The following is a 576,716-nucleotide window of genomic DNA, read 5'->3' as shown; positions in this document are numbered from 1 at the left end:
TTTCCATCTTCCCCTACATGTTTGGGCTTTGCCCTTGCTTCCATTAAAGCCACACCTTGCGTTTCATATTGCAGATGTGAACTGATTCACTTGGGAGTGAACTTGGGTCGACGATGACTTTCTGTGATAAATAATTTCCTAATTTTAACACATTTTCTTGAAAACAATTTTGTTTTGTTGGTTTCTTTAGTTTTTCGCCTGTCTAGGCGCCACAAATTTAACTACAACTATACATGTTAAGAAAACATTTCCAAAACAAACAAGTCTGACATCCCTTACATGCATTTGAGAATACAGGAAACAAAATTAGTAAAATCTATTTTGTTTACCCCTATTATGACTCCTCCTTCCCTCTGACACACCACGCGTCGACCCTCCCTTTATCCCTCCTTCAGTCTATAATTTTACCTCCCTCTCTTCTCAGTGGCAGTTCTCTGCAAGTCAGCACACAGTCCACTTGATAACAAGACTGAGCATATTACATTTCTTTTGTGGGATTGGAGAGTCTCCTACTAATTCACCAGAGACTAGAGCAGCTCCTCGGTCCTTCAACGCTCAAGCCAAGAAAGGTATGTTTTCCAAATGACAAGATCCAAATGATCTCTCTTTGTCTTCTGCTTTCACACTCGGCTTCACTTTACGCTTCTGTTACTTCATGATTTTTACTCTCTTCACTTTGACCGCACTTTGTTCACATTCTTACCTCAGCTGCTGTTTAGACGTGGAGGACATGCTCAAACTCTTCCCAGCTGAGTGTCAGTATGTAAGGCAAATATCAGCAGACTGATAAAAGTGACACATTTTAGAACGGGAAAAGAGAACTTTGTATTATCACGATAATATAATTTGCTTAAAAGAGCTCCACCTTCACAAACATTACAGTCATATTCAAGTGTTGCATGTGAGTTTCATGCATTGAAAATTGTTTTTATTCCGCTTATTCCTTTTTACTGTCTCCTGCTATGAATGACAAACATGGTTTAGGGTTAAACAGCAAGGATACAGGTACATGAGTCACATACCTATTTGTGTGTTTACACTATAAACATAGCAGGGACCGATTCCATGAAAGTATTCAGGCTTCATCTAATTTTTACCAACTTTTCCTGTGATTATGAAGGTCACTCCTTTGGGTCACAATTGAGGGTCTCTCGATAAGTATAGAATAACACAGAATCCTAAAGGGCACTGTTCTTATCAGAGACCTACATGCGCTGTATTCAGATTTCCCATTTTACAAAATGCCAGCAGTGTTTTTTTGCTTTCCCATTTCCTGGCTGTAACAAACTGTTCTGTTGTCTCTTTGTCTGTGTGACTCAGTCTGTGGCTTTATGCGTCTCTTCTTCAGTCTCTAATTTTTCTGCCTTGTGCGGATGCACCATGGTTTTATCAGTTTCATTGTGTTGTTTTCAGATGCTTCAAGGAAGAGCTTGCGCCATGAGTTGAGCTCTCTGTGGACCTGCCTTCTCCGACTGCTTTCACCTGCAAACATGGGGTTATACGGGAACATGAGGAACTTGTGCGGAGTAGTAGGAGTGGTGCTGCTCGGGCTCAGCCTGACCCAGCCTGTCCTTTCTCAAACTAGCTGTAAAGCAGATGTGGCCCCACAGAATTTTACCCAGCCTCACTACCACAATACAGCCAAAAATAATTCAAAAACAGGCTTTATGTCAGCAATAGTCCAATCCTTTCTCCACACAGTTGAGCCAAACGCCTTTTCTTCAGGTCAGTATCACCACCGACCTTTACTGCCTTACTTCTTCATGTAGCAACATGTCGAGCTACACACGCACAGAGCAGACAGGAAATATTCAAATCACAATAAAATCCTTTGGCTTTCATGTTCTGCATGTCGCAAAATTTCCCTGTTTGGTTAAAGGTGACACACTATTACCCTGCACTCCTGCTCCGTGCTACAAAGAAACTAGACAAAAACATGATGGAATTGGTTAATCAGTAAGAAGTTAATGGGCATTCTTGCATTTTGCAGAGTGAATATTTAACCTTTAGGTGTTCTGTTGTTTGTAAGGTCCCGTATCCTGGCTCAGACGTGTGTGTGTCACATCTATTGTCTGTCCAATTGCTCCATAAACCTGTGTAATAATTTCTATGTAGTATTGATTTATGAAAAGAAGGCACGTTTACACGAAAGCCTGCCTTTCACCAGTTCAGACTGAATTTAAAAGCGACGATTATCAGTATTAGTATTAGATATGTTTATTGAGTAGATTTCGCACAATGACCACTTTAATCATTTATAAAGAGTCCGCTGATTTTTCCATCCTCATGAGGTCACCAGGGCTTAAACAAACACCGTTTCATAAAAAAATAATAACTTAATGTTACGATAAGGATAAAATGCTGAACAGGGTTCTTACTTAGGAAAAAGCGATTAAGCCAGTGGTTATCAATTGGCAAATGTTTTATAAAATGCAAATTCATTTCAACATACTAAAGGACATTTAACATTTATCTGGTCTCCTGATCGACATGTCTTCTCAGTCACCTGTGCCTGCTGTTGTCCCTGTCAGACATTAAATGATAGGTTTTGTATTGTTGTTTTTGGTATCTAATGTTTTCTGAAAGCTAGACTGGTTTCCTGGTCACGGCAAGATGCAAGGTGTCAGGTTTCCACTTTTACAATGAGAAAGAATAAACGCGTATGCAGAGCGAAAGACATATTGTCCTTCTAGCCTTTGTACAAATTGTGTGGATGACTAGGACAGAAACCAGCAGCATAGATTTGTATCGGCCACTCATGTACTAAAAAAAAAAAAAAGTTTCTCTTTAATTTCTTTCCAGATTTGGTGGTCACGGTAGTCAAAGAGTTCCAACGTGGGCCGCCAGATCAAGCAACCATCAAAGAAGTAAGGCAGTGTACATGATTTCCACATATTTTACTGTAAACAGGAACTTTGTGCTAATAATAATAGAAAAGGCCACTCCGTCATTAGAGCTCTGACGGCTGTTATATGAGACTGTCTCAAAAAAAATCCCTTTGTGTTTTGTTCCAGTCCATTAAATGTACTAAAGCTCTTTGATCCACTTGATTGTGGACTGTCACCACAGTAAAGTAAATCCACAGTGTACTGATGTCTCACAGGTATTTGACGTCACAGCTGGCCACAAAGAACTGCTGCAGTTCTGCCGTCTTGGCTTTGAAACTGATATTTGTGACACCTTAACGCTAATACATATCGTTTGTATGTGTGTGGGCATGTTACGTGTTCAGATCCTGGTGCACAAAGTGGGTTTCTTGGTGTGTATTGCCATCGGGATCCTGTACATCGTCCTCATGCCCATAGTTGGATTCTTCCTGGCCTGCTGCCGCTGCTGTGGCAACTGCGGTGGGAAGATGTACCAGGAGCAGTCATCCTCCATTCACCGCTGCAGGAAAACACTCTACTGGTGTGCATTCGCCACCACCATCATTATCTTGTGAGTGTGTGTAGGCTGCTCTTGGGAGGTTTTGACCAGCGTAATGATGATGTGTTATCTGAAATTAGCAGTGAAGACAGCTTGAATGCACACGGCTCACTGCATCGCTCAGATCAACAATACGTTGGTGACATAAATTTAATTGTGTTTGTGTCTGTATGTGTTTTGCAGAGCTGGGAATGTCTGCATGTTCAGAAGTAACGAAGCCTTCAAAGTGAGCGTGGACAAGGGTCCAGGGGAGCTGATAAACACTATTGAAAATATTAACACCTTCTTCACCAATGTGCCTGAGGCAAGAGAACATTTCTGAAATGTGAAAATGCATTGTGACAGCATTTATTGGTACCGGCTGACTAACTGCTCTTGAACTTTATTCTTAACCGTAAACTGTTTTGTTAGTTCCTGTTACGGATTATTCACAGTAAGTGCTGCTCTCCTGCAATCCCTCTGCAGCTTTTGTGTGAGATGCAAACAGACCTCAGTTTTGAAGTCAGACCACTGATTAAATACCGACTCCGTTTTCCACATTGTCAATATACTTATCTGAAGTTACAAGAGACTGGGAAAAGGTTGGATGGAAAATGGGGCTGTTTGTTGTTCGTCACTTGCAAAAGCTGCTATCAGCCAATGTAATCAGTCATCTCTGTTTGTTTTGTTGTGAACCATATCTTAAGTACACAGTCTGAAATAGTTCGTTTTTACTCCATTTCCAGCAAATTAACAGTGTTGTGGACAAGAGCAACAAAACTGTGGATGAGGTTAAAAAAAACCTGAAAGGTAAGAAAAAGGAACTAACAATGAAGGAGCAGAGGAACAACTATTGTACAACAAAACTGCTGCAATACATTTCCCACCCTTGTCACATGTTTAACCATTTCAAAACATGTTTTTCTGTCTTAGACATCGGAATCCAGTTGGGATCAGCGATCCAGAGTAAATTCAACGGTACCCTGCACAGAGCGTTGCGCTCCGTTAAACTTCTGGATCAAGGTATGAGCCATATCTGCATGCTGAGTCCTGCATCAGCGTGTTAATGAAAGTTCAAATGTAGATACCTGTCATGAGATTGGCAATAACAAAGCCACCCCCACCAAAAAACACAGTGTACAGTTTACTGTAAATGCTTTTCACCTTGGCATCCCTTTTATCTAGTTTTCCCTTAAACGTTTGCATTTGCTTTATTTACTTAGTTAGCTTTTTTAGTTTCTTTTTTTTAGCTAAGAAAAAAACAGACACAGAAGTACAGAAATAACAGTGCAAGTGCAATGCTTTGACTAGCTAAAAGAATTATGTTACATATAAGGTTGTTATAGTGAAACAAAACTAAACTAAAAACTAAAACTAGCTGTGAAACTAGCTTTTAAAAGGTTTTTATTGTAATACTTGTACTGATTTTCCTAAAGCTTAACCCTGACACATGCCCCTCATAGAGAAATAATTCAAAAGATTAAAGCTAACACCGAAACTAATAAAAAAGGAGAAAGATGCCCTGGAAACTAACTGACACCAAAGAAAGTGAAAAACAAAAATTCAAAAGGAAATCAAAAGAAAAACTAATTAGATAACACAAAAATATAATAATTCTGGTTACATACTGATTTACAGGCTGACATTTTGAAACTTGGACAGTCGCGAGGGAGCCACACCCAAAAGCGTACCCTGCATACAATTTAAAAAAAAATCTGGCCTATTAACTCTAAATTGGTTGAACAAAAAAATATCAAATATTATGTAAGACTTCTCACATTTTTGCAAGGAATTAGGAATCTGGAAAGTTTTCTCATAAGATTTCACACAATCTCACTTCTTTTTGAAACGAGAAACATCGCCCCCTGCTGGTCATTAGAATTCTGGCTCAAGGCACTTCCTTACTAACTTCACTTTTTAGACTCAGAGATTATAGGTTAAAAGCTGTGGATTTCCCAATCATACTGCTTTCTAACCCTTATATGAACTCTAATGATGTGCGTCTGCTGACAGTTTGGGTTAAAAAAGCTTCAAAACTAGTAAATAATCATATTTGGGACACAGTATACAGTATATAATAGTGTCTGGAGTGTTCCTCAGTCAGCTCATTCTTTGTTAGAAACCTTTATAGTTTATCTAAAGCATCTACATCAAAATCTCCTGTGGCTTTCAACAAGCAGCAGTGGTGAAGGGTTATCCTATAAAGCTGAAACCTAAGCTGTGGACATTCCGGTTCTCAGCAGCTCATTTGATCAGACTCTTTGTATTAAAAACATTTCCAGGATGTCAGCTCAGAGACACGGAGGCTCTGAATAGTATAAGGAACCTAGATATGTTTGTTTATTAATTTACAATCGTTTAATTTTAGTATATTAGTCTAGACACCGGAATATTCTCTTTTAAGGATCCACCTTTTCACTATGGGAATTTCAGCATTTCTTTTTAGCAAAAGCAGCTGAATTGACACACTTCTTTACAGAGCACATCCACTCTTAAAGTAACAGAGAGCAGGCTTAGTGCAGGATTGTAAAAAGAGGGTGGGTAAACAAATGTTCCTGTTGTTCATTGACTTGGCTTATGTGAGAATTTCCCATGAATTTTAGCTTCTTATATAGCTTTTACATTCAAAGGAAGGTAGCAGGGACACCCCCCCCCCCCCCCCCCCATATAAACAGCCTTAGATGAATATTTATGTAGTGTATAAACACACACATAGAGACTAATATTTGTGTATTTGATTCATACGAGCAGAGATTCAAAACACCAGCCGTCAACTGAAGACGTTGAACTCGTCTTTGGTCCAGCTGCAGTCCAGCGCAGACCGCGTCCAGGCCAATATCACTGCTGTGAAAAACAGCATCAATCAGACTTTATCCGATTCAAGATGCCAGAACTGTACCACACTAAGCCAAGTACTACAGTCACTAACAGTGGATACCACCATTGATGTAAGTACAGAGTTTGTGTTAACAAGATGACTCATTCCTGCTTTGTTGTTTCTTTCTGAATGGATGAATTGGTTCTGATTGACAAAGGCAAAAAAAAGAAACAGCTTCTGAATGTCATTCAAGGAAAACATGAGTCAGGTTCGACTTATCTACAGACAAAGAATCAGCCCTGTTAGTGGGTTTTATAATATATTATAATGAAGAACCAGGAAGAATCATTTTATGCAATCAAACACTGTCTGATGTCAGCCTGAGACAATGTGGCACATGATCATTTATGACTTTGTCTGAACAGCTGATCTGTCCTCTGTCCATCTGCTCCATGACACAAATGTTGGTTTTGCTGCAGTTTGCTGCCACCTTGTGTTAGTTTGAGGTCTGACATGTTGTTGCTGATAAAAAAAAAAAGGTTTGTTGTTTGTGTCTGTCATTGTTCTCTCTAGACTCGCGGCTTGAGCAAGTTTCAGTCCGCAGTGGATAAAGCCAACCAAGCTGATCTCACATCCCAAATCAACAAGGTGAGTGACATCTGCAGACAGAACAGCCTCAGAGAACACATCTGTTTTTCTCATGAGAAATGTCAGTGTTCCCAGCACACAGGCACACTGGTATTGTCTGGTCTTTGAAGGCTCACAAGGGAGTCTTGAAACAGTGAAATAGGATAAAGGGGCCTTCAGATACATTGTTATGCCTATTATTTCCTATGGTTTGCGCCATGCGATGAAAGACTTGCTGTTGCATTGAGCAAAGGGCAGTGCTGGGGTGCTGTGATGTACATTTGCGTGACCAATAGAAACAAGAATTTGGGGCATTTGCTCAGCTGAGTGTTTCATATATTGCGCACAAAAGGAAAAGAAGCCAGAGGGTGCCTTACAGACACTATACAGACACTAGATCTTCACATGCAAGCACATGCAAAGGCTGTAGTTTTGAGGATTTTGAAGATTGACTTTTTCACTGAAAGAAAGGCAAATTCAATATTCACATCATTTTTAATGGAGGCATGTTAACAATATATTTAAACTATTTACATGATAACTCAGGTGGAGGAGTATTTCCAAAACATCCCCCAGACGGTGAACAATGAAACCAACAATATAGTTCAAAGTGAGTAAATGCTGCGGCTGTTGTAACAAACTTTCTGAACTAACTTCATTTTTTAAATATGTGTACTGCATGTGTTTGTGTGCATTACTGAGCTTGTGTGTTTTATTAGGCAGCACCAAACAGCTGGACAGCATACAAGCACAAATCAGTCAGTTTAAAAATTACTTCCCTGTATCTGCGCTGACGGATGTGTCTAGGACACTGAACACGACACAAACTGAAATCAAGAATATCTTGCCACAAATCAACAACGCCGAGTTTATCAGGCAAGAACCCCTGAAGTGCAAACTTGCTGTGTAATCAGTGGCAGAAATACCCACGACTCAGTCATCATGTGTGCATACTTCTTCAGATGGAGCGTGTGTGTGACCCTATGCTGTGTGGTCCTCCTGGTTGTGGTGTGCAACGTCCTGGGTTTGGTCCTGGGCCCTCTGGGTCTGAAACCAAAAGAAGACCCTATGAAGCGCTCCTGCACAGCGAACTGTGGAGGCATCTTCCTCATGATGTGAGTACTGGCTTTGAATGTTGGTTTCATGCCGAGGGGCCTGGTTCTTCTCTGACCTCTGACCTGGATGTATTTGCAGGAGTGCAGGTTTCAGCTTCCTCTTCTCCTGGCTGTTCATGATTGTAGTGATAATACTTTTCTTGGTGGGTGAAAATGTTTACACACTGGTCTGCCGACCCTGGAACAATGGACAACTGCTAAAGGTAGCGATATACACTCACACATGTACCTGCAGATACATGTACAGTGTATGTATATATATGTATGCTCTTCTCTTCTGTTCACAGTTAGTTGATAGTTCTGGCTTGATTCCATTGCCGCAAATAACTTTGTCTTCAGGAATGAAAATGAACATCAGTATCTCTGATATCTACAGGTATGTAATGCCAGATATACATGTTCCATGTAGTTTTTTAAAAAATGCTTAAGCAATAGAGCTAAAAAAAAAAAAACCATTATGAAATGATTGGAGTCAGTAAAAACTGCAAACTGTGGATCTTGAGAAAAACTTTGGGATATATGAATAATGCACAATAAGCAAAATTTTGAAATACAGTAAATTTCCTTCTAATGTCATAATATCAGAGTTACAGTAGAGTCTGTGCACTTAAAACAATGAGTTAGTGACACTAATGTTATTGATGCTGTTCTAAAAATACTCAGCTCCTACTCCAGAAAATCTGAGGTATTACCAGTCGTAATAGCACCGTGACTCAAAATGGGAAACTTTAAATGGGCGTAATTCATGAAAATCATTTTTAAAACCCTGTGGCGCTTCAATCACATATTGACTGTTTTAGTTAAACACAGTAGTTGTGTACAGAGTCAAAATAACGTGTCGTTGGCAGTACTACACATTTAGCCCGGTCCCCCAAACATATCTCTCTGTTTAGGAAAATGAATTCAAATGTGCTTCTTTAAAACTTTCATTCTGATTAGCAATTTTTTTTTCAGAAACTGTGAGGAAAACCAGGCTCTGTGGACAGCACTCAATTTGTCCCAAATCATAGACCTTGGCAACCTGCTAAACGTGTCAAAAGTGAGCTTCCTTGCCACCCTTTCAAACAAATGAAGACAACCCTATGTGAATTAAGCATACCAGATTGTTTTGTTATGCTGACTGGATCAAAATGATGAAATACATTTTTTCTCTCTCTCCCTGGTCACCCGCAGTACACAGGAAGTGTCCAACAGGACTTTGAGAACACAAATATCTCTCTGCCCTCGGTCGCTTTTCTGAGTGATGACATTAAAAACCAATTACAAGATATCTCCACTGAAGCTAAAAAATTTGATTTCACTGCTATCATGCAGCAGGTATGCCTTTTTTTGTGTGGATCACTAACTGTCATTAGATGATTGTGTGTGTACATGTTAAAGTAATCTTATTACTTATCTCCCTCAGATGAACGCCATTTCCAGCATCAATCTGAATACAACAGCAAATAACCTCAATAGTTTAGCTGATGCTCAAGTGAGTGGAATCTTTTACACTTTATTACAAACTAATGTGACTTTGATTTATGTCCTAACCAAACCAACCTCTGGCCTGTTTGTAGCCTGATCCTGATATTAAACAACAATTCAAAAATGAGGCTAATATTGTCAGGATGATCCAGGCTGACATAGACACAAATATCAAGCCACAGCTGGTAAGTTCTGTTCTTCCTTTCTTTCTCTCCTTATCTCCTTGTTCTGGGAGTTGTTTTATTCTTTTGTTGGTTATCGGAATTTAAAAAGAGAAATCGACTGCTTTTGCCCATAGACAAATGTGAATTCAAGCCTCAAGGGCCTTCAAACCACTACAGACAAAGTCAATGTGAGTATGCCCTGAGCAGTCAAACGCAGAACTCATTCTCTCTATTTTTTCATTCTCATCCTCTTATTTGTTTTAAATTTATTTTTCATGTATTTATTTTTTCTCATGCTTGCCTTTTTGGCTCTTTCAGGGAACGGTGGAGGAGGTGCTGAGCAATGTGCAAGCAGCACAAGACTTTCTCAAAACAAATGCAACTCGGATTGTAAAGAATGTGAGTAGAGGCACGAGTCACATGAGCTGGAAGAAAAGTGCTCCATGTGGTCGGTCAGTTATTTAGCCACTGGCAACAGGGGGGGAGGAGGTGCAGTGAGTATTGATGTGCTGCTTGTAGTGGAAGCAATGTTCTTACTAGTTCCACAACCACATGGGTTAGGGTGGACATAGCAACTCGTTGCCTTGAAGATTATTTCTAAGCGCCGTCTTTTGTCATGTGAAAGTTGTCTTAGGAGCCTTAAAAACAAAAACGGTTGCTTTCACTGTGTCATAGAAGAAGGTTTAAAAAAATAGCCCAAACTAGCCCTGCAGAAACCACATTTGCTTCCTACCTGAGTAAATAAGCGACACTGGCCTTCAGTTTAAGAGATAAGGCTGACACTGTTATAATTATCATCTATTATCTGTAAATATCAGCTGTCTTCCCTAAACTACCTGTCGCAGTCAGTTTAAATTCTGCCCTTCTACACTGAGGACAAATTCTGAAGAAAAAAACCCGTTCAGGGCTATTTCCATCACAGTATGATGGACCCACTGATCCCTCATGACCTGTCAGTGTAAAGAAGGGAGAAAACACAAGGAACTGACCCCATTTTTTTGTGCCCACCTAGGAAAGCAAAACATTTCTGGACTGTCAGCTGCATTACTTCATTGCTTACACTGACTGGGCCAAACTCATGGTAAAGTCTAACCCAATCTTTGCCTGTACTTGTTGAAATAAATGCCCTGTGCTTGTACAGGTGCCGGAGCTTACCTTTTCTAGTGTTAGTAATCTGTATGCAATCTTCCCTCAGATCACGCAGCAGGTGGGCCGCTGTGGGCCGGTGGCAGGAGCTTTAGACTCTGTTGATGTCATTGTCTGTGCATACATGGTGGAATCTCTGGTGAGGATCACATCTTCCACCTAGCAAAATACACCCTGAAGAGGAATATAAATTTAACATAACTAAACTTTCATTTGCTGTTTTTGTTTGTATTTGTATGAAGCCTGCATGGTCTTAAGCTGCCTGTTCTCTCTTCAGAATGCCTTCTGGTTCAGTTTGGGATGGTGCATAATGTTCTTCATCCCCGGCATCATCTTTTCTATCAAGCTGGCCAAGTACTACAGGAGAATGAAGGAATCGGATTTCTTTGAGTAAGAAAAAAAAAGCAAAGAAAATGCACGGGTCAAAATGACGTGACAGATTAATTTGACGGTGGTTGTATGTGTCTGACTTTGACTCTTCATGTCTCTTTTCAGAAACCACATTACCGTGAACCAGATCCCGCGGGCGCAGATGAAACAATGAGAAAGATGGCATTCTCGCAGAGCTGCTTTAAAAGACTGCAGGCGCAAATGTTGCTTTGCCTTACAAACTAAAAACATATGGTGCACTCAGGCACAGATGTGGCATATTGTCACTCTGATGAAAAGTCTGAAAAATCCCGTTTTCACCACAAGGTGGAAACTCAAAAGCAACTTATGAAATGTCCTACACTGCACATACAATAATGTTTCACACGGCATCTTTAAAATAACTCAGGGGTACACAGGGCATAAGGGAAACTGCAGGGATTGGTTTTATCATAGCAAATTTAAAGTCCTGTATTACAATTAGAGTTTTTATAAGTTTTTCAAGTTTTTATACAGGTTTCATATGCATTTCATATGTGAACAGAGCTGCTTTATACATTTGCATGAATGCTGGTGTGCAGCTCCATGAATGTGACTCTAACGTGTGCCTAATCATTTCTAACTCAGTTATAAATTGTAACTGAACTAATGCTGAAAATTAAAACCACAACACTTGTGTTTTTTCTAACTACACAGAACCACTACATTTTTTGTTTTGTTAACATTATGTTGCTGTGAACTGATTTTGAGAGATGTTTTGAATTTATGCTGATTTATAGATAGATGTAGATTTATGGATTTGTAATCGATACTGTTGCTACACAGCACTTTATATCATCTGTTCTGCTCGAACATGATTCAACCATAGCTAATGTTTCTATAAACTGCTAGTTTAACAAGTTCTCTTTTCTTTTTCCTTTTTCTTTTTACTGGTCTTTATGTTCATGCTGACTTATTTGACTCTCTTCACAAACAATTAAAAAACAAAACAACAGATGATATGATCTGATCATATTTACACAGACCCACTGATTATATAGCATTGTGGATTGTTTAGGTTGATGACTGGTGTGTCTTGTGACCATTCGCAGACATCTACTCACTCGTGTGACACAGGATGGATTACCATCAATGAAACTGGTTTTAATTGGCTGAAAACTAAAATGCCATGGTTTAACTTTCATTTGAAGATGTTAGAAACTGCTTTATTGAGGCTTTTTTTAAGAACAGGAAGTTTTTTTGGCACCTGGACTGAGGTTTAGGGGAGTGAAACAGTGTGACTGCAATGAAGTAACACCAAGCAACAGGAAATATTACAGCAACACTGTATGGGTGTCAAACTTAGTTCATCTAAAGGCCATGTGGAAAATGAGAATATTGGCCACTTCCTGTTTTCTTTCTTCTTTTTTCTTTGCATATTTGCCACACTTGTATGTTTCAGATCAAACAAAATCTAATATTAACAAAAAATAACTGGAGTAAATAGAAAATGCAGTTATAAACGAGGATTTCATTCATTACGGGAAAGAAATTATTCAAACCTACCTGGTGTGTAAAAAATTAAATGCCTCTCACGTGAAATCACAGATTAACTGTGATTAACCACATTTTTTTGGAAGCTAAGTGCAATGTCACTAACTATAATCACAAAGTAAAAAGGCTAAACGATCAACAAAAATGTAACACATCATGCTGAGAAAAAAACAGTTGAGAAACAAAGTCACTGACGTATCGATCTTGAAAGAATTACAAACCTGTTTCCGAGACTTTGGGAATCCAGGAAATCGCAGTGTGTCCCCAAATGGAGGAAACTTGGAATAGTGGTGAACCTTGCCAGGAGTGTCCGGCTTACCAAAATTACTTCAAAAGCTTATCAGCAAATCATCCAGGAGATCACAAAAGAACTAAGAGCAGCATCTACACAACTGGAGGCCTCAGTTTAACATGAAGGTACATCTCACATTTGCAGAAAACATCCTGATTATCCTCAAGACATCTGTAACAAAATATCCTGTGGACTGATGAGAAAAGGTGAATTTTGGAAGGCTTCAGTTCTGTTCCATGAGAAGTAAGGACTCATCTGCAGATACTGCAAATGCTCGATTGTAGTTATTCGTGCCCAGATGTTACGTTTAGGGGACAATGACTTTTTCACACAGGGAGAGTTAGGTTTGGATAACCATTTCCCTTAATTATGTAAAATGTTTGATGCTAAAAATTCATGATTATGCACCCCCCCAAAAAGAACAAAAACAAAAAACAAACAAACAAAAAAGCAAAGAGGGAAAATACTTTTTTCACAGCACTGGTAAATCAATTTCAAACTTTTAAGCTTGAATTAAAAGAAACGAACGCTTGTGCAGCTGCATACCTCTTTTTGTATAGATATTTTCTGACGCATTCCCATCTTGGCGCCTTATGTCTGCTATACATAAATTCAAATATGAAAATGATGATGCAAATCATGTTCTCTGATAACCAGGAATTGGTTAATGGCAGATACACACCCTTCTGTCTCCTTCTACCAAGGGTTTCATCCACAAACTTGTTAGCTTGCAGGTGCTGTTGAGGCCTTACACGGAAGCCTAATTTGAAATGTTAAAGGGATGGGTTTTGAATTTGCAAGTCTTATACTCAACACCATGCATCCTCTTCTGCTTATCAAATTCATGGTCGCAGGTGGTGTGGTATCCCAGCTACCACACCCTAGACAGGTCAGCAGTCTCTCAAAGGGCTAACACAGACATTTCATTACACGAAAACTTAGGACATAAAAAAATGTAGGTTTACAATACCTAAAGGCAGTGAAAACAAAACAACACCCATGACCTGTAGGCCTGTGAGAACCAAAAGGTTTTAAGTCTGGTTTTGAACGTATGCACAGATGTAATTGATCTCAAATCAGCAGACAGACAGCTCCACAGTAACTGAAAGCAGGCTCAGCAGACTGAGATGCGAGGCGAGAACAGTTACAAGATCTGAACCTGATGACCCGATAGGTCTTAAAGGTGATTCTATATTGCACTGAGAGCCACTGAAATGCCTTCAATACTGAGGTAATGTGGTCAGGTTTCCATGTACCTGTAAGGATTCTGGCTGCTGCATTTTGAATAAGCTGAAGACGTCCTACTGATGATTTGAGTCCTGCAAATAGAGCGTTGCTATAATTTCACCTACTTGATATGAACAAATGGACCAATATCTCTAAATTGGTTTATGAAAAGTGGCATCCCTGTGCAGAATGATGGACGCTAAGATTCACTGCTCAAACTTTCAAATAATGAGATCAGTGTACAGCTTATAATTAAAAGCTAAGAGCTCAGCATTTACACTCACTCCAGTTTCTAGGTTTCTGCGTAATGTCAAAGCGGATAGCTACCTTTATCACCTGCTAAAAGGTTTGAAAATGATCAAAAACATTTTACCCCCTGCATACTTCTGATCGTGAAATGTTTTAAAAAGTGCTCTAATGTGGCCATCCCTCTACTGATGCATTCACTTTAGTTGCTCTGCAGGATGCAGTCAGCTGCTCAAAGGCAAGCAAAGGACAGAACAGCAGGGAGAGCCTGCCAGCATCTGTTTAGACGAATTACAGTTTACAGGATGCCATCTATAATTAGAACAAGTGAATCGATGGCATTACAGCACTGGCACCTTGTAATAAGAGACGGTGGAGTCAGCAAAAATCAATTAGATGAAAAAAAGTGACATAAAGTGAAGGAGAAAGACAGGAGGGGGGAAATAATTGGCCGAGGGATGGTAGGTATCATGTTATGCAGGCTCCTGCACCTCCCTCTCCACTGTTTTGACTCCTACTACCCTCTGCGTCTTTAGCACTTTTTTTTTTACCTTCACATCCTCATGCGGAAACCACCTATTTGCTGTGAGGGACACACATGCACTGTGCGTCCTCGCTTTACTTTTTGCAAGCACTGTAAATGTTTTGTCTCTGTTCAGAATGCTTAAACGGAACAAACATTCCTCGTGCAGGCCTTGAATGTGGAAATATTTCAGCATATTTACACACCTAAATACTTCCTCTGTACCACACACACACACACAAGTGCAGCTATAAGTGGATTTGCCATGGACGAAAAGGGATACGGTGAAACTCTAATGGGGCAGTGGATCAAATGAATCAAATGATTTTCAGGCTGGGTTAAACTGTAAATACAGGTAAAAACATGTAAGGACATACTGGTCTGTTGTCTGTTGTGTAGCTAACTTGCAAAGCAGCGTCTCACAAGATCACAAGACCATCTGGCATGTTGAGTTCTCTCTGCACAAGGGTAAAAGGAATATGCCAACAGATCTAGACAAACCAGAACTACATTATTCTGTGGGAAGGAGGACTTGGCAGGCAGATACCAATGACATGTTTTGGAAAGTGCAATAAAATGACCTGACAGACACACAAATTGTTAACCGCCTGCTGTCTATCACTTCCCTATTCATCACGGAGCTCTGTAGCAGTATGGCTTAATCTAAAACAAAACAACAAATCAAAACTTTTACAAGATACCAAAGTGCAATCAAAACTCCAACGTCAACAACACTGCATGTTACAAGCAGCACGTCTCGCGAGGCTGTTAAAAGAAACCGTATTATTAAAATGCAAATGAGCAGGAAATTACACATAAAACTCTGGACGGCAAAGTCGTGTTTTATCTTCAGTTTAATAGCATACAGCATCTTTTCATAAATACTTACGCGTTCTTCAACAAATACTGCCTAAAAATTAGCATCACCGAAAGTACAAAGTTGTCACGTGGATGTGAAATTTTGTTAGGCCGGTGCAGGAGGAGCCAACAGCAACTTGAAGCAAAGGTTAAGGCGAGTGAATATTAACATCAGAAACAGTCGTGACGTTAGGCTCAGTGGCCTCTGTGGGGAAGTCAGGGAGTTCCCAGTGAATCTGAGATGAGTCGAAACATATCTGTTAGATGAGCTGTGCACGCTTTAACACGTCTGTTAGGTGTGCAGGGCCTGGAATGACTGCCGCTTGATTAAATGGACTTGAGAAAGATATCAGAAAGCTGTTAGGGGTTAGGGGCAGTAGCCCTTTCATACCAAGAGCTGATTAAAGTTTAGAAATGCGTACGTCTTCAAAATATGACTAAGAGTGAAAAGACAGCTGAGCTATGACACTACCCTGTAAATTCGAAGAAGCACCGTAAAAGGCACGCAGGTTTTTCTGCAGCATTTAGAGTCTGATTGTCACTGAATACCTAAGACATGTCTGACTTTCCCAAAACCTCACCCAAACAGGACCTTGGTTTATCATTTTAGTAGTCTTCCAAAGATTGGTACATAATAAATAGGCAGAAGAGTGAAATATTATGGACAGAGACTTAACTTTGACTATAACAAGCTTAACAGGCTGCTCCAACAGAAGGCACTAAGCACAACAGGAACACAAATACACACTTGTTTTTGGCACTTAATCAGAAAAAACCCCAAAGCAGAGGCACAACCAATACTGACTGTTGTCATATAAAAGTGCAGCTGGTGACAGAGCATAACCAGCAGTGGCGATAAGACCGAGGGGCTATCATCTCTAATAACATTACCCTCACCGGGTTCATAAAGGAGGACATGCATGACCTTATGCAAGCAGCAGGGTGCCTGTGTGAGTCACAATCTGTCCCACAAGCACTTGAATTTTAACAGAATTACTGCTAAAATTGAATTTAAAGTTGAACTGTGAGTTGCTTTTACTGGGTACTCTGTCTGGTATGTCCAAGGAGTCGGCTGAGAGGGAGCAGAGGAGACAAGATGGAGCCTAGAGTGACCCCCCCCCCCCCAAAAAAAGATGACAGGAATGGAAAAATGGAAGCAAAAGAAAGTCACGTAGATTGTTTTGGTTTACAGATTTGAGTCACTTAAAACCAAACAGAAGCCATCAGCATAAATGTGAAACCAAAAGCCAGTAAAAGAAATCCTGATCTCCTTCCTTCTTCCCTGCTCTGCCAAACCATACCTAGCTTAAAACAACCCACAAAGGTCAGCTTGTCTGAATTCAGACTATTAGATTACTCACTGCATAAACGCACTTGAGCAAGTAAAAGGAAGCTATACTCGGCTATAATTAGCCAACATCTATTTTTAAAAAAGGGAACACACCTTTGTATAAAACCCAGCAACAGGAGTTAGTGGCTTTTGTGTTTGCTGTTCTGATATAATACAAGAACATCCGCATTCAGGATGTTCAGTGCGAAGCTGAGAGCGGGGTGGAGCATAAAGGCAGAGGCAGATGCCATTTTGGTTCAGGAATAACCGGCTCTGTTTCACTGAGCACTTACATACTATATTGTGTTAATACCGCTACCCTTTGATAGGATTCCTATACAGGTTAAAGTTACGCAATGCAAGAACATTCTCATCGACGTGCAGTTAAGGCTGAAAAGATAAATAACACTGTAGATACAGTTTATACACATAAAGAGTAGGGATGCACCGATCCGACTTTTCTTTGAGATATCTGCAGATACAGAGTATCGACAATAAATTATTAAGCTGCACTTGTCACGCAGAGGATTCATTTACTTATATATAAAATAACATGAAGCAAATAAACAACTCAGTTACTGAAATGAGACATAAAAACAGGGACTCCTGCCATCTAGGAAACTAAGCTGAATAAACACAAATATCTTAAAAAAAAAGAAAAGAAGTATTTTAATATTGTATACAACTAATTTATGTGCAGCTGTTTCATTTCAGCTTCACGTCAAAGTCTCCACTGCATTTTCTCTCCTCTGCTCTTGTGTGGCGAAGGAGACAGACAGGCCAAGTGAAGAAGACGTTAACCGTATTGACCGCAATAAGCTCCTTAGAGCAAAATGTTCATGCGCACAGAAATAAACTGAGATATACACTGATCTGAAATCTTTGCCACAGATGCCCGATCCATCAGATCTGTGCATCCCCATTTAAACACTTAAATTTACCTGCAGTTATTACACTGGTAGGATCTTCAGTAGTCATTTAATATTTTCTAGTAGTCACATTTCAACAGTTTAAAAACAAAACAAAACAAGAAATACGATCTTATTATATATTATTACATATTATTCTGTTTTATAATATGATTGTCATCACACCGATTTACACTTCGGTCAGATTATGTGTTGAAGGGAGTATAAAGACAGTTTTGTTCTTCATTCATTCTTCTTCAAACTGTGTTAGCAGGTAGAGCCACCCTCTGCCTTTGAATAGCTGTTTGTGTGCAGGTCTGCTGTTCAGGGGTTTCTGCAAGAAGAGCTGGGGTGATGTTGTTGCACAGATCAGAGTCTGCACTGGGGTCTGTGACACTGCCGCTCTGCTCAGTGGGCTGGCGAGGCAGTGCAGGAGGGGGGAATGACGGTGACTGGAGGATGTCCACGTAGCGCTGGCTAGGCTTGGTCTCCCTCTGCAACACTTTTCTCAGCAGTGGTTTCAATAGCCCAACAGTCACCTGAGTACTGTGGGGGTCTGTGAAAGGAGGAGTAGAAGAGGTTGAACTGGACGCCAGGAAAGACGAGGAGTGGGAGGGAGTGTTGGGAGAGGGGAGGTTTTTCAGGACCATGTTCAGGATGGTGGTGACGGTGAAATCCTCAGGGCAAAGTGTCCACAGCAAGTCCAGGTAGGGATCCAGGTCTCTGTGATGGGCCACCTCGCACAACAAAATAGTGAAAATCTCCTTGTTGAGCAGCGGACTCTGTTTACAGCACTTCTGGGCCACCTGGGTGACCCGATACCACTGCTTCTTGCTCATGAGGATCCGCAGAGCCTGTAGGATTGCGTTGGGTCTCCCACTCACCAGCAGCAGCTCCACCTCTAGGTCCTGCTGCTGGTCTCTGTCTGGGTTTAAGCTGGACAGAAGGTACAGTGCTCGTTTATATAGTGGCACGTTGCTTTCATTGCAGTCCCCTCCTCTCCCACTAGAAAAACTCCAAGAGGAAGCCGCCAGGCCCAGACCCAACCCCGTCGAGCCCTGCTCCTTCTGGGCGAGCTCGAGGAATCTGGGCAGCCAGCTGGGCTGGAAATGAAAAACTGACCTGCAGAGGAGCTCAAACACAGGCAAGGCAGCTGAGGAAGTGGAGGTTGTAGATTTTCCTTTACAGTTTGTAAAGTAATCGACCTTAAGGCTGCGATTGTGTTTTGGTCCCCCATTGGTTAATGACAGGGAGGCTACAGGGCTGGATGACAGACCAGCACTGAGAACAGTTTTCCACACATCAGGGGGAGCTCTGCTGGACAGAAATCCTTCACCGTTGTAGTGTAGCTGCAGAGCAGACTGCGCCGCCTTCCAACCCTCGGAGGGAAAGATGCTGAAGATGGAGTTGAGGTACAGCAGAGCCTCTTTATCCAACTCAGGAGACGACAGAAGCCTCAATACTTCTTTCTCAACTAGACTCTCACACATTGCCTCCACCTCTTTAACACTACCCCTCACTAAAGTCCCCTTCACTTCCTCCAGCGAAACCAGAGCCTTGAGCTCAGCCTCAAGAGAACCCATTAGCTTGTCTTGCCCTGTGATACATCCACCTCCTCCATTCTGGGACAGCTGTGCTCCCTTTTGCTTGAAGCCTGCGCTGAGGTAGCTGAAGAGGATGGAGGCTAAAGAGATGGGAGCCTGGAATCTCCCCCCTTTCTTCAGCGAGTCCACGGTGAGCGGGGTGCTGCTCAGGCTCCTCTGCTGGTAGTATTTACAGGCCTCTTCAAAGACAGCTTCTACCAGGAGGGCTCCAGGATGAATACTCTCCACTGTACTGAAACCAGGAGACTTTATTCTGAAGCTGCAGTCTCTGGAGTCCGTCCCCCTGCTCACCACTACAAAAAGTCCAGTTTCTGAGAGTAGGTGAGGTGTACACATATCTGCCCTGTTTGTATATAATAATGCTTCACTCATCAGCACAATCTTTTCCAGCTCTCTGCCACAGTTCAAGTCTATCAGATGCAGGTTTTGCCCCATAATTAGTGCCAGGGTGTCCTCATACATACCAAGGCTAGTGTGAGTGCTGTAATTTACCAAACAGTTGTCTTCTAGTTTGTATACTTGCCGCAGGACCCCGTCTTTCTGCAGGAGACAGAGCCAGCCTGTGCTGAGCAGCAGGAGGAGGCCTCCACAGGCTGTGGGTGAGAAGCTGCAGATCTCAGGTGGCTCAAGAGGAGACAAATATCCTAAGCAATCGATTACCAGCTTCATAAAGTCAGACTCTTTAGCTGAAAGCTTTTTAAGGGGGGTGTTTTTACATGTGGTGCTGACTGTAAAGGAGTCATAGCGAGGGGACCAGGAGAGGAAGAATTTGGAGATGTTCAACAGCGGCTTCGACTTCAAGTCAGGAAGAAGGTGCACATATTCCCCTGAGCTGACCACAGTAAAGTCAGGATTATTGTGGAGGGCGATTTTCACCCCTCCCAAGCTGACAGCCGTCTCGTTCACCTCAAAGTCACGTCTGCAAACACAGTATCTCAACTTATTCCTTGTGGCGCTGAGGACAGGGGAGCTTTCTGACGGCGGCCGCTCCTCGCACCAGATGATAAGATTAGAGCAAGCACAGACAGATACCACTTTAGCCCGGGGACTGTTGCACAACTGTGATGTCTGCAGGAGATGCCAGCCAGACTTGCACTCCTGGAACTTCCAAAACTCAACTTTCCCACTTTCATAAACCACTGCCACGACCGCTGCACCGCTGCTGCTGCTGCCGCCGCCGTGATGCTCCAGATAGAAAATATCCACGATGGGCACGTTTACGCACAAATCCAGTTTCTTCTGGTTAGGAGCCAGCTGGGGTCTTTCATACTTGTCAAAAGTCACAAGACTGACTGGCTTGCGGAGGACGACATGGATGTGACGTCCATCTGGGCTCATGCGAACACTGTTTATCTGCTCGTTGTTATTCAGACTGAGTATCTCTGTCAGCTCTTTACCGTGAGAAAAGTCCCCGAAATCTGACAGCTGCTTCAACACCAACCCCGCCATATTTCTCCGTTTCCACACCGAGCAGCAGCCCGTAAATACTTTGCCACAGCGTATTAACTAGCCTGCTAGCTTCTGTGGCACATAATCGGGGTCCAGAGTAGCTAACTGAATGGCATCCCGTTAATCTTCATCCTCAAGGTCCGTGCGTGGACAGACGTCCTTCGACAGCCGTCGTCCCCGGTAACGCCATGTCTGTCGACGACAATGAAGGCAAACAGTTCGCTAAAACTGACCTCTGGGTAAGTTTTAATCGAGAAAGGCGCTCTACTCATTCCACTGCTATGCTAGCGCTCCCCTAACATCACGGGATTGTTAATTTCCGGATACTCGGGCTGTTTTGCATAAGAGGAGGAGCCACGGCTGCAAAGATCGTGAGCGAGCAGAAGGAAGAGCGACAGCAGAGCAAAAGCGATACATATAGTACAAGAAATGGTGACGAGATCCGGTACATACGTTTGGAAACTCTTCTTTAATATTACTGACAGCACTTAATTAAACTTATTAGAATGTGTTGAATGTGAAAGCTGGAACACGCAAACACAAAAACTGTGATACGTACTGCTTATGTCTATGGAATAAGAAGTGTAACTTTAGTTATTGTACTTGTTTCGTCTTATTTTGTTACGTTATGTTATACATATTGATATCACCTAGTAGCCTGTGCAGTCTTATAATATGACTTTACTCTGAATTTATTGTATTATTAATTACTTCAATTAATCACTTCAATATTTTTATAACACAGGGGTGGGCAATTAATTTCCCCAAGTATCTGTCTGTCTGTCTATTGTAGTGATTGGACAGTACGTTTTTCTCACTAACTACAGCACTGGAAACATAGCTGGCAACTAAATTGAGCAGGGTTTGTGCACTAGTACAAACCCTGCACTCACCCAGTTCATTCTGTAGTCTTAGTCTTAGTGAATCACTTGCTTACTTTGTTGTTTGTATACATGATTTGCAGGTACATCCATTTCCCCCCAATAGAGAAACAATGGAGTAACTTTGGAGCTTCAATAACAGTTCGATATTGTCTGAATAACATTCAGACAATGTTCAGTTTGGCCTGAAGTGTCACCTTGAGCAAGAGATTGAATTGCTTTCTGTTCCAGCTTGATAGCAGACTTTAACCTCTACCTTTGAAAGGTCAAGCAAATCAAAAGTACATGGCCCTTTGGAAATCAGTCCTTCCACAAGAAACATTATGAGAGAGACACAAATAGAAACTTGGTGGTAGATGTTTTTAAAAACTTTAATTTTTGAAAATAGGTGCAGACCTTTTAAGGATTTTTTTTTCGCAGATTTGACTGGTGCTTGTTTACATGCAATTATTATGCCCCAGTTTATGCTGAAGTTTATTTAAACAATGCATCAAAATCACTATCCACATATGTGCGTGGGGGCATTTCAAAATGGCTGTCAGTGAGGACTGTGGTTCCACATGTTGTTGCAGTGCATTAAGAAAAATAAGGGCAGGGAATTTGCTCAGCAACGCTGGTGCTGGAAATAGCTTAAACACACATGAAGAACGAATGCTTTTCTGCTCGGACAGCTTTCTTAAAAGGTTGTTTTTAAACCAGTACGATGTAACTATGGAAACCAATGTACCTCCATGGATCTGGTGGCAAGAGTCCATCTTTACTGGCACAAAGCGAGAAACTGCTCTAGCACATCCGTGTTCATTTTGGCAAAAGGGTGCGAAAAGCGACCGCCGGCCAATAAACAGTCTCACCAGAGTTCATACAAACCTGAGAAAGTGACTCACTTAAATCAGCATCCAAAGGCCGAGCCAGCTCGAATACCACGTGTGTGGTTGCAGGAGGATTTGAAAGGTGATGTTGGTCAGGCTTAGTGTCTGTAAACAAACAGCCTGGTAGGTATTTCAAAAACAGCTAACATAGCACACACAGGTAGAAAAAAACAATTTTGCCTTGGATAGAAAATACAGTTTATTACACTGGGAGTGAAAGGCTCAGCGGTGACTCAGTGGAAGTGAATGTCTGCAAGTTATTGAGGCCATGTTTACTGCCTTAGCAAATTTCAGGAGCTATCAAGTTAGCCCACTCTGAAGCTTTGCTGAAGCTTATCTTAGAAGCATTTTAGCGAGAAAAACAAATCTAAGAAGGTGCTGATTACAATAATTTCCTTGAGTGTTCAAGCAGCTCTAAATTTTGCTGCTTTTATTTTTATAAATTAGTCAAGTTGTCCACAGAGACAAAACATACACGCGGTCTCGAGTGAAGTCTCAGTATTGTGATAAAATGTGGGCTTCTATGATAAAATTAAGGCCTGTTGAGCTTGTCTGTGTTTGATAATATTAACCAAATCAACAGGAAACCTTGTGATACCAATAGCATAATTAAATCATGCTGAAACTTCCACTGCCTGCCCCTAAATTGAGCTATCTGTTGCACAATCATATTTATGAGATTTTACTCCAGGTCAGTCTTTGCTAAATTTTAAACCACTAGATAAAAGTTTTTGCTCTGGCATGTGCAGTAGTTCACCTGATATCCAGGAGGAGGCAGTATTGATCTTCAATCGCTGCACTTTGGTGACTTTAAAGTTCAGAGTACAAAATAATGAAAAGAATATCTGTGAAAAGTGCCCACTGAGGTATGTGGATGATGTTTTTCTTATTCTCACTCTTACCCCGAGTGCACAAATGCACCGAATCTTACTCTAAAGCACGCCAGACAGCACTCGCTGTGTCTTTCAATTATTATCACATGTCTGCACAGAGCCAGCATCACAAGGCTGATGTCTTCTCTCGACCGCAGTTAGCTCAACCGGTCCCTTAAATCTCATGACTTTTATTGTTTCTATTTTACATCACTGCATCCAAGCAGTTCGAGCTTTCCAGTAAAACCTGCGGTAATCCTGATATGGCTGGATGAGAGACATGTTTTTTTAAATTAATTTTCCACCTACGTTTGACCAACTAGGTGATCCAAAACAACGATGTGTTAGTTACAAAAGCTGCATCTTTACACCATACTCAAATTCACATATTCTTCTGTTAGTGTCTGAAATTACAAGGGGACAAAGTTTGAGGAAAAGTGTGATATTTGGCTTTTACCTCCTTGACCTAGCTGAAGAGTAACTCAGGGTCGCCTTTTCAAAGCTTTAAGCTCCTATAGGCTAACTCCGCTGTGCCAGAAACCACTTTAAAGGAGACAGGCTACCCATTCATAGTAGTCTGTGTGCCTGTGTATTTATGTCCTATTATGTCTCTGTGTCATTGCTGATAAACTATATGGATGCAGTATGTTATTGGAACAGTATATTTAAGCCTAGTCGCCTACAGACAGGCTTGCTTTGGACCAAAAGAAAAAAACCGCCTTCTATTAGAGAGTGTGTTTAGTCTGCTGTGCTGTAGACAGGAAGATAAAGTGCTTGTCTGGAGACGCAAAGAGGGCTGGATGCAGAGCAGATTTCCTTTTTGAGTTATAAGGCTCAGAAAAGAAAACCAGTGGCTACAAATGTTCGGTGCTCAGGGTACAGAAGATGCCTGTCAGCTTCACTTCAGTGTAGATTTGGTTTCATTTGAGGTCAATTCAGGGGTAAAAATTGCCTGTGCAGGAGGGATATTTGTCGCCCTGCTTGGGCTTTGAGTGAGATGCGACTTCCGTGCATCTGTTTCAAATGAAAGTTGCAGCTGTCAGTCTCCTGTCTGCTGTGAGAACACGTGGATATTACTGTCAGTTTGCTCTGGTTGTTGAAAAGCTGTCATGTCCGCTGCCTCTCTGGCTCTCTTTAGTTAGCTTCACTGGGGAATGTTGTCTCGAGCTTCAGGGGTCTCTCACTGATTCTCCTCTGCGCTGACATGCAGCCCTGCTGTGGGAGATGAAGTCGTCCATCATTTTTTAAAAAACAAATATGCGCACAAATGATAATCAAGAATAAAGGGATCTAAATGCTGCTTGTCACATAGGATTGTGCGGAATATTAAACAAGAAGCTGAAATGTAAGGATTTTTGGTAGCATTACTAAAATATTTAAAGTTTTAATGCATTTGGAGAACTAGAAAATTAAATAACCGCTATAAATCTGTAAGAAAAATGTTCCTCATATGGATTTTTTTTTAAATAGTTGAGAGTAATTCTTTGCCTTGAAAGGCAAATCTTTTTCTATCTACAGCTTATTTTTCAGAGCACTTCCCAGCAGCATCTATATTAAGGACTGTGTCTTCTTCTTCGTCTTCTTCTTTCGGCTACACCCTGCACCACAGCTGACCATCTGCCTCCATCTCACCCTATCCCTTACATCCTCTTCTTTCACACCAACCCTCTGCATTTCCTTCTTCACTACTTCCATGAATCGTCTCCATAGTCTTCCTCTTTTCCGCCTGCTTGGCTGCTCCATCTTCAAAATTATCCACTATCCCTCCTCTGCACACGTCCAAGTGGAAATCCTTTCTTCTGTAACCCTTAGTTTGGCCTCTTGTCTTTTTGTTAGTGCCAAAATGTTTATTGGCCCTGATTATGGCCTAATGGAGAAAACTGATCTTAGCAAAATCCTTGAAATGAAACTTCTGACGTTCCTAAAACAAACTCCACGGAGAGGTTGTGGCGGTGCAGACAGATCTGTAGCACTGTCGCTCATAAAAGACACTCCGCCTCATTGGCTGATTAGATAACATACCATTTACAATTGGCTGTCCCTCCGCATTTAGCTGCAGCTCTTATCTCAATGATCCATACCCCGGCTCTGAACAGCAGTAGCATTAGCTCTCACATCACACTATTAATCGGATTCATGGCCCTTGGCTCATTGCAGGCTGTGCTCCTTTTTTGGGAGCTATTTTCCTCTCCTGTTTGTTTCTTATCTCTGCATCTAGTCTTCATAAAAAAGCACACAAAATGACCCTTGTCATTGCAGCTGCAATACTGTCTGTGACCATGGATTGGCAGTATGTGCATTAATGGTGCAGCAGCTCAAACTGGTCATGAGAGGATAAAAGAAGGTCACGCCATCACAGTTTACAGAACACTGACTGAACTGTATCTGTAACGTGTATCTAAGGGGCCAGAGTATATATACTTCACCATCAGATCCTCCTTCAGTCGGTGATTGTGACAAGCCAGTAACCTAACTCCATTTCCTTTGTGTTTTATAGCTATAGAAACAGGTGTGAGTCACTGCGCTCGCTGCTGCTTTGACTGCACAAAGTCTCACTGGAAGAGACTAGAAGATCAAAGAACAGGATTTGGCTTTGTCCTCCTTGATTTCCTGTTCATTTCACCTCACTGCCTCTTCATTAATCAAACTCAAATTATATCAAGGTCTCACTCAACCTCTGGTATTTATGCTCTTGGCTCTCTCTTTCCTCTACAACTTCAGTTTTGCCTGTCTTTCCCTCTGCTTCCATCTCTGTCCAAGCCACAGACATAATTGCTGTTGAGATAAACTCTCAGATGAAATTTCTTCTTTTTGTCTCTCAAAACCATCGTCCCCTCAACGTCGAGCACTCAAACGGGTATCAGTCTAACCTTTGATCACACAGAGCGTCTTCTCCCCGTTGTTGGCCTAATTTAACTACACCTGTATCCACAAAGCCTTGATGCTGTAACTTAAAAGACCTTCACCTTTGCTACAGTCTGAGGTGAATTTGACAGCGTGTCAGCATGAGCCGAGTCTGACTTTCTTTGTGTGCGAAATGTGTGTTGAGCACATTTTCTCTTGCAGGGAGAGAAAAGCAAAACCTGGGATGAACCCGTATGTGACGAGGGTCAGGCGATGAGCTGTGAAATTATTATGCCGTGCCTCATCATTAGAACCCGGTGACATTTTAAACTGTTTGTGTGTGCTTTCAACAATTTCCTTTATATGCCTGCAATCTTTTATAGGTGGTAATAATGGCCCAGACAGAGAAGCGGTACCAGCAACATCTGTTTACATGCACTGTCTCCCTTCTCTTTCCCTCCCATCTCTTTTGGCTGCTCTTCTTAATTGAACTGTACGTTCTGCTCTTAGACGTCTGCATAATGCAGTTTTCTTCCTCATCCAGCAAGCTGCCAGACAGCTGCCATCAGATCATAGTCAGCCTGCAACTAAAAAAACCTTGATTTTCCTGGTAAACCTGCTGACTTTTCCCTTGCTAATTACATTTAGAATCACTTTAATTAATTCCTAATCTGTGTCATACAATTGTTTTTTTTTACTTTAATAGTTTCCCCCTATCTATTTTAGTCTCTATTAGGAACATTTTAATGACCAAGTTAGCTTCACATTTTTCTTTTTTCAGTAATTGCAGTGATGTTGTTGAAAAAAAAATATTTTTGGGACAAAGAACAAAAAATAGATCCATGTTGAAACACACTTCAATACTGTTACAGTCTCCATTGCACTTAAATTTCTACCAACATGTTGGCCTTTCCCACTTTCACTTTTACCCACAACTGAAACAGTTAAGTTTAATGTGCCCAAATGGTCGGCATGTTTACATCATAACTGTCTCACTGGGTGCAGGGTTAAAACTCCCGACAGCATTATGCGCTGGCCTTAATCAAGCGTGGTATTGAGCATTACCAGCTTAGGCATGCTGTACTGTGGCTTCCTGGGGAGGATAAGAAGTCTGATTTCTCCTTTGTGTGATATCACATCATTCCTCCCTCACTCCTCTGAATATGCATGTATTCCTCCTAAAAAGATAACCATACTTCATTCAAACTGGAGAGGCAGGAGGTGCTTCCGGTCCAGTTGTTTAAATCTTGCTAGATGTATTGCTGCTATTATGGCTATTCTAGCCACTTCATCGAACTACTGCAACATCTGGTGTCTGCTTACCCTGAGAATTTGGCACAAAGAGTGCGGCCAACATAGTTTTAAACAATGACCTTTAATATCTGCAATTTTGTCTCTGTACACCTCCACAGTGGATTTTAAATCTGGATGTGGTTAACCTTCAGAGTTTCAGCTTTTCTTAAACAAAATTACAGACATTTTTGTACATCGTCTCTCATTTTCAGACGCTCAAAACTAAAAGCACAGACAAAGGAGTATTCTTAATACTTGAGTGACAGATCACAGCATTTCTTGATATTCTTTGGACATCACTGAATGCTATGTTTCCTCTGAAGATGGAAACACAGCTACTTGTTTGTGGGTCGTTCTTCGCTGAATTTAGTACTTAATAACAGAAAAGCAAGCTCTTTTGGTCTGAGATCAGGTGACTGACTTGAGCATTGACTGATATCACATTCTTTGCTTTGAGAATCTCATGGGTTATTTTTTCAGTATGCTTTAGGTCATTATCCATTTTCACATTTTTGCAGCATTTGGGTCGCTCTGAGCAGAGTTTATAGTCCTGTACACTTCAGAATTCTATCAGCAGTCACATCATCAGTAAACACTGATGACCCAATTCAAAAACCACTGGTTGCAATTTTTGATTGTAACCAGTGGTTTTCACCTCACTGTAAACCCTTTGTGTTTACATCCATGAAGGTGCCTCTTGATTTTTGACTTTGATAATGGTATGTATGCCTCATTGAGAGTATTCTCAACTTGGTTATAGGTATTGTAATTTTTTTTTAAAATGAAATAATTCTGTGATCATTCACTTCAGTTGTCTTTTGTAGTTGCTGGCCAGTGCTTTAATGTTTTTTAAGAATGGGTACGGGATTGTTCATTTGGCCACTCTTAAAGGTTTTCTTTTCTTAATTTGATCTTTTTTTAATTTAATTTAATTTTTTTTTTAGGTTTACAGCCTAATGATCGTCTCCTTCAGCTGCATTAATGACTGTTTGAACTGCCTTTTAAGAGTTCCAGCAAACAGCTGCCAAAGAGAAGTTCAACATTTGGAATCAACTCCCAATCTTTTATCTGCTTAATTTCTCATGGAGTAACACGGGAATAGGTCTCAACTAGCCAAGAAACTGCTTGTCAGTTAATTGTCCAATTAATTTTGAACCCCTCAAGCAAAAAAAAAAATCCCCCAAAACCCAGCTGTAATTTATAAACTGCTAGTGCAATACTTTTGTTAAACACCTCAAAGATGAAAGTCATACATTCTTTGATTTTAAATCCATTGTGGTGCTGTACAGATGAAAATTACAAGACATTGTCAGTGTCCAGATAGTTGTCAAGCTAACTATTGCTGCAGAAGAAGTGGTGCTGTGTAATCATACCATAAACGTCAGCAAGACAAATACCAGAGACATATATATCATGAAAAATAGTCTGTGGGTTTGTTTGTACTGTATGTGAGGTGTCAGCAAGCTTACAGCATTGCACTTAGTACAGGGAAAGATCAAAAATGACAAGACTGGACTACAGCACATTTGCTGGTTGTGAAGTTCTACAGGGGATACATGTATGCTACCAGTCTGCACATTCTACAAATGCTCTTTAATCTGTCATTCACGATATGTTTTAATATAGCTGCTGTGTGCTGCCATTTAAAGTCTGTGGATTTTAAAGTAAAGCTAAAAGCACCACTGCAGGGAATTCACATTATGATCACCATTTCTTACAAAAAAGCCCTTTTTTTCTTTCTTAAAAATAGAAGTGAAAATGGAAATTGCAGTTACACTGGAGCTCCAGATAAAAGCACATTGAAGGGTCATTTGGACACATCAGTGTTGAAATTGCTCCCGTATAAAACCATTAAGTATGCACCCCATAAATACAGATAAATCAGTATTTTGCAGTGATAGTAGACCTGAGACTTTGCATTATCTTGGTTGAAGGAATTCAGGTACATATGGCCACACAGTGTACATTAAAGACTCTTTTAGTTATTTGCTGTTTGGCTGCATCTCTTGAGGAAATGGCTTTGACACTGTTGGCCTTTGCTTGATAAATTAGGTCCCTGGGAAGACATTCAACATTACACTGCACATTCATTATGACTTAACCACAGGCCATATAGAAAAAAAAAGTGCTATATGACCACACATTAGGTGGGCATTGTCAGAAACATTATAAACCACAAAGATTCCTTAGAGTGTTTGAGAAAAGCTGTAGCCCGGTCAACAACACTTAGCAGTAACAATATTCAAATTCAGTCCACACCTATATGTTACCTGTGCACAGGCCGTTTCCTCTTAATTGGCTTCCATCAGTAGACACTGCAAAATCTAGACACCATGGGAGTAAAGAGGAATGGGTTCAGAGATGCAGCACACCTCTTAATTGGAAGAACGTGCTTCTCAGGGGACAGAAGAGATAGGTGGAGAGTTTCACTATGGATATAATTATTTCCTGTGGGCAGCAGAGAAGCCGGGAGCAGACCTGATCATGCAGGGGTTAAAGGCGGAGAGAGGGAGAGGAGGGAGGCATCAGGGGATGAAGAAGGCAGATACCTTGAGACTCATTTGTGGAGAGAAAGGGATGCCAAACGCTCTTGGACCTCAATCGATGTCCATCTCCTTCTCTCTCCTGCCTCTCTCTGTCAGCGTGTTGCCTCTTTAGTTTTGCCTCTGAACTTTTTAGCCTGCAGAGCTTCAGGTGAGAAGAAACTATCTCAACCGCTGTCCTGATTTTATTCCTTAATTCCTGTAATTCAACCCAATCTCTCTGCCAGGGCTGGGTAACAAACCTAAACTCTGTGTTTGTACTTTGTACTAAGTGAGACCCCCCCCCCCCCCCCCCCTTTTTTTTTTAAATTTAACTTAATCATGGAAAAAGTGCTGATGTAACTTTCAAAGTGACCTCCAATTCAGTAGGCTAGCTTCAGCATCCTGTTGTTCAAGTCTGACCTCATATACAGATGGTTGGACTGGACTTGTTAGTGCCATATTAGAATCCAGTGGGTAACCATTTTATTTAATGTGATGGGTTAAGTTTATGAACAGTGAGCAGAAAGACATAATAGATATAGGACCGATACAGGTCTTTTACAGCTGGTACTGATATTTAGCCTTTTAAAAATTGGATGCATTATCTGACATTTTTCTTTTAGACACACAAAATATAAATTGATTTCCCTAACATTTGCTATCTGTAGTTATTTATTTACTTTTGTGCACTCTGCCAACCTCTTCTCAGATCAGCTGGTTGTTTTCTTCATGGCATTCCAAACGTGTTAGCAACAGGGGAGTGCAGAGTGCCCTCTGGTGGGCAGAATATGCAATGTCAACATTTATGATAGAGTTGAAGGGTGTTTCTTCCATCTCTTCTTTACTTTTTAAATTTTCATGTATGAGCTATAATACATGCAAATACTGATAAATCAGCAAATAGCTCCTGTCGGCCAATATTGGGTCTGCGCTTCAGCAGGCCCGCTAGTTCAGAGACTTATCACCCATGAAGAAAGCAAGACGAACAGTTTAACCGGTTTTACTTGCTAGCAAGGGGAGGATCTCAGAGCAGCCCCTCTGCCCTCGGTCTCAGACCACTCCAAAGAACCAGCACCCCCCTGCAGCCTTTTATTCTGTGACACACAGTTTCACAAACACCCACTGTAAACCTCCCCTGTGGTGCACCATAAAACTAAGGCACTGAGTGTGCGTGTGTATGCATGTATGAGCGTGTGTGTGTGTGTGTGTGTGTGTATGCACGTGAGTGAGTGTCTCTCTGTGTGACTTCCTGTTGACAGAGGGTCATCTCCCCTCACCCTGTATAGTGCTTAGCTTCCTCTAACGGTTTACCATATACAAACACAGGTGAGGACATAAATGGCAGGAAGTAAAACATCCTCACTAAATAAGGACAGAGAATCTTCACACAGGATGTCCCTACAGTTAAACACTACAGCCAATTACCTCCCCCACATAGATGTAGGCCGGGGAGGATGATAGAGGATGAAATAAAGTTTAGAAATTTAAGTAAAAGAATGACAACATTTAACAATTTCAGCCTAACAGCCAATAATATCGATGTTAACCAAATAAATTAAAAAACAAATCACTATACTAGTAGGACATATCCTAGCTTACTGTCTCTTGTATTTGAATTCACTATAGTTGTAGTCGATGTATGTTCCTCAAAGTAAGACACTGAAACTAAGTGATTCTGTCATTGCTTGGGTTTTGATCTGTCATCACTTTGTCCCTAATTCCTCCTCTTTTGCGACCTCTTCTTCTGTTCTTTGAAACTATTGTTGTCAGTATGCCCGTTTTTCTCATTTGTTCCTTCTTTATCCACTTTGCTTCTTAATGTTTTGTCATTCTCTTCCAAGCCTTTTCATATTGCTTTTGTCATACCCATTAGTCCTTAGCATACAATCAATATCTGGTCTTACAGCTCTGATACAACACAAGTGCTGAAAGAAATAAGTAAAGGATAAAAGAAAGTGTGAGACTTGTCTCTTACTGTAGCTGCTGTTTCTGAGAGCCTAATTTTCTCTGAACAACCCGCTGGTTATTGATTGAAACTTTAAAATAGAAATTTGCACTAAATACTAACTTTTAAATTGTCACCTCTGGTTTCATTGATCTATTAGGTTAGTGCATAGCTTCAAAACATCTACCCTTCAAATGAGGCTCATACTGACCAGCTGGATTTAGGAGTGGTGCAGCACTCGTAGATTTATAGTTGTGAATCCTGTTTTGGGTCAACAAGGGCTTCGAGAGGGAGGAGAGCCGGTGTCTGAGGTGTAAATTAGACTGTAGATCAGGGAAAGTGGCTGACACTCATGCTGCAGGCCTGATGAATGGATAATGGTGCCTCTGTTCCAAAGAGCCCTTGGCATATGGCAAATAAACCAGCATGCACACGTGGAGGGCCAGCAGACAGACAAGTGGGCACACATACAAAACACGCACACTATTTCTGTTCTGCGCCAAGAAGCTGTAGACAGGAGCAACTTAAAGTGAATACAAAGCATAAGCTTGAGATGAAGAGCTTTTGCTTGGTCACCAGAAAATACTGTTTCTCCTATACAGTTTATAAAGGATGACATTGCAGAGGAAAAATTATGTTTCACTCATGAGACTAATCATTACAACCATAACCAATTTTCTCTAAAACATTTGAACATTTAACAGAACACCTTTGTTAGTGCTCATGTTAAACAACTCTCTTTAATATACATGACACAAAATGCAAAACTCAAGTCCAGAACTACATTCTGTTTTTACTTTGTTTCCTAAAATTGTTAAAAATTGTAGATTAACATTCAAGAGACATATTTCATTCGTCTGTTTAGATTTTCTATTACTTTTTTCCTTGAATATGCCATACTTCGCCCGTTCTTTGAATTACTGTGATGCAGTTGGATAGATAGTAATAGTAATACTGAATAGATAAAAACCTACTTGCAGCATGTTGCTAAACGATTATTGTTAATTAATCTGCTTAACACTCCATTACATTTACAAGAAATTGTAATCCCCACAGCGCTAACGCCTGAGGCTAAAGATGGGAAAGTCTCCAGGATCACTAAAAAGGAAAGTTTCGCTGGCTGACCGGCCAGGTCACGCCCCTAGGCATGTGCTGCTGACTGAGTAAGGATTTCCCCCTTTTCTTTCTTACTGGATGAGATACTGAGGCAAAATAATGTGCAGTTCTATTTGTGTTTTATAATCAGAAATTTTTCAATAAAAGTTATTTAAGGAGATATTTGCAGAAAGTTAAGTTAAGATCAGAATCAGAATACTTTGTTAATCCCGAAGGAAATTATAGATTAAAGATAACAAATACTATAAATATTGGAAAGCCTAGTTTTTTAAAATTTCATTATTGTTTGACTCGGTCTGTTGCTTTGGCTGGTTTTCTCATGGTGGATCAGATGGCTGCAGATCAGCAGCATGATTGGGTGTAAAAAGAGCAACTTAAAGAGGCAGAGTTTATCAGAAGTAAAGGTGGGCAGAGGTTCAGCAATCAGCAAAAACATGCATCTACAAAATGTAGAACAATTTCAGAATAATCTTCCTCAGTGTAAAATTGTGAAGACTTTGAATATCTCATCCTTTACAGTACAGTAAAAAGCTGAAAATCAGTATTAGATGACCATGATTGTTGGATTTCAAGGAGCACTGCATTAAAACTATGTACGATTCCATTGTAGAAATTAGTGCATGGGTTCAGGAACACTTTGTGAAATCATTATCCAGGAGCACAGTGTGGCTTCTTCTTTACAAGTTCTAACATGTAAAGACAAATCCATTCACTAACATGATTTAGAAACACGTCCCTCTTCTTTGGGACAAAGCTAATTTAAAAAGACATCCAGATGACACACTGCGTCTATTCCAACACTGTTGCTTTGTAGCAGTAGAGTCCAGGTCCTGAACTGGCCTGCCTGCAGTCCAGACCTCTTCACCTATAGAATCTAATAGCAGACAGGAATGGGACAGCATTCATCTCTCAAATGTTCATCAGCCGGTCTCACCAGTTGTCACATGTTTGTGGACTGTTGTTAAAAGAAGAGGGGATGCTACACAGTGGTAAATATGGCTATATCCCACCCTTTTTGGGATATGGCCATATTTTATTGTTCCCATTAAATTCAAAATGAGCTCACATTTTCTTTCTTTCTCAGTTTGAATGTTTGCTATGTTTCTATGCTGTATAGTGAACAAAATATGGGTTTATAAGATTTACTTTATTTTTTTTGTTTACATTTTACACAGCATCCTAGTTGTTTGGAATTGGAGTTGTACAATATTTCACCTTCTTACTAAAATCTGTTGGCAAAGGAAGCCAGCCAAGATGCTCATCTAAACCAAAATCCGCACAAGTACAACTGTTTTGGAAAAAAACCTGTTGTTTAATTGTAGAAATGTTGGTTATTGGAGAGACATGTTACAAAGTAACATTATCAATTTGGACTGTAATATCATCTGATTGCATGAAATTTAGCCAAACTTCAATCCTCAGCTTGCTGAAATGTGAAATCTAAGCTAAGCTAAGGGTGACGTCACAACAGCTTCAGTGGGTTTTTAAATATTTCTCTAATATGGTGAAATTGTCTTATTCTTTCAGTCGTCTTGTTGTCACATTTGTACGGAGAGTTTGCGTTTGTGTGGGTTCTCTCCGGGTACTCCGGCTTCCTCCCACAGTCCAAAGACATGCAGTTATTGGGGTTAGGTTAATTGGTGATTCTAGGTTGTCCATAGGTGTGAATGTGAGTGCAAATGGTTGTCTGTCTCTCTGTGTTCCCCTCGTGTACCCTGCCTCTCACCCTATGGTAGCTAGGACAGGCTCCTGCTCCAGGATCAAATCATTAGGGGAATAAAAGAATTAGAACAACACTGTGTAACACTCAAAGGTTTAGACCACATTGTTCTCTTTTTCCTCTGAAGTGCAAAGATAAAGGATGGAGTTCTAGTAAGAGGAGTAGGTGAGAGTGGATGTCGGACACATTTGAGATAGCTGTTTTTACCTCCTCTTCACTTGATAGCCATCACTTTCTAAATCTCCATCGAGCTGCAACAGTGACTCAGGCAGTATCTTAGGTAACTGAAAAGACAAAAGCAGCAATGCACGGCTGATATAAACTGCCACATTGTTACATATAATCTCACCCTCCAATCTAACAGACACATTCATTATCTTGATAAAAGATTTAACTGATTTTACATGAATTATCATTTTTGTAATAGGACCAGAAAACCACATTTCATGGCATGCTGGGTGTATGCGATAACATTTTTTCAATAATCTGACAAATCGGAGCCCAAATATATAATGTCACTATGGTTGGTGATTGATGATGTTTATATCCAAGAGCAATGACGGCAACAGATGCTGTGATTAAGCTCAAATTGTGACACACACAGACACACAGACACAGACAGTGAACAGAGGCATGCTTGTGATGCTTATGATATTCTTCCGATTTTTCCAAGTATATGACAGACACATTAATATATAAACTGCTCTTAACTATTTGATGAGAGCTCTAGTAATGCTTAGTATATTAAATTATATAAATAAGACTGTAATAAAAAGATGGACACAGTGACTCCACATGTTAGTTTTTGGGGCTTTGAAGCTTCGAATATAATTTTAACTGTTGCCATCTTGTTTTTTAGAGCAATTGTAACCATATTTGGATGGGAGGATGAGGTGCAGACTTATAAACTAACACAAGCTATATCATAATGGCTCACAAATACTAAACTCTAGTACTAAACTCTAGTATTTCTAATCTTTAATAATTGTATTAAAAATGCTACCTAAGACAACAACAAAAACATAAATATGCTTTAGAGATACTGGAATTTGCCTGCAAGTCAAAGTGGCCACAAAAACTCTTTTTTTGTACCACATTGCAATACATTCGATTTACTCTGTGCTTCTCCCTTCTGTAAATACTTGCCATTATACAACAGCCTGTTCAGAGCATATGATTTTTTTTTATAGTAAAACTTACTTTTCATTTGTTAAATTGTCAAAACATACAAACAAAATCATCAAAATCATCCACTAAATCACTTTACTGCTGATAATATATTTATATAGGCAATGTACTACATATAAACTGGACATGCACACTGACTACATACTCAAATGCTTGGGCTAATCAAGGCAAGAGGTATCACAGTAACTGACACTCCTTGGTGCAATGTGTAGTTTGTATAACAGTGTTGTGTACTGATGCCATCTATTGTGGTGACCTTCCTGTCATTTTCAATGAGTCAGAAAAGTTTATTCAGATAAAATCTAATGTTTGCTGTGAAGATAATGTGGTGGCTTTGAGGGACTTTCCATAAGTAGGTGTTGTTTGCCCTGATTCTGTGGCAGGGATTTCACTGCTCTCTGTGCTGGAAAAGTGTCTGACAATGAGTTGGCAGTGACGCCATCGGCAGAGCGGGGTAAACGTGGGCTGCAGTCTAATACCATGGCATTAGCTGCTGAAACTGGGACTGAAGGATTTGATTGCTCACTAGGCTAATATCTGGGGAGATGACAAGTTATGGGCCAGATTGATTTCAAATGCTGTGTGACTAATATGAGAGGGGTTTTCCAAAGCTTACTCAGTGCATGTTCGGTTCCCTGTCATCACCAGCCAACTGAATATTATTCCTTCAGCGTAAAATGCCGAGAAAACGTCAGTTTTCGTTGGAATTTGCCATTTACTGTTTTGGAAGATGTGCGTATAAAAGCAGCACTTGAATCACTTATTGATCTCTGTCCTTTGAGTTAATAAAACACCCATGTATGCCTTTAAATTGTTTTATGATCAGTCGAATCTTATTATTAATCACTTGATGTAAACACTCAGAGAGGACACTGATAACAGCTGCTTATTGTCTTCAGTATAATGCACCACACATCAAATGCAAGCATCAAAATATGTGTGACAGAGCAAAGTTTTTTGTAGGCTTCTTGGATTTAGTCAGTATCTTAATCAGACATCTAACTGTCTGAAAGCTTTAATACAAAAATAATCTGGTGGGACATCAGTATGATAAGTTGGTGTGTGTCAGGATGTTTTAAAATAGCATAAAATTAAAAAAAGACAGGAAAATAAGCGATATTAATTCTCTTTTAATTACAACGTGCTATCAACTTAACAGAAAGTGTTAGATTAAGAGGATAGAATCAGTATTAGTGTATATACACTGTATGTAAGGCTTACATGCCTCAGGGCAGCATCTGGGTTTTGAGGCTAGATCTCAACTGGAGTCTGATCCTGACTCTTTTTCGTTTTTAAGTGCCAGAAGAAAAAGAAAAAAAGAGTTTCACTAACATTTTCTTGTACTGATGGGCACAAAGTCTTGTGTTCTTGAAAGACAGCATGATAGAAGTTCACCAAAGGGAAATGCTTTGGTTTATAATGTTTGATCACGATCAAACATTATCTTTCATGTCATGTAAAATGCACATATGAAACAGCTTCATGTGCAGCATGTGCATGCTCTCCTGTGAATACTTTGTGGATGGGTAAGCAGTCTGAATGTATTATAAAAACTGCTGTAGTATATATACATATTAGAGAGTGTAAATATTTTGCTAAAAGCTCAAGAATAAGTGTGATTTGATGTAATGGACTTATGTTTTATTGTAATTCAAAATGAGTATAATTTCAGTGATGCGGAGGCAGAGGACTAAGTTATAATGGCCAGATAAAACATGCTTTAATCAACAAAGCTGTGAGTATATAAAGGAGAACGAGAACTGCCTTAGAGGTCAGTTTAGTGGCTAATGAGCCACAATGATTAAAGCTCTTTTGAGTGCAAGTAACCTAATGATTTTATATATTTCAGTGATTCGGTTAAAACCACCGGTAATACACATATGGACTAACTATACAGAATTTCCTCCTTATTTGTGAGCTGTGGTCAGTGGCCATTTTATACAGTACGGCTCACATCACTGTGAATTGGATTTGGACTCTTATTTAACACCAATATTATATTTAAAGACTGAAAGTGTTAGCCAAGGGAGAATTAGGCAACATTTTATATAGTTTTTTACTTTACTTTAGCTTTAAAGTGATTAACAGTTATTTTACTGGATTATAATGGACCTTGGGCTTCTCTCTCCCACTGCTCTGTCTTTCTCTTTCTGGGCTGTGAGCAGTTTCATGTAGAGGCCCTCGACATGCTCAACCAAGCATTAACGCTTCACTTTACATGTCACACCCATCCACCCACCGACAAACACACACACGCACGCATGCACACACACAAGGATCCATGCACACACAGAATACTGACTTCTCATCCAACTGACAAGCTGTCTGATGCACTTCATCCTTAAAAACACCCGTCAAGTCTATCCCAACTCACTGCCACCCCACCTCGCTCTCACACACATACGTAGAGGCAGCCATAGAGAGAGCACACCAGTTCACTAAATGTAGCTGCACAGACACAGACGCAGGATGGTGAGATTCAGTGAGCTAAGAGAACTCTCTCCAATTATCCCTGAGGATACCAAGATATGTATGCGTGTCTGTATGTGTGAGAGAGTGTGTGACTATGGCCGTGTGCATGCTTATGGATGACTTTCTGTTCTGCCTGGTGATCATTAGAGAAGCACTGAACTGCAACAGATCCTGTGGAGAGCGGCAGAGGGAAGCAAGAGGTGAAAGAGGGAATGAACCTTTCTTCTCTAAAAAATGAAAACAGTTTTGTCTGACTTAGTTGGACTTATTGGGAGACAGTGTTGTCTCAGGATTTGAGGCTTGTTTACGTGGCAATTTGTTATCTGTTCCCGATATTACTGGTAGCTATCGTCAGAGCAGACATAGCTATGACTGGATAGACAGTTTGTCCTGCTTTATTTAAAAAATCGGGTATTCTTTAGTATCTATTAATCTGCAACATCTCCCATACAACATGTGTACCTGTGGCTGTGCTGTGATAAGAGACTGATACTAGCAAAAGCCTGGGAAATGCAACATTGTGTATCTTCTCTGATTAGCTCTATAGTGTCATAAGCAGACACACAAACGCTGTCAACAGCAGCATTGTGTACACATAAAAAAAAAAAATCTATGTATAACTGAGCTGTTGTCATCCAGGGACACCATATCTTCATGGACAAACATAAAATCCACACAAAAAGGAGACAAATTGAAAAAAATGTTACATGGTGCCTCATTCAGTACAGCACAGCAGATTTAAGGCAGAACAACAGAGGTGTGGTACTAATAATGCGCTGATACAGGAAGTGACTGCAAATTCCTGCTTGTTTCCATGCACCTGTTTTTATGCAGATATTCAATTTGCACATCAAAGAGCCTGAGCAGAAATGCTGAAAATTAAACAAAAAGACATTAAGTGTGGCTGATGTGTAAAAGTTGGTATAGAAACAGAAATGTGATGTGCTGTGAATAACAAATAAATAGCTGTAATGTGGTTTAAATGAAAGTTTTACATCAAAATTGCTCCAAGGGAATCTCCAAGAGGATAACAATCGACAAATTTGACTAGAAAAAACATAGATTTAGGGACATTAATGTCAATGCACCTCATTTCTAATGTTCACATAACAGCAGTGGGAATGTTTTTGCCCATTTCTTGACATTTGTTCAGTGTTTGCCCCAAATGTATATGGAAACTTTACAAGTAGCTATTGTATTCTGTTTTTCTCTCATTACTGTTGCTCCTATTTTGCCCAATAACATTATGGATTACTCATTTCTAGTTAGACAAATCAAAGTGGCTATTTTGGAAAAGGTGGACCAAAACTCAATCAGAGATAATTCTAAAACATAACCTCAAACACCCAAAAATCGCTGAATCCTTGGTCTCATTTATTTATTCCAGACTAATTTAAAGTGGATTCTTTGCTAAACAAACAAGGAGAAAAACATTCCTCTGAAAATGATGATGACTGAAAATGAATATGAAGAAATGAGGTGTGACTGAAGACTGTGGCATAGTGCTGTAGGTAAAACATACAAGTCCCAAGCCACCTCCTCCAGATTATCTCGAGGAGGACACCAAAGCATTCGATGTGCAGAAGGCATCCTAGTCAGACGCCCAAACCACTCCAACTGGCTCCTTTCGATGTGGTAACAGCTCTTCCTTCTTGAACGAGCAAACTCCTCACCCTATTGCTAAAGAAGAGCCCAGACACCCTTCAGAGGAATCTCATTTCCGCCACGTTTCTCCAATGTAATTCTTTCGGTCATGACCCAGAGCTATTTTTGGTAATTGCTTTTGGTGAGCGTCAGGTGAATGTGTATATACTTGTGTGCCCTTAAAGGTAAGTGTGCATGAAGGCTTTTGTCTAGTGGTTCAATATAGACTCATGTGTCACATGGATTACATTCTTTAATACTCTGTGAAATCTGAAAATAAGTGGACTGATGGGTTTTATTGTCCTATAGGTACTCATCTTCTGCACATCTCTCTGTTTACATGAAGCTTTGTTTGTGGTGTATTCTCAGTGGCATCAAAGGAGCAATTTGAGGCACATTGTGGGAGATAAAATAATGATCATTGCTTTTCCAGTGATAGTACAGCCATTCTGTACTGCTGAACACAGATAATGTCCCCATCCATCCCACTCTGCAAAGATGCACAGGAGTAAACATGCAAAGGATAATACACAATCATGAACGCCTTCTTTTTTCTTATTGTCTTGTATTCCCCCACATATGGACAACAACATTCTCCAAGGTTCTGTTAGGACTTATTAAAGTTTATATTTCTTTTGCTGTTGACACCAGTGACTTGGGTCAGACCCAATACAGCAGGGAGTCTGTTTTAGTTTAATGAGGAACCAGGGCCTCCCTTATAGTTGGGTTGCGGTCACGTGGTTCTGATGACGTGCGGAGGCAGCGCGATTTTTGAGTGGAGGGCGGAAGTAAACATGGAGGACACTGTGGAGAGTCAGGAGAGCAGCTATTGTGCAACTTTAGACCCCGTTTCTCGGGAGAGATATAAACAGATAGTTAAAAAATATATCGGACGTGATCCGTATTCTTTGAAAATGTCCGAATACACCACAGAAGTAAAGGATTTGCCTACTATCGAGGCTGTGGATATCACCAACTACTTGGTCCTCCAGACTTCTTACTACACTAGGCAGCAAATGAAAGCTTTCAAGAGTCTGGAGGCGTACAATTTTTTTGTCAGCGGGTGGGTCCACAACCTTGGAACAAAACGTCTCCGTGATGGATACAGTTTGGTGTTTGCAAGGGTGAGTGTTTGTTCTTATATTGCTTTATCTTAAACACGCTAACAGTTAGCGGTAGCGGCTTTAACGTCAACAAACATGCCACATCCTTAGGACTTCGTTAGAGTGACAGTTGTTTGTTTCAAGGTAAACCATTCTCAGCGGTCTAACGAGACACCTCTGAAGACTTGGGTAATTGCAAAGGAGGATGGAGAAGTGATTGCAGCTCATTGCAATTGTATGGCAGGGTTAGTAGCCTGTTCTCCACTGTCACTAGGCTCAAATCCGGGCTCTCAGCCGTCTGTTGCATATCCAAAATCGCCTCTGCACATCGATGCTGTTCTGCCTTAAGCTTCATTCTTTTCTCTCGTTTGAGAACTGATTCCGATCTGGGTTTTCGTTCGTAGCCGAGATTGACCGTCGGAGCCCAGTCCTCCGACTCTTCGTCATCCAAAGCACTTGGGCAGCCTATAGTCCCAATCAAGTCAATATTAGACTACTAACTTAAAAGCACTAAGTAAACGAGAATTTAACGACTACCTAATGCTAATAAGTTCGTTTGCAAACATAACATTACCTCTGACGAAGTGGTCGCTGCAGACACGGGCATTGGCAGACTCTGCTCCTCCCGACTGTAAACGTAAATTTAAAATCCATTTTTTCCTACGTTTTTCGGTTAGAATTTTCCATTTTTCTCCTCTTCGTTGGGCTATTTTTGGTACCCTAAAATACCGTTTATCAGTTTCTCTGGTCGACCTACTGGAGCATCCGTAAACACAACAGGACATAGGCATTTTGCGTACTGTCTGTCTGTGATTTTGCGCTTATCTTTTTCACTTCCGACCGCCAGTCAAATTTCGCGCTTTACGTCGACGTCACGTCTACATCAAATGAAACCTAGCTATTGGCACATCTATTCCTACACCACATTAACTGCACTGTGGTTCATGCTCCTTTTATTATGCTCATAAGGGCAAAGGGTCCTTGATGCAAATAGAGAACATACTTAAGCAGATGGGGACCGCATTTGAAATGACAGGTACAGTGTTTCTTAATGTTCAGACATCATGGGGCTGTCTTCTTTCCCTCCCGCTTGCTAAAAATTACATTAGTGTCATTGTTTCACCTTGAAAGCTTGTTTACTGTCCAAGTGATTTTGCAGGAGCTATTAGAGCAGCCATTAATTAGTGTCACTCCGAGTTAACGTAGGAGGTTCTCAGGCTGTGCTTGGCTTTTTCCCAAAACAAGAGCACGGACACTAAAATTGTTGCGTAGGACAGTACAAGCTTAATAGTGTTTGTGTGGCTTGTTGCTTGCATGCTTAATGATATAGCAAATCAAAATATCTACTTACACTCCAGTCTTTTGTTTTTGTACATTCATCTCATACATTTCCATCTTTTGTGGTCAAAGGATTTCTTCTTTTACTTCCAGACCTAACATGACATTTGTTAAAAATCTTCCTCATCGTTTGACAGTTACACCTTACTGTAATCACGTTACATTTTTCATTAAAGCAGTAATGCAATGAGTTACTGTACTAAATTTGGTATTTACAAGAATGTTACAATTATGGAGTTACTTGCATTACAGAGGTTCTTAAATTATGTGGATACCCAATGGATAGAAAAAACAACAACAAAAAATGACCACTACTATTATTTTGAGAAAAAAAGTCAAAATGGAGATTGACATTGTTGTTTCAAGCCAAACAACTGCCACGGCTCCCTTACCCTCTACAAAATGGATTGTTCAGATAAGTTAGTGAAACAAAAAACCCTCCAAACCACCTGTTTTATTGTGTCTTGTGATATAATAATCATCCTCTATATTACATGAGAGTGTAACCATTGGTATTCTTGCGTCTGTCCATAGCTAGTTATTTCATTTTGTACAAATCCGGTCAACTCTTCCAAGGTTTTGTGGCTTTTCCTTCTGACCACATGCAGATTTCCGTACAGTCTTTTCAACGCCCTCATGCTTATCTACACACTGTGTTTATATGCTAAAAATAATTGCATTGTAACTAAAGTATGATTTTACTAACTCATCTATACAATGCATTTTGCAGGAGGCAGCTGTGGAAGTTTGTCTTGAAACAGTTTTAATCTCCAAATATTGACTTTATTATCAAGATAAACAATGAAATATTTTTTTCTTAATGAGGCCCAAATACTCCTTTGTAGATTTCAGTTCGTGTGCAGGAAGAAGAGCAGTTTACAGCTTTTCAGGAGCCAAAAAAGGGCAAAAGCACGATGGTAAAGTGCAGGACGGAAACAGTTCCATTATAATGCTAACACAACTTTGGCTCTTTACGAGCATCTGCACAGACAACCTGCTAATGCAAAGCTAGCCAACAACCCAGAGTGATGATAAATCTAAGGGTATGCCAATCACAACCCAGTAGCCAGACCCTGAACACGCGTAACAAACACATGAGCAGTCAGGCTTGCAGTTTCCGTTTCTAACATGGACAGGATTGCTTTGAAGTCTCTTTGTGGTGGCTTTCATCTTTGCTTTGTGTTGTTGGTATTGTGTTCATACTTTAATACTAAAAGAGAGAGCCTGTGTGCCCTCAAGAGGAGAAGGATTTGTATTGGTGTGTGGGACTGTAGCCTATAGGTTCATATGGTTAATGAGACAATGCCTTTCAGGACATTTTATGAGAAAATAATGTAATGACTAGTGTAACAAATTACTTTCTCCAGAAAGTAATTAACATACTGCATTACTTTTCTTCAGTGGTGACCTCAACACTGCACTGCACTTAGATTTATTTGGAAGAAAACCCCATTTCACTCACTTCAAATGATCATGATGTTTTTTCAAAATGAGAAGAACCCAAATGAGGAAACAAGTTTAACAAACAAAACACAAGCTTTAATGACTACAGCTATCAGGAAAATCACAAAGTGCAGAAGGGGCGACGCAAAGACAAACTTACCACTGAAAGCGGGAGAGACGAGACATACATGTAGGATAAGTTAGGCGTAGCTGAAAATAGCCGACAGAGGGGAAACTAATGAGGGTGAACACAATCGTAACCAGGGATGCAAAAATGCAAATAAAGTGAATATCAGAGTCAGAAAGCACACAGAAAGACAAAACAGAGGGAGACATATGATACAAAACTGCCAAAAAGGCAGAAAGCGAGGTGCGAAGGTGGACCCAAAAGCAGACTCAATACACGACTGATTCAAGCTTTAACTGATTTTATTTCACACAGGAATTATCAATGGCAGAGTGACTTGGAGGAAGCTTCACAGGGCTGGAAGTGGCTACGGGTGAGTTTTATGACAAGGTGAATAAAGAATATTGCTTAAATGGCAGGCAGGTTAAAGAGGCTATCGTGGGAGGGGTGGTTCTCTGGGGGTGATGGTGAGCAGCAAGTGAAACGTACGGAGCCCCTCTGATGACATGGTCCAAAAAAAAAAAAATTGTGGCTACAAAATACTACTTCGTGCCCTCAAAATACTTATTTGTGGCCACGAAATACTATTTCGAGGGCACGAAGTAGGTATAACGTGCGCACAAAATGCTAATTTGTGGGCACGAATTGGGTATAACGTGGCAACGAATTTCGCATTTGTGGCAACGAAATAGATAACGTGCGCACATCATATTGATACAATTCCTGGACAGCTGCGTAGAGACACAAGCATAAGAGTAGGCTAAACCTATACACCATGGACAGAGACAGTATGATTGAGTTTTATTTTAGGCTGGGAATGAGCTACAAATGCACTTTGAAAAGCCTGCAATGCAAGGAACCATTATTACGGAGAGACATTTAAACAGGATATTGAGAGCCCAGTTGCTTTACAGACGTAAGTACGACCTCGACACCGGGATAGATTTTATTGTCAACCAACTGCAAGGGCCTGGGAAGGATCACGGTTATCTGTCAAGTGTTTCGTGCCCACAAATTAGCATTTCGTGCGCACGTTATACCCATTTCGTGCTCTCGAAATAGTATTTCGTGGGCACAAATAAGTATTTTGTGGGCACATTATACCCATTTTGTGTCCACGAAGTAGTATTTTGTGGCCACAATTTATTTATTTTTTGGACCATGTCATCAGAGGGGCTCTGCAGAAACGAGATCGTCCAGACACTATTTTCTGAAGCGTTGGATGGCAGCGGGGAGCAGCAAGGCAGGCTGGGGAAGAACCAGTGTTAGAGGAAATCCAGGTAAGAACGGAGGAAAATGGAAAATGAACCGGAGGCACAGGCAACTGGAGAAACAAGAGCACAAGATTACGCAAGGAAATACTAACCATGGAGGCTGATTTAGTGCTATCATTTAGCTGAAATGGGCCACGAGATCATTTCTGATGAGGCTTCAGTAAACAATGTATGTCTCAGATGAATGGCCAGAAACCCCAGGTCCTATGTCTGATCTGTGTTTGATTGTTTTTTTTGTATTAATTAAGGACATGACTTTCCGAAACTGTATATATATTTTTAGGGGTGCAACGATACACAAAATTCACGGTTCGGTTCGGTTCGATACTTTGGTGTCACGGTTCGATATTTTTTCGATACAAAATAAAATGTTCATGCCTTTTTAATTTGTCATTTATTAAAATTATAAATATATATTTTAACTCAAAAGTACAGTTTTTAAATTTAACCCTAACCCTTGTGCGTGTTTTTTATTTTGACAGCGAATGCGCACCTGCGGACCACTTATGTGCAGCCCTGGTTATTTAGCTCGTCATATTGCAGCCACAGAAATTATTTTGTCCATGAAACCATAAAGCTGCACTTTCTTTTTGCCTTATAGTCTGATTTGTCATAACTTCTCCGTTTTGTGGTAAGCTTTTCTTTGGCTGTCACTTCTTCACCCTGACCTGTCTTATTTGGCTCAGCAGAACTAAAATATATATGCTGCTGGTTTTACACACGCACTCACATAAGCTCAGCGATTCTCTGTGCGATCAACCTCTCACATGTTTAAGCTTGCTGCGGGAGATTTCACTTGTCATGTTTGCATAGTAAGCTAACGATTAATAAGACTATGTCAGAGGAATTGGTGCACAAATTATCATCACTCACAGATCAGTGCTGTCGCTCTCTATACACAGTTCGCACGATTGCAAAGTGAAAGCAAAAAAACAAGCGCAAATTCAAACGCGATTTCAATATGTCACATATTGACAGTGGCTCACCGATGCCAATGACATATTAACCCAGCTACATTTCTGAAAGAATGCAAAAGCATTGACATATATTTTTCCTTCCTACAATAGCCGGACGGGCAGGGCAGAGATAGATTTTATAGCCCGACTGAAAAAAATCGCTAGCCCCGGGACGTCAGGCTAGCGATATTGCAAGCCCTGTATCTGATTGAGGAATCACTCATCTTTGGAAAAGAGAGTTTATTACAGAGAAATGTCTCTTTCCAAAATAAAAGCTATACTATCCGCTTCTTCTGGGCTATATTCTCAGCAGCATAAGGAGAATCATGTGCTAACAGCTGTCTAAATGACTCGGCTAAAGTTAGTAGCATGCTTGTTGTTTTTGTCTTTGCACTAGGATGATGTCGGCGTAAATGTGCAGTCATATTCGTTGTGTTCCCACTAGTGCTTTCAGGTTAATCTCGTTGAAATGACCTTAACGCAACAACACGGCAAATCTCCGTTAACGAGCTACCGCCGATAGCCCCGTGCATGGGGCTAGACAGCCAACACGTTAACGAGCTAACTGCGCTAACACACTAGTTCCCACCCATGTAATTGAGCATTGCGTGGCACATCCAACATACTGTTTTACTTTAGTCCATGACTCGCTTACCTTCAGGGTCATACGTCACATGAAAACCAAAATAATTCCAAACGCCAGATCTGAATGAGGGTGGGGGAGGTCCATGTTGGAAGGAGAGCTTAACTTCTGTCTTGCTAGCTTGCCCTGCGCTCTTCCTTCTGACTATGCTGTCTGTGTTGAGCGCTCAGTGGATCTGCGCTCGACAGTGCAGCCTAGGCGGAGTAGTCGAACGCAGATTCACTGAGCGCTCAACACAGACAGCATCATCAGAAGGAAAGTTGATAAAATAAATTACAAATGTTGTATTGTTCGATACATATGCGTACCGAACCGAAAGCACTGTATCGAACGGTTCAATATCGATACGAATATCGTTGCACCCCTAATATTTTTTTAGGCTTGCTGTTTCTAAATTTTGGCCTCCAGTTCTCCATATTCACCATTCCAAATCACCTTATTATCTATCTATCTATCTATCTATCTATCTATCTATCTATCTATCTATCTATCTATCTATCTATCTATCTATCTATCTGTCTGTCTGTCTGTCTGTCTGTCTGTCTGTCTGAGTGGATGAAAAGACATCTTTATGATTATATAGGAGGCTATTAAAAGAGCAAACAAATCTCACATATTAAATAAAAGCACATTTCAGGGAGTTTTGTGAATATTCTTGACAATACCGGTAAATCAAAATTTACCTTTCATTAGAGGACTGAATTACTCAACTTCGGCCTCTCTCTTTATGATACTTTATCTTTGTGCTACTTTGGAGCTGGGCTGTCTTCATGCTTAGGTTGTGATTAAAAAGAGAAGGAACACCAGTAGTAACCTCAGAAAATAATTGGGTTATTTTTCAGTGTGCCTAAGAAAGTGAATTGTAATAATCTGCCTCAGCTCACAATTCCTCTCAATTATTTTCACTCACTTCATGGATTATACTCACTCATGTACACACACACACACACACACACACACACACACACACACACACACACACACACATATACACAAGTACACAGGGGGGAAAGACAATATATTTTAGTAGAAAAAGAAAAATGAAAAATAATGGGCTTTCAAAAACTACCCCAAGGACTAAAAATAATTTATATCTTCATAATAGAGAATAATTTTCAGATATAGTAATGCTTTCAGCTTCAGTGAGGTGACAAAATCAAACCGGTGATTTACTTGGATTCAAGCAAGTCCTGCAGGTTGTTTAGCATGCTGTCCTAACCTTGCTTACTGATCTAAAAACCGTGTTTGTGTCTCGCTGTGCGGCTGGGACTGGATGGGGTGAAACTGCCACCATGAAAAGCTCCTTGCTGCTTTTAGAGTTCAGTGTTCCAGCGAGCAGGCGTGGAGACGAACACAGAATAATGTATGAAAACCTTCTGAGCTGCAGGTGGAAGTGCTGCAGAGTGTCACAGAGTCAGAACGCATAGGTTTGGGTGGGTATAATAAATGCACACAGATAAGCTTTAAAATGGCCAAGGCTTAAAGGCTTTTTTTTTTTAAATGAGAGCGGGTGGTCCGTTGTGGACTTTTTCTTTTTTATATGTTAAGGACACCTCATAGGACTGCTCACATGTTAGAAAGAATACAAAATTAGAAGTCACATTGAGAAAAATTTCGACAGTTGTGACTATGCGGGTATTTGAACTTACCATATGATTGAACTTGTGTTTCATCCATATTTTATTTTATTGTGAGGAATTTTCTTGTCTTCTTGTCTTGGGAATATTTTTATAAGCAAGTAGGGGAAGCAAAAAAATCCCTCCAAAAGTTATACATCAATAGATGCTCCATCCTTTGAAGACTATATTAGAAGACATCTGCATAGCTGGTGTTTTACCCTTTGTTTGCATTTTGGTTTATATTGTCCTCTTCTTATTTGTGAGAAGCCATATTCTCCAACACTCACTAATATGAGTGAATCAGATTCATTATCGACATATTTGGGATAATTAAAAATCTGGATTTGCTCTAATCAAATCTCTATGGATGTTTCATGTTCCAAGATGAACAATATTGAAAGAAAAGCTGCAGTTTTATTCACTGCAAATAAATATTCATCAATCTGATTGGAAGAATGCACATGCAGAATTAACAAACTTAGGAAGACGGAGTCAAATATTGTGTACAAAGAACAATAGGAGAACAGCTGGGAAACAGAGAGGCAGCATGTGGCACTGTTGATGAGTTTGATGAAGCAATGAAAATCAATTACCAGGAAATGGGAGGCAAATTAAAATATTTTGAATTCTGCTCACGAGTGACAGTGTTTCTTTGTTTGTGCTCAACCTAAGCTCGCAATTTTCAAAGAGAAAGTAATTGTTTGCATTCTTTAGACTTTAATTAAGTTTTTAAATGTATTTGAAATTCATGATGCTTTCTAAATCTGGGTTTAGTGTTCCAATTTTGCAATAAATAAAAACAAGAAAGTCAAATAAAAAAACCTTTATAGTACTGAGCAAAAGTCTGAGGTCACTCCTCATTTCTTTATATGCTTATTTGTGTTCAAGGACTCAGATTTTTTTTTTTTGTAATGTGCTCAAGTGGTCTTGAGGAGTAGCTCTCCAGACTTTCTGAAGGTCTTTCAAAGATTTCCTTTTTTCATTTTTTTCCCCAGTCCTTGTACCTGACCATTTTTAAAGGAATATTTGTTAGTTAGTTAAGCCACTTAACACTAACCTAAGAATCATTCAAGGATAAAAAAGGCACTTAACTCAAAGAACGAACCAGTGTTGCTAATAAACAGTATCTGAAAGTCATGTCCTTAAGACAAAGGAAATGGTCTCAGTTGAAGGGTTGCTGTCAAGAAACCATTCTTAAGGAAGAGAAACGGGGAGAAAAGACTGAGGTTTGCCAAATTACACAAAAACTGGACAGAAGTGAGTGGACAGAGTGGCCAAGGCCTTAAATAGTGAACATAAATCTGAAATTATTACTTCAAATTGTTGTCAATGTGTACAGAGGAGATCGGGAGCATGAGTACGACAGCGAGGGTCTGCAGTCATCTGTAAAACACAGTGGAGGCTCTGTCGTGGTTTCAGGGCTGTGTTTCAGCGAGTGGTGTTGGGGATCTTGTCAAAATTTTTGAAATCATGAATGTAATAAAGTATTGAGAGAGTTTGATCATTCATGCATAACACCTGGAAAGCATCTGATTGGTAGTGGCTTCATATTTCACCATGACAAATACACTCCCAGTGCAGGAAAAGAACACGTGGATTGAAAAATACCCGGACAACAGTTTTGAGTAAGTACGGGATCATCTTGACAGAGGAAGGAACAAGAGGATGCCAACATCCAAGGAACAGCTTTGCAAGTCCTTCAAGAAGCAATTAGCAAAATATGACAAGAAAGCTTGACTAAGATATTTCAGCCAATGTTGAATAATAAAGGTGGTCTTAATAAATCTTAACCTTCAAGCACAAATGCTGTATTTCCATGCATGTCTGCTAATGTTTCAATAAGTCACAGTTCCCCATTTCCCTAGCAAATAATAAAGAAATGACAGGTTGATCAAGACTTTTGAACAGCATTATATGTATTATATGTAGACATATAGCATACATATATTTTGTGTATGCATTACATCATGGTAAACCATTCATATAAGTACATGCATCATGGGACATCATGCAAGACCTTTTTCATCTTGAATTAAGTTAATAAAGTTAATGCTACATGAATGCTTACATAATATATACATTGTATATATTCTCTCATTTTCCATTTTTTTTCTTCTTTTTTCACTCGTCCACCCCCAAAACATCACATATGGCATTTTCCAGTGACTTCACTCCAGCCTTAGTGTTCATTTAACATGGGAAATATTCCCAATCCCAGCTAGTTAAACACCTCCCCATGATATTAAGCTTGTTTGCAGGATCCACAGCTAAACAACAACCTTGTAATGAGCTTACTACTCACACAATGTTTCATCTTACCCCTTAAAATACGTAATACTAAAAATACCCCCCCTCCCCTTTAAAAACATGGCTGTTACAGTGAAATATTTTTAGGGATGGCAGAGGTACCTTTGCAGAAAAGGTCTATCAGTATAATAGCTTTAATCTCTCCTCACAGTTAATCTTTAAATGAGATAAAATACACAGACAAATAATACCAGGGAACAAAAATCATTTTAAGATCAACATTTGCTGGATTGATGTAATAATTTATAAGTGATGCCGTAGCTGCAGAAGAGTTACTCTGATGGATTAAGACATTTATTGCTCAGCAAGTGCTGGCAACATTTTTTATGTTGTAGTAAAGAATGATTTTATCCTCTCCTAACCAGCGCTCCACCTCTTCTGGGAGATCTTTTATTTTTGCTTCAGTGCTTGAAGAATTACTTTTAGAGAGGCTTTTAAAATCACGACTGAAAAGCACATTACTTTTAGAATTTGTTCCTAAATTGGCCAATTAGGGCCACCTTTTAGTTTCAGATGACTTTGTGAATACGGCCCCCGTTCATGATTTTTTCATGTGCTCTTATTTGGACCCATGAATTATACAGGAGAAGTCATAAGTCTGAGAGTTTGGTGCTGTGGTGACCTTTGTGTGTGGGTAAGAGGGTGTGTGGGTTCATACCGCATGTCCTAGCCTGCTGAGATGAGTGGGAGAGATAAGTGGGGGGGACAGATTTAAAGAGGTCTGAACTGAAGGTATTATTATACAGGAGTAAGGGAAGCCATACAGGAGTAAGGGAAGCCATTTTTAGAAATATAATTCTCTAAGTCTCATGGGTAAATTTCTAAGTTGCAAACACAAACAAGTGCACAAAGGGCTATGCACGTGTCAGCAGAGGCAATAGACGCATGTGTCTTTAATAATGCAGCAGCTCCCTCTTTTCCTCTTTTGTGTTTGAGCGATTAGGCACACATCTAAAAAGCACAGTCACGAACATGGTCTGTGGTATGCATGAAGGGAGAGACACAACACACACTTACCTTACTTTAAAAACACATTCCTAATCTCTCCAATTGTACTGGTGGCATGCAGTGCTTTTAATTGTCTGTAATTATTATGTTGCTCCTACTCCTGTTTTTTTTAAAGGCATATAATAAGTCTCATCAAACAATGCCATTTCACCAGTCACTGATTTGTGTATTACTTTTTGTTTTTGCCACAATGATCAGTAACTATGATATACGGAGCTTTCAATAAGCCGCTGTGGAAAAGTTGCTGTAACAGAGTGTTGAAGCAAAGTCATCCCTTTTGATCTAGACAGGTTTACATGCCTCCATAACTCAAAACAATCCATGAGTCTTTTTTTCTTAATGAAAGCAAAGATGCAGTCATATGAAAAAGGGAGTTTTTACAGGACTGCACAGAATCCTGTGAAAAATGAAGTAGATCCCATCATTTACTAGTTTGTTGAACAAACTTTAGCAGCAGTAACTTGGAGTAATCTTTCTCTTGATAACTCTATAGTTTCTGACATCATTGTTGAGGAATGCGTGCTTCAGTTTTTTGAAGCTTGTTCAAGTCAATTAGTTTTATTTATATATTGCCAAATCACAACAACGTTCACCTCAAGGTGTGTGTGGGTGGTCATCTTTTGCTGTCTACAGAATTTCATTTGGCTGAGGTCTGGACTTGGAGTGGGTCACAGTGACACCGTGATTTCCTTTTATTTCTCCGGCATTCTGTTGTAGATTTGCTGGTGTGTTTGGGATCATTGTCCTGCTGTGTAACCCAATTTTGGCCAAGCTATAGCTGTCGGACCAATGGCCTCACATTTGATTTTCATAGTTGATTCGGTGACTACGAGGTGCCCAGGTCCCATTTCTGCCAAACAAGCCCAAATCTCCAAACCTCCATCACTGTGTGTGACAGTTTGTATGGGGTGTTTTCTTTATTTTTCTGTGCCAAATATTGCACTGTGCAATTTAGCCAAAAATCTCTGCTTTGTTTTGTCCACACACCCTCTTTCCAGAAGTCTTTTAGTTTCTTCCGATGCAACTTAGAAAACCTAAATTGTGCTGCCATCCTCTATTTTAGAGAGAAAACAATTTCCACTGAAAATCCTTCCAAACTAGCCATACTTGTTCAGTCTTTTTCTAATTCTACTGTCATGAACTTTAACATTTAACACACTAACTGAGGCCTGTAGAATCGGAGATTGAGCTCTTGGGTTTTTTGCAATTTCCCTGAGCATTGCTTGGTCCGACCTTTTGGTGAATTTGCTGAGGAGATTGTGGTATTGTGTTAACACACACCTGAATGCACGAGACCAACAAACTGACAAAACATCTGCTTTTTTAATGGTGTTCACCCTTGCTAATGATCAATTAATCAAATGCATTTAAATTGCACCTGGCTTCTACTGATCCTCTTGAATCCCATCAATTCAATAATGGGATACTTAGTGTTTCACAGGACTGCACAGGGTCCGGTGAGAATGTTCCTTTTCACATTGCCGTAAAATGAGCAAACATCCATCTATTTTCTTTTACTTGTCCAACTCAGTGTTGCAGTGAGAGAGGGGTAATCTGCCACAGGGCTAACACATTCTAACTTGTGTCTTTTTTCTTGGGAGTTTTGATATCTCTCTTAGGAATAATTTGACATTTTGGAAACACATCTTTGACGTTTCACTGAAAATAATTCTTGGTTGGATGCACTGACCTCTTTGAGTTTTAAACTGATTGCCTGCCAGTCTCACAGTGAAACACAGATTTGGGGAATTTACTGTAAATTACCGTACTTCCCAAAATATGTATCCCTTTATTAAAATGAGAAGATGTTGTTCGTGTTGGTGCAGCCATTTCTGAACACGAATGCCTACTTGGAAATTATGTTAATTAAAAGCTGTAAAAAATTACATGTTAAGCTCTCACACGACATGTTGCTGAGCAAAGGAGAAAAGTAGAAGTTTTTGTCATTCTGCAAATTTTCACTTTTATTTTGTATCACACAGTGCACGTTACTTAGAAGCTGTTGTAATGATATGATCAGCACTACTACCCTATACAGATTTTGCAGCATCCTGACACTCACACTGACCTAGACGAAGATAAAACTTTACTCTTCATTCATTTCGCTGCATGACTGTCATGACTCTCTGTCACTCATGTACGTAATAATTATTTTGTGAGTCAAAATGTGTGATTTGTGTAAAGAAAGTCTTTAGGCTGACTCTCCAGGAAGTATCTACACATTCTTGAGTGTCTGAGCACAAGTTAGAGAGGCAGGAATGAGTCCTACGTGACATCTGTGTGAATTACTTACGTATCCTGAGGGCACCAAAGCATATCATGGCACTCTCATACATTAGGAGCCCTGCCAAAGCAGTTTGTTTACTTGTAATGTGCTGCATTCTGTCTTCTTGCCAGACCCAAGGCTACAGTCTGACTGGTTGTATTAATTTATTTGTGTTATTTGTTCAGGCACAGTTCAGATTATTAAGACACAGAACAGGAGCAATCAGAGCAGGTGTTATTTAGCATTTAAGGGTTTAAGTGCTTTCTTGTGGTCAGAAACCTTCATAGAGTCCTAAAACCTTTTTCATTCCATTTACAAATACCAATTTAATTTAAAACAATCTCGATATTTTATTATTCTCTTATGAAGAATTACACTGTGAACGTAGTCTTAGATCTTAGAGATCACGAAGGTATGAGACATAATCTATAAGATGTGTTTTAGAATTGTTTAAAAATAGTAAAACTCCATCGTGTTAAAATAAAAGCTAGAACTGATTTGTTTATTTCATTCTTTAGTGTTAAGTACTCAATTGAAAGATGTTCACTTAATTGATCTATGAAATGATCTGAATCGGGTCATCTCAGATCGACTGCTTGTATCTCCACCAGCTTAGCTTGGGAGAATCAAAGTATTATCTTCATTCAAGTTAACGTTATTAATGAAGAAACATCACTTTTTTGATTGTTTCTCTCCTTCAGGGGCAAAAGATGACCATACTCTAATCTCTCTCACCTAAATTGAGTTGATATTTGCTAGATTTTGCTCCTGTCTATCTTTCTTTTTTCTCTTTTTGTTTCCTTTTTAATATGTGGCTAATGTTATGAGACAAATATAAATATCAAGACATGAGGTGAAGAAGCTCAAACAGAGAAAGGAGTTGCAGATGTTTTGGTGTTGTTGGAAAATGTATCTGCTGAATGCCCACATTACCTAAAACAGACAACTAAATCTCCAAAAGTTGCTGCAGTGATTAAATCGTATGACTGTGTAGAATCCCGTCATTTACTAGTTTATTGAACAAACTTTAGCAGCAGTAACTTGGAGTAATCTTTCTCTTGATAACTTTATTTTTTTCTGACATCATTATTGAGAAATGCGGGTCAACTGTTCTTTAAAAACCTGCTTCAGTCCATTGAAGTTTGTTCAACTCAATTCAGTTTTATTATTTTATTGCCAAATCACAACAACGGTCACCTCAAGGTGTGCATGGGCAATAATGTTTTCTACAGCATTTCATTTGGGCTGAGGTCTGGACTTGGAGTGGGTCACAGCGAACCATGATTTCTTTTTATTTCTCAGGCATTGTGTTGTAGATTTGCTGGTGTGTTTGGGATCATTGTCCTGTGGAGTAACCCAATTTTGGCCAAGCTATAGCTTTCGGACCAATGGCCTTACATTTGATTTTCATGGCTGATTCGGTGACTACGAGGTGCCCAGGTCCCGTTTCTGCCAAACAAGCCCAAATCTCCAAACCTCCATCACTGTTAAACCTAATCATCATGGCTCCAGTAGCTAGTATATATATTTTTTTCGTGATAACAAAGGCCCAAGCACAAAGCTGTGGAAATTATATTGCAATAGGTCATGCATCCATAGGTGTCACTGAGCCCTTAAGGTTTGTACATACATAAAAATGGACTAGTAATTGTTGACTCTTACAGAGTCTCTTACCGAGTACTCAAAATGCTTTTGCACTGCAAGTCGTATTCACACAGCTTTTCATTCCACACCTTTATGTGCTCTTTAACTATTCCAATATTTTGGACCCGAATACGTCTACATGTGGATTGAGGGAGATGGGGATCGTATCACCAACCTTCCAATTAGTTCCTTGAGAGCTGCAGCCAATTTGACAACTGGAGACACTGGAATGCCATTGAAATTCAACAATATACAGCGATGAAATAACCATTGGCTGAGATTTAAACTACTCTGATCTTTCAAAAAGAGTGATTGAACCAGTTGGGTGACATACGACATTGCAGAAAATATACAAGGGTTATCTATGAAACTGTATCCACAGTATTATGCTTCATATCAAGTGTTGGTTCAACGCTTGATATATCTCAAAACCATATATCTCGAAAATCGGTTCAGACTGTCAAGGGCAAGATGGCCGAGTACAACCTAGATAGGCTGCTGGTCTATCCCAAGGCTAGTGCATGATATGCATTCTCACCTACATCCAATTTAGAATCACCAATCAACCTAACAAGCATGCTGTTGGACTGTGTGAGGAAGCTGCAGTACCCATAGAGGACCCATGCAGTGACAAACTCCAATCAGAAAGCCCCCATCCATGACTCTTTAGATTCCACAAAGCTAACTACTTCACCACTGTCTGCCCACTTTTTAAATCTAGGTAGCCAAAAACCCCCCCAAATTTTTTGATTTTGTTGACTGCAGTCTCTCCTTCTGAAATATAAAGTCTAGGGTTTGAATCTCCAGTGGGCAACTCCTGCTTGCCAACAGTTTCAATCCTTTTGTTTATGTTATGAAGCATCCTATACCTGAGCCCCAGTTTGATCCCTTGCATGAGATTGGTGTGATAGTGCGTGAGTGTGTGTGTGTTTGTAAAAACCTTTAAACCACTTTTTGTGCTGTCACAGAAAAAGCACACTTTGAGTGCAGTTGATTATCCACGGAAGCCAGTGATGGTTTTATGGCACTTTGTAAAAAATTATCTTCATCTTTTTTGTCCCTCTTCACTCGGACGCTTATTGATCACTCGGATCTCCCTTGAAATTAGATTCCCACCAGGAACTCTAGTGATTGATCATTTTACACAAGCGCACAGGACTGCTGGGGGTGGACAGATGGGCGATTTATAGTTTATAATATTGGATGCTTTCACAGTTAAATGCCCTCACGCACTCAGCATGCGTGCACATACATGTTCAGTTTGATGAATGAGTTTGATTTGATTTGTCTGTGGAGAAATGACACATGCCAGTCGCTTCATCATTCAAATTAGTGATTATTTTCTCTCAGAAATGTTTTGTTATTGTATTTGTTAAACTGTGCGCAAGGTGACATTCAGAGAGAGCCGAGGGAGTTGTTATTTTTTTTCTCACCCCAGTCTTTTTACGTTTTTCTCTTGTAGTTGACCCCCTTCTATTCTGTTTCGTTCTATGTTGAAAAAGAAAGAAAAAAAGAGCCAAAAATCGAAATAATAGCGCACTTTTATAAATACGACTTTCTGTGCATTCAGTGTTAAGTTTTATATCACAGGCTAAATCCCCCAGCTTTGTCTTTGGCTGTTAAGCCCAGGCTGTTGAGGGCAAGCATTAGCACCTACCAAAACAAGCAGTTTTGTACTGAAGGAGGAGATTTGTGGAGGAGAGAAAAAGCAATCAGTGGTCAGCAGACAAGTGTGGGTGGTGGGAGCTTTGTGTGTGTGAGAGACAGAGAGAGTGTGTCTCTTGTGGGGTGCGGATTGGGTGCTTTGGGGGGCTCAAGGAGAGAAAGGCAGAGGAAAGTGACACAGATAGAGAGAAGATGTTTAATTTGGCACGGCGTTCCACAGAGACACTTAATCTCCTTCAATTCTTGCAGAAGGTGAAGGAAGGGTGGCAAAGGGTGTGTGGGGTTTCTTGGCCAGGTGGAGAAATCACAAATTTCCCACAAATGACCACTGAGATCCTGGTGGGAGTGTGCTGCTGACAGGCTTCCACCTATATGCCCCTGTGTGTTATCACCGAGGCATAAGGTGAGGAACAGTTAATGTTAATTACCGAATGTGTTTACTTTTACAAAAATAATTTTCTGGAAAAAAAGGTACAATTCCATGAAATTTGGTGATTATTGCGTGGATTTATTAAACACTGTGGAATGATGCTGAGAAATTTCTATTGAGCTGTAGTCATGGCCCATCAGTCAATGCATTTTATTTTGGGAATGATTCTGATTTTTACAGTTAACACTCAGTTAATAGTTAATCGCTTAGTTTAAATGTCCCTGGCCATTTGGAAGACAAGTTAATGCCTTCATGTGAATGAAGTAGGGTGTTTTGCTTCTAATTGAGGAATTTTGCTTTCTGTATTCACTGGTGCTGGTGGATAAAAATACAGGGAGGGAAGCTGTTTCACATAATTTGCAGAAGGTATTGCATGGTGATTAAAATCTGATAGTACTTTTCTTTTTTAATTCAATCAATTTTGGCAAGATCAAACCTGAGCTGCACAATCAAACCTGAGCTGCACACCTTAGCCCTCTCTCCCGTTTCCTTCCTTAAGCGTGGCTTCTTGACAGCCACTCTTCCACTTCTGATGAAGGTTTGGTGAACAGTAGATGGATAAGATGCACCTTTCAGGTCTTTGGGAATCACCTTGTTGGTGCTTTATGCCTGTCAAACTGTGATCTTTGGCTTTTTTTGTAGATTCAAATGATTTTGCAACAGGCTCCTAGTAGCAAAGGGCCTAAAGCTACAGTTTAAAATTGGTTCTTTCTCAACTTGCCTGTTATGTGTTGACAACAACACTGGCTCATCTCTTGTGTTAGGTGCCCTTTTTGTGCTTGAAAGATTCACGAGTCAATACTAGTTCGCTTAACAAACAAAAAACAGCAACAAAACATTCCTCAAAATGATCAGGTGCAACAACTGGAGTGGAAATTAGTGGAAAAGCAGCCAAAGAAAAACCTCCAGAAAGCCTGGAGAACAGCTGCTCAAGAACACTTAAAAAACAAAATGAAAAAGAAATAAGGAGTGGTCAAGACTTTTGCACAGTATTGTATATTTTTCATCCCTTTCCATGCAAGATTTATAAGTGATCCACTGACTTCAGAGCCACTAAAAGTTCTAAATTTAGCCAAAGAGCTTGTAGTCTAGACTAACTTCTCTATCTCTCTGGCAGCAAAGTAAAGCAGGGCAGAAAACAGTTTATGTGTTAGATGATGGTAAGAATAGAGTGATAATGACCAAATTCATCTCAGCTAGACAACTCCAAACACACAATACATAGAAAAAACAATACAGACAAACAATATACTGTAATATAGAAAGACATTAAAGTACAAGGCATGTTAGTGCCTGTGGGGTTTGAATAGATTGAGAAAACAGTCCTCTCTGGTTATTTTGTACGGTGCATTGAGCACATCATACAAAATTAATGTAAATTATACTACTGTTTGTTTGTTACTATGAAAACAAATTCAAAAAGGAAAAGATAAAAAAAAATGTATTTCAAATTGACTGTAGAACAGTGACTACCTTATTCGATTTCCTTGCTGACCTCTATAAGAAACTTGTGCCAGATGTTGTCAGAGGAACATCAGGCAGAATCCAGAACATGCATTTGTTTTTCATCCATGGGAGTCACTTTTCCCTCTGCCTTGTTTTTTATTCAGTTAGGCTGGCAAAGAATTTTTTTCTTCATGGAGGTATTAATCCATTTCCCGCTTGTCTCTCATGGATGTAATAAAAGCTGATATGTGGACGTTACTGATTTGAAACTAATTGCCATCAAAACTGTCCTTTGGGTAGGACTGCAATGATTCGTTGACATAATTGATTACATCGACTATAAAATTTTGTATATGCGGAGTTTTATTGTTCTTGAAACATATACTATAAAATGTAAATGTGTTTTTGTAACTGCAATACACTACAGGAACCTACAGGGGCAGTATCGCCTATATCGTCTGCCAAGACTGCACTCAATAATAACGAAGAAGAAAGTAGCGCCAGCCATATCAATGATGCTTGGTTGTCAGCAGCTATAGGAACATCATCTCAAAGATATTAGCAAGGCTGACTCCAGAGCATGTCCACTGCAATCATGAATTTATGAACTGAATCATCTGTAAACTTTGGAAACTTGTTATTTTGGACTGAAACCTGTTATAAACTTGTTATTTTTTATTTTAGTTTCCTATTTGCACATAATTTTTTTTTGTTTATATGCTACTAGCACTTTAATTTGTATTACCTAATATTTTTGATTTATTTCATTTTTTTTCTTATGGTTCTATTGAGTAATGTAAAAAATACATTTGATTATTTTCAAATTCATATGTTTCCTAAGTAATTATTTTAATTTGCTGTGGGACGAGAGAACAGTGTGATATTCACAGGTGGGCAGACTTGGCCAGGTGAGACACTGGAACCCAGATCAGGAGGTTTGCCCACAGAAGGGGAAGATAAGAGTTATTCAAATAATCTTTGACTAATTGACTATTCAAATAAAAAATGGGTTGATTAGTTGATTACCAAAATAATCTTTAGTTGCTAATGCTATGTCAATCTTTGCAGGTGACGTGGCTAATTACTAGCCTACATAGGTGTTCTTGCGATGCACCTTTCAATAAAGAACAAATTAGTTTACTTTCTGTCTTTTGCTCATGGACTCCTCCCATGCGCGCACACACACACACACACACACACACACACACACACACACACACACACACACACACACACACACACACACACACACAGTGTCTCTCTTTGATCTGAACATGTGATGTACAGTGGCATCTGTCCCATATGGTTGTCAGGCACAGTGAGCTCCAACTCCAGTGGAGCATATGTGTCCACCTTTATTGCCCCCCCCCCCCCCCCCCCCCCCCACCCAATTTCTAATTACATAACATATCAGGCTTATTATTTTCACACCATCTGCAAAATCTTTTGCCATTTTACTTTATTTTGCTGTTTTATTTTGTAACAGCTACACCTAAGAGCCGTCTCCAGTGGGTTATCCCTTCATGCAGTCCTGATGACTTTCTTTTGCACCCACGTGTCCACCTGCACAGTATGTAGTACCTGTGCCACCTGTGTTCTGCTCAACTTTTCTTTGGTTACCAAGTGAAAAGAAAAAGATGAAAGGTGTACTGGCTGCCAGAGTGTCTACTTCTTCCACCTGCACCTTTACCCCCGCTGTGAAGCTCGCCTTTGCGCTGTCTAAGCCACCACTCAGTTCTGTGCTTGCTTACCCACAGAGAAGCAATGTGCCGCCTTTCAAATCCACACAATCCCCTCATCAGCAGCCCTCTACCTGTTTGAAACAACTATACTTTAAGTTCACAATCCAGTTAGCACAACCAATGCAAAAAAAGAACTGAATAGCATTTTGTAATATAATCATGATTTACAAAAATAATACCCCTGAAGACATACTGAGATTTGCAAATTATGAAACCCAGCAACCAGCTAATTATGTCGTGCTTCTTTATCTGTAGGATAAGTTGTTTTCTTTCTTTCTTTCTTTCTTTCTTTCTTTCTTTAAAGCATTTTTTTCTTTGCATCTGTGGAGCTGGTAGGGATTCAGTGTCTTGCCAGAGGTGAAAGTGTCCTGACATGGGGCTTGATCCTGGGTGTCTCCCTATAGGCCACCCTGCCAGCCTTCATGGAGTGATTACCAGAGCTGGATGTCAAGCTGCACCTGCTGTCTATGTCCTGTCTGCCAAAGGGTATCAGTGGGGGCTTATCAAGCTTGATGGAGGTGCAGATGGCCTTCAGAACAAGTGCCTCGTGCGCTTCTGTTTGCAAAATCACTGACTCACACAATATGATTCACAAATGACTTACTGACTTCTTCGGTGCCAAAGAAAGCATCTAGAAGAGGAAAATAAAGAGATACAGCATCTGTCAGTCTCATGGTCTGACTACTGAAGTCCCGGTGGTTTCCCTTTTTGAATAACAAACATTTTGCATCCTCCCGTATAACCTGTGAGTAGCCTTTGAGTCAGCATTTTATCTGACTCAATTAGGGAAAAAAATATTAGAAAGGAAAATCTGACTTTGATCATGCCTTCTTTTCTAGAACTATGGGATTCTGAAGACAGCTTATGATCTCCACTGTGAAATATATAGGTATATCCTAATCAATAAAGCTGTCTTAATTACTATGTTTTTTCCACAGTAGATCTGTGTGTGAGTGCATGTAATGTGACAGATGTTTCTTATAGTCATAACACCCACTGAGAATGATCTCCCAGCTCTGCATGTGATCTCAGCTCTGCAGGATATTTTAGCATCATTAAGGTCATTGTTTGTACTGCTTCAGCATTACTCTTTTGATTCAGTCTGTAGCTAGCAAACAACAAAAAGGAAACACCAAAAATGTGTATTTGCTACTCAAGTATACATTTACTGGTCACTTCATAATGTACATCTGTTCAACTCCTTGTTTACTCTAACACCTAATCAGGCACATGGCAGCAACTTAATGCATTTAGGTATGTAGACGTGGTCATGATGACCTGTTGAAGTTCAAACTGAGTATCAGAATGGGTAAGAAAGGTGCTTTAAGTAATTTTGGTTGTTGGTGTCAGAAAAGCTGGCCTGAGTATTCCAGAAACAGTAGATCTGCTAGGATTTTCCCACACAACTATCTCTAGGGTTTAGAAAAAATGTTCAGTGAGTGCCAGTTCTCTAGGTGAAAACGCTTTGCTGTTATCAGAGAATGCCTAGACTGCTTTGAGCTGATAAGAAGGTAATAGTTACTCAAATTAGCATTTATTGCAAGCAAGCCATGCAGATTATGTCAAACCAGTTTCTTGAACATGACAGTGAGTTTACTGTACTTAAATGTGTCTTAACAGGCACCTGACCTTCACACATCATGGATATGCAGTTGACAAATCTGCATCATACCATTATGGACCACAATATCTGAGGAATGTTTCCAGCATATTGTAAATCTCTGCCATTAAGAAAGAAGGCAGCTCCAAAGGCAAAATTGGGTCAAATCCAGTACTATCAAGTTGTATCTCATAAACGTCTTGTAAGTATTCTGTATTTCCCCACAAACTGACGGAGCCCAAACAGTATTAAAAAAATAAAATAAAAAAATCCTAGTGTTATATCTATTTTACAAGGTAATGTCAGTGCTATGTAAAAAAAAGTTTCTGCTGTGGCTAACAAGGAAAGATTTTAGAGTTAGAGACCATAGACTTCTTGTGTGACATCCTTCTCCTCCCTTTAAACAACAACTCTAAATATATTGTGCATGAATTATAAATGCACAAAATGCTGCGAGTTAAACAGCCTCGCTCCCGCTACTTTTATGCACATAGTAAAGAATACAAACACGGCTCTATAAAAAGTTCAGTGAATATAAATATTTTATGTTGACTTTTTGACTACATTCCTTTGTACTTGTGGCTTTTGTAAGTTGCAGAATGATCATGGACACTTACATCAGCTTTTATGATGCTTTATCTATTGCAATTAAAGGTAAAATTTCGTCTGCAGCATTTCAGGCAGATGGAGAATTGAGTTCAATTAAAACATTCATAAATTTCTGTGTCAACAAGCTACCCATTCCAGGTGGTATTAAATCGGCTATCAGCTGCAGCCACTCTTTTTATTGCTCTGGATGTGGCACTTAATAATGAACACACCTACACACACCTACACCCTCAGGCAAGCTGTTGCATTTAAAGATGTTCTTATTGGAGTTTGCGGCTAAAGAACAACAAGGTATACTAATCAGACGCACTAACCACAGCAGTAATTTTGAGGATTCATTTAGCTGAGATCGATTAAGGTTGCTCGGTATTTCTTGATACATTGAGTAATTGCAGAACATGCTGAGTAACAGCTAATATCCAAAACAAAAGAGACAGATTGAATCTAAATATAGGCTATCAATAATAATAATAAAAAAATGAGTCATATGCAATAACATTTTCAGAACAAAATAGAGGGAGAAATGTTGGTGCCAGATAAACAAAAAGTATCCTCTCTCAGCAAAGTGTTAGGTTGCTATGACTACACACCTACAGTTCTTATTTATAAAAGTAATTTCATTTGCAAATGAAACCAACACCACCGGAGCTAATCTTAAGAGGGTAGACAACAGCTTCTCCTGTGCCTGTGGTGTATGCTGTGTATATTTTTAAAGTAAAAAATAAAATAAAGCTCTCCCTCTTCTATCTCGTGGACTCTTTCAAGTGCTTGTTGTAGCTGGAATCATGTCAGAGAGTGTATGGGTGGGCCTGCATGTGGGTGAGAGTTTGTCAGGTAGAGAAAGAGAGTGATGTCTGTAGGTGGAGGTTAAATTTTGTGTAATGCATGGAGACTCAGTATGAGAGTGACACTGAAAGAGACGGGAATAAAACTGAAGGAGAAAGGTGCTTAGGACTGCCAAAAAATCAGCATGCAGACCATTAGCATACTTGATTCAGCATGACGCCACTTGGACAAAGGTTACAGTGTGGGCTAGTTTTTTTTCTGGCTTTTTTTTCTTTCCAGCACTCTGAATATTTTTTAAGTATTAGTTTACCACTCCTTTCCCTAACCCAGCTTTGAAAAAAAAGAATAGATGAATGAATGAGAGAACAGATTAGTCGGACAGATGGAAGGAGCAAGCCATAAAGATCTGCATGGATGAGATGAGAGAGAAAAAGCAAAGCGGGACAGCCTGCAGGGAGACAGGTGAAGGAGGTGTTAATTGGATTTAATGGGCAGAAAAAAAGCCCTTGATGGTCAGAATACAATGAAAAAGTGAAATGAATAAAAAGACTCAGTGGACAATCTGAGTTTCAATTCCCCATTTCAAACATAGTTATTATGTAATTACTGCCTTCTCCATATTCACTTTCACGCCAGCCTGCCTCTCTCTGCCCTTTAAAAATCTTGCTTCAATTTCTGTATTAATGTCTTCTTCCTGGCAGCTCTTCGATCGTTGTTTTTCTTAATACCGTACACAGACCCTGTTAGCTGATTGCTTGTAAAATCACTTAATTACTACTTAAACTGCACAAGATGCGTAGACAAGATCGATAAAAGAGACAAAAAAGTTCATTTGCTTTGAGGCTTCTTTAAAGTCAGTGTTCACAGACTACTATTTTAACTCGCTTTTAACATTAAACTGTTTTTTTTTTAAGAGGCAATACATAATCGGCCCCACTTTGCAGTTTTTGTAACCATATGTAATATACTAATATCAACATTTGTATCATTCTCAATTAATCATTGGTGAAAGACAGTGCTGTTGGTTACAGGCTGGGGATTATTGCCTTAATCGCTTAGAGAGGAAATTATTTTTGTTTTTCATTACTTTCACACTCTGTGAATGATCCAGCTCTGACCAGAATGATAATTTCAGTCATCAAAGGATGTAAAAAAAACAATAGAAAAAATGGTCAAACTTGTTGACAAAAAACCTGAAAAAGTTTGTTTACTTTTTCAATTTCAGTTCAATTCAATTTTAATTTTTTTATACAGCACCAAATCACAACATCAGTCCCCTTAAGGTGCTTTATATCCGGTTGTTCAGTGATGACGCGACGAATCTTACTTCCGGGTCTAAAGTAGTCTGCGTTTAATATGGCTTTTGTGTTGTTAACATGTTTAATGTTATGTATTTTCTTCTATTTGATCTCAAAAAGCTCCTAAAACAGTCAGTGATCCCTGTTGACCTCCCTTGGCTTTTATTACCGCTAATCATTTATTTAAGCTCAGTTTTTAAAACCTTAGGATGTAACCACAGCCCAGCCCATGCAGCAGTATATGAATGACTAACCTCGTATTGTGGATGGATTATCTCAGTTGTTCTCCTGGCTGAAGTTTGGTCCTTTTACAGCATCCTGCCATGCGATTACATTTGTTCGTGACCACCGAGAACACTCACGGTAACTTTTATCGAGTGGAAAAAAAGTTAGCTTGTTTATATTATGCTAACATAGCTGTGTCACTAGCGGTCACGCAGCACATCATTATATACCAGCTAGCCCAACTTCAGTAACCCTACAAACGTCACTGCTGTTTAGTTTTCTGTCTTCATTTATGCTGGAAGTGATAGCAGAGCTGTACGTTTTAATTTGTTTCCAAAACCCTGCAGTCAGGACATGCTATATTGTATTTAGATAGAAGCTAGCGAGCTAACTCCCTGCTAACTTCTAACTCCGTTAAATGTCATAAATTCCGTTTTCATGGATGCCTGGATGTTAAACTCAATTGTTACACCTGGTAGAGCAGAACGCTGATCATTTTATTAAAGATGAAAGGCTTTAGACAGTTTTTCAACTCTCAGTAATGCCATAGTGATCGTTTGATATATGGACCTGCAGCGGAGTTTAGACCCAGACACGGCTAGTGACGTCAGACTGAACAACCGGATTGTAAGGTAGACCCTACAATAATACATACAAAGAAAAACCCAACAATCATAAGACTATGCACTTTGGCGACAGTGAGAAGGAAAAACTCCCTTTTAACAGGAAGAAACCTCCAGCAGAACCAAGCTCTGTCATTTCCCAACCACCTCCTTTTCCTTGGTCACTCTCAGCAGTGCTCACCTGCTCATCCAGCTGATGTTGACCTGGATCTTTGGACAACAGCTGGACCAGCACCAACTGCTACTTTTCTTGCACATTTTTTGTAGCAACTCTGAAGACTTTAAAGAAGGTCTCAGACATCTCTGTGGACTCAAACTTCCTCTTCCCATCTTCTTCTGTAAAATATGGAAAACAGCTCATGAAGAGATTTGGCACATCCATCCAATCCGGGTGAAGAAACAGCTGATGAGAAAAGACATTAACTCCTAAATGTCACCGCTCATCATATCACAGGAGCTGTCTTCATAATATCTGAGGCTGAGTCTTCAGGAGTGTCTGCTCCTTCAAAGACACCAAGCGATAAGGGGAGACAGTTGTTCTCTCAGTTTCTCCTTCAGTCTGTCAAGGAGGAAACATTTAACCAGATTGGATCTTGGATCAGAAAGATTAAGTTTTCCAAAAAGGTTCATAGATGGGGAAATAATAAAATACCAGAGCTGAATTCTGACAGCCTTGTCTGTCCAGCCAGAATCTTGAATGAGTGGTCACAAATTAGTTTATTACTGATTTCTACATCAAAGCAGAAGCTGTCTTATAATATCCAAGTTAACTCCCATAACTGACATGAGTCTGATTAGCTGACATGTCATCGGAGACTCCCATCTCCAGCAAAGAGATGGGAGTCTCTTAAAGCTAAAATTCAAAAGCCTCATATAATTTCAAGCTGTTTATCTTATAGTTGAAGACTATGACACGGTGAAATCGAATCCGATTGAAGACAGTACCTTTGTGAAAAAAATACACCTCTCCTTCCTGTAGAACTGAGCCTAATGGTATGTAAGTGAAAGCTTAGGTTTCATTCACAGGGGTTGTCAAATGTTCTGCGAACAGCAGCATCAGTAAAATGCAACAAATACTGTAGGTTAGGTTACTGTAGGTCTATAAAACCACTCTTCTATCAAATGTTAATTAGGCGCTCGGTTAGGGTGAGCCCGTAGCATTGGATATATATAATCTGCATTCCAATGCACTTCGTGTGAAAACCATTTATTTGTGTTATTTATTAAATGTATATTCCATGTTTACGCTGCACCTAGCACAGTTTGTTACTGGGTATTAACAAACAGTAGTTTAGCTTATTTGAGTAACTATTACCTTAACTATCAACTCTATTTTAGCTTCTTGACTAACCCACCAACTAAACAGAGTTGTATAACACAGAGAAAAAAGCACAAGGTCAGATAACAAAAAAACCTAAAACACCCAATTATTAAAAATACAATTAGCAGAAATATTATTTTTTCCTCTTCACATAAATACAGAGGTAAGAAAAGGAAGATTAAATTTACTAAAGGTACAACCACTGGTAGCAAAATAAAAAAAGAAGCCGTACCATTCATTTCACCATTCATTTTCAGTAATAAACCAACCAGTTATCTTCAATCACATGTTCTCCATTAAGACTTATTAATCTGCCATCCCATAAAACACATCCATCCATCAATTTTCTTAATTGCTTTTCCAGTTTGATAGAAGGAGGAGAGCTGTTGGAGGGGCTGGACCCCATCAAAGCTAACACAGGACAAAATGCAGGTTACAGAAAGACACTGACAACCATGATAATGCACATTTAAATCATGGGTCAAATGAGAATCAGCATGTAACCTAACATGTATGTTTATGGACGGTGACAGGAAACCAGAGCATCAAAAGGAAACCCACACAGACACGGGAAGAATCAACTACAGCACTCCTACTGATCCCACTTTGATCTCACACAGTTATAAGCACATAACATCAACATGTAGGTCTAGACTGTGTGTGTGCATGAGAGAGAGACAGAGAGAGATCACATTGCTGTTCAGATATAATCCATCATGCTGATTCGACATTTGTTCAGTTTACTCCTGAATCTAAATCATAATGTGGATGAAGACTTCAGTGAATTTCAGTGACCACAGATAAACCAATTAAAAGAATTATGAGAACATTAATGCCTGCTTACTGTGACTGGTCGTTTTGTTTTAGAAAATAAAACCAAAACAAATGTGAGTATTCAAATATTTGAATAGTGCCCTTTGAAAGCACTTTTTAAAAATGTTGGTGATGAAAAATTGCTTTTTGATTGTTTTGGAATTATCTAATGGGTTGAAGGAATTGACTGGAGCTGCATTTCATTCTGGTGTTTTGAGGATAACACATGGGACAATAACAGAATAGTTATGGGGGGCATGAAATTGTGAAATTAGAATCATATCAGAAACATGAATAGTTTAAGAGTCAGATGACAAAAAGCTGCTAGTTAAAACGTGTTTCACACATAGTGGTGCTAGTAGTTTACTCGGTTTAATATATGAGAAGGACAGCAGCAAGACTGAAGATGATAGTGACGCCCTATTAGGATTTATGTTTTGGAAGCAGTGGCACAAAAAGATGGAAAGATTTTCACTGGGATTGGCCAGCATGGAGAGGATTAGAAGGAAAGCTCAGGTTAAGAGGTTTGGAGACAAAGTTTGGAGGCAATGCTGAGATATTTTGGACATGTGCAGAGGAGGGATAGTGAACATACTGGACAAAGTATTTATATAGCGCTTTACTAGTCCCTAAGGACCCCAAAGCTTTACATATCCAGTCATCCACCCATTCACACACTGGTGATGGCAAGCTACATTGTAGCCACAGCCACCCTGGGGCGCACTGACAGAGGTGAGGCTGCCGGACACTGGCGCCACCGGGCCCTCTGACCACCACCAGTAGGCAATGGGTGAAGTGTCTTGCCCAAGGACACAACGACCGAGACTACAAGGCGAACTCCCAACTCTTGAGCCACGATCGCCCCATACATACTGGACAAAGGATAATGTAGATGGAGGCAGGAGGAGAAAGGAAACCACAGAGAAGAAGAGGACGCTGGGAATAGGTTGAGATCAAGGTAGATGATAGCTAAAGTGAGCAGCGAGTTAAGGAAATTTAGTGATTTATGTGACCTTTTGTTATTTTATTTTTAATAAAATGGCTGTAAATGCTTCCTGGATCTTGGGTGTAGAAAGCTAGAGTAGAAATAAAGCATGTTATTGCTTTTAAACATAATATTAATTCCTAACTTACTAGTGAAAAGCTGATGACTCATCCAGCAACTGTTGCTAATGTAATGGGATGAATTCATTTGAGAAATAAACCACAGCTGCATTCGATTATAATCATGATAACGTTATAGTGTTATTTCAAGCACTATCTGGATACTGAATATGATCATACTTTTCTCTGTGTTTGAATATTACTGGGAAATGTTTGATACAAGTGAAAAGGATTTATAACACTGGCTATTTTTGTGATTTATTAATATGGAAATGTTACATATTATACAGATGACTATAATGCGGTACAGACAAAACCCCTGTACATCCTAAAAAGCCTGCTTTCACTTAAATGCAGTTTTTTCAAAGCCAAGCATTACAAAGGGGTTTATTTCAGTCCAAACCACAGGTTTTTCAAATCCGCAATCAAGCATTTTAAGTGCTTTTAAAACCAAATCATGCATATTTTAGCACCTAAACCGCACCAGAGTAATATTGTGTACCTACACTTAGTGAGTGAAAGTAAAAGCAAAAAGCCTGTGGAAAAAATTCACTAAACTGACTGATCAAAATGGAACGTAAGCTCATGGCCTCTGGGCTGATAGATTTACGAGTTTCTCCACTGCTACTTTTCCAAACTCCAAACACAGAGGGACCGCTGGCTCTCGGCTGACACTATTATTGCCCCCCCTGCCCAATGATACTTTGTACATAAACACACAAGTGACAACTTCCAAAACTCTGTCATTTAATGCTCCAGGATGATTGCTTTGCTTTGACTCTAAAGGACAGACTTGTTTATTGATGCTGCATCACGTCAGTGTATTTCGCCTTTTCACTCGGGCTCTTCTCACTTCATGCTGAAAGCTGGACAGTAATATAAAACGCTGGGTTGAAAAGTGTGATGATTTGTCTTCAGAAAATGTCACCGGTGCTTTTGTGACACGTCCTCTTTTTTGTCTTGTTTTAACCTTTTTTTCCCCTTTTCACCAAAGAAAAGACAGAAGGTGTTATTTTCTGAGTTTTCTATCTTTCTTTTTTATTTCCTGGATCATTGATTTCATTTGATATTTTTTCTTACGTCTTATTTTTTTCTATTTGTGAAAATATCTTTTAATATCATGACACTGACAAAATAACAGTTATGGTTTGCCAAAATCTGCTTTAGTCAGCGCTAATGCAGCGTTTTCTTTGTTTCCTTCCTCGTCCTTTAATGGAAACAAAACATAAAACACATTTTCTTGTTTAGGAAAATGCATAACCAATAAACAAAGAAGAATCAAAACATGACCTATTTCTAAGTCTCAACTTCAACATTTTTTTTAAAGCCTTTATGGATATTTCATAAGGCAGAAGAAAAGGTGTGGTCTGTGTGCAGGAAGAATAGAGATCAGAGTGTGCATGAATTATACACCAGTTCAGCGGTTACCAAAATAGATGGCCACTTTTGTTCAACAAGAAAAAAAAATCTTGGAAGTTGAATTGTATAAATGCTCAAAAACACGAGTATTGAAATGTGATGTGAATATTGTTTCATTATTTATTCATTTCAGTTTAACTGCGACCAGGAAAAGGTAAAAATCATACAATATTAATATTAATTTGCTTGAAAAAAATACACATATGGATGACTAAAATGTTTAAAGTTATATTTTACAATTAATTCACACATTGGAAATAAAAGGAACAATAAATACAATAACAATGCTGCATAACTCACATTTGTTGCTATGTGTTTAGGTACAAATGTGTAACATAGGCTGCAAATAACATCATAACCTATTCTCTCAAACCCACCAGCCACGTGGTTCAATATAGTACATCTATTTTAGTTTACATGTGTCTCTGTAAAAGCTAGCTGACAAACAATGCTCTGTAATAATGTGAGCTCCATGAAAAGAATCAATATTGATTGTTTTTTGTGCGTGTACAGTTTTATTTTCAACAGTGAGACACACTACAGAATAAGACAAGTAAGAGGCAAGAGGCATTTTTAGACACAAAACACACCAATTTATTAGTTCTGCATCTGACAGATATTATTAATAGAGTTGAAATAATTAAGCCAGTTGATTAACTGACTAGACGATCGACAAAATATAGAAAAAACTTCAGATTTTGTTTTTGGTTTTTTTATGTATTTGGTGGTTTCCCCTTCAGATCTTTGGCTGCTGGGATGTAATGTCACCTTTTGCTCTGGGGAAATATGATGCACACTATTCGCAGTATAATTTGCAGATTACTAAATATTGAATAAAATCAATAGCTCTATAGTCCTAGAAGCAGAAGTAAAGCAGACCTGAATTTAATTTAATCCTTATAAATGTTAGAGAGCTCACTAAGAGCCAAAAAAGTGCAGTGACAACTGAACACAATCAGTGTCGGTTAGCCTGACGGAGCCACCACACACAAATGCAAAAAAACAGGCTGTCATCCATATAAATATAAAGTAGGCATTTCTCCATTCCTTACCCCTTTGAGACACTTCAGGCAGATAAGCACACCGGCAGCTGAGATGCGATCTTTGTGTTTATGGGTTCCATTCAAAGTGCCAGTGCCCATTTCCTCTCAGACATATTTCCTTGGTCCTCTGGAAAGCAGTGTGCATGAGTGACATTTCTAAGCCATTAACACCCAGTGATAAATTTTATAGAAGTCACTCTAGTAACGTGACATTTAAGTCTTCCATTTAATCCAGAAACAGACTGTGTGAGAAACAGTCGGATTTTTTTTCTAAGGTAGTGGAGTTAGACAATTGCTCCAAGTCTTGTCAGGTCTATCGATTCGTTTTTTTAACATGTTTCCAAGTAAATGTGTTGGAACAGATGTTCTTGTTAGACTTGATTTTAATAGCCCCAACAGACACTAAAAAAAAAGAAAAATCGATCCAGAATGTAGAACTTTTAACAAAATATGGACTTCTAAGTATTTCTGAAATCGGACGTTGTGCTCTCCACAAACTTTACACATTCAGGGATGGAGCAGTTAAGACCAGCTTTGTGATTTCCATGAAAATCCCCAAAAACAAAACAAAACAGTAATATTAAATATCAATATTTTACTCAAATGCATCGGGCCATATTTAAGTGTTTTGTTATGATCTTTAATTTTTGTTTCTAGTTATAATCTTGATTATTTTATGTTGCAGTGTAAATTATTATGCTCCATAAATTCGTTCTGTTCTATTGTGTTGTTGTAAAGTGTTGGTAGGTGTCGTAAAGCGAGTGCGTATTGGGCCACCGTGTGGTGATGAAAGGTTAGGCAAGTAAGCAGGACGTGGAGCAACAGTTTTCTGACTGTCGCTGTTTATAATTGTTTTAGATATAATATCACAGAAATGTAAAAGGAGCTCCAAACGGAGAGATTTGTTTTGTAGTTTTTGTTTTTTGCTACCGAGAGGCCTACAAGTAATCTAAGAAAAGCACGAGACAGAAACTTTAGGTCCTGCAGAAGCGGCAAAGAAGGACCGAAGATTGGAAAAGACTGAGAAAAAAATAAGCATTTGAGAATGTTCTGCCGATGCTCTTTCGATGTGAAAAACCAAGTGGTCAATTTTGTGCTTTTCTCTTTGGTTCTGGATGTGAAGACAAAGCCCAGTGAGCCACAGAAGAGTTTGAGGTCATAGAGGAGCTGGCAGCAGTGTGCTCAGTGATGGGACAGGGAGTGATGTGTTCATGGATGTATCTTTATAGACTGAAGCTGAAATGGGACAAAATATGAACGCTGATTAAATAGTGATAAAATGTTGCCATTTTTTATTATGACTATTTTACTTTTATATATTGTAGCATAAGAGCAGTTTTAAATATATTAAATTAATATCAACCAGAATTCAGTTTAGCTTATTGGTGTGGCCCCTCCACAGCATTTCCAGCTCCTCATGTGGCCACTTGGGAAAATTAATTGCTCGTCCCTGGACTTGAGAAAGAGAGAGTGAGAGAGAGTCAAAGAGATAATCAATGTAATTACATAATGTTTTACATAATCAATATGTAAGGCAGAAGGAAACTGCAAACTATAGTTTTGCTCAGTCAGCACAACATAAATTATCTGTCTGCTGAGATCTCAAAAGAGAAGATCTCAAAGTGTGTGCAGACATCTAATGTGCTTGTTGGCCTTTAATAGTTTAAGCCTGTGCAGACTTTAGCAAGCCTGATGAATGTAATGAATGTAGTCAGCAAAAGTGTGTGTGCGTGGAGAAGGGACTGGGAAGGGGAGTGGTGGGGTTTCCCTCTCTGTAGTCTGGCTACAGACCTTTCTTGAATAGCTGTGGGCTCAGAGCCTCGTTTGTCATAGGGACAGCTAAGCCCATGGCTCTACTGCTTTATGTGTGTGTGCCATTGTGTGTGTAAGCACTACTCTGAAGAGACACCATTTGCATATCCCAGAACCCATTGGCATTTTTCTACGCTCTCTCAATCAGAAGAATTTTGGATTTCTTTTGAATAATGCAAGTTATGAAAGATACGATTCATTCACAGCCAAAAATAGCAACAGCAGAATGAATCCCCTCAGGTGTGACTGGTCTTTCGTGTACGTGTTTGTGTGTGTGCGTGTGCGTGCGTGTGTGTGTGTGTGTGTGTGTGTACGCTTGGCTGGTGATGCCGTTTGTGAAAACCTATTACAGCTGATGGGGTAGAGCGATAGCCTGCTCACAGCTCTAGTGGCTGACGAGTGTGCGTGTGTTTGAGTGTGTGCATTATGCATGGATCACGATCTACAGTGATAGCCTCAGGTAATTAGAAAAATGCTATCACACTATTTGCCTACAAGATGCAATTTGTCAATGTTTCTCCTGTGATCAAAGCGCAGATTGCTTTGCATATAAATACACAGCATTAACATTAATAGGCCTAAATGTTTTCTGTCTTGTTCTCTACATGTTTTTGTATATTTGTTTGTGTGCTCCAGTATATGTGCTACCATGGGCCACCTCTTTAAGGTCTGATTTTACAATCTCAACTTCAGCGAGGCTCATCTGTGTTCATTTGTGCAGACATGTCTGCATGCATGTTTGAGTGGATGATATTCATTAAGTGTAGCAACAGTTTCCTCAGAGTACAGTGACTATCTGGGGAGTAGTCAGCAACCCAGTGAAAAATGCCCTTGGTGTGTTTTTCCAGTCACAGTAGGAAAGTTTGATGTATCTGACTTGTATTTGACCCATTGTGTATGTGTGTGGTCTCTGTTGCTTTTGTGCTTGTACAGCGTCAAGCTCCCATCATCATGTGTGAGTTGTCGCATGTCTCTGTATACACTCATGTGTGCATGGATGGAGTAGAGAACTGATGTGCATGAAAACCAAAGAGCAAGACAGTGTGGAAAAGCAGCTGAGAGCATTAACATACTTCATAAGACTTTTACGTTTCTCCTTCCTGTCTCAGCTCGGTTCTATTTTTAGGTTCCCGCTCTATATTTCAGGTTATTATAAAAGTTCAGAGCAACAACGTGAATAAAATTTAAAGCCTTTTAACACAGCGGCTCAGCAAAAAAAAAAAAAAGAGAGAAAAGAAAGAAGAATCTACCTTTTCAATTCAGACTATGTTTTGATAGCTTACTCCATTTTGGATTCAGTTCAAGATTGGTGATGCTCTCATGCTAATAAAAGGGATTGTTTAATTTCTTTATGCTTATTTTAATACTAAAGAGAAATGATTAAAAAAGGGGAAAAAATGGACAGCTGGCTGTGCAGTTCAAGCCAGCATTGATCAACTATTTCATCAGCAGAAATTACAGTTGTTACTCGCAGCTGTAGCCAGAAGTACTCCAGCCATAAAGATAATTATTATAGATAATTATTAAAGTCTCCAAAGGTTGAGTCTGTTCATCTGGACGTAGCATTTTCAGTGGGAGAAACATTTTGTCACTCATCCAAGTGTAAAATGGAGAGAATGTTGTCTCCGGGAGTTTAGCTGATTTGATTTAGAGCGGCAAGGTATGGTGGGTGTGTTCCGGTTAAAGAACACGGAGGCAGCTTCCAAGTTTAGGAGATTTATTCAGCTGTGGTCTGTAGTAACGATACATAAAGCAACTATCAGTACAGCACACATAAAACATTCAACATGCCCAGACATTATTCTAGCACAGAGATAGCACAAGGAACTGTATTCAACACTCACATCTATAACAACTTCAATAATTACACAAGATTTATAATTAGCATTAACTAGCTTAGTAGCTTACATAGCGTCTTAGCGCATTAGCATAAGATAACATGAGCATAGTCACGAGGGAACAAATACACACAATAGCATCTGACATACGGAACATCATGTAAACAGAACCCACCTTCCAGCATTCACACACAGCAATAAACCAAAACCCACGAAATGCTGATGAGAGGACACAAGGAGCAATGCTGGCTATCAGCAGCTACAAGGCAGACTAGCAGCACACGGCACAGAGTGGTGCATTCAAGGAGCGTCAGCATAGATATGGTGAGTTCAATGACGTAGGACATATCAATTTCCCCAGCACAAACACTATCTATAAACAAACCACTACACTTCAACCAAGCAAATAATGTGTAAACAGTGGGCTTTCTAACACAGCCGCCCCCGACTGTCTGCACAGACAGTCGAATCCAAGGTAGAAAGCCACTCAGGTACGTGGATCCTTATCATCTTCAAGCATAGGGAGTGAGACCAAGCGGGCTACCGGTCGAATATACGTTCGATCTTTGACCTTAACGGCAGCAGTCCGGATGCGTCCATCAGCTCCAGGGTAAGTAGTCGTTACCTTACCAACAGGCCATAAAGCTCTTGGGAGCTGAGGATCAACTATGAGCACCACTTGGTCCGGTTTGAGGCACTCCGAATCCTTCTGCCACTTCTGTCTCTCTTGCAAGTTAGGCAGGTAGTGACGGATGAATCGGGACCAGAAATGGTCGACCAGAACTTGACTATGTCTCCATCTCCGACTCCCAATAAGGTTACTGGGATCGTAAACCACTTGAGGGAGTGATGCATCATAGCGTCCCATCAGCAGGATGTTAGGTGTGATGGGGTCTGGATCTGCTATGTCTGATGAGACGTAGCCGAGAGGCTTAGCATTTACGATGCCTTCCACTTCCACAAAGACCGTACGAAGCACAGTTTCAGGGACCGTCTGCTCCTTGAGTACGACCTTAAGAGCGGTTTTTACGGACCTGACCTCTCTCTCCCAGGCACCACCGAAGTGAGGAGCACTGGGAGGGTTGAAACGGAAAGCAATCTGCTGCTCTGCCAAACGCTCCTTCAACTGAGGCGCCATGGTCTCAAAGGCCTCATGGAGCTCTCGGGCTCCACCGACAAAATTTGTCCCATTGTCACACAGGAGCTCAAAGGGTTTGCCTCTTCTGGCAATAAAGCGCCTTAACGACAAGAGAAAGGAGTCAGTGTCAAGGCTCTCGAGGAGGTCTAGATGCACACAGCGGGTCGTCATACATTTGAAGACTATGCCCCAACGCTTCTCTGTTCGACGTCCAATTTTCACGGTAAAGGGTCCAAAACAATCGACTCCAGTCGAGTAAAAGGGTGGTTTATACAGACGCAGACGAGCTGGTGGCAGATCTGCCATCTTTGGGATGGATGGATTGGCACGCCAAGCCTGACACTGCCTGCAGTCCCTCTGATACCGTCTGACTGCTTCCCTCCCCCGGAGGATCCAGAACCGGCGACGTAGTTCAGCCAACACTCTTTCTGGTCCAGGATGAAGGAGGGTCTCATCAAAATCTTGGATGATGAGCTTAGTCAGAGGATGTTTTGGGTCCAGTATGATCGGGTGGATCGTGTCTAGCTCCAGCTGTTCAACTCTTCGTAACCTTCCACCAACTCTGATGAGTTCTGTATCCTTATCATATTCGGGTGATAAGGAGTTCAAACGGCTGTTGGTTGGCAATGGTCTGCCAGACCTGAGTGCATTAGCCTCATCTGGGAATGACTCTGACTGGGCCTTCATCAGGAGGAGTTTCTCAGCTTTGATGTAATCATCTGCTTCACTGTGCGAGCTTGAATTTGGGTCAGCCGCCCCATGTAGGGACCGCGCTATTGTCTTCATGAGATCCTTCCAGGTAGAGAACATGCTGATTTCAGGAAGTTGAGGGCAGGAGTTAACCCTAACCTGTCCACAGAAATATGATTTCTTCAGCTCACCATCCTCTGGCTCTGGATATACTGGTGGGCTGGTTGGCCAATGTTCCTCGGATTGACGTAAAAACTCAGGGCCTTGGTGCCACCGGTGTGGTCGTGACAGCTCCTTCAAGGTCTTGCCCCGGGTAATGTCATCGGCAGGGTTATTCGCGCTATCCACATATCTCCAGGTACTCCCATCTGTAAGACTCTGGATCTCTGCCACCCGCGTGCCCACAAAAACTTTATAGCTGCAAGATTCTGACTTGATCCAGTGGAGGACGGTAGTAGAGTCCGACCAGAGAACAACCTTCCGAATGGGCAGCGTGAGCTCAGCTTGAAGGAGACCAGCTAGTTGTGCACCAGTGAGAGCGGCACTTAGCTCCAACCGTGGCATGGACAACTGTTTCTTTGGGGCCACTCGGGATCTAGCCATTACAAAGGCAACATAGACTTCCTTCTGAGCAGTTTCTGTCCGTAGGTAAGCGACAGACCCATACGCTCTCTCGGAAGCGTCGCAAAAGATGTGGAGATCTCTGCTCGAGGCAGATGAATCAGCAGACGCTGGTGCATAACATCTGGGGATTTCCATTTGGATAAGATCAGGAATCTCCTTTTCCCAGGCAAGCCATCTGTCACGAAGGCTAGGTGGCTGGATCGGGTCGTCCCAGCCGAGCTGGTCCTTCCAAAGATCCTGTACCAGAATCTTGGCCCGTGTGGTGAACGGTACTATATAACCTAGCGGATCATACTGACACGCAAGTGTTTTGTAGACGTTCCTCAGTGTGGGTTCAGTTCTCTCCCCCAGTCGATGTCTGTATTTGAAGGAGTCACGAAGGCAATCCCATGTCAATCCCAGAGTTGGCTCCCAAAGGTCCGTGCTAGACTGAGAGAGCCATAGGTCACTACTCTCAGATCTGACATTGGATGGAAGATGTTCAATGACAGCAGGGATGTTGCTGGCCCATTGACGTATCTCAAAGCCCCCGGTGTGGAGCAGCTGGCGCAGACTGTCGACTAGGGCCCTAGCCTCCTCTTGGGAGTGGGTGCTGCGGAGACAGTTATCCACGTAGAACGACTGCTCTACACAATCGACGAGGTCATGATTGGACCTACAAGTGTCCCGGACGTGCTGCTGCAGTGCATAGATGGCGCAGCAAGGACTGCATGTAGTGCCAAATGGTAGCACTTGCCATTCATAGATCTTCGGCTCTTCATTCCTCTTCATGTCCCGCCAGAGGAAGCGCAGCACTGGTTTGTCTGCTGGCAACAGGCGTATCTGGTGGAACATACCTTTGATGTCGCCACTCACAGCAACTGGATACTGTCGAAACCGAAGAAGAACTCCTAGCAAAGATGGACCTAGGGCAGGTCCAGGGAGGAGAATAGAGTTGAGGGACTTCCCTTCGTACTGGAAAGAGCAGTTAAAGACGATCCTGTCCTTGTTATTGTGTCGCACCATGTGGTGAGGTATGAACCAGGATTCTGCAGTGGCTCTAGCTATCTCATGTGGCACCACAGCTACATAGCCCAACTTCTCTAGCTTCTGAATCTCCTGACAATACACTTCGGCACGTTGTGGGTCTTTGACAAGTCTCCTCTCTGTACTGCGCAGACTTGGCAAAACTGCGTCCATAGGAGCTTGAAGCGTGGCGGAGTTGGCGCGACGAAGCAGTGGTGTGGCATACCTCTGTGTCCCATCGACAGTGACCCTGATAGTGGATGTCTGGAGTAGGTTCAGAGCTTGCTGATCTTGCTTTGATCGGGTTACCTGCTTCTCGCTCACATAAGGGAGCGTATCAATCTGCCAGAGACGCTCAACATTCCTGAAAAGCTCACTGGTTGGCACAACAGTTGTTGTGAACAGGCACTGCTGCTCAGTTGCAGGAGTCTGGTCGATACTGATGGGACCTTGGAGCGACCAACCAAGCTTGGTATGGACAGCGATGGGTCCCCCTGTCGGGCCCAGATGAACTGGTTCTGTAGGGGCCAGGAGATGAGGCATGTCAGAGCCGATAAGCAGCAGAGGTTGAACATGGTCTACCAAAGGCAGAGGTAAGTCACGCAGGTGTTTATAGCGGCGTTGGAGAATCCTCACCGGATAGGAATGTTCTGAGAGACCAAGGGCATCGGCGGTGAATGCCTTTTGTATATGATACTTCTCCCCAGGTTTGTAGGGGGAAGACACTTGGAAGGAGACTGAGGCGCCACGAAGCTGCACTACCTCTTGGTGGACAGTCCGCAGGGTAAGCGTCTCGGGCTCTGGGGTGAGTTTTAAGCGACGAACAGCTTGTGGTAAAATGATGCTTCGTTCTGAGCCATCATCAAGTATTGCATGAGTCTCCAATGTTTGGTCCCTGTTGTACAGCAAGACCTTTACAACCTTCAGCATCACCTTGGGGGAACGGTTTGGCCTATCCAAGTACACTGTTGTAGTCGGAGCAGTCATCATGAGCACACTCTTCTGGATCTGCTGGACGGCATCATGCAGTACAGTCAGGTGTTGTTCTCTGCAGTTATTACAAGGTCGTTTGAGGGTGCAAACCTCCGGCTGGTGAGTTCTTCCACATTTCCAGCACCGCTGTTCATCAGTTAACCACCTCACCATCTGGTCGGTGGTCAGTTTCTTAAACTCTACACAAGCGTTCAGGAAATGCTCCTTACGGTGTGTTCACACCGAACGCGATGGACGCGAATAAAACGCCCCAAACGCCCCTAATTTGACGCGTGTACATTCGCGTCTCAACGCGTGTCCAAGAAAAATCCATCGCGCGTCAAAATATGATATTTTGACGCGCGTGAACCGGAAATGTGGGAGGAATGTGGGAGGGAGTTGTGCCAGACCGGTATTTTTGCAAGATGGCAGCTATCGAGCTAGCGCTTGAAGAGAGAGTCTCCCTTCTCTATGTACTGTGGAGAGCAGAGTAGCGGCGTAAAGGACATCCTCGCCGTACCTGGGTCCATCAGGTCCTCCAGAGGCATGAGCAGTTTGGTGAGTTTCACCACTTGCTCCAGGAGCTGCGCCTGGATGACGGCCGATTCCAGCGCTATCACCGTCATTCACTCGGCCAGTTTGAGGACCTGCTTTCCCTCGTCGGTCCCAGCATCGCCCGCCTAGACACCAACTACAGGCGCTCAATCCCACCTGCAGAGCGCCTGTCCGTCTGCCTGAGGTTAGTAAAACTATTTAATACCGTAGTCCTTTATTGATATCTGTGCTAATATGCTAATCCATCCAGTTATACACTGCTAACATGGATGTGCTATGCTAACAGTGAATGCTGTCGGTGTTTACTGAAAGCAAACTGTGGTACAGAGACGACTCTTTATAATATTTCTAGTGATACTCAGAAGGTCTCATCAAGCCCCGATTTAATTCGATTTATGCTGTTATCAGTGTTTGCATGATAGCATGGCTGTGGTGTCACATCAATGTATGCGCTCGGTGTTTGCTGATATCAAACTGTAGCATTAGGACCACTGAGTTAACCTTTGTAGTGATACTCACTCCTTTTTATTTAGACCTGGTTTGATTCTGGGATAGTTGAATATTTGTATATAATCCCTGCAGCTGTCAGACTCTATAGCAGGGGTCACAGCCTTTATTAAAACAGAGTTAGATAAAACTGAACAGTTTGGTTCATCTCTAGTTACATGGTTCTATCTTGATAAGCTGTCTTATCACAGATTAATTTTTCAAAAATATTAATGATTTAAGCAAGGAAAGGGCTACATGTCAACATACAACTCTTTATTTCTATTAATGTCTCACTTCATTCCTACCTGATTGACATGTTTAGGAATTATGAGTGATTGGCTCACTGTAGTGGCAAAAGTTGCTACCAATCAAATTATGATATGTTAAAGTTAAAACAAAACACAACTGTTTTAGATATTATCTAATATACATTTTGTAATTATCCTTATAATTACAAAATGTTTTATGTAAGATTTAAGTTTTGTGATTTATATCTGACATCACAAAAGTATTTTGGAATTTGAATAATGTATTTTGTAACTGCAGTACACATAATACTGATTTTGAACAATTTTGTCCAGGTTCCTTGTCACCGGGGACTCCTTCAGGACCATCGCGTTCAGTTTCAGAGTCGGTGTGTCCACGGTGAGCCAGATCACCCCCCAGGCAGCGACGTCCATCTGGGACTGTCTAGTGGACGACTTCATGGCTGTGCCTTCACCTGGAGACTGGCGGTCCATCACAGAGGGATTCCAGGAGCGCTGGAACTTTCCTCTGTGCTGTGCAGCTCTGGATGGGAAGCACGTCCAGACAAAGGCACCCCATATATCATATAGGAGACACACACATTGATATACACTAAATATTCATTTCATTTCTTTTTTGTGGTGCCCAAATTGATGCACCTGCTTGATTTTGTTTAAACAATTATTGCACACTTTCTGTAAATCCAGTAAACTTCTTTTCACTTCTCAAATATCACTGTGTGTGTCTCCTGTATGATATTTAACTGACATTTTTTATTGTAACAACCAACGATTTATACAGGAAAATAATGTCTATTAACAAGGTTGCCCAAACTTCTGCATCCCACTGTATCAGTATATTTTGTCATTAGTATAATATGAAATAAATTCTACATGTGTCAAGTTGTGTGCCAACATTTGCTGTGTAGTAGAACTGAGACATTAGTCATTATAAAAATTTATTTGAAATAATATTAAAAGTCTCAAACAGAAAAACATTAAACATAAATATATAAAATATAAGAATTTACAGAGAGACAGGAATAAAAAGGACCAGCTGCTCTCCAGAGCAGGAACAAGGCTGAGGAGGAAATGCTCCATTGGAGACTGGTGTGGACTCTTCAGGGACTCCAGGATGGCCAGCTCCACCGCCGATGGACCGTCCTGGGACCCGTCCCTCATCTGCCTCGGAGCCGTCCTCCTCTGTGGGCCTGTAAAACAGCACAAAACACAAAGAAATGAGAAGGCTGCTACTAGATTTTAATTTCAACATTGAAAAGAAAAAAAAAAACAATAACAGGATATAATCAGATTGGTTGTAGATATTTAGTAAAGGTGATCACAAGGGAATCCCACCGACTAAAAAGGTATCAGTGCTTGCTGTACATATCTGTGGGTGCAGCAGCAGGAGCTCAGGGACTGGGGATGCTCTGCTGCAGAATCAGTTGGTTCTATCAATACAGTATTAAATGTTAACAGGTTGGATATAATAATCATAGAGTAGACAGTGGTCCCTCATTTATTGCAGCAGGGGTTCTCAGAATAACTAGCCCCTGGCCACGCACTTTATACACTGTTTTCCCCACACTCATGAACATTGGTCACAGTTCTCACAATTGATTCTCAAAGTGCAAACCTTTGTAGATTGCAAAACGTAAAAGTATTATTATGCCGCGGTTTGTCTTCATCTGCCCGCCACTTTCGTGCGCCTTTTTCCCTCACGGTGCAGGTGTCTATTTCCGAATGAGGCTCATAGTTATGGGTGTTTTTGTGCTGTTTTTTCTATTGGACGTGATGGTTATCAAAACCAAACGTGATAAATTTGGCAAGCGCAGGAGACACGACACGGAGGAGATTTGTCAATCAGGCTGCAGAATGCAATGCTGTACTGTGCAATAAAAAATCAGCGAAAAAGCAAAGCAGTGACGGATGAACAGCGGGACCACTGTGTGCTGTTTATTAATAAACAATAAAATATATTCCTAAATGACAACATGCATAAAAGCAGAACGGTATTTGTACGTCAGTGGGAAAATAGCGGTGGCTTGCTAGCTTTTGTGCAGCTTCCCCGGGTCAGTGAAAACTTTCAAAAGAGAAATGAATGAACTTACCAGGTTGCCCGATCTCTTCACATATCTTCCTCCAGGCTCGGTCCTTTTTATTCCTGTCTCGGTACTGAAAGCAGCTGGTGTTGTACAGCTCCGAGTTGTTTGCTACCGCATTGATTAGCCTTCCCCTCCATTGAAGTATGAAAGGCTTTGGCTGGATCTGCCCCTTTGACCTAGGTAACAGCCACGTCACCAGGCTCCTGATTGGTTGTCGCGGCGCGATTTGACGCTGGAGTTCAGATTTTTCCAACTCGAGCGGTAGACGCGAAACGCGCGTATGCACAAAATGCAACACAAAAACTCACGCGCGTGGTTTTATTCGCGAGTCAAACGCGCCAGACGCGCTACACTGACGCGCGTTTCACGCGTTTTGGCGTTTTCGCGACGCAAATCTGCTTCCGAATTTTCGCGGGACCCGCAATCGCGCGTCATCGCGCCTTTCCATTGACTTTACATGTAAACCTGACGCTCTATTCGCGTCCATCGCGTTCGGTGTGAACACACCGTTATTCTCGCAGCGCGGGCAATATGGTTTTGGTCTGGATGAGGTCTTTGGTCGGAAAGAACTCCCTTCTGCGCTGGGGGATTCCCGGGAAGTCAGGAAGAAGGCTGTAGATTTCTCCTTTGGTTTATTGGGAAGACGCTGGTCTTTCTTTGTCAGCTTATAAGCTTCAGGGCTATAGAGTGAAGCAGCTCTACCTGCGATGCGCTTCGCTTGGGATTTCATCTGCAGCCAGGAACTCAGATCAGGCAGGGTATAGGTTTGGTCAGTACCTGTCCGAAGAATGCCTTGGTTCAGGCAATGCTCTACAAACCCATCGCGATAACTGGGTGGCATCTTACTCAGTAGTCGGTCGACATGAGACCCACATCTTAGCTCAAAGCCGTTCTGGCCCTCCAGTGTCCTAAGCATCCCTACTAGAGATTGGATAGACAAGGCAAATGCATCAAAGGCTTCTGCGTCGCCGAATTTGATAGCTGGAGCATTCAGAATTGTGCCCAATTCGCTTTGGACGAACTGACGGGGTTGCCCATACTTGTCCTGCAGGGCGTGCATGGCTGTGGTGTACGGTGTTGGGTCGTGCATGTATGCCTTAGCTAGCTGGATTGCACTAGGTAGCCGTAGGTGCCCAAGCAGCACTTGATATTTATACTGCTCATTCAGTTGTGGATGACTGTTCAACAGGTTGTCAAGGGCCATTTTCAATAAGGCAAAGTCACTTTCACGGCCACTCTCAAAGGAGGGAATCATAGGTTTGGGAATGCCATGACCTGTGGCGAGGAAAGGGTACGCATTAGCTGTCGGTAGTTGATGTAGCTCGGACTTAGTCCGGGTGGGAGTGCAAGATAACTCTGCTTCGGCAGGGTTAGTGCAGGCTGCATGAGCATACTGCGATGGCTGTACTGAGAATGGAGTAGATGCCTGGTAAGAGATATCAGGTGCAAAGGTAGTAGACCGAGGTCCAGCTGGAACAGTTGGGTGCAGCACTTGGGGCATGCATTGAGAATGCAATGGATGCGAGGCCATGGTTACTGGAGGTGGAGCTACCACGGGCGCTGGAGGCTGAGCCACGGTAAGTGTTGAGGGTGGAGCGACTAGCGGTACAGGAGGCTGACCCACGGGACCGACTGAAGGTAGAGCTGCATGGGTGCTCGAATTACTATTCTCCGATGGGCATGATGAGACTCTGGAACCACTGGGTTCTTGTGCTTTCTCTTTAAGGAGAGAAGTAACCATCTTGGCTATCTCCAACTCGTTTACCCTCTTCTTTAGCTGTCGTCGCCTCTCCAGCTGTCTGCTCAATGACTCTTGGGTTCTAATGGCTTCTTCCTGTAGCTGCTGGGCCTCTCTGGCTTGAGCTTGAAGTCGTTGACACTCATATTCGACTTGTTTATCCTCTTCTAGGTGCTGTTGGAATTCCTCAAGTTCCATCTGCTTTACTCGCTCTTCGAGCTGGGCCATTTCCAGGTCTGATAAGGCGTGGGAAGGGAATCTGCCTATCGACGAGCGTGATGCCCTTGTGGATCTGGAGCTGGAGCTCCTCTGGAATGAGCGTGTTTTACCACTATATGAACACTGAGAAGCAGTAGCCGGTTGCCTGGTTTGAGTTTGTCCCTCAAGAGGGAGTGTTGAAACCTCATAATCGGTCAGGTAAGTAGGTGGCCGTCGCTCTCTCTGCGAAACACGTGGGGGTGCTGAGTCAGCCTGGACATCTGTCTGTTCCATACCTTAATCAGTACTCTACTCCGGCTCGAAGGACCATAAAATGGAGAGAATGTTGTCTCCGGGAGTTTAGCTGATTTGATTTAGAGCGGCAAGGTATGGTGGGTGTGTTCCGGTTAAAGAACACGGAGGCAGCTTCCAAGTTTAGGAGATTTATTCAGCTGTGGTCTGTAGTAACGATACATAAAGCAACTATCAGTACAGCACACATAAAACATTCAACATGCCCAGACATTATTCTAGCACAGAGATAGCACAAGGAACTGTATTCAACACTCACATCAACTTCAATAATTACACAAGATTTATAATTAGCATTAACTAGCTTAGTAGCTTACATAGCGTCTTAGCGCATTAGCATAAGATAACATGAGCATAGTCACGAGGGAACAAATACACACAATAGCATCTGACATACGGAACATCATGTAAACAGAACCCACCTTCCAGCATTCACACACAGCAATAAACCAAAACCCACGAAATGCTGATGAGAGGACACAAGGAGCAATGCTGGCTATCAGCAGCTACAAGGCAGACTAGCAGCACACGGCACAGAGTGGTGCATTCAAGGAGCGTCAGCATAGATATGGTGAGTTCAATGACGTAGGACATATCAATTTCCCCAGCGCAAACACTATCTATAAACAAACCACTACACTTCAACCAAGCAAATAATGTGTAAACAGTGGGCTTTCTAACAAAGTGACTTCTTCAGTCTCAGCTGACTGCAGGTTTCCCCAATCGTATAAACAGTTCATTTGCATAATGACTGAAACAGCACCACTTTACCTGGATGATTGAGCATGCATTAAGACATACTATAGAAGAGTTACAGAATTTCTCTTTAAACTCCAGGATAACCATCCATCCATTTCCTGCCTATGATTCAGGCCTGAATCGTGGATACAGTAGGTTAAGGTGAGTTACCCAGTCCTTCCTTTCCCCTGGCAACCTCTTCAAGCTCATCTGACCAGTAGGACCAGTAGGACATGCCTAGAAGATGTTTTCAGAGGTGTCAAGGAGAAATCCTGGTTGGATGCCCAAGCACCTCAAGTGATTTGTTTCGATGTGGAGAACTAGTGGCTGTCCTCTGATTTCCTCCTATACGACTGAACTCCTCACCTTATCTTTAAGGGCAAACCCAGCCACCCTTTAGAAGAAGCTCTCATTCATTTGGTCACTACCCAGAGTTTGTGGCCATAGCTGACGGTAGGACTGTAGATTGACTAATAAATACACAGCATTTCTCTCACAGTCAGGACCACAACAGGACGGTACAGCGTTGGCAGAATGCTGTCAAACCTGGGAATCCAGGTGCTCCCAGGACACCCTCACTAGGTGTTTGCATATAAAAGGCCTATCCACCTGGTGTAGCTTACCACCAGGTGGTAATCCGGTGAGAGTGCTACACCTGTCTTTGCCCAAGTGGCCAAGACATATGGCATGAAGTCTGATGATATGATCACAAAATTGATCATTGACTTGTGACCTAAAGCATCCTGGTGCCAAGCATAATTATGAACGCCCTTATGTTTAGATATGGTGCTTGTTATGGATTAACTGCAATGACTGATTTGACAGGCCATTTCTCCCAGTCACACCCTTCCAGAAGGGCTTTGGAGTCCCAAGTAGGGGAAGCTCCAAGCACCCCATCCAGTACAAACAGCAGTCAAGGACCCAAAGACATAGGGACAAAGGGAAGCAAACATAGGGAAGCAACCGTACCTGTCACCTGTGAAAACCCCAACCTACAGGCACCAAACCGAAGGCATACAAGTATAAACCTCTACAGCTCCTGCTGCGACTGGTGGGGCTACAGGAGAGCGGTCTGATATAGTATATTTCAAACTTCTCAACTTACTTGGAGAAGACACCTCAGGAAAACAATGTTCAAAATGAGTAGTTTACGTTTGTTTTCATTTTCATTATGTTAGATATAGTAGCTTCAAAGAGTATTCAGATTTAATGTTTGACCTTCTTGGTAGCTATGGTGACGCAAAGATCACTTTATTTATATATTCTTAAAGCTCTGACTGTGCTCCTGGGTACACTGAGAAGATGTGGAAGAAACACTAGGAAACTTTGCTTTGTTTTACATTTACATAATAAAAGTATTTAAGCATGAAGGAATTAACAATCACTATTACAGAGCTTAAGAAAATACTCGGCTGAGAGGGAGGGTTACATAGCACCCCAAGCACTGCTCACCACTTGTCAAATATTATTATTACTGTAAAACATGGTGTTTCGAGGTGTTTCTCTAGAGTATAGGAAGAAAGGGGGTCAGTCATAACTGACATAACAATAAATGCAATCAAACATAAAGAGATCATGTTGGAGACAAATCTCGAGAGTGAGACTGTATCAAGAGTTCAGCTGTAAAAGCAAACTTACACATACTATAGTTTTAGTTTAAATCATTCTCATAAATTTGCAATTGCACAAATATGGAAAACCTTTGGAAACAGATATCCAAAGGTTTTCCATATTTATAAATTGTAGAGCAGAGGTCTCAAACTTTAATGATCTGTGGGCCACTGTTTACGCTGTCATCTCATTGGAGGGCTACTTTTCTTAAAGATATAGGATTTTGTATGAATGATAGAAATTACATATGTGGTAAACCACAAATATTTCCAGACATACATTGTTTTCTTTACAGTAACTCTCTCGCTGAACTAACACAGCCAAACCCAAACATGTTTGTTCTCACTGCTCATTGTGCCTTCATACTAAATAATTTTTTGCTTTTTAAAGAACCTATTTTAACATTGCACTCAACAACAAACAAATCCTCCCTAATAAGAGACCCCTGTTGTAGAGTATCCAAACATGGTTCTGGTAGTGCCAAATCTGAGATATTCTCTACACATTTATGAATGATCTCTCCAGCAAGCAGGTTTTTTTTGTGTCGTGTACCACGTATATAATTTCTTTCATTCATACACATTCTTATATATTTAAGAAGTATATTATCAGATCAGATCAGATTGGCTGCCCTTCACTGAGAAGATAACAAGACTATAAGATTTCAATTCAGTTGAATTCACTTTATATAACACCAAATCACAACAGCAGCCGCCTCAAAGCGCATTTAATTGTAATATAATGTGCCTACAGTAATGCAGAGCAAATCTCAACAGTTAGACGACCCGCTTTGAGCGAGCACTTGGTGGTAGTGGGAAGGAAAAACCCAAAATTTCTCTGGCAGAACTAGGCTCAGGGATTGGCAGCCGTCACAGGTTGGCATCAGGGGAGAGAGACAGAACAAAAAGATTTAAAAAAAAAAATCAACATAGTACAACTAACATACTGAAACTTAACATCTTTATCTAATTAAGAGGCTTAAGTTTCTGATTTTTATTAAATTTGAAAAAAAAATTTAAGAGTAGTATTTAGCACCTCTTGTCATTATGAGTTGTTGAAAGTAGTCTGATGGTAAAAATGTCACTACCTTCTTAGGTGACCAATCTTTTCATAGTGTTTCAGTGTTTTCTGTACCATTATTAGAATATTATTATTGCAGCATAAATATCACAACAATTTTAAACTGAATTTGGAAATTTGTTGTAATGTCATTCAGTAAAGTCGATTATTCTTATCAAAGTCAGTGAGACTCTACTGACCACTGACTTTGATAAGCTGCTAGATTTGAGTACAGTTCATGGCTGAGTGATACTTCATAGCTCAACTTGAGGACTCTCTCAGGTACATATCATTCCATCCTTCCTGATTATCCAGATATCCACTGTTCCTTCCCAGCATCATGATCAATCTGCTGCCTTGACAAGTCACGAGCAACTGAAAAATCAAAGAGCTGTCAGTTTTTTTTCCTCAAGTGCTTATTATTTCTCCAGGTTTATAATTCCTTATTATATCCTGCAGTTCCCATCCTCCAGTTGATATTTTGTCAACCCCCTCCTCTTGCTTCCCAATGTTGTTTTGGGTCTGAGGTTCAGAATTTGGCATTTCACTCCCGCTGAGAGATTAATTAGCCATCTACCTCTGAGATTGGTGTGGGTGTAACATGCCATCCTTCAGTTTTTCTTGTCATCACCCTCTCTCTCTCTTACAGAAACACACACACACACACACACACACACACACACACACACACACACACACACACACACACACACACACACACACAGTATTTTAATTTCTTCTTGTCTATTTTGTACTTTGTCTCATTTTTGTCCTTCCACTCTCACACTCATTGCTCCATTTGGTATTCTCACGAGAAACTGCAGCAATGACGACAGACTAGTTTCACACTCTGGAATAAATCAGATTGGTTCTGTCTTTGCATTTAGATCGAAAACTAAATGTGATAGGTTTCTACTTGACGCACTGAAGGCAGGCTGTGTTACTGAACAGTTTATTGGTATTCAAACCAAGAACCTACCTGCAAGCTGTACATGCTGTATGTACAAAGGATGTAAAGCAGGTAGGTCACCGGAGACAAAAGCTTAAGCCTTTGTTGATAAAAGGATCAAGCTCTGCTGGAGGACAAGTGCAAGAAGGATTAAGCAGGAATTGCCGTGTTGTTTGACACATTAAAAAAAAATCTTTGAGCTCAGATTGGTGCCACATGAACAAAGCTAAAGGAAAGACCTTAAAAACTATGTGTATTGTCCCCCCGTTTTACCATAAATGGAAGATAGATGACAGACCCTTAGGATGAAAGCACATAAATCACCAAAAAAATACAGCTATTCATAATTTTGTTCTCTTGGAGAAATGAAGCTGCAGAAGCTCCCTGGTCTTTCTCACTCTCCCTATAACTAACAGCACTCTATTTTAAACTTTCATGTCCTTCCAGAGTGAGTCCAAAGCTGAGTAAATGCTGTGGGAGGAGGTCTTGTCAGGCTTAGTTAAATAAAAACTGTGGTAAGAGAGAAGTAAGGAACCCACCATCAGTTCAGTTGATTTTTTTGTGTGTGTGTGTATTTTACACTATATTTGGTTAACAGTTCTTGTAGATGTTTATGAATGTGTTTCAGGCTTACAGGATAACCACTTGAATTCTGCACAAATTTCGATATTTACTCACAACCCCAAATTAGATCCTGTAAGAAGAAAGAGCGAGTAAATGAAGAGAAAAGGTTGCAGAAGAGTTTGTTGTACAGTTAAAAATACATAAACTTGCCTCCTCGTCCTCCTTCAATGAGTAAAATGAACGGAAAAAAATAGCTGTATGGGAAAAAACCCCATTACGTGCTTATGTGTTTTTCAAAGCTTCTAAGTCGTTCATTTTGCATGAAGTGCATGCAAAAAGTTGAAATATTGATGCTTCTACAGTGACTGTAGCTACTAGGTTTCTATTTTCATTCAACAGAATCTTTAGGTTCAACACATTTCCAGGCAAGCTCTCTGTCAGGGTCCTGGGTCTGAGCGACCCAGGATCCCTGAGCAGTTATGTATTGTATTATTATTATTATTATTATTATTATTATTGTTATTATTATATGTATTTTGGTGTTGCTGCTGCTCTTCTCCATGCTTGTAGATGTGTGTGTGTGTGTGTGTGTGTGTGTGTGTGTGTGTGTGTGTGTGTGTGTGTGTGTGTGTACGTCTGCGGGTATGCTTGGAGGATGGAGCTCAGCCACCTGCAGGCCTGAGGGGTGTGGCCCTGTGGAAGGACTGGCCACACCCGAAGCCACACACCTGCCGCTGATCAGGGCTCGTCGGGGGAGCTACTTAGGAGAGTCTTGGAGCTCCCACCGACGCGGGATCATTGCATGAGACTCCACGTTAGTCGTCCTGTTATTGAGTTAGTGTGTGTGTGCATGCCCGCAGTTGTATGTGTCCTGACGGCTGCGTCTTATGTTTCCCGCAGGAGCAGCGTGGAAGACACGAGAGCAGCGAGCACCGGGGGGTGCTGACACGGGAGCGGAGAGAGCACAGAAACACGGACTATTCACGGGGAGACACGACACTGGAGTCTGGGAGAACACGGGGATTTATTGTTACGTTGTTTCACTTTGTAAATAAACACTGTCTATACATAGAGCACCGCGCCTGGGTCCTCCTTCCCCACTCCTTCCACGGTGTGCCATGCCACACCGTGACACTCTCATATGATGTAGAACTTATAGATGATTAAAAAGGCCGTCTTTGATTTATTTACAGAGAACACACTTATTAAGAAGTTGAGGAATATGTTGTAGGATGTTCTGAAGGACAGCTGTCAGGAAGTCAAAACATTTGATAATTTCAATGCATGCCATTCCAGTCACTGAACTCTAGAGAACACAGTTTTATAGTGTTTCACCTTCTAGGTATCCTTTTAATGTGACAAAACTGTCATGGGGCTTATGTGGATAATGACTAATATCAGGAAGGTCAAAACCCCGCTGGCATCATTATTTTCAGTTGATAGCTCTTGGAACGCTGGAGGAAAATTATTTTTCTCCATCTTCCATCGCTTGGATTACTGAGCACAATGAAAACTGAGTGAAACTAATTTCTCACAAATTACATGCCTTACTCACCGTGCCAAACCAAGAAAGTGGGCAGTTTCTCTTTGTATGTAACACGGAAATGTTAACGTACCTCAGACCGTAGAGTTGCTGAGGCGTGCAGACATCCATGAATAAAAGGAGCCGAGCAGTGCATAAGCCTTATATTTAGCCAAGCAGCAACTATACAGTACCATCTGCATGCAGTGCACAAAGCTCAGACTTAGCATGTATTTTTAACCAGTCCTTTTAATAGGTTGCTTATGTCATCAAAAGTACCCTTCATTTTCCCTTATACTCTATAGATAGCCTTCACAGTATTCACCATTACCTTGTGATTCTGTCTTAGTTGCTGCCTCTAATCAATAAAGCCACGAATTCCAGTGAATGACTGGACTGACTCTGGTTAGGCTGTAGTGTAGTTAGGTTGCATCTCTGGCACATGAACCCCCAGTTTCTAGACTATAATCTGTGGCATAAATTGGCAATTTGTGTAACTCAGTGTGTCCAGCCTGGTCATCGTCCATAAATCTGTTCTTAACATGGTGTAACTGTTGTCAGCTGCAACGTTTTAGTTAATATGCATCAATTGTTTGAGTTACCCTCTCATGTTGGGAGGATGCTAGATAGAAGAGTTTCTCCTACAACTGCAGCCCCATTTCACTATATTGCTTCAGCTCCAGTTTTTCTTCTGCTCCCACCCATAGCAGCAGTAACTTGCTTTTTCACATCCACTTTGATTTCACACCTTTTCATTTGGGCCAGTGCACGGGCCTCTGAGCTGACTGCACTGACTGCCTGTCAGTCTTATCTGTTACTGATTCTGAGGACAAACCACCAAATATTGGAGTCTTTTGACTTCTGCTTTCTGTTTTTACATTTTTTTTAATGTTTTGCAACCTTCTTCACAGTATGAAAACTGCAGTATTGCATACACAAGGCCATGGATCTTTAGATTCTTAATGATAGCTTAATCTATAACAGCAGCTCTGATTAGTTATTTAAAATTTCAGGTTGCAAGTAAAACTGTGTACATATTTGTTTTGACGTTTTAGGAGAATTTGTACAGCTTTTTATTCTCACCTCTAAGGCATTTAAGCCTGCATCTAAAACTAGATGCAGTTGTTAATCTATAAGTCTCTATGATTCAGTTATTTGTAGAGCCAACTTTAGTAGCCATAACTTGAAGTACTTGAAAGGCTTTATCAGCCTCTCACATTATTTTGGAGGAATTGTGTCCCACTCTTATGTACAAAGATGCAGACCACAGCATTTCATTTGGACTTTGAATCATTGCAGCAGCTTGATTATTTTCTTTTTCAGCCATTCTGTTATAAATCTGCGGATGTATTTTGAATTGTTGTCTGTATGACACAGATTCAGCAAAGCTTTAGATGTATATATATTTGACTCTAGAATAATAAAGAGGATTTTATGGTCAACTGAATAACTACAAGGTGACCACATCCTGTAAACAAAGCCCAAATCATCACCCCTCCTCCATCGTGCTTGACAGTTGGATTTCTTTTCTAAACATGCCACTGTGCAGAGAAACAAGCCATACTAATCCAGTCTATTTCTAAATTGTGCTGTAAATGAATAATTAACATACCAGCTGAGGCCTGCAGAATCGGAAATGTAACTCTTGAAATTTTGGCAATTTCACGGTCTGCCTTGGGGTGTGTTTTTTGGGATATCCACTCATGGGAGGGAGGCAACCATCTTCAGTGTTTTCCACTTGTGAATTGTGTTTCTCACTGCTGAACGACAGACTTCAGTTAATTTGGAAATGGCCTTATTGCCCTTCCCAGATTGATGGGATCAGTGCTGATGTCTTTGCATTATGTTAGCAGTTGGATTATGCTCAATGGACTTTACCAGCTAAGGAGCAGATCATTTTTATTATGTCCTGTTAAGCAAAGTCTTTAAAAATGATGGAGGGTGCACCTTTCTTCACTATCCAGTAATGCTGTATTCATTTCCTTATTAGTTTTCCTCATATATATATTGTGGCTTTAAATGCACATAAAAGTTTCCAAACTCTGCTGTATGTTTTTGTAGGCTTTGCATGTTCAATGTCAAATGATAAATTCAAATGATAACCCTTCGCGTTCAATCAAACTGATCCAATTAGTAGAGAATGTGATAAGTATAGCTAAGCCTCACTGTGATAGCAGGGATTTGAGCTTTGGCAGCAGTAATTAGAGATGATTACTGCGTCACACAGATGACATTCTCTCATCCTTTACATTGAGTCAGGAAGCTGAGGCTTACTTCCTTTTTGGAGACTCCTCTCCGTTACAAAGTAAGATAAAGGTTCACTGAGATTACTTTGTGTCCAATTTTCTTCCCTTGCGATAAGAGACTAAAAAAGGTTTGTTGCTGCTCTTTGTTTTTGTGCTGTATTTGCACTGAGATGTGACGGGAAGAACGAGCTTTTGTCAGATTCTCTTCATGTCCCCTTTTTTCTTCTTTATACAACTTTTGTTTTTCTGTCTTGTTCCCACTCACGTCCTCTTCAAACACACTCTCTTATTCCGTCAGAACTCTCTTTCTTTTTCTTTTAGTTCATTTCCTTTAGTGTGCAAATGAAGGTAAAGGAAATCAATGAAGCTTTCTTGCCTTTCTTTTCTTTTTTTCACACATCAAATTTTAAAGGAAATTACTTGGAAGAGAAAGCAAACAAAGCAAAGGATCACGTGTCTGTAACAGAAGTATTATGAACTGGACAATGGATGTAGAGTGAAGATTCACATTGAGTGTTAATAATTGAGGATTTCATCCTTTTGCATGGTAGTTGTTATTGATAAATGTCCGTATGTGTGCCTGAGAGGTGCTCGCTCACTTGCCATGCAAGCTGGATTTCGTCTAGCTGACTCTTCAACTTCATTTTCATTTTTGTGAAGTGGATGAAGTTACAGGGAGGCAAATTTGGTGAGTGATCCAGTTGATTAGTGAAGATTGTGTTGGCGTATCCCAGCAGCTGCGTTCTGTGCTGGCTTATGCTGGTATCCACCACAGTTTTTTTTTTTGTTTTTTTTACCTCAGACATCTCAGAACAAGCAGACTGCAATAACAGGTCTGGGGAACCACTTCATTCTCAAAAGTGTTGAAAAAGAAATGACAAGCATGCACCTGGTCTTACTCCTCACCAGACATGCTGCCTCTGGGTTAAGAAACTGGATTCTCCAATTGAAAACTGCTCAGTCATAGATGGAGGCTTTTGCTCATTAGCAAAGTTCCTCAATGGAAAATTTGTGTCACTTTAAAACAGAGGTTGATGTTTGCTTACTTAACAAGTTTTAGGTCTATGGTGACATTGCAGGGTGAACAGTGCAATCCCTCAGAAAAGTAAATAAATCTCCCATTCAAGATTTTCTTCTTGGGCATATCAAATTTTTATTTCTTACTCTGCTGACACACAATCATGCCAGCCCAACGCAGTGAGGCAAATACAGTACTTGCCAATGGACAATCTTGCAGAGGAAAAACTCTTAAAATCCTCCCACCTGAGTGATTTTTTGGTTTTTTGGGAGCAGTCAATACCAGCTCATATTGTAGCCTATTCGCACTTGCTTCGGGCAGGAGAGGGCAGAATGAAAGCGCTCAACTAAAGCATTTAAATCAGAGTTAAAATGAAACACTCTAGCGGCCCACATATAACACTTTGATTTTTTAAAAGACTGTCACTGGTTAATTTGTGTACAACTCCAATTCCCAAAAAAGTTAGGATGCTGTGTATTTAAATGTAAATAAAAACAAAATGCAATGATTTACAAATCTCATAAACCCATATTTTAGCCCATTTTTAATTTGATGGCATCAACACATTAAAAAAAAGGTTCAAAATGAGCTAATGAAATAGTAAAATCTCTGAGTTTAAACATTTGATATGCTCTCTGTCTTCTATTGTAACTAAAATAAGGGTTTATGGGGATTGTAAATCCTCAAATTCTGTTTTTATGTCACACAGTGTCCCAGCTTTTTTGCAACTGGGGTTGTATTCACACCTGTATTCAGACCCTAGACCCACAACTTGTTTTAATTCTAGCACCAAGCAGGATGTTTACATTGTCCATTTATAGTGTGTTTATACTGTGAATTCGCTGGCACTAAAACTGTTTTGGTTGCCAAGAAGCTCATTTTCTGTGCTTTGCTGCCACAAAGGACATAAACTCAGGATGACTGAAGACATCTTTGTGGCTTTTCCCATCGTCTTTACTGCAGAAATAAACTATTGGGAAACAGCCAAGACTCAAGCTGTCATGGACAATGACCTCAAAAAAGGATGTGTGAAAAGTGCTGTCAGAGAAATTGGGTTACAGCTATTGTATTCCATGTTTCTCTTATATAAGAGAAAAGCTTCCATGACAAAGACGCCATTCTGTGAGGATCCACAGAGAAAGTTTCCCAACAGAGCTAGCAAAAATGTGCTTCCTGTTCTCGTCTCAAAAAGCAGTCGTCCACCATTCGGACCAGTCTGACTTCCCATATAATGACTGTATCCAGACAAACAGCAAAATATTCTGCCATTGTGCTCCAAAGAATTAGTTCTCTTTTGCCAGAAAAAAGGGCCAAAATCAGTGAGTGTGCATTATCCAAAGGCCAGTGAGCACATTTTTTGAGTAAATGCCATGTGTAAATGGCTCTACCACATGCCCCTGCACATTTACCACATGCCATTTTAACTCTCAAGGGGGTGTAGAGATGTGATTTGGGGGAGAGCCCTGTTTTCCCTTTGGGCAATGGTGAGATGACAGAGTACGGTTGAGCATGACTGATAACTTTGCATTGTAGATTGCCACCAAGAGGAGGAAGAGCGATGCGTTATTGGTCCTCATAATGCAAATCAATGTACTAGTTAAAGACCAAATATACTTTTAGTAGGATGCTGTTTAGTAAAAACTAGAACAGATTTTTTTTTATTGTCCTTGAATTTAGAATTAGCCTGAAAATCCAGTTTCACTGATTCTGCTGCTACATGCAAAAGCATTTTAGCTACAGTTTTACTAAAGTCTCTTGTAGTTCATAAGAATGCTGTCAGATATTTTTTAACCCGATCAAGACGTCGCTGAACTAATTAAGCAGCTGCTTTAGTTCTACTTTAGTTAGCAAGAAAGAAAACTGACTGAAATGATAGAACAATAACATCCTCACCGACTAGTCCAGCAGTGTCTTTTGAAATGCAGTGCTTTCTTGTGTGAGGCAAGAAAGACCTTTGGCAAGAGACAGCTCTTCTATGCCTTCAGCATTGACATTAAACGTGACAGCACTGCAGTACCTTTCCACTGTTATGTCACAAAAAAGTAATGGCAATATTGAGATGTATAACAAATAGTCAGCAGAACAGATGGACGACGCCCCTGAGATTTCCCTTGTTAGGAAACTACCCTCAAAACCTCTTTTTTGCTCACAATTCTCAGATTTACAATGGAATTAGGAGGGACACACATCCTTTGAAACTACAGCCAGTAGCAGACAAGAGGATTCTCTATACCCGGGGAGATCTTGGCTAGCGGAGCTGCTGCTTCAAAAAAACCCACTGGCTGTATTTCACAGGCCAGTGACCAGCCACCACTTTAATCTTTGAAGGCAGCAGCTATCTCTTCTCTGTTCCTCTCATTCCACTCTTCCTTATCCATAACCCCATTCTCTCCATGTATAATACTTTGCTCTGCTCCGCACAACTGTAGATTTCCCCTCCCACAGCTCGTTTATCAAGGTGGGGGGTTGTAATGCCTCAACTCGATGGGCTTCCCAGAGGGGGGGGGCAGGAACAAGGGATAAGAGGGATTGAGAGGAGAACTGTTGATGCCAAAAGGATAGTGGACTTCCACTTTAGGGTGGCTTTGGTTTTTGGAGACTGATAAGGTCTTTGTGTAGCTTAAACCATGTTCCCACTAGAGGAAATTTCCCCAGAGAGTATGGGAGCGGTTGTGGGATGTGCATTTTAACTACAGCAGGGTCTAAATTACATTTCGGGGAAATAATGTCATCCCTTTAATAATCACCACTTGGGGTGTAGCACCTACCAAAAGTATAGGAACTCTGAGGTAAGGCTTGCAGGACTGAACACTTGTGATGACTTTGTGTTGGTCTTAAATTTTGGTTTGTTTGTATTATTGTGTTAATTGTTTGTTAGTTTTTGGTTGTGCATTGGTAACTAAACAAAATCCAGATTTCTTGATATCATTAGTAAAAAAAATCTTTTGTATTTCTTTATGAAGAAGTTTGCTGTTTATTGCAGAGCAGGTGTGCAAGGTGTTATGCTGCAACATAATTAATCTAGTTTTGTATATGCATCTAAGAAAATCACAGTGGAAGTCACAGAAAATAAATATAGCAATATATGGTGCCTACTCAACTTTCCTTTATGGATTGAAATATGAAATTTTCAGCTTTTTTTGCTTGGGGGGGATTTTTTTCTTAAAAATAATGGAGATCAACTCGAGCGCATAAAGAATGATGTTGACTGCAAATTGATACCAAACTTGTAAAATAGACTCAAGAAAAATATTTAATCTCGCTCCACTTACTTATATCAGGAAGGCTCTGCTGCCTCTTTCTAATCTTCTCCTTTTCTTTTGTGTGTCATTCATTTTTAACCTCAACGTCCACCTGCTCATGCCTCCTGACACACTCTTTTACCTTAAACCCCTGCTTTCCATTCTCTCTCTTTACCCTCCTGCTCCTTGTATTGTATCCCCATTCTTTTTCATTTGCTCAGACCCATTCTTTTCTTCTCCCTTGTCTATCAACAGCAGACCCAGGGTCACCGCCAAAGGGAATGCTGTCCAGCTTTTGATGAAACTAACTCAATCTCAAGGACTTGCTTTACTTTTTTATTTTTGCAGCTGTGCACCATTTGTATCATGCTCTAATACACTCTTGCTTTGTGTCTTTCTGACTTTAATTAGTTTAGTTTCACTCTTAATGCATTTTGTTGTGGAAATTAAATTGCAGCCCAGGAGGACTTTGGAGAGTTTCCATGACAAAGAATAAAGCTAAACTTGGACATTTCATTTAAAACTTGTGCCTTTAGAAATCTAGGAGAAATGACAGATGTTGTTAGCAGTCATTAGGTTTATTTCGAAACTACACCTTATTCTCTGAACTGGCTGCATACATCAAAGACTCCCAAATAAAGCAATTATTTTTTCTCCATGAGTTCCTCATCATTGACTGAATGCAGCAGCCAGAATACTTATAAGGTGGCTGATTCATTGTAGCTTGTGAACTAAATATAAACTGCATGAAAAGCACCATTGCTGCATTGTTAGCTCAGCTATGATTAAACACTACTCCTACAACTCATTGTTTACAATCTAACAATAGATTCCTGTGCCTTTTTTGTGTGACACTTTAGTTTGATCGATGATAAGAGCTATTTGAATACATCTTCATTTTCCTGGATTAGTAATAGTATTACTAATGGCTAAGAGTTTAAGTGGGCAAGGGTTACTGTGTCTAGCAGGAGATAAAGGGATGGAGATAATAAGACATGCACAGGGATGAGACAGTGGACAGAACTTATCAACATTTAGAACATTTTGATATAAATACAGTTTACTGTTGATACTCCAGTCAGTGGGGAAGCTGTAGATGTGTGGCAAAACTTAAAAACAAAAATTCAATTCATACAGCACTGTACAGCACAAAAGTCTCGACCCACTCCACATTTCTTTAAATTTTGTTAGGAAAATGGGAATGTAACCCCAGTCATGAAACTTGACACACTGACGTGGTTTGCAACAATCTTTATTAGTAATGAACACCATTTTTGCACTGGCTCACAGGACAGCTCCCCAGCCAACACCACACACACCTCCCCAGGTCCCAGCGTCACTGGAAAAAAGGAAAGCCGTGATTACATGATGAGGTGCAGCTGCCCCATCAGCCTCTCTGGTGCTGCCCCTCAAGCTTGCTGCACCACCCCTCTCCTGCAGCGGAGCCGAAAACCACAACCCTACCACAGGTAAAGAAGTGCAAAAAGCTGTTGAAAGACATGCAAAACACAAATGGAAAGTATAAAAGGCAAAAACAGTGATTGTACAGTTCTAATGATCTTGAAAGGCAATATTTTATATGATCATCTTTATCCTTCAACACAGGCTGAACTCTCTTAGACAAGCATTCTTGTAATGTCTGTAGTCTTCAGGAATAGTTTTCCAGGCCTCTTGAAGGACATTTAAATCTCTTCTTTTGCTTCGTGGCTGCCTTTTGTTCTGCTCTCTGTCAAGATGATCCTACATTTCTTCAATAATATTGAAGTGCTATACTGAGGAAGGGTGGCTTCTTTACAGAAGCCACCCTTCTTACACCCTTCCCCAGAAATATCTGATGAGGCTGTGGTGAACAAGGGATGGATCAACTGAAGAGCCAGATACATCTCTCATGTCCTGTGTCAGGTCTTTTTCCAATTTCTTAGGGACAACGCTTTCAGATACTATTCATCTGTTGTAGACAGCTTTTAGCTCTATAACTTCTTCTTTTGCCCTCCATTTGTCCAATGCAAGTTTTTGTTTTTTTGGAAATCAACTTGTTGGATCAAAAATCCTATTTGATGCCTGTCAAACTGTGAATTGAAATCAAATAAATAAATAGTAACAATTTGTATCTTTTTGCAACTTTGCCAACAATGTGCTTAAAAATGTTTAAATGTTTTCAATTAAATTTTTTTTTTTTTTGGTAATTTGCCTGTTACGTGCAGACACAACATTGGTTCATCCCTTGAGTTAGGGGCCTTTTTCATGCTTGAATAATTCATGGGTCAAAAAGAAAATTTCTTTGAAAATGATCAGGTGCAAGGACTGAACTGAAAATGAGTGCGCCAGTGTCCCAAGAAAAACTTTGGAGGACCTTCAGGAGGCCAAGAGAGCTACTACTCAAGATCGAAAGTTGTAAAAAAGGTGCCAGTTTAGCTCAGTAGGAGAGAAGGTGACCTTAGAACAAATGGCAGAAGTGCAGCGGCCCGTGCTTGTGTCTGACCCTTTGCCTCGTGTCTTCACTTTCTCTCTCTGCCCACTTTTCTGTCTACCTTCACTGCTCCACTGTTGAATAAAGGGGAAAAAATGACAAAACTAAACCCCTCAGCAAAGTCTAGCTCATTGGATGAAAAATATAAAGAACTGTGTGGCTACACACTTGTTCACAGTACTATAGGTGGAAAGAGGTTTATCCTTTTCCACTCTGAACCGAAGAATAATATTCTGTGGTTAGGAAGTATTATGTTTATAGGGTTTTGTTTTGTTTTGTTTTTCTTCTTCTGTTCCCTCGGCAGTTGTGTGTTCTGAATATTTTTTCACTTGTACACCTTTCGTTGTTTTAATTGTCGCCTTTACGGCTGTGTTTTGTGGCCCTGATTAGTTTCAGCTGTGCTCTGTTAGTCAGCAAGTTTCTCTCAGCAGCCTTTTGTCAGTTCGTCTGTTTGTCAACCTGTTTTCTCTGTGTCCTCTCACATTTTCAGAGTTTAGGGTTTGTTTGTTTTTTAGCTTATACAATATATTTCATATTGCTGAAAGTGAATAACAACTCAATCAAAAACACATACTGTATGCATGTGCTGTAGTCCAGTCTGCTTTCAAACAACCTATTTTTAGGTTTGAAGGAATTAATCCCTATTAAATCTTCATTTTGAAATGTAATCTCCTAAATGCTATCTTCCAGGGGAATTGTACTCAAACAAAAGTAAATTAAGGATGTATTCTGGAGTTCCTAATCTTTTCCAGGTTAAGCTCTGTTCCCAACTTAATCACTTAATCTTCCATCTATGCCACCAGCTCATACTGTTGATGCATATCTATTAGTTCTAGCTGGGCCTTTGCTTCACATTGTTAAAGTTTGACCTTCAGCATCACTTCAAGCGCAGATGTAGCAGTGCATTGCTCATGGGCACAGAGGGTGACTAATCTACACACTTTTCTGAGAGATTTCACACTAGATAAGAGAATTTCATCCACTGAAGCCTTTCTTTCCCTTATCACTTTCCTCTGCTCAGGTGGAGAATGTGGAACTCCAGCCACCCTGGGATTAGAAGGGGAGTCTGTGTTATGTAATATGGGCACCTTTGTGTCCCTGTGTGTGTGTGAGTGTTTGTGTGTGTGTGCATGTACTTGAGCGTTTGATTGCATGTCTGTACGTCTGTTTTTGGCCACTAAATGAGTGTTTTTTAGTTAAATACTGTACTGTAGTTACTGTATGTGTCTTTATGTGTAAGTACGCAGGTGTGCCCTAGCAAATCTAATCCTCCAGAGAAAACTCGATGAAGGTCTGATTTATTTGTGGAGTAGATTCATCTTGCGGATGGCACATCTGCTTCTCTGCCTAGGGCACTGAGCACACTCTGGATTTGTTGGCTCTGTGCTATGCAAAGACAATAAGTAGACACACTCGCTGCCTATTTGTACCAAGTGAAAGCCCTGCCTAACTGTAATTATGTGTATTCGAAACAAGCCAGGCAGGCTTGTTTCGAATCTTTTGTCGTGAACCTAATGCATCAGTATCTACTTAAAAAAGAACCTGCAAACCATTAAATACTGTACATTAATAGTCATTAACAGACACTTTAAATACTTGGGATCCTCTGAGTTTCAACAATCAACTTGTAAGGAGAAAATTGGTGTTTCTTTTTCTCTGATATTGCCAGTCTCTGATTTACAATCGATGAGGACTGTCTTGCGTGATTCTGTGTGGGAATGCCTGCATGCATGTGTCACTTTGAGTGGTACTGCTTGTTTGCGTGGGGGATCCTTTCTGACTTGTTTCTTGTGCTGTCAGAACATATTGTGTGTGAGTGATTACCTGTCATCTCAAGCCTTGAGCTCTGCTTACTCCCTTATCACACCACTACTGTTGCTTTTGCGGGCTCTCTCACTTTGTCTTTCTTCCTCACCCCTGGCAGCCATCCTTCTCCTTTTGTTTTTCTTCCTGTTTGTTTTCTTCTTCTCCTCACTGAGCCTATGCATCCTTCAAGACATGTGAAATCAGGGTTCTTAGATCTTTCTTTTATTTTTTTAAATTTCCCTTTATATACATCCAACCACCAAAAACAAAAAACTTCCACTGGAAAATTTGCCTGGTGCTGTGCACAATTTTGCCTCATTGCTTTTTGAATTGTTTAATTTATTTTCAATATATTTAATTCCTTTGGATTTATTAAGTGTCCCAGTTTTCTTTAAGTCTGCTCACAGGGTTATGGTGTAGTAGATGTATATAGCACTAATGTGCACTGAATTTGAATTACATTTCTATACTTAAAAAAATAAAAATAAACAAGAATATTTAATTGGTCTCTTTGGCTATATCTTTGGCTTGGACATTGTTGTGCAGGGGTTTTATTTGTTTTGCATCTGCATTATGAGAACAAACGACCACAGCTCCTCAAATCAGGCATAAATATCTGGAGCTAATGGGAGGGAGTATGGTGGAATTGGTGTATTGATTGTGATGACCGCCCCTCGTCACAACAGTGTTCCCACAAATCTCTGCCTAATGGCTGCCCTGGGTAATAATACATCTGACTCTCATTACTGTTTATTTTAGAATGCTTATGTTTGCATGTACTGTCTAAAGTACTGCATCATTAGTCTGGCGTTAGTGTCACAATCTGTGTTAGAAAGACTAAAGAATACAGAGCTAGTAAAGGATACAAGGTTTAGAGCCACACTGGCGCTTCATTAAAGGACCAGCTATGGCTAATTCCATGCAACTAATGACTTACCAGACTTAAAGGATGCTAATGAACGTCATGGCTTACAGGGAAACTTGAACTAGAGAAAAGTCATTGTTAAGTGCTAAATAAGAAATTCTCCTATGGAATAAAACATCTATTGAAAGTAATGACGGTCTAAAAGTTAAGTTACATTTGCAGAAGTTTTAACTTTCTATTTTTTTTCTCTACTATCTTAAACTTAACATGTAGAGCTATGCTGGTAAAACCCATGTAGACTGCTGATGTTAAAGCAGGTAGAAGATTTGTAAATGATTCCAAAGGTGGCATTTGCATTGGGAAGATGTAGCTGTGAAACCACAACACCTGGTCAAAGGTATCCTCAATGCAAGCCAAAGAAGCTGGAAAAAACATACCCCCCCAAAAATCCATCAAAGAGAGCAGCAGGAGTGGCAGAAGTGTCCAAAATCAGTAGTTTGGTAGATTCCGAGAAAAATGTTTGGCAACATAAATGGCCTGGACATACACAGAAGACAGCAGTGTTTAATGATCGTAGGATCCTTTCCATGGTCCAGGATGAGCATTGCAACTGACTAATCCAGTTGCCTGTGCAATTCAGGAAGTATTAGCCAAGAAGTTAGCTAATGCTATTAAAAACTATCATAAGCAAACTGACATGAGTAACCTAAATATAGCTTACAGCAACCCTAACCTAAACATAAAAACAAAACCCACTTGGAACATTTACCATTTGTTCCAGAGGCTTTGGATATTTGGCTCCAGGTATTTAAATTCATCTACCTTTAACTTTACCTCTTTACCTTCTTTATCTTCTTGTAGCTTCACTTTTACACCTGTCATTCATGCACGTGTTCTGTTTTGCTTCTCCTGACTTTCTTTCCTTTTTTTCTGAAGAGCATACCCTCACCTCTCCAGGCTCTCTTACTCCTGCACCCTGGTCTCACTATATGTCACTGTTTCATCTGCGAGTATCATAGTCCATGGACAATCCTGCCCCACTTCATCTGCGAACTCGTCCATCACCACCACAAACAAGAAGGGGCTCAGAACAGAGCACAGTTCCTGTCTGGACACATGATACTATGATTAGCCTGTGCTAAATGAATGGGAAAGAAAAAAATGAAGATGAAGTTTGAAATGTGCAAAATCATCTATAAGATACTCTGGTGTCAGTGTGATGAGGTGATCATCCATTGCCTGGATAAATGGTGTTAATTGGCAGACAAATGATGAAGTTTACACACCTGAACTTTGTGCTCATATTCATCAAATACAACAAAATTCATTCTACAGTTTTCAAAGTTTAGATGGACAATGACGCAAAGCACATAAAAGAATCCTCAAAGTTTTTGGAGATAAAGAAGTGAAGTGAGCCATTCACCTGTTTTCAACCTAATTAACTCGCTGTAGGCAAAACTAAAGGTAGAGAGACTCATGAACAAACACATTGTGTCCAACTAATTCTTAGAAAAAGAATGAAAAATTATCATTTAATTATCTTTGAATCCTTAAAAATAGAGAATTGTTCAATATTAGATAATAAATTAGATTTTTTTTAATCCAGTCCCTCAAATGAAGCTGAAAGACAACATTTTAAGGCAATATTCATCAATTAACCAACTGAAATAACAAAAATTGTGTCCAAAATCATGTTAACTGAGCTGTGTGTGTTCACAACAAAGAAATCTGCAACAGCATGATTATAGAGGGTATATTTGGGGCTAGCTTTTCTTGTGTTCTTGTTTTTTGATTAACACTACATCTACTACTTCCATATAGATCTGTCTCCTAATCTTCAGTCTGTGTGGCCATGTGGCACTAAGCTAGTGGTTAGGTGACAGAGATCGGGTGAACTCCAGTGAAGTGTCCCTGTTTGATGATAACTCTGCCCTGTGGGAGGAAACAGCAGGAAGCCTGAGCCAGCTTGGCTCTTGCACCGCTCCCCTCACAACAGGTACAGGAGGGTGCTGAGCTGAATGCTGATCATCTGAGCGTCTGACTGGATTTTGTTTAAGACTAGAAATAAAAGAAAATAGCTGAGATAAGTGGAATTCTTGTAGATTTAGTTCATTCTAAGAAAGGTTAGATCATTAAAATATTAACTGATCTCAACTTACATGAGATTTGTTTTAAGAAATCTTTTGATGGCAGCTCTTCAGGATGCAGTAGACCTCCTCAGCCTGCAAATGATTTATGAGAGTCAGTGAGATGCAATGAAATGGCTCCTCTGCTTTGCCAGTGGTGTCACATATATCCCATGTGCATTCTTTACTGCTAGGTCATTATAAGCCCGCACACACAGTGTGGTGGCATTTAAGGACAGATGGAAGCCTTGGGGCAGAAGTTGGGTTGCACTGCAGTAGATAGGGAATCCATTTAAATTCCCCGGTGTCAATGAGGGACACAGTCTCCATAAATTAAAGTGATGACACGCCACTAGTTTATAATATTATTGACTACACAAAGTAAAATGCCAATCTTAAGTGGGACAACACACAGAGATGGAGCATTTATGGATAGCAAAGCACACTGATTACAGTGCATACTCGCCTGGGAATCAATAGACTACGGCAAAGTTTCGAGCTGTGTCATTGAAAGAATGATTAAATGGGAAGCAGGCTGAAATCAGAAAACATCTACATAAATAAATCTCTACGAGAAAAAATGAAAAGCTGCATTCATGAGACAAGAAAGATTCAACACAAACATTTGAAACAGTTTTATTGATAAAAAAAAAAAAGTGCGCAGAAAGCAACATGTTGTCATAGTGGTCCAGACTGGACTCAATGTGCAGAATTGGGACAATTGTTCAAAATATTTATTTACAATAGTTAAACGTGCAAGACAAAGAAGTTTCAGTTAGCGAGGGCAAGGGTCCCACAGACACATCCACAGAAATCTCTCTCTCTCAGCAACTCACTGTTTCCCACTTCCAGGTTTCTGCAAAGAGAAGAACAGAAGCTAAGATAAAGTTGCAGGGCAAAAACAACAATCAGGTTTCAACTGAGGGTCTTCCCTCCTCTTAATTAGGAGAATGGGACTCAGATAATTGCTAACAGGTGAGCTCATTACTTCCAGGTGTGCAGAATGCAAGGTTGGGACACCAGAGGAGGACCCGCCCCTGAAAACACAGGTGTGATTAACACACAAACATGCACAGTCACCAGCACTGAGACAGGTTTTGGGTGACAAATAGTAAGAGAGAGAGGGCGAGCAATAAAGAGAAGAGAAAACATAGAAATGAGCTAGCCAGCACAGGAGCACTGGAGGACCGTGACTTGTGGCTCCCTATCTTTATTAAACCCAAGTTTGTGGTGGAGCCTCAGGGAAAAATAACCAGAGGGGAAAACAAAATTCATGTCTTTTACTCTAAAATGATCAGACAGCTTCCCTCAGACTTGCACCGTGTGTCTTATCCATCACAGTAAGAACAGGTGCTCTGCCAGCCCTGATTTAATATCCTGTCTGTCAGTATAAGTCTTTATGTATGTACAGAATCCAGAAGGTTTCACTTGATTAGGAGGCCAGTGGTCAGTGTGAATGAACCAATCAGCAATGAGCAGCTATGGTTTGGAGTTTGTGTCTCAGGCACCACAAGAGGAGATTTTTGCCTAGCACTAAACCAGCTTTTAGAGATGTTGCTCCAATTTTCCTTTTAAATGGACAAAACAAGCATATTATCAGTTACAAAAAACATAAAAATCTCAGCTTGTTAAATAATTAAGAAGTAGGAAATGTAACGATACTGATATATTCACTGCATTTATTTTCCATTCATAAAAGAACTGCTACTGAAAAAGATGACCAGAGTTACTATAGTTCATCTAAAGAGGGAATGAATGTCTGAACCACATTTTATGGCAGTTTGTTTGAATATTTTTTTCTCAGAAGCATGAACGTGAATCTCCCAAAGGAAAAGTCTCAAAAGTCATTAAGATTAATAGTGTGGCAACTGAACCGGATAAATATGGTAATGAACTGATTCTCATATAGTGCTTTTCTACTCTCCTGGAGTACTCAAAGCGCTGTATACAACATGCCTCATTCACCCATTCGCACCCACTCATACAAGCACTTCCTTCTATACTTAAGTGCAATCTAAGCACTCACACTCCGATGGACGCATCAGAGAGCAACTTGGGGTTAGTATCTTGCCCAAGGATACTTGGTATGCAGACTGGGGAAGCCAATGATTAAACCACCAACCTCCCAGTCAGTAGCTGATCTGCTCTACCACCTGAGCCACAGCCACCCCAAATATCTTCACCAAATTTTATAAGTATGTGTTGAGATATGTTGTCATAAATGAAAACAAATAAAATGAAAATTTCACATGCAGTATTTTGTCTGGCACTATTGTTTTGGTGAGCAGCAGTAACATCTCTAAAATGACAATGGGAAACGGGCATAACATCGAGTAAAATTAAGTGAATCTACATGCATTTGTTAGCTTAAAGCTAGTGAGTTTAAAAAGACAACCAAAGAAGTTAAGCAGCAGCAATAGCACAGGATGCAATACCGCTAATCTCTGTGGAGAAGACGGACTGATTTGTGCTTAAACCAGACCCCAGGAGTTGGATTCAGGAGTCACATGGTAGGCAATCACTAGATGGTGGACAAGGCTGGGAAAATGGGTTCATCCAAATCTGGTTATGCAGCTGTGTTTAAGGAGCAGTGTTTCATTTTCATGCAGCTTTCTTGCTAAATAAAAGCTTTGGTGGATTAGCAAATTCTTTCCTTTGCTTCAGATTGGTGATGTTGAATGTTATAACTCTCTGATATAAACCGCTTCAGAGCTTAAGGTTTCTACGATTAGTATTAGCGGACACCAACACTGGTAGCCATAGCTCATTGGTTTCTCATCTCTGCACGTTCTAAACCCTTTTTGTGGGATTGGTGCCTTTTGGAGAATATTTCATGTGGTTATCTGATACAGTACATGATATAGCTTGTCTGTGTTCCAGTTTTGAGTGGTAGAATTTTCATACTTTATTATTCTGTTACTTATTACACGTGGACATCTGCTTTTGCAAGCTGATGTACCAGCTGTAATACATAAACTGCCATTTCCTAATATAGTCACCACTTCCTTTTCTCTGTTAGTCTTAGAAGATGCATGACTTTTATCTTGATCAGCAAATCAAAGGAATCTACTGTATCTTGCTCTGTCCTGTGCCTGCGTTGGTTTCCATCATTTTCACCCACTCTGTGGGTTGTTGTCCTTTCTGTCTAGCAACATCCTGTTTGCTTTCCCTGAAAAAGCATGTTTCAACTGAGGCAACCCACCAATTGCCTCTGTGTTTCCCTCCAATTTAATCCATCTACTACGGGTTAGTTTCATAATGTTGTTTATTAGCTCTGTTTGTGCTCGTGTCAGACATTACCTCCGTGGGTCGCCTGTCATCATTTTTTTTAAACTGGGAAGCCTGCGTCCCATTAGGATCTTATTTCTGGAAGTGTCCCCCATAAAGGAAATGAAATACAGTACAGATTCAAACAAAGTGTTTTATTATTAATGACATTTTAGTTTACAAAAAGAAGCAGCAAAATTTCATATTCTCTAAGAAATGCATGCATTTTATTTTTGCCTAATTTAACAGCTGAAATTACATATTGATATAAGTAGAGATTAAAATTTTGATGAATTAGTTAATTGTAAATTTAACCAGCCACACAAAGAGAAGCTCAGTCAATCTTTGTTGCATTCCCATCTGTCTTTCCTCCACTATCTGCTCTTTTTCAGAATTAAATAGCCCTTCTGACCTGTGTGCGACCTCTTCATTGACAATTCTTTTCCCTGCTTAAAGCCACGTGCATGTTTTCACTCATCATCTTATCAGTGTTTATCCACTTTAACGTGTGCTGTCTCTTAGCTCGTCTTTCATTCAAGAGTCCATTCACTCGTGGCCTGCCTGACTGTGCATTGTTTCAGTTCAGTCTCTTTATAGTAAATCACAGCAACACTCATTACTTCAAGTAATCAGAATTATTCTGTAGCTGCTTGGCCCCACTGAGAAGGAGAGCTGTTGCCAAGATTAGCAGTAAGGGCTCTTCCTGACAGCTATGTGTGGTGAATAAAGCAGAGGCTAATCCTTCCTCCATAGCTGTTGGCTAGATGGCCATTTATGGGTGGTTTGGCTGTTGTGCTCTCTTTCCATCTCCTCTGTTAATCCGCAGGCAGCTGAAGTGGTTGATGAGATGCTTCGGCACTTCTCGTATAGGCACAAACAAACCCGCATTCGCTGGCAAAGCCTGAGCATTATGCACTGAAATGTATTTGTATTTTTTTTCCCTTTTGTTTGTGTGTACTATATGTACACATGAATATGTGTGTACATAGAAGTAATATCCTCCAATATGAGTCACAGGGTGGAAATTAAAGCCTGAGATGATCCCTTCTTCAATAACCAAACACTTCATTTTGACAGATCATTAACTAGACATTATCTTTCATTAGGCGCCTCTGCATTACTTATTCAACACCCCTAGGACACACATGCACGTTCACAATTGGTGCATACAAACAGATAACACACTTCACACACATAGGAACACACACTAAACAATGGCTGATTTGACACGATGCATTTGAATCACTTAACTCGAGCATTATCTGTGTCGCTGGGTTTGACTCAGAAGGCTGTTCTGACCATTAAGTCTTCATGCTGAAGTTAGAATTATCTAATATGTTATAGAGTCAAATCGAATTTCTATAGTTCCCATTCATCTTTTTCATTCTGCGCTGGTATCATAGCAGACTGATCACGCAGCCACTTTACAGATGGTCAGAGTAATTAGATTGACAATGAGTAAGAGAGCCGGCAATGTTGTAAAGAGCATCCTGATAAAAAAAAAGGGGGGGTTCTTAAGAGCATCACGAGAGAGGAAATCATCTCACCATGTAGTGGTAATTCAGATGCCTGCTGCTCCTGTCTCTCACTGCGGAGACAAGTGGAGAGAGACTGAGCTATGACAGCAGGAATGCAAACCCGCTCCCCCTCCACCACACTATCAACAACTTTGGCTGCAGCATGAAAACAGCCCTTGGGCGACATTAATGGGACAACACTTTTCAGGGTAGAGGCTGGGGTAGAGAGTTTCCGGCCCGCCAGACTCCATCCTTTTGTCTGCTCGGCATATTGACATTTTTCCTGTTTGCTCTCTCCATCATATCCTGCATCTACTCACCGGTCTTTGCTCTCCATTCATCTCCCTTAGTGGCTTTTTTTCCCCCCCTCCCCTGCTCGTGCCTATAAAACCCATGCGCCTGCTTCAGCCAAGCACACCCAAGACATCTATCAGAGGATGATTTTATGGGCTTTTCTCCCCTACTAATGGCTATTTAGCCATCCTCACCGAAGCCAGGGCGATTTGTTATTCTGAGTGTTTGTCCAACACATTAAAACCATTTGCACTTATGGCACACTGATGAAAAATATGAATGGGTTTTATAACGTTAAGACAATTCATTTGAGGCAACAGATCAATGACACATCAGGGAAATGGGAAGTGATTGCTGTGGAAAAACGTTGAATAGGTAACAGATGTTTGTGGATTCACTTTCTAATCAATATCTTGACATTAAACCCACCTCTTTCTCTTTCTCGCTTTGATTGACTACATCCATATAGACATGTGGATCCAGTGTATTTGTTTGCTGCTATTGCTTGAGTACATGAGCTGGGGTTACATTTCTCTGATGGAAGGACATGTATCGCATCAGCGCTGTGAGGTGAACATGAAACCAGACAGTGCTCTTAAAAAAAAAAATCAATGTAGAATCACTTTGAACATTGACTGTTACACCCGAATAGAAAACACCAGGTGATTATAAAGTGATTATTGTGTGCTTCCAATCATGCCTATTAACTTTGAATTTCAGCGGTGTTTCATCTTGGACGGTTAAATTGAGAGCAATGCAATCAGGTATCCAATAAGCAAATCAATTTGAGGTTTCTGGTGTAAACAACAGCCTCTTGGTCCACTTAATACCACTTGTTTTTAGCCTGGGTAGCACCGGAACTACATGTGCACCTGAGTGAATGCTCCAATGCATGCACATCTTTTCAGACAGCGTGACTCTTGAATACATTTTGGGCATATTTTGCTATTATTATTTATTTATTTATTTTTAAAGCACAGAGAGGGATGACAGTAACAGAGGAAAAAAACGACGATGCTCGATGTTCAACCAAGGCTGCTAATCTTTTGTGATGGAGGAACATTGCATTTCATGGTGAAATAGGGGAGTAGGCATTCAGTCAGAACATTTCTTTTTTTTTTTTTTTAGAAAACCTAATGCATCTGTAATTATGCTATTTATCAACATCCTCCAAAATATAATGTCCTCTTCATCTTCTTCAGCTGCTCCTGGATCATTTGCCTCAATCTCACCCGATCTCTTAAATCCTCTTCTGTCACACTAAAGCTCCGCATGTCCTCTGTTACTCCATCCATGAACCTTCTCTGTAGCCTCCCTTTTAAAGTCCTACCTTTCAGCTCCATAGCATCCATTGCCGAATATATCCTCTACCTCTCCTCAATATTCCTCCAAAATTTTATGTATTTAGCAATTTTGTTTTTACAACTTAGCACCAAAATTTTGTTTTTAAGTTATTATTATTAATAAATTATTTTTTTCTATGAACTTAGCTCCTTCTAAAAATAACTCGAATGACTTTGAAAAAGGAACACGGCACATAAAAGATGAACGATTTGGGCAAACACCAACTGTCTGCTGATTAACCAATCACAGAGGGCACCTCTGAATAATATGCTCCAGCCTTAATGTGTGTGGCTGCGTGAGTCTGTTTGCCTACCTTTTTCACAGAAATGACTCCACTGTCTGGTCAGAGAGGACGTGTCTGGGACAGACTTCACAAAGACACATGGCAGGACTGGAGAAGACTGCAAAAAGGCAGAAAACACTTGTAAGGAAAAAAAAAGAATGAAGACAGCGAGTTAGAGAAAAAGAGCAAGAAAAAGAACGAAAGCATGCACTTTACACTTTTACACTCATGAGTAATTCATACAAGCCTCTATTCCACCTGGTTTTCTTGCCTGGGAGCCACTAAACATAAAGATATGCAACATTATTCAGCTGGTCTCTGTGGTGCTCTAGACCTAAAGCAAAAGCAGGGTTACATTATAGCAAGACAGCAAGTAAAGAGATTGGTTATAAATTCCCAGACACCCACTCTGTGCCACTGAGATGACAGACAAGTTATGGCACGACTGCATGTGTGTGCCACTCTGTCTCAGGGGATGTCATCCCTCAGGCAAAAGGTGACGTCGGTAGCTGCAGCCCAGCTGACATCTGTCAAAAACGATCAGGATTTGAATCCTTCCTTGTAACACTAAACTAACCTGTGGGTCATGGTTTACACTCTCCTTCTTTTACTGGGACGACATCATAGTACAGAATGAAAACGATTTCAGTCAAGTGTGATTACACATGGAGAGGGAATCAGTTCATGTTTTCTGAAGGTCACACACTTGTCCTTTTTCTGAATTGCATAATTGCATATGAGCGGCTTAGAGGAGGGGTTGGATGAAGATGCAGAGAGAGAAGGGAATGAGCACGGTGGGGACGTGCAGTGAGGGAGAGCACACAGTCACTTTGGATTAGGCCCAGAGCATGTTTGATGAAAACAGAATGAACTATTAATACAAGGTTAAGATGAGAATAAACCACTAAAGGACTGGGGATGAGCTAGGAAGAGAATCTGCAACTCTTTTCAAGTTTAGATGACAGTATATGGTTTGGGGACTACTGCCCTGGTTATTAAAACTCTATAAAAAAATTATTGTATGGGTCTGAAAAGCATAATGTATGAAACAACTGTAGCTGTGGAGTTTGCAGCTTTTGTATTTAGGTTTCATATATATAAAAATAAATACAATTCATGGCAATAATTAACTTCTTTGATATATCTGGACAAACATTTCTTGTAAATAAAAGTGACTTGCTCAGACAAATGATGTGATATTTCTACTGAACGTCATAATGTAAATACATTACCAAACAATCACATGGAAAACTGAGTACACCCCTACATTTATCACACCTTAAAATCCATGAAATTGGAATTGGGGTTCCCGATTAGGTGCTCGCTTTGCTGTTATCACATATGTCTAATGACCTCTCGAAGGCCTTCAGAAGAAGTTGTGGATCTTATTTAAATATATCTATAGATCTATAGAGATCTTCTATCTATCAATCGATCGATAGATATGTGTATATGAGAAACAAGTTCTAAGTTGCCTTTCATATAAGGCAACTTGGAAATAAAGAACTAAAGCTCTGAACAAGACTGAGTGATTAGCATGAGCTGAACTGTGAACAAACCTATGAATAGTTAACATGAGCTACGAGATTCTAGACTGGGAATAATTAAATGCAATATATATGAACAGTGCGCTCCGGGCTGAGCGACTGGATACAGGCGCACAGGACTGACAGGCAAACTGTGATTGGAGAGCTGGTGGTCTACGGCATTTGTCAGCTGGTGAACTAATGCAAGAGGGGGGGCATGAGGTAGTGGCCTGAGTGAGTGGGTCAGTGGAGAATTGTTCCAAGGAATCCAAGGCAGAGGTGCAAGGAGGGAGGCAGGTGAAGCTAAAGAGCATGCAAAGCAACGTTACCAGCTGTGAGTGAGCAGAGGAGACCAGCGTCCAGGAGTGAGAGGTTATGGCAAGGTTTGGTGATCCGACTAAGTTAGCAGATATTCTGACGAAGGCTGGTAGAGAACGTTGGTCATAAATACAGCCGGTCTGATTAGCTTCAGGTGGGAATCCTGGGAGGTACGATGAAGGCTCCACCCAGAGGAGGAGAGCAGGCACTGTGGAAAACCCACAGCCAAAAGAAGTCAGGAAACAAAAACAAAACAGTATAACACAAAGTAAGTTAAACTTCAAACTGTCGTTCTGTCTGGTTATGAAGCAAAAGCTGCTGTGAATCCATTTCAACTACTAATGAAAGTGACAACAGGAGCACTGGCAACAACAAAACAACCAAAAAGTGAATAGTTTTGCTTTCAGGTAGTGTTCCTGTCACTGTTGCTCAAGTACTCTGGTTCCTCCAGAATTGCACAATCATATATGCCATCACGGGTAGGGATGGGTATCGAAAACTGGTTCTTGTTGAGAACCGGTTCCCACTGTTTCAATTCCTTGGAATTGTTTGCCATTTTTTCAAACGATTCCCTTATCGATTCCAGTTGCCCCGAATGACGTCACCACGTTGCGGAGCGTCATTTACCTGGCAGTAAACACGGCGCCTAAGCGGCTCAAACGCTCAAAAGTTTGGTTATACTTTACGAGAACGGATGACAACAGGACAACTTGCAATACTTGAAAAGTAGATATTTCATTTAAGGGAGGAAACACTATGAATATGCAAAAGCATTTGCTCACAAAACACGCGATAACCTTAAATGAATGTCGTGTTTTTAATTCCGCTCCGGACTCGTGAATCTCAACCCAGCAGCAGCGGTAACGTTTGCACGTCCTCTCCCGTTAATGCGGCAGGTAAATGGCCTGCATTTGTATAGCGCTTTTCTAGTCCCTAAGGACCCCAAAGCGCTTCACACTACATTCAGTCATCCACCCATTCACACACACATTCACACACTGGTGATGGCAAGCTACATTGTAGCCACAGCTGCCCTGGGGCGCACTGACAGAGGCGAGGCCGCCGGACACTGGCGCCACCGGGCCCTCTGACCACCACCAGTAGGCAAACATGGGGTTAGTATCTTGCCCAGGGATATTTGGTATGCAGCCAGGAGGCAGCCTGGGATCGAACCACCGACCTTCTGATTAGTGGCTGACCTGCTCTGCCACCTGAGATACAGCCACCCCAAATAATCAACTAACAGTGCATATTATGTTAGCGCGATCTGCCTTATTACAAAACCTGCCATTACTGTGCATTTAGGTGACCATGATGAGAGAGACAGAGTCTGGCTGGCTCAGATGCTGGCAGTTCTCGCTGCAGTCTACCGGTAGCGTCTCCTTTCAGGCCAGGATAGACGAATGTCACCGAGTAGTGACTAAGTTTGTGGTAAAAGGCTTGCACCCATTTGCAGCACATGCCTCCGATTTTCGGTAAGTGAATGTGTTTAATTGTAGGCAGGGACATTACTGGATATTCTTGTGTAATTGCTACAGAATAATTTATGTTATACTTTGTTATTGCTACAGAAGAATATTTATTTTATTATTTTACATTTACAATTTTTTTTCCTGGGGACCCTGTGACACCCCATTGAAGAGCCATAGGCTGGATCTCTTAAGATCTCACTGTTGGGTTTGTAAGGCCATGTTACTCCTAAATTTCTATCTTGTTCAAAGAGAAGATATAAAACAAATTTCTAAGCTAATCGACCTTAGTGTTCTCCTTTTTTAAAAAGAATCGATAAGAGAATCAATAAAGAATCGAATCATTAAACAGAATTGAAACTGGAATCGGAATCGTGAAAATCTTATTAATGCCCATCCCCAATCACGGGGCTTTAGAAGACATTGATACTATGTTCCCCAGACCTGAATCCAAGTGAGAACCTCTATAGCATTATTAATCAGCCCAAAGTAGAGACTATACAGTAGCTCGCTGATGACCTGATCCAGATCTGGGAGAAGATCCCCCAGGACACCATCTGCCATCCTGTCAAGACCGTGCCCAGTTTTTGTGAGTCCATTCAGGAACTTAGAGGTCATAAACTTTACTGATGATTTCAAATCATTCAAAAAGTTGATGATTTTGGTTTTACTGACCATTGTTGCGTCATTATCTTCTCAACAAATCATACAGTCTATATCAATAAAGATATTCAGCTTGAATATTTTCTACCGATTTGTGATTTAATGTGAAAGTGTATATTGCTATAAATATAAGTGTGCTTCAGTTTGTACTTGGAGGGTGTGCGTGCATGCATGCATGAGTGTGTCTGTGTGTCTCACTGGACGTCATCAATCACTCACTCAGTATTGGCTGCATGACTGAGGGCAAACTGTCAGCTCTGTGCTGGAGGTTGCTGGCTGCAGTGAATAATGAAGGGAAGTGTCATTTAGATCTTTGAAGTTCTATATAACGCTGCTTTACAAGGAGGGTTTTCTTTTTACTGTGAGAAGCTACAGGCTTTCAAATATACTCAGCGACAGCTATTTCTAAGCTAATCCTTCTTATTCCATCTTTTTGTGCTGAATTGCAGAAGTGTTCAGGCAAAGAATCGTTACCCTTTTTCTCCCATTACCGAAACTGCAAAAAACATTTCCAAATATCTAATATTGTTTTTGAGAGAAAAAAAACACCAATAGTTTTTGTGACAGTGCTTTTTGTTATATTCTTATTTGTTTTTTTTTTATTCTTTTCTGCTTGAGTAACATGCATGAATCTTTGTTTGGGGTTCCCAGAGTTTTTTGCTATTAATATTCACAGTGCAGTTTGGCTCATGAAAGAGTTACCAAGGACAGGGGACTGACCTTGGGGTTGCAGGGGGAGCCATAGGGTGCATCTCAACAGCCTTTTCTTTCTTCTCCTCTTTTGCTTCCCTACTTCTGAGTTTTTATCAATTACATACAGACACCAAGCACAGTCCGTAACCTGTTTGAGCCTTTGAGGTGTGAAAAATCTGGTTACAAGGTGCTGGGGGTTTATGGGTTGGCTCGGATTAAGCAGCTAATTCGGGCTGGATTTGAATTTTCTATCTTGCAATGTGCAGCTTCTTTCACATGCACACTGACATCGGGCTGTGACATAAGAGGAGATTATTGTACATTTTAGCATATGTAGATATATTCCCGAGAGTTGTGTCAGGGAAGTTCAATAGCCTTTCACAAAAATGGCAAATGAATAATGCCGTCTCCTTATAGTTGAAGAGCAGGAAATAATCTTGAATTAGAAGCATGAATAAACCCTTGTTTGTCCCTGATGGTCTCTGTTAAAATTATAGATGCAAACAACAACTTGCTAACAAAACAGCAGCAGACCTCACTATCCAGCTGGCATCATGCCTGGTTGCTGGTTCCTGCTATTCTGTTCTGGGATACAACAAGGTTGTCTCTGGGTCACTGCACAGTTATGACGTGCACACATTCACATCTAGGTCTGTCTACATGGCTAGCTTTGCAGTCACAGGCAGCCTTCTCATCAGCGACTTGCCCATTTTCTTTATTATAACTTTGAATCACTGAAATCCCCTCTAACTGGCCATGAATCGATCTCCCCACTTCCCCTATCCTTCATTCTCGCACACCCCTCCTCGGCTTTATTTAGAATCCACCTCTCCTTGTCTCATTTCATTTACCACACACAGAAATCCAATCACTATCCAATTGTCCGTATCTGTGAAATATTTTGTTGGTGTTAGATGACAGAAAAAGCAGGCCTTGCGGTTATTGCCGGGCTCCCTCAGTTTATTGGCAGCATGCAGGTTTCAAATGAAGCTTAACGGGGGGAACATCCAACTCCTCATGACCTCATCTCACCTCTTTTCCAAGGTGTTTTGGTGTCCTTCCGGTGTACTTCACAATGAAATTATAAATGCCAACAGATAAAACAGCCATGAAGGCATCTGCAAGGTAATGAGTAGCCAGAGCGCCACATATGAGGATGTTTTCATGCACCTGCTGCTCCCAAGTTTGACCAAATGAGCAAAGGTAAAAGAAGCAGTGATAAGGTCTCTTTCTGTTGGTGGAAATGTATTAAAAAATAACAAGTTGCAATAAGAGTAGAGGAACAAAATAAAGACATGCCCAGACAAGCTGCCTCAATATACCAGGGCCAAAGACATGTTTATTTTTCCAGTGTTTATTAAGGTAGCAACTGTCACCCCCATGTGTCTTTTGGTCTGTAAACACGCAAGAACACAGAAATTGACATGTGTTATAAAACCACAGCGAGGATCTCAATAAGAGATAAGATACTCCAGTTTTTTCATTTTGCTTTTTTTTTCTCCTCAGCTTCGCACAAAACTGTGTCAATGTGATTAGAAGTGATCACAAAGTTTATATAGACGTTATTAAATCTGCAGGCAGAGGTGGGGTTGGCTCCATTCCTTTTCAAATTTGAGTTGGAGATGATAAAAACTTTCACTTCAGTGCGTCAGTCAGCCAGCAGTTCTAGCTGAAAAATAGACTGAACGCCTTAATGGGAAACAAAACTAATAATTCAGTCCTTTTTTGTACTGAAAATACTTTATTTATTTTGATTAGAAAAACACCTTAATAATTCCATAATAAGACAGTAACACTTTCTTAAATTCGCTTTCTGAAGTGAATGGCTGAACAAAATCACTAACTTTTAAGAGCAGTTCAACAAGAATAAATTATAGCAAAGACTTTACTTAACTCAAAATTAATGTGGAACCAAATCATCTCTTACAGAAGCAAGCTGTCATCAGCAGCACTCCTCTACATAACCGTCACGTTACACTACATATGAGACAAGTGCAGAGGTACATGCCCTAACAATTTGCTTGCAGACACAATGTGCACACTGCGTGGGATAAATGCACACATAATGTGTATATTCAGTTGCAGACAGAACACTTAAGACAGCCCAAATGAAGCTGAAGTCATGCAAACAACCTTTCAGTGACACTTTTCTAATTGACATGTCAAAGGATTTCCCCTGAGAGCAGGCTGGATGAGCAAACATAATAGTGAATGGGGTCTGTAGCACCTAGGTCACTACAGTTAACAGCGCTCTTTTGTGCAAGTGGAAGAAACATCTAAATCGCCTCAAATGCAGAGTAGGTGACACAGGATGATGCTGCAACTGTTCATGCATGGAGCATGGTTAGAAGGATACAGATCATCATTGATGCAACCCCTGATATAATGTAGAAAACTCTGGCATCAAAGACAGATTGCTTGACAGATTGTGACCAAATGTCATATTGTGGTAAGTGAGCAGGAGTGAGGCAAAATGAGGCAAAGACACTGAAAAGGAGAGAAGTGAGGAAGAAAAAGCATAGACACAAGACTTCCCAGTGCCAGTGAGTATTTATAGATCAGATATAGTCAGAACCTCTGCCTGGCAGCAGCGCTGAACTCCTTGTTGCTCCTGCTGATGTCTCTGTACACATCCGACCTGGCTCTGGCTCTGGAGAACATTTGAAGAGGATGTGATGGTGATATTAATGGTAAAGACTCAGGCAGAGGACCAACTCACTGACATGCTGCATGAATGAAGCCAAAAGGGCTCTAATGCTGGGAGACGGGGGAAACTGGATTCACCGTATTTTCATATTCACACTTTATTCACCTTTTACATGTTTTAAGACCTCCCGTCAAATCTTATCTTTCTGAATTTTCTTTTCTCTTTCTGTTTGCGTGTGCGCATGTTCACAGTCAAGTGTGTGCGCGCGCGTGCCAGCCCAAGCGAAAGTAGCGACCAGGAGCGCTCTTGGTTCACTCAGCTTCTGGATGCCGAGAGCGCACACAGAAACAGACACGCGACATAACGGCACACGCGTGGCTCTCTCCTTTTCCTTCATGACGAAGCAAATATGACTTGTTAATGTCATTATACTTGTAGCCATCCTCAGTGAAGGCGAAAAACAAACCACAATTATTTTCGCAAGAATCGCCAACACATTATCAGCTGTTTCCCACAGTTCCACATTCCGGCGCACACAGGGAATATGAAGGCGAAAAACCGTGACCAAAGCTTGTCGGACTCCAGAGAACTGGACGGATCCTATGACCAGCTAACGGGTGAGTGAGCTTCTGTAACACCGGTGGTTGCTGAATGATTTGCTTCAGGTCAATATTTTGTGGAAAAAACACGAACTTCAGGTGCTTTTGAAATGTTACAACCTGTCCGCCGTTCACCAGACTGTTCAAAAAAAAAAAAATGCTTCAAAAAATTGCTAATTTATGTCTTTTGCCTTTTGGGGGGGGAAAGAAACGTTTTAATGGAGGGGCATAAATCACATTTTTCATACTTTGACAACGAGCTTCACTGTTTTTATCAGTACTTTAAAATAGTTTTATTGTTTTTTGCTTGTCAGCTAAAAGAGTTAGAGGATGGACAAGTTGAAACAGTGCATTGAAAAGACAAAAAAGCATTAAATGTATCAGTGTTGCATGTTGCTGTAGTTGCGTAATGTGGTGCGTATTGTAGGCGAGTGATGGACTGTTTCTGCAAGAATGTTAAGTGTGATCAACTGTGTGATTTTGCTGGCTTGGCTCAGCGATGGGGGGACCACCTTACTCTAACTGTGTCCACTGGTGCTAAAAGCGCTGCGGGTATATATCACTTGGCTGACCGGAGCCAGTTGCCAGATTATGAAGTTCCAACACATTTCTCTCTTTTTGACGTTTTATCACTTTAGACGGGAACCTGTCATGTCTCGGTGCTCTTATTGTGTTCAAGTTTGGACCTTTTGAAAAAATGAAATAAAATAGGAGAGTGATATTTTATCAAGTGCGGCTAATATCAATATAAACTTGGTCCAATAGTGCCAGCTACAGTGAAACGAAACTGTTGTGTGTGCATGTATGCGTGTGAGCTAGAGACAGCACCTTTCGTAGCACTTTGTCAGCACAGATGAGACTCGGCACACATTAGTGTTACAGCGATATAATGAACCAATTTATCGAGTGTCAAGCGAGCATCCCTGTGCATACCTATGCTTTGTGTGTGTGTGCCCATTGAGAGCTAAACACTCCCTCGAGATGTTCTGTTGCCGTCAGTTGTCACATTATAGTCAGCGTGTTCACAGCATCCCCCTGCTTATGTGTGCACCGTTTTGCTTATTAAGTGCCAGCTGCCTAAATAAATTGCTCGCATTCATGCCTGAACACATCTCAGGCCTGCGAAGGGAAGTTGTCCCTGTCCAGTCCAGACAGCTGTATGCCTCAGGCTCGAAGGCGACACTTTAATCTCGTTTGCACTCTTCCACGCATTAGCAGCTAAGCAATGCTTTGTCACATTTTTAATGCATCCTAAATTAGGAAAAGATTGCTGCGGCCCTGATGTTAGTGTCTGCAACAGTGTGCGTGCTGTGAATATTTTGTGTGCAGGTATGTACAGTATGCGTGGGCGATCTAAGAAGCAGCAGCTACACTTTTTCTATTGCCCATTGTTGAAAGTTCAAAGCAACTATTTTTTTTCCTGCTGAATTTAAAAACACCCATAAGCTTTCTTATTTTTCTCCTCTTTCGTTCCGCATTTCGTTCTTCTTCTTGTTTTTCCTTGAATTTTCATATGTGAGTTTGATGTAGATAAGGATTAGATTAGAAATGTAACAGAGCAGGACACAAAACTCTCTGTAATGTTAATCTAAGCTATCAGAAACATCATTTTATCCCCTTCTCTCTTTTCACTTCAGCTTGCTGAACTGCCCCCCTGTGTCTGACTGTCCACAAGAAGTCATATTGCTATTTTAATAGTTGAGCAAAGGCGGCGAGAGAGCGGTACTAAGTCATTCACTGTGCTGGAGCAATTTACTTCTGGCATAGTTATTAACGGCTTTTTCAAAGCTGTGAATAGCATGGTTAATTCATCTTTGCAAGTCGCTGTCAACTTTAAGTCATACTTAGTCCTGATAGTTTGCATGGTGATTAAGGCAGGCTCCTGCCAAGAAAATGTGAAGCAACTTGTATGCTGTATTCATTACATCTTTAGTTTATGGCATTTTCTTCTCTATATTATTGAAGCAGAAGACCACAAAGTGGCCCAAAGTGCACATGAGTTTGTGCAGCAGAGACAGAACAGATGATAGGAGACTTTTCTTCATTATTGGGACCAAGCAGAAAAAGTCTACAGTGTGATGTGTGTGCATGACTTGTGAAAATGGGTTCTTAGGTGTTTTGTGTGTGTGTGTGTGGGAAGGACGGTTACAGGTGAGTCATTCTTCTTACTTACCAGTAGCTGGTGAACGGGATTCAGCGGGATGAGTGTGTGTGCGTCTCTGTGTGTGTTTGCGTGCTCGGAGCGAGGCTGACCTGTGTTGCTTAAAGGCAGTGTGGGCGGTCTCCAATCACAATTTGAGTGAAATGTAGCCCTCTAGAAATAACTCCCTCTCAGCCTGCAACATTGTACAGAAGTGCACCCCACTGCGTGTGTGCATGTGTTGGAGTGTGCGGTAGCCTGGCATTCCCCGTTGTGTGTAAGAGCACTGGCTGAGAGATGAGAGGTAATTATAGAAGCGTGGTGCAGTAATCTCCTCTTCCACCTCACAATCCACACTCAAGAGGAATCATATCAACTACAGACACACACAGACATACAATGTCTTCGCATATGCACATTGCTATTATCTCAACTTAATAAAGCTTCCCTTGGCTCTCTCCCAAATCCAGAATACTATCAAAAAGCTAGTGATATGATAGAGTAAGTGTGTGCGAGTCATTGCGCTGAAGTGGAAGACAAGGTTGGTAAATGTCATGTATTAAAAAATTTTAGCAAAATGTTTAGTTTTTGCTCCTCCTTCATCCTCTTCCATGCCTTCTGTCTTCATGCTTGGATCATCTGCCACATCCACTCACACTTTTAAGGGATCAAATATTGCATGTGGAGGTCTAAAAATCTTTATGAAGGGCTCAAGAAGTGATGGAATTTGTTTTTCCTGAATGACAGCTACAGATAGAAAATATTGTGTATGCATGTGCTTGTGTTCAGAGGATGTAAAACACGTGATAGACATGTCAGAAAAACATCATCTTCCATTGTTAGGCATCTGAGCCGATAGCCCACCTTTCAACAGTCAGCACAAAATGGAAGGTTTACTGACACACGCGTATAAAGGAAAATGTACACACACTTACAAAAGGGACAAAAGGGAACTATTCATTTTAAATACACCAGCTTAGCTTGCCACAAGGAGCAATTTTTAGCCTTTTACTGAAGGTGCAATATGTAGAATATATTACTGTAGAACAGGTCAATAGCAGACAGCAGGGTTAGGATCCTTTTTTCTTTAATTAATTTATAGCTTATGGACGTCAAAACAACTGGCACAGTCTCAGGTGGTTGCAGGGAGTTACCAGGAAAGGGGTCACTCCCTTGGAGTTTAAAAGAAAACGTACAGTAACTGCAGCAAACTGATCTTCTGTCTCACTCAGCCTGCTGCCCAGTGTTTGTTGCCTGCCTTTACTGTTACCTTCCATTCATATACTGCCAGTCTTTCACCATGACTGACTAGTGGTCAGAATAACTGACTGTAGAAAAGATCTCAAAGCAGGCTGCGCTGCTTCTTCTTATTCTCATTTCTGACTGGGATTAACTTGACGCTACACTGACTCTCTTCAGTAGATTTCTGAGCAGCAGAGTACACATATACACAAATCAGTCATACTGTAACATTATGAACACTGACAGGTGAAGAGATAAACACTAATTACCTCTCCGTCATGGCACCTGTTGGTGGGTGGGATATATTAGAGAGCAAATGAACATTTACAGTGGTCAGAATGTAACAAAGTAGTCCAAGGATGGAACAGTGAAGTACAACAGGGGGCGGTGGCGTGGGTGGCGAAGGCTGGCCCATGTTGTCTGATCCAACAGATGTAGACGTACATCAAATTGCTGAAAAAGGTTGATGCTGGTTCTGAAAGAAAGGTATTAGAATATACAGTGCATCGCAGTTGTTTGTTCTTTTGGGCCGACACAATATTAGTCAGGTGATCATAATGTTTCGCATGATTAGTGTATCTTGTTTTTACATAAATTATCTGCTAATATTCTGCTGATAATAGTTCAATTTCGAAGTGTTTAATTCTTTAACCTTTTAAAGTCACAGTCTTACAAATTGCACACTTAATTTGGACAGATTATTTATTACAAACACACACACACACACACACACACACACACACACACACACACACACACACACACACACACACACACACACACACACTGTTTGTAATAAGTCATGTTAATAGCACAGCACTGAGAGCCGTGCCAGGCTTAAAGTCACGATGGACTTTGTTCGGATCAAGAAAGATAGCCGTGAGAGAGGGTAGAGGTTTTGACATCAAAGTTATTAGATGGTTTGGAAGCCTCATGACACATAACTCAGAGTCCTGACGGAGCCAAAGCCCCCATGGTGAAAATCATAATTTACAACTGTCAGACCAAACTGATTTCAGGGGATAGACTGCCTTCATAATTGAGCTTGTCAAAGGGAGTTTAGCCTAGAGTCACCTTCTAGGCATGGCGGCTTTTGCTGCAGCTAGAACTGTAATGGCCAGTGGCACTAATTAAAAGCCTTGATTTAATGTGTCATCTGATGTGCCAGGAAATGTGTGACACTAGTTGTCTTTTTTTGGGATCTCACCCTCGTTCCTCAGCCCAGGTTCCTCGTGGAATTGCCAGAATTGCCAACGTGAGTTGGCCGTATGCTTACATAAAGAAATGCTCAGAGTGGTTCACTTAGGGCTTATCTGTCACACTGGTTACATTGCTGAGGGAAGGAGAGAAGGATGTGATAATGAAAGCTGGGAAGGAAGGAAAGTGGCAAGGGAAGGACAGAAGCAAAGTGCAAGATGATGAATTCGTTTTCAGACAGTAATGCATTTGCCAGGCAAATTCAAGCAGTGCTCTTCGGCACTCTGTAGGCGTTGGTTGCCCTATTATAAAAGCTTATTCTGCCAATCAAATCCTGCTAATGCACATTTCCTAACAATCGCTTTTGTCTAGTAATATGAAAAATGCCCACCTGAGACATGAGTTCTTTTTGACATTCAAATTTGTGCTTTTTAATGAAAAGTAAATTAGACGTTTGAGTATTGCAATGGAAATGTTATCATCCTAATTTATGATTTTTATTTCTAAATAATCCGTTCTAAAATGATCTTTTAGTTTCTGTTGCTCGCCTTTCCCGTGTCTGTCAGCTTTACAACTATCCATCGTCAAACCAAACTCCTTCCCTAGCCCTGATCCTGCTTTCCCTCCTCTCCAACTATGTCAAGCCACAGCGGGGCCATAGCTTAATAAGGCTGGAGGCAAGAATCAATCCTAACGAGTTTTAATCTTTGACCAAATCTACGGAGGGCCAGGCGATTGTTAATTAAAATAAGCCCTGTTCACCTCCCCCTCCACGCCCCAACCCCTTCTCCTCTGCTCTGTAAACACATTCATTTATAAATACCTACAGGGGGAAAAGGAGAGGAAAAGACTTCAGAGGATGGAGAACAAAGCAACAGGAGATGGGAAGGTTGAATGAAGGAGCAGCGTTTGCATGGGAATGGTCAATGCGCGTCTCAGGCTAAGGATGAAGGAATTAACGGACAATGAGGAAAAAACATGAAAAGAGACATTTAATCCAGCGTATGAAGTCAGAGGGTTGTTTCCCCCCCTTCAAATCAGTCCAATGCTGCTACCTTGTCAGGGATATTTATCAACAAGGGAGAGATTGACTGACAGAAAGTGTCTCTGAGTGTGACAGAACCCTGTGTCACTCACTGTGTGTCGCCCTCATGCCTCACTGTCGTGTCACTCATGACATCTGATCTGCATTAAAATTATTTTCTGTCCATTAGCTCAGCCATTCTCTATTAGACAGGAACTTACTCATCGGTATAGGTACAGAATAAGCAAACAATGCAATTCTGTATATTATAATCTAGATTAGAACTGCTACCCTTTACTTATGCCCTTGGGCTCTATTGTATATGTTAGGAGTTAGATCCTGCGCATCTCAGATGGAAGATAGGAGAATATTGTGCGTGTGTGAGGCTGTAGACATTTGTGTAGAGGATGTCTGAAGGTTAACCGTGACCGAGTCTTTCAGGGGAAAGGATGTCTGGAGAAGTGAGTGGGTGTGTGCCACTGCCTTCCCCCATGTCCTTTTTTAACTTCAGAGTAATCCGGTGGCTAATTCAAACGGTGCATGTGTGCAAAATTGAATTTTAAAGAAGAGAATGCGTATTATTATCTGCCGATCTGGTGCGCGTGTGTTTTCAGTCAGTGAAAAGCAGAGATGGCTCAAACAAGGAAAAATTAAGTAAAACTAATTTAGCTTTTACTGATAAATATCCTACTGAAGTTTTTGAGAAACAACGTTGGTGTGATTGACAGCACAATCAGAGCGATAAGAAGAGCGGTGGAGGTGATTAGGGGAAGCTTGTCAAAGCAAATGGTCATATGCTCACACACCACAAAGATGAAACACACACACACACACGCGCACACACACGCGCACGCGCGCACACACACACACACACACACACACACACACACACACACACACACACACACACACACACACACACTAATTTATTTGGCCTGAGGGATAGTAGTGTGGGAGAATAATTCTGCTGGTCTTACAATCAATCAGTTAGTTTTGACAGAACTTTGGACAGGCTGTAGTCAATAACACACACACACACACACACACACACACACACACACACACACACACACACACACACACACATTCAAGCAGAGCAACACATAGTGGGAAATGAAGGAACCACAGTGGGAAAAAGCTGGTCAATATCTGTCAGTTAGCCTAGCAGTGAGAATAAACTCAATGTCTCTCGGTGCACACAGTCTCTAACTGATAGCCCAATCAAGCCAAGTTTAATGGAGCATCTTGTCTGCTGCTTTGCTCGGTAGCAATGAGAAGCTCCATGCTTTGCTGTTCTAAACCAGAAGGAGAGTTACTCATGGACTTGAGATATTGAATAAAATTCTTACAGATTTACTGAAAACTCTAAATAAAAACATATTGTTTTTGTCTTTTGGGGTTTTAATTCAATCTCTGAGATTTAATGGTAAAGTTATAAACTACAAAAAGACTGTAAACCAGCAAAATCTACACTACACGTGGTGGATTAAAAACCAAATGCAAACACACTCAATGATCCTGAAATCCCAGAAGAAAATGACTCATTCTTGTATCAAAACAGAAATTTACATTCGGTGCTGGCAGGACAAACAAATTAAGAATAAATGATGCAGGTGGATGAAATGCTATAGGAGACGAGAATCCAATTTGTATCTGCTTGTTACATTGCAAGGTGTTGTCATCTGACAGCAGAAATCATTAAACTAGCATCATTAGCTCCCTGCCAGACCTAAGCTGCCCTTGCTCTGGCCCCAAAATGGCCACCATCATCATATCTTCTCTGTCAGCCTGGGGCCAGGTTGTCAGAGGGGACACTATTTGACAGCTTGGTCTTTATCTCATCCCAGGAGAGATGCTGAAGTCAGCCAAAAATCTCAGTGAGACTGCATACTTCCTGGAATGCTTTAGATTTTGTTTCCTCGCACATGTCACAGTATGCAAATCTAAAGCATTCCAGGAAGTATGCCATGTGTGAGAGGAGGTTGTTAGGAAAGGGCAAAATGCTGAGCTGAGATTTTCATGTTCATGTTCACAGAACCATGTCTGTGTCTTGAACCGGCCTATACTATCAGGTAGACACACAAAGCTAGGCACATGTAACCTGCAAAGGTGGAGACTTAAGCGGACTAACAACATATTTGTATACTTGAAAATCCATTTTCTTTAATCATCTCCATTGCACACTGTTTGCTCCGGGTATTTGCTTGTTGACTGTGGGGCTTGAAAATCCTATTTTCCCCTTGCTATCTCCCTCTGGCACTGGTAAACCGATTACTCACATAGCAACCTGACGTTCCATAAGTGCTTTTCCCCAGGCACCGTGGCCTGGTGCCAGAATTTCATAAGAGTTAATGGAGTATACTAATCAACACACACATAGACAGAGGCACGCAAACTCACACACAGGCAGGTTTGATTGATTGCTGGAGTGACAGTTGTGACAGCAACGGGATCATTACCGACTGGAGCAGGGCAACAGTCCCTGACATTAGAAAAGCTGGACCTGAACCTCATGCTGTAAACAGGAGAAAGGACTGAGAGAAGGACAAAGAGTGATGATGATTTCAAATATTAAAGAAAGGTAGAGAAACAGGTGAGAAAAGTTTCTTTCCTAAAAAGCTTCCTGACTTTTATCAAATTCTACCTTTTTACAATATAAGAAAAATTGCCTGCGAGTCAAATAGTTAAGCTAAACGCCTTCCAAATACGGCAGTCTGTAAGAACTGCAAATTTCCCATCACTCATCTCTTGACATATCAGCGCTGTTATTGGTGTGCATTCCTGTCCTTTTCAGCTTTCTTGGTTTCTCAGGTCATTTCTTGATTTAGTTTTCTGGTCCTTCAGATCTTTTTTTTGGCTTTTTGGTTAGTGTGACATTACCAGCTTCCTTTGTTGATTTCTATAACTTTCATTTTTCTATTTCGGGTTAGTGTTGGGGTGAAAAAGTTTCAATTGTCAGGGAAGAACTTGCCATCACTCCTGAAACTGAGCCTCAGTCCCCCAAGGGTTGCTCTAAGAATTAAACAGATGGGCAAACCTCCAGCTCCCACCTATTATAAGACCAGAAGCTTTTTGGAAGAGCAATACACCAAAGCTGACATCAATGAGTTTAAGCAGAACCTTGGTGATTCAGATAGCATCCTACCCAAAAGCTGCAAGAAAGAGGTACGACAAAAACAAGCAACATTATCTCATGAAGAAAGAGGAAATCAGAACCTCAACCCTCTATCTTCTTTGTCCAACATACAGTACCTCCTCTGCACATCTACCAGCAAACCTTTAAACCATCTCTGCCTCGCCTCTCTAAATTTGTCTCCAAACTGCTCAACCTGAGCTGCGCCTCTGATGTACTCATTTCTAATTCTGCCCGTCCTTGTCACTCGCAACAGAAATATTAGCATCTTCAGCTCTGCCTTCTGTCTTTTTGTCAGTGCAGACATGCATCATAGCAGGTCTCATACCATCTTGTAAAGCTTCCCTGTCACTCTTGCTGCTATCCTTCTGTCACAAATCACCCTTGACACTTGTCTCCACCCACTTCAACCTGCCCGGGCTCTCTCCTTCACTGCTCACCTCTCAATCATCTACCTTCACTATATCCACACCTTGCATCTTCACTGTTACACCTGTCTCCCTCTCATTCACACACATGCATTCTCTCTCGCTTTCATTCCTCTTATATCCACAGCATATCTCCACTTCACGCCTCTCTTCCACCTCCACTCTCTCTACCGATCACAATGTCGTCTGTGAACGTCATAGTCCACGGAGAATCCTGCCCGGCCTCATCTGTTAATCAGTCCATCACCATTGCCAACAAGAAGGGGCTCAGAGCCGATCCCGGATGTAATACTACCCTCACGTTGAACCAATCTGTCACTCTTACCGCATTCCTCACCACTGTCTCGTTATCCTCATACATGTCCTCCACAACCGTCAAATACTTCTATGCCACGCCTGACTTTCTCATTCAAAAATTATAATAATTACACTAATACTTATCCCCAATTTTTTGTGCGCATTTTTCAATCTGGTGAAGATACGGCTATGCAATTGTAAAGCTGGTATCAAAAGATTTATGGACTGTAGATATTATTCTGAAAGTTATAAAAGACAGAGCCCCAAATATTAAAAACTACCTTCTGGCAGAATTCAGTGTTACCTTTGGTGCCTTTAGAGACACCTTATGTGAAGTTTATCTGGAATGCAGAGATGAGCTTACACCTATTTGGCTCCACTCTCTGACTTATGAATCCCATAAATCCTTCTGTGTCATGTATAGAAAAATCCAATCAGAGACTGACCTGTCCCTAATTAGCAGACGTTTGGCTCATCATAAAACTCTAGCCTGCTCCATCTGCAGTTCTTTCTCCTACACAGTCTCCCCCTGCACAAGAAGTGTTATTCCCAAACTCTCACACCAGCTAAAAATGATCAGTGTTCCATTCTAAAAACTATCCTGCAAAGCAGCAGATACCTTTAAGCCTCCAGTCTCCTGTCTGCAGGAATTCAAATGAGAATGTTTATACATTTCCTAATTGTAAATATATTCTTGTGTGTTGGTGTTCAGGCAGCCACCCACACTCTGTGTCCCAGGAGCCTTCATCCTGCAAAATCGGGGGAAATAAACATCAAGCATCCTTCTGCCTTTCAGCTCCATCCAAAGCTCTTTCAGATCACTCTAATAGATACTTTGTTAATGTCCTTATCACCAGCTTAGTTCAAGCATCCCAAGCAGTCCATTAGCAAGTGCCGACCAAAACAGTGTGATATCTGTAAAAGCCTGCAGGTTGAAATGGTAAACATGTTACAAAGCATTTCTTCTTTCTTTGAGTAAAACCTTTGTTGTCACCAACAGGAACTATTTATACAAAAAATACCTCAGCATCGATCAGTTGGCTCCTCTTGATTCTTCCATGCACAATTTCCCTGTGGGATTAATAAAGTTTCTCTCATTCTGATTCTGAACTCCTGTTGAGCCCTTTTCTTCGTGCAGTGAACATTGCAGTGCAGAAGATGAAGCTACATGGCTGGAACAAGCAGATATTATGATGTCAAAGTCATGCCCCTCCATCCCTCACAGTGGCATCTTTTTGCTGTGATATGATGATCAAAAGTTTTAACTTATTAAGTTGACATTGGGATGTCACACTAGCGTTTACACTTCTGACAGCCTGCCAGAAGAATTCTGCTGTATACGGTATAACACCTAGAAAGCTGCTTTATTATTTTTCAGTAGTTATAAACATTCATCTGCCATGATCTCTATAGTCAGCTTGCTGAAAGTTACAGTAAAGTGTCTAAATACCTATATTAATGTTCATATGATACATTTACTGACCTTTAAATTAACTAATGAATTTTAGACCATTTGAAAAAGCTTAAGGTGCACTCTGAGAAGAAAATGCATAAAAGGATCATTTCAGTGAAAGTAAGACTTGAAATAAAGTGGAGAATATAAGAGCTGGCTGAAAATGCTTGCTCAGTATTTGATGTACCGAATGAACTGATTTATCAGGTTTCCATTCTTCATAAAGGCACAGATGTAACCTACTGTATTAGACTGTCTGGTAAAATTATTTTAATTATTTCGAGTCTGGACAAAAGTGAAAAAGGAAAAGAAAATGTACATATGTGATCTGGCTAAGCAGGGGTTTAATAGTGGTATGATTATTTAATTGTTTAGAGTGATACTCAAATATATTTTAAAACTGTCAGGTGTTGCATGATGTTTTCTTTTCCTTGTTTTTCCTCTGATATGAAACATTTCCACCTTAAATTAATGGAGGGAAAGGCGCAAACTGCTGCATTAAAAACAAACAAAAACTCTTGAATGCAGGAAATGAACTGCTTAATGATAACAATCATTTGCATCTAATATTGCATGTTTAAATAAAAGCCATAATAAAAATCATATTTGTAGAGAGTTGTAGAGAAGTGCCTGTCTGAAGGATGCTTTATTTGCTCGCTCTAGTTAATTTTTTCTTTCAAGCCAAAAGATGCTTCCAAAACGGGGTGACTGAAGGAGAAGTAGAGAACACACTTGCTGCAAACTCAAAAAGTCATTAAGAAGGCTAACGATTATTAATGAGGCCCAAATGAATTCATGCGCTAAAATATGGGCCTGATTTTGACGGCAAAAAGACGCTCTGCTGGATTTTGGCATCAAAGGAGACATTACTGATGGTGGGGCTGTCCTGACTCGCACTTAGGAGGATAAGCACAGTTTGGGGTGATTAAAGCTGTAACTTTATATTCAGTGGATAGTTCTTACAAGCCTTTAATGTGCCAGTCATCCTGTTTACTGTAGTGTGTTCACTCTAAGTCTGTAAAATAAGTTCACTGCCTGTAACTTATAAAAGAAAATACATATGCATATGGGCAATACTTTTTCCAATCATTCTTGGATCTTCCCATTTTAATTAATTCCTTGGAACCTGAAGCTGCTGACTTAGAGGATATGAGGAAGAAAACACTGAATTGTATTATTTTATAGCCACTACTTGGCTACTTGAATAACCTTATGTCTAAAAAATAAATGAGCTGTAGAACAATGACTTGTTTCAATATATCCCATGAAATCTAGTCAGTAATAATAATACATTACCAAAATTCAAATCCAGTTAGTGTAGAGTTAAGTGTGTCATGTTTCAATCGTCTGTCTGTCAGTCTGTTAGCAGACAGACATACAACTTGGACCTTTTTTTTTTAATTAAAAGTGTTGAAAAGGTGGAGCATGGGTAAAGGAAGAAGCTGCTCATTTCTGGTTCGGACAGATCGAGGGTGGATACTGGAAATTATTTTCATAATTCAGTTGCACCAGCAGCTTATGAACTGGCAGGTCTGGCAACTCCTTGGGCCTCTAGGCCATTGTGGAGAAACTTTGCCTTCCCCTTTAATCAACCAGTGGACAATTTGCAATTCAATTTTCAGTAGAAAAACTCAGGAGGGAGGTGCACACCAGCTGTTTCAGAATGTGAGAGTGTGTTACAGAGGTCTAATAAGCATTGCTCTGAGCATATCATTTAATGTGACTCAGTTGTTACTCAAATACTTGGACATGTGTGTGCATGGTGTTATTTATTATTTTTGAATACATGATTATGGCTTTTGTTTATAGTGTCCTCCTTGGTGGAAGCCTAACACTACTGATTTGGCTTAAGGTCATATAGTTAAATGAGTGACAGACAGGCATCTTTCTGCTTCTTTCTGAGTTTTTCCCTGTAAATCCACATTTTAGAGATGATGTTTACATAGAAATTAAAGCAGAAATGTTGCCAGACCTCCTTTTCAAGATGCATCTACTGCACATGAGACAAACACATGAGTTTTTTTTCTCATGTATTCACTTTTCACTCCCCTTTTTTATTTTTCTCCCCCTCTACTTTTATGAATGAGACACATACCAGTAATGAGGCTTTTCCACTCACTCTGCTCTCTTCTGTTCTTCACTCCTCCTCTCCATCCTCCTCCTTTCTCCTCTCCTCCCATTCTCAGAGGTGGGAAAAGTGATTAAAGTGGATATAAAGTTAATGGTTTCATCTCCAGTCCCTGTGCTTGGGTGAGCACAAGTTGTGGGTGTACTGGGCATATTACTGGAAATTCCTCTGTGTGTGTGTGTGTGTGTGTGTGTGTGTGTGTGTGTGTGTGTGTGTGTGTGTGTGTGTGTGTGTGTGTGTGTGCAGGGGTTGTTTGTCACTAAGGGAGATTTATTCACATTAGCCCTTTAGTTGAGTAAGGGCAGTGCAGTGAACTCTGAATAAGGTCAAATAGTTAAAGAAGTGAAACACAGACATCTTTCTGCCTGTCAGACATTATTTGTGAGAGATGAGTCAGTCTTAAAGTACATGGGAGGAAATCACTCCAGATGAATAATGGAAGAAAATTCTGTATGTATTGTGCTAAGAAGTGACATAAGCAGCACAATATCAACGGGCCATCTGGGATACTTCCAGGATGAACCAATTCTAATGTGACAAGCTTCCTTTTATTATTAATGCTAAGTTTTGAATTTTTTACATAACAATCTGTTAAGAGTGGGCGGCGCCAATGTGAAGAATATGTGAAAAATTATCACACAATAATATTGGTATGATTATATGTTCATATGATGTTACATATAAGCATTTCACACTTCTAATCAGTTTTTAGTTATTTGTTATTTCTCTTTAATTGTTTATCTCTTGCCCTGCCTCTCTTACTTGTCTACACTTTGGAAATTGTTGCAATTTTCCTCATCAAATTGTTTGTGAATCCTAACGTGCTTTTAGAATTGTTTTGCAAGACCAGACACCAGTAATTACCGGGCTGCTGTTTGTGTTAGGTTTTCCATTTGAAAGAAAAAAGTTGCAGATCATAATTTGCCCTCATTGCTTTCAGCTTTTTAAAATTGTGCTAAATTTCAGTTGACAAGGAAACAGCAGGTGTTCTTAGGCCGGAAAAATTAAGTGTAACCCAGTGTTAAAAACGGGATTAAAAGTATAAATATTCATACTCTCACGATGGGAATAAGTATTGATAAAAACAAAGTTAATTATAATAAATACTGATAAAAAGCATGTAAACATAAGTTTAATTAATATGTACATGTAATGTATAAATGGTGTGGGGGCAGGACTTAGTCCTGTAGAGTGTGTTTGTCAGATCCACTGAGCGACCAATCATTGGCTGGTCTGACCCTCCCCCAGTCTGTACGCTGCTCAGACACCTGTGTGCCTTCATGTGCCAGTCAGATACGCCAGAGACACAGACGGTGAAAGATCAGTTTACCCGTGTGGCGAAGAAGCTAGCTGGATAGAGAAAGTCCTTTTTTCGGCAAGAATAATAAGAGTGATACTGTATTCCAGAGGCCGTGAGCCAACGTGAGCACTGTGAAGCCCCGTGTAGCATTTGTTGCTTTGCATGGTAAGTCCCAGGCAGTACACGTGCGCTAGCATAGCATGCTACTTGCCGCTAGCTCTGATGCTAACTTCCGTTAGCCATTTTGCAATGAAAGTGCCTTTTCTGAGGCTAAAGCAATTAGCACTGAGTCTGCTGCACTTTATACGAGATGTTCTTTAAAGGTTTATGTCACATTACTGTGGTATTGATGTATAATGTATGGTTTTGTGCGATGTTATGTTAGCACATGTTCCCTTTTCTCATGGTGCTAATTATAGTTCTGCACAATTAAGTATTAGCAATGTGAAATTAAGTGCCTTCACCTGCACTTTACTTAGCTGAAACTTGATAAGTCTCAAGCCAATGTGTATTTTTAATGCACTGCTGAGCTATTTTGTATTATTTTAAATGTGTTTCCTATGCACTTTTTCCCTTTGAAATGAGAATAATTTGTTGTACAACATAGAATATTTTGAAAGAAATTTAGAAGCACTACAAGCAACCAGTAGTAATAATAAGTTACAGGCATGATAGCTTAAATGTTGAACTACTGTGTTCTGGCCTGGTCCCCAGGTCAGGTTTTTTCCCTTTGCTTATTTGGATTGGATTGGTTTTGAGGACCTGAGAAGAATCGAGGATCCCTTTTCCAGTACTGGATGGCGAGCCCAGCCCAAAGAGCCGGATGAACTGGTAGATTGTAACCCGACTGGTTACAAACACACTGAGTGACTAGTGAACATTGAAAGACTGAAATTGACTTTAAAAAAGACACAAAAGACAATATATCCTTAGGTCGACTATTTGTGGGGTTTATTTTATTTTGTTTTCAAGAAGAGCGCTCTACTTTTGTTAAATGTGCACAACTTTAATAATTGTTAATAAATGCAATTGTGTTTTCTACACCTGTGTACAAGTCCTCTGTTGTTATACACCCTTGGCTCCTACGAATCTAGAACCTGTCTGATCTGGTCCATATTTCCCTTCTGTCCTCGTACTGTGGTTAAAAGTAACTATACTGCCCGGACTACAGGCAAAGAAGGCAAGAAGTAGCACTAACAGGTCTAGTATTGCACCACCAATGTTACATAAGTAAAAAAGTGGCGAGCCAGCCAGGAGTCTAGAGTGTTGTGTGACAACATTGGAATCCTCTTTGACCTTTGATCAAACGCTCACATACTGTGAAAATGGATTTTGTCGAGAAGTATGCCGTTAAAGTACCAAATGCCATTATTGTTAGCGGTGTTACAGATAGAGATAAAGACAAAGAGGTATTTGAGTTTCTGGAGCAACATGGTACTATTCGTAGAGTACTCGCTGTCGATGATGACTCTTCTGCATTCCACAAAAGTCAGATTGTAGAGTTCGAGTCCGGTGCAGCCGTTGAAATATTAGCACCTAAGCTGCCTTACCTCTTACAGTCTACTGACAATCCAGATGTCAGTTACCACATTCGAGCCTTAACTGACATCTATACTAAGACGTTGGGGGCAGTGTTACTGAGGCTTACATTAGCAACCTGAAGGGTTTAGCCAAGTTAAGTGGGAAGGATTTCGAAGAAGTGTTGCGGGAGGCCCTATCCACAATAGGGAAGACCATCGAAGCTGCTGAGACAGCTGAGATAAACCCTGAAAATGATGCTGCTGATCAGACTTGCCCTGTGGTAGGATCCACACAACTTGGAGCCTCACCTTCAGTCTTAACTGAACTGCCTCACCCTCCTGAACCCATTCAGGGCGCATTCCAACGCCCCATGAGACCAAACTTGACACCTCAAATGTTGAGTCCAACTGACCTCAACCCACCAGAGGTTCAGAAAGTAGTAGTCGAGCATGTTGTCAAGAGTGTTGAAAAGACATCACATGCTCACTCTACATTAAGACTCAGAGCTTTCTCTGGCAAGATGCCCAGACCTTACAGCGAAGCGGACTATGAAACATGGCGTTCTCATGTTGACTTGTTGATGGAAGATGCTTCTTTGTCCGAGTTGGAAAAAACTCGTAAGATTCTTGAAAGTCTCCTTGCTCCCGCTTCTGATGTCATCCGTCCTCTTGGGCCAGAAGCCACTCCTGCAGACTATCTTAACCTTCTGGATTCAGCTTTTGGCACCGTCGAAGATGGTGAGGAACTGTTTGTACGCTTCATGAACACCCTCCAAGATCATGGTGAAAAGCCCTCTGCTTATCTGCTTCGTTTGCAGGTGGCAGTCAATCACACCGTGCGCAGAGGTGGGCTTGAACCACATGAAGTAAATAAGCAGCTTCTTAAACAGTTTTACAGAGGCTGCTGGGATGATAACTTGCTAACGGAGTTGCAATTGGAGCTAAAGCATAAGGAGCCACCCACTTATGCAGAGCTATTGCTTCTCCTGCGTACTGCAGAAAACCGACAAGAAGTTAAAAACACGCGAATGAAGAAACACTTTAGCGCCACGAAACCAAAAGCAGTGTCTCATGAACAGACGGTCACTGAAACAAATGCAGATGTTCGTCAAGCACAGTCAGATAGTCTAGAAGAGCTGAAAAAACAAGTTGCCGATCTAAAAAGCCAATTAGCTGCCGTTGTGAAGCCAAAGAAACAAGCAACACTGAAGACGGTTCGAACAAGGAAACCTGAAAATAAAAAACCTGACCATGCCAAACCTGAAAACTCACCTCCACCCAGCCGCCCCAGTACTAGGCCCAAGCCCTGGTATTGCTTCCGCTGTGGGGAAGATGGACATATAGTAGCCACTTGTGAGTCAGAGCCCAATCCTGCCCTTGTAGTTGCAAAACGAAGGGAATTAAGAGTGAGAAGGCAGATATGGGACAGGCAGAATGACCAGCTTTCTTTAAACTAAATTCTGCCTCCGTTGCGGGACAAATGGAGGCTGATGCTTTGTTAACCCGTCCCACCCAGGTTAAACAAAAAGCTTCACCTAAAAAGCGTGCCAGCCTAAAGTCACACACAAGATCAGATTCCTTCGACTTTCCTAAAGGTCTAATTGGTACAAAGAGTACTGCACAAGTGAAAGTTAATGGTCACACAGTGAGTTGTTTGCTAGATACTGGTTCCCAGGTGACTACAGTCCCCGAGTCCTACTATCGTCAGCATTTGTCCTCTCATGAGATTAAGCCATTGTTTGAACTTTTAGAAGTTGAGGGTGCCAACGGTCAGTCTGTGCCTTACTTAGGCTACATTGAACTGCATGTCACTTTCCCAAAGGACTTCCTTGGCATTGAAGCTGAAGTGCCGACACTTGCCTTAGTTGTCCCCGATGTGCGCACAGCTTCTCAGTCCTTAGTGCTAATTGGGACAAACACATTAGATGTACTTTATGAGCTGTACTCTAACACATGCCATGAACTGCAGCTGAACCTGCCATATGGCTATAGGGCAGTTCTAAAAGTTCTTGAGTCACGACACAAACAGTCCAAAGACAGTAGTCTTGGTTTAGTGACGATGCACAACAAAGAGCCACAGTTGATTCCAGCAGGCCAAACTGTTGTTCTAGATGGTGCTGTAGCTGTGTCAGCCGGTAACGGTGAAAAGTCTTTCTTGTTAGAGTATCCACGAATGTCAGCCTTACCTGGTGACATCCTTGTGAAACCTTGTCTCATAGACCTACCTGAACGAGCACCTTACCTTGTTCCAGTTATACTTACCAATGAATCCGAACATGATGTGACAATCCCTCTAAATTGTGTCATCGGAGAAGTCAGTGCATATCAAAGAGTTCTATCTCACGAACACTCAGTGAGAACTCCAAGATCCCGAACTGAGCAGAAGTCAAATGTAACATATAACTTTGACTCTTCCCCTATTAGCGCTGAATGGAAGGAGCGCATAACCAAAAAGCTAAGCCAAATGCCCGAAGTGTTTGCACAGAATGATCTTGACTTTGGAAAGACGGATCAAGTGAAACACACAATCAGATTGTCAGATGAAACACCGTTCAAGCATAGAGCGCGTCCCATACATCCGAACGACCTGGAAGCAGTCCGTAAGCACCTCAAAGAACTGCAAGAAGCTGGCGTGATCAGGGAATCTACCTCTCCTTTCTCTTCACCCATTGTAGTCGTGCGGAAGAAAAATGGTGAAGTCCGCCTCTGTATCGACTACAGAAAGCTTAACGCACAGACTATAAAAGATGCTTACGCTCTCCCCAATTTGGAGGAAATGTTTTCCACCTTGATCGGGTCACAATGGTTCTCTGTCCTGGATTTAAAATCTGGGTACTACCAAATTGAGATGGAGGAGCTGGACAAACCAAAGACGGCGTTCGTATGTCCCATCGGCTTTTGGGAATTTAATAGAATGCCCCAAGGCATTACAAACGCCCCCAGCACATTCCAGCGGCTCATGGAGAAATGTATGGGCGACATGAACCTGCGCGAAGTGATCGTGTTTCTCGATGACATCATTGTATTCTCCAAGACACTTGAAGAACATAAGCTTACAATGACCAGCAGCCGTGGAAACTGCGTCATTATCACACTCTTAAGTGTGCTGATTTTTATGGGCTCAACCATGCATACATCCACACACTGCGCACAATGTGTTGTACATCCACAAAACGGCATGATTTTTATTATGCAAATTGCTCTTGTTTGTTGGTTAGCCTTTATTTTAGTATTTAAGGCAACATCACAAAACATGTTTATTTTAAAACAGAAAATAATGAGGAGATTGATTCATCTGCCAGACTTGTAATTCATTTATGGTTCAGTCAAACAAAAGTAAAAAATAGGACAGCAACCACTTAGTGACTATGATAAATCAGTGGTTGCCTAGTGATCGGTTTTTTTTTTTTGTTTTTTTTTTGCTGTTGGATACCAACTGGATGTAATTGGAGCAACCAACTGGTTGCCCAGAGGCTGGGCGTACAACCCCATCAACATCTTGGTTGATCTCTTTAAATTGCAACTTGGGTGCAAGCTGTCTCCAAACAATCGCAGTCCGACTCAGACTCACTGCAGTCAGAGAGATTAGCGAATGCTGCGATTGGCAACATGGCAAATTGAGTCAGCCTGTGGCAATGAACACATCTGATATGTGTGTCTTTGCAATAGCGGTTATAGCAGTTATATCATGGTCCTGCAAAAACTGTTACTATTTGTGGAGGAATTTCTGTATTTGATGAGTTACATATCTAAGAGGTTCTGGCTTGACTCTAAATATAAGTATGTTTAGTGCTGTCAAGAGATTAAAAAAAAATAGAGATTAATTAATTATGATTTTTAATTAATTGATCTAATTAATCTCTTTTTTAATCTCACCTAAAAATAGCTGAGGAAAGCCCTCAACTTATTGTGGCAGACCAAAAGACTGATATAACAAAGAAAGTGACTTTATAAAGTCATTTATTGTTTAACAAACGTTAAACAGATGCAACCATTTACATACTGTTGTATTCTTTTGTAAAATAAGTGGAAAAATAAATACAAATAAAATCAAATAAATTAAGTGCTGCAAGTTAGCACATCAGAGTTGCTCTTTTCTGAGCAATACAGCACTGAAATTCCTCTGCTTCAGATAATGAAAAATAAAACTGACATTGCAGTGCTGCAAGTTAGCACATCAAAGTATTCTTCCATCACAAAAAAAAGTGCTGAACATCAAGCAATCTATTCTAGTAGGCTACAAATGACACAGCAGCTATGCTGACCACATGTGTCTCATTTCTTCTTCCTCAGCCAGTCGCTAAGACACACCAGCCTGGTAACATTTTCTGGAAGCAAGGCTGCCCTTTTCTTTTGCACTATGTGGCCTGCAAGGCTAAAGAGTCTCTCACAGGGTACAGAGGTAGCTGGGGAGGCCAGGTACTTTTGTGCTAGGACTGACAGCTTTTCATAGACTCCTGAGTGAGCATACCACCACTGCAGGGGACAGTCATCAATACTGATGCTGGGTTCTGCTCTGTAGCGCTGCAGCTCTCCAGACTCAATTCCATCTTCTGAGTCAGAGTCAGACCCCAGAAGGAGTTCGCTCCTCCTCTTCTTCTGAGCTGGTCCATCATCCTCTGTGGAGGGCTGGAGACTATCTGCTCTTCTGGGCTCTGCTGCCTGGAGCATATTCTCCAGAATGGTCCACACCTGAATGAATGAATGAATGAATGAATGATTGTGATTAAAACTAAGTGCTTTTTTTTTATTTTATTTAATCTTGTAAAGAACTTTGTGTTCCATATAATAAATAAAAGTTTGATTTGATAATGAATTGGACTCATTAGTCCAGCTTAACCTTATTGTCCTACCTGTTCCCTCTTTTCTCTTGGAAGACATTTCAAATCCTTAAACCGTGGATCCAATGCTGTGGCCACCTCGAACCATATCTCGTTGCCATTAGCTCGTCATGCTGCCAGATCCTTCTGGAAGGCATTCTTGAACTTCACCACGTAGGCAGGATCATCATCAGTAATGTCCATGACACGGTACAGATGGCGAAAAGCAGGCAGCACTACAGAGCAAGAGACGTAGGCCTCACCACCCAGCAGCTCTGTCACATACCTGCAGAGGTGGAGAGGTTTGCTAAATAAACCTAGCTGGATTCATTTAAATCAAAGTGTAACTGATTTCCAATTTAATTGTCCTTAAAAGTTCCTTGTTATGTTCATTAATTTTGATTTTACACATGTAACAGTAGTTTATATAATTAAAATGGGAAGGTGTTTATTTGAACTTACTTGCATGGTTCAAGCAGGAGCTCCAGCCTCTGCAGTTTCGCCCACTCAGCTTCGGTTGGCAAGACCAACCTGTGGTTCTGTTGGTCCAACGTAGCCTGGACAGCCTCTCGGTTACATAGGAGGCGTGAGACCATTGCGAGAGTCGAGTTCCACCTGGTGGGTACATCCTGTATAAGTTGATCGCTCTTCTTTCCGAGTGCTACTTGTTGTTGGTTAAGTTCTGTGGTACTCGCAGGGCTTTGTTTAAAATGACCAACAATCTTGCGGCACTTTGCCAGTACACCGACAAAACCACTGCTATCGAGACATACCGTGATGGTCCTCTGGAGAATGTGAGCATTGCAGGCGATGTGCTCATATGGAAGTGCTCTCATAGCAGCCAGCATGTTTGCTGCGCTGTCTGTGCCAATGGTGGATATCTTGTTTTCAATACCCCAGTCATTTGCTACCTTGAGGAACTGTTCGGCGCATTTATCAGCAAAGTGCCTGGTTTCTGTTCTCATGACGGTCAGTGCAAATGAGTTGAGGTTCCACTCACTATCAATAAAGTGTCCAGTCACCCCAAAATAGCTGTGGTTGCCAGCTGAGGTCCAGTGATCTCCGGTTATAGCAACACAGTTGGGAGAATCCTCCGCCAAAATCTCAAGTTTGTTTTTCTTTTCGCCGTCGTACATTTTGCTGATTTTGGTCGTTACTGTAGTCCTGCACGGCGGCTTGTATGACGGGTCATTGGACGCAATTTGCAACACCTCTGTCAATCCTTCGTCCTCTACTATATTTATCGGCCTACAGTTCATCGCTATCCACTTGGCAATAACATTAGTCAGCCTGTCGGTCGCAGACTTGCTCATACGAGGGGTATTCTCTAGTTTTGTTTGGCGAAAAGCTTTGCTCTGGCTTGCTATATTGCTAACGTCTTCACTGCTAGCTGTTGCTGCACTCGCGGCTGGGTGCTTTGCGTTGAGGTGATAGGCCAAACTTGAGCTGCTTCGGTGGTAAGCAAACTCCTTCTTACACTCTAGGCAGACCACTTTACCTTTGTCAATGGTGCCGTCGGGGCGTTTATGAAATACAAATTTCCCGTTCATTGGGCCAACAACTCTCAGATGCGCCTCCATATCCACACTGTAAGCTAATCACCACTTCTCACCTTGACCTCACGACGTGACTCCACCCCCAACAAGTCAAGCACAAGGAGCCCAGCACATAAAAACGGATTTTATAACATAGCAACTCTCATACAAAATCAATGACGTCAAGAGATTAAAAATTAGATTAACGAGATTAAAAAACATAACGCGCTAAATAGCATTGTAATTAATTAACGCGATAATTTGACACCCCTAAGTATGTTAATATACATTTCTGTGTATGCAGACAGCAACAGATTTGCCATTTTGGCTGCTTTATTACAGTTCTGTCACCATTTTATTACAAAAAAAACTGCCTTTAACTGCCAACTTGACCACATTCAATCACAAATGGATAGCAGACTCCTTCAGTCCTATTTTATTGTCTCTTGACTAGGGATGGGTACCGGTGTCATGGCACCGGTTCTGACATAAACGGTAGTAACCAGACCGAAAAGCAGCGCACATTTCGGTGCTTTATTTCGGTGCTTTTTTTTCCTGAGCTGTGATACACTTCTAGCCAATCATTTTACGTTTCCCAGGATAGTAGGTGGGGCCAGGTACGTACGTTCAGTTAGAGCAGAGCTACAGATTAAAAATGTCCAAGGCGAAGCGGTCAAAAGTCTGGCTGTACTTCACAGCAAAATATGCAAACTCAGCAGCCTGCAACAAGTGCTTTAAGCTGATACTGTGATACTGTCAAAGGAGGTAACACCTCGAATCTCATGAAACACCTGGCGACGCATAGCGTTTTTTTAAAAAGCCAAGAAATGCGCCGTATTTGATAGCTTGCTGCGAGACCTCACACTGTGCACGTTGGGTGGGTTGCCAGTTATCGGACCCGGAGCAACATCCCCCAAAAACCCGAAGAATAGAGTCCTGGCCCCTAGCCCTGCCAGTGTAGCAGAAATGATGAGGATGATGATGGCAGCAGCCGTTCTTCTCTGCGTGAGTTGCTTAATGTTGTTCGAGTGTAATTTACGTTGAGTAGGCTAACCACGTTATTACATTAATGCATGTAAGGGGAACTAGCAAACATGATCATAGCTACATGCGGCTGTCCTCTTGTTTGATGGCAGATACTCCCTTCACCCTGGACAAAAAGGCTAAAATGACCAAAGAAAAAGTGGGAAACAGCTGAACATGAGAGGTTTTTGGACAAAGTTTGTGTTCTCCATTCTTTAAGCACCGGTTCGAGCACCGTTTAAGCACCGGCACCGTTTCAAAAGTACCGATTTGGCACCGGTATCGGATAAAACCTAAACGATACCCATCCCTACTCTTGACACACCAAAGCTGTTTTGAGGACAACAACTGACTGCGAGTGGTTGCAGACCCGGTCCCCATCTGAGAAACAACCATCAAAAGGCAACAAGATTGCCAGTTTATTGCACGTAGTTGCAGTAACTTTGGTCTCCAACTGGTGTTTTTCCTTGTGCAACTGTAATTTCTCACAATTCATTTAAAGAAAAATGATAGGATCTTAAAATGTATGCATTTTATTTATGTAAAAAAAATATTTTATGATCAGATGTTAGTATCAATTATTGCACTATAGCTTGAAAAATTAGTAAGTAGATAAAATTATGAGCCATTTTCATCATTATAATGATTATCATATGATAATGATACACTAAACTGTGTAAATAACTTGATGTGGTCTTTTAAAAAAAGCTTATTCAGTTTTCGTCTCAGTGGTTGTTAATTTGTACTTTGTGGGCTTATTATACTAAAAATTTCAGAGCTCTGAGTAAAGGAGATCAAAGATTCCCGGTCTCCTACAAGTGAGAGAAAGTGCCCACACGCGCACTCGAGAGACACCGATCTTGTGATCTTCGTATAAAATCTCAAAACGGGAACAAGTTGCCCGGCCTCAGATCATTTTGTATCTGATGCACACTCATTTCTATCAAGGATCCTAGAAAAAAAGGCTTAGGTGTAATCAGATTTGATCAGGGCAAACACACATCGCCACACTCATGGGCAGAAGCAATTTAATAAGCTCAGAAACGACCCTGTAGGTCAATTCTTCGAGGAAAATGAAATAACTTCAAACCTGGAAGGCACTCGCATCATCTGGTCTTGTACTGTATCTGCTTCAATAGGCAGAAAATCAAATAAAAGTTTTATAGATTAATGCGGCATCCATTTAAGGAGTAGAATGAGGTTCCAGCTGTCAGTCAATTGAGGTGCAGCAGACACAACACGCACACAGAAACACAAACCCACATTGGAGGCGAGACTGATGCCTGCTGATCTGTTGATTCAGAACTATAATGCCACAGCTGCTCTCTGTCATCATCTCCAAGCAGCTGGAAAGATGCTCTATCACTGTTCTCCTACCTCTTAGTCTGGCTTTGTATGAGTATAACGCTTATGGGAAATATTTTTAGCTTCCCTCACCTTTTGTCCTTGAATGAAGTGCCAAATCTCAAATAATGAGGTGGGCCTGGTTGTTGCATAAAATGTAATTGACATTCCTAATGAACTGTTTTGTGTTTGTCTTTTTTTCTTGAAGCTTAATGATACAGCGAAGGAGGATTTAAATCCAGTATGCGACAGATTATATCACCCTGTTCAAATATTTTAATATACCAGTCCCAGCCCCGGTACTAGTCTAAATTATATTGGTAACAATGTCAGTTATTTTCTCTTAACTGCTCCAAACCTAACTCAGTTCCATTGCAGAAGCCTTAGAAAAGAGTCAATGTTGGAGTTAACAACCTAAAAATAGAAATGATTTGTTAGGTTTTATAAGGCATTTGTTTCTAACTTTCCAACACTTCCAGCAGCTCCTTAAAAAATTACTGTCAAACTCTCATTTGAGCTAAGTTCTGCTTATTTTGCATCATGCAGCTTGACAGTGGATAATGAGGTGCACTATACACCAATTGTTTTTGCTTCAGTTTGGGGATTTGGAGACAACTGATTATGTCTTGATGAACCACCACTGTTGGTAAAGTGGGTCAAAATGTATTTGGGCAGCTGCTAATATACTAGCTTTGTTACCCAAATATAGGCCATGTGTGGGAGGTAGAGAAGTAAATGGAGGTCTCTGGGTTTTAGGGGGAGTGTGTTTTGGGGAAAATATGGGGAGCTGTCAAAATGCTTCCAACCTTAGTACTGCTACTAGTCCTGCTGCTCTCCTCTTGAAGGAATGTTTTCTATGAAATCTCTATGGGAACTTTACATTAAGGATGAATCACGTTGACATGTGCAGCCACTATAAGCCTCGTTGCCGACTGCATGCATTGTACATTTGGGTTGTTTTGTATATTTGTGCATTTGAGTCAGTGACAGACACTCTGTTCCACCTGCGAGGGGAAACTATGCGTCTTCCTCTTATTCAGTTCTCCATCTTTTGTGTTTTAAGTGAGACAGTGACAGAGACAAACACACAGCAGAGCTTGTGACAGATTTTGAGTACAGTATGTGTGGTATGCCTTCAGCAGAGACAGAGAGGAAACAAAAAAACAGACAGGTGTGTGTTCCACTTTCCCGAGTCTGTTTCTCCTGCTTCACGCTATAGCAGCAGAGATGAATTTGTCCCACTATGTTTCAGTAGCTTCTTAAACAAGCTTCTGCTCCCCCATTCACTTAGCTTTGAGTTTGATAGGCAGACTAAAGATAGAATGGAACAATGAGTACCGCACTACCGCTCTGCTCTAATAAGCAATGATTGGTACTTCGTTGCCTTTTTAATGGCTCAAACTTTAAAATGACGAGTTTATACGCTTTGCTCTTACTGCTCATTACTGATTATGCACGATGCCATTTTCTTTCCATAATGAAGAGAATTGCTTATCATTAGGCATCCTGTATTTATTACACCTTAGTTCATAGCTAATTTACCACAATAATTTGTGACATTTTCATGCAATTAAAAATGTTTTCTTTTAATGTCTTGTGTAGACTATAGAATCTGGTATCTTTGGGCAGCCAGTATGATCAGCTAAAAATCGCCATGCCTGATAAGACATGATTGGGCACAATTTCAAAGCTATCACTGGAAATTCAAAAAACACCTTTGTAATGAAAAGCAGTATCTCATGGCATTTTTAATGTGTGGGTGTGTGCAGAGAGGAGGAAAGTGATGAAAGGCTTCGGCAGCTGCTCTTACTACCCTGATGGTGCGTGCGATAAGAAGAAAGTATGACGTTTAGAAGAGAAAGACACATTGAGAGGACTTGATGAATACTGTAATGGTCGTTGTTCTCTTGTGGTTCCAAAATAAAATGATGCATCTTTAAGAATTTGATAAGCCTCTGAAATGCAGATAACAACAGTTATCTCCCATTTGTTAGTCAAAGCGCAGTAGGAAATCCTCCTCCCCTCTGCTTCCCATCTCCTTCAGCATCCCTCTCCCCTCTGCTGAATTTGCAACCTGCATTGTGGCAGGAATGATAGGGAAGCTATGACAATAATCCCCTCGCCTCTGCTCTCATCCTCACCTCCTCTATCATCCTCCTCTCCCTCCAGCCTGCACGACTAAGAATGTTTTCTGTCACAAGGAGACAGCTCCTGTGTCGGAGTGTCAAAGTATAGGTTTCCACTCAACTCGCTCAAGTGGGAGCGCTTTTCCCATTGTATTATAGATGTTAGATATGCTCTGGTGCAGACAGAGATTTTGTGTTCACATAAATGCATAAAGACATAACCAAGCGTAGTTTTGCAGGTTATGTTTTCAGCCTCTGTTTCAACATCATCTTCTTTTGTTGACTTTGCTACCTATGTGTTTACCTGCAACATCCTGAAAACACACACAGACATCACTGAAGCCATCTGATTTAGAATGCATGCACATTCGTCATAGACTGACGTGCAAATTGTGTGAGATGAATGAAGCCTTAACATGGGTGAAAATTTCTATCAGACTGCCAAACTGAACTTCAGATGAACTTTGTGCATTGCACTTTCTCCATCTCCCTCCGTACCGGTTTTTCTTTCTTTCTTTTTTCCGGGACACGTCGTTCGTTATACGCAATCGAGCCACTTCTTGTTATCGACTTCTTTTATGTGTGAGTCATACTTGAATTGTTCGACAAATGGGGGGATTTTTCTTGCCAGATTTTGTTTTCTGTCTTTTTTCCTGTGTCTTTCTGACCTTGTTGAAGTTCGGCCTTTTGAGTGTCGCTCTTTGAAAAAGTTATAGACAGATGGGAAATACAACTGTGTAATGGCACTGGCTAATGGCCCAATATGAAAGAACGATTTCAAACACCCGCCCACATGAACACATACACACAGACATGTAGACATTCTTGTGTAGATCTTACAAAACTGTGACATTTCTCTGCTGTACACCTCGCTCTCTCCTCACCTCCTCTCCTCTTCTCTTCGCTCATCTTCTTCTCCTCTGTTCCTATTCAGCTGTGTCCTGATGGGGCAGCCTGTTTGTCTTATCGCCCTTTGCCAGCTGTGGTTTGGATTGGGGATCTAGGGGTCTCTTCTTCCCTCTAGCTTTCCCAGCACTAAAAGACAGGGGGACAGTGATTTGGCATGCTTCACATACCCTCATAAACAATTAAACCACGCTTTCAGGCGCACAATGACACACAAAAACTGTCAGATAGTAAGCAAACACACATATCCATGGAGCTCATCCAGATTTCATGGCTACAAGTTGTGTGGACATTATGGGGAAAAAATACTAATGAGGAAATATTGTCCACCTGATTTCAGCTGGTCTTTCCCCGTTAAATTGTCATTAGATGTTCTCTTTGCTATATTTTGCAATGCCACCTGCCTGTGGCTGTTAATGATTACAGCCAGCCTCTATTCCCCCATTCTCCTCACTCACTTAAACATCTTAATGAACCACCTGTACTGTGTGTGTGTGTGTGTGTGTGTGTGAGGTACCATAGCTGCTGGAGGGTTGCCCCCTGTATGAGCCAATTATCTTTACTTACTTCTTTCCTAACAACTTCTTTGAAATCAACACAGAGGAGGTGGAACAGAGATAACTCTGGCAGCAACAAGTAGCACATATGCCAGAGTGTTTGTGCAAGAGATCAGAAGCTCGAGCCAATCACTGAGATGATTTTGGCAAAGAAGAAAAAAATCATTGTGCCAACTTGCCCTCCATTCAGGACTTCAGCCGTCACGCCCTGGACACAACCTGTTCCAGCTCCTCCCATCTGGTAGGCACTACAGAGCTCTGTACACCAAAAAAAACCAGACATCTGTACAGTGTCTTTCCATCACTTATTTATTCCATAATTTACTCCAACAGTTTTGCTCTCTGTACCATTGTACCAGTGCACATATAAACACGCTGTACATGTTGCTTTTGTCTGTTTTTAGAGTAAGTAGAGAACAAAGACAAAAGCACAGTCTGGATCCTTTTATGTTTTTGGCTGTAGCTCAGGGGTAGAGCAGGTCATCTACTAATCGAAAGGTTGGCGGTTTTGATAGTTAGCTGTCTGTAGCTTATCCAGCAGCAATAAAAAAAAGAAAATGATAAACCATAGCAGATTTCCTGCTAAGCCTGCCATAATTGACATGATTAGACAGTCTCTTTCCCTGTCTATGTTGCAACTGTTGCTCAGCCGTAGTTGCATTAATGAGTAGCTGAGAGCTTATCACATTGTAACACCTTAAAGGAACTTAATCAGAGACAGATGAGTATAAATGTAAGTCAGTCACTCAGTCAAAACCAGCATAATATCTATATTGATATTGCCTCATGTGACTGTATTTAAAGGAGGGGAGCTCATAACGATGCTGCAGATCAGCATGATACTTTTCAGGGTTAACAAACAGTTTTTAAATATAAAGCTTTGATAAAACCAAAGTAAAGTATCTATCCATCACAGAATGCATCTGGGGGGAAAAGATAAGCATCTAGCAATCTACAAACTGAGATATTTTAGGCTTATTTTTTGCCACTAGGGGGCAGCCCATGAAACTCTTAAATAAGATGAAATGGTAAATGTCACTCTTTTAGTTTTATTTTAATTTTCTTTCACTTTAACTTCTTTTCTAAAAGTATCTTGTCCAAATAGCCTTTGGCTCATGGACGACTGGAGTTCCAGCCCTACGATTAGTGATAACCCGCTGCACCATTTGAACCATGCTGCCCCCGAGTGACCAGATATTGCCTAAAGCAACTTTACCACTCTGTTGGATTGTGTTCAGTAGGATGTAACAGATTGATTAGAAAAAGCAACTTTTCACCGACGCAGGTTAGTAATTGGACTGTCTTTCAAGATTTTCCTCAGACACGCTTCCCCAGCCCTCCCTAATTAAACCCACACAATCCTCTGACAGTTTCTTATCACTTCCGCTGTACTCTGGCCTTTTCTAATAAAAGTGAAGTCTTAACAGGTAGTGGTGGCAGTGTAGGGGACAAAAATGCCTTTATTTATGCTGCTCTTCACGTCGCTTTCTAATTATCTGAATACCAGGGGCAGCGGTTCCTATCCACAGGAGTCTCTGTTTAATAAACATAATTCATTCCCTTTGTTTCTTTCTACTACTACATGTGGCCACTGTGTTTGCCCTGTTTTTGTCAAACTGTGGCCCAGCTTGTTGTTGTCATTTTAAAACCTACTGGGATGTGTATTAGTATTTATTTTTTCGTTGTATTCTTGGACATCAAGTACCTGTCTTTCGTTTTACTGGAATTTTTATTTGACATGAATACTTTTCTCAGTAATTGCTTTTTGTATTCAGAGAGACATTTCATCCACACATAGTCCAATGGCTGGCCAAAATCCAGCAGTATTTAATACTTTGACTTGCTGACACGTCACACAATCTAATTCCATCTCTTGGACTTTTTCATTGCTCCACAACAAATATTAGTCATAGGATGCTATCAGACATACTGTGTGTATTTGTGGTCTCTCCATGCTGACGGTATTGCCAGGATTTTAATGTCTCTGAGGTCTTTCTAAGATAAAGGTCATTCCAACAATTAACCTTGTGTGATGAGTGAGGGAGCAATGCAAACAACAGCAATGCAGTCCCTCAGTAACAGGTACACTTAGAGTTGCTCAACAAACAGAGGATCACATCCAATCAAGAGTGGAAATCCCCCCCCCCCTCTCTACTCATAGGCCTATTCTGGTCCTACAGCGGGGATCTCATTCCAGTTACTGTAGATGTGTGTGGAAAAACTGCAAAGGGAGGCGTCCAGGAGGCTGTGAAAGAGCAGGAACTCTACTCAGAGATCCATTCAGATATCTGAGGTCGTCACCCTATCTCTAAAGCTGAGCACCGCCATCCTATAGAGCAGCGGTCCCCAACCTTTTATGCACCGCGGACCGGTTTATGTCTGACAATATTTTCACCGACCTTTAAGGTGTCGCAAATAAATACAAAAAAATAAAACCAGTACCGCTAAAAAGAAAATTTATTCATAACACATGGGGAAAGACCCAGGGAAACCAAGTTGATGATAAAAATGATTAAAAAAATTAAGATAAAAACCCTGAAAACCATAAATCGAGCCTCAACTGTCACGGGCCGAGAGATGATGGTTGAATTATGGATCAGTTGATATACTAAATACAAACCTTTGTTGTGCCTCAGCACACCATTCAACTCAACAGTGCAGCATAATGCCCACATTACTGCAGTGGAAGCACCAGTAAGTCTCCCTCAACCCAAAGGGAGCCATCCATCATTTCGCAATGGAGAATGATGGGCTGTAAACCTGCGGCCAGACCCCAGTCCAATCAGATGCATCTGAACAACCCATATCTCTACTTTGCAACACATGAGTTGCTGGACACCACAGGACACCTCCAATAATCATGCTCCAATAGAGCTGTTTTTATGGCACATAAAGGAACGACACAATATCAGGCTGATGGTTTTAGGTTGGATTCTTATGCTAGTATCATTGGCTTGAATTTTAACTGTCCAATAGGTTGTAGAGTCAGTAGCTAGATGATCATATTCTTAACATGCATCCGAATAGCTGATTCAATCCATGCGAAAGCCAGCAGAACAGAACAGATGTGCCTCCTTCAAGCACTCTAAAGGACAGTGCAGTCACAGCCACAGCAGTTCACTTTGTTATTGAACACCTGCTGGGCTGTTACAGCGATCTGGCATGCAGTTCTCTGGGGTATGTAGGAGCTGAAATCTGTCAGGGGTTATTTATTTATTTAAGGAGAAAATCTGATGTGAAAATGAAGACACTTGGAGGAAATTATACTGAAACTAAAAAAAAGAAGAATCTATCTATAGATTTAGCTGTTTCTTTTTTTGCCACAACAATAAAAGTGACCATATTTGGATGAGAAGGTGAAGTGCTTAGTTATCAGGAAATACTACCAACTTTGGTTAGCAACTACACTGTCTGGGTGCATTACTCAGTCTCATTTATCTGCTAATTAATGCTGGATGGATAGATGGATGGATGGACGTCTTTAGTGGGCTGTATTATAAAGCAGGCCATATTAATATTATAACTATTTGTCAGATAATTTCATTTAAGAGCCTCAATAGCACAGGCACAGTGTAAAGGTCCAGTTCAATGACTTAAATAGAGGGGGTAGAACCAAACAGACACCAGCTGTTTACAGATGCCTCTCAACTATCAAACAAAGCAGCCAAACCACTAACTTAAGCCTTAGCAAAATCCGGCGATATGGGGTTGATTAAATCAACCCTGTATAGCTGTTATAAATGGGGAAATATCCCACAGAGACAAAGCCATTTTTCTACCAGGCTATAAATTAGGGGTGGGTTTTTATAATCGATTCATCGATTAAAATCGATTCTGGCTTGGATAACGTAAAATCGATTCATTAAAATCCTGAATCGATTTTTTTAATATAAATTTATTTTGTCCGAAATGCCAGAATCTCTGGTGACATCTCACAAAATTTCAAGAACCACCAAACAGTAAATGAGAGCAGGTACAGGGATTCTGCACATAGACTTAAACACACAGCGCGACCCGCGGATCAGAATCAGTTAGATGTCGCCTTTCTCACAGTCGGGGCTGAAAGCCGACAGCTCGCTGATCCGGGTCCGCGCTTTGTGTTCACGCCCTTTATGCGCTGATTCTAAAGCTGTTAGTTTGATCTCTCTCCAAACAATATTGACCGAATCAGCAGCAAAAGAAGATCCAAACGCTTCACATAAACATCGTCATGAATTCACTCTTTTACTGTTTTGCTTCCATTGCGATGCGCAGCTCTCTCTCTCTCCCTCCCCCCCCCCCCCCCCCCCCCTCTCTCGAACAGTTTCGCTTTCTTCATTATTCGCTTGCTTGTTACACAAGTCTACTGTTGCTTACAGCGCTGTCGGCCGCTGTTTTTTCCCCTTTTACATTCTTCCGAAAAGAAAACCTCATTTCTGCTGTTCAATACTGAACAAATTGAAACTTTTAAAATTATTCAAAATGCAAAATGCTTAGCCATGTCTCTAATAAAACCGCTGTAACGTCAGAGGTAATGTTGATTAATTAATGGTTTTCTTTCGTTTTTGATGTACTGCAGAATATTTTTATAAAATCCCAGGCCAGGAAAATCACCTACATGTTTTTCTGTGTTTTATCTTCAGCTACTTTGACACAAAGGCATCTGCTGTGATGCTCACACCTTGGATAAAGTCTTGAGAGTGTCAGCTTCCTTTTTATAGATACAAAAATATGTAAATGTCCTGATCTGAATTATATCTCTGACTGTCAAAATTTCCCAGATTTAAATCGAATCGAATCGAATTAAATCGAATCGTGGATCGAATCGATTCGGGACCTTGTGAATCGGAATTGAATCGATTCTAGAAATCAGTGACGATACCCAGCCCTACTATAAATAGACTTTTTATTGCTGTTAAGTTGGGCATTTTAACATTGAAGAGATTGAAACAAAATACATCTTTATTCTGGATCTCTATCTTTGCCCGTGCTTTCGTCTCAATGATCTGTTCCCATGTGTCTCTCCTTGCGTTCTGTGTTTCCCCAGTCTGTTACGTGTGCGTGTTTCTATGTTCTGTCGTCAAGCTTGTGTTGTTATGTCTACGTTCCAGTGTGTTTCCTGTTTTATTTTGAAAGTCTTGTATAGCCAGGGTGTTGTTAAAGCTGAGTGTCTGCCAACCCCAGCCAAGCAGCTAGAGTCTGATCTTCAATGCACAGCAAAAGCAGTGATGAGCAGTTGCTTCCATTTCTATCTGTATATATTTTTCGTAGACTCAATTTGGTGATCTCTTAGAAATCTCTTTGGGCAGGTTTTCATCATTGCTTTGTGTTGCTGGCTTTGTGCTCATAATTAAACTGTAAAAGCAAGATTGTATGTGTGTGTTTATTAGGATAGGTATGTGTCAGCATGTTGGACTGTAGCCTGTAGTTTATATTAAGTGGTAATTATGTGACAGTGTCTTTCAGGCCATGTTGTGAATAATGCAAAAGTAAATTAATGAGTAGTGTAGCAAATTACTCTCTCTGGGGAGTAATTTAGTAATGTACTTTTAAGAAAAGTGATGAGTCATGTGTAATACATTCCCTTTTTTGCAACACTCCTAACACTGGTTATATAAAAACTTTCATTTTCTTTTCTATTGTCTCTTGTACAATATTTATGTGAAACTGGAGAATGATCCAGTGGAAATAAATATTTGATGGAACTTGAATGGTTATTTAAAAAAAAATGTAGTTGAAGACGTTTTAGTATTTGTAGGTCACATCAGTGTTGTGACTTACTGTTCACGAGCATGATGTATAACTCTTGTTTTATTTAACTTGCCCTATTATTTAATTTTATTTTGTTTGACAACACAATATATTGTAGATTTCTGAATGTGCTGTCTCAGCGTAATTTCATTGTTGCTCCGATTTAAGAGCTTACAAATCTTCCTGTATAAATAACTTAAGATTCAAACACAGAATTTATACAAACCAAACAAACCTTTATTTCCGCAAGCAAAAATCCAGTAGGCAGTAAAGTCCAGAAACCAGAATAGAGACACACAAGGGAAGACCAGTTGGAGCAAACATGATGGCAAAAAAAATGAGGGAATACAAAGGCTATAAAAACACACACAAGGTAATCGGAGCGATAGTAAACACCAGGGACATACAGTGGGGCAAAAAAGTATTTAGTCAGCCACCGATTGTGCAAGTTCCCCCACCTAAAATGATGACAGAGGTCAGTAATTTGCACCAGAGGTACACTTCAACTGTGAGAGACTGAATGTGAAAAAAAAATCCATGAATCCACATGGTAGGATTTGTAAAGAATTTATTCGTAAATCAGGGTGGAAAATAAGTATTTGGTCAATAACAAAAATACAACTAAATACTTTGTAACATAACCTTTGTTGGCAATAACAGAGGTCAAACGTTTACTATAGGTCTTTACCAGGTTTGCACACACAGTAGCTGGTATTTTGGCCCATTCCTCCATGCAGATCTTCTCGAGAGCAGTGATGTTTTGGGGCTGTCGCCGAGCAACACGGACTTTCAACTCCCGCCACAGATTTTCTATGGGGTTGAGGTCTGGAGACTGGCTAGGCCACTCCAGGACTTTCAAATGCTTCTTACGGAGCCACTCCTTTGTTGCCCGGGCGGTGTGTTTTGGATCATTGTCGTGTTGGAAGACCCAGCCTCGTTTCATCTTCAAAGTTCTCACTGATGGAAGGAGGTTTTGGCTCAAAATCTCACGATACATGGCCCCATTCATTCTGTCCTTAACACGGATCAGTCGTCCTGTCCCCTTGGCAGAAAAACAGCCCCATAGCATGATGTTTCCACCCCCATGCTTCACAGTAGGTATGGTGTTCTTGGGATGCAACTCACTATTCTTCTTCCTCCAAACACGACGAGTTGAGTTTATACCAAAAAGTTCTACTTTGGTTTCATCTGACCACATGACATTCTCCCAATCCTCTGCTGTATCATCCATGTGCTCTCTGGCAAACTTCAGACGGGCCTGGACATGCACTGGCTTCAGCAGCGGAACACGTCTGGCACTGCGGGATTTGATTCCCTGCCGTTGTAGTGTGTTACTGATGGTGACCTTTGTTACTTTGGTCCCAGCTCTCTGCAGGTCATTCACCAGGTCCCCCCGTGTGGTTCTGGGATCTTTGCTCACCGTTCTCATGATCATTTTGACCCCACGGGATGAGATCTTGCGTGGAGCCCCAGATCGAGGGAGATTATCAGTGGTCTTGTATGTCTTCCATTTTCTGATGATTGCTCCCACAGTTGATTTTTTTCACACCAAGCTGCTTGCCTATTGTAGATTCACTCTTCCCAGTCTGGTGCAGGTCTACAATACTTTTCCTGGTGTCCTTCGAAAGCTCTTTGGCCTTGGCCATGGCGGAGTTTGGAGTCTGACTGTTTGAGGCTGTGGACAGGTGTCTTTTATAAAGATGATGAGTTCAAACAGGTGCCATTCATACAGGTAACGAGTGGGGGACAGAAAAGCTTCTTACAGAAGACGTTACAGGTCTGTGAGAGCCAGAGATTTTCCTTGTTTGAGGTGACCAAATACTTATTTTCCACCCTAATAATAGTGCGCATGCGCCAACCAGCGTGCAGCCTGTTACAGTCGCTCCTGCTTTTCTCTTAGTTTAGCTCTTTTTTCTTACGTATTCTTTTTTTTTCTGACTTGTATTTTCCTCCGTTTTCTATCTCTTACTCAATCATGTGGATTGAGAGAGTTTTTGTTCTTCTGGTGGCCGTGGAACTGTTACTTTTATCATGGAACGGGACCGCGGCACATCTCCTACACGCACGGACTGTTTACTCCAGAGATCAGCTGATCGCCCTGATGCCGGCCGGCTCACTGGCTCACTCCTCCTCCCTCCCCCCACTTGGTAGGTCAGATCATAACCTGATTCACCTCACCCCCCGCTATGTGCCAATTGTGAGGAGGGAACCTGTGACCACCAGGACTGTTAGGAGGTGGTCAGAGGAGGCAATAGCGGAACTACAGGGCTGTTTCGAGGTGACCGACTGGGAAACACTCTGTGAGCCTCACGCCGAGGACATCAATGGGCTTACTGAGTGTATCACAGACTACATAACTTTCTGCACCGACTCCATTGTTCCAGCTCAGACTGTTCATTGTTACCCAAATAACAAGCCGTGGGTGACTAAGGACATCAAAGCCCTCCTCAACAACAAGAAGAGGGCTTTCAGAAGGGGCAACAAAGAGGAGGTGAGGAAGGTCCAGGTGTTACTAAAGGACAAGATCAGAGAGGCTAAGGACAATTACAGGAGGAAGCTGGAGTGGAAACTCCAGCAGAACAGCATGAGAGAGGTGTGGAGGGGCATGAAGACCATCACTGGATTCAGGCCAACCAACAGCAGGGGGAGCTGAGGGAGGTGAGAATAGAGCCGACGAGTTGAATCTGTTTTTCAATAGATTCGACACCACAGTGTCTGCTCCCACCCCCACAACCTCACCTGCAGTCAGCCTGGAATCCAGAGCCACACCACTGTGCCAGCCTCTCTCTTCACATGTTGCCTCCTGTGAGATTCCTGACACCCCTCCCCCACCCATCACCTTCACTCAATACCAGGTTGAGATGCAAATGAGGAGACTTCACTCAGGCAAGTCTGCTGGACCAGACGGAGTGAGTCCCCTTGTCCTCAAGGCCTGTGCCCCCCAGCTGTGTGGAGTCTTTCATAAACTGTTTATGCTGAGTCTGAGTCTGCAGAGGGTCCCGGTGATGTGGAAGACATCATGCCTCGTCCCTGTACCAAAGACGCCTCGTCCCAGTGGCCCCCAGGATTACAGGCCCGTGGCACTGACCTCCCACATCATGAAGACCCTGGAAAGGCTCATCCTGGACCAGCTGCGACCCATAGTAAGACCACATCTGGATCCCCTTCAGTTCGCTTATCAGCCTCGTCTCGGAACAGAGGACGCCATCATCTACCTGCTCAATCGTGTCTACACCCATCTGGACCAGCCGGCGAGCACTGTGAGGGTCATGTTTTTTGACTTTTCCAGTGCTTTCAACACCATCAGGCCGACCCTCCTGGGTGATAAGTTAGCAGCGATGCAGGTGGATGCTTCTCTGGTGTCCTGGATTGTTGATTACCTGACAGGAAGACCACAATATGTACGTCTCCCACAGTGTGTGTCTGACAAGGTGATTAGCAACACAGGGGCACCACAGGGGACTGTCCTCTCCCCCTTCCTCTTCACCCTCTACACCACAGACTTCAGCCACTGCACAGAGACCTGCCATCTTCAGAAGTTTTCTGATGACTCTGCGGTGGTTGGATGCATCAGCAGGGATGATGAGACAGAGTACCGGGCTGTGGTCGACTCCTTTGTCACGTGGTGTGAGCAGAATCATCTGCAGCTCAACGTGGCAAAGACCAAGGAACTGATCGTGGACTTCAGGAAGACCAGGAAACACTTGACCCCTGTTTCAATCCAGGGGGTCAGTGTTGACATTGTGGAGGACTATAAATACCTTGGAGTACACATTGACAATAAACTGGACTGGGCTAAAAACACCACAGCACTTTACAGGAAGGGCCAGAGTCGTCTCTATTTTTTGAGGCGACTGAGGTCCTTCAACATCTGCCAGAAAATGCTGAGGATTTTCTATGAGTCTGTGGTGGCCAGTGCGATCCTCTATGCTGTTGCATGCTGGGGGAGCAGGCTGAGGGTCGCAGATGCCAACAGACTTAATAAACTGATCCGTAAGGCCAGCAATGTTGTGGGGATGGAGCTGGACTCCCTCAAGGTGGTGTCGGAGAGGCGGATGCTGTCCAAGATAAAGACAATGTTGGATAACACCTCCCACCCACTCCATGACATGCTGGTCAGTCACAGGAGCTCGTTCAGTGAGAGACTGAGATTACCGAAAAGCACCACTGAACGACACAGGAAATCATTCCTGCCTGTGGCAATCTCCCTGTACAATGCATCCACTTAACACACTGTTTGCTGCTACAACTACACATGTTTCTTTTCCAAATATTTATTTATAAGTGACTTATGTATGTATGTATGTATATATTGTACTATTCTTAGTTAGCATATTGTCTGTCTTGTCTTAATGTTGGTTTATAATGGAGCACTGTAACAAAAAATAATTTCCCCCAGGGATCAATAAAGTATTCTGATTCTGATTCTGATTAATTCACGAATAAATTCTTTACAAATCCTACCATGTGAATTCATGGATTTTTTTTTTTCACATTCTGTCTCTCACAGTTGAAGTGTACCTCTGGTGCAAATTACTGACCTCTGTCATCATTTTAAGTGGGGGAACTTGCACAATCGGTGGCTGACTAAATACTTTTTTGCCCCACTGTAACTGGAACTAACTGGAGAAAACAAAACGGGGGAAGCAAAACTAAATGCAAGAGACTTACAAAAATAAAACTGAAAGAAACTATAACACAGCGAGAACATCAACATGACAAGAGGGGAGGCAAGAACAAGCTGAATTGAAATATGAATAACCATAAACAGAAACCAGCTAGTACGCAAGAACAGAAGACTCTTGCAGCAAGCCGATAGTCCTACTCTGGCTGAGGACCTAAACCTCTTTTATGCCCGCTTTGATAGGGAGAACACCGACCCTGTCCTGTCCCCTCTCCCCTCAACCGACCCTGCTCCGGTCCTGAGCACTCATGAGCTGAGGCGTGTGTTCCGGAGCATTAACACCAGGAAGGCGGCCGGGCCGGATGGAGTGCTGGGCCGGGTGCTAAAAGACTGTGCTGCGGACCTGGCGGACGTCTTCACCTCTATATATAACACCTCGCTGTCCTGTTCACTGGTACCATCCTGTTTCAAAGCAGCAACCATCGTTCCCATCCCAAAACAGTCAAATGTCACATGTCTGAACGATTTCAGACCTGTGGCACTCACCCCCATTCCCGCCAAATGCCTGGAGAGACTGGTCATTAAACACATCAGAGCTGCTTTTCCACCATCTCTGGACCCGCACCAGTTTGCATACAGGGAGAACCGGTCAACTGAGGATGCGATCGCCATAGTGCTGCACACATTATTGAAGCACTTGGAACACAGGAACACCTATGCACGGCTCCTCTTTGTAGACTACAGCTCGGCTTTTAATACCATCCGGCCATATAAACTCCGTCCCAAACTCCACCAACTGGGACTCAACTCCTCTCTGTGCAACTGGATTGTGGACTTCCTCACTAACCGCAGACAGAGTGTCAGAGTGGGTAAGAACACCTCTTCCACCCTTGTGGTCAACACCGGTGCCCCTCAGGGGTGTGTTCTGAGCCCTCTGCTATACACTCTCTTCACCCATGACTGTATTTCCTCCTGCGCGTCCAATCTCATTGTTAAGTTTGCCGATGACACCACAGTGCTCGGACTTATATCCAACAACGATGAGACAAACTACAGGACAGAGGTGCAACAACTAGAGTCATGGTGCCACGACAATAACTTGGTCTTAAACACCAAAAAGACCAAGGAGATCATTGTAGATTTCCGGAGGAAGGGTCATAACAACCATCTGCCTCTCTTCATTGGCAGTGAGGCGGTGGAGAGGGTGAGCAGTTTTAAATTCTTGGGGGTAACTGTGACCGAGGACCTGTCCTGGGGCAACCATATCACCTTAGTTGCACGGAAGGCCCAACAGCGCCTCTACTACCTGAGGAGACTACGGAGCGCACACATTCCCAGACCTCTGATGTTGAACTTCTATAACTGTGCCATCAGCAGCGTCCTGACGCATGGATTTCTAGTGTGGTTCCCCAGCTGCACCAAGGCCGACCAGCAAGCACTCCAGCGGGTGGTGAAAGAAGCTGGCAGAATTATTGGAACAATTCTGCCAGAGATTAGTAATATCTTCCCCACTCGCTGTCTGAGGAGGGTGCACAGTATCCTGCGGGACCAACATCACCCTGCGCGCCACCTTTTCCACCTGCTGCCCTCAGGGAGAAGGTACAGGTCTATACAGGCCAGAACATCCAGACTGGCCAACAGCCTGTATCCACAGGCTGTGAGGCTCCTGAATTCTGCCCCCCTCCCCTCTCTGCCCCCCTCTCACGGACAATAACCATATCCAACTTCTTAATAGCACTGAACTGGTTTGCATTGGTGCATTATATCTTTATTCTCTCCCCCCCCCCCCCTCCCCCCCCTCTTTCTTAAATAGACAACCATCATATCTCACAGTACAATAATATTGAACGGGTTGCATTGTTGCATTTTGTCATGTTTCTCAGGTCTTTGTCTGAATGTCCTATGAACATTACCTGTCTTGTTCTCATGTTGTTGCTAAGGATTGTCTCATTGCACTGAAGTCACACTGGGTTAAATATTTACACTTGGGTTTTAAGGGGTATTTGTTTTTTTTGTTTTTTTACGGGTTGTACGGAAGCCCCAAACGCAATTTCATTGTTCTTTGACAATGACAATAAATAAATACTTGACTTGACTTGAAAAACTCTCTATAAAACATAAAATAGCTAAATTCATAATGGAAAGAACTAAATCAAAGCAATAACTCTAAACAAGGCAAACATGACACAGAAACCAAACAGTATCAGTAAATCTCTTTATAAAACTGGTACAGGTAAGATTATATGTTGAAGATTTAAATTATAATTTAAATTAGACATAGTAAAAATCCCAGCATTTTTTTACTAATTCATTAACATCCCCCCACCACCCCTAAAACTGTGAACAAAGCATGCATGGTTTTACAAACATTTCAAAGGCTTTCAGCTTTACAAAAAGTGCTGTTGGTATTTTGCTTGTAGTTTTATTATTAAATAGACAGTTTTTCAGTTTGTTTTTTTCTTGTTCAGTGATGTGCATTCAATTTAGGCTCAGTGTCTGAAGTAGAAATGTGAAGGACAGCGGACAGGTGTTTATCACTTTTGGGTTATTTTAGCATTATAATGTGATTTTTTTTTTTTAGGTTATGTAATATAAAAAACGACATTTTACCCATAAATATACATAGATTGATGGTCATAAAGTAATACCCCACCATGCACCCTCGCCAAATATTAATATAGTGGCTTGGAAGGCCATCCCCTTCCAACTAATTGCTTTTACATATGTGGCTAGAGACCGGCCACATGTTTAGTACACCAAGGCAGAGGAGAAGAGAACTCACAGGCAAATTATAATTAATGTCTGCACCTTCAGACTCAAGATATGAAGCAAAAACATGAAGGAATGAGACAAAGTGACTGTCATCTGGATAAAACATCATCCTCACTTCCTCCTCATTTCAAGCCTCATATCCTGAATTGAAGTCAGGGCTCTAACGCATGAAAATGTACCTAAACATGTCTATTTTTTCCTGATATAGTCACAATTAGAGATGGCACGATACCACTTTTTTATGTCCGATACCGATACCGATATCATAAATTTGGATATCGGCCGATACCGATGTGAATCCGATATAGTGTGTTTTTAATCAATAAAACTGTTTATTAAATATCTTGCTGCATTTTGTATAAGTTTATACTCAAGTTTAAAAAAACTAAACAAAACACTAAAGCTATTCTGTTATACCTGTATGCAAAAAATACACTGCACCCAAAATATTTCATAGTTCAGCAATACAGATCAATCTAATAAACTTAAACCTACTCCATCCTCCCTATTCTGGTATTTTAAAGAGTAGGCAACCTAACTAATAGGGTTGCAAACTCCCGGCAAAAAAAATAAATAGGGAACCACCCACCCTCCACCTCATGATGCTTAATTGACATAATCAACTTTAATTTGATGCAGTGTGAAAAAAAAAATGCACAGAAATCTATTATTTTTCAAGAATAATTAAATAGATTCAACATCTTTCTTCAACAGAACTGCTGACTGCACAGATGGTACCTTCCCAAAGGAAAAAGTACTATAGCTTACTAGGGTATATTAGACTTAATAGTTACTATATACAGTAATGGACTTCTATACATTTTACATTATTAAAACTTTGGGTGTAAGATTCAGATAATTATTTATTGAAAGCTAGACATTTTAAATGAGAATAAGAAAGAAAAGTATGTCTTTGTGCCCCCTTTTCCCTGTTAATGCCCTAGCAGCCTCCCTGGCTAAACTTTGCTAGGTCCGCCCCTGCACAGTTACCAGCTGTCAGCTACGTAGAAAAAGATCCTGGTGTAGAAAGTAACATTAAATAAATTCTAACAACAGCTTATCAAGCTTAAACGTGCTGCTGTTGTTCAGCAGCTGGTTTCCTCTTTCTGGCGCGAAGTGGGTCAAAAACAAACAAGAGAGATGGACTCGCGACAGAAAAGCTGATCAGCTGATCATTGATCAGTTTCCTGATTGAAGTAGCAGCAAGAGAGGGAGGGAGAGAGAGGCAGTCGCTCCATATATCGGTTGTTAAGCTTAACGCTGGAATGCTTTACAAACATTCAGAGATGAACTTACACACTTGCTTTACTTCTCTCTGGTATAACTTTCTCGGAGATGAAATGCCGGTTTGGTAGCGAGGCTCCAAATACTCAACCAGACCACCAACAGGTCAGGCACCCACAGCTGCTCTATCATGTGAGCATACTGCTCCAACGTGCTACGGTTATGAGCCGAGTTATGCCGTGTCGCAAGTTTTGTGAGGTGCTTGTTTGATATTTAATGGATCGATTACATTTTTTATTTCTCTCCGATATCCGATCCAGTAATTTAGGTCAGTATCAGACCGATACCGATACGTAATATCGGATCGGTCCATCTCTAGTCACAGTTACTTATTCTCAGGAGACCCTCTCACCCCTGGACAACAAGCAGGTTAAACAAGAACAAGAGCTAACAATATGCCAGAAAATGTTAGGACCGAGTGTCCTCAAAATCACACTTACCCTTTAATAAACAGTTTGATTACATCCTCACATGGTATGAGAGGTTCAGTCCAACAAAGTTGTATCCAATCCAAAGAAAGTTTGACTAACATCGGCAAAAAGCAGCTAACAGAGGAAAAAACGGGCAGTTCAGCACATCTTTAAAAACTCACCTCAGTATCACTGTGATTGGTCAGAAGTGAGCTTCTCTGACTCACTGACCCGTATTGTACTCCTTTCACACGAGGATGGACACACAAGTTTTATAGCCTCTTCCTGAGTAAATAAAGGTGGACGCTTTGACAGCTGAGTGGACTGACAGCCGTCCACAGATAGGGGAAAAAAATCTAGGGAAGATCTGCATCTGATCGAAACAGTAGTAGAAACACGCCAGCTGGACTCAGCTGTTCTTGAACTGTTCTTGAACTCTTATGGCTGACTAAAACATAGTAGCTAGGTTTAGGAAGGGAAAGAAAACAGGCTGCATTCAGCAATCTACTGACATCTAATGGTGAAAATTTTACACAGCGTAACCTTAAACACATTGATGTGCTCGCTACAAGTAAACACACAGCTTTACGTCCGACTTTAGTAAATATATAATTTGAAGTCCATTTTCTTGCTTAAAAACTCTACATTCTGCATCAGTGTAGTATTAATTATCAAACTCACTGAGCCAGGCAACCTCAGATCACATTTAAAATGTATTTAGCTTTGAGAATCCAGTATATGAAGCACAAGTTTTGTCACGTGTAGCGGCTCTGTTCTCTTTTCTTCTCTTACCTCCTACTCTATAGTACAGTAAGCTGTGCTCTGCAGTCAGTGTGCTGGAAGCTGATCTACAGGGAGTTGATTTCCAAAGAAACAAGTCGGCAACGTTTGAGAAAATCTGTCCCACACACAGAAACAGTAGGTGGCAGAATGGCCTTTGTGCTCAAATGTCACACTTGTGCTCTTTGCTCCTGCCTCTTAAATTATAATCTTTGTGACACCCAGATACAAAACTGCACACCTACATGCTCCATACAGAGAGCCTTTGTGGTATCGGTGCTCCCTACTTGTCAAGTATCACAGTGTTTCTTTCACTATAGTGCGACTGACACGACATGATCTTTCACATTGTCATTAAAACTAGAACTTGTCCTTACAACATCTGTAAACTTTTATTATTTTATTATTACTTCACAGCTTAAGGGACTGAACATATAAATATCACAGACAAAGCTCCACATGGTTGTATTTCAGAGGTGTTCCTTAAAAGTAGACATTATTTTTTTATGGCCAGAAAGAAGTTTCGTCAACCCCTCTGTACTGGATCCTCTCCTTGCTCCCTGCTGTCTTTTCTCCTTGATAGTCCACTCTTTTTATTACTAGTTTGTGTATTTGCAGACTGTGTGTGTGTGTGTGTGTGTGTGTGTGTGCGTGTGCGATTCGAGTGAACTGCCAACTGGGTAGAAGTGTGTTTGGCTTTTGTCTCCTGAGAGATATAGGAGGAAATAGAAACTTCATTCAGGATTTATGAGCGTGATTTATGTTCAAACAGACACACGTGTGTGTGTGGCATTGTTTTTTTTTTTTTTTTTGTTCTTTTCAATCTTCTGTTGTTCAGTTTTGGTGAGTTTGTGTGAATTATATATCCTCAGTTTCTTCCCATTCTTAGGTGTAAGGAGTGAGATCTGGTCTGATCTTCTGCTTCTGAAGCCTATCTGCATCCAAGGTTGACGTATCATACATTCAGAGATGCTCTTCTGCTCAGCTTAATTGTAACAAGTGCTTATTTTACTTGTTGCCTTCATAACAGCTTGAAGTAGTCTGGCCATTCTCCTCCTTATGGTTCAGTGGCTTTTCTGCCAATTGTACCTACAAGTGGTCAGTTAATCTAAATCAATATACTCTGTCAACTTTTTTTGCTTGTTGATAGATTTTTAAAAAAATTATTTTTATAACTAAAGATGCAAAATAAATTTTTTTAAAACTAAAAAAATGAATTAGCACCTTTGCAACAGCAAGAAGATCATGGGTTCAAATCCTTTTTATGTGGAGTTTGCATGTTCTCCCTACATCTGCATGGCTTCTTCCCCACTGCGCAAAGTGATATTGGAGTGATGTCTCTCGTACGACCTCCGTGCACGGGCTAAAATGTGTTGTTGTGGACATCTTTTCAATGTTAAACTTCAACTCATATTAGACGTCGTTTTTATACTGCTTCTACAGGTCATGTAGTCTCATGTTTCCAGAGGGTGGAGGACTTGTTTTCTGTGAAGAAAAAGTAATGTGGGAATGATGATGCAGAGTGGTAAGGGCGCTTCAAGCAAAAGTGAGAAATGTCTCCAGCTTCTCACAAGCAATTTGAAAAATTTGCACATCGACAAAGACTGTCGAGTAGATCGTCCAGTTCGTGCATACACACTGGCACAAACTTCTCGGCACAACTTCAGTCCTGGTAGTAATCACAACTACATGTACTTCCTTTTACAAAGATCTTCACAATAAAAGAAAATACTTGTAAAAATGAATATATAATGGAAATGCTCTTTTAAATGTATTAAACACATTGTACTCCTTTTGAAAGAAATTCCAAAATAACAAATACTTTCTAAATACTTAACCATTATTATTTTACATTTCTTTACATGTTTTTAATATTTCAGCACATTTTAATAAATGTCAAATTTAACCTGGTTACAAACAAATAAGGTGATTAACTGAAATAAATAAACCAGTTATAGAAAAACAGGAATCCAATATTCAGTATGCCATCCAATATTTAGTGGGTATTCTGTGGGTACTACGACTTATCACAGAAGTGAGGCTCAGGGGAATAAATGTTGTGAACGACAAATAGTGTAATATCTACACATTGGACAATGATAAAAAAAGAGAGATCATATTCTAACAGAATATTTTGTTATCATCATATACCTGTTGGGGAGTGGCTGTGTAAAGCTTAAGCTTGCAGGAAAGTCTTTATAGCATCTATCACATGCAATGACAGTTGTTGTCATTCTGAGCTCCACTGTTTTCACTCTGAATAACGAAATATGTTGTTTTTCTGTGCTGTAGGTGTACTATCATAAAGTGCTGTGGTCATCTGTCCTTGGCCATCTATCACAGTAAACATGTCGCCTCAGCACTACAAAAATAGAAGTTGCTTCTGTGGTGATAGCTCACCATATCCATTCTTGTTTGTCAGGCTGTCAGAGTATTTTGTTTCTCCCCAGGCAATCTGCCAATGCAAAAGAAAAAGAAAAACTCACATTCTTGTGTATGCTAATTTCTAGGTTGGTTAAATCAACCATGATGTAAAACTCTCTGACATCCTCTCAGGATGTTTTGTGTGTGTCTGCATGAGTGGGTGAGCCTTTTCCTCACCACCTCCTGGCCCTCTTTGTGCAGGAATCAGAAGGATCATTTCTCTTGATCTGGTTGAGCATGAGTGTGTGTCATTTAGTATACCTTTTCTGCAGAGAGAAGCTGGCAGAGATCATTTATATGTGCTGAAGAATTTAAGAACAAAAGAGGGGAATGAGATAAAGCATAAGAGCAACAGACTGCTCAAACTGCGTGTGTAATTTAGTGCATCATTCATGGTTTTCTTTTTGGAGCACTGTGTGAATGCCCGCCCGTGTCTTTCTGTCTCTAATTGCTTTTGCATTTCCTCCATTGCATTTTCATCTCCCTCTTCCTTCGTCCTTGTCCATCCTTCCAAAGTGTGTGTCAACAATTAAAAAGCAGAAAGAAAAGGGTGGGAGAGAAAAGATTGAGTCAGAGATTGTGAGTGTAAAAGGGAAAAAATGGCTGGTAGAGATGGGTCGATAAGAGGGGGAATGGATAAATGAACATAAGACAGGAAAAAATCCCAAAGCATCCTTTAGGAGCTGCAGCCTTTTCACATTGTAGAGTACTTTGGGGGAGGTTTTTCAGCAGAGGAGTTCACACTGAAACCAGCAGATTTAGAGAATCTAGAATAAAGGCCAGCACAGCTGCATTTAATATCAGCTACACTATATATTATGGATAAAGAAAACTTCTGAAGCACTGAGAGTTTTCTTTTCTCAACTGCTGCCCTCCCTCCATGTTTCATCCTGTGAAGCACTGCCTTCTCTGTCACTCATCCAGAACAAAAGAAGAAGGTGAACAGCAGGAGAAAGAAAAACAGGATTTATATTTAAGGAGAAAACAATAAAGGAATAGTGCAGAAAGGTGTTATATGGCAGTGTTCACAAAGAAAGAATATTAAAGATTGACAATGTAATAGAAAAACCATCAGCAGGGAAAGCAATTAACTGACCTGGAGCAATATCCCATAAATAAATGAATAAATCAGAATAATGTTGTTTAAGTCTGTGATGGTGCAAGTTTGACTTTCTTCGCTTCATTATTTATTCATGTGCAATATTAAGTTGCACTAACATATGTCCTGCCTTTGAATAATTGGCAAGGTATTATAAGAAAACAACCCAGAACAAGGCCGGAAGGAGCAGAAAATTACACTGGTAGTGGGGCGAGAGTAGGGAGCTGTAGTTAGAAGACAGTTGGTGGGAAGACATAATAAATCAGAGGAATCCATTATAATGAAGGCATTATTGTTACAGCATAGAGGGCATATGGAAAGAAGCTGTAACAACAACAAGCATGAGTCATTGCCATGTTCCAGTAAAACACGTAGACACTCGTGAACATACAGAGTTAGATGTTTTTCATTACCTCTTGCTTTGACAAGACCTTTACAGAGTTGTTTGTTTCTTTATCCCTGTAAGACATCAAATACACATCTGTCACAGAGACTAATGAAAAGACAAAGGGCTGTTCTTTTCTTTGTAGTTTTGGAATTGAGCTGCTGTTTTTTATGGTTTCGTAGAGATCAGGATATCACTGGGGAGCGACGAAAAGTATTGCTTGACAGGTGGACTGCTGGTCACTGAAATCATCGAGGAAATAAACTCTGGTTAAATTTATTGTTAGCCTGGCAAGTGTAAGAAACACATAAATCGGATCTTTATTCTAACCTAACGTAGTCTAGTTTTCATTTTGCTTGCTGAAAACAAGCTTAGTGAAAAGCCTTTAGTGTTCATGTTGAGGGCTGGTTGTGCTATTAAAATGCTTTTCCATGTAACACTATAGCTTTAGTGCTGAAAGTGTCAATATATAAAAAAGTATCATTTATAGGAATGTGCTGGTCAAGTGTCTAAAACTTAAATCCCAAAGCAGGACATAAAAGGAGTAATCAAACATTTCTTCTAAATTTGATCTAATTATTAGATTTATTGTCAAATGTACTAACAACCAGCAATAATTAATGGTAATTTTGATAGTTTGTTTACTGTTAACAAACATTAATCTCATTCTCTGGAGCCTATCCCTGCTTGTCATGAGGTGAGTGCGAGGGTACATGATGGATAATGGATACACAGGGCTGACAGAATGACAGGCAGCCACACACTCATCAATTCAGATTACCCGTTAATATAACTTTCATATCTTTCAAACACAAAGAAATCCCCCCAAACTTTCTCTCTGTAAGGTGACACTGCGCGACGATACAATATGAATAATGATTCATGTTTCCGTATTGTTTAATATACCATCCATAAATTGTATCTGTATGGTATGTAATGTTGCAGCAGATGTTTATAGAACATTGTATGGTTAATAACTATGGTGTGCATGTATTGCATCAACATAAATTGGACGGCTATTAAAAAGTCGAAACTGCTATTGAATGACACTTGTTTGATAAGTGTGGTGGTGTAGATCGCAACACTGTGAACCTGGAAACCACTGTTCATGTTCTTCTTCAGTCTGTGTTTACTTTCCCTTTCACTCAGTGTTTGGTGTTCGATGTTTAAGCCTCAGCACTACTTGGAAAGGTTTAAGACAGTGTCCTGGTCTGTGTTAATAAATCCTTGCTCATTGCCGTGACCCTGCGTGTTGAAACATGCCATAACTGAAAGGCTTGGAGTGAGACCAGCCTCATTATTGTTATGACTCAGAGTCCCTTGTTACTGATGCCGGAGGACACCTTGTGCATTCTGTACTGTGCGAAAGCCTTTTAACTAATGATGGCCACCAAAACAATCTTTGTTCCCTTGTCAAACACATCCCAAAAAGTTGATTCTGTTCATCTGGACGTAGCGTTTTCAGTGGGAGAAACATTTCATCACTCATCCAAGTGACTCCTTCAGCCTCAGCTGACTGCAAGTTTTCTCACCCTTATATAGAGTATATTTGCATAATGACCAAAACCAGCACCACTGGTGAACAATGGGCTGTGATGTCAGTTTCTTGATCATTAATATGCAAATTGCCATGAGCATTGATCAACAACCACTGATCAAATACTAATGATCAATGGTCATGACCATTCACAGAGAGCCGGGGAATGGCTGCAATGACAGCATTCTAAAATGGTAAAAGATGTACTCTCAGTCTCTCTCCTTGATTCAAAGATGGTCTTTCCCTTTTCACATAAATGGCCTCCTTGACTCCCCACTCAAACCAGCTTTGCTCCCTACCAAGGATATGTACATCCCCATCATTGAAAGAGTGGCCACTGGCCTATGGTTTAAAACATTTCTCGGACTGAAAATGCTGAGTCCAGATGAACAGAATCAACTTTGTGGGATTTCCTTACCTAGATGATTGAGCATGCATCAAGACTTGTCAAACACACTTTTAAACTTAACAAAATTAGCATAAGAAAGTTTTCCGTTTGCTTTTACATGAACCCACCTTAATGCTCTGCCCCACAATAAATAAATAAGCAGTTATGGAACTGGATTTGGAGGCTCAGCAGAGGGTGTCAGTGGAGGGGCCACAGGCTGATTTTGAGCCCTGGTTGTGCTACGATAGACTGAGGGGAAGACGATGGAGATTTTGCAGCTGATTTTAATGGTGAACACACAGGATGTAAAAATATCCTTCACCTCCATTTGCTGAAGTAATACATCCTTTTAACTGGAGAGCTGGCGTCACACCTGATTTTGTTTTCCGAGCAAGGCTCTTTGTCTGGTAAAAGCACGCTGAACGGGATAGAGTCCACTGAGTACACTGGCTTTCCAGATCAGTCTGTCAGGAATTGGAAAGGTCTCAAATGCAGGACTCTGGATAAAAAGTTTAACTGATCACTAGTGAAGCCTTTAGTACCAAACACCAGTAACATCTGGTAGACATGAACAAATACAATGTAGTAAAATGTTATGTGAGCCAGTTTGTTATCCCCCTTATCAGCTGTGATACGTCACATTATTATTACATTTTTAATTATCACTAACAATCAAATAACACTTTCATGAAGTTTAATTAACTGTAAATTTACAATTATTTACTAATAATGGATATTATCAGTTTTTTCCCACATTTCCAGGTGCACCACCATCTATTCTCAAAGCGCCTTCTTCCCTTCTTATAAGCGAGCGGCACTGTGATTATTAAAATATTTGATCGTGGCATTTTTCATTGCTAAACATGTTGCAAAAGCACACTGACACTATCTATCCCCATCTCCCCAGTACGTACTGATAATGATTTTTTTAAGCTCAGGTCCAAAGAGATGGTAACTGTTGGAAAAAAAAAAAGTTAACCACTCAGACCAGGTGCAGTTTCTTTGAAGACATGAAGAAAAATAATTCCTCAGAGAGACACAGAGTGAATAAGAGTATTAAAGTGTGATCGCGAGTGAACCCAATCCAATCTGTCTGCAATCCTTCGCCTACTGTCACCGATCCAAACCCATCCACCCACTGATTTCCCAGGAGCTGTCGGTTGATGGTGTGAATTCAACCAGTTCGGGCTCCTTCTTTGGAGTTACCATTCATTACATAAAAAAGCAAGTCGTATGAGCACACATACTGTACGCGAGTACTAACATTAGCATACACTCCTCCACACGCGCACATACTCGCTGTCCTCTGTGTCTTACATAACAGTTGTGTTTACAGCGATGGAGGATAGATGAGCTGCTTGTTAGGGGAAGACTTTCAGGCGACACGTTCGGCGCCCTCCAGGAATCAATCCAACTCTAACATATTTTTTTTCTTTTTTGCCTGAAAGATGTTTGTGTAGTGCGCATTTGTGTTTACATTGTCAGCTTTGTCTAAATGCGCCAGAGTCTGCTGAGTGTCTAGTCTTTCATCACTGTGTTGTTGTAAGTGGGATGCATTTCACCCTGATTCACCTCTAGATCTGTGCTCACATGGCAGAGAACTAGAGACACAGAAAGAGATGGATAAGCAAAGGAAAAAAAACATTTTCCATAACCTCATTCTTTTCTGTTTTAGATGCTGTGATCCACCACACCATTATATAGAGTGGGATCTTCTGCACTCACACTCATTCAGCAGAAATAGCAGAGTGGAAGCACTCAAGTAGCCCAGCAAGAACGTGAGAGCAAGCTCTGAAAATTGAGTTGAGAGGGGGGGTGGATAGTTCAGCAGCAGCCCTGCTGGATAGGCAGACTAAGAGAGCCTCCTTAAGAAAGTGTAGATGGTGTCAAGAGAAGTGAGGGATTACATTAGGGAGAGTTAGTGATTATAGTAGTGTAGCATAAGTGCTGCACTTGTCATGATCAAAGCTGCTATTAGTGCTCTCGGTGAGGATCAAATAAGGCTCATGAAACATGTAACATGAGCTCAAAAGGAAGAACTGTCAAGTTGGAGAGAAAAAAAGGGTAAGAAATTAGAGAGTGGGAGGTATTTGACATTTTCTGCTCATTTTTTTTTAGGTGCTGTTTTTTGTCAGTGAGTGGGAAGGTTTAGGTTTGGGCCTTGCTTAAGGAGACTCTGCCAGGATATATGGCTGTTTTGGGATTAATGTATTCTCTGTCTGTCTCGGGGCAGTCACTCTAACAACCCTGCTTAGATGCGGCTTTACCATGCTCTTATGCCTGTATAACCTTTCGACTGACACTTTTTGATGAATAATCCCCTTGAGGTGCAGGGCACAAATACTTTCTCATCAATAACCCACATCCAGTTCTTCATTTTCTGAGCAGAATTTGTGGCTGCCCTGCTGCACCGAACATGGGTAAAAAGTTTCTGTAAGCTTGCTGAAAGACAAATGACACTCTTCCCACTTTATGCATAGCTCATACGAACACACACGCAGTACTTGCACAAATAGACAGTTTCACAGCTTCAGGCAACGTCTCTTTGTGGATTCCCAATCAGGTGGACTGTGCCTAAATTGTGCTGAAGGTGACCTCTTGTCCTCCTGTTGGCTGACAGCTATGGGACTGATCTGTCCCTGTTCTATTAGAACTGATTATATCATTTAGATACAGATGGGTTGTTTAACCCAGCAGCTGTCCTCATCAGACACACCAGACTGAGCCTCTTGGTTAATGGCTCTCGAGAAGCCATGAGGGGAACAGAGGCAGGCAATGAAGAGGAAACTCACAAATGAGAAACCTAGGCACCAGAATGGCAGAGTGGGTAGAGTAGGTCTGTGGCAAAAAGGGGCTCAGGCTTATACCAGAAAACTACAGATGTGTGTGTCCACATCAGCATAATCCACACAGGGAGCTATTTTGATTTCACTGCGCTCACTTAGAAGTTTAAAGTTAAAAAAAATAAATAAATAAAATAAAATAAAAGAAGTTTAAAGGTTTTTACTCCGCCGGGACATTGGGTGTAGCAGTTCTTATTTTGTACCTGAATTAGTAATCTCCAGCTAATTTTAGATACATTCAACTGAGGGTCACAACCAAAGGGTTGGAGGTGAAAAATGAAGCCAACACTGGAGTGGAAAAACTACACTTCTTCTAGGTTCCACTTGATGCTGGCTCCAAAAGAGAGTCAGTCCTCATAGGCTCCAGTGCTAAAATGCCCAAATTAACAGCGTGACAAATCTTTTTTTAGGCCTCTATGGATAGTTTCCTTCCATCATAACAGCTTTGAGTGGGGTGAATTTGTTTTGTAACTCATTCACGTCATCCTTGCTGATGCTGTAGATTTTAAAATTATGGAGCCTAAAACTGTGACATTATGTCTTTATCCTGCCTATGGTTTTAACTACGTTTAGTTTCAGTTAGTTTTCAGTGTGGGTCTGCTATTCTTAATGCAGCCGTTCATACCGTCCATGTAATTTTGCTGGACAAATTTGCAACATTTATTTTATAGACCAAGCACAATTTTTCCATTTTTTTTTTTTCCCCAAACAACATGATCTGACCAATCAGACTGCTGCAGTTGGCAACAAGTGACTCAGAACTCAAAATGCACATCAGTACTCAATGCACAAAGAGTAAAATAATACTGTTTTATCTCTGACACCCAGCTAGAGTCAATCAGTTCTCTGAAATAATATCTCTGCCTCCTCATATGTGGTCCCAAATCTGCCAACAGCAGCTCAAAATACCCACTGACATCCTGAAATAGCTACGAAAGCATCCGTGATACAGCTTCAGCTCCTGGATCTAACCATGAAATTTGACTTCCTGCTGTCTCCTCATGGAAATTAGGATGAACCCAGAATTTCTTAAAACATCAGGATCAGCTCATCATTGCTTAATGTTGACTTCATTTTTCACAATTATTTGTGGAGGAATCTCCCCCCCCCCCCCCCCCCCAAAAAAAAAAAAAATCATGCTACATGCGGTATATATATATATATATATATATATATATATACACACACACACACACACACACACACACACACACACACACACACACACACACACACACATACATTAGATTAAATGACAAGTTGGATGTGAAAAATGTAAAATTTTGTGTTGAGTTTTTGCAACTCACTTTGTGTGTAATGAAGTTTGGTTTTAAAAAAAGTTAACGATTCTTAGTTTTGAAAACCAGTATAAAGTATGTATTACAATAAAAACAGAGAGCTATTTGAGAGCAGTTAACTCAGTCTTGCAGACATCCAGAGTCTCAATAAACACGTCCACTAAATACTCATCAGCAAAGTTGTAATAACAAATTGTACCAGACTAACAAATACTAAAACTAAGGACATTTCCTCTATATTTATGTTTTATGTTAGTTTTCCAAATTCACAGAGACATTTCAGCATTTTTTTCTAAATAATTTAATTGTAGTTCAAAACTTTTTTCACGTGCTATAAACTAGAGCAGGGCGATATGGCCAAAAATATTTATCACGATATATATTTGAAAATTTGCGATAACGATATAACCGACGATATAATTGATGCGAGACAAAATACAACTCCACAATATTACTAGCGCAAAAAGACAACCTTCCATTTATTTTCACTTAAACAAGAAGCTGGTTTTTATGTACATTAAAGCTTTATAAAAATGTAACAGTGCAAATGCAAATTCCTTGCTGAAAGTTTAACCAAAAGGCATTTCCAGTAGAAATGGGCTGACATATCCTGAGCATAACCATGTATAATATCCACTGAAGTTAAAAAGAGGTGCTTTGCAACATTAAACTGCAGTGTGCAGTACGCATTTTTCGGACCATAAGGTGCACGGGATTATAAGGCACATTAAGCGAAACAAAGCAGTCAGATAAATCAAACTTTATTAAACTCATTCTTCTTGCTTCCTCCACTTCTGTACCATTGATTCATTAATGTTGAATTCTCTGGCAGCTGCTCTATTCCCATGTTGTTGCAGTATATTAATGACTAACCTCGTATTGTGGATGGATTATCTCAGTTGTTCTCCTGACTGAAGTTTGGTCCGTTTACAGCACCCTGCCATGCGATTGCATTTGTCTCTAACCATGAAGAACCTTCACGTTAACTTTTATAAGTGGAAAAGTGTTAGTGTTCGTCCTCCAGCTTCACTGTTTATGTTATGCTAACATAGCTGTGTCGCTAGCGATCACGTAGCACATCATTATATACCAGCTAGCCCAACTTCAGTAACCCTACAAACGTCACTGCTGTTTAGTTTCCTGTCTTCATTTATGTTGGAAGTGATAGCAGAGCTGTACGTTTGATTTTTTTCAGAAATCTCTCAGTCAGAACATGCAATATCATGCTTAGGTAACTAGCGAAACGAGCGAGCTAACTTCCGCTAGCTTCCTGCTAACTTCTAACTCCGTTAAATGTAATAACTTTTGTTTTCATGGATGCCTGGAAGTTAAACTTTATAGTTACACCTGGTAAAGCAGCAATGCTGATCGTTTTATTAAAGATGAAAGAATTTAGACAGTTTTTAACTCTAAGTGATGCTGCAGTGTTGTTTGACCTGAAGCATACGGAGTTTAGGACCCAGATTACTCCCAGATTTAAGAGCATCTTAGTCCGACAAATATGACAATAACGACTGCCGCTTGCATGTTCTGCAAAAAATGTGCTTTGTTGTGTATCTGACGGACAAACACCAAACCAGTTCCACATCACTGAAGTTGCACCATTTTTACAAACCAATTCTGGTTCATCTGTTTCACTCAACAATCGGCCATGTGCGTATGAAAACAAAGGCACTGCGCATGCGCGTTTTACTCCCATTCTATCGCGATATTTCATTTTCCTATCGTTGCCTAACATTATACCGGTATTACCGTGAACGGTATAATATGGCCCAGCCCTACTATAAACCTACTGTGTTAGTTAGTTACATTGTCTGATTAATGATGCTACAGCTCTAAGTTTTTTTCTTTTGTATGTTTTGGTATTTCAAATTTGCAGACGCAAAATACAGTAAAACAAGCTACTGTAGTTGTTAGTGTTAAACAGCTAAACAGGAGCAAAACACAAGTGCAACTAAAAATAATTCCAAACAATGTCAGTCATTTTTACTCCTCAGGCTGATGTATATTAGTATAGTGTTAACAGATATCAATTTTTACAATCTCAATCCAGCTCTCATGGAAGCAGAGACAACCTTTGCTCGCTGCATCAAATACAGACTCATTTAGGCCTTCTGCTTTTGCGCTGTAATGCTAATGTTACAATAAATCGTTGCACCAGAGTCTCTTTGTTTACATCTTCACCCCACCATGCGATGTCCCCTCTGGTGTGATAATCCTAATAATATGCTAACATTCTGTGTTTTGCACTTATTTTTTTATATACATACACTCAGAAAAATAAAGGTGCCAACTGGAACCAAAAGTGGTTCTTTAGACTGATGCCATATGTGGTGGGGCGTGGTCTGCGGGGCCGTGCGGACGCACCTGCACGGCATCCGCAATCACGCCCGCCGTGTTAAAACACGGGGACTCAGGGGTTGGTGGTGGTGTGGTGTGACGTGAATCAAATAAAGTTGGCTCTGAACGTCGCTCCGTGGTCCCGCCGTGCCTTATTCATGCCACATTGGTGCCGAAACCCAGGAGGCGGCATGGCGGGTACCTACCAGAGCCAGGAAAGGAAAGAGCTGGCCGAGAGGGTGGCCGAAATAGTGGCCACCCAGCGGAAGCAGGCGGCGGAGGTGCGTCGCCAACAGGAAGAGCTGCGGAAGGAGAGCGAACGCCACCTGGGGAAGATGGCAGAGCTGGCAGCGCTGCTCTGGGCCTGGGCGCCACCCCCACAAGTGTGTCCCGAGGACAGTGAAGCGGTGGAGGAGCCGTGTGGGTCACCTCGGCAGCCGGAGGTGGTGGACGAGCCACGCGGGGGTCCGAGCCTGCCGGAGGAGGAGGAGCAGCCGGGTGAAGGGCTGCTCCTGCCGTGAGCGGTGGAGGAGCCGCTCCAATCGGAGGCCGAGGACGAGGCGGGCGAGGGTCTACACCTGCCGGAGGCAGAGGAGTCGCTCCACCCAGAGGTGGACGAGGGGCTGTGCCTGCTGGGGGCGGAGACGCAGTGCGGGGAGCCGCTCCAAACTGGAGTGGCGGAGGTGGTGGCGGAGCAGCTGTGCGGGGAGACGGAGGTCCCTGCTCCAGGGCAGCCTGTGCAGCCGGAGTTGGAGGCAGAGGAGCGGGACAGCCCCGCTAGGCCGGGGATCGGCGGGCTGGCTAGTCCAGCCTCGCTGCCACCAGTCGATTCTGCGCGCCTGACGTCTGCCCAGCCGCCTGTGTGCAGGAGCGCACGGCCATGCCTGTGGGGCCGTGTCCGCTTGCTACGCGGCCGACCTCCGGACCAGCTTCGCCGTTGCCGCTGGATGCGCGGGCGGCCACCAGAACGGACGCTTCCCCGTCGCTTGGTCAGGGGCTGGGGCGCCGATGTGTAGGGGCCGAGTCTCGCCCCAGTTCGCAGGGGGGGAGTAGGTTCGGCCAGATTGCTCCCCGGCCTCAATCGGGCGATGGGGGTATGTGGTGGGGCGTGGTCTGCGGGGCCGTGCGGACGCACCTGCACGGCATCCGCAATCACGCCCGCCGTGTTAAAACACGGGGACTCAGGGGTTGGTGGTGGTGTGGTGTGACGTGAATCAAATAAAGTTGGCTCTGAACGTCGCTCCGTGGTCCCGCCGTGCCTTATTCATGCCACACCATAGAAGAACCTTTTTTGGTGCCACAAAGAACCTTTCAAACAATGGTTCTTTGAAGAACCATTTCTTTCAGTGGTTCATTGAAGAACCTTTAAAGGTGCCCCAAAGAACCATCAAGAAATGGTTCTTTGGGGCACCTTTAATGGTTTTTCAAAGAACCTTTTTAAAAATGGTTCTTTAAAGAACCATTTTTAAAAAGGTCCTTCAAATGGTTCTTTAAAAGAACCATTTTAAAGAACCTTTTTTGAGTGGTTCTTTAAAAAACCATTTTAAATCTTTCAAAATAAAATGCATCATAAATTGAATTTGAGTAGGGTAAAATAAATACGAGCACAGCAAAGACATATATTAATGGTTTATTGTCATTTTGTAGTTACCAAAAGACAAAAAGGCATTTTAACCCTCAGCACAACATCACTACTAATACATGTCACATATTAGTGTTTTAAACAGTAATAATTAAATATATTGGCTATACTATAAATAAATATATATATAAATACTATATCTACAGATAACACAACAAATAATACATGTATTGTTTAATTAATAAAACATCAGAAAGTGATAAAACACATTAGAAATAGCAATAGCTTCATAACAGACCAATAAATCAACACATTTTCATCAGCAGATATTTGCATGTTCAGTAAAAACATTTCAACAACAAGTTTATGATTAAAATGATCAATGAACTTCAGCCTTACGCTATGTAATGTACTTTTCATGTTGTACTCATGGTCCTTTGTTAGTCCAGTTTAGGACAATGTCTCTGACGTATGTTTCATATCAAATATATGTCATATCAAATATATGTCATATCAAAACAAGCCCACACCTGCAGTTGTTTCAGTTTTTCCACTGGTGTTTCCTGTCAGCTGGTCAACCTCACTCAGGCGGACATCCATATCAGCCAACCAAATGACAAGTTCCTCCCTTTGTGCTTCAAATCCCTCCCACTCTGAGACAAGGAGCTGAAAGAGAGAGAAAAGAGTCAATTATAAAGAAGAGAGAAAAGTGAAACCCTCCTCAGAAGGTCTGACTCGCATACCTGCAGTTGACCTGTGATGGACTCCAGTTTGGCGTTCACGTCATCCCTCGTCGATGCCAACAGCCGAGTCTGCAGGGTGCCCTGGAAGAGCTGAGTTAATGTTCGACTCCTCCTGGTCAGGCTCTCCAGCTGGATGACCCGAGGTCTCCCCTCTCGCCGCTGCCTCTGAACAAACACAAATTGCATCTGAAGCAGGAGGTGCAGATTTTTTTTGCTATTCTTTTCTAAATCCAGGCTAGATCACGTGGAGGTATTTGGAAAATTGTTTTGGCCAGTGGACGACTGTTGTCTTGCAGAAAGTCAAATCAATCAAACAAATGCTATACACAATCAATTCACAAGAACACATTGTAAAAAATAAGTCCAGTTCTTGCCTGATTTCAAGTGAAATCTGCATCAAAACAGGGTAAAATGAGTGTTTGCAGCAAATGTGAGCACAAAGCCTCACTTTGTACAAGCCTGCTATTACAGTTCTCCTCTATGCAGACGACTTTCCTGTTTTCAAGGCACAACTTGGACCTGCTTTACGAATCTTATGGATACACACTAAATGAAATAACAGTGTGCATGACTCCAGATTCTGATCCCTCATCCTAATATGGTCCCAACATAGCAACAGCAATAATGCAAATGTTGAGGCTTCAAAATACAAAGTCCATAAACCAATGGCTGACATGGGTTTTATCATAAGGGTGATAAATATACAGATTTCAGTCTGTCTTAGAGATTTGATGTTCATTTACCTGCAGATGCACTATACGTACCTGCTCCATGGTTTTTCACAACATTTTGCATATCACTATTTAATACAGGAAGTACGTGAACTAAAACATGTCATCGTTCTTTGTGAGAGGACCATATTAATGAAACAAACCTCAATGACATCATAGGGATCCCTAAAGATGCTCCTGCTGCTTCTCTTCCTCCTCATCCAAAGCTTCCTTCTCCTTGTCCTCAACTTCCATCCAATTGTAATTCAATCTAATTGTGTTTCTGCCCCTCCTCTTCCTCATTTTGTTGGAGCTGTGAACACAGTTAATGTGAATCTGGATTAATTTGTGCAAACAAGAAAAATCTACAGCTTTTTGGTCAGAGGTGCTCTTGTGATTTAAGCCGGGTAGAGTAGATTTATGTGTTGATGCTACCTGCTTCAGCTCTGGCTGCTGAGTGATATTTACACCCTGGCTGGATTACAAACTTTAACCATGTGCTGAACTTTGGCCCAGCGTTGATACCTCTTGTTAGTATAACGACCTCTTCTTAGCTTGTATGTATGATGTATGATGGTGGATAAATGAAATATACAAAAAAATTTAACTATATTACAAAAGAACATCTATCTTGGAAACATCAAAAACATCAACTAGTCCGAAACTAAGTTATGCAGGAACAGTCAAAGACACACCTTCTCATGTTTGAAACCATTGTTTGAAAGGTTCTTTGTGGCACCAAAACAGGTTCTTCTATGGCATCAGTCTAAAGAACCACTTTCTATTCATTTCTATATAATTCGATTAGACAATGAAGAGTTATCTAATCTAATTATTCATTCAAAACTCTTATGCATAGCTGTATTTTATACAGCTCATACAGAATTCAAAGTACAGGTTCATGTGAGTATTTAATGTACGGCTCAGATCTACAGAATTTCAGAGTTTCTAGAGCAGACACAGAGCTCACGCCACAACAGGCTTCAGGCGCCATGTTAGTGACTTTAACAATATATTAAATTTTAATTTCGGTCTAGCTGACATTAGGTTATGTACGCAGCACGCAATTGAACCACATATTTTAGAAGCCAAAGGTTCAAATTAGCTGGGAGCACCTTTACTTAATTATAACAGTGGTTTTGTTAGGAAAACAGTTTCTGTATACCGGATACTAAATTGCGCTGACCTCAACGGCTAACGTATCTAGCTAATCGCTACTGTTAGCACAACATTAACAGCAAGCTACAATGACGAGTAACAAAAACAAAACAGTAATAAGGTTTTAATGGAAATGTTTTACCTTTTCTAACAGTCCCAGAATCCACAGCTTCAAAGTCCAGCAGGTACTGAAGACTGTTATCCGTTTCGCTGTCACCGTCCGTGAGTTTTTTTCCCCGAAAGGTCAAGGCCCGCCGCTCGCACACTCTGTCTGCGCATGCGCATCCCAACGACTGACCCCCTCCGTTCGCTCCCGGGAGGTTATAGTATGACGTGTTCTGACGTCACTCTCTCTCCCTGTCATTTATTTGGCTCGAAACACATATTAACAAATTGCTCAGTGATGAACAACTACTCAGATCATTTACCTAAGCTGTGCTTTGTCAAAACGAAGTGTGTGTTCATTACACTGACATTCTGTTCTGCAATTGTTATTTACTTGTATCTTATAATTTGACTTTACATACTGCTGGGTGGTTTGTAAAGTTTACAACAACTAGTATTATCATTATGCTGTATTTTCAAAAATATATAATAATCTCAAAAGTAATGCCTTGGAGTAGAAAATAGTAATGCTTTATTAAAATTTAAAACTAAAGTACAGTACTTGAATGTGTGTATTGTGTCTACTGTTTGTTAACTCACCATATTCATAATGTGTTTGTGGGGTTAGGGGTGTGTGTGTGTGTGTGTGGGGGGGGGGGGGGGGGGGGGGGTTAGGGTCTTTAGGCTTTGGCTTTGGCCATCAGTATATTTTTAAGCAAATATTTCTAACTTTTATTTGAATATTCAGTTTCCTACCATCTTCTCTTAAAGGGTAATTGCCAGGTAACCCGCCCTCTCCCTTCGCACACACATGCACACAAAGAAAACACACAGTATAATTCACAGCCTCATTATAGTGAATAAATATTTATGCCATTTACACCATCAAACTTAGATTGCTAAGGATGAAGAACCTTTTGTTCTTTAAAGAACCATTTGTAATAGCTGAAGAACCATCCACAAAATAAAAAGGTTCTTTGACGTATGATGGTTCTTTAAAGAACCATGAAGCCATCTGAAGAACCATTTAAGAACCATAATTTTTCTGAGTGTATATAAGTAATGTATGCATATTGGAGGTTTGAGAGAGGAAAATCTGTTAAGTTTCTCTATATGTACATAATGCAGCCATATTTCAAAACTGGTTATGGTTTAAAAACTCAGATCAGTCATTAACACAGCTTGTGGGATAGAAAAGTTTAGATAGGGTTTAGGATAGATATACGAAGCAAGCATTTCCAGACGTGCATTACTTTTTAAATATTTGTATGAGTAAAGTGATTTCCTAAAAACATACAGCAAACATAAAAGTACAGCTAGGTCACAGACTCAAAAGTAACTGGGCAAATTAACATAATCTTTAATATAAGGTTTGTTTTTAAACTTAAGTTTTATATTTAATATCTGAACAGCATGCTCTGTTGGGGGGAGATCAGCTGGCTGTCTTGTCCATTGAAGAATTTCCTATTTCTTGGTCGTCAGAAACTCTGGGGTTGGTTTTTCAGTATGCTTTGGGTCATTTTCCATTCTCTCTGTGTAACACCATCCATCAGTTTTGCAGCATTTGTTACAAAGTATTGAGTTGTATTTTTGTTATTGACCAAATACTTATTTTCCACCCTAATTTACGAATAAATTCTTTACAAATCCTACCATGTGAATTCATGGATTTTTTTTTTTCACATTCTGTCTCTCACAGTTGAAGTGTACCTCTGGAGCAAATTACTGACCTCTGTCATCATTTTAAGTGGGGGAACTTGCACAATCGGTGGCTGACTAAATACTTTTTTGCCCCACTGTATATGCTTTAGCAAAAAGGAAAGTTTTAAGCCTAATCTTGAAATCTAATCTTTTCTCTCTCTGAACTTTACTTTTACTTTTTTCAACCAATGATTGGCTCCTACACTTGCATCAACATCTCTTTGAACCCCATATTAAGTTTGAGTTCCACTGAACAGCTACCAGTTGCAAGTGTTTTACTTTGAATCAACTCCAAAACTGTTGTACTTCCTGAACAGTTATCATGAACAGCATTATTTTTGCAAAATCGATCAAAGGTGAAAGTGTGTGACACAAAAAATGTCACAGAGTCAAAGAACTTCTGGATCTAACTGTATTTAAAGTAGGACAGTCAGATACTTCTATGCCAAAGTATATGTTATGGTTCTGTTATTTACTCATAACCTGGAAGCCTCCCACCTGGCTTTAAAATGTAGAATACATGAACAAGAAAGGCACAGTTGAGCACTTCTGGCTGCTGCTTTGGGAAAAAGTGAGCAGATGAGAGAGAAAGAGGCAAAGTAAAAAAGAAGCAGGTTTTTACAAACTATGTGCTTCAGTGAGCGTTCCTGCCATTAACTCTGGAATCGTTACTGCGACTGCGTGGATACTAATCTATTATAATTCAAAAACCTATAGTTAAAAAAGGAGGAAAAAAAAGAAACAAAAAAATGAGTGAGTAAAGCAGTAAAGCAGTGTCCTGAGTCAGCATCCCTGAAACTAGTTTTAGGTCAGAGAGTGGGGTGCTGTGAAATTGGGTGACCTCAAAAGTGATAAATTTAATGAGATCAAAGTCATCCTGTATTTTAGTGTGACTACAAATTTTTTCACAGGCTCTACCTGCGTCCAACCCTCCCTCTCCCTTCTCCCCCTCATTTGCTATGTTAGCAGTAAGCTCCCGTTCTCTCTAAAAAAGGCTCTTCACTCAGCCTTTAGGAGCACATGATATCGATAAGACATGCAGTTGTATTGTACTGGCGGTGATGTTGGTCTGGGGGAGGGATAAGAGCTCTCTCCTGTAGCAGTGAGAAGGCAGGCTGAAAATGAAAGTGTAGACTTTCTCTCCTCCTCCTCCTACACAGCCTGGCTCACAGGGGCTCCATCTCTCTGAGGCTCTCTGATCTTCGAGTCACAAAACACCTGCTGCCTGCCTTCACACAGGCATGGAGAGACGGGGGGGAAGAACAGCAGTCAAGCAGCCGAGAGGCTGGGTGTGACAGAGAGAGAAAGATAGAGTCGGCTTCAGAAGAAATACACGGTGTAACATGTAAAATAAGAGGGAAGCAAGATGTGGCAAAGGTGGAGTAATCGCAAGAGTTTATCAGAGACCTTTTGTCACTCAGTGATGTTTAATACCTTCACGCAGGTGCAGGTAGCAGCATGTGGCTCCCCTCTTGCACTGTTAGGCTTGACTGACTGATGACTGACTGGTTGGTGTCTTGCAATAAAACAAATGCAAACGGTACAGGATCTTCTCTTGGGTTTATTTATGGCCTTTGTGGCCCAGCAATCCATTTTTTGCTTTATTACATTGCTTTATTTGTCACTCTTGTCTCCCATGGGTCAGTACCCTCTCCATCTTATAGTAGTAGCATCATTCCTGACTTTATCTAAGGGAATATGTGAGCTCCCAAAGGGTATAAACACTTGGACCAGTGGAAGAGAGTATGTTTATGTAATCATAGACAAGGGTAGAGTGAACGGGAGTTGTGTCTTCTATCTATTATTTATTGTTTTGTTTCTGTTTCATCTGAACCACAGCGAAAACCAAGATTAGCTTTTGACAAATGTAGCGGCGTTTTGATTCCTGTATGATGTTATTCTTTTTCATATGACACATCAGCATGTCCTCTCATGACCTTTCAACCTCTTTTACCATCACTGAACTGATGCAGATTTACAGATTAAGCTGATGTCCAGAGCAGGGAGCATAGCAAAAGTCTAATTCCTAAATCAGAAGCTGGTGCTTTGCTGTAGGTTGATGTAGATAAACATCTCAGCTGCAGTTAACCTCTGACTTTGCAATGGTTCAGTTACACCGCTTCTGTATTTTCACAGGGCAAGATGATTAACTGACTAAGCTATAAAATGTCTTTAGTTATATGTGCAGATTAGATATATTATTTGTGGAGATTAGATAAAAGAAGCGTTGAATGTTTGCATTTTTGTCTGTTATCATCCCCAAAACTGAAATACAGAAGGAATGTAATGATTATTTTTATTTGATATAATTATATATAATATAATGTGTTTGACATGCAGTAGCTTTGATATGCTCAATCATGTCTGTGAGTTTACTGAGCTCTGTCTGCCCTCTACTGGTCAACACTGTTAAGTACAAGCATCTTAATGAAATAATGTGTTTATTCTAGTGCTAAATTTAATTTGTGGCGATTTTTAATGATTGTGTATATATAATTGTCAAAATATCATAGCTAAAAAAAATGTTTGTGCAGTGGTACATCGATCAGAATATTATTTCAGTATACTTTAATAGTTTTTATTTTGTTTTGTTGTTATCTTTATGACAGCCTTTGCTCCAAAGCTGATGTAGTGCCTTTCCTTATGTGGTTTAATTCAATGAAAGTGCCTCTCACATAATTAAAAAAAAAAGGGGCTCAGATCTGGGATATCGAAGCTATTTAAGTTATGTCGGGGTAACTCAGCCTTGACATGCCTACAGACACACGAGCAAATATTTGCTCATGCACACAGGAATAATTATTTCACTATCGATATTTCTTATCTTTAAAACAGCTTTTAATGAATATTCATTAGTGATCAAATTAAAGTGCTCTACCGTGGTATTTCTCTTCCAGCTGGAAGAGCCATGCATCATTAGTTACTTAAAGTGTTTCCCTTTCATTAATAGCCTCTCTTCCTCTCTGGTCTTCATTAAACTTAGTTGTGTGTGTATGGGTTTGTGAAGTTTTTAAGTTTCTTCTCCCATGTGCCTGCCTTCTCAGTCCATCTGTTTGCCCTGAGGGCTGATGGCTGCTCTATGCTGTTGCTATGCAGTTTTCTGCCTGCAGATGTCAGCAACACCACAATAATTATGTTCTGGTGTTTGCTCTGCAACAGGACAGCCAAATTCTGCACTATTGAAGCATTTGTTAAAGAAACCTCAGCACTAGCGCAGGAGATGGATAACAGTGTTCATTGTGTTGCTGCAAACATGACAGACACATAAACATTTTTTGTCTCATTTATTTGTTTAATTTAGTTGTGACATATTTAAAGCTTGTAAGCATGTTTGTGTATATGTGCAGCACCCAACATCCATACATTTTTGGCACTTGACCGATTTTTATCCATCTTCACCCGCTGTATGATCATATGATAGTAACCAGCTGACACAGGGATACAAATTGTTTTTACCCTGTGAGTGTATGTCAATTGTTCTTTGGCAGGTTTTGTCAGCATGACAGTATAACAGCTGTTCAAGACAAAATCACAAGTTGAGTTTAAAGATGGACACATGCTGACTTGAGAGGACAAAATATTGTATGAAGTAGTAATAAGTACTCCGTAATCATTGGCCTGAAACAACAATCTGGTGTTTTCCCCATCTCCAGATGGGCTCTATTTTAGCAAATATTTGTGGATGACAGCTTCTTATAATCACAGATCAGTGAGTTTCATGTGTGTAGGAACTGTACTTATATGCCAGCATCACTGAGAACAGCTGTTAGTATGTAAGTTAGTACATCTTACTAGCAAGAACAAAGCAAATCTGTTGATTATGATTGTGTGAATAACACAGTGTGCACACTAAAATCATCATTTAATACCCAGGAGATCATTTGAATAAGGTGAGTTGAGCTTGGATTGGGGTCCTCAGGAGAACATCTGTGTTAATGTTTTGAGAACACTCAAAGCAGTAGAGGATGTAGTAGTTTGATATGTAAGTACTCAAATCATGCATTGAGAAAACGATGTGATTGGACAGTTAGGGTGAGGACAGTGAAGGTGATGAGAGTGACAGTGAGTAAGAGCAGACCCCAGAATCAGCTTTGAAGAACAGTTAGGAGATCAGGGATCAGTCGAGGGTCAGACATACGTGAGCAATAATGTGTGTATGTACGTGATGACAGTTCATCTGGAGTTGGGTGAGGACTTTATGAAGGGCAAAGAAACACAAGTATATTAAAATATAAAATTACATGTTTGTTAAATGAGATTATTTAGAAAGCTGTGAGATTTTGGTACCTTTTGGTGCATTGTTGCCCTGAGGCAATAAACAGTTTCTGGTAAGGAGAGGTGAGGGGTACAAATTTGTTGACTGTTACATCAACAGGGACACACAAGCTCTCAAAAAATAGGGTGAAATATCTTTTACACTAAAATTCATGCCACAGAGGGATAATAATAAAACCATATAAAAATATTTGCAGGCTAGTCCTACTTAAATCAAGAGTGTGTGATATTTGAAGTTTTGCTCGAGTTGCTGTGGTTCCTGCTTTCCTTTGCTTTGGCTTATCTGAGGTAAACGTTTAGTATTTAGTATTTATTTATTTATTGTCATTGTCAAGAACAATGAAATTGCGTTTCAATTATAGATTAAAGCTTCTATACGTGTGCATATTGACCCTTTCCCAAATGACTCTCACAAACTTGTACTTCACTGTGGATTGTCATTCTGCATTAAGTCATCCTTGCAGCCCTTGAGAGTCCTCACAGCATATTAAAGGGGAGGGTATAAATAAACAGGCTGTAGGATGCAGTCACTACTCTATAAGGAAATAACATTCATCTCCATGGATGCGAATGATTTTGTAGCTCACTTTAACTGTTCTGTTATTCTGCATTATATACTGTTTAACCTTAAACCGTCTGGGCAGTTTTAGATCACATAATATTAGTTTCTAGCTATTTGCATGTGTATCCATCATAATCTGCATTGATTACCAAGCAGAATAAGCTGCTGTGTATTCAGTAAGCTGAGGAGGATTTGATATGAAGGATGCATTTTGATATGCTTGTTAATAAATCCATTTACATCTTTAATACAGTGTAAGACTCGAGCCTGGAGGCTGGACACACAGGATTCTGGGAAGATGGGGTTCTACAAACCTGAAGGACTGGATGTGTGTCTGGGATTATATGTGTGTGTGTGTGTGTGTGTCTGTGTGTGTGTGTGTGTGTGTGTGTGTGTGTGTGTCTGTGTGTCTGTGTGTGAAAACTTTCCTGCTTTTTTGTTTGTATTTAAGCCTTAACCACACATCCCTGAAGATAAGTGTTTCCACCTGTGCCTCTTTCTTGCTTCTCCCTCTCTTCCCACTCCCTCTCTCTTTCTCCTCTCCTTCCCTCCACCGTCACATGTCCTCAGTGAATAGAGTGTTGAGTGGATTTCACCAGCTGGTGCCTTTGCCTGCCACATAAATAGTGTTAAAAACAAATGCATGTGAGAATGTGTATGTGCGTGCGTGTGTGTGTGTCTTTGCCAGATACTTGAGTGTCAGTGTCACATCTGCCCTCCAACATTCCTGTGTGCCTTTGCGCTCATGTGGAAGCCTGCACAGACTGCGGCACCAATTCCAAATCTGTGGAAAATCATTATCTTGTCACTTGTGACACATACACACACACACACACGCACATAAAGTCTGCATAGTATTTTTCTTAGTGTTTTATATTATTCACTATGAAGCTAAATACGATAGTTTTTAAGTTTTGAATCTATAAACCGAAAGGATGAGATCAGTCACACAGCTATGTTAATTCTGCTACTGACAGTTCATTCAAATGAACATCTAGCCTAGATCTGTAGCTTCATCAATAGGTTAAGTGCAGTAACTCTGCATGCTTCTGAACTCATCTTTCTTCTTATGTCTCTGACCCCTCTATCTGTCTGCCACAATGTTCTTTCGTCGTCTGCCAATTTTTATATTTTATGGTTATTTTACTGACGTGTTGCGACAGTAACTGCTTTTTTGTCCTTGCAAGAATATAATTAAGAGTTACTGGAATTTGACTGAAGCTGATAATTGGGCCAGCAGTGTGAAGTGTTGTTCTTTGTTTGTGTTGATTTTCTATGGTAATAGTTGCTAATGGACTGTTGCCGGTGTTTGGCTGTGCTGCTTTCACACCCTGGACATCTTGGTGCTGGTGGTGAGTCAGAGTCCTGGAAGTAAACACTTGAAAAAAATTGATGCAAAAAGGCACATGTACATGTGCTGAGAACAGGCGGCTGAGTCTTGGCACAAACGCTGGACACATGTCACGGGATTTGAATGAACAATGGATGTAGAACTCTTATACTTGAGCAGCCTCACCCTTCCTCCTACTTCTTTTTATCACCTTCTTCATATCCCCAATAGAAATTTTTTTATCTTCCTGTTGGATAACAGGCTTATATACAGATATTGTGAAATTTTACTGCTGCTCAGCTGATGGGGCCTCAGTGTTGCAGGGAAGCCTCTGTACATTTTCAATAAAGCTGTCAGGTACAAGCAGAGAGTCTGACGGGCTGTACCTCACCCCTGCTGTCAATGCTGGAGATAAAAGCTTTTGGTGTAGGACCAAGTGAAGCTTTTGTCACACCCAAGGTGAAAATCTGAGACAAAGTTAGATAATGTACACGATCTTTTCACACAAAGTTTTCAGAAGTTGAGCTGTAAATTTAGTGTAAAAAAAAAAAAGAAATCTAACATGTTACTTCTCCTCCACAGTGAAACTAATAAGTACAAAACTTTCTATGGTAAACTTTTGTTTGATTGATTTAAAGGCAACAATATCGATGACTCCTGTATATTGGTAAACAGCCCATTAATGCTCTCGAAAATGTCACTGCTGCTATCAACTCCTGATTTGTCATGCGGCTCTGCTTCACAATTTCAGACAAATTCATGTTCGGGATTGAGTGTGAATGGTAACCACAATTTTCTACATTCCAGTAACTAAAAGACTAGGAAAAGGAAATAGGATTTGTGACTGACTCAACAAAAGATCAATTCATTATCCGCCTGAGACCTGAGCTCTTGATTTGGATGCGTACTTGAGATTAGTTGGATGTAAAAGTATGTCCTCATATAAGGACAATAGGTTTATTTTGCAGCACAACACAATAAAGTTTTTTTTGGTTTTTTTTTTTTTTTACATTTAAGAGCATTTAAGCAGCTTTAAGACTTTTTGCAGCAAAATGAAAGACATAAGGCCCGGAAGGTTGAAAAATTCTCACTTTGACTGGGTCAGCGATTAAATCAGATTACAAACATAAATGCTGTCCTTGTGTCTGACTGATGGTACCTATAAAAGGTAACCATCTGGAGTATTTGACCTCTACTACAGCGATGGAGAAGTTTTTCTATGATTGTCTGCCCAGTGTCAACAGGTGGTGATAACAAGCCAAGAAACTCAGCAGAGGCAGGAAAAAGGCTTGCTTGTTTACAAGTAAACATGAATGTTAACGTACAGGATTATAAGGATACGCATAATCTATTGTAGAAACTAACAGTGAATGAAGTATATTTATTTTTGTTTGTTTGTTTACAAGAAAATACACAGGGTACTTTAACACACGCATGTTTTATTCTGCTTTTAGAGCCCTTTTACATTTTTTATTAGTTTTATTTTACTTTTAGTATCTTTCACATTATTTATGCTCTTCCTTAGAACTGCCTGAAGTTATTGTACTCTTTGCCTTACTTTAAAATCCCAGACATATAAATCATAATTAGTCTCTTTTTCTTCCTCTCTTCATCCCATTGACAGAAAAGCTGGCTTTATTAAATTTTAACCTGTCATTATCAGATCATGCAACCCTGAATGTGTATGTGTCTATGTATGTGTATGTGCGGCAGGAGATGGTGTGTTACATCGAGCAATTAATGTTTAATTCTTCATGCTACACTGATCACTCAATCTGTCGCTTCAGTTCTTCTTTAACTTTTAGGCTAAACTACGTGTATGAGAGGCTGCTTTCTCTCTTCCTAGAATCTAGCTGGCTCTATTATTTATAGGATTAGAGAGAGGAGCAGTGTGCGTGAAAGCCCGTGTTTTTGTTCACATTGTGATTCTTGATCATCACATGTCTGCCTGTTTCTATTAAAACCAACAAAGGATCATCATCATCTTATTGGGTATAATCCTGCTGACCATCATTTAGCTCAGATACAATAACTATCTGAAGATTATCTTATTTCATGGGAAATCGGTGAGTGTTGCTCACCTGACCCCCTCAGAATCAGCGGATCTACTCAGACAACAACTGTAGTCTATTCAGTGAAGCTATGCAAAATTTGACCTTCATATAATGAAAACTGTCTGAGTTCCAGGGCTTCAACATACATAGGGGTGGAACAAAAATTTTGCTCATAGTCAAAATCACTCATAACATCACACAATTTTCAGGGCTTGCAAAACACATTTAAACTCTGTTTAAAAACAAAACAAACCCTCCCCACAGCACCACAATTAAGCACTGATACCTCAGATGTTTTATCTGTTTTCTAAAAATTGATATTAACATGTTACCATTTTCACAATTTTACAACCACAATTTCTTTGGTTACTTTAGCTGTTGTCAATACTTGATATGTGTTTAGTGTCTTCATTTGCTCCTGAAATTACAGACTTAAGTCTGGATCACTTAATGTTTCATATCCAGTGATGGGTTTGATATTCAAAAAGTAATGTTTTACACATTACTTGTTATTTTTATTAAGAGTAACACAGTAGCTAGTTGACCTAGCTGTGTGTTTGAGGTAAAATAGTATTATTTAACTTTATTCAGCACCGGCACACATTTTGAGTTACTTGTTACCTAATCGGTCAGATCTGTTTTTTCAGATCTGAAAAAGTCTAAAGGGGAAAAAAAGCGAGCTTGGTTCGAAAAATATTAATGCTGCAAATTTGCCCTGCAAAATTACATGGTTACTGTGAATGGCTGCATTACAAGTGAGTCTGAAAAATGTTTTTAACAGATGAAATATTTACATGGATGGATTTTACGTGTTTATGTGTAAAGACCTTAATTCAGTTGTTTCTTTCTTGGACACAGTTTGTACTTTACCATCACACTGCTTGTTCTTTCTAATAACAAAAATGAAAGTAATGTCCACATCTACACTCCTCAAACACTACAGACTAGGGATGGGTATCGTTTAGGTTTTATCTGATAACGGTGCCCAACCGGTACTTTTGAAACGGTGCCGGTGCTTAAAGACTGGAGAACACAAACTTTGTCCAAAAAGCTCTTATGTTTTTATTTTTAGCAGTCTCTTTTGCAAAATGATAACCAAGTTAGCCTTTTCTGTTGATACAACATACCTCCTTTGGTTGGAAAAGGTGCTTAAACAATGGAAAACACAATCTTTGTCCTAAAACCTCTCATGTTTAGCTGTTTTTTGTAAAAAGATAACAATGTTAGCCTTTTCTGCAGCTATAGGGCATATATGGTATCACTCTATCAAACAAGAAGACAGCCGCATGTAACTACAACGGTGTTAGCTAGTTCACTTTACATGCATTAATGTAATAATGCATGTAATTTACTCAACGTAAATTACACAGGAACAACATTAAGCCACTCACCCAGAGAATAACGGCTGCTGCTGCCATCATCATCCATCATCATTTCTGCTACACTGGCAGGGCTAGGGGCCAGGACTCTACTCTTCGGGTTCTTGGGATCCGATAACAGGCACCACACCCGCAGTAGATGTGCTCGGTCTTGCAGCAAGCTATCAAATACGGCGCATTTCTCGGCTTTTAAAAAAACACTATGCGTCGCCAGGTGTTTCATCAGATTCGAGGTGTTACCTGCTTTGCACAGTATCACCTTAAAGCACTTGTTGCATGCTGCTGAGTTTGCATCTTTTGCTGTGAAGTACAGCCAGACTTTTGACCGCTTCGGCTTGGGCATTTTTAATCTGTAGCTCTGCTCTAAAAGGACGTACGTACCTGGACCTGCCTACTATCCTCGGAAATGTAAAATGATTGGCTAGAATCCAAAGTGTATGACGTCTCAGGAAAAAAGAAAGCACTGAAATAAAGCACCGAAATATGCGCTACGTTTCGGTCTGCTTACTACCGTTTATGTCAGGATGGCACCGGATACCGGTACTCATCCCTACTACAGACTGCTCTATTTTTCTCCTCCCTGCATTGAAACTTATTGCTGATTGTAGTGTAAGTGTGAAGGAAGCAATGCATTTTTTTTTTCTTTCAGCCTGCTCATCATGCAGATAACTGAAGAAACTTCAAGTAAAAACATAACTATAACTGCAAACTGATTGAATAGTGCATAGTAATGTGTTACTTCAGCACGTGTTATACCCAGCACTGTTCACAGAATTACTTGTAGTTTCTCGATTGTTGTGAGTTTTCATTGTGGACCGTTTTGTTCTGGTGATGAGGGATTTATTCAAACTTCTCCCTTTTTTTTTATTTATTTATTTTTTTTTAGAAAGAAACCAAAATAAACAGTCAGTGCAAGCAAACCTGAGGTGGCAGTTACTGAGACTTAATCCAGAGCTTGGAGATTATTAAATTTTTCAGTAGCTGTTTGTGCCACCTGTGACTGAAAACAGCACTGTTGAACCAAGACTGGAAAGTTTAAGGACACACACAAACTTCTTATGGTATATCTCGGTCGGCACACTCTGTCTGCAGTTATTTATGAAGGCTCGCACACACTCAGAAATAGGAGAGATAATCCTTACTTGAACCATTAGAGACCACTGAACTGAGAAGCCAGGAGTCAAAACCAATAAGTTGTAAGAATCCTTATATGACCATTTAATACTGAGTCCAAAAAACCTTTTTAAAGTCTTTTCCATCTGCTCTCCCACATGTTTTTAAATCCATTTTCTCAGAATCTGGGAAACAGGTCCTTCTGCACTACGTGGTTATGTCACTATTTGCCAGAGCTGCTCTAGACTCTCACTGTCAAATGCTCACCTGTACTCTATACTTTGACCTCTCTCTTTGACTTTTAAATGAGGACAAGATCACAGAGCCGACAGAAAAAGACACAGGCATTTAGAGGAAGCATCTGCCTGACATTTGATTGATTTTCTTCTCTATTTTTCTTCTTCTGACCTGAAGAACAAACAGACATCCAAGGAGTCTGGGGTTGCTGAGGTAACTGTAATCACTCTTAATTCAGCATCAGGGAAAGTGAGGGGATAAAGGTGGATTGGCAGCAGTTTAGCAGGCTAATGTGGGAGTTGTAGAGGGCAAAACAATAAATATGTGACACTGGGGAAAACGAGTTGAGTGTGTTTCCCTGTTGAGCAACTCTGCAAGAGGGAAGCCAGAATGATAAGGATGAAGACAGAAAGGCTTTACATAAATACATTTCTTTTCTCAATCCCGCAGGATTTAAAAGCTCCTCCTCTCTCTTCCCCACTTCTCCTCCTTCTCTGCCGGCAGATAATAATCCTTTCATCGACTGCTGGTGAGGGCTGGTGTTTGTCCAAAAAGCCTCTTTCTACTTCGTCAAGCTTTTCCACTCTTTTAAAATTGCACCATGCTGAGAAGGGAGTGAAGATATTATTAATGCATTCCCCTATTTGCCCCCTCTCCACCTCCCTACCTGTCTCTTCATGTAACTTCACTTTTTCCCTTTTGCTCCTACCCTCTTCACTTACCTCTCACTGTTACGAATATCATTAATGAGCAGGCAAGCAGATAGTGACGTGCGATGCTAATTAATGAGTTTGCTTAGTTTTCTCTGTCGCTTTACTCAACCTCATAGCGGCTCAAACACAGATGTACACACGCTCTCCCAGGCTGTCTTTTCATGTTTCATGACTGGAGATGCATGGGAATAAATAGCATCAATAAGATGTGTGGCGAAAGCAGATAGAAAAAAAGCACCACCACCTGCCAGTCAAGCCGGCCTCCTTATAGTATACCCCTCTCTCACACACACAGAGAAAAACACACACACTCTCTCACATGTGCGCTGGTCCGTAATTTTTCGCCACACTCTGTTCCCAACCAATGAGAGGCCAGAAAAGGGCTTCTCAGAACGTGAGGGGGAGGAGACAGAGTGCTGCCGGCTGATTGACAGCGCCCTACAGGTGGAGAGAAGAACGCAGAGGAAGAGAAAGGGGAGAAGACAACACAGAGAGAGGAAAGAGAAGCGGTGAGTGAGGAGGAGGAGGAGGAGAAGAGAAGCAGCGGCAGTCAGACTTCCACGAACACACACACCTAAACACACACTCACTCACAGTGCTCTGTGCCTCCCCTCCTACCTTGAGAGCTCGTTTCCCCTGGCAGACAAGTCGACTAATACTACCATCACTATCATCACCTCCACCTCCTCAGCTGCACCAAGATGAGCCAGTGCAGGAAAAGGTGCAAGAGGCAGCTCACCAAGGTGGCTCGCTATTTCTATCGCTTCCTCATGGGAACGCTCACCCAAGGTAGGCATCCAAAAACTTCCACTTCCACACCCAGAGGTTCGCTGCTGGGTCTGCTGAGCGCAGCAGCCAGGTGGAGATGGTCTAAAGTTAAAGTTTGCTGTGTTTATAGCAGAGGTGCTGATGTGTGTTTTGAGATCTTTGCAAATAGGTCACTAGTCTCTGTGTGTGGCTCAGGTTTTTTTTTACAAAAGAGTAAATGCACTCCTCAGTGGCATAAATCCTAAACATGACTATCTAAAAGCATGTCAGTGAACCTGCAGGGTTTGAATGTGGGTCTGCAATGATGTGTACTGTATATATGGTCCTGTGAGCATACATTGTTTAAGCTTGTTCAATTCAAACACATAATAATAGAATCAATAATGAATTCACAGCGAGAATTAGAAAGCTGCTGGCTTTGAATGAACTCTTCCCTTCTTTCAATCTGCTTTTTCAATCCCTGCTTCCCTCTGTCCTGCCTTCACAGTTCTGTCCTTCTGTCTCCTCCTGTTCGCTCTCTAGCAGTCAAACAGATTGCTCTCTGGAAGCATGTGGCATTCCACCTCTATTGAGAAACTCTTAGTGGAAGAAAGACACACACAGCCTTTTACCCAGCCCTTCATCCACCTCTCAGCTAACCCATCCCCATCCTCCTTCCCTCTCTAGCTTCCTCTGCACAGTTACACAGAACTTTACAATGCTAATTTGAGGAGCGAGATTAGAATAAAATTATGTAAGCGCAGTCAAGTTCTTTTCGTCATACTGAGAAGGTCCTATTTCTTTAGCATCCACGTACTCTTTGTCCTCCTGGGCTTAGTGCTGGCTAAAGAGTGTCCTTTCCAGAAATCACCCTTTATAATGTTGCCTATTGACAGCCTGCCACTAAGCTTTACACCCATTTTCCTTTTTTTCTCGCGAGTGATATTGAGCAGCAGCTCACATTGCCTTGGGGAAAACACAACAGAGTAGGGTGGTTCTATTGAATCCCAGCAGTTGATCCTGAGGGTGGAGGTAAAGCTGTGTTTAGATGACCTTGTCAATAGAGCAGTGTGTGAATGCTAATTTGACATCAGGGTTGCTCATCTCCACCTCTGCTTTTTCTCCTCGTTATCTCTTCAGACTTTGACAACTGCAGAGCTTCATGTTCGTGATCTGAATGCAGCCGCTTATCATGCGTGGAGAAAGCGCAGACATATAAATGCACATGTTGTAACCCATGTGTGAGTGTGTGTTCATCACAACAAAAACACTCTGCTGGAAATGACACTATCAGCACAAATATTTGTGCTGATAAAGATTTTGAGGGATGCTTCCCAATAAACACTCTGAGGTTTAATAATTGCTGTATAAATGTCTATGCAAAAGATTACATCATCAGAAAAAAAAAGCTTGTGCCAGTGTCTGCAATGTTACCTGGTTGTTACTTGGTTGTCTGCTTGACGTCCTCAGCTGGAGGCCCAAATATTATAGTAAAAGTTTCTGTAGTGGCCGTTAATTATACTGTTTGCGCCTTTGAGTTTGCACAAACAAGCTTGGGGATGAATGGCACAGAGATTGCTGGGAACTAGAAAAGCAATGACAGATGGACTAACACGTTGGTGATTTTGATGTTTTCTTGGGATGTGTTGACGACAAGAAAAAAAAGTCACTACTAAAGTAATTAAAGTAATTAGCAACAAAGCACTACAGCACAGGCACTACATCAAACTTTGTATTGTTCCAGCAGTCATGCACAAACATTCACTTTTTGTTGCTAAAATTAAACTCATAAGATGCAACGTTAAAGGAGACTACCACCAGAGTTTATAAAAAATGAAATTACTACATGGACCAAAATACAATTTAGGGGCAATGGTCAGAAAAACAAAGCCATCATGGGCTCAAGCAGCAAAAGTGGTAACCATTCCAAGCCCATACCCACATTCCCTTCCCATGTGTAAACAGATAATCAGACTCATACACTACCCTCATAGACTCACTAGGGCTTTGCAGAGTGGTGTGACAATGTTTGAAGGAATGAAACAAATCTCGTTTAAGTGCCTATTTTTTTCCATATACATCCTTGTCATGAAAAGGTTGGAATAATTGTACTCATTGATATTCATACCTTGTCCGGACATAGACATGTGTTTGGTGCATGCACCCTGAAACAGGCACAAACAGAAACAGAGCAACTTTAGGAAATAATGCAGTTTGACAGTCTGCTGGCAAAATAAGCTACTAACTATTTAACCAGCTAACTAGCTACTGCAGCATCAAAGCACATTCGCTCCCATCTATGAAGTATTTATTAAAATTGGTGTGTGTGTGTGTGTGTGTGTGTGTGTGTGTGCGTGTGCGTGCGTGTGTGTGCATACACATCCTTAAGTTTACTCAGAATGGAGTTACCATGACTACTGGCTCCTGCGTGTCTGTTCCAATGGGGGAGAGAGAGAGAAAAAGAGAGATGTCTGCTTCATTGCAGTGGGAGCCAGAAAGGGCTGAACTGTATAATGGCTGTGCTACATTGGGATTTCATCAAGGCCATTCATAGTTTGGTATTTGGGCATTGTAGCATTTTTGGCTGTGCCAAGGTGCTGAGGGACATGCCATTTAAGTCAGGCATGGAGAGACAGATTTTGCACTGCCATCAAACTGTGTATGAACCTAGCAGCGATTTAACTTATGCAGAAAAGGACTGATGACATTAAGAAAGCCCCTGGTTAATAGGTGTTTTTATTCCACCTCAGTGAATAAGTTTGCTGGACCATGTATGAAAAAACTTTAATTTTTTTACGTGCTCATACCCTTACTGGTAGCACACAGCATGTTTCTGAAAAGACTCATGTGTCTATAATTAGTTCTGTCAATTAATCACAGTCCTGCGCCTCTTCAACCACAGGCCTACACAAGGGTCAGGATGCTGATTGTGTGTTGTTAGCCCTTGCTGGTGTATGCATTAGTGATGACAGTCATTTTTAATCACCCTCCATTTTAACTCCACGTTTCCCACTAATTAGCTTGTTTCATTAGCTTCTCCAAGGTAAACAAGGCCATTCTAGTGTGTGTGTATGTGTCCGTGTGTTTCTGTGTTTCCTTTTCTCCTCTTCTTCCCCAGAGCTTTGTTTGTGTTCCTTTATCAAATAGTGGGACAAGGGTTGTTTAGTGAAATTAAAATGTTTTAAATACTATCTAACCTGTTTGCGCCACCTAATAAAAATGCATACACTAAGGAATCCCATTCACATGATTTTTTTCTTGTAAAGTGGGGAAATACCTCCAACATGCACAAACATTTGACCGCACAGCATGCAGTTAATTTGCATAATTGTAATGTCTTTGATATGCTGCTTAGACATGGGGGTGAGCAGAGCCTATGAGAACCCAATGAGAATTCATAAGAGAGTCAAAAAGGAAACAAATCAATAAGTGACATTGATCATGGAATCGGAATCTAAGTTCTTATTAATTCTCATCCCTGTTTATCAGCAACCTAAAGATTCTTATAGACAAGAAGATGGCGTGAGATGGCCTTCAAATTCAACTGGATCACTATGTGACTGAGATTTCACATTATGTTTTCCAACAAGCCAAATCCACAGAGGTGTCACCATACAACCCACATTATCCAAAGTGCAGCTTTGGATAATGTGTTGTCCCACCTTTTGTTGTCCCACAGGATAGCCCCGGAGGTCTCAAGATAAGGAGTACCCACACAATGTCATTGTGTTTATTACATGACAGGAACGCACAGTTCTGGAGGTTCCTAGTAGTTCGCTCAAGATTAGAGACCAGTTACTGACCCCAGTTGCTATAACCACCAGTTACTAAGGAAAATTGTATATTCTGCAACCAGCTGATTGAGAGATTGGCAGTTGCTAGCAAGAAGTTGAGGTATGCATGTAGGTACCAAAACACCTACAGGCAAATTGATTTGGTCATTAGTAGGTTGTCATTAATTTACATGGAAGACTTGTCTGCAAATCTAACTTTTATGCAAGATCATTTAGTTAAATTTACTCTCTGGATGGTATGATGCAACTCAGAAAGGGAGACCATTGGCCTACAAAAGTTTGGCATTACACTTTTTTATGTTTCACTTCAACTTGAAGAGGAAATCGCTAGTGTTTCCAGATAAGTCCGTGTCTTCCATGCAACCTATAGGAGACCACGGCAATCTGCTTACAACTAAAACAATCACAAGGAGGTTTGGGTGCAGAGGTTACCAGCCTCTAGATCTGTGCAACTGTTTCACATAATACCTGCAAAGACCAGAGAGTTGTATTCACTACAGCTTGGTGTACAGTTTAGTAAAATTAATATATGATGTAGAATACTAAAATAAGGCAAATGTGTTGGTTTGTGAAGAAGTAGTGAGTAGCTAGAGATGACAAGAAAATACTGTGTACAGTGACGAATCCCTGTGTGATGGCCATTTAGAGTGAAGAAGAAAATCCTTAAGCTTTTATTTTGTCATTTGTACCAATAGCTGTGTGTTCTCTAAAATAAGAAAAAAACTCTTTAGATCTATTGCCTTGTGTCCAGATCTAAACAACCTACTTTGTCTTAGTTATCAGTGTATTTTCAGCTTGTTTACAGGAATACATTCAATTGTAGCTGAAGGCATTGTCGTTCTGTTTCAGCTAAACAACAAATTTGTTCCCATCAAATTAAAAAATGACTTCTTGCCCACTAACAGCTTTACTCCACAGTAACTGTACACAAACACAATGTTTTGACTTGTAAATTGCCTGAGGTTGTAATAAACAGCCCTAAATCAATATTTCATGTCTGAAGATTAATGTGTTTGGTGCGCTGAGGAGCAACACATACCTCACCTTGCTGCAAATTAATTCTCTTTAGGTGATCAAGATCATACGCGTGCAAACACCAGTTTCCTGTAACTTATTAATGTCATACACTGCATTCTCCACCACTGCACCTTTCTTACTACAGGAGACTTTCACAAGGACTTCCTGTGCATCCTGTGCAATGAATGTGACCAAGAAATAGTCACATTCATTTCCTTTTCCAGAGTATGAGTCATTTGTTAGGGGCTCTGACATTTTTCCAAATGAAACTTGGTGTTAATCTTCCTTGAAAAGCCATTACAACTTTGTACTGTCTAATTAATAACGTCTGATTTTCTTCCTCTACGTGCCACTTCCGCCTTTTTTTTCCTTGCAGGGGCATGCATAGTTCTACGCCAAGAGAACGTGCATAAATATGCATGCCTAGAGAAACACACACACACACACACACGTTTCTTTACACTCTGTTTTTCAGCTCTCATACCTTGAAGCTGATTCTCTTTGCAACCCACTTGTGGCCATGACCAAAGAGATTTTGTTATCAACCTTTCACTTATGAATAAAATATGCTCGGTGTGAGCTTTGGCATTGCTTCATGTGTATTTGTGTGCATGCAATGGTGCTGAATTTCAATGCATTCTTTATTTTATTATGAAAACTATAATACTGTTATTCTGGTAGCAGGCCATGTGCATGCAGTTGCACGGGCTGACTTGTTTGCAGCCACTATAGCCAGTAGTCAACACTTAAATGCTTAAGCGTCATAACTGCTCAGCATGCTGATTAGATGAGAAGTATGCGAGTTTTTGGTTTGAATTTGTACCTTATACGTTTAACACCATCCCTCTTGTCTTTGAAAAATGTCGCTACACTCGTGTCCATCACTTTCCCCAACTTTTGATAAAAAATTGACACAGTGTGTCACTTTTAGACATAATAAATAACACCATGGGCTCCCTATGATGGCAAATTATGACACGTGCTTCTAGGGGGTTTAGCGTTGCTATATTTATGTGTATATAGAGCATTAAGTCATATTACAGTGTGTGGTAATGGCACTCACAGTGGGAAGGGAATTGCTCATTACTACAAGTATATCTTACTCCAAGCTAAAGTCCCTTGTTTGTGTGCTTAACTGTGGGGTGAAGGAGACCCTCTGCCAAGCAGAGCATGGTCGTGTCTCATATAATAGGTAATACGAAAACGCGGCAGGAAGTAGTGCTTAAGCATCAGATCTCAGAAGACATAACTTGTGGGGCAGAAACAAAGAGATGCATCCAGACCCTGCCAAGATTTTGTCCCACTTCATTTAGGGTATTATTATTTTACTCACTGCTGTGCATGGTGTGAGAAGTGTTTTTGTCATTTGACTGGAAAAAAAAGGTCTGTAAGAAAGTGAGATGGAAGAAAGATAGACAGCGACAAAAATCATAAGGGGTAAATAGGAAATGTAAAAAAAGAAAGAACATATTCTATCACATCTCAGCAATCGCACCCGTTTTAAGATCAGGCTCGTTTTGTCGCCAGACGTGAAAATTCTCACTTGCTTGTGCTGATTATTCGCTTCCGTTTCTGTCTGCTGTTGACACCTCCTGACTTGCAGATTCAGGAAGGAGATTAAACGGTGGCCTAAAAATAAACTCCTTGTGGAAGTTCAAGGTCAAAACACGTGCAGAAAAAAAAGTTCCCTTTTGAGTAGCTATATTTAAAAATTACATTTCTGTTTTACACGTGCTGCCAATTATATGCACATGCAGTGGCATTCCAGATCAAGTTATTAAAGGAAAAGCGACAGTTGGTTTGTAGTTATTTGTGCTCTCTGTGTATGCCGAATAATCCCTCTGTGTATCTGTTGCTTGCTTCCTTATCCTTTGTTTTTACTGGCACCCGTCCCTCTGTTTTAGCCCTAATCTGCTCCATGCTGTTCACATTTCGCTCTGTCAAACGTTGATTAAGTCAGTGCTCTGCCTGTCAGGTGATGTACCATCTGCATTTCTCTCCTCGATATCCACTCCCAGCATAATTCAGAGTAGGTTATGAGTTTTCTCACCTCTGATCAGCTCTGCAACTTTCTCTTGAGATTTGACCGTAAAGATGAGAAGCAGGAACTGACATGTGATTAAATTTCAGTTTTTGCCCTAAGCTAATGCACTGTTTCTTAATTGGACGGTACGGTCCATAAGGCTGCTCCTGTCATCCCTCATCTCTGTGAGGAAGACTATTATCTGGTGCAGCGTGGCCTGTTGATCTTCAGCTTCTTGTAGATCAGTGTGCTGCACCAGTGGGGATTTTAGGTGTTAGCCGTGTCTCCCTCAATCCTTCACTTTTTGTGTAGTAAGAGCTGTCTCTGCATGTGTCCTCTCACGAGCTCGCTTTTTGCCTCACCCTCAACCTCTCCTCCACTCATCCCATCCACCACTTTTTCCCCCTCATGAGAAAGGTGTGAAACATCACCTTCATCCATCATGTGTATACACACACACACACCTCACATGTGCTAAAAATAAACCGCTATTAGTAGCAGTCTGAGTGAGGGGTGATGAGAGTGAGGGGGGGTTAACTAGAAGTAACTGTTGGAGAAAGGAGAAAAGGAAAATTCAATACAGTGTGGAGGCAAAAAGAGGAGGAACTGTAGGAAAAGGCTTTTTCATTTTTAATCCTCTTTTATAAAAAAAAAACTTGACTTTATTTAATAACAGAACCGACAATGTATTTTAAATCATCTTCTCAGATGTTCATAATTCATTCTTCATCTAGAGTTTATGCGTTCGGTTTTGCACTGCTTGTCAAAGAAAAAGAACAACAAAAGATGGATGTATGTGGCTGCAAGAAGGAAAGAGATGGCTTAGGAGGTCAGCGGACATCAAAGGAGGGAGTTATGTGTCGGGCAACGCATTGATCAGCTTTCCTAGAGGGCAGCCTTTGACACACTGCCCATGACCCCCAAACCTTCATCAGTAGTATGGCACAGGATGGTAGTATGGCAAGTCTGCGAACAGTGCCAATTTCTATCACAGCCTGGATGTAGGTCTGCAACTAATCACTTCAGGTGGTGACATGACAAAGTGCTCAAAAACTGGCAGAAGTGGTTAAAGAAAGAGACAGCCAGTGATAAGTGGGAGTCAGCAGCAGTTCCAGTTCCTGTGGAGAGAGGCAGAGGTTGCATGTATGAGCAGCAAGATTAGAAAGTAGTTTTTGCCTTTATGGCTAATGGCCATTGAAGCTATTTTAGGCTCGTTAATGGCTATTTAATGTAATAAACACTTACACTGTTGCTGCATTTAGTTATGTTCTGTGGTATTTGATACTTGTTGAATGTACAGATTTTGTTGCTAATAGGCTGAGGCATACATTACTGTAATAAATTATCCATTATGAATGTATATCAAGCTCACAGGGGCCCTACTGTGCTCAGTGACGCATAACAAAATGTGTTTCTGCATTACACAAATATGGCTAAGATGCTTCTGTGAACCAAAAGTACATTTTGTCACATAGACGGCATATTTGGATGGGACTGAGAGATGCTCACTTATAATCAAGTGAAAACAGGAATCGATCATTTGTATTTATTTACTTCCCTCAATGTATTTTTCCAATCCTGCTCAGCACAAAATTGTGTCTGTATTATCTCTAGGCAACCCAAACATCTTGTATAAATTGTGTTTTTGTCCCTCAGTGTGTCCCTTATCCTTCGAACTCTTGTGTTTCCTCTGGTTTCTGTCTTCCCGTGGTGTAGGCTGTCAAATGATGACAACAATTATACATGACTGTGTAGTTTGCAATGAACTTTAATGCAGAGCAGAGTAGTTTCTGTCTTATTTTCAGACATTAATATGAGGAGCGTTGTTTTACATCTATACCCAAAAACTATGAGCATTTTGGAAGTTTAGTGAAACTCATTATGTCAAATGATTTTCACACTCATATAGAAAGTCAGTGCTGTTTATCGAGATTAGATCGGTGGATTTATGAGCATTTAAAGGTACATTGGCTTGTATTTATGATAGAGTGACAGATTGTGTTGTTGAGCCTCAGTGTAACCCCCCAGGGAAATCCCATGACACCCTTTACTGCACTTAAATCTCAGCAATAACAGAAAATACCCTCTTTTGGAGAACATTAATAATTAAAAAAAAGTGCTTAAATTTAACTGTGACACTATGATACACTGAACTGAACACAGAGCTTAGTGTAACAAAGGTTTACAGGCTAACAGAGAATTAGACTGAACGTATGGTCACAGTATGGCCATTTGTCCTATTTTTAATAGAAAACAGCTGTTTTTGTCAACAGCCATGCTGGCCAGGACAGAAGGGAGGTCAGCAGAGGGTGAAGTAGTTCAAAACTCGCAGTGTTAAAGTGAATGGAAATATTCACATTGGAAATTAATAACTCATTACATTATTTAGTAATGTTAGTTATTCTCCAAGAAAAAAAAGAAAAACATGAAGTCTAAATGATGCTTAGTAGTAGTTATCTGTTCCAATATTAAGCAGGGACACTTTTCATGTTACTCTGCTGCTGCCCATGGGATTGATGAATTGATGAATAGACACAGTGTAAATAAATGAAGCGAAAAGCTACAGATGTGGCTTCACACATAACGACTTGATACATGAAGGCCTGATTTGGAATTCAGATCATTTAATTTACACCTTAATGACTTGTTCTCACTTTTTCAGTTTTCAGGAGAAATTTTTAGGAGTATTTTGATAAATAATTAATTTTCTAATCAGCTCTTTGCAGCCAGTCCCTCAGTCATTAAAGGCTAACTAACTCAATGAAAGTGTATTTCCCACCCCTCGTTGACAACTTCCCTTGGCAGGTGGATAAATTTACTGCTAACTATAGCTATCAGAGCAGTGGATAAATCTAAGCTAACTATAGCTATTAAATGCCTCGGGGATCTCTCAGCTTCACTCCCACTGCTGCATGCACATGTACGCTGGATTCTTTACCTTTAGGACAGCGTTATTTCTTGAGGTTAAGTTGAATGCTTTCACTGCAGGCTTGCCAAACATACAAAGAAGAGCACCTCAAGTAACCAATAGATTATTATAGTAGTATGTACAGAAGTATCCACCTGAACATTTTTGTTATTCTTTCTTCAATATGCACATGAACAAAGTATAATTAAAGTATCAATAAGGGAAGAATTTTGTGTATTTTTATTTTTAGCGAAACCTGTTGTTGAAGTAAAATTTAAGTAAAACCAGGAACGTTTTCAAAGTTTGCTATTAACCTGTCGAATAGTAATAATATTATAAAATGCCTGGAAAAAAGTATGAATACACATCACAAAACTGTTGTGATACAAGATCTAAGAGAACCAATATTCACCTTGAAGCAACCCAAAAATATGTTCATTGTAACATATAGCGAGATAAATCAAAGGGAATCTGAGCACAGGTACATTAATTGGCCTTTTGCTTCTTTTTTTTTAAATTATCAGTTGTTAATTTTTGTAAATCATGTAAATTCTCTCCAAAAACTTAATTTAAAGATAAGTAAACATGACAACTTTACCTCATCCACCAAAGAGGTGACACCATAACAGCTTTGTGCACACATCAGTGAGCTTGGAAAGTGATGCCAGTAATAATAAGCAGTGTTGGTCAAGTTACTTGAAAAAGGTAATCAGTAACTAATTACTGATTAGTTCCCCAAAAAGTAATCCCATTACTTTACCGATTATTTATTTTCAAAAGTAATTAATTACTTAGTTACTTAGTTACTTTTATAAAACACGATTTACAACCTGAATAGGTGATAAAGCGATAGATCTTTCAGCCCAATTCTACTTTTTCTGCATAATCCATCATACAAAATGTAATCAAATGGAAAAGTCTCTTTTTAAAACTTGTTTTATTAGTTTTAATCTTTTGCATCAAGCAAAAATTAAATTATATGCAACATTCTCTGACTGGAAGAAATTTGTTTAAATTTTAAACCTATTTTCTGCACATTCCAGCACATAAAATAAAATATTTTTTTGTGTTTAACTCACTCTTTTAAATAGATGCAAGTAAAACACAGCAGAAAATAACTAAAATCAAAGACTAGTGGTCCTGTTGCTCTATTTTCACCTGTAAAGCAGGAGTGGGGTCGGTGGTGCTCAGTCTGTAAGGATGAATTTCAAAGTTGAAATGCATCTTTCTTTTATGTTATGTTAAATTTGTTTTTGAGTCATTTAAAGGAATGTTTAGTTGGATTTCTTCTATCCCTCCTCTAGCCAACCTTCTATTTCCCTCCTTTGTCTCTGTGTGACACTTTCTGTAATAGACAGCAGCCGCTGAGGACAAAGGGTGCACTTCAGGGCTATCCACCAGGGACACTGGTGGTCAGAGGCACTAAAAGTCTGATGGACCCCAGCTGGGACAGAGCTGTCGCTTCCACTCAGCCATCCGGGCATGAGGAGGGTCGGTCTCAGACAGATACGACCTTGAGAGAGTGTGCTGCTGACCTCCAGTCGATATGACAGGGAGAGAGAGAGCAAGAGGCCGAGAAGGAGAGAGCGGATGGATGGGAAGAAAGAACTGGATGTTGACTGAAGTGGGGCAGATAGGAAAGGATTCATTTTGACAATAAGAGTGTGTTTGAGTGAAGTGATACGCAAGCTTAAAAGTTGTAAATATTTTTGTGCACAAATCTTTCAAACATCATGTTTCTCTCGCTCTCTCCATCTCTGTGCTTAGACTTTTTAAATTAATTTGTTCTAGCATCAGCCCATAATAATCAATTTCACAGCATGTCAGAGCACATTAACATTTAGTGTAATGCATGTTTACTCCCCAGCCTCGTCTGACTAGTGTAAAACAATCACAAACTGATGGTTGATTTATTGAGTTATATCACTGTCTTGATTTCCACATTGATTAAAGAGTTACTTTTTTGTTAATTTAAAAAGCCTCAAGCATTTGTGACTCTTTTAGACAAATAAAGGTAGAAAATGAAACTAAAAAAGCATTTTATAAATAACTAACAGACAAATAAATATATCATACCCCACTAAGAGACTTCCTCACCAGTCTTCTTGACTGACAGTACTCAGTGTCCCTCTTCTTCTCTCTATCAGTGTAAATGTCTCACTTGCCTGTCATTTTCTCAAGTGGCACTTGTCTGTCATCTTTTAGCTCTGCATCAGTTTGATGTCTGTCAGTCAGTTCTGTGTGTGTGTGTGTGTGTGCGTGCGTGTCTGTGTGTTTGAGCCTGTGTGTGTAGGTGTGTCCCTGCATGGGTTCATCTTTGTGCATTTGCATCTTTCTAGGTGGTCGTCTTATAGCTGGATATTTTCATGGTTCGGCATGGACATACTCCGATACAACTTTACATAACTTTTTTCTGATCACATGCTGCACTCGCAGATGCTCAAGAATGAAGGAAAAAAACTGCAGAAAGTTCTTTTTTTTTTGTTGTTATTTTTACTTTCCTGCTGGAAATAATCGCCAGTGTAATTTTTAGCATCTCACTGCAGTGGATCAACGTTCAGTATTTGCTCTGTCAGTACAAATAAAGGAAAACAGTGAAAAGTGGTTCATTTATTAAGTCCAATCATGTCTGGGACTCTTACACCCTTAGTGGTCAGCAGTACCATAGACTACACATTTCTTTTAATCTCATCATAAAACAAAATACTGCGAGTTCTCCCTCCTAAATGTCTTCTTGGTCTTTGATTGTCTTCCATTGTTAAGGCTTAGTAGCACTGTGAAAACCAAACTCCTTCAAATAATTGTTATATGGAAGCAGGCAAAACCCATCATGTGTTATTACATAGAGACATATAAAGAAGACACTTCCGAATGCTTATTCTTAAAGGGTCTTAAGACTTTTTATATGGTGGATCCCCTTTCTGACACAACCCCAAAGAGGTTGATGCATGTTGATCTGTTTTGTTTGCTGAACTGGTCCAACAATAAACTTGTTACACGATTTTATCCTAAACAGAGAGCCTCGGCCTCTGAGGCCTCTTTCATAGTGAGCCTGATGGGCACCTGTTGGATGTCTTAGCAACACTTCCTCTACTCCTTTTCTGAGTGAACAACCCCAAAGATATTTGTGTCTCTTCCCAGGATCAAACCACATACCTTTTACTTGTTTAGTCACTGTGGAAACTACTCTGTAAACACACGATGTCCTTAAAGGGTTAGTGAATAAATAAGTTATGGTGATATTAGAAGCTCCATTTGAAATAATAACATTTTGGTGCCTGCACATTTCAAAAAGTTTGGACAGAGGCAAAAATAAAAAAAATGTTGTTGAACAAGCAAACATGCTGCAAAGGTAGCGAAAGGAAAAAGTTATATAAAATATATATGTTCAACACGGGTTAAAACTGCAGTGCAGAGAAAAAAAAATGAAGACAAGATCTAAAACAGCCACCGCTCATCTGTGTCCAGCCTGCAAAACTGTGTTGTGTTTAGTATGATCAAAAATTGAAATTCTACCATTAATGTGGAACAATATATAAAGAGTTTGGAGTGATATGCTGTCTTTGAGGTGATGTCTTATTCAGGAATTTCTTTCTGATTTTCAGCAAGACACAGCGAAAGCACAATCTGCACCAGCTGCACCAGCTTAACTTAAGTTCAGGTCAGACCTGTCACACGCGGAGCATTATATAATGAAAAATATGGCAAAGGATGAAATCCTGTATCAACAAAAATGGGAAGATGTCTCACTTTGAAGACTACAGCACTCGGTTTCCTCAGTTTCCAGACATCGATAAAAGAAGTGATGCAATGCAGTAGAAAACATGTCCCTGTCCAAACTTTTTGAAAACATGGTACTCTTATCAAATTCACTCATGCACTTCAAATACAGAAGTGTATACTTTTAAAAAACTGTAAGCTTGTCTTTGTACAAATCCACTTTGATTTGCAGTTAATACAGGGACATTATTGTTCAATAAAGACTGATTGAATTTATCAATGTAATACTTTGTTTTATTACTACAGTAAGCTCCTTTACAGTTTTTTATTAGCTGTAGTAACCACAGTGTCACTTCCCTGCTCTCAGTCACAGTGATGCTTTCAGTCTGATCCTGATCTGTGTTCTGCTGCTTTTCCATTGTTTTGTCTGCTCATCTGTCTGCGAGTCTGCATGATGTCAGTCTGACTCCATCTCCATTTCCTCTGATCCAGGCCTTTTGTGCGGCTGCATGTTTACACGCGCACACACGCGTCACATATGGGTATGTGTGATCTCATCAGTTCCCACCTCCGGTTCTCCAAATCGGATTCTTCTCGGAGTTATTTATAGCTGTTGTGGCCCACTCCACCATGTGCATCGCATCATGACCTGTGCTCCTACCTGCCTTTGGGGAAAAGGGGCAGCATGGGTTTATCAGGTGACTGTGTCTGTGTCCTCTCTGTAGCTTATTTTCATAGTCAAGAGAAATACTTGATTACTCACTGTGTATTTCAAGGTTTTCAGTTGGAGTTAACTCATTTGTCTCATTCAGTGCCAGCACAAGTCATCTGAAGTGCTGCATTTTATGCTGTGTGGTACACGGAAGAATTTCCAGGTGTGCATTTCTAAAATGCTTAACTGATTAATGTGATAGCCAAATAGACTACATTTTCTACAATTTTTTTCCACCTACATGCAAGTTTGTTCTTACTTTAAGTGCAGCATTACAGCAGTCCAATGAGTTTAATATATTTTCCACTAAAGGTTGAAGACAGATAATGGCCTCCCAGTAAGTTTTTAATGAAAGTAGCTGTAAAAAAAAAAAAAAAGTTATTTAAAAAACAGAAGATGCAGACATGAATTAAAATTTTCCTCCATGACACTAGAACACCTACTAATGTTCTCGCCTCCTATCTATTGGCATGAGACACGTGTGGCGGGTCTCTAACCACATAAATAAAATGCTGTGTTCAAGCTTGTGTGGCAACAAGGTGGCTTTCACACACTGGTGCCCTCATAAACAAATGTTTATGAGAATGCATATATTTATTGGAAGATGTAATTACATACTAATCTATTTATATTTATAAGTACAATATTATTTTTTTCTATTAAATAAACTTACAAAATGACTGACTGTTCAGCTAACTGTTGTGCCCATGTCACATTTCTTACTTTCTTCTATCATTTCAAATATCAGCTCTCATATTTTACTCTGACACGTGCCTCTGCACTTCAAGCCTGATTAGAGAGACAGTGCTGTCTTTGGATGCCTACTGAAATCCACACTGTAAATATATAACACTATTTTCTTCCCCGATATTTGTACATTTGATATTTTTGAATACCGTTCATATGTATATAGTGCCACAGAACGATGCACCTCACCACCCTCCTTTCTTTCCCTCATGTCTGCACTGAGCAGGAGATGCTCTGTATCCCATTGTACATGTGTATAGTGACAATAAATGGCATTCTATTCTATTCTGTTCTAATGACAGGACTATTTTTAAACCCCAGCATTAGCAAAGTGATCAGAAGATGTGAGTATAAATGATCATATCACAATGACCAGACTTAGAAAAAGTAACGCTTAATAGGAAACATGAGGTTTGTTTTGGAGTAAGCACTTTATTACTTTTCACCCCAATAATGTGTGGCTGGTCTCAAGAATTCAGATTTTTCCTTCTCATAAAAAAATCGAATTTCTTTTACTTGCCCAATGGTTGGGACAATCTGTTACTGACAACAATCCCGTTACTTGAAAATGATTTTAAATGTAATTGCACTGGTTGAGCTCACAAGTTCAACAGCCTTACATTGTGTACTTGTTAGTTTACACAACAGTCCATGATCAGCTGACTTTTACAGTAACTGAAGGAGATACAGTAGTGGAACAAATGACAACTGCATGTCTACATATTGAAAATCGGGGTAACTTAGCTGCCTTTTTAAACTTTAGGGCACTGTCATCAAATTAACTATGAAGACAGCGGGTCACGTGAAAATTAATGAGATCAAGATTAACATAGAAATCTAGAAAACAATGGCTGATTAGGAGTATAACCAATCACACTGCAAGGTTTTATTTAGCCCGGATTTGGACGTCTCTTCAGACAACTGTAGTAAAGTATATTTACTCAAAGGATGGGAGAGTAACAGGAAAAAGGATTAGAAATAATTACTCTCTGGAAGGCATGCTCAACTCTTTTCTGAAATAACCACTCAGTCTGCATGCGTGAGTTTGTATGTGTGTTTGCTCTGCAGAATGCTAATGGCTCGCCATAGCTTTCCCAGCCATGTTAATATGGTTTGTCAGGTCCACAATGTAATATCAGAGAGACAGTGGTTCACAAACTAAGCTGTGTGTGATGAAGCACAAGCAGCATTGTGTACATGTTTCTGACTGTGTTACCATATGTGTTATATTCACTGGCACAATGTAAGAGATAAAATTGGAACGCCTGTCTGTGTCCTTTTTAAGGGATACGTGGGGCAGGGTGAAAATAGATGGTTGTAAGTGTGTGTGTATGCCGGTTTGTGTGTGGCTTTATGTTCAACCCAGACCTGGGGAATTGATGCTGTGCGTTGTGTCCATGACGACAGCTTCTTTCTCTCTCCCTCTTTATGTCTCTCACCCTCTGTCAGTCCATTTCTCTCTTGCTTGTTCTCTTTGGTGACAGTTGACAGATTTAACACAATAGAGCATTTGACTGGGCCTGGCTGTCTGAGACAATCATGGCTTCCTCTGCTTCCCTTTCGTCCCCTCTCCTCTGTTATCTACATTATATGTGATTTCCCGATGTAAACAACCGGTTGCACGTATTGACTCGTATACAAAGATGCTCTATGTGCGCGTAAAGATTCTCAATATCCACCGTGTTTGCATGTGATTGTGCTTAATGCATTTTTATCCGTGGTCATCAATAGTGCGCTATCCCCCCTCTGTGACTTTGCAGGGCTTTGCGTGTGCAGTACAGGCAGGTTTGTCCTTTGGTACAGGTTGGATCATTTTGTGCCTTTTGATTAGCTGCTGATTCAGCGTGGCATCAGCTCCACGTGCTTGCTGTCATTGTCCTATTGTCCTGTTGTCCATGAGACATTCATTTAGATATCACCAGATGGGTTATATTATATTTGTCCTTGCCTAGGCTGTATGAGTCAGTCAAAGTAATGAACAAGGAATTCAACTGGCAGTCGACCTTTTTAACAGGGAAGATATCAGAGAAGGTATTAAACCTGCTGTAATTAGGAATTTATTTTGCGTTTTGTTGCTGGTCAGGGCTTTTATTTTTAAAATGGTCGATTAAAGCTGTGAGTCTAAGTTATTTACAGGAAAAACAGTTGGTCTTCCTATTTGTAATGTTGTACACATGGCTGACTTTAAGGTTAAGCTAATGAGGCGATGTTAATGATTTGGCAGCAACTCAAAACTTGTTCATGCTTTTTTCTGGTTAGTGGGTGTGTAAATGACATTGAAGGGCACATAAAATCCACTTACCAGAACATTCGTTACACATTCAAGTGTGTTGTAGGTTTTATTTTATGTGCAAGAGGGCATGTGTGCTTTCTTTGCTTTGAAATATCTATAAATACTTTAATCTGCACTGACCTCTAGTGGACGATGTTTGAAGTTGCGCTTGTTTTGTTGAAAACGTCCAGTGAGGTGGTGTGTGGCTGATTATTTTACGTTTCTGTGCTGTGATTCCCTCTTGCAGTCCATGAGCTCACAGTACACCCACACTTTCCAGTAGTAAGGCACACTTTTGCAATATTTTGTAATTCTCTTTCCTCTCTCACAGTCTACCTTTCTTCCCCCCACAACCTTCTTTCCCATTCTCTTTCTTCTCTCCCAGTAGGTTTTCTCACCATCCAGCACCTGCTCGCCGGCACTATGAAATTGAAAAGTCACTCATTCTGCATTCAATATGATATGGTATAAATAATACATTGTTTATTTCTAACCATCACGCGCCAGACTGGTTTTGTACTTTTGTTTTTGCATGGAAATTTCCTACATTCTTATCTCTGTGTTTTCAATCAGCTGTGTTGCCATTTTCTGTTGCTGCACTTGTTGCCTGTGCACTGTGCTTGCAGACTTTTGTCACCGTTCCACATGCATTGTGCGCTGCCACGGGGCATAACGAGAATAATATATCAGCGGTAATTTACAAAACACACTGTCAGTGCACATATTAGACATAAATGAAAGACATAGAGAGACTCATTCAGTCTTGCTGAATAGGTAATTGAGAGTAGGTGTCTTTTTTTTTTAACCTTTTTCATTAGTACATGAAACCTGAGGGTGAAAAAAAACATGCCTTATCAAAACAGGTGGTGCATGTTTGTTCATGTATAGATGCACACAGTACATGGGAAAAAACATTATGTCACGCCCACAGGAAAGAAAGAGATACACGATTGTGCTACCACAAAATACAGCTGTTTCATAATACAAGCCAAACATTGCCCACCTGTGTTGGTTATGTGGGCTCTGCAGTCACTGGTCATAATGAGCAACTCCGAGGAGAGCATTGGAGGTTTTTATGCATTCATCCTCATTTCCATATTCCCTCTGTCTTACTGGCTGTTCATGAAGAAAGGTGAGTGTCACTCTTAGAAAGATTTAAAGATTTCTGTAGATCTCATTCTCTTAATTTGTTTAAGGTTTGTTGAAGGTGCTATTTTAAGCGGAAATCTGTATCATAAACTTATTGAAGGGTTAATGAAAGATTTAAAGGATCCACCAAGATCCAGGATCTGTTACATGAGAAACACTTTAAAGTGCTTTGAAGATCATAGCTGCCGTTATAAGGTGCTATATAAATGCAGGCCATTTACAACTCTGCTACTTATGGAACTGCATTTCTGGCTCACTGGAAATCCCTTTTAACATGGCAGATTTAGTAGGAATGGCAAGTGAATGGATATTTCACTTCATATTTAGTCTCCATGCTAATGAGAAGCAAAATGTTACAGATAAAACAAAACAAAAATGAGATTTAGGAAATCAGCGAGGTATTGTTGCATTGGCGAATAGTACTATTTGTAGGTGATTTATTGTTGATGTATTATAATTTTACTAACTTGCATAACATATTAACACTATTAGGGGAGTGAGGGGCGTGTCAGTTGGGCTATTTATTGCAAGGGATGAAAAAGAAGAGAAGCTGCGATTATTTAGGTACATGGATGTTATACAGTAAGGTAATGAAACTGAATGGAAAACGAACTGAATGTGATGCTTCTTCCCTTGATGCCTACAAGTCCGCATGAGTGTCTGGTTTAGCATTAAAATACCTGATCTTTGCCCTTTGTGCCCACTAGATGTCCCAGTCTAGCTGATCTGGAATTTAAGAACGTCCATATTCTTCCTCCCAACCCCCAAGTCAGACCTGTTCAGTGATGTTGTGTAGTATTTTTACTGATTATACTGTCACATAATAAGGCAGTTACACAAAAGATGACATGTTTGGCCATACAGGCACATTTATAGTGATTAAATGACCATACTTTATGTTTATCCTTGTATTTATATGTTAAAAAAGTGGAAACAAAATAGGTTTGTGTGTGTATTTTTTCTTAGGCATGTTAAGTCAAGCGTTATTAATGCAGAGATCAATAGTAATGTATACATGACAGGGTCAGTACAGCAAAACATCTCCATAGAGCCCTTAAGAGCAATATAAGCATGTAGCCTGTCATAAATCTTCATTCCTTCAATCAATGTACCCCGAGGTGATCTGATCTCAAATGTCAGCTCACGAATCCATAATAATCCCCTGAGTCTTAAGTTTGACATATAGAAAGAATGGTAAATGGTTAATGGCCTGTATTTATATAGCGCTTTACTAGTCCCTAAGGACCCCAAAGCGCTTTACATATCCAGTCATCCACCCATTCACACACTGGTGATGGCAAGCTACATTGTAGCCACAGCCTGGGGCGCACTGACAGAGGCGAGGCTGCCGGACACTGGCGCCACCGGGCCCTCTGACCACCAACTCGCAACTCTTGAGCCACGATCGCCCTCCATAAATACAGACGACACATGTCAGTAAATTCACTCGAGTCTATTAGAAAAGCCATAAACCTATCAGTACAAATGAGAACAACACTCTCCACAGTTTAGCGCCTATCAGTTGTCTAGCTTCCCCTCAGTGCTTATGTCTCACAGCATCTCTCACGGTATATTTAGCAGCAGAAGAAATTTGGAAAAATCAATAGTAGGCTGGGAAGTTTGTGATTTATTTTTAAACATAAGTGATTCCAGTCTTCTCATAATATGGTTCATACTAGAAAAAGAGAGCAAATAAGGTTTGGCTTTTAAGGTCTCATTAGTCTGCGATGTCTCAGCAGGGAACACACAAAGTAACCTCAGGCACCATATACTTACCAGACTGTATGGAAATTAGCCTTTCTTCTAGCAAAGTTCTCCACATAACTCCATCCCTACTATTTGTAGTTTCTACTATTTCATAAATGATATTCATTTATGAAATCATACCAGATACATATCTATAGTAGCGAACTAGAACCTGTATCATCTTATAGATGAATCTCTGTAACACTGTTGCAGATTGAACTAATTGCCTTTCAAATGGTTAGTGAAAAAACAGTTATTGATAGAGATTTTTTTTTAACTATATGGATTAGTGAGTCGTGCATGGAGTTTATTCTTGTTCATATCAAACCAGTTTAGTCCACTTTTATTATAATTTGAAGATGCATAAACATATGTAAACTACAACGTGACAGAATATTTGTGGGATCTCTCATTTTCTTACCCATTTTAAGTTAATGGGCCATATGTGTACATACATAAAAATTCTCAAAGACTTTCTTGAAGTTTTAATGTGATGTTTATTTAGTTCATAAATTGAAAGTTGAAAATGTATCTACATTGTCTTAATACTAGCCTTTCAACTCTGCAGAGAGAGAAGAAGACTATTTTACTTCTGCATGGATCAGGCCTTTATTTCATGGTTTTACTGGGCTGTGAACACCATGCACAACATTTGGACAGCTCTTAAACTGAAGCGTGAGCATATGTAGATACTTTTTGGTTTAATATAGAAGTTTAAATGCAAAATGATCTCAATAACATAAAGAAAGAAGTCACACATTACATGAAAAACATAAAAACAGCTATTTATAATTTATAATTCAGACAAATTCAAGAGTATTTTCTATTCTAATGACCATTCATAAAATAGTGGCAAAACAGTTTATGCAGTATACACTATTTGTATATGCTGTATTTGTAAGCTGTCGATGGCACTGTAGTGTGATGGAGCTCGAAGTCTAACTGTGTCTAATTTTGGACCTGTTGCACCGAGTTTTTGAACTTAATGAGCTTTTTGATTGAGAGGGTCGTCCTTTCTTTTGAAATTAAAAGCCTTTGGAGTTGTAGATTTGATGAGAAATAGCAGAGAAAGTAGGGTAGGAGGATAGCGGAGGAGTAGAGGACACGTCTGCGGGTCCAATTTTCTATGGTGACAGCCAGAATGAGGTGAAAAATCCTCCAGGAGGCGAGAGATGCTGGAGGGTAATAAAGAATAGATACCTCTTCCCTCTGCACTTCGCTACACAGAGGAATCTGACCTCAGTCACTCCTGCTCCTCAGTTTGTCCTTCCTTTGTACCCTCTTGTTCTGTTTCTGTCTTTTCTTACTTCTCATTACTTCCCCCTGCCACCACGTGTCTTGCAGCAGCCTGCCTCACTTCTTCCCATCTATCCCCTTGAATGGCAACTCTTCAACATAAAAGTGGGTAGAGAAATCATTTTTAACCAACAAGTCGGGCTCAGGTTTCTTTATATCCCTCTCTCTGTCTCTGTTGTCAGTGACTGGTTTAATATTTCTCTGTTTACATTTACCATGTCTGCAATTAGAGCTCTGCTTCAATACAAATTGTATACACTGCTGCTGTAGAATTAAGAGAAAAAAAACAGCTATGGTGGTGAAGCGTCTCTCGGCTTTGACACTGTTTATGTAAAAGCAACGTCAGCCAAGAATAGGTTTCCTGTGACCTTGTCTGAAATGTGCATGCTTGTGTGACCCACCATGTCCACGATGGCGCTGTTTATGTGACAGTAATGAGGTATGCCACTGCACTGCCCAGTTGAAAATGTAGCAACAGGAATGTCAAGAAAGAGAAACAAGAGCAGAAGTAAAAAGAGACACTGCACATTTGTCAAGCTGCTGCTGTCTTTCCTCTCTCAACCCTTCCACTTTCCAAAGAAAGAGACAGAATGGGAAGAACAGCGGGACAATAAGACAGAGGCAACATACCATTTCCCCCCAGCTCTGTTATTTTTGCAGCATAATGTGAAGCGATACCCTCCCTGGGAGTTATTCAGGGTGGGGCAGAATTTACTTAGATAGTGGGTAACAGTAACAGCCTGCACAGATTCAAGTTGAATCTTTAGGTATCCAAACCTGAGCTGATGACTGACAAACACTATGAATATTTAGGGGTGATGCAATTACCAAATCACAGCACGAGTCCTTATGAAAGAGGATATGTTTTTCTTTCTTTAAAAAAAAAAAGATCAAGAACTGATCTCAAATATTTGGCAGTAAGAGTTAATTAGTTTACCAATTTTTCTTTATTACCGCACATTTATGATGTTTGTTTTTCATTCACTTTAGACATTTTTCTGTCATAAATCCTCCACTGTGTGTGAAGCATTTGAACTACGCCATCAGTAATATAAGATTAACTTATGGACAACTCATGGTTGGTGACCACAAGTCAAAACAATTCTATAGAAATGCTTATCTCTATCAACAGATATGTCAATATGGATATTTTGAAACAAAGGACAAGAGTTTCATTACTGGAAGCTTTGTGGTTAGCTCATCTGGCCAAAGGACCAATGAGCCCATGCCATGCTGATTCATCTGTTGTCCATCCACAATTTACAAGAAGCACTATTCCTGCTACAGTGTTGGTCATAATTTAAACACATTTACATGCAATGGTAACCGAGTGGGTCTTCACCCAAAATGTGCTCAAGGACAAGCTCACATTTGTCATTTTCAATTGATTTTAATCCTCATTAGTTTGTCAAATAAAGCCAACCTTATATCTTTCTGGATTTCACACATTTACAATAAACTCTGAAGTGTGGGGGATTGAGAGCTGGATGAACAACTATGTCAACTGTTCTGATTTTAATTTCTAAACCACTTGTCATCTAAGTTCTACTGAAAAGTCATGTTCGAACAGGGACCCTGTGTGGAGATTAAAGGCAGGGTAGAATTAGCCAAAAGTGGGAAAACTGCAGCATGATTTGACTTTTTATTATCTTTTTTAAACTTGTCTGCAATTTGCAAACACTGAGCCGTGGATAGAACAGGAAGTCAAAGCCTAGACATCAAAATTGGCAAACTAGCAAAAGAGGTTCCAGGTTGCAAAGAAGCTAACATGATAACCAATAAAAAAAATGTAGAGAAAGCCCAAAGGTTTTCTTTCAACAATAGCAATAGCTAGCATGTTTATAGCATGTCTACTATTTACCTGAGTACAGGTAATCTAATAGGACGTTCTTGTAGAACTTTCTCAACCGCTTCTGCCATGTAGGCTAATTTTGTGCCACACGTAACATTTTTGTAAAGTACATAACATGCCCCTCAGCATGTACCTTGAATTATTACATTGACATTCTTCTCATAGAAGCATTAAGCATTTCTATACCAGAGCCAGAAATCTGAGCCCTTGTAGCTACACATTAAAAAAGTTAATGAGACATTCTATCGACCGACAGGAACAACGTCTGCAGAACAGATGCTGCAATCTCTACAGTGAAAACACACATTTGAGATGAATTAGGGTGAACGTAAATATGTTTTTTTTCCATTACTTAAATCTGCTTTTAAACACTCTCTCCCAGTTACCAAGGAAACCACATTAGGCAAATCAATGAAGGTAATGTCGCTGGAGAGGGAGGGTATACCTCAACTCTCTCATCTCCCCCAAACGATTTGCCTCGCTGTGTGTGTGTGTGTGTGTGTGTGTATCTGTCTCTGTTTGTCTCTCTCCCTCTCATTTTCTATGCCATCTCCCTCTCATCCTCTCCCCTCTCTTTATCTGCCGCCTCTCTCTCACTCACTCCCTCTTTCCCCCTCACAACACTTGCTTTCTGACAACCACTGCCAAAGGACTAGCAGGCGCAGCGCATCCCTAGATTCCATCACTCGGCAGGCAGGGGGGCCTGGAAGAAGAGGAGGAGAAGGGAGGGGGAAATGCCCCCTAAAAAAGTTCAACAGTTGCGACGTTCTGGACTTCTGTGTGACAGCCTGTAGCTTAAGTGGTTATGGCCTTCACCGGGGAATAAGAGGGGTTGACTGAAGAAAGATTCTGGGGAGAGAAGAGAAACGCCCGTCAAGCCAAGCTATCAGCCGCTTATCGTTATAGTTGACCTCACTTTGTAAAATCCCTCTGAAGTTAGAACACTTTGGACTTCATCAAAGTGACTAAAAGTGAGGAAGACAGTGGAAGACAACTCTGCTGAGCTTAAAGTGCTCAGGCTGAGGACAGCTGGACAGGTTTACATGTCCTGACTTGGACATATGGGCGGCCTCTCAAGATGTTGAATCTGGACGGGTTAGAGGTGATTGCGGTGCTGCTGGTCATGGGTCTCTTCATCAAAGTCTTAGAGCAGTTTGGGATGTTCGAACCTGTCGGTGGGGAAGGTAATGCTTGTTTGTTTCTTTAAGAGTTTTGTCTATTAAAAATAATTATATAAACATAAACAAATTGAGTTCTCTGATATTAAATGATACTTGTTTGTACAAGTGAGCGCATGAACAGTTTTATCTGCACCACGCATTCCTTCTGGTTCTGAATGAGCTGCAATCTTTTCCAAGGGTTTGGGTTACCAGTGCAACAGTGGGCCATGCAACACACTCTCTCATTTCCCAAACACACACACACATACATACATACAGAGTAACTTTAGCCGTGCGTGTGTGTGGCCTCTCTCTGCCCCAGGGGTGTGTGCTTTTACCTTTTAATCGATATCACTATGGAAAGAGTGGGTCTGAGTGCAGTGTAGAGGTACTTGTCTCACTGAGGGAATGTCAGCCGTACTGTTTGTACTCTCATTAGCTTAAAACCTAAATGTATAGTTGGGTAAAGAAGGGAGATATGGAACATTTTCTTTGAACATTTTCAAGTCAGTGCGCTTTCTTGTTGGGTTTATTTGAGAAAGTCAAACCTGAATCAGATCCGTCTTTTAGTAAATAAATTTTGGTGCTTTTCTGATCGTTGAATCATTTGTACCAAAGCTGTACTAAAGGGGTTTAACAGTTTAACAAAATGTAATATTTACTGAAAGATACATTTACAACACAAAATACAAAAGCACCTGCCTATTAGTGAAGAAAAAAAGGTCCATTTCTGCTCTGGCTCACCTCCAGGAGCTGTCACCACACACCAAGGCCCTGTTTGGCCTGTCTTATCAGGGTGACCTGTGTTTTGTCCCCCCCCCCCCCCCCCCATCCAGTTCCTACTTTACGTTGTTCACGCTTCCTTATCTTTCATCTGTTGGTGACAAGAGGACAGATGGGATTCGCATCCCTATTATCTGTTTTGTTTACTTGTTTGCTTGCTTGTTTTTTTCTTTGCACATTGCCCACAGTGCTCTGTTCAGTTCAAGTAACTTTAGCACTCTAGCAAGATTTTCTTCTCAGCATTAGTACCAAAGCACCTCTACTCCACTTTTGAGTGCTTTAAATATTAAAACCTTCACAGATTAAAAGTTCTGGTGTATTATTCTGGATGTTACACTGGAGGAGACACTCTTCATCCCTGATGCACCAGCTGGACTGCACCCAGTAGTCAAGGTGTGCCAGCAGCTCTGTCATCTCAATAAAGTTCCTCTTGGAAACCTCTCATCTACACACAGCACTCTACATACCAAGCATGCACACAGACAGACACACACAGAGACACAGTGGAGATCCCATTTATTCTTCCATTATACTTAGGACATCAGTCTTCTGCATATTTTGACCATGGTTTATGGAAAGTAGCCGCCTTAATAAATATGTGTGTGCGTGTGTGCCAACTCCCTTGTGAGTACTTTAGCTAATGAATTTTTTTAATGGAGGAACTTAGTCCAGATGGCAGAATGAATGCATCACTCAGACTATCTGCAGAATCACCAAAGAGTTTAGGTCCAAACCATATATGAGCGTGTGATATACCAGCTTCAGTCTCAGAGTATGCGTGCTATGTATGTTCATGCAACTTCCAGTACAGTTACATTACACAGCATGCACTGTGTCCACTGATCAAGTATCCATTCCATTTAAACTCATTAGTACCTGTCTCCCTTAGGATTACCCCCTTACTAAGCTACCAGTGGGGATTGAGAAAAACGAGATTATGAAATGATAGGTAAAATTTATTTCTCCATTTTCCAAAACTGATATTTTCTAAGAAAGAAGAAAAGAAATAAAATATTCATTCTTTCTCTGCTCCCTCTTGCCAGACTCATTTTCCTGTACCCATACTGAGTCATCTTCTGGTGAGACAGAGCGAGACCAGTAAAATAAGGAGACTGTGTGATTCTCATTACTTTAATGAGCTGTGCTACTGACCCATTGGTGATTAAACATATATATATACAAAGTAAATGCACATGCTTTTGTGGAGAAAAGGAGAGGAAACTCTTTTGTTATCGAGGATGCATGCAGCATGCGTGAAGTGCACTCTGGTCGGGAGGTTTACAAGGTTCTGATAGATTTAAAGCTAATGGCTAATGGCTGGAGTGTGTTCTTTGGAAGTTTATGAGGTGGAAATAGAAGGGATGTGCTGGTCTGTGCTGGATGGCAGCATGCCTGAGAAGAGTTTTTATCAACACTGCAGTTTCCTCCATCTTCACCCTTTTCTTTGAGTAGAATGTGTTGACTTTAACTTATTCAAGAAACAAAAGAAATCTCTGTGTAAGTATTTACCTGTGATAAACATACATGTATTTACTCTGCCTATTTCTTTTGCTGATTTACTTCTCTGAGAATATCAGTGACTAATATCCTAAAATCAAGCTAAGGCCTACTGTTTGTGCTGTAATGTATTCACTCACTTCATGAATGAAAAGTGTGGCATCTTGCCATATGCTCCACAGCCTCGTTTAGCCTTTGATTTTCAAATAAATTTGCCTGGCACCGGGTTGGATGAGTTAGCTGGTGTCAGGGACATATTGAAGTGCTGCTTCATCACTTCTGCAAGGTCTTTGATACTTTAATGTCTCATATCAATTTATACCAGATTTAACATTAGGATGTGGCCCATACAGTGGGGCAAAAAAGTATTTAGTCAGCCACCGATTGTGCAAGTTCCCCCACTTAAAATGATGACAGAGGTCAGTAATTTGCACCAGAGGTACACTTCAACTGTGAGAGACAGAATGTGAAAAAAAAATCCATGAATCCACATGGTAGGATTTGTAAAGAATTTATTTGTAAATCAGGGTGGAAAATAAGTATTTGGTCACCTCAAACAAGGAAAATCTCTGGCTCTCACAGACCTGTAACGTCTTCTGTAAGAAGCTTTTCTGTCCCCCACTCGTTACCTGTATGAATGGCACCTGTTTGAACTCATCATCTGTATAAAAGACACCTGTCCACAGCCTCAAACAGTCAGACTCCAAACTCCGCCATGGCCAAGACCAAAGAGCTTTCGAAGGACACCAGGAAAAGTATTGTAGACCTGCACCAGACTGGGAAGAGTGAATCTACAATAGGCAAGCAGCTTGGTGTGAAAAAATCAACTGTGGGAGCAATCATCAGAAAATGGAAGACATACAAGACCACTGATAATCTCCCTCGATCTGGGGCTCCACGCAAGATCTCATCCCGTGGGGTCAAAATGATCATGAGAACGGTGAGCAAAGATCCCAGAACCACACGGGGGGACCTGGTGAATGACCTGCAGAGAGCTGGGACCAAAGTAACAAAGGTCACCATCAGTAACACACTACAACGGCAGGGAATCAAATCCCGCAGTGCCAGACGTGTTCCGCTGCTGAAGCCAGTGCATGTCCAGGCCCGTCTGAAGTTTGCCAGAGAGCACGTGGATGATACAGCAGAGGATTGGGAGAATGTCATGTGGTCAGATGAAACCAAAGTAGAACTTTTTGGTATAAACTCAACTCGTCGTGTTTGGAGGAAGAAGAATACTGAGTTGCATCCCAAGAACACCATACCTACTGTGAAGCATGGGGGTGGAAACATCATGCTATGGGGCTGTTTTTCTGCCAAGGGGACAGGACGACTGATCCGTGTTAAGGACAGAATGAATGGGGCCATGTATCGTGAGATTTTGAGCCAAAACCTCCTTCCATCAGTGAGAACTTTGAAGATGAAACGAGGCTGGGTCTTCCAACATGACAATGATCCAAAACACACCGCCCGGGCAACAAAGGAGTGGCTCCATAAGAAGCATTTGAAAGTTCTGGAGTGGCCTAGCCAGTCTCCAGACCTCAACCCCATAGAAAATCTGTGGCGGGAGTTGAAAGTCCGTGTTGCTCGGCGACAGCCCCAAAACATCACTGCTCTCGAGAAGATCTGCATGGAGGAATGGGCCAAAATACCAGCTACTGTGTGTGCAAACCTGGTAAAGACCTATAGTAAACGTTTGACCTCTGTTATTGCCAACAAAGGTTATGTTACAAAGTATTGAGTTGTATTTTTGTTATTGACCAAATACTTATTTTCCACCCTGATTTACGAATAAATTCTTTACAAATCCTACCATGTGAATTCATGGATTTTTTTTTTTCACATTCTGTCTCTCACAGTTGAAGTGTACCTCTGGTGCAAATTACTGACCTCTGTCATCATTTTAGGTGGGGGAACTTGCACAATCGGTGGCTGACTAAATACTTTTTTGCCCCACTGTATGTCAAACCAACCTGGAGATTGCCATTTCTACTTTTTAGTTTCGCTATGGTTCAGTGAATATGTGATGATTTTTGAGGTGAGGTGCGCACAATTGAGTAAGAATATGAGGACTGTTTGGTTCAGAGTCCTGTGGTCGATCCAAGGGGAAATATCACAGCAGAGCTTCAATTTGGACAGAAGACTTAGAATAGACTTTAAATTTTGCAGTTGCTCCGTTAGCTGCGTCGCTTAAAATCTTTTAAAACTCGTCATCATCCAGGTATTCACCTGCTCTGTGCAACTGACCATAACTGTTACAAAGCATAGCCTGAATAAAAAAATTCAGTGTTTTACATGTAAAGAAATAATTTGTAAGGGAATATAAATTTCCTCACAACCATGGATGCTTCTTTATAGAGGGCAGTATCCAACAGCTTATATTCTTCTTCTTCTTCTTCTTCTTCTTCTTCTTAGTAGTAGTAGTAGTAGTAGTATTTCCATCTATCCATTTTCTTTTGCTTATCCTATTCAGGATTGTAGACATATTATTATTATTATTATTATTATTATTATTATTATTAATAAGAATAATAAAATAGTATCTTTAGTGGTAGCAGTAATAGAAGTAATAGTGGCAGTATGTTTGCACTTTTATTGTTATTATTGTTAATAATTGAGCAATCAGGTGGAATGTTATTATAGGGAAATAATGTAGAAAGTTATTACCAATTAAACACCAAAGTAATATGAAACAATAACCAAATAATATCTTGTGTCAGCAATACTTATAACTGAGTAATATTACACCTAAATCTGTGTGACTGGGTTACATAGAAAATAATGTGGAAACAAATTTAGTAAGAGTACAGTAATATATCCTGCTATCACTATTGCAAACTGCTACCCAAATAACTGTTACGTCTGTGCATTAACATTTTATAACCTGACTTTAAAGCAGTTGTGACCTCATTAAAATGAGGTTACATATAACAGTATTGGATATTATATTGCTGGAATTAATCCCACCTTCTGTCTGCAGCATTCTTTCATTGAAGATAACCATGTAAATACAGTGGCTTATTACCTGATACTACATGTTTGGTAGTTTATAAGAAATACCATGTGAATTCCATGTAATAATATAATAAAGCAAACTTTGAGTAATGTTATAGTTATATAGAAATGCGTGATAATGTATTTGTAATAACAAGCAACCAGGGCTGCAAAATGCAAAACTATACGTTTTTCCTCGATTTTATAGTAATATTTCTACAGCTGAAAACCTCAGACCAGACAAACATATCTGTATTTGTTAAATGTGGATGGTACTTCACTGTCACTACCAGATAGATAGAAGAGTAAACTGCTCTGCTCTCATCATAAGACCTACAACTGGAAAAAACAAAAAGATTTTATACTTCAATATCCTGACCATATGAAAGTTTATATGCCTTTGTACTAATGTACTAATAAAAAAAATTTTAAGCAGGATATTATATTGTTACCAGTATGTTACTATGCACTTACTAATTGGTTTTGTTTAATAGGCATTGATTTCCACATTATGTCACCCAGTTTCCTGCTTCTTATTGCTCAATTACATACATTTCAGTGCAATATTACCATCACTAACAGGTCTAATCATTTAAATAAGACATAAAAGATTTTAAAAAATTGTGTAAATACTGTATTTTCTAGTACACTTCTCTCAAAAGAAGATGGATGTGATAACAATAAAACATATACATTCACTAAATGTATTATAAACTATATAATAATGGATAATCTATATAACAATCTATAGGTTTCTAACTCTGAATGGCCAGATATTTGTATGTGCATATTTTTCTCTGGTAAGCACTATATCTTAGGTCCATTATAGAACAACATCCTCTTCCTGTCTACAGTGAGGCTCAGCAAATCATCTTTTTCATGCTTAAGAGGATATTTGGCCAGTGTGTGGTTGGTGTGTGTCTATTTGATGGAAAGGAAGTATGATGACAACATGAAGGAGATGGATAAGAGCAGGTAAAAAGCTTAGCGGTCAGCAGAAGACCTATCTATGTCTAAGCACAAGCACATATGCATGCACATGCGCGCGCACACACACACACACACACACACACACACACACACACACACACACACACACACACACACACACACAGGCGCATTGTCTATTAGCTTACCTATCAACACAAGGGCAATTACAATGAGGGCAGATGGGGGTTTGTGTGTGTGTTTGCAGTCCATTCAGTCCATTAAGAGTAAGTTGTGTTGCTTCACACCCAGTATAAGGGTCTGTGAACGCTAAAACCATCCCTATATTATATCATACCAAAAGCACATTTAAAAATGTTATCCGAAAGTCATACATTTTGCAGCAGTGAATTGTTGAAAGACTTTTCATTGGGCTCTTTTGGAGAAATTGAAAAAACGATAGCAGTTAAGACACTTTATCAATGGTTTGGACAAGGATCATTCCGATTGTGGCAAACTTTATAAACTGCAATAAAAGTGCAATGAGGATCAAGGAGACTGTCCTTGTTGACCTTGCCTGAGCCTCTTTCTGTCTCTGCCCCTCTGATGGCTAGCCAGGAAGACGATGAGAGCCTGGGACACGGGAGGATCAGACAGGGGATATTTAATACGCAACTCCCTCTGTTCCTCTGCATCCTTCCCTCACTCCATCTCTCTTTTTTTCTTCATTTTTTCTTCCTCCTCTCTGCTTTTGTCAATGTCTGTCTTCGTTCTCTGGCTCCCCATCCCCTGATTTCATTATGGCAGTTGTGTGTGTGTGTGTGTGTGTGTGTGTGTGTGTGTGTGTGTGTGTGTGTGTGTGTGTGTGTGTGTAAATCAGAGACTGTATTTGTATGGCAGGTGCTCTGTGAATAAAAGAACAGAAGTTGTAGACGTTCCGTTGCTCTTCCTCTGACACACGTCTGGAGAAAGATGATAACATTGAGAACAAACTAATGAATACACACACACACACACACACACACACACACACACACACACACACACACACACACACACACACACACACACACAAACCTAACCTTGAAAAAAAATCTGTCATTTTTTTGTAATTTGAAAGATTTGCATTAGCGCGGCTTAGCTTCATATTTGAAGACCATTTTACGCCAAGCAGCTTAACCCGTTAATGTTCGGCTGTGCTGTTTTCAAGATGAATTAGATTTTTCTGAGTTGCTTCAGCAGTTTATCAGGCACAAAAGAAACCAGCAATATTTGATGAAATATTCACCCACCCCGCTGTAGCAGATCTGTCAGACAGACTAAACCTGGTTTTTGTTTTGAATCAAAATACAAAATGATGATCCTCTTTAGAGCTACCTTGAACCAGCTGATAAGCAGCAGCTGAATAGACTGTATCTTGCTTTATGGCAAGGATGTCAAACATAAGGCCTGGGGGGCAGAAATGTTCCAGCAAAGACTCCAATCCAGCCCAGTGGACATCTTTGAAAAATCTTATGGTGGCTATAAAATCTTTACTTTTAACTGTATTTTCATACATTTTAAAGCTTGCACTAGGGATAAAGACCTCCCCCATGGCCATTCATACTACACCAAACTAATGAAGTGAGAGCTAAACAATTTAATTATAGAAAAGTTCCCTTTTTTAACCATTTACTCTAGAAATTTCAGTTTTCTTTCCAATGTGTCCACACTAAAATAAATAAATAAAATAAGAACTCACAAAAACTGCAAATGCACCTGGAACTGAATGGGAAATGGAATTTTCCACAGTCTGGCCCACTCAAGATCAAGATAGACTGTATGTGGCCCACCTTAAAAGGAATTTGACATCCCTGCTCTTTGGTATAAGAACCCATATAGCAGGCGAACACAGGCGCTGTTAAAATATAAGACATAGTTTTCTGAGATGGCAATGGTTATGCTGGGATAGAAGACAGTAAGCTGTGGTTATGGTAAGAACAATTACTCCTAAAACTACTTAATTAGGCCGCAGACATTACTTGTGGTAAAGCTGCACTTTCCTTTCATGTATTAGAATATAAGAGGTAACCATCAGGGCAAATGGTCGTGAATAATTCAGGTCTCAGCCACACATCTGTAGTTTTATTACTGTGTCTTGCTTGGTTTTGACCCCAATGGGCTGAATGTAAATTGGAGTAAAGACTGAAAGCGCTGCCTGATGGTGCAGCTCTCTATTTATTCTTATCTTTTTAAAAATTTCTCTGATTCTCATGATTCTTACATTACAGTATTAACAAGGCCACAGAAACCTGGCAGCAGGATTCACGAGTATAAAACATTTGTGTTGGACAGACAGTGACTATTGTTTACCCTGTCCTACAACAACAGAATAAGGCTACAGGCTGCTGTCGTTCTGCCATTGATTTAACTGCCAATTTGATCTTTATTCATGGCAGGATACCAGTAAGCATTTGGGATAACTTTCCTGTAAGTTGCTGCACGCTGGCTGAGCTGTCCTCAAAGTACATGTTTCACTGTCTTGTGTTCCAGCATAGTAATGTGTTGTTTGGCTGAGAAAGTAGTTGGTTTGCTCCGTAATATAGTTGCTGTGGCACTAATTTAAACTTAAGAGTTGTTTTAGTGGTTGTTTTAGAAACAAATCTTTCCACAGCTGAAACCAAACCTTCGGAGTGCTGAGATTCCAACCCTCTTAGCTGATAAAGTTTTTTTCCCCTTTTTTTTCTGTTGTATCGACCCACAGGATGTTTTCCTGATTTGGCTCCTGGCAGGAAAAGGCAGAGCAGAGGTTTCATGACTTGATAGAAATAGGTTTAGAGGATTGTTGTCAGCGATGCAAACCCAATTTAGATTGACTGCTTTACACCATTCACAAACACAGGATGCATTAGAAAAAGGCATGAAAGCTGCGTGTCAGAAGGTTCAAAGTACAACTTTAATGCTGTTTGGTCTGCTGCTGCTTTGATCTTAGACAATGCCATAATATCAACCGCGGATCTTGCAGGGAATGCGCGCTTGTGAGAGAGAGAGATGGCATTGGAAATCATTAATAGCTTGTGATCTTTCATTTCTCTCAAACTGCTCCCTGCAGCTGAATTAAATCAAGGACAGTAACAAGGAAAGAGCATGCCAAGAGTTGAACAGCATTGTTGACTGCTGTTTTGCTAGTTGCATGTCTTACCTTGCACTGCCCTCTACAGGTGTGCTGCTTAATCGCTTCAATCTAAAGTTTGTCAAAATTTAAAATGGTCAATTTTGTGCCTTAAAGACCTTAAACACATTTGATTTAATGAGCTGTAAACAGATCAGCTACATTTTTTTTAACCTACACACGATCATTTAACAACTAAGACTAATGATATCCTTCCAGTAGTTTTTGGCACTTTCATCATGTATTTGTTAAATATAAACTGTAACAGATCTAGCTTTTCTGGTTGATCCTAACTTTAGTCCCTATCATTAAATGTCACACGAGTAAAAGAGAGAGACTCCCAAACTTAGCATTCGGATGCTGCCGATGTCTCCCAAAAACATAAATTAGTACATCTCATTTCCTCCAAACAGACAACATTTTTGATCCGTCAGTGTCACCGGGTTGTGTGCACTTTCTAAAGAAAACTGTTCATTAGCTGGTCTCTGTAGTTTATACTGAAAGGACTCGGCTTCAGTAGAAACTGTTTTTGTCCCCCATCGCCGTATTAAAAATATCCTCAAAAGCTAATGATCTATGCAAATGGATCTCTTATTTCACTTATCTAATTGGAAACACACTAGCCAATTTTGAGCACCATTTGTCAATGACCTCCTCTGTGTCTCCTTCGCTGCACGCTTTCGCACACACATATTACACCCCCCCCCCCCTGCACTCTCTTAGACATTTTAATCAGTTTTGAGAGGAATAATTGCCCAGGTAGACGTCTAAATATGGAGGTATTTCAATTACTTGGTGTGTCTGGCCTCGGGCAAACTATGCCTCACAGAGGCTAATCAAGTAAGACTGATTAACCCAACATTTTATTATAGTCTACGTGTGCACGCATGTGTGAGGGTGTCACCATTTATTGTAGATTAAAATTCTCCCAAGTAAATGTTTGTCATTATATCCCTCGGGATGCATTAGAGCTGCCACCTTCTCATTTGTATGACACATAAACAATTTAGGCAAAAAAACAAACAAACCCCAAAACCCTTTCATCTGTGATTTCTCAAACTGCCCTTTAAACACCTTCAGATGGGATGGATGGTTAAGATGGGGATAAAAAAAAGGAGCACTATCTCAGATAACCACTACCCTGCTAATTATATCACACAGACCGTCAGATTCCAAGCAAACAGAAACACTCTGTTGGACACCCACTGCAAAGACCTCAGCTGATTAAAAATGAAGTGACAATTATTGTATGAGGAGCTTAATCAGGATTTTGTTGTTTACCAAACTTTTAAATACAGAGAAGCTTCACAGTGTGACTGATTTGGAGATTAGTATGTTGTAAGTATATACACTGAACAAAAATATAAACGCAACACCTTTGTTACTGCTCCCATTCCCCATGGGATGGACGTAGAGACCTAAAATTCATTCCAGATACACAATATAACCATCCCTCCCAAACAGTGGTCACAAATCAGTCCAAATGTGTGGTAGTGGGCACATCTGCTATATTGAGATAATCCATCCCACCTCACAGGTGTGCCACATCAGGATGCTGATCTGACATCATGAGTAGTGCACAGGTGTACCTCAGACTGCCCACAACAAAAGGCCACCCTGGAATGTGCAGTTTTTTGCGCTATTGGGGGTCTGGGGACCCAGAACCGGTCAGTATCTGGTGTGACCACCATTTGCCTCATGCAGTGCAACACATCGTCGCATGGAGTCTATCAGATTGTCAATTGTGGCCTGTGGAATGTTGGTCCACTCCACTTCAATGGCTGTGCGAGGTTGTTGGATATTCGTGGGAACTGGTACACGCTGTCGTATACGCCGGTCAAGCACATCCCGAACATGCTCAATGGGTGACATGTCCGGTGAGTATGCTGGCCATGCAAGAACTGGGACATTCTCAGCTGCCATCTGCCCTGAACAATGTGAACCATGATTCATCCGTGAAGCGCACACCTCCCCAACGTGCCAGACGCCATCGAATGTGAGCATTTGCCCACACAAGTCTGTTACGGCGACGAGCTGGAGTCAGGTCAAGACCCCAATGAGGACGACGGGCATGCAGTTGAGCGTCCCTGAGACGGTTTCTGACAGTTTGTGCAGAAATTGTTTGGTTGTGCAAACCAATTTTTCCAGCAGCTGTCTGGGTGGCTGGTCTCAGACGATCTTGGAGGTGAACCTGCTGGATGTGGAGGTCCTGGGCTGGTGTGGTTACACGAGGTCTGCGGTTGTGAGGCCGGTTGGATGTGCTGCCATATTCTCTGAAACGCCTGTGGAGACGGCTTATGGTTGAGAAATGAACATTCAATGCACGAGCGACAGATCTGGTTGACATTCCTGCTGTCAGCATGCCAATTGCACGCTCCCTCATTGCTTGTGGCATCTGTGGCATTTTGCTGTGAGACAAAACTGCACATTCCAGGGTGGCCTTTTGTTGTGGGCAGTCTGAGGTCTGTGCACTACTCATGATGTCAGATCAGCATCCTGATGTGGCACACCTGTGAGGTGGGATGGATTATCTCAATATAGCAGATGTGCCCACTACCACACATTTGGACTGATTTGTGACCACTGTTTGGGAGGGATGGTTATATTGTGTATCTGGAATGAATTTTAGGTCTCTACGTCCATCCCATGGGGAATGGGAGCAAAAACAAAAGTGTTGCGTTTATATTTTTGTTCAGTGTATAAATCCAACTTTCCACCTCATCCTGAATATATTTAATATAAATAAAATAACCCCATCAAAGATAATATTGGCTCCTCTAGCTACTCTGTGACATGGACAGATATCAAATTCTAGTCAAATTTGCATCCAGACGTTCTCAAAGCATAACTCCTGGAGCATCGATACATGAGTATTGGCGATGGTGGTGGGAGTATCACTGACATGATGCGTTTAGGGGCCAGGGAATAGCAGCAGGCAAGTGAACTGTCAATCATTGCTTTCAGTCATTGGCCATCTGAGACACATTCAAACCTTAAAGCCTCCTGAAAGCTTAGTAAAATGATTTTCAAAATCAGTACAAGCATTTCCCCGGGTCCAGCCCATTTAACCCCCTTCACTTCACCAAAGTAACTGATTCATCTTCTACGGTGACATGAAACAGCTTCTCAGTTGAAAAATGATCAGGCCACCGAGCGTTGTGGGAGGATTAATGAATAGGCAATACAAGGACCCAAGGAGGAGTAATACGAAGAAGATGGAAAAAGTAGTCTAATTTTTAATTTTTTTTTTCTTGCTCTGAGCCTTTCTTAAAACCAGATTTTTGTAATTACAGAGGATGAGTATCAACTGAAAAAAGAGCTGTGATTCAGGTGTCTATGTTGGACCCAAGAAAATGGTTTTGGGAGATGAAATCTCTTCCCAAATTTACAGCTAGAGTGGAGGCAGTGTCAAACTGAAAGTGAAAATTCATTCAAATTAACAGTTTGCTTCATTTCCAGCCATTGTAGTTGCAGCTTGTTAGATAAGTTGTGAAAGCCATTCTGTTTTAAGCCGCAGTAATGGCCTGGCTCGAGAGATGGCAGCGTCAGTTGGTAATTGGTCGCTAAGGGCCGTCATTGACAAGAAACAATTGCAGTGTCTCCTGGCATTGTCATGTAAAGTGTGAATTTGTCATTTAAATGTACTTTAAAAGCTTAAAACTAAAAATGATTCACAGAGAAGTCTTACTTGTTTGTTGCCGTTGCTGTTAGGTGGTTCTGTTTGCTTACGTTTTATTTTCTTTTGAAATCACTCATCAATCACTCAACCCAGTTGGTTTTACTTCTGCTCTTTAATTAGATTTTTTCCCAGTTTTTCAGCAGCAATAATCAAATCAGCATTTCTTCATATCAAAAGCTCTCAGTTTTAAAATTATCTGCTGGTTTCCTGCATTTGAGTCCTCTATCTTTTGCCTGGCTTAGTAAATGCAAATTCCTGTTTGAGTTCTGCATAACTTTTATTATAAAGGCATAATCTTTTTTTTTTCTGCACTACATGAAAACATATAATGTGAAAAGCCGTTGAAACAAAGGATGTGCTGCATTCATTTCAGATGTCTACAAAAAACCTCACTTCTCAACCAAATTTAGCCCACTCTGATTTTACAGTTACCTGGATGTCTAGACATATTTTGACTTACAAGTCACCAAATCAGTGCGTACGGGGATGCAAACAGTGCAACAGTGAAGCAAGCTAAACTTTGTTACCATTATTAGAAGCAACAGTAAGATCAAAAGTCAGTGCCTTAGAATATTCCTGGACTCACAGAGCCGTCATGTTTGAACAAATATTGAGGAGAGAAGCAACGTCTTGGTATATGACAGGGATAATAATGCTTTAGGTAAGAGATAATGACAGATAGGTATGACCAGCCTTGAGCTGTAGCACTTTTATCCTTGATTTGACTCTGACTGTATTTGAGAGTTTGGCCTGAATATATCACAGTATTTAGAAAGTTATGTTGCGTATTCTATTTAAGTTAATACACTCACTAGCCCCTTCATTACCTAAACATTACTAGCACTGAGCTGGATCCCCATTTGTCGTCATAACTGCTCTAATTCTTCATGGCATAGATTCAGTAAGGTGCTGGAAACATGCCTCAGAGATTCTGTTCCTTATTGACATGACAGCATCACACAGTTGCTGCAGATTTATCAACTGCACGTCCATGTTGTGAATCTCCCGTTCATCACATCTCAAAGATGATCTGTTGGATGGAGATCTGGTGACTGTGGAGGTCATGTGAGTCCAGTGAACTCAAGAAACCAGTTTGAGATGATTTGAAATTCTTGACTGCTGCAGCACCTATTAGGAGATGGGTACACTGTGGCTATAAAGGGTTGTCAGCGACAATACTCAGGTAGGGAATTATGTTGCAACTAAGACACCCAAAGTGTGGCAAGAAGATATCCCTCACATCATTACACCAGCAGCAGCAGCCTGTACCATTAATACAAGGCAGGCTGGATTTATACTTTCTTGTTGTTTACACCAAATTTTGATCCAACCATCTGAATGTTACAGCAGAAACCAAGAGTCACCACATGACGATGTTTTTCCAGCCATCTGTTGTCCAATTTTGATGAGTCTCAGTTTTTTGTTCTTAGCTGACAATAGTAGTACGTGGTGTAGTCTTCTGCTGCTGTAGCCCATCTACTTCAAGGTTCAGTGTGTTAAGTCTTCAGAGATGCTCTTCTGCATTCTCTCTCACTCTTCTGCTCTCCTTGGTTGTAACAAATGGTTATTTGAGTTACTTTACCTTCCTGTCAGCTTGAAGCAGTCTGGTCATTTTCCTCTAACCTCTGGTATCAACATGGCATTTGTAGATATCTACTCTTTTTTTTTTTTTTAGACAATTCTGTCTAAGCCAGCGTTTCAAACACAAGGCCTGTGGGAAAGAATTGGCCTGGCAACGACTCCCACTGGACGGCTTTGGAAAATATGAAAGCGGGCATACATTTTTTAACTTTATTTTTTAGAAGTTTTGCAGCTTTTCCTGCTGATTTTCTCTCAATTTACACATTTATGATGTAGAAAAACTGAGATGTGGTGTCAAGATTACCCTTCTTTATCTTATATTAAGATATCTGAGGGATTAAATGTGTAGGTGAAGACTGAGAGGTGAGTTTCACTCATCACCACCCCACTTAAGATCAAAGTGGGCTATATGTGCCCTTCAGTGTAAAATGAGTGTGACATCCCTGCTGTAAACCCTAGAGGTGTTTGTGTGGTAAAATCCCAGTACACAGCTCAGATCAGCCCATCTGGAACAAATAACAATGCCACATTCAAAGTCGGTTAAATCTTCCTCACTCCGATGGCCAATTTGAACTTCAGCAGGTCGTCTTGACCATATCTATGTGCCTAAATGCGCTGAATTGCTATCATGTCACTGGCTGATCAGATATTTCCATTTTAAAGTAGTTGAACAGATGCACCTAATGACGTATCTAGTGAGCATACAATGCGTTATGTAGATTATTTATAGAACAGCACCTGTGAAGACATTTATTTTAATGAACACTTGTTCCTTGCTTGACATCACAAATTAAATGTCTGCTTTAGAATAATGGAAACAGTTGACAGTGATTGCCCAGTTTCTGACACTGAACATGAACTCGGTTGCCTTTTTGTATAGCACTACTGAATGGATTAGTGAGTAGACGACATTACTTTCCCAAAACACTTGCCTGCCTTGGCAAAGAAACGCAAGTTACCAACTCTGTACTTTAACTGTCATTTGAAATCTTCCTGTCTCCTACCTTGCAGAGTGGAAAGAAGAAGTTATTTTAAATAATTTATCAGTTTTTTCAAACTTCATCATCAAACAAAAATGTAAAAAAAAAAGAAAGAAGAAAAATAAAAAAAGATTTATGCATAAACTTTGCTTTTCTTCTTTCTTTCTGCAACAGTGTGTTTAAAGCGAAATCACAATGAACTTGGCAAAGGCACAGTCTGCACAAATGCAGTATGCAAACAGGACTCAAAATGTTTGCCAAAGAGCCCTTGTGCACCTGACTGTTTGACAGTGGGATAGCCCTAAAACCTCACAGATTTAGCTGTAACGAACTTCAAAGTCTGCAAGTCTTTGAGTGTGGACATTGAGATTGGGTTCATGGTATCACAAGACCATTGTTCTCATCCCGTTTCCTATAAAAACTTAATATTGCTTCCTCCCTAGCCATGACCATGAGCCTTCTATATCTGTTAGTAGTTATTGTATTTAAATATATATTGCACTTTTCCTCTTAACATCTGAACCATGTAGCAGTTTAGAAAACATTTTTTTTCCGTCAGTTATTTGTTACTGAAATAAGAAAACAAATAATAATGTTGCCCTGCTGACAGGAGCTGTTTATTAGAAAATGTAGAAATGCATTGTTGTGGAACAAGATTATCAATTACATATTTTGTCATTTCATTTGGAGGACTTTTTGCAATTCTTATGCCTCAGTACATCGTTCTTGTTACCACCACTCACAGTAATCAGTTGTAGGTGTTACTTAATTTCAGGTTTAGCACTACAGACAGTCAATTTTTGCACTGACAAACGAAGAAAATGACTTTAGTGTGGATTGGCCGCATCTTGCCAATAACAGATCCACTTATAGTAATAAGGTCATGACTGGATCCAATATCAGTTCAGCTGGGATATCTCAATTCCACTTAGAAATATAATTTCCTTGATCATGTATCCATTATACACTGTGCTTTAGAAGGCTCATAACTTTATTACCTGTTGTACTCACTCATGCCTTGTGCACCTTGTTGAAAGGTTAAGTGTCTAAATCAGTTTCCTATCCACTCTGGTACATTAAATCCATTATTTTCTAGGGGGAGGGTGTTGTTCTTTTGGGTTTTTTTCAGTGTGTCTGTCTGTGCTTGGATGTCAGTGTGCCAGATGTGACAGCAATAGATCTCATTCCAGCTGAAATGTTCCACGCTGCGCTGGAGTTCAAATGCAATATTTGATAGCCAGATTTCACCTCCAGGCTGTGTGTTTGTGTGTTGACTTTATACTCAGGGGAGATTGTCACATCTGTGAGTTTGTCCACAGGCGTTGCTGAGTCAGATGCTTTGCCACTCTGTCATCGCAGTTTTTCCCCTCCCTTATGTTAAGTCTTTTCCTGCTTCTTCTCTGCCTAAATTTATCCTTCCATTTCCCATAGCTGCCTCTTTTGGAGTGATTATTTGTTTTGGGGTTTTTTTTTTTTGCATTTGCTATTCTTATCGTTATTTGTCTTTGACCATTCCTTCTCGCCCCTCCTTTATCTTCCCCTCTCATCTCTCCATTCATTCTTCTCATCTGTCTCTCGCATGTCTCCCCCTCTCTGTTTCCCCTCTTTACCTACAAGTAGTACTACTCTATCCTTCCCCCGCCTCAATTTCTCATCCCCCTCTTTCCTCCCTTCACTTCCATCACTGACCCAATTAAACATGGGGAGGGACACAGCAGTAGGAGAGTGACGGAGGTAAGGCAAGAAAGAGAGGGAGGACAGGCAGAAAGAACAGAGAGTTTGAGTCAGCAGCAAGAAAACCAGAGACAGTCAGAAAACAATTGCCACCAACCTGCCAGGACATACACAGTGCATTGTCCGAAGTTCACCTGGAACTTAAACCACCTTTGACAGCCTCAGAGGAGGTGGGGGTGGAGTAGCAAGTCGAAATTCCTGTTGCCACGCACTTACCACTCTCGAAGAAGAAACGAGGAGAATAACAATCTACCTTCAGTGAAGACAGCGGGTGGGGAGCTGTGCGGAGTTAGGATGGCTGAACGCCGGGATATAGCTGGAGACTGAGAGGCTGAAGAAAAAGACATTGCATTCTGGGCTGGAAACTGAGGGAGGGGGGCACGGTTGCCCCTAGGCAAGAGAAAGATTTTTGGTGATAGGAAAAGAGGGAGAGGAAGGGGGAAGGATGCATCTGTTCTTCCAAGACAAGTGGGAGGTGGAGGGGCTGCAGACTGTGGGTATCCTCCTGGTGGTCTGCAGTTCCCTCAAACTGATGCACTTTCTGGGGCTCATCGACATTTCTATGACAGGTAAGAGAAATTATTCAAAAGAAAAAAAGAGGCACGGAAAGGGTTAAATTGATAAATATAGTCAGGGGACAGCTGGAAGAGAACACTTACCTGGAGAGGCAGGCGTCTGCATATGTATTCATGGTGGGTTTCTGTGTTTGAGGTTAACATGAAGTAGTTTTAGCCTAATTCTTTCACTGCCTAGCTGTTCAGTCTGTCACACCCATTTACAGCCCTGTGTAGTGTGTGTGTGTCTATGTGCGTGTGTGAGAGAGAGAGATCTTTTTTATGAGGCTTGGTGTATGCTTGGTGTATCTGTGTCTCTCTATGTCACACATAAGTTCAAAAGTATTAAAACTGCAGCCCATTCAGTACCTCGTTCATTATAATCAGCCACAGGCTATACGTGACATTTATTAATGCGACGAGGACCTGCATTTTAAAATATTCTCATTGTTTTGATTTAAAGAAAAACTCAGTTTGTTCATCATGAAGAGCTTTACAGTGTTCTCTGGAGAGTTTTAGAAAGTCTGAGAAAGGCCACCCTTGTGGTGTCTTCAGGCGTGTCCACGCCTCGGCTTAAAGAGTGCTGATTTCCTTTTCCTTTTTTTTTTCTCTTGTGGGCGAGCAGGTTAGGGCATTTTAACATTTTTAGATGGTGTACAGTAGTGAAGCAGATACAGAATGGGGGAGGGAGACAGAGGGCTATTATATGCAATAAAGGAATTAAACCAGCAGGTTGCAGCTATGTGAAATGTGTCTTAACCACAGTGCCACCAGCGCACCCTGAGGCCACACATTTTTAAGGCTGCATGGCAGACTGGGACCGTGCTGTTTGGAACAGTCAAGCTTTTACCAGACAGCAAGGCTGTAACAGTGGAGGCATTTTGGGAAATTCCTCTGCTGCACTGATTTTGAGCATCATTCTCTCTCTCTCTTTTGTTTTTGGGTTTTTTTTTTTTGCCTCCAACCTTACTAACTAGCTTGATTGCAGTTTAGAAGAAAAAGAGGAAGGAGAAGTGGAAAGTAAAGGTAAAGGTCCCCGGACTCATTTGAAACTAAAGGTGCTTGGGGAACTAACTGAACCACTTTTAAAATGTAGCTCTGCGTGGCTTCACTCCTAGAGATCATAACTAAAAGTCCCAGTGTTGGGCTTGCAGATACACTAAGCAGTACAGTGTATCTGTAATGCTTGCTGTCTTCCCTGTGGTTCAGGGCTTACACGTGATTTTCTGCATTCCTTGAGAAAATCCTCAGATTTCTCAAGTTTAGGAAGTTCCTTCAAAAGTTACTAAATATTGCCAAAAATGTGCTGCCACCATTTTACTAAAAATAGAGCTGTTCTCTTATTTACTGAAGTGTTGTGATGGTCTGTCAGTGTGCCCTGAGGGAAACTATCGCGCTCTAATTGCATCACTACAGGGCATGCTGGGTAAGAGCATTGTGATGCTGCACAATAAGGAACAGTGTTTTTTTTTACTTTTCTGCCTACTCAGGCCAGAATGAAAGAAGTTCTGGTCTCATTGTCAGTGCCACTCAAAAAACAATTTTAACTTCAAAGACTAGAGAACAAATTGATCACGTGTCACTTCAGTAGATAGATAGATATGTGTGCATATTAAGGTTACTGCCTCTGAGATCAAATATCTCTATTTCAGGAGAATCGTATCCATGACATCTAAAGCACGTTTACTGAGACATCAGAACAAGAAATGTTAACGCCAGAAAAGGACAAAAATACAGACAAAATAACAAAGATGGAGCGAGGGCTTTAAAAGGGAGCCAGGAAAATGTGTCTCTAAACAAGCACATCTAATCACTGACAGTCTCCAGCAGATTTGGCTTTTTATGGGTCTCACAAGTATTTAAAACTCAGTGTTCCATGTGGAGCACAGGCAGTAGATATCACAGCAATTTTTTTTGTTCATTTCCGTTTGTTTGTGTCTCTGTTTTGGCCTTCATATCAGTATAACACATGCTGATAAGTTCAAACTGTAATCTGGAATGCTACCCAAGAGAGTTTCCAATCATAGAAATGTTATGATTTAGCATTTTTGCTGTACTAATATGTTGATTGCAGTGTTATAATTACCGGTACAAAAAATGTCTGGTTTTGGAGCACTAAAAACAATTTAGGTGTAACTAGTGTTCATACATTGTTGGTATGCTTCTTTACTCTCTTTCAAATTGATGTATTGCACACTGTTGTCACTTCTTTGACACCTATAGTTGCTATTTACGTTGAATATGATGAACTATACTGAGCGATACGCTCATATGTTAATTAGACTAACAATACTCTATGAAGAAATTACAAGTAGGTAATGAAACACTCATCTCAAGGTCCATTTAATAGCTGTTCTGAAGGTTTCTGGAAGTTAAGATATTAAAATATCATAAAGGTCATTAATTTATTCATTCATTTTATGGCTCCACTTACTCCATGATTAATCTTTTGTGGGTTACACTGGACATTTTCTGACTTATTTTTGCACATTTCATTGGTTGTTAAGCATTTGATAGTTATGTCTGCATTGTTGTCAGCTGATGAACCTGTTTGCAACGAAAAAAAACACACTTGCCCACAAGCAGACCCTTGTGCCTATGGCTGAGCCTCTGTGAGACTGCTCGATAGAAGAATCTGGTATGCTTGGAGAGCGTGCTCTGCTTGTTCTGGTTGCAAATGATGCCAGAGCCACATGTTGTCAGGAGGGCAAGAGCCCCTGACGCTCCACAGAGCAGAGAGATAACAGGGTGAGACATAACAAAGGCGAGATAAATCAGTGGGGGTGCTGTGGTTGTGTTGGTTTTCAGTCCATCATGTCCTACTTCATCCCTCAGACTGCTGGGGTCCTCCTTAAAGGGATATGTGGACTTCTATGCAGTAAGTACCCAGGTTTATCTGTGCCAATGTGTTTTACGTCTACTAATATCCATTTCGTGACACACAAAACAATCTCTGGTAGATGTTATGGGCTCTGGCTGGGTTTGTTTTTCTGTTCACCCTTCTTGCAAATTGCTTTCAATTACCACCAGTGTGTGAATGTGTGTGTGAATGGGTGGATGACTGTGTATAGTGTAAAGCGCTTTGGGGTCCTTAGGACCAAGTAAAGCGCTATACAAATACAGGCCATTTACCATTAAGTGGTTGTTTAACCTGAACGTGAGTACAATGCTGGTTTATGTTTTGAATTGGTATACTCGGCACTAATATTTCTAAAGTCAGTGTACTGGATATGGCACCGTGATACAAATCAGTCTTATGAGGTAAACTGTGTGTTTATTGGGGTGAGCTGAGAGCAGGTGGTACTATCTACAGCTTGAAGTTGGTGGTCTCCCTTTGCTAAGCCAAGTCAGCAGCATGAATCCGTCTGTTGTTGAATCTGTCCGTTGCATGACTTTATAGGCATGTGTGTGTGTGTATATCACAGTATGTGTATCTAACTCTTGTGCTATGGTTGGTGATTTCAGGTAACCCTTCCACCAGCCAAAGCAAAAAAACCATAAAGCAGCGATTCCTCAAACTGCTGCCGTGCTGCAAGCCTTCGACTACCCCCTCAATCAGTCAAAGCAAGTGCTCTTTCACTCTATACATCTCTGCTTTCTCCTACTTGCCTCTTTAGTCGGTTGAGAAGACTGGCGCAGACGCTCGTGTGGATAAAGTCACATCAAAACATTCAGGCTACACATAAATCTACATACACCCTTACAGACTCCAAAAACTCTACAACTATCTGGTGTTGTGGATTGTGGGTCAGAGCTGTTTTTCTTTTTGTGATTTGAGGCGTGTGCCATATATTTGGGTACTGGAATGTGTGTGTGTTGGTATGTAATATACCAGAAATACCATGTTTACAGTACAGAGGTCAAAGTCAGGTGCAAGCTAATAGGTTCCAGCTAGAATGCAAATGAAATAAGAAATATCTGGCAGTGTCTTTACTTTGAACTTTTTAAATGTCTCTTCCATTTTTACGAATGATAAACCTCTTCTTCCACTTCCTCACAGGCCACTCGTTGTCTGTAGTGTGCTTCAGCTTTTCAGATAATACTTAAGATGCTGCAAAGATGTGTGGAAATTTCTAGCGTAATCTCACAGCTATGTATGGGAAATAGTGTTTGTTTATGTTTAATTTATTAAAATATCACAAGATATCATAAAGATTTAAACTTTATGATAAGCTCAAGATCTGTTTGATAACTTCAGCTAGATATCTTGGCCAGGTCATGGCTACACTGGGGGTTAATGTGGTGTAGATGCTAACTAAAACTTATCTGTCCCTCACAGACAGCGTGGAAGATGACTTTGAGTTATCCACTGTGTGCCATCGCCCTGAAAGCATGGACAAGCTGCAGGAGCAAACTAAGTTTACCAAAAAGGAGCTCCAAGTCCTCTACAGGGGCTTCAAAAATGTAGGTCTGGTTACAGAAGACAGTGAGAAAACAGGGGTTCTAGTTGAATGTGTGCATATCCTGTGCAAGATGGGAATTAATGAGTTTACATTTTTTTAAATGTATTTTCTTTATTTTTTTTCCCAGGAGTGCCCAAGTGGTGTGGTAAATGAGGAGAACTTTAAGAACATTTACTCCCAGTTCTTCCCTCAGGGAGGTGAGTTCTCCCAGCAATAAGCACGAAGAAGTCCAACAGTGCCAGTAGTTTCATTTATTTCAAAATGAAATTAAAACAACAGTTGTTAATGTTAATTTAGCTTTTTGTCATGACAGTGAAGCAAATATAATTATCTTACTCTAAGTCTACTCGGCTTGACTGAGGTATATGCACTGCAGAGAGGCAAAGTGATTTTTCATTTCACAATATTTAGGTTGATGAAATGTTAACCACTCACCTCCAGTTGTATTTGAAATTATTTTTATATCTACTCTATATTTAGACTGCTGCTAATCGCAGCTGTTCAAAGACATGTTTTGAGGGCACACGGGTTATAGTAAGTCTCTACCTTTGCAGATTCAAGTATGTATGCACATTTCCTGTTTGAAGCCTTTGACACGAACAAAAACGGCTCGGTTAGTTTCGAGGTAAGCTCTATTCTATTCTTACATATCAGCTTCTTTTGAGGAATAAAGGAAGATGTGTGCTCTTCTGAAATTTGTCATCACTTGTGTTTGCACACAAATATGTATTTGTACACCCAGATTAGGCTGTGATAAAGGTTTGACTTTATTTACTGTGTCAACATTTAAGTAAAGATAACACAATGCAGGAAATCGTTCCCGCTTTTGTTGCAGGACTTTGTATTTGGCCTGTCTATCATCCTGAGAGGGACCATTAATGACCGGTTAAACTGGGCATTCAACCTCTATGACTTGAACAAGGATGGCTGCATCACCAAAGAGGTAACACACATGTGATTGTGTTGGATTTGTTGATTTCTTGGTCCCTTTGAATTACTTGCTGATGATTACTCATTATCAATATTTTGCAAGTATGTAGAGATTTCTGGCAGAATATTTATCAATGACATTTTCCATCACACAATAAAAAAAAAAAAATTTTTATTGGAAATTCTCAATACTGTTTTCTCTGTTTCTCGATACACTTTACAGGAGATGCTGGACATCATGAAGTCCATCTATGACATGATGGGGAAATACACGTACCCCACCATGCAGGACGATGCCCCAAGAGAACATGTGGAGAGCTTCTTCCAGGTCAAACAAAACCATGTTTTCTTTCCCCCTCGTTTAATGATTGTTTAAAAGCAGAAAAATATTGATGGCACCAATATTGTTTTGGGGAAAACAATGATGCTGTTAGCCAAATAAATGTCTGGTTGTTGTATTTTCATTTCAGAAAATGGACCGGAATAAAGATGGGGTGGTCACCATAGATGAATTCATTGAGTCTTGCAAAAAGGTAGAGCATTCCAAATCCTGAAGGAGTATTGAAAACATTTTTAGAAATGCACTCCTTTAGAATCCCACCACGCTAATCATGTAACTACAACTGGAGAGAGAGCTAATTGTAGCATAAAGAAAGTCAGGGGAGACATCTAGTCTTGCTCTTTCTAGGAAATCACTGCACCTGACCAAGAACTATTTTCTGCACATAACTCTCCATAAAGCCACAAATTGCACATAAACCCGTGCACATCTCTTACCTCTTTGTAGGATGAGAACATCATGCAGTCCATGCAGCTGTTTGACAATGTCATCTAAACATCTGGACCAGTGAGGACACTGGCACCAGAGAGGGGTACGTGTGTGTGGGTGTGTAAGAGGAATACGGGATTGAAGAGAGAGAGAAAGAGTCTGATTCCATGTGTGTTGCGTGTGTGTGGCTGTCTCCCGACTTGCAAGCTTGTGCTCGTGTCTCTGTTGAGAGCTGAGTCCTGAGGACACAGAGAGGGCCCCCTCCCTCTAACTGGACCCCCCAGTGGCTTCCTCCAAGCAACAAAGGAGAGTACCCAGCGCCCATCCTCATCATGCAGAACCTTATGTTTTATCCCAGAGACACAGAGAAAGCAAGCAAGCAGTGGGCTCACAGCCACCTGCACACCTAACACCCAACCAGCCCCTGCCTGTTTTATTTGAACTTTTATTGCTCTTGCTGACGGAGGGACTATCACAGCCTTTTAATGGTTGAACTCAGAAGAAGGATGCTCTCCCAAAACCCTGATCTCAGATCACTTTTCCCCTTTCCTCCGTAATGGCTGAGAGATGGCATTGTGAACCTGATCTTGCCTCTGCGGATGTGGGTAACACCTTCCTGGAGCCGTTAAGACTCATGGCTCATTTGCTGGCCATACAAATAGAAATGAATCTACAGCCACCTGGTGGACAAGAGAGAAAAAGACACTTCCTGAGGGAGCAACCAACAAACTGGTGATCCGAGCGATTCCGTCTTACGGAGGGAGCTTCAAACTCGTTTTTTCCACAAGGGACTGATTTAAATATCGCATGATGATGTCACTAATATCTACTTATGTATTTACAGAGATACTCCAAAGTCTGCTCGTCTGTCTGCTGTCCTAGTCATTCACAGGTGCCTCACCCTTTGCGTATGTGTGCGTGCATGTGTAACAGGAGATGTCATCTGTCTTACAAATGTAAGACTCTTGTGACACAACACCCACCTTCATTCACAAGATTTCGGTAGAGTAATTCCCGGCCTTCCAAACTATTACAATCCTAACAGTAGTTGTCTATTGACTGTTGTACATTTTCTAGCATTCCCAGTGGTGTGATATTAGGCTGTACAATGTGGGGATTGCACTATAATTTAATGAGCCGTTTTGACCCTAGCAGCTTCTCTCGACATGGGAATGACATACCACAATCGTACTAGTCTATGAATATACATTCAAAGAGAAGATTATTAGATTGCAGATTGTATTTGTGAACTTATTGTAATCTGAAATGTCATGTGGTTGTCACAGGTTCTACCACTTGAAAAAACACAAAAGTCCCCACACCCTTTTTGCATTAAATCTGACTATTTCCATTTCAAGGAGGCATAAAGTGATTGTGTGTAGCAGGGGAAGACAAAGTTTGATAGCAGTTTTCTTTTTTCTGTGCCCCCATTGTTCACTCCATTTCTTATTCTCCCTCTCTGTAACACCAAAGAAAAGATATCAATTAAAAAGGTACATAAAGCCACTTAAGGCAAGACATTTAGCCCACCTGTGGGTGAAGACAGAGGGAGTTACTGGGTATCAAGCTGGATAAGGGGCAATCAGAGATAAGTGGTAGACTACATGTAGTTTATCTGCACGCTGTCAAGTGCAATTTTAGGTTGTGAACCCATCCATTAGGCTCAGATGAATTATTTTAGAGCAATTTGCAACCACTTATTTGCTTCTTTTCACACTAGAACTAAGCAACACAAATGTGAGATGATGTGAGGCACTCGGGCCGTAATTAAATCGGCCAAGTGTCTTAAAAGCTGAAACAAACATGAAATAGCAATAATGTTCTCCACTCACCCAACGTCTCCTTCCTCTCAGAGCACACTATAACGGCCCTGGTTAAAATATGCACTTCCGGCCCTGCAATTTCTTATTTTTTTATGTTCTGCAGTTTTTACATTTATACGTTCTGGAAGAATGGTTTGGCTCTGATTGTTCCTGCCCACAGTTACGTTATTTTCCCCAAACACAAGGAAAACCTGTCTATACCCGCATGTACTGTGTCTAGAACAATGAAAACCTACTAACCCGTGGTACTGACTGTCTAGCTAGCCTAAACTGGTTGCATAGCATATTCAAAATGTGTATATTTTGTACAGAGATAATAAAAAAACAAAAAACACAGTTACTATGCAAAATGGACTGGCGTGTGAATTTATCAGACTATACATAAATTGTCTTTATTAAAATACGTCCTTTCAGTGAGATAAAGTACAAAGTACCTGTAGCAATAACATTTGACATTTTGACCTGTCACAGCAGGAAAAAACAGTGTATATCAGCTTAAGTGAGGACCTGCTTTTATTCATTCTGGTACACTTTCAGTGCTTTGGGAGAGTCATCATAAATTCCCCCTTTTTCCACATCTGTGAGTCCAAAAAAAGGGAAATAGGCAATGTCCATAATAATATTCAAATTATGATTCATCATAATGTCAACAGGAAACATTTACAGCTTAAATATACATAATTACATAAACCATCCCAGGAGCCAGGTCTCCTTCCACTAACAGGCAGTAGTATCTATGCAGATTCACCCGACCATGTGACAATTTCATAACCAAAATGTCATCCAGAACATTTTTTAAAAGTGTGAGCATCAACAAATACAGTAATTCAGTCTACATTTCTGAAGAACCAGCTGACTCCAAACCATGTACACAGCCTTCAACTGCCAGGTTATTAAAGCTGAAAATTTTGTTTTGTTTCGTATGTTCTAATGAAATTCCTGGCACAGCAAAACACTTCACAAGTTGGGTTTCTCTGACAGCAAAAGCTTTCGCAATCATTTGAGTGTATTTCTGATGACGGCCTTGATGCATATTTTTTTTAAGGACTCTCCTGTGTAAAGTATCATGAGCACAGCAAGTGGGACATGGATGACCGGTGGAAAAAAAATCTCAAGTAAAACTGAATTTAATGAATGTGATTTCTTTTTTTCCCACTTTAGGAATATTATCTTTATTTAAATAAAGTTTAACTTGTATTGTGATTTCTATTACTCGTGATTGGGGGAAAAAAAGATTGCAATGTGCAGGGGTGAAATTGTTTGAGCTTTTTAAGTGGGGGCTGACATACCCCACTGAACAGATGCTTCAGCATATACAGAAAAGTCCATCATTAAATAAAGAACACAGTTTCATGTTTTTCGAGTTCACTACTGCCTCTTAAAACTTTGACCTGCAGCGACCAGGGATAGGTTTTCTCTGTAAAACAGCAGAAATTTACTTGGGCATTCTGCGAAGCTCTGCCAGAACCCAAATAGCCAGCGAGAGAAGAGCCACTGAGCCAGACTGGTGAGTTGCAGCCAGCGGAGTGGGGACATAAAGTAACAGCGTGGCGATACCTAGTGCAACCTGAAAAGCACAAAAGCACAATTTGTTTATACTGAAGGGTAATGGACCTATTTGTATAGCAATTACAGTGTCTTCTAGCCTACCTGTGTATAGGCCATTGCTGCCAGGAGGCTGATGGCAATCTTAGCCCTCTTGGGAAGCATCATTCTCCTTGAGAACAGATACAGGCCTGTAATTGCAGTCAGAGAAGTAATCCCCTGAGAAAAGAAAAAGACATCTTGAGGGGTACATATTAACATTTCATTACACATCAATCTAAAAGAGTTATAAAACTTGGAAATATTATGTTTAATTAGAATAAAAACAATGAAATGCCAACATTTTTTAGCTATAATAGCATACCAAAATTCTATGATCAAATTGCACAGTGGTGGGATTTTCGAAGAAATTCTTGAGGGTCGGAGAGAAGGCCAGCAGATCATCAGGAATCCATCTATCTGCCATCTTAGGGAAGGAGTTATAAACAAGCCCAGCATCCAAACCAGCGACAAAGGCACCTGTGTAAAGGTACATGCATAAATGATTCAAATACATCTCCATGAATAGAGATTAAACCACATTTGTATTGCCTTTAATTACATTAACTTTACTTTTCTACACAGCCGCTCAACCCATTTGCCCTCTAAGAGCCAACTTTACAAAAGACCTTTCGATTAAAATCAAACCAGATGAATAAGCTTTTTGTTTCAACATTTACCAAAAGCCAAGATACAGTACTCAAATTGTAGCCCAAAAACATTACATGGGGTAGCAGGCCAAATGTCTTTCCTCAAACCATAAGTTTCAGAGTCAAAGTGCGAAGCTTCATACAGACTGTGAGGTGACTGGCGTAGTATGCGCCTGTTAAGAGAGGAAATGTGACACTATATACACTTAGGGTTACTCTAATGGAGTCAGCTGTGAGTTGCCATGAATGACTCTGAGTGACTGTCACTCTAGTATTCATTAGTCAGTCTTGTTGTGAATTTACAGTTGAAGAATTTTATGTAACACATTGTGCTTTTTGCAGACGCAAATAAGCAGAACACTTTGAAGATGTATTGTGGACTCCTACTCTTCCGGGACTGAAAACCATTTGCACATGTCAAATTCTAACTGCTCCTCTAGCATCATTGCCATTTACCAAGAGCTTCCTATGTTCTGTCAGAACAAGTGCCACTTTAAAGAACACCTATGCTTCTATGATGGTCGTCTTCACTATTAACATCCTGCTTTTTGAGAAATTTCTGTGCAATTTTGCTGTAGTTACAGGTAGTTCACTTTGTTTCCCCAAAGTGGCTTGAGACTGAAAGCAGCACTTCGGTAGACAGATTCTGCGACCCCATTTGTGACACTGAATTCTCTTAAGATCCAGTATTACCTGAAAGAGCAGTGAGGAAGATGAGTCCACCAGTACCCTTGGCAAACCTCCTGAGCTGCATGAGTTTTTTGGTTTCTGCTATCTGTGAAAAAGGTGCCATTATTCAAGTTAAAAAAAAAGACTGTTTCACTTTACATTTCTCCAAAATTTATCATTTGTGTTTTTTCTGTAGGCAAGAGTCCCTCTGTACCCTGTGAGCTGGCAGCAGCAGAGTAAGCCCTGTCCACATACTGGCACAGTAGAGCAATAAGGCAGAACCAAGATGGGCGCTCAGACGATACTGGCTGACACGAGGGATGTCATGAGACTCGGGCTTCTCCTCCAACCCGCTTTTCACCATGTACCACCCCAGAAGGCCCTGACAAAACAAACACATGTATACACATTCCTTACTTTACATTTATAATAAACCCGATGGTGACAATAATTAAATATTAGTACAATCAACCTATTTAAAGAAAAAAGAAAAAAAAAACAATGCTATAAGTGACTGAGAATTAGCTATGACGTAAATCCAAAACACATCTGAAACTAACAACGCAGCCTGTTCAGTACAGCTGATTCCTTCTGTACAATTCCGGCTACTTTTACGCCGGAGTTTTTAAACTTGTCAGTGACAGACTAACGTCTCAATATACGGAATGATAATTATAGCATAAAATATAAGGACTCAGAAATGTCAGCAATGTCAGTGTGAAAAGAAGCTGCAACTACCAGAATATAAGTGAGAGAATGCACAAAGAGGTAGAAAGCATTGAGGGACAAATAAGTTTACTAATGGCTACTTCTGCAGGTTATGATGTAGGCTCAACAAAGATTCACTGCAGAAGTCTAAATCAGGCATGAGGTAATGATTATTTCCAGTGATCTTCTCATTTCCACAGCTGTGTCTTACCTGGAAGAAGACAAATCCACAAAGACCCAGCACTTTTCCCTTCATGGAGCGAGTGAAGTATCCTTTTTTCCAGAAGTAAATAGTAGGGAGGATGTATGCCAAGCCAACCAGCCTGCCCCACATACGATGTCCCCATTCCATGTAGAAGATAAACTTAAACTCTGGCAAAGTCATGTTATGGTTCAATCTAAACAAACAAAACACATAATAATACCAAATTAACTAATTGCCGCATTAGAGGCCAGACCAATACATAACACAGAGACACATTTAATTAAATTTATCAGGCCTTTATGTACTGTGATTCTGAAAAATGAGACCTTACATTTTGAATTCTGGAAACTGCTGGTACTTTGAAAACTCAGCTTCCCACTCTCCTTCTGACTGTGGTGGTTTCATCTCTCTCACCAGATGCCAATCAACCATGGAAAGCCCAGATTCTGTCAGTCTAATAAAAAAAAAAATACATAAAAATACAGCAATGTAGTAAATGCCTGTTAACAGTACTTCAGTGAGTAAGTAGTACATACAGACATACTAATTTTAAAACATGCGTACCTTGTGACACCACCCAAGACAATAGCCCCAACCACCAGTCCACTGCAGCCAAGTAACCATCGACCCACTATGCGATTTGAGGCTGCATTGGAGACAGAAGCTGCTGCTGCTGAAGTGGACGTTCCTCCCTCCACTGTGACGGTGCTGTGACCTCTCTTCAAGAGCCATTTTCGAAGCGGTGAACGCTAATGTAAATAAAAGGGAGAAGTGGCTTGAAATGATGATGGACAACACAAGCATTAAAGCTTCAACTTTACCTTATTATAAAAATAAAAATAAAGTCATTTTAAATGTCATTTACACTCAGCACCCTTCATCCAGTACATCGACTATCCCTTCTCTGCACATGTCCAACCCATCTCAACCTTTATTCTTTAATTTTGTCCGCTCAACCTGAGCTGTTCCTGTTATCTGCTGTCAGACTCCACAACAAAGACTCTGTGGATGACCACACATATGCAGACAGACACACACACACACACACACACACACACGTGCAGTACCACTAAGTGTAATTTATCTGACGAAACATAGTATTTTATTCTATTTTATATTGCATGTTATTCCTTTTATCCTATTCCACTGATTTTCTTAATTTTTGCTGCTTGTAACTTTGCACTGTCCACTTTCTGCCGTGACCCAACAAATTTCCCACATGTGGGACTAATAAAGGTTTATCTTATCTGTCACAAATCACCCCTGGCATTGGTCTCCACCCACACCCACGACTGCCTGCACTTTCTTCTTCACTGTGGCTTTGGATGCAGTGACACCCCCACCTTGAACCCATCTGTCACTGCTACCCCACACCTCACCAGTGTCTAGCTGTCCTCCAATATAGTGCACCACACACATATACTCGCATATAAGCAGCATGTTAACAAATTACGAAAGCACAACACATGTAAGGTGATTCTATAGTTTTAGATATGTAAGAGCTAATTAACCTACTTTACTTCAAGCTTATAAACAAAGGCTTACGGTATTGCTGAATTTGATATCACTATCTTTTCTGAAAATTTAGTTACTGATAAATCAAAAACCTTCTTAAAGGGTCTATGATATTAGTTCTTCCATTCTGAATTTATTTTTTCAGCTCAAATGCTAATCTAAGAGTTTGCATTGCCTAGACATGGGTGATGTAAGTTAGCTGTTGGACGTGACTACTCTTGAGTACACCTAAACACCTAATGTTACCTGTCCTAACTAATTCAAACACATATTAAAAACAAAGCTGAACAAAGAGCAGCTGACAGATGTGTAATGTGACATATTGTGTATATTACTGGCAGCGTGTGACCTTCCCAATGACGCTTACTTAAGCTATTGGCTAAAATTAGCGGCTAACACAAGTCATACTCACGGTGCTGTACTGAAAGCCCTTTCCAGCACTTCTGCACCCACAAAAAATTGTTGTCCGCAACGACGAAATTAACATCTCTGTGCTCCAAGACTCGTCGCTAGTGCTGAAGCTATCCAACAGTGTTGCAAAAGCTTCAGCACGTTTGTTACTGTGCTGTCACCCGGCTGGTTTCCTAACGGCCAGTTTCAACTTTGACCTTCTGACGTCACAAGAAATTTACTCACTAAATAAAATTTATGTCTTTTTCTTTGTCAGGAACGAAACATACTCAACATAAATAAATATATATATATATACAACAAAATATATATACATATAAATAATATACCAGGCTTTCGAAATTATATTACACAGACTAGAACGTTTGGGGGGGAGGGGGGCTTGTTTTGTCTTCAGGCGTATCCTGCATGGGCGGGCATACGTCGCATTTCGCCCAGTAATGCATCATAAAACGTTTATATATTATCACCCGTCTAATCGCGTGTTTTGAATTCAACGACCCGGAAAACGGTGATCTACGGACTAGCTGTATGAGCTGAAGTAAGTCTCACAAAACATGACCTGACTTCATATCGTTTTTAAACGACTGATACGGTTCCATGAGTCGATAAGACGTGGATTTAACAGGTAGCTGTAGTAGTAGTTAAAACCTAAAGATGAATGAACGTGTTAACTGAGGAGTTTTCACGTAATCTTGTTTGCTCACTAACTGTATTCCTGTCTCTTATTAGACTGTCAGTATGGCAGAGTGCTTTTTAATGGAGGTGTGCGTGGACTCAGTGGAGTCTGCTGTCAATGCTGAACGAGGAGGTCAGTAAAGTGAACAGTAGTGAACACTGTCATGCCGTACTATTATTAAACTCACTGTGGCGTGCTTGCTAGATTGGTCATGCACAGGCAGTTCTACTTAAAAACAGAGTTAACGGTTGCATAATATTGAAGTGTTAGCTCAGACATATCTCTACCATGAGTATTAAATTGGCACGCAGTGTTATTTAATTCCTCAAAGATTACAGGCTGTAAAAGTCTATATAGGTGTAATCAGAACTTGTCTGTCCTGGCAGGTGCGGGTCGACTTGAGCTGTGCTCTAGTCTTCTGGAGGGTGGGCTCACTCCGAGTCTAGGTGAGCATCTGCAGATACCCCTAGCAAAAAACAAAAGAAAAGAAAAGAAAAGCTGTCGCATCAGGCGCCAGCAGATCTTTCAGGTTTTAGTCAACTGGAACTTGCCAAGTTGCATTACTGCCATCTTCTGGAAAATCCTTAAATACTATTTAACAGACAAGGCTTGGGTCAAAAAGACTTTCTACCCTTTCTCAATCACATTACTATGACCTCCATGGAAAAAGAGATCTAATAAGGACTTAGGAAAAAAGAACAGGATGCACATAGAATTTGACTGTTCTTACACACAGCTCTACTTCAAAAGTAGGAGTATGATGTTTAGAGGTCACCTGTGGGTTTATATACCCTTTAACAAATCTAAACATCAGCAGACTATGACATAAAATAGAATAAAAAAAAACACAGTTAATGTGTTAGCTGTCGATTATGGCTATGTTTGTTTTTAATAATAGTCAGGTAGTGTATCTCTTTGAATTATGGGATGTCATTATGTCCTTTTCTTTCATAAAGCCTGCTCTGATGCAGCCTCTGCTAAGAGAGGTAAAATAAAAGAATAAAAACCTTTTCTTAGTATTTAGAGAACTCGATTGGCTCTTGTTATGCCACCTAGACACACTTCAGTCGGTTAGAAACCTTCCTAAGCAATTTCTTTCTATGTGACTGCAGCCCAGTTCATGAAAGAAAAGCATTAAAGTGTGTAGATCCTTGTCGTTCTTACCGCCCTCTCTGCAGGTTTGCTGTCATCATGTCTCTGAAGGTCATACTGGTTCAGTTTGGTGGGATAAAGTCAGAGACATGATGGATGTTGCTTGTGCTGTGGAGAGTTTTATTTTGGCTGTTATGTCTATTCATGTCTATTATTGGTTTTTATTACTTTTGATGTTCTCTTTTCCGCTGCTTCCCCTACGTTGTGCCATACCAGTTTATTATGACTGTGTAATATACATACCTACTCTCTGTGTTTAGTCCAATACAGCAACCACTGTTGAACAATTTTATTCCACCCTCTGATTTGCAGAGTTTCATATAAATACATATAATGCCTTTATAACTTGAACCCAATTAACTATGTCTTCAGTAGTCCATAGTCTGTACTAAGCATTATCCTATTTTATATAGGAAGCCTGGGCATTTGTTGCATGACACATAATTCCACCTGTACTTTACTCCAGGTGTGCTACATGTAGTGAAGCAGTATGTCAAAATCCCCATCTATGTAATGATACGCCCTCGTGGGGGCGACTTCCTGTACTCCGACCTTGAAGTGGACGTGATGAGAAAGGACATAGAGCTTATGAAGAGCCAAGGAGCCGATGGGCTCGTTCTGGGTGCCTTGACAGAAGATGGACGGGTGGATGCAGAGCTCTGCATGGAGTTATTGGGTATGGTCTCTTTATATATTTGACCTGATTTGTTACATCACTCTAAATAACAATGAAAAGGCCAGACAGAATATATACAGTAACACTAAAAATAAACCAATAGTTATAAGAATTATATCTATGAGTTCGATAGATTGAGGAAACACCATCAACCTTTAGAAAGAGTACACAAAAACATATGCCTTCTTTTAAAATTAAATATTTCTGGTTTATATTGTAGAGACTTGTGATTTATTCTAAATAGTATCCCCAGATTGTTTCCAATACTGCAATATTGTAAATATACTTTCCTAAAAAATGAAATGCAAGTCAGAAAGGCAAAATATTATCACAATAGTGTAGAAGCCACAGAAATTTCATTGCTATGTCCAAGATTTTTAGTCACTTTTCAATGATAAGACAGATCCATAATACAGTCCCAATCAAATGCTGAAAAATGGCAAAAAGTAATATTTTGCATGGTTGGGTCTTAACAAGCTTCCAAGTAGAGCTTCAACATGCAACAAGAAGAAATGGGTGTGAGACAAAACATTTATTTGAGATTGCAATTTATTGAAAACAACGGTTAAACTGAAACAGGCCATTGTTGCCATTTTTCAAGTGGTCTCAAACTTTTGATCGGGACTATTTCTATATTAATCAAGTCACATCAGATTTCCTTCCATTTCCTTCAGTGTGGCACCTTTTATTTAGCCACAAAAAAGAAAAATAAACATGAACTTGCTGTTGAATTGTAAAGTTCTGAAAAAGCTGGCAAAACACACAAGAGCCAATATTTCTGGACCCTTCATTCTTCACATGTTTTCACTTAAAAAGAAAACAAATAATTTACAAGGCCTAAAGCACTTGCAGTCTAAACATGAGCGTTTGACCTTAACTTGGGTTAATTATTTATTAAGGGATCAACAAAAGATCTTCCGGAAACTGTATTAGGAGGTGCAGACATGATAGTGTGCAAAACAATTGAATGTAACTCCTGCACACTGTTTCGCTTACCTCCAAAACATTTATTAAATTACATTGTTTTGGTCTGAATAACCCATTTACATGTATGGAAAAGCATACCAGAAAAGTTCAAATCATCCAAGCAGCTGATGGACACTTTGCTCTGTATTTTTGCCGTTAGTTAAGGGATAACATTGAAACAGACACCAGTTTGTTTCAGTAATTTTGTTTTTGTGAAAGAGGAACATTTTACAGGTTGTCAGGAGTGCAGAGAGTTTGAACTAGTAGGCTTGAGTATCCAATATTTGTATTTTTACTATGCAAATATAGCTAATTTATTATGGGACACCACTTGTTATGAAGATGCACAGGTAAAGACGTGTTACAGCAGGCTTGGTAATCCAGTTTTAATCTCACACAAGGTTTCATGTAGCCCGTCATATGTCAGCTCTCCAGAGAAGGAAATGCACTACATCTCCACAAGATAGTTGTGACCCATGTTAAGCGAAATCAACCAGCACCATGAGTTCATCATATTTCCAAAGGTCCTACTGAGACCTCAGAACATGGTAGGGCTAACCTCCAAAAATCAGACACTATATATTCTCTCAAGTTTTTATCACTATCTTTGCATTGTTACTTGCAATATGCAGTATAAAAAAGTGAAGCCAACAATCTTTGATATAGAGTATAGCAGTACAGCTGGCTATGAGTGATGGCTTTCATAAAGGTAGGAAAAAAAATGCTTATATTGCTTATATTATACAAGTCGTATTTCACAGTTTTGCACTTTTGTTTGACATTTTGTACTTTTCCATTTCTTTCTTTTGTTTTCTTACTTTTTTGCACACTAGCTGCTGCCCGTCCCTTACCTGTCACCTTCCACCGAGGTAAAAGTTTCTTCTTCAAAGTGCTTTTCAGCTTTAAGCTTTTAAAATTCTTTTCAGCTACAGTTACACTTAAAAAGCATCACAAATTCTTAATGGAATAAAAGCCTTACATAATGCTATTATCAGGTATAGCTCCGAAAAGGTATAGAACGTCTTAATGATATATTATTAAGCCTGGGCTTTTATTATGACACTAATCATGATCCTACTGCAGCTTTTGACATGGTTCATGACCCAGCAGTAGCTCTGGAGGCGCTGATATCGTTAGGGTTCGAGCGTGTGTTGACTAGTGGCTGTGACAGCTCCGCTTTGGAGGGACTGCCTCTCATTAAACGGCTTGTTGATCAAGTACGTGTACCCATATGATTGTCTTTCTTTACATGCAGACATATGAAACTCTAATAGCTGTTAGGTTATTGTTCTTGATCTTTCATAAAACCTTTAATTTTCACATCATTTCTACTCAACAGGCAAAGGGCAGAATTATCATAATGCCTGGTTAGTGCCTCCGCCATTGCTCCTTTGTTATTTATGTGTGAATTTTTACAACCTTATTTATTTATTCACTGTCACTGTTTTTGTTTTGATAACAGGAGGAGGCATCACAGAAAGGAACCTACAGAGAATATTAGAGGGGTCAGGGGCTCAAGAGTTTCACTGCTCAGCCCGCTCCAGCCGGGAATCTGCAATGAAGTTCAGGTGTGTTTATTTTCCAGTCTCAGGCGAGAGGTGGGATCTGTCCCTTTGGTTGCATGCATTAGGAGACTTCTTGCAACCTCATGTCGATCTAATTATTATTTTTTCTATATAATTCTCTTCTTCTTCTCTTCTCTTGACGTTGTGCAGGAACACCTGCGTCTCAATGGGAGCTTCTTTCTCAGCACCTGAGTACGGCCTGAAGGTGGCAGATGTGAGCAAAGTCCGAACTCTAAACGCAATAGCCAAAAATACCTTGTGACTGTATAACAGTCATGATAGACTGGAAAAAAAAAATACCTCAAAAGTAATCATGAGTAATAATACTGATGTGTACTGATTAAATTCCATAAATAAATGTCATAATCGCCAGAAAGCTCTGCTTTTTGTTTTTTTTCTTTTAAGATATAAAATCACCAATGAATCAGTCCTTGTCCAGTTAAAGAGCAAAGACATTAATGCATCTCACAGAGTATCTGTGAATAATATGATGTCTATATATGGGAGCACTTCTCTAGTGATGTCATCCAATAATGTGCATAGAGAACTACTCATGTGTCTGAATGTGCAGTCTGATTTATAGGATTTGGAAAACAGGTTTGCTAAAATATGTTAATAATTTAAACATACAGGAGATGTGTACACAAATCTGTAAAAGTTCACTTTTTGGGTGTGTGTGTGTGTAAAAGATTCTGTAAATATGAGATGTTTAAAAAGCCCCTCAGCTGTGAGGAGTATAAGAAGCTGAAAAAATGTGTAGTTTGTAAAGTTTTCAATAATAATAAGGCCATTTGTACTCTTCTTTTTTTATTATTAGTGTATAATTCACATACTGAGTCTTTTACACAGGTAAAAACTTTTCATTGTAGTTTTAATTTGTTTTGATGATCTATGTATGCACAAACTGTTATTTTACACAGTCATGAACCTCTGGTCTCACATCTTAATAGATTTTTTTTTTTTTTTTTTTTTTTTTTTAATAGGCATTCATAAAACAGAGTAATCCAGGTCAAACAGATTCACACCTCTCTGCACACTAACAAATGACATTGCTACAGTAATGCCCCCCCATGTATGTTCAACTACAGTTGATTTCTACACTGAAAATGTGTATTTTTTTCCTAATGAAAGATAACTGCTTTTTAAAATGGCAAAACAAAATATCAGTTTTACATAACTCCCTATTTAAAGTGATACATAATGCACAGTTGTGACTTCCTGTTTTCGTTTTTTCTCTGTTCATTTTCATCTTCTTCTTCTTCTTTTAATAAAAACAGTTTTCATATTAGATTACATCTTCTGTCTTTTAAAAAAATATTATGCATTATGCACAAAACTTTCCCTAAAATGATTTGACTTGGTTGAAATATTAAAAGCTAGTTTCTTTAATTGTTTTTATTTGACTTTTGACACACTGCACAGACATTTCTGTTGTTGTTTGGCTTATCTTTGCTTATCAGCTGGTGGCGTCTGGTCAGAGACAAAGTTTTTTACAAGTGAACAAAACGCTCTATCCTCTATTATAAGGGCAGTACAGAGTGATTATTCTTATTAAAGTACATTTTTGATAATAGTTTAGTCTACGTGTCAGTAGAAAGGAAAGCTAATCTGAGTTTTGATGACAGATAAAACAATCATATGTGTGTGTATATATGTACATATATAAGTGGAACCAGAAAAGTTTTTAAAGTCAGAGAAGAGGTTTTTTTTATTCAAATATTCATCTACATCTCTGAGTTTTACTTTTATCATATTTAAAATCTGCTACAGTCAGCTTTACCATTTCTCTGAAAAAGCTGCATCTTTTTTTCCTGCTGTGAGTGTCCTACCCTTTGTACAGATATCTTAAAATCAAGTCCTTGTCAATGTAATTGGATAAACACTGGATAACGACATGCATGAGTTGTTTTCACGTGTAACATAGCTGTCCTTGATGCTTTACACCCAATGAGTCATGTGATGTTACCAGACATTTTAATAATTAACCAGTTTTAGGACCATTGCAATCAGTAAAAGACTCACACACACTTGTGTGTTGTCACGCGCTTTAATAACCTCCCTGCTTAACGTGCTTTCCCTGTGTCATGCTGATTCTTCATTTAACTGCAACTACAATTTAGGAAGTCTCTATTGAAAAATTCACTGATAATCTTGTTTACCAAGTTGTTTATTGGTCTGCCATTAGTTGCGAGCATGGTTAGGAGTATGTACAGAGGTGAAGTTCAAAGGTGATTTTGTGTTTTCTCTTGCTGTTTTGAGAAGTGTCTGAGGTTTGCATAACACATAACTTCTATTGGTTTGTCAAAACCTATTGATTATTCTTAATCTTAAGTAGTTTCATTTTTATCCTCCTGTGTAGACAGACTCACTCTTATTAGCAGCGATGATTTTTTCATTTTATGGGTGATTGAGTCTCTGGTGCCTAGAAAAAATTCTCCTACAAAAATAGTCCATCAACACAACTGACAGCAGCACAAAAGCTTTTTTTTGTTAAGCTGTAAAAGCTTGATTGCTCCTCCAGAGACGCTCTCAACCTTTAGTTAAATTTCTGCAGAGCGCAGACAATGAAAATTAATCTATACTCAATCTTACGTTGCTCTTTGGTTTTTGGAGCATGCACCCTGATCAGAATGGGACACAAAAAACAGCAAACGAGAAAGAAACAGCTTCACTAGTTAGCAGTTTGTCAGCCTGCAGCTTGTTTACAGTTCAGCAGCTTCAACCTTCAGCAGCCTCATTCAAATGCATGACTACCCAAATCTAATCAAATTGATTTTGATCCAATTGAATCTGACTTTTGTTCCACAAATGAGTCTCGGTTCAGAAGACAGTGAAGACGTGCTGAGGAGAAGTGGAAACATAACAGGAAAAGGGGTCTAATGAGACCACTCCCTCCCTTTCCTGAAACACATGCCCTTTGGTGGGCTGTCCCCCAACACTGCAAAAACTGCATGGTAAGACTTATGCAAGGCCTTCTCTTTTGTGAGAAACCCATCTGCACGACATGTTGAACTTTAAACACGTGAGTGTGGAGGAGTGTCTTTGTGCTGGTGCAAAGCTCGATGCTCAATGACTTTGCTAAATCTGTTGGATGTTCTCAGTGGCTCATTAGGAGAGCTGTAGTAGACTTTTTGAAGACACTGTTATCCAACTAAAGAACATCTGCCGAAAAAGAAAGAAATCAGCATTCGGGACATGACTATCAGTTCTTCTATTCTTTACACCAATCCAGTATAAGTGTCTTTTCTCTGCAGAGGGAATAAGCAACTTTTTCTTTCAGCTTAAAAGCTTCATGGATCAAAGTCCTTCACAGCCACATCCTGTAATTGTCAGTGGAGTGTGGGCGGACAGAGGAGAAAGCAGCAGTATTTGAGTCAAACGCGGCAGTAGCGGAGCAGAGGGTGAGAGGCGTCGGGTTGTCCGGTCAGCTGAGGTCGACTGAAGCCATCACTGTAAAGCATGTGTGCGGCAGCTCTGGAGGAGTACTGTGGGTCCATTTTTTGGGTGAGTTTAACAAACAGAAATAACTAAGAAGTAAAAAAGTAACTTTTAAGAATTGAGGAAAACTTGAAGAATTTAGGTAAATTGATTCACTGTGGCCTCCAGTGTTTTTAGCCTCTTGAGATTGAAAATCACTCAATAAGCTGATGCAAACACATATGTTTAGTAACCTACAAAGTAAATTGTCTGGAAAATAAGTTGAGAATTGCAAAAGATAGACACAATATCTTAAAACATCATGCCAGAAACCCGCTGATGTCATAGTGTAGCCAGATGTTTGAAGTCCTTTCTGTGCTTCTTTCTATGCTACTGTATGACAAGAGAGAAAATCTAACCTATTTGAGACAGATTAAAAGGCAGCATACATTGAAGACTTTGTCAGAAAGATTACACAATAATGAACAGCTGTTCATTGTTATCATTATAGAAGGTTGTGCTTCCTATTTTTCATAGGAAGCATGAAGTGGATTTTCCAAGAATACAGAAAAATAGATGATTAAGTTTTATACAGAATTTTATCATAAGCAGCATCAGCATTTCCTCCCCTTTACACATAGTAAATATGTGACAGGCCAGTAATCACTAGGACATGACGTAACCTGTGACTCGGCCACAGCTTTAATTCTGTGTTATTATAGATTTTTAAATAAAAACACTTGTTAAAGTACATTCAGATATGTGTCGCTTCAGTCACATGATGTTTGCTTCAATACAGTAATACATTAGCCATTAAAAGAGTTATGTATCGCTGTTAGCCACCTTCAAAAAGAAAACACAAAATGGTAAGGATTGCTGCTTTTTTCACATAAGCTACCATGTTATACTTCTAGTTTGAACTGTTTGGTCTGACGATAGTTAAACTTCGAACCATTTCTAGACTTTTTCAAAAATAATTTTACACATTAAACGTTTTAATCTGTGATAAACGGAGTCTGTGCCTGTGATTTAATATTGGTGGGAGATTGATGAGATTTGCCAGCAGGATTTTGTGATGCATGTGTGTTTGTGTGTGTGTATGTGCCCTTCAGAATGCTTCATATCTGGAGCGACCAGACCCAGACATCCCAGTATGTGTGGAACAGACAGTTCTTGTCTGGATACCTCTGGGCTTCCTGTGGCTCTTTGCCCCGTGGCACCTGGTGCCTCTCTTTAGAAGGCCAAAAGTAAACACAAAGCACCTGTCCAAGCTTTACATCTGCAAACAGGTAAGAAATACTCTCTGATAAAGACATCCCATCAAAAACACAAATGCTTAATTTTATAACTCAGCTGCCTGTTTTTTGGTTTCAAATGTTTACACCACGCATCTGCAATCTGGACCTTAACATGGAAAAATTGTCTTTTCTGTCGACATTTTAAACACTTTTTTTCAGAATGTGAATGTAAGATAAGGTTCAGCAGTTAAAGTTTGTACATCATTTTGTACAAACACATGCAAGGAAAATTCTCCTATAAGGTTTGTGAGTTTATTATAAATGCATGTACTGTGTATGTGCTGTTCTTTCGTGGAAAGGCCAAGAGATCCACACCAGAAGAACAAAGAGATGTGTCATTCCTGCACTCTGTAATTTCAGCAGAAAGGCAGGCATCTGTTATCAGTTCTCCAAAACCTTGAAGGGAAGAACTCAGTTTGTTTTCCCATTGTTACGGATTCAAATATTGGGGATGGATACAAGAGGAAAAACCAAAATAACAACACTGGTCCGGCCGGGTTGAGTCAAACGATGATTTTAATGATCACATGCGTGGGAGACGGACACCGTACGCAGACAGCATCAGATCTCAAAATGGTGGAGCATTGATCAAACTCTTATAGCCTCTAGTGGCCCCCACCTAATCATAAAAGCCTAAACATTCACATTCTTTCTCTCACACGGCGCCTAAGCTACGACCTTGGCTCCCTGTTTATCTGCTCCTGCTGAGATGGGGCAGAAAACCTCTCCAGTATGTTCTGTTCTCTTCTAATCAGACAAATAAGGCGATGACTTTCTGCGAACAGTATTTCTTATAACTCAGCACTATAATGCATCATATAACAATATCATTCATTCACAATAAATCAGCAGTCTAATGTAATGCAAATCAGTTTAACAAATTCAATAGTTATCACCTTCTTGTAATTCAGGAGAATAATGCAAACTAAAACTACATAATAATTCACAATCTTTAATTAGGGGTCTAACATGGCATAAAATAATATTATAATCCCACAGTCCCCCTGTTGAGCTCTTTAGAATAAAGCTTCAAGCAATGTTTAATGCAATGCTTGTTATATGATTCTGATGTAACGATAATGCTGATGCTGAAATAACAGTAAAACACCCCCTTTTGTCCCGTTTATAAACTTCACACATAAACGTTTATAAATGCCTCTTTTAAATTATATTTCCCCCTGTTTTTCCCTTACTGACCACAGCAGGGGAAGCTTTGTTTTGATTCAGCCATGAATCCAGCTCACCTGATTCATCACTGAGCCCCACCGTCACTGGTAACTGACAGAGTGGCGCTGCATACTCGTCCTTTAATGTCACTATTTCCAATCTGTTAATTAGAGTGCTTAAACATGAAGTAGACTACGTCCACAACAAGTCAATACAGCTGTAAATGTGGCCAATTATCAATCTATTACCAATCAATAATGAAAAATAGCTTTTATTTTATTTTATTTTAGTCAATCACTCACCCAGAGGATCTCCAATCCCAGAAAATTCCTTCTCCTTATTTAATGAGTCCGTCCTCCTTCCATGCCTTGGTAACTGGTCCACCCAGAGCCATATCATCTTGAAATATACATACAACAAGCCAAACCACACCTTGGTCACACCAACCCTTTTCCGCCCTGAAGATGTCCAACGCCATCTTAGTCTGGACCAAGGTTTTAATAGTTTTGCAATTTTCATTAGTTTTTATTTTTATTTAGTTTCGACTTCAGATTTTCAATTTTCTGTCAGTTGTAATTAGTTTTTACCAATTGTTTGCTAGTTTAGTTTAGTTTCTATTTTTTTGAAAATCCTTAGTTTCAGTTTAGTTTTGATTAGTTTCAGTTATATTTTTAGGTAAGCTAGGTTAGCCTTCTTGTGTGAGCTTTTCAAGTGCACTTTAAGGTTTGTGGGATTTTTTCCCTTTAGAAATGTCCCTCATAATTTGTGTCTTTCCACTACAAGACACTTGCTTTATCCAAAACACAGTCATATTCAAAGTAATCCCAAATTGGACTCTGGCGCTTTCTCCCGACTTTTCCTGACATGATTCTGTGCGTGGACGGAGCAGCAACACAGACGACTCGACTAACGTACTGGCCACCTGCTGGCATAATGAGACAGCAAGAAAAAATCTGGAAACTAAACTTCATTTTCACCCTTGACTATTGTAGGACACGCACACATCAATGAAACTAAACACATTTTTGCTATAAATTCAGTTAATTTTAGTTAGTTTTGTGAACACTCATTACAGTTTTAGTTAGTTTTCCTTTTTTTAATTTTATTTTATTTTCGTTAACGAAAATGTTTTTTCACTTCTAGTTTTCGTTATTTCGTTAGTTTTCGTTAATGATAATAACCTTGCTCTGCACACTGGAATAAACATAATCAACACGATCAACATTTTACTGCGTGTTATTTCACCATCTTATCGATTCCAATGCTCCATCCTTATTTGGTTTGCGACATTATGTTTATCTAGAACTCCACTCTGTCTCTAAATGTTTGAAGAATTTTTCATGTTTGGGGTCAAATTTTGAGAATTTGACCATAAATGAAATTTATGGTGTCATCACCCCCTTCGGGGCTTACTTTTCCCAGTGTTGATGATATTCCTCCCTATTCTTTGCAAGTGCCCCCTTTTGGTGGCGAGAAACTGTTGGTGTGGTCAAGTGGGTGCTGTAAAAACAAAAGCTCAGGACAGAACAGTTATCAGTCATGTAGCCTACTTCATACAAAATTAGCATATATTTGATTTCATATTGATCCTCTGAGTGTAATGGTACATTTTAATTTGAATTTATCAAAGCTAAACACAATAATTTTTCTTTATTTTGGTTTTGTTCTTGTGCAGCACCACCTCTCAGCACATGCCCCTGTCGGTTCTATCCTACTTTTAAATTGCTGACTATTTCAAGAAAGCACCTAAAAAACGGGGACCAGTGTTTATTATTACATATCTCCATTTTGAATGTGACAAGCCTACCATTTCCCTGTTATCCATAGATATTAATGGAGTTTTTTGGCTTTTTTTTCCCCCCCTCTATAACAGTTAATTGACTTTTTACAGAGGCCCGCTATGGTTAATAATAACATGTTCAGTCATGAGTGAAATCAAAGCTTTTCTTCACTTTAGCATTTAACCTTCCCAACAATATAATGTGATATATTAATCGAAACACAGCTACTAAAACACAATATTCTTAATGCAAACATCAGTAACTCAAAATTAGCAACCAAAGGGTTAAGTCTGCAGTTCACACTCATGTGAAGCTACAGCCTCCCCCTTCAGTCCCTGTCATCCTTCTGTTCCTGTAAAAACAAAACAAAGCAAGACAAAACATCCACCCTTTTTTTACAGGCTGGGTGAATTGTTTGTGGACATTTACTAATCCTAAAGTCAGTACCGTTTTTTTCTCAGTAGCTCCGGCCTGATTTCAAGTCCTGTGTCTGGGACTCCAAGCCTGACTGATGGGTTCGATTATCAGCCAGCTCCTCCTGAGCCATGCTCAGTTTCTGCTCTGATGCCTTAAGCTCTTACTGAGGGCAGAAACCTCAGAGTCTTTTCCGTACAAGTCAGATTGAAGTCCATTGATGTTTCTCTTGCTTTGCTTCCACGGCCTTCTGCAGCTCTGCTGTTCGGCTCTTCTCAGAGGTCAGCTCCTGGCCGAGCCCCGACACCTGTGCCTGCAGCTTATTTTCTTCTGGTGCTTTTGTCCATTCTGAGGTGCCTCCTGACCTCAGTTACTTCTCCTGTCTCTGGCACGCCCTTTTTGCCGCCCGATCATCCGTGTTGGTCCGTCACTGTCCTGCACAGTTTTAATGCAGAGTTGTTAAGGTCAGAATTCTTTTGCTCGCCCTCACTTTTCATCTGGGCTTAATGGGCGTCTCGTCACAGCTCTGTCAGCTGAAGCTGTCTGGAAATCTCCCCCGTGTAGTGAAACAGGCCTTGGGTTTAACGCTCTCTGTCTCCGCTGCATGAGATCGTTTTCCTGCAGCAGTGTTGACATTTTCAGGTTGTTGTTGTGGGTCCAGCTGCTGTAGCATTTGGTCAGGGTCACATCAAAGATGGTAGAGGAGAGCAGGAGTCCAGGTCAGCCTCGGCTTTCCGGGCCGACAAAGCAGCCTGTAATAAAGCATAAAGAGAAAAAACAAAAACAAAACAAAAACAGACGAACAGGAAAATGATGTTGTGTTGGCTGTGTTATTCAGAGAGGGGAGAAACAACGGGGCCAGGCCCTGTGTCAGCCTTCTCTCCCCCTTTTTTTTGGTTTTTCTCACTATATAATCAACTCATAACCCACCAAGTTGACAGGACAACACAGGTACATGTTAAAATTCATAAGCTCATGTTTAAAAACCCAAAAAGGAATTTTCTTTCATTCAGTAATCACTTGTATTAATCAATCAGCAGAAAACATGTCACAATTTGAATCTTTTTACCACTAAATCTGTCGTGTCATCACTGGTTGGTCAGACCAGTGTCCCTTTTTTTTTTAAAGTTAAGTTGTTGTCCTGCAACCCAGAGAGTTTATTTGTTAGTAGTGGGTAAACTTTATCATTTAACAACAGGTGTATGTTAAGTATCGCTGCTTTAACTTTGCTGGAAAATCTTCACGTGTTCATGAATGTAAGCTGTTTCTTCATTGCGTGTGTGTGCGTTTGTAGGTGGGTTATTTTAACTTTTTTCTCAAACGAGGCATTTCTCTAACACGTGCCTTTCTTATATGTTTCTTTGGTTGTGTGTGTGTGTTTTTATTTTGTTTCCCAAAATTTGATTTCCCACCTTAAATAACAGCATTCCATGTCTACAGCCAGGAGTTAGAGCTTGCTTGTGAGATTCAGGGACACATGGTGCCAATAACAATTCAGTCAAAAACTTGCCTGAAAATTTCCAGTGATGGTAACCAATAACTGGAGGAGAAGATGTCCTTTAAGCTTCTTTTCCGGGTGGGGACAAAGTGAGAGGTCAAGCTGTAAACTTTTGAGCCAAAGCTTGGCCTGTCTGTCGTCCCAATTCTGTTTATGCTTTTGCCGCTGTACTCAGGTTTCCAGGTTGAGAGAAATCCACCTGTATTAAAACACTAAAAAATTCGCTTAGTATTTCTTTTCTGAAAACATCCATTCGCTTCATCTGCCTAGATTTTACTCTCTCTCTCTCTTGGTGCACATTTCACACAGTCAGGCAGTTGCCTTTTATGGGCATGCAGAGTTCCTGTCTCACACACACAGCTACTCACTCCAGCAGCTGCAAAGCTGTCTTCACGTCCTCTCTCCACACTCTCCGCCACAATCCTCCATTAATTTGAATGTATAAAACCAGTAATAATTATCCCTAGAAACACACCCTCAAGAAAATTCACTGTATTCAGTCATTTATTCATACTCACTGTGACAAATGCAATTCATGTAAAGAAGATCCCCTATAGGTGAAATTTCAATTCGGCATGACCCTGAAATAAGCATGCCTTTTATCTAAGTAAAATGAAATTACTACACCACCTCTAGTGCTGAAATTCGTGCTTGATCAAACCTTTTTGGGTTTTTAAACATGAGCTTATGAATTTTAACATGTACCTGTGCTTGAGCAACCACTAGTTATTCTGGAGTGCCCCAAGCTCCACAGTTACCAACTGACTATCCCTCAAAGAGGACAAGGCCTAGGCGTCCCCGGCCTTGGCAAGCGTTACCTCTGAGCACTGCGCTTCTTAGAAGCCTCTAACTGCCGTCCTATAATAATTTATAACACTTTAAAACAAAAGTCAACCCCCCAAAACAAGGGTATGACTGAGGCAGGTGCAACCTAGTGGTCAATGGAGCCTCAAACTCACAAAATGACCAACTCAGGTCCAACCATAACCAATGGAGCCTCTAACTTACAAAATGACCAATTCCCTATCAAACTACTTGAGCCTCTAACTCAATTTCTTAGCAGCCTCTAACTGCTTTAACTGCTTAGCAGCCTCTAACTGCTTTAACTCATGAGATTTTTCATCAAAATCAAAACAGACATCTACCAGTAATTTCAGTGAGTAGACTTTAATTTTATCATGTCCAATTTGGCACACTTTGGAAATCGATTCAACAGGTAGTGCCTTACCTTCGTATAAGCCGGCTTATGCCCACTCACGTCAGACCACTGGCTCGTGCCTGTCCGTTCGACAACCTCGGACTGTCCAAACCTCCAACTTCCACCCCAATACCACAGGACGAGCCCCCAAACTGTTACGGATTCAAATATTGGGGATGGATACAAGAGGAAAAACCAAAATAACAACACTGGTCCGGCCGGGTTGAGTCAAACGATGATTTTAATGATCACACACGTGGAAGATGGACACCGTACGCAGACAGCATCAGATCTCAAAATGGTGGAGCATTGATCAAACTCTTATAGCCTCTAGTGGCCCCCACCTAATCATAAAAGCCTAAACATTCACATTCTTTCTCTCACACAGCGCCTAAGCTACGACCTTGGCTCCCTGTTTATCTGCTCCTGCTGAGATGGGGCAGAAAACCTCTCCAGTATGTTCTGTTCTCTTCTAATCAGACAAATAAGGCGATGACTTTCTGCGAACAGTATTTCTTATAACTCAGCAGTATAATGCATCTGTGGCGTGGGTGTGGTCCTTGGCCAGCTGCAGAGGAGGCGTGACGCAGTGAGCTCCCGGGGCGGCGCAGGGGCGGGGTGAACAGGTGTGCTGGGATCTGACAGTGATTGTGTCTCTTTATGTGTTGGCAGTGACAGACGGAGACGGAGGTGACAGCAGAGAAAGAGAGCGCGGAGTATATGTGTCCACGTTACCCCGAGTTTAATAAAAGGTTTCTGCATTGTCAAAGTCGCTCCGGCTGGTATTTCTTGGGTCCACCGTTACAGCATCATATAACAATATCATTCATTCACAATAAATCAGCAGTCTAATGTAATGCAAATCAGTTTAACAAATTCAATAGTTATCACCTTCTTCTAATTCAGGAGAATAATGCAAACTAAAACTACATAATAATTCACAATCTTTAATTAGGGGTCTAACATGGCATAAAATAATATTATAATCCCACACCATGAAAACATAAAAACACAGTACTGGTTAAAATCTATGAAAAGGCATTTTAAATAAAATAACATGATTTATTCTCATGTCTGGTCTGTGTTTTCTTCCTTCAGCTTGTGGCGTCTCTGTTGTTCCTGACGGCCATAGCACACCTGGGAGTCACACTAGGAGAAGATTTTGGTCCAAACAGTGACCAATCTTCAGAAAATGCTGCTGCATACTACGCAAATCCAGTTTTATTTGCAGTCACATGGGTAAATAGAGCAACCTTTATATTTATTTATTTAAATTTGAAAGGATTTGTTTTTATGTTCTGATGTGTCTTCTTTGTTAGATCCTTGTCCTGCTTTGCCATGAAGGATTAAGACGGGAAGGAGCAATAGACTCTGCCTCTATTTTCCTCTTCTGGTTGCTCCTTGTATTGTGTGACATCTTTCCTTTCCAGACCCTCCTACGAGAGGCTCTCAGACTGGTATGAGTGAAGACATGTAATCAAGTTGGATTAAAGTAGAAGACAAATAGTAGATTTACTCAGACATGGTGCAATAACTTGATATGATTGACTTTTAGCTCTCTATGTGTTGCATAACACACCATTTTCATCTTCGGGACCCTTTAAAGTTTTTCTTTCTCTCATTTTTGGCAATTAGGGCGAGGTCCGTGATGTCCCACGTTTCAGCCTTTTCTACATTTCTTTTGGGCTTGAACTGATTTCATTAGTTCTTTCTACTGTGGCTGATATTCCCCCAGAAGCTAAAGACTTTATAAAAAAGGTACCCTTTATTTGTTATTCATTTTTGTTTGTTTGTTTTCAGAGGATTAAGCTCATAAGCATATATTAACGTCCTAAGACCTGAACTCTTTCATGGCACACATTTTCAGTCGTTCTTTGCTATTTGGGCTGATTGGGACCTGATGAATGTAAAAACAAAGAATTACCAGATTTTTTTTTACTTGGTTTCTGAGAGCAAAATTTAGTATTTTGGTCTAGACAACCCAAAATGTGATGTCCACATATGTGGAAGCCAGGCCCTAGGGGGTTAAATATGATATGATATGATATTGCGCTTTTTTTTAATCCACAGAATCCTGAAGCAGGTGCAGCATTTTTGAGTAGAATCACATTCAACTGGTTAAACAGGTAACATTAAGGTCACTATAGTCGGAATCTTAACAAGCACCTACATATGTGCTCCATGTCTTCAAAGTTCTCATTGTTTTTACAGTATGGTCTTAAAAGGCTACAAACAACCTCTGGTTCAGGAGGACATGTGGGATCTGAATGAGAGTGATAGCACTGCTTTCATCAATGAGCGTTTCCAGCATTTCATGAAGCCTGAGTTGGATGCAGCTAGGGTCCGCTTCCAGAACAAGATGAAAAACAAATCAGCTAAAACCAGAGACAGTGCCCAGGAAGACCCACAGCAAAATGGGCTTTCCAGTGGTCTGGGGAAAGGAGTCAGTCAGGATGTACTAATGATGGTGAGAGCATTTAATCAAAATCACTTCCACTCACATGTACACTATATTGAGCTACAGTCCAAACACATTTCATTAACACCACTAATCAACATCACTATGTTTTTTTTCTGAATAAATCTCATCAACTGTGCTTAAACAATCTGTTCCTTTAGGAGGAAAGGGGGAAGAAGGAAGATGAAAAGAAGAAAAAGAAAAAGGACAAAAACAAGGAGGAAGAGAACTATCCCAATTCATGGCTCATTGCCACCCTTTACAAGACCTTTAAATGGATTCTGATCGAATCTGCCTTCTTCAAACTTGTGCAAGATGTGCTAACCTTTGTCAGTCCTCAGCTCCTTAAGTGAGTAAAGTATTGCAAAATATTACAGAATCAAAAGTACAGAAACACATAAGAACAGTGTTGCTTCTGTTGCCCATGTAAACATTTTTAAAAATCCATTTAGCTGTCCTTGAAGGTTTTTAAAATCAACATTGTCAAAGCCTTTGGGTTAACTATTCACTATTTATTGATCAGTTTAAACAACTGATAACAGGAGTGCCTGAATGGAAAGAGAAAATTGCTAAATAAGTGTTAAAAAGGAAGCAGGAAAAAAGTGAAGGACACATAGTAGAAAGTGTTGAGATGCTATATCCATACGTTTTCTTTTTTTCCCCTAGATTGATGATCTCCTTCACTCAGGACAAATCCAGATATGCCTGGGAGGGCTATTTGTATGCAGTGTTGCTGATGGTGGTGGCTCTGCTGCAGTCTCTGACCCTGCAACAGTATTTCCAGCGCTGCTTTGTGTTGGGCATGAGGGTTCGCACTGCACTTATGGCTGCTGTGTACAAAAAGGTAAAACAAACGGGATTGATAGAATGACTTTTGTTTGACTTTGGTGTAAAAAAAATCAAAGACTACGTAATATAAATTACTTTAACATATCAGAAGTCATAAATTACCAGTCATTGCTTTCTGCTTAAGTTAATTGTCAGATGCTTTAGTTAAAAATCGCTTTCATCAGCACGAGTACATACTTATCACTTACAGGATAAATCTGTCTGCTCTGCCAGTAATACTTTCACTAATGATCTGATTGATTAACTCTACGAGTTCAAAAATCATTTTTGGCAACAACCCTCACCTTAATTGTGACGAATTATGATGCAATTAGAATATATATTTAATATATATATTTATATTTTATTACATTTTTCTTGCAATTCTTATATACCAGGAAATGAAGAAAATACTCATTCTAACATTGCCAAAAACTTCATGTACCTGCCACTTTTTGGCTGATATGCTTTTTTTAATTCCTTTTCTAAGGCATTAGTGGTGTCCAATGACACTCGTAAGGAGTCAACAGTAGGGGAAACGGTGAACCTGATGTCAGCAGATGCCCAGCGCTTCAATGATGTGACCAACTTTATCCACCTGCTGTGGTCCTGCCCTCTGCAGATCATCATATCCATTGTTTTCCTGTGGCTGGAGTTAGGGCCTTCTGTGTTGGCAGGACTGGGAGTCATGGTGTTAATGGTTCCAATCAATGGATTTCTGGCAACCAAGGCCAGAAAACTCCAGGTTAGCAGAGCTGCCAAATCATTTCTGTGTACAATCAATAGGTGTCTGAACAATGACACACATTTTTGTAGGTTTGACTTTCAGGTTTAAGTCAAGAGGCTTAACAAAGTTATTGCATGCATTACAAGAATCTTTTTTTCAGTCCCCATTTTTTTAGAGGCCCAAAGTAAGTATAGTAGTATCAAAATGATACTCCAATAAGCAGAGCTCATTGGAAGGAACTCAACATGATTCATTGATATATAGGATTTCATTAAGCTATTCAGCGATTAGAATCTGAGAGTCCATCACAGAAGAACGGAAACCCAGTGGTAATAGGAATTAGGGCAGGACCCACGGGGGTCTAGAAGCTGTTGGTAGAGATGAAGATGGAGGCTTGGATGGAACCCAAGTAATAGAGGTGTTGAAAGATGATTGGACTAGACCAGTGATGTCAGCAATGAGCTGGACAGTGTGAGAAAGTAGAAGTGATGTAAAGCTTTGATTAGCCACCAAACACCTGGGAAGCAGATAGACGTGTGACTAAAAATGTTCCTTAATAAACTTCCATATGAACTTCATTTGTTTTTCCTTGGGTAGGAAAAAAACGTCACTTAGAGTCTACCGTTAAGAGGGTTTACAAAAAACGGCAAATCAAATGAAGAAGTAGAGAAACAGAAATCAGCCAAACATGATGGAGACAATGGCATAGGCATGCATAGCTGCCAGTGGGACTGGATTGCTACTGTTTATCGATGATGTGACTGGTCATGAAAGTAGCGTGATGAACTGTTAGGTATACAGGGCTATTCTAAGTGCTAAATGCTCAGAAACCGAATGACTGACACTGGTTCAGTTCAAATGGGTAATAATCCAAAGCATATCAAGAATTTCTAAAGACAAAGTAATGGGATATTCTTCAATGGCTGAGTTAGTCAACTGCTGTCAGCCCTATAGAACATGCTATTCACCTACTGAAGGCAGAAAGAGTCACAAACAGTGAGAAACTGAAGATGGCTCAGGCGTGGCCTGGCAGACAATCTCAAGGGCGGAAATAAAGCATTTGGTGATGTCCATGGGTTATAGACTTTGGCGTCCGTGGACTAAAGAAATGATTGTCCATTTATTTAAAACAGTCCTTATATTTGAAATTGTGTTTACTTTGAGTTACAATAAATATCAATGGCTTTAATTTCCAAACACTTAATGATTAATTTGTTTAATGTTTTAATCAAGGCTGAAAGTCTGCATTATTAATGTTAATTTTCTGTATTGCTTGTTTAAAGAGCTACATTGTGTCTCTTTTCAGGTAGAGAACATGAAGTTTAAAGATGAGAGAATGAAAATCATGAATGAACTTCTAAACGGGGTCAAGGTGAGCTCCCTTATTCAGTGTATCTATGGTGTATGTAGATGCCTTCCTTACATGTAAGGCTTTGATGCTTCATGAAACTGCATTCAGTAACTTGGACCATAAGTGCTTCCTTCTGTCTCACTGCCTCCTCACTGTCTTTTTCTTTTGTCTCCCACCAGATTCTGAAGCTGTATGCTTGGGAGCCATCCTTCCAGAAGCAGGTGGAAGACATTAGAGGGGAAGAACTAAAAGTCATGAAGAAGTTTGCCTACCTGACAGCCGTGTCTACCTTTATCTTCACCTCTGCTCCAGCTCTGGTGAGTTCTGTGAAGGGATGTCATTGTAGAGACTAGATTCCAATGGTAAACAACCTTTTTTCTTAAACTGACTGTACTTGCAGGTTTCTCTGGCCACATTTGCAGTATTTGTTAGTGTGAGCAAGGATAATGTGTTAACTGCTGAGAAAGCTTTTACTTCCATCTCTCTCTTCAACATCCTCCGATTTCCTCTTGCCATGCTGCCCATGCTCATTGCTTCCATTGTGCAAGTAAGTGAACAGAACTAGATGAGACACATGTATCAAGCCTGTGATAACATCAAACTTAACCTGTTCTTTGAATTTTCAGACAGCAGTGTCTAAGAAGCGCCTGGAGAAGTTTCTGGCAGGGGAAGACATCGACAGTGACATTGTGCGCCAAGACCCCAGTTTCAGTATGTTCACCATTAGAATTTGCACTTGTTCTACAGCTGAAGATTGAAGCTTAGTCACAGTTTTTATCATCTGTTAAGCTCTGTCTTGGTCTGTGTTCATTTTTTAGATACTGCTGTGAGCATATGTGATGGTTCCTTTGCTTGGGAAAAAGATGCAAAGCCTCTGCTGAAAGAGTATGTCTGTGTTGGTCATCAAAAAGTTACTAGTTAACTTAATTAACTGTGAGATGTTGCTTCAGGCACTTTTTAAAAGTTTTTCCTGTCTGGCTAAATTCAAACTCAGGATATGTTTAAAAGTTCACACAAATTTTCGTTTTCAACATATGAAACATCATCTGTGTCCTAGTTTAAATTAAACGTAGGGTTTAAATGATTTGCAAATCACTGCGTGCTTTTTTTATCCAAATGGTACACTATGTTCCACACATTTATGAAACACAGTTGTATTTTTCCTACTGTTTTTACAGTAATGACCATATTTATTATGTGTGTCCAGTGTGAATTTGGACATTGAGCCTGGTCGGTTGGTTGCCGTAGTGGGAGCTGTTGGGTCAGGAAAGTCGTCTCTTATGTCAGCCCTCCTTGGAGAGATGCACAGTACCAAAGGTTTTATCAACATTAGGGTAATGGCTTTTTTTTCCCGTTTGTATCTGACAGTGTGCGTTAAAAAAAAAATCTTTTATTTCAATTATTTTCTTTAGTGTATCAAATGAAGAGCCTTTTCTTATTTCTCCTCAAAACTGATTTCATCGGGAGATTATTATTGTTTATTTAAAGTTTTTATTTGTTTTTTAAATGTAAAGAACATTATTCTTGATCAATGATTTTCTGGGTTTATTTGATGAGTAAAAGTATGGAATTGCCATAAACAGAAGTCAGTAAAGTCAACTGGAAACAGAATACAATAAAGAGCAAAAGACTTTATTGAAGAGAGCAAAGATATTAAAAAAAAAAAAGGCAGAACATACATTATTAAAATGTACAGACCCTAAGATTTCAATGAAACTTGTGTTCTAAACCATCAGTTCTTAGGGTGTTTTTAAATCTTTAAAAGGTTGAGAAATGTAATAACAGTTCCTTGTATGTCTCCTTCTTACACAAGTATCTTTAGTTCAGGTATTATTTCCTCCTAGCCAGTGTAACATTTGTTCTGGATGAAAAACTGCATGAATGCCAAAATTTCTATGGCAAAATAAAAGGTTGGTTAGACATCAGCAAATGAGTTTCACTGTATTTCTTTCCAGGGTTCTCTTGCTTTTGTGCCACAGCAAGCCTGGATTCAAAATGCCACTTTGAAGGATAATATCTTGTTTGGATCTCCACATGAGGAAGAGAGGTTCAAAAAAGTTATACAGGCCTGTGCTCTTGCCCCAGACCTTGAGCTGCTGCCTGGAGGAGACCTCACTGAGATTGGAGAGAAGGTGAGTTGCACTTTGAATTATTCAAGTTTTAGGTTACACAAATATTTTTATCTTTATAAAGATTATGTATATGGTTTTTATTGTTTGTAAAATATTTATTGGTGATATTTTCAGAAATAAAAAAAAATCACATTTACAATGTAGATGTCTGAAAAACTCATGTATCAAATATGATGCACTTGGCATTACAGGGTTAATGCTATATTGAAATGTTGTTCTTGTGCTGAAGGAAAAGCTTCTTTGCATTTAAAAGAAGCTCTGTGTGGGGTTTTTTTTAACCTATTTTTGCCTCTGCTTTTCTTTTCCCCTCCTTTCTTCTCTTCTCAGGGTATCAACCTCTCAGGGGGTCAGAAGCAACGTGTGAGTTTAGCCAGAGCGACCTACAGTCAGGCTGATATCTATCTATTAGATGACCCTTTGTCTGCCGTGGACTCTCACGTAGGAAAGCATCTCTTTGAAAAGGTTATTGGACCCAATGGAATACTTAAAAACAAGGTTTGTGCTTGACTGCTTGTATTGTGATCAACATTAAATATTTCACTTTAAAATAGCTATTATTTGGAAACCGGGCATGTAGTTTGTAATGGAAAAAACTTTTTAACCAAAAGTTGCTGTGTTCGTTCCTTTGGTTTGTTCCTATATAAAATTTTGTTTTGTAGGCTCACCAGTCAACTCTGTCTGTGAAGGTTCTCAGTCAACCAGGTCATCGTAGTCTAAGGAGCTTGGAAAGAAAAGTGTCTGGACTTCTTTCACCTCTCATCCAAGAAACTTCTCCAGGTTCATCCCAAAGACAAAACTCCAAAACACTGTAAAACTTAACAATGTAGTACATGCTGTACAGTGTAGCGAGGAATGCCCAGACCTCTACATTGGAGAAACCAAACAGCCACTTCATAAACGCATGGCACAGCATAGAAGCGCCACCTCCACGGGACAAGACTCAGCAGTCCATCTGCATCTAAAGGACAAAGGTCACTCTTTTTAGGATGCCAATGTTCACATTTTGGACAGAGAGGACAGATGGTTTGAAAGAGGAGTGAAAGAAGCCATCTATGTCCACTGTGAACGGCCATCTTTGAACCAAGGCGGTGGTTTACGACACCAACTTTCTGCCTTCTATAATCCAGCTCTGAGACCCTTCCCAGATGCCTTAATGCCCATTCATATCCTGGGCCATTTGACCTCAGGAAATCACATGATAGGGTGGGGCGAGGTTTTACAGCCTGTTTATCCGAAACCTTGGCTGATAGTGACCTAAACCCGTTTTTATGCCTTGGCTCATGTGTTTAGGTAGAGGATCATCAAGGGGTCCTTTGTCCCACTTTGGAGGGAAACTCCCACAGGGCTTAAATCTGGGACTCTCCACCATTTGACCCTAGAACTGAAGAAGCTTCTCGGATGAGAGGTGAAACGTCTTCAAGCAACTTAAAGAAGTCCAGACGTTTTTCTTTCCAAGCTCCTTAGACTATGATAGAAAATATCACAAAAGTTTGATAACTTTTTAAATGATTTTAAATGATTAAACCAACTGTTGTGAATTCAATCTATGAACTGCAATTTGTTTTCTTTCAGTTTTAAAATAGTGTATTTGTGAATTTTTTTTAACATATGCACTATTTTATAATTTTTCTAAAATACCATTTGATAAAAAAGTTTGGATGTTTTGTTAAATTTTTTAAAATATTGTTGGGTGTATATTTAATTCTTCTAATAATTGTCGAGTGAAACTAAACTTAAACTGATTCAACTGAATTTAGGTATATTTATTCTTATATTAATAACTATCTCATTCAACATATTTATTAATGCCTACTTTAAATTTAATTAATATGCTTTATTACTACTTCTGTGACACCTTCTTTATCTGATAGCCGATACAATACAGTACATATGAATATTTTTATTTATTTGGCTTAAGTAATTTGTGATTTCAAACTTCAGTCTCATATATCTCTGACCATACAGACTCGTATCCTGGTGACTCATGGCATAAGCTTCCTGCCTTACGTGGATGAAATAGTGGTTTTGGAGAATGGAGTCATTTCTGAAGTTGGATCCTATGAAAACCTTCGTGCCAGTGGAGGAGCTTTTTCTAAGTTTCTCGACACATATGCCACTGAGCAGAACAATCAGAGAAATTCAGAAACAGGTGATTGCAACCTTTTCTTAGTATATTAGGAATATGATCTGCACACATTGCTTGTTTTGTTAGTTTTACAACCAAAATCTATGCTAAAATTATACATCACAAATATGAATTAATTAATTACATTTCTTTTCTCATCTTTTAAGGATACTTTGTGTTGATGTTGTTCACATATTGACCCAAATACCATAAATTACTGCCACATATGTAAAACACCATGTATATTGTTAATTTAGGTGAGGGCCAGGACGCAGAAGACTTTGAGCTCATCCCAGGTGGAGACGATGCCCAACCTGACGGTGCTTTGGAGGACACTGTATCACTTACACTTAAGCGAGAAAACAGCATCCGCCGCAGCCAGCGCAATGGCAGGTTCGAGCTTGTTAAAGTTGCAGATTAAACCAGGGAAACAGCTTGTCTCAAATAGCACCTTTAGCAGAATGTGCAACACATATGGACAATATATAATAATTTAATCATGTTTTACCAGATCATTTTTCTCACCTTTTTTAGTGTCAGATTAAGAAGAAATACTTCCATTAAAAAATCTGCAAATGCTGATGAACCAAAGAAAGGCCAGAAGCTTATAGAGAAGGAAACTATGGAAACAGGACAGGTAACACAATGTTTTTGTACAACTAGCGCAAGATTACAACAAATGATTGCCTGTTTCCTGAGTGCCGTCTCGCGCTGATTTCCAGGTGAAGCTTGCAGTGTTCCTGCAGTACCTGCGAGCCATGGGCTGGGGATATTCTGCCATGGTTTTCGTGATTTACTTCATCCAAAACGCTGCTTTCATCGGTCAGAATTTGTGGCTGAGTGACTGGACCAGTGATTCTGTGGAGTACTACAACATGACATACCCTTCCTGGAAGAGGGACACAAGGGTGGGAGTGTTCGGAGCTCTTGGAGTGGCTCAGGGTAACTGAACACTGAATCCTTTTCTATTTGCAAATATTTTCATGTTAATTAAGTTCAAGGAACTGTATGTCTTGGAGAAAGAAAAATTCCCCACCGTAAAATTTGGGATCATTATTAAATTATTAAATCATTATTATCATGGTTTAGATACAACCTAAACATCCAGTTTTGTATATTTTTATATGTGCTCTAGTTTTTATCAGGAGGTCATATTTAAGAACTAGATGGGTATAAATGAGTAAATTTGAGTAAATATTTTGAGAAATTTCTTTGCAGACTTATAGTGATCAAGAGTTTTTGGGGCTCATGTTGTCATGTGTCAGTCTGTGGCTGGCAGAGAGCGGACCCGAATTGCAGATACAGAGACAGGACTAATCTCTGAACAGTTTTATTACCGGGAACTCAGGGAGAAAAATACAAAACTACCAAAGCACAAGCTAAACGTGAATCAGACACTTACTGGTTACAAACAACCAGAGCATGCACATAGGGAAAGCTAGTTGATGTGACAAAGACCAGAGGGAGACTCAGACAATAAGTACACAGCAAGGAATCAAGGCTGAGAGGAATCTAAGTGACCGAAGACAGTAAGCAAAACTTAACATAGCGCAAAAGAGACAAGGGACCATTAAAATAAGACAGGAAATATTGCCTGACAGCAAAATATTATAAACTAAGAACATAAACAGGTATACACTATGACCTTGACAAAAACCTGTGAACTATACACAGACCAAACCAAAACACAGACAAGGACAGAAGATGAGATTGAGATAGTTACAGAACTAAGGACTAAGAATATAAATAACAAAACTTGGGAGCTCAAGGGAAATAAGATTAAACTCAAAAGAGAGAAAACATTAGGACAAGAACATAAAAACTTCACAAAACAGAAATAAAATTCAAAGCCAAAACCATCAAACTTAAAGCACATGGCCCAAAAATCTAGGATCCTAACACATGCGTAGACAGCCATATTAATTACTACTCTTTCTTTCTTGCACATAGGTCTTCCCATCAGTCAAACATATAACATGTGACTTCTCACGGGAAGAAGTCCCGTGAGATGAACGAAGCTCAACCACTCAAATTTTGTTATATTTGATTTTCCCACATACTGATTCTTAATTCTTAAAAACCCATGACAGTTAGCTTATCATCAGTCTATGGACAATGCAAAGCTTTCAGTAATGTAAGTAATAAGGCAATCAAATCATAGAGTATTAAAGCTGTGAGTCATTTGGGTATTCAATTTTAAATCCTGTGGTCTTGTTGCCCCTATCAAAGACCGTTTTCTTCCTACAGCCATGCTATGATCAGATCAAGTTGCCATGACAACTGCCCCCAGCTTCATTTCTTGATCTCCAATGGCTTCTTCTCAAGATATATGATATGTTATTAAGTGGGCTATACAGACCGTATGTCTGTTCATTTTCTCATTTAATAATCTAACTCATATAAAGGCTTCAACTTATCTCAGTAACTGTGATACACACAGAGGATGCCACACCTGAGATTCAGTTTCTCACTAACAGCTGTGTTATTTGAACAGAAAATAAAATAAACTAAATGTCCGGAGGCCTGGCCGAAAGAAACAAAGATGTGGAAGCAACACAATGGGGCGAGAGACCTGGAATTTCCGTCTCTAAACTACTCATAGTATAAGAAACTAGAGGAAAATAGGAAAGATGCTAAAAAGCTGCTTGGGCTGGGCGAAGGATAGCAAGAGCCTTTTCCTCTAAATAGAAGCTCAGTGGCAGACGCATCTGTGAAAGTAGGAGTAAGTACATAAGTGAAAAAGGTGAGAGAAGAGCACAGAGGACGAGAGAAGAAAGAGGAAGCAAACACAAGGGAACAGCACGTAACACATAATTTCTATAGCATGTTCTTGTTCTTTCTTTATTTGCACTTTAACAGTATTTTTTATACTGCGTAAAGATTTTCTTTCTGTTTGACTGGATATTAAAATAATAAAGAAACATTGTGTCCAGTCGATATGCAACTCATTTTATAACAATTTAAATAGTTAATCTGTTTCTCAATAATATCTTATGCTTATGCTTATCTTATACTGTACAATCGTATGCTTACCTTATGCTTGTAGATATACTTGGGTTTTTCCAGTAGACAGTTATTGGGATATTCTGGACTTAAAATATTATTCAATGATGTGTATAAAATTTGCAAATTGCAAATTGTGGTAGAACTTGAAGGCTTGCAGTTCTTCAAGTACTTAAATCATAAAATATCTCATTTCAAATTCAGTGATGTTAAAACCATAAAAGAAAAAGCTAAATTGATGTAGCCCTATTCAACATTTCAGAATAATGCTTGTGCTAACATGGGGCCTAATTTTAGGAACTTTAAGTATTTAGCTAACAGGTAATTAGTGTAAAGAGGGTTTAGAGTGGGTGTCTGTGAGTGTGTGTGTTTGTTTGTTTTTGTTCAGAATAAAAGAGAACACAACTACAGTAATTATTCCCTGAATTATTAAATGCAGGGGTATATTTTCAGCAGTAACTAGTGGATCGTGTTTTAAGATGTACAAAGGTAACTGTCTCTGCATAAGACAGACAGACTCGGGTGTACATTGAAATTTTGTACCTCGTCATTTTATTTGTCCCTTTTTTACAAGCTAAACTTTGTCATTAGGAATATTTGATTTTTCAAACTTGGCAGTTAACTTTAGACAGTTAGAATTTGTACAAGTAATTGTTGCAAATGGCATAAAAAGCACACTTGAGTCTTATGTTTAATGTTCCATTCAAAGTGGATTTTTCTTTGTGAAGAGTATAGAATAATTTAGAAACCCTCCTACCTTTACTGCAGGTCTCTTAGTGTTCGTCGGCACACTGCTCCTAGCAAATGCTTCTGTCGATGCATCTCGTATCCTGCATTCAAAACTGCTTAACAACATCCTGCGAGTTCCCATGGTTTTCTTTGACACCACACCTATTGGAAGAGTGGTCAACCGCTTTGCAAAGGTAGCATTTGTATTTCACTTTTTAATCATTCCTTTTCTAGATTTCATTATTTTCTCATCCTGTGGCTTTTATGTTTACAAGTACAAGATGCAATTATTTTTTAATTCCATTTTTCAAAATTAATAGAAGTGGAATGTTCCCCAGTTCTGCTTAAACCTTTGCATACAGTCCTTCCCAAATGCCTCCTCAAGTATACAAGAATGTACCCTGGTCTGTCTGGAATTGGTACAGGTGTTAGTAGAAACTAGAGTAAAAAAAAAATCAGGATTAGATTATTTTAATGTATTCTGAGTAGCTTGAAAGCAGTGTTATGAGTCATAGTTCAGTTTATATAACAGGGTTTATATCTAACCCGTCTAACAAAAACCAAAGGTCTTGTGTTCTTATCTTGTTTTACCCACCCGCTATGATCGCCATGATGCAGCTCCAGTTGTAAAAACACTTTCATGCTGTGAAAACTTATTTTAAACTCTTTTACAAAACCTTTGCTTTTAGGACGTCATCCTCTCATCTAGCTCTAGAACCTTCTCTCTTCCAGTGTGCTGAGTAGTCTTTGACCAGTTTGATCTTACTATATTCTATTTATCAACAAAAAATTTAATTAGCTTTTGATATATATTTATATACCAACTTTGCCTCAAATTTCAAAGTACACAAAAAAGTTGGTGGATAAACCATTAAAAAAACACAAAAAACACCTCCTTTTATTGACATTTGCACCAAGTTCCTCATTTCAGCAGGTATTGTGTTTTGTTGTGTTATTTAACACTTTTTTTGCTCTTATAATTTCACCATTTTTAATATTACTTTTGATTTTTTTACATGCACTTTATTGATAAAAATGTACTTGACTTGTGTTTTAATAAATACTAACTTTCCAACTATTATCCTAAAGGATATTTTTACTATAGATGAGGCCATTCCTAATTCCGTCCGCTCCTGGCTCCTCTGTTTTCTGGGTGTACTGGGGACGCTATTTGTCATCTGCCTGGCAACCCCTTTCTTTGCCATAGTCATCATTCCTTTGGCAGTGATCTACTTCTTTGTACAGGTAAGCCGAAAGAAGAAGAAGATTTGCCTAACTAACTAAGAATAGGAAACTAATGTTGTTTTGTCTTTCTCTCTACACCCAGCGCATTTATGTCGCCACTTCAAGACAGCTGCGGCGACTGGACTCTGTGTCTCGCTCACCGATATACTCTCACTTTGGTGAGACGGTGTCCGGCCTGTCAGTGATAAGAGCCTACAGGCATCAAGAAAGGTTTCTTAAACACAATGAAGTAACTATAGATGAAAACCTCAAAAGCGTCTACCCGTGGATTGTGTCTAACAGGTCAGATATTCAACGGTGTACCTGCAAACACAGAGAAGCATGTGATGTAAATTGCTCATAAAACTGACCCTAACATTTCACTGTTAGACATTTCACTCACTTGTTTACTCAACAGATGGCTGGCCATACGTCTGGAGTTTGTTGGAAACCTGGTGGTGTTTTTTTCTGCTCTGTTTGCTGTCATTTCCAGAGATTCTATTGACAGTGGCCTGGTTGGCTTGTCTATATCATATGCCCTTAATGTGAGCCATTAAAACACTCATACCTTTATCATTATTTCATCACTGTTTATGTATTTGGTAATACTAAAATCCAGCAATAATTTAAACACTGACGTCTATTCTACACTGTTCTGCAGGTAACCCAGACCCTCAACTGGTTGGTTAGGATGACCTCAGAGCTGGAGACCAATATTGTAGCTGTGGAGAGAGTGAGTGAATATACTGAGCTTGAGAATGAGGTATGTAGAAGATTTTTAATGACAATTCTCTTTATTAGATGAAACTCTACTGTTATCTTAATAAGGCATGAATTTCAAGATTCCTTCAGGTTGTTAGTTGATTGTAAGCACCACAATGCAACGGGGATAAAAACATAATAATAATAATAATACAATTTAGTACAATATCGTACACGTACACTGGGCTTTAGCTGCTGATCTTGAGTAGTGACACATTGTTACCTTCGCCAAAGAGGTTATGTGTTTTTGTAGCATTTACATGCTTGCCGTTCTGTCTGTAAACATGACAGCTGGGAAGTTTTGACTGAATTTTGATTAAACTTTGTTGTTTGAGTTTACAGTGGGATCATGTTAACAATCCACTCAAATATGGCTTACGGCCACCAGGGTCTTCAAGGACAACTCAATGATTTATTGGTTGAAAATGGACAAAAAGCCTTAGAATCTTTGGTGTATATGGTCAACATATAATACTACCATATAAACACCACAGCTACTGCCATTGATTGTGCTGACAACATTTAGATATATAGGGAATGAATAATGGGGACTCTAAATATCAAGTTACTCTGGATCTCTTCTTCAAGGTCAAATAATGACAATCTTTTAATAGGTCAGACTTATATAACATGCCATATATATTTAAATAAACTATGTTAGAAATTTGACTTTGTTTGTATTGGCAACATTTGTTTTATTATGACATTCTTATGTACATTACAATAACAGGTTATAAGTGTTTAAATACGTAGCAATTCAAATACAACTATAATGTTGAAATTTTGTTGCTTAATGCATGTTTATGTAGGTTTTGATATTACTATAATATCTTTGTATGTATATGTGAGTGCTTCAATTTAAGAAAAGATATATTCTAGTGGTTATCTTAGCTAGTCTTGATAACGTCTGCATAATAATGCAGACGTTATCAAGACTAGCTAAGATTCATTTATTCTGTTTGTGTTTGTTGTTACAGGCTGACTGGGTAACTGACACTCGGCCCCCACAGCAGTGGCCAGAGGCAGGAAGAGTGAAATTTGAGAACTACAAAGTGCGTTACAGACCCGAATTGGATTTAGTGCTGCATGGAATCACTTGTGACATCGACAGCACTGAGAAGGTACGTGTTTGTGTGTGTGTGTATCTGAAAGAGAGACAAAGTGAAAGAGAGAGAGCATGCATGTATAAAGTTCATGCAGGATTTATTAATATGTTAATGATTTACAGAGTAACCTCGTAGATCAAATAGATCAAGATATAGAAAACAATATCTAATATGTTTTTCACACGAGATACAGATTCAAATACTATAAAAATTCTTTTTTTTTGCATGGAGGTTGCTTAAATTATAGCTTGGTTTTTTTCCTCTATCACTAGCTTCTAAAATAATAGCGGTTTCTCAAGTGTAGCTTACAGATGGTAGACTTTAAGTTTATTTTTAGTTGAGTTTAGAAAAAAAATAATTTGTATTTTAATGTAACTTTGTCCTATAAAGCACTGACATTCTGTACTTTAGTTTTTTTGATGTTTTACAGTCCAGTCTGTTAATTATTTACTCAAAAAAAAAAAAAAGCCACAGAACAAACAGTAATGACAATAATTGATTTTAAACAAACAGTAAAAAATAATGTAAACTGTCAGCTTGTGTCTTTAGTTGTACATCACTCTATACTATAAACAACTGTGATATCCAAATATGTAACTAGCCTATCTTTAGGATAAAATGTCAAATGACATACTGATAATGTGAAGTGGACACAATGTGAACACCCTGAATACAGTGAAGTCAAAGTACACATTAGAAAAGACAGTCTGTATTGCAACAACATATAAAAGAACAAGATATAGCTCCTTATGTTGTGGAATTATCTACAGTCAGCATTGTTTAATGCCTTTTCTTTACCTGTTGTGACAACAGTTTATGAAAACTTTTTTCAAATATGTGCCAGCTGTTATTTTGATCTTATGTGTTTTCTCTCACTGCATTCAGATCGGTATTGTCGGTCGCACAGGAGCTGGGAAATCAAGTCTTACCAACTGCCTGTTTAGAATTATTGAAGCTGCTGAAGGTTACATCCGCATTGATGATGTAGATATCTCTAAAATAGGCCTGCATGACCTGAGAAACAGACTCACGATTATACCACAGGTATACACATCAATATAGACAATAACCTTGTCAAAGAATTAAGTATATTATTAAAAAAATACACTGACATTTTTAATCCCGTGTGCACAGGATCCCGTTTTGTTCTCGGGGTCACTGAGGATGAACCTGGATCCATTTGACAAGTTCAGCGATGAGGAGATTTGGAGAGCGCTGGAGCTCTCTCATCTAAAGAGCTATGTATCAGGGCTGCAGGAAGGGTTACAGCATGAAGTGGCAGAGGGAGGAGAAAACCTCAGGTGGGTAATAAAATTAACAATACGGCCTCTGTGGTCATTTGAAAATGATGATGACTTCAAACTCAAACCTAGGGAATGTTGGCACATAAGCTGCAAAATTCTTTAGATGTATACCTTTTCCACACTTCATTAGTCTAAACCTAATGCAATTTTCAAAAAAACATGCATGCATAAACTTTCATATACACATGAGTTCCTTGTGTGCTTTTTGCATAAACCCTCTTGAGATATCAATACTTTAATACAATCTTTCCAGTGTTGGGCAGAGGCAGCTGCTGTGTCTGGCTCGAGCACTCCTGAGAAAGTCACGTATCCTAATTCTGGATGAAGCCACGGCAGCTGTTGACCTGGAGACAGACAACCTGATTCAGAACACCATCCGCAAAGAGTTCTCAGACTGCACAGTCCTTACCATCGCCCACCGCCTGCACAGTATCATGGACAGCTCTAGGTGAGTTATACCTTTTCCCTTAACATTTTTGGATGAAATTTTTGGAATTCATGACAATGTTTTTTCTCAGTGGGCTACTATTAAATCCTGTGCTTCTTTCCAACAGGGTAATGGTGCTTGATGCTGGAAAAGTAGTGGAATTTGATTCGCCGAGCAACCTGCTTGAAAAGGAAGGTCATTTCTACGCCATGGCAAAAGATGCTGGGATAACATTAGAAAGCAACACAAATTTATAATGTCTACTTATACTGTTTTTTAGGGAAGATTTACGGCCACAATTTTCTGTGTATGTGTTTTATTTGTAGGTTACATTGTGAAGACTGGATTTTACGTTTATGTAAAGAAACACTGACATATGTATTGTATTTATAGGGAAAAACATAGGGAAAACATATTGTATATGTAACACATTTTATGTGTGAAAAATAAAATTTATTTCTGAAATCATGCTTAACTGGTTTTAAATAAAAAAAACACTCTTTTTTTGACACAATGTTATCAGTTTATGATTGTGCACTTATTTGTATTTTTATATGACAGCAACATGCAAACATCTTGCCTGTGTAAGATCAGGTTCCCACAAACATGTGTATATCCAGGAACTAAAAAAATCAAATAATGAAATCAATTAATACTGATCAGGCCTCTGCATCCATTTACATCCATCTATTAAAACTGGCTTTGGAATGGATAAAACAGGCTAATATTAGGCTTCGGGAATGGTCTTCCCAACCCTAACCTCAACCTTACTGAAAATTTGTGGATTACACTTAAAACCGGGTCTATGCTAGGAAACTCACCCATTTAAACTCTACCAATTCTGTCCAGAAGATGGTCAAATATCCAGCCATAATTACTCCAGAATCTTGTTGACAGCAACCAAAAATGTCACCCTGAGGTGTAACTTACAATATTTGACCAAATATTAGTAGACATGTACTCGGTATGTGTGCTGTACAATCATTCCATCCTGGAAAACGATGACTTCAAAGAAATCATTAAAAGACAAAAAGTGTGTTAGGGGAAAAGTCTTACATAACTGAGACTTATGAGACTGAAGAATTAAGGTAAATTCAAACGAACATATCAGACTAGTAACATACAAAGTAATTTGTCTGGAAGGTATGTTGAGAATGACAGCAAACAGACATAATAGCAGCTCATAATACCATGTCAGGGACATGTTGATGTTGAAGTTGGTATTGAAGTTTGTGGTGTTTTTTTTTTTTTTGAAAGATTACAATGACATTCATATCAATGATGAGTTTATGTATGTTTTTCACCACAACTGTATGTGTACTTATGACAAAGTGGAACTAGAGTACTTTTCAAAACCTTACTGTTTTAAAATATTTATGTAGAAAATAACAGGAAAAGGGATCTAATGACCCCACTCCCTCCAAATCCCTAAATGCTCCCTCCCCTTCCCTTTTCAGTAGGTTTTCCCCCTAACACAGTTAAAAGAGCATGGTAAGACTTATGTAAGTCCTTCACTTTTTTTTCCTCTCTCAGGAGCTTAGTTGCGCAAATTACAAAGCTTGATTCTCTAAATGATTTTGCTTTATCGGTTGAATGTTCTCATTGACTCACTAGAAAGCCTGTAGTGTACTTTTTGTAGAAACCAGGCACAGATTCGAATCTTGTATTCTCTACGCTAATCCAGCACCTCTCTGTTGTATTAATGTTGTTTCTCTGTAGAGGGAATAAGCAACTTTTTTTTCTGCTTAAAAAACCTCATGGATCAAAGTCCCTTACAGCCACATCCTACAATTGTCAGTAAGCTGTGGGTGGACAGAGGAGAAAGCAGCAGTATTTGAGTAAAACACGGCAGTAGTGGGGCAGAGGGTGAGAGGCGTCGGCTTGTCTGATCAGCTGAGGTTGACTGAAGCTATCACTGTAAAGCATGTGTGCGGCAGCTCTGGAGGAGTACTGTGGGTCCATTTTTTGGGTGAGTTAAACAAGCAGAAAGACTGAAGAATTAATCCAAACAAACATATCAGACTAGTAACATACAAAGTAAATTGTATGGAAGGTATGTTGAGAATGACAGCAAACAGACATAATAGCAGCTCATAATACCATGTCAGGGACATGTTGATGTTGAAGTTGGTATTGAAGTTTGTGGTGGTTTTTTTTTTTTTTGAAAGATTACAATGACATTCATATCAATGATGAGTTTATGTATGTTTTTCACCACAACTGTATGTGTACTTATGACAAAGTGGAACTAGAGTACTTTTCAAAACCTTACTGTTTTAAAATATTTATGTAGAAAATAACAGGAAAAGGGATCTAATGACCCCACTCCCTCCAAATCCCTAAATGCTCCCGTCCCCTTCCCTTTTCAGTAGGTTTTCCCCCTAACACAGTTAAAAGAGCATGGTAAGACTTATGTAAGTCCTTCACTTTTTTTTCCTCTCTCAGGAGCTTATTTGCGCAAATTACAAAGCTTGATTCTCTAAATGATTTTGCTTTATCGGTTGAATGTTCTCATTGACTCACTAGAAAGCCTGTAGTGTACTTTTTGTAGAAACCAGGCACAGATTCGAATCTTGTATTCTCTACGCTAATCCAGCACCTCTCTGTTGTATTAATGTTGTTTCTCTGTAGAGGGAATAAGCAACTTTTTTTTCTGCTTAAAAAACCTCATGGATCAAAGTCCCTTACAGCCACATCCTACAATTGTCAGTAAGCTGTGGGTGGACAGAGGAGAAAGCAGCAGTATTTGAGTAAAACACGGCAGTAGTGGGGCAGAGGGTGAGAGGCGTCGGCTTGTCTGATCAGCTGAGGTTGACTGAAGCTATCACTGTAAAGCATGTGTGCGGCAGCTCTGGAGGAGTACTGTGGGTCCATTTTTTGGGTGAGTTAAACAAGCAGAAAGACTGAAGAATTAATCCAAACAAACATATCAGACTAGTAACATACAAAGTAAATTGTATGGAAGGTATGTTGAGAATGACAGCAAACAGACATAATAGCAGCTCATAATACCATGTCAGGGACATGTTGATGTTGAAGTTGGTATTGAAGTTTGTGGTGTTTTTTTTGAAGATCTTTCTTTCCTATACTTTGGAGACAAAAGGTTTAAGGCAAGTGTAAAAAGGGTAAAAAGCTGTTCATGTTATTGTGTCAACCCATTCAACACAGATTAAACAAACAAGAAGGTAATGATTTCTATTTGTCACAGCAACTATGAAAGACCTCTTCCAAATATGCAGAAAAGAAGATGATTAACGTTCTGGTTTCAGAGTTTCTGGTTTCAGAGACTTAATCAGTTGCACTTTATGGTTCCCTTGGAAGGGCAGCAGGACTTTGTTATGTATATGTGTTTGTTTGTATGTGTTCTTCAGAATGTTTCATATCTGAAGCGACCAGACCCAGACCTTCCACTATGTGTGGAACAGACAGTTCTTGTATGGATCCCCCTTTGTTTCCTGTGGCTCTGTGCCCCATGGCACCTGCTGGCTCTCTGTCAGAGTGCAAATGTAAACACAAAACAACTGTCCAAGCTCTACATCTGCAAACAGGTAAGAAATACTATCTAATAAAGACATCTTCATAAAAAATTGTTGTTTCAGTTCATAGCTTAGGTAGCTGTCTTCTAGTTTCAAAAGTTTAACTGTATACTGTAAAAAAAAAGTGCTTTACTGTAAAGTTTTACAGAATTTACAGGAAAAACAGAATTTCTGTTATTTTTAAATACATAAAATATGAATCAAATTACAATAAAATCACAGTATAAAATGACAAAATGACATTAAAAGTAGTTTATGTACTTTCACATGGATTTGTTGTCAGTTAACACATTTGTTGTGTTTTGATGGAAGCATTTGTTGCGCATTCTTTTTATCTTGGGTAAAAGAAGGATGTAGTCTGAATCCAAGTTTCTAATCATTTATTGCCTCAAGCAGTTCAAACCATAAGCATGTACATGGATCTCTTTCATTCAGAAAAACACAGTCTGCAAGCAGTTAGCTGTAACCAACTTCCTGAAAGAGACTTACCTTCCCTTAACATTACAGAGAATTATATATCAATTTGTGCTTTCAATTGGTCAAAACTGTTGGGATCTGTCCCCACTCCTCGGGTGAGAGCGGCTGGTGCCTGGCAGGGGCAGTGTTCCTGCTCTCCTGATGTGATCCTGCGCGCGTCAGCTGCCTGCCCAGCTGCCTGTGAGCCCAGGCTCATGACCAAGCCTGTGGTGCGCCACCATCGCTTGCCATGCGGTCGAGAAGACCAGCTTCACTGTTGCCACTGGACAAGCAGCCGGCGTGGTTCGTTGCATGGCTGTGGTGAGGCTGACACACCCGAGCTGCATTAGCTTGTCACGCCTCCCCTGCCTATAAGGGCGAACAAGGTCCTGAAGGATATTGTTGTTGGTGTGTGTAGATGTGTACAGCAACCAAGCGTAAATAAGTGTTTAAAAGCATTAAGATGTGGGCGGTTCCATCGCTCTCCTGTCACAGACTTGTTGGTGTCAAAGGGTATTGTAAAAATGTGAGTTTGAATAAGCTTTCTGAACTTTTTAAGGAAATTCTGAAATTGTTATAGTTGTGGTGTTTCGGTGAAAATCCTAAAAAGTCATCGAACTATATGGAAAGTACAAAGTTACCGTAGTCCTGATTGTAGTCCTGAATTTTCCTTCAGTGTTTCCTCAATGTGCTCATTCAGTGTTCTTCATTCTGTAAAGTTCTTGTCTCCCCGTTTCAAATTATTGTTTCCCTGTGTTTTTTACGTTAGTCATTTGTCTCCTGTATCTTGCAATTAGTTTTGCTTTCTTTTTAAGCTGTGCCTTTTTCTCCAGCTATATCTGCTTCGCTTAATTCTTATGTGTGGTTTTTAAAATCTAATTCCTTTGTTCTTTGTCAGGTCATTTGTTAACCTGCTTTCATGAGCTCCAAGTTCTCTGAAAAAGCTTTTTGCTGTTAAATTTTCCCCCTATGGACTGTAATCATCCTAACTGAAGATTAGTTTTCACTAAAGGTTTCTCAGTATTGCATTAACATTCCCCTCTTTCCACACTTCATGCTAGTTCACAAATGCACAAATGCAGAAAAACAGCTACACAATGAAATACACAATCAGTACATATATGACTCATTTTACAGACTGCGCCTTTGCGCTGGACTATCTATCCAACTTGAATGGAATGGCTGTACCATCCAGTGATACCAGTTTTGAAAGGGACTCTACCAAAAATTATAATAAAACCTGCAGACAAACGGTGAGCAGTAGCTAACATTCTTCAATAAAAACCAACAAAACCAAGCTTGATGAGAGCAGTCATCGCAGGGCAAACGACCGACAGAGCCTCTCCCGAACCCAGCACAGCCCTGAGTTGTGGGCGGATCGATCCAAGTATCGATACCAAGTCGGCATCGGTATTGGATCATTACTAGCGTGGTGAGATTGATTCTTTACTTTACGTTCCACTCTCGTTTGCAATGCTGTGGTTTCGGCAAAGATGAAACAGCCAGGTCACCAGACTCGCCACACCTGTATCAGCGCAGAGCAGACACACATTGCTCCCCTTTTGTGTTTAAATGTTGCGCCGTCACATGACGTGACTTAGACGCATTGGGTCTTGTTAAGTTGTTTACATATCATTTATATTTTTACCAGTTCTTGTTGTTGTTGTTGAGAATTTTAATTGTAATTTTTGTTGTATAGTTTCTCAACAGCACTTGTTTGTTTTAGTTTGTTTACTGGTTTGCACTTTTTACTTAAGATTTTTCTAGAAAAAAATTGATCATATTCATTTTCGATAAGCATTTTCTATTTAATTATAAAATTTGTCCTAATTATGCCCTGGGAACACTTAAGGTCATGAAAATTAATTGAGATTTAGCAATTCAATGACGCATCCACCTTCTTTATTTAAAAGTACCGATATCAGTATCGGTATCGATATCGGTATCAGCGATATTGGCCCCTATTTACTTGGTATTGGATCGATACCAAAATATGCACTATCAAACACCACTAGTTTAAATACTCTTGTTGTCAGCTGTGTTGGAAATGGTCCCTACTTCTCACTTTGACTTTGGATGTGCCTTTTGGATGATTTCCTTCCGTAACACTGCACCTGTAATTTTAAAATGAAAACTACCCCAGAAACCCTCTTTTGCCATATGTTCCTTGCCATGTGTCAATTTAACACAATTAGAGAAGCACAAGAAGATATGTGCATTGTCTCTTTAAAAAATTCCAGGGCTTCTCCCCTGGAGTAGATCTGCTCCAGGCCTGTATCCCTATGTTAAAAAAACATTATCCAGTGGTGTGTCCTGCTGTAAATCATGTGATTAAATCATATGATTAACCATCTGCTGTGGAAAAAGTGACATGGATGTTAGCACAGTGCATTTCATCATCTGTTTGCACACTTTCTCACAGTGACCTTTGCATTGTAAATATGATGTCATGAATAACACACTGCTGGTAAGTACACACAGAATTTGGCAACTGAAAAGTTAAGTCTGCATGGCCCACAAGCTCATGCGACCCTAGTATGGCGCTGTCATCTTCCTGCTCCTGTAAAAAAAACCAAACACAAAAACATACATACATCCACCCTTTCCCCCACTGTCTGGGTGGAGTAGGTGCAATCTTGAGGACATTTGTCCCCACTAGGGATGGGCATCGTTTAGGTTTTATCCGATACCGGTGCCAAATCGGTACTTTTGAAACGGTGCCGGTGCTCAAACAGTGCTCAAACCGGTGCTTAAAGAATGGAGAACACAAAATTGGTCCAAAAACCTCTCATGTTCAGCTGTTTTTTTGTAAAAAGATAACAATGTTAGCCTTTTCTGCAGCTATGGGGCATATATGGTATCACTCTTGGCTGGAAGCAGTGCTTAAACAATGGAAAAAACACAAACTTTGTCCAAAAGCCTCTCATGTTCGGCTGTTTCCCTCTTTTTCCTTTGGTCATTTTAGCCTTTTTGGCCAGGGTGAAGGGAGTATCTGCCATCAAACAAGAAGACAGCCGCATGTAGCTATGATGATGTTTGCTAGTTCACCTTACGTGCATTAATGTAATAACGTGGTTAGCCTACTCAACGTAAATTACACACGAACAACATTAAGCTACTCACGCAGAGAAGAACGGCTGCTGCTGCCATCATCATTCTCATAATTTCTGCTACACTGGCAGGGCTAGGGGCCAGGACTCTCCTCTTCGGGTTTTTGGGTATGTTGCTAACTCCGGGTCCGATAACAGGCACCACACCCGCAGTAGATGTGCTCGGTGTGAGGTCTCGCAGCAAGCTATCAAATACGGCGCATTTCTCACCTTTAAAAAAACCGCTATGCGTCGCCTGGTGTTTCATCAGATTTGAGGTGTTACCAGTATCACAGTATCAGCTTAAAGCACTTGTTGCAGGCTGCTGAGTTTGCATATTTTGCTGTGAAGTACAGCCAGACTTTGACCGCTTCGCCTTGGGCATTTTTAATCTGTAGCTCTGCTCTAAAAGAACGTACGTACCTGGCCCTGCCTACTATCCTCGGAAACGTAAAATGATTGGCTAGAAGTGTATCACAGCTCAGGAAAAAAAAGCACCGAAATAAAGCACCGAAATGTGCGCTGCTTTTCGGTCTGGTTACTACCATTTATGTCAGAACGACACCGGTGCCCATCCCTAGTCCCCACTGTCAGTCCAGTCAGTCTCCTCATGTTTATTGCTGATAGCAGAACTTCTTGTGCCGCATACTTAAGTTTCAGCAATATGACATCATTTCAAAAGGAAAAAGGAGAATTTAGAATGAAGAATTCTAAATTTAGAAGTTAGAATTTCAAAACACTTTCATCCACCAGCCACACACTTCACACAACATTAATTGTCTATTAGATATTGAGTCTCTTCCCATGTAACCAGGTGTGCCTGGTAAAACATCCCCCACACATCAGGAACAAGAAACTCAATAATCTATTAGAGTTGGCACTTACTTATTTAAGCCCTCTACAGCATTCTGTTCAACTCAGTTCAATCATCTTTCCCCAACATATGTTGTTCCTAGAGTATTTAAAAGTAGAATGGGAGGGAGAGCCTTCAGTTTTCAGGCCCCTCTTCTGTGGAACCAGCTTCCAGTTTGGATTCGGGAGACAGACACTATCTCTACTTTTAAGATTAGGCTTAAAACTTTCCTTTTTGCTAAAGCATATAGTTAGGGCTGGACCAGGTGACCCTGAATCCTCCCTTAGTTATGCTACAATAGATGTAGGCTGCCGGGGGATTCCCATGATGCATTGAGTTTTTCCTTTCCAGTCACCTTTCTCACTCACTATGTATTAACAGACCTCTCTGCATTGAATCATATCTGTTATTAACCTCTGTCTCTCTTCCACAGCATGTCTTCTTTCCTGTCTTCCTTCTCTCACCCCAACCGGTCGCAGCAGATGGCCGCCCCTCCCTGAGCCTGGTTCTGCCAGAGGTTTCTTCCTGTTAAAAGGGAGTTTTTCCTTCCCACTGTCGCCAAAGTGCTTGCTCATAGGGGGTCATATGATTGTTGGGTTTTTCTCTGTATCTATGAAGCACCTTGAGGCGACTTTTGTTGTGATTTGGCGCTATATAAATAAAATTGAATTGAATTGAATATAATAATAGTCTGCTAGTTTATATATCACTTCTCATCCCACTAAGTGAACCGGACAAGATGATAATAACAGAAACGCATGCTTAAAATACTATCTGATCTTCATGAGCTTTATTGCATGTGTGTCTGTGTTAGTAGGATTAATGCATTTATACTTATTTTTGTCATTTTTGTGTACCTCTCCTCTTTGCGGTGCTCCAGAAACTTTCTCAATTCTACACTCCAAGGCAGTTGTTTTTTCTCTCCAGGCTCCTTAACCCAATTTCATTTCCCACACTAAAACAACAGTGTTCCTCCATGTGTCCTCCCCCTCCTGCGGTCTCCTCTCCCCAACCTTGCAGCAGTCCAGTGGCACTCAGTTCTCTTCAGCTTTTTCCTGTGTATTGCCACTGTCTCTTCCATTGGCATTTTACTCCAAACGTGGCAAATGTCAAATTCGGACAGTCTTCCCAAGGTACATTCACATAGTGCAGTTGCAGCTTGTTATACTGTGAGTGAGAGTATTGCAATTACAATTGTAGCGCCTCTACTCAGGACCAGTACACTCTCACTTCAAATAGAGACCCTAGACATCTTTCTAGGTTCAGGAGGAGGTTTTGTTTTGGAGACTCACAAAAGGAGTTGGCTTGGAAGTGAATAACTGGGACCTTTATTGCCTCAGTACCATTTATACACATATACAACACAATAACCCAAATTGCACACTAATAGTGCATTTTTAAAGGTGAATACATGTAAAACAAAACAAAATAAAGACATTTAAATGGAAGATTTATACTGAACAGTATCAGAGCTCTTTGGAATGAATGAAAACAGATTAAAGTGTTCCTGTTGTCCAGTCTGAATTGTCCAGTCTGAATTGTCCTTTAAAGTCGTTGAAAACCCAAACAGGTGTACTGTAGGGGAATTGTCAGTGTGCAAACCCTATTATCCGGGTAGGAAAAGTAGTGCATAGGGCTTATCTGTAATCCAGGGTTGCTTGAATCAGTTTCTCAGGCAAATCCCACAATCCGATCGCATGGCTGGCCACACCATTTCACGATCATCCAGGATCTCATTTGGGCTGTTCTCGCCGTCAGTGGTTCTCCAGAATCCTTCTAGTAGTTCAAAAAAACCAATCTACACAAACAGTGCAGAACAATCAATTTCTTTTCCCATTTTGTGTTCTTAACATGAGCTCATTAACTTCTTTTCCAAATGTATTAATCACAAATGGCGTTCCCTTTAGCTTTACCAAGTTACAAGAGTTACAGTAACTTGTTTGTACCAGTATCAACAATTTTATCAAAATTACATCACAACAAAGAACATCAGCAGCTTAAACTGTAATGTAAACAGTCATAGCAATGAAAGCGACATTCATCCTTAAGGCTTACAAGCAAATGTAACTTAATTCAGTGCAAATACTATTAAACTTGAAATATGCTCATATCTATTAAGACATAACCATTCTAATATAAACAGAGCTATTGCTTCTACTTGAATACCTCCCCGATCGGAATATGGCTTCAGCGGGGTGGGGTGGCTAACAGCTATTAGCAGCTAGCATCGCATCTAGCATCGGCATCGTTTAGCTCAAAGCATTCAACACTTATAACACACTGTAAAGAACAACAGGAGAAGTGAAACAACACGCCAGATTCTCATAGCTCCCGATTGGTTTTTGTTCAAAGGTTTCTGAGCTGAATCGGCTAGTGAAATACATTATCTAACTTAACAGGTAGCTAACGAAAGCACGTGACTCACCGGGATTTTCAGACACAAATAACTTGACAGACGTTATTCCCTTTGTGGTCAGAGTTTGGGGCCTAATAAAAGAGTACCTTATTAGCATTTATACGTAAAACAATCTGGTCTCATTAACCGGGTTGCAGTATTGCACACCAAGATACTTTTTCCATGCGCTCCGACACGTACTTGACCGCCATCAGAGGGAAAATCTCACAGGAAGAGAGAGGTAATACTTCCCGTGCACTAGACACAAGGTCGTCAGAACACAAGACTGCATCACAGCGCCCCCTTGTGACAATAACAGGCTATAGCCTTAGATTACAAAAAGGGATTTTGCAGCCCTGTATTTCACATGGGTTACACCCTCCCCCTTTGACCCAGCATGAGCCCCTTCATGCGTCACGCTGTGGTCTACAGATGAACTCTCATAGTCACCTATCGTATAAAGTGCTTGGTTAAAGCTCTCTATGAGGCTCTGCGCAAAGGAAATTAAGGGATTTCCCAACTCAGGATAATGGAAGCGCCCTGGTGGTCGACGTGTCCTTTCTGACTTACGAACATGGTCATTTTTTTCTGCACTGTCAACAGTTTCCTTATGCTCCAGAGCTACCTCAGGGGTTTGTGGGTTCAGATCAATGGTTTCCATAGCTATAGGAGCCTCTACATCAATGGACGGTACATCAATGCTGTCTTCAGCCACAGCTGATTTTTGATTAGTCATAGTTGGTAAAGTTACATCGTCTTCAGTAGGGTGTTGCTCAGCCACAACATCTGGCTCCTCTCCTTCAGCTACTTCAGGAGGTACCCCTACAGGCTCTGCAGGCAGCAAAGGGGAGCTGCCTCTGCAAGGGTCATCCTGAGGCTGAGGGTTTACACAGTCTGCTGGCGTAGCTGGTATACAACTACCCTCCGGTACTGTTTTTCCTGTTTGCTGTCGTCTCTTCGGGATTTCAAACACCTGAACCAACTTTCCAGGAATGACAGAAGACTGCCTAGGATAGATAGGTGAGTCATCTTCAGATTCTGATTGCTCCTCCAGTAACAGAGGCTGACTGCGCCTCGTTCTTGGCCTGCAACTCTTTGGCTTGACCTGGTCAACTTCCTCAGCTTCAGATAAGTCACCACAAGGGAGTAAGAGATCCCTGTGAAGAGTTCGAATAGGACCATCTCCATTCATAGGCTGTACAACATACACAGGTAGGTCTACCATCTTTTCCACCACTCTGTACATGGTTGACTCCCACTTATCTGCAAGTTTGTGTTTATTCCGAAGTCGCAGGTTCCGCACTAGCACTTGATCACCTTTCTCCAAAGTTGACTCCCTGACAGTTTTGTCAAAACGGCGTTTATTCCGTTCAGCAACCTTCTGAGAGTTTTTGGCAGCGATCTGATAGCTCTCTTGAAGGCGAGCCTTCAGAGCTCTCACATACTGAGAGTGAGATGTAGGAGAGCCATCTTTAACTGGCAGGCAGAATGCAATATCCACGGGAAGCCTCGGCTGGCGACCAAACATTAACTCGTATGGGCTAAACCCAGTGGTCTCGTTCTTGGTGCAATTATAGGCGTGAGTTAGTGGTTTCACATAATCGCGCCAATGAGTTTTCTCTTTGTCTCGTAGAGTTCCTAACATGCCAAGAAGAGTTCGGTTGAACCGTTCAACTGGGTTTCCCCGTGGATGATAAGGACTGGTGCGCACCTTCGTGATACCAGCTAGGGCACAGAGCTCTTTAATGAGTTGGGACTCAAAATCCCTGCCCTGATCACTAAGCAGGCGCTCAGGAAAACCATAATGCACCAGAAACTGCTCCCAAAGACACTTCGCAACTGTTGTAGCCTTTTGGTCTTTTGTTGGCATAGCAACAGCGTATTTGGTGAAATGATCAGTTATGACCAGAATGTCTTTGGTGTTGTGACTGTCAGGCTCCAAGGATAAATAGTCCATGCATACGAGTTCCATGGGACGGGTTGTTTGGATACTCACAAGAGGTGCTGCTCTTTCAGGAAGGGTCTTCCTTCTAACACAACGTCCGCAAGACTTAATCTTTCTCTCTACATCAGTTGCCATTTTAGGCCAATAAAATCTTGACCTAACCAAGTCGAGGGTTCTTTCCAAACCCATATGCCCCATGTCGTCATGAAGGCAAGTGAGAATGGTGGACCTTAAAGACTCAGGGACGACAAGCTGAAAGGTGACATTTTCACCTGATTTGCGGGTTCTGTAGAGGAGACCATTTTTCAGTTCCAAACGTTTCCACTCTTTGAGCATTAGTTTAAGCTCTAAGGATGCAGAGTTAGGATTGGAATTTGCTTCACCTCCATTTTCTAACATGTTGACCACATACCCAATAATTGGGTCAGACCTCTGATGCTGTTGGAGTTCTACCTCACTATAGGTAGGTATGACAGAACAACCTAATGTTCCATCATCTGCGTAGACGTCTGGCACCGCATCGGTATGTAGAGCAAGGGACTCTACCAAAGTGATAGAAGGTAGGCTATTGTCAGATTCACCTAAGAGATGACGGTGGCACAAGACACTGAATGTGTCAGCTGTCACATCTTGTCTGTTGGGAGATGAAGAGAGATGATGGGAAGCGAATTGTTTCATTCGCTCTTTTTCTTCAAGAGAAGCATAGTCATCATCCACAGTATCATGTGGCCGCCTAGAGAGGCCATCTGCATCTTGATTGCTCTTACCAGCACGATACTTAATATTAAAGTCGAAGGTGGAGAGAGCGGCCAACCAGCGGTAGCTGGCAGCATCGAGCTTGGCTGACTTCAAAACATAGGTCAATGGGTTGTTGTCCGTTAAAACCGTGAATGTGTTCCCGTAGAGATAATCTTGGAACTTCTCTACAATGGACCACTTTAATGCAAGAAATTCCAGTTTATGAGCTGGATACCGCTTTTCACTGGGTGAAAGTCCTCTACTTGCGTAGGCAATAACCCTCACTTCACCATCCTGTTCTTGATACAAGGCTGCCCCTAACCCAGAGGTGCTCGCATCAGTATGGAGGATGTATGGTAATTTTGGGTTGGCATATCCAAGCACCGGAGCTGATGTCAGTCTCTCTATGATTACCCCAAAAGCTTCCTGACAAGCAGGTGTCCAACGGCTGGAAAGAGGCTCTTTAGGGTTCAAGTATCCGCTAGGACCGGGTGTCACCTTTCTGCCCTTCCTGTATGGTGGGTAGCCTTTAGTAAGATCATTCAGGGGTTTGACAATTTTTGAATAGTCCTTCACAAACCGTCGATAGTACCCTGCAAAGCCTAGGAAAGACTTGAGGTCACTGAGCGTCTGGGGTCTTGGCCAGGTTTTGAGAGCTCTGACCTTCTCAGGATCGGTCTCTACACCTTTGGTAGACACGATGTGTCCTAGGTATCGCACAGAACTTTGGAAGAAGGAGCACTTTTTGGGAGAAAGTTTCAACCCATATTCTCTCAGTTGCTGAAGGACACGTAGAAGCCTGGTTTCATGTTCCTCCAAAGTGCTGGAGAACACGATGATGTCATCTATGAACACCAGAACTTCTTTCAGATTGAGGCTGCCCATACACCGTTCCATTAAGCGCTGGAAGGTGCTGGGAGCGTTGGTGATCCCCTGGGGCATACGGTTAAACTCGTAAAATCCCAAGGGGCACACAAAAGCTGTCTTGGGCTTATCACATTCCTCCATCTCAATCTGGTAATAACCAGACTTGAGATCCATTACTGAAAACCATTTGGATCCAGCAAGGGCTGAGAAAGCCTCTTCAAGGTTTGGAAGTGCGTACGCATCTCGTATTGTTAACGCATTGAGCTTACGATAATCAATACAAAGACGGACCTCTCCATTCTTCTTTTTAACCACCACAATCGGTGAAGCATAAGGGGACTCTGATTCACGGATTACTCCTGCATCAAGGAGTGCTTGCAAGTGCTTCCTCACAGCTTCATAATCATTTGGGTGGATTGGCCTGGACTTTTGCTTAAAGGGTGCTTCTTCCTTTAAGTTTATGTGATGTTTCACTTTAGATACATGTCCAAGATCCAAATCATGCTGGGCAAAAACATCAGCATAGGCACTTAGACGCTGGGTAACCCTCTCTTTCCACTCCTGCGGGAGGGGAGAATTGCCAAAGTCAAATGTCAAATCTGGGTGAGCAGGTTCATCAACTGGCTGTGCAGTAACATTACAACATTTCACAGTGTCATCATTTTTGGTTGAAATGGGTGATTCGTCATATATCTTTGCAGGACTATGGAGCTCTGCAATGACACATCTAGAAGGCAGTGTTACGTCATGCTCAGTTTCATTTCTCACCCATATAGGTAACCTATGAGGATGCTTCTTGGGCAAAGTGACAAGACAGCACTCCACAAAAATTCCCCCTGGTAAGGTGGATGTCGTTGGCTGTTCAACAATGGCACATTCACCAGCACTGCTGGATCTGACACAGCCTTCAAGGAGGACCCTCCCTTGAGCTGGTACTACGTGTTGCACCTTGCCCTTAAGAGTTACAAAGCCATCGTTTCCGGCTAGGTTTATCTCTCTCCTGACCTTGAGTGTACGGAGGATCTGCCTGTAGCCATAGACCGACGACAAATCATTGGGATCTTTACCTTGACAATATTCGTCGTACAGAACATCAAGTGCATTTGTCCCAATCAGCACAGGCAAGTCACAGTTAGAGCGTAAGTCAGGTACTACTAAAGCAAGGCTAGAAACCTCAGGCTCAGTTTCAATAAAGCTTTTTGGAAACTTAAGGCTGATGGGTATGTATCCCAAGTAAGGAACATTTTGGCCACTAGCAGCCTCAACATCCAGGCCACTGATAGGCTGAATGGGATGTTCTGAAAGATTGGTGTTGTAAAATGAAGCGGACACTGTGGTCACTTGAGACCCAGTGTCAAGGAGACAACTGCAATTGACTCCCGACACGGTAACATTTGCTGTACATTTCTGTCCTACAAGTCCCTTGGGTAACCTAATCTGGGGTCGTGCTGCACGAGAGAGAGAAGATGCTTTGCTCTGAGGATCCGGTTTGGGACGTTCATGATTACTTTCAGTTCCTGGTAGTCCCTCCCCAGAAACTGATTTTAGTTTAAAGCTGACATATTCTGTTCCTCCCAGACTTGTAGTTTTTGGTTGAACTCCTTACGTTTCATTTCAACTAGTTCAGGGTTTGGTTCATTGCTGCAAGAGGGAGCAATATGACCATCCTCGCCGCACCTGAAGCAGTACCATGGGCGTGGCTTCTTAGTGGGCTTAGTCTCACTTGGGTCAGATTTCTCTTTAGGAAGAATCTTGAACTTAGGTTTGGTTTTCTTATTTGGCTTGTCAGAGTTCTGGCTTGAACTGTCAATAGCTGATGCTTTCAGTGAAGCCACTTGGGCTTGTAGCTTTGCAAGTTTCCTTTCTAACTTATGTGCATCAAAAGGCACTAGCCTATCATTAACAGCTGATACGTCTGTATCATCAGTGACATACTCTCCTACTTCAAGGGAGTTCAAATGTGCCTTAGGTTTAGAAATGCCTAAGTGCTGTTTCATTCGGCTGGACTTTGCTGCTTGCCGGTCCTCCTCAGTACGTAGCATGAGGAGCAACTCTGGAAATGAAGGTGGCTTGTCCTTCTTCTGCTCAAGCTGCAAGGTTGTGATCAAGCTGTTGTTCCAGCAACCTCTACAAAACTGTTTAAGCAGTTGGCGATCTGAATCATTTGTAGTGATGCCACCTCTTTTAATGACTTTACTCAGGGTTATCTGCAACCGCTGTAAATAGGCAGAAGGCTTTTCACCTGAGTTCTGGTTTGTGCTCAGGAATTTGGCAAAAAGCTCATCCCCATCATCAACAGTACCATACGCTGAGTCAAGAAGGCTGAGATAGTCATGGGGAGAAGCGTTATGACCAAGGTGCTTTACCAATGTTAGCAGCTGGTGGAAGAAGGCTCTCAACTATTTTCCTTACCATATGTTTGTCAGATATGGTACAATCTATGAGGTGGAATTCAACATTGTTGCGCCACGTATCATAATCAGCTTCGAAAGTAGAGCAAGGGGTTTTCCCCGAGAAGGGCCTGAGCTTTGCATGACCTTGAGAAGGCATTTCATTGTTCTTAATGACATGCTCAACTACTACTCTCTGTACTTCAGGTGTAGTGAGCTGTTCAGGTGGTAAGTAGATAGTGGTTTTTCTGTGCGAGGGAGTCACTTCTACACTTGGAGAGGATGAGTGAGAGTCATGCTCAGGCAAGTGGGTTAAATCACTGCCCAGTTTAAGAGAACTTTGATGCTCTATGATGGCTGGCTCATCTTGGTCTGTGTCACTAGTGAGCTGCAGATTCTGATTAGGCACTGTTACATTTGGTCCAACTGCGGGATCACTCTCAGTGGACTTCTTCATTCTGGCCAGCTCATCTAGTAAAACCTTCTCAAAATCTGCACCACTCAGTTTAGCAAGCCCTTTCAGTTCAGTTAGGTAAGAATGGGTTAAACATGAACCCCTGTCTGCAGCATACAGCGCAGACAGAAGCTGGATATGATGGACAACACTTGAGTTACGGCTTTGTCTTTTGCAAGGCAAGCTATCCTTAAGGAACTGGACTGGTTCACCTGATTGGAACTCCACAATGGCTGTGTTTTTAAACTGTGCCTCTGTGCTAGTTACTTTGATTACTCTTCCAATAGAACCAAACTGCCCTAAGTAATCAATAACCTCATTGTCAACCTCATCGCCTGTTAACCCTCCTACTAGGACAGAGTTAGGTACTTTGACACCTTCACTTTGGATTACATCCATGTTGTCTTATTGCTCCAACCCAGAATATCATGGACAATTGTAATGATTTGACCCAAAAGGCATGAAAGCACCAGTTGCTCAACTTCCAAAATAAAAGGAATTAAACCTCCTGGCTGGCTCGCCACGTTTTGTGTAGCGCCTCTACTCAGGACCAGTACACTCTCACTTCAAATAGAGACCCTAGACATCTTTCTAGGTTCAGGAGGAGGTTTTGTTTTGGAGACTCACAAAAGGAGTTGGCTTGGAAGTGAATAACTGGGACCTTTATTGCCTCAGTACCATTTATACACATATACAACACAATAACCCAAATTGCACACTAATAGTGCATTTTTAAAGGTGAATACATGTAAAACAAAACAAAATAAAGACATTTAAATGGAAGATTTATACTGAACAGTATCAGAGCTCTTTGGAATGAATGAAAACAGATTAAAGTGTTCCTGTTGTCCAGTCTGAATTGTCCAGTCTGAATTGTCCTTTAAAGTCGTTGAAAACCCAAACAGGTGTACTGTAGGGGAATTGTCAGTGTGCAAACCCTATTATCCGGGTAGGAAAAGTAGTGCATAGGGCTTATCTGTAATCCAGGGTTGCTTGAATCAGTTTCTCAGGCAAATCCCACAATCCGATCGCATGGCTGGCCACACCATTTCACGATCATCCAGGATCTCATTTGGGCTGTTCTCGCCGTCAGTGGTTCTCCAGAATCCTTCTAGTAGTTCAAAAAAACCAATCTACACAAACAGTGCAGAACAATCAATTTCTTTTCCCATTTTGTGTTCTTAACATGAGCTCATTAACTTCTTTTCCAAATGTATTAATCACAAATGGCGTTCCCTTTAGCTTTACCAAGTTACAAGAGTTACAGTAACTTGTTTGTACCAGTATCAACAATTTTATCAAAATTACATCACAACAAAGAACATCAGCAGCTTAAACTGTAATGTAAACAGTCATAGCAATGAAAGCGACATTCATCCTTAAGGCTTACAAGCAAATGTAACTTAATTCAGTGCAAATACTATTAAACTTGAAATATGCTCATATCTATTAAGACATAACCATTCTAATATAAACAGAGCTATTGCTTCTACTTGAATACCTCCCCGATCGGAATATGGCTTCAGCGGGGTGGGGTGGCTAACAGCTATTAGCAGCTAGCATCGCATCTAGCATCGGCATCGTTTAGCTCAAAGCATTCAACACTTATAACACACTGTAAAGAACAACAGGAGAAGTGAAACAACACGCCAGATTCTCATAGCTCCCGATTGGTTTTTGTTCAAAGGTTTCTGAGCTGAATCGGCTAGTGAAATACATTATCTAACTTAACAGGTAGCTAACGAAAGCACGTGACTCACCGGGATTTTCAGACACAAATAACTTGACAGACGTTATTCCCTTTGTGGTCAGAGTTCGGGGCCTAATAAAAGAGTACCTTATTAGCATTTATACGTAAAACAATCTGGTCTCATTAACCGGGTTGCAGTATTGCACACCAAGATACTTTTTCCATGCGCTCCGACACGTACTTGACCGCCATCAGAGGGAAAATCTCACAGGAAGAGAGAGGTAATACTTCCTGTGCACTAGACACAAGGTCGTCAGAACACAAGACTGCATCACAGCGCCCCCTTGTGACAATAACAGGCTATAGCCTTAGATTACAAAAAGGGATTTTGCAGCCCTGTATTTCACATGGGTTACACAATACAACAAAAAGGTGACTCAATTAACTTTATATTCAGATACATATAAAAATCCATTTTACAGTTGATATAATCAAAAATAAACAGTAAATTGTCAATAATCTAATGAGAATTTCAATCACTATTTTACTTAGTTCAACTAGTTTAAGTATGTTTTTAAGGGTATTATAGAATCTTTTGCATTACATATGGAATAACAGTACATGAACTCCAACTAATAACAGTCCTTTAACTTCCTAAGACCCGAACTTTTTCATGTCATGCACTTTTAATTTCTCTTTGCTATTTGGGCTGATTGGCACCTGATGAATGTAAAAACAAAGAATTACCAGATTTTTATTTATTTTATTTTTTTTACCTGCTTTTTGTTTCTAAGATAAATGAGATTCACATATGAGGATGTTTGTTTTAAATTTCGATAGAACAGTGGCAGTATAATGTCCTCGTAGGTGGATATCAGGCCATTGTAGAGCAAAATTTAGTATTTTGGTCTAGACAAAACAAAATGTGATGTCCACATATGTGGACGCCAGGTCCTAGGAAGTTAATGCAATTTTTTAATAGAATAACATGATTTATTCTCATGTCTGGTCTGTGTTTTCTTCCTTTAGCTTGTGGCGTCTCTGTTGTTCCTAACGGCCATAGCACACCTGGGAGTCACACTAGGAGAAGATTTTGGTCCAAACAGTGACCAATCTTCAAAAAATGCTGCTGCATACTACGCAAATCCAGTTTTATTTGCAGTCACATGGGTAAATAGAGCAACCTTTATATTTATTTATTTAAATTTGAAAGGATTTGTTTTTATGTTCTGATGTGTCTTCTTTGTTAGATCCTTGTCCTGCTTTGCCATGAAGGATTAAGACAGGAAGGAGCAATAGACTCTGCCTCTATTTTCCTCTTCTGGTTGCTCCTTGTAGTGTGTGACATCTTTCCTTTCCAGACCCTCCTTCGAGAGGCTCTCAGACTGGTATGAATGAAGACATTTGATCAAGTTGGATTAAAGTAGAAGAAAAATAGTAAATTTAATCAGACATGATGCAATAACTTGATATGATTGACTGTATATTTTCCATAACACACCGTTTTCTGTTTCTTCGGGACCCTTTAAAGTATTTCTTTCTCTCATTTTTGGTATTTAGGGCGAGGTCCGTGATGTCCCACGTTTCAGCCTTTTCTACATTTCTTTTGGGCTTAAACTGATTTCATTAGTTCTTTCTACTGTGGCTGATATCCCCCCAGAAGCCAAAGACCTTATAAAAAAGGTACCCTTTATTTGTTATTGGTTTTGTTTGTTTGTTTTCCGAGGGTGAAGTTTTATAAGCATAGATTAAATAAGATAGATTGAACCTTGTTTTTATCCACAGAATCCTGAAGCAGGTGCAGCATTTTTGAGTAGAATAACATTCAACTGGTTAAACAGGTAACATTAAAGTCAGTATAGTCGGAATCTTAACAAGCACCTACATATGTGCTCCATGTCTTCAAAGTTCTCATTGTTTTTACAGTATGGTCTTAAAAGGCTACAAACAACCTCTGGTTCAGGAGGACATGTGGGATCTGAATGAGAGTGATAGCACTGCTTTCATCAATGAGCGTTTCCAGCATTTCATGAAGCCTGAGTTGGATGCAGCTAGGGTCCGCTTCCAGAACAAGATGAAAAGGAAATTGTTTCAGAACATACACAGTGCCCAGGAAGACCCACAGCAAAATGGGCTTTCCAGTGGTCTGGGGAAAAGGGTGAGTTAGGATGTACTAATGATGGTGAGAGCATTTCATCAAAATCACTTCCACTCACATGTACACAATATTGAGCTACAGTCTAAACGGATTTTACCAACACCACTAATCAACATTACTATGTTTTTTTCTGAATAAATCTCATCAACTGTGCTTGAACGATCTGTTCCTTTAGGAGGAAAGGGGGAAGAAGGAAGATGAAAAGAAGAAAAAGGACAATAAGGAGGAAGAGAACTATCCCAATTCATGGCTGATTACCACCATTTACAAGACCTTTAAAAGGATTCTGATTGAATCTTTCTGCTTCAAACTTCTGGAGGATGTGTTAACCTTTGTCAGTCCTCAGCTCCTTAAGTGAGTAAGATATTACAGAACGTTACAGAAATAAAACAACAGATTTAAGAGAAGAACAATGTTGTGCTTGTACAATGTCGCTGGACTTAAACTAGGAACTTAGCTGTGTTGTACCCTGCAGTGGACTACAATGGTCTCTTAATAGTTCACTTTTCTGACCTTCTGATGTATGTCTGTGAAGGTTTTCTGATGCATATTTTTCAATAAGACAATTATATCACTTAACCCTCTGGGCTCTATCCTGGCCATTTGTGGCCACTTCACTTTTCTTTTTTCATTCTGTTAATGCAAATGGAATGAAACTTCCCAAAAGTGTGTATTCTTTTCAGATTTTTTTAATTTTCAACATCAGCTCCTTAATAATGTCAATAATACAGTGGCTTGCAAAAGTATTCGGCCCCCTTGAACTTTTCCACATTTTGTCACATTACAGCCACAAACATGAATCAATTGTATTGGAATTCCACATGAAAGTGGTGTACAAAGTGGTGTACACGTGAGAAGTGGAACGAAAATCATACATGATTCCAAACATTTTTTACAAATAAATACCTGAAAAGTGTGGTGTGCGGAATTATTCAGCTCCCTGAGTTAATACTTTGTAGAACCACCTTTTGCTGCAATTACAGCTGCCAGTCTTTTAGGGTATGTCTCTACCAGCTTTGCACATCTAGAGACTGAAATCTTTGCCCATTCTTCTTTGCAAAACAGTTCCAGCTCAGTCAGATTAGATGGACAGCGTTTGTGAACAGCAGTTTTCAGATCTTGCCACAGATTCTCGATTGGATTTAGATCTGGACTTTGACTGGGCCATTCTAACACATGGATATGTTTTGTTTTAAATCATTCCATTGTTGCCCTGGCTTTATGTTTAGGGTCGTTGTCCTGCTGGAAGGTGAACCTCCGCCCCAGTCTCAAGTCTTTTGCAGACTCCAAGAGGTTTTCGTCCAAGATTGCCCTGTATTTGGCTCCATCCTTCTTCCCATCAACTCTGACCAGCTTCCCTGTCCCTGCTGAAGAGAAGCATGATGCTGCCACCATCATATTTGACAGTGGGGATGGTGTGTTCAGAGTGACGTGCAGTGTTAGTTTTCTGCCACACATAGCGTTTTGCATTTTGGCCAAAAAGTTCCATTTTGGTCTCCTCTGACCAGAGCACCTTCTTCCACATGTTTGCTGTGTCCCCCACATGGCTTGTGGCAAACTGCAAACGGGACTTATTGTGGTTTTCTGTTAACAATGGCTTTCTTCTTGCCACTCTTCCATAAAGGCCAACTTTGTGAAGTGCACGACAGATAGTTGTCCTATGGACAGATTCCCCCACCTGAGCTGTAGATCTCTGCAGCTCGTCCAGAGTCACCATAGGCCTCTTGGCTGCATTTCTGATCAGGGCTCTCCTTGTTCGGCCTGTGAGTTTAGGTGGACGGCCTTGTCTTGGTAGGTTTACAGTTGTGCCATACTCCTTCCATTTCTGAATGATCGCTTGACCAGTAGAGCACTGGTCAAGCGATGTTCAAGGCTTGGGAAATCTTTTTCGTAGCCTAAGCCTGCTTTAAAACCCAGAGAGTTAAAGGAATTTATGCAATTACCTGTTACAGATGTAACAGTTTTACCATATTTAGGTAAACATAAAAAAAAACCCATTTTGTTCTCTCTTAAGTTTGTTGTTTTTAGATTTACTTGCTATTACCGTTTAAAATCCTTTGTGTTAACTATTTACTATTGCCAATCTGTGGGACCAGTATCCCAATACAGGAAGTCTGGGTCAGCTCTCTGTTTAAGAAGTTCTAATCGCTGGATGAGTATTACTCAGCAGGCAATGCAAAGTTCAGATGGGGCTGATGTGGCTCAGGGGGCTCGCCCAGCTTTAATGGTCTCAAAATCGTCTGTATGTTTTTCCTGCTTATCTGATAAAATCCGGGGACCTGAGTAGCCTTGCAGTTCTGGTCTCCATCAGACACATAGTTACAGCGGCTCCCCCCTGGTGCACTTGGTATTTAAGTGGATTAGCTTTAGGGGGTTTGACAGTAGGCCTCAACTGTATGTTATGTGTAAATGGCTGAAGTAACCTGTAAGAGCTATTTACATTAAAATGGGTCAATACTCAGATTTTTACCTGTACTGTTTCACAACGGGTTAAAAGGTTATTCTGGGCGCTCTCTTTTATACTCTACCAAGTCCCATTTGCCTCCCCTTCTCTCTCCTTTCAGCAATTAACTATCACTATTAACTAACAGCTAAATCACATATGAATTCTGATTCTGGGTTTAACTGTTATATTGCTACAAGATCCAAGCCAGATCATGTCTACACACAAAAAATCTAGACTCTTACACTACTCAAACTACATTTCTCATTTAACATATTGATCAAACTTATATTATGATTTATCTTTTGTCAAAAATAAAGAAAGATAAAAAATGAAGATAAAAATAAAGATTAAAACTATATATCACATTACAAAAATTGGATGTTAAACCTTTTCACCCTCTCTCAGATATGTTGAGAAGAAAGACAGGGGGCATTAAAATTTTCTCTGTCCCTCATGTCTCGACACTGGTGATTCATAACCGATAACAGGAGTGGCAGGATGAAATGAGGACATTGTTAGATAAGTGCTAAAGATGAAGCTGGAGATTAGCGTGTTTTCTTCTTTTTTTTTCTGTTTTTCCTAGATTGATGATCTCGTTCACTCAGGACAAATCCAGATATGCCTGGGAGGGCTATTTGTATGCAGTGTTGCTGATGGTGGTGGCTCTGCTACAGTCTCTGACCCTACAGCAGTATTTCCAGCGCTGCCATGTGCTGGGGATGAAGGTTCGCACTGCACTTATGGCTGCTGTGTATAAAAAGGTAAAAACAGGAGTGACAGAACACCATTTATTGATATTGGTGTGAAAAAAAAATCAAATGCTGTGTAATATAAACTACTGTTACACATTAGAAGAAAAAAATTACTAGTCATAATTTTCTGCTTAAGTCAGTTGTCAGATGTTTCAGTTTTAAAGTACTTTTATCAGCACATACTTGTCACAGAAAAAACCTGTGTTAGTCTATAGCTCTAGTTTCCATCAATACTTTTACTATTGATCTTAATGATTAATTTTGTGAGTTCTCAGTCACTACTGGTGAAGACCCTGATTGAATAGCCAATCAGAATACATAATTTTTGTTTTTATGAAGTTTTATTAAGTTTTACCAAATCTTGGAAATCAGGAAATGAAGAAAATACTCCTGAGACATCAAAAACTATTTACATTATTTCTAAAAGAAAGTCAGCTTGGCTTTTTTCAATATATAGGGTTATGGAGGTTTTTTTTAAGTGACATACAGAGTAAGAAAAAATATCACTTATATGCTTCTCTTACTTAATTTTCACCCCACTTTCTAATTAATAAGCCCTTTTTATCCCTTTTCTAAGGCATTAGTGGTGTCCAATGACACTCGTAAGGAGTCTACAGTAGGGGAAATGGTGAACCTGATGTCAGCAGATGCCCAGCGCTTCAATGATGTGACCAACTTTATCCACCTGCTGTGGTCCTGCCCTCTGCAGATCATCATATCCATTGTTTTCCTGTGGCTGGAGTTAGGACCTTCTGTGTTGGCAGGACTGGGAGTCATGGTGTTAATAATTCCAACCAATGCAGTGCTAGCAACCAAGGCCAGAAAACTCCAGGTCAGGGGAAATACTAGCCAAATCTTCTTTGCTTCTGTAAACCTCTGTGCGAGATTCTAAATCAAATAATCAGGATGAGATTAAACTGCAAATTGTAATTTTTTATTCAAAATGTTTAACTACAGTATTGGATTGATTGTTTATGTCATGGTCTGCGTGGCAGGCCGTCGGGATGTGAGGAATGAGGACCCAAACGCTGGACTCTTTATGATGAACAGTGCGTTTATTTACAGTGCTGTAAATAGTTCACACAATAAATTTAATAAGTTTAATTCAAGATGTTTAACTAAATTATTGCATTGACTGTTTAATAGATTTTGATACAGTCCCCCTCTTTCAGAGGCTCAAAAGTAGATAGACAATTGAGTGACGCAGCATGCAGGCTCAGCCACGTGTCTCACAGTCAACATACAGATTTGCTCTCATAGACCAGTCTCCCTTCTATAAACTGACCAAAAATTTCTTTGGAGTTTAATTATATTAATTATAATGTGAAGAAAGTGATCACTGTAACTTTCAACATGCGATTCTTGCTGGTGAAAAAGTTGTTTTGTTTTTTTTTTCAAATGAATTACACAGAATAAATTGCTGTTCAAAACACTTTAAGTATTGTCTTATTGCCTGTTTAACATGAGCTACATTGTGTCTCTTTTCAGATAGAGAACATGAACTTTAAAGATAAGAGAATGAAAATCATGAATGAAATTCTAAATGGGATCAAGGTGAGCTCCCTTATTCAGTGTATTCATGGTGTATGTAGATGCCTTCCTTACATGTAAGACATTGATGCTTCAAGAAACTGCAGTAACTTCAACAATAAGTGCTCTGCTGCCGCACCCTTCCTTCTGCCTCACTGCCTCCTCACTGTCTTTTTCTTTTGTCTCCCACCAGATTCTGAAGCTGTATGCTTGGGAGCCATCCTTCCAGAAGCAGGTGGAAGACATTAGAGGGGAAGAACTAAAAGTCATGAAGAAGTCTGCCTACCTACACTCCTTCTCCATTCTTACCTCATGCTGCATTCCAGCTCTGGTGAGTTCTGTCAGAGAGTTTCGCAGAGACTAGAATCAAATGGTAAACAACCTTTTTTCTTAAACTGACTGTACTTGCAGGTTTCTCTGGCCACGTTTGCAATATTTGTTAGTGTGAGCAACGATAATGTGTTAACTGCTGAGAGAGCTTTTACTTCCATCTCTCTCTTCAACATCCTCCGAGCTCCTCTTGCCATGCTGCCCATGCTCATTGCTTCCATTGTACAAGTAAGTGAACAGAGCTACATCACGCACATGTATCAAGCCTGTGATAACATCAAACTTAACCTGTTCTTTGAATTTTCAGACAGCAGTGTCTAAGAAGCGCCTGGAGAAGTTTCTGGCAGGGGAAGACATCGACAGTGACATTGTGCGCCAAGACCCCAGTTTCAGTATGTTCACCATTAGAATTTGCACTTGTTCTACAGCTGAAGATTGAAGCTTAGTCACAGTTTTTATGTGTGCGGATCATCTGTTAAGCTCTGTCTTGGTCTGTGTTCATTTTTTAGATACTGCTGTGAGCGTATGTGATGGTTCCTTTGCTTGGGAAAAAGATGCAAAGCCTCTGCTGAAAGAGTATGTCTGTGTTGGTCATCAAAAAGTTACTAGTTAACTTAATTAACTGTGAGCTGTTGCTTCAGGCACTTTTTAAAAGTTTTTCCTGTCTGGCTAAATTCAAACTCAGGATATGTTTAAAAGTTCACACAAATTTTCGTTTTCAACATATGAAACATCATCTGTGTCCTAGTTTAAATTAAATGTAGGGTTTAAATGATTTGCAAATCACTGCGTGCTTTTTTTATCCAAATGGTACACTATGTTCCACACATTTATGAAACACAGTTGTATTTTTCCTACTGTTTTTACAGTAATGACCATATTTATTTTGTGTGTCCAGTGTGAATTTGGACATTGAGCCTGGTCGGTTGGTTGCCGTAGTGGGAGCTGTTGGGTCAGGAAAGTCGTCTCTTATGTCAGCCCTCCTTGGAGAGATGCACAGTACCAAAGGTTTTATCAACATTGGGGTAATGGCTTTTTCCCCGTTTGTATTTATCAGTGTGTGTTAAAAAAAAACATGCAAAATAAAACAAAAACAAACACATAAAATAAACAATAAAGCATAGAAGACTTTAACAATCACATTACAATATTTTTTTTTTTTAAGTATGCAATAATAAACATTAAAGGCTTTAGCTAACAAAGCAAAGATATAGAAGCAACAGCAAAAGCCTAATTCGTTCAAGGCAGTATTGATAATCTGGTCTAAACTCATCAGCATTGGTGGAGATTAATTCAGCCACAGCAGAATAAAGAAGTATATTTTTCTACAAATTGGGGCATTTTAGCACAGTTTTTGTGAAATTGAGACAGAGGATTTGCTGTGGCAACCCTTAAAAAAATTAGCCAAAAGAAGAATAAGAATTTTTGCTCAGCAAGGTTTCTAATTCATAAAATTAAATTCCAGTTTCTTTTTTGTCTTTTTATTACATAAGTGTCTTTACTCCAGCTTGGTGTGATCATTTTTTTTAGAAAGACAATGTAAAACAATGCTAAATCCACTGGGCAAGCCACCTGTTCAAAGAACAGTTTTATCCATATTGAAAAGGGAATAACTCAAATCATTTTACTCACAGAATAAACTAAGTTCAGTGGAGTTTTCTAACATTTCTAGTAAAAGAATTGATTTTTTTTCCCATCTAGCATGGTAGTGTTTGGTCTGGATGAAATTTTGTGAATGCCAGTTTTTTATGATAAGACATGAGTAATAGTCTATTTCTTTCCAGGGTTCTCTTGCTTTTGTGCCACAGCAAGCCTGGATCCAAAATGCTACTTTGAAGGATAATATCTTGTTTGGATCTCCACATGAGGAAGAGAACTTCAAAAAGGTCATACAGGCCTGTGCTCTTGCCCCTGACCTTGAGCTGCTGCCTGGAGGAGACCTCACTGAGATTGGAGAGAAAGTGAGTTACACTTTGAACGGTTCAGGTTTTTTGTTACACAAATATTTTTCCTCTATGCAAATACTGTGTATGGTCTTTATTGTAAACACATGTAAAATATTTGTTTCTTAAATACATGACAAAAAAGTAACAAAACAGAAGAGCTCTTCTGATTATAAAGGAAAGGCTAAAAGAGTGTGTCTCTTTTCCCCTCCTTTCTTCTCTTTTCAGGGTATCAATCTCTCAGGGGGTCAAAAGCAGCGTGTGAGCTTAGCCAGAGCAGTCTACAGTCAGGCTGATATCTATCTATTAGATGACCCTTTGTCTGCTGTGGACTCCCATGTAGGAAAGCATCTTTTTGAAAATGTAATTGGACCCAATGGATTACTTAAAGACAAGGTTTGTGCTTAAAAACATTTGATAATTATTTTACAGGAAAAAAGGGAGGAAAAAGGAAAAAAAAAACTTTCCCATTTCTCATTTAATTTCTTCTGATGAATCTTGACATGACATACTATCTGCCCAGGATATTCCAGCTGTTACTTGCATAGAAAACATGGTGTCTCATTTGTAGTATTTTACCTCATTTTACCCAGGACCAGAGCATTATGTAGAGGTTACAATAGGCTAAATATCACTAAATGACCAGGATAACTGAATAGCTAATAATGAAAGGTTAGGAATGAAAGCCACTTGGAAATAGAATTACAAGTTAGAAAATGTGTCTGTGAAGGTTCTCAGTCATCCAGGTCATCGTAGTCAAAGGAGCTTGCAGGGGATTAGAGGATCATCAGGGGGTCCTTTTGTCCCTCTGTGTGGGGATACTCCCACTAGGTTTATATCTGGGACTCTCCACCATTTGACCTTAGAACTGAAGAAGCTTCTCGGATGAGAGGTGAAACGTCTTCAAGCAACTTAAAGAAGTCCAGACGCTTTTCTTTGCAAGCTCCTTTGACAAGTTAGAAAATGTCACGGCTAGCAAGGCAAGCCATGTGGAGGTGAGATACGACCCAAAATGCAGGCACTGACTTAAATGAGAGTGAGCTTTATTTACACAATGACAATACAAACAGAAGTGGTGATGGCATGTGCAGAACCTAAAGGGAAACCTTTGGGAGGTAACACAAAGACCAACAAGCAGAGAAAACAGCACGGAGGAACACAGACAGACCAGTAAAAAGAAGGAGAAAACACAGGAGCAGTCAGGGAATGAGAAACAGGAGGGAGACACAGCTGGGGTTCATTATACATAACAAGACAAGGAGAAGCAAAACTAGACACATAGGACTGGGACTATCAAAATAAAACAGGAACTAAGAGACAATTCACAAAGATGCGGACTTGACATGGAGAGACAGACTGAAGGAACATGGCACATGGAACACAAGGAAGACAGTGACTTAAACTAGAAACCAGAATAACAAATAACATCAAGAGAACAAAACCACGAATAACCAATAATCTGGAAATAGAAATTAAACCCAAAACACTAGGAAACATGGCTTTATAAATGATTTTTAAATGATTAAACTAATTATTGTCAAGTCAGTCTGTGAACTGAATTATATTCTCTTTTTGATAAATACAACTTAATAATTTTTCATTTTTCTTTCTTTTTCTTTAATAATTACAATGTTTTTGTAAATCCTGTCAGTTCAGTATTTTTGTTATTGTTGAATTTATATTTAATTCTTCTAATAATTGTCTATTAAAAATCATTAAACTTTGGATATCTTTACTCTATTATTAATTACTATCTCATTTGAACTTTATTAGCGCCTGCTTTAAATTTAATTAATATGCTTTATTACTGCTTTTGCAACACTTCTCATCTGATAGTGAATTTATACTGGTTTTAAAGTCAGGCTGGGAGATATACAGTAGATGTGTTTATATACTTTATAAATATTAATATTTTCATTTATTAGATTGGTGAATGCACTTGAGTCTCATATATCTCTGACCATACAGACTCGTATCCTGGTGACTCATGGCATAAGCTTCCTGCCATACGTGGATGAAATAGTGGTTTTGGAGAATGGAGTCATTTCTGAAGTTGGATCCTATGAAAACCTTCGTGCCAGTGGAGGAACTTTTTCTAAGTTTCTCGACACATATGCCACTGAGCAGAGCAATCAGAGAAATTCAGAAACAGGTGATTACAACCTTTTCTTAGTATATTAGCAACATAATCTGCACACATTACATGTTTTGTTAGATGTAAAACCAAAACCGATGCTAAAATTATATAAGAATAAGAATAACTTTATTTATCCCGAGGGAAATTCTTTTGTCATGTACATGCTCAAAGCAGCAGGAGAGACAGAGGAACAGATGAATAAGATTTACAATATATACAATAAGAATAGTAGTATACAGTAATATACAGTAGGATAGTGAAAGGCATAGTATCAAATAACTCTAACAAAGTAATATATATAACTATATCCTGGAGAATAAATAACTTAACTATCTGTGCAGGCAATTCTAGAAAGTGACATAGTATTGTGCAATAGAATAAAGGGAGTAGCAGCGTATGATGAGGGGGATTAAACAAATATTCAATAAGGTACTGTTGGGTAATATTGCACGGTCTGAAAGGGAACATAATAGCATTGGTAATAGTCTCAGGATACCACTAATATGAATGAATTAAATTTCTTTTTGTCATCTTTTATGAATACTTTGTGTTGATGTTGTTCACATATTGACCCAAGACACCATAAATTACTGCCATATTTGTAAAACACCATGTATATTGTTCATTTAGGTGAGGGCCAGGATGCAGAAGACATTGAGCTCTTCCCAGGCGGAGACAATGCCCAACCTGACGGTGCTTCGGAGGACACTGTTTCTCTTACACTGGAGCAAGAAAACAGTATCCGCCGCAGCCAGCGCAATGGCAGGCAAGTTATAGATGAAACCAGGGAAACAGCTTGTTTCAAATACCATCTTTAGCAGAATGTCCATTTCATTTTTTTTTTTTTTTCATTTTTAGTGTCAGATTAAGAAGAAATAATTCCCTTACAAAATCTGCAAATGCTGATGAACCACAGAAAGGCCAGAAGCTTATAGAGAAGGAAACTATGGAAACAGGACAGGTAACAAAATGTTTTTGTACAACTAGCGCAAGATTACAACAAATGATAGCCTGTTTCCTGAGTGCCGTCTCGCGCTGATTTCCAGGTGAAGCTTGCAGTGTTCCTGCAGTACCTGCGAGCCATGGGCTGGGGATATTCTGCCATGGTTTTCCTGATTTACTTCATCCAGACCGCTGCTTTCACCGGTCAAAATCTGTGGTTGAGTGACTGGACCAGTGATTCTGTGGAGTACTACAACATGACATACCCTTCCTGGAAGAGGGACACAAGGGTGGGAGTGTTCGGAGCTCTTGGAGTGGCTCAGGGTAACTTAACAGTCGTTCGTTGTTCCTTTTTTTTATTTGCAAATATTTTCAGGTTCATGTAAGTTAACATTAAGCAACTTTATGTCTTAAAGTAAGGAAAATTCTGTACCCTGTTATTTAGGATCCACTCATTTTTAGAGCGCTATATAGATAACCTAAACTTCCAGTCTTTTTATTGTACTAGAGGACTTGTGCACTGTGTGCGTTAGGTCCTTTGTCACAGGGACCCATGCTGCAAAGTGCATAGGCACCTATAACTTTTTAGGTTAATAAGTAGAGACAATTATGAGGAATTTATTGATATACAGAATTCAGTTAAGCTATTTAATGATTAAACTCTGTTGGCCCATCTTAGCAAAATGGATTTCCAGCAATAATAGGAATTAGGCAAGACAAGGCAAGTTTATTTATATAGCACAATTCAACAACAAGGTAATAAAAAAAAGAAAAGAAAAAAAAAGCATGATTTAAAATTTATTAAAAAAAACAGTAGATAAAATCAGTAGTTAAAATGTAAGTTTTGAAATTTAAGCTTTAAAAGTGTGGATTTGGTGTTTTATTCAAATGCAGCTGAGAATAGGTGAGTCTTCAACCTGGATTTAAATAAACTGAGTGTTTCAGCTGATCTGAGGCTTTCTGGGAGTTTGTTCCAGATATATGGAGCATAAAAGCTGAATGCAGCTTCTCCGTGTCTGGTTCTGACTCTGGGAACTGATAAAAGACCGGATCCAGATGAGGGATCTGGAAGGTTCATACTGGGTCAGGAGGTCACTGATGTATTTTGGTCCTAAACTATTCAGAGCTTTATAGACCAGCATCAGAACTTTAAAGTCTATCCTCTGACGGACAGGCAGCTGGTGTAAAGACCTCAGAGCTGGACTGATGTGGTCCACTTTTTTGGTCTTAGTGAGGACTCGAGCAACAGAGTTCTGAATGAGCTGTAGTTGTCTGACTGATTTTTTTAGGCAGACCTGTAAAGATGCTGTTACAGTAATCAAGCCTACTAAAAATGAATGCATGGACTAGTTTTTCCAGGTCCTGTTGAGACAGATCTTTTATCCTTGAAATATTCTTGGGCGATCGTGGCTCAAGAGTTGGGAGTTCGCCTTGTAATTGGAAGGTTGTCGGTTCGAGCCCCGGCTTGGACAGTCTCGATCGTTGTGTCCTTGGGCAAGACACTTCACCCGTTGCCTAGTGGTGGTGGTCAGAGGGCCTGGTGGCGCCAGTGTCCGGCAGCCTCGCCTCTGTCAGTGCGCCCCAGGGTGGCTGTGGCTACAATGTAGCTTGCCATCACCAGTGTGTGAATGGGTGGATGACTGGATATGTAAAGCGCTTTGGGGTCCTTAGGGACTAGTAAAGCGCTATATAAATACAGGCCATTTACCATGATTTTGTTATTGTCTTAATGTGTTTTTCTAAGTTTTGGTCTGCATCCATTACTACACCCAAATTTCTCTCCTGGTTTGTGGTTTTTAGATGTATAGATTGAAGTTCTCTGGTGACCTGTAATCGTTTTTCTTTGGCACCAAAGACTATTACTTCAGTTTTGTTTTTGTTTAGCTGGAGAAAATTGTGGCACAACCAGTCATTAATTTCCTCAGTGCATTTACCAAGAGCCTGTACAGGGCCTCGGTCTCCTGGTGACATTGTGATATATATTTGTGTGTCATCTGCATAGCTGTGATAGTTTATTTTGTTGTTCTTTATCATCTGTGCCAGTGGGAGCATGTAAATGTTAAACAGAGGGGGTCCCAAGATGGAACCTTGGGGAACTCCACATGTGATACTTGTGGATACTTAGGGGAGATAGTAGAAAGATATGCTTGAAGAAGGTGGGTAGAAAGATAATTAAACTAGAGCAATGACATCAGTATGATGATGATGTCATGTGGAAAGTGGAAGTGTTGTACAACTAGGAGCCAAACATCCAGGAAGTAAAGAGATGATTAATTACAGTAATTTTTTAACTCACTATTACTAAATATAAAGGCTCAAGTTATCTTACTCACTGCAACATTAAGAGCAGCCTGAGACTGAGTTTATCACCAACAGTTATTTTATTTAAATGGAAAATAAATAAAGGGAGAGGGACGAGATGAGTGAAAAAATACAGAGTACAAAGGGAGGGAAAACATTTGTTATTTATTTGTTCTTTAACAGTATTTTATTTACACCTTTCAAAAGTGTTTTTTTCTTTTCATATGATATTAAAAAAAAAACAGTGTGTACATTTGACATGCAGCATATTTTATTTTAATATAAATAGAAATCTAATGGAAGAACAGTTGATATCAATATACCCCAGGAAGTTATTGAAATTATCATTGAATTGTCAATGCTGCCATGGATAACAATGAAATAGTGCTGGTTGCTCTATCATGTTGTAAACTGGGGACAAATTATATGTCAGAGTTACAGTGGGGCAAAAAAGTATTTAGTCAGCCACCGATTGTGCAAGTTCCCCCACCTAAAATGATGACAGAGGTCAGTAATTTGCACCAGAGGTACACTTCAACTGTGAGAGACAGAATGTGAAAAGAAAAAAAAAAAAAAAAAAAAAAAAAAAAAATCCATGAATCCACATGGTAGGATTTGTAAAGAATTTATTCGTAAATCAGGGTGGAAAATAAGTATTTGGTCAATAACAAAAATACAACTCAATACTTTGTAACATAACCTTTGTTGGCAATAACAGAGGTCAAACGTTTACTGTAGGTCTTTACCAGGTTTGCACACACAGTAGCTGGTATTTTGGCCCATTCCTCCATGCAGATCTTCTCGAGAGCAGTGATGTTTTGGGGCTGTCGCCGAGCAACACGGACTTTCAACTCCCGCCACAGATTTTCTATGGGGTTGAGGTCTGGAGACTGGCTAGGCCACTCAAAGACTTTCAAATGCTTCTTACGGAGCCACTCCTTTGTTGCCCGGGCGCTGTGTTTTGGATCATTGTCATGTTGGAAGACCCAGCCTCGTTTCATCTTCAAAGTTCTCACTGATGGAAGGAGGTTTTGGCTCAAAATCTCACGATACATGGCCCCATTCATTCTGTCCTTAACACGGATCAGTCGTCCTGTCCCCTTGGCAGAAAAACAGCCCCATAGCATGATGTTTCCACCCCCATGCTTCACAGTAGGTATGGTGTTCTTGGGATGCAACTCAGTATTCTTCTTCCTCCAAACACGACGAGTTGAGTTTATACCAAAAAGTTCTACTTTGGTTTCATCTGACCACATGACATTCTCCCAATCCTCTGCTGTATCATCCATGTGCTCTCTGGCAAACTTCAGACAGGCCTGGACATGCACTGGCTTCAGCAGCGGAACACGTCTGGCACTGCGGGATTTGATTCCCTGCCGTTGTAGTGTGTTATTGATGGTGACCTTTGTTACTTTGGTCCCAGCTCTCTGCAGGTCATTCACCAGGTCCCCCCGTGTGGTTCTGGGATCTTTGCTCACCGTTCTCATGATCATTTTGACCCCACGGGATGAGATCTTGCGTGGAGCCCCAGATCGAGGGAGATTATCAGTGGTCTTGTATGTCTTCCATTTTCTGATGATTGCTCCCACAGTTGATTTTTTCACACCAAGCTGCTTGCCTATTGTAGATTCACTCTTCCCAGTCTGGTGCAGGTCTACAATACTTTTCCTGGTGTCCTTCGAAAGCTCTTTGGTCTTGGCCATGGCGGAGTTTGGAGTCTGACTGTTTGAGGCTGTGGACAGGTGTCTTTTATACAGATGAGTTCAAACAGGTGCCATTCATACAGGTAACGAGTGGGGGACAGAAAAGCTTCTAACAAAAGACGTTACAGGTCTGTGAGAGCCAGAGATTTTCCTTGTTTGAGGTGACCAAATACTTATTTTTCACCCTGATTTACGAATAAATTCTTTACAAATCCTACCATGTGAATTCATGGATTTTTTTTTTCACATTCTGTCTCTCACAGTTGAAGTGTACCTCTGGTGCAAATTACTGACCTCTGTCATCATTTTAAGTGGGGGAACTTGCACAATCGGTGGCTGACTAAATACTTTTTTCCCCCCACTGTATATGTTTTATTCCAGCTGCTTTATATTGTAAATTAAGGACAAAGAATCAAGACTGTCAATTTGGACCTTGGTTCAGCTTGAACTCAGCTTTACATGCAGAGCATATATTGCTGATTGAACTATTTTTTCCCCATAAAAATAAGAATTGAATATGAAAAAAGTTAAATACAATTTCTTCTGTCATTATTGCCCTATTATTATTTTGTAATAATAATAACAGCCATTCTATATCAGTAGGCAGGGAAAAGCACACCTGAGTGTTACTGTAAGTTCAAGGTTCTGTCCACAGTGGATTTGTCTTTGTTAAAAATGTAGTTCTATTATTTAGAAACGTTCTTGTTTTTATTGCAGGCCTCTTTGTGTTCTTTGGCACACTGCTCCTAGCCAATGCTTCCATTGATGCATCTCGTATCCTGCATTCACGACTTCTTAACAACATCCTGCGAGTTCCTATGGTTTTCTTTGACACTACACCTATTGGAAGAGTGATCAACCGCTTTGCAAAGGTAGGGTCTTGTAGTTCACTTTTTAAGGATTCTTTTCATGAATTTTAATATTTATTTTATCTTCTTGTGGCTTGTATGATTACAAATACAAAGTATAACTAGTTTTTAATGTCATTTCTAAAATAACAGTGCTAAAAATTAAAAAACTAAACATTAAATTTAACATTAAAAAAGCTTTTATTTGTGTTTGCTGCAAGTTGTATATCTACTTGTATTATTTATTTTTTCCCCACTTTAGCTTAAATGTTTGAATACAACCCTAAATATTCTTAAAATTGTTAAAGTAAAGTAAAAGTAAGTATAATTTTATTTGTATAGCATCTTTCAAGATAAATATCACAAAGTGCTTCACAGAGAAGCTAAAACATAAAAACAAAAATCAAGCAAGTTTAGAAAGATGAGTTTTTAGCCGTTTTTTAAAAAGAGACCACTGAGTCCACAGATCTCAAGTTCAAAGGAAGAGAGTTCCACAGTCTGGGGGCCACAGTTACTAAAGCTCTGTCGCCCTTTGTTTTCAGCCTCGTATAATGGACAACCAGCAAGCCCTATCACATGACCTCAGGGACCTTCTGAGCATGTATAGATGTAAAAGATCACTGATATATGTTGGTGCTTTTCCATGCAGGGCCCTGAACGTCAGAGTCATAATCTTAATCTTAAAGTGAATTTAATAGGGAGCCAGTGCAGCTGGTTCAGCAGGCATGTGGCACGGGAGAACTTAGAAGTCTTGGTCAGAAGCTTTACAGCAGCGTTCTGAACAACTTACAGATGCTCCAAAGAAGCTTTCCATAGACAAGTGAACAAAGAATTACAGTACTCCAAACAAGATGAAACAAATGCATGTATGACAGTTTCCAGTTCTGAGTGTGATACAATGGGACTCAGCTTAGCAATATTTCTCAAGTGATAAAATCAGGAGTGGACCAGAGATTTAGCATGAATGTCCAAAGTCAGAGCTGAGTCAAAAGTTACACCAAGGTTCCTGATAAAAGGTTTGGCAAATGTAGAACGTGACCCTGAGTTTTCCATAACCCTAGGTACAAATTTTTTTAGGAGCACAAACAAGGACTTCAGTTTTCACCTCATTAAGTCGAAGAAAGTTATCAACCATCAAACCTCTAATGGAGTCCATGCACCTATGCAAAATCTGTAGCTTGGAAATGTAAAGAAACTGTTCGTTCTTTAAGTCTTTCTTTAAAGAGGCTTTCTTCCCAATTGCCTCCTCAAGTATACAGTTCAGTTAAATTTCATTTATCTAGTGCTGACACACAGTAACAGTCACTAAAGGTACATTATATTGTAATAGTAAAGATCTTACCACAATCGAGAAAAACCCCTCAAACAATCAGATGACTCCCTATGAGTCAGTACTTGGTGACAGTTGGAATGAAAAACGTCCTTTTAACAGGAAGAAACTTCTGGCAGAACTAGACTCAGAGACGCCGTCTGTTTGGGGGTGAAAGAAGGGAGACGAGTCAAAGACATAATGCGGAAGAGAGCCAGAGATTAATAATAATTAATAATTAAATGCAGAGTGGTGTATAAACACAACATATGAAATCAATATACTGATCAATTTTATTTTATTTTATTTACACAGTAGCAAATCAAAACAATTTGCTGTAATGCAGTAATATGGTTGTAGTGCTGTTGTCTCTGCTTGCTGCTGCTACTAAATTCAGCCACTTGTGGAAAAAGGGAAGAAGGAGCTAATTTCTCTTGTATCCTCAAATCCTACTTATAACAGCCAAAGGGTCTTAATGGACTAATAATTAATTATTAAATTATTAAGTCTTTAGAGTGGCTGTAAGACTATATTCTTTGACTCAGCTATAATCTTTGGAATAACTCAAAACTTTAAAAGTGTTTAGTCACTGAGGAACATCCATGACTTATCATTGACATTTTCTCCAATATCCTGACTTTAGCTTTTATAATTGACTTCATTCTTCTAGTATTATTTACACTTATAATTTTGCTAATTATGTACTTTTTATGTTTTTACATGTGCACTATAAATAAAATTGTCCTGTGACTTTAATAAATACTAACTCTCCAAATATTATCCCAAAGGACATTTTTACCATAGATGAGGCCATTCCTGCTTCCTTGCGCTCCTGCCTTCTGTGTCTGATGTCTGTACTGGGGACAGTATTTGTCATCTGCATGGCAACTCCTTTCTTTGCCATAGTTATCATTCCTCTGGCCCTGATCTATTTCTTTGTACAGGTAAGCTAAACAAGGTAAAGAAGATATGTAAAAAAAAGCTAACCTAACTTTCCTATAATATGACATGCAAACTGATTTTGTTTTGTCTTTCTCTCTACACCCAGCGCTTTTATATTGCCGCTTCAAGACAGCTGCGCCGGCTGGACTCGGTGTCTCGCTCACCGATATACTCTCACTTTGGTGAGACGGTGTCCGGCCTGTCAGTGATAAGAGCCTACAAGCATCAAGAAAGGTTTCTTAAACACAATGAAGTAACTATAGATGAGAACCTCAAAAGTATCTATCTGCGGATCGTGTCTGACAGGTCAGACATTGAACAGTGTACCAAATACAGATAAGCATGTGATGCTAAATGATGAGACCCTAAAATTTGTTTGTGTGCATATTTGTGGGGTTTGTTTTCTTGACAGATGGCTGGCCATACGTCTGGAGTTTGTTGGAAACCTGGTGGTGTTTTTTGCTGCTCTGTTTGCTGTCATTTCCAGAGATTCTATTGACAGTAATGTGGTTGGCCTATCTGTATCATATGCCCTTAATGTCAGTCACAAAAACACTCAGAATTTATCCTTATTTCATCAGTTTTTATATGTGTGATATTAATAAAATGCAGAAATAATGTAAACACAGACCTCTCTCCTGTTGGGGTTCTGCAGGTAACCCAGACCCTCAACTGGCTGGTGATGACGACCTCAGCGCTGGAGACCAATATTGTAGCTGTGGAGAGAGTGAACGAATACACTCAGCTTAAGAACGAGGCATGTAGAAATACTTTGTGAGCAACACATTATTTATCCATTCATCCATTCTCTTCAGTCTATCCTTATCTGGGTCACGGGGGTGCTGGAGCCTATCCCAGCTACCATAGGGTGTGTGGGTGCTAACTACCATGCTGCCATATGACATTATTTATATTTTGGTTGAATCAAAATCTACTGTTTTCTTAAATAGGACATGAATTTTAAGATTTCTACAGGCTGTGAGTTTATTGTAACTGTAACAGTTCAACAGGAATCTAATACGCTTGTGTGCGACATCAACTGCCGTGTTTGCTCACTGTACAGTGATAATACTTTTATTCCCAGCTGCTGTTTCTCCACTGTTTCTTAACATACTACCGATAATAGTTCAGATAATTGTCAAACAAACAGGATTTTGATGCAACAATTTAATTTTATGTTTCACTGACTTTTGATTTCACATGTTTGAACTCCACCTGTTATATTTGAGTTGGGTTGTTTATTCATAATGGCACCAGAGCTCCAATGATTAGCACATCCCATCATGCTGTTCATACTGAATTTAATCTGATTTAGAATATAACATTGCACATGTACACTTGGCCTTGATTGTTAATCTTGGTTGCATATTTTCATTTGAGTTATTTAATTTTTTACCAAGTGTGACGTCTTTTTAAGTTTTCTTTTTTCCTTTATTTTAGTGGTGTAATGTGTGCATGTCTGTATGTATGGCGTCTGTATAATTTTGTTTCTTATTTATCTTGGTTTGAATATTAACGCACAACATATAAAAGAGCTAACTTAGCTCAATTTGATAGCTTTTGTATTATATTACACATGCGTTCTGCTTCTTTTTCTGTTGTTACAGGCTGACTGGGTAACTGACACTCGACCTCCACAGATGTGGCCAGAGGCAGGAAGAGTGCATTTTGAGAACTACAAAGTCCGTTACAGACCTGAATTGGATTTAGTGCTGCATGGAATCACTTGTGACATCAACAGCACTGAGAAGGTGTGTGTGTGTGAGCGTGAGAGGGAGAGTCTCCATATATGTATAAAGTTCCTGTAAAAGTTATAGGTTTTACTGTATCTGATATCATATTCACCAAAGATACAAAAGCATGCACTGCTAAAAAAGAAAAAGAAAAAAATTGGATGGACATTAAATCATTGGGAAGATTTTTTCTCCCTCATTGAAAAATCCATAATATATAAAATTGTACCACTATTTTTTTAATTTAAAAGGTTAACTATTAACAACGTGTGCAAGCTTTCTGCTGGCTGACATTGGCCAACTGTATCTAAAATGTAGCTTCCAGATACAGACCTGCACATCATTTTTTATTTGAGTTTAGAAAAGCTATTATGTTGAAATTTGTAATTTGGACTTTGTGCTGTAAGACATTGACATTCTATTGTTTGGGGGGGTTTTTTTATGTTTTATAGACCAATCTATTAATCAATTACTCAAGAAAGATGCCACAGATCAATCTGTGTTGACAGTAATTACATATAATTAAACTGTAAAATAATGTGAACTATCAGTTTTTGTGTATTGTGTATTACTGTATATTATAATCAGCTGTGATATGTAAACATGTAACTAGTCTATGGGCAGTTGTTCCCAAACTTTTTTTTTTTGCTAGGCCGGAATATTCAGCATTGCTATCAATACATCCATCCATCCATCCATCTTCTTGTGCTTATCCAGGACCGATTCGCGGGGCCAGCAGCCTAAGCAGAGAAGCCCAGACCTCCCTCTACCTAGTCACCTCCTCTAGCTTATCCAGGGGAACACCAAGGCATTTCCAGGCCAGCCAAGAGATATAATCTCTCCATGGTTTCCTGGGTCTTTGCTTTCTTGCTGAGGACCATGGCCTCAGATTTGGAGGTGCTGATTTTCATTCCCACCGCTTCACACTCGGCTGCAAACTGTTCCAGTGCGAGCTGGAGGCCATTACCCGATGAAGCCAACAGAACCACATCATCTGCAAAAAGCAGAGATGAGATTCTGAGACCACCCAAGTGAAAGCCTTCCGTCACTTGGCTGCGCCTAGAAATTCTATCCATAAAATTTATGAACAGAAGAGCAGCCCTGGCAGAGCCCATCACCAAACAAGAACGAGCCTGACATTGCCGGCTATGCGGCCAAGCTCTTGCAATGGTTGTATAAGGATTGAATGGCCCGTAGCAATGGGCCAAGGATCTCATACTCCTGGAGCACAGGACACTCCAAGGGACACGGTCGAATGCCTTCTCCACGTCCACAAAACACATGTAGACTGGTTGGGAAAACTCCCATGCACACTCAAGTATCCTTGAGAGGATAAAGAGCTGGTCCTGTGTTCGACAACCAGGACGAAAACCACATGGTTCCTCCTGTATCCGAGGTTCGACTAACAGACAGACCCTTCTTTCCAGCACCCTGGCATAGACTTTCCCGGGGAGGCTGAGGAGTGTGATCCCCCATAACTGAAATAAACCCTCCGGTCCCCCTTCTTAAAAATGGGAACCATCTATCAATCCAGAGGTACCGCCCCTGATGTCCACGCAACACTGTAGATGTGTGTCAACCAGGACAGCCCTACAATATCTAGAGCCTTCAGGAACTCAGGGCATACCTCATCCACCCCAGGGGCTCTGCCACCAAGAAGTTGTTTGGTGTGCGTTGAAGATCTCGCAGACTGGGGCCTCTGCTAAGCAATTCTCAGCACACCCTAAGTATACATTTAGGTGCATCAGGCCTGTCCAGCATCCTCCTCCGCCACCTGATCCAACTCACCATCAGATGGTGATCAGCTGACAGCTCAGCCCCTCTCTTTATCTGAGTGTCCAGAACATATGGCCACAGGACTGGTAATACAATTACAAAATCAATCATCAACCTGTGGCCTAAAGCATCCTGGTGCTACATGCACTGGTTTGCACAGAAGTCCAACAACAAAACACCGCTCGGGTTCAGATCCGGGAGGCTGTTCCTCCCAGTCACGCCCCTCCAGGTCCCCCTGTTGTTCCCCACGTGTGCACTGAAGTCTCCCAATAGGACAACAGAGTCCCCAATGGATTAGAGTAAACTCAAACACTGACAACGTTGAAATATTGGTGTCAAAGTAAAACTGAGTAAAGACTGTCTGCATTGCAATAACATATTTCACTGAATTACTACAAATAGCAGTGATGACTATAAGCACTGTAAAATATCTGCTACCTCTGAAAAATGTTGCTTCTTTCTGTAACATTACTGAAATGTCTAAGATCTTTTACAAACTAAGTACAGACTGAGTATATTTGCTTATTATTGCATTATTTATTGCTATACTGTTAAATACAATTTATATCCAGAAAGAAAAATGTGTAGATTTTTTTTTTTTCTTCAAATATGCGCCAGCTGTTATTTTGATCTTATGTGTTTTCTCTCACTGCATTCAGATCGGTATTGTTGGTCGCACAGGAGCTGGGAAATCAAGTCTTACCAACTGCCTGTTTAGAATTATTGAAGCTGCTGAAGGTCGCATCCTCATTGATGATGTAGATATCGCTACAATAGGCCTGCACGACCTGAGACACAGACTCACAATTATACCACAGGTATACACATAAATATAAACAATAACCTTGTCAAAGAGTTTGATATTTCTAAAAGTACACTGATATTTGTAATCCCGTGTGCACAGGATCCCGTTTTGTTCTCGGGGTCACTGAGGATGAACCTGGATCCATTTGACAAGTTCAGCGATGAGGAGATTTGGAGAGTGCTGGAGCTCTCTCATCTAAAGAGCTATGTATCAGGGCTGCAGGAAGGATTACAGCATAAAGTGGCAGAGGGAGGAGAAAACCTCAGGTGGGTAATAAAATTAACAATACGGCCTCTGGGTACAAGTTATATATAAGTATAAGTTTTGTACAGTTCGTTATTCTAAACCTTATGTAATGTTCTGCAAAACTTACATAAACCCTAATTGTATTTGAACACGAGTGTCATTTGTGGTTTACTTTTTTTCTTTTGCGCTACAAAAACCCTCTTAAGATATCAATACTTTAATACAATCTTTCCAGTGTTGGGCAGAGGCAGCTGCTGTGTCTGGCCCGAGCTCTCCTGAGAAAGTCACGTATCCTAATTCTGGATGAAGCCACGGCAGCTGTTGACCTGGAGACAGACAACCTGATTCAGAACACCATCCGCAATGAGTTCTCAGACTGCACAGTGCTTACCATCGCCCACCGCCTGCACAGTATCATGGACAGCTCTAGGTGAGTTATACCTTTTCCCTTAACATTTTTGGAATTCATGACGATGTTTTTCTGACATGAAGCTTAAATTTGGTCTTGTTTTGCTGCTGGTTCAGTGAATTTTGGTCGGAGATTGACAAAACATGTAGTTTCAGAATCTATGAGATATCGGCTTTCAGCACCCAACAGCATGTACATGTACGTGCCGTTGGATCTTGCTTTGTGTTTACATCTTTTCGTGGTATCCATTTACCCTAGTTTAGCTGTATGGCGATTGCTGAAATAGTTTGGTAAGTTTTAAGCTGGTGTTTCTGGAAAATACATTTATATTAAAAAACAGATTTCAGGATTTACTGAATCGATATCGCATTATTCAAATTAAAATCGATTTGAATTGGGAAATCAATTTTTTAAACCCACCCCTAATCATACATGAGAGTAATATTTGACCAAATGATCTAGACCAAGGGGTACTGACTCTGTTTTCCATTAGTAGTTTTAACACTTGGACTTGAACCTAAACTTACTTTACTGTAAGTTACTTTATTTTGGCTAAGATGTTGAGCTGACTATCTGATACTGTGCATTTGTAGGTCTTCTGTGTGTTCTTTTCATTACTTAGATTATTTTGCTTTCCATTTCTGTTCTGTTTTGGTTTATACTTTGGCGTTACATCAAGTGAAGTTACATCACTAGTAACTTCACTTGGATTCAATGAATCTTTAAATGGGTATATGCTAGATAGTTCTGCCAGTTTAGCAGGACATTATAAAAGTGAACAACTAGCAGTACAACAGATTGGCCCTGACCTCAACCTTGTAATAAAAGGCAGCACTATTTGTGTAACCCTTTAAACTTTGATTCCTTAGAATAATGAGCGTACCCTTTCCCTCCGGTGTCTGTTGTATCTCCCCTGAGTTAACTGTTCACAGAGACAGCACAAATATTTACACATCAGTTTTCACTTTTGAGCTGGGGCTGCCAAAGCCACACAGTATGGACATTTCTCAGTGGGCTACTATTAAATCCTGTGTGTCTTTCTAACAGGGTAATGGTGCTTGATGTTGGAAAAATAGTGGAATTTGATTCGCCGAGCAACCTGCTTGAAAATGAAGGTCATTTCTACGCCATGGCAAGGGATGCTGGGATAACACCAGAAAGCAGCACAAATTTATAATCTCTACTTATACTGTTTTTTTTAGGGAAGATTTAGGGCCACAATTTTCTGTGTATGTGTTTTATTTGTAGGTTTCATTGTGAAGACCTGATTTTACTTTTATGTAAAGAAACTGTTGGGATTCAGAGATTCTTTTATTGCTACCATATAATCTGCCTTATGAAGAATGTATTAATAACATGTTTTACAGTATCATTTATCGGTAATATTTCCTGCAGGGTTTATAAAAATTGCATTGAATATGTTTGTCATCACATTGACCTTTCTATTTTTACAGGTTGAGTTCATTTTATACACAATGCATGAATGTGCTTGGTTAGAGTTGATGTTCAGTTCATTAAGGGTCTTAAGCGTCACTGCCGTGACTGTCCAGGTGATACATGCTGAGGGAAACTAGAACATAGAAGGATAACTGCAATGCATGCTTACAGTACATATAATACATATAATCTAGGAATAGGCCTGAGCAGAGGCCCCAATGTTTCCAGCTTCTTGTTGCAAACCTGTTGCATTTTATTCTACTTGGTAACAGATGAGCAGAGTCAATAATTAGCCTCAGAGACCCTGAGGGCTTAAGATTATTACCTTGTATGGAAGGTGTTATAGAAAAGAGAAGTTCTATGTCTGCTTATAGCTATTAAAAGATGTACGATTAACTGTGACTAAGGTCTGGAACCTATTCTAATCTGTCATTGACGCCATGGGGGGGCGTGTACCCCACTGCTTTATAAGTATCCACAACATGTATTTTGGTCAGAAGACATATGTTGATGTTTTCTCCGGGCTGTTAATAAACTCATCGTTTGATAGCACTTTTCCGGAGCCTCCGTCGTTTGTTGTCTGGTCTAAAGTTGATCGATCTCGCAGCAAAACTGACATATGTGTCGTATCTATAGGGAACAACATAGGAAAACCATATTGTAAATGTAACGCATTTTGTGTAAAAAATAAAATTTCTTTCTGAAATCATGCTTAACTGGTTTTAATTAAAAAAAAAAAACCTCTTTCTTGATACAATGTTATTAGTCTGTTCATCAGGCCTCTGCATCCATTTACATCCATCTATTAAAACTGGCTTTGGAATGGATAAAACAGGCTAATATTAGGCTTCGGGAATGGTCTTCCCAACCCTAACCTCAACCTTACTGAAAATTTGTAGATTACACTTAAAACCGGGTCTATGCTAGGAAACTCACCCATTTAAACTCTACCAATTCTGTCCAGAAGATGGTCAAATATCCAGCCATAATTACTCCAGAATCTTGTTGACAGCAACCAAAAATGTCACTCTGAGGTGTAACTTACAAAGGGACGTTTGTATGGGCAGAAATCTGTGCCATCATAAACTGAATTTGAATAAGTTAAATTTGAATTGCTCAGATTGAATCTGAATTGTAACTTGAATAAATGCTTTTGAAAACTGAATTTGAATTAGTCTAATTTGAAATTGAATTTATGGTTTGAAAATGATCATCACTAAATTGTATATATGTGTGGCCCGGTCATGGGGAATGAGACAGGACACAGGAAATACTCTTTTGTGGGCTTTTTTATTCTCCGACTGTACTCGGAGGAGCACAGTTTTAATTCTGTAGTTTTGAGTGAAACGGCAAAATTTAACTATTCCACTGGCTCAGCCTAAACTGCCTTTCAGGGTCTGAGACAACAGTAACTATCATATGTACATGTTAAATCCAAACAGTATAGACAACAGTAGTGACCTGTCAAGAAACAAATACAACAAAAAAAGAGAAAACAAAACAAATAAACACATTGTTTACATCCCACAACTTCGCAGGTCAACTGGCAATAAAGTGCACTGTAAACTCTCTTTTAAACATACATTTCTATGGGAGAACATCATGAACTCACTTCGGTTTCTCCACACAGCTACTGTGCTAGGACAAGTACACACGCAGGAATCACACAGCAAGTAATCTCCCCTCTGAATCAAACAGAAACATACAGAGTTATGCAAAGTGAGTAAAAGTACAAACTTAACAACTTTGAAATCTGTTAGGACACTGTAACTACTCACGCCAACCCGCTCTTCAGTCCCTTTCACAGCACGTGACCATTAAACATGCACCCGTCGCGCGTTAAGAACTGCACAGAAATGGTCACAAACATGGAGTCATTGCTAAAGAAACTTAGCTAATTACAGTCTACTACAACACTGGTGACAATATTTTGCAGTATGCTACACTTTTTAGCACATTTACCTCGTGTGTAGCTAGCCACAGAATCTTTTGCAGTCTCTAACTCTCCAGTGCTCCCGCTCACAGCGCTCAGTGTGACACAAACTTGAGTGCATGCGTGCTCTGGCTTACGGCGGCTCTTAAAGGGACAGTATACCCCCAAAACGCGAGGTCTAGTCATCACCATGACAACCCTACAACAGACCTCCGGTAGACAGGCAACCAGTCAAAAACACAATTCCCTCTTTTTAAACCCTTTCCATGCGTAGTATTAGTTCACTTGGCTACATATGCACTGTTTTGCATGTTTCCCTACTGTAGGGGTCTCTGTAAGCATACAGAGGGGGTACTCTGAGAGGGTACAAGATGACAACTTTGGAATTCTACTAGAAACAGTCGATCATATTTGTTTTGTCAAAGCTGAATTCAGGGCAAACTACGCTAAATTAGCGTTTTTAGCTAGCAGCTACAATAAGCATAAAAGTTACCTTACGGCTATCATTTGTTAACATGACGCTTGTTCTTATACATGTAGTACATTTATTACCAACCTGAGAGTTTATCCGCTGGTCATTCGACATGATGAATGACTTCTGAAGTCTTAATTCAGCTCAAGATGCTGTAGATTCCCATCAGTAACACTTTCGGTCCGCTAGTAAAACGTAGTTCCATTAATCTGCGCTTGAACCGGATGCAAGTTCCAAAAAACTGAATTTTGGAACTGAAATTGAATTGTAGAACTGAAACTGAATGGTGAGAAGTGAGACTGAAATTATTCGAGAGCTGAATTTTTTAAGGATAAAAATGCAGTTTCAAAGCAAATCAATTCATTTTCAAAATATAAAATTAAATTTCAATTTAGTGATGATCATTTTCAAACCATAAATTCAATTTCAAATTAGACTAATTCAAATTCAGTTTTCAAAAGCATTTATTCAAGTTACAATTCAGATTCAATCTGAGCAATTCAAATTTAACTTATTCAAATTCAGTTTATGATGGCACAGATTTCTGCCCATACATTTGACCAAATATTAGTGGACATGTATTTATATGTTTGACCCTGTCTTGATTAGAGAAAATCCAAAATAAATTCATCCTGTGCACCCAATTCTTGTTTTTTTAAAGTGACTCAGGATGTATGCTGTACAATCATTTCATCCTTGAAAACGATGACTTTGTCACGGCCAGTGTTGGTCAAGTTACTTGAAAAAAGTAATCAGTAACTAATTACTGATTACTTCCCCAAAAAAGTAATCCCATTACTTTACTAATTACTTATTTTCAAAAGTAATTACTTAGTTACTTTTTAAAAACACGATTTACAACCTGAAGAGGTGATAAAGCGATAGATCTGTCAGCCCAATTCTACTTTTTCTACACATCATACAAAATGTAATCAAATGGAAAAGTCTTTTTTTTTTTTTAACTTGTTTTATCAGTTTTAATCTTTTAACTTTATGCATCAAGCAAAAATTTAATTATATGCAACATTCTATGACTTGCATAAATTAGTTTAACATTTAAACCTATTTTCTGCACATTCCAGCACATAAAATAAAATATTTGTGTTTACACTCACTCTTTCAAATAGATGCAAGTAAAACACAGCAGAAAATAAATCAAGTCAAAGACTCAGCGGTCCTGTTGCTCTATTTTCACCTGTAAAGCAGGACTGTGGTAGGCGGAGGTTTACCCTGGTGCAGGTGTGCCGCGGTCAGTTGAAGAATCCGCGACTTTCTCTGTGAATTTCCCATTACATCGTTGCGCACTCTGTGCTTGCTTGGAAGTTTAGGGGTTTTTTTTCGCTGTAAAAAAAAAGTTTTCTTCCCACGCACAATGGACGCTAATGTTTTTGTCACTTTTTAATGGAATCAAACTCAAAGGTCAGTACTTCCACGCTGCACGCTCATACTCTCTCCCACAATCGATATGTGATCCATTGTTGATATGCACACAGCTGTTGTCACTAACGGCGCACTCGCTTACGTGAGACATTCTTGCAAAAAACAAACAAACAAACAAACACGGTTTTAGTAACGCAGTATTCCTACGGGAAAGTAACTGTAATCTAATTACCGTTTTTGCAATAGTAATCCCTTACTTTACTCGTTACTTGAAAAATTAATCAGATTACAGTAACGTGTTACTGGTAACGTGTTACCGGTAACGCGTTACCGGTAACGCGTTACTGCCCATCTCTGGTCACGGCCGAGGCCGCCTCAAAGGTGAAAGGACTCAAATGCAGGATGCTGAACAGCATGTAAGTAGTTTTAGAGACTTTATTTACTCAGTAAGTGTTCATAAACTGGAAAGTGAGGTTAACAAGTGCGGAGTGCCACAACTGAATCAAAGGGGTCTTAAGCAGCCTGGGCTAAGTAAGCAATCTGGGTCAGAGTCACTGTAAATAGAGTACAGACGTTCAGGTATGGTTCAGGAGAAATATGGATAAGCCGTTTGTTCTGAATCTTCCTTCATACTTCGTACTTGCCGCGGGTGGTCGGTGGTGACGTGGAGGGGTGAGTGGTCCGGGTGTGTGGTCCGAAATTCCTGGCGTGGAGGCAGGGAGGCAGGCAGGTGGTTCAGGTGAACAGCCTGTGGGACTGTCAGGTGGTCCAGTGTCCGGGTTGGAGCTCTTCGGCAGAGATTAATGTTTGGCAGCTTGGTGTGGCTATGAGAGAAACACACGATGAGACAAGGTAATTCACCAAGCGAGTGCGAACTCACGGTGGTGGCCTGCACTAACTAGGGTTAGCTGAGAATCTGGCAAAGAGAGGTTGAGTACGCTGGCCTTATGAGTCCCCGGCTAAATTACCCACAGGTGTGAGCAATCAGCAGAACACTGAGGCTCCTCCCAGGGGTGGAGATGCCGGCTCGGAGGGAGACACACTGGCACACACCTGGACCATGACAGACTTCAAAGAAATCATTAAAAGCCAAAAAAATAGAATGACATTCATATCAATGATGAGTTTATGTAAATGTTTGACCACAACTGTATGTGTACTTATGACAAAGTGGAACTAGAGTACTTTTCTTATTTTAAAGTCAGACAACAATCATTTATCAAAACCTTACTGGTTTAAAATATTTATGTAGAAAATAACAGGAAAAGGGATCTAATGACCCCACTCCCTCCAAATCCCTAAATGCTCCCTCCCCTTCCCTTTTCAGTAGGTTTTCCCCCTAACACAGTTAAAAGAGCATGGTAAGACTTATGTAAGTCCTTCACTTTTTTTTCCTCTCTCGGGAGCTTATTTGCGCAAATTACAAAGCTTGATTCTGTAAATGATTTTGCTTTATCGGTTGAATGTTTTCACTGACTCACTAGAAAGCCTGTAGTGTACTTTTTGTAGAAACCAGGTACAGATTCGAATCTTGTATTCTCTACGCTAATCCAGCACCTCTCTGTTGGATTAATGTCATTTCTCTGTAGAGGGAATAAGCAACTTTTTTTTTCTGCTTAAAAAACCTCATGGATCAAAGTCCCTTACAGCCACATCCTACAATTGTCAGTAAGCTGTGGGTGGACAGAGGAGAAAGCAGCAGTATTTGCGTAAAACCCGGCAGTAGTGGGGCAGAGGGTGAGAGGCGTCGGCTTGTCTGATCAGCTGAGGTTGACTGAAGCTATCACTGTAAAGCATGTGTGCGGCAGCTCTGGAGGAGTACTGTGGGTCCATTTTTTGGGTGAGTTAAACAAGCAGAAAGACTGAAGAATTAATTCAAACAAACATATCAGACTAGTAACATACAAAGTAAATTGTATGGAAGGTATGTTGAAAATGACAGCAAACAGACATATAACACCTTATAATACCATGTCAGGGACATGTTGATGTCATAGTTTTTGGCGGTTTTTTTTTATATTATTATTACTTATCTTTTTACTTTGGCTTTTGATTCTAACTAGTTGGCTGTTCTAGCTTATTGTGTTGTTACCTATTGTTTGTTGTCCTGTTTTATTGTTTGTTTTAATTGTCTCATGCTTTTACTGACTGTGAAGCACTATGGTCAACACTGTTGTTTTAAAATGTGCTATCTAAATAAATTTTGATTTTATTTGATTTGACCTTATAATACCATGTCAGGGACATGTTGATGTCATAGTTTTTTGCTTTTTTTTTATGCTTTGGAGAAATAAAAGCTGTAAGATAAGTGAAGCTGATTAAAAGGCAGTAAAAATGAAAGATATACGTGTAAAAAGCTGTTCATGTTATTGTGTCAGTCTGTTCAACACAGAATGGACAAACAAGAAGGTCATGGTTTCTATTTGTCACAGCAACTGTGAGACATCTTCCAAAAAGGCAGAAAAGAAAATGATTAACTTTCTGGTTTCAGAAAGTTTCTGGTTTCAAAAAGTTAATCAGTTGAATTTTTAAAACAACTTTATGGTTCCCTTAGAAGGGCAGCGGGACTTTGTTATGTATATGTGTTTGTTTGTATGTGTTCTTCAGAATGTTTCATATCTGAAGCGACCAGACCCAGACCTTCCACTATGTGTGGAACAGACAGTTCTTGTATGGATCCCCCTTTGTTTCCTGTGGCTCTGTGCCCCATGGCACCTGCTGGCTCTCTGTCAGAGTGCAAATGTAAACACAAAACAACTGTCCAAGCTCTACATCTGCAAACAGGTAAGAAATACTATCTAATAAAGACATCTTCATAAAAAATTGTTGTTTCAGTTCATAGCTTAGGTAGCTGTCTTCTAGTTTCAAATGTTTAGCTGTATACTGCAAATAAATATTTTTTACTGTAAGGTTTTACAGGATTTACAGGAAAAACTGAATGAGATTTTTTTAATATATAAAATATGAATCAAATTACAGTAAAATGACAGTAAAAGATGACAAAATGACATTAAAACTAGTTTATGTACCTTTACTTGGATTTGTTGACAATTAACACATATGTTGTGTTTTGATGGAAGCATTTGTTGCGCATTCTTTTTATCTTGAGTAAAAGAAGGATGTAGTCTGAGTTTCTAATCATTTATTGCCTCAAGCAGTTCAACCCATAAGCATGTACATGGATCTCTTTGATTCAGAAAACCACAGTCTGCAAGCAGTTAGCTGTAACCAACGTCCTGAAAGAGAGCGACCTTTACTTAACATTACAGAGAATTATGTATGATGCTTTTAATTGGTCAAAACTGTTGGGGAGATGCCGTGGTTTAGACTTGGCAATCCCTCGTTGGCCCAAAGGCTGGTCGCAGCCTTCTGGCACTCCGCTTTCCTCCGGTCAGGCGAGGACACATCTGGGGTGGTAACCTGCCTCTCCCATTTCTGTATAACAGCCTGGTTTCATGTGATGGTGGTCATGGTGGTATGTGAAATGCATACTTATTCCAGGCTTTGGTATTGTTCACTGTACTGCAGCCAAAATCATAAAAATGCATATAAAGTAAGATTCATGAAATATTTGACCTCACACATTCATCCCAAGAAAATGGTGACAACATCTATAAATGTTCCTTTTATGAGTAAATAATTTCCATTTAGTATTTGTAAACCTTCACAGGGTATATTTTAAAAAAATGGTGCATTTTTTATTGGTTATGTACTTTTTTAGAATCATTGACCAAAACTGGTAAATATACCATAAACTTATAAAAACAAAAATACATGTTTTATATTTTTCTCAAGATATATTAATGAGTTTGGACAATACATGTTAAATGCCTATGAAATCACAGGATTGTATAATTAAAAATACTATATGATTTAATAGCATTTTAAATTAAAAAAAATTTTTTAATAAATTTTGTAACACTAAAGTGATCATAATGTATTTGGAATTGCTTAGTTTTTTTTTTAATACAAAAATGTCTGTAAGAAGTGAAGGGTTTAACTCCGGAAGATTTCACATTTTAGTTTTAAAAAGAAACTAGGCGTGAAGGACGGGCACTTTCCATCTAAGCTTAATAGCAGTTCGCTTTCAAGTCAGCAACGATACAGAAAGGAAACAGACTTTATATGGAGAGGTCACTGTGGATTATGGGATGCTTACAAACTGACAGTTTGGAATTTTTACCTTTTGGAAGAGAAGGTGAAGATTTTTTTTCAAAAAGCTAGGGAACAATTCATCAGAGGAAAATGGATCATTTATACAAATATAACCTAAAAGACCTAACAGTGCTTACTTTTGTATAAGCACAGGCCAGAACAGTCTGACATTGTTTGTTGTAAAAACAGCAATAGCTTCTTTGAAAGGAGGAAAAAGGAGCAGTCACAGTCAGCAGCAGGGCACAACCGTACACACTGCACCTGCAAGTCAAGTGTAGCAAACACAGTGTTATTAGCACACTGTCTTTACTCTAGCTTGGCACTAAATCTCTATGACTAGTACTATTCTATATAGTTAACAGAGGTGTTAGTTAACTATTAAACAAACTCTTTCCTAGCATGATACTGAGAGCAGGCTTGCTAGCAAAGCTAAAGGCTGAAGTGATGTTAGGGTTTTTATCTTTTTGGCTACCTGCAATAGATACTGTTCAGTACACATTTTATTATTATCATTATTATTATTATTGTTATTTGCATTTAGGCAGCTTTATTTATTCAAGTGACCCTCCAGTCAAACAGACTTGCTTTTCTTTCTTTCAGCATTCATTATATGACTTATTGGTGTCAAGGGGTATGGTAAAAAGGTGAGTTTGAATAAGCATTTTAAGGTAGTTCAGAAATTGTCATAGCTGTGGTGTTTCAGTGAAAACCCTAAAAGGTTATCTGTACATCATCAGGACCTACTCTAAGGAGCTTGGAAAGAAAAGCGTCTGGACTTCTTTAAGTTGCTTGAAGACGTTTCACCTCTCATCCGAGAAGCTTCTTCAGTTCTAAGGTCAAACGGTGGAGAGTCCCAGATTTAAACCCAGTGGGAGTTTCCCCCCAAAGAGGGACAAAGGACCCCCTGATGATTCTCTACCTAATCACATGAGCCAAGATGTGAAAACGGGTGTGGGTCACAATGAGCCAGGGTTTCGGGTGAGCTCATTGTGAAACGTGGCCCCACCTTATCATGTGATTTCCTGAGATCAGATGGCCCAGGGTGTGAGTGGGCGTTAAGGCGTCTGGGAAGGGAATTCAAAACTGGATTATAGAAGGCAGACAGTTGGTGTCGTGAACCACCGCCTCTGTTCAAAGATGGTCGCTCACAGTGGACATAAATGGCTTCTTTCACTCCTCTTTCAAACCATCTGTCCTCTCTGTCCAAAATGTGAACATTGGCATCCTTGAAAGAGTGACCTTTGTCCTTTAGATGCAGATGGACTGCTGAGTCTTGTCCCGTGGAGGTGGCGCTTCTATGTTGTGCCATGCGCTTGTGAAGTGGCTGTTTGGTCTCTCCAATGTAGAGGTCTGGGCATTCCTCGCTGTCTGTCTTTCTTATCCTCCCTAACACCAGCTAGGGAAACCCTGGCTGATTGTGACCCACTCCCGTTTTCACACCTTGGCTCATGTGATTAGGTAGAGGATCATCAGGGGTCCTTTGTCCCTCTTTGGGGGGATACTCCCACTGGGTTTAAATCTGGGATTCTCCACCATTTGACCTTAGAACTGAAGAAGCTTCTCGGATGAGAGGTGAAACCTCTTCAAGCAACTTATAGAAGTTCAGACGCTTTTCTTTCTAACTCCTTAGACCAGCGGTCTCCAACCTTTTTTGCACCACGGACCGGTTTACGCCCGACAATATTTTCATGGACCGGCCTTTAAGGTGTCGCGGATAAATACAACAAAATAAAACTAGTACTGGTACCGAAAAAAAGAAAATTTATTCATAACACACGAAAACCGAGTAAACGATAAAAACGATAACAAGATAACGCTGAAAACTGATAAAAACCCTGAAAACTATACATTTCACACCTGAGCTTCAACTCTCGCGGCCCGGTACCAAACGACTCATGGACCGGTACCGGTCCGAGGCCCGGGGGTTGGGGACCGCTGCCTTAGACTACGATGACCTCGATGACTGAGAACCTTCACAGACACCATCAGGACCTACACAAAAATGAGGCACATTGCTAATCTGTACGCTGTGTAGCAGTTTGCAAGTATGAAGAATTACAGTGCTTTAAAGGTTTTGTTTACCGTTACCACTAACATTTTCTGTGACTTTGCAGGGACCTTTGTAGAACTACGTAAAAGTACAAAGTTACCGTAGTCCTGATTGTAGAACTTTGAAGTTTTTCTCTCAGTGTTTGCTCAATGTGCTCATTCAGTGTTCTTCATTCTGTAAAGTTCTTGTCTCCCTCTTTCAAACTATTGTTTCTCATTCCCTGTTTTGTTTTGTTTTTATTTTGCTAGTCATTTTTCTCCTGTCTCTTGCATTTAGTTTTTCTTTCTTTTTAAGTTTTGCTTTGTTCCCCAGCTATGTCCATTTCCCTTAATTCTTATGTGTGGATTTTATAACCTATTTCCTTTGTTCTTTGTCAGGTCATATGTTAACCTGCCTTCAAGTGCTCCAAGTTCTCTGAAAAAGCTTGATTTTTGCTGTTCATTTCCCCCTATGGACTGTAATCATCCTAATTAAAGATTAGTTTTCACTTTAATCTGAGGGTTTCTCAGTATTGCATTAACATTCCCCTCTTTCCACACTTCATGCTAGTTCACAAATGCATTTTCAAATGCAGAAAAATAGCTACACAATGAAAAACACAATAATGGATTGGATTTATATAGCGCTTTTCAAGGCACCCAAAGTGCTTTACAATGCCACTATTCATTCACTCTCACATTCACACACTGGTGGAGGCAAGCTACGGTTGTAGCCACAGCTGCCCTGGGGCAGACTGACAGAGGTGAGGCTGCCATATCGCGCCATCGGCCCCTCTGGCCAACACCAGTAGGCTGTAGGGTAAAGTGTCTTACCCAAGGACACAACGACCAGGACAGAGAGCCCGGGGATCAAACCGGCGACCTTCCGGTTACAGATACGCTTCCCAATCAATACATATATTACTCATTTTACAGACTGTGCAAACCTCTTTACAACTGCACCTATTGTTAGGCTTTTTCATTATTTTCCTATATTATTCTGATGCCTTGACTGCATGCTGAGGTGGCAACCCCAAACAAAAGTACAGTAGTATAGGCCTATTTAACACCATATACAGTTTACATGAGACAATTTTATTTCTTATGTGAATGTTATTTATTTTAACTGTCATAATCAGGATGTGACAAGTGATAATAATAACAACTGTACTGCATTAAAACATTCACAGCAGGTGGCTATCCAGTCTTTAAGTGATGAACCCTGCCTTCGGGTCAAAACTACTCTGCATTTATTAAGGCTGTTGTGTTTTTAGCATGTTTAATGCTTTGTATCTTTTCCTACTTAATCTGAACAAGCCCCTAAAAAAGGCTGTGATAACTGTTGACCTCTCTCAATTTTTATTACCACTATTCATTTTAAAACTCAGTTTTGAAAACCTTACAATGTAACAACAGCCCAGCCCATGCAGCAGTATATTAATGACCAACCTCGTACTGTGAATGGATTATCTCAGTAATGACTGACTTTTGGTCCATTTACATCATCCCGACATGTAATTGCATTTGTCCCTAAACATTGGGAAACCTCACGTTAACTTTTGTCGAGTTGAAAAAAGTTAGCGTTCATCCTCCAGCTTCACTGTGTTTATATTATGCTAACCATAGTTGTGTAGCTAGCCACCATGTAGCACATCATTATATACCAGCTAGTCCAACTACAGTAACCATATAAATGTCACTGCTGTTTAGTTTCCTGTCGTCATTTATGTCGAAAGTGATAGCAGAGCTTTACGTTTTAATTTTTCAGAAATCCCTGAATCAGAACATGGTATATTATTCAGTCTTCAAAAAATTTTAGAGACTTCCTGCACACCACTAGAGGGAGCCCATGTACCACCAGTGGTACGCGTACCACAGTTTGAGAACCTATGACCTACTGAATTTTATTCAGATGTGTTGCAGCAGGGACACATGGAAAAATTTGGGAAAACTGGCCCTTGAGGACTGGAGTAATATAAAAAGAACAATGTTTTTCCAAAGGTCAGTGTAAAAAAAGAGTGTATACATTGAAGCTAAAACACATGTAGTGTAAATTCACTGTTAAGGTCAAAAACACCAAGAGGCCATTCTCTGTGAGTTTATTATAAATGCATATACTGTGTATGAAATGTTCTAACATGGAAAGGACAAGTCATTTACAGCAAAAGGGCAAAGAGATGTCTCATTCTGCGTATTTTAAGCATCTGTTATCACTTCTCTAAAACCTTGAAGGAATGAAGGGAAAGAACTTAGTTTTAAGTATTTGTTATCTCATGAAAAAAAAAACATAGTATTGGTCAAAAGTTTATGCAAAAGATTATTAAAATTTTTTTTGCATAAAATAACATGATTTATTCTCCTGTCTGGTCTGTGTTTTCTTCCTTCAGCTTGTGGCGTCTCTGTTGTTCCTGACGGCCATAGCACACCTGGGAGTCACACTAGGAGAAGATTTTGGTCCAAACAGTGACCAATCTTCAGAAAATGCTGCTGCATACTACGCAAATCCAGTTTTATTTGCAATCACATGGGTAAATTGAGCAACCTTTATATTTATTTATTTAAATTTGAAAGGATTTGTTTTTATGTTCTGATGTGTCTTCTTTGTTAGATCCTTGTCCTGCTTTGCCATGAAGGATTAAGACGGGAAGGAGCAATAGACTCTGCCTCTATTTTCTTCTTCTGGTTACTCCTTGTATTGTGTGACATCTTTCCTTTCCAGACCCTCCTACGAGAGGCTCTCAGACTGGTATGAGTGAAGACATTTGATCAAGTTGGATTTAAAGTAGAAGACAAATAGTAGATTTACTCAGACATGGTGCAATAACTTGATATGATTGACTTTTAGCTCTCTATGTGTTGCATAACACACCATTTTCATTTTTCTTCGGGACCCTTTAAAGTTTTTCTTTCTCTCATTTTTGGCAATTAGGGCGAGGTCCGTGATGTCCCACGTTTCAGCCTTTTCTACATTTCTTTTGGGCTTGAACTGATTGCACTAGTTCTTTCTATTATGGCTGATATTCCCCCAGAAGCTAAAGACTTTATAAAAAAGGTACCCTTTATTTGTTAGTGGTTTTGCTTGTTTGTTTTCCGAGGGCAAAGTTCATAAGGAGTCAAATGTTAATCTTGTTTTTATCCACAGAATCCTGAAGCAGGTGCACCATTTTTGAGCAGAATCACATTCAACTGGTTAAACAGGTAACATTAAAGTCAGTATAGTAGGAATCTTAACAAGCACCTACATATGTGCTCCATGTCTTTTCATTGTTTTTACAGTATGGTCTTAAAAGGCTACAAACAACCTCTGGTTCAGGAGGACATGTGGGATCTGAATGAGAGTGATAGCACTGCTTTCATCAATGAGCGTTTCCAGCATTTCATGAAGCCTGAGTTGGATGCAGCTAGGGTCCGATTCCAGAACAAGATGAAAAAGAAATCAGCTAAAACCAGAGACAGTGCCCAGGAAAACCCACAGCAAAATGGGCTTTCCAGTGGTCTGGGGAAAGGAGTCAGTCAGGATGTACTAATGATGGTGAGAGCATTCAAACACTTCCACACACATGTACACTATATTGAGCTACAGTCTAAACGGATTTTAATAACATCACTAATCAACATCACTATGTTTTTTTCTGAATAAATCTCATCAACTGTGTTTAAACGATCTGTTCTTTTAGGAGGAAAGGGGGAAGAAGGAAGATGAAAAGAAGAAAAAGGACAATAAGGAGGAAGAGAACTATCCCAATTCATGGCTGATTACCACCATTTACAAGACCTTTAAAAGGATTCTGATTGAATCTGTCTGCTTCAAACTTCTGCAGGATGTGTTAACCTTTGTCAGTCCTCAGCTTCTTAAGTGAGTAAGATATTACAGAAGGTTACAGAAATAAAACAACAGATTTAAGAGAAGAACAATGTTGTGCTTGTACAATGTCGCTGGACTTAAACCAGCAACTCAGCTGTGTTGTACCCTGTATTGGACTACAGTGGTCTCTTAATAGTTCACTGTTCTGACTTTCTGATGCATACTTTTCAAAAAGAAAAGGAAAATATTGAAACCAGTTCTTTTTATTTTTCTACTGGACAGAGAAGATGCAGACTCAGAGTGGTCAAAGTATTTATAATCATTTTATTCAATATATTATCTTCCGGAAGAGAGATCCGCACGATGTAAGCATCTGCAGATCAAGGTTCAAGGTTCTTTATTTGTCACATATTTAAAATTAAAGGAATTTGAAATGTACATTGTGCCTGGGTTTAGAGTGTCTGGAAGAGTCCTGTCTCAGTCAATTATAGATGATGTGAGAGGGCGGATGTGTGTGTGTTTAGGGCCCGGATGGCTTGGGGATAGAAGCTCCTCTTGAGTCTCTCTGTCCTTGCCCGGATGATGCGGAACCTTCTACCAGATTGCATAAGTTGGAACAGTTTGTTGCCAGGATGGGACGGGTCCTTCAGTATCTGCGCTGCTCTAGTCCGGCATCTCCTGGTATAGGTGTCCTGAAGCGGGGGGAGAGCAATCCTGCAGCAGCGTTCTGCTGTACGGATCACTCTCTGGAGAGCTTTTTGGTCCTTCACACAGCTGTTCCCAAACCACTGTGAGGATGCTCTCCACAGCGCCTGTATAGAAAATCCTGAGGATCTTTGGAGAGACCTCTCCGTGAATCGCTACCTTATCGTGGTGGAGGGGTTTGTGTGTCCCAGGGATCCCAGGGGCTATGTTGTCTGGGGGCTTTTGCCCCCTGGTAGGGTCTCCCATGGCAAGTTGGTCCTGGGTGAGGGACCAGACAAAGAGCGATTCAGAAGACCCTTATGAAGAGAACATCAAGGGAACAGTTTACCCTGCCTGGGATAGGGTTACCGGGGCCCCGCCCTGGAGCCAGGCCGGGGAGAGTGCCCGAGGGCAAGCGTCTGGCGGCCGGGCCTTAGTCCATGGGGCCCGGCCGGGCACACCCCGAAGAGGAGACATGGGCCCATCCTCCCGCAGGAGGCGCCATAGGGGTCGGGTGCATTGTGTGCCGGGTGGTGGCCAGGAGCGGAGGCCCTGGCGGACTGATCCCCGGCTGCCAAGACTGGCAATAGGGACATGGAATGTCACCTCTCTGGTGGGGAAGGAGCCTGAGTTAGTGCGTGAGGTTGAGAGGTACCGGCTAGATATAATCGGGCTCACCTCTACGCATGGCTTGAGCTCTGGAACCAGTCTCCTGGAGAGGGGCTGGACTCTGTCTCAGTCTGGAGTTGCCCCTGGTGAGAGGCGGCGGGCTGGGTATTCTAATATCCCCTCGGCTTGCTGCCGGTACTTTGGAGTTCTTCCCGGTGGGTGAGAGGGTTTGGGGAATGGGTCCTGACTGTCATCTGCGCTTATGCACTGAGTGGCAGTTCAGAGTACCCAGCCTTCTTAGAGTCCCTGGGGGGTGGGGGGTGGGGGGGGTGGAAGGTGCTGCACCTGGAGACCCTGTTGTCCTGCTGGGAGACTTCGACTTCAATGCAAGAACAGCGAGACCTGGAGGGGTGTGATTGGGAGGAACGGCCTCCCGAATCTGAACCCGAGCCGTGTTTTGTTATTGGACTTCTGTGCAAATCACAGTTTGGCCATAACAAACACCTTGTTCGAACATAAGAGTGTCTATAAGTGCACGTGGCACCAGGACGCTCTAGGTCATAGGTCGATGATCGATTTTGTAATCGTATCACCAGACCTGCGACCATATGTTCTGGACACTCGGGTAAAGAGAGGGGCTGAGCTGTCAACTGATCACCACCTGGTGGTGAGTTGGATCAGGTGGCGGAGGAGGACGCTGGACAGACCCGGTGCACCTAAACGCGTAGTGAGGGTGTGCTGGGAACGTCTAGCTGAGGCCCCAGTCTGCGAGATCTTCAACGCACACCTCTGGCAGAGCTTCAACAGCATTCCGAGGGAGACTGGGGACATTGAGTCCGAATGGACCATGTTCAGCGTCTCCATTGCCAAAGCTGCTGCATTGAGCTACGGCCACAAGGTGGTTGGTGCCTGCCGTGGTGGTAATCCCCGAACCAAATGCTGGACACCAGAGGTGAAGGCAGCCACCAGGCTGAAGGAGGAGTCCTATTGGGCTTGGTTAGCCTGTGGGACTCCGGAGGCAGCCAATAGGTATCGACAGGCCAAGTGGAATGCAGCTTGGGCAGTGGCTGAAGCAAAAACTTGGGTGTAGGAGGAGTTCGGAGAGGCCATGGAAAAAGACTTTCGGACTGCCTCGAAGAGATTCTGGCAAACCGTCAGGCGTCTCGGGAGGGGAAAGCGGTGCTCTACCTGCACTGTGTATAGTGCTGGCGGAGCGCTGCTGATGTCTACTGAGAAAATTGTCAGGCGGTGGAAGGAATACTTCGAGGACCTCCTTAATCCCACTGACACGTCTTCCGAGGAGGAAGCAGAGTCTGGGGATGAGGGGAATGACCCGCCAGTTTCCGGGGGCGAGGTCACTGAGGCAGTTAAACAACTCCTTGGTGGCAGAGCCCCTGGTGTTGATGAGGTCCGCCCCGAGTACCTGAAGGCTCTGGATGTTGTAGGGCTTCTTCAGTTGTCGTAGGTGATACATGCACTGCCTAGCCTTTTTGGTCTGGACCTGAATGCGTGCAGACCTGATCTGAAGCATTAGAAGCCTATAACCTATATTATAGTCAGCTCCCTCCTCCTGTTATTTTGGTACTTACACGTCACACACAGTTTTGATCAAAACAACTTCTGCGCTACACTCTGCCTCTGCAGCTCTGCACAAGACTCCCTGTTCTGCACAGTTTCCTGTTCTGCACCGTGTTCCAGTCTTGCTCAGCAATTTATGACCTTTAAAACACTTAATGAGTGAAAAGTGGCCTCTTAATATTCTGGTCTGCATAAAACAAAAATAATCAGAAAATAAGTACTAAAAATATATATATATTCCTTAACAAAAGGAAAGGAATTTATACAATTATCTGTCACAGATGTTTTTTTTTTTATTCACTTGCAGTTACCTTTTACAATCCTTTGGGTTAACTATTCCCTATTGTCAGTCTGCGGGACCAGCACCCCTATACAGGAAGTCTGGGTCAGCTCTCTGTTTAAGAAGTTCTAATCGCTGGATGAGTATTACCCAGCAGGCAATGCAGAGTTCAGATGGGGCTGATGTGGCTCAGGGAGCTCGCCCAGCTTTAATGGTCTCAAAATCGTCTGTATGTTTTTCCTGCTTATCTGATAAAATCCGGGGACCCGAGTAGCCTTGCAGTCCTGGCCTCCGTCAGGCACATAGTTACAGCGGCTCCCCTCTTTATTGGTGTGCTTGGTATTTATTAAGTGGGTTAGCTTTAGAGGGCTTGACAGTAGGCCTCAAGGGTATGTTATGTGTAAAGGGCTGAAGTAACCTGTAAGAGCTATTTACATTAAAATGGGTCAATACTCAGATTTTTACCTGTACTGTTTCACAACGGGTTAAAAGGTGAATATCAACAATTTAGACTTTAATTGTACGAAAATTATAATGAGTTAATGCTGAGTTTTTTCTTAACACTGGAGAGGAGACAGGCACGCCCAGGTCTGAAGATGTGCTTATCTCAGTGTTCTGTAGTCCTGACCACCGTCAGGCACAAAGTTCACTTTGAGATCCAATCTTCTGAACTGTTCATCTCACAGCAGATGAAGGGAAGAGCAAAGAATGCATTTGGGCGCTCTCTTTTATACTCTCCCAAGTGCCTTTTTGCCCCCCCTTTTCTCTCCTCCTATCTAGTCATTCAAGCACATTGTTCACTTAGGATCATCTGATGTCCAACCACACAATATGTATTTGATTAATCAAAGTTTACTTCAACAACACTTCTTTACATTTTCTTCGTAATTCTTAACATATAAGATCTCATGACATTTGAACATTTAAGAGACATCCTTCACATTGCTGACACCAATAGGTAAAGAACTAAGTTGGATCATGTCTACAGACACAAAATCTAGACTGTTTCACTACTCAAACTACATTTCTCATTTAACATATTGATCAAGCTTATATTTTGATTTATCTTTAAACAAAACAAAAAAAAAACAATAAAAAATGAGGATAAAAATAAAGATTAAAACTATAAATCACTTAAAAAAAAAGGGATGTTAAGCCTTTTCACCCTCTCTCTGATGTGATGAGAAGAAGGCAGGGGGTCTTTAATCTCTCTCTGTCCCTCATGTCTTGACACTAGTCATTCATAACCGATAACAGGAGTGGCAGGATGAAATGAGGACATTGTTAGATAAGTGCTAAAGATGAAGCTGGAGATTAGCATGTTTTCTTCTTTTTTTCTGTTTTTCCTAGATTGATGATCTCGTTCACTCAGGACAAATCCAGATATGCCTGGGAGGGCTATTTGTATGCAGTGTTGCTGATGGTGGTGGCTCTGCTACAGTCTCTAACCCTACAGCAGTATTTCCAGCGCTGCCATGTGCTGGGGATGAAGGTTCGCACTGCACTTATGGCTGCTGTGTATAAAAAGGTAAAAACAGGAGTGACAGAACACCATTTATTGACATTGGTGTGAAAAAAAAATCAAATGCTGTATAATATAAATTACTGTTACACATTAGAAGAAAAAAATTACTAGTCATAATTTTCTGCTTAAGTCAGTTGTCAGATGTTTCAGTTATAAATAACTTTTATCAGCGCATACTTGTCACAGAAAAACTATTTACATTATTTCTTAGATAAGGTCAGCTTTGCTTTTTTCAATATATAGGGTTAGAGTAGGATTATGGTTTTAAAAAAAGTGACACAAAGACCCATCTCCTGCTTTGTTGATGTACTAAAACATACAGAGTAAGAAAAAATATCACTTATATGCTTCTCTTACTTAATTTTCACCCCACTTTCTAATTAATAAGCCCTTTTTATCCCTTTTCTAAGGCATTAGTGGTGTCCAATGACACTCGTAAGGAGTCTACAGTAGGGGAAATGGTGAACCTGATGTCAGCAGATGCCCAGCGCTTCAATGATGTGACCAACTTTATCCACCTGCTGTGGTCCTGCCCTCTGCAGATCATCATATCCATTGTTTTCCTGTGGCTGGAGTTAGGACCTTCTGTGTTGGCAGGACTGGGAGTCATGGTGTTAATAATTCCAACCAATGCAGTGCTAGCAACCAAGGCCAGAAAACTCCAGGTCAGGGGAAATACTAGCCAAATCTTCTGTACACCTCTGTGCGAGATTCTAAATCAAGATAATTCAAGATGAGATTACACTGCAAATTTTAAAGTGTTATTCAAGATGTTTAACTAAAGTATTGCATTGACTGTTTAATAGCTTTTGATACAGTCCGCCCACTTTCAGAGGCTCAAAAGTAGATAGACAATTGAGTGACGTAGCATACAGGCGTTTAATTAATATTAACTATAATGTGAAAAAAGTGATCTCGGTAACTCTGAGCACATGATTCTTGCTGGTGAAAAAGTTGGGGTGGGGGGGGGTGGGGGGGGTTTCTAATGAATTACACAGAATAAATTGCTGTTCAAAACACTTTATTTAAGTATTGTCTTATTGCCTGTTTAACATGAGCTACATTGTGTCTCTTTTCAGATAGAGAACATGAACTTTAAAGATAAGAGAATGAAAATCATGAATGAAATTCTAAATGGGATCAAGGTGAGCTCCCTTATTCAGTGTATTCATGGTGTATGTAGATGCCTTCCTTACATGTAAGGCTTTGATGCTTCAAGAAACTGCAGTAACTTGAACAATAAGTGCTCTGCTGCCGCACCCTTCCTTCTGCCTCACTGCCTCCTCCCTGTCTTTTTCTTTTGTCTCCCACCAGATTCTGAAGCTGTATGCTTGGGAGCCATCCTTCCAGAAGCAGGTGGAAGACATTAGAGGGGAAGAACTAAAAGTCATGAAGAAGTTTGCCTACCTACAGTCCATCTCCATCCTTACCTTCCACTGCAGTCCAGCTCTGGTGAGTTCTGTCAAGGAGCTTCACAGAGATTAGAATCAAATGGTAAAGAAACCTTTTTTCTTAAACTGTCTGTACTTGCAGGTTTCTCTGGCCACGTTTGCAGTATTTGTTAGTGTGAGCAGCGATAATGTGTTAACTGCTGAGAGAGCTTTTACTTCCATCTCTCTCTTCAACATCCTCCGATTTCCTCTTGCCGTGCTGCCCATGCTCATTGCTTCCATTGTACAAGTAAGTGAACAGAGCTACATCACGCACATGTATCAAGCCTGTGATAGCATCAAACTTAACCTGTTCTTTGAATTTTCAGACAGCAGTGTCTAAGAAGCGCCTGGAGAAGTTTCTGGCAGGGGAAGACATCGACAGTGACATTGTGCGCCAAGACCCCAGTTTCAGTATGTTCACCATTAGAATTTGCACTTGTTCTACAGCTGAAGATTGAAGCTTAGTCACAGTTTTTATGTGTGCGGATCATCTGTTAAGCTCTGTCTTGGTCTGTGTTCATTTTTTAGATACTGCTGTGAGCGTATGTGATGGTTCCTTTGCTTGGGAAAAAGATGCAAAGCCTCTGCTGAAAGAGTATGTCTGTGTTGGTCATCACAATTTACTAGTTAACTTAATTAACTGTGAGATGTTCACCAGGATTTTTTAGCATTGCTTAAGTTTTTCAAGTCTGTTTATTTGCCCCTGATGTGTTCACAGCATTGAGTATAGTTATTATGTGTGTCCAGTGTGAATTTGGACATTGAGCCTGGTCGGTTGGTTGCCGTAGTGGGAGCTGTTGGGTCAGGAAAGTCGTCTCTTATGTCAGCCCTCCTTGGAGAGATGCACAGTACCAAAGGTTTTATCAACATTATGGTAATGGCTTTTTCCCCGTTTGTATTTATCAGTGTGTGTTAAAAAAACATGTAAAATCCATAACATCTAATTACGTCTTAACTAAAATAACACAAATGTTCACACAAATGTTTTTTTTGTTTTTTTAACTCAACATGTAGCATGACTGTGGCACCATCAAATTAAGTTTGCTTCAGTTTTTACTTCAGCGCCTTCCCTCATCTTTCACGAAGGCAGAATACTTTATTATTCCATAAAGAAATTATGTTCGTTATTTTTTTGTTTTTTAAATACAGAGAAAATCAATGTTGATTGAATCATTTACTGAGTTTATTTAATGACTAAAAGTATAAAATTCCTCTATATAGCAGTATCTATGCATTCTCAATCATCCAGATAAGGATATCCCAAAAAGTTCATAGTGTATTTAGACTCATAGACTCCCACTGAAAACAATATTTCTACATGAAAAGCATAAACGTTTTGTGATCTACATAGTAGTAGTTACATTCAAGGAGCACAAAAAGCGTATAATTTAACAATCACAATACAATATTTTAATTTTTTTAAAATAATTCAACAATTAAACATTAAAGACTTTAAGAAACAAAGTAAAGATGCATAAATAAAAAAAACATCACCAGCCTAATTCATTCAAGCCAGTTTTGATAATCTGGTCTAAATTCATCAGTATTGAAGGAAAAAACAGCTGAATAAAGAAGTATATTTCTGCACAAATTTTGTGAAATGGAGGCAGATGATTTGCTTATAACTCAAACCATTTTACCCACAGAATAAACTGTTCTCTTAGATTTCCAGTAAATTGATTTGTTTTTCACCTAGCCACTGTAGTGTTTGGTCTGGATAAAAATGTGTGGATGCCAGGTTTTTTTTTATGATAAGACAGATGTAGTGAGACATCTGTAATTGAGTCATAATTTGTTTCTTTCCAGGGTTCTCTTGCTTTTGTACCGCAGCAAGCCTGGATCCAAAATGCTACTTTGAAGGATAATATCTTGTTTGGATCTCCACATGAGGAAGAGAACTTCAAAAAGGTCATACAGGCCTGTGCTCTTGCCCCTGACCTTGAGCTGCTGCCTGGAGGAGACCTCACTGAGATTGGAGAGAAAGTGAGTTACACTTTGAAAGGTTCAGGTTTTTGGTTACACAAATATTTTTCCTGTATGCAAATACTGTGTATGGCGTTTATTATAAACACATGTAAAATATTTGTTTCTTAAATACATGACAAAAAAGTAACAAAACAGAAGAGCTCTTCTGATTATAAAGGAAAGGCTAAAAGAGTGTGTCTCTTTTCCCCTCCTTTCTTCTCTTTTCAGGGTATCAATCTCTCAGGGGGTCAAAAGCAGCGTGTGAGCTTAGCCAGAGCAGTCTACAGTCAGGCTGATATCTATCTATTAGATGACCCTTTGTCTGCTGTGGACTCACATGTAGGAAAGCATCTATTTGAAAATGTAATTGGACCCAATGGATTACTTAAAGACAAGGTTTGTGCTTAAAAACATATGCTAACAATATTAAAAATGGGGATTAAGAATAACCCAATCATTTATAATACAATAAGGGTCCGGGGGGAAATGCGTAAAAGGTTGGGTAGAGAAGATTGCACTTCATTCTTGACTCCTTTACTGAGAAACAAAGGTTTTGTTCCAGGAATGTCTTGTAGCATGTTCGATAAGTGGCACAAAAAGGGATTAAGGGTAATTGGCGATTTGTATCAAAACAACACACTGATGAACTTTGAGCAATTGCAGTCAAATTTTAATATTCCTAGAGACCACTTTTTTGGCTTTCTCCAGGTTCGTAACTTCGTTCATTCTAGAGTTCCACAGTCTTCAGAAATAGTTATATATGATGATATTGAGACATTTCTTATTAAGCGAAAAGACAGAACTCATTTTATCTCAGCTTTTTACTCTCTCCTATATACTCTTAGTAGCAACACACTGAGCGCTATTTATAAATGGGAGAGAGATCTTAATAATCAATATACCGAAGAGGAGTGGAAAGGAGCCATTAACATGAGTAGTTCCACTTTTACTTGTAACCGCTTGCGAGAAACCCAATACAAAATCATACATCGCCTTTATATAGCTCCTAATGTCTTGCATAAGATTGCACCTCATATTTCCCATCTTTGTAGTAAATGTCAAAAAGAAACTGGCACTTTTTTCCATTACTTTTGGGAATGTAAATTAATCAAAAGATTTTGGAGCTTCATATCTCAAGAACTAAGTAATATTTTTAACAACCTGATTCAAAGGGACCCCGGGTACTTTCTTCTTGGCCTACCCTCAAAAGAATTAACATTGAATCACTTGCAGCGCAAATTATGTCACAAACTATTGCTGGTAGCTAGGAAATGTATTCTCATTAATTGGGTTAAGGATAAACCTCCCTCTGTGACGTTGTGGTACAGAGAATTATTTAAAGTTATTCCTCACGAAAGAACTGCTGCTATTTTAGGAGGAAATGAGGGTCTCTTTCTCAATGTTTGGTCCCCTTTGCTTTCTTATTTGCCAAATGATTTGTCCCAACTGTTGAGGGGGGGTGGTTGCGATTAAGATGTTCTCAGTTAAATAGGAAGCAAGTGTAAAGGACAATTCATTCTTGGAGTTTATCTTTTTCTCTTTCTATATCTGTGGGTAATTGAGTGAAAATATGTTTTTTTGTGTGTCTGTGTGGATGTGGGTTTTTTTGGGGTGTTTTTTTTTTTTCTTTCTTCTCTGTTTGGTTGTGTTGTTTTATGCTATTCTTGAACGAATAAAAATTGTATATCAAAAAAAAAACCATATGCTAAACATTTTACTTTAAAATTAATATTTTAAATAGAAATCAGTATTTAAAGTGAAAAAAACGCGACCATTTCCCATTTAATTTCTTCTGAGGAATCTTGACAAATACTTTCTGCACAGGATATTCCAGCTGTTACTTGCTTAGAAAACATGGCGTCTAATTTGTAGTATTTTACATCATTTTACCCAGGACCTGAGCATTACATAGAGGTTACAATAGGCTAAATATCACACTAAATGACCAGGATAACTGAATAGCTAATTATGAAAGGTTAGGAATAAAAGCCACTCGGAAATGGAATTACAAGTTAGAAAAGGTTTGGCTTTATAACTGATTTTTAAATGATTAAACCAATTATTGTTAATTCAGTCTGTGAACTGAAACATATTCTCTTTTTTGATAAATACAATTTATAAACATATTTAAACATAATTTATGTTTTTTTCTTTCTTTTCCTTTAATACTTAACAATGTTTTTGTAAATCCTATCTAACCCTATTTGATTGGTGAATTCTGACCATACAGACTCGTATCCTGGTGACTCATGGCATAAGCTTCCTGCCTTACGTGGATGAAATAGTGGTTTTTGAGAATGGAGTCATTTCTGAAGTTGGATCCTATGAAACCCTTCGTGCCAGTGGAGGAGCTTTTTCTAAGTTTCTCGACACATATGCCACTGAGCAGAGCAATCAGAGAAATTCAGAAACAGGTAATTACAACCTTTTCTTAGTATATTAGGAATATGATCTGCACACATCACATGTTTTTGTTAGCTGTACAACCAAAACCTATGCTAAAATTATACATCACAAATATGAATGAATTAAATTTCTTTTTGTCATCTTTTATGAATACTTTGTGTTGATGTTGTTCACATATTGACCCAAATACCATAAATTACTGCCATATATATAAAACACCATGTATATTGTTAATTTAGGTGAGGGCCAGGACGCAGAAGACTTTGAGCTCATCCCAGATGGAGACAATGCCCAACCTGACGGTGCTTCGGAGGACACTGTTTCTCTTACACTGAGGCGAGAAAACAGCATCCGCCGCAGCCAGCGCAATGGCAGGTTCGAGCTTGTTAAAGTTGCAGATGAAACCAATGAAACAGCTTGTCTCAAATAGCATCTTTAGCAGAATGTCAATTTCATTCTTTTCCTCTATTTTTTTTAGTGTCAGATTAAGAAGAAATATTTCCATTAAAAAATCTGCAAATGCTGATGAAACACAGAAAGGCCAGAAGCTTATAGAGAAGGAAACTATGGAAACAGGACAGGTAACAAAATGTTTTTGTACAACTAGCGCAAGATTACAACAAATGATAGCCTGTTTCCTGAGTGCCGTCTCGCGCTGATTTCCAGGTGAAGCTTGCAGTGTTCCTGCAGTACCTGCGAGCCATGGGCTGGGGATATTCTGCCATGGTTTTCCTGATTTACTTCATCCAAAACGCTGCTTTCATCGGTCAGAATTTGTGGCTGAGTGACTGGACCAGTGATTCTGTGGAGTACTACAACATGACATACCCTTCCTGGAAGAGGGACACAAGGGTGGGAGTGTTCGGAGCTCTTGGAGTGGCTCAGGGTAATAAAACAGTCATTCCTTTTGTATTTGCAAATATTTTCAGGTTCGTGCAAATTAACGTTAAGGAACTTTATGTCTTACAGACAGGAAAATTCCCTACTCTGTTATTTAGGATCCTCTCATTTTTAGAGCGCTATATAGACAACCTAAACAGTCTTTTTATTGTACTAGTGGACTTGTGCACTGTGTGCGTTAGGTCCTTTGTCACAGGGACTCATGCTGAAAAGTGCATAGGCACCTATAACTTTTTATGTTAATAATTAGGAGGAATTTGTTTATATATAAAATTCTGTTAAGCTGAACTGAATCTTCTCAAGCTAAACTACTCAGTGTAATAAAAAAAGTGTAATAAAACTAAACAAATCAATGAAAAACAAAACAAAAAATAAGGTGGATGCTTCAGAGCTGTTCGGTCTGGGGGAATGATGGGGCTGATGTAGAGGGTGGAGATGAGTATAAAAGTAGAGAGGAGTACAAAGGGAGGGAAAACATTTGTTATTTATTAGTTCTTTAACAGTATTTTTTTTGCACCATTGAAGTATGTTTTTTCTTTTCATATGATATTAAAATCACCAAAAGTGTGTACATTTAATGAATTGCATTTATATAGCGCTTTACAATGCCACTATTCATTCACACACTGGTGGAGGCAAGCTACAGTTGTAGCCACAGCTGCTCTGGCGCAGACTGACAGAAACGAGGCTGCCATATTGCGCCATCGGCCCCTCTGGCCAACACCAGTGTTTTGCCCAAGGACACAACGACCAGGACAGAGAACCTGGGATCGAACCGGCGACCTTCCAGTTACAGATGCGCTTCCCAACCCCCTGTTCCACAGTTGCTCTTTCGTATTGTGAATGGGTGACCAATTACATTGATCAAAGTGATATGTTTTAGTCCAGCTGCTTTATATTGTAAAAAGACTGGCAATTTGGACCTTGGTTCATCTTGAGCTTAGCTTTACATGCAGTACATATATTACTGATTGAACTATTTTTTTTTTTTATAAGAATAAGAATTGAATTTGAAAAAAGTAAAATACTATTTGTGTTGTCATTATAGCCCTGCGACAGACTGTCGATTTGTCCAGCTTGTGCCTTCCCTCTCGCTCTGTGGCAGCATAGGCTCCAGCCCCTGCAACCCTGAATTTCATACAACCTAAACTTTGTCATTAAGAATTTCTGAACATCCAAACCTGGTCTGGTCTCCAATTAACAAGATTCATAATGACAATTAGCATTTTTGAAAATAAATATTATTTTGTAATATTAACAGCCACTTTATATCAGTAGGCAGGAAAAAGCACACCTGAGTGTTACTGTAAGTTCAAGGTTCTGTCCACAGTGGATTTGTCTTTGTTAAAAATGTAGTTCTATTATTTAGAAACGTTCTTGTTTTTATTGCAGGCCTCTTTGTGTTCTTTGGCACACTGCTCCTAGCCAATGCTTCCATTGATGCATCTCGTATCCTGCATTCACGACTTCTTAACAACATCCTGCGAGTTCCTATGGTTTTCTTTGACACTTCACCTATTGGAAGAGTGATCAACCGCTTTGCAAAGGTAGGGTCTTGTAGTTCACTTTTTAAGGATTCTTTTCATAGTTTTCAATATTTATTTTTATCTTCTTGTGGCTTGTATGATTACAAATACAAAGTATAACTAGTTTTTAATGTCATTTCTAAAATAACAGTGCTAAAAATTGAAAAAACTAAACATTAAATTTTTTAAAAAGGCTTTATTTGTGTTTGCTGCAAGTTGTATATCCACTTGTTTTATTTAATTTTTCCCACTTTATCTCACATTTTTTAATACAATCCTAAATATTCTTAAAATTGTTCTCTCCTTAAGTCATTCTTTAAAGAGGCTTTCTTCCCAAGTGCCTCCTCAAGTATGCAGTCCAGTTCAATTTTATCTGGTGCTGACACACAATAACAGTCACTAAAGGTACATTGTATTGTAAAGGTAAAGCTCTTACAACAATCAAGAAAAATCCCTCAAACAATCAGATGACTCCCTATGAGTCAATATGAATTTAATATGAATATATTCAATAAATCAATATGCTGTTCAATTCATTTCAGTTTTATCTGCACAGTCCCAAATCAACCTGTTTGCGTTAATGTTGTAATATGTGTGTAGATCTGTTGTCTCTGTTAGCTGCGGTTACTAAATTCAGCCACTTGTTGAAAAAGGGAAGAAGGAGCTAATTTCTCTTGTATCCTCACATCCTGCTTATACCAACAAAAGGGTCTTAATGGACAAATAATTAATCATTAAATTATTACGTCGTTAGAATGGCTGTAAGTGTCACGGCTAGCGGTATGGCATTATTTTTATGCCACTTTTCTGAGCGCACGTAAAAAAAATGAGCGCACGTAAAAAAAAATGCAGGTACAAGTGTTGCAGTTTGAGGAGAAATTTATTTTGAGTGAAGAAAAATTCATTGCTGCGTGCAAAAAATTTATTTCGTTGTTTGCTATTATCCATACACACACACAATAGCAGCCCCTCTCGCTCAGTTTTTGCACTTGCGCTCGCTCGCAATGTGTTGCTTGCGCTCTCAACACTTCTGCCCGTTCGCGCTCAACTCTTCGAGCTTTTACGCAGAGATGTGCAGAACCTAAAGGAAACCTAAACTGGGGAAGGTAGTAAAACAAACCTGAAACCTTAATCCACAGAAGGACATGCAGGGGGAAACGCACGGAAGTAACACAGAGTGACTCAGGGAGACAACACAGACAGACCAGCGGCGAGCACGAGAGGACACACACTATAAATACACAGAGAAACAGGGAAACTACACACAGGAGGGAGACACGACTGAACCTAGTTAACATGACAAAACAGGGAGGGTGCAAAACTGAACACACTGACATCAGACACTGACTTTCAAAGTAAAACAGGAAATACACAGACTGGTCTCAGAGACAAGGTACAGACGAGGAATGACAGGGATGACTAAACACTAAACAGAGGAAGAACAGAACCCGAAACCACAAACAGAACCACAAACAGAATACATAATAATAATCATAATAATCATAATAATCATAATCATAATAATAAGCACAAAACGCTGGGTCACATGACCCAGGACCATGACAGTAAGACTCTGTATTCTTTGGAACAGCTCTAATCTCAGGAACAACTCAAATCTTTAAAAGTGTTTAGTCACTGATAAACATCCATGACTTATCATTGACATTTTTTCCAATATCCTGACTTTAGCTTTTATAATAATTGACTTTATTCTTTTAGTATTATTTACACTTATAATTTTGCTAATTATGTATTTTTTCTGTTTTTATGTGCACTATAAATAAAATTGACGTTTTACTTAAATAAGTACTAACTCTCCAAATATTATCCTAAAGGACATTTTTACCATAGATGAGGCCATTCCTGCTTCCTTGCGCTCCTGCCTTCTGTGTCTGATGTCTGTACTGGGGACAGTATTTGTCATCTGCATGGCAACTCCTTTCTTTGCCATAGTTATCATTCCTCTGGCCCTGATCTATTTCTTTGTACAGGTAAGCTAAACAAGGTAAAGAAGATATGTAAAAAAAGCTAACCTAACTTTCCTATAATATGAAATGCAAACTGATTTTGTTTTGTCTTTCTCTCTACACCCAGCGCTTTTATATTGCCGCTTCAAGACAGCTGCGCCGGCTGGACTCGGTGTCTCGCTCACCGATATACTCTCACTTTGGTGAGACGGTGTCCGGCCTGTCAGTGATAAGAGCCTACAAGCATCAAGAAAGGTTTCTTAAACACAATGAAGTAACTATAGATGAGAACCTCAAAAGTATCTATCTGCGGATCGTGTCTGACAGGTCAGACATTGAACAGTGTACCAAATACAGATAAGCATGTGATGCTAAATGATGAGACCCTAAAATTTGTTTGTGTGCATATTTGTGGGGTTTGTTTTCTTGACAGATGGCTGGCCATACGTCTGGAGTTTGTTGGAAACCTGGTGGTGTTTTTTGCTGCTCTGTTTGCTGTCATTTCCAGAGATTCTATTGACAGTAATGTGGTTGGCCTATCTGTATCATATGCCCTTAATGTCAGTCACAAAAACACTCAGAATTTATCCTTATTTCATCAGTGTTTATGTATGCGGTAACACTAAAATGCAGGAATAATGTAAACACAGACCTCTCTCCTGTTGGGGTTCTGCAGGTAACCCAGACCCTCAACTGGCTGGTGAGGATGACCTCAGAGCTGGAGACCAATATTGTAGCTGTGGAGAGAGTGAACGAATACACTCAGCTTAAGAACGAGGCATGTAGAAATACTTTGTGAGCAAGACATTATTTATCCATTCATCCATTCTCTTCAGTCTATCCTTATCTGGGTCACGGGGGTGCTGGAGCCTATCCCAGCTACCCTAGCGTGAGGGTGATACACCCTGGATGTGTCGCCAATCTGAAACAGGGATAACACAAAAGACAGACATCCATTCATACTGATATTCATACCTGTGGGAAATTTAGAATCTCCAATTGACCATACCCCAGTAACTGCATATCTTTGGACTGTAGGAGAAAGCCAGAGTACCCAGAGAGAACCCACACAGATATGGGGAGAGCATGCAAACTCCACAAAGAAAGGTCCCAGCCAGATGCTTGAGTCTTACTCAGGACTTTCTTGCAGTGAGGCAACAGTGTTAACGACCATGCTGCCATATGACATTATTTATACTTTGGTTAAATCAAAATCTACTGTTTTCTTAAATAGGACATGAATTTTAGGATTTCTACAGGCTGTGAGTTTATTGTAACTTTGACAGTTTAACGGGAATCTAATAAGCTTGTGTGCGACATCAACTGCAATATTTGCTCACTGTACAGTGATAATACTTTTATTCCCAGCTGCTGTTTCTCCACTGTTTCTTAACATATTACTGATAACGATTCAGATAATTGTCAAACAAACGAGATTTTGATGCAACAATTTAATTTTATGTTTCACTGACTTTTGATTTCACATGTTTGAACTCCACCTGTTATATTTGAGTTGGGTTGTTTATTCATAATGGCACCAGAGCTCCAATGATTAGCACATCCCATCATGCTGTTCATACTGAATTTAATCTGATTTAGAATATAACATTGCACATGTACACTTGGCCTTGATTGTTAATCTTGGTTGCATATTTTCATTTGAGCTATTTAATTTTTTACCAAGTGTGACGTCTTTTTAAGTTTTCTTTTTTCCTTTATTTTAGTGGTGTAATGTGTGCATGTCTGTATGTATGGCGTCTGTATAATTTTGTTTCTTATTTATCTTGGTTTGAATATTAATGCACAACATATAAAAGAGCTACCTTAGCTCAATTTGATAGCTTTTGTATTATATTACACATGCGTTCTGCTTCTTTTTCTGTTGTTACAGGCTGACTGGGTAACTGACACTCGACCTCCACAGATGTGGCCAGAGGCAGGAAGAGTGCATTTTGAGAACTACAAAGTCCGTTACAGACCTGAATTGGATTTAGTGCTGCATGGAATCACTTGTGACATCAACAGCACTGAGAAGGTGTGTGTGTGTGAGCGTGAGAGGGAGAGTCTCCATATATGTATAAAGTTCCTGTAAAAGTTATAGGTTTTACTGTATCTGATATCATATTCACCAAAGATACAAAAGCATGCACTGCTAAAAAAGAAAAAGAAAAAAATTGGATGGACATTAAATCATTGGGAAGATTTTTTCTCCCTCATTGAAAAATCCATAATATATAAAATTGTACCACTATTTTTTAATTTAAAAGGTTAACTATTAACAACGTGTGCAAGCTTTCTGCTGGCTGACATTGGCCAACTGTATCTAAAATGTAGCTTCCAGATACAGACCTGCACATCATTTTTTATTTGAGTTTAGAAAAGCTATTATGTTGAAATTTGTAATTTGGACTTTGTGCTGTAAGACATTGACATTCTATTGTTTGGGGGTTTTTTTTTATGTTTTATAGACCAATCTATTAATCAATTACTCAAGAAAGATGCCACAGATCAATCTGTGTTGACAGTAATTACATATAATTAAACTGTAAAATAATGTGAACTATCAGTTTTTCTTTTAATTTATACATTATGTGTATTACTGTATATTATAATCAGCTGTGATATGTAAACATGTAACTAGTCTATGGGCAGTTGTTCCCAAACTTTTTTTGCTAGGCCGGAATATTCAGCATTGCTATCAATACATCCATCCATCCATCTTCTTGTGCTTATCCAGGACCGATTCGCGGGGCCAGCAGCCTAAGCAGAGAAGCCCAGACCTCCCTCTACCTAGTCACCTCCTCTAGCTTATCCAGGGGAACACCAAGGCATTTCCAGGCCAGCCAAGAGATATAATCTCTCCATGGTTTCCTGGGTCTTTGCTTTCTTGCTGAGGACCATGGCCTCAGATTTGGAGGTGCTGATTTTCATTCCCACCGCTTCACACTCGGCTGCAAACCGTTCCAGTGCGAGCTGGAGGCCATTACCCGATGAAGCCAACAGAACCACATCATCTGCAAAAAGCAGAGATGAGATTCTGAGACCACCCAAGTGAAAGCCTTCCATCACTTGGTTGCGCCTAGAAATTCTATCCATAAAATTTATGAACAGAAGAGCAGCCCTGGCAGAGCCCATCACCAAACAAGAACGAGCCTGACATTGCCGGCTATGCGGACCAAACTCTTGCAACGGTTGTATAAAGATTGAATGGCCCGTAGCAATGGGCCAAGGATCTCATACTCCTGGAGCACAGGACACTCCAAGGGACACGGTCGAATGCCTTCTCCGCGTCCACAAAACACATGTAGACTGGTTGGGCAAACTCCCACGCACACTCAAGTATCCTTGAGAGGATAAAGAGCTGGTCCTGTGTTCGACAACCAGGACGAAAACCGCATGGTTCCTCCTGTATCCGAGGTTCGACTAACAGACAGACCCTTCTTTCCAGCACCCTGGCATAGACTTTCCCGGGGAGGCTGAGGAGTGTGATCCCCCATAACTGAAATAAACCCTCCGGTCCCCCTTCTTAAAAATGGGAACCATCTATCAATCCAGAGGTACCACCCCTGATGTCCACGCAACATTGTAGATGTGTGTCAACCAGGACAGCCCTACAATATCTAGAGCCTTCAGGAACTCAGGGCATACCTCATCCACCCCAGGGGCTCTGCCACCAAGAAGTTGTTTAACTGACTCAGTGACCTCGTCCCAGTGATTGGCAGGTCATCCCCTTTGTCCCCAGATGAGCTATACCAGTGGGATTAAGGAGGTCCTTGAAGTTTTCCTTCCACCGCCCGACAATTTTCTAAGTCGAAGTCAGCAGCGCTCCAACCGCAGTATACATAGTGCAGCTAGAGCACCTTTTTCCCCCTCCTGATTTGCCTGCCAGTTTGCCAGAATCTCTTCAAGGCGGTACGAAAGTCTTTTGCTATGGTCTCTCTGCACTCCTTCCGTACACGAGTTTTTGCTTCAGCCACTGCCCGAGCTGCATTCTGCTTGGTCTGTCGGTACCTATCAGCTGCCCCTTAAGTCCCACAGGCATCAACCACCCTGTGGCCACAGCTCATTGCAGCAGCTTCAGCATGCTGAACATGGTCCCTTCAGACTCAATGTCCTGAAGCTCTGCTGGAGGTGTGCGTTGAAGATCTCGCAGACTGGGGCCTCTTCTAGGCATTCCCAGCACACCCTAAGTATACATTTAGGTGCACCAGGCCTGTCCAGCATCCTCCTCCGCCACCTGATCCAACTCAACATCAGATGGTGATCAGCTGACAGCTCAGCCCCTCTCTTTATCTGAGTGTCCAGAACATATGGCCACAGGTCTGGTGATACAATTACAAAATCAATCATCAACCTGTCGCCTAGAGAATCCTGCACAGAGAATCCTGGTGCTACATGCACATGTTAGAACATGGTGATTGTTATGGCCAAACTGTGGTTTGCACAGAAGTCCAACAACAAAACACCGCTCAGGTTCAGATCCAGGAGGCTGTTCCTCCCAGTCACGCCCCTCCAGGTCTCCCTGTTGTTCCCCACGTGTGCACTGAAGTCTCCCAATAGGACAACAGAGTCCCCAATGGATTAGAGTAAACTCAAACACTGACAACGTTGAAATATTGGTGTCAAAGTAAAACTGAGTAAAGACTGTCTGCATTGCAATAACATATTTCACTGAATTACTACAAATAGCAGTGATGACTATAAGCACTGTAAAATATCTGCTACCTCTGAAAAATGTTGCTTCTTTCTGTAACATTACTGAAATGTCTAAGATCTTTTACAAACTAAGTACAGACTGAGTATATTTGCTTATTATTGCATTATTTATTGCTATACTGTTAAATACAATTTATATCCAGAAAGAAAAATGTGTAGATTTTTTTTTTTTTTCAAATATGCGCCAGCTGTTATTTTGATCTTATGTGTTTTCTCTCACTGCATTCAGATCGGTATTGTTGGTCGCACAGGAGCTGGGAAATCAAGTCTTACCAACTGCCTGTTTAGAATTATTGAAGCTGCTGAAGGTCGCATCCTCATTGATGATGTAGATATCGCTACAATAGGCCTGCACGACCTGAGACACAGACTCACAATTATACCACAGGTATACACATAAATATAAACAATAACCTTGTCAAAAGTACACTGATATTTGTAATCCCGTGTGCACAGGATCCCGTTTTGTTCTCGGGGTCACTGAGGATGAACCTGGATCCATTTGACAAGTTCAGCGATGAGGAGATTTGGAGAGTGCTGGAGCTCTCTCATCTAAAGAGCTATGTATCAGGGCTGCAGGAAGGATTACAGCATAAAGTGGCAGAGGGAGGAGAAAACCTCAGGTGGGTAATAAAATTAACAATACGGCCTCTGGGTATAAGTTATATATAAGTATAAGTTTTGTACAGTTCGTTATTCTAAACCTTATGTAATGTTCTGCAAAACTTACATAAACCCTAATTGTATTTGAACACATGAGTGTCATTTGTGGTTTACTTTTTTCTTTTGCGCTACAAAAACCCTCTTAAGATATCAATACTTTAATACAATCTTTCCAGTGTTGGGCAGAGGCAGCTGCTGTGTCTGGCCCGAGCTCTCCTGAGAAAGTCACGTATCCTAATTCTGGATGAAGCCACAGCAGCTGTTGACCTGGAGACAGACAACCTGATTCAGAACACCATCCGCAAAGAGTTCTCAGACTGCACAGTCCTTACCATCGCCCACCGCCTGCACAGTATCATGGACAGCTCTAGGTGAGTTATACCTTTTCCCTTAACATTTTTGGATGATGTGCCCTACCTTATTTTATTTCTGTCAGGGTCAAATTTCTTTCTTTTCCAACCCTTCCTTCTCATGCACATAATTTATGTGCATGACAAGGAATCAACCACAATTAATTTTGCTTTTTACACATTGTAATTTCTCAAAATTTGACTGAATCTATTTCCAGCAACAGAAAATGAGAAATATTGTGCACTAAATAAACCCGTTATGTAGTACCAATGACTGTATGAATGATCTGATCAAACATACATAATATGCCAGAGTGGTATTTGACAAAATAATCTAAACTTAAGGTTCACTGACTCCTTTTTCTTGACTTGGACATTATCTTACCCAGAACTTGTATATTTTGCCTTAGAGGGGCCAGATGAAGAGTGATTCAGAGATCCTCTATGAGAGCTAACAGGGAACGTTCTGGCTGTTGTTTGTGCTTATGCAACAAATGATAGTTCAGAGTACCCAGCACCCTTCCCATCTGGTGACTACATCATGCTACTAAGACGCTTTAATGCTCATGTAGGCTGATCGGACGCCAAGTGATGTTCTGTTATTAGACTTCTGTGCAAATCACACGTTGTCCATAACGAACACCAGATTTGAACAAAGTATGTCCATAAGTGCACATGGAACCAGGAAACCCTAGGTCCCAAGTTGGTGATCAATTTCTTAAGCATATCATCAGATCTGCAGCTATATTCTGAACACCTGGGTGAAGAGAAGAGCTGCGCTGTCAGCTTACCTGGATCAAGTAAAGGAGCATAATGCTGGACAATCCTGACGTTGGAGGCTCCGGTCTGCAAGCTTTCCACTCCTGGCAGAGCTTTGACAGCACTCCGAGGGAGGCTTAAGACAATGAGTCTGAATGAACCATGTTCTGCACCTGCATTTTTGAGGCTCTTGCATGGAGCTGTGGTTTTAGGGGGGTTGATGCATGTTGTGGTGGTAATCCCCAAAGCAGATGGTAGAGACCAGAGGTGAAGAGAGTTGTCAAGCTTAAGAAGGAATCCTATTGGGCCTGGTTAGCTTGTGGGACTTCTGAGCTAACTGATAGATGCTGGCAGGTCAAGCAAAACATAGTTAGCTGAAGCAAAAACTCAAAAACCCTCAGAGAATTCAGGAGGGTAATGCCCTACTCATACGGTGTATAGTGTGAGTGTGATGCTGCTGAATTCAACTGAGGATATATTTGGATAGTAGAAAGAATACTTTGTCAACCTCTGTAACCCCTTACATGCAGTCTGAAGATGAGGGGGATGACTTGTTCATCACTAGGGATGAGGTCACTGAGGTAGTTAAACAATTCAGGATCGATAGACTGAATGAGTTCTTTAAGGCCCCAGATGTTGTAGCGCTGACTTGGTTTACACACCTCTCCAAGGTTACGTGGAGCTCTGGGGCAGTGCCTCTAGACTGGGAGAATCGGGTGGTGTTTCCCAACTTTAGGAAGGGGGACTAGTATGTGTACTCCAGCTAAAGGGAGGTCACAGTCCTCAGCCTCACCAGGAAGGTCTATGCCAGGGTACTGGGGGGCGACCGTGGCTCAAGGGATTGGGAAGCTCATCTGTAACCGGAAGGTTGCCGGTTCGATCCTCCTGCTCTCTCTGTCCTGGTCGTTGTGTCCTTGGGCAAGACACTTAAACCTACCCTACAGTCTGCCCCAGGGCAGCTGTGGCTACAACTGCAGCTTACCTCCATCAGTGTGTGAATGAATAGTGGAATTGTAAAGCGCTTTGGGTGCCTAGAAAAGCGCTATATAAATGCAATCCATTATCATTATTACTGGAAACGAGAGTTCATACTTCTCTTGGATCTTTGGATTCAGGATAAGCAATGTGGTTTTCGTCCTGTTTGGGGAACAGTGGACCAGATCTTTATTCTGTAGTCCTGTTAGTTTACAGCGAAGTGTGAAGTGGTGTGAATGTACCACTCCAAGTCTGTGGCCATAGGCCTCAGGCAGAAAAGAGTGTTTAGCCTGAGCCAGAATAAAAAGTATACGTTTCTCTGGGTGTTGTTCACAAGTGAAGTGAGAAACTGACAGATGGATTGGGGGTGATGCTGCAGTGATGTAGATGCTACTTAGGTCTGTAGTAGTAAAAAGAGAGCTGAGCTTTAAAGCAAACCTAGCGATTTAGCAGTCAGTCTATGTCCCCAACCTCACCTATTGTCATGAGTCTTAAGCTTTCTCTTAAGGGTGGCTGGGCTCTCTCTTTAAGATAGGATGAAAAGTGCAGTCATTGGAGAGGGGCTCCGAGTACTGCTGCTACTCCTCCACATCAAAAGGAGGGAGGCCCCAAAGTAGATCCAGCACATGCTGGAGAGATCATGTCTCTCAGCTGGCCTGGGAATGCTTTGGTGTTCCCCAGATAAGTTGGAGGAGGTGGCTGGGGAACACCAAAGCATTCCCTTATGCTAGACAGTATGGACATTACTCATTGGATTACTATTAAAGTCTGTGCTTCTACCCTACAGGGTAATGGTGCTTGATGCTGGAAAAATAGTGGAATTTGATTCGCCGAACAACATGCTTGAAAAAGAAGGTCATTTCTACGCCATGGCAAAGGATGCTGGGATAACACTAGAAAGCAGCACACATTTATAACTTTGTACTTGTTTTATATATGATTTAGCTCCAACAGTTTCAGGTTTCAGGTTCCATAAAATGTACTAATTGTGTTGTGAGATTGTTTTTTTTTTTTTTTTTTAAATTAGGATAGCTGTTGGAAAAAAAAACACACAAAAAATGAAAGATACAAAACAAAAGTGTAATGTCTAGTGTAAGGTGTGATTACAGGAGGTTGAGGGTCACATAAAAACTCGTCTGGGCTTCTTTTGCAGTTGTTGTAGCATATGTTGGGTAACACTCTATACAGTGGTGGGAAACTGATTTTCCCAAGGGACCAAATAAGAAACAGGCTCTGATGAGGAGGGCTGTTGTGAAGGGAGGCAGACTCAGTTTCTCATGTGCCTGCTTGGGGAATTAATTGGCCACCATTGCTCTATCCTGTATTGGTTGCAAACTCCATTCTACAATTTTTTAGATTTTTACTTTGAAATTCCTTTAATTTCATGCCAACATCAACTGTCATTCTGTTATGTTTTGCTTATTAACATAATAATAGTGCTATTTCCACATGCTGAGTGCATGAAGAGTGATGTTGGTGACAACCAGATAATATTTTCAATTTTTTCTATTACAGTGTAAGATCCAAAAGCAGATATGACCTACTGCTGTAATTAAGTGATATGAGACAATATATTGAGGAGAAGAGCAAAGAGAATGAAAAGAGTTGTTTGCACAAGACAACAAAGCAGGGGAATTGGAATACATGTGTCTCTAAAGTATGAAGAACTATACTTGATGTATATTTATTCATCCATTTATCTGCCTTTAGTTATTTTTTTGTTTTGTTGCACTTTATTCTAATTAATGGGGTTTTTTCAGCATGTAGAATAGGATAGCACTTAAAAAAAAATGTGGAAAGACTGCTCCAGGTGAGGCTCGAACTCACAACCTCGGCATTGCTCTACAATGTACTGTCATATAAGTACCGCACGCTAACCGATTGCGCCACTGGAGCACATGAATCATTTTCCATATTGAATTAAAAACATACTTTTTGTACACTGATTGTTTTGTGGCTATTCTACATACACTATTTTTACATGAAGCAGCTGTTTTTAGCCACTGCTAAATTTCTACTAGTCAGTCTTGTGACCATCTGGGAGTGTGTTTGTGTGTGTGTGTGTCATAAGAGAGGGAGATGAAGGAAGCGAGAAAGAGGGTAAGTGAGCAAGACGCAGAGAGAAAGAATAAGACTCACTGAGGGAAGGAGAGACCAAAGACTTGTTTTTTTGCTTGTGAAGCCTGCTGCCAGTCTTCATCCTGCATCTTTTCCCTAGAAGGTGAGTCTGTACTACTCATCAAATAGCCTTTACCTTTAAATAGAGACTTTCAGTTGCATATTATAGCCTTAAAATAGTCATTAGTTTGGTTTTAAATTATATATTAGCTTATTGGTCATGTTACGGGTTGTAAAGAGCATGTATGTCAGCTTCATATTGAACTGAAAGACATGTTTGACATAATTACAGTATACTTTAAAGGTTTCTAATTGGTATATTTTTAGAATATTGACCTTTACAGCATATTTTCTCTGCAAGTACTTAGTTAAAGTGTTTTATCAGCATTACTGATTCAATTTATCCATTTATGAATGCCTTACAATATCCTAATGTTAAGCTTCTTTTTATCTCCAGTGTGTTTTACAAAGATTTTGTAGGTGACAGTAGATTTCAATATGAATTTTTTAAAAGGAAATTAAATTATTATTATTATTATTTTACAATTGAAAGGAAGCTATTAAGCTGGCTTATCCAATTATATGCACACAATCTCTCCCTGTCTTCTTATTATTTAGCAAACACACAAATTGGTTATTTAAGCTGAAGAAAAAAGAAAAATCTGATTTCTCCTGCTGTTTTAGCCACTCCACCACCCCCATCATCTGTGGCTTCAGGGGATTTATTTTTGCATCACTTCCCAATTTTATGTCTAACATTTTGCAGAGAGTGATGAGTGAGAAACTATACAAAACTATAATTGCATGGTTTGCTGCAATAACTCAATCATCAGCAATTGAAAATAGTTCTAAAACATAATTAAATGTAAAAAATTGTGTGTCCCAGCTGCAGATTTATTCCTTCCTTTCTTTAAGCAAAATCAGTAGACATTTTTAGAGAGACAAGTACAAAAATGCCTTTTATTTGTTTATTTGACATTATGGAAATAATAAATATTCCAGGATTTGTATTAAAAAAAAGGCTTATTGAAAAAATGACATAACCTGAATACAAATAACCCTTTCTAATGACTGTTCAATGACTGTTGATCATCTGTACTCAGAGTTGATTAAGTTTAAAATTTTGTTTATAAATCAATGGAAAGTAAAGCATGTATCCAGCAGCATAATAAATAAAATACGCAGAGAAAGAACAAGGTACTGAATACGTTTACTGTTGCCATCTCTATTTTTGTATCATGTAAAGAAGAGTTAATAAACTAATTTTCCTTCCCTTGTCTTTTTAAAAGAGGTCTCGAGTGCCGTGCCTTGTGTCAGTATGGATGATTTCTCTGGTCTCTGCTGTCCCCTTTGCACTGGTCTATGACCAGGCACGCGCTTGCATCCTGGACTACACAGCTACCACTCAAGAAGATGCCTTCCAAGTTTCTACCATGTGTGAGATGACAGAGCCAGATCCTGCGCATATCTACAAAGGCGCCTTACTTCTGAGAGCCGGGTTCTTCTTTCTGGTGAGACGAGTACCATTTAACAGGTTATGTTTTTGTGTCAACGTAAAACAAAGGGACCTAACAGGCCTCTCCAATAACAGGTCCCACTAGTGTCCATCCTTACTCTTTATATGCTCATCCTGCACTACCTGAGGAAGAATAGCCATCAAAGGACAAACATGGGTCTTATGCCACAGGATCCAGAAGGAAGGTGAACAATCAAGTGTCACCAGAATGGGAAACTGCTTGTAAATGAAAAGAGAGCTCTAAAACTAATGGGTGAGCGATAAAAAAAAGTTTAAAATCCTATTACTGCTTTGAAGGACACATACCAGGTCAATCTATAAAGCAGTGGCTTCAGTAATGGCAGAAGAGTACAGGACACTGCTCTTCTTTATCTAATCAATGAGACAATCATAAACAGCTTTGCTGTCCTGCAATTACTCCAGTTTATATGCAAATGAATTACATTAGTGTACTATTAAAAATCATTTCAGAATGTTGAATTATCAACACTCTCTCTGTTCTGCTTTTCAGGTGCAGCTGTGGTGGCTTTTTTGTTTGCAACTTTCCTGATATCGCCTCATCACTTATGCAGGTTTACGTGGTTGTGTGGTCCGACACGGTCCTTTCCATTTAAACAATCTTGAAATCGTATTTGTCCCTCCCACTGTGGTATATCAACGGTGCTCTTGCTCAAGGTTTTCTGAGTCTTTTTGTAAATATGGTAAAATGATTGACTCTTTCTACAGTACGTGTGGAATTCACATTTTTAGAGTCCTTTTTTGTGTAGCTACAGAAGAAAATGATTTTACAGCAACTGGTGTAAAGCTCACGTTGTGGTGTGCAGTCTTACATTTGTATATAAATTTAGAACACAGCATTTGCAAATGATTACCAAAAAAAATATTTATGAGTCTGCTGTTATAAAGAAGTTTAAAATATATGTTGAATAAGATTAATATTGAAGTTTGTTACAGGTGTGACATATTCATTTTTCAACATGGAGAAGATTCATGCGCTTGTATGCATAGCTGATGCTGCACTTGACTTTAACTGTTTTTTTGTTTTTATTTTTAAGAAAAGGTAACTCCCTAAATGAGTCATACATGTGTTGCTTTCTGGCAGCGCTGATTACACATGATTATGTGTTTTCTTCTCAGAAAACTGCTTAAAACTGGCTTGACTATTCCTACATTTTTAAAATAAGTCAATTTGTCTGTAAATTTCACAACACGCAGGATATATATATATATATATATATATATATATATATATATATATATATATATATATATATATATATATATATATATATATATTTGAGACCCTTGTTGTATGTTTAATGCTTTATAAATATATGTTTTTTTCAAATATGTTTATGTTTTATTCTTTGGAGCACACGAGTCAAGTTTGTGTTGCCAAGACGACCAAACACCAGGAGACCTGACTTGACTGAAACCTCACCGATCAGCATTCTATAAATATAGACTCACTGAAGTATAACCTGTGGATGTATTGTGTTCCTGGACAAAGCATGATGTTGATTTATATGACATTTTAGTGCACAAGGCTTCCGTTTAGTCATGATACACTTTTTTATTGGAAATTGGCTGCTTTTTCACTCATTTTCAGTTTAGCCCTTGTACCTGACCATTTTTAGAGGAATTTTTTCTTTGTTTGTTAAACCACTTAGCATAAAAACACACAATTACGTTTCAGTCTTTTATTCATTTTTGCATACACACTCTTATACACATGTATTAGAAGAACAAAATGCCACAGATAATGGGCAAAAAATCAGAGAAAGGGTAAGGTATAGAAATTAGTTTTCAGTAGTCTTTTTAATTAAGCTAAATTAATAGGATGAAGGAGGCTGTTCCAGAGTTTAGGTGCCAAAACCTCAACGTCTGGTGTTAAAATAACTGGATACACTGATCAGATGATTGGAGAGACCGGCTGAAGTTATAAGGTCTCATTGGCTCTACTATATACGCAGGAGCCTGTACACCTAAGGGTTTCAATAATAATAAATTTACTGATCAAATAGTTAAGAAGTGTCCAAAACTATGCTCTAATAGGATTTTTTTTTTAAAGTTTCTATTTATGCTTTTACAAAATTTGCAAAACGATGTCCAAATAAATACAGTGTACTTGTCCTTCAATGCCAAACCTGTAACCTACATACTTTGAGTTGGTGTATGTATTTTAGATGTATCAAAATTTTATACTATTTTTCAGATTTAGTAACTGTATAGTCTTTGATCCACGTTAACCTTACAAACATCTGGTAACTCTAACAACAGATGCATAGAAACATAACATCAAATCGCCTCTGTCAGTGCAGTGGCTGTGGCTACAGTGTAGCTTGCCATCACCAGTGTGTGAATGTGTGTGTGAATGGGTGGATGACTGGATGTGTAAAGCGCTTTGGGGTCCTTAGGGACTAGTAAAAAAGTGCTATACAAATACAGGCCATTTACCATTTACCAAATGAACATCAGAAGGGGGAAAGCCACATATACCCAGATGATTAAGGGGCACTTCTTTACAGCTCAAGGCACACTTGCAAAAGGCATTAGGTGCATCACAGACTAAAACACTAAACGTGAACACTTCCCCAGCAACCCATCTCTGTCTGAGGATCTTGATTCCATAGCACTCTAACCCTGACAATAATCCTGGATAGGCACTGACAGATTGTGAACATAAACTGTCAGAGGTGTTGACTGACATCCTGAATACTTCTCTCTCTCACAGGCATCAGTACAGACCTGGCTTAAGACTGCCACTATTATTCAAAAAGTTGACAGTGACAGCCCTGAATAACTACTGACCTCGCACTGACTGTCATGAAGTGTCCCATGTAAAGAACTCCACTGATGTCACTGTGGACCTCTACCAGTATGATGCCATCTCATCACTGGTTCATACAGCCCTGAAACACCTGGAAAATAAGGAGTTTTATTTATATGTGCTTTTACTGGATTTCACTGCCTTTGACACAACCCACAGACTGCAGTGCAAAAACTCTCAACACTAGGTGTGAGTTCCTCCCTCTGCAAACAGGTTCTGGATTTATTAGCCAACAGGACACAATTCAAAAATGTATATTTTCAGGAACAGAAAATGATAACTGTTTCCTAATCATGATGTTGCAGTCTATTGTATCATAGCTTGCTGTTTTGTTTTGGTTTTTTTTGGAGAAAAAAAAAACGCAACGGACGTGACGTGTCTATATCTCGGCCAATCACAAGTCAATGGGCGGGACTAAATATGAACCAGCGGAGGATTCAAAATGAAGATGGCGGCTGAAAATGGTTCCCCAAACAATCACAAACTCGAAAGAAAGTAAGGACTTTTTGATTAATTTGACAAAGATGAACACGTTACAGTGCTGCTGAGTAAACTATGCCTCCATCAGAGGATTAGTACTAACAAAACAAAACTCTGTTTTTACCACTTTGCACTGGGACTTGTGTTTTTTCCCTGTTAGCAATAGCCAGTGGAGCTAAGTTAACCTAGCAACAGTTTATACTAACATAAGCTAATGTTAATTCGATAATTCACGCAGTCTTACTTTTAAGGCTTTATTCTCGGGCCAGCTCGAAGTTTTATCATTTCAAGTGGACATTAATCTATGGCGTATGTGTTTCCTTTAACAGGGAGACAAAATGCAATGTGTTTATCAGTCAGGAAAAGCCGAACCAGCCTGTCATCTTTAACCCGGACTTCTTCGTGGAGCGGCTGAGACATGAACATCCGCAGGCTTTCACGGAGCTGGTACTTAGCAACATCACTCGAATGATAGATCTGCCTGGGGACGAGTTTGCCCAGCTTACTGGAGACTCGGAGCCTAGAGTCCCCTCATCCAGCGGCTTTCTACGCTCCTTTAACTTCCTGAAACGGAAAGGTTAGGCCATAAGAGTCTTCGTTATGCACACATGTTAACCGCCTTTGAAACGGTATTTTGAATAAATATGATTTATGTAATGCTTATATTCTTTTGTTATTGATTTCCTGAGGGAGAAAGCAGAGTTGTGTGGAGTTTCTCAGTCATGTAATTTTATTTCTAAGGCTGAAATAATTTAGTAGTTAAGCAATCAGTACATAATTTACCATAAGCAAATATGATAAGATTGCTTGTTCCTGCTTATGGGGAGTTTAGGGGGGCATGAAAAAGAAGGCAGCATCTAACCCTCACAAATGAAAAGCAAGAGTAATCCAGTGTTTATTTTGGTTAAGCAAATCATCTCTCATCTAATTATTCATCAGGTGATGAACAATAAGGACTGAAGACTAAAGCGCTTTAGATTTTCATCAAGTCATCTTGTAGTTATAATTTACCTCTCACATCTTTCTATTTTGACTAGAATAGGTCCATTTGTACACAAAAAGCCTACAATCAGCCTTGATGTGTCATTTGATTTCTTGCAGACAAAGGAGTCGTTTTTGGTGCACCATTAACTGAAGAAGGAATCGCACAGATCTATCAGCTCATCGAGTACCTGAATAAAAGTGAGTATTGATTCACCTGCTCATATAACGTGACATTAAATGAACCGTATCATCCAGAGTGTTTTGTGATATTGCCCCTTTGCCTATGTCACCTCCAGAGGCAAAGAAATTCTTAACAATATTATTTTTAGAAACACGATTAAAATAACTGGATTATACTAAATCGTATATGTCAAGCATCACACTTTTTACTTGCTCTGTAACTTAGTTTAAGCATTGAATTGCCATGAGGTCATGGTTTATTTCTAGAAAGCAATGATGTCATTCACTGAAAGTGGACACTGGATGAAAATGTTTGAATCAATAATTTATCTGAAAGCACTTTGCTCTTGCTGACTCCCTCCTTCCATTTACTTCTCTCCATCACTCACCTTACTGCTGTGTCTTTGGCTCTCTGTGTCTCCTTCACTGTGTGTCTGCCTACCTAAACACCCTCCACCCTCCCCCTTTCTGGCTGTCTCTCTCCATCTTTCTCTCCCACCCCTCAGACCTTCATGTGGAGGGGCTGTTTCGTGTGCCAGGCCACAGCTTAAGGCAGGCAGCCCTGAGGGAGATGCTGAACACTGGGGCAGAGATAGATCTAGAGACAGGCGATTTCCACCCCAATGATGCCGCAACATTGCTCAAGGCCTACTTGGGAGAGCTTCCAGAGCCTCTGTTGACACACAGACACTATCATGCTCATCTGAAGATTGGAGGTGCTGGTTGGCTCGTGCACAGATCTTTGTCATTCAGATTAATGCACGGTCAGGAAAAATATTGCTTACCTGTGCTTTGTAATATTTTTCGTCACTTGTTTTTAGAGTTGACTCGCTTTGATGATCAAGGGGATAAGACAAATGTGCCAGATAAGGAACGCCAGATCGAGGCGTTTCAGCTCCTGTTTATGCTTCTCCCATCTGCCAACCGGAGCTTGTTGAAGCTGCTGTTTGATTTACTGCACAGCACAGCTCGCAATCAGCACTCCAACAAGATGTCGGCTATCAATTTAGCCAAGATGTTTGCTCCACACATCATCTGGCCCAAAAATGTAAAGACCTTAGGTTCATTTTGTTCTGTCTTCCGAAACACTGTTTGCAGTCAAATGAACCATGACAAATAATAATAATAATACTACTAGCTTTTTGTGTTTCTTTGTGACCTCTTCTTCTTCTTTTAATTTTGCAGGTAATGGCAAGTGATCTTCAGGGAGACATAGAAAAACTCAATAATGGCATAGCATTCCTTATTAGACACTCACAAAAACTGTTCAAGGTAAGCTCCCCAGGCATTGATCACTTATTGCATCAGTGTTGTTTAACTTATGAAAAAATAAACAAAATGCTTTTTTTTTTTTTTTTGCTTTTTTTGACAATAGAAAAATCAAAATGTAACATTTCCTTTTAAAACAAAACCCAGGCAGGTCTTATCAATTAAACGTTATTAGGTGTCATATAAACAGGCACCTAGATGGTATCTCACAACCATATGCCATGTATTATAACAATATGTCTTCTCTTTACTTAATGAAAGTTTCATAATAAGGGCCTTTGTCGCCAGGGTTACAAGTACAAACAAACGTGATAGAGAGCAAGAACACAGAAATTATATATATATATATATATATATATATATATAAAAAAAGGAAAATTATAATCATTTAAATGTCCTGCAATCAGCCGCCATAAGGCTCTTTACCTGCACACATTGTATTTGACAAATTCCTGTCAATATAAAGTTTTGAGTTCAAGCAGGTTTAGAGGAAGAAAGAAGTAGGCGGCTGATGGCGCCCTTTTAACTCAGTGTCTGAAGTGTAGGATTTTAAAGGTATTTGGACAGAGAATCATCATCAAACTTAATATTTCTGAAATTTCCAGGCCATCTTAAATCTCACCTGCTGCGATGTGTCTCAGATTGGAATTAAGATCAGGTTTTTTAATTAGTCTATTGAGAATATTTCATTTATGGGTATTTTTTTTTATTACAGCTGGGACTTTTTTGGTCTTTAACTAATATGTTCACCTATAGCCTACATACTTGACTAACATTAAGTTTTTTCCCCCATCAAACAAATGGTTTTCCTGTGTTTTTCCATGTTACTGATGCATTTGTTGCTTTCTAGTTTTGTGTGCAGATTTTTTTCCCCTTTGGATTTGCCCAAGTTTTGATTTTATATGCTGTTAATTATTTTATGTCTAACAAATACTTTATTCAATACTAATTTGATTAAACTACTGAAATGAAACCACAGGCCACTTTAATCAGATCCCTTTATGTAGTATGAATTATTTATTTCAGTTTCAAAGTAGAACATAGTTAGCCTTAACGCACTGTGCTTTATGTCTGAATAACTTCCACATTAGTATATTTAGTTGTTTCCAGAGGCTTTAATGTTCGTCTGTTTTCATTGAAGGCGCCTGCGTATATCAAAGAATATGCCCGCTTGTACTTCACAGGATCAAAAGCTCTTCAGTCAAATGTAAGTATTTTTGTTTTCTATTTCTAACAGAGTTTGTCTTAGTAGGGAAAAAAGGGAGCGTTAGTACTGCATTGCACTTAGCAAATTACCAAATCCAGTCACTTCAGTGTTTGGTTCATTTTAGACACTTGGATGTCTAACTCCAGAACCTGGAAAGGCTGGTGTCTTCAAGGCGTTTAATAGAATAATTTTCAAACGAGCCGGAAATAAAACTTAAATACTGGTTCAGTAGTCAGATTTTAAAGCTGTTTGTAAACTCTCACTTAGAGCAACAAGTAAATCTTTGCAGTTATCTCTCAAAAACTGTTTGATTGGTTTTGTTCTATGAAAACAGATTTTTGAATGTTATTTGGTTTGTTTTGACATTTTTTAGGATGACTTGACTCTCTGTTCTGGGGCCAAAGAGGGCCCTATGACTGCAGTGACAGTGGCCTCCCCTTCTCCCTCCATAACAACAGTCACATCTGATACTCAGAATTACACTGAATCAGCCCTCAGAGAGCTTTACCAGCAAGTCAGCAGCATGCCAGAGTCTGCCAAAAAGAAAAAACTCATCAGACAGGTACTCAGTGTGATGCTGCTGTGATAAGAAAGACATGCATACAAGGTGCTTGGAGAACCAACACGTAAGGTGGTGTATTTTTCTGTGTAGATCGAGAAACAGACACCCTCAGCAGAGTCTCGGGCACCATTCAGCAGGAGGCACTGGCGTTCACGCTCTTGGGGTGGAATAATAAAGGTTTGTTGATAGTATTTGTGTGTCTGCATTACCCATCATGTGATTTCTTGCCAACCTCTTATAGACACAAAGCTTTTCATATATATTTGCCTGTGATCCTATTAATCAGTGTTTTGATTATTCCAAAATCTGTTGATCTTGTGTAATAGTTTTTTCTTATTTTTCTAACAGAAGAAAGTGTTTGGAAGCCAAATGTTAGCTGAGAAAGAAAATGGCAGACCACAGACTCATCTACCCAGCTGCTCTGCTGATGGACAGGTAAAAGAAGGAACCAGCTGTGCACAAACAAACACAAGTATATTTTAAAATAAGTCTGAGAAGGAGAACCTGCACCTTATTTAACATAAGTTTTGCTGCTGTAAAATATTAGCTAACTGGTGCTGCAGAGTGAAAAAAGTCTTTAGCACTTTTTTTCTTCTGCCTCCAACTGAGTGACTGCTGCTTTGGATACTAGTGATCAGACAGGAAATAAACTCGGTGCAGGTGATAATCTTTAAAAAACTGCCCCTAATAAACCCCTCATTGTAGTGATTACAATGTAGAGGGAAACAGCTAAGAAGTAATTCTTTTATTTTAACCATGACCAACTAAAATGTCACACTGAAATTATTGGCCACAGTTTGCTTTTAAAACTGTCATCGGCTACAGCTGGAGAGCAGTTTTCCTCATTACTGTGTTGAACTTTTCTGGCATTTCAGCCATCAGTCTGCGGTTCACCACAGGCGGTGCTTAGATTGTTAATGATGCCTGTGCTCAGCTGAAAGGACTGAACATTACCTAATCGTCTCTCTCTTTCTCCCTCTTTCCTCCACCAGGATTAATCGTGTGTGAAAGGATGTGCGCCTCTCAACTTGGGAACCATCAGTCTGACTTTTGTGTAAAAGTAATTAAATGATCATCTCGAGTTCTCTGTAAACGGAAGGTGTATTATAAGGTTTTCTTTACAAACCATGTTTAGATGATCTTTTTTTGTCTCCATTTTTTGTCACAAAGTTTTAGACTTTGAGTTAAAGAATCTCGACCTTTTTTATCGAGCTCTCTCTTTTTTTCTCAGTTCAGCAGAAGTAATTGGAGTGAGAGCGCTGATATGTTCTTTTTTTTCTCACTTCACCTCTTTTCAAGAGTTTCGTCTTACTTTCATGTTCAGTGATGATGCTCCTTATTATGCAGTGTAATTGCATTGGTGAAATTTGCATCCTTAGCTTTGTGATTGAGTGAAACCTGTCGGATTTTAATTTGAAAAGCATTAATGTATTTATTTTTCACTGGACTTCTGGATGATTTCCATCAGGATCTCATTAGTATCGGGCATTGGATGGAAAATGTGATATACAGAGTTTCTATTTAAATGTTAAAATTGCTTGTAAGTTGTAGGATAATTAGATTTGGTCACTGAAAACCAAAGTTATTTAAATCCAAAGTGTGCCTTAAAATGAACATATCTGAAAGTTTTACGAAGATTATCCTTCCCCAGTAGCTTATTTTATGTGTCGATAAAATAAGAAGGATGCTTAGTGAAAGGTCAATGGAGCTTGTGTACTTTATGTCAATATTTGTTTGTTTCACTTTAGCACAAATCCTTTCTTGACACTATGATCCCGTAAGCTACTGCTTCTTTAAACTGTACCTTGGTTTTCTGTGGTTGGTCTTAGATCTTACATCCGGTTTGAATTCTTATGCAGCACCATATATGGTTTTATAGCTTTATATTATTTTTTTGTTTGTTTTTTACCTTTGACGATACTGCAAGATTTTTTTTTTAATTCGTTTTTATTGTCCATATTATATTTATCGTTATTCAGTTTTAGTTTAAGTGAGTGGTTGAATGCAGATGAAGATGGATCGTTTACTTGCCCTCTGCTGTAACTGGTAATCCAGGTGTTTTTCTGGGAGAGTTTTGGCTACAACCACTTTTAACCCCACTTTCTTGCCTTACTCCATGAGTGAAACTCACTTTTCACTGCTGTTACAATTTAACTATAATGTGACCATGTAAACTGGTGAATCTGGTGCTACTGTGAAGCTATGCAACTCAATGTAATTAAAAGACATCAAGCTGCACTCCATAGTTGGCTCTTTTTTCTTTTCTTTTTTTTGAAAAGGCCAAACTTGAGTCACTGAGCATACAGACATAATTGTGACCATGCTTTCGAATGATTATTATTCTATTAATCATCACAATTTAAGTACTTCTGCCTGAACCTCTGCATTGCTTTTATGTATTCATTTTTATTTTTTTCCTGCCACAAGGTGGCGCCCTTTAGTTGTAAATAATCAGTGAAGTACAGACTCATGGGTAGAGGTTATCCACTTTTGAGTCACTAGTGTATAAAGGTTGCTGCAGCTGTCTCTGTAGTGTAAGCTCTCAGGATTTATTAAAATAAAATGACATGCCCACCATATACTCATATATAAGTAGCTACTTGAAAGGTTTCCCTGTACTTGAAACTCGTGCTTCTCTAACAGGACATATCAAAACATCCTACGTCCTGAAAGTTGTCAATAAAGTACATATGAGTTGTTTTAATTGTACCAAATAACCTGAAAACCTGCATTAAAAAGTTTAGGCCAGTAATCAATAATGAATTTAAATAGAAGAAGACAACTTGCGAATGCAGTTATGGGGTGAAAGTTTGAGTAGCAAGAAAATGTTTTTTCCATAACAGCATGACTGCCTGTTTGTCATTGTGGTGTCAATGTATGGTTGGTATTGTAAGTATATGCCTTAAACATGTATGGGAATGTTCCCCAAATCATATTCACATATATATATATATATATATATATATATATATATATATATATATATATATATATATATATATATATATATATATATATATATATAACAGACAATGTCCCCAAAAGGAAGTGTATTGTTTTACAGCTAAAACTCCACAGGGGTTTTATTTAGCAATGAGCTTGATGACTGTAAAATGACTCACTGGTACTGTAATCAACTTCACATTGTATCAAAATATATATGTTTGTGGGTTTGTGAGTGGATGTGATTTTGCTTTGAATGTATGCATTAAAATGCCTTTTAGAGGGGGCTAATTCTGTCCATATTCTAAACTCACTAACCGATCATTTGCGTTAAAAGGAAAACACAATTAAAAGATATATGGTTTTTTTTATGCCTTTCCGAGGCACAGCTGTGTTAGAGAGAAATACAAATGACTGGTCGGAAGCACACTGTGGAATTTTGGGTTTCTTTGTATTTTCTTTTCAAGCATATGTTGGTTTCTTTTTAGTTAACTACATAAGTAGTTTTGGGTGAAAGATGTATGAAAATAGCATAAACATGCATAAATGTGGGAACCCCTGTTTAAGGTTTCTATAAATGTAAATTATTAAAGTGAGTGAACGATGAACTAATCACAAAAGCCTGTCTGCTAAGATGAAGATATTGTGGTATTGTTTTACACAATTATAGAAAAAAAAGAGTTGGGCAACGCAAAATTATTATTCCATCCAAAAGGATTGAACTGTCAGACCAGATGTTGTTCACAGGCATTGAAAAGAAGGTGGTGCAGTTTCCAAAACACTCCTCAATCTTCCTCCTAGTCCCACTAAGCATAAGCTCTTTTAAACACACCTAAAATGCTGAAGAAGAGAAGATGCAAAAATACCTGTTTGCTTTTTGTTGTTGTTGTTGTTTTTAAATCTGTAATGTCAAGAAATGGCAATTAACAGAAATAATGAAGGCAAGCTGAGATGTAAAAGACAAAACTTTGTATGAGAGCTATGCAGGATTGAACACATCACTGTTTTGTGTTTGGGCTGGAGCCAGTGTCACCAGAGTGGATTCTGTTAATTAGCAGCAAATTCTAGCATAGTGTCTGTTAAGGAAAAAAAACAAAGCTGAAGCTGCAAAGAAGAGGATTTATTCAGCAACAGGATAATGATCCTAAACACACCTCGAAATCCACTCTAACCAAGACTCTAACTCTTGGAACTCTTGGCTTGGCTCCATGAAGCATTTGCAAGTTGTCAAAGAGGATATTGACCACACATGATACCAAGCTTTTTGACCTCTGGCTTTTAAAACTGCAAAGATGGGAATAAAACATGTTTATCTTGCTTAAATGAATCAATTATTTACATTTTTCTTTATCCTTTTATACCTTTTGGACTTCCTTTCCTTGGTTTGCTCTTCACAGTAACACAGAATTTAATCATGGGTGCCTAAGCATATGTAATGCTTCCACATTAATTGGTTTTCCTCATTGTAGTCAGTTCTTGGTAACATCTTCTGTTTTGCAAACTCTCCTCTGCCAGACTATTGTAAATGCTGCTATGTCGTCCTATGCCTTTGTAAACAGCAGAATTATTCCTTTTGCATATTTGTGTGCATTCCTCTCAAAGCTCTGTGAGAGCGGAGGGATGTTACCACCACCCCCTATTACCACTAAACACCACTGTCTCCTCTTTAATTAACCATTCATTGAAGGAAGCTCTATACTGCACTGACATTTTTACTGGGACAGATGGAGCTTTTACTGATTTGTTTCGAGTAAGTGCGAACACCTGCATGTGCACATTCATATGTGCATGTTCCGAACTGGACAAGCATCAAAGCAGACAGATGCACACAAACTCAAATATATCTTATTGCATCATCTGTGACTCTTTATTGTCTTTGTGCTTTTTGTCAGTTAATGTGAATGGGGTTGTTATGTCTGTGTGATTTACTGATATTAATGTTAGGAGGGATCTGCTCATCCCAGCAAATCTCTCTGTAAAGTTAAAGCACTCAAGCTGAGCAGAGCCACGGCTGAGGTGTCTGATACGCACTATAGTAAAGATTTCAGTATTTTTATATTTTGAAAAGTGTGAAGTGTTAATAATGCATAGCAATGATAGTTCTTGACTAATCCTTAAAAAAAAAAAAAAACAAGTTGCAAAACCAGAAACGTGAATACAGACACCAACTCAATCACTTCTTGAGGCAATCTTGGTGCTTAAAGGCATCTTGTCTTTGTCTTCATTTATTTGAAGTAAAGCACTGCCCATCTCTTGGGAGAACAGCTGACATGCGGTAATAGTGGCCTAAGTATTAATTAATGGTGCTTAATGGTTTATGAAGAGTCTTTAATTAAGTAGATGATCAGTATGCAAAATCAGAGACATGCACAGTGAGGAAGTCTGATCCATGGGAGTTATTCCTTTTCTTTCTTCATAAAGTTTCACATTTCATTTTAAGTTGTCACCTTTATTCTTAATGCTTTTTTGTAATATAAATGAACCCAGCAATTATGGCCTGAAGTCATTAAGATCAGAGCTCCATTTTCTATCAAAATCTAGAATAGTGATTTGCAATTCCATGAAGTCGAAATGCATTTGGAGAGTTTCCTGAGAGCTACAATTACACTGTCAACTTCAGTCAGTCTCTGATAAATGTACACACAGTTTTAACTAAGTAAAAAAAGATTTATTATTAATTCCTGCAAAGGAAATGATTTCCTACATACAGTGGTGTGAAAAAATGTTTGACCTCTTCTTGATTTTCTAGTTTTTTGGATATTTGTCAGACTTACATGTTTCAGATCATCAAACAAATTTTAATATTAGATAAAGATAACCTGAGGAAATGCAAAATGTAGCTTTTAAATGATTTTATTGATTAGGGGAGAAAGGTTATCCAAACCTACTTGGTCCTGTGTGAAAAAGTAATTACATATATAGTTAAATCGGGAATTAAATGTGATTTCATTGATGATTTTAGTGTTTAGTGTCACTAAACACACTCAGGCCTGATTATTGGCAGATGTGCTGAATCAAGGAATCACTTAAATAATACACCACCATTCTTAAGACTTTGGGGCTGCAGTGAACCACAGTGAGAACCATTATACACAAATGGAGAAAATTTGGAACAGGGGTAAAACTTCCTAGGAGTGACCAGCCTACCAAATTACTCCAAGAGTACATGGATGACTCATCCAGGAGGTTGGAAAAGAACCCAGAACAGCATTAAAGAACGGCAGGGTTCACATGTCTCAGTTAAGGTCAGAGTTCATGATTCAACAATAAGAAAGAGACTGGGCAAAAATGGCATCCATAGGAGAGTTCAAGGAGAAAACCACTGGTGACCAAAAAAAGGCTTGTCTCACATTTTCCAAAAAAGTGTGATGATCTGGGGCTGTTTTGCTACCTCAGGACCTGGAAGACTTGCTGTAGTAAATGGAACCATGATTTCTGCTTTCTACCAAAACAACCTGAAGGAGAATGTTCAGCCATCTGTTTCTGACCTTAAGCAGAAGCGCATTTGGGTTTTGCAGCAGGGCAATGATCCAAAACACATCACCAAGTCCACCTCTGAATGGGTTAAGAAAAACAAAATGAAGACTTTGGATTGGCCAAGTCAAAGTCCTGACCTGAATCCGATTGAAATGCCGTGGCGCAACCTTAAAATGTTTTTGATGATCTGAAACATCTACGTGCAATAAACATGCAAAAAACTAGGACATCGGGAAGGGGGCAAACACTTTCTCACACACACTGTATGCCACATATCGGGTTTTTTTAACGTATTTTTTTCTATTTTAAATACATATATATTTTTTTAGCTTTGAGTCCAGTGTATGATCCTGGCATTGGGAGACAGATTGTGTGCCAGTTGCTCTGACAAATTTAAAAAACAGAGCAGGTAAGATTGGGATTCTAGTGGTTTGCCTTTGCATTTGCATATATTAGATTATATTCTCTGTTCCCGTGGCTATGCTGTGCTTAAAGTATAGTGTTTGATTTACTTTTTATGGCGGTGGTCTGCCTCCCCTGCAGATTCATGATCTGTGGAGGCAGACTGAATATATGTGTTTTGTTTCTTTTATTCCAGTTCCCTGCTGCTGCTGCTGCTGCTTCTGTCTGTGTGGCCACGCTTGATGTACATGTTAAGACCCACACTAACTGATTATTTATTCTGGCTTTTTGCCTCCCCGGACCGAGGTGTTGATTCCTCTCTTCCCTACTGGATACACACACGCACGCACGCATGCACGCACACACACAGACCACTGTCTCCCCACAGCCTCTCCCTTCAGGCAGGGGTTATGCAGTGTCATGCAGGTTAGGTCTCTCTCTCTCTCTAGGGGTTCGCCTGGAGGCAAACCTGAGAGAAAAGAAGGAGTGGAGTGAGTGAGAAATGAAAAAGAAAGATACTTGGTGTAGATTTGTATTGTGAATAGAGTCAAGGGAATGAAAAGGGGATCTCAGGAATGAGAGTGAGTTCAGGCAGGGTTCTGGAGGGGGTGTTGCATGGGGAGGGAGAGGAGTGGGTGAGGAGAGGAGGGGTAGGGGTGGAGTCGGGGGCTCTGCTATTTGTAGATCCTTGTGATGGATGACTAGTGTGTGTGTGTGTGTGTGTGTGTGTGTGTGTGTGTGTGTGTGTGTAAGAGAGAGAGACTGGCATTTTTTTCTTTCCTCTCTTTGCCTATTCCCTCTCTCTTCAGGCGAGCAGAGCAGAGCGGGACTGAGTGAGCGGAGGACAGAGACGCAGACGTGTGCAGACCAGAGCACACCAACTCCACAAAGACAAGAGAGAGGAGAAGAGTTTGCAAGGAGAACATAAGAAACAACTGCTTATTTTTCTTTTCTTTTCTTTTCTTTTTTCTCTTTTACATCTGCAAACTGTGGTGGATATCAAACCAGCATCAAAAGAATTCTACAAGAAGAAAAAAGGATTTGTATGGCTTTACAGCAGAGAGGAAAATATTAGCATTTCTCACGTGTAAATTTTTTTTTTGTTCATATTCATCAAATATATGAATTTATTCTAGTGGACTTGTAAGGTGTAACAAGACTCTTGGAAGCAGACGTAGAGAGGGGAAGGTGGACACACAGAGAAGTAAGGGCTTGTTAAAGAAGAGCAGGTTGTCGTTCTGGTGAATATGGCCATTAGAGAAAGCTGGTTTGAGGCAGGCATGGGCAGGTTGGCCAGGCAGCCACTCTGGATGTGGGTGGCAATGCTCTCTGCCCTGATAGTGGGCAATGCCAGTGGCTGCCCAGCCCTGTGTACCTGCAGCGGAACCACAGTAGACTGCCATGGACTGGGTCTCAAAACCATGCCAAGGAATATCCCCCGCAACACTGAAAGACTGTGAGTACGATCTCTGCTTTAGTTACTTCTCTGTGTGGGCGCATGAGTGTGTGTTTTTATAAAAGAAGCTTTAATATCTTCGTTTCTTACTGGTTCCCCTCTATTTCCTTGATACATTGTAGTAGTGCACACGACTTTGCTTAGACTGAAACAGAACAATAGCCCTGCCTGTAAAGCTGCGTGTATGTGTGTGCATGTGTGTGTGTGTGTGTGTATGTCAGAGAGAGACTGTGTGTCACTCAGGCAGTCAGTCACTAACTGGCATTCCAGTCAGGTATAAATAGGCATGAGGGACTGGCAAGACCAGAGGCAGATGTGTGCCTTTCACATGTGTCCATAATTTACTTATTTGTTTACACTTGCAGCATGTAGCTTCATTTTTTCCCTCAAGTTTGAAGCTAAAATACATTTAAATCCCCTTTTCTCTTCACTTTTTTCATATAAATGTAGAGTTTAAAAAGTAAAGTCTGACTTGAACTTTAAGAACAAGGTTTGACATCCAGTCTGCGGAACACTGTGTCGCTTTGCCTCTTTTCTTACCTCTATTGCAGTTTTGACTTTTTCTGCCTCTCCCCGTTCTCCCGTCTCCCCTTCTCCAGCTCCTCAACGCGCACTCCGCAAATTGTTAAATCATGGAGAAAATTAAGCAAATCAGCTACTTAGGCGAGTCTTGCACTAGTATCACGTAGCTGTCGTGTCAAACGGTGGGAGGATGGGAGACGGCGGGAGAGATGAGGCGGATGCTGGCTCGCAGAGTGGAGTTTCTCTGTCTTTTCTGACATTCTTCTGAAATATTCATCGGCAAATCAGAAGTGAGGAGTGCAAGGGGAAATAGATTGTTCTATTTCAGCTTTTAGAATATCAGTGCTGAATAAAACATGCTGTGGGAACAGAGGAGAGAAAGCCTGTGTCAGAGGCAGCGTTGGCATAGTGGGAGCCGGCTGCATATTTTATGGTTTTCATATTTAATTTCTAAGAACACCTTTTTTTCCCCCCCTGCTTCACGCTCTGCATGTTACCAGGTTGCATTTGTACATATGCTGGTTTAACAGTGAAGCGGAGAGGAAACATGGTTATTTTGTGGTTTCCTTTTACATGAACGGCCATTCACACTGGAACGAGCCCCTGCCCCTCTGCTCAAGAGTATTTTTGTGTTAAAAGTTGTTTGTTCATTCATAGGTCATGTACAGCAACACATTTTATCGCCGTAGCATCTCACTCAAGACGTTGCATTTTAAACACAACGTACTTGAAGGTCATGTGTAACTTATTCCTGCGTTGTTGCCTCCCCCCCTGGTTACGTGTGTGCATGTATAAGCTGTGTGTCTAGGTCATGTTGAGCGGTTCTGCTTAACAATAGAGACAATCCTCTGAGGGTTGTTGTAAAGGGTGATTCATCAAGGTGATTGCACAAATCAGCACCAGCCCCACATGATGGTCCCATGTGCATAGCGAGATTTATGTGTATGTATTGGGAAAATGTGTGTTTATCTGAATGAACTTGTGCAGCCACTGCTGGGGTCAAGAATGAGTAATGACTTTGTCAAGTTTATGTAACTGTCCCAGAGGTTTGTTGCCCTCGTCTGTACCAAACGATGCTAACGGACACTTTCTTTTCATCAATTTGAATCATAAAGATTTTAATTGTGTGATGCTCCAGTATATATAACTGCTGAACTTTAATACAAGGGAACGCAGTATTAGTGTTAGGAGGCTAACTGAAAAGGCTAACGTCATACAAAAATCTGCACTTTACCTTGTAAGGCTGGTTTTGTGCTGCATTTGTGTGAATGGGTGTACTTGCTCTCATGTATACAATACTTTAGTGTGTGTTTGTGTGTATGTGTTAGAGGAGGAGGGGGTTGCTTTTGGGAGAAAGTGTTTGTGCGTGTGTATGTAGGCTGTTGAGACAGACAGCAGAATCCCATTTGCACTTGTCACTGTGGGTTTGGATCAGGTCTGACCCCTGCGCTCCTCAGACCGAAGCCTGTAATGAGACTGTGAGCTCCACGTGTTAAAATTACACCCTGGCGTGTATGGGCCGCTGGCCGCTCCCTCCCCCCTCTGCTTTCTCTCTGCATCCATCCTCTCTCGCTGTCTATTTCTTTGCCTCTCCTCCCCTTCTCTCTTGGCCTTTTATCAGGCAACACTGAGAGAAAATCTCCATCTGTAATGCTGATTAAATTGGCTCGCGCACAGTAAAGGATCTTAGTTAAGCTTTTTGTTTGACAGGTATGAAATTAAACTCTTCTCTCTCCTTGTTTTGTCTTCTTAACAGCCCCGCTCTTTAGTTCGAGTGCGTGTCCCATCTGTGAATGAGTTGATTTGGAAAAGGGGAGGAGTTGTGTGTGTTTTTGCGAGTGTGTGTGTGTGTGTGTGTGTGTAACTGCAAAACGTCTGTGCACTGATTATGTATTTTCTGTGCCAGAAGATACCTTGTACTGAGATGCGGGGGCATGTTGGAGCCCCTCCAGAGTAGAGGAGTTGGAGGCTGCACACCATATGCGTGTGTTTGTGTGTCTGTTGTGCAAGCCTGGATAAATCTGATGTTCGCTTTAGTTTGTGCATAAACCACAGCATGTGCTTCCATGTGTGTATGTTGCACACAAGCAGAGAATAAGCGATAGCCAGATGAAAACACATGAGGATTAGTAGTGGTTAAAGATGAGCAGCCCGGTCGCTTTGATAACCACATCTATGCATTTTGGGGTTGGAGGTGGTAGGCGTGTGTGCCTGTGCCAGGGAATGCCTGTAGTGTTTCTGGCATCACCACATAGCTGGTACAACTGACAGCTCACTGGCCACCTGATCCATAATTTACCCTGACAAGACTGAACACAGCCTGCCTACTACCTGCCAACACTGGCTGTGTGACTAAAGTGGAGAGCGCAAGATGGAAAAAGACAAAGAAATGGGGGTGAAGGGTGGAGCTGGGGGGTTGGATTGAAAGCACGATAAGAAGCCAAGGCTGGCACAGTAACTAAAGTGGTAATCACTAATGAAAGGATTACTACACCAGAGCAGTTAAGAGAGATGTAATTCAACCACAAAGCTAATGAATGAATAAACTAGATTATGTTATTTACTATACAGGGCAGAATAGGTCTAGCCCTGAGGCAGAATGAATTTCATTCAGGTCTTTTTTACAGTCTAATATATCCATCCTCATAGCTGGTAATCCCATGAGGAGTGATAATGCCTGGAATGAAGATCATTCAGAGAATGTTTATGCACAGCAGAGCATTGTGAAATTACAGGCCTGGGACTCTGTCATTTCAATTTACTGCCTGTGTAACACAGCTGTGGTCTTTCCTCTCGTACTGAACACTGAGGTGGATGTCCTCTCTCTCTCTCTCTCTCTGTCTTGCTCTCTTCATAGCTGCCTTTTGAGCGAGGATTTTGTGAGCTGTAATGTAAATGAGGTTTTGCAAGCTATAGTTCCACTGTGCTCTTTCAGTTTTTGTTCTAATAAACAATAAGTCACCTTTTTACATTTTGCATACATGTGTAGAAAGTGTGAGTACGATGACTGACTCGCAAGCCTCAAAGCCACCAGCTGTGTTACTATACACACCGCAGGCCCACCGGCCCACTCTTCTAATGAGTACAGCTACTCTGTGGAAGTGTTTAATTGAGCCCGCGAGAGCTCGGAAATGACCCTATCGATATAACTTGAGTGCACGTGTCTATCAGGAAAACACACCAAAACCAAGGCATGCACTTTTTCACGAGCCTAACATATACAGTGTACATTACTGATTGCTCTGCATGGCTGTCTACAACGGCTGGTTTCTCAGAAGACCTTGAAAATCAAATTTGGAAAATCCACCTAGATCACCTTTCATCTCTCAGAAGACCATCTTCCCTTTTAACCCTACTGACTAGCCAGTAAGAAGCAGGAAAGTGGAGGGGCGGGTGATGTCTGTTCGTGTGTAAAACACGCATCAGTGAACACTCTGCTGATATTGTGGATATGCCTTCATAATCCACATTTCACGCTGCTCGAGACACTTCTGTTTGAGAGAAGTCTTGTGAGCAAATTATGGACAGTGTTCCACATGAGCTTGACATCTGCACTGGTCTGCACGCTAATTAGATCAATATGGCACAGGACCGCAACATTAGAGCTCGGATATTTATCAAGTTGTTCATTTTATAATTCTCAATAAATAATGCATCTATTAAAAATAAATAAAAAAATGAATCCACACCTTTAGAACTCATATTTTAAGATTAAATATGACACTAAGTTATTTAGAGCTTCAACTCACCGCTGTTTCTTTCTCATTTTATTTATTATTCCATTTTATTGTCTATCAAATATCAGAGAACTGAAGAAAAATCCTCACATTTGCACAGCTGCAAGCCGTCAGCTTTTGGTAACTGTCTGAAACGAGTAAACGATCAAAATGATGATAGATTTTCTTTTGAAAATATTTAAAATGGCCCTGTTTTTGCAGTGGGGGTTATCCGTTTGTTGATAGGCTAACCTCTGCAAAGAGCTGGAGGAATGCTGATATCAGTGTGCTCTGCGGGGGTGAGAGTCATACGTATGGCAAGTCTTTATTCTTCGAGGCCATCAGATTTAAACACATATGCTGCGTCCATCAAATTACCAGTCAGTGCACATCTGTGAGCCAAACATCTTGTCAGTCTTCTGTTTGGAACAAATGAAACATAATAGATGTGGCTGTGCAGCTGTTTCATCCATAGTTTCTAGTCAAAGTACACATTCGTGTAGCTTAAAAGCCTTCATACGGCATGCAAAGCCACAATAGAACCTCAGAATCTGTCACTGAACAAACTACGGTTACAGTACAAACCATGAAAGACCCTTCAGTCTCTGCTTCTACTACAGCCCCGTGTGTGTTCCTTTTCCAGCCTGTGGCCGTAACACACATTGGAACAGATGTTTAATTGATTCAATTCAGCATGAGAAAGTGCCGTAAGTTATCTATGTTTGATCAGAAGCTTGATCAGACCTGGTCTTTTCCCAGGCTCCTTAATTCCATCTCCCAGTCTTTCTCTCCATCTGTAAAATTTTTGCGTAGAGCAGCAACTGCTCTGAACGCCCACCCCCCCCAAAAAAACAAAAAAAAAACATCATAGTATCTTCTTGCCAGGAGTATTGTTGTTGTCTGAAGGCCCAGAAAAGAGAAGCAAAAGTCAAATGTTTGGGTTTGGGTCCTTGACTTTTACCTGTAGCAAGACAGGATGCAGGAGACCGTACTGTGGTCAAGGCTATGAGAAGGAGCTGTGTGTGTGTTTCTGTGTGTGTATGACGGCAATGCATGTGTGAGATACGCTTGATGTTTAACTTTCCTATCAGTAATCTTGCTCCTGGGGCCTGACTGAGCAGAATGAAAACTGTAAATAGCCCTTGAGGAGCCCAGGAGCCAGGAAAACACACTCAGACGGTCTTTACGCGCTGACTGCACACACAGGCAGACTTACACGATTACTCACACACACACACACACACACACACACACACACACACACACACACACACACACACACACACACACACACACACACCAAAAATGTACAGTTAAAGGCCTTAACTGCTTGTCTGAAAGCCACATTTCAATAGAGGGAATGTTTTGAGTTGAGCAGAAATCTGACCTCTTACTGTGGACAGAAGTGTTCCAGTTGGGTTTAAGAGTGTATTATTTTGGTCATGGTGGTCTTTCTTCCTTTCCTTCTCATTCTCACAGTCTTTCAGTATGAGACTGTTGTGTGCTCAGTCAACTGGTTACGTACCCCGTTTGACCATCTAGTATGTAGGTCACTTTCTTCTTGTAGTCTTCCAGCCATTTAGGCCTCATTTCTCCACTGACATTTCCCAGACAGCCCGTCAGCTCTTCACAGCTCCCATGGCTAACGGCAACCCTCTGCCACACTGCTTCACACCGTCGGTTTTCGACAGCTAACAACGCCGTCAGAGTAGTTTTCTCCTTTTTCTGTCTCACAGTGACTGTCTTTCTTCCCCTGCTGTCTCCACCTGCGTGTTTTACGGCTGTCAAGCCCATATGCTGCCAAGTCTGCGGGAGGAGGAATGCTTTGCTTCTTCACAGCTTCTCAACCTGTTCATTCATTAGGATGTGTGCTCAGCGGTCTGGTCAAAGAGCATCATCAGTGTGTGATTGTGGTTAATGAGCATTCACATTTTAGGCTGTGGGACGTCAAGCTTGTGTTCATCAGATTGTTTCCACAAGAGGAGTTTGGACAGTGCTATGCCACCAATCCTCAATCAGCTGGCTTCTGTCCTCCCTGCCAGGCTAAAGCTGTCCAGGACAAATGGTCCTGTGGCGCTTACAGCAGCGATACAGAATGACTGCAGTTTACATTTGCGGAAATACTTTTGCTAGCCTGCTGCATAATTTTTTGCAGCCTGTTAGTAAAATTTGTGCCTGTAAATATACAACTGTTAAAATGAACCAGCTTCCTCAGACTCTCCTCAGTAAAACCAGGAATGGGACTGAGATTATTATAGTGAACTGAACCGTATTAACAACTAATAGTAGGTGTGAAAAAAGGAAAAACAAATAAAATTATGTAGTTTGAAAAAAACGTAATTAAAATAATAAAAAATAAATAAAGTTTTAATTCAAATAAAAAAATGTGAATGAAAAACCTTCAATTTGGTCAAATTTTTCCTCACAACATGCTTGTCAAGGCTTGATTTAATTTTTTTTTTTACTTGGATGTCTGCTGGATGTCTGTGTTAATATTACAATATTTTTTTCTGAATTTAAAAAAAATCCCCACAATATGACTAAAACTAACACTGAAATTGATGAAAACTAAAACAAAATGAGCCGAAGTGTGGCAGTTGGGATTGTCAAACTCAATACCGACTCACAGGAAAATATTAGATACTATTTTTAAAAGGATTGGAGAAAAAAAAAAAAATAAGACAAAGCGTCTTATTTTTTTGTCATAAAAACTAAGGGGCTTTTTAAAAAAAAAATAAAAAATTTGAAACAATAAAAACAATAACATCAATGACAACAATATTTCTAAGCTGCCTGATAAAAAAAAAATTAAGATTCTCTTAGGTGGTGAAAAAAAGAGAGACTATTTTTAGGCTCTGTGAGGTAGTGCTGGTTTTTCTGGTGACATAAATAATTGTGTTATCTAGCTAAATGAACAGTCTATTAACAATACAGATGGGCAGAACTCATTTGTAAGCTAGCCTCCACATAGTTGCTAGCTGCTAGCTTAATGACGACAGATGGCTAATGTGGCTAATCAGATAATTGCTAATAGTTTAACAGGTAGCATTAACATGGGTACTGGCTAGATTAACATTTATAATAACTTTTAAAAACACGAGAATGTTGTTGGCATGACCTCTGACCTCTTGAAATTTGTCAAAGTGTCAAAGTCATGTGAACAGGTGTTATTGGCAGGAGGGGCTGTGTGCCTGCCATTCTGCAGTACTGTGTGAAGTTGTGTGTCAGCTGGAGGAGGCAAACAAGGCGCTGCTGGTATTAACACTGCTGCAAATGATCGTCTTATCCTTTTCAGTAGTGATTTGTATCTGAGTATTTTTTTTTTAACAACTCTAGTAGCAGTAATATGGTTTCTGAATGGAATGATTAACAAAACCTGTGAGATGTGGGAACTCTAAATTGAGTTGTTTGCCTTATCCTGCTTTGTTTTAAGTAACTGTCTCATCATAATGACTCATTTGCTAGCCAGTGGTTCTATGTTTGTTTTTGATTTGAAAAGTTTCTGGCACAAATCGATTCTGCTGCTGAAAATCTCTGCAGCCAACAGTAGTTTCTCCTGTGACCATTTAGTTGTGATTTGGCTCTGATCTGAACACAATTGCCTGTCCCAGTGGTGCTGTTCATATACACGTCAGTGGGAGTGGTTCAATGCATTCTTTGGTCTCATATATTGAAATTGTAGTTGTATATGTGTGTAAGAAAAAGAGCACATGTGGATCAATCTGTGTGAAAACTTCAGTGAGCCACTGTGCTTGCTTATTCTCTGACTTGGAGTATCATTTCACATAATGTGGCTCAATTTGAAACAGGTCAGAAAAAGGCTCAGAAGAGGGACCCCAGCAGCTGGCAGATATAAACGTAATGAGTTTTTCAGCATTGTAGCAGTGTTTCAAGCTTCTTTGAATTTATAGAGATACAGGGCAATGGAGCATAGCTGCCACATGTCCACCCCAGGGAAGGTGCACCAGGAAATACTCTCAGGCATCAATCTGCTTGGGACAGAAGATGAAGACGGATTAGATTGTGATGTCATAAATCCGGTTTCTCCTCAGGAAGTGTGTCAGCATTGGGAATTCTTACAGAATTTCCAGAGGGTGGAATGGATTTGACTGAGACTGGGAAGTGGAAATCTTTTTACTATAGGAGCTCAGTCTGATACCTAATAATTTTCAGCCTCTAAAGTAATACTGCGGTACTGTAATGTGAAATCCCGCACAAAGTCAGTATCAGAAAACATCTGTATATGGAGGGAGTTAATATGCCTTTGCTGCAGTGCCAAAAGCCATTGCTTAGCTCTCTTTGATTGGAAAACAAAGGAAACAGCAATGACTGATACTGTAGCTAATAAACAGCAGACTTTTGCTTGAACTGGCACTAAATCTGACTTTGGCATACTGTGCCATTATTTAGATGTGGAATAAACACAGAGACAAGCAATGCTGAATCCAGAGGCATGGCTTAATCACGTGTGCAGGGCGTATTCTGCAATCTTTTTGTAGATCTGAACAATGTGACCGTTTGTATACCGCTGTTCTTTATGTGTTTTTCTTTCTTTTACATACCATAGCTACTCCCTCCTTAAACAGAAATGGATGGGAATGCCAGAATTCTTTACATCAACCGGACATCCAAAAATCAGCCACACACACTGCCCAGTACATATATTTTTGAAATTCATGCTTAGGACAATGTAAGAAATATGCAATCTTACAGCTCAGTGTGGCACTGAACTGTCAAGGATTGTGTCAATACGGCATCAATAAGTCATCTGTCCTTGAAGAAGATGAGCTAAGGTGGAAAGATTAATGTCGGGACAACTTTAAAAGACCTGACTGTCATTGGAGCAATTTCAAGGACTTTGTAAAAAATTGCTTGATGTTTTCAAAATGTCAGTCATAAAGGTCAGCCTATGTCATAAACAGTATGAATCCATGGATTTATCCTGACTAAACACTATAGCCTGGTGGTGGCATTTGAGCATTGCCTAAATGTCACTGCTTTGCTGAACAGGTGTGTCCTTTAAGATGGCTCTTCCTGCGGGATACTGCAGCATTTGAAGATGTTTCCAGAAAGAGTTAATTTAGTGCAGCCACCCAATATCAAACAATATAAAAAGATTTTGAAATGGTGTTGTATAACAGCTTACATGCAGATATTTGACAGGCTTCTGTTTATATAACAAAACAAAACATCATTGCTAAACGGAAAAAGCATTTGTTTTCCATATATTTGTTCTGTCACCCCTCTCTTTAATAACCCCCAAATCTTTGTCTCTTAGTCTTTCTTTTTTAATGTTGTCAGGGTTTCATCAGCGATGACCACCCTGAAGATAAGACACTGGAAATCCAAAAAGGCATGTGTGTGGGTGTATGCGCGTATCCTCGTAAGCACCTGTAATGAGCTCCACATGTGTGTGTATCAGAGCCCAGGCTAACGAAGCCCAGTCCATTATTTATTTTCCTGTGGTCCTGTCGCTTCGCTTGTCGATGCACCTGTGTATACACGCACACACATCCACCATCTGTCTATAATGACCGTTCTCGTTCGTACCGCATAGCACTACGGTCCCTCGAGTGGTCATTAGACGAGAGAGCGAGAGAGTTGCTGAGGAAGGGAGAGCAGTGGTTTCGGTGTAGATTTGGAACTAGTTTTTTGGTTTTACTTTGCGAAGGAGTGCCTGGGGGTCAGTGTAGGGTGGACACATAATGCTCAGAAAGTTAATAGAACACACAAAGTGTGTGTTTTGATTACTCTCAGTGCCTTCGAGGCTTATATGATTTGCTTTGCCTGCTTTGTTTTTCCCTCTGTTAGGAGAATACAATCTACTATTGAGGTTTAAAGTAAATCTTACATTTACACAAACCAGAGGTCAACAAATCCACCAAACAACCTTGGGTGTCGGAGTCAAGTTCATCTGGTTAGGACTTGAAAACAAACCTAAAATTCAAATCACTTCTTCAATTACTTGATTTCCTGTTTATTTGCAGCAATGGCCAGCTCCCAGCAGGGAACTGCTCCCATTATACCCAAAGCACTTAGCTTTCTGGCCTTGTGGCCCTACCCAAATCCCCTGTGCTGGCTCCTGCTAATCCCCACCGATTGTAGAAGGACATGGCAGACAGAGAGGGAAGGGGTGGGGGGCGGTGTTTGGTTGGAGGAGGCTGGAACAGAAAGACAAACAGGCAGCTCAAATGTGGCTTTAAAGGACGTCTTAATATCTCCCAGTAGAGTTGGAACTTAGCTTGAACTTCCTTTTAGCACCTTGAGCCTCCTTGATTTCCAACAAAAAAACACTAGCTTTTAAAGAAGTTCTCAACATTTATTATACCAGGATTATGTTTTAGCAAAAAACTAAGTGCACTGTGTGTGTGTGTGTGTGTGTGTGTGTGTGTGTGTGTGTGTGTGTCACTTTTGTCAGAAGTGTGCAGTTGTTTTAATCCCTCAAGTGTGACAGCCTCTATGCTGCTATGCGCTCATTAAGCTGTTATTGAATAGTTTCAGAGGTAAAATGTAATTATTAATTTTTGTTTGCATCCTTCTCTTTGCAGGGAGCTGAATGGGAATAACCTCACACGAATCACTAAGAGTGACTTTGCTGGACTGAAGTACCTCAGAGTTTTGTAAGTACTCACCTTCTGTTTATGGGCAGTAATGAATTGTTTGTACAGTAGGAGTATCTGTGGAGCATGTTGGTGGCTGAGTTTATCTAGCCATGCATATCTGAATTGTATCTACCCTAGCAGTTTGCAGCTATACTGACTTTCTGCTGATATTAGCATAAACCCACTGAAGTGGCAATGCATTCATCAAGAGTCCTACTCCAAAGTACATTAAGCTCCTGAGTGACTGCAACCACTGATGTAATGGCCTTCTCTCTCACTGTATTCTGCCTGTTGTAGTTGCACTTTACCGTCCCTTAGACACACACATGCTCACTTGCCCTCTGTTCCCTCACATCAGCATGTAATGTGCACACAAGCGCCAGTTCTAAATGGGCTCTCAACACAGCTAACACATTCAGGTGAAGTCATCAATTCCCTCTCCTGTGAAATTAAACAGCACTTGTGACTTCGGGTAATAAAGTAGTTATAAAAGTTTCTCTGTGTGTATGTGCACACAAACTGGTGAGCACTGCTATAGGTGTTAAAAACGCTGCTAAAGGGGAAGCGCTGTAGACCCGAACATGTTTTAAATGTAACATGATCTCAGCATAATTCCTATTACCCTGCAAAGTCTGACTGTTTTCAATCCTCATGGTTACTCGCCCATCCCCCCTGCCCATTTTTTCCCTCCTGGTCCCAACGTTTCTCGTCCCTTGTTGTCTTCCTAAGCATGCCCCTTTTTCTGCACCACCTCCTACCCTCATGTGGAGGTTAAATGCCTTCGTGTCGACAGCTTGCTTCTAGCAAGTAAGAAGGAAACAACTTGCAGGGCTACCAAAAACAGAACTTCCCTTGCTGTTAAGCTTGTGATCCACTCTCACTGCCACAGTAAGGCACATATACATACACACACAGACACACACACACACACACACACACACACACACACACACACACACACACACACAGGATTTCCTTCCATATACATGAAGTATGATAAACAAAATGCTGGTACAATGAAAGTTGTAAACTAAAAAACAAGTATCTACATATGTTGGCTTTGTGGGGCAACAGCAGGTTGACCTCTGATCCTGCCCTCAGAAGGAGCAAGAACAGGAGCAGAGGTTTATCTTTACACTGAGCTGCCATCTCTTCTGTCAGTCTAAAATCAACACAGCTGATTTACATCCACCTATCCGAGTGCTTGGCTCTTCAAAATCTGCAGTGTGTCTCTGTTCTGTGATGAAATGCGTACTGAGTAATAAAGGAACAATCAACAAAAAGTAGATAGCAAAAGAGATCAGAGAAATTTAAGGTTATGTACCTGCAGGTTGCCTTAAAAAAAAGAAAAAAAAAGTTTTCTCAATTCAAAAGTACTCATCACAGTTTTTTCCGCTTCCATCTAAATTCATGAGAAAGAGATCTGAGATGAATTGCACGTTTCTCTCCATGTTTATGGAGTGTGAAAAGTGATTAGCATTTATATTCGATGGGGAGGAAGCCCAGATTGCTGAGTTGCAGTGCGCCATGGCCTCACAGGAGACATGAGAGGTTACCTTCAACACAGAACAGTTGTGTATGTAATGAAGGAGAGCACTTGTTGCTTCTAAAGCTGCTGGACACTTTTCTCTCCTTCCTGATTTTGTGTTATTGTAACACTCCAAAACTATCTAAGCCCCTTTTTTGTGTCTTAGCTTTGGCATTGTACTTGAGGAAGGGATGTGTTGCAACTTGTGTGCATGGATTCTGTGTTTGTGTGCATCCATGTTTGCTTGTTTATGTCTAATAGCCTTGATGTGGTGCCTAAAAACTCTGATATGGTACAGCTATGCTGTTTCACAGGCGCACGCACACACACGCACATCCCACTTTCCCTTGATTCAGTCAGATGTCAAAAACTTGGAGCTCACCTCACACTTTCTGACCCCCTGCCTACTTTTCGTCTCTTCTCCACCCAGCTACTACACTCAGTGGACCACACTAGAGCACCAGACACACACTTTCTGAACCACCTTGGAAACTTTCCTGGCTGCTATCCCTCCTCCTTTTGCCAAGATTCCCAGTGCCCCTCAGTCCACACCACTGCCCTCTGTGTGTTTGTGTGTATGTGGAAGAGAAGTGTTGAATATACTGCACCCTACTTGAATATATAAATACTGTACATACTGCAAAATCCCTTGCCCCCTAAACCCTAAAACCAAGCCCATTACACAATTCTAAAGCCAGAGTGACCCCCTACAGACGTTGACGTGACGTAACTTCTCGTTCCCTTCTTTTCTGCAGGCAGCTGGTGGAGAATCAGATTACTGTGATTGAGCGTGGGGCCTTTGATGACATGAAGGAGCTGGAAAGACTGTGAGTATGACCAATGGTTGTCTTTAGATAGCCTGAACACACTTAAACTTGAAATGAAAATCCCACCCTTATTCTCATGTGTTTTCACTCTCTGTATTTGTTGGGGGTAATGAGACTAACAGGAATGATACATAAAATCTTGCGAAATCAAGTGTGTGGCACTATCTTGGCCTTTCATTGTGGTTGGATGGTGCTAAGAGGGTACGGTGTGGGCTGCGAGTATTTTTATTAGCTCTGCCTGACAGGAATGCCCTCAGTGGGATATGTGGGCTTAAAAGGCCTCCCCCACCGCAGACCCTGGCTCATCTGGACAGCACCAGGACTCCTTGACAGCTTGTAAACTCGCCGGGAAAACACACAGACAAACGCAATCAACCACTCCTTAACCCGCTCATTAGTAAATCAATAGTGCTAGCCACATGGAAACCTGCACAGCAGATGACTTTATGGACCACGCCGTAATGCAGACATAGTGGTTAACTTATAAAAGACTTTCCCCTGATCTGAAACCCACATTAACAGTCTGTGTTACCAAACTTGAGACCACGCACAGCTTGCCTTTCCTCCTCCTCCTCCATATTCAACAGATCCCAAACATTGGGTAGACATTTCCATGTGCCAGACCAATGTGGAAATTGAGTGGCTCGTTTCTTTAATGTTTAAAAGCCACTAACCCACCAGCAGGTACAGTTCAGTGTGAACGAAGCAGCAGCAGACCATTAATGTCCATTATGCACTAAATCTCCCTCTCAGCTGGCCGAACACTCTTCTCAGTGTATACAGTGTGTGGCACAAGTCCTAACATCTGTCTGAATTTGTCTGAAGGCATGGCAGTGGCCTCACATTTGCAGCGTCTCTGTGCCACAGTCCTCTCATTCGCTCCCATGGGCCTCAAATGGGCCATTCAAAAAGGAGAGAGTTGTGGTTTTCAACAGATTAGCAACAGTCTGTTCTCCATTGACTTAATTGTTGTATTTGCATAAAGCCTGCCAGTCTTAGATGTTAGCTGTTTGACGTGGAGTCTCTTGCCAACCACCACTCCTCTCAGTGTGTCCTTGGGCTTGAATAAGCTCATCCATTCCTCTTAATTTTATTTAGAAACATATTTTTTCCAATAGATCGTCCCGAATAAAATGTTTTAGTGTTCCTATAACTGAATGGATATGATTCACTTTTAAAAAAATTGAAATGTTGCTATTTTGTTGTTCTGGGAAAGTCAACAGAATGCTATTTTGCAAGGCAAAACAAAGTAATTTAACTGTGTAGCGATAATTTACGGCACTGTCTCTGACCAGTTGGATATTTATGTGACATGCAGAGCACACTGAAACACAATAGCCTGTGGCTAAGCCGATTCTACGGCAGCTAGAAGAAATTATTCACAGCCTACACATTCAAGGACACACATGCATAGACACACACGCACAATCACTGGTTGATCATACGTTTTCCTTGCTGCAGGCGGCTGAACCGTAATCAACTGCAGCAGCTTCCTGAGTTGCTGTTTCAGAAGAACCCTGGCCTGTCTCGACTGTAAGTACATTCGCTTTTTTATTAATTTACCTCTTCCTCTCTGTCAGCGCACACTATGCAAACCACCAAAGATGGCTCAGTTAGGCAGGTCTGGTGAATTCTGGCTTTGGTTTGATTAGGTATAAACACAATTAAAGTACAAATATATTTCAATTGCACTTGGTGAAATACACATCAGAACTCTTTCTTGTTGACCGTAAGGCAAAATGAACTGGGTGAGAAGAATGGACATCTAAACTAGTTGGCTTCATATCTACATTAATGGATTTGTAAGCAGTAATAACTTGCACATTAATTTGCAATTTGTTTGTGACGCAGTTTTGAAATTCCTAATCCGGAAGAACGGTCTTTTGTGGGGCAGCTTCTGCAGCTCACAGCACAGATCCTGCTCTTTTAAATGGCAAAGATAACTTAGCATTCCAAATTAAAGTCACTATGCCGACAATGCTTGCTGCCACAAGTGTAACAGCTCTTTTGCACATATGGAAAAATTTGTGGTTGTACTTTGGCTGTCTCATTGTGTGGGTTTGTCTGAAAAATAACGTAAAAGTGTCTGAATGACAGAATGGCACCAGTTTAAGAGCTGGATGAAGCCAGCAATGTTACGTATCCCGTGTCTGAAAAGGGCTTCAGACTGTCTGCAAGAGGATCCAGGGGTGACAGAGATTTGATCAGACTGGAGCTAAGGGACAAATTAGACTGTGAACCTAAGTCCAGGTGAAAGGATGGCTTTGTTACTTAATGAGATTGTTTTATGTCATGCGAGTCCGCCAGCATGCTCCACCTTCATCATATGAATGGTGAAGGTGGAGCACACTTTCGTTTGCTTCTTGTTAAGACCGGTCCCATTCAGTCACACACCCACACATCCTTCCACTTATGCACCTCATGCAGCGAGACGATCCCACAGTAATGCTTAACTTTTATTCCCATCTACAAAGAGGCTCTATGTTTCTTTTTCTTTCTTTGGTATAATCAGTGTCCCTGTTGCTAACTGATCATTGGAGCCCCTATTATTCGCGTTCAGATTACCTGGAGCATCTGGGAATAATGAAACAGTGGGACATGGAAAAGCCATTTCCCTTCCTTCTATACTCATAGTGATACTACTAACCCATGATCCTAGCCTTAGCCCTCCATCTGTTTATCTTGCGTTTGATGTTTAATACCATCTTGAATCTATCTGTCGCTTCCTTGCAACTATTTCCCCACGTCACCTATCATTATGCCCAAACCAGCCGCTGGGAATTTAAGGCCTCCTCTTTTGGTACAAGGCTGGTTGTCTTGTTGTTTGCTCACACTGAGCAGCACTGAGTTGTGTGTCTAGTAGACTAAGAGCAGACCAAGGCTTCTCAGACCAGCGGATGGCCTTGAACCAGTGTGATTGGTCCATCTGGAGCAGCTGGCGTAGCCAGCAGCCAAATGATTGTGCTAACACATCCAGTCTAACTTCATGGTCATTATTCTAAACCTATCACTGGGTTCTCAGCCATGTTCTGGAGAGTGAGACTTTGTTTAACATTGCTTAATCGATTCGCTATGTGTCTGTGTATACACTCATTTGTTCTTTATCCTTGGTTAGACAGAAGAGAACAGTAATTGACCTTGAGGCTTTTCAGGTGTGAAAGTGCCTGGCATTTTTTAACAGTTAAAACAAATCCAAGGCCAAGGAATCAGCAATAATTCAATCTTTATGGTGCCAGTGCTTGACTGACAGATACTACTTTGTGAAAGACTTGTAGTCCTTGTTAAAAAAAATTTGGGCTAGTAGCGTGGGATCAGGAGCAGCAGTAGAAGACAAAGATATTTTTTTCCTAAGGTGTTTCTCAACTCCTGAGCAGTGTTCCCGACCACACCATGGGTTCTGGTTGCAGTCGGATGCGGTTGGGTTACAGCCTCGTCTCGCTCCCGCCAGCAGCTTTTAATGGACTTAAAAGGTCCTCATCTCCCAGAGGAAGACTTTCACTGCTATGTCATGTGTGCATTTATGTGTGTGTCTGAGGACGACAGAGAAAGAGAGGGAGAGAGCTCAATAGACAAAGAGAGTCTGTGGTTGCGTATGTATTTGTGTGCGAGTCTTTGCACTTGCTCAAAGAGCTCACTGGGGCTTGTTAGGGTCTGCCTTTATGATCCCAACAAAAGAGGTTAATGTGAAAGCCCGCTGCCCTCAGGTGTAGCACAAACCCAGATGGTTTCTCTTCTCTTGGAAGCAGGATTAATTGCTCCCCTTCTGCTTTTTTATACTTTTACGCTCTTGCTGTCTTTTTTGCTCTACTCTTTTTTTTATTATTCTCTTTGCTCATTCTAGAGTGAGGGTTTTAAGGAAAGCTTGTATAACAAAGTGGCCATTTGTCTTAGACACCCTGCTGAGAGGACAAACAGAACGAAGGGCAAAAGGGGGTAGAGGAGCGAGGGATAGCAGATGAGATTGTCGCTCTCATTAAACTTTAGAGGAAAAGCTACCGGGTTAATAAAAGGGTGTTGGTTAAATGAGCAGTGTAGTGTTGTTTTGTGGGAAGTTTTTAAACACTTGATCCCATGGAGTCATTACGTTAACGGGGTAATGAGTTTGCTCTACAAAGGGAAGATGAATTAATCCAAGTGCTCTTGCTAGAACACATTTTTAAAGAGCTCTAGTAAAGTCTACCGTAAAAGAAAGAAATATTTAGCATTTAGAAATAACTGAATTTTATCTTGTGCTTGAGCGTCAAAGCTAATAGGTTTAAGGTGTATAATGTGTCTTGGTTCATTTAAAAAACAGAAAACTGCACAGGTGGATTTTCAAGAGCTACGTACTTTCTCTTGTGAGAGCCAAACTCTTTATACAGAGCCCTGCTACACTGCCTCCTATCTTTTGCCATGCCTCAGAGATCCTGGAGACACTGATGCATGGGGGAAATAGGAAAGATAATTGGAATTGATTAGAGATGATTAGGGAGAGACGGAGTTAGTTAAAGCTTCCTGTGATGGATGACCCCGACAAGAAGGCATGGGAACAGTGGCTCGGAGGTGAGAGGCGCTGCGCAGAACATCACTGAACAATAACAGTGAAAATAGAGTTGCATTCATCACTGTTAACGACCTGTTGCCCCCCTCTCACCACCCTTGACTACTCCTTATCCCACTTCCACTGCGCTTCAGATCTGTAATCTACTCATCCATGTTTGTAATTAGTGTGCTTTCGCAGTGGGAGAGCAGGAGGAAGGAAGGACCGCAGGATGGAGGGAAAAAAGTGGCATAGGTGAGTAGAGTCGGGGGCGTGTAGAGCAATTGGTCTGATAGCTGGCCCCAGGGAATAGCATCTGGTTTAGGCTGACGATGGGTGACTGGGGGAGGAGGAGACAAAAGGGTATTTTGAGGTTTTTGAGCAAGCGTATTTGCTTGGGACAGCAACACAGGTTTGTTTAGAGGGGGTGTCGCGTTCGATAATGACCAACTTTTTGTATTATGTTGTGGGTTAAGGAGATAATCAGGGAAGGTTTTCTCTTGTATAACTCCCCAGGAAAGATGAGGGAGGTGGAGGGATGTGGGAAGGGTGTGGTAGTACCTGCACTACAGGGGAGCTGAGGAAACCCTGGCAAAGGTTTGAAAAAGGGGGTGTGTCTCATCCGTCTTTAAGAAGCTTTTTTACATCCTTCAATTTAACGTTAATGCCTGGCAACGGGTACTCTAATATACACAAACACCAAACGCACACACACACACATTCACTGAGACACACAGGCAAATGTGCACACACAAGAGAAAGAAAACTGAGGGAAAATGTAAATAACACTAATTAGACACAAACACTCAGAGAATAACACTATAATTAGATCTCTGTGTGTGGATGGTATGCATACACAAGGGATTACGTCCTTTCTGTGGCTCTGACTGTAGATAAAAGAGCCGCTTCAGATATGTGTTGATGCAAAGCTGCTTCTTCTGTGTTTGTGTTGGAGAGATGCTGTGTTTTGTGTTTGTTGATTGCTTGATGCTTAGGGAACAGTAGCTCAGAGTGAAAATAAAGAATTATTTAGGGTAGGAAATCTTGAATAAAGTGCACTATCATTAAGCCTATAAATCATCTCTCTGTCACAGTTTTCCCACTTGTTTTGACTTTGTTACCATTCAGCACATATACACTATTTTCCCCTTTTCATTTGCTTCAGATTGATTGGCTTGTAAACTTGCTCCAGTGTTCCAAGACTTCTTGTGCCATAAAGCAAGCAAATTAACTCTTTTGACTTTTGACTTTTTGTGTATGACTGCGTGAAAGACTGAGTTGAATGTGTGTGGGGGGGGGTTTCTCTCCTCGTGACCGTTTGTGTTTGTATAATACTGTGCTGTGTAGGCGTCTTTGCATGCATGCATGCATGTGTGTGTGCATCTGGCAGGCTGTTAATGCTTCAAGCTGGTCTTGTTGTTTCCTTCTCTTTGTCTCTTCTGATGAATGACCTGCCTCAGTGTGCTAGGACTCTCTCTCTTCCTTAGAGGACTGTTTGGGCTCCCGCTTGGCAGCAGTCCCCATGGCAACTCATCTTCATCAGAAGGTTTCTGTGCCATCAGTGGTAGACATCCTGATTTCTTGACTGTGGTTTGTCTGACACTAAGTAAATAATGACAGCACAGACTTCAGTGAAGCTAGCTTCAGACTTCACACTGTGTATCCATTTCGAAACTTCCGTCTAGTACATTGTATACACTATGAAGTTACTTGCACAGTATGTGAATTGTGACAGTATTGTCATTATGGTAGTACGTTTTTATTGAACACACTTAACAAAACTGATTATAATGTTTGACTATTGTAGCTTCAGCCACACGTTTTATGTGCATCTTGGCCAGCCTCTGACTATGCATGCTATTGAGATCTTCTATGGTGAAAATGACAGTTTAATTTGGACATCCAACTTTTTTTTAAATCTGCTGCTATTGGCTGTTTTGCTAGCATTTGCATCTCTCACTCAATTGCCCAAATGGTCTTTGGGTTTTCTGACAGTGTTTCAAAGCTTGTCTTTGGACATTGGTTCCTTTTTCACTTCATTTTAAGTCCAGTACAGGATGTTATGGCTCATTCAAGCATAGAAAACTTATATCAAGAGACAAGCCAGGGATCCACCATGCAAAACCATCTGAAAAGCATCTGATTGTCAAGGGCTTCATTTTGAACATGAAAACAAAAATCGCACACCTCAGTATTAATGCATCAGTGTGAGAGCATCTTGACAGAGAACGGAACAAAAGGCAGCCAACCTCCAAAGAAGAGTTTTCAATGTCCTTCAAAAAGCCTGGAGAACTATTCCTGGAGAATACTTAAATAAATTAAAAGAAAGCTTGCCCAGTAGAGTTCAGGCTGTGTTGAACAACCCAGCAAATCTGATGAAGATCCTCATCACTTTCTTTAAAACTGCCAGAAAGAGCATTGACCTTGGCAAAGGAAATGCTCTCCAAGGATCCTTTGAGCACTAATAACAAAAGACACATTTTTTCATTATTCCTGGAAGAACTCACCTCCTCAACAAAAACCATCAGAGGTGTTTATCTATATTTATTTTCCTAATTTGAGTGACGCTGGGTGAAATTTTAACTTTAGTGCACGGGTGACGTTTATTTATTTATTTTTTAATTAAGCAGTTTGAAATACCTGACTTGGCGACCAAACTGGCCAGACCTTAACTTTTTGCCCCCGTCCCTCTTCCTGCCCCTGTCCTTGTCAGATGGTAAAAGTGGCTTTTATGGCTTGTCACTGTTTTCTTTACGAGTTGGACTGTGTGTGAGAGAGAAATGCAGACCAAACCATGTGAGGAGAGCGGAAGCCAAAAGGGGGTAATTTAGAAACCACTCTGCCATCTGAAATATTCACAACCACAGCACAAGGGGAATGAGAAAGAATGAAAAAGAGGACAAAAAACAGACAGAAGAAAGACAAAGTTAAAGAACAGAGAGAGAGATGGTCAGAGGTGCAAAGGAGAGCAGCAAAGATGTAGCAAAAGCAGGAGAGAAACAGCGGTGTTTATATTTACTAACGATTTTGTGTCCTTCCTCATGAATAATTGAACAGATGGATTGAGGCTTGTTAAATATTCACACTCAAGCACTGGGACATCAGTGGTCTGTGTGTGTGTGTGTATGTCCACTGTCTGGTACACGCTGTTCTACATACACACTCATACCATCTCTGATGCTCTAAATATTCATACAAGCAAACATGTGCGCGCACACACACACACACACACACACACACACACACACACACACACACACACACACACACACACACACACATTTACACACATGGGCAAGTTCTTCAGTGGTGACCGTCCAGTCACACACATGCACGTTCTTATGCGTTTGTGATTGCGTGTGCACGCACATCTTCACACTGGGGACTAGGCTGGTCATTATGAATTGATACGGCATGAATAAGACATCACAGTGTGGTCTAGATCCGTCATGAGTATACACACACGGGGATTTCACTCGCAGAGCTGCAGAAAGAGGCCTCCTCCTCCTCCTCTCTGTGCCGTTGCCGGCAGTTTGCCTCTGTGACGGCTGGCTTCGCCTGGTCCAGATTGGAACTGACGCACAGAGGAGAAAAGGCTACCCTCATGCACACACAAACACACATATATGCACTTACTCCCTGGAATCTTAGAGCAGGGGTTTGAGGAAGTCTGCTGTCCCGTTCCAGGAATAACAACCAATGCAGTGCTGGTTGGGTTGTCCTGCTTGCGGTCATGTTGCTTAGTAGTCATGTGTGTGCAAAATTGGCTCATACAGTCAAGCAGTATGGAGTATGAATGTATCTATCAGAATGAGAAATCCAGCTCATTCATCACAGCAGTAATAGAGTGCAATCTCCCTGCAGAGAGTGTTTCCCTCACTCAGTGCATCTGTCCACCTCGTTACGGTTCATTTCAAGATCTGGGGTTTCGATCAACACTATCAGCTCTGGATCATCATGTGGAAGTGTCGTGTGTGAAGTTCTTAGCAGGAAGACTTGAGTATTTGTGTGTAATCTCTAGTTATGAGCTGTTAGGGTCTGGATGCGAGAGTCTGGTGCTCAGTGTTGGACGTATCCCAAGCAGACCCAAACACCGCCTCTGATCCCATGGGTGGGGAGGGGTGAAGGCGTTCGAAAACCCTTCCTTACATCCTGCAAAGCAGGAAGAAGCATGGAGCTACCCACACATGTGCATGTTTAGCTTGCGCACACACACACACTGTGGAAACCCACACGCGTACAGTAAATGATTAGTCCAGCCCCATCCTGTGGCCTCAGGCTCAGTCTCTGATTCTTTGATTTTGAAAAGCAGAAACAAACAAACTGCAGGGCAAATTATGCCTTCACACACATACACACCCTCAAATAGAGACACACACAATCACACAAATGCCACTGCACACATACTTTGCCCACCTCCTGCCGATTTGCTGCTGTAGCAACCAATGCTCTGTGGGGCTTGGACTTGGGCTGTTTACCTTTTCTGAGTAAGCGGAAGACACAGAGAAAGAAAGAAGGATTTGGAAGGTGAAATAGTTCAAACAGCGCCTCATATTTTATGATCCAGTTGCTTGGAAAAAGGGTGGTATAATAGATGGAAAGAGATTTTTGGATTTTTAGTTTTGTATGCATATATAATTATAGGCTTTGGACACATCCCTTTATCCTGTGGAAGGAGAGACTTGGTTGAACTCCTTCGTATGCCCTGTGGCTATATTTCTCTGTGTTTGTGAATTGTGGGATCTGTCACTGTGGTGAGCAGGTCCATTCTCAGGGGTTTTATACTTAGCACACACTCTTTTGTTCTTGAGATGCTACAGGCTAATGAGCTGCTGCTGTTGCTACTCCATAAAGAGTATTTCCCTGCATGAAGATGGCTATTTGTGTGCTTTAGGCTTAATGAGGCTAATATGGTGCTAATGGTGATGGATGTAAGCATGAAGCAACAGGTTTTCTGGATTGAATTTGATTAAATTCGATTGAGTCTGATTGGCAGTTGTGCACTTATAGGAAAATCAATACAACCTTCAGATTTATACAGCCTTCATGTTATTAACCAGTTACATCAGGGTCGTTTCTCAAGAAATGTAATGCACTGTACATTATTCATTAATAACTAAAAGCAATGGTGAAAACCAGCTTAAAGAGACTTCATGTTGCCGCTGTGATTTTAATGTGATTCTACTGTAGAAGTAGATGCAGGTATAAACAGAGGTTACAGTGCTACAAGCGTTAATGCTCGTCATTGCCTTTGTTACCTGTTGAAGAACAGGCTCTGGCTGCTGTACTGGGGTCAGCATACACTCAGCTTTAACCTAATTCTGGATTCTTTGCTAGTTTTGTCCTTTCTGTGCAGATGCTTGCAAAAAAAAAATCAATGTTCTGTTAGCATTGTAATACAGTTACTATCCTGGAGGCAGTCTGCATGCTCTCTATCTTATCCTCTTATTGTTTACTGCGATAAAAAAGAAGTAATGTTTATATTGCCATCATTTTCCTCATCCCTTCACATTAACTGAAAGCAGCGTTTTAAATTGCAAGTGTGCAGGAAGAAAAATACATTTTTGATACATATTTTTTTACTTTCCATCCGCCCAACATGCAGATAATTGAAGAACCTTTGGAATCCCAAGCAATGATGTAATTGTAACTGTAATGTGATTATAGAACTTTACTTTAATGAGTTACAAAGTAATCTATTATACACAACACTGATAAGCATGAACAAAAACAAAATTGACTTGTTTACTTTTGTTTATTATATTTAGAAGGACTCATCTGTTTCATAAGTAAAATCCAACCAGAGCTTTCTGTCGTGTGCCTCTGTACTCTGTACTTTCTCCTCAGCCATTCTGCTTTCTCACTGAACAAAAGACACTTGTCTGCTAGGTACACAGACTGCCTACATTCCATTAAAAAGACATATTGAGCAGTGCAGAGCTGGTGAGCATTGCAAGCAGGAAAATATGAATTCCAGTACAAATGCATATCTGTTTCCAATAGTGGCTCCCTCTCACAGTTCTCTCCTGTTGGTATCGCAGCATGAAGCCGTGATCTCATTAGCCTTGCAGTGCATATGTATGCCTATTGTGGATGTATAAATATGTATATATTTGTGAGAAACAGTATGATATTTTGTGCAGTGGGTGTCTTTCCGTCTTACCTTTCTCTAGTTTAACAAGAAATCGTTGGGGGATGGAATTGATTCCCTTTCCCTGCTGTTTCAGCCAGGAAAATACATGCACATGCACAAACCTGCCCCGCCCAATCAAAGCTTCCAGAAGTGAGTGTTATATCTGAGATGCAGACAGACCTGCGTGTGTTTATTTGTTGTGTAGCCACACCAATTTTACACCTAAGAGGGTGGAGGGAGGAGAAGTATTGATTGAAGGGGAAAGAGTCACACAGAGATGGAAGTCCCATTTGAAAAGCAGGGAGGATGAAAGAAAGAAGAACAGTGAAGGAGAAAGCACTGTATATATATGCGTTTATATTTTCTTATATTTGATTCATTATTTCTGGAACTCGGAAAGTTGATTGTATTCCAGAGAGAACTTTAAATTGTTTTGGGTTTTTTTGCGGTAGTTTAAAATCCCTTACTCTCAGATCAAGTCCGGTGCAGCAATTGAATCAAGCATAAAGATGGAGAATGCGGTGAGTTGAAAGGGGGTAAAATGAGTTAGAGGGCAATAGAAGGACCTGAAAGTGACGGACAGTGCCTGGGAAGCAATAAATAGTGTGGGGATAGAGTAAGTGGGGTTGGCAGATAATGTGAGAGAAAGAAAAAAAGGCACAGAGAAGAAAGATTGGCCTCATCTGTAGACTTTGAAAGGATTCTCATCTTTTCTCATCTATATGGCTGTGCTGGGAGACAGAGAGCGAGAGGGAACTAAGGGCACCTGCAGTCGAGCATTAGCCAAAAGCCCCATTATCACTTCAAAGCTGGACTTTGCTGAAGGAGGGCTGAGTGACATCAGGGCCCTACAGAGGATGAAACGGTGCACAGAGATAGGAGCAGAAGGCCGCCTTCTCTGTCAGCTTTTTCTTCAATCATCTCCCTGCCCCTTTTGCTGTATCTAACTTCCTCTCTGTCATCTACCATGTCCTAACTTCCTTATCGCTTTCCTTTCCTCTTCCCCTTATTTCCTCCCCCCTGTTATTTCTTCCCACAGTCTTATCTGTATCTTTAACACCTGGCTGCTTGGATGGCAAGCCCTATAAGAGATCTCTTTCTCTCTTCCATTTCCCCTCCTGGCTGCATTTCTCCATCTTCTCTGGCTTATACAAGGCCCGGGAATGGGAGCCCTGATGAGCCCCAGGTTGTGGTAATGAGCTTGCAGCTTTCATGTAGGGATAAAGCCGATGACTGGAGGGGGTGTTGTTGGTACTGGTGTTAGTGAAGTGGATATTACCTCCACGGGATTGTGGCTTGTAGGGTAAAAGAGTAGTGAATCAACTCCAGCCAAGTGTAGACCTGGAGATTCAAACAGTTCCCACGGAGTCAAGACTGTCCAAAGCCAGGCACAGATATAAACACACCACTGTCAAAGAAGGCAGCAAGCCAGGAAAGGCTGTGTAAGTTACAACATTCCAGTATTCCAGTAGTCCAATACATTATTCGAGAGACCTTTACTGATATTTACAGGCCAGAGATGTTCAGATGCCTCATGCAGGACAAAGGCTTAGGCCTGACAGTGGCAAACACACAAATCCTGGAACATTTTCTATTACTGCTCCTTGCTTGATTTCTGAGTGTGTCAACATTTCACGTCTAGAGAAACAAAATTGTGACAAAGGGATAAGTCTGAAGTCTGAAGTTCTTTGATTTGACTTTGCCCAGACGCAACATCACAAGTCCTTAAATCCTTAATGTGCAGCCCTTTAAATCCTTTCAAAATCAATTGTGTGTATGTCTGTGTGTGTGTCAGAGAGAGAGAAAGAGACTGAGCAGTTATGTTTCTATTAATCCGTAATGCCTAGCCACAGGCCATTACCACTCCTTCCCTGTGATACCTTCATTAGGCCCATAGGATGGCCTTACTTCTCTTTTGTAGATTAAGCCTATTTCCTGTCTTCAGCTAGTCATAGTTGCTCTGTATTAAAGTTGCAATTGATAATTGTTTTTATTATTTCTTTATTTAATATGTAGCATGTTGTTCTGTCCTTCAGGAAACAGTAAAGTGTTTCCAGGTCCAATATCCAATTTATAATGGTTTAAAAACAGAGAAAGGAAGCGTTTTTTTAGTTAGTATGAATCAAACATTGTTACTGTGAGAGAGCAGAGGAGCTGTGCCCTGGTTCCACTTCATAAAGATGTTGTAAAAGAGAGAGGATCATTGAAGGTTAACAAAGAGCTTTCACATAAACAAGCTAACAAACTGGCAGCCAAAAGTCCTCTGCACATCCTAAACACTCATTTTACTCCATTTGTTTCCCGTCTGTCATTGCTGGCATGGCTCACTTAAGACTTTTTTAACCATTCATCCAGTAAATTGAAATATCTTTCATTGAAAATGTGTTTCTTTTGGGTTTGTTGATTGATTAAACTGGAATATCAATCCGATGACTGAAAGAGACCTCTTTCAGGAGAAATTTTACTTCCTGAAACTTTGGCTGGAGGTAACGGCAGAAACCCAGTCAAGCACTGATATACGATAAATTACACAGTGAAATCATTACAGCTTTGCGGCCTGCTTTCTGAATTGGTTTAAATCTTTCTCATTCCTTTGGCTTTTTATAGTATAGCTCTAAATAGTTTCTATGGAGACTGGATAGGCAGAGCGTTCCTGTGCTGCAATTTGCCCCCTCGGCAGTCTCACCTTTATTCACCTTCACCTATGTTTCTGAATATAGAAAGCTGGAAAACAGCAGCACATCTGTGCTAGCACCCTCGCTGCTCAAAGGGCTGAAAAACACAGAGAACTGATAAAAAGGTTTATTTACATGGGTAAAGTTAGAATATTGGAATGTCAGTCAGTTAAAGGACTCTGAGATTTATTATTAGAGTCTAACTGTTATCAGTCCTTCAAAAACACTGTACATATAAAATGGACTTAACGGCAATGGTGTCATCCACTGTGGTTTCTTCCGTTCTGCTTAGTCTTTTGGAAACACTCTCAAGTGCAGTCTCACTTTTGGTTTTAATTTTTAGCCTCAGAGGATGCTGCTGGTCCTAAGTTACCACGTGTAAAATAACAAAAATGTTTTTAATGTTTGAAATCAACGCAAGAGTCAGTGATGCACCGTTTCATTTTTTTAGCTTTAGGCCCAGTGTCTCCTCATACTGTGGGTGAATATTGAGCAAAGGTTTGCGTACCAACAAAAGTAAGAGATAGTTGTGAGAGTGAGTTGAGCAGAGTTGAAGGAAGATGTCCAGTGGGGTTAGAGAAGCACTGCCTTGTTTCCCAGGCAGGCACCCTCTTTGTGACATGGTTAAAGATGTGTCCTAACACCATTCCCATCACCCCTAGTCGCCTCCTCTCCCCACCTTGGCTCCCATCCCTCAATCCCACCCTCAGCCCCCGGAGAATAGCTTGCCCTTTGCTCACGCCATTCCGTCTCCTTGGTGCTCATTGTTCCCTGGTTGCTAGGCAATAGCTGGGGCCTCATTTTGTCACCTTGGATACAGGGGGGAGCCTGGGTATTCGTTATAGGGTCAGGGCTGACAGAGGTGACGTGAAGGTGTGTGCGTCTGTGCGCGACTACGTATGCACACGTTGTTGGCCATCAAAGTTTGTGTGTGGGTTCATGTGTGTTTGTGTGTGTGGGTGTGTTTGGTTAAGGGTCAGGCGTGACAGCGCAGATACAATAGGGTGGGGTGTGACCAATCCCTCCTTCACTATTTATTAGCCTATTCAATCACCCACTCCCCTGCTCAGAGCCAGGCTGGGCCAGGAGGCAACCAAGCTGTCCGTCAACAGCAAGGGGGAGGGGCAGCAAGTGGATCCCAGAAAACATAATTAATGTGTAAAACAAGAGCTGCTGCATTGCTCTAAAAGGGAAATTAAGGAAACAAGCAGCCACGGCGACTGCAATTAGGTAGCGCTGAATAGGCCGCTGTCTTTGAGTTGTCAGTACTGCTTCAGGCACTCAAACCTGCTCTCTCTTTCATCTCTCACCCTCTTCCACTCTCTTTCCCCCTCTCTCAGTCTTCCCTCTCTTCTAAACAATGTGTTTCTCCCATTCTGTAAAACACACAAGGAGTGGGAGAGCCTTTTTGTCAGTCGGCCTCCTGAGTGTCGATCCTCAATCGTTGAGCTAGCCGTGGCCGGCTGTCCTTGGAGAGCCCTGGAGTGGCTTTCACGAAGGTCCACTAAACACACACACATGCAAACCTATATTATTGTTGCCGGAGCTTTAGGACTCATCACGAGAGCACGAGTGGTGAAATGAGCAAATCAGGGAGGTGCTTTTTTTTTTTTAAATGAACCCTTATTTAAATTATTCAGCTTTCTACATTTTTATCTTTATAGCGTGTATGACCTCGGAACTAATGGCAAACCTGTTCTTGAATTCATTAGAAAATATCATTAGAAAATCCTAAGCATTTAGATCATCAATCAACAAGTGTTTGGCTCTCAAATTTAGCTTCATTGTGGATGACTCACTCTCCATGTTCCACGTCTGTGAGTCATCTGTGTTTTATTTAACTTTTAGCACTTGCTACAGGCAAGCATTTCCTTTTTTTGTTCGTCTTTTGCATTCCCTTTATCTTTTGCTTTTGCATGAAATTGGATCAGAGCTGTCTGTTGGCAAGAATGCGAGTAGCGACAAACTAGCACCCAGAATGGATTTTGCAATGCACTGCAGAAAAGGTCTGTGGTTGCTGTGCAGAAAAAAAGTATTCCCTCTGGAATCTGTTTTTCTCCTGCTGCGTCTGCATGTGTGTGTTCCAAAACCAACCATGAAGCTAAAATCGTTGCAAATTACTAGCTAAATCGCTGCATTGTGTTCTCGACACTCATAATGAGTCAGAAGGAATGCAATGTCTTCACCTGAGCTGTAACTGATAGCAGGTATAAAGAGGATCTCACATGTCCATGCAGAAAAAATCGAAAGAAAAAGCCTGGCAGTGGAGAGGGCATACCTGCACTGCGAGGCAGGGTGTGTCTGGTCTCTCAGGGTTCACCGCTCCGACTAAACCACAGTGGTAATGCAGCGGAAAATGACTCCAGAACCTGGCATATAAACTTAGGATCACTGTGATATTGAGAGAGTCGCTCGTGCTTTTTCCAAGCCTCGTACAGTTTCCGGAAGACTCGTTAAGGAATCATTAAGTGAGGGAGCTGAAAGGTTCATATTCATGAAATTCATCAAAACAAGTTAGTGAAAGCAGCCAATGCATTTATTTAGTCGGCCAGCTGAATTCATCCAATGGGCTGCATTGATGTAGTGTTGACCCCGAACCACAGCGTGCACTGTTGTCAGTATGGCTTTGTTGGTAGTGCGGTGACCTTTCTTTGTGCCCATGTTTGGGCCAGTAACCTTGCTTTGTGTTGCTGTGTGTATCAGGGTGTAGTGTGACTCCCCTTATCCATAAATCACTGTCAGATTCCAATGGTACGAAGCAAAGCCTTCATCTGAAGCTTGGATAATAGGGTTGTTGTGTGTCTGTGTGTGTGAGTGAGTGTGTGTGTGTGTTTGCGTACCCAGACATTCATGTGTGTGAAGCCTGTTGCCCTTCATTTACCAATCAATGCCATGCAGGGTTTATGAAAATTCAGTGAGTGTGAGATGAGCTTTTTTCTTCAGATGAATATTGCACGAAACGCAGCACTGGGTGACAAAACACTCCATCGATTTTAAAGAAGGAAGGAGGCAGTGATTGAGGGAGGGGGGGTGGAGAGACAAGGGTGAGGGAATGAGGTTGATCGCTGGTGCGTGATGGAATAAACTGCAGATTTTCTGTCGCCTCGTGTGCATGTGTGACTGTGTGTGTACGTCCCACACAGGGGTCTAATAAATAAATTATGTCTGAAATCAGAGCAGCTCTCCCTAGACCATCTCCACTTCATGAGAAGTGCTTGTTTACAACTCCACACAGACACAAATACACAATCTCATGCTACATACTGCTCGGCTACTGGAAGGGACCAATATACTGTTGCTCTCTCCAGGAACACGTCTGTCCTGTGAGCCTCTAAGTGTGTGTTCCCGCTCTCAGGCCTTCATCGCATTACTTTCTGAATTCCTTCCATGTTGAGGGTGAAGGGATGGGAAGCATTACTGGGCAGGCCAAAGCAAACACACACACACACACACACACACACACACACACACACACACACACACACACACACACACATGCATATAAACACCTACCTTATGAGACGGACTGGAGAGCATTAGTGAGCTCAACAAAGCAAACACGGTGATAAAAGAAGGATTTGGGCAAATTCTGATGAGAGGAAGCGGTGGGGCAGGGAGAGGATTTACCCCCAGTATTCTGCAGGCCGGGGCACGACAGAAGCCCTGAGTTTTGTAACCAAACAGTGTGTGGCACTGACTCATAGTTCCTGTGTTTGCTCTGCGGGATGTCCTAACATATCATTACTTCTCTTAGGAAAAGCAACCTTCTCAAGAGAGACGGCTGCCTACCTTCCAGACAAAACCTGACCTTTAACTTTCTCCCAGCAGTAAATGAACCGATGCTTTTCTAGATGAACTGCGAGTGTAAACGAGAGATGGTGTTGGAGTGCTCGTGGGTGTGAAGGAGAGGGCAGTCGATGCACAGATGATTCCCATGGTTTTATTGTTTTTGGGAGATTTTCATACATTCCCATTTCTAAGCAACTGAAGCAAAGGTCAAAATGGAGGAAGGAAGACGAGAACAACAGACTAGAATGAGATGGAGGGAGAGAGATGTGTTGATGGTAGGGGATACAGCTCTGGAATGCTGCAGTGGTTTTAATTACAGACAAAGGAATGGGCTTTTTAAATATTTAGAGTACAGATGATCTCTCTGGCTGCATATGTTTGTGTGTTTGAGGCTGTGTGTGTGTTTGTGCGCATGTTTATTCGGATATGTGTGTGTGTGGGGCATTACATGTGTGGCGCATGTAAAGATTTTTACACTGGATACCTTACTGACTCCCAGTCCCAAACCCAAACTAGGAGTAGATTAGCTTGTAAACTTCTGAGGATGGGTTTGCGTCTTCTCCCAGTTTTATACCAGCAATAAAGCACACCTAACAGTCTTTAAATGAACAAGCAGGTAGAGAAACATATGCTTTAGCATATAGTGACTAGCCTACCTAGCGTGGGCTTGTAAGTTCTGAAATTTTCCAGTCATAGGAAGTGAGACTGATGCAAATCTCTGTGTCTATGTTACAGCTCTTTATTTTGGCTCGACACAACCAGAAGGAAATAGGCACCACATTGTGGTGCTATTTAAAAGTTTCGCTGTACAACTATTGAGTCAAACTGTCCTGGCAGCAGCCGACTAAGTACGATACCCCGCTGATCACCCGAAACCCCCCCAAAACAACCCCTGATAAAATCATCAGTTAAAAAAAAGAGAGAGAGAGAGAGATATCATTCATACATCAAAAAGTTTAACTACCTCAGCTTTTATATACCACTTAAACTAGCAGGCCATAAAAAAGTCCCCCAAAACACTAAAAATAAGCTCAGTGAAAGATAAAACTAAACACACAAGAGAGAGGTGATACCAAAGAAGTGGTTTCAAAGTGCTAAATCTTGACAGTGTGGGTTGTGCTGTTATAGACGAGCCTGAACTGCTCTCACGGATCTAGCTCTCTGGTCGGCTGCATTTGTCTGACTGACATTAGAGTGCTAAAACATACAAGAGCAGTAATCTCCTCATCATTAATTAGAGACCTGCAGGATGTAAAGACATGTGACTGCAGTCTGTGAGCACTAAACCCCATAGGAAGTCGGGACGCCGGAGTTAAATGGAGCTATATCCTCCTTGCTGCTCTTGTTAAATGAGCGCTATCACGAGAGAGCCTTCTCTCCTTTCGTTGGTGTATTATGTGTTTATTCAGAGCGATGCCAAGGCCAGTCTAGACTCCGAATGGTAAATAGGCTGTAATTTTGAGGCAGCGCAGCGTACTGCAGCTTCACATTGATCTGTCATTGACGAAGTTAATAAGCGTGGACATGAGGCACGAAGCCTCATACAAAGACATCAAAGTGTCGGTGCAGTGACTGGCCCGCTGTGAGAATGGCCTTCAGGCAGACACCCGGGGAGCCTCAAGCCCCTGGCTTCCCAGGAGGGGAGAAGAGTGGAGGGAGGGCAAGGAGGTGGTGAGGATCTTGGCACTATGTGTAAAAAGTGTCTATCTCTCTATCTTTTTTTTTCTCCTGTCTTCCCTCACACATAAGCACATGTTTTTTGGTACGTGTATGCCATGTGTTTGTGCTTCCATATGAGAGTATGGCAACCTTTGAGCAGCAGACAAGATTCTTTAACTCAGTTCTTTCTGCCTCTGCTCACCACCTGCTGCTTGGGAACCTGCTGGCTACTCACACATATGTATACACACACACATGCAAGAGCAAAAGTCTCGCTACTTGGTAACCTCCTGGCTATCTGCCTTTTCATTCATTTCTGTCAACAGCACGTAAGAGAAGGGGAAAAGGCAAAATCCAAGAACAAATATTAGCCCGTGCAGACAAAGGCATTCCAGACAGGGTTTTCACCCTCATTTGCTCATCCTTAAAGTCCCATCGTCCTTCTTCCCTCCATCTCTCCAGCTCCCTCCCCCCAGCCCCTCCCCTAACGCTGCTCTGTCCTCCTAAGGTCTCTCATTTCAGCTTAGAGTGGGGCATCTTTGCTGTTATTATCAATTTTGCAGAAGTTTAGCAAAGCACAATTGCAAATATAGTGAAAAATAGTGAAATGTGCATGTTTTTCAAAATTGCTCATTGCTTACAATAACATAAATATCCAAAAATTCAACATAAGAATCTAGTAGAGTTGTCATTTAGAATTTGTTGTGGGTATCAAACTTAACCTTCAAGTAAACTTCTCTGCACTAATAACCAAGACAGAACTAAAAGTGTTGTTTTTCATCATGAAATTGTCTCCATTCTTTTTGGTTTTTTTTCTGTGTTTCACTCAAACATGCTTATATGCTTTCCCAGGCACTTTGTTCTGTAAATACAATCACTGAAAGCTGATACAGCCAGCTTAGAAATAGTTAATCCCTTAAAACAAGTCAGACAAAGACTTTGAGTGAGTGATTCATCGACTGCTCAGATTTTGGGGACATCTTCCCCTCACAGGCTATTATTTCCCAGCTTTTTAGTATTCCTCCTTCTCCTGTCCGTCATCGTTTTCCCTCCCCTGCCTCTACGGGTTCAAGATGTCATCCTCATCCTTGTCAGAGAAGTCTAATGGATTGGTCACGCTCAGGGCCCTCCCAGCCTGACTCATAGAGCTGGGCTAAAAGGTCATTGCTAGGGTGAGATAGGAGCTGCGGGATAACGACATCCGCTTGGATGTTCCCAACTTTTTGTGTGTGTGATTTCAACAGTTTTATGTGTGCAACATATTATTTTTTCAGTAATCACCTCTGTACCTTTGTGCTGGGTAGCTGGCAGGACAGTTTGCAATGAAAGCAGTCAAACAAACCAAAGAAAATAAAAAGCAAAAGTCAGGGCAAGCATACAAATATGTTCTTACAGACACTTATGCACACATTCCCTGTGTCTGGCATATTCATCACAGCCTCTCTGGGCCTCTAGTTCTTTTTAGAGGTCAGAGGTGAAAATGGCATGGGCGCCTACATAGAAGCAGAGTATACATGTGTGTGATGATCTATTGCCATCTCAAGAAACACAAACCAAATGTATGTCTGGCAGAAATAAAGGTAAGTGAACACGTGATATGTGGTTTTCAAGTTCTAAAGGGTCAGCGTCAATTTTCCTCCAAACAGTTTGTGGTCTTTCTTGTGGTTTTCTCGATAGTTGCGTGATTTTCTTTCAGTCACATCATTATTTTTTCCTGTGTCACATATATCGCGTCGAAGGATTGCAGCAGACATCATTAATGCAGAGCACATTTCCACTCTGCTGTTGCAAATTTCTTTTGTTCCCTCTTTGACCTGGGCAATATTATATTGCCAGCCTATTGTCTCCTGGCCTGCATCTTAATTATCCTTTGTTTGTCCTCCGCCACCTACTCCTCCTCCTCATCCTCGACTTCCTCCCTCTGATTTTTTTCTCCCTCTTTCTTTCCTGGGTGGTGAGTTTTAATTTCATGCCCCCTGCTCTGGCAGTTGGTCCTTTAGTGAGTGCCAGGCTGGCTTTGTAACACACAGCGTCCTCGGGGGCTAACAGTCTCTTTAACACACACACACACACACACCCACACACACACAAACACACACACAAACACACAGCCACAAGTATTCATGCTCTCAGCCCCGGGCTATGTATCGGCATCCATGCAGAACTTATGGCAATAAAATGATCCCGAAGTTGCTTTCAAGAACACACAAAAACACAGGCTGCCAAAGACATGATTACACAAGCAAGCACAGTGGCATGTTAGTTCAGCTAGAGCAAATGGACTTGATTCAGTACTCACACATATGGAACAAAACACCACTGTATTCCCACTTATCCATCATCACTGTCATTGTTTCAGTAATTTATCTGAAGGTATTGGCCTCATCTGGCTAGTGACAGCTTGCTAACTGTACTGGCATGCCTTCATTACTTCAGCAGATGACTCTCAGCCCTGGGGAGTAATCAGTCTTTATGCTAATGTTTGGGGTTGATGACGGATGTGCTTTAGCCTCCATTGTGTTTGACACTGTAAGAAAAAGGAAAAATTATTGTGGGGTTTTTTGTTTGTTTTTTGGGGGTTTTTTTTCATTTTGGAGATATATTTTGTGAGTATGTCTGCGTGCTGGAGTGCACGTTTGGCCCCTGTGGTAATAGCCCATGCCTACAGCTGCACCTCTGCAAAGGTTCATTAATCCTGAAAGCAGAGTCTGGCCTCATCTTTATCTCCTGAGCATTGCAGATCACATCTGCAGCTCCAGGCCGGTCACTCATTAATGAACACACCTCAAGGCCATATGCGATGGTTCGAAAATATTTTAAGAAATCCAAGCAGGGAATATCACATACCAAATGAATAAAAGAGGCAGGTAGGCTGTCAGACAGCAAGAGCGATGTGTTTTTCAGTTACGGTGGTGCTCTGGTCAATCTAAAAACCTCACTTGGAATAACTTTAGATCCACCGAAACGATTCACATTAACATGTGCCATAATTCTTTTGAAAACATGTCGAACAATTCATAGTAAATGATCCTATTCACAAGCTCGAATTGTTGTCTTTGTCTGTCACTGTCTGGTTGCAAAGTTTGCTTCACTCACTCACTCAGTTGTCTACGCTGTATGTGGGCTGTCAGTGTGGGAGGATGAGGGTATTCTGAAGGAGTGTGGAAGACAGGGTAAACATCCAGAGGAGTCTGTGATGTCCATTGTTTAGCTCTTTCTCTCAGGACGACTCCCACCCACTGCAGCACAGCTGGGACCATTTGCATTGTCCGCCCCTTCCACTTCCACACACACACACACACACACACACACACACACACACACACACACACACACACACACACACACACACACACTACTCTCAAGGCTTAGTCACAATTCCAGCTGGGTACCTTTTTGTCTCCTAGCAACCAGCACCTCTGCGGTTTCTGGCCTCGCACCTTTAGTTTGGACTGCGAACCCATCCCAACACAAGGATTACAAACACACTCACCAGATGTGGGTTTTGAGTTGCTGCCTGAGCAAAATCGAATCTGCAAAGTATTGGGCCGTTAGCTCTTGTGGAATGACTTTCTTTATGCGGTGAAGTTAATGAAGAACACTGATAGAAATGAAAATGAAAGCCCAGAGGCTTTGAGGCACTCTGACTGCAGTTTTAATCCCAGCTTTCCAAAGGGTGTTTGCAAAACCCCTTATGAGCCCAAGAAAAAAAAGGTCAGCATGAATTCAAACGGACATCAAAACAAACTGTTAATTGAACAAAATCACCTCAAGGATCAGTATAATTCAAAAGACACAGAAGAAGCTGTGAAGTTGAAAGCTGAATCAAAAGAGAAAGAAAAAACAACATCACATATATTTTACATTTAGTTTGATAGACTTTGTGCATCTGTGTGTGTGCATTGCTGATTTGTGACTACAGCCATTTGGGGTCCTGACTGCCTCATGTTATATTCATGAAAGATTTCCATAGTCTCAGAGAACCTGCAGTTATTTATTCATACCTCTATGAATACCTCTGCTGACCCCTGACACACACACACACACACACACACACACACACACACACACACACACACACACACACACACACACACACACACACACACACACACACACACACACACACACACGTGTGTCATAGAATGGAAATATCGCCTCCTCAGATCTCTTCATACACACACACATACACAGAAACAGTGCTAGCTGACCAGTGGTTAACCTTTAGCTTTTTACTTATGTAATAAGATGTCTGGGACAGGCAGTGCAGTCTGAGCAGAAGGAGATGGAAAGTCCCTGAGTAGCTCTGACCTGAAACTCACCCAGGTGTTATTGTGTTATATGTATCCAGTGTACTTATTCTGGGCATCTGTGCTGTATTACTTCATCGTTAGGGTAAATTAGGAGAATAAGTGTATGCTTTTGCCTCTAGATGTTTGAAAAGTTTTGTTTCTGGGTTTTTTCTAGTCAGAAAAGCAAACAGAAACGATGTCTACACACAGAGTGGGCCTATAGATTGTCTTGAGTAGGCCTTGCCATACCCATTTTACTCCTCAGATATGTAACAAACCATGGCTGCTGCACTGAGAGCTTTTTATTTTTCTCATCCAAATTTCTGATGCTGCTAGAGACTGATGACTGTGGAAACATTAAATAAAAGAAATCCTCAGTTTTTCCTTTTTATTGGCAAACATCTTTCAGTAGTAAGAACTATACTTTAGTAAGAAAACCTTTATCGTGGGCATCTCTGAATGAAGTCATCATTATCAAGATGCAAGCCTGATGTTAGGACATTAGAACGCCTGTAACCAATAATTCTAACAACAACTCTACACTGGACGAACTTATTACCATGAATATTACCATGCACGACTCTGATTCCACCTTAAATTTGTGAAAATGTGTTGTGTACACTTGGTGATCTTGCCTTTGGCAAACCCCGAGTGCCTATGTTGTGTGCTTTGTGGATTACTCGGTGCAGAAACATCAGGATGAGACCCCTGACTTACTGCTGATTACATTGCTCTCTTGCTGCCTTAGGATATTTTGTGTATGGAAGTCAAAGCACCGTACATGTGTATGCCTTGGAGTGTGTGTTTGTGTGCATGTGAGTGTGTCCTCTTAAAGATAAGGTGATATACAGCATGCCCAGGGAGAACTGTTGACTTGATGTCAGCCACAATGCACCTGTCTCATACATCACGGTGAGCCAGAGTCTGCAGTCTTTATTGTTCCATCACTTCTCCTCTCCTCTGTGTTATGGAACAACTGCCTCCCACTCAGTGCCTGTTGTTCCCCTCAACATCATAATGTGTATTTAACGGCATGGGTTATATTTAAGTCAGTGCACACCTGCGAAATGTAACCATTTAAATAAGTAATACAAATATATTTAAAATGATTAAAAGTTTAGAGAAGTAACTGTGTAGCCATTAAGTAGCGAGATGGGTTAAATGTACAGCGTGCAGGTTTCCATTTTAATGAAGTCTGTTTAGACTCTGCGTCCTTGACTTTGTATATCTAGGCATGTACCTTTGGGCTGTTTTTAAGTTGAGCTTTCAGAGGGATTTGGAGGGAGAACAAGCACAACGTAAAGGTAGCTACTCTGCTCACCTTCCCTCTGGCTTAGTCCTCTCGTCTCCTTTTGCGATACTTTCCATGTGTGATGGCAACTGTAAATGCTTAAAGTAATGACTGGGAGATCTCACTCTCGATTTCAGTCACTCTAGAGAATAGACGAGGATGTATACAAGTTCTTTAGAGAAATCCAGAGGAAACGAGGAGGTGATTTATGCAGGGGTTCAGTTTGGTCAGCATTCATCAAATCTACTCTCCTCTGGTTCATGCTTTTTTTTTTCTATTCTCAGTCTTCCGAAAATGTTATCGTCTTTGCATGGAGTCAATTAGACCTCTCGAAGCTTGCTGTTTTTGTGTTGATTGAAATAGCTCCTGAATGTGTATCTTTGTGACAGTCCTCTGATCTGGTATCAGCTGCCTGTGGTTAGGTGCGGTGGATCTGTCATCACAGTGGCTCAATAACACTGACCTCAGACCAGCGTTTCCAGGAAAAGCTGTCATCCGATCTTCGGGATCAGTTTTCCACTTTCTAGGTAGCCAGCCATCCACAAAGAGGCATCTTTAACTAGTTTAGCAAGACCACACAGTATGTGTGCGCGCACAGGCTTGTGTGTGTGTGATAAAGGGAGAGTGAGACCGGCCAACCGGATTGACTTTGTTGTTTTTCTAAATGGCTGTCTCCTTCCCTTTTTCTCCCACCCTGGCTCTGTGTAAAACATTAGTCCAATCTAGTAAAATGATTTCCAGGCTATTCTGAGAGATGGAGATGATTATTTCTGGCTTGGAGCGAGCCCGCTGGCTAATGCACAGATAGGTAATAGGAGTGATAATGGACCTGTTGAGAGGTGGTTCTACCTCACCCTCCTGGCTTTTCCTCTTTTCTTCTCACATTGTTCTCCAGCAGGTAGACAGCATGATGGATGGAGACAGGGCTTGGCTGTGCCCCTGTGCAAAGCATCGCTATCGTACACCCCGCTGTCTGTTGATAGTGCCTGTAAGCGTTTGTCATGATCGATGCTGCTCAGCCCTGCTCCATCATTCAGCCTGACTGCCAATGAAAGGCTTGGACACACTCAGAAACTCAAGCAGACATAATGGTAGGGGGAAATTAGGGTGAATCTAGAGCTCTGACCAAGTATAGATTTTCTCCCTCGTTCTTGCTATAGAAACCCTTTAACTTGCTTCATGGGTGGCAGCAGAGCACGCAGCCACATGTGTGCGGTCATATGGGACTTTTAAGCCTGCAAATACACACAGACATCATGAATCATTTACAGTGAAAGAAGAGATGTGGATAACAGTTAAACTAGCTCTGTCTTGAGTCTCAGTGTGTGTGTGTCAGCCATCATGTGGACTTGATAAGTTCCACTGACATTGTGTTTTCTCTTGGTGGTTGTTGAGTTTTCCAGTCTGGGAGCGCTGTGTGTTTCTCATTGGTTGGTGAGCTGCAGATGATTAGAGCGGAGTCCATCCATGAAATCCCCTTTAGGTCCCATCGAAAAGAGACAGTTTGAGGAAGTGTGTCTATGTGTGTGTGTTGTGAGAGTGAGGGGAAGGAGAGAGACAGAGCGTGTTAGGCTAGCTCTATTTTTCAGCATCAGAATAAATCATAAACTCTCCCCAGATGCGTCCACAATGGCCTCCCTTTCCCCTCTTTCAGCATGTGCAGAAGTGCAAGACTTTAGAGGGTTAAAGTTATAAACAAGAAGGCTGCTATGACAGTCCAACTGGCCTGCTGGAAATGAGATAATGCTGCTCAATGACATATTTCCTGCAGTCCATATAAATAAATAGAGAAAGTGACACTGCGGAGGAAAGGGGGAAGTGATACGTAGCTCCAATCAATTATTTTCCCTGCCTGTTTGTACTAGTTTTAGTTGACATTAGCTTTCAAAGTAAAACAAAGACAACAAAGACAAACAGATGCCACTGAAATGTGCTGCATTCAGTATTAGTCCAGTATTTGTTTTTCATTGTGATTCTTTGTATGGCCTATATTTAGTCCAAGAAGAGAGAAAAAGAGTAGGGAAGCAAGACTTTCTCTCTTGGGTTTTTGTGTAAGAGTATTCCTAAAGCAGCCTCGTTATTCTTCTCTTTGTAAAAGAAGCGATTTTTCCGTCGCTGCTTACCAGTCCTCCTCCCACTAAGCTCTCTCCTCCTTTCTCCACCACAAAGGGATGAGAGAGGCACCTTACACACCGAGCATGCTAGTGTACCACATCTGTGTGCGTGTGCATGATAATTTGTGTGAGCATGAATGAAAGATTTTAAGACGTTAAGACGGTGTTTTGACCTGCAGATGATAATGGTAATCACGATGATGATGATAGTGGTGGTGTCTGGCTCGCTCGTCCAGATTGCACTTACTCCTTTGCGGAGGCACGAAACACTGAGGTCAGACAGCAGGGAGAAAGTGAAGGGAGGCACGGCTAAGAGGCATGTTTATCATTTATTTTAGCCGGAAGGGAAGCAAGACGTGAAGGTGTGGAGAGAGCAGGATTGGGGGAGGGCGTGAGGGTGAGAAGGAAGGCAGCGACAGTCTTGGCCGCACACAGGAACACTCAGTCACTCTCAGTCACTCTCTCCGGGCCACACAAATTCACATGTTCATGCCTGTGTTTTTGGCGAGGGTCCAAAGGCCTTGCAGACTCGATCTATGTGCTTTCTCACCTCATTGTCTTTATGTTATCCCCCCACACATATACACCTTCACTCATTTTTGTTCTCTTTCAGCTCAACCAAAGACCTGTCTACACATACAGTACACAAAGCGTGTCAGCACATTAAAGTTTTTGTTTATGTCTTCAACACACAAGGCATGTTTGTTAAGCTCAAAATAGACTCATGACTCTTCAGACTTACCTTTCTTATATTTTGCTTTATTTTTGTGTGTTATGGCCTCTGAGTGCTGATAACTGTCAAAATGTAACCCTTTCAAACTTCAAGGTTCTTTTTCTTTTAATTAAACTTTTTAAAATCATAGTCACCTTTTGTGGCTTGCCTGCCACTTCCTTGTGTTGTTCCTGGGATTTTACCAGGTTAAGTCTCTGGTCCAAAAAAAGAGTATCGACATTAAAGTCACCTGCAAAATTTCCTTTTTGAATCCCAGGCCTTCACTTTGATTGCTAATAAACATTTAGGTAATTATGCCCTTGACAGAGGAATAAATGATATGTAGACATAAACAGTTTGTGTATGTTTGGCTTAGTTTCTCTATCTGAAAGCATTGCTCTCTATTTGCAGTTGTATCTTGACTCATTTGTTGGTACATTTCCACGTGCAATGACTTCTTTTTGAAGGCCCACAGTTTGTTTATGTGGCTGTTTATATGTGTGTCTACTTGTGGGTTTTTACCATGCAGGGAGGAAGAAAGTAGTTAGCATTTAGTGGCAGCACACTGCCATTCTTTTAACAGCTCTCACACACCTCATTAACTCTCTTAATGAGTAAGTAATCAGACACATTCCCCCTCTGTCTTTCTGTCTTTTTCTCCCTCTTTAAATGGTAGAATAAAATTAAGAGCATTTGGCAAGGGTAAACATTTTCTTATCATGTAATCTAGTCGAGCTCTTGAGAAAACAAACACCCGGCCTAAAATAAATGCACTTACACAGGGACCATAGAGGGAAGTCTTTTAGAGAGATACTCTATTTATAATCGCCATAAAATTTAATTAGTAATAAATGGATCAGGAGCTTCTTTTCATTGACTGTGATATTTTTAAAATAGGTTGAAATGTTTTCGTAGCTTGACTGTATAACTCTTTGTAAAAGAACAATGCAGGAAGAGGTGGACTGAAGAGAGAGTGATGAAATAAGGGTGAACGGCTGTGAAGCAGCAACAGGAAATCTTCATCCCTTTCTGCATTACTGAGTTGCTGCCCTGTGAAAAAAAAGATTTCTATCCAGTGCATTTAAGTGATTTTCTTTGCTTTTGAAATTTAAAAGAGCTATCACCCAAACAAATCTCATCTCTTGATGGGAAGTGGTCTACATTTACCCACACTTTCATACATGTGACAGCGTTTCGAAAATAGCTGGTTTTCCCCAAGTTATGCAGCAGTGAAAAGCAAACAAACAAATAAGATGTATTTATTTCATTGCATATTTTTGAGAATATCTCTTTCAAAAACAACCTGAGTTCACCTTGAGAATGTTTAAGAAAAAGTATACAGAAAAGTAAAGTGTTAATAGTGACCAGCAGCTGTAGAAGGCATCAATGAAGTCGACAGAGTGCACACATCTTCTTAAACGGCAGTTGAAATTTCTCCTAAGGAAAAGCTTTAAAACTAACATATCATAAATAGGATTTATCCTCCCATGTATCAAAGCTTTTGACAGCCAAATGTGGAGGCACAAAGTCGGAAACTAAGAAATCTTTCGTGTATGACAGAGGCAGTTATTTGTTTTCACATGTAAGCTCATGTGCAAATATGTCTATGTGTATAAAGGTCATTACGAGATATAAATTACGCCCACACCAAATATCCTGAAGCTTTGCAGGTGTCAGCCACGAAATGTGTATAAAAGCTGGACTGCCTTAAAAGTGAAGCCAATGCAGATGTGCCTTAAACTTGCTTTCTTCCTCATGATCATAAGAGGGAAACTTCAGGGATTTCTGAAAGAGGCTCAACTTAATAGAAGTTTATGAGATATAACACTACTTCGCAATTGATTTAGTGCAACACTCTCTTGGTGAGTTATTGGTTTAAAAAGCTACCTTTAATACAGCATAATGTTCATTTGGGTAATTATGGTCCCCTACAGGGCGGTGCCTCCGTAGTGTAGTGGTTAACGCACTGGCTTAGCAAGCAAAAGGTTTCTGCTTCCATTCCAGACAGAGACACTAATTCCCTTTTGGGTTGTGTCAGCAAGAGCATCCAGTGTAAAACTCTGCCAAATCAAACATGACAAGGGATCAGCTCAAAGAAGCTTTCATGATCCCATATAGAGCAAAATAGATGAAATAAATCCGACTACCTTGTGATCATCAAGTTGCTACCATGTGAACATGTAGCTTCCTTGAGTTTTAGTCAAAAAATTTAAATGCAAAAGCTGAAATGCCTGAAACGTTATACTTTGTTTTTAATTAAGTGGCTGAACTGCTTCAGCATCCCTAGATATTCATTTTGCCCATACCTCCACAAAAGAATTAAAAGGGTCACAGCGTGTCTTTACGCTGGCGTTTTGATCCGTATATTAACATGAAACCATAGTAGGTATGTGTATCATGAAGGTATGTACAGTGTTAGTGTAGTGTACTGAGATAGAGATCAGAGGTTAATGATGTGAATCAGACAGGAACCAGACATTACCTTCAGCGTGGAGCTAATCTTCAGACCAGGCGCCTTGAGCTATGTCTGATAACATAGCTAATTATTTCAGATATAGACTCTGCGGGGATTCTTGTAAACCAGCATATCAGTAGCTACGTTTATTATCAGAGCAATTTACACTGATTAAACAATAAGATTGTTTGAGGTCCTGAATAAGTGAAACCTTAAAAAGCTTGACCGCAGTATATTAGAGACTGTAGTTCATACAGCGAAGACACACCTGAAAACATGTGTGTTACCGCATCATTACGGCAACAATGGGAATGAACTGTGAGCAACGTCACCCAGAAAGAGCCAGGGGTACATTAATGAACTAACTGCCCACTTGCATGGTATGTAGTGCATTAAGGTAAATGTATACCAGGTCTTGGCTCTTTTGAACACTCACTCTTGTTCACTCAAGCGTTGGATCGCACACCTATGATGAAAAAAAGGCATGCTGCGTGCAGGAAATAAGGAAAGAAAAAGTTGTAGGTCTAACATTGCAGCAAGTCCCTCAGCCTTGGAGTAGAGGCTGAGGGACTGCCTCGGGATATTCTTCAACGCATTGTAATGAGTGCATGGAAGGAGTCTGGGCAGTGGCGACTGCTGCAAAGCTCTGGTGGTTTCTTCTACCCCGAACAGAGCTCTGCGAGTGTCATGAAGCCCGGAGGTTATAACCGCTTCTCCTTCGTCTCCTGACTTTATCTGCTCCTGCAATCCACTATCTGACTCTGAGGTTAGATAAGTCTGATGCAGTACACACATTTTAAAACATATGCGCTGGCCAGACACTCAAATCCAAGATGATTTCATGAAGAAACAAGGCACAAAGAAGATGGAAGTGGTTCCTTTGCCAAGATGATTTCTGAACTATCTCTGGGCTGCTGCACAAGTGATGCACTGTCGTGGTATTTGCTAAAAGGCTTTAACATTAGATTTACTGTCGCTAGATTTTGTGTCAAACACCATGGTGACCATTATCTCTATTTGTGGTGACTGTTGTCATATAATCATGTCTGTTTTTGAATGGATCAGTGCTTCCCTGAAATCAGCTCGACTGAAATCAACTAATCAGAGATGTCAAAGTTCTCAGCAGCAACACAGTTGGAGCCAAGCTTAGAAAATACCAGTGAGGGGCAACCACAGACTATGTAAAATACAGTATGGTCTCCCACAGAAATGTCCTGTTTGCCATTTTAGGAATGTGTAAATGCAGAAATGTCGAGTTGCTAAATTTAATATTGTTCTGGCTCCTGTAGGAGTTTAACCCGTCGATAAATCCTTATAGAATACAGAAGACTTCAGACTCCAAACCATGACCACTGTGATTATTGTGTTTGATGTGACAAAGGGAGAGAAAGAAACATGCAAAGGGACAAAAGCAGTATAAGTAAATGAGATTTTCTGGCACTATAGATAGCATCATTTATAGTTGTCATGGGTTTTTTTGAGGGGGGGGTGCACATTGTCCCAGAATAGACTTATATTTTTTAAGTGACCTCCCACGACCTCAGCACCAAATCCAGTCAAACAGCACCATAATTGGTAGTCTATAGATCACTCTAACCAATTGTGTTTTAGCATGCTAGCAGGATTGACGAGTTCACCCTAGAGCTATCATTTTACTACTTACAAAAATGGGATTGTCCTCATATCATCAGAGCTTTCCATCCTTTTCTCATGCCTGTCCCCATATTTATGTCTTTCTTCCTCTCCCAGCACCTACTGCCTCCGGCATTTAATGCCGCCTGAGCACAGCAATTTGTTGAAATTTCCCATTGGAGCCTGGGAGTGAACACACACATACAACCACCACACAGAGAAAAGATATCCTCATATGTCCAGGGGCAAGAAGTCATTAACCAAATGTATGCAGAAGATCACAAAAGAGACATCTTTTGTGTGTTGGTGATTTTCTTTTGTTGTAGAAAGGTGAAGAGAAGGTGAGGGGACTAATTAGTAATTAGAGTTCAGGTCCAGGTAGACCTCCTTTGATAAGCGGCACCAATTCAGCCCGGGTGCCAGACTGACTCAGCTTTCATTTCTTCACTCATGCTGTTTTGCCAAGAGAACAACAAAGGAGCTGGAGGGAGCACAACCGTTCTGGCTCTCATGTTTGCTAGTTAGGAGACACGAAGCCGGTTTGGTGTTTGGGATATGATCCTGCAAAATATGGCAGACTGACAGAATAGCTAGATTATTGTTGTGTAATTGCCTAAATTGCCTGCTAACTGTGATGCCCTATATCTCAATGAAAGCAGATGTTATGCAGATCTTCCGAGAAAATGTAACTCAGAAACCTCACAGGATAAAATTAGAATGTGCCACTAGATGGAATATTTATGTTCTGTCTGAACGCGAGCCAGCGACGTGTGTGTTTCATTTGCACATCTGTACGTGCTCGTCAGGTTTTTGTGTGTTCAGAATAGCAGCCATATAAAGGGCTGCTTACTTGTTCCCTTATCCACTAAATAAAAGTGCCCCTAACACGGTCATTCCCATGCAACATCATTGTAATGCCGTCTTTTAATGGAACAAGACTGTAAACACGGGGCAAGACCCTACAAGTCAGAGTAGACTGCCACACTTCAATCTGACCTCAATATTTTATGCCATGGAATCAAACACACAAATTCCATTTTAATTGTGGTGTATTTGCAGTGGCCTGCATAGTACTCTTTTAATTTTTGCTGTACCGTAAAGAAACAACCACCCATTCATTAGATGGATTGAGCAACACAACCGCTGTAATGCGTTTTACTCCCCTCTTTTGTATCCTGCCGAAACAATGTCTGTGCGATATTCATTCCCGGGAACATTCTGGAAAGCATCACCCAGTGGGGACACTATGTGAGACTGTGTGTCTTGGGAACTCATTTTAGCATTACCCCATGGGGGTTTTAGCGTGGATATTTGTTGTGTGCATCAGAGGATTGCATGCTGTGGTGCGCATGAACATTAACTAAGCAGGAGTCATCAAAGTCTGATTCTGGTGTTGTGCCTTAGCCCTTCTGTGGGTGACCATAAGTGCTCTGTTTACATCTGTCCGGGCTGTGGGAGCCTTCCTTGCATGAGGCAGGAGCCTCTCTGGTATCAGCCAAGAGTTTCCCTGAGTAGAGTATGTACAGAAGATGGTTACATGCTTTCTGAGTCAGGTTAGCTCACAATTTAAACAATAGGCAAAATACTGTGACAATTAAAATAGGTCTTGTGCTTCAAATACTGCTTTTCTCTCTGTTCGGGTTGATTATCACACACACACACTCACACACACACCAAATATTATATGGGAAAATAATGCTCTTTGTGCTACTGCGGGAACACCACCAACATCTCATTGGTCGCTGCCCAGCTGTCTGTCTGCCCAACTGTCTGTGAACTGGTGCCTCACACCAGTGCATGGTCAGGGCACAGTGAACAAATTATAGCCTGAGTGAACATTGAATAATACAGCCAACAACAAAAAAAATAACATCTTCATTATGAATGAGTTGGCCATGCAGTATCAGACCTAAGGGTGTTGGCAGAAGGGAAAAAAATGCCCATAGCGTTCCTGTTCTGCACCATTGAGTGTGTTAAAAGAAAGAGCTACACTGAATAGAGTTTGATTCCTGCTGCTAGCAAAGCATGCTTAAACACTAGAAGTGAAAGGTTCACAGAGGAAATTGCTGGAACATGTTAACATTGCTTCCGAAATTGAGTTATATTGGACACACATCCTCTCAAAGTAAAAAAAGACCAAACCAAAGCGATAATCGAGGATGGATTGTCTCTAACCGATGCCTTCTTATTGTGTCTGCAGAGATCTGAGCGAGAACTACATCCAGTCCATTCCCAGAAAAGCTTTCAGGGGAGCTACAGACATCAAAAACCTGTGAGTACCTCACTCTTTCCAGGGTAAATGTGCTCTGCCCTGCAATGTACAGTTATCTTCGTTATTAAATAAGGATTGGTCTATAGAAGCTTTAAAAAAGTTATGAGGTTATGATGAATGCAACCAAAAAGTCTAGCAACATCTGAAAGTAACCACATTTACAAACTGAAAAATACATGGAAACAGTTAAGTGATTAAAAGTCGCTTAAGGAAGTATAAAAATAACTGGTTAATTAGTTATTAACATGATTCTAACATTGCAGTTATGGCAAGTCAATGAAGAGTCAAGCAAGATTATACAGAATAAATTATTATATTACAAGCTACTGTAAATGAACATTTTCCAATATTTATCCAGTCGGGTTAATGGCCTTTGGTAACCGCAAAACATTATGTACATGTCGGTATGTGTAATTCCAGCAGACTGTGCATCACACTGATTAAGTAGACTAACTACCTCACACACGCTCACACACACGCTCACACACACGCTCACACACACACACACACACACACACACACAGAGCTCCCCAAAGGCGTCTTGTAGCAACACTGATTTGCATCTTCGCACGGACACATACTGTAGATTTATGAGGTGTATCGATGCAGATAAACAATTAGTGAAGTGCTACTCTTGGGGTTACAAGAGCTGAGATGACTAAACCAGTATTGATTTACCACAATCCATCAGTGTTCTGCTCACTGTACCCATGATTACAAATAGCCTATAGGGAGGCGGAAAGATTGTTTACTGTATGTGCCTCGTGTAACAAAGGCTCTCTCTTGTGTGTGATCTGCAGCCAGCTGGATAAAAACCACATCAGCTGCATAGAGGACGGAGCCTTCAGAGCTCTGAGAGGCTTGGAAGTGCTGTAAGTATCTGAAGTGATGCTATTCATCCAACCCAGCCCTCTATTGTTCCATTAAAGCACTTAGTTAAATTAAGACATTGTTTTGGCCTCGCTAATAAGCATAACTAACAAAGCACAGGCCTGGCTTATACCAAAATACCCCCCTGTGGGCCTCACGAGGGGGGCCAGCATCATGGAGACCAAGCTCCATTAAGTCACAGTTGACAGCAGTGTTCCCTTCGATCACATTAACACCCCCCACCTGCCCACCACTTCACCTCCATCTACACATCACCCACTTCTGGGCAGGCCATCTGACATTTGGGGGTTCCTACCATTTTACAAAAAAAAAAAAAAAGAATCCTATTCAAGTTAGCACTCAATCCTCCATGCATTGGTGACCATGCTTAGCAGTTTTTGAACATTCAATTAATCATCCCTTGTCTAAAGTGTCCAAGCGGTCTCTGTTAGAGCTCTCCACCTGAAACAATTTAGACTTACAGTTCAGGCAGGGGGACGAGGGCACTTTGACAGGCTTGCTATTTTGATAGTGAAAGGCTGTTTTGCATGTGTGTTTGTGTATGAAGGGTTTGAAAAAAGTGACAGCTGCTGTCATGACATGGAGGAAATAGTCGTAGGGTTGTCACAGTGGTACAAGCAGGGATAGGGGGTTGTTTTGATAGGGTCTGTATTTATAGGTTTCGTGGGGGGAGGAGGACAGCTTGCGTTGAAAGGGGGTAGCAGGTTGAAATATTGCAAAGGGTTATTAGGCTGATTGAAATGACCCGATTCTCTTTCTGCAGCTGATGCCCAGAGTTCGATGAAAGTGGTGTGATCATGACTGTGAGCTTGCCTGTGCATATTTGCATGCATGAATGTCTGCATCTGCGAGGAATAAGGTGCTAGACTCCTGATAGGCCACGAGAAGAAAGAGAGACGGGGAGAGTTTCAAAGAGAACTGATTCCAAAAAGTTTACCGATGCTAAAATCTTGTTTTCTTTTTCACAGAACGCTGAACAACAACAACATCAGCAGCATCCCCGTCTCTAGCTTCAACCACATGCCCAAACTACGGACTTTGTAAGTCTCACAAATCCCACCACTTTTCTACTGATCCGGAGATATTTCCCATAAAAATAAAACAATATTCCACACACAAACAGGCAAAGCAGAGAAAGGGCTGAGTCCTGTGTGATTTCAATGGGAGTAGACAGGTTCTGTCATTCCAGTCAATGTTGGGTGGCAGCCATTACCACAGAGTAACACAGAAGGGTCTGTAGCAATGCCAGGGGCCATTATTCCCTCCATCTAAAGACAACAACTGGCCCAGATAGACACAAATAGCCCCACAAGTCTATTGTGTATTGTGCATTGTATGTGATTACTAAATCTGAAATTATGCACAAATTAAAACAATTATGCCTGCTGAAACTCTGGACCGTGACTCCACTGCTCTTGCGGTGACATTTTAGGCTCCCAGTGGGGTAGTATTATATGGCTTTTCTGTTTGTGTGCACACCATGCGTCTGCACACATGGATTTGCGAGTTAACACACATGCTCCAGAGGTCCACCTCACCACGGCAAGAGTTATTCTGGACAGGCACAGCACTGCAGGAATGCAGTGTTTGGAGTAGGTTTAGAAAAGACCTCTTTAGTGTTCCTCTTTTTTAGAAAGTGTCATTTATAATCATCCGTGCAGCGTATCATTTGTGTTTTGCCACAGGGATTGGATGTGATGAGTTGTAGGAAAGAATAGACACGTTTTATGCTATTTATGTCTTCAGCTTGTGGTATTTTAGACAGAAAAGGAAAACTTCTTCAATCAATCAACTTTTCTTTTTTTCCCCCTCTCATTTAACAGCCGTCTCCACTCGAACAATCTGAACTGTGACTGTCACCTGGCGTGGTTGGCCCAGTGGCTCAGGCAGAGGCCTACAATTGGCTTATTCACACAATGCACTGCCCCTCCTGAGCTCAGAGGACTTAATGTGGCAGAAGTACAGAAGCATGAATTCAGCTGCTCAGGTAAGATACATTTACAATAAACTTTTGACCAGCAAACAATGCATTTTATAAAAGTTTTTTTTGTGCAAAAGGCAGCAAACAAAATGGTTCTTTATGACAACGTCTCCCTGTGGAGTAAATCTTTTACGGTCCCCTGGTCACACTGACACAAAAACACAGGAAGTATCCTGTGTTTTTGTTTCAGTGTGTATTCACCTGGCAGCCACATGATAACCTGGCAACCCCATGCTCTCTTCTGGCCTTTGCATGAGTGCCCACCTCTTGAGGAGCTGGCGCTGTTGCAAGGAAAATGCCCAGCGCACAGCTGGAGCGATGGCTGCCCCCATTGACAGTAGACCCTCTCTCCTCAATTTGTCATTATTTATAGCTTCTCACCTTCTAGCACAAGGATAACCGTGGCTTTGAAATCACTATTTCTTTTGCGGTGTGTGCGCATGTGTGTGCGTGCGCGTGCACGTGTGTGTGTGAGAGACAGAGAGAGCATGTGCATGTGGGTGTGTCATGCCGTGCATTGGGGTTATCATATCCGGACAATGGAAAAACAGCATGAGAACCTCCACTCCCCACAAGGCCATCTCACTTGCAACGCCAGCTGCGAGGGGTGTTTGTGTCTACGTTTGTGTGTGTGTGTGTACCTCTCTCTGTCTCTCTCTCTCCATGGGTTGTGATTTTTACGCAGCCATACGGCGTGACAGCACAGATCATTAACTATTCATCGCCCAGGGAAAGAGACTCAAAGCGTGGGAGTGTAACGATTCCAGATACGAAAGGGGAGCAGGGGGTGTCAGGGAAATTTGGTTTCTGATAGGATACTGATACAGAAAGTTGAGGTTTCGAATGATGGAGAGCTGTAGTTCATGTAGCATACATATAAGCTGCTGTTGTGTAAAAATACCTAAAAAAGTTAGGAGTGTTGTAGACAGACAAACATTGATTTTTTTTTTTTTTTGAGAGTGTCAATAGCTGATCGTTTTTGTCCCTGCTAACACCAGCAGGAAATCTGCCGCTACTATGTATTTGTGTGTGTAAGTACACAGTGATGCACACACACAAACACATACTAACAGTTTCTTCTTGAGAGGATGAGTGACCAGAAGTTGAACTCCCAGTGAAGGACTCATTAGGGACTGGCTCGCTGGCACATGCATATACACACATACTCCTGTTTTTTGGGTTTTTTTTAGTATTTTTGATGTTCAGCACTGTGTGGTTGTGCGTGTATTTAGTGTGAGCTGTGACCAGGCCAGGCCACCTGCGGGGGATTTGGGGCGGGGTGGCGCTGTGTTGGAAGAAAAGAAGATGGAGAAGCGAGGCGTGTTGCTGTTATGAGAGGCAGGAGAAGGAAAACGGGGTACAGTGTGTTATTCATCGATTCGAAATATGATGAAATTCTGCAGCACCCTGTGTTATGACTCACTTTCTTTCAGTCCCAGTTTTAGGCTGGAAAGCACCACTGTATTGTAAATTTTTGCCTGTAATGAGCAGAGTAACACATTTACTGCTTCGCTTTGAGGAAAAATATTTTTCCAGGCAATGATTTATCATCGGTCCCCTTTAAAAATGGGGTCATTCTTTAATAGTTTAAAAAAACATTGCTGTGTGCTGTATACCAATACTTAATGATTAAAAAAATGGAAAAGCGGATTTAAAAAGTACTAAATCCAGGTGAAAATTGGATTTTAAACAACATTTGCAGAATAAACACTCCTTCTTTAACTTTCTAAATGCTTGAAGGGACTCCTGTGCAAAACCAGTCACTCATTTGCGTTATCTCACAAATTTCTGCAGTGAGATGCATTTTCTGTTCTCCAAACAATTTTGTTTCTTTCAAAAAGGTTTTTAGGTTTGAAATCTGGCTGAAAATCTTTTTTCCCCTTAGCTGTAGCCAATTACACAAGCGTCAGTTTCTGCTTTAGGATACAGTTACTCCCGTTTGTCTTAATGGGCTTTTCTGTGTGTTGTTTTATTCAAACCAAACATTACGCATAACTCCCTTGATCGTTTGCAGCAGATCAAACCCAAAGTTAAAAGGTTCTTGTGCCAACATCATGCTCTATATGACAAAAAATGGATGACTAATTCTACCGCATAACTGCTCTCACAATATAATACAAAAGTAAAAATATTGTGTTTGAGATGAATAATTAATAATAAATTGCTTCAGGGTTGAATACAATACAGCTCTTGTAGTGTGAAACAGGAATTACCCTATAAAAATGGGAAACTGCAGAGGAGACAAATGGGAAGAGGCCAGCGATGGAGGGGAGTTAAATATCAAGACTTGTGAGCACATGGACAGAAGCTAATGGCTTGCAGTGATAAAGAGGCTGAAAATGAGGATGTTAAAAGGGAGTATGAAAGTACAGGTGGAGCAGGGGAAAACTGCTGGAAGAAGGAAAGCAAATAAAAGAAGGGCAATGGGAAGGTAACTGGGTAGCAGAGAAGGCGAATTGGAGAGATAATGGGGGATAGGCAGGAAAAAAAAAACAGGGGAGGAGCAAACATCAAACAGCTTCACCTCAAGTGTACCTGTCACAGAGCTGTCATTGTTAAGGGCGCTCCAGCTGTGCTCTGCACTCCCCCTGATCCCAGGCCTGTCAGATATGCCATGTTGGATCAGAAGGGAGTTTTTCTCTGCCCTACACCTGATCCCAGATCTGTCAAACCTCTGCCGTCCTCTGATCACAGTGCCTCATATCGCATGTGCTGAGGGACTGTACCAGTGTCACACTCGCGATGATAATCGCTGACTTGATTCCCAGATGTGTCGAAGCATTCCGTCCCATCAGGTAATTGATTATGATTGACCAGATGTATGAAGTCTGACCTTAAACATGTCTTATTAGCTAAATGGTCCAAACGCTCGCGCCAGTAATTTTATGGTAAACCATAATGATTCTGGAGTTATGCTTTCTCTGTCACCGACTTTCACCATCACTCACTCTGTCTTCCTCTCGCTGAATGTCTACTCCCACTTGGCTCTCTCGCCAACATTTTTCCACACAAGCTGAGCGATAGATAGGAACGCGATCAAATATTCATGGTTTGAAACTTGGATTAGTAATGCTGTGTAAATGAGGCCATTTAAAAGTCTGTTTTATTCATTTTATCTGGGTTAGACTTGCGTACACACATCTTGTACGCACACACCAAACACGCTGTACTGCCAGCGCAAGCGCCTGCTCTTCACCACACTGTTGACAGTGCCATAGCTATTTGAACAGGTATCTAGAGACAGTATGACGGGTTGTGTGCTCTGTATGCAAATTAAAAAGTTGAAGCTTTTTAGAAGTGGAGAGGTGGGGGGTTGTAAAGCTGAATGTGCAGAATGGCATCAGTTCTTCCCAGAGAACGCAGACTCAGGAGGAATATTTGCGAAGAGATCAATGGATGTTATTGGGAGACCTTCAATTGCCACTCCAGCTCATTCAAGCGCTTTCTCTCCCCTACATCTACTTCGGCACTGCTTTGATATATAACCTAGTTTCTTACCCACTGATTCTAAAAGCTATGTAAGTCTTTTTCTTTTATTTGTTTTTCTCATCCCTAGGAATGCGTGTTCATTTGCAATTCAGCTTATAAAACAAAGGCTTGATGACTTGAGCAGCCGCATAAGAGTTTGAGCCTCAATTAGGAGCATGAGGGGCTTTATATCACCACAGAAAGATCTCCAGCAATTACATCCATTACATCTTGTTATCCTGAAACCAACAAATTCACCTGTGCTCACACACCTGTAGCAGCTCCACATTCCTCTCTTTTATGCATATCCTTCCCTCTGATTGTCTCTTCAGGACACCAGGAGTCTTCAAGCCCGCAGCCTTGCAGCACTGGTGGAGGCTCTTGTCCTGCCATGTGTACCTGCAGTAACAACATCGTGGACTGTAGAGGAAAAGGTCTGACTGCCATCCCAGCAAACCTGCCTGAGAGCATGGCTGAAATGTGAGCGCACTACTTCTTTCTTTATCAAACATGTGACAAAAAAAAGCTTTTACAAAAGAAAAAAAAGTCTTCAAATAAAAACCATCTGTGTCTGAAAAATAATAAGTGCAAAATCTGATACCGCCTGAAAACTTTAGAAATATACATTTTTCATGACTGCTGCACTGCAGCTATCACAAATGTCCATAATTCTTTACAGAGTGTTTTCATGGACGAGTGACTGACATGGAAAAGATTCATTATAAACTCCTCAAAAATTCTTAACATTCTTAATTTAATTCTCTTTGCATCAGTCAACGTTTTCTTTAATTGTAGAGGTTTCACAAGGCCGGGGGAGATATGAGCATGCTTGTTTTATGTACGCATGCTGTTCTGGGTTAGTTTTTTCAGCATGAATCACCTGGCAGGGCATTCATCATTTTGCTGTGCACTGAGAACGACACATACAGTCTTACGGTCGACTGTAGATTGAAACTGCATGCTCTTATCAGCTCAGATGGCTGTGAACCACATGCGAGTGCTTTACTAACATCCCTCCCTCAGTTTATCAGCCCTCCAACATCTGTCTGAGTATTAACTGTTTACGGCCCAGGATACTGTAATTCCTAGGAATGCATGGCTAAACTTTTCAAACGAGTCTTTTTTAGTTCTCTTTATCGGGCTTTCATGCCACTCGCAGAAATCTGCATGAAATGGCACTGCAACTTTGTGATTTATGCATGGTGAGAAAAAAAGGAGGATGAAGGGAGGAAGCCAGCGGTCGCATTGCATGTTCTTCCAAGGAGCATGTGTGTCGTTAGGAGGACACAGCAAGTTTCTAGGTCTCCTCCTCCCCATGGGGTCTGTTTATAAATACCCAGCTACCATGGAAGTCACAGATCCCATGTTCCCCAACAACCCTGACCCATTTCTAGTGCAGTGGCGTTCTGAATTTCCTAATTTGGACATGCTGGTCCACACTTCTTGTTCTTCTCTAATTAAATGACCACCCAAGAAATACAGAGACATTTCTAAAAGCTAGGCTTCAGGCATCTTGCATTTTTACTTTTGGGATATAATTAATTCAGCCTGATCTTTAGTCCTGGTCTACAAACTGTAAAACATGGAAAAATTGAGATGCAGTTTTGCAATGTTTTATGGTTTGTAGACCTCCTCAGCATGCCCTCCAGTTGTAATGTTCCACAAGTGGGATATCATACACACTAATATGATCTATGAGACTAATAACCAGTGAGCTGCACTAATGGGTGACCAGGGAAGCTTCTGAAGGATAGCTCTATCATGCACGTTTTATAGAGAGTGGAGTCTATCTGGATAGCAGATGGGTTAGGCCATGTTAAAACCTTCCCTGCCCTTCACATCTAATTGGTGCTTTACTGTGTTCTGCTAATAAACTCTACTATGCTCTGACTCATCTTTTACAAGACCACAAAGGTAAATCACTCTGTTATATTATGCCTATTCTGTCCTGCCCACCAGGGCCTTACCTTACAGGTTTAATTCCCACAATTTTCTTTCCTGTACCCGTGTCTCCTCCTCTCTTCATTTTTTTTATCACTACATTTCACTCTGTCCTCCCTCCCTGTCTCCCCCCATTGCCGGATTTCAAGGAAACAAATCAACGCCGAATAACTAAAAAAGAGGGGGTTGAGGCGCTGGTCCGTTCTGTAACTTGGTGCAGCAGGTTTGATCTGTGCTTGAAGTTCATTATAAAATCAGTTGCAATTACAGCAAGGGCGGCTGCTAGATATCAAGGCTAGCCTAATACCTTGTTAATGAGGCCCTCTGTAACTCACGAACACACACGCATGCTGCTCTCATTATGTACAAATCGGAGGATTGTGAACCTCTCTGCCCCGTTTTACCCTAATGAATGCCAGTGTTGTGTTTATGGCTGCCGAGGATGTGAGCTGGTTTCTGGTCCTCTGTCTTGTGAAACCAGGCCCAGTTAGCCTGAACGCTACCACAACAGATTATTATGCGCCATAGTCCCCGTCTGCAATGAGTGAATGCTGCCATAAAATTCTCCCCCCTGCCTTTCATCCACACCGCTATGGCTCTGCCATCTACTTCTTACTCACGCACTCACTGGGTGAATACCCAAAGGCATAATGTGTTTCCCCTTAATGAAAACCATGCCCAGGCCCTAATGAAAAGGATGAAGAACATTGATTAGACTGATACAAACAAGAGAACACACACACACTCAGACACACATACAAATGTTGAGCCTGATAAATTGGATGCAAACCATTGATCGTCGGTCCACTGGCAACTCTGAGAGATTCTATCTTATTTTTTTCCTGTCTGCCAATTGGACGGAGTAGCTCCTGTGTTGATTGCAGGGATTAAGTCGCTTCCACATATTGATCTGGAAGGAGTGACAATGTGAGAGCTTAAAAGTTGTCAGGCAGGCAGTGTGTGTATATCCTTGTCTGGCTCAGAGAAACACACTGGGATACCACAGCATGTAGGCATGCTTATACACAGCAGACGTATACATACACATACAAACATCATGTAGAGTGCCAGACTGGTTTGGACCAGTCAGACAGACTGGTTGATGAGAGAAGGCGCTAAAGCCACTTGGCCCACCACTCTGCCGCATGGTGAGGGCAGAGGAACCACAGTGCTGTCACTCCTCTCTAAATCCACAGACTCGCTGGGACATTCAGACAAAAACAGACAGAGAGAGCATGTCCACCACAGGAATCTGTGGTCTGGAATCACTGCTATCCTGAGAATGTCAGTTGGATTTCTATATCTCTCCTTAAAGGCCACTCCTTTTGAAGGGGAAAGATTCTTGATTACCAAAAAAATAAAAAAATAAAAAAAATGTGGAAACCCCAAACTGTTAACTGTTGTGGCTAATGTCCCAACAAAACATTTACCCCCCATGGATAGAAATAAACATAGTCATGCAGAAGGCCTAAGAGGCATGTAGTAAATCTGAAATGCCTCTAACGGAGTAATTAAATCCTGTGGAAATGGTTGCACGCCAAGAAGTCACATACTTAAGAAGGTGATGGTTAAATCTATCAACAGCCATCCTTTGGCCAAAGAGTTTTGCAGATTTTAAAATATTTCTCATTTCCCTGCGGTGACAAATAGCATCTTAATGATTTTTAGATTCTGCCGTAACCGCCCGCCCACCGCAGGCCCATGCCTCATGGTCTGCAGCCAGTCCCTCTGCTGGGAGGCAGAATGGTAGACCAACCAGACAGGCTTGCAGCTGGCTCCCTCTGGGCCCTGCTAAGCCTCGGTAAGGACAGTTTTAAAAGCTGTGAACTGACCTGCAGATAAACAGCCCTCTGCCAGTTACACAAGGGAATTGGTCTGGGTCCCAAGTAGCAGTTTGAAACGCACATATGCATACCCGCTCTAATGGGATGTCTATTTCCCTGGGCACATCTGAGACTGATTAGAGTCGGTTACTGCTCTGTACTACATGCCCAAGTGTATGTTTGTCTGTGTATTAATTTCATTCTTTGACAGTTGTTTTATGGTAAGATTTTGTTTCCCGAGCGCTTTCCTTGTCAACTTTACTTCAGCAGCTCTTAGGCTCAGAGGAAAAAGTAAACTCAAAGAAGCAATATTTCACCCTGCTGCAAAGGTTTCAGTAGACACTTTGCAGACACCCTGAGGATAACAGCGAATTTAACAAGAACAAGTGAGATCATTATTGATCTCAGGATCTCATATGAGAACATAAGTGCTGGAAACTGTAAATGCTATCTCACAAAGAAATATGACTTTTAGTTTAAAAAAAAAAAGGCCTTAACACTCTCACACAAACCAAGACCGAGCATTTTCCCCTCCAGTCCTATTCCTCAGCACTTTAGCATTCACACTGTTTATTGGTTCTGATGATGTTATGACTCCAACATGCCTGGATCTATTACAGCTGGGGAATAGATCTCCACTAATATAATCAGGCCAATCACTAAGGGTCAGAGGTGATTACTCAACTCTGTTAACATGGAGAACTCTATTGTTTGTTTAAATAACACTATATCTTCTTCTCCTCTCCTCTCCACTTCTCTCCTCTCAGACGTCTGGAGCAGAATGGGATTAAGTCTGTTCCACCCGGAGCCTTCTCTCCCTACAAGAAACTGCGTAGGATGTAAGTACATCAGTACACTCACCCTCAGGGCTAAATAATACAGATGAGAACGAGAAGTTTAGGGCTGGAAAAAGAAGCGACAATTGGCGGTCTTCTCATTCCACATCCAGGGAGCATGAAGTATTTATTTTGTCTGTGCCTTAAGAACAAATTCTTGTTCTCAGACTAGTGGTGGCATGGAAAGCAAGCACTCACATCCTACATGAGCGTAATAACAGCTCTCATTTTTCAGTGCTATATACTGGTATTCCCCTGGTTAGTGTTGTGTCCAGTCTGAGTGTGTGTGTTGTGTGCCTGCGTGGGCAAACTGCAAACCACCGGCTGGGACGATGATGATGAGGGGACAGAGAGTGTGTTGGAATGAGGGCTGAGGCTTCGTTCTCTGAACAGTGACAGGCGGGCAGTTAAACACGGAGTGGTTTTTCACCCGTTGAGCCAGCTGTCCGGCCAACTAGCCAGCACACAACCAGGCAGCCAAACCCATACCTCCAACACCACCAGATCTGACTGACATAGCAGCGGGGAGATGGAGGAAACCGGAGGTCAGGGAGTTTTTCTGTCCTTCTTAAAGGAATTCTCACGGTTTTATCATCCAGCCCCGGGGACAGTTTGAAGTTCAGATGAGGTGAACAGAGAGCAGTAGACAGAGCAAAGCAGCTGCTGTCTTAATGTAGCTCCAAGGTAATCCCCAAAATATTTTATATTTTATACTAAAATTAATTAGTTTTTTTGTTTGAGGCTATACTATATATATTGGAAAAAATGTCAGCAATGACAAACCAGACTATCCGGTGTGTCCAATGTCTATGTTAAACTTGAATAAATCCCTTAAACTAAAAAGGCATTGCATTAACAGTAAGATTAGCAACAAGAAAAGTCATTATGTTTAACTGAATATTGTTACAACCATTTAAAGATATACATAGAAATTAAAGCAGGGGTTTTTGTTGAATTACAAATGCAACAAGTGCATAAAAACTTGAACCTTGTACAGAAATGCAACAAATGAAGCAACTTACATCCTATTCAAGCAACTAATCACTGAAGATTTAATGACAGAGTCATTCTCAAACAAATCAAATGCAGTTCAAAGCGATTCACAAGCACAAGAGACCCTACTCTAAGCTCAGACTTACAGGAAATTAATGGTACTTATATAGTGCTTTTCTACTCATGCACTTTGTACAACATAGCTCATTCAAACAAGCGAATGCGGTATGCATCTCTATAACTATACATTTGTACTCCACTGGACACAGCTTGATCTTCAGTATCTTGCCCAAGGATGCTAAAGATGGGAGAGTGGAGCACCCAACCACCAACCTTGCGATTAGCTGATGACCTGCTCTACCTCCTGAGTTACAGCCATCCCTATTTGTGGCATATTTATCTGATTTTTCTAGAGGTGCCAAACCCAATCTGAACGCCTCAAAAACAGAGACAAAATGTATCTAAATCAGTGGTCTTGATCTGTTCTTCTTAACATACATGACCTGCTACTGCTGCTCATTCTGCTTTTAGCAACAACAATGCATGGTCACGTATCTTTGTTGACCCTAGAGGCTCTATTGATTCAGCTGGCTATATAGTCGTAATGGCTAGGCCAGTCCTATGTCCTACACCCTGAGCACACAGTATGCAGACAGCATCTATACATTATGATGAATGTCTCTTCAGATTCATCATATAATCTTAACCGGGCTTTCTGAAAAATGACTCACTCAGAGAGGTTCAATATTTAATTAAGAGGCAAAATCAGCTGAGTAAAAGTTTTTTAAAGGCTATTGTGCACTTGTCTGAGCGTTTGCTATTCGTGGTTTGTGCACCGCTTGTGCTGACCCTGCATGTCCTTTTCTTCCAGTAAATGTCAACCCCACACATTCTCTCTCACCTTGTCCCAGTTTGAATGACCTACACATGAACCATCCCTTTAGACAGGGATGCAGTAAGCGGCCTCACTCACCGCCACATGCGTAAACACGCTAGTGTCTGAGTTTACAGACACACACCAGTGCACATGTTGGCTCCTTTGCTGCGTTTTCATTTCCAGGAAACCTCAGTCCTTTGCAAAAAGACAAATGGCCACTTATTTAACTGTTACCCCCAAATGAGAAAATATCCCTCTTCTTCACCACATGATGATTTCCCTTCAAAGGTATCCAGTCGACTCGAGTTCAGTCCACATACTCCATTAACTCTGTCTCTCCATCTGTCTTTCTCCCTTTCTGTCCCACTGTTCCTCGTTTACTGTTGCATTTATTCACACAGACATGCACGCACATAAACACATAGACACACGGGCTTAGTGGTTATCCTGTGGGGAGAGGCCTGTGGATCCTATTAGCAACAGCTATGTTCAGAGGCAGTCTACCGTATTTCACTTTGGATTTTGGCCCTGCATCACATTTTTTTAATTTTTCTTTCTCTCACACACACACACACATGCACATGCACACATAGCAACGCAGCAGAAGAATGGTTGTTTGCCACTAATAATTAAAGTAAATGTTTTGATTGGCTCCAAGGCTCCCTTGAAGAGACGCACCATTAAATATGGGAGAAAGCTGGAAGTCATCCTCATCCAGCTCGCAGTACGTTTGCTTATATTTGATGCCAGCGAGAAGCAGGGGCCATGCACCTTCAAAGGAGTCAGGCTTTTCATAAAAAGAGGAAACTGGCCTTTTTCCCAAATTCTCAAATTCCTTGACTAATTTTAATGTGTTCTTCTCCAACACAGAGATCTGAGCAACAACCAGATCTCAGAGATAGCTCCTGATGCCTTCCAGGGGCTGCGGTCCCTCAACTCCTTGTAAGTAGCCCCGAGCTGAGCTTGTGCATGAGGAGCCAGTGGGCTGTCATATTCTGACTAAAGCGAGTCTGTGTTGTGATTTTGCAGAGTGCTGTATGGAAATAAGATCACCGACCTGCCTAAGGGGGTGTTTGACGGCCTCTATGCATTACAACTTCTGTAAGTGGATTACAAAGACATACACACACACAGACACACACACACACAAGACACTCTGCGGGCATATATTCAATACCAGGCACCCTGTACTCCTACTCAGTAAAGAAGTCATAACCTTCAAATAAACTTTGTTCCTATGCATAGTTTTCTAGATGGAATGTATAATGAATGAATACATAAAAAAATTCTGACAAGTTGCTTTTTCCTTCTTCCCTCCCTCCTTTTTTTCTACTTTTCTTTTCTTCCCCCTTCTCTCAGGTTGCTGAATGCCAATAAGATTCACTGCGTTCGTGCCAACGCCTTCCAGGACCTGCAGAATCTCTCGCTGCTATCGCTCTATGACAACAAGATCCAAACCCTCGCCAAGGGCACCTTCACTTCACTACGAGCAATACAGACCCTGTGAGTGAAACACACACACACTGAAACACACACACGCTGCTGTACACGCTCTGACATATGCTGATCCGTTACCATAAAACATGAGCCAACACAGGAGTTGTTTACTTGCAAGTCTGTGTAATAACACAGGAATGGAATCACGAGGTAGAGAGGTGAGTAAATCTATCATCGTCACACACACACACACACACACACACACACACACACACACACACAGCTTCTCCAGCTAGATAGAGATCAAAAGCAGCACATCTACCACACCCAGTCTTTCCACCACTGTTACGGAGACAACACCAATTCATTGAAATTAATGTCTCCTTTTTTCTGTCCTAAGCAACAAGGCAACACAAACACTGCTATCAATACAGACAGCAGACGGGCATCTAAAATATACAGCATAAGGTTTTCTCATTGTCATAGAAACACCTGTTGAGGTTGATAGTGGTGATGATGATGGTGCTATGGCTTGTCTCACCACACATACACACAAACTTAAAACAGCACTGTATTAAAGTGTCTCAAGCTTGTTTTTACACTTGCATTGAAAATACAGGATGGAAGTGCACAATGAGCGTTTCTACCAGTCTCTGGCATCCCCAGACTGGCTACGTAAGCTGGATGCTGCTCGAAGTTAACAACAAAATCAGCTATAGATTGTTTTTCCCGCTACAAAACACTACTCAGAGAGCGCTATTTAGTTCTATTATATGTCTTCCAAAGTGAACAAATGACACAGAAACGGTCTGGTTGGATAATAAATATGTTTTTCAAGTCTTAATCTTAAATTATTGCTCAGGTATGTGTTTCTGTGGTTCCAGGTGAGAGTCTGTGCCCACACATGAACATCAGTTTTCATGTATTTATTCCCTTTCTTCTTCTGTCTTTTCCTCTCAACTTTTTTCCAGTCACCTGGCCCAGAACCCATTTATTTGCGACTGTAATCTGAAGTGGCTGGCCGACTACCTGCGCACCAACCCGATCGAGACGAGCGGCGCCCGCTGTGCCAGCCCACGGCGGCTCGCAAACAAACGCATCGGGCAAATAAAGAGCAAGAAGTTCCGCTGCTCTGGTAGGCCGGTGGCTCCGTGTCACTCTGCTGAAATTCATCCCTGCTGGTCTTCTCTATTTCTCAGACAGGCTTTGTTGTTTTTATGCCACTTGTCTCACGCTGCTCCTCGCTGACCTTCTGTCTTTCTCTCTGCTGGGAGTGACTTTTATCCCTCCATGATAGCGCATTCAATGAGCGATCAGTCCCGGCAGAAGGTTTTACTTTGCCTATCATTTGCTGTGCTGCTGCTACTCAATCAATATCTGCCCAGATGAACTTGGGGCCAAGGAGAGAGGGATTGTTTGCTTTTTCTCCACTTTCCCTGCATAATACCACATCGTGAGTCTGGTTTCACATTCAAACCGCAGTGAGCTGAGATCACCAGTCCAGGCTGGTGTTAGGGCTTAGAGTTTCTGCCTGTGCCCACCATTCCCCTGCCCTTTGCCAGTCATAGGCTCCCATCCCTACCAGCCGCTGTCTCCTCTTGCTCTCTTCATTGCTCACTACCCACCGGGCTCATGTTTCCTTCATGGCCCCTTATTCTCTCTCTCCTCTTCATGACACTAGCCAGACTCCATCATTCCCACTCCCTCCACTGTGTGCCCACCATTGTGTGTACACACTTTGCTACGCTGTCTGGCATTCTGACCTGCTGAGGTTTCACACTTCTTTATAGACTCATTTGTTTGACTCGATCTGGTGGAGAAGGGAGTCCATGTGTTTTTTCTCTTTGTTTTTACTTTCTTTTTTTTTTTCCTTTTTGACTTTTTCCTTCTTTCTCACCGTCTCCTTCTTTCCCCTCATGTCACCCTTCCTTAGCAACAGCCAAATATTTACCACCTTTTTACATTGTTACTAGTGTCTCCATATTGCCACACAGAGATAGTCCTAGGCTTCTCTGTTTAATTGTCATATACCTTAAATCATGTGTCGTCATATATAAACTTTATATATGACTGATATGAAGCATAGCAGTGCCAAAGCTATGCAGACCAGACTGGTCTCACTGACATCCGTCCCTCTTTCTTTTCTCCATCACAGCCAAAGAGCAGTACGTCATCCCAGGTGAGTGGCTTGTAAACCTTCACCCCTATCATTGTCGTTCTCTTTTCTCTAATTTTCCACCTGCAGCCATCTACCAGCATCACTTTTCCATTGCTTACTATTCATTTAAACAAAGTTCTCCACAAATTAAAGGAAAAAAAATTCAGTTTATTACAGCCCGGGCATTACTTTTGTATATTTGCAATCATTTCTAAAAATGCTATAATTGAGTCAGAAAGAACAGCAAGCATTCAGATGATCATGCTAGATATGAACATGCAGGTTAGCCAAACTCATGTGGAAGTCTTGTAGGAATCAGTGATTTGCCAATTAAAATTATGTAATTAACAGAAAACAATGCCAAATGTTTGGTGTGGGAAATGTCAATTTTTATGAAAAATCTGAATTTGATTTAGCAACATGCTCTGAAATATCAAAATAAGTCAGCACTTATAACTGTGTTGCATCACCTCTTTTGAAAATAGGCAGTAAGCATTTGGCAGTTGGAGACGGCAATCGCTGTCGGTTTAAAAGCAAAACGTTTCCCTCCTCTTTCCCGATCTACTATTTCTGCAGGTTATGGCCTCCTTTGTCATTATTCATAAAGCACATAATGTTTTACTGGTTGATAGATTTGGATAGCAGGGCAGGCAGTGTTGTGCGAAATTTGCTTTGGCATTGTCTTGCTGAAATAAGCAAGGCCTTTCCTTAAGAAGATATTGTCTGGACAACAGTTTTCCCTTCGCTGTTTCAAAAATAACAACCAAAAAAATAAACCTTGGCAATTTTAAAGTGACAAGTAAAATATGCCGTTTGTTGAGATACTTAAGATAAAAGTGCACACGAGAATACCTAATAGCGCCCAAGAGTTACTGCCCCTATGTGTGAATTTTAATGTGATATATATGTGTGAGAGCATCTGTTTCTTCTCAACTTTGTTTCCCTAACAGTCTCAGCAGATAGTCCAAAGGAAATGTGTCTTTGCTTTGGCATTAGCACAGACAGTCAGTCACAGAGAGGGACAGAAAAGGAGGCAGAGGGAGCGAGACAGAGGGGGAAAGAAAGTGTGTCCTTTCTATCAGTAAAAGCTAAAGAAAATAAAGCCCACCAGAGGACTGAGATTCCTATCGGCGGATGTTTCCGGACCTCTTAACAAGAGCACTTCCAAGAAAATAACCGGGAGGAGCAGTGATGTGTGTCAAAGTCTGCGTGTGTGTATGTGCGTGTGCCTTAGTGGGGTTGCATATGCTTGGGTGATTCATTGTCTACGCTTGTATATCTGTGTGTACGTGTGTGGAAATTAATGTGTCTTTGTGTGCTAAGTTGAGATAAAGCTTGCACTGGCTTAGAGAACAAATGGGAGTCCTATATAAGCAGAAAGAAGATCAAAGCGGAACGTGATTAATAAGAATTTAACCCTCTCCTGACTGATAACAATTAAAGCTTCCACAATGGAAACACACGTCCAAATCACTGATAGCATGGGAATTCAGTAACTTTGATAATGGGGGCCGAGTTGCAGAGATTTATGAGAACTTCTGCAACTCCAGCGATGAGTCACTTTGCACCTCAGAGAGGGAAAAACCTCATCCCTCTGCCCTCTATTTTCTCTGATTTCGTGTAAATCTGCTGACAGTAAAAGTGTCACCACCACGCACTTGTGACGATGACGATGACTCAGGCTCACGAAATCTCCCCTGGCTCCTCTACATCCTCGAGATCAAAGCTCTGTGCTGTATTTTCATTGCTTCCTCCATCGCAGGAAATGCCTTTTCCTGTGTCTGGCCTAGCGAGGGAAAAGTTCCTTAATGACCAGCATTACCGTGTCTGTCTGCACCCTCCGCTCCGCTGAGCCACTGAGAAGTGACACAGCTCCAGAAAAAATGTTTTTTGCACAGGCAACAAGAGGAAGTGGTTTCTGGGAATTTTTTTTTTGTCACTGTCCAAAGGTATTCTAATAAAGTCAGCAATGAGGTTTTGGGATTAGGTCTTGTTTGGACAGATTTTTGATATTCAACTGTAGGATTTTGTCCTGGTTGTTTGAGGTTTTCCTGCTCATGACTGTGGTCTGGGTGCCCCGTGCGGTTCCACTGACGTCATCGCTAAACCTCAGGCAGAATGGTGCACTGATGTGAGCATGCAAAAGGGGAATGGGACACAAAACAAAGCTCTAAAACAAATTCTGGCTTTTTCCCTCTAAATGGAACATATACACACATACGCTCTAAATGCACATATAAATGCATACATACACACACACCGGGGCACAATAGACACTCACAGACAAACACACACTGTTCTAAGTAGCTCCCAGTGCTTTTTCATTATTGAGCAGCCATGATGTAACTTGAAGCACACTTTTTGGCACGTAACATCTATTCATAGACAGAGGAGGTGCAGGAAAACGTCCCACATTCCCCTCGCTGCCTCATTCTCGCTCTATCAGGACAGGCGTCTCTCTGCACGTCCGCCCCTCACCTTTCATTTCTCTTTCGTCTTTCTTCTTTTCCTCCTTTTGCATCTGTTTCCTCTCTCTCCTTTCCTTCAAATCCACCTGTCATTTCCTGTGCCTCTCTCATCCTCCTTTCTTCCTTCATTCTCTGTCCCTTGGGTGATCTGCTTCAAGCTGGCTGTCCAAATCCTCTCTCTTTTCACCCCAATGCTCCATCACCTCTCTCTAAAGTAACTCACCCATTCATCTTCTCCTATCAATGGTAGGAGGGTTGCAGGATGCTCTATAGGGCACCTAAGGTACCCTAAAGTAGGGAAGTCTCCTCTTCGGTCACAACAGGACAAACTGCTGACACACAGCTGCTGAGGGGGCGCATGCGTGACTGCGAACATCATGGGATTGAAGGCACTTGTGCTGGTTTGGAAGAATGACTCGTGTTATATGTTGTGCCGTAACAATGTCTATTTTTTCTCCTTTTCAGGCACAGAGGACAGCCATCTGAACAATGCATGTAACAGTGATCCAGTCTGTCCTCCCAAGTGCCGCTGTGAGTCGAATGTTGTGGACTGCTCCAACCTTAAGCTCACCAAAATCCCCGAGCACATACCTGCATCCACCACCGAACTGTAAGCAAACAAGAAAAAAAAGTATTTGAAGAATCTTTTGTGCGCTGAAGTTGTAGACGAATCAAATTTTAAAACTCACAGTGAATATCTAAAGAGAATTTGAATGGATTTTTCCGTCTGAATGATTAAACCTTTCAATCTTATTCCCACTAGCCGCCTTAACAACAATGAGATTACAACTCTAGAAGCAACTGGAGCTTTTAAGAACCTTTCCCAGCTGAAGAAAATGTAAGTAGAAATCCTCTTACCTTTCAGCAGTCACTCTCTAAAGAGTAAGTGCTGCTTTTAATTCTCCGACATGCTTTCTTTCTCCCCCCACAAACACACAGTAACCTCAGCAACAACAAGATCACAGAGATTGAGGATGGGGCATTTGAAGGCGCGTCCTCTGTCAATGAGCTTCACCTCACAGCCAATCAGATGGACTCGGTTCGAAGTGGGATGTTCCGTGGCCTTGAGGGACTGCGAATGTTGTGAGTCACAACCCCATACTTGTCCATATTTGGAAAAGTTTCTGATGGTTTTTTTTATTAATGTGTATTTCTTTTGTCATCAGGATGTTGAGAAACAACAAGATCAGCTGTATCCACAATGACAGCTTCACAGGGCTTCACAACGTCCGTCTGTTGTCTCTGTATGACAACCAGCTGACCACAATCACACCCGGAGCCTTCGACACCCTCCAGACTCTGTCCACTCTGTAAGATCCTGCCACACTCACACGCCTAGCTTTAATTTTAGGTTTTATTGCTCTCACAGTCTGTTTTATTCTCACTCTCTCCCAGTAACTTACTGGCCAACTCCTTCAACTGTGACTGTCGGCTGGCCTGGCTAGGTGATTGGCTGAGGAGCAGGAAGATTGTAACAGGTAACCCTCGCTGCCAGCGTCCTGCCTTCCTGAAGGAGATCCCGCTCCAGGATGTGGCTCTGCCTGACTTCCGCTGTGAGGAAGGTAGGCAGCTTTGAGTGCTTTACTTCACGTTATACCACAGCTCCCGTGTAAGTGGAGTTTTTTCCCTCCTTGAAAAGAGAAAAGCATCTTAAATAGGATATGTTAATCCTTCTCTGTGTTTGAAACTAACCTGGGTGTGACTGATGGAAGATTTTAACCCATAGTATGTTATAAAGACGAGCTGTTTAAAGTTTCTGAGATAATCTCAAATAATGGCCACTGCTGTGTGAGTCTTTTGTTTACTGAATAGATTGATACTCAGCAGTTCCTAAGCTGCTGATCAATGAAATGCTGAGTGGAGCTATTGAGCTGTTTGCCTTATTGATCAGTCACCCTGTTTGCACCTGAATGATTGTTAGACCTGTCTTCAGGCTTTAGGCAGCTTCCATTCTTTGCCTTTGCTGGTCAATACTACATTAGCGAGTCTCCTTTCTCTTTCTGTCCTTTAATTTTTGTTTTTGTGCTTTTCACATCTTTTACTTCTTCCTTCTTTATTTTCTCAATGCCTTGTCAGGTTTAATTTATTGTGATGCTGTGCTGTCTTTCGGTTTGCTTTCTATTTTTACTCTATCTAAAGTTTGGGGGTTTTTTGGTCAGAAAAAACAGCTATTTTTTTGGCTTGTTTCCATTTACGTCTGCCCTCATGGTCATGTTTTCTTTGTCTTCCTCTCTCATATCTCTCTTCTTTTATCCCAGGCCAAGAGGAGACAAGCTGTGTGCCTCGGCCCCAGTGTCCCAGTGAATGTACATGCTTAGAGACCGTGGTGCGCTGCAGTAACAAGCACCTTCACACACTGCCCAAAGGCATCCCCAGGAATGTGACAGAACTGTGAGTTCTTTGGAATTAATTGCTCCAATTGCATTTATATTTATCAGGTATTATTTTCGCCTCATCTTTCCTTAAAAGCAAGGAAGATCATTAAAAAAAATGTAAAGTGGACTTTATGAGCCTCTAAAAAAGATAAGTGTTAACAGCAGGGGCAAAGAAAACACATCGCGTCACTTAGGGAATAGGAAAGGAGTCAATAAACCCTGTAGTTATTCTCTCAGACATTCTTCTTCTATGTTCCTCACAGCCTTCAGGGCTAGCACTGATGTCACTCTCACACTCAGAGCCAAGGATTAGTGTGTGTGTTTGTGTGTGTGCGTGAATATTTGTGTGAGGGCCAAAAGCCTGTCCACAGGAGCATAGGGGAGCAACAGGACATTTTAATGAGCAGTTTTCAATGGAAAGGGGAGGAAATGGAATAGGTCTGGAACTTTCCAATAATGCTTAAAGTGGTTCAGACCAACTCAGGCACACACACACACACACACACACACACACACACACACACACGCTGTGCGAGCCTTAAGGCCTGTCATTGTCCCAGCAGGTGTGACCAGGTGTACCCCTCTGTTCTGGGCTTTCATCTTGTCATCTGGAGAGTTTGCTACTCCATCATTATCCCAAGTGTCCTCAGCACCGTCATTACCTATCATTACCACTGAACCCAAAGGCCTCCTAACTACCCACCTCCCCGCACCCACGCACCCTGTGCTTCCCACCCTGTGTACAGTCAAGAACAATAGCAGGAGCCTGCAGCTCTGCTCAGAAGGACCAGGCCCTAAATCAGCCATTTATCAAAGTGACACACCACTAGTAGGACTTTGTATTGGTAATCAGGAGGGTGGTTGTGTGCCTTGTATACATCACTCACTTGCATAGCCCACATAAACACAAGGGTTTGTACATCACTTTAAAAGTGCTGGGTCACATTTAGGAATTGTTGTTAAACTGGAAAATCAGAAAAAAGCAAATTCACTGAAAGTAACACATTTGTCTTCTTTTCTTAGTCACTCTTTCACAGTAGAAGTGATTCTTAGCCCAGTATCTGTGTGAAATGGGACTACTTAAACAGCATGACTGTGGAATGCTTGCTATGCTTGACTTCTAGTCTTGACAAGCAACATTGTTTTAAAATCTTGTAAGCAGATATCCGTACATGAATATGCAGAATCTGACACCAGAAGCTTTCTGGTTTTCATTTGTAGACTGACTGAAGTTCTAACTTTTTTTAACAATCCTGTTTGAGCAGGCTGTGATGCAGTTAAATAGTGTGTAGAAGAGTAAAACAGGGATTGCACAGTAATCATCAGCTACTGATAATGATTTCTCTTTTATTCATTTTTTCACTATCCCAATATTCTGGTAGCCAACTGGTAGCCAACTGGTTACCAGAGCCATGAGTGGATCAGTTGAATCTTAGATTGAAAATACATTAAGAAACAGTGCTGGTAAATATTTTCAGTCTGCTGTAGCTGTTCTATCTTTCAATGATAGCGCCTGCTGGTTCATTACAAACCTATTTGTGTCTGTCTGTCCAGGTATCTAGATGGAAACCAGTTCAGTGTTGTTCCAAAGGAACTGTCTGCCTTCAAATACCTACAGCTGGTGTAAGTTTTTTGTCTGTGTACATCTTCAATTACAAGGATCAATCCAGGATGTCAAACTTATATTACACCGTGGGCCACATACAGCTCACTTTGATGTTAAGCCTTTGTGTTTACCTGCACATTTAATCCCTGAGATATATTAATGCAATAAAATGAAGTGCAATTTCAAGTATGTCAGTTTTTCTACAACACAAAGAAATGTTGCTTAAGAATGATTATTTGAGCCTAAAGTCTAAGAAACAGCTTTATAAAATTACAGCAAAAGATCTGGTAGCTCGTTGCCTAGACTGTTGTGTAATTATAAAACAGAAAGTTCTTGTTAATTCACAGAAAATATCCAGTTTATTATGTCTTTTTTCACAGAAAGAAAGACCTTTACTGTCATTTAATTGATTATCTATTTCTTAATTACTTTGGTGTAGTATAAAAAGGTGTGTGTGTGTGTGTGGGGGGGGGGGGGGGGGGGTCTTTATCGGTTCTTACAGTCCAAAATTCATGCCAAAATTCTTGTTCCTAAGTCATCCAGTGGGCCAGATTGGAGTCTTTGCCGGGCCAATTCTGGCCTCCGGACCTTATGTTTGACACCCCTGGTGTTGATCAGTACAGTGAATGATTCCTTTTTTACGTTTCAGAGACCTGAGCAACAACAAGATAAACTCTCTGACCAACTCATCCTTCGCTAACATGAGTCAGCTTACCACTCTGTAAGTCTTAACCAGCCTTGACTGTCATTTTAATTTATCTGCAACTAGAAAAGTTTTGTTTTAATTCTACCTAAATGTGACACTTGTGACGATCTTACTTTGCAGAATTCTGAGCTATAACTCGCTGCGCTGTATCCCCAAAATGGCTTTCAGTGGACTGCACTCACTTCGACTGCTGTGAGTTCATTTTCATATTTCAGATGAATTGCATGCAGGTACTATTTGTGTTATATATGTGCTTTTTTTTCAAATACAGAATGTATACTGCCTGTGCTATGAGAGTGTTTCACTTTTTTCTTCATGAAAAATCAAATGTTTCTTTGGTGTCACATCATTTCAGGACAGTGTTCATTCTGCTCACTGAGAACATTTGAAGTCATTTTGACAGAAGTGTTCTAAAACAAGACAGGACTTACTTTCAGGCTAAATGAGTTATTAAGGAGGATATTTTTGCAGCCTGCACTGACTACAGAGATGGTGCAAGCAGATGCTGAGAATGTTTGATTGACTCCAGAGGAATGAAACACAGTCTAAACAGTTATGACAGCTTATGAATACACACACAGACACACACAGACACACACAGACACACACATAAACTCCGACCTATTTTCTCTGTTTAGATGGCAGCTGTGGGGGGGAAATAGCAGTGTTATTCCAGCTCCCACTCCTAACCACCTCCTCTTCAGACTTCTGCCCAGTCTGCTTGTTCACCTCCAAGTGCCCCGAGCTCATCACTGCTGCACCATCAGGGCCAAACACATGCTCCCACATCCCACTGTACAAAATCACCCTGACTCTGATTGCCGGAGAATGTTTGCCCCGCTAGCTGTAATGGTTTTGACTTTGCCTGTGGGCTTTTATGAAGTTATGAAGTCTTTGATTGTGCACTCTCAGTGACCATGGGCTCCCTGCGGATGAATTCGTCTGCTAAATAACTGAGATGTAGATCGTAAATGCATTCGACAGATAGATGACGAAATGAAACCAGTCTTTGGAAGCGCACAGCAGCTCGAAGCCTCAAGCTTTAACTCGAATGTACAGTTTACTTTTGCAACAGGAGAAACTGAGACCAGGCCCAGCAGCACTCCTTATGAGATTATGCGCGCACGCCAATGTCTATTTGTGTGTCTGCGTGTGTGTGTCTGTGTGCGCACTGATGCCCGTATATGCATAGTCTAAATGTTTGTCATCTACTGGCTTGGTGCCTGTTAGTATGTGTGTGGGAGTGCAGTTATCAGCTTTCCATGTGTGCTCATAGCAGGCACACTTTTTATTAGTGACAACAAAGCTTCAACAAAGCCTCTTTTTACGGTGGGATTCGACTAAAGCCCCCGATCATTACGAGACACAAAGCGTAAGAGCCCTTTTAGTGTAGAATGAGAGTGAAGCTCGGCCATCATTAGCTGATGCCGCCGTCGCTACGCCAGGCGTAGAGCTTTGATCTCTAATGAAGCTGTGTGTCCGTTATTTCTGCTGTTACTCACTCACGCCACCTTTACTTCTGAAATTCCCCTGAACAAGTATGCTAGACGCCATGTGAGGCCCTCCCTCAGTGCCACCAACACGTACACACACACCACACAGGCTCAGAACTATATACAATAACACACATATATACACACAGACTGTCTGGGCTACCTTATTGTCTTACTCAGACGGGAGTCCAAGTGAAGCAGAAAACTTTGATGTCTTTACTGCCCGTGTGATCAATCATAAGCCTCCCATTAAATGTCAATTGGAGCTGTGGCATTTCTTTCTTTGCTTAGAAATACAGTGGGGGGTGCAGCAAATCTCGAGCGACAATGAGCTCAGTTTAATAGTTTAAACTTTCAGACTCCACAAAAAGTTCAGAGTTCAAAGTTGGAAGCTTCATGGAAACCACAATGAGATGCCAAAAGCGCCGCGCTCATGTGCAGTCGCGCACGCCGAGGTGCCAGAGCCTTTATAAAGCTGCACCTTTGGCTTTACACAGCAGTAAAAGAGGAGAAGAATCATTAACGCTCACTTCTTCAAACAAACCAGGGGTCTGAGGCTGGCATGGATGTGGTGTGATTGCAAGCGGCACTGTGTGAGTGTGCACGCATGTGTGTGTGTGTGTTTGTATGGTGGTTGTGGTTTAAGCTGCAGATTAATACGCTTCTAATTGGCCTGCTGAGTATTAGGTGTGAGGTGAGTGAGCTGAGACAGCGCCAGGGTGTGGCCCGCAGGGGTTTGAATAGCAACCTGTAAGAAATTAATGTGATATGAAAGAAAAGAGAAGGGAAAAAAACAATGAATGTAAAGCTTTCAACAAAAACAAAACAGACATGTGGCTCACAGAACCAGACTTCCCACACTCTGTGTAGACATAAGCCATCGAATTGTCAATCGGTTTCATTCTGGGAATCGGGCTGCAGATAAGCTGGCATAAGCAACGTGAATTGACAGAATGATATACAGCCGTAGCAAAGAAAAGTCAAAAAGAGAGAATGTTAGCAGGAGCGCAGATCAAGTTTCTTCCTGGAGACTCCATGGCTCCTTTTTTCCCATGAGATCTTTTCCTGACTGGCACACTGCTGCTGGCTTTACGCCCTCGGTATCCTCCAACTACCACAACCCACCTACGCGCTCTACACTAATAAGCATTCTCCATGGCACACAGGCCAATTAGCGTGTTGTCTCAGGCAGGTTACACTGTATATTTTTCCTCTAGTATTTAGTATTCTTACACTGACCAACTCTCCGCATCCTTTCCTCTGACTCTTCCACAGTTTCACCGTGATTGACAAGTCCAACAAAGAAGGCAGTTTACTTTCAGAGTCTGTTTATAAATCAGTTCTCTTCATCCAGGCATAGAGAGCAGATGTGTCATGTACTGTTATTGTGGACTGAGCTGTGGTAACATTAGCTTGCGGTCAGCTGAGGTTTAGAGGTGGTAATGACCTGACGGATTACAATGACCATCAATCATGTATCCATTAAGCCATGTAGGCTTGTCAACCTTGGTAGCAGTAGCAGTCTGAGAACAAGGAAAATAACAGTAGATTCAAAATAATGCAAAAACACACCAGGATTAATATTAATGCATGTGCCCAAATATACAAGCACATAATTGTTCCTCGTTGTCTGCACACACACTTACACTGTCCTGCATGTGGTACAGCTCTCTTTAACCCCCCAACTCTATACCCCTGTTGGCCCTGCCAGCCAGACGCGCATAGAAACTTGACACCAGCCTTTTCCAGACGTACAGAGCCTCGTATCTTTGCCAGCTGCACATGGCTCTACCAGAAACACAAACCACCTCCCGCTCATTTAGAATGCCAAGACAACATTGCGCCATTGTTCCTGATATTTCTGGTTTCGGTTTGTTGGAAAGCAATCAACCCAGCACTGACAATTAATATACTGACTCTTTGGTTTACTTTGAAAAAAATATAGCTTTACCATTTGGACACAGGAGCACCGTTATAAATACTGAAATGGGACCGTTCATTCAAATACTTGTCTTTTAAAAAAAAAAAAAATACTAGTGTGTTTTAACAAATCAAAAACGAGTTGATTTTCTGGCAGTTGACCAATCAGTAAATCTTCTTTTGAACTTTGTTCTAATAGTATGATTTTCTTTCTGTGCTCAGATGTCTTCATGTATTTTCTCTTTTTGTCCTCTCCTTCCCCTTCACCCTTAAGGTCTCTTCATGGCAATGAAATCTCAGAGCTTCCCGATGGCATCTTTAATGACGTGTCCTCACTTTCCCATTTGTAAGTAGTAACACACAACTGTATGGCCATTTCCAGAACCATTACCATCTGCATTTACCATGTTAAGTGTACATACATGTAGCTGCACACAAAAATGCATACACACACACACAGAGGCACTGTCAGGTACAGGAGCCGTCTGCACACACAGCCAGAGTGTGGCTCACAGCGGCTGTCTGTTGTCCTCTTTGGTCGGCTCTGCATGAGACGAGCCCTCCCTTAATCAGCCGCAGTCCTGCGGTTCAAGCAACACACAGACCCCTCTGCTCTCTCATCTCCCTGTGTGACATCTTTGAAGCACAAACATTCACTGACTTGCACACACATATCTTTCATGGTCTGTGGACTTCAGTGTTTATTTATTTGTCTGCAATTTTGTGTGAGTTGGGCGTCTGGCTGTGCATGGCTTTTGCCATCCAGCATAAATTGTCACATCATTTCGTGACAGTTGCTGATCAGTAGACATATCTGCCTATTAGATAGATAGACTTATCGTGAATATGGAGCTACCAGGCAGGAGGGGAAGACCACGGAGGAGATAGGATGTAGTGAAGCGGGACATGCAGACGGGTCATGTGACAGAGGAGGAGGACAGGGTGAGATGCTAGATATAGGGTGAGATGCATCAAATGCGGCGACCCCCAAGGGAGCTGCCAAAAAAAGATGATGACGACAGATAGATCTGTCAATCTGTAGGTGTCCTCCAGTTTTGACACTGGAGCTCTGGCAGAAGGAAGCATAGGGAGAACTAAACAAAGACATTTCATGGAGAGCAGAGCAAGAGTCGAGGCTTCATGAAAATGGGGCGAAGTGAGGGATGGAGGGGAGCCATTGATCCACAGTCACAGTCAAGTGGCTTTCATGTAAGCAGATGTCAGGTGTCAGCTATTGGCTCGGCCTGAAAGATGAGCCTGTGTTCCGCAGTAATGGAACAGCATCGATTCAGGAGTGTTTGTGCATCCAGTGGGAGGACAGAGCGCCATTGATTCCTGACCACCATGACAGAAGCAGTTAAGAGTGCCTTCTGTTCACACCTTTGCCGTAATTGAACAGCCTTCCTCCTGATAATGCATGGCCCAAAGTGGCATTGAGCGTTAAACTTTAGAGCTGTTTTATTCTTAGGGAGGCTCTGATTTTTTTTGTCTAGGACATCAAGTTGATTTTTAAGTGAGTGTTACTTTATATGAGAATGTAGAGACACCTGCTGGTGACAGAGTGCACTACAGTGGGTAGACTTATACTGAAAGAGCCTAAATCACTGATTACTAATGACTGATCTCTGAATTTTCAGGGCAATCGGTGCCAATCCGCTGTACTGTGACTGTCACCTGCGCTGGCTGTCGGACTGGGTCAAGACTGGATACAAAGAGCCCGGCATCGCCCGCTGTGCTGGTCCTCAGGGCATGGAGGGCAAACTTCTGCTGACTACACCTGCAAAGAAATTTGAATGTTCAGGTGAGTTATTGTGTTCAGCGCAGGAATTTCATCTTAGATTGGTCACTTGTACCTGTAAAAAAAAAATGAAATATAAGCTTTGGCATTTCCTCTAGGTGATGTGGACACGGCAGTGTTGGCCAAGTGTAACCCTTGTCTGTCAAGTCCATGCCAGAACCATGGCATCTGCCACAGCGACCTGGTGGAGATCTACAGGTGCAGCTGTCCTCCGGGATTCAAGGTAACTACACAGTGCTACCACCTACCTGTGAAGACCAGTTGAGAGGTTACCGACGTGAGTAGCATCATTTTTGGCAGATCCCTTAGTCTGGCCTCTGTTTCAGGGAAAGAACTGCGAGACGGTTCTGAACGCCTGTGTGAGCAGCCCATGTGCCAATGGAGGAACCTGCCGAATGGATGCAAATCAAGAGGGACAGTACAGGTGAGGAAATCAGTGAAGGTAAGGAATGAAATCTTAATCAAAGACAGAACTTGATGAGATGGATTTGTTTGCTTTTACAGTTGCACATGTTCATTGGGCTTCGAGGGCCCGACTTGCGAAACCAATATCGATGACTGCGATGACAACGACTGCGAGAACGGAGCAACCTGCATCGACGGTGTCAACAACTACACCTGTTTTTGTCCCCCCTACTACACAGGTTAGTAGATGCAGCATAGTTAAGATCAAGAAACAGCTGCACAGTAACAAAATATCAGTTAAAAAGAAGGTTTTACGCTATGAAAAATATGATTATGCTCTGCGTTAACCACCTTCTCTAAAACCTTTGCCTTTTTGCAGGTGAAATGTGTGAAGAAATGGAAGATGTGTGTGCCCCCGGTCGGAGCCCCTGCCAACACGAGTCTACCTGCCTCATCACATCCTCTGGACCCAAGTATGTTTTACTCCCAGAAGCACCAGATCAATCAATTCTGAAGCTGTATGTTGGGAAATAGACGATTTATATTTTGTATTTTTGCATTGCAGGTGTGTGTGTTCTCCTGGTTATGTTGGTGATGACTGCAGTGTAGATTATAATGACTGCGAGGAGCATCGCTGTCAGAATGGAGCTCAGTGTGTGGACGAGCTAAATGGATATTCGTGCATCTGTCCTGAAGGATATAGGTGAGGAGAGGACAAGTGTGCCATTATTTTTGGCTTCTTAGTTTCTTCTGCTTTAATCGGATCACACTCCTAAAAATCCCCTCACTGTCTGTCTTCCTTTAGCGGTCAGTTATGCGAGGTTCCCCCATCTCTACTGTCACTGTGCGAGCGGGCCGACTGCCAGAACAACGCCCCATGTGTGGAGCGAGGTGGGCGCGCCCTCTGCCAGTGTCCTCCTGAGTTTGGAGGGCCACGCTGTGAGAAGCTGGTCAGCGTCAACTTCATCGACAGAGACTCCTACCTCTTGCTCTCTGACCTTAAGAACTGGCCTCAAGCTAACATCACACTACAAGTATGTGCAGTCATTTCTACCATTTCAGTGTGCTGCCACTGCCTTTCTGTGCTAAAGCCTGAATAACTCAAACACCCAATCCAAAAATGATCTCTCTGTAGGTATCAACAGCGGAGGACAATGGTATCCTGCTGTACAATGGAGACAATGACCATATGGCAGTGGAGCTCTATCAAGGTCATGTCAAGGTTAGCTATGACCCCGGCAGTCAGCCAGGACATGCCATATACAGGTAAGGTGCCACTGCTCGCTCAGTCCTGATGAGCACGTAGCATTTTGTGTTCACTTTGACTGTACTGTATATCTTCAATCTGTGTTTTCCTTTCCCAGTACTGAGACTATCAACGATGGTCAGTTCCACACAGTGGAACTGGTGACCTTTGACCAGATGGTGAACCTGTCCATTGACGGGGGTCTCCCTACCACAATGGACAGCTTTGGGGCAGTGCGGCCCATCAACGGGGAGGCTCCACTATATGTGGGGGGTAGGGGCCCTCTCCAGAACACACCTCCCTCCTCTGCAGGCACTCTTAACTACTACACTACTGTCAATCACCACCCCTCCCCCTTCGCTTTGTCACCACCCGAATCACTCCTTTCCCTCAACCCTTCAACCCTATCCTCTAGCCACTCCATCCCACCTTTAGTAATGACTGTGTTTGCTAGAAAAAATACAGATAAACCTCCTGAATACTAACACACACACACATTTTTTTAATCATGAAAAGGAAGCTCATAGAACACAATTCTCAAAAGTAAAGCTACGTTCAGCTTCTTCTGAACCAGGTAGCACTGCATTTAACAGAGGCTTACACCAGATGCCCTTCAGGCTGAAGTACAACCCGCAACCTTTCCCTTGCAAATGTGTTAACCACCACACAGCTGAAGGAACATCATTCTCAAAAATAATAGATCATAATTTAGAGTAAAAACACAATGCATCTCTCTATAGACTTCGTCCTTCAAGCACTTTTTTATAGTGTGTGAACTACGCCATCTAGTGTTAGAATCATAATCAAACTACCACACACAGTCTCGACTTCAGATTAGTTTTGTATTTGCATGCATTTTTTCCCCATGGTGCACATGGTGTTCATTTGTATAATTTACATGTAATTTAGCCACTCTTGATAGAATCAGACTTTGAAACTGAAAAAATAAACCTTTAATGTTACACCTTAGATTTGTTGCATTTCAGCCCCCATTTGTGGGTTGATATCGGATCAGGAGTGGCTCAGACTTGGTGCTGTTGGTTTTTCCTGCTGTGATGTGCTGTGAAGTGCTGTTCTTCATTCATACAAACTACAGGAGACATTTTTTTCCATACCTCTCTCCCTTTTGTTGTCCCCCATTTCAAGGATGATGTGTCTTATAGTGCAAATGTAAAAAAATCAAAATTAGTTTAAAAAACTCCAACAAAAAACAGTTGTATATACTAATCTGAGAAGTGGTTTACACACTGCTGGGACACACATGCTTGAAAATATCAGTCTCCATTACACTCATACCAGCCCTGTGTTAGATGTCTGTGCGTGTGACTCAGTATGCACGTCCTTGTATATAACCATCCTTTCTCTCGTTCCTTCCTCCAGGCATGCCGGTGGACGTGCACTCGGGCACTTTCCGTCTCTGGCAGATCCAGAATAGCTCCAGTTTCCATGGCTGTATCCAGAACCTGTACATAAACAACGAGCTTCAGGACTTCACCAAGACCCAGATGAAGCCTGGCGTGGTACCGGGCTGCGAGCCCTGCAAGAAGATCTACTGTGTACATGGCATATGCCAACCTGATGGGGTCCAAGGACCCGTTTGCCACTGCCAGCCAGGCTGGAGCGGGGCGCACTGTGACCAGCCTGCTAACAACCCCTGCCAGGGCAGCAAGTATGTCAGCAAATGGAATAGCTTAGTGTGGATCAAGTTTTTAAACTTTATATTTATATTTATTGAGTTTATTGCCTCTTAAATAGGTGTGTCCATGGAAAATGCATCCCTCTGGATTCTCAGTCATACCGCTGTGAGTGTGCAGAGGGTTACCGCGGAGCCCTGTGTAACCAACAAGGGGAGCTGTTTAACCCCTGCCGTCACTTGTCCTGCAAACATGGTCGCTGCCAGATCTCAGACACAGGAGATGCATACTGTCACTGTGAAAGTGGCTATACCGGAGAACTTTGTGATGCAGGTGGGTTTTGTGCATGTTAGTCTGTAGTGATAAAGAAAAAAAAGACTTTAAAACAAGTCATATTAAAAACTTTTTTCTCCATTGTTTTTTATTTAGAGATTGAGTGCAGAGGGGAACCTGTGCGAGACTTCTACCAGGTCCAGCGGGGATACGCTATCTGCCAGACGACACGCATGGTCTCTTGGGTGGAGTGCACTGGAGCCTGCGACACAGGGGCCTGCTGCGCCAGTCAGAGGATGAAACGTCGGAAATACACCTTCGAATGCAGCGATGGGACCACCTTCAGCGAGGAGGTGGAAAAGACCATCAAGTGCGGTTGCGTGGGCTGCATGTAGCACAGTTCACTCCCGTTCCCTGCTGCTGCTGACGAGCAGAAGATGGAAAGAAAGAAAGGAAGTAAAGAAAGGAAAGAGAAGACAGTAGGAAAGTGAGGGAGAGAAAGAAAGAGAGATATTAAAGAATATATATAAAACCTCTATCTATATATTATGGACAACAGTGTTTGTAAAATAGTATATTTCCTCCCCTTCTAAGGGTGTTTGACCTACAGTAAAACAGAGAAACCAACATCACGGGCAACAACGTAGGTGCGACAACAGCAGCAAACCATTGTATCCGCAACATTGTTTCAACCCGAGTCACCCAGTGTGAATTCCCCATCCATCTCTGAGGCCTCTGACAGCCCAGCCACCATCTACCATCTTTACTTTGTGGAGGCAGAGAGAACAGTGGGGTCTGGCCTGGGAAAAGCAGAAGGCTAAGAGGAGAGCTGGACAATTTTGACTTGGCAAAGCTGTTTTGAGTTGAGCTTGGCTGGGTTGCCTGGACTGGGCTGGACATGGTTTGAGTTGAGTTGAAGTTGTTGTTGGTTTGGTGTAGCAGTTTCTCTGCCAGGATACAGTCATCCATCCACACACGCACACGTAGAAGTGAACAGCAAGGAAGAAATCGTACGATTAAGAGCGGCGCAGACGCCGTGGCTTCGAGGCTAGGGTGGTCTAGTGTCACAGTTGATTTCTGTGAGGTACCGTAACAGAAACTCCATTAAAAAAAGAAATAAACAAGAGACTGCGCTGACTAGCAGCACTGAAAACAGCAGTCAAGGCACGTCTCTGAAGTACATAATCACACATGCATGGCATACACACATTTTCTGCACAGTCTAAACGCCACACGGGAAGGCTTGTGCCAAACTATTCCAATCAGAGAACCCATCCGGTGCTGACAGTGCCCAGTGCTTATCAGCCCCCAGCATGAATTGCCTCAGGGTTAGGATGATTTGCATAATCCCACCCCCAACCTACTCCACCCCAGTGAGTAGGAGGCCAATCAGTCCTGCTCCTTTTGATGCCTGCAGTATTAAACTTGTGCAAACTGTTGCATGTTTGGAGAAGTTTGCTAACAAATATGTAGAGCTTCTTAATATCCTTATAAATGTACAAAACAAAAACGTTGCAGAATCATGCTCTGTTGTTTTATTTTTTATTTTGTTTTGTTTCATTTCTCATAATTTGTTTTTGTTATATTTTTGTGTCATGATGTAACCTAACTCCTTTAGCTGCCCCATCCCTCCCCTACAACCCTTTATATAGAAATGCCTAACAGATTCTAATATATATATATTTGTATTTCATTTTGGTATAGTATTTTTCTATGTTAAAGAGTAAGTCTGTTTCCTGAAGCTTTGGGACTGGTGGAAAGGCGTTCATTTGGTTCCCTAGGTGTTTTTTGTTTTTTTTAATTTGTTGTATCTCACATGCTCCAAAAGGTGATTAATTACATTTAATTGGCCAAAAAAAAAATGCAGCAGCTGGTTGGCCTTTTTGTATAGAAGGCAGTATTGGTCTAGAAATATGTTTAATATTGTATATGTTGTCTTCCATGTGAATATTACATTAATTCATTGAGAGTCTGTGCTTGTTTTTATTTATTTTATCTAATGGCGTTTTCCTGTAGAAAGTGAAGATCAAAAATGTCAAAAAGATTTAAAAAGGTAACTAAAAAAATTAATTACGTAAAAAACTGTATTTGTAACAACACTTCATAGCAGTGTTTGACCTTCCTCTCTGGCTCAGACATTCCTGGTTTGCTTGCAGGGGCCGGAGAGTTCAGAGCTGAGATTAAGAGATGTCCCCCACCTCAAATTTCCCTTGAAATTAACACATCACACTTAAAAGACTTCTGATTGTTTCCGTGTTCATTTGGATTGAAGTGCTCGAGTTGCATTTCTGTCATTTGAATTTGTGAGCTGGTGGGTTTTGTTTTGTTTGTTTTTTAAATTTTTTTTTTTTTTTTTAAATTAGTCAAGCTCAACTGATCATAAGCTGCTGTCAAGCCAGAAGGAACAGGATGAAGTTGCCTCTGTGGACAATGATCATGTTATCAAGGTGTGTCATCCAAGATTGCTTTGAAAAGGCAACTGTGTGTGAAGCATTACATGCCTACTACTGACAGATAAGTAAACGAGAACGGTCTGGACATTTTCAGTATCTGTCAGTTTTAAGTGGTAATCCATACGAAAAAAAACCAACAAAAAAAAAAGAAAGCAATGGTGCCAATTACAGTGAACGTCATACCTGAATGTATAAATGTGTATAGATAAATACGACCTATGCTTATTCATGAAGTGGTAACTTTTAGCTGTTATTTAGTTTCCAATGTAAGATATAGAAATCACATCCTGTCGAATAAGTGACAGTCCATCGGGATGGCGTTAAGGTGTTGTTCTCTCTGCAGATCGGGATTGTGTTTGATCCGTTTTGCTGATCTAACTGTTAAAGTCTCTTTATAGTGTGAAAGGCTGCAGATCTCAGCTCATACAGCGTTGCATCACGGAGCTCCTATTCATATTGCTACCCATGTTAACTTTGTTTTACATGCTGTCGCTGTGATCCAGTGGTGTACAAAAACATTAAAGATCCCATAAAGGATACTGATGAACAGTCACTGTAATACTTAGGCTGTGTGCCTCGTAAAGGTGCGCGTTTAGTCAAATGTGACTTTCTTTCCATGTCTCCTTTCCTTCCTCTGCACTAATCTGTACTGGACTGGTGCATTCAACTTCCTGGTAGACATCTTAGTGGTGCTTGTGCTATATTGAGATGTAATTCAGTTACTGGTCACATGACCAGAAACACAGTTTTCTTCCATCCTATGAACTATATACATAAATGTTATTGTGAACAACACAATGTCTCTGTTGTATTGAAATGGTGCAAAAACTAAGAAATATCCCTGTCTGGGTTCTGTCTGTTTGCGTTTATGTTACAGGACTGATGGTGGGATTGAACTGAAAACTCAATAATGCTGAATGTATGTATTGCCACCGACAAAATGTTTACCAAAACTCCACTCTTTTCATTAATTAAACTTAAATGTGTGTGCTTTTAAAAATTGTCTCCATCATTTCCTTCTTTTACTTGGCAAATCTTACAAGTTTGTATTTGAAACAGTGACACTTTTTAAAAAAAAAAATCACACACTTTTGCCTCTGTACAACACCACAATTTTCAATTCCAGGTTTTGAAATTGCATTTGGCAGCACTTCACTGGAATTCTCAATATGACTTCCAAAGGGATGTTGATGCAAGAAGGGGGAGACTGTTTTTTTTCCCCAATGGCAGCAAAAGTATTGTTCTCTCATGGCCAAATCACTAACCTTAACTCAATCAAACACAACATGCTTTCAGTTACTCAAGACATAAGTGAAAGCTGAGAGGTCCCCACGAACAAGCAGAAGCTGATGTGGCTGCAAAAAAGGCCTTGACGGACTATCTCAAGGATGGAAACATTCCTGAAGTCCATGAGTTCCAGACTTCAGGAAGTCACTGACTGCAAAGATTTCCATCAAACTTACATTAAAAATTACATCAGTTTGTCCAAATAATTTTGAGCCTGTGAGAATGGGGGACTAAATAAAAATATAAAAAAAATAATTCCTAAACAGTTAATACTATACTTTCGTTAAACCATTTGAGCTGCAAGCCTGTAGATTCACATCTATTTTGTGTGACTTCAAATCCAGTGTGGTGGTGTACAGGGGCAAAATGATTTGGGTTTTTTTTTTTTTAAATAAAAATACTTCTGGACCTGATGATATAATTCCCAATGACTTGGAAACATATTTTATTTATTTATAACTCATCTGTTGTTTTGGGTTAGCAACCCTAAAGCTGATGAAATGGACAGTGATTTTACTTCAGTGCATTTGCACCACACAAAAGCTATGGCTGATGCCGAAAAGAGAACAGGAAGTTGCCGATTTGATTTTATGCCTTGTTTGCAGGTGTAGGCTCTACTTGGCAGAACTTTGTTTTTTAAAGATTTGGTAGTAACTAATTACTGACTTACTAAGGTGGCGTGTCCTTCAATTGGAAAAGGGACCTAACTGCATATCACCAAAAAGGGTAAATAAATTAACTACTTCGTGTCACACAGGTTATAGTGCCTTCACTGTTTTCTACACTGACAAAGGTCATGGAGGCCAACTGTTTACCAATCGGTCCAACAGCACAGTGGGAGCTTCCTGTGGGCATTGGGGCTATTGCCCTTTGGCCGTATGGCAGGTCCCATTTATGTAAAATGCCATCAATACTGTGTTAACTACAAAGTTGAAAAATTTACCATCAGGGGGAAGCATCCAAGGTCCTAAAGTGCCACAACTGTATTTCAGATTTTCTCACAGCTTTTGAATAATTGCTATTTTTGTTTCAGTGGCTTTCAAGTTGTTATTTTACTTTACTAAAATAATTGTATTTAGTTTAGTTAACTACACTAACCATAACCATACTGTCAAGTTCACGTGAATATTCAGGATGCTGACTGTGTGATGATTTGTGAATATTTTTAAAATACTGATAATACACAGTTCAGTGCCCCCCCAGCCCCGAAATTCATTTCACTTTCATGTACTTGTGTGAGCACCTCCGTTGAGGCTGTAATAAAGCAACACTGGTACAACAAAAAAACAACATGCATAAAATTCAAACATCTTTATATCAACTCCAGCAAAAATACAAAGTTCTTAACATAAAGATGTATCATTCTTGGGATTACCACAAATAAAGCAGGTATTTCTTTCTAATATACAAAATGAAAATCTTTAAATAGCAACTGTAAAGAATAAACATGTTCAAGTCTGGTATTTGGTGGGCTGTTTTACATTTGCTAAATCCATTAGCCTAAATGGAGTTCTTAAATAACAATAAAAACATGGTAGACCTGTTTTGCATTTACAGATGATTTATCCTCTTAAAGAAAATGATCATAATCATTATTATAATAATAAAACTGTGCTAAAATGGTATTTTTTCCTTTGACAATACACTAATGTAAGTTACTATGACGGAAGTAAACAAACGTCACATTATGAGAACATCTAACTGTCAGTGAAAATAAAACAAAGAAATGGAAAAAAAGAGACCATAAAAAGTAAAACTGCCAAACACCTGGATGCACAACTCAGAAAGGGACTAAAGCAACCCCAAATATTTTAGATCCAGCTTGCGAAACACGATTAATGCAACGGTCCGTTACCGTTTCATACATACTTACCAATAAATACACAAACTGTTCAGGCCTTTGTTTGGAGGAATTTTGACGAATAAGCTAGAATTCCCAAACCATCTCCCATAGTTTACAGCTTTTAGTTAACTCTCAAACGGGATTTAGGGGCATAAATATTAATGGGAGGTTTCATGGCTGCATTGTGAAACGGTCTAAGCATTAACAAGAATAACCACATGCAGACGCAGGTAAAATACTCAAAAGTCACCAGAATGTGCAGGTAACACTGGGTGCAATTGTCAAAAGTGACCGTGGAGGTACATAGTGACGAAACCTCAAAAAACATTAAAAAAAAAAAAAAAAGCTACAAACTTTTGTCATGACACATATATAACACGCATGTCTCTTAACAATTCAGATCTCAACATCTAATACAACTATAATAAGAATAATTTTATGTTAATGCTGTGGGAAAATGGGCACAAAATAAATCTCAGGTGGAAGATGAGTACGAAAATCTGAACGCCTAAATCAACGTGAGAATTTGCAGATGAAGTGTGAGGCACATACTGTGCGGAACGGAAACAGTTTGCACACACTGTGTGTAGCAAATTAATGCTGACTGCCTCTCTGGGAACTGAAAGCTGTTATAAGCAGAGGACAGGAGATTTCACATTTAGCAACACATTCTATTACATTACACTTCATAAATAAGGCACCTGGTCACAGCAGTCACATATTCACGCTGTTGTGATTTGAACACAGGCTGGAGATACAAACTGCCAACTTACATAGGAAGCTTAAACGCAGTGCATGCTATCATCTAAAACGATAATTATATACAAAAACAGCAAAGGGGAAAAAAAAGGGAACAAAAGGACTGTGAACAAATTCTTATGCATCCCAGTTTGATGCTTGTTCTCCTAACTCTGAAAACATTTGTTAGGCTGTTGTCATCTCCAGCCGTGTCAAGAGCGCTGAAACATGAAGCCAAACGGCTACAACTGCCAGACATCACGCTGGACTGGTGTTCAGTCCTAAAAACAAACAGAAATCTGAACAATACGTCACATTTGCATTTTCACACTGACTGATAAACAAATTTCCAAATGTGTTTCTTCTTCACATTTACCTACTGCAAAAGGTATTCTCTGAAGAGTTTGGTGAGTACACAAAATAGACTGGGTTTGGTCCTTCGGAGTATATTCCAGATAAAAGATAATAAAGAGGCAAATCTTCTAAATAAAGATGATCTCTCTGTCTCAATCTTATTTTGAGAGTGATGTCCTTGTGCGCTTCGCTGGGGTGTCTGCAAGCTTCAGAGCCCTCTTGGTTGCCAGTTTTGTTGCACTGCGTGGACTTCTTTTTACCGGAGACTTTAAAGCTCCGCTTCTCGTCAGTGTAGGTTCATCAGTTTTCCTAACTGATCTGGGAGATGCATGCTGTGTTGTCGAGGACTTCGTGGCCCTCTTTGAAACATGACTGGGGCTCCCGCTCGGAGGGAGAGCAGCCTCCATTTTTCTCTGGGATCTTGTTAGCACCTGGTCAGGTGAGGTTGGCACCTTGACATCCGTGCTCTGCTGTGGGGTTTCAGCAGCATTCTCTGCATCTTTGATCTCAGTAGGTGTACTCTGTGACGACTCCTTCGACTGGATTTTTGCAGAACTTGCTTCAGTGTGCCTTTTGTTGTCCGCTTTGCCTTTAGGTGTGTCGACAGGGTTATGTTCGGCTATTTTAGGAGACCCAAGTCTCTGAGAACATCTCTTAGGCAACTCCTTTTTACTTGTATCTCTTGAAGCTCTACCACTGCTCTGAGCCCTCACAGCTTTATATTTTACAGTTTGCTTTGATTTTTTGTTAGCCAATATTTTTCGCCTCTCCATTTTCGCCGATGACTCTTTCATTCGTTTGCTGACAGGTAATGCGGATTTTTGTGCCTTAAGAGACTGCTTCAGATTTGACTTGGAGGACGACTTTGTGGTGGCAAGTCTTTTAATCTTGCTGGTTTTTAATATTTTGGATGCCTTTTTCAGTCTACTAGTAGTTTGCTGAACCTGCATCTTCTCTCTAATATTAGAATATTTCCTCAGGATCCTTGCGCTAGCTGGATTCTTTGATTTTCCAGAGGATTTCTGGGATTCACTTATCTGAGCAGAAGCTTTGGCAGAGGAGTACTTTGTCAAATTCTGAGAACTACTGGAGAGATCTCCTCTCTCTTTCCCTTTGACTGCATTTGCTTCTTGCTCCAGTGCTCTAGCAATCAGCTTCTGACTCCTGGGGTTGCTCTTTACAGGAGAGGCAATGGCAAACTTTTTCAAATGCTTCTTTAAGCGCTCTGCCTGTACGCTTGGAAATACACCCTGAGACGTCCCTGCCGCACTTGACGAGTTGTGGAAGCACAGCTGACTTTCTGACGGAAGACGTGTGGTCACCTTCTTCACGATGACAAGAGATTTTGTTTCCGTTGATTCAAGGAACCAGCGACAAATGTTGGAGAGATTAAAACCTTTCATAAAAAGCATTTGGACTGGCGAGTATTTCTGATGCTCTGCAGATTTTGGTTTTCGTGCCCTGCGCTTACTTTTCCATATAGCTGCCTGCCGGTCTGCTTTGTTTTTGTATTTTGCTGCTGGCTGACCCTCCTTATCCATTTGCACCCAACCTTTTTGCATTTTATCATATTTAATATTCAGATTTGTAATTAGCTGTTGGCTTTCTTCTGCAGTCAAAGTCTCAAAGAATTTGTTAGTCGTTTGTTTTGGGGGCTCATGCCTAGGAGCAATGATAGGGCCGTGTGAACTGTGGGACACGGATGCAACAGACCCAGAGGGGGACCTCACCTGAGCTTTAGTTATTCTTTCTGGCATTATTCTGACAGGAGAAGCTACATCGTTTTGTCTTGGGGCTACAATATAAGCACTAGTAGAGGGGACAGGGATCAGTCTTTGTGATCTTAGTGCTAATTTTTTGTTGTCCACTTGTGGCAACTGAGTAACAGACTGCAAGGCTATTTCACCCTTACTGGTCTCATCACTCCTTAATGGCATTCTTCTTTCTGTTACAGATGAATCATTATCTTCTACTGACCCGTCTTCTAAAGCTGCTACATTTGGCTGCACGGCAACATTGCTTGCTTCTGTGTTCTTTTGAAGAACCCGTTTACTTCTTAATGGCATAATCTGTGTTTGCAATTCGGCCTTTACGGGACTTGATACCTCACCGCTAAGTTGCACTTTCTTACTGTCATCTGCTACAACCTTGGCAGATCTTAGTTTCTGTCTGGCCTGCAGTCTTTGCTCTTCAACATTCGTCTCCATTTCTTCAGATGGAGTTTCTACTGGTTCAGTATTTTCAGTGTTTAATTCCACAGTTTCAGTTACTGTGTTTGGTTGAGACAGTTCAGAGGTTGGAGGATCACAGGACTCGTTTAGAGGAGATGCAGGAACAGCAAGTGGACAAGGAAGAGGGAGGGAAAGAAGCTGCTCAGGGGGTGCTTCTGGAGATGAAATGGGAGTGGCAGGATTTGAAATAGAATTCGATACTGGAGTTTCAGGTGGCTTCTGGTTTGCAGATCTAAGCTGACGTTTGGGCTCAGGGTTTTGAGGATCATCGGTAGGCTGATCATCTTTTAGGACTTTCTTTTGTTTCTGGATTTGTTTAGGCTTTGAATTTGGGCTTGACTGTGTGTCAGGGGGGGGTTCTGTCACCTGCTCAATGACAGCAGTCTCAATTGAGTCTTTAGGTATGCGTGTGTCAGGTAACGGCTTCTTCATATTCTTTTCATTAGCGGTAGAGACAATAGTTGCCTCAAAACTATTGTTGGATGTATTCTGACTCGATTTTGCTGCAGCTTTACAAGGTGATGTGGCGTTACCTGGTCTACGACGCAATTTCCTGTCAGAGGCAGATACGGGTCTTCCATTAACATGACCCACTATCACCACTTCTGTCTGCTTCAGCAGCTTTGATACTGGAGGTTTGCTACCTTTTTTCCTACGCCAAGGTGGCAACTCCTTCAAGAGTGTGTCAAGTGACTTTGAGGATACATCATAGTCACTATCATTATCATTTTCTATCTCTAAAGGCGTAACACTTTCAACTACTTCAGGTGTTTCGATTTCTGTCTCTTTCGTCATCATCTCCTCTACTGAAACTGTGGTATTAGCGCTATCTGTCCCTTCGCAGTTCTCATTGTGTATTCGTGTCTCTAGCTGAAGTTCCTGAGGTTGCTCATCTGGCATTATTTCCTTTTTACCTTCGTCAACTTTATTCAATGTGATGCTATTCTGCTGGGGAACGGGTTCACTACTGTGCAGTTCATCTGATGAAATCTGGGACTCTGGTTCTTCTATGGTATTTTTCTCTAATGGCTCAAGGGCTGTTTCTGCCACTGTTTCCTCTGTACTTTCATGCATTTCCTCTTGAGGCTCTGGGTCAGTTTCTTTTATTGCTTCATTTGTAGCGTGATCAACACTTTCATCACTTCCTGTAGTCATCCCTACATCTGCAACTGCATCCTGTTCTACTTCTGTGTCTTTAACGGTTTCTTGGCTCTCTGTTGGGGTCCTTAATGGAGATGAAGGACTAGACTGTCCCTTGTTCTGACACTGATCTGTCTGACTAGTTTCAACTATAATATCTACTCTACTGGCTGCTACCTCTATGATATCCTCTGTGCCTGGTATCACACTATCATCTGTCTCCTGTGTAGGCATTTGTTGATTTATTTTCTCCGTGCATGATCCAACAAAAGGCATATCCACAGGTGGCACACCTTCAGGCTTTGAAAGTATTTGCTTTGGAGTGACCAATGGTGTGAGCTTTGGCATTGGATTAGGACAGTTACCCTTTCCAGCCAAAGTACGAACAGTTTTTAACTCCCAGATTTCATCTGGCCCCAACCACAAATGTCCTCTGGTGCTTTTTCTGGCATTTCGACGTGGTACCATGCTGTGCCGCGGCTCCTTAACACACTCTGTAATTGATTTGTCAATAAAAACAATGTCACAGTGGCCAAGATCAGGGTCAACTATTCCTTTAGATGGAGAGTCCTTGGTCCAATGATCAGAGGACGACCTGATGGTCTTCCTGGCCGTCCGCACAGAGTCTGAAGAACTGTTGACGGGAAACAGTTTTGCTGGTGTATCTTTGGGGTGTCCAATAGTTACCCTCTGCCTAGCTTCATGTGTGTGGCTACCCTGATTATGTCTTTTTACAGAAGAGCTCAGTCTGGCAGTCTGAGTCTCTGTTCTGGTGGATGAATCAGAGTTCTGTCTCTCCTCCAAAGTGTCAGAGTGAGTAGAAACAGTGGGACTGAGCACACACAGCTTCTTACCAGCAGCATCATTAGAGGTCATAATTTTGATCTTAAGAGGTGCATGATCACCATGACGGTTCTCTGCATCTACTGGATGAGCAATGGGGGTCACCAAAGCCTGGTTACTCCCTGACCCAGGGCTGCGAAGATCCGAAACAGTGCTAGGGGTTATAGACGATTTCAGCGGCACAGCATTTTCTGGAACATTTTTCATTGCACAACTGCCTGGGACTTCTGGCTTGGAAGTGACTTCACTGGGAAATCTTATCTCGGGGTGTGACTTCTCAGGAGTCACTGCACTGGATTTTGCAGTGGAACAAGAAGTTCCCTTGACACCAGAGGTACAGTTAGAGGCTTTATGTGTACTGGAGGATGCAAGTGCTTTGATCTCCGTCTGTAGAAAACCTATGGCATCTACTATCTGTCTCTGATGGTGGGGGCAGAGCTTGGCCATGAACTGTTCCAGAGTGGAGGTGGACTGCAGGTCTTTAGCCTTTGCGAGATGGCGGTCTGGAGACTCACTGGGAGGAAAAGAAGAAGGAAACATTAAATTCTCCATCAATCTTAGACAACACTGGTTCATTTTTTTGACTGATACGAGCTCTGCAGATAAGTGAGTTTTCATCTTTAGTAGTTAAAAAAACCTGGAAGCAGATTTATGTTTGTGTGAAATAATATACACGTTTATATTTTTTTTATTCATATTTATTTATTAGAAGAATAAGTGATACTGTTTAGAAGCAAATCATTTGTCCAGTGAACTTGACCAATTACAGCCATTATTTTTTTAGTTTTTTATATTTTACATTAAGAAAAAAAAATCATACATGCACAAGACATTAAGTAATGGTAGCCCATTTGGTTAAACCATGTCGAAAACATATTAGTTATAATACCAACTACATTAGGGGCAAAAATCAAATATATCAGACTTGTCAAGTTTATATGTCAAGTTTTGTTTTGTTTTAAATGACAAATGCTCAAGTTACCTTTCACAATATAAAACAAACCAATGAAAGAAAAATCAAACATAACTAAAGATATTAAAAAAAAACACGTTACTCTAATACCAAAATTTTATTTATGCCAATGCAAATCAAAAAATTAATAATTGTGCCAAACGAGTATCGCTCTTTATTTCTAAGTTACATTTATGTAATAGATCTATTACAAAATCCCGATACCTTACTACATTAAGAGCCTTTAAATCATAACATTATGCCAAAAATATATCTGCGACTATGAAAAGTTGTTTTCTTTGCTTAACAAAAAAAAAAAAGATCTTTCAGAAGCTGCACTTTGGGTCTTTAAACAAGAAAACATTGCATTCTGCATTCATGAGGTGATATGCTACAAAGCTATGCTGAGCAACAAAAAAAGACCAACAGTTTTGTGGGAGCAGCAGATTCTGCCAAGTAAAAGATCAACAAGTCAGAAATAAATGAAGTTGTGCTAAATTATATTTTGTCTGAAAATAAACTATAAATCATATTTACACACAACTTTAGCTAATACTACATTGCCAAGCAACACTGGACAACATTTTTTCATTTTGACATCACAAACATGAATTTTTCATGTCTTTTGTTCAAGTTGGAACAACTATTGCCACAGCAAGCTAAGGCTGCATAACAAATCAGGTTTGCTATGCCTGTCCTCTGTGTTAGAAGCTACATAAAAAGGAACAAAGTGAAATTTCATGGATCAAACCGGTTATTATATACTAGCAGTAAACTGCACTACAAGCATGAGCAAGACAACATAATGGTGACTTTGTTTTTTTTAATGAATTTCAGCTTTATATCACAAAAGTTTATTGTATACTCTCTAAAATGAGGGTGTGAAGGCTGTAATGAATGTTCAGCAAGCAGAAAGACTATTAGGACGTTTCTGGGCTTATTCTTGAATCCCTGATATTCATTGTGTAGTGTAGTAGTCAAAGATGGAAAGCTGTACTGCAGGATTTTTGGCTCTAACCATGAAGCTATTTGTACAGCATGTCAAATATCTCAAAAGTAAATTTTAGAGCTTTAAAAATACATTTTAGAGATTAAATAAAAATAACCAACTAGAACCTGATGATTTTTTTGCTAAGCTCGTCAACTTCACATCCCTCCCTGCAAAGCCTAAGCAGTAAAGTGGAGTACCTGAATAACTACTGGTGAGAGTTTCATCCCTGAGGGTTTTTCCACTCTGTTTCTCTGATCATTGCTACAAAACCAAGTACTTTTTCTTCAAGTAGTCAATCTAACAAGCACAAGCAAACCAAATTACATACCAGCTCACAATATTTCACAAGCAGAAAATTGTGGATGAGTAAACTCATTCACAAAGTTTACACACTGTATACAATAGGAGGATAAATAATCTCAAAATTACGATCTGCTATACAAGGGCATTTATAACATCCTTAACCACTGACCAGATTTTTAACTGGTCAAGAAATATTTTAGGCTCAAAGAGAATCTACTTCTTACAGTGATTACTTGACATTAAACACACCAACACCCCATTGTTTGTATTCAATAAAACAACCCCAAAAGATAAACTTCACCATACAGAACAAAATCCCCAAATGACAAATATGATTTAGTCCAATCATGCAAAAATACACCCAGTGCCATTCATTTATATGCTATTAAAGTGACATAAAATGTACAAGATCTGTACATATTTGTATGGATAAGGATACTCCGCAATCAGCTGAAGAGTCTCAACATTTAAGCTTGTAGAGCGACTTCAGTCCTCACATGCAAAACTTTGCCCATAATAAATTAGTACAGTCTTGCTCCGCAGCTATCTCTTATAACAGTTAGATAAACCTTTTAAGATATATACACACAGGCTTATTATTATTTTAAGAAGCATTGAGTTTAATTAAAGCTGTTTACATTCTCAATTTAAGTGTTAACGTTACATTTTAATTAAAAAAAAAAAGCTTAATAAATACTAAATCGACAATATAATAAAATTTGGAAGGTATCTAAGAAGAAGTAGGTTCTAACCCATTTTAGCAACATAGTTCCTTCAATGCAGAGGAAATGTATCATGTCACGACCAGAATAAGTTCCCTAAACTGTTCCATACCCAAAAAAAAGTATAGACAGAAATATTTATATATAGTTTAACTTTTATACTTATATCAATATGATTACCACTCTGCTTTAAATCATTTGCCTTTACACAAAGAAATGTACAGTATAGTGTTGTGTGCATGAGATTGCTACATAAAACAGCTTTGAGAACAGTGATAGTGGTGATATCGGCTTTCCAGATGAGGTAGTCAACCACTGGATTTGCTACAACAGAATGTAAGGAGCAATCAATAAATGATCAATAAACCCAAAAGCGCTTTTATGACTTTAGTATATCAACTTAAATGCATTAGACAATAAAGTTTTATATTTCAGCAATGCCTGAGGATTGTCAGTGCAAAAATAATTTTATTACTGAAATCAAATCAGTGATTAGATTTAGTTGTATATGTACATCTGTAATTGAAGCAACTACTGGGTATTATGTTGTAAACCATGGTAAGCGATTCAGATGTATTACATGTTTGTTTTTTAAATCTGGGGTTAATATCCTTGAACCATAAAAACACTTATTAAATAATAGCTAAAGGTGGAGAATAAACAGAGGATTACTATATTATAATTATAGTTACAGTAGAGTTGTTACAGTGGTATAAATACAAATGTGCAAGGCCCTGAACTACATCTGTGTAGTGTAAGTTTCTGTAATATGACAGCAAATATGATTAAAACCCAGTAAATCTTTAAAAACAAAAAACAAACAAAGACTCATTACCAAACCTTGCTAGACCTGTATGGAAACCTGACAGAAATAATGGGTCATGAGCCCATAATGTTTAGCATCCTGAGCTGTAATCAATAATGCACAAGGAGGTGTCCTGATCAAACTAATGGGCAAGGCTGGGTCAAAAACCAGGCAAAAATTCAATGAAAATAGCAACATGAAAAAGGCATTCTGTAGAGGTTTTTAAATGCAGCCCTTTCCGCATGGTAACAGCACTTTAAGTATTTGTTATTTTTAATGAAATGGCATCATCGTGAATTTTAGTGAAGCAGCTAACAGCTGCTTCTACTGTCAACCCGCTACCCTACATAGTCAGTTTCAAGAAAGGAAAATTGCTGGTGGTTGTAGTTTTGTTGTTGTCCAAATATAAACACATTTTTGGTACACTATCATCTAATCAATTGGGGAAAAAAAAAAAAAAAACCCACACATCCCAGTATGTGTGCACTCATGTGCAAATGCACAATCTATTCACAGAAGCCATAACGGTAACAAGAAAAAAAGCCTAACCTACCATTTTACATTCAATTAATGAATACAGCCAATCAATGTATTTTTTCATTGAATTTTTGCCATGGCAACTTGAAAACAGGGTAAGCATGGACTGAGGCATGGTTGTAACCACATTAGCCAATCTGGATTGTTTACAACTGTTAACAAGTTACAGTTACGATCCTCACTATAGAATGACAGAAAAAAATATTATTTTATTATCTCTCATGGGTGTATGTGTATATTATAGGTATGCAGTATTTTTATGACAAAAGATAGCAGAAAGGTTTGTATCACATCTCACGATAGAATACCTGAAGTTTGAAGAAAGAGGAAAAAACCAACCAAAAAACCCCCCAAAACATTGAAAAAAAAAAATCACATAGAAATGTAATGCTCTGCAGGCTTACACTAGCACTGAAATACTACAGATTACTGAAAATAAGGTTGTTAAGACGAGAGAAGGACACACACTCATCAGTATGACATCCTGAATGTTACCATTAAAAAGGCTTATTTGGGTATTCAATCCTTTTCTATTACAGGTGATTTCTTCAGCAATGATTTAGCTGAGGTATGTAGCTGAGGTATAACTGTTTGTCTAGATGTGTGTGTAGTAATGCATTATTTTAAACATAATCTGAGTGTGTAGAAGGCAATGGAAACTATTGCCAACCATATGGCAGAGTAAAATGTACAGAACTAAGTAGAAGTAGTGGAAAAAAACCACTGTGCTTGTGAGGATGAGCGAAATTAGGATGTTTTAAAAGGCAGATAAAGTCCAGAATGACATTATGCTATATTCCATATCTTATACATTTATATAAATAATAGGTTAGTATGCGGCCATACTTCCCGCTGTCTGTTTCCAACGATATCTGTAAACTTTGAGACTTTTAGTCATTCCATGCATTAATTTACTTCATATGTTTTCACCCAAACTACAGGCTCTGCATACTTGGAACTATTTCATTTGAACATGACCAATATTAAGAGAGAACACTATGGGGCGCCACATCCTTGTACAAGCTTCAGTTTGGCTCTGTAAAGAACAGAGCAAGGAGTGAATTTTTAAAGCTTAATTTGAATCAATAACTAAAACTTAATTACCAGCATGCTATTGTATTTCAATAATTCTAAAATAAAAAGCATGCCCTCCAAGCCACAACATACACTACTGGGAGACACTTGTGTGTTTACGCCCTATGCAAACATTTTTAATGTAATAAGTGCTAAATTTAGTGATAAAAATTAAATAAGTTAATAATAAATAGAACTATTAGAGATGCAATAAAGACGGGTATTGCCACGGTCTGGCAAACACAATGATTAAAAAGGACACCGCAGTTAGTATGTTATGGATGCGTCACTCGTTTGATAAGAGGCTGCCGTCACGAAAATCAGTCCCATTCTCTTCAGAAGCACTCTCTTTTTTGTCATAAAGACTGTGCTGGGAATTTTGGAGATCCTTTTGTTTGGGGGACAGTGAAACGCTGGGTTCTTCCACCTGGCTTATCAGCTTCATTTTCTTTTTCGGAGGATTTTTTAAGGTCCCCAGACGTTCTTTAACTTTGTATTCCAGGGTGCTGTGCGGGATGCCATAAATCGATTGTGCTTTAGAAACACTCATTTTCCCACCCATCACCACCACAATGGCCTCTTCTAGCAGGTCTGTGTTGTACTGTCGATATCGCCCTCGTTTCTTCCTAGGCTGCTTGTTACTTAGGTCTGACTCTGAATCCATTGGATAGTTCCCCCCCAAAGCTTGGCAGTCAGAGGTAAAACTCCAGTATTCCTTCTCCGAACCTGAGCTATTTAAACCTCTGTTGCTGCTGGTGGTGGTTTTCTGGATCTGCCTGGGTAGAATGGAACAAAGCTTCTTACCCAGGCCATTCTCATAAAGTGAACCTGAATAGTCAGTGGACACGGAGTCCCATGACGAATCTATTCCTGTAGCCAAAACTCGGACCTGGGGAATCTTTAGGTCAAAGGACGGTGAATGAGACAGAGAAAGGCTTTGGTCTCTGCAGGCCTGCTGGAGGTTTCCTTTCTCACAGGCAAGTGACTTTGTCAAAAGTCCAGCAGCTTCCAACAACCTTGGTATATCTTTAAGGTGCTCACTAGCTTCATTTCTGGTTTTGAGCTTCAGCAGGGCTCCCAAATGAGTTTTGGAATTCCAGGAACCGGAAGCATTTCTGAAAACGTCATTGGGGCTGCAGCTTTGGTTATGGCTGAGGGGTGACTCTGGGTCGCTTTCCAGATCGGGTTCCTCTTTGATGCGCAGTGAGTATGCAAGAGACGAAGAAGGCTTATAACAGGTGGAGTGGCCGAAATTCTCCCTCCTCCTCCCATCCTGTAGGCTCCTCATAAACAGCCCGACATGCCCGTCCGCTCTCAAGGATCGCCTGATTGGATGGAAGGAAATTGGGTGTAAGCAGAGCTTGCACAGTGCCCTTTTCTCTTTACTAAGGGAGGATGGGGTGGGGAGGGGAGGATGTTGGCCACTCCTTTATTATATGACCTTGCTTTGGTAACATCACTCGAACAACTTTGTGAATGTGTGTATGGCTTTTGAAAAACAAAAACAAAAAACAAAAAACAAAACCCCAAAAAGACTCAAGTTAAACTTTTTTTTTTTTTTTTTTAAATATGCTTGATGTAATAGCTGTTGTTTTTTTATTTTTTCATAAAACATAAGGGAAAAAAGAAAAAAGAAAGGGCAAAGAAACAATGAAAATAAAAAACAAAGAAGATGCATTTAGTAAAATACACTGAAGACTTGGCATTTCTGTGGCTCAAAAAGCTTGCCCAGGAGAATGGACTATTTGTAACTGCAGTAAGGGAGTCTGATGTAGATGTAGATGTAGATGCAGGGCGCAAGATCTATGACATACAAAGTAACTAATGCACCAAAAACTCTTGACAGTTTATGCGTGACGTTACCACTGAACAAGCACAGCAATAAAAGAGTAAGCCAGCAAAGGGTTCTTGCAATCTATCAAACTCAAGCTCTAGGTTGCAAAAAACAAAACAACTGCAAATTATTATTCTTAATTATTCAATTAATCAAGTTATATTGTTCCCCACCCCCCAAAAAAAGAAATCAGTTGCAGAGCTCTCAGCAGTTTCCACAGCCTGACACTGCTGGGGTGCAAAAACAAAACAAAAAGAGCGGGGGTGGGGTCCTTTGATTTGGAGTTTCACAATTTGTACATCTTAAATGGAAGATAGAGTAAGCCACATCCAAGAATATGTATCAAGTTCATGTACAATATTAAAACAACTCATGTTATAGGTGCTTGGGCAATGCCATAGATAATTATTAAATATTTAAATTACTGATCAATCATTCTCATTTTACTTGACAGAAAGAATTAAGTCCCTGAAATTCTTCTTTAGTTCATCAGTGGGACTTTCCCCTATAAATACTGTTTAGTATAACCTATAACATTCAGTCCGCATTATCTTTTATTCTGAAAAACACAAATAAACAAAAAAAAAAAAAACCAAAACAGTTTCATGTGGGTTTACGCATTATGCAATCTGCTACAGTGGTTTATCGCTGTATATAGACGCAAGAATATCAGCAATGCTTCGAGTCATGTAGTAAACTACATTTACCATAAGGCCTGCCTGTATCTTGCCAGAAATTAATTAAAGAAAACCAAGAAAAGTCAAGCTAGTAAATTACTTCTAAACCGCATTTACTCACTACGTAACAAACTGCTGCTGATAAAAGGAACCCGTCTTAGTACCGCAGAAAAGAGAGAAAGAAACTGTTCTTACCCCTTCAGCATGGTTGTGGCCGGAGAAAGACAGGGACTATTGGCAGGCAGGCTGCTGCTATAGCTTTTCTTTTTGATAGATAAATCAAGAACTCCATCTAATTTTAAAAATGGAAAGAAAAGAAATGTAGATTCAATGTTAAGTTCTGACCACAATCCAGCCAGTGCACCAGCTCAGTACTTAATAAACTACTCTGTGGTAGATGTGTTTCACACTACCTTGCTCACTGGGCTCAGCCACGGGCTTCTTGATGGTGAGGTCCAGAGGTGCATCCTGATCAGCCATTAGAAGCTTGCTTAGGACGGGGTTCTGGTTGTGTGCTGGCCCAGTCAGTGTGGCAGCAGGGCTTGTAGCAGGAGGAACTCCTGAGAGCAAAGGTGGGGTCGACAGGCTTTGGTCAGAGTGAGGCTGGGAATCTGAGCAACTGACCTGAGGGGAGCTGGTTTTTGAGGTATATTCAGCAGCAAACTGTCTGATCATTTTCTGAAGAATCTCTCGAGCCACTACTGGAATTTGTGGGTCTGAGAAATTTGGCACATCTAGGAAGAAAAACAGAGATAAATACTTTTCAGTCAGCATTCCTTTAATAAGTCATCAGTCATGGTTAATGAACATGCAACAAACATCCAAACTATGTTCTAAGGATACTGTAACAGTAAGGAAAAAACTCTTATTTATAGCCTTGAAATAAAAAAATAAAAATAAATAAAATAAAATAAAATAAAATAATGATTTTAAAAAAACAGACGTTATAAACTAAGAGCAGAAGCAGTGTGAGTGAACACACACACACATTCACAGAAAAGCCTATTAAGGGATGGATAACGTGCACCACTGTGTTTACAGGCAGGTTCCCTGTGTTATGCTTTTGGTGTAATAACAATGAAAAACACTGATTTACCCACTCAGAACTAAACCTCTGAGACTCACCTTTTCTGCAGAGGACTGCATTGAGAAATTCCTCAGCCTGTTTCTCTAGTCTGCTGATTGTGATTTGATCTTTACCCAGTAGAGGTTTCGATGTATCTTCCAGCCCCTTGTTGTTTAAGTCAATTAAGTGTTCCTGTCAAATTGGAAAACTGTTAAATTGGTGACCTTCAGGCATTCAACAGGATTCGTATAAAGACATTTCTATCCTTCAGATGAGCGTTTACATCAAATTAATTAGCCCAACAACTGTAGGGAAACATGATGGATTACAGATGTGACTAAAACTAAACAAGCCATAGCAGACTACTAACGTTTATCCATCATCTAAGCCAGCGTTTGAAAGAATAAAGGCAACAGATTTAAGTCTGCGTTTAGGTTTCCGAACTATGAAAATCTGGAAATCAAAACGTAAAAGGAAGAAAGAAAGAAAACAGAACTCTTACTTTGACTTTGTCTCTTCTCAGACAGCAAAAGGGACAGTTTTCATCAAATGACCAATCAGACACTGCTACAGGCTCAAAGTCTGCAGGAAAAAAATATCAATAAAAAAAAACAATGACAATCAACACAACATGACAAAAATCATGGTTCTTTCACTTTTCTAACCAACTAAGCAATATAATCTTACCAAGTCAACATTGGACAATATTTGTTTAAAATCCCCCCCACCCTCCATTTTTTTTATATAAATATCTGCAGCGAATAACACTGGTTTGGAGTCTTAAGATTAGCAACCATAATCACAACCATAATTTAACAAAAAAATATACTAAAAAAACTCTAAATTATACACACAGGTTAAAGACAACAAAAGACAACAAAACCTCAGAGGGTTTGATTTAAAGCTAAATAGCAAGTGCAAGGAGGGACAACATGCAACAATGTACAGTCACAGGTTGGGTAACAAACTACAAAAAACTGGGCATGTGCAAACAGCTCAGTCACAACTGCCACTGGTGTTCGTCTCTCCTACTCAACTAAGTAGATGAAAACAGGGGAGTGACTGTGGCAGGAAAGTAATGCCATGACGTTGTTGGTTTTTTTTTTCTTTTTCAAAGAAAGAACAATGCCAAAAAGGGAAATTAAATTTGCAAATAAAAAAGTGTCAGATGCTACGGTTGAGCTTACATATGTGTATTAAATACAATCCAAAAAAAACTATTATCTGAACCTATCAAAAAACGAATACATACCCAGTGGGAAAAACAAATAATACAGTATTTGGGTTCTGCTCTACCAATGCGATCTAATTTTAAACAAAAGTAACTTAAATACCTACCGGTACATATAAAATATATAGCATTCTGTTTTGCCTGTCGGTATTATTATCAACATTCAGTTATCATTTTCTTTATCCATGAGTAAAGTGCTTCATTAGAAATAGTTCTTTTCAAACCTACAATGTTCCATTTTCATGTTTAAATCTCACATTCATTTGTGCACAACCCAAAAACAAAGCTCTAAACAGAACCGCATGAATAAAATGAAGTAGTGGGCCATCATGAATATGTGCTGATTTGCTTTAGAGAGACTGACAAAAATCAGGAACTCATTTAATCAGTTCAGTTGAATTTTAAGCAGCAACTGCTACTGCACAATGTCTACTCACTACACAACCCAAATAATGCTTATTATTGTCTCACTAACGTCATACACTGTAGGGCACTGGAGACTTTTACACTGGCTACATCCCATCCAAAACACATACTTTGTAGGGCACTGGAGACTTTTACACTGGCTACATCCCATCCAAAACACATACTTTGTAAAGACATAAGCCATTTTTTTCCCCCTGCAGGCAGTGACAGTGTCTCGTTTTTAGTGAATGTGTACCAGATGGTACAATGCAGTAGCACTGTCATAATAAGAAGACAACAGATTACACTGAAACCACAAAACTGTTGTTCATACACTTGCATGATTGTGGTCAATAAAGACACTTACCCTTAAATGATTTCAGGTCCTCTACCAGCGCTGAACCAAAAAGACCTTCGAGAATGCTCTCAAAACCTGAAGAAACACATGAAGTTCAATAAATATATTTGTTATCAGCAGTAATAACATGACGTGTGTACAACTTCACTCACAGTAAAGTGTTTGTGCTAAAGTCAAAAACATAGGAAGTTCAAAATGAGTCTTAAAACGATGCAAAAAGGTAAGTTTACCTAAAAATAATAACAACATCAACAACAACAATAATAATAACATAATAATAATGATAAAGTTTGAACCCATTTAATTAATTTACGAGCCAATGTTGATTTTATTTGTAGCTAATGCTGATACAATTGTGATTTTGTTGTTTTTTTCTTTGTTTGGATTTTTTGTCAGTCTCTGTTTGTGTCAAAAATTAAAAACGAAATTTAAAAAAAGAAAACTATATTGCGATAAAATAGACAAATATTAGCAACTGCCATTGACTGATGTTATTTTATGTGAAAGTAGTTTACTGGCACTCAGCAAGCAAAATTTCACATATGAATACAATGGATAAATCAAATTAACAAATGAAGTGTGTCCTAATGAGATGTTATGTTTCTGCCGAATAATAAATGCCTTGATTTTGCTTCTCTTTTCTTTTTCAACTTGACAACTGCTCCGTTTTACTCTCTTCTAACACACATCCTCTTGCCTTGCAGGTTTTTACTTCATCAGTAAATACTAGCCCTCCATCCTGTTGCCAAGCAACTAAGGCACCTACAGAGTTGAGAATGACTGTATGGTGTTAACATCAAAAAGAAACAGCCAGTAACAAGATTGCTAAGTAATTCTGTCAAAGTACCCTATAGATTGATGGAGATGATGAATTCAAACAAAAACTAATCTTCACAGTCCTCTAAATGACTGTTTACAGTTCAGGGACTCGGTGGGATACAGCTATGTATGTTGCAAAGACCGTTTCTGAGATCTAATGTGTTATGCTACATAAATCATAAGAGAGCACCAACACAATATGAAATGTCTTCTTACTGCTGCAGGGTCAGATTAACCAATCCAAAACCACTACATGCGTTAAATCAACCACTAAAGAGGTCACACAGAACATCTGTCAGCTGAACTGGATTTTGAATGAGAGTGCACCATTCCAAATGTGCCAGCCACTTTAAGGCCAAAAGTACTGACTCAAACCACTGTGACAAAAACATACATCACATAACACATGGCCACAAAAACATAAATCGGTACCACTGAAAGCCTAAAAATTATTGTGCCTGCATGAAATGAGCATCAATCAAGTTAAATCAGCCAAATTGATTAAACTGATCTGACAACACATCATAGCAAAAGCATACTAACACTTCATCTTCACACATGAGCAGAGAAATTGGTGATAAAATTATCAGCCCTTACCATCCACTCTCTTCCAAATCTCACAGTGAATTGAATAAAAGCTGTCATCTGTTAAAATGCCTTACACTGCTTCCCTGCAAATAACCCACCCACTTTTCAGCAGAGCCAAACATAAAGAGAGGGGAGGATGAAGTAGTGAAGCAAAGCGTTGCCTATAGCTGCAGCATGATTCTGTTTCTGGGTTAGTGCACAGGACTTCAGCTGAAGCTATCCAATCGTATTTCTGAAATATTTCAGAGGCACGAGGAGAAAAGTAGGTCATCCACTTTCGTTTGACAGTGCAGCATAATGACATCAAACTACTTTTTAGGAATACCGTTTAGAGCATTTAAAAATGTGTCACACTCTAAACTATGACTTTGGGGCAATATTATAGTGTTATAGTAGCAAAGCAAACCAGTACAGTAGCTGGTGAAAACACACCCACCCGCAAGCTTCTTTAAAACCAAACCATTTTGGGACCGGCAAGGCAACGTGAGAAGAGCAGGGATAAAATATTGATGAGAGTGCAGAATTGTCATGCAAGCCCTAAAAAATAAATGAGCTTGTAAACATTTAAAAAAAATTGGCTCCAGTTAAAATGCCTAATAAGCAGCAGGAAAACACCAACAAGCCAATGTCTTGTGTAGCCACAGTTAAACTTACCAACATGCAAAAAAAACGAAACAAAAAAACCCCAGAAACTTTATCGTAACCTGCACTTAACTAGTTTGCATTAATGTGAAGGATTTGCTGCATGTGCATTTCCCATCTGAAGGGACATCCACCAATGCAATAACACCAGACAGCCAAGCCCTATTTATTTGTGCAATCTTCTGTCTCTCCCCCCCCCTTTTTTTATTACTGTAAATACATACTGCAGCTTGCCTCAAATAACTAGCTGAGTGAAGGCACCACTTAATTGATTAGATATGCTGCAATGAAAAATGAAATGAGAACAGCAATTTTTAGAATAAAATAAGACTTTGGTTTCTTGACTCTAACATTAAAGACATTGAAAATAGAATAAAAGAAAATTGCACTAAGAAATTAAAACGGTGTAACTATTACCATTATAATGCACATTAAATAGATGTTAAATAGCTGATGTATTAATGTGTAAAAACAAAGCTGTAAATTGCAACCATGCTTTATGGAGTGGTTTAATGAGCTTTATTAAGACGTTCAGTTCAACGCAGCTGTTCCCACATTACTCCAATAACTGGGAATCATTATTAAGACATTTCTTTTTTTAATTGCAGTGAAGTGTATTTCAGATTTTTTTTTAAATAAAGCAAGAATCTTTAACCTGAGCTATGATTATGCATATGCACCTGAAAAACCTTCCATTTACAATGGGGCACCTCTGTAAGTGATTGGCTTTCAAAGACTTTCCATGCAGGAAACCCACAGAAACAAAAAAAAGATATTTCACCTAGCCAATATTACCCACAGAGGTTTACCATGAAACTCTGTAGGTATTTTCGTGGAGCTTATGCAGGCTGACGGTGAGCAGCAACTCTGTTCAATCTGCTTTAGCCTTCTTCTGACCTACATCTGTAGCCAATCAGGGACCAAAAGATTTGGAGTGTGTGACACCATGTCCTTCCCAAAGCATTTAGAAAAAGAAATCCCACAGATTTAGGATCAACTTAACCCTACTAAATCCTAACTTTAACCTGCGGTGTACTTTACTGATGCATGATTTGAAAAAAAGAAAAGAAAAAAGAAAAGAGGAGTCCTTCCTGCATACCTCAGGCAATTTCCTTTAAGGGGCCTATGCACAAAAGCAGTGAGCAAACCCCTTGTTATTTTTGCACCACACTGTAAGTGCACAACACCACGCATGCTCATAACAATGTAGTTAATTCAGTAATGTAATATACATTAACCTGACGCAAATCTATGAGTCACTTAATACTCAAAAATTCTAGCTTATTATAAACATGTGACCCAAACACAAGTGCATTATGAGAGCATTAAGCATATGCGAGTGCATTAAGCACAAACCACTGCTGCCTAAACCCCTCTGTACTATAAGGCAAAGGGAAAGTGACAGCAGGAAGCTACTACACACAGAACGAGGCTCCATACGTAACTAAACTGTGTATTTGTAGTGAAATCTTGTTTTGTATAATAACCCTAATGTTGTATAGTTCAAGTTAATCTTACAATACTAACATATCTCATGTGAGCTGCTGGTTAAAGATGTTTCAATTTTAATCTTTCAAGAAATACTGTATTTTGATCGATTACGCGACACTGTACAACAGTACAGAACCATTGCTTCCAGTTAGCTACAAAAAATGTGTTAGAGCCTCAAAATCAGTTTAATTCTATTTAGAGTGCTTCTTTAAAGGAAATCCCAACTCAAGATGTTCTACACATTATCTCAGAAGGGGTGTCTCCAAACTCATAGAAGAGGTTCAAATTGTTATGAAGCCAACATAAACCTTGCAAAAGCCATCATTTTTGGCCACAACCTCAGACTACTGATTCACTTTCCAAGAGACATAATCATTCAGGCCCCACACATTTCACTACATCCCCAATTGTATGATAAGGAAAATTCAAGAAACTAATCAGTAGGTGATCATGTTAAAAACAACTTCCTCTATCTAACAAGAACAGCCCATGCAGGTAACATGAATGAAATACTATCAGGAAACAAATGCCCTTTATTGTGTACACTGCAGTGACCTAATATCTCTGGGAGAACAAACAACTGCAATCTTTAAACGTGACGCACTAAGCACTGATGCAGTTGAAAACCTCCATATGCAGCTAATTGGTCTGCAGAAAACAGCCTATCACGATATAATGAAGCACTTGCTATTTGATGAGTTCATGCAGACCACACTTCAGCAGAATTATTGGGATAATACTAAAAGTCTTATCTATCCTTCGTGACTTAAACTTAATCAGCTGCATTACTGATAAATGCTTCAGCTATTATCATTTCATAGAAATAATGTGCTGTTCCTTGATTTTCTTTGGTGTAACCGCTATTAGGCCTGCTATTATAGCTGCAAGACGTTATCTGTAACATGTCTACTACCAGTGCATTTATCAGTAATACAGTTGATGAAGATGACATTTTTTTAGTTGGAATTTATATTTTAAGTGGGAAACATCAGTTTTACTAACAGAAAAAGTTTGGGAATACTACATGATCAACAACTGACTGTCAATCTTTCATCTTTGAACAACTCATATTTTGAGATTACAAGAATCCTCAGATTGATGCTCATGAGAACATAATTTTGCATATGATGATCTGAAACCCAAGTCTGCCCACTACACAGAGGCCGAGCTTTTAATCTAACAAAATCAATGTCACCAAAATATGATTCTGTTCATCTGGACGTAGCGTTTTCAGTGGGAGAAACTTTTCGTCACTCACCCAAGTGACTTCTTCAGTATCAGCTGACTGCAGGTTTCCCCAATCTTATAAACAGTATTTGCGCTGGGAGGTCAGTTCCCTCATTATAATTATTTATGATGAAGGAACTGACCTCACAGCCCATTGTTCCTTCAGTGGTGCTAGTTTCAGTCATTATGCAAATGTGCTGTTTATAAGACTGGGGAAACCTGCAGTCAGTGGAGACTGAAGAAGTCACTTGGATGAGAGACGAAACATTTCTCCCACTGAAAACGCTACGTCCAGATGAACAGAATCAACTTTTGGGGGGATTTACTTACCTGGATGATTGAGCAATGCTCAATCTGATGCATGCATCAGAATCAAAGTCATTTACCCTCACTTTGCAACCCACAAAAAAAGCAGCTCGCTGTAGGTCAACAGATAAGCTTAAAAGTTACAAGGGCATGAGTAAAAGCAGCGTTTGAAACCTGACTTGGCCACTATGGATTTTGTTCATAACAAGCAATATGCTGTAGCTGGATCAGGCAATGAGTTGGCAGCTTTGGACAACTACAGCAAGGGAAAGAAAAAAAAAATACTATGAATACTTAATATGATATGATGCAAACTGACATTCAAATGGTGTAATGCTGCACAAAGCATGACTTTGAATAACAAATATGAGATGCACAAATGCCCGAGCACACAGGCAAGCCCACACTCAAAAGGCAGTCACAGAGGCTGTTGGTCATGTCTTGCAAAATGCTACGAAAAATCAGCCAGTTCTTTTTGCAAATTAGGAAGATTTAGGCCAACAGAGTGGGCATGCTAGAGCAGAAAACAGGCCATACCCAAGTTGCACTATAAACAAGACAATATGCCTGATGTCAATATTGATTTGTTTGTTATTTGTTTGAGCAAATCTTTCATCCCACTCACCCAAGTGTCAAAGGCAAACATGAATAACTAACATTCCAGGCATTTTTGAATGTTAGCTGGTGTGGTTGAAGTCCAATTTTCTCCAAATCCAGACAGAACACGCATTTTCAGCCACACAGTTTGCATCTGGAGGCTGATGGACCCATGAACACATATATAGGCAAACATACTGACAATTGTTGCCGCTGTTCTATGGGACAATTGTGCTTGTCTCTGCCCTGCAGTTTTAGTCCTCACATTAAATACACAAAGACAAAATGTCCATTTCAGCAACAGCAGGGTGGTGGCGTGCAGCTCTCTCCACCAAAAAGTCAAACAAAAGTATGTCCTTGTTGTCTTGGACAGAATATGCCATTCTACAGCTAGCAGACTGATGCTGTTGTCATGCACTTGCAGCTTTACTTATAGCCTAAACACAAGGGACATTTGTCAATCATAAAGGAGGGACTGAATAACCAAACAGTCCTGGCTTTGCAGCTAGTCAGAAAGCTACTATTCTCTCTCCAATTTCTTAGCAATGACTAAAACGGCGCTCACCTAGCACTGCAGCTGGAATAAGTTTATTCATTCCACATATTATACATTTTAGTGTTATAACCAATAGTTCATGTTAAGGTTTAGCATTTAAAACAGACAGCATCATATGCCTAAAACAGCTAAACCTTTACAGGTTTTGCTGGTCTGTGATAATAGCTTTTCTTCTCTTCCTAATAATGTAATCAGAATTTAACCAACTGCTAAATAAGCCAACAGCAGAGAATATATGACAATCCAAACTCTAGAATTCCTAAATAACAGGAAAACTTAAAACATTAGCTTTTATGCACACACACACTACTGTGCATGGGTTGCTTAGTCATTATACGTCTCAGCATGATCTATACATAGCAGCCACATAACAAGAAATTAATTTAATGTGACATTTTGAGAACATGAGAAGTAGGGTCCTGAGATTTAAAATAGTCTGTGTATTCTATGTCAAGTCTTTGTTTTCAAATCTGTTTACAATTGTGCCAAAAAGGGAGCTCACAACCTACAGTAATATCTAAGTATGAGTTATAGTATAGTTCTATCCAGCCAAAAACAGCCCGTGCTGTATTCTTGTCAGAATATGCGTAAAACATTTCTAATGTGTCCTTACATGAAGTAAGAAAAAAAAAATACATGTTGATTTGACGATAACAACCGGGTTCACTGAGCAACTCAGTGATTCTCATCTGATCAATCTGTGACAGTGAAATGTCCACACTGGCTGTTGCTATGTTACCGAGTCACATGGATTTAAATGGACTCAAATGGAGTCTCCTTCTTTTACTTCAAGCCACTCGGTCAAACAGTGTAAAACTACTAATAAAAACACCGGCCACCTATCATTATGTGTGGGAAACAATAATTAGATGGTGATGTAGAAAAGGAGGAACCAGGTAACTTCATACTGCCCACAGAGGACTTTAGAACCGGACACCACAGTTAACCCCTGTGCACACCAATCATTTGTCATTTGTACAGAAACTGAAGCATTTTGTTTGGTTGATCTACTCTGGATGTATTTGCACCGTGCTAGGCACATGCCTTGTGCAGCTTTTCAAGTTGCGTCTGTTCTTACAGGCTATTTTATCACTAAGAATGTAGCGTTTATCTGTTTTGTGTGCATTACAAAAAAACCTAGCAAGTATAAAGCCATGAAACCTGATAGAGAGGTTTAAAATGGCTCATTCAGCACCCCTACAGTTTAAATGTAAAGTTTAAATGTACCTGTATGACAAGGATCAGGGTGAAATCCCAGGCTAAGTGAGTTTGTGAAATATTTTGTGTGTGATTGTTTTCTTGTTTGTTTGAGCACAAACACCGTGTTTGGCTGCAGGATATTAGTGACAGGTAACACACTGCACACAGACTAGTGAGGATATGTAGCTGAACTCATGTGCATAGTTTATATACTTCAACTAAGCCGTGGTTGTCTCAACTCCTAACTGAATTAAGGTGCTATGCTTCCATGTTTATCTTAAAGGGGTATAATGTTTACCATGTTCACTACTGGACGGAAAAATCAGGGGTCCCACCCTCCACCCCGGGACGATACACACAATGCAATGGACGCGAAACCTAGAGCCAACAACTGCTTTTGTAATTACCTGTTTTAACGTCAAATGTTGGAGAAGTTTATATCGTCGAAAAGGGAAACAGATTCTGCATTGGGGTCTCCGCCACTTCCTCCATTCACTAATGCGAATCCTCGAGTAGCAATTTGAGAAGCAAGTAGGCTAAATGTTGACTGAAAACATCACCTCAAGGGTATATGTCGCCCTCCCCCATCCAACATACAGTATCAACAACAACGGGAAGACGTATTTTAGAAAACGACTGCTTTTGGCCGACACACAGAGACACTCCCTTTAAGCAAGGCGCCCTTTAAACAAACTAACGTAACGCCACTACATACCTAAAGTCTGCAGTCGACGCATTATGGACGATAAAAACACCAATTGGACCCAACAAGTAATGCAACATTGTCGCAAACTGCGACATTTAACTAACGAGTCCTGCTGGCTGCCGTGTGAAGGAAACAGTTGAGGACAAAAAGTCGCTGGGAGAAGCCCCGAGTGAGTGCGGTAATAGATGGTTATTTACACCGATAAAGGTCAAACAGAAGTGAAATTCAAGCCGTGCAATTGTGTGCCGTGCAACAAGCATTATCCTTACCTACACATTGAATGAGTTTGTGTGGCCACGAGTCAAGTTCCTTCCGAATGCTGTATCTGTCGATTGTGCATTGCTGCCTTTTACACAGGCTCGCCATTTTCTATAAGCCTTCCTTCTGGCGGCAGCACTACGGAAGCAGGAAGGGCTGCGTGAACGCGCACGCACCCTGCGTCAAAGGCGAAATCGCTCTCAGTATGCAAAACTGATAGTCTGATTAAATCAGTCTGTTAATCAGTAACTAACTAAATAAATGCAATTAAGTAATCTATAATATTTGTATTACCCATGTAATGACTTTTTTAAATAGTTTCTATTTTAAAGCGTGCTTTTCCTTGATAGACTACATTTTACATTTTAATTTAAATGCTGCTATTTCTATTTTTTTATTTTTTTTATTTAGCGCTTAAAGCTCAGTAACTATACTAGAATCATGAATTACTTACAAGGCAAAAGGGTGTCAGGTTTAGTAAGCAAGAATGTAAGTAATTGACAAAAAGTTACATTGACATTGAAGCCAACCACCTTTATCAGTTTTTAAGTTTTCCTCTCTCCACCAGAGTCTAACTTAGCTATATTAGAGAAAAATAGCTTCATGGCAATAGTTCATGATTAGCTACAAAATTTCTTATATTGATCATTCTCAAAGAAGGAATCCTAATGACAGCTGTCAGGTTACAAATAAAGAGCATTGCCAGGTGAAATACTGTAGCATTTTTCTGTTGTATTTTATTTTCTATATAGTTTTGTTTTAATTAATTTTTTTATCACTGTTCTCTCGACGTCATTTAATACCATCTTTGACTGGAGTACAGAGCGCTTATAGGGATCATTTTGTGAGGAAGAAGAGTTCATTTATATGAACATGCTCAGAGTCTGAAGCAGAAAGTCTGGGTTTACAAAGAAAGTTGAGAACCATCATTGTGATAGCCCTTATATCTGACTAACTTTCATGATTTTGTCAAGCCACCTAATGCAAAGAAAGCCAAAGTGTGTATAACTGCCTTTACAGTACATGTAAGTACATCCCTGAGGTCTTACAGTTAGGTAAATACAAGTTTAACTTGAACAAAAACACATGGCATTTTAAACTATAGCATTATTTATGTAAACCAAAATGAAATTTGGCTTACATAAATAAGGTATTACATAAATAGGTATTCTGTTTTCTGTGTTCTTGTAGTCGTTCCGGATCTAGCAGCAGATTACAATCAGGTATCAAAACATTTATGCATTTTTTTGCAACCCCTTATTGAATACAATTTGCTTTGGAATTACAGCTGAGCTTTGTTGGTAATGTTAGTAGGATGCAGCTGTACATACAGTGGGATGCAAACGTTTGGGCAACCTTCTTAATAGTTTTCCTGTATAACTCGTTGGTTGTTACAATAAAAAAATGTCAGTTAAATATATCATATAGGAGGCACACACAGCGATATTTGAGATGTGAAATGAAGTTTATTGGATTTACAGAAAATGTGCAATAATTGTTTAAACAAAATCAGGCAGGTGCATAAATTTGGGCACTGTTGTCATTTTGTTGATTCCAAAACCTTTAGAACTAATTATTGGAACTCAAATTGGCTTGGTAAGCTCAGTGACCCCTGACCTACATACACAGGTGAATCCAATAATGAGAAAGAGTATCTAGGGGGGTCAATTGTAAGTTTCCCTCCTCTTTTAATTTTCTCTGAAGAATAGCAACATGGGGGTCTCAAAACAACTCTCAAATGACCTGAAGACAAAGATTGTTCACGATCATGGTTCAGGGGAAGGATACAGAAAGCTGTCTCAGAGAATTAAGCTGTCTGTTTCCACAGTTAGGAACACATTGAGAAAATGGAAGACCACAGGCTCAGTTCGAGTTAAGGCTCGAAGTGGCAGACCAAGAAAAATCTCAGATAGACGGAAGCGATGAATGGTGGGGAACAGTCAGAGTCAACCAACACCAAAGACCTACAACATCATCTTGCAGCAGATGGAGTCACTGTGCATCTTTCAACCATTCGGCGCACTTTACACAAGGAGATGCTGTATGTGAGAGTGATGCAGAGGAAGCCTTTTCTCCGCCCTCAGCATAAACAGAGTAGCTTGAGGTACGCTAAAGCACATTTGGACAAGCCAGCTTCATTCTGGAATAAGGTGCTGTGGACTTATCAAACTAAAAATTGAGTTATTTGGGCATAACAAGGGGCGTTATGCATGGACGAAAAAGAACACAGCATTCCAAGAAAAACACCTGCTACCTACAGTAAAATATGGTGGTGGTTCCATCATGCTGTGGGGCTGTGTGGTCAGTGCAGGGACTGGGAATCTTGTCAAAGTTGAGGGACACATGGATTCCATTCAGTATCAGCAGATTCTGGAGACCAATGTCCATGAATCAGTGACAAAGCTGAAGCTGCGCCGGGGCTGGATCTTTCAACAAGACAACGACTCGAAACACTGCTCAAAATCCACTAAGGCATTCATGCAGAGGAACAAGTACAACGTTCTGGAATGGCCATCTCAGTCCCCAGACCTGAATATTATTTAAAATCTATGGTGTGAGTTAAATGGAATGGTCCAAAATACCTTCAACCACAATCCAGACTGTCATTGGAACCTACAGAAAGCATTTAGAGGCTGTAACTTCTGCAAAAGGTGAACTACTAAATATTGATTTCATTTCTTTTTTTGTGGTGCCCAAATTTATGCACCTGCCTGATTTTGAAAAAACTTAATTTCACTTCCCAAATATCACTGTCTGTGTCTCCTATATGATATATTTAACTGACTTTTTTTAATTTATTGTAACAACCAACGATTTATACAGGAAAATGATGACTATTAACAAGGTTGCCCAAACTTTTGCATCCCACTGTATAAAACACGTTTCCCTAGAGGATCTATATGACACTGAATGCTATAAATTTTATAAAAGATGTGAAAAAGTGACACTTCCACATGATTTTTAAACAAAACTTAAGCCACTCCTGAACCAGGTTATATGTTTTGCATAAGTTGCCATGATAATTTAGCCCAGTAAAAAGAGAGAACCACTTTCATGACACTGAAAATTCTGACTTTAAGCTCAACATAGCTCACTAACCCACTGCTTCACAGCAGATGTTTACTATGTCCTGATAAAACCCTTAGAATTGAACAAATGTGTGTTTACTTTTTACCACGACTATATATCAGCTCTCTTATCATAATGGGTTGCCACAGAGGGTAGCTCTGCATTTTTGATGTTTCAGATTTCAATTTGACCAGTGTTTGCATTGGTCACTCTGTCGGGGACACCCATTCAACTGCTTGTTAACACAGATGTCTAATGAGCTAATCACATGGAAGCAACTCAATGCGTTTAAGTATGTAGACATGGTCAAGATGACCTCCTGTAGTTCAAACTGATCAGTGGTGAAGAAAAGTGATTTACTACCCTTAATACCAGTTAAACATTATTTAAACACCACAGCCCACCTCTGTATTGCTCATGACCATATCCACTTCTTTATTGTATTAGTCTTTTGACTGTTGCTTCCAGCAGGATAGTGCACCATGTCACAAAGCTCAAATAATTGCAAACTGGTTCCTTGACAATGAGTCACTGCACTGAGCACAAATGGCTTCTACAGGCACCAGCTCTCAATCCAGTAGAGCGCCCCTGGGATGGCAGATTCACTGCCATAGACTGCCAGATTCATCATAGATGAGCAACCAACAATTCTGCAGTAACTGTGTGAGGTTATCATGTCAATATAGACCCAGGTCTCCAGCACCTTGTTAAATTACGTGCCATGAAGAATTGTTGTGAAGTCAGTTGCGAAGGCAAAAGGGAGTGCAGCCCAGTAGTATTAAATAAAGTGACTAGGTTATTATTAAGAAAACCTCTGCAATATACATCAGTAGGCTACCATGAGCTAGGACAGGGAGTTTGGCCATCTAACTAAAATAAAATCCCGACATCTTAATCAGATTTTTAAAAATAGTAAGAATTTAGTAGTATTAGTAGTAATAGCATGTTTGGTCCTATATAAAACACAGCATTGGCCAACAATAATGACAAAAATAATTAAACAGCTTCAGAAAAATGCCCAGCATCATTCTATGATAAACATGTCTGCCACTGTCTGTAACCTGCAGCACACTATGCCAACGGCGTTGTAATGCTACGTTCACGTGATGCCGGAATTATTAAACCTTAGCGGAAGGGTGGCCACCAACAAAAAGTCGACAACTATAAAACATTTGATAGCAACCAAATAGGGTTTAAAAAATAAAACATGGGAATTTCCCACCTTATAATTCAACGTGCAAACAAATGAATCCAAAAGAATGACGATTTTAGCATTTTTTCCAAAGCGTGTCTGGGACAACTGCTTCGATCAAGCTTACGAGGAGGACCTGAATGCGACAAACGTCTCTCAGCCGGTGTTTTCATATTTTTACGCCCCTCCGCTCTTGCACGGTGGTTTCCATGCTTCAGAGACGACAAACGTAGTCTGCAGGTAAATTATAGCGTTAACGGGTGTGCAGCCTTTCCCCCCTTGTAGATGAGATATAGGTTACATCAGATCTACCTAGGCTTTGTCATTAAAAGCGACAGCCTTTTCAGCAACATGTTATGTAAGTGAAAACTGCACTGCTCAGAACATATTGGCAACCTAAGTTGGATGTTTCCAACAACGTTTCAGTGTTGGTGTGATCAATTATTTATTCGTTTGACATCACGGATGAAATTACACCTCACTCTCATTGTACATTGTACACATTATCATTTATTTCTTTTAAAGGAAGAGCGTCATTAACCATTAAATAGCAATCATCTTTGGTGTATGTCTGCATCCATGCTACAGTAACGCTTCCAGGGTCTGAACCTTTCTAAAAGGCGTTCCTCACAACTGGGCATACCCCAGCGTCACCGCTACCAGCATGCACTGTATTATAATCAGAGTTGTGCTTTTGCAGCTATGGGATCAGATGTGACTTGCCTTTGCCTTTTTATAAAGCCTTTTTGATTATTAGCCTTCATTTTGGGGTGCATCAAATAGCTCCCCTCCCCCGTGTGCTATTTAATTATAGGAAGCGTATGAAGTTAAAATAATCCCCTACTATTTAAAGAAATTGGAAATCTTTCTAAGGCTTTAAGGTCTAGAGGTTGTAATAGAAGCTAGATAATGCATTTATTTGTCTTTCTTTACTAAATATGACTGATTAAAGAAAAAGATCATCATAGTAAGGTAATCCTTTAAAGACTATTAGAAGCATTCTGCTTTCATCACGTCTGCTTTATGACTGAGGTCTCCAACCCTACAGTATATATGTGTACCAAAGAGGAAATTACTTTCCTGTTCCATAGACAGAGGGACTAATAATCCCAAAAGGAATTTCTACTCATAAGTACATGTGTGTGCATTTTTAACTCAGTCAAAGAGTGACTCAGAGTGTGTTTGTGTGCTGACAGGAAAACCATGACTCTGACCAGAGGATCTTTCACCTATGCTAGTGGGGAAGAGTACCACGGCGAGTGGAAAGAAGGCAAGACAATCCCACTTTTCAGTTTTAAAGAAAGCTTAAAGGATGTCCAGACATGATTATGTTAATACAAGGGAGACAGGCTGTCACTTGTAGCTATGGTAGTGTGTTTAGAATATGTCTCCAAGGTGTTGTTGCTTTAGCTATCAGCTTTTAAGTTTTTCTGCTGCTTTTTCACTAATCTTTAGTCCAGCTCTGGTAACTGACCATTTTCAGAGGAATGGTCTTTTTTCTTTTTCTTTTTATTAATCCACTGAACAGGTGAAAAAAAAACATTTTAAATTGGATCATTAGGCACTTTATTACTAGCAGCCTGTTACAAAAACGCAATTTCTTCCCATTTCTTTAGTTGAATCTACAAAAAATACCAAAGATATACTTTTTTAATCCACCATGCAGTGCCATCTAGAAAGCATCTGATTGGCAAGGGCTTCATTTTATAGCATGACAATGATCACAAGCACACTGGAAGTGCAGTAAAAGCATACCTGGATAGAAGAACACACAATGAAGCACTGTTACTTATGGATTTGCCCCCCCAGAGCTTGTACCTCAACATTATTAAAGCAATGTGGGATAATTTTGACAGAGAACAGAACAAAAGGTAGCCGACCCGGCGACCCCCAAAGAAGAACTTTGAAAGGCCTGGAGAGATATTTTGCTCTCTTAGGAAAGAAAGCTTGTCTAAGAGAGTTCAGGTTGTGTTGGGCACAGCAAATACTAACTTTCAAGCTTTTTAGACCTGTATATTTCCTTGCATGTTTCCAGATATTTCAATAACTTTTAAATAATTTCAGTAAATTATAAAGCATCAGCTAAAGCAGCATCCATTAGATAAGGTAATAAGTAAGCTGCCTCACTGAGCTTGATGTTCACCCATCTGTGCTGGATGTTTAACTTCAGAGTACACATAACAGAGAGCTTTGTAAGTGAGTTGTATTTACATAAATAATGTTATTACAGGGAAATAGCAGGAAAGTACCAAAGGCAGGGTTATCATAAAGCTGTGGGGAAAACATCTTTGTCCAAATTTTCACCTGTCTAAAATATCACAGGATGCTTGCTCTGTTTTAAATCTCTCTAACACACATACAGTGATGCTACATTTAGTGACATGCAAGCTCAAGCTATTTAGTCAAATCCCAATTAGCAAGCACTGGTAACCCAAGACAAGCAGCGACTGAGTTGCTAGCTCTGGCTTTGTCTGGATTAGACTTTGGACCTGTTTTGGAAATCTTAGTGTCCTCTGTCAGCTGCTTCTGAGAAACTAAGCCAATATGCTAGGAATAAGACAATCCCAGAGTAATTTTCTCTTGTCATTTGGTTTGTTAAGATTTTCAGCTGCTTTTACATAAAAACAACACAACTTAACCTATTGTATTCAACAAATTTTGCTCTACCTGCATTTTCAGTGTGGCTTTCGTGGATTAAACCAGTTGCAGGTGTGTGCCCTCTGATGTGATTATAAGCTTCAGTAGTGGATCACAGGCTTCTAGGAGGGGAGTGCAAGTACATTCCTTGACTGTTTTCACAATCTGGATCCCAAAGTAGAAATCCCTGCTAAAAATCTGCTGGATTAGACTGCTGTAATTCTGAGTGCACAGGAGGCAGATGGGACAGTAGTAAACCTTTCTCTGAGCAAGGGTGGAGGGGTATTTAAATCCAGGCACGTACTAACTCATGTGACATGAGAAGCACCTCTACGGTAAAAGTGAATTTAAATCCCTCGGCCACACTGTAAGTTCAAACGGTAGGCTCGGTTTTCCATCAGTATGTTGCAATTTGTTATGTAGGAATAAACCACAACAGACCTGGTGGTTGATTTTAATTAGATTCCTCACAAGTGAATGGTATCTTCTGTTTGAAGTTACTGCCATTGCTCACTTTGATGTTGTGGAACTTTCCAGGTCGGAGACATGGTGATGGCCAGCTCAAGTTTCAGGATGGAACCTGTTACAGCGGTCAGTTTGAGAATGGACTCTTCCATGGTTCTGGTGTACTGCTTTTTACAGATGGATCCAGGTGTGTGAACAAAAAGAGTGGAAACAACAAGAGAACAAATTTTGTACTTGATTAAAAAATAAACTCATGCTTTACTTTCACCATTTCAGATACGAAGGCGAATTTGCACACGGAAAATTTCATGGCACGGGTGTCTTCAGTCGATATGACGGCATGAAGTTTGAAGGGGAATTCAAAGATGGGCGTGTTGAAGGCTATGGTAAGAGTTTTACAGCACTGGAACAGCCTGTCCATCAGGATGTCAGTATTCTCTCTCTGTGATAGCGTCTTAGCGTCCTCTGTCTGTCCCTCCAGGGCTACTGACTTTCCCAGATGGAACTCATGGTGTTCCACGAAATGAAGGCTTGTTTCAAAACCACAAGCTGCTGAAGAGAGAAAAGTGTCCAGGAGTGGTGCAGCGTGCGCAGGCTTCAGCCTCCAATGCTCACAGCCTGGCGCTTTGACAACCCTGAAGGACACAATCGCACTCAAGGTTCCAACACCATCCGAAAGGGCGTCAGGGATTGTACTTGAATATGTTTCCCCAGCTCTTCTCTCAATGTCTTCATCTCTTCTTTTACCATGACTTTTTTTCTTGTTATGCATGATCCTTGCTCTGCTTCAACAGAGGCTTGGAATCCACATGCAAATTGACCAAATAATGACTTTCTGGAAGACTGACATGAAATATGAAGACCATAAAGCACACCTTTAACTTCAAGTTATGAATACAGTGAATGCTGCTGTTCCGGTGTTCTGAACATCGTCTTTTTGTCTTTCCTACAGAATACTTAGCCTTCTTTTATCAAACCATCAAAATTGAGACATCTGGTTCTTTAAAAAGTTTGTAAATTAATTCTATAGGTGGAATTAATTCACCTTAAAAAGGTGCAAGCTATTACAAGAAAGTGAAACCTTTTGAATTTTTAACTAGTGGTGCCACTAGCAGTGCTTTTATAAGTGGGTCCGCTTTTGTTCTTCACATTCACATGCACAAGGACGTGCTTGCATGTGCAAGAGCATGGCAGCAACATGATTCACATTCATGACAGCATGCCCACGAAGCCAGTCACAAAGACCGAGGGCTAAAACAAAGATCTAAACAATGCACCATTTCAAATAGTTTTTAATTGGCTTTGTAAAGGTGTTATGAGCAAGGAAAAGCATTCAACAAGTTTGACGGGTGGAAAAAGACACACACAGCGCGCTGACGAAACCAGGTGAATGTAAATGATTCTGAGAACACTCCAATGGCCAAACCCTCAACTGAAAATCCTGCTGCTAACTTTACAAAAAAAGGGATCCATTTTTCCACTTTCCCCCTTTTGAAAATCAGTATTCACGTTTGCCTTAAAGACATTTTTGTGCAAGAGTGTAGTTCAAGGTTGTCTGATTTAAAAAAACAAAAACAAAAGACGCACAACGCCCTCTCTTTCCCTTCTTGACGCCTTTGCTCCGAGACATATCGCTAAGCTGGTGCTGAGGATTTAGCTCCCATCAACGCGTCACATTTACAGTGGAAATCACAACTAAATGCACTCAATTATGGACCTAAATCTTAAACAAGGCAGCAAATTGAATGATTTATAAATCAGATATCTATTTCACTTTGTAACGTGTGTAGTCCTTTTGTGATATGTATAGATAGTCATCGTCTGTGACTGTGTTTGGTTCGACCTCTGGAATGAATTGTTGGTCAGGTGGAAAATTGTACTACTGCATTATTTAACACAGTGTAGTTAAAGAACGTGTTAAGAATTTATTATTAACCTTTATAGCTGATCACAGCCGACCTGTGACTTCTGATTATTTCCGTGTACTTGAACAGTTAATAGGCCTTAAAAAGCATTTGTTGAGATGGTTTGTCTAGGGTTGCCTACACAGCGCTTCAACCAAAGACAGACAGAAGATACAGCTACTGAACTCCAGAACAGTCAAGTGTCATGTTTTCCTGAACAATAAAGAGCAATCATTAAGAACAAATTGCAGATTAAACAGGGAATTGAAATCAGATTCTGCTTTAAATATGTCTGATGTTTCGAGCATGGTTTAACACATTTACAGGCATTCACTGCTGTTATCGAATATAAAGAAAATCAATTCACAATCTTGCATTGTTGCTTTGAACGCCCCTTTGGAATGGCAGCACGGTGGAAAGTACAATCACAAAGACAGCAGTACAGTGAATGCATTAGTACCACTTTATAAAACACACTTTAAGGGTTGAACTGTGTGAAAACAGTGTAATATGCTGCAGATCTCGTAGAGGGTTTTCTTTTTCTTTTCCATTAGACACAACACTTCCTCAAGCCTTCTTTGCTTCCACACTTCTGCCTGAGTGAAACTGGATACACTCGAATCACACATCCTTTTCCAAATGGAAACAAATGGTGCTTTAAAAGTGTGCCTGCCCAGATTTTCACTTGCCTGGAAAACATCGTTTCGGTTCTTAGGTTTTTGTTCAGTAACGATTTAATGTTGCTTTGAGTGCTCTCAGAGAAAACTGTTGCACAATATCCTGTAACGTTCCTGGAATAAGTCTCACAGAGGTGGCAACCAGTGGATGTGTTTAATAAAGATCTTTTTGCTGAAAGCGAAACGTGTTTTTCATTGAGTGTCACAGTATTTGAATTGAACAAAGAAACAGGAAACGCTTTAGTTTTTATTTCATAGCTTCTCAGGGATTCTAACGTAGAGGGTAAATTATGGGAGAGATGTTTGCATTTCACTCACAAACAGGTTCCACTGGATTTCGGTTCCACCATAGCAACAACACAGAGGGAAAACCTCCAGCTTCCCCATCCCCCTCTTTCTCGCTGTACATCATTCCAGCCCTAACTCGCAACAAAGCAGCGTGCAACTCACAAAGAGCTGAGAACATTAAACCTCAAAAAGTAAAACAATCACTTTTCTAAAACTTTCATTTGATATACACAGATTAGCAAAAGCCGTGCTAAGATTGGGTCGACAAAATAAAACTATAACACTTGCACACGGTGTGAATAACCTTCTATTGTTTGTGGTATGTTTTCCCCAGTGTCCCTGACAGTTACACAGCATTGCTTTTAACAGGAAACGTGTCTGTGTGTGATAGTTTATCTGATGCACTGCCTACAAGAAGCACAGTGATACATGAAAAAACAACATTTTACACCAGCACTGTGAGAAATACAGCAGTACCACAATATTTGTTTAGGAAGCTGTGCTGGCTATTTTTAGAATATGCTACTGTACTTAAAAGACTACAGTATAAGCAGAGCAGCAAATTGTTTCCCCAGCGTGTATGACAAATGTCCCTCAGGAACATTTGAGCCTCTGATGATAGAAGGAAAATATGTTGCTGAGCTCCTGCTGAATCTCTGACTTTAGCGGGAGGCATACCCATCATCTCTGCTGCTGTCAGCTGGCGTCTCAAACACAGGGCTAATGCGTTCTCTGGCCTGGCCCACTGGCTCAATAAAAGAAGGACCTCTAATGTATATTCAAAAACAACTTTTACACAGTCCCCATCTCTGTCAGCTTTATTTAACTTTCAAAAGCATCCCAAATCAGATGTGAAATATTCAGAGTGTTCGTAACAATATTAAGCACTTTTAAACCTCGTTTCAAAATCCCGAGGCTGCCTTTGTTTTTTTCACTTGTGAGTTGTTTTCTTACTGTTTTAAATAAGCAGATACTTTTTAATATTAATGTTAATTCCCAACTGATATTTTCAGACTGATTTAGAGGTTTTACAGTAACGTCCTGGAAACGCAGATGCAAATATCATTTACACAGCACTACATAGAAGTACAGAATATATTTATATAGAGAGAACCTGAGGCAGATGCTCATAGAAAGTGATATAGAAAGAATATACAAAATAAGTCAAGGGTGGATCGTCAACCAGGTGGATTTTAGCTCACTGAGAGCCTCAACAATCCCAGGATATCTGCTGGCTTTAAGTTCAATGCGGCAGAACTGTAACCACTCAGTTGCAATGTAAACTGAGGTGATCCTTGCACAGATGCACAGCTTTGTGCTGCACTGTTCACTCCTCCCCTGAGTTGTTAGAAGGCGACAGTACTCCCACCTTCCTTAGTTTCTCAAGCCTCTGCAGGGTCTCCACGATGTCAAACTGCCATTGTTTTACCTGCTGCACTGCTGTCAGTCCTTCCTGTAATCACACTGTCACTTTGTTACCACTGAGGTATGTAGCATGCAGAGTGTTGAGATGTGAGCAAAAACCATGTTAGCGTTTAATATGCAGGCAGTAAATATGCTTTAAAATAGTGGCAATAAAGTGTAATAACAAATATAATGCTTAGATTTAAAAATCCTAGTGGTTTGTGTGTGTAAGGCGGTGGAGGCCTGGTCCCTTTAGTTTGCAAATTAGCAAAAGTTAAAGAGATGAATAGGTGTGACACTGGCATGAAACTGAACGTGACACTTGTGATTATGTCATATGCACCACAGTGTTAATATCTTAGCATGAAGACAGGAAACTGCAAGTACTGTTCAAAGAAAACAGAAGCACATCTAAAGATCACACCTTACATCTTGCTCATTTAAAAAAACAACTCAACCAAAAAACAATGCACCAGTCTGACAGTTTATGAGGTGCTGCTGAACTACATTTCTTGACTTGGATCAAAACTGCCTTTTGTATGAATCAAAAATCAAACTGTCATCATTGTCTCACTTTATTATGAGATAACCAAACTAGCATTGTATTTGCACATATGGAAATCAAAACCGTCCTGTGAACCAGGTTCTTTACATTTTCACACCCATGCTAACCTGCACACTAATGAGAATTAAAGATGGAAAAAAAAACAACTCACATGATTTTTTATTTTTGTGTCAGCTCCTGCAACTATGAGCAGCTTCACTATCTTGTATCTGTTGAGACGCACTGCATCGTGCAGGGCTGTGTCACCTTCCTAAAACCAGGTTTTAAAAAAAGCATTTTTGTTAATGACTTAAATAAACTGTAGAGGTCATGAAGCACAGAAGTGGAGCGGAGTTGCCACCTACCCTGTCCCTGGAGTTGATTAAGGCCCCACAAGACAGCAGGTATTCCACAATGGAGGTGTGGCCTGTTCTCGTGGCAACATGCAGAGGTGTGCTATGCAACTGCAGTACAGACAATGATATAATCTGAGATTGTGGGAATGTGTGCAAACTCGTGTTCAATTAGAGGCTGACTGTGGTCTGGTGCAAATGCAGAGCCCACTAAAATTCACATTTACCTTATCTCTAACATTAAGATCAGCCCCGTGGCTCTTCAGGACTTCGACAACCGTCAGGTTTCCCCCTCTGCAGGCCCAGTGTATGGCCCTAGAGCCCAGCTGAAACACAGTAGGAGCCACCCCCCCACCATCCCACCCCCCCAATCCCATCCCATTAGTAGTGCAGGCATCAGGTCACTAGAACCAGGAGCTTTAGTTTGAGAAGATAATCTCACTCAATCCCATCATCATCTTTACAAACCTACAGCGTGCACACACGTCTTACTTGATCTTTTAAGTTGATATCAGCTCCTTTTCCTAAAAGCATTTGGACAACTGGAGCATGTCCTTCCAGGCAGGCGCGGTGGAGTGCTGTCCTCTTCAGCTGGCAAATGTAAATATATTATTAGCTGAGATTTTAGCATGCTATATTTTATTCATGTTTTACTGTGATGCAGGGAGAGCCCTACCTCATCGTGGGCATTTGGGTTCCCACCATCTTCCAGATACCTGTCTATGATATCCAGTTTGCACTCACTGGCTGCGTTCATGAATTCTGCAGTATCCACAGGTTCTATCTGTCCACACAGACACACACAGAGGAGCAGGAGAGGCAGAGGTTCACTTTATACATCTTTGACATGAAGACACAGCTTCTGAAAATCATTCTCACCACTTGCATTTCCACAGACAGCCTGGGCATGAATGTTTTTTTGGTCTTCTTTTTTCTTTTGCCCAGCTCTGAGTTATCCTGTTCTGCACTCAGGTCCAAACTCTTGCCGCACAGGTCCAACGAGATTCTCCCCGTTCTCTCATCTACCTGCAAAATGACGGGAACAATAACAAACACAGTTTGAAAACCTAGATCAGCGAGGGAATGTTGGCTTTGGAAGCAGCGGTGCCAAGCAAGCTATGGGGTGTTGAGAGCCGGGAATGACAGTGTTAATGTCAAAACAAATTCACAGCATAGTGCAAACCAGGCTTGGCCATAGCAATAGAAACATTTCAGATAAAATGCCTCTCATGTGCTGTTCATAGTCACATTTTTGTATTAGTTATCAGATTTAATGTCAAACAAGCACGACACCTGCAACACTTACTCATATGTTTTTAATTTTTCTCATTAAGAACTTTTTGGAATTTTGATATTGTGATAACAACAGAAAAATATACTATATAGTCTGTGCTGGCAGAGAGAGAAAGGGGGTGTCAAACAATTATCATTTTAGGAGTCAACAGGAGAATGACTGCAAAAGCCACAGCAGGAATAAAGCTTTTACCTACCTGGGTTTTCTCTTCTTGTCCTGTCTCATGGTCCATCACACCGGCCCACTGTGCAAAGTTTTCCATCCCTGGGGTAAAATATGCAAAAATGCAATAATAATATAGTAATATCGAACAACTAAATGTTCAATAATCTAAAATATAATAGAATAAAACTGTCAGATCATACAGCTTATAGAGAAGTGCTGTTGGGCACAGTGGCTTGATGGCTTCAGTGACTTCAGTGACTTCATGGTGGGACATTGTGTTACTCCGACAAACAGGTGTGTGTGTACTTTGCCGTGTACTTGCCAGACCTACATTCTCGCTCACTCTCTTCCTCTGTCATGCCCACACACACACAAACACACAACCCCCCAACACACACACACACACACACACACACACACACACACACACACACACACACACACACACACACACACACACACACACAAAGAAAAAGACCCTTTAGGCATGTCCTACACAGAGGGTATATTCACTGCATAAGCTCCTGGGTTTACTCCCTCCTGTAGCTGCCACAGTATGCCCTTCTCTTTTACTTCAATATTCCTTTCATAAACATGCTGGTTTGAGGGATTATGCTATTTATAAAGGTTTGATCACTGTCAAGTGATATCTCGATTGGTCACTCAGTCTGTTATTTTGTTTGGTTAATTTTGATAAACTGCATCCAGAATTGCAGGTAGGACCAGTGTGCACTGGGGGAGGGTCTTTAGTTGTTTTCACCTGAGAGAGTCAGGCAGCCGATAGATAAATCAGCAAAGGGCATGGATTTTGTAAATCAACTGCCTTTGTCTGCATACAGTACATGACACAGGGCTGTTTGATAACGGGTTGTGCGGCAGCTACACAAACACTTCTCCTTTTTAGTGCTTAAAACCTTTTAGGTGTACTTCAGTGTTGTATTTACCATGTCTGACACTTCCCCCCTTTCACGTGATGTGTTTGTGCAGATTTTAATTGTATAGACACACACACTCACTTGGTCCCACTCAGTCAGAAATGTTTGCAAATGAGTGACATGTTAATGTTTAACTCTGAAGGAAGTGACAGAGTTCAGACAGATAGGAAGCAGCAGCAGCCATTTTAGCAGAACATAACAATAGATGTTGTTATGTTCTTCTCCTCTCCTCTCACCCATGGAGCTCAGGCAAGGACACAGTTAACAATCAGCTTGTCTTTTATCATCCTGGCTGTGAGTACCGTTGCTTATATTACCCAAATTGATGTTGATCTTGGCTTTTTACTGTGTAAAAACCATTTTAAAAGAGTGTAAGCTCACATTTTTCAGTTAAATTTACTCTAATGTCTATAATTACAGAGGTTTGTATCTGCCATAGAAAGAGTTTAGTTCATGACGTTGCTGTTATAAAGTGGAGATTATGTTCACTGCCGTGAGTTCAGCACTGTGTGTGTTTCAGGTGAAAGTACGAGCACCATGGTAACGCTGAATCGCTTGAGTGTAGCAGACCTGGACGACAGCTCTCAGCAGCTGCCTGAGGCCGCAGAAGCGGCAACCCCAAGACCAGCCTTTCACAGGAAGAAAGTGGTCCCAAAGACTGACTCCAGAGATGTTTTTCTCAACAGGTGCAGCACATCTGTAGTACTGCATTTCCTTTGTGGGATATTATCTGTGCTATTTATAACTAACACTATATTTTATTGCATTAAAAAAAAACAATCTGCTGTAAAGAGAGGAGAACCTTTTCTTTAGCCTGATGCTGCTGATCGGATGTTATTTGGCTATTCTGATTCCTGCTTATCTCCCCGCGGACAAGGTGGCAGCTATCAAAGACGACTATCAACAACCCAAAGATATGGTACAGATGCATCTTTGTACATCTTGGCAAGTATTTGAGATGGTTTCTTTCCCTTTCTTTTAGCTTAAATGTTTTTCCCTCTGTTCAGGCCGTACTAAATCGGTCAGCCTCTCTGCTGGCAGGACCTTGTCTGCCTCGCTGGTGTCTAAACCACCTCAAGCACCTGTCTTGTCCTGTTGGCCTCCAAGACATCCCCGTGTTTGTACAGCAGGAGAGGCGTGAGCCATGGAGTCTGTCTCCTCCTCTTGGGTTTCAGGGCATCGAACAGCATCTCGCTGTAGCGCTCGCCACTCTGCCTCAACCTGGCCTGCCTCCATCATTGAAGAGAGAAGGCAGCTGCACGCGATGCGTGGTGGTGGGTAGTGGAGGGATTCTTCATGGGAGCCATCTTGGATCACATATAGATCAGTATGACATCATTATCAGGTATGCATTCCTGTGTCAAGTGGACACCAAAGACAGACTGTGGCGCCTATTTTTAAACTGTTGTGATGGTCGTCATCTCACAGGCTCCATCTGTGTTACCAGGCTGAATAATGCTCCGGTGCATGGCTTTGAGAGAGATGTTGGTTCGAGGACAACCATCCGCCTGACGTACCCAGAGGGAGCACCTCACTCCTCAAACGAGTACAGAAAGACTAGCATATTTGCTGTGGTGGTCTTTAAGAGCCTCGATTTAGACTGGCTTACTTCTGTGATCACCAAACAACCTCTGGTAAGGCCACATCACAAGATCCTCCACTGCACACGGAAAGGGCATATTGCACACACAAGCATCACAGAAAGTCATGTAGCAATGGCACTATACTATACATATACACCCTATATCTCCTTTTATTTTTATTTTTCAATAGAGCTTCTGGTCCAAAATGTGGTTCTGGAAGGAAGTTGTGGATCATATCCCCCTGACACCAGAGAGCTTCAAGATCGTCCACCCAGAGATTATTCACAAGATGGGCCAAGTTATAGAGAAATATGAACTGAACCAGAGAAATGTGAGTTTCTATGAATGAATAATCTGTGGACATTAATGACTGTGCAAATAACAAAATTACTTTCACTTAAAATCATAAACTCACAGCCGTTAGGAGGGCTTTTGCTATTATGCTGAAACGGGACTGAACTTATGTTGCAAACTACGTCACAGGTCGTTTTTTTTTCCTCCCCAAGAACATATTGCCAACAATTGGTGCCACTGGAGTGGTGATGGCTTTGCAGATGTGCGACCAGGTGAGCCTGGCTGGGTTTGGGTATGACATGCAGCACCCCGAGGCCAGGCTTCATTATTATGAGGCCATACGCATGGACACAATGAAGTCTCAAGTAAGTTTAGCTTAATGATCAAAGCAGTGGCAAGGAGGCGTCTGAGCTTCATGCTTCGACTCATTTTTCTCCCTATGATTATATCCAGGTGGTGCATGATGTAACTGCTGAAAAACTCTTCTTGAAGGACCTGGTGGCTGCAGGAGTAGTGACTGACCTAACAGGAGGGGTATGAGTCAAAGATTGGTGATATACAGAACTGAAGAACCCTACACACTGCAGACTGATTCTAAAATGCTCACAGCATCATGTGGTTAACTGATTGCTGAGCACATTTAACTTCAAGTGACGGTAGAGGCTAATTTTTCTCATTACAATTCAATGAACATGTTAAATCACTGGATCCTGTTCTGTAATTGTGATAGGAGAAGCTAAATTGTGCTACCACACAGAAACGTGATGGTCTGGGTTCACACTGTACTATTTCAACTGAGTTTACAACAATTTAATAAACATAAAACATAAGAATGTGAGACTACTGATTGTTTTTTCTCAAAAATTATTTCTCGTTTATTAAGACAGACAAACCATAATTACTATTACTATGTTTCCTTCATACATCTTATTACGCTGCCATTAGTAAAGGCAAAAAAAAGGGACAATAGCTGCATTTCTTAAAAACAAACCAAAAAACAAACCAAAAATCAGCCACAAATTTTAAAAAGAAAAAAAAATCTCAGTAAAATGATACAAATATTTAGATTAATAATAAATAAGAAATAAGTCAAATACATATTTTTAAGAACATATTAAAATACCCAAAAATTAGGAAGTGGAACATGCTTCATAAAAGACGAGGTGTGTACAGCGCACAGTGGGGTTTGATTTATCTAATCAGAAATCAAAGTGCTTTCAATAAATAATTTTGGGTCTTAGGATTTTAAACACAATACAAAAATACACTGACAATGAAACAGATGCAGAACACAACATGTAAAATAAGAGTTGTTTTTTTTGTTCTTGGCTACTCTGACCCACTGTGAGAGTGTGGGTCTGTCTACAGCAGTGGGTTGCGTGAGGGCTCCCATAATTTGCTTGCCAGCTGCCTGCAGTGCTGGAGGATGATCTCAGTGGGGATGACTCCCAGGTGAACTGTTAGGAGCTCGTAGCATTTCACTGTCTCGCCCGGGTGATTCTTACTATAGTACCGCAGCAGCTTCCTGCAACATGCATCGCTTTGTTTAGTCAGGAGAACGAATTAAAGAAAATATTTCTATCACACCAGGCTGGTTACCTGTAGTAATTCTGAGCAAGCATCCCGATAGGGGCGGAGTCATCGGGCATGATGGGTATGTCTTTTGCCTCCAACTTGAAGCCCTGATTGAAGAGGTATACAAATTGAATTATAGGCTTTTTTGCTGTTTCAGGCTGTTAAATTTGTTTTTATGGATAACAGAACAAAGTACAGCAGTGACTTACAGTTTCATTTTCAAACCAGAGAAAGTAGCAGAAGTAGAAATCTCCATCACGTAATGTTAGAGTGGAGTAACCCTTCTGAAGATAGTGCCGTGTTGTGCTGACCAGGCTCCACATCTTCAGTATGGATTAGAAAAAAGAAATGACAAAAATATGCATACTGTGATTATCCACACGCTGTCTTATGCACAGCCCAATGTACGATGAACATGAGGCTACAGACAGCTGGCCTAATTTATCACAACACTAGGAAAGAGTCGACACATAAACTCACCACCACACATGAAACAAAACTATCTGTACATGTTTGACTTCCAAGAAGTCAGACTTTGTCGTTTTTTGAGTAATAGGTCTCCAGGCTTTCTGAAGGTCTTTCAAAGCTTTTCTTTGATATTGCCTGCCTTTTCACCAATTTTCAGTCCAGTCCTTGCACCTGACCATTTGCAGAGTGATATAAAAAAGGCACCTACCACAAAAGAAGAATTAATGTTGTGTCTAGACGTAACAGAAAACTTAGCAAAAGGCTTACTTCAAATTCCTTACTACCTTTGGCACTTTGTTACTAGCAGCCTGTTCCACAAACACACAGTTTGCTGACATTTCTTTAGTTGAGTCTAGGAAAAATGCCAAAGATGACATAGCTTGAGAGACATAAAATTGTATTTTTGAACCAACAATGTGATTCCCAAAAAGCTATTAGCTGAAAACTTGTCATATCCTTAAAAATGTAACTGAAAACTGAACAAGTGAAGGCCAAAAAAGAAATGGCAGGCCTAAAACCCAGCAGATGAACAGAAAATGGAAAACATTCCTGCAAAGACCTGACACAGCAACTGAGAAATGCATCTGACCATTAGGTCTACTGTTCATTGAAGAGAGAAATTGACTGAAGTAGGGCAACAGATCTTATCGAGTGAGAAATTCAAATTTGACATTTTTTGTTCAAATAATCATCAATATGTACAGAGATGAGACGAGTAGAACAGTCGAGTGTCTACAGTTAGCTACAGCTACTCTATTTCCATCTATGTTTGGACACATTCCAATAAATCAATTTACCCATTTCCCATTTCCCCAGCAAAATAGAAAGAAATGACGAGGGGGCTATTGACTTCTATACTTTACCCCAAAACAAATAAGATGTAGTTCTAGTTTTAGTGACCTTGTTTTTGATATACTGAGCCACTGGTCCCTTCCCCAGCTCAGACGTGGTCCGCTCTGTGATGCTGAGTGATGGCGCTATCATTTGTCCGCTTGATCGGTCCACACAGATAAAGTGGACGAGGCCTGGGAAATCCTCCAGGTAAGTGAGATTAATCAGTTAAGATTAATACGCTCAGCATAACAATGGGTTTGTTTTTTGGGTTTTTTAAGTGTATGTATGTTGTTAAAAACCATAAAAATACAAAATATTCTTTTACAAATATTACAAATTCTTCTTTGTAGAAAACAATTGCAGAGAAATTAGACAAAACAGGACATCACAGAGTTGCTGCACTGAGAGGATATGAGACCATGGTGATGTTCCTCTTGCTTTTCACTAACAGGAAGTCCTTCCAGTCCATCAGCTGCTCCCTTAGAGAGTGAGACAAAGATAGGAAGACAAAGAGGATACAGACAAAATAATGAAGGACGAGGTTGCACAGTGTCAAAATAAAAAAATGAAGTCAAGTTGGCAAGCCTAAAATATAACAACGAAAATAGTAGCTGACAGACACTCACTGCACCATGGTCTGGGCCCGCTCTCGCAGGCCAGGGGAGAGATGACGAGGAGTGTCGTCTGGTCCAGAGTCAGACAGAAAACACTGTCGGTATATGCCACACAGTTGGGTCTTCATGTTCTTGCACCACAGGATAAGACTGCAACATAAACAGACATTTAAAGCCTCACAGGGTCATCAAACTGTCTTGCTGTCATTTGGCCAGCAGAGGGCAGTAAGAGACTTACTCTCTGCTGAACCCAGGCCCTCCTCTGGAGAAGGCCCGGTTTTTGAATTCGGTCCAGACATTTTGCAACTGTGAGGACTGGTTAGAAGAAGAAAAGACAAAAAAAGAAGAAAAAGATTTGATTGGATCATGTGCAAACATTCTGTGTTTCTGTGATAACAAATGAGGATTAAAGTCAGTTTTTTGACTTGGGTGTTTGTGGCAAAGGCAGACGAGTGCTGAGGAAGTGTAGAAGAATACAGCCACTCAACGCAAAAGCACAACAACACACAAAAACAAACCTGTATCCCATTCAGTGCCAGGGTTTTAAGGAATTTATCCAGCTTGCTGCGCACTTCATGCATAGGCTGGCCTCTTGTGGAACCTCCTTGGCCTTCATTTAAGCGCTTCTCCAGTTTGGCAAAGGCTTCCCAAAATGTATACACAGACATGGCTACTCCACTGTGTGGAAACTGACACAGATGACACAGATAAATATGAAAAAAAATGAACTGTTTAAACAACTGAGCAAAAATATATTTAGATGCTGTGAACACTTCATGGCACAGAGGTTAAATAGATGTATCTCCAAATAAGTCAAAAAGACTCCCCCTACTGGCCACAAACAACAATATGTCTGTGCGCACATACTGTAAACAAGCAAATTACTGCACATATAGACTGTACGCGACTTCATATGGAGTCACTAATACACACATTGTTTGCTTGTTGGTATTCACAAACCTTAGTTAGCAGAACTAGTGTGATGCCAGGCCACAGTTTGAGACAGTACATGGAGTGAGGCATCATGGGATAGAGGCCATCTTTTTGCGAGACCTCTAAGAAGACTTTGTGAGGGGTTGCTGGATCAGGTGGATAAACTTCTAGAGTACTCAAGCTGTCCTCTGCCATCTGAATACAGTGTGTTTCACATTGTGTCAGGGTAACACACAAACAGAAAGCTGTTTACTTTGTTTACAAATGTATTCTCACCTGGATGTCTGGGTCTACAAACTCAAACACAGGAGTGCTTCCCCTCACTGGCTTTTCTGGTGATGTGAAAAATAAAGAAACAAATGACAAAGAACATGCTCTGCACACTTAACATGACTTAATCTGGTCACAGATACAGTTTGAGAAGTAGGAATCTGCATTTTGTATCTACTCGGTTTTATCCTTGTCTGTTAAAATCTGTTTGATGATCTGAACACAAAAGCTCTACTCAACAACCCACCTGAACTGCTTGAGTCTTTGTCTGTAGGTGAGGGCTCTGGGGTGTAAAAACTTTCATGGCCAGAACCAGATGTACTATCAATATCCTTCAGGCAAAGTGCACAGAAAGAGAGAATAAACACTCAGTAACAACATGCTTTGTCGGTGCTGTTTGAGAGGCTGTCACCACTTTGTACCTCTGGACTTGGGTCATCCACATCCACGTTGCTAGGATACATATTCTGTGCCATGATGATGAGCGCCAGGAGGTCTGAGGTGCTGAGTATACTTGCATTGCGACTAGAAAGAAATAGATGGTTGTAGCCATTACCATGTTGAATTGTAAAAAGTAAAAAAGGTAGGTATATGAGTATATGAACTGTAAGTACAGGTGATATACGAGGAAGGGTGTAAGCTATAAAAATAATGTGACAGGTTTATAGAAACATCTGTACCTGGAGTAGAAAGCGAGCAGTTTGGTGTGAACCAGGATGAAGGCATGCAGCACCTCCTCTCCTCCTCTCTCTACGCTGCTGTTGATCTGCTGAACCAAACGGCGCTCCAGGAATTCGATGCACTGCTCACACAGTGTGGGGTGGATCAGCCTCTCCACCGCCTAACAGAGTGATGATGGTGATTTTTGAATAAGATTTTAAAGAGATTTTTTTTTTTTTTAAAAAGAAAGAAAAAGTCTATTTTCTAATCTGTACTAAGTGAGAAAGAACCACACCTCCACTAAGAAGCTCTGATCACTCTCTCGGAGGTGGCTGTAGGTCTCCAGCAGACTCTGGAGATGCTTCCACAGTCTCAGCCTTTGCTCCGTGTCCCGGGCGCGCAGTCTGGTGACGAGCAACATATGCTCATACTAAACCTCATGCTGTATTAAAAGCCAATGATAAACAGACAAAATGTCTTACTCTTTCCTGAGGAGGTTCCCACTGAGGGTCACCATGCCAAACAAAACTTCAATCATCTTATTCATCACGTAGATTTTCCTCCTTAGATCCTCCTCCTTTTCCTCGCCGTCTCCATTCACAGCAATGTACAGGCACTCATCAAACTGTAGACACAAAATACCCTAATAAATGTGGTTTTGCCCCAAGCGAATGAATGAGCTGGAAAATAAAGTGAAGGCGGTTGTCTTCTGCTCTTTGATTTCTCTAAGCGATAAAGGGTTTACACAAGAAAGAGCTAAAAGGCTGCTGACGCTGAGTGGACCTGAAACATGTCAAGTGCTTGGACTCGATAACTGCATCATGCGCGGCAGGAGGATAAAGCCTTAACAAGACTCACATGATAAAACATGCTGCTTCACAGAGACAAAGGCCTGCATTTAGGTGCTGTTGCTGAAGCCTGATTGCTTTACAGATCAGAAATCTTCAAACAAGGTCAAGAGAAATTAGAGTCATAGCACAATTTTTAGATAACTTAGGAACTTGTGCAGGGGGATGAAGACAGTTTTTTCTGTGTATGGCAGGTGCTACCTGGTGTAGTACGTAGATGTGGTTGTTTTCTGTCGTGAAAGATGTGTAGCTGTCAGCCTCTGTCACCATGGTGCTGAAGGAGATGATGATGGGAGCAAACAGAGTGCTGATGCTGTCCTCAAAGGCCGGAAACTGGGAGAGAAAAAAAGCAAACGATCAACTCATTTTAACACGTACAGGAAACAAGTTCAAAAGCACATGCAGAGTGTCTGCTGAATACAGCTTTCTTCAACTTTACCTCGTGGCCTTCCTCTTGAGACGCTCCATACTGTTTCTGGATATTCTGCTGAAATTCCAAGTCAGTCCAGTAGAAGAGCATTTCAGCACTCTCACTTGCTATCAGCAAGCACTTCATCTGGACTACAGATGCGTTCCTGTCCTTTTTTAATGCGGTGTCCTATTTTACTCCAACTTCTCCACACGCATTAGGCTGTAAAAAAAAAAAAATGTTAAAAGTACTGAGGTGAAAGACATAAAACAGAGTCCGGGGAGGAATTTTGTGAAGCACAAAGGACTGACTTGATACTATTCACACAGCTAAGGCATGCCCAAAAGGAAGATGTTAAAATCTTGAAACACGATTAAACAGTCCTCAGATTTCCATTTTATTGTTCCAGCATTTAGAGCACAAGTTTGAAAAATCTAAAAAAAGAAAAAAAAAGAAAAAGAAAGATCACATCATTTTTTCATAAGTATTGATCTGAAAGCATGTCTGTGTAAGCATGCATTTATATTTGATTAGCTTACAGAAGCAGTTCTCAGTTTGCAGGACTGGCCTCCTGATGGGGCTTAAAGCCACTGCAGGTAGGTGTGGACAACCAGGTGGCAAGAATATAGAGCAGAATGAATGATATATTCTTATATTGTTGATGACTGTAATAGAAAATGTTGGAGAACTAGTGACTTATGAAAAGGTTGCCAAATAGACCCTGACTGATATATTGGTGGGGCCGATATTAGCCATTAGCAAGTATATCGATGTCGGCATTGTAATACCCGAAACACCCTTCAACCATGGTGCGTTTCCCATTACAGAAAACTTGATCAGGTAGTAGCATGTGTGTGAATAAAGAAGGCATTGTCAATGCAAAAGCCATCATCAAGTGAAAAATCTTAGTTAATGGAGCTTCAATACCACAATTCAATGTGGAAATAGTTAAATAAAGAGCAAAGCCTCCGTTTTAACACAGAGGAATATGAAGCTAGTCAGTCTGGGTCATGACGCTTATTTTGAAAAACAGGACTGTTTCATGGGGCTGAAAAAAAATCCACCCATATATCAGATTTTTAAATAAACAAATATTGCTATTTGTATCGACCTAAAAATCCTATATTATTAGGAAATAGGGATACTTGTTTAAAAAAAATCATTATAGATTATAGGTACAGAAATTAATGACACTTGTATCTCTGTAGCATCTTTGGTATAAAGATCACGACTAGCTCAGTGACACTGAGTCATTGTAACAGTATTATTATTGTGAATACATTTGCCACAGGAGTAACCGAAAGCAAGGAAATAAGCCTTCTCCTAGGCTCTGTTGCTTCCTGGCCTAAAGTAGGTAGACTCTGATAGTATATTAATGACGATATTCAGGCTCAGAGGCAGGAAAAAAGTAAGATCGGGAGCATAAATACCAAAATGTCCACCCTTGTTCACAAAGGTCCTTCTCCTCAACAAAAGATTTAAATAATGTTTGTAATTGTGGTGAGAGCAACACAGTGAGTGTACAGATGGGGTAACGACAGCTTTGAAACAGAAAGGATCCTTAGGGGCTCAGATCTTTGAAACATAACAAACAATCTTTTCTTCTCTTTCTTTTTATGTTTTGGCTGGTTTTTGTACATCTAACGCATATTTAATTAATATCTCATGATAGCCAGTTGGGCAAAAGTTGTGAGAAAGGCAGAAAAATCTGATTTGCAAATCTTTTGCAAACCCATAGACTAAAAACGTGCAGTCAGAAACACCTGATGTAACCATGAGCAGCTTCTCTTTTTTCATGGAGCTCCGATCCGTGCATTCACATCCCGTGTTTTACTAAAAGCCTTCCCTCTTTTACAAAACTTTTAACTTCCTCCATACACAGTCTGCTGATCCACAAACGTAGTGACCAAAGTTACAACTCGTATCACCGCAAATCACTCACACTTTTCTGCGCCGGATAACTCCAGCATCCCAGTCCAGTGTCTCCGTTGTCCTATCAATCAGCCCTCCTCAGTTTTCCGGGCCGTTTGGGGACGTTTTCATAGCGGGTTACAGTTTCAACCCAAGCTGCCTTCTTCCTTCCGCGCTGCAGCGCGACACCAGCGTTCAGTCATGTGACTTCAGGCAGGAAGTTTGCTGGTGTGAAAAGAGCTGGAGCTGTCAAACTATCGAGGAGAAGCGCTCGTCAGACTGCTGCTGTTAAGGAGCTCGTGTTAAGTGGAAGCTCCTCGAAGTGGATTACCCCTCGGGGAGCCCGATGATCAGTGAGGCAGGAAAAAGTCATGTGCTGGTGCATAAAGTGGCCCACATGACTAGGAGAGCTATGCTGTATAATAGCTGGTATTTGTGGCATGCAGCTGCATGATTGAGACTGAGATTAGAAGCGTACTCGTGCCCGCTTTCTTGGTTTGACATTTAGTGCAAATCTGTTTGCCTGTTGTAGTAAAGCTTCGGGATTTGTATGGAAGCTACTCAGAAAATGGCAAATCTTTGACGTGTACAGAGGAAAAAATATTGAAATTAATTAATTGGATGTATTATATTGTAGTGGTGGTGGTGGGGGAGTCACAGTGTTTGGCAAATGTATGAAAGTTTATTTATGTGATTAATACTGCAAAAGGCCTGGTGTTCATTCCAAGTCAGACTTTCGCATTTGGGAGCTGTTGCTGTCCACCAAATGGAATCCTAGGAGGAGTGAGTGCAAGAGAAACAGGTAGTTGTACTGCAAGATCAGAACAGTTCCACCAGAGAGCGAGTGGTGCTGAAATCAAAGATGTTTGCTACATTCAGAGGGAAAAAGAAAACACTGAGCAGCATTAAAAACCAACCCCCCCTAAAAAAAAAAAAAAACCCTAACCCGTTCTGGACACCCATGCAAGACAACATTGTTGGATGATAGCAGGATGTTTTCCATGGTAAAGAGAAAGGCTTTTACAATATCTACCCAGTTTAAGAACACTCCCCAGCTTCCCTTTCAGTTCATTCACTAGAATGTGCAAATCAGAGATCAGCCTAGAAAAGCCAGATTAGGCTTTTCATACCTAAAAAGCTATTCAACATTTCATCTGGATAGACAGATAAACGTGTACATGTACAAAGCCCTTGTAGAACCAAGTCTTGCCACTTGACAGCCATCCTGAAATATCTAAAAGCACTTATTTAGACACTTATTTTGAAGCGTTGTCACTAAAGTTTTCTTTAATTTAAGTGGTCACTTTGGTGTCACAGTTGCATGTATGAAGTCACCCATAAAAACATATTTATAAAAAAAAAAAAAATCTAAAAAGAGTGCTGTTATTGCCCAAAATGTTTTAAGACTTTTCTCCCCTCCTCCGGAAGTTAGACTTCCACCACCTTTGCTGATGATGTTTTCTCTTTAATGATGTGAAGGGGAAAGCACCTGTTAAACACACGGTGTAATAAGTGTTTATTGACAGAAAAGAGAAGCAGCCTGATAAATTCTAAACTTTGTGCTCAGATTTAGTCAAATGCAGCAGTGCGTTAGAGCACAGATCTAAAACAAACAGCGATGGCATCACACGAGTTTTTGAAGGTCAGGAAGTGGAATATTGACCATTTTAAGCTGCATTTTGCTACCTGAAGTCAAAATTAAAGCCCGGAGACCCCAGAAACAAACAACAACTTAAAAAGGCAAAGTCTCATAAAAAACATAGATTCCACAATGCACACAGTCACAAAACGTTTTTATCTAAGTAGCTTTATATTTCATATTATGTTACGAGACTTCAAAGTGTAGGGGTTTGCAACCAAAAGACCCCCAGTTCAATCCCTGGAGGAGACAGAAATAATTTTGGTGTTTTGTCAGGAAGGACAGTCAATATAAAACCTGTCACATGAAAAAATGTGGAGCTTTTTATTTAATATTATATTAATTTGCCAAATTGCTCATGAGTCCCTAAAAACCAGGGACTGGGTATCAAAATTCTGTTCTTCAAAGGTTATTGAGGAAACCTTAAAAACTTTTGAATTAAACCAAAAGTCTGCATTTTTGAATCTCATCCTTCTATAGCGGTAATGTGACATGTTTTGATAAATGGCTAAAATAACAAGCTATATACATGGACCTTACTCTGCATGCTGAGCAAAGATTTTAGGAGGTGGCCTGCTGGCTTGGGTGGCACTCCCACAAAAGCATGTTTCTCAGGTTAATTGGTGATTCTAAATTGGTCATAGGCATGAATATGAGCATGAATGGTTGTTTGTCTCTCTGTGTTAGCCCTGCGATACACTGGTGACTTGTCCAGGGTGTACCCAGCGTCTCACCCAATGACAGCTGGCATAAGTTTGAGGCTCCCTGTGACCTGGAATTGGAGAAGTGGAAGAAAGTGAAGAGAAGGTGGGCATAACTTAAGAGGGAAATGGAATTTAAAAATACAAAGTGCTAGAACAACTTTAAGAACTATGTCAATCTCAATTGCAGGAGTTAAATTATGGAACAGTCTAACAGAAGAAATAAAAGACAGTAAAAACATAAAACAGTTTAAAGTAAAATATAAAAACATAATTTTAAATAAGTATAAGAATGAAGAAAACGGGGTTAACCCAGGACGGTAATGTTGCTGGTAATGGTGTTGTGGTTCTTTTTGGGGGTTTTTTGGTTTTGGTTTGTTGTTTTTCCATAACTTGTGTATCTGCAAATATACACATTCTGTATTTTTCATATGAAAGAAACTATACTGTGGTGGGGCTTGCTAATTTCTTGTTTTTGATTTATGTATGTTTTGTTTTGTTTTACTTTTGTTTCATATGTTGTTTGTTTAATTTAAGACTAAAAAAAAAATTAAATGAATGAGAGGTAAAACTTGAGGGGGTAGGGACAAATAAGTAAATACTTCTGCCTACTCCTTTTCAAACAAATAATGGAATGATATTTTGTAATGATTGTGAAGGCACATGTTTGAAATAAAAATGAACTGAACTGAAAGTCAATGGAATGATGGATGAACAGATTAATGTTCTAATTGGTCCAAAACTGATTCTGAAGCATGAAAACACAGTGAACATCCACCCATTTATCACAGTAGGCACAAAAAGTCCTGGGACAGACAATTTGTTGTCTTAATCTTTAGATCAGGTTTTCACTCATGCAGGAGCGTCACAGTTACCACAGAATTGACATTTACTAGATCTTAGTGCCAGTGAGAATAAAGACGAATAGACCTATAGCGTGACCGAGTGTTTTTAACAAACATTTTCCAAAAAAGGAAAGGCATCTTTTCTGGACTGAGTTAATTTTACAGGCCACTGGGCCAGTTTGACTTTGGGGCCAATGCCATTGGGTCAGTGCGAGAAACTGTTCTTACAGAGACTGTAGGAACAGCTTAGATCTGCACAAGAACAGTTTCAAGTTCTTGGAGGTGCTTTGAACAACCTGGAAAACCTAGGCTGAATGCAAAGTTGGTTTCACGAAATGTTGACTTGTGTATTCTGTTCGATCCATATTGTACGACCTAAAAAACTAAATGGTTATATTTATGAAAGCATGTTGATTTTTTGGTGCCTAAAACCTTTGCAGTAAACAACATATTACACACATCTTCCATATAAAAACATATTCAACAAATATCATTATGTTTTTCAGAGAAAAGTCTTCAGCAAATCTGTGTTATATCATAATATTCGGCACTGTTTGTATGCTTGGCTGCTGAGTGGAGCAAAGAACCATAGTAGGATAAATATTTATGTTTTATTAACCTTGCTTAGCTCAAAATGGTTCAAAATGCCAAGACTTCAATGTTGCGGGCCAAAATCTAATCTGGTCCATCAGTTTTCTAGGTATCCGGCATCCACAGAAGTCTTACTTAAGCTGTATCCTGTATATACAGAGTAAACATCTAGAAATCCTCAGTGTTTGCTAACAGGGCAAGAGGGCCTTGCATGTCTCAAAATGGATCATGGAGTATAAACAGTGTTAGGTGGGCCTGGGTAGCAGTTACCTCGGCTAAGGAGAGACTGTCACGCAGAAGTGGCTGGACACCATACAGTCCTCCTAAACCACAACAGAATTTGATTTTGTCAGAGGATTTGATGTTCAGCCGTTATTGTCACAAAGCACGGGTTTATATGAACCAGAGTTTGCCAAACAAAACCATTTCAACCCATTCAGGTTGATAAGATCCTGTTCTGAGTCTTAGGAAGTTCACTAAGTTCACTGTTCCCATTGCCTCGGTCAATTATTGCTTAACCATTACTTTCAGGGCAGAGGTACTGCGGGTAGTTAACAAATTCAACATGCTTTTCATCAGAAAGGCATGCAGTTTTATTTTCTGATCCATATCAACAGGTAGCTGATGTAAGAATATTTCTAACCCGCACTGGCAACTGAGATTTAAAGCAATTTTCTGGAGCGTGCTGCCCAATTTAATCGACTTATCTTATTCAACTTTAGTACGTCTGCTCTCTCTCTGACTTTACTTTGAAAATAAAGCATGTTTTTATCTAACCCTGTATATATATGTGTAGCCAACACAGTATAATGAATAAAATTTCCTCTTCAAAGATCCCAGATGAAATGGGCCAGGTGTTAACGAGTCTGGTTTGATTCTTACATGTCAACAATGTCGGGCTGTTTAAAATAAACCACATGTGAAAGGAGGCTGTTCCTGAAGTTCATTTCTCAGACCAAACATTTCTGCTCCTTACATGAAAGCAAGAAGCTATTTCGCATGAATGGCACAAAATCTAATTCAAGGTATATGCTTTGGATCAGGCTCTTGAAGGGGTGCCAGTGGTAACGACTCCGTGTCAGGAAAGATCAAATTTGCTCAGTGGAGTTTTTCTTGTGTAGGAGAACCCGAAGGAACCTAGATGACGGGCATTTAACCATGGTCCTTTATTTCCCTTCTATACAAGTCTACCAAGCAGATTCCAGTTGTCTATGCATCAGCGCACACTGAGCCAAGTGTGGCTCAGGTTTAGCCTGTCTGGGTCAAGCTGAGGTCTGGACTTTTAGTTCATCCTGGCTTCATGTTTCCCATCAGCAGCTGCCTCATGCAGTGACAAGACAGCACTCTTCCCGCTACAAAGACTTGCTCCAGCTGCTTCCACAACTGGGCCACAGAGTCTAACAGTCTGTGTGTGTGTATAAAGAGCTGATTGAGTGAGTGCACAAACGATGGTAAACTTTAATACCGTGCCTTTGTATTGGGATCACAGTACAAGGGCATTTCTGCTTTGCTTTGTGCTCTTGTGCAAGTATAAATCATATCTTCCGATCTCTTTGTTTCTTTTTTCTATTGGTTACCATGTGCTCCTGCAGATCTCCGTCATGTCCCGAGAACCGCTGTGGAGTCTGGTTTCAGTGCACTTTCACATGATGGGACTTAGCTGTTTGTGCAGACGTAAAACTTCCTCCCAAATCCCCTCGTTAATGCTATAATGAATTTACAGTCAAAGGTTATGGAGTTTGACCTGTAGACAAACTAACATCTGAGTAGGATTACATTCTTTGTTTTAGTGTAGTCTGTGGTGAATTGCTCATTTTTACAAAAGAAAATAAAGAAAGCTTTCAAGATCTTGGGTATTTTTAGGTCTTTATTATTCATGTAAACTTTTTTTTTTTTTACCAAAAAATAATATAGGCACACTTTACATATATAAAATAATGCTCTCCAAATGAAATATGAACATCTCCACATTAACTATAAACACATTCAGAGGATAATTATTTTTTATATTTTACATGTTTAGACACTTAACCTGCACTTGCTTATCACTGTTCTTAATGGTGTCAGTTTAAAGCTCAAAAGGCGTCATGACTAGCTCTCTCGAGGGGACATTTTCACTGACCGCGGTCTTACTTTTCAGCATAAGTTAGTCAAAATATTTTGAAGTAAAATGCAGATGACAGTCTGTAAACCATCGCAAGATAGTTGGATTTGTGTGTTGGTTCCCCCCCCCCTTTTAATTAGACCCACCACCATGTGTGTGTTTATTTTTTTAAAATCAATGTCAGTTGGTCACCCTGTTACTGAATGAGTACATTCCTACAGGTTCTTTTTTGTTCTTTTGCACAGATTTTGCTTTAAAATTGGGGCATTAGTACAACTCTTATATAATAGAAATATAAAGACAAAGCAATATAAATTAGTTGTATACTGAATATAAGTAAACATATCAAGCTTAAAACACTTTATCACTCTTTTTTATGTACAATACATAATCTAATAATATGACAGTGAACCTGTACAATATGTACTGTAAAATATATATATATATATATATAGTATATTTAGTACAAAAGAAACCTAGCAGCATTAAAGGATTAAAAACAAAAGATCAAGAAAAGAAAAGAGTAAGAAGTGCTAAAATGTACCTGAAAAAAATCTGTATTTGATTTTTTTTTTAATCTATAGTCTGATTTAGCTGTGGATCCAGGTGATGTGAATGATGGGTTCACATTATCTATCTGCGCATCACAGCAAAACAGCTAGTGACACATCCTGTCTATTATATCCTGCAGTTAAACTGAAGTGCGCACAAAGATCCTCAAAGCATGCACACAAAAAAGAATGAGGGGAAAAAAGAGATTTGCAATTTTCAGCCATTTGATATGGCAGAGGAAAACAAAGTGTGGTTTGAGCGGCACCCTCAACAGACACATCAGTAGCTTTATCAATAAAACACATGCATACACAAACATACACAGACAGCATGGGGTCAAGAAGAAACACACCATGGTATGTTTTCTCTCTGTGAAAAGGATCAAGTCATACTGAAAGTGATTTGTGTAAATCTCCTCATTCTGTAGGTCAAAGATTAGAAATAGAGGCTGTAAATAAAATTTCAAAAGTCTAAACTCTCTAACACATGGTTAAAAAATTTGTGTTTTTTTATTTTATTTCTGCAACTGCAGTCTTGTAGCATTTGAGGAACTGCTGGTAAAAAGCAATTGGAAGTTTTCAGTGCGTGTGTGTCTTGACTTAGAAAGCCTGGGTTTGTTTTTTTAATCTGCTTGATCATTTAAATATATATCAGTGCGGATGGAAGCTTGTTATCCAGAGAATTGTTTTGTCTGTAAGAGTACTTGAGCATTTTGTAAAACTTCTCACAAAGTGGTATTCTAGTCTTTAAAATCTGAGTAAAACTGGTGTTGGTGGTGTGGTATCAGATGACACTTCATGGGGATAAAGGATCAATGTTATCTCCGACAGGCGTAAGCATTAATATTTTTGATAACATAAAAACCTATAGTCATGGGAGGCATAGCTATTGTCCGTCCCGCCCTCAATGTCTTGGGCTTCAGCTCTGGGAATGTCTCATTGTTCATCATGACCAGCTTTTCCCCATTCAACTGGACATGTCTGCAAAGAGAAGAAGAAATACGGTGTGTTAACTCAGTGAGTTACAACATGCTTAAGTCACATAATCAAATTTACCGACCGTCTTATATTCCAAGTCTTCTTCCCCTGCCTTCTGACAAATAAAACTGGTAGGCCATGGTAAGACTTTATCAACAAAAGACTCGGGATCTTCATTATTTCATGGGCCTTGTATCTTGCCTATCATTCTGCCAGCAGGGGGTGCTGTTGTCACATTATTGTAATTAAAACAACTGCAAAGTGTGAAAACTGACACGTTGAGTGGAAAATACCAAGAGCAAACCCAAGTTTATTTCTCTGTTAACATTTTGGGTCATCTGTATTCCCTAATATTTGGCTTTAGCTGCATTTACTGCAGCTGCTCACTGTGATAAAAGTCATAAGGCTACAAAAACCAATATGCTCCTCATATATATGAAACAATTTTCTAAGACACTCTGTTAAAGTGTTATATTGTAATGATTTAGGTTGTCACATTCATCAAAATAACCCCTGCTACATCTTCATCTACTGTAAAACCTATTAATATTTATTTTTTCTTTTTTTAAGACTCCTGACTAGGCATGATCATAGAAATCTACTTACGTGAACAAATCCAATTTTACAAAGTCAAACACCAGTTTCATTAAACCAAATAACAGTCAGTTTGAGTATGACCTTTGCTTTTTTAATTCACAGTGGTTCTCTTTATCCATACAGGACACAATATGCTAATTATTATTAATGTAAATGCAGTCTGTCCACACTATTTTCTATCTACGTTTCCCCTGAGATTGTAATGTTCACAATAATAAAGGAATAAAGGGCAGTGGTTTGAAGACTTTTACATGAACATTGAATTCAAGAAAAGATCAAATAAAATGATGTTCACTAATGAGAAGTTGTAATTCAAACCGGACTGCTCAAAGCCTTTCTTCACATACATGGGTCTGAAAACTTAAAAAGTTCCACTACTCAAACCAATTTATAGACATCTGGTGTTGCTAAATTCATCATAAAAATCTCCCTGCACTCCATGTGGTAAATGAAAGCACTTTAGGCCAGGCACATCGTTAGCTTGCTCTCCTATTATTTGCCTTGCGATCCTGTTCTTACACCTAAAACATCTTCCATCATTACACTGTTATTGAAGGATCATGCTTGAGCTTTCATTAAGGCCGCATATGGGTATCATATAACAAAAAGACAGACACGCACACACACAGTCTTAGGTCATTAGACTGTTATTTCAGGATTTGTGTCTTAAGTCTGAGTCCGAATAACAGGCCAGGGGATTAAGGGAGAGAGTTAAAGACTGAAAGCATAAAGTTTTTATTTTAAGAGACATTTTAAGGAAATGGGAATTATATTACCTTGTTACATAAAGTGAAATATATTGTAGCTAAATGGAATGTATATAAAATGAAAAATCGATTGCTAAAACATCTGTTGTAGGCTATAAAAACAAACTCAAAAAAGGACATGAAAACACACTAAAACTTTGCAAAGGACTGTGCTCTCTGAAAATTTCCTTCAATAATTAAGGTGGCAAATTAAAGCAGTGCAATGACAATGACCATCTGAACAAACTTAAGTTTTATTTTTCAGTTAGCTTTAATTGTTACACATTATTCTTTATGAGAATACTTGTCTTCACCTAACTCTAATCCAGATAAAGACAGGAAAAGGTAATTGCATTTGAGTGTACATTTGCATGTTTTGCGGTGTGGCACTCACTCAGCATGCTGGCTCCATATAAATTATACACTGTGGTCATAAAAGTAAATTGAGTCACTGCAGCTCTTTGAAGTTTTGATGTTTAACACCCTATTAAGTTTGGAGGCATAAACTTGTTTATAAAATTATAATTTTCCTATTCTCCATTTCAGTGTTTTTCCTGACATTTGCACAAGTAATTCCTTTTACAAACCAAGGTTTACTCAAGCAGTGTACAAATAATCAGCATTTTATTCTTTTCTTTTTGTTTTATATGAGCAATAACTGTCACATTTCTCTTTTTTGAGCGACATAAATAAATAGAAAAGAACTGTTTCACATAGAAAACAATTACCTAAAGCACGTGTGCATGTTTAAGTTTATATCTGCACATGTGTAAGAGACTAGAGATACTAACTTGGCTCGCAGTCCATCATTGCCATAGGGCTGCAGTAGGTACTGATGGACAGTCTTGTTCCGTAACGTTCCAGCCAATTTGATTTTCTTCCTCGATCGATGCAGGTTGATGATGTAGATCGTTATGGATCCTCTGACATAGTTATGACTAGTGTCACAAAGAAAAAGATGGACACTGCCTCATTAATTTTCTTTTACATTTAGAAAAAAAAGATCAGGGCACAACAGAAAACGTCGCCTCTCCACATCTGTTAATGGGGATTCATTATATATTACATTGCCATGTTGAATAAAATTCTCTATAATTAAAGATGACTACAAAGAGAAGAAAGTCTTTGATATTTGCATCCCATATAGTAATGGAATAAAACCACGACTCCTTGATCTAATCTGGATCAAAAGGCTTTCGGAAAATTAATAAAGAAAGATAAAGCCGGCTATAAAAAGGAAATTCCTTTACATAGCAAGTTACTTTTTATTATAGCCTAAAACCCATCATCTACTATATATTTAGCATCAACATATTAAACTGCATTTCATTTTTGAAGCCTTTATCATTCCATTAAAGTCTATCTAATACAGAAATCTGCTTCTCTTATACAATATCCAGTATTGAAACCTGCCGCTGTCTGGCCCAGGGTCAAATGAGGGGTGTGAACACAAAGGGCAACACTTCTTGAGTTACACAGACAACAGTCTTTGAGTCCCTCTCCTTAGAGCAAAACACCGGGGACACAATTTGATAGGAATACTGGTCAAAGGTAAATAACTCAGTGAGACAGATAAGACAAACATGATAAAATCTAATAAGAGCCCATATATGAGGACAAAGACAACACAGCTCTAGTGAATACCACATGTCAGCCTTGGTGTTCACCGTCTGGTAGACATCGCTCCCAGTTACCACCTCCTAAATCTCATATCTTCAAAGCAATATTGGATTTTGGTTTTATGTTTACCTTTGTTTTTTGTGCACAGGTTTAGCAATTTCAGTAACCCGGCAGGACTGTTAATGTTTAATATATCTACCAGGAGATATAGTCCCGTACTCCTACTGGGAACACATTATATCTGGCTCTGTGTTAAACTCCTACAGCCTTGTTTCTCAGAAATGTGGACCATGGTTCAGATGGTTAGATGGAGTAGGAGATAATAACCTTTTAGACCTTTAAAATGATGAGGTTCTTAAAGATCCAAACCAGGAACATAAACATGTGTTGATGCTGTTTGATGTTGGAGCATCGCTGGAAAGTGAAAAAAAAATGCCATTCAAACCACTAAAAGGGGTAAAAGGGCAGTGGAAGTCATATTTAATCTGCAAAGACTGCTTGGACACATTTATATTCTTTGCTCTCTAATACAATTTAGTCAAACCACCAAGACTACAATGGTTTGCCTACTTAAGGGCTGACTGTGTAAAACCACAAAGTAGCAGAAATAATGGCAACTGAAGTGGCTTTGGATTTGAGACAGACTGCTTTAGTGCTTCACTGTCTGAACATATGAGTCTAGGGCTGATTGGTATCTTGAGTGGAGCTCAGTGACTCCACATGCCGAGGGCATTTCTCTACTCCTAAATTTACAATACATACCAAGAGACTGAGTGAGTACACTTGTTGAAAACTATTTAGAATATCTGCATGAGTGTCACTAGAACTCACGCTTCTGTAGTATTTCTTGCACATTTATCAACCACCTATCTTTGCCGTGCTCCGATATTTTTCTAAGAGATGCTCCACCTGTAAATGAGCACCGTCTAGAGTATGGCCGTAAGTCTACCCTAGTGCTGACAGCCACTGGCCTGGGTTAAATGATAACCTTGAACAGGCCATGGTGGCACTCTTTATCTCCTCGCGGCACAGACTGCCTTATTGTCCCTCCCCCTCAAATATCCCCCTCCAGCCAATCTGACATGGGATAAAGGTCTGTGCACACCTTTCAGCAGCCCTTTGACGACAGGGAGACAGAACCCACACACCTGATAAGTGATACCCGTTAAGTTTTATAGTCTCTGAGCTGTGAATGAGCGGGTGTCTATGGTCTGCTTATTTATGGGAAGCCAAATGGTGGAGTTAGGGATTTTGTTCTTCCTCACCAGACACCAGCCTCAGGTGTTTGTGAGAGGCAAGAGGGGGCGTTCTTTAAACTACAGTCATCTGTTTTCTGTCTGACATTCCTGAAAGTATTGCTAGACTTTACTAAAAGTCTATGAGCATTCAGCAGCAAAACTGGAACAGGTTACAAACTAATCCAAGGTAGTTAAGCACGTACTTTTGATAGCTGGTACAGTGGGCATAGATACGTAGCTTGTCTCGTATGACTCGTCCTGGTTGCGGCTTCCTCTGCAGTCCAGCCACTCGCACAGCTAAAACCTTGGGACCAACCAGACGTCTAAACACCAGAGAAAACCAGTAATCCTGTAAATGAAATATCATCACACACACACACACACACACACACACACACACACACACACACACACACACAAAGAGACAACAATTTGCATTATTTTTATGATTGCATTAGTTAATTGATTCTCATTGTAACTTTTCAAGACAGGGTTCCAGTAGTGACAGTTGAAAGACACCAGTAAAAAGCAATAGGTGTGGAGAAGACGTTTTACATGCAAAATAAAAGAAAACAACATTTCATTTTAAAAAAAAGAAAAAAAAAAAAGAGAGAAACTCTGGATTCCCCTCAAACAGAACAGCTCCAAAATCTCTATTGTTTTTAATCGAGACATGAAATGTCCCGGTGATTGTAGAAACAGATTTGGTTTCGCAAGCTGTGAGAGTTAAGTATGTGTCGTAAGTGGCTAACGTGTGTAAAGAGAGATGTGGTGCACAAAAACATCAAGTCTGAATACTGGACTTCTAGTTGGAGCGCACTGTCACATGACACACGTCACATTGTATTTAACAACCGCTGACTCGTTTAGATTTGACACTTCTTAAATATGACATTTTTACAAAATATTATCCTCTATCATGAATTGCTGTATTCATTATGATTGTTGAGTGGCCCACCATACTAAGTTAAACTCTATAGACTATAGGGACTCAACACCTCTTCAAGACACCCAGAACAACATGTGCTCCTCAGGAAGTTCCCATGCAATCCTGCATATGGCAACATTTAAGGGCTTCTTTTTTCCACTCAGACTTTAACTTAATTTGCTGCCAAGGCATCGAAGAAGCACAGCACAGTATAGAACAGTATAGTGGTGGCCACGGCCAGAGGGACGGATGAATGAATGTATGATCCATGATTATTACACAAAGAATAAGACAAAGAGCAGTGACGAGTCTTGGGTTTCATTTATTCCAAACTTGTTGCTTTGTTTTTAAATTTCAAAAACACATGTAACAAAAAACACCAATAAACCGATAGAATTTAATCTGTGGCTGTGATGACCACAGCAATGATTAGTGATTGTTAATGTGGAATATTTTAGAGAAATATCTGTTGAGGTTCTAGATCTCCAGCTGTGTAACTGTTTCCTTCTTATCCTATTGCTCGCCATCGTCTTTTTCATCCCTTTCCGTGTCTTTTTTAAATTTAATTTTGTATTTTTGCACCTTACTTTCCCCCCTTGGATAGATATACAGACAAACGTCAACTGCTGGAACAACCATTACTTCAAGAACTGGTAACATGCCAATATAAATAAAATAAAAACACCAGACACCAAACAAACTTCAGCTGCTCAGAGGTAACAAAGGATGATAAAAATTAAACCTTTATGGTTAGCTAATACGGACAAATTAGATTCAGCCCATTGCATCATCAACCTGCTTTTGAAAATTCTTTCTTCTTTAACGGTGAGCAAAAATCTCCTTACTTAGTGCCAGTCAGACAGAGTTCTGTTTAAAGAATGGATCTCAGACAAAATCAGCCATCTCTTTAATTTAGGCGTTTACTGCTCACTTCTAAAGGGGATGGCTGACACATGTGGAGTCAAAACAACACAAAACAGGAAAGAGAAGCATGATTGGGAAAGAAGAGTATGCTTTAAAAAAAAAAGTAGGAAGGGGAGGGGAGAAAAGTGTGGAAAAAAGATGAGGCAGTTGAGCCATTCAGTGGGCTGGGGGCTTTCACTAGATTCTACCAATGGTGGAGTCATCCTATAGGGGATGGGGCCAGGTCATAAATTTCCCATGCAGTGGACAGGTTGGCGCTGCAGTGAATTCTCTCAGCAGGTAGGCTGGTGCAGCCTTCAGACATCCAGCCATGTTAAAAGCATTGTGATCTTAGCGGGAGATCCCCATTCCCAGAAAAATAATGGAGACAAAGAGGGAGGAAAAAATGAAGCAATCTTTATTGTTTAATATCTTATAGGTGAAGTGAGGTTAAAGTAAGTGCATGCCCGCTAGTGAGATCTAATGAGGGAATTTCTGAAAAATGTTTTGCAGATGTAATTAGTTCATGAGCCCAATAACATTAGCAGCTAATAATGTATTTTGGAGCTCCCAGTACACATTAGACTACCTATTTCTAAGTAAAGCAAAATGAAAAGAAAAAGAATATAAGTCCTAAATAATAACAAATGTTTGATAAATGCCAAGACTCCATCATTTTTTCCTTTATTGTTGGAAGAATGAGTTACTGTCATTAATATAATCTTCTCACCCTACACTGCCTCTGCTTTATATAAACCCATTTTTATTAACTGAATAAATCTTTTTTATGAACTTGACACGTGGTACCATTTTATCACTTCTTGACATTTCAGGATTTTTTTTAACAAAATGAGATTAGCTAAAAAGCGAGACAATGCTACAAAGCACCCTTTTAAAAAGAATTTAATTAGAGGGTTTAATAAGAAACAAACATCGGGACTGCAGAGGTATACCTCTTACACGTGTTAATATAATTCCCCCCTCATATTCTAATAATGCACAACCAAGTGACTAACAATGAAACAATAATACGTTTTTTAGGTTTTTTTTATTTTTTAGACCAAACCACCGGGGAACTTGGCATTGGGCAGTCTCATTCCACACAGGTTTGCAGGCTATTTGACTAACATGCCTGTGCATCAGATTCTCAGGTTGCAGATCTCTCACCGGCAGACTGTCCCACACAGAGAAGCACAAAGTTATGATGGGGGTTGAGGGGAGCAGTGACACTGTCCTGTGCTACTGATAAAGGGCTAAGGTTACATGGCATTTTGCCCCCGCGTCTAACTACTCATCACCACTAAACACCTTTCATCTCAGCTAATAGCTCCCACGGGAAAGAGTAAGAGGTGCCATCAACGCACCAAGTCTAATAAGGGAAAACTCTTGCATAGTTGTCCGGTCAGATCTTGGCCATTTTGATTGCAGCACTAAGAAAGTGAACAGACATTTTAATCTTTTTTGAAATAAAATAAAGAAGCTTACAGGTAGAGGGTTAAAATTCTGGTCCACAAGATGTGTGTATCCATAGTCAAAGAATGAGTGACGCAACACAACATCAATGCCATTCAGTGCAGCCATACCCAGTGTGTTCATCCACCTGCAATATGTGAAAAATATGTGATACATGAGAAATAGTCAATATTTTATTAGGAATAAATACTTTAAACTAGAAAATATGAAAGATTTTTTAATTGTGGCTTCCAATGTTTTAAGCAAAGGTAGTATGATGATAACAATACTTACAGAAAGCCAGCAGCATACGTGTCAGAGAGATTGCTGATGCCGCTTGCCCATGCTGGCCCAAGTCCACCAAGCCACACCTTCTTACCCGGAGTATGTGTGTTCACAACCTGCGATGAGTCATTGAAAAGAAAATTATCAACAAATTTGGATTTCACATTTTAGGCTTAAGAATCAGTGCAACCTTTTCCATCTAAAATTATCTGAGGGCCATCCATCCAACTCACGGTTGGGCTCGGCTGGAGATTATGCCAGCTAACATTGAACAAGAGGTGGGATAAGCAGCATCCCTAGTCCATCTGAGGAGCATTACAATCCTAAATTCTTAACTTTATAAACTTTAATGATGAAGAGGAACCTTTGTTTTGTTATGCTAAATGACTGCATTTTACTGTCTCTGTAAACGAGTGAGACGTCGTGAGAGTTTGCAACAAAATACTTCTAGCAATACAAAGAGAACAATAATAAATATAATAATAATAACAACAAATCGGAAAGACATAAACGTGACCTTATTGTTTGAGTGGTGGTACACAGAGGAATCCCACTCCTTTTTCCTGTTAAGTTTTATTTCTTGGTAGTGATTGCTTATTTTCCCTGATCATCTTTCAACTCACCCAGTTTTGATAATATTATGAATTGGCAGCCATAACCATCTTACCCTCAGGGCTTACTTTTGTGGTTTGCACATGTGGCCTCTTCAGCAACCCTGCCCCAAAACTATCTCAGGTCTGGATGATCCAGAATTTTGCAAACTCATTAGAAATGCAAATATATGTCCGGTCATATAGTTTGTATTTACACTACAGGTATAGAACTCCAGAGTTTAAGGAGTCATTACAGGCATCCCCATTTTATCAAGAATACAATATATATGCATATGACTGGGATTATTTATAGTCAAAGTTTAAGTAAAACTTAAGTACCTTGGTCACTTTACTGATCTGCTCTGCAAGTGTGTCCAAAAGTCGAGTTTTTAGGAAGTCCTCTGCTTTGTTTATTCTGCCATCCATGTAATAACTGTAATGAAAATGCAAAACAAACAGAGTGAAAATATATGCAAATTTATATAAATTTGATATCCTTGATTTGATATCCATCCATCCATCCGCTTATGTTCAGTCTAACCTTGCAACGATGAACTTTAGACTGTAAAGGTTTTACAGCAGCTTTGATAAACAGGCACTGACATACTCAATTATATTTCAGTGCAGTGATAATCCAATTTTACTGAGATTGCATAATGGATGGCTTGGAAGCATGGACATTTCAGACAGACTGAATAATAAAGACATCAATCTGCATGTGTGTGAGAAAAGGATAAAAAACAAAAAGACATGAGAGAAAAAGAGTGTTTAGGCAGCATGAAGAGAAGAATTTATTTATTAGAGCCAAAGTCCTGCTGAACAAAACCCTGTGGGAAAACAAAAATCCCCTCCAACATACTCTCTAAACGAGGGAAAGTCAGTGATAATAGCTACACTGTCTAGTGCATATTCAGGTGCCATAAAAAGGCTTTTTCCCCCACTATTTTATTTGATGAGTGAGTTGCAAAGTTAGCGCGGTGAACACGTAAATATGTCTGTTACATTCAACTGTTAAAACGACTTAACACTAAACCAATCTGTGGCAGGTAAACTTCCTTGTATTTTGTTGTTGTCCTAGAGTTTTTAATCTGGTGCCTGTGGCAAGACGCATGACGTTAGGAATGCATTTTATATCAACCAGTAATGACCAGCTAACCAGAAAGCTTAAGACAACAGTAATTGTCATGACAAAGAAGGCTACAGCCTTTATCTCCTCCTGGCACAGCTTCTGTAAGGTCTGGCTTTTCCTTATTGGGAGATGTGTATCATAAAACTACCTTGATCGTGTTTGTGTAATTACTCTCACTGCCAGAGGGGGGAGACAACAGTTGTACACTCAATCAATCAATTAATTAGTCAGTACACTGTGATTGGCTCTCCAAGGTCGAGTTATTTCAGAAACAGCATTTCTATGAACAAAGAACTGCCTTGCTCAGTTATATTGTCAAAAGTATCCCAGAGTCCTATATATTAAAATTTTCCATATTTAGCTTGAGTGTTTCATTATCCAGCCGACTGCTTCAGTAAATAGTTATGATTTATTTTTAAAAGACAGCAGCAAGTGTTCACCTCTTACATGCTATCCTCTGGGTATTGTTATAAATTAAAAATGAAAATATTCAGGGTGATCAATGGTATAATGGTGAAAAGAAATTACAACTATTAAGCCCAGTGATGTCATTAAATATCATCCTTTGCACAAACATCAGAAAACGAAGCATGCATAGCAGGTGGAATAATGTAGATGTGTCCTTTTCTAAATTTTTAAAAGCAGCACATGTTATAAGATATAGCCAAATTTCTAGAAAGATGGAAGTAAAAAATATTTTATGTAAAATTGTTTTTTTTTCTTCTCCTCAATCAATTTTTAATAGACACACTTAGGTCTCTTGGAGAATGCTAGTTAGTATATTTCTTAATCAAAATTTCAAAATAAATGGGGACAACATAAGTAAGAATGGTACTGTAAATACTATGAAAGTAGAGTATTAGACCATATAATCATAACAACTAAGGGCTCATAAATTCAAAAACTATGTTAGAACCTCTACTGAACCTTTTTGGAAAGGTCTACAGAAATGACAGATGTGCCAACAAAACTGCTGAGAACAGAGCTGAATTTAGTTTATGTGGGGTGAAGCAGTGTTGCAATCTGAGCTTAACCTTGTTGAAATTTTCCTCATAGCACTGGAGAAGTCCCAAGCTCCTGGCCTCAAACTGTAAACAATGCACGGATTAAGTCATAGCCTTACACAAATTATTTGGCTATCCTGTCATCTTTTCTGAGAGCTTACAATAATTCTTCAGTCTAGATCTAAGGGAAGAAATTCCAGTTCATATATGGAAACAGAATAAGACAGCACAAATTCTATCTACATCTTACACTACAAATTACCATTAGGGTTAATTTTGCTTAGAGTATATACAAGCATCCAGTAAAAAAGCAACACTAGCCTTTAAGATAAACACTCAACTTGGTGGTTCATTAGTGCAGGAACACACACACACACACACACACACACACACACACACACACACACACACACACACACACACACACAAAATTATGCAAACAATGCTCAAGTATTTGTTCATTCAATGTTTGGCATACTACTTTGGGCTAAACGTTCCAAAATTCACTAAAATGCAAAAATTTACAACACAGGAACTGAATGTTTTTAGACAAAAATCTACTTGCTCAGCTTGTTCTCCACCGCTCTCTCCAAGTGCCAGCACCACATCAAAGACAGCTCACTTACAAAAGTATCTAGCACTCCACTAACACCAAAATATGGCACAGCCTAGAGACACAGATGTAATCAGTTCAGACAAGGATGGACAGAAGCAGAGGTGCAACTGTATCAGTACCACAGTTTGAAAACTATTTAGCTGAAATGGTACATTTATTTATTTATTTATAGATAAATCATTTTGATTTGTAATGATCACAGAAGATACTTTTAGAAGACTGTTACTAATTTTTGCACTCGTGGAATTTTTTGCTAATGGTTTTTTAAAAGCCCTAAACTATAAACAATGTAGAACAACTTACTTTTAATAACTGCATGTGAGGCACCGAAAATTGTCCATCTGGTGTAGCAAGAGATTTTGGGAGTAAGCAGAGGGGTAGCAAAATAAGAAAAGGATGTGTTCCTTGAATGTGGACCATCAGGTTATCATTAGATCAATCATAATTACGTAACGGCTGAAGAATATGTAGCATCCCTTAGGATTTCACAAGTAAATTTACAGCCCCTTTGTGATTTTCACCTTTAACATCTATTTCTCCCCCTTTACATAAGCTATAAATAAGAACTGATACCACTGCCATTCTGACAGGAAACAAGAAACCTCTGGCTGTAACATGTTAGCCTGGCTTGTAAAAAGCAGCACTGCTGAAATAGTGAAACTAACTAACATATATATTTGAAAAAAAAAAATGTTTCTAATGCACTTTAAGGCCACAATGATTAAATCAAGAAGGGCTCATTTGAAAGGAGAGGTTTGTCAAAGTGCGCCTTTCATTATTAGAGCATTTAACTGAGGGAGCTTGCTTGTTTGCTTCACACCCAGATGTCCACACCACTGGAGCAATTAGTCTCAGATGTGCTTTGCTCAGGGGCAACTAAACAGCAACTTCAAAAATTGTAAATCTGTCTTGTTGACTTTTCTTGGTCAAATTTAAACCTGGCACCATGTCCTCACACACTTTAAACTAATTTAAATCTCTCACCAAGAAGCAGCCCCTGTTGGTAAGGCAGTTCACTATACATAAGGCTGGAGAGCCTTGGTGTAGCAAAGTGATTAAAGTTTGTCGAAAACCACAAATGTCAACCACATGGCATGGCTTGAGGATAAGTCAGGGAATCGGCATTAACATCCATCTTCTCAGGAGTATAAATGTTTCACTGAAATCTATAAAAACCTATCGATATAATGCAAGTCAGATTTTGACTGAAATACTGATAGATCACAGTTACCTTAAAAACCAATCAACAGGAATTCCCCCAAAAATGTGTTCTGTTAATTTCAGGATAGATGTCAGTGTTATTGTTAATTTAAATGTAATTTGTTTTAAAACAATATATTTATTGAGATGATTTATATGTCTTATTTTAGTTTAGTGTGAGCTCAGTGTGAAGCCCATTCTTTACTCCCTGTTTTATTAAGTGCACATACATTACTGTCCCCCCACTACACACTGACAAGAGGTAAAATTAAGTTAGCAATACTTGAGTTAACAGGTCAACAAGCTCTTTCCACTATCTCACAGATGCACACACAGACATAGAAAAACATACAAACTATACATCATGAAACATCCACTTTACAAAACACTATATGGACAAAAGCACTGGGCCACCTACACTTTACACCTACATGAGCTGCATGGCCACATAAACCTATGCCATGAAGTTCATGATGCAAAATTGCTCTGCTGGTGTTAATACCAGAGGAGGTTAGGAACTCTTTCGTGCACTATGAGCCTCAGCACTCAATGACCCTGCTCTATAACTTTACGTGGTCTGCCACTTCATGGCTGAGTTGCTGTGGTTCCTAAATGCTTCCACTTTGCAATATTTCCACTTAGTCTTGATGGCAGAAAATGTAGGAGGGAAAGGAGGAAGAGACTTCACAAACTAACTTGTATCAAAGGTGGGGGATTCAGTGTGCTCTTTAGGATGAGGCACTTTTTAAAATATGTTTGTAAAGGCAGATTGCTTGCCTAAGGGCTTGGTTTTATACACCTGTGGCAATTGAACTGAAAACACCTGAATTCAAAGATTACTTTTGTTGATACAGTTCAACACAAAATTCCTAACCTTAGTGTGCACCATCTGGTAGTGTAATATTAACCTACTCCTAATCTAAACTAAGCCTACAGTAGCTCAAACCTGTCTTTGCTGTAAAATGTAATGATTCGCGAAAATTGACCTAAAGTTATATGTGCCTTGTCAGGCTAAAAAAGGGAGGTGCTTTTAAAAGTGCCCAAGAGAGGAAAAAGCACCATTTTCAGCTTGATTTAAAAAAAAATAAAATTTCCCAACATCCACAAAACTTGTTAAAGCAACCACTACTGGGATGTTAGGCCCTCAAAACAGGTCCTGACATTTGGATAGGTTTTTTTGTTTAGTGTAGTTCATTTTTATTCACCTCTAATGTATTAATGGAGATGTTTTATCATCACAAACCTTGGATAAAATATATATCTGGTTTTAGGGTTAAAGCACCATGACAGAAAAAAAAAAAGACATCCAGGCCTCTAAAATGAAAGAAAACTTAATACTGAACTGCAGAAAGAAATGTGAATACAGAGAAGACAGAGACAAAATCAGGGAGTTTAATAGAGAACGACTACACATACTGATCATGTCTTGCTGGTGAATCCAAACATGGATAAGCATTAACTGAGACAAGATGCTGCAAATGTCAAACTACAATGTTGTGAGAAAATGTCATAATATAATGCAAACCACATATCGTTGTTTCAAGATTTGGAGGTACACAAATATTTCACATCATAACCAACACGTTTCATCACCACAAGTGCCGACCGGACACCTCCGACTGTAAGCCACAGACAGACGTATACTAACAAATTCACAACACTTTCCAAACAGGTTTAAATCGAGTGCTTTTTTCCTACCAAGCACGTCTGACTCAAAACAACTTGAGACAGCTGCACTAGAGTAAAACCTATGTCGTAGACGTGTTAATGAGTGGTCTCTACTTTTATTAGGTTGGCTTCTTTTGTAGAGGTCAGAGTTTCTGTCACGCAGCCTGGTTAGACTGGAATCTGGACCTCTTGTGTAAAACGGGCTAATTGACAAAGGGAGTGAGCCAGAGCATATGGTTTGATTTTAACAGTGTGGGTGGTGTTTTTCCAAGCCTTACTGACAGCCCTTCCACCTTCTGTTTCATCTAATTTCTCCTAATTAGACCTGACCTTCACCTTAATGACCACTCACTCAGACACAAAGGGTTTGTCTTAGTTTACACTCAATGTGCCTTTTTGTACATATTTTACATGTGGGTGTAAAAAGATACAGATAAAACATTGGGGAAAAAGATCAAACCAGTGATACATTTGTATGCATTCCTACAGTATGTGCAACAGACAAATGGCAGGTGTTACTAATTTAACACACACACTGTCTCTTAGGCTCCTTTTCCTGTTGTTCCACTTGCAGGATAAACATGGTTTGGTGAATATGCTTTCGTCTCTCTTGGTAACTGTGCTGACAAATTTGCAATATTGGTACAAAAACACAGTGTGGCCTCTGCTGTTAGATATATGGTTTTGAATTACTCTCTTTCAGAAGAACGTAGGTTAATTCTGCGTTTTTCTGTAGATGAAATAATAAAAAAGGGTAAAAATGAAAGGGTAAAATACCTACTGTTGCCACGTAACTGCATCTACAACAGAGCCAGCATTCTTCATGAACCTGAAAGAAAACACAAATGTCATTAACTGATTCGTTGTATTTTGTCTTCAATATATGACAACCTATGTCTTCCTTACACAATTACAATATGGCTATATGAATATTACAACATTTTACCCATTTAACTGTTAGTGCTCAGTTTATTTAACAAAAATATTTTTAATTCAAGTGCACATATGTCACCTTCACTTTATCTCAAGAAGAAAACAAAATCTATCTAGGTGACAAAAGCCATAATTCACTAAAACTCTTTGCCAACTGTCATAAAATGTGTTGCAGTGTTCATTCTTTTAGCAGGTAAGCAATTGGTAATTAATTAGACTTCAGGATTAAAGGCAAATTTCTGAAAATCAATCAAGACAAATTATAAATATAAGAAAAGTGTAATTTAACAGCTGAGAGCTCCTTAAAAAGACAGCAAATGGTGTGTATGCATTATGCAGATTTCCTGTCATTTTAAAATATGTGTATGCAGCAGTCTAGATTTCGCTCATAAAAATGAGTTCTTTCATAGTTATATAGCTTACATAGCATAATTACATGGTTTGACAGTCACTGTTGGGTCCATATATTTTTGTGATGCTTTGCCAAACCCTTGCTGCAGCTGTCTTCAGTTACTGTTCCTTCATGGCTCTTTCTACCTCTGGTTTTGTCTGCAAGTGAAATGCAGCTCTATTGCAATAACAAAGCCAATGTGGAATATTCCACTTCCTGATCTTTCAAAACCTTTTTACAGATTTAGGTAACTCTCCATCTGTACTGTGATGTGCTAAAGAATTACCTTTGGGAATGAGGCTAAACACAGACTGCAATACTTTATACTTCTGACATCATTCATCTGCTTTTGTCACATCACCAGCAAACTACACTGAAAGTCATGCTTGTCCATGCATTACACTGCCTTCACTCTTCACCCAAGAGATGTAGTATGCTTCAGATTAAAAGGTAGCTCTTAGTCACATCTGCCTACATAAGACTGAGCTGGTAGTGTAGAACCTCTATTTTCACTTGTCTTGTCAAAAGTCTTTTATTAGGGTAGATTTTTGTAGTGATTTTATTTAATCATGGAAAGGATCCTGTGATCATCTACGACTTATCTTCCACAGTGTCCATGAATTTCTATGTTGTCTAGCTCAACAGTGCACTCTATCCTCCAAATGAACAAAATTGTTGAGCAGGTCAGTTCTAACTATTTATTTTTTTACTGTTTAAGGTTGGTTCCACTTATTTTTCATTTGCAATTTCTGCTCATTTGAAGAGACAATAACAGCCTCCAAGTCCAAAATGGAATGAACACCAGAACTGTTTAGTATACAGGGAGTGCAGAATTATTAGGCAAATGAGTATTTTGTCCACATCATCCTCTTCATGCATGTTGTCTTACTCCAAGCTGTATAGGCTCGAAAGCCTACTACCAATTAAGCATATTAGGTGATGTGCATCTCTGTAATGAGAAGGGGTGTGGTCTAATGACATCAACACCCTATATCAGGTGTGCATAATTATTAGGCAACGTCCTTTCCTTTGGCAAAATGGGTCAAAAGAAGGACTTGACAGGCTCAGAAAAGTCAAAAATAGTGAGATATCTTGCAGAGGGATGCAGCAGTCTCAAAATTGCAAAGCTTCTGAAGCGTGATCATCGAACAATCAAGCGTTTCATTCAAAATAGTCAACAGGGTCGCAAGAACCGTGTGGAAAAACCAAGGCGCAAAATAACTGCCCATGAACTGAGAAAAGTCAAGCGTGCAGCTGCCAAGATGCCACTTGCCACCAGTTTGGCCATATTTCAGAGCTGCAACATCACTGGAGTGCCCAAAAGCACAAAGTGTGCAATACTCAGAGACATGGCCAAGGTAAGAAAGGCTGAAAGACGACCACCACTGAACAAGACACACAAGCTGAAACGTCAAGACTGGGCCAAGAAATATCTCAAGACTGGTTTTTCTAAGGTTTTATGGACTGATGAAATGAGAGTGAGTCTTGATGGGCCAGATGGATGGGCCCGTGGCTGGATTGGTAAAGGGCAGAGAGCTCCAGTCCGACTCAGACGCCAGCAAGGTGGAGGTGGAGTACTGGTTTGGGCTGGTATCATCAAAGATGAGCTTGTGGGGCCTTTTCGGGTTGAGGATGGAGTCAAGCTCAACTCCCAGTCCTACTGCCAGTTTCTGGAAGACACCTTCTTCAAGCAGTGGTACAGGAAGAAGTCTGCATCCTTCAAGAAAAACATGATTTTCATGCAGGACAATGCTCCATCACACGCGTCCAAGTACTCCACAGCGTGGCTGGCAAGAAAGGGTATAAAAGAAGAAAAACTAATGACATGGCCACCTTGTTCACCTGATCTGAACCCCATTGAGAACCTGTGGTCCATCATCAAATGTGAGATTTACAAGGAGGGAAAACAGTACACCTCTCTGAACAGTGTCTGGGAGGCTGTGGTTGCTGCTGCACGCAATGTTGATGGTGAACAGATCAAAACACTGACAGAATCCATGGATGGCAGGCTTTTGAGTGTCCTTGCAAAGAAAGGTGGCTATATTGGTCGCTGATTTGTTTTTGTTTTGTTTTTGAATGTCAGAAATGTATATTTGTGAATGTGGAGATGTTATACTGGTGTCACTGGTAAAAATAAATAATTGAAATGGGTATATATTTGTTTTTTGTTAAGTTGCCTAATAATTATGCACAGTAATAGTCACCTGCACACACAGATATCCCCCTAAAATAGCTAAAACTAAAAACAAACTAAAAACTACTTCCAAAAACATTTAGCTTTGATATTAATGAGTTTTTTGGGTTCATTGAGAACATGGTTGTTGTTCAATAATAAAATTATTCCTCAAAAACACAACTTGCCTAATACTTCTGCACTCCCTGTATAAAGATATGCTACACCTATCCATAAGACATATAATAAAATAATTAAATAAGAAGGACAATTAAATTGAACCCTCTGAAAATATTTTGAGTCCCTCAAAAGTGAATGCAATATTTCTGTTCAATCCCTTAAGCACACCCTTTCACGACATATTCAGTCTAACATTGAATTTGAAAATAAACAAATGTAAGTATCATGGCAAATCTGCAAACTACTAGTTTTATTATTATTATTTTTAACTAATTAGAGTTGCTGATTCTATAGCTTGAGGATTTGATTTGTTAATTTTCAGTTTAATTGTTATCAATAAAAGGAAAATCATCTGAGAGCAGAATCATCCTGTACACAAACACCGTGCAAACACAGAGTCGCCTCTTTGCATCTGTGTATGTTTCCTGATCTACCTGACCCAAATCGCTCCATATTTGGCTGTAACAGCTTGTCAGACATGCCAAAATGTGCGTCTCTAAACATCATGTCACAGAAACACAACTTTCACTGGGCTGGCTTGTTTAGTCTGTGCAGCTCAGATATTTGGACTCTTGAGCTGCTCAGCATCTAATTAATCTTATTTCCTGAGAGCAGCAGAGTAGTTGGGCTGTCAAACACATGAGCAACCCCCTCGTAACAGTGTCAAACACACAAGAATCGTCGTGTCGTTAAATGCGACACCCATGACCCATGGGTACTCCGGCTCTCGACTCTTCATCTTCTCAATCGTCCTCCTCTTCTCACTACTCATCTTCTATGTCCTCCCTTTGTTCTGATAACACTGCTCATTAATCAGTCTGACTATTACAGTACACATACACACATGTGAGCAAAAAAATACACCTTTTTGCTTCTGACTAAATCTGAACTGTCAGTGCTCAGTGAGATAAAAGGCAGCTCCTAACGGTTTCACTGATTTAAGTAGTTCAAGTACATAGTGGAGACAGATCCATACCAAATTATTCTTTTTCCATAGTCTTCCAACTACCTGTCAAAATGTGTGCGGCTGCCGAGAGGCTAACATATATTGAGACATTAAACTGTTCCTGTGAATTTAAGTACACATGTGCTTATATACTTGTGCATGTGAAAACATTTTAACACATAAACATATTCAATTTACTTTATAGATGGTATTTTGGTTAAATGACATGCTGACCCCATTTATTCAACAAATTAAAACCAGAACTATATATCCCACCTCCATCACTTCTAATTGTCTTATTAGCTCTGTAATAAATCTCCTAAACCTCTTGTGACAGATTAGTGGACCGCAGAATATAGCTTCCTTTCAGCCACACAAAATAGATGTTAAGTTTTCATGGTTGCTGCGCAGGAGCACGTCTAACATCTGCATTTATTCACCAAAATCTATCAGACATTGCAAAATGTTCCCAACATTGTCATGTTTATGACTGTGTGTATCTGACCAGTTGCTTTTACATATACAAAAGTCTAAGTGGAAGCTAAAAGGGAACAAAGCGTTCTCCATTGCTGCCCCCAGTTTATGGAATAAATGCCTGTGCACTTTAGACAGTCACCTCCACAGCCCATTTTTAAAACACATTTATACTCTCTGGCCTTCGACCGGGCATTATACATTGATCTTACTTGCCTTTGTTTTATTATGGGAGCTTGTTTGTGTTTTTATTCTATTCTAGTTGTTTTTAACGGTCCTGCATTTATTCACTTTTGGTTGCAGCACGTTGTATTTGCTGTGGTCGTTTTTAAATTGCTTTATAAATATTGCACACTGAATGTCTGAATAAAGTAATTAAACTTTAGATTGACTTGATAAGGGCCCCACGTAACATCTTAAAACATGAAGATGTTACGTAAAATATCTGTCAAGTTATCAACATCTAAATGATCATAACAACATTTTTCTATATATTACTAGCTTTTTATACACCACCCTTGTGAGTTTAATATAGAGTCCGACAATTTTATTATTTGGGTGATTTTGGCCTATCATAGATATATATAATGAATATATTATCCCCTGTGCACCACAACGAAGCTTTTCACGTTTTTGCTTGAGGTAACGTACATATGGTGTCGTTTGTTTGTCCACCAGTGCAATTTCAACCTTGTGGTTTACAGTTCTCTCTCAATGTCTGCAACAGAACCATGGCCACTTGGTTTCTTTGTGCTAAACTTCAAACTGGATTGCCAAAAAAACATAGTGGAAAATCTAAAAAAAATAAATACATTTTATATGTATATATTTATTGGTTGGATAGTGTATGGCATTTCCAAAATTCCAGTATTAGTCAGGCTAATTTAAAACAATCAATCAAATTATTATATACTGCTCATAAAGTCAAAAACAAAGGGCAAAAAGTAATTTTGATAGTACTAAATTATTTTATTATCCAGTGGAAAAAAAGCAAACATTGCACCATAAGGTCACACTTTATTTGTATTGTCCAACACTGACAGAGTTGTGTATATACCTCCATGTTTGACTTTCACCCTTTGTTTGTTGTACTGGGCCAGTGATGCATTCATTTTAGTCAAGTTTGTTTCCATTTCAACAGACAGAAAAGCTCACAAAGGCGTTACTTTTTTGGAAATAATGATTTTGTTTGAGGAATACTGTCAGCTGTTTGGTTGACAGAACTAAGGATAAATTTCTTGTCTAAAATGAATTTCAACAAACTAAGACTTGTAGTAATACCCAAAGAAGCCTACATACCTGTGAGAGGCAATCTGGGGTTCGTTATTTGTAATGCAGCAAGGTCAAATTACGCTTTTAAAAAAGTTTTTGTCTTGGTTAACAATCACTATTGTTATCTATTAGATTATCCAAATTAAAGTTATGCACAAACGTTTCCAAATCATTAGTGAAAAGAGGAGAATGTGTTATTCTCTGATGGCACTGATTTGCTATTTGTATCCAAAGTGCATTTTGTAAATCACCAACTTGATCAACTGCAAGCCTTAAACTAATTTTGAATTAAGATTAGGTTAAGTTGAAGACAGCCAATTACATGCTCACTGCCAGTGGAAAAGTGGTTTGTGGAAGAACAAGATGGGGAGGTTTTTTTTTTGTTTTGTTTTTTTAAATCTTTTGTCATTGAAGTTTTGAATTTCTAAGGATCACAACAAATTATGTTTCTTTTGCCTAAATTCAAGGGTTTGTTTCAGTGAGCCACACTTTGTAAAATATACTTGGACAGACTTCATTGAACTGATGAATTGATAAAGACAATACAAAATGAGTCAGCGCCTTAAAGGAGGTATTACTTTTCCGTTTTGTGCTCCATATTCACATCATGATCTTACGTTGCCCGTGAATTGTTAATGTTCTGATTTTCATCTGCCAGATAATTACAGCTTGTGAATGCAAGATAGATAAACCGTGGGGCTACAATATTGTGTGGCTACAATACAACTTGTCCAAAAACAACACAGTAATTTTCAGTGAAACAGAGTCCGAACAATTTAATCTTGCTTTCAGTCAACTTGAATAAAATTTTGGCCAGCTAAAGAAAGTATGTCTGAAAACCTTTTTGTTTTCCAAAGATTATAGTAATCTGTATCAAATGCTGGTGAATAATACTACACAATGACACTGTGACAATGTCTTGGTTAGTCTTTTGTTGTAAAGGTTTGGCTACCAAGTGTAACAATGCAACCTTTGCAGAGGACAGGCTGCAGTTGAAAGAGGGCGGTTAGATAAGCGACCAGAGTCAATCCAAAGCTGCTGCAGCTTCTGGGTGAGACAAGCAGGTGGGACGTTGCGCCATCACGTTATCAATCAGATGACACTTTATTTATGCTGACATGGTATAACTGAAGCTGAGACCCTAAAACCTGCAGAGTGGGAATCCATAAACACTGAATACAACTACAGAGTGTGAGTGTGTGTGTGTGCGTGCGTAAAACTTTTACTGAGCTTTACTGTGTTTAATGCATAAACTACTGCAGCATACTTTCCGCTACCTTCCCCCTTTCTTTTCCAGCAGGACAGCCTAAGAAGGAGTGTAATCCTGGCCAATCCCTGTTTTACTTGGTGACTCACCCATCCAGCAGCAGAATGGCGTTCTTCCGGGGTCGTCCTGCGTTGGGGCCAAAGAGGTGAGCTCGGTGGTAGAAGCGCACAGACTGCAGCAGGGTACGTAGTTTGGTGTAGTCCTGAGCCAACTGGGTGCTGTTGACCGCACGACCCACCATGCTGCGGTACGCATTGGGCTCTGGAAAGAGAAGACACAGTAGACTGAGGAAGATAAGAGTTTATACAAGCAGCATTGGGAAGATGACAAAGAATGATGTTGTTGTTGTAGTCTGATCCTGCTCTTAGAATATCCAACAGCCAGTAGAAAAAAAGGATAATTGGCCAATTCACAGTAATACAGACAGATGGACATTGCTTCAAGGGAATAGCCAAAGCACACAGGGTGGCCTTGCAGAATCAGTACGCCTAAGAGAGTGAAGCATTTTTACAAAAGGAGAAAGACTGAACTTTTGCAGACTCATTGTTGATTAACAACTTCACTGAAGATTTTTCTGTACCAGGCTGTTTCATCCTAAAAACATAGGCTGCTAACATGTCTGCTTTATTAGTGTATGTTGATATGCTGTTTATGAGAACTATGAAATGATTAACTGCACATTTTAAAAGATAACCTTTAATTCATCATATAAATGTCCTCTATATCTTGTGCTACCTCAGCAATTTACTTGAAATTATTTCCTTTGTTGCAGTCACATATAAAGTTATTAGACATATGCTGCTACTCTTAGGCTTAGGCTGAAAAAAAGGGTGATAATAAGTTTTTAATGTGAGGGTATTTTTAGATTTTCAGAAAATTAAAAGAAAAAAATAGTTTACCCCTATGCGAACCCTTGGATTAACCCTTTAACTGCTACTGAACTTAAAAATCCTTCATTAAATCTGCAACAGTTTACTTTAGTTCTGTAACAAATTTGTATTACAAGTGACAATACAAGCATGAACTGTTATACTGCATTTAGTTTATACTTCGAATTTAATTTACTGCACTCAACCAGAGAGAATAATGATATGATTTTGGCAATAAAAACTATACAGTATGTTACCTTTAAAACGCTTTCTTTTCCTTTTACTCCTCTAAATATTTTAAATAGTATCAAAACTGCAGATATGATTGTAAGTCATGTGTTTTAGTAGACAGTTTGAAGTATGTTGCTGTACTGACCATTGCCCAGCTCCCAGGAGATGTTGTATTTCTTCCCAGCGCTGTACTTCAGGAGGCTGAGGGTGGAGGAGGTGTTCCAGGAGTTGTCTGGATTTCTGTGTAGTGCGTTGAGCCCCAGGATCAGGTGCAGGCCAGCACAGTCGGCAAAGTTGTACAGTTTGTCTAAAGACCTGGCTGGGAAAAACCCACAAAGCAGTTGTAACTTTGATTCTTTTTACGCGTATGGAATCATATGACCACATGAACATGATAGAAAACATGTGTAACTCATGGATTCCCTGATTCACATGCCCTCTGTTTCTATATGTTTATGTATACAGTAGCCCTTAAACCATATCTGTGGTGCTTTCTGCACCACAACTATGTATGTTTGCAACCGGCTACATTTTCTTTTCATTAAAAAAAAAAAAGAAGAAGATGGAAAGGTGTTGACATTATGTAACATTATGCACTTTTATTATACTTATTTTAAAGTCAGCTTTATCAAAACATACCTTCAGACTTGGAGGGAAACAAAATTGGAGCAGTATAGGTTTGTGTCACGTGTATACTACTGTATTTACACTGTGAGTACTATGAAACCTGCTTAAAAACTTAAGATAATTAATCAGTTATGATAAAAACAAATCCAAAATGAGAATTCCAATAATTAATTGTTTTTACATTAGCTACTGAACAATATCTAAGCTGGTTCTGCTCAGTTCTTTGTGGATCAACTGATCAGTTTATTCGCATAGTGAAAATAGAAGTAAATCAACCAGAAATAGAGCCCAGCTTTGAGGAATGTTTATCTTGTCTGTGGCGTAGGTAACATTGTTGTGATTAACTGTGTATAAAGTTGCTTCCACCACTTCAGCTTTCAAACTAAACCATTCAAACAACCAAAGAGGACAACATTCCTTAGCCATACTGTGTAAGTACTCTGTAAGATGTACTTGAATAAACTGACTGCACGTGGTGCAGGATATACCTGGAATGTATTCTGCAACCAGTTCTGAATTTCGTGTGTTCATTTTTACACACGACAGCAGAGTTTCTTCCTTCAGCAACATTCAGTGAGAAGAATGCAGACAGACTGATTTTCCCATCATGGACTCCTGTGGTGATGCGCTCCTCAAAGCATCAGGCACAGGATTGTTCTGTTCTGTTCTGCAGCTGACTGCTCACTCATGTTTATGTCTGCTGTCTTCATTATTCTCCCTATGCAGTAGAGGATAAGGCCAACTGCAGATGTTGGCATACAGTGAGAGTGCCAAAAGTGTTTGTTTATATTTTAATGTGTGACTGTAGGCTGCTCCTGGATATCTTAGGCTCTTGTTTTGAAATTTAATCTGTTTGAATTCATTCCATTAATGTAAATATTACCCTGAACTCTAACCCTTACTTCCTAGGTTCAACAGGGACCAGATGAAGACTGTGCAGGTCTGGTTCCTGCTAGAATTTGCTCTCAGCTCTGGATTTGGCACCACCTGAGTTTGCCAAATGATAGCTTTGTCCAAAGTGGAATGAAGACAAATGCAGAGCAGACTCGTGTGCATGTAAAAGGTTTGGATACGTGTCATGCCAATAAAAGGCATAGTATTTAAAAATGGATACAACTAGCTTCAACAGAGGACACATTTAAATAGTGAGTAATGCTTATTAAGTTATATCTGAACTCAAATGTGTTTGTGTATTCAGCATTTACTCCAACCCTTTATTTCTAGTAGAGCACTGGCTATGTATAATCCAAAGAGCAAATAGAGAGAACAGAAAGATTGCTTGTTGCACCTGGCATTAATCTGCTCTCTGCTAATAGCAGGACAAAGCCTGAAAAGCAAAAAATGTTTGCAGCAACAATAGCTTTATTCCACAAAGCTCTTTTGGGGAGTGTATATCTCCTGGGTAAACTCCCCGTTCTCTGTCTCATTAATAACTATCAATAATGTTATTATCATAACTGCTATTATTGTAACTTCTTCCCTTTGTGGTTGGAATCAGAGTGGCGTCTGTTTGCAGCAGCAGAGTTGAGGGCAACTGGACAGAGAAAGTAGGGCCAGATGTGGCTGTCAAGATGAGTGATTCCAGGCCTTTCCTCACCTGATATCTGAGCAGAAGGCAACCAGCCTTACTGCAAGACACAGCTAGCAGGCCTGCAAACACATCATAAAAGCATCATGAGATGTATCAAGCTACTAAAAATACTGTTTCTCTGCTGGCTGATCTAAGAGCAGTGTGTAAAATAAGAGTCTATGTGTGCATGTCAGGCTGGTTACTGCTAAATCTTTATACCGAGTCTAGGTCTTAAGCTTATGAAACACACGTATCTGTTGTCGTATAAGCTGAAGGTGCTAAAAGATATTTTGCACTCAGTAATTTTAAACATAAATTTTGCTTTTCAGACTATTAGATAAATAATTGCATGTTTGACAGCATACTCATCTAACGGATCTATTATACAGACTTTATAAATGCATATTTATTTATATGCATACTATGATTCCAGCTTATCAAATGAAAGGATCTGTCATTTCTCCTGTAAGTTAAATGAACAGGGAAAATAAACATGCCCCCCCCCCAAATATCTGAAGAAATCAACTTGGTACCTGCAAAGGTATGACCTCTATCATTATCAGAATTTTTGGACATATTTTTGATTTTGGTTAAATAACTAGTAATCGAAATGATTAGTTGCAGCTCTAGCAGTCTTAGCACTGTATTTATACTTATTGTAAAGAAGAGTTGAAATTAAGGCTGACCTAGACCCATTTTGTGTGTCCGATTATGGGTAAAAAAGAAATATATAAAATATATAAAATTCTGTTGATAAGGTCTCCTTTTTAAAATAAAAGCAATCCCCTGTTAGCCCATTGGTGAGCAGTTGTTGGAGTCTCTTTTTCACACTGACAGCAGCTTGTAAAGAACATACATTACAGCATAGCCCAGCATAGCAAAGCTCTTGCTTATCATCTAGGAGGTGGAGATCATGTGTTTTCTTAAAAGCAGAAACAGGTATATTTGCTATCCTGATGTCAGAAAATCTGCGACTTACTGGGGCAAACTTGACCCCCATACATAAAGCTATGCAGACACTAAAAAGCCTTTAAGATACAAGTCAGTGATCTTGGTCAGACAAAATGAAGGCACTGTAAATTAATCTATTTCATCTGTTATAGCTCACCATCACATCTGTGTGATGCTACAGCACAAATGCTCCAGGATTCAATGAACTCCAGAGACATACTGTGGTTGGAATTCTGAAGGGAATACCAGAACTTACTATTTCTGGATAATCACTCACAAACTTAGACACAGATAATCAATAAAGCAAACATTAAATTGTCTTTTCTGTTCATCCCAATTACATTTAATAATATCTCTGAAGCACTTATCATTATTCAGCTTTCAGTTTTTAAGAAAACTAAATCCTTCAGAAACAGGTCTTACATTGTAATGTGGTTTAAAACAGGTCTCAAAATTCTCAATTACACACAAAACAATGAAAGCCTGTCTAAGAGGTCAGACTTTACTGTACTCAGCTACAATCTTCTCTTTTATCTTACAAACAGTCCAGCCAGAAACAAGCAGAACAAACCCCAGAAAGCCGTGTGTGCACGGGTGTGCATTTGCTTATATGTGTGATTCTGCTGGCGTGCCTTTGTGTGTTTGTGTGTAGCGGAAAGAGTGGAGTCTGGATATTGTCAAGCTGTCTATCTGATAGAAAAGCCGGCTCTGTGAAGCAGAGCGGCCGGCAGCATCAGTCAGCGATATGCCTCATTTCTGCAGTTCTGCATATTCCTTCAAACACTGAGGTACACATATGTCTATTTGCACCAGGCCTCTATGCACTCACACAGTGTTTACTGGTTTACATACCACCCACATGAGCAGACACCCATTTAAAGTTTCCAATGAAATCCCACTCTTTTCTAGCACTGTGCTTTCACTAGGTTACTGTAGCTGACAGGACAGGTGTATTTTTACATGAAAGTTGTTGCTATTACAGCTTGGATTTGTTTCACTTTTGAGCTGCTAGATTCGCCTTCGTTATATCACACAGCCTCACTAAAATTTCATAAAAGTTATGAAAAACAGATTGAGACGAGGATCACACAACAGAGCTTAAAAAAGCAAGGGACGGCATAAATATAAAAACCTAAAATTTGAACTTAAAACATGAAGCACCATCAGGATTTCTTTTAAATCACAGAGATACTATATTAAGACTATATTTTTATTATCAGTGAACAACCACATTTAACTGAGAGTATACATTACACAAAAACATTGCAACCATTCCAGACTACTCTGCAACATATGTTTTTGTGTACTGGGAGGAAAGTGAATGCAGGCTAAAATGTGAGGGATCATTTGGAATTTAGTTTCAGTGATTTATGAAAACATTTCTTGCTTTGAGCATCAAAAACAGAGTATATCCATGCATTCTCCACCATTTATGCCTTGGGAGACAAAAATACCAAGCACAGCAGAAATTAGTTTTCTGTTTTCATTAGATATTTAATTCAATACCGAAACAAAGTTGCCAACACAATTTACAACTACTAGTTGAATGGAAATCAGTCTGGAGTGGGTGTGTGCACACATTCACACACACAAATTTCAAACCCAAAATGTAACCATACCCTATTCTTAATGCCTTCACCTTTAAAATGTTATGATTTATGCCATAGGACTTGGCTTTTGTGCTCATTAGGATGACATGTCTGCATAATTTGACTGTGTAAACAGACCTAGGTCCCCACAACATGAGTAATACCCGGACCGCTCACAGAAAAAAAGACTGCAGCTGAGTTCTGGCTTGCTTTAAAAGCCAAATCAAAACTGAATCCTCAAGAGACATGTGCAGACAGGGTAGAAGGCTGTTTAGAGAAATTAATTGTGAGTCTTTTTTCCTGTTTATGGACACAATATGTTTTCCACAGATGCACATGTGGCAGTCAAGTTTCCAGAGTTCTTGAAAAGTGTCCACACTGCTAATGAAGATGATCTAAAATGAATTCTAAAACTTTTTATGTTATTTTTCTTTCCTCTAATGATTTAATAACTTTGTAGATGTAGGTGGAAAAGAGAGTTATGCATGAAATAAAATCACACTGAGCACACTGCCGCCCTGTAGGTGCTTGTAATTTTCTCTGTCAGCTGTAAAAACTCACAGCGCACTGGCTTAAAGTTTGCAGTGAAACGCACACTGTAAACTCAATGGGGAAAAGATGGTGGAAATGGCTATTCTGAAACAATACATCCATCAAATTATTGTTAACATGCTGGAGAAAATTGTTGATGACAGTTTATGAGGCTTTACCAGATGGATTAAAATTAATCTAACATTTATACTTACACACAACACGTGCGGTTACAACATGCAAGATGTCATGAAAGATTTGGAATTAAACTGCCCAAATATCCAGGAAAACTCAAGCTCAGTGCATTTATCATCGCCACCTCCATTATGGCTACAATTTCCAGCAGCTCCAGTGGTTCATCTCTGCCTTCTGTTTCTCATTGGTCGGGTCATCCACTAACCAGATCCTCTCGGGCTGCAGAGCAAGACCGTGTGACTGAAGCAAGATCATCTGAAGACTGATATATCCAATTATTTCAACAGCTAGTCAAATGCTCAAGAGCAGCTATCGATCAAACCGCAGTTTAACAATTCATCCATATCGGTGAAACCCAGACCAGTATACTGTTACGGTCGCTGTGCACAAAGATGTTAAAAGAGGTGTTTTGCTATGTTCGCGTGGTATATCTATGACTTACCCTGACGCTAGCTTGACACTGAATGTTATGGTTGCGCAGAGGGAAAATGTGGTTCTAATATACTGCGAGCCTGTGCTGCTCCACCAGCATGTTGCACAGAACCCAACGCCTCCATGTTTACACAAACACACATCTCCACATGGACTCTCCTTTCATACAGGGGGGCTCCACTTCAGCAAAACCATTCAGGTCAAACCACTTTTGTATTTTGGAAGAATGCAAGATATGTGGTGGGCACCTGTTTTCAATTCTGTTAGTAGAGGGGGACTGATATGTGTGTGCGTCCATATGTGTTGAAACCAGAATGTGAGAGAGAGATTATCTCAATCTGTGAATTTGCTCTGACTAGACTTGTGTGTGGCCCCCTTCTGTGAACCCAGTGTAAAGAGATGCAGAGCAGCTCGACAGGACTGGTGAGTAAGATGAGTGGTATGTTAACATACGCTGTTCTTGATGTAAAGTAAAACAACTCTGTGCTCCTGTGTGTGTGTGTGTGTGTGTGTGTGTGTGTGTGTGTGTGTGTGTGTGTGCAAGCACTATTTTCCCTAGTGTTCCAAACAAGGCAAGAGGATGCAGCATATAACAAATGAAAGGCAGTGAAATGGACAAAATGACATCAAGTGTCTTTTATTGGCTTTGGGCCATGTAACTCAGTGTGGGTGTGTTTGGGGTGTGAGTGGTTTTCACATCTGTTTGGCAATGGCCGCTGTCTATCACTCCCTAATGGGAAAAGCACGCTTGTTAGATACTAATGACCTCATTGGCTTGTAAAGATACAAGGTGTGCGCAAGGAGTGAATTCCCAGGAGAGAAACATCACCATGTCTGTTGTATTTGTATGTACTGTGGAGCTACCTATAAACCACTACCAAACACAACCAAAGCACGAAGTAATACAGCAGCCATTATCATTAGCCAAAATTGTTGTGAATGATTCTTTTATTACAAACTGACAGACTGTTTAGTAACTTGTGAATCGAACTGAGGGTTCATCGCTGTCTAAGGCAAACAGTTGTCTTCATAACAAGATGATTAAGATGGCCAATCTGCAGCTTCTTTGCAATGTGCAACCAATTCTAATATTTGAACACCCAGCATTTACATTCAAAGCGACACCACAAAGGCACGCAATTAGTCAAATTCGATGAAGTTACTCTTCTAATATTATTGTATTACAGACAGGAAGTAATAGAAATAAAAGGGTTTTTTGATAAGCAAAAGAAATGCTTCTTGATGGACAGGCTAGTATTGCCAGTTGGCAGGGCGCTGAGACAAAATATAAACTAACTTGCATAACTGTCTAGGGATGGATAGTATTTTGTTAGCAGTCATACTGAAGAATAAGACCTACACCATGTTTGCTGCAAAACGATCTTCATCAGGTCAAGGTCCAACACAAGACATGTGTTCAGACTTGTAAGCATTAGAAGTTATTAGAGTTATTATGAGATTAATGTGGGGACTTGTTTGGAGTCTGAGACAGAGAAAGGAGGACATTCTGACCCAAAAAAAAAGAATATTCAATTACATGAAAGTAATATATACATATGGTCTGACACTTTTGTTCTGTTTGCACCATATGTCCGTACACTTCATGTAAAGGAAAAACTTTAAAGCTTTTTACATGAAAATATGTATATTGTTGCTTTTATACTGTAGGATATAAAACTGCATTTTTACCATGTAACATATTTTACACTTCATAAACTGTTTACTTTTTTTGGCCAATGCAGGGCAGTTAAGCAAAGGGTGTGACAGTTTCACTACCAAAGATTAGTAACGCTGTCACCTACATAGAGGGTTGTTGTAAAGCTTCCGCCTCTTATCTGGTTAGCCATCTCGTCTCACACACCTCTGCTGATGCTGTAATTAAGCACTGAATGCTCTGTAGTTGTAGAGAAACAAAACTCCTCCACATACATAGGCTGGAATGAATGAGAGACTAGCCCAGGGCTTTACTGCCCTGAATCATCAAAGAGCTTGAACCTAAAATATTTTCAGGAGTCCTTTAAACACCCCACCTGCTTAGGATTCAGACACAGTGGCTATCTTCACAAGTTTTTAACAAATGCTTCTTTTAACACCTTCACCATCATATTCAAAAATTATACCACTGGCAAAGGGCAACAATGTGTTGGGGCATAATGGACATCTGCTACATTCCAGTTCAAAAAGGGTATCTTTGACCCCAGGCAGTGTGATGAATGAGGGTTATGAAGACCAGATCCCAAGCGGGCAGCAATGCAAACACACAGTATTCCAGACTCCCTTTCACTGCTAGAATAATCACCATAATCACAGCAATCATCTTCCACTCTCAAACTATATCCACACACATTACTTATGCTTCACTTAAACTGGAGGTTCTTCAGCTGAATGTGCAGAGCCAGATTAAACAGTTACTGAATCACCATCTTGCATAACAACTTTTATAGGTAATTATACATTTATAATATCAGATGCTGGGAAAAGACAGAAAATGTTTATAAAAATGCTACTACGTAATGTGCAGACCATACCGACTACATAAGCCATTTGTTATTTTGCAATTCAAATCTAATCACTTATAACTGCACTAATTAAATATAATTGACTGAATGATGGAATAACATTTTAGAAATGTATGTATTATTTTCATAATAATTCTCGGATAATACCTGAACCAATACTTTGCCAGTGAGTTCAAGCCAGAGAAAAAAATCCTACAGGTCTCTTAAGATGATAAAATCATCATATTTTCAGGTTTAAAAAAAATGATACATTATGAAATTAGAAGATAAAAATTTGAAGATTAGAAGACAAAAGTGCACAATTGCTAATTTAGCACAGTATAAAACACTAAAAAAAATGTTTCAAGGTTTTAAATTTACATTCAAGGAGACCTTTTATGGGTTTTTTTCATATCTATTATATTCTTCTGGAATGTCATGGAATAACTTTAGTCACAAAAACCAAAACCTATATATGTTATGTTGGCTCTCTACACAGGAACTCAGTTCTTTCTGTCTAAAACAGGCAGTTTTAGCTTTAAATCTTGTGGTCACTACTTAACGTGAAAAGATCTAACACTGCTATTTAGCAAACCTAAAATAAGCCCCTCAAATGTCTGTTTGGTAGATATTGTTCTCAGTGCCTGCTTATTGTGTGACATATAGGTCAAAAGCTGTATATACTTGTGCAACATAGGATGGAATCACTGCAAAGTCCTTTTCTACAGCTTGCACTTGCATGTCTGCAGCTTTAATCATGGACCTCTACCTTCAAAGCAAAGCAAACAGTCCAACTTCTGTGTCAGACTGACTCAAAATCACAATGAGGATCATCAGTGGTGATGAAAGCTGAGGTTTTTTTGACATTCATAGGTTTGTGCACTGAGAATTTGTTACTCACGATCAGCATCTAAGCATGCAGTTGTACTGGTATCTGATGGAAGAGATTTGCTGCAAATCACCTCAACAATGGTGCGTGTTATTGTACAAAACTGTCCTTTACCACAAAATTTAATTTAAGTTGAAGGATCAGAGTTTTAACACCGTGGAGGAGATCCAGCACGTTGCAGATCAACACAGTTCTTGATCTAAAAACAAGCAGCAGTCCTGGAAGCGATCATTCCATTCACGTGGCCATAATGGAGATAGCAGTGAATTTTATAAAAGGTGAGAGTTTGCTTTTTATGACTAACGTGGATAACATAAACCTTCGATCGCACCTTGTTCGAATAACATTAAATGTCTGGTTTGGAAATGCATGATAAGACGTCAGTTCTACAGCAAGCTTTAAAATGACATCATCATCAGATTTCTCCAGCAAAACAACCTTCAGTCCCATGAGATTTTTACAGCACCTAGTATGACAGAGATGATATTCCTGCCAGATTTTCAAGGAAATAAACACAGAAACATTTTCCAACTAATCACCTTAACAAATCACATCATCAAAAGTCCTCTCAAACCATCCTCTCAACAGTCTTGTGCTCTGGCTAAGTTTCATGATGTTGTCTGCTGAGAACCTAATGCTATAACAAATTGAGCCTATTCTTCATCTGAAAACATTTTTTACTCCATTTGCTTTCCATCTACACAAGGACTTATTGGCAGAGGCTAGAATGCAAGTGAGATTTTGATTTGTTTTATTATTATGTTTTGGTCAATTAGTCTGTTGAGATGTTTGCGGTTTAGAAAAATGACATTCTTCTTTAGTGCTCTAACACTTGTGGCGGTACTTTTAACCGATGCAAAAACCATATTGTATGCTAAAATATTTGAATTCAATCACACATATTTTTCCAGTTTTACAAATAAATACCATTTCATTTACACCCAGTGTAGGAAACCTCAAAAATACATTGCTGTGTCAAAATATTACTGCAAGTTCATCCATCAGAATAAACATTTTTAGCATTAGTGATTTGATTTGCACCATTTACCAGAATATCCTTTAGAAAGCAGTCCAAGTAATGTCTGCTCACCAGTAATGCTGATGTACTGAATTTATTTTAGGATTTACTTTTTCCCCTCAAATCTTGATCCTAGATTATTTAACCATTAGAAACAGTGTATGACATTAACCCCATGAGGGACAAGTGGCAGAGTCATGCTAAGAAGTAGTTAAAACAAATAATTAATACATAATTAGGATTTTATAAGCATTGTTTTTTTGTACCTGCTTACAGTTGACAGTAATGTGCTCTGTACATTTTTCAGATCCTAAACATATTTTTAGTAACATAATTACATTTATATTATAAAACACAAACGGAAATATGACTGAACTATAACTATATGATAAAATCGAAATCTTTACCAAGTGTGTAGAAGGACTATGCTTGTACATGCCATGCAGTTTAGACAGCTTACAGTGTCTTTTTCAACGTTTCAGTAAAGGTTGCCAGTAAAGAGAAGATGCTCAACATCTGGTGGGACTAAGATGTTTACATTAGAACTTCAAAAATGTTTCATGTTGGGAGATAAGAAAATCAGGAGATTTTAGAAGATAAAAAGGCAATGTGTCTTGTAATATCTTCAGTATTTACTCTTAAACGCTGGAGACAGCTGTCCTTCATTTGCTTAAAACAAAAACAAACATCTAACATCACCTGAATCCGCTGGATCATTTTTAACATAAATATGCACTGAGACGTTGGCTTAAAATTTTTACCGCTGACACAAGTTAGACTAAAAGCAATCAATTTTTGATATTTCTATAATTGACGTGTACTTATTTTATATACACATACATATGATGAGTGAAAAATTTAAACTCAAGGCAAATCTAAAAAAGCATCAAAAGATGCCAGTTGCTTAACATTATAGCAGAATCAGCTACGGCTTTGCTTCAGTGTTGAGATTCTAATGTTGCGATGAATGCACAGGAGTCTTGGCTCAGCTCAGTTCCCATGTCTCTTCTAGACCTACAGTAAAGGAGTTTGAAGGCAGCAGACTTCAGCAGGGGTAGCCTAAGTAATGCAGAGCCAGGCTATTAGTGTTGTGAGTAGGGCATGCTGGCTCAATCAAACCCTGGGTTCCCTACTCTGCCAGCGGACAGACCAGGCCAAGCCAAACATCTGCTCCTGGTTAGAGGTGTCGGCTCCTGCCATTCACAGCAAAAGTTCAAAACCTCAGGGAAAGATTTCACTTGGCCTCTTCTTGCCTGGGCCACTGCAAGCAGTCCTGTACTCTCCCTAAGGGAATGCAGGTCTGAGGAACGTACCACGAAAATTCAATTCCAGTTTTCCTTTCCGTGCTTCGCTCCTTTGACCGAGGCAAATTTCATTACACACTTATGGACTTATAAAATTCCTTTAATAACAAAGTGCATTGTCCCACAGACCAGGGTTCCTTTAAAGCCAAATCGCACCAGAGCAAAAGGGCTTTGAGGCCAACCATCTATAAGAACTGAGATGCTTTAATGCATGAAACACACTCTACTCCAATTTTTTTCCCATCCTTTTCTTTCTATTTTCCTTCTATTTCTTTATAACACATAAACAGTTGTATAATATGGTTAAGACATAAAATAAATAAGTTAAGTGGGTTGCACTGCTTAAGTGATGAAAGGCCATAAAATATCTTACATATTTCCTCTGTCATCTTGTAACAATCAATCAGCTGGCATCTAATAAAATCTCCAAATAAAAACCCAAAGCACCAAATTACTGGATACTTAAGCCAATTAACAAAAACAGAAACAAAGAGAGACTCTGGAAAATGAGAAAGAAAACAATTTGGTCACACATCTAACATTATGCCTCTATTACTCTTCTAATGAGCCAAAAAACTTTACGGAGGTGACTGATTTTAAGTTGAAGCCAAACAACTATCTGTTGTTGGTCTCAGTAAAAGTAGGTTACCATCCTAACATTCAAGCATAAACTGGCTTCCATATGTGTCCGTCCAAGTTCCTAATGTTTTCTTTTCTTTTTGTTTTTTTAGAGATTTACAAACAAACAAAATACAGGCTCTGATAGTGATGTGGGTTCTGACTTTAAGACTTAGACTCAAGGCTCTATCTGATCAAAACACACAGCCCACCGTGCTTCTCTCACTTCAGTTTACAACATTTTTCAAGTGTAAACAAAAACCCACACTGTAATCCATTACTCCCTAAAGCTGCTCAGTGATCAGAATCTTTCACAATAAACAGAAATGAAAACAAGCAACAAAAAAAAGGAAAAAAGGGGAAAAAATACAAAGAGACGATTCCCCTGTGAAGTCGGTTTCCTTGTAAGACTTTTTAGCAATTTCCTGCAACTCTGGATTATGTTGTTTGAGCACTGGATTTGTTTGGTTTTTTTGGGATAAAGTCTATGAATCGTTGCTGTGGAAGGTAGCTGGGCACCTGCAGTTTTAATCTTTCTAGAGGACACGATACTCAGCTTTTGTCTGGATTTTCATTATAGAGATCTGAAGGAAGGAAACAACTAATGTTGTTTATAGGTAACTATATCGACACAGAGCATGATTTGACATACTTGAGCCACTTTCTTTGTAAGTTAGAGATGTACTTGATGCATACTCATGTTATATATCTACAGACTGTATTTAAAAGATGGATATGTCTCAGGGTCTGAAAAGTGAAGCAAATGTGCTTTAAACCTGCAGCATTACTAAAGGACGTGGCGTGCACTCGCACTGTTAAAAAACGTAAGTCGAATTCATCAGAAGTCCAAGAAAAATGACCCCATTAGTTACTTAGGGCCAGATTTACTGAGGAATTAGTGTATTTCAAATACAAAAAAAAGACATGCTTTCTTTTACGTTAAATATTAGCAAAATTAGCAGTAAACTGCATGTTGCAAGCATTAATAAATCAGTTTTCAATACTGATTTATTATTTGCATGTTCCCACCTCCTTCATTCAATGTTGTTACTGTGTTATCTTTCTATTTAAAAAAAACAAACCAAAAAAAACCCCCCATCAAACCCAGTTTATGCTGGTACAATTTAGTTTAAAGCCTTCTTCAGTACAGCATGATTTTTTTTCTTTTTAATTAGGCCTTTTAGACAAAAATGGGGTCTGATTTGATTAGTGGATGTGCTATAATAGACAAATCTCCATCTTACTGCAAATCCTGGACTTGTCAGTCCATATTTCAAAATGTTCAAGTTGGTGTTTCAGAACAGTATTTTTACCAGCCACCAGGTGAAGTTATCCATATTATACATACAGTTTATGGTTGGTTGCACATCAGAACTTAAAGATAATAGATGTGTGAAAAGATAACTCCCAGACTGAATAATGCATGCATGTCATGCATGTCCTGAGCTTTTTAATGCAGAAATATTGCTTTAAGAACAGCAGGATTTGCATAGTTCAGAGGCAGCTGTTAACAATGAACTGATATGACTCTGTAACAAATCAATGAGTCCCAGTAAAGTAGCAGGTATATTTGAGGATGTTGCCTCAACACAGTAATTCTTTCTTTGAATTCTCACACTGAGGTACAAATTTATAATGGAGGAATTGCATTATACTGCTGTTTGTCATTTGAGTTATGTGTTGGAAAACAACTTACAATTTACTGAGCCAATACTGAAGCCACTTAAAAAAAATCTGGCATCAATCTTCACTTTGTTACATCACTTGAATTATTTATTAAATATATGAGATCATTTTGGGATATGTGGGTCAGTGAGTAGATGGAAGAGGACAATAATATATATTGTTAAGTAATGGGTTTCATAATCAAGAATATTATGCATTTTTTTCATTTGTTTTGTTTTGTTTTTTGTTTTACAAATAACAGGGTCTTCAGACACCACCTCAAAAACAATATATTTACACATAAAAATTTAGGAAGTAGCTTCTTTACACATCCCTCTAAGGCACCTAGATGTCCTCTTTTTATGTCCAGGTCAAAGGTCATGGACAGCCAGCAGCAAGGCCCCTGAAGCAGATAGAACTTGCCCTTTATTTCCTAACCACTTCAACAAGGAGACACATACTTTCTCAATTATGGTGTTTCCCCTCCTTTCTTAGTGATAACAAGTTTTTTTTAATAGTTTTCTAAAGGCAACTGTGATTTCTTTTAAGCTATGAAAATAGAAGTACATCAGAAACAATATAATATGGTATTTTTATAAACATGCCAAAAAAAATCATTATAAAAATTGACTGTCCTGATTTCCATCCATCAGTGGTAACAAGAAATTGACACAAGCTAATGGGTTGTGAAAGATTTTTGGAAACACCCTAGTTATTAAAGATGTTTTTGGAAGGGTGCTTTGAAGATGTTATTTGTGCTCTGAGGCTGTTGGGAAATCTAACACTTGTGAAGCTACTGATCCCTGAACATTTACAGGTTTGCTCAACCTTGAAGGCACAGTTTACACCACAGGTGTTGGCTTGTGCGATGGATCTTAAGTGCTGGGCCTGGCTGAGATGGTAAAAGATTGTTCTAGAGAAAAACTGGAGGTCTCACATGAGTTGAAATGTTTTATTCATCTTCAAGTTTTGCTCTCTTTTTGCTCTTTATACTTCCGTTTTGATCAGTCTGTTGGTTCACTTCTCACTCTATTCATTCCCCATTTTTCCCCCCTTCTCTCTGCTCTCTTATTCTTCACTCATGCTCTTGTTTTCTCATTTTGAGAGTTGAGGGCTGTGCTGTGAATCTCCAACTCAGCAGGACACCATGGAGTGATAGATGGCCTCTGACAAGGTCCAACACAATCCAACATATGCTCCAAATGAAAAAAAAGGAACAGAATTAAACAGGGTTCACAAGTGGCCAAAGAAAAACATGCCAAACATGTATGAAAGCAACGTTTTTTTGAGGGGGGATGGGGTTTAGTGCACGATGACACAATAAGTTGAATATCCCCAGTGTTAAAGTATGAACACAAAGTATGAACCAAAGAGAGGAAAGAAACAATTTATCCAACAGGAATAATGTGAATGATTATGGTTAGAAAACATTGGGTGCAAATCACATTAAACTAGAGGAAGAACGTCAGTCTGAAAAGGTGGTAAGTAGTCTCATCCATATTCTGCAACTGTGCATATATATTATATATCTAAAGTTACATTTACCACTGCAACTAAGTATTACAGAAACGTTAAGCAGAATGTAGGAGGAAAAAAATAATATTAAAATTATTCAGGTAAAACATATGAAAATATTTTATTTTAATTTCTTAATATAAAAATGTAATATAAAAGAACAGTGTTTATGTACTCATGCTAAAATTGACTCAACTCCTTAGATACGTACTGATGACGGCTCAGCCCCGCAAAACTGTATTCTCTCGCTACAAGAAATAGCAGACACTTTCCTGGAGCACACACACGCATGTAGCAATGTTGCCAACATTTGTGCGATGCTAATGAGTGTGTTAAATTCCAGGGTAAGTAGTTGAGAGAAGAAACATTAGCGTAACATTCTTAAACACCAAGTCAAATCACCTCTCTAAACAGCAGTTACAGCTTTTTAGCCCCTTACCAGACCCTATTTCCAGTGCAAACTGTACACACAATGAATACATATGGACAGGCACACACACAAACACACACACAGGGTAATCTCATAAATAACGGATGACAGCCTAAGAGTCAAATTAAGGAAATAAAATGTGTCTCACTGGTAATGAAGGAGGCATGTTTTCTGCCTCGGGATAACAACTTCATCTGGACCCATACACACACTTACAGTCTGTATAAACACACACACACACACGGAGACCTAGACACACATATATTCAAGAGGTACCAGCATTCCAGCAACAGAGCCATCCCACTGGTACAAGCTTGCTCAAAGCAGTCAAGAACACAGTGCCATGATTTGAAATTTGACACAAAACGTATGTTTTCTAGAGCTCTGAAGAAAAATGTGGAGGTTGGATGTCATGCCAAACAATCACGGGAGAGGAAGGACTGCTTTCAAACATTTCCCATGCATCAGGCTATTAAAATGACATTCGTTTGCAGGTTGCTGGCACTTGTCTCGGGGCATATTGCAAACACATGGAATTACATGTTATGTCCATCCATGATTTAAACACTGGGTATTCTTTCGATCAAGGAAAAACAGACACTTCTGGATCTGTGTAGGCCATGTGGAAAGGGTAAGGAAAAAAAGTAGGCTATATGGCAATCAAACGTTTGTCACGCTGAGATTACATCACTGGTGATAATTGTAAACTGACATGTAAGAATGAGAAAAAAGCACTTTATAAATTCAGCCAAACACACATAAAAAAAAAGGTCACACAAATTCACATGTAGTCATGTTCTGACTGAGCTCCTTTGTCTATAGATAATTCACTACTTTGAGTTATGCTGTAAATGGCTCTGTGTGTGAAACTGGTTGCAGTGACGTACCGCAGGGTTTAAGTCTGGATCCAAATCTTTTCAGTGTGCACATGAACATGAATAATCTAATGATGCAAGTTATTTAGAGAATGGTTGTTATTACAGATACACTTAAAATGAACATGACTTTAAACAAATCTGCGCTAAGATGATACACATGGTGACCGAGAGGACAAATGCAATGAAGTAAATCCCTGAAAGCCACAAAATATATATAAAAAAACTACAAAGAAGGTTATGGTTCTGAACAAAAACCCAAAAGAAAAGAGCATGTCTTGTTTCAAAAGATATAAAAGCAGATGGGATACATTTTAAGCCAATAGGTAAACTAAAGTGCAGAAAATTTGCTCAAGGTGTGCAAGTAATGAAGACATTAATAATTTTACTACTCACTTTAAATTTATGGTGTGTTTTTTTGACACATGGATCCCTTTTGTAACTATAAATCCTGTTTTTGTTAACTGGTTTTCAGGCAGGTCATTGTCAGAAAAATATTGACTTTTCAAATCAAGTGTGTGCCCAGATTTCAGCGTGTGGATACCAACAGTACTGTCCCCAGTCTGGTTCTAATGCGCTTTCATAAGTGTGTGTATTGCATCTAATGTAATACTGCAAAAAAACAACAAAAAAAACCAAAAGAACAAAACAAAAAAACTACTATGTAAAACCTAAGACCGGAAAACAATTCTGAATTTCAAACAGAATTTAACGCTAATTTGGAAAAGCTTATTTTGGGTATTATCATAATAGGCTTTGTCCAGTTTGCAGTTACTGCTTGAATTGGCAGAACACAAAACAGTCCAATTTAAATATTTCTTCTTTGCAATAAATAAAAAGTTAAAAAATGCAAAAGAATTTAATTAAAATTTGTGAAATTACTATTGCAAAACCTCTTCAACACAAACTCCATATAAGACAGCAGTAATTTTGCTTCACCTAAGTGTGAGTGCAGTTTGAAGGCAGAAAAATACTTAAAACTCACACTTCACGTATCTGTGAAAAGAAATGCTATGCTTCTGACTCCCTTAAGCTATTGGCAGGACAACACAGCAGGGTTCTAGCATCGCTTCTTTTAATAGTACAATAAAGTAAACAGCTGGGCAATACGTTGCATGAAAAAATATGCACACAACCTTTAATGTTTTTTCAACTACCTCCACTCTGTCCAAGAACCGCAATAGCTGCTCATATCTAATAATATCATTATGGATATATACAAATCAAAGCAGATTATATTCACTCTCCTGCTGACATGGCAACTGGCTGCACTGTAGTGTTACTGTGTGAAACTTGGCAGGGGAAACTCTCATAAATCTGTATTCAGCAGTGAGCTAAAGATGGTCCGGGTACTGAAGCAGCTGCAACACCAAAAACCAAATCCATTACAGTTCACGCAAAGTGTGAACATACTAACTGAGGCAATTTTAAACAAAAAGATGAGGAAGCCGTTGGAGAAACACTTCCGGTCACTCACGAAAGAGTTTAAAGCATACGATTAAGAAGAGGAGTGATAAAGGTCTGGGAGAAGATGGTGAGCAGAACAAATACAAAGAATAGAGCATGTTTCCCAGTGCTGCGAGAAAATGTGTTTTGATTTTTTAAAAAGAGAAAGTTATAACTAGAGGCTATAGACAGCTGTGCCAGTTTGTTTTGATGAAAACATTTTCAAGCCATTCACAGATGTTCAGTGAATTCCCCGTTCTGTTCCTAATGTTTGTCTTTCCAGATTTTTAACATATTCCTGTATGTTAGTGTCTCATTACACTTTCTGTCAAGAATTTCATTTCAGTTTTCACAGTTGTACTGCACACAGGATAGGAGTTTTTCGCACAAAAAATCCGATTTGATATCTGAGCTGGGGTGAAATATTTCAATATGTGTTTACACATTTGATGTGCAGTTTTACATCAAGTGTGTACACAAAAGTACAGCTGGTTTCACAAGCTAGAGTGCAGCAGTGTGTACAGTATTAATGAAAACAGTCAAACATAATAATCAAAGTTTGCATGTCCAGCCCTGTTCATATTTTCTAGCAGGCTTAGAAAGGCTATCCACTAACTCTGTGGAACATTTGAGATATGCATACAGTGAAATTCTCCTCTATTCTCCCATATGTTGCAACTCAGAATCTGAACACTGACTAAGTCACTGAAACATACAGTCGTTGACAAAAAACCCTTCAGTTTTACATGTAGACTTCATGTTTAGGTAGAATTGTACACACGCCAAACAAACTACGTGGCCAAGATTTCATTTAAGCACAATGACCTTTATCAAGTGCACAAGAACATTTGTTGCAAAGAATACATTACATAAACATTAACATATTTCACTTTTCTGTCATTCTTCTCATGTTTCCTGGGGAGCTATGCATCTTTCTGTTAGCGGTTTCTAGCCTTGACTGTGCCAACTTACAGAGAGAGGCTCATGGTATTAGTGTCTGATCTACTCTCAGTAATGTTTGCGTATACCTAACAACTGATTAAATCCCATAAACATTCATGTCACTTAATACTGCGAGTGTGAGATCAGACTAAGAAACAGAGAAAGAGTAGAGGCTAAATTGTGACGTCAGGCTCCAAACCATCTGCTAGATCATGAAGCCAACATTTGACTCATCTTACATTAAAATAATATTCTTAAGTGTGTCATCTCAAACCAAAATTTGATCAAGTGAAGTGGTCATCTTTGTCTCACTATACTCAATTAAAATAAATTCATCTCTATGTACCATCACATAATGACTCCTCTTTGCAATAGTTTGTGCAGGGGACACTACTAATTTAAAGTCCTAATAACTTTACTCCTTCTGCAGTGATCTTCATTCTTGGCTTCTCCAACAAGCAACAGCTGGCTTTAGCAAGGACCACAAAACTGCCAGTTATCTTGGAGTTTGACATCTTGCCTTTATGAGGAAATCAACTGCTAATCAACTGCCATATTTCATCAAGATACTTCCTCCCCCAATGATATAACTATTCACGCATGTAAACATAAAATAACCAACCAAATAATACTATTACCTCAGTGTCTGGGTAGGGCTGCATTGAATATGACAAATATTGATTTTATGCAGTTTTTGCAAAAGGTATAAGAAATCATATCATAATATTCATATTCAGTATTGCCTAAAGACAGACTCTGCTTTTTAAATTTTAACAGCAAAGGACAGTGTAGCTTTTTGTATCTCTGTCACCATATATATATATATATATATATATATATATATATATATATATTAGTGTAGGCACAATGCAGTTTCTTCCCATTGGTGCAGCTGTTTTCAGCTAGAACTATAAAAACACTGATTAGATGAGTTCTTTTTGTATTTAATGTCAAAGAAAACATTTCAAGATCATTGATACTTTTAAAGTAAAGTAGAAAACTTTCCATTCACTCTCCTGCAAGCAGCTGCAGACCTCATTACTGACAATGTCCTCCTCTTCACTCTTGCTTCTCAGATTTCTCTGTTTTTGGAAGATTTTCTTCTGGTTCCTATTCACAAATACTGATCTTCCAGTTTTATATGACAAGAATAACACAGTATAGGAATTCCTAAATTGAATTGTGTCTATCCTTTGAGTATTCAATACATGAACGAGGTTTTCAATGTCCCAAGTTGAACGAACTGGTCGCTTCATTCAGTGTAAAACATGCCTATCCTCATGTGAAATCAGAATAGCTAAACTAACAGTAAATATAAGAGAGGTGTTGTGTTATGAAGAAAAGGAAACTGATAGAGTTAGAGAAGAAAAAGTAAAGCAAAAAAAGAGAAAAAGGTCCAGGAAGTGATCCTTGATGGAGGAATATTCTCCTGCAGAGAGACATGAAATGACGCTCGCCATGACCTTGTCTAAGGTCATGGTAATTTCTCAACTTCATACCCCAGCTGAATGTGTCTGCGCATGTAAACTCAGAGTGGCCCCATTACTGATAGCTCTAACAAGCCTAGGCCAAAGGTCAGACAGTGGTGAGTGGAAAAGGATGGAGAGAGACTGTTAAAGGTCTTTAAAACACCACCTGCCTTTACACACACACACACACACACACACACACACACACACACACACACACACACACACACACACCACAAGCACACACACCCACCCACACAAACACACACACACAGATCTTGACTAATTGTTACCAGACCATATTTAAACACATCCTTAGTGCCTCTGAACCCCTGTTTCTCTCCAGCACAGAGATGAAGTTTCTGCACAGATTGGACTTTACACACAAACATGTTCACACTTTCAGGACTTTTTCAGTGTCATCAGCGTGCATTCTGGTGACTTATTTCTCAACTAATGGTTGCTCAGTTCCACATTTTTTGTTTTTGCACCTTTAAAAGAAACCAATAGCCTCACCAATTCCCTTAATAGATTCAAATAATTGCTTTTAGCTTAGCCTGTGTTTGGAAAAATTAGATGTTTTTGTGAAAAGACTTTCGCTAAATTAAGTGCAGTCTGATAAGAAATGTGGCACCTGCGTAAAACTAGCATTACCCTATGGGTCTCCAAACTGAGGTTTTACCATTTAAAAGGACATGATTCTCCATGAGTCCCAAACACTTAAAATGTCTCAAATCTAGGAAAATAACAATTAGTTCATATTCACAAAAGGTTAAATGTATCAATATTTTAAGATTATACTTCATCAACTTGCTTCAGCAAATTTAAAAACAGTTTGAAAACAGTATTTACAGGATAAAATAACATATCTTTTAGTCATTGAGACAAGCTGTTGCCTCTCCTCTATGCTGCAGCTGCTGCTGCTAACATCCTCTTTGTGACAGGAAGCAGCAGGGTTTATGGGAAATGTGGTCTTAATTTTGAGCAACATTAGCACTATACTACATGTAAGACTGGGACTAGGTGTCCTGATCATGTTTTTTTAAGATTATGGCTATTTCTTTTTCAAGAAACAGCAACTCAGACAATATCAGAATGATAATGCAAATGATGTCAATGCATCACAACAACATTGTGTGTGTAATAAGTATTTGTTGAGATTTGAACTGCAGAACTGGATACTCCAACACTATTTTCTGCTGATCTTACAGTTTCGCACAGTAGTCATGTTATATGCTTTTCTGAAATTATACAAGTTGCATGTCTCAACAAGCTTGGCCATAACATCCACATTACTAGTTGCTCGTACTGTGTCTTTAAATTTGTATTCATATGAGCACCATATGACAACAATGCAAGAAAATATAATTACGTAATTGCTACCAGCATGTTTGATCAACAATAGATCTGGCTGTTAAAAAAAAAGACAAAGAAACAAACCCCCCAAAAAACTTCAAACTCTCATGCACAGTAGATGTCCAAAAATGCTGGAACTCTGTGTAAAATCTTCAGTTCCTGCAGTGATACAATGAAATACTGCAAGGCCATGGGGTTTTTTTGCACAGTCAACAGATCAGTATTAATGATAGGGTGCTACAGTAAATAACTCCTGACCTGAACTTGTGAACTGACCCCACACCCGAGCAGGTACAAATTCTTCTTCTGTGTATTTGCCTACTGTGATAAATGCGATATGTCTGTGTTTTCACTGTTGCACTTGAGACTATTTGAAAATATGCAGCTGATGTATGGTCTTCATATCTGCCTCTATCACTCACACAGCAACACACAGAGGGTCTGTCCCAGGGAAGCAGTACAGTCTGAATACATGAAAAATACTCTGTAGACCAACTCATGCAAGGCTTTTTTGTTCTCTGCATGTTATGACCAAAATATTAGTGGCACATTCAACGGGGTTCAATTAACGTATATTTGGATTCTTTACATAATTTATCAATGACTTTAAGATTTGCATGGCCAAATATTTTTAATGTCTCCAGACAGAGAACACGTGGTCATGTACATCACTGTATCTAATGATTCCCTTCAACTCAGGTCCCTGCTAATTCCCAAGTCCAACATTACTTTTCCAAAAGAACTTACAGGTTTTGAAACTCTTTTTTGGGTGGTTCAGATTTTGGTATAAAAATCCCACCAACCCAAAACACAATTCCAACCCACTGACTTTTCAACATGCTAACGAAGATAAAAAGGGCGTGCATAAGACTTAACCTTCCTAGTAATCAACTACAATTTTATTTTGAATCCAAAGTCCTCTGAAACCAAACAAACAGCATGAATTAATTATTGCTGACAGATGCAGCCAATTTATTACCAAGTCCAAGTCTGTGGACTTTTCTGAGCAGTACAATACTTTTAAAACATAAATCCAATATTTTACTTTTGCCTCTGTTACTATCCTCTCCTGCAGCTTCTTATTTCCATCCCAATCAATCACAAAGGAAAACAGATAAGAAATGCAGCCCACCCAACATCAAGACGTCAGAGTTCCTTCTGCGGTCAGGTTGAGTTAACTGTAACCAGCGAAAATGTCAGTGCTCTGTTTACTTGCCTGCTGCTGCACCCCTATATCCATCCTTACATTCCTCCTTTACAAATTACATTTGTCATTCTGAAAGCTGATGGTTTACACTGGTGTGCTTTGAACCTCATGTGAGTGCACATGCATGTGTATGAACAAACTGCAGACAATACGCCAGGATATGAATAAGTGCCAAAAAAGGCCTATTTTGTGCGTGCGTGCGTGCGTGTGCGTGTGTGTGTGATCTCCTACCTGTTATTGTAATGTTGCTGTAGATGTTAGACAGCTGCTCTTTTAGCAGAACAAGCTGGGTGGTGGCTGCCTTCTCCCTCTGCAGCTCCAGCATTATATCAGGATGGCTGGCCAGTTTGCAGCCCTTCTGCTTGTCCAGTGCAATGTCACTGCGCACAATATCTGAAAACCAGAATGAATGGAAAAAATTATTATTTTATTAATATTTTTGCCATAGAGAAACCTATGTTGCAATTTTTCACCCCAAACTAATTGTACATATCTTTTTTTATTTTATTTTAAAATTGTAATTTGACACTGAAACCAGAAGGCTGCGGCAGTTTAACACACTGCCAAAGCCAGAACATAAAGTTATATCTGTAACCCAGTCTGTTACTATTCAAAGAAACACACGTGTTTTATTGATATCTAGCAAGACTAAGTATATAGACCACCTCCTTACATCGCCATTTACATCCTCAGTTGTGACTTTTTTTTATAACACACATTTATCTAAAATGAATACAGTCTAGTGCTCTGCCTTTATCATGTGTCTAACATGAAGTGTGCGATCAAACTATTTAAATAAAATTAATCCAAGTTAATTTTTAAAGTGTACACATTAGGGATGCGTTAAACTGTAGTCCACTGGGTTATACTAAGACGTGTTTCTAATATTTTTTCAACACACTTTAGTGAAGCCATATAAAAATATCTAGCCAAATATCTGCCGTTTTTTAACGTCCTGCTGTGAAAAAGGCATAACCATACTATAGGATCGATATATTAAAAACAGTTGTAGCGGCTAGTAAAATTATTTGTTTTCTAACTTTTCTTTTAAACTTCTGTTTCTCTCGTCTTCGCTTTCGTTTTAGCTAGGAGTCCTTAAACTGGCAGCGTAGCACAGCGTTTTATGAAGAAATAGGCAACCCTAGCTTCAGAGGATTTAACATTCCCTCAAAGAAATGGGGACTGACATGAGAGCAAACATTTAATCATCTTCTAAAAGTCGGTCTAAAATAAATACTGGGGCCAGAGAGAGAGGAGAAAATGTCATGTCTAATCACCGTCCTCGTAGTTTTTCAGATAGTAGTCTGGTCCCGGCCCTCTGAACTTGGCGAGGTTCTTCTGGTTGTTGAACTGCAGGAAGTCTGTTCGCTTTCCACCAAAGCGCAGAAACGCGGGCGACAGGCCTCGCGCCAGGGTCACGAGCCGCTTGGAGCTGCGGATATGGAACAAAAAGAAAACACTTCAGCAACTGGGTGGTTTTTACAGACTAGACTCACACGTTAAAACTGCTAACCTGTGTACATTTATAACGAGGGATATATTTGTTAAAGTCAGTAAAAAGTCGTCGTTCTCTGTGATCGTCCTGTCTCCCGTTCTTCAGTTCCGTTTACTTCAGACCATCCAGCTATTAAACAGATTAGCTCCAGAAGAAATTGGATTTTCCCGTAACTGCTAATTTGCTGCAGGTCTATCATAAAACTTTTTCCCCTCGTCTGCAGACCCACGCCGCATTTGGCAGCCACTACAGCGGGTAGTACAAGGCCATAAGCTGATGAACAAAGGATTAAAACGACACACACACATGCTTTGTGTAGTTGACGAACAATTCTATCCTCAATATTTTAAAAATATTTTTCCCAACTAACTTGCTGTTTCTTTACCTATTTTCTTTCATACACTCAAGCTGCCTTTTACTTATTCATGTTCTTTATTCACGTGAAATAGAGGCCGATCAAAAGGAGCGTGTAGTCCATACAAAGCTATTCAAGCTAAGTTCATATTTAGTGAGTATGAAGTTTTCATTTTTTTAAAAACTAATTCAAAGTATAGAGAGAGACTTCTACTTTGCTCGATTGTCAGTCTAAACCACATAATCCAGTTCAATTATGAAAAATGCGGAAACGGCCCACGAGTCTTACTGAATTTTTAATTTTGGTTGATCACACATATGAATCCTCGTCATTTCAATGTAAGGGTAAGAAACAACAATACGAACTACAATAATAATAAATATAAAAATCAAAGTTGGAACAGTGGTTAGGTGACACGTAGAAGTGTAACGGCTATGTGAATAAAATATCAAATGTTGTCATATATTTACTGTAAAATAATAACCGAGAATGGGCCACGCGCGGATTAAGATGTGCTCATTCTTTGTCACTGAGTGGTTTCCAGTTTATATAAGAAGCTGTACCGAATAACATTATCTGGCATTACTCAATACATGTCATAGCGGGCCAGAGACTTCTTAGGGTATTGTCAGTGTGTTTAGTTTAAACACACTTTAAAGTTATTATTGAAAGTCTGGGTTTTAATAATGCTGCGCTTCATTAGCCAAAATATTGTGACAGTGGCGCGGGTCGTGGTCTCAGTCTGTGCTTTCCTCCAACTGTTCAGAGAAATACTCAGGGTGAAAAGTCAGCAGTAAATAAATAGTTACCCTTCATTATTAAAAAAAAAAAAAATGCAACATAGCTGCCATTGGAACCAGTCGATCTGTTCTTTTAGTTATTTTCAGAAGGTGAAAAGTAGATTGGCTAACTTATGAAAGTGACATTTTGCATTTTAGATTTAGATAGACATTAGATCATTTTTATCAAATCTTGATGCAACAGTGCACACTGTAGACTATAACAGCTGCAACCCTAAATGGACAGTTTTTGAAGGAATCGTCCACTCTCAGTGTAGTCTTTTTTAAAGTTAAACTTTGCGAACCTCAGTCAGAATCAGTATGGAGAACTGGACTGCTTGGTTCCCGGAGTGAGAAGGAAACGTGCTGGATCGATCCATGACAACTCAGACAACGTGGCTGCGTGCGTAATGAATAAAATAACCTCCAAATATTTTAGAGGAGGGCACCCATATAGATCGATGTAGACGACAAGCAGGAAAGGGTTCTTTTGTACCTCAGAAAGTCCAGCCATCCGTCTCTGATGATCGAGGGGTCCAGTTGGAGAGAGAGGAAGTTTTCGTTGAGGACTCTGATTGAACTGCGGGTGTTGACATCCAGGAGAACCAGCGTCCTCTCCAAGAAGCCTTGGCGCTTCCCAGCGACTGCAGGTCTCTGATACGTAGAGGAGGACGAGAGCACCGACTGCACCATCAAAATAAGCAACGATGCCAGCCACAGGGAGGGCCATGGGAATACGCGCGGAGAGGATTTGGGCATCTTCTTGGTTTGGAGAGCAGGGGGATCAGTGTGCGCAAAGAAGCTTAAAGGTGGAAAGAAATCAAGCACTAAACAAACTCTGCTTCCGAGGAGTTCGATGGCGGTTCTATACCTCGGTTTCATCGATCTGGATCTGTCTTCCTGTCTAGCTGTCTCACCCCCTCCGCCCCTGCCCCCCCCCCCCCGCCCCTCCGAGTATTTCTGGGAGCTGCACGCAAGAGCGCACGCCCCGAGCCAGCCTTTCCCGTTGTGAGAGCAAGAACTGGTAGGAGGAGAGAAGACAGTACCGCCCCTCTAAGGTTCTCCGAGGTATGAGGACAGACTACTCGAAAGTCTTCCCAGTTCACAAGTATAAGAATTTAGTCTTACGAACTATGATTGCAGTTTTTTTTCCTAAACACCGAATACAGAGGTTATTGTTTTCTGAAGAAACTGACATTAATCGTTGTTTCTTAAAACGCTGTTATAATGGTAA

At 40.2% G+C, this 576,716-nt stretch overlaps 17 protein-coding genes, 1 long non-coding RNA gene, 1 other non-coding gene and 1 pseudogene across 29 annotated transcripts; 11 read left to right on the top strand and 9 right to left on the bottom strand.

Annotated features, from left to right (window-relative positions):
• The first annotated feature begins 445 nt into the window (after positions 1-445).
• Positions 446-11,788, top strand: prom2 (prominin 2). The gene is made up of 24 exons (XM_085369928.1): positions 446-569; positions 1,414-1,725; positions 2,803-2,867; positions 3,233-3,438; positions 3,610-3,730; positions 4,152-4,215; positions 4,339-4,428; positions 6,157-6,353; positions 6,797-6,871; positions 7,397-7,460; positions 7,570-7,726; positions 7,813-7,965; positions 8,045-8,168; positions 8,253-8,341; positions 8,920-9,004; positions 9,139-9,282; positions 9,371-9,439; positions 9,525-9,617; positions 9,731-9,784; positions 9,915-9,995; positions 10,609-10,677; positions 10,792-10,881; positions 11,020-11,132; positions 11,238-11,788. Exons 2-24 carry the CDS (start codon positions 1,491-1,493, stop codon positions 11,284-11,286), a joined length of 2,487 nt encoding a protein of 828 aa, XP_085226054.1. The 5' UTR covers positions 446-569; positions 1,414-1,490; the 3' UTR covers positions 11,287-11,788.
• Positions 11,789-18,275: 6,487 nt separating this feature from the next.
• hps6 (HPS6 biogenesis of lysosomal organelles complex 2 subunit 3) lies at positions 18,276-21,375 on the bottom strand. The gene has a single exon (XM_085369288.1). The coding sequence runs from the start codon at positions 21,079-21,081 to the stop codon at positions 18,286-18,288; it is 2,796 nt and encodes a 931-aa protein (XP_085225414.1). The 5' UTR covers positions 21,082-21,375; the 3' UTR covers positions 18,276-18,285.
• A 99,429-nt stretch (positions 21,376-120,804) lies between these two features.
• Positions 120,805-243,796, top strand: LOC146620006 (A-type potassium channel modulatory protein KCNIP2). Of its 3 annotated transcripts, none has more exons than XM_085369935.1 (9): positions 120,805-120,877; positions 241,094-241,192; positions 241,908-242,032; positions 242,159-242,228; positions 242,586-242,656; positions 242,867-242,974; positions 243,185-243,289; positions 243,432-243,494; positions 243,749-243,796. In XM_085369935.1, the coding sequence occupies exons 1-9, from the start codon at positions 120,805-120,807 to the stop codon at positions 243,794-243,796; spliced, it is 762 nt and encodes a 253-aa protein (XP_085226061.1). The 3 variants fall into 3 exon arrangements, with proteins under 3 accessions (XP_085226061.1, XP_085226062.1, XP_085226063.1); XM_085369936.1 differs by having other exon boundaries at positions 241,094-241,196; positions 241,912-242,032; XM_085369937.1 differs by lacking the exons at positions 120,805-120,877; positions 241,094-241,192 and adding an exon at positions 219,673-219,775.
• A 2,120-nt stretch (positions 243,797-245,916) lies between these two features.
• Positions 245,917-251,473, bottom strand: cox15 (cytochrome c oxidase assembly factor COX15). Its single transcript, XM_085369287.1, has 9 exons — positions 251,297-251,473; positions 249,934-250,118; positions 249,701-249,823; positions 249,376-249,562; positions 248,671-248,838; positions 248,481-248,562; positions 247,463-247,617; positions 247,204-247,317; positions 245,917-247,120 (listed from the first exon to the last, which is right to left on the bottom strand). The coding sequence occupies exons 1-9, from the start codon at positions 251,369-251,371 to the stop codon at positions 246,989-246,991; spliced, it is 1,221 nt and encodes a 406-aa protein (XP_085225413.1). The 5' UTR covers positions 251,372-251,473; the 3' UTR covers positions 245,917-246,988.
• Positions 251,474-251,791: 318 nt separating this feature from the next.
• Positions 251,792-256,627, top strand: cutc (cutC copper transporter homolog (E. coli)). Of its 2 annotated transcripts, none has more exons than XM_085369286.1 (9): positions 251,792-251,836; positions 252,028-252,106; positions 252,361-252,420; positions 253,593-253,802; positions 255,602-255,637; positions 255,852-255,985; positions 256,108-256,135; positions 256,231-256,336; positions 256,484-256,627. In XM_085369286.1, the coding sequence occupies exons 2-9, from the start codon at positions 252,037-252,039 to the stop codon at positions 256,593-256,595; spliced, it is 756 nt and encodes a 251-aa protein (XP_085225412.1). In that variant the 5' UTR covers positions 251,792-251,836; positions 252,028-252,036; the 3' UTR covers positions 256,596-256,627. The 2 variants fall into 2 exon arrangements, with proteins under 2 accessions (XP_085225412.1, XP_085225411.1); XM_085369285.1 differs by having other exon boundaries at positions 251,817-251,923.
• Positions 256,628-259,394: 2,767 nt separating this feature from the next.
• On the top strand, positions 259,395-285,686 carry LOC146620003 (ATP-binding cassette sub-family C member 2-like). Of its 2 annotated transcripts, none has more exons than XM_085369927.1 (32): positions 259,395-259,837; positions 260,863-261,039; positions 268,205-268,345; positions 268,426-268,563; positions 268,742-268,864; positions 269,177-269,232; positions 269,318-269,549; positions 269,726-269,913; positions 270,231-270,408; positions 270,883-271,137; positions 272,426-272,491; positions 272,650-272,787; positions 272,871-273,017; positions 273,097-273,181; positions 273,289-273,355; positions 273,678-273,804; positions 274,426-274,602; positions 274,930-275,097; positions 276,568-276,751; positions 276,985-277,120; positions 277,262-277,364; positions 277,450-277,669; positions 280,499-280,653; positions 281,549-281,704; positions 281,787-281,986; positions 282,102-282,228; positions 282,345-282,446; positions 283,423-283,566; positions 284,437-284,595; positions 284,686-284,852; positions 285,109-285,303; positions 285,410-285,686. In XM_085369927.1, the coding sequence occupies exons 1-32, from the start codon at positions 259,793-259,795 to the stop codon at positions 285,537-285,539; spliced, it is 4,686 nt and encodes a 1,561-aa protein (XP_085226053.1). In that variant the 5' UTR covers positions 259,395-259,792; the 3' UTR covers positions 285,540-285,686. The 2 variants fall into 2 exon arrangements, with proteins under 2 accessions (XP_085226053.1, XP_085226052.1); XM_085369926.1 differs by having other exon boundaries at positions 269,318-269,573.
• A 1,740-nt stretch (positions 285,687-287,426) lies between these two features.
• On the top strand, positions 287,427-330,110 carry LOC146620001 (ATP-binding cassette sub-family C member 2-like). Of its 2 annotated transcripts, XM_085369924.1 has the most exons (32): positions 287,427-288,163; positions 288,654-288,830; positions 304,725-304,865; positions 304,946-305,083; positions 305,256-305,378; positions 305,481-305,536; positions 305,622-305,853; positions 306,029-306,207; positions 308,883-309,060; positions 309,629-309,883; positions 310,540-310,605; positions 310,775-310,912; positions 310,993-311,139; positions 311,219-311,303; positions 311,421-311,487; positions 311,810-311,936; positions 312,696-312,872; positions 313,083-313,250; positions 314,823-315,006; positions 315,622-315,757; positions 315,850-315,952; positions 316,038-316,257; positions 320,655-320,809; positions 322,883-323,038; positions 323,143-323,342; positions 323,449-323,575; positions 323,692-323,793; positions 324,644-324,787; positions 327,205-327,363; positions 327,450-327,616; positions 327,832-328,026; positions 329,053-330,110. In XM_085369924.1, exons 1-32 carry the CDS (start codon positions 288,119-288,121, stop codon positions 329,180-329,182), a joined length of 4,677 nt encoding a protein of 1,558 aa, XP_085226050.1. In that variant the 5' UTR covers positions 287,427-288,118; the 3' UTR covers positions 329,183-330,110. The 2 variants fall into 2 exon arrangements, with proteins under 2 accessions (XP_085226050.1, XP_085226051.1); XM_085369925.1 differs by lacking the exons at positions 287,427-288,163; positions 288,654-288,830; positions 304,725-304,865; ... (1 more) ...; positions 305,256-305,378; positions 305,481-305,536 and having other exon boundaries at positions 305,814-305,877.
• Positions 302,852-303,952, bottom strand: LOC146620002 (uncharacterized). The gene is made up of 3 exons (XR_014906674.1): positions 303,904-303,952; positions 303,766-303,827; positions 302,852-303,138 (listed from the first exon to the last, which is right to left on the bottom strand). It is a non-coding gene; the product is annotated as an uncharacterized LOC146620002 (long non-coding RNA).
• Positions 330,111-334,771: 4,661 nt separating the features above from the next.
• LOC146619999 (ATP-binding cassette sub-family C member 2-like) lies at positions 334,772-368,473 on the top strand. Of its 3 annotated transcripts, none has more exons than XM_085369922.1 (32): positions 334,773-335,067; positions 335,835-336,011; positions 341,798-341,938; positions 342,019-342,156; positions 342,340-342,462; positions 342,553-342,608; positions 342,687-342,918; positions 343,088-343,266; positions 347,717-347,894; positions 348,302-348,556; positions 348,971-349,036; positions 349,206-349,343; positions 349,425-349,571; positions 349,651-349,735; positions 349,853-349,919; positions 350,072-350,198; positions 351,131-351,307; positions 351,518-351,685; positions 353,520-353,703; positions 353,935-354,070; positions 354,174-354,276; positions 354,362-354,581; positions 355,988-356,142; positions 357,957-358,112; positions 358,216-358,415; positions 358,522-358,648; positions 358,765-358,866; positions 359,980-360,123; positions 363,034-363,192; positions 363,261-363,427; positions 363,644-363,838; positions 366,339-368,473. In XM_085369922.1, the coding sequence occupies exons 1-32, from the start codon at positions 335,023-335,025 to the stop codon at positions 366,466-366,468; spliced, it is 4,677 nt and encodes a 1,558-aa protein (XP_085226048.1). In that variant the 5' UTR covers positions 334,773-335,022; the 3' UTR covers positions 366,469-368,473. The 3 variants fall into 3 exon arrangements, with proteins under 3 accessions (XP_085226049.1, XP_085226048.1, XP_085226047.1); XM_085369921.1 differs by having other exon boundaries at positions 334,774-335,067; positions 342,687-342,942; XM_085369923.1 differs by lacking the exons at positions 363,034-363,192; positions 363,261-363,427; positions 363,644-363,838; positions 366,339-368,473 and adding an exon at positions 360,826-363,013 and having other exon boundaries at positions 334,772-335,067; positions 342,687-342,942.
• On the bottom strand, positions 367,354-367,447 carry trnai-uau (transfer RNA isoleucine (anticodon UAU)). Its single transcript has 2 exons — positions 367,410-367,447; positions 367,354-367,389 (listed from the first exon to the last, which is right to left on the bottom strand). It is a non-coding gene; the product is annotated as a tRNA-Ile (tRNA).
• Positions 367,631-370,224, top strand: LOC146619998 (uncharacterized; annotated as a pseudogene). Its single transcript, XR_014906673.1, has 5 exons — positions 367,631-367,651; positions 367,770-367,772; positions 368,959-369,180; positions 369,261-369,438; positions 369,697-370,224. The product of XR_014906673.1 is annotated as an uncharacterized LOC146619998 (transcript).
• A 1,700-nt stretch (positions 370,225-371,924) lies between these two features.
• Positions 371,925-377,903, top strand: LOC146619997 (rho GTPase-activating protein 19-like). Its single transcript, XM_085369283.1, has 11 exons — positions 371,925-372,510; positions 372,825-373,072; positions 373,597-373,677; positions 374,166-374,375; positions 374,481-374,707; positions 374,845-374,931; positions 376,070-376,135; positions 376,509-376,697; positions 376,788-376,874; positions 377,046-377,132; positions 377,690-377,903. Exons 1-11 carry the CDS (start codon positions 372,458-372,460, stop codon positions 377,693-377,695), a joined length of 1,341 nt encoding a protein of 446 aa, XP_085225409.1. The 5' UTR covers positions 371,925-372,457; the 3' UTR covers positions 377,696-377,903.
• Positions 377,904-384,588: 6,685 nt separating this feature from the next.
• Positions 384,589-465,494, top strand: slit1a (slit homolog 1a (Drosophila)). Of its 2 annotated transcripts, none has more exons than XM_085369282.1 (37): positions 384,589-384,975; positions 395,762-395,833; positions 398,099-398,170; positions 399,632-399,703; positions 431,642-431,713; positions 432,514-432,585; positions 433,573-433,644; positions 434,428-434,591; positions 438,386-438,533; positions 442,585-442,656; positions 445,394-445,465; positions 445,553-445,624; positions 445,883-446,026; positions 446,932-447,095; positions 448,116-448,139; positions 451,052-451,196; positions 451,350-451,424; positions 451,526-451,669; positions 451,753-451,896; positions 451,982-452,148; positions 452,845-452,977; positions 454,516-454,584; positions 455,217-455,288; positions 455,394-455,465; positions 458,961-459,032; positions 460,324-460,487; positions 460,583-460,707; positions 460,811-460,908; positions 460,989-461,128; positions 461,269-461,362; positions 461,455-461,592; positions 461,695-461,923; positions 462,025-462,155; positions 462,254-462,408; positions 463,516-463,804; positions 463,891-464,102; positions 464,199-465,494. In XM_085369282.1, exons 1-37 carry the CDS (start codon positions 384,767-384,769, stop codon positions 464,435-464,437), a joined length of 4,608 nt encoding a protein of 1,535 aa, XP_085225408.1. In that variant the 5' UTR covers positions 384,589-384,766; the 3' UTR covers positions 464,438-465,494. The 2 variants fall into 2 exon arrangements, with proteins under 2 accessions (XP_085225408.1, XP_085225407.1); XM_085369281.1 differs by having other exon boundaries at positions 462,254-462,447.
• Positions 465,495-469,354: 3,860 nt separating this feature from the next.
• LOC146619994 (uncharacterized) lies at positions 469,355-494,384 on the bottom strand. Of its 2 annotated transcripts, none has more exons than XM_085369917.1 (7): positions 494,288-494,384; positions 485,896-485,961; positions 484,395-484,474; positions 483,952-484,084; positions 483,240-483,560; positions 483,022-483,118; positions 469,355-475,445 (listed from the first exon to the last, which is right to left on the bottom strand). In XM_085369917.1, exons 1-7 carry the CDS (start codon positions 494,382-494,384, stop codon positions 470,876-470,878), a joined length of 5,364 nt encoding a protein of 1,787 aa, XP_085226043.1. In that variant the 3' UTR covers positions 469,355-470,875. The 2 variants fall into 2 exon arrangements, with proteins under 2 accessions (XP_085226043.1, XP_085226044.1); XM_085369918.1 differs by having other exon boundaries at positions 494,292-494,305.
• On the bottom strand, positions 480,568-481,956 carry LOC146619995 (ligand-dependent corepressor-like). The gene has a single exon (XM_085369919.1). It carries the CDS (start codon positions 481,601-481,603, stop codon positions 480,602-480,604), a length of 1,002 nt encoding a protein of 333 aa, XP_085226045.1. The 5' UTR covers positions 481,604-481,956; the 3' UTR covers positions 480,568-480,601.
• A 4,220-nt stretch (positions 494,385-498,604) lies between the features above and the next one.
• Positions 498,605-502,269, top strand: morn4 (MORN repeat containing 4). The gene is made up of 5 exons (XM_085369412.1): positions 498,605-498,777; positions 499,734-499,807; positions 501,712-501,826; positions 501,916-502,025; positions 502,121-502,269. Exons 1-5 carry the CDS (start codon positions 498,605-498,607, stop codon positions 502,267-502,269), a joined length of 621 nt encoding a protein of 206 aa, XP_085225538.1.
• Positions 502,270-505,835: 3,566 nt separating this feature from the next.
• On the bottom strand, positions 505,836-508,365 carry ankrd2 (ankyrin repeat domain 2 (stretch responsive muscle)). Its single transcript, XM_085369854.1, has 8 exons — positions 508,300-508,365; positions 507,689-507,835; positions 507,486-507,593; positions 507,302-507,400; positions 507,037-507,135; positions 506,822-506,920; positions 506,629-506,727; positions 505,836-505,961 (listed from the first exon to the last, which is right to left on the bottom strand). The coding sequence occupies exons 1-8, from the start codon at positions 508,363-508,365 to the stop codon at positions 505,836-505,838; spliced, it is 843 nt and encodes a 280-aa protein (XP_085225980.1).
• Positions 508,366-509,379: 1,014 nt separating this feature from the next.
• On the top strand, positions 509,380-511,904 carry st3gal7 (ST3 beta-galactoside alpha-2,3-sialyltransferase 7). The gene is made up of 8 exons (XM_085369280.1): positions 509,380-509,497; positions 509,724-509,889; positions 509,996-510,122; positions 510,211-510,548; positions 510,651-510,837; positions 510,977-511,117; positions 511,293-511,445; positions 511,534-511,904. The coding sequence occupies exons 2-8, from the start codon at positions 509,741-509,743 to the stop codon at positions 511,618-511,620; spliced, it is 1,182 nt and encodes a 393-aa protein (XP_085225406.1). The 5' UTR covers positions 509,380-509,497; positions 509,724-509,740; the 3' UTR covers positions 511,621-511,904.
• A 414-nt stretch (positions 511,905-512,318) lies between these two features.
• On the bottom strand, positions 512,319-519,757 carry hps1 (HPS1 biogenesis of lysosomal organelles complex 3 subunit 1). The gene is made up of 18 exons (XM_085369279.1): positions 519,634-519,757; positions 517,722-517,913; positions 517,484-517,615; positions 516,917-517,059; positions 516,730-516,838; positions 516,455-516,615; positions 516,197-516,299; positions 516,022-516,106; positions 515,781-515,836; positions 515,532-515,699; positions 515,090-515,260; positions 514,810-514,886; positions 514,584-514,721; positions 514,371-514,436; positions 514,024-514,168; positions 512,865-512,978; positions 512,680-512,762; positions 512,319-512,605 (listed from the first exon to the last, which is right to left on the bottom strand). The coding sequence occupies exons 2-18, from the start codon at positions 517,836-517,838 to the stop codon at positions 512,443-512,445; spliced, it is 2,031 nt and encodes a 676-aa protein (XP_085225405.1). The 5' UTR covers positions 517,839-517,913; positions 519,634-519,757; the 3' UTR covers positions 512,319-512,442.
• Positions 519,758-526,803: 7,046 nt separating this feature from the next.
• On the bottom strand, positions 526,804-576,364 carry hpse2 (heparanase 2). Its single transcript, XM_085369278.1, has 12 exons — positions 575,979-576,364; positions 574,131-574,285; positions 573,085-573,246; positions 549,872-550,045; positions 548,716-548,887; positions 541,772-541,819; positions 535,713-535,806; positions 534,790-534,896; positions 534,529-534,643; positions 531,416-531,561; positions 529,146-529,292; positions 526,804-527,014 (listed from the first exon to the last, which is right to left on the bottom strand). The coding sequence occupies exons 1-12, from the start codon at positions 576,362-576,364 to the stop codon at positions 526,852-526,854; spliced, it is 1,869 nt and encodes a 622-aa protein (XP_085225404.1). The 3' UTR covers positions 526,804-526,851.
• Positions 576,365-576,716: the final 352 nt, after the last annotated feature.

The sequence above is a fragment of the Diplotaxodon limnothrissa genome, linkage group LG13, assembly GCF_057381915.1.
Source record: "Diplotaxodon limnothrissa isolate DT_005_m linkage group LG13, D_limnothrissa_male_GT1.1, whole genome shotgun sequence".
Classification (NCBI taxonomy): Eukaryota; Metazoa; Chordata; class Actinopteri; order Cichliformes; family Cichlidae; genus Diplotaxodon; species Diplotaxodon limnothrissa.
Note: the sequence above shows the minus strand (reverse complement) of the source record. Positions and strands in the feature narration are given on the sequence as shown.

Coding starts and splice junctions, on each gene's coding strand:
- prom2 (XM_085369928.1), top strand. CDS start 1,491: ATGGGGTTATACGGGAACATGAGGAACTTGTGCGGAGTAGTAGGAGTG. Junction 6,872..7,396: donor TCACATCCCAAATCAACAAG/GTGAGTGACATC, acceptor ATGATAACTCAG/GTGGAGGAGTATTTCCAAAA. Junction 7,461..7,569: donor AACCAACAATATAGTTCAAA/GTGAGTAAATGC, acceptor GTGTTTTATTAG/GCAGCACCAAACAGCTGGAC.
- hps6 (XM_085369288.1), bottom strand. CDS start 21,081: ATGGCGGGGTTGGTGTTGAAGCAGCTGTCAGATTTCGGGGACTTTTCT.
- LOC146620006 (XM_085369935.1), top strand. CDS start 120,805: ATGAAGGCGAAAAACCGTGACCAAAGCTTGTCGGACTCCAGAGAACTG. Junction 242,229..242,585: donor CCAGTTCTTCCCTCAGGGAG/GTGAGTTCTCCC, acceptor CTACCTTTGCAG/ATTCAAGTATGTATGCACAT. Junction 243,495..243,748: donor TCATTGAGTCTTGCAAAAAG/GTAGAGCATTCC, acceptor ACCTCTTTGTAG/GATGAGAACATCATGCAGTC.
- cox15 (XM_085369287.1), bottom strand. CDS start 251,371: ATGTTAATTTCGTCGTTGCGGACAACAATTTTTTGTGGGTGCAGAAGT. Junction 250,119..251,296: donor AGGGCTTTCAGTACAGCACC/GTGAGTATGACT, acceptor TATTTACATTAG/CGTTCACCGCTTCGAAAATG. Junction 247,121..247,203: donor CAGCAATGGCCTATACACAG/GTAGGCTAGAAG, acceptor TGTGCTTTTCAG/GTTGCACTAGGTATCGCCAC.
- cutc (XM_085369286.1), top strand. CDS start 252,037: ATGGCAGAGTGCTTTTTAATGGAGGTGTGCGTGGACTCAGTGGAGTCT. Junction 252,107..252,360: donor TGTCAATGCTGAACGAGGAG/GTCAGTAAAGTG, acceptor CTGTCCTGGCAG/GTGCGGGTCGACTTGAGCTG. Junction 253,803..255,601: donor GCTCTGCATGGAGTTATTGG/GTATGGTCTCTT, acceptor TTTGCACACTAG/CTGCTGCCCGTCCCTTACCT.
- LOC146620003 (XM_085369926.1), top strand. CDS start 259,793: ATGTGTGCGGCAGCTCTGGAGGAGTACTGTGGGTCCATTTTTTGG. Junction 268,346..268,425: donor TTTTATTTGCAGTCACATGG/GTAAATAGAGCA, acceptor CTTCTTTGTTAG/ATCCTTGTCCTGCTTTGCCA. Junction 273,805..274,425: donor AAGGTTTTATCAACATTAGG/GTAATGGCTTTT, acceptor ATTTCTTTCCAG/GGTTCTCTTGCTTTTGTGCC.
- LOC146620001 (XM_085369924.1), top strand. CDS start 288,119: ATGTGTGCGGCAGCTCTGGAGGAGTACTGTGGGTCCATTTTTTGG. Junction 309,884..310,539: donor CCAAGGCCAGAAAACTCCAG/GTCAGGGGAAAT, acceptor GTCTCTTTTCAG/ATAGAGAACATGAACTTTAA. Junction 311,304..311,420: donor GCGCCAAGACCCCAGTTTCA/GTATGTTCACCA, acceptor TTCATTTTTTAG/ATACTGCTGTGAGCGTATGT.
- LOC146619999 (XM_085369921.1), top strand. CDS start 335,023: ATGTGTGCGGCAGCTCTGGAGGAGTACTGTGGGTCCATTTTTTGG. Junction 342,943..343,087: donor GTCAGGATGTACTAATGATG/GTGAGAGCATTC, acceptor CTGTTCTTTTAG/GAGGAAAGGGGGAAGAAGGA. Junction 358,649..358,764: donor CTGTATCATATGCCCTTAAT/GTCAGTCACAAA, acceptor GGGGTTCTGCAG/GTAACCCAGACCCTCAACTG.
- LOC146619997 (XM_085369283.1), top strand. CDS start 372,458: ATGAAGATGGCGGCTGAAAATGGTTCCCCAAACAATCACAAACTCGAA. Junction 373,678..374,165: donor CATCGAGTACCTGAATAAAA/GTGAGTATTGAT, acceptor CCCACCCCTCAG/ACCTTCATGTGGAGGGGCTG. Junction 376,698..376,787: donor AGAAAAAACTCATCAGACAG/GTACTCAGTGTG, acceptor TTTTCTGTGTAG/ATCGAGAAACAGACACCCTC.
- slit1a (XM_085369281.1), top strand. CDS start 384,767: ATGGCCATTAGAGAAAGCTGGTTTGAGGCAGGCATGGGCAGGTTGGCC. Junction 454,585..455,216: donor TTCAAATACCTACAGCTGGT/GTAAGTTTTTTG, acceptor TTTACGTTTCAG/AGACCTGAGCAACAACAAGA. Junction 455,289..455,393: donor ATGAGTCAGCTTACCACTCT/GTAAGTCTTAAC, acceptor CTTACTTTGCAG/AATTCTGAGCTATAACTCGC.
- LOC146619995 (XM_085369919.1), bottom strand. CDS start 481,603: ATGAGGAGCCTACAGGATGGGAGGAGGAGGGAGAATTTCGGCCACTCC.
- LOC146619994 (XM_085369917.1), bottom strand. CDS start 494,384: ATGGCGAGCCTGTGTAAAAGGCAGCAATGCACAATCGACAGATACAGC. Junction 484,475..485,895: donor GGACCTGAAATCATTTAAGG/GTAAGTGTCTTT, acceptor TTTTTCCTGCAG/ACTTTGAGCCTGTAGCAGTG. Junction 483,119..483,239: donor GGCTGAGCCCAGTGAGCAAG/GTAGTGTGAAAC, acceptor TTTTAAAATTAG/ATGGAGTTCTTGATTTATCT.
- morn4 (XM_085369412.1), top strand. CDS start 498,605: ATGACGATTTTAGCATTTTTTCCAAAGCGTGTCTGGGACAACTGCTTC. Junction 501,827..501,915: donor CTTTTTACAGATGGATCCAG/GTGTGTGAACAA, acceptor TCACCATTTCAG/ATACGAAGGCGAATTTGCAC. Junction 502,026..502,120: donor TGGGCGTGTTGAAGGCTATG/GTAAGAGTTTTA, acceptor CTGTCCCTCCAG/GGCTACTGACTTTCCCAGAT.
- ankrd2 (XM_085369854.1), bottom strand. CDS start 508,365: ATGGAAAACTTTGCACAGTGGGCCGGTGTGATGGACCATGAGACAGGA. Junction 507,594..507,688: donor TGTCTGTGGAAATGCAAGTG/GTGAGAATGATT, acceptor CTGTGTGGACAG/ATAGAACCTGTGGATACTGC. Junction 507,401..507,485: donor ACCCAAATGCCCACGATGAG/GTAGGGCTCTCC, acceptor TACATTTGCCAG/CTGAAGAGGACAGCACTCCA.
- st3gal7 (XM_085369280.1), top strand. CDS start 509,741: ATGGTAACGCTGAATCGCTTGAGTGTAGCAGACCTGGACGACAGCTCT. Junction 510,549..510,650: donor CAGTATGACATCATTATCAG/GTATGCATTCCT, acceptor CTGTGTTACCAG/GCTGAATAATGCTCCGGTGC. Junction 511,446..511,533: donor TGGACACAATGAAGTCTCAA/GTAAGTTTAGCT, acceptor GATTATATCCAG/GTGGTGCATGATGTAACTGC.
- hps1 (XM_085369279.1), bottom strand. CDS start 517,838: ATGAAGTGCTTGCTGATAGCAAGTGAGAGTGCTGAAATGCTCTTCTAC. Junction 512,979..514,023: donor CTCAGTATATCAAAAACAAG/GTCACTAAAACT, acceptor TCCATACTGAAG/ATGTGGAGCCTGGTCAGCAC. Junction 512,606..512,679: donor CTTGCTCAGAATTACTACAG/GTAACCAGCCTG, acceptor TGCATGTTGCAG/GAAGCTGCTGCGGTACTATA.
- hpse2 (XM_085369278.1), bottom strand. CDS start 576,364: ATGAAACCGAGGTATAGAACCGCCATCGAACTCCTCGGAAGCAGAGTT. Junction 573,247..574,130: donor TCTGAAAAACTACGAGGACG/GTGATTAGACAT, acceptor TCTGGTTTTCAG/ATATTGTGCGCAGTGACATT. Junction 535,807..541,771: donor GATGCAGTTACGTGGCAACA/GTAGGTATTTTA, acceptor TTTTCATTACAG/TTATTACATGGATGGCAGAA.